Source organism: Bos javanicus, chromosome 1 (genome assembly GCF_032452875.1).
Source record: "Bos javanicus breed banteng chromosome 1, ARS-OSU_banteng_1.0, whole genome shotgun sequence".
NCBI lineage: Eukaryota > Metazoa > Chordata > Mammalia > Artiodactyla > Bovidae > Bos > Bos javanicus.
Window position 1 is genome coordinate 76,619,154 of NC_083868.1, and position 576,716 is coordinate 77,195,869.

At 37.9% G+C, this 576,716-nt stretch overlaps 5 protein-coding genes and 2 long non-coding RNA genes across 17 annotated transcripts; 3 read left to right on the forward strand and 4 right to left on the reverse strand.

The window, feature by feature from the left end:
• The first annotated feature begins 30,178 nt into the window (after nucleotides 1-30,178).
• Nucleotides 30,179-166,777, forward strand: GMNC (geminin coiled-coil domain containing). Of its 2 annotated transcripts, XR_009735602.1 has the most exons (6): nucleotides 33,711-34,770; nucleotides 73,497-73,590; nucleotides 74,298-81,180; nucleotides 88,596-88,669; nucleotides 162,572-162,642; nucleotides 163,214-166,777. XR_009735602.1 is itself a non-coding variant. In XM_061413007.1 (5 exons), exons 1-5 carry the CDS (start codon nucleotides 30,306-30,308, stop codon nucleotides 37,028-37,030), a joined length of 1,002 nt encoding a protein of 333 aa, XP_061268991.1. In that variant the 5' UTR covers nucleotides 30,179-30,305; the 3' UTR covers nucleotides 37,031-39,974. The 2 variants fall into 2 exon arrangements, 1 of the variants encoding a protein (XP_061268991.1); XM_061413007.1 differs by lacking the exons at nucleotides 73,497-73,590; nucleotides 74,298-81,180; nucleotides 88,596-88,669; nucleotides 162,572-162,642; nucleotides 163,214-166,777 and adding exons at nucleotides 30,179-30,308; nucleotides 31,881-32,055; nucleotides 36,413-39,974 and having other exon boundaries at nucleotides 33,706-33,794; nucleotides 34,654-34,770.
• Nucleotides 32,049-41,197, reverse strand: LOC133245103 (uncharacterized). Its single transcript, XR_009735603.1, has 4 exons — nucleotides 41,111-41,197; nucleotides 39,969-40,070; nucleotides 35,525-35,648; nucleotides 32,049-32,138 (listed from the first exon to the last, which is right to left on the reverse strand). It is a non-coding gene; the product is annotated as an uncharacterized LOC133245103 (long non-coding RNA).
• Nucleotides 125,315-125,801, reverse strand: LOC133245099 (large ribosomal subunit protein uL23-like). Its single transcript, XM_061413027.1, has one exon. It carries the CDS (start codon nucleotides 125,784-125,786, stop codon nucleotides 125,376-125,378), a length of 411 nt encoding a protein of 136 aa, XP_061269011.1. The 5' UTR covers nucleotides 125,787-125,801; the 3' UTR covers nucleotides 125,315-125,375.
• On the reverse strand, nucleotides 131,870-375,463 carry IL1RAP (interleukin 1 receptor accessory protein). Of its 10 annotated transcripts, none has more exons than XR_009735599.1 (13): nucleotides 375,310-375,463; nucleotides 318,022-318,086; nucleotides 281,504-281,789; nucleotides 275,356-275,542; nucleotides 262,723-262,888; nucleotides 262,173-262,244; nucleotides 260,065-260,191; nucleotides 257,448-257,596; nucleotides 243,826-243,969; nucleotides 242,365-242,508; nucleotides 231,953-232,531; nucleotides 231,587-231,670; nucleotides 131,870-132,766 (listed from the first exon to the last, which is right to left on the reverse strand). XR_009735599.1 is itself a non-coding variant. In XM_061412979.1 (13 exons), coding segments are annotated over exons 2-13 (1,965 nt in total). In that variant the 5' UTR covers nucleotides 362,843-362,997; nucleotides 375,310-375,390; the 3' UTR covers nucleotides 231,223-231,668. The 10 variants fall into 10 exon arrangements, 8 of the variants coding, with proteins under 8 accessions (XP_061268963.1, XP_061268965.1, XP_061268959.1 ...); XR_009735600.1 differs by lacking the exon at nucleotides 131,870-132,766 and adding an exon at nucleotides 220,716-221,754; XM_061412979.1 differs by lacking the exon at nucleotides 131,870-132,766 and adding an exon at nucleotides 362,799-362,997 and having other exon boundaries at nucleotides 231,223-231,670; nucleotides 375,310-375,390.
• On the forward strand, nucleotides 266,448-290,432 carry LOC133245108 (uncharacterized). The gene is made up of 2 exons (XR_009735604.1): nucleotides 266,448-267,203; nucleotides 281,362-290,432. It is a non-coding gene; the product is annotated as an uncharacterized LOC133245108 (long non-coding RNA).
• Nucleotides 375,464-447,038: 71,575 nt separating the features above from the next.
• Nucleotides 447,039-467,799, forward strand: TMEM207 (transmembrane protein 207). The gene is made up of 5 exons (XM_061428704.1): nucleotides 447,039-447,208; nucleotides 449,015-449,052; nucleotides 459,063-459,107; nucleotides 460,166-460,308; nucleotides 467,568-467,799. The coding sequence occupies exons 1-5, from the start codon at nucleotides 447,134-447,136 to the stop codon at nucleotides 467,714-467,716; spliced, it is 450 nt and encodes a 149-aa protein (XP_061284688.1). The 5' UTR covers nucleotides 447,039-447,133; the 3' UTR covers nucleotides 467,717-467,799.
• Nucleotides 467,800-499,556: 31,757 nt separating this feature from the next.
• CLDN16 (claudin 16) lies at nucleotides 499,557-521,817 on the reverse strand. Its single transcript, XM_061413053.1, has 5 exons — nucleotides 521,259-521,817; nucleotides 507,988-508,090; nucleotides 504,490-504,654; nucleotides 502,019-502,210; nucleotides 499,557-501,361 (listed from the first exon to the last, which is right to left on the reverse strand). The coding sequence occupies exons 1-5, from the start codon at nucleotides 521,427-521,429 to the stop codon at nucleotides 501,228-501,230; spliced, it is 765 nt and encodes a 254-aa protein (XP_061269037.1). The 5' UTR covers nucleotides 521,430-521,817; the 3' UTR covers nucleotides 499,557-501,227.
• Nucleotides 521,818-576,716: the final 54,899 nt, after the last annotated feature.

Consider the following 576,716-nt stretch of genomic DNA (forward strand, 5'->3'; position numbering starts at 1 on the left):
GCGTTTCTCATGATGTACTCTGCATATAAGTTAAATAAGCAGGGTGACAATATACAGCCTTGACGTACTCCTTTTCCTATTTGGAACCAATCTGTTGTTCCATGTTCAGTTCTAACTGTTGCTTCCTGACCTGCATTAGGTTTCTCAAGAGGCAGGTGCTCTGGTATTCCCATCTCTGTCAGAATTTTCCACAGTTTATTGTGATCCACACAGTCAAAGGTTTTGGCATAGTCAATAAAGCAGAAATAGATGTTTTTCTGGAATTCTCTTGCTTTTTTGATGATCCAGCGGATGTTGGCAATTTGATCTCTGGTTCTTCTGCCTTTTCTAAAACCAGGTTGAACATCTGGAAGTTCACGGTTCACGTATTGTTGAAGCCTAGGCTTGGAGAAGTTCCTTTAAAAGTCATCATAATACTTTGAGCTACTATTCCCTTGAGTCATTATGTTTTATATTTCTATGAGTGGTCATTTCTTCTAAGTTTCCATACATATTGGATTAACAAATTTCTTATGTTATAATTAAAAACTCAAGCAGCATGGAGACAAAGACCTAGAGAACAGACTTGCTGGATACAGTGGGGAAGGAGAGAGTAAAACTAATTGAGAAAGTAGCATTGAAACATATGCATTACCATATATAAAATAGATAACTGGTGGAAATTTGCTGTATGATGCAGGGAGCTGTGCGACAACCTAGAGGGGTGGGATGGGGTGGGAAGTAAGAGGGAGGGAACATATGTACACCTATGGCTGATTCATGCTGATGTATGGCAGAAACTACTACAATATTGTAAAGCAATTATCCTCCAATTAAAGATAAATAAATTAAAAAACAACCTCAACCAAAGTTAAAGTTATAATTTCCTTATCATTTCTAATATTTACTTCTTTTTATAATCAGGGATCTATATATGTCTATTGGACTAATTTCTTTCAAAATATTACTATTGAGTTTGTAGGATGAATTCAACATTTTTTCAGTTCTTTGTTTCAGTTCCTCCCATTTAAAAAAAATCATTTACTCTCTTCTAATTTTTAAAATTCTTTTTACCTTTATTTAGATTAATCTTAGATTAAAAAGTTAGTTAACTTGATTTTTATCATTTCCCAGTATTTTGAGTTGTGAAACAACTTCCAAATCTTTGTTTCTAACAAAGTTGTATACAAAACTATTTTATGTAGTTCCAAAAATTTTATGATATGCATTGTGTTTTTTTGCTTTAGTTCATTTATTATTTAAACATGTAAACATGGGGTTTTAATTTTTTTCAGTTACATTGGTTTTAGTTTATATTATTAATTTATAATTTTAAGAGTCAGTAATTTACTAGAAAGTATTCCCTAATCTCTGAGTTCAGCAAAGCTAAAGAGTGACTTTACTATCATTATGGTGCAAGACAAAAATGCCAGAAGCTTGAACCATGATAGTGGGCTGTATCAGAAAAGGCACTCAGGATTGAGATTCCATGACTGATGGCTATAGAAGGTGATAGTGAGAGAAGAGTCACATATGACCTCCATGATCATAGCTTGAGCAACAGGATGGATGGAGTTACCACTTACTGAGATGGAGGAGGTTCAGAATGATAGCAAAGATTACATTCAGTTTTGGACAAGTTATGCCTGTGTTGCCTGTGAGATAGCAAACGGGATAACAAGAATGTAATAAATATACAAACCATGAAATCACAAGAAATTTCAGGCTATATATATAACTTTTGAAGCCATCAAGGGGTGGAAACTCATTGAAAACATGGCAATGGAATAGTTTGTTCAGGAAAAAGTCATAGAATAATTTTTGAAAGGTGGCAAGACTGAAAGCTTGAGAAATTCCAATGTCTGATGTAGAAGGTGGAGTTTGCAATGGCAACTCTGAAGTCACAGAGTGTGAAGAAAAAGAGGTATCATAGTGGACAAGAGAATGGAGTATTTTGAGAAGAAGGGAATGATGAGCAAAAAGATGTCATTAACAACAAAATTAAGAACAATTGAAAACTATTTTTATTTTATTTTATTTTTTTGCCTCTCTGCATGGCTGCTACTGCTGCTGCTAAGTCGCTTCAGTCGTGTCCGACTCTGTGTGACCCCCTGGACGGCAGCCCACCAGGCTCCCACATCCCTGGGATTCTCCAGGCAAGAACACTGGAGTGGGTTGCCATTTCCTTCTCCAAAACATGAAAGTGAAAAGTGAAAGTGAAGTTGCTGAGTCGTGTCCAACTCTTAGTGACCCCATGGACTGCGGCCTACCAAGCTCCTCTGTCCATGGAATTTTCCAGGCAAGAGTACTGGAGTGGGGTGCCATTGGATCTTATTCCTGAACTAGGGATAGAACTTGTGCCCTCTGCAGTGGAAGCATGGAGTGATAATCACTGGGCCACTAAGGAAGTCCCCAAAACTATGTTGATAAATAATATATATTACAGAAACTGGATTATAAATTGGTGATTTCCAAACTGAGGTCTTCATCAGTATTATGATTAATAGGGATTTGAATAATTCAGGAAGTCTGATGAATTGTGCATATTTTATTGGAGCTGTCAGATAACTAAGTCTTGTAAATATTCTCCTTACAAACTACCTCATAGTGAGAGCCCTCCATGTTCTAACAAGAGTGATAAGCACTTATTCAAAGCAACATAAAAAATGGACAGTTTCCATCTGGAACACAAAATGATTTCAGTAAATAAATATCCCCTTTCATAAAGATATTAAACCTTTCAATTTTGTTTTGTGACTTATAGTTTGCCAAGCACCTTTCATATTGTTTCATTTAATTGTCAACTGAAGGAAAAGAGAAATCTCTACTCTTCATATATCTGCTTTAATAATAGAAACAGACATGGTCTACAGGTCTAACTTCTTTCTTACTCCCTTTTTGGCTTCTGCCCATAGGAAGAGGATTGGTCACTGACTCTTCTGAACATTAATGATGTGTTTTTATTTTCCTGATAGGTATGGCTTCATTTCTGTAAGAAGCATGCAGGTGCTCTGCTGTTTTACTTCTTTAAAAAAAAAAAACAAACATTTTTATACTACTGGTTTTTATTTTTTGGCCACACTGCATAGAATGTGGGATCTTAGTTCCCTGACCAAGGATCAAACCCATGCCTCCTGCAGTGGAAACATGGAGTCTTAACCACTGGATAGCCAGGGAAGTCCCTCTTTTACTTCTTAGACTCCCATGCTTTCTACTCCTATGTGTAAAGCACACATTTTCACACAGCCATCAGGTCTACCCTTTCAATGAAGGCCCTATGTTCACTCATAGTGAGAACCCTCCATATTCCAATAAGAGTGATAAGCACTTATTCAAAGCAGCCATTATATTTTACCAGGGCAGCCCTGTTCTGTCTGTGCAAGATGGGGTGGTATAGCTACCTATGGTGTCTGTGTGTGTTTGTGTATACGCGCACGGGCTAAGTTGCTTCAGTCGTATCTGACTCTTTGCAACCCTATGTCCATGGGATTCTCCAGGCAAGAATACCAGAGGGGGTTGCCATACTCTCCTCTAGGGGATACTCCCAACCCAGGGATTGAACCTGGATTTCCTGTAGTGGAAGCAAATTCTTTACCCCTAGCGCTACCTGGGAAGCCCCAAATAGCTACAGACATTTACATAACTAGCTGACACTACAAAACTAGCCATTCTATAATAGATTCAAAGGTAGCTCACTCAGATGGTGGTGGTGGTGGTTTCGTCACTCAGCTGTGTCTGACTTTTGTGACCCTGTAGCCTGCCAGGTGCCTCTGTCCATGGGATTTCCCAGGCAAGAATACTGGAGTGGGTTGCCATTTCCTTCTCCAGAGCTCACTTAGATATCCAAACCTAAATGCATTCCTCCATTATATTTTACTAGAGCAACCCTGTACTGGGGATTATCAGGTGAACACCCAAATTAATGCATACAACACACATACTTTTCCCTCATTGATGTATTATTTTTGTATACTTTAACAAACAAACTCAGAGAAGAAGAAATGAATTAGTATTCATTTATTATACATCTAAAAACTGAAGTTCTAAGGTCTTGGAACTTAACCAATTTCAAGCTACTAATAAAAAGTAAATTGAGGATTAAAATCCAAATCTTTTCAGTTTCTTTTCAGTATTATTTTACCCAGTCTATATTTTTTCACACTATCACTATGTAATACGTTAACTTTGATTGATCAAAACATACATCTTTCCTTCTATAAAATCTTTGTCATATTTGTATTCATCAATACAAATTCCATTAAAAAAAACTTTAAATCATAACATAATTTCCATACCTACCAAATATTCAGTTGACTTGCCATGTTTATACAAACATTATTAAAATGTGGGGCTCTGTTTTATGTTCCCACATCAAAACTTTTAAAAATCAGAAAAGAAAAAGAGAACACATGCAGAGTCACACTTAATGAATAGAACATAGCCATAGCTATCTTAATCTTGAAATATTGTAGTCACAAAAGGAAACTGATAGTCTCATGTGAATGATAATGAGCTCATGGTAAAATTCCTTCCAACTTCTGAGGTGTATAAATATTCTGGAAGATAGTAAATGGAATATCTGATACTAGAGAGCATTGAGCTGATGGAACAGAGAAAACAAATATTTAAAACACAGATATAAATATTCTTAGAAGTGTAAGGGAGGATGTTGGGAAACAAAAAAGCAGGAATCAGTTGGTGATATTGGTTATCAAAAATTTATTAGCTGAAAAAAAAAAAAACTGAAAGGATTGGGTAAGAGAATAGATACAGCCCAATAAAGAAATGGAAATTAACAGAGACTTGTTAATACTCCCATAGTAGGAATACCAGAAATGATGAAAAACAATGTAGGGAAGCAATAAATGACAAGAATAACTGAAATTCCTCATAATGATGCCGTCAGATGTAAAATTTCAAACCTTACGGAAAAAAAAAAAACCCAACACCTAATAACATACTGATATATAAGAATATCAGAGATATAGCCTAACAGATCCCAATAGAATAAAAAATAGTCTACAAAAGAACCAGTGAATCAGATTAATGTCAGATCTTCTTGTTTTAAAAATATGTTAAACTATTTCTTAATGAAAAAATAATGAAGATGCAAATTAATATCTCATCTCAACCTATATTATTCTTAAGATGATGGATAGATCTTTATTTGTTCTTCACAAACTTCACAAACCTGCTTTCTTTGAAATTTAAGAAATGAGTTCATGGTATTTTCAGTTTTATGTGAATATCAAATTTCTTTATTTTCTAAAGCATACTCTTAAAAAATACACATGGTCATAACTTTCTTTTTAAAATACCATCAAACTAAAAGATATCTTAGTTATGAATAATGGCCTTCAAAATCCTACTTATGATTTCACTGTTCTTCCATTGATTTAAATATTTTAATAAATTTAATGATAGAGGATAGAAATTCTAGATCTAGTTGGTATTTTAAAAATTTAATTAGCTTCATGCTAGAAATTCATATTGTACAAAATGTTATAATTGTTGCAGCATATATTTCTTTCACATTTACTTTGAATTAAAAAATGAAGTCAAGAGCAAGGATTACCATTAAGAGGCCCTCCTCCTTTACTTAAATCAGGATATATTGGAAAAGTCTTCAGGAAGCCCCATCTAGTGTCTGAAGGATGCAATAGCTCACTGGCAAAGATTTGAGAAAGGCAAAGATGTGAGAATTTTAGTTTCTCTTCTAAAGTGGCTGATATTGGAGATTATCAGTTCCAATATTCATTCTGTTTGCAAATAGGAAAACTAAAGGTCCAGAGAGGAAGTGTTTTGTCTAAGGTCACACTGAAGGTCAATGTTATATCAAGTATGTCAACACAAATCCCCTGACTCAGTTCACAGAACACTCTACTCTACCTTGTGTACTTGGATTTGACCAAGTGGGCCCAGGATAGGATAAAAGCAAGGAATTTGGGGGATTTTTTTTTTTTTTAAAGATAGGAATATAGAAATGAGTGAAGGGTCACTGGGATTAAAGGAAAAAATAAGATGGTTATCATAAAAGTTTAGGGAACTATAGTAAAAAAAAAAAAGTCACAGCAATTATTTGCTTATTCTTGTCACCAGTGTGAATAGAATTTACTAACAAGAACAACATTAAAATGTCATAACAAAGCAATAAACCTTGATTTCCTGCCCCACTCCAGCTCATGATAATTGACTGGCAGTGGGGTTGTTATTTAAAAACAGTCATGGTGTATTGTACTTAAACAAGATGTAAAATTTTTGGCCTCCCCTCCTTCCTTCAGAATATCTAAGGGGCAAAATCTCTGTAGAGAAATACCCCAAGGACTACCTCTAAGGACATCAATTTTAAATAGCCTAGTTATTTTATCCTTAAGTGTATGACTTTTGTGTATACTGTTGCTAAGAGTTTGTGAAAATTTTCAGCTGTTCCTTTTTAGTGAGTTTTGAATGTGAGAGTGTACTGTGGAGGTAGCTGCTGCTGCTGCTAAGTCGCTTCAGTCGTGTCCGACTTTGTGCGACCCCATAGATGGCGGTCCACCAGGCTCCCCCGTCCCTGGGATTCTCCAGGCAAGAACACTGGAGTGGGTTGCCATTTCCTTCTCCAAAGCATGAAAGTGAAAAGTGAAAGTGAAGTCACTCAGTCGTGTCCGACTCTTAGCGACCCCATGGACTGCAGCCTACTAGGCTCCTCTGTCCATGGAATTTTCCACGCAACAGTACTGGAGGGGGGTGCCTTCTCCACTGTGGAGGTAGAGAGATGCATCAAATTGTCCATAGTCTAGTGGGGAAAACACAAAAGCTCAGGAGGGAAGGTGGGAACATATTATATCTAGTACCTTTCAGGTTTCAGCCTTTTCTGTGTCTTAGCAACTTGGAATGTCATGTTGAAGGCTCTGGACATGTATTTCTTGAATACATATTCCCAGGGCTTAAGGGAAGCTAATACATGAGTTAAGGGCTACCCTGGTGGCTCAGTGGTAAAGAATCTGCCTGCCAGTGATTTTTTTTTTTTAATAGAATATATAGTGCTTGTAAATGTACTAAGAATATAGTTCAGTGGCAGATTCTTTACCAAAACCTTTGTCTGTCACTACATTCAGGTTCCTATAAAACTTTTCAACAAACCCTCAAATATGGATCAATTCAAACATTCTTTTTATTTGTCTCTACCTCTTATGGTACTGATCACATAATTTACGTACTACTCCTCCATAGTTATTCTCTTCATTTGAACCCTTATCTAATGATCAGTTCCCTCATCTCTCCCCTTTGTGGCAATTTTGAACCTTCATAGTTTTCCACAAGCCTGTATTTCTGTCTCTTAATGGATTGATTGTCTCCTTTAGAGAGAAAATAGAAATTACCAAGTAGGTACTTTCTCAATTTTCTCTTAGAAAGTATGTCACATCAATATTCTTCCATATCTTTTTATCACCCATTAGTCCTTTTTCCTATTGAAGCCCTAATCTCTATCTTTTTTCTGGATGCTGAATCCTATATTCTTCCTATCTCCAAAGGTAATTTTGTATTTCAATATATAATGTTCATGTTTATAAAGTTCAATATTGTTAGAATAATAGTTCTCAAAATGATACAGAGATTCAATGTATACCAAACAAAACCCTAGTCAGCTTTAGTGAAAAATGACAAGCTGACAATGAAGATGCAAATGGACAAGAATACAGTTCAAATATATAGTCTCTTAAAACAAACAAAGCTGTAAGATTTGAAGAACTTAAAAATTACAGTGATTAAAACAATGTAGTGCTAGAGGAAACAAAAGATGACATGAACAGAAGAACAGAAAGTACAATGTAGACACAACTACATGATCACTTGATTTACGATTCATAGCAACACTAACAGTGCAGTGCAGTGGAGGAAAATAACAACTTTTAATAAATATATTACTGTATCAATTAGATATGTGGAAAAGGATGACTCTTAAACTCTTCCTCACCTAATACAAACATTACATCAGCCAGTCAGAATGGCTGCGATCCAAAAGTCTACAAGCAATAAATGCTGGAGAGGGTGTGGAGAAATGGGAACCCTCTTACACTGTTGGTGGGAATGCAAACTAGTACAGCCACTATGGAGAACAGTGTGGAGATTCCTTAAAAAACTGGAAATAAAACTGCCTTATGACCCAGCAATCCCACTGCTGGGCATACACACCAAGGAAACCAGAATTGAAAGAGACACGGGTACCCCAATGTTCATCACAGCACTGTTTATAATAACCAGGACATGGAAGCAACCTAGATGTCCATCAGCAGACGTATGGATAAGAAAGCAGTGGTACATATACACAATGGAGTATTACTCAGCCATTAAAAAGAATACATTTGAATCAGTTCTAATGAGGTGGATGAAACTGGAGCCCATTATACAGAGTGAAGTAAGCCAGAAAGAAAAACACCAATACAGTATACTAACGCATATATATGGAATTTAGAAAGATGGTAACGACAACCCTGTATGCGAGATAGCAAAAGAGACACTGATGTACAGAACAGTCTTTTGGACTCTGTGGGAGAGGGAGAGGGTGGGATGATTTGGGAGAATGGCATTGAAACATGTATAATATCATATATGAAATAAATAGCCAGTCCAGGTTCAATGCATGATACTGGATGCTTGGGGCTGGTGCACTGAGATGACCCAGAGGGATGGTATGGGGAGGGAGGAGGGAGGAGGGTTCAGGATGGGGAACACGTGTATACCTGTGGTGGATTCATGTTGATGTATGGCAAAACCAATACAATACTGTAAAGTAATTAGCCTCCAATTAAAATAAATAAATTTATATTTAAAAAAAACATTACATCAGATTGCAGATGCAAAAGTAAAGCAGGAAATATTTTAGAAGTAACAATAGGAGGCTATCCTTATGACCTTTTGGGTAGCCAAATATTAAAAAAATTAAGACAAAAAAGAATTAACATAAAGGTAATAGTGACCAATTGAATTATTTTAAAATCCAGAATTTCTGGACATCAAAAGACACCAATAGAAGTACAAAAGCAGCATACAGAAATAGATGAAGATATTTTATTATGAAATAAATAATCAATTTTGATAAGATTACTATATGATAAATTTTTTATTCTCATTAAATATTTTATTATTTTGGAAACTATGTATTAAGTATCTACTAAATGCCCAGGATCCTGTTCACCGGGATCTTTAAAGACATTGTTTCATTTATTCTTCACCACAATCATACAAAGTATGTGGTAATATATTTATAAAGAAAAAAACTTGGGGATTTAGTGACTTAGAGATATGACTTAAAGAATCCAAAGTCCACATTCTGTCTATGTTGGCTTTATTCAGTATCTAGATACATACATATTTTAGGTTGTGTATCCTAAGTTTTGAGTAGAAAGAGATTCGAGTATCATATTTATACCATAGAACCCTTCAGTGGGTTCTTGAATTTGGAGAATGTAACTGCTAAGCCAGCTTGAGGCATTGCTGAAGGAAAGCAGAAGAGGAAAGGAAGCCTTCAGCGCCAAAGAAGAAAAGATAATCCATAAAAAGTCCTGTATAAGGAGACAGGAAAAAAAAAAAAAACAGGCAGACATTATATAGCCCAGAAACAGAAAAGAGGTATTTCTGTGTAATGGAAAGACTGTACTGGCCTAGGTATATGCAGAAATGTGCCCAAGAAAGAGCTCTGCTAGGGTCTCTCCAGGGTAAGCCTGGAGATGTCCCATGATCCCTCTGCTGCTGTGTTTCTCTCCCTATAAAATGAAAGAAATGAACCAAAGTGTCTTAAATATTCGTCTCTGGTACTAAATGAATCTCTCTGTATCTACCAAGTGCTATGCACAGGGCAAAGAACACACACAGCCTTTACAAAGGGAATACCAAATTGTCTACAACTAATGTTTTTCTTTTCTATTTATTTTTCAAAATTGTTGGTTAGTCACATTTGAATCAATGCTTTAAATAATTGAATTTGTTTAAATCACAATACTTGTTTTTTCTGTAAACTTTAGGTTTTTATTTCTACCAGGGACACATTCCTTATTAAATTGTAGTAAGTTCAGTCTTATCAGGCGAATAACATAGATTTGGTTTCCCACGTGACTACTTTGGTATTATAATTTCAACATATATTTCTTTCACACATAGCTTTCCACATGGATTTCTTTTATGTAAATAAATACAACTGTGAAAATCTCTGGGAATAAATAAATAAATATACTCAGTTGTTGTGGAGCAGCCAAAATCCCATAGAGGGCAGTATGGTTTTAGCTGACTCAGTATTAAATCCTATTTAAAAAAAAAATCCTATTTCATTGTAAAGAACGTAATTACTCTTTAAAAAAAAAAAAAAGTAAAGGACAGAGAACTTATGTTTTTAAAATAATATATAGCCATTATAAAACTTTATGACTAAAAAAATTTTTAAATAACCAATTATCCCTAAGTTTAGATAAAACTGCTTTGATGTTTATGTATACTGAATAATTACTATCAGATTACATAGTTTGTATTCCTTCTTTTGATGTCATATTTACAGTTTTTCTAGTGTTATTGAATTCTGTATATGTTATTTTTAATGAATGGTCAAAATCCCTTCATTAAGGATATGCTATGCTATGCTATGCTAAGTCACTACAGTTGTGTCCGACTCTGTGAGACCCCATAGACTGAAGCCCACCAGGCTCCCCGTCCCTGGGATTCTCCAGGCAAGAACACTGGAGTGGGTTGCCATTTCCTTCTCCAATACGTGAAAGTGAAAAGTGAAAGGGAAGTCGCTCAGTCGTGTCTGACTCTTAGCGACCCCATGGACTGCAGCCTACCAGGCTCCTCTGTCCATGGTATTTTCCAGGCAAGAGTACTGGAGTGGGGTGCCACTGCCTTCTCTGATACATGTTAATTTAAACCATTTTAGCTCTTGACTGAACTTTGGGTAAATTTTATGTTTTCACAATTAATGTTGTGATAATCATATTTTCATTTAAATTTATCTTAATTTCTGAATATTTATTTATAACATGTTCTTAAACTAGAATTAATAAGTAAAAATTTATTAACATGTAAATATTCTTTACATTTATCACCAAGAAGTGCTTTACAGAAATGTTATACCAGTTAACATTTGTGTGACTATAGCTTTGACAACATGTAATTTTACTTTTACTAGGAAAAATAATATCTCACTTTATTCATAATAATAAAAAGCTTTGGTATGAACAATAGTTCAGAAGTAAACATTCTAAATTATTTCAGTAAAATCTAGGAATGGGTAGTAGGCAAATCGAGTGTAAAAGCATTTTAAAGATCTCCTAAGAGGTGCAAACGAGAATAAATTTGAGGGAAATGAAAATATTTTTAAGTATTATCTCACTGAAATGGAAAGAAGAAATAAGGAAATATAATGCTTTCCTAAGGTAAATCATTGAGCTAGTGACAGTCTATATCATTTAGAGTTTCACAGCTTTGTCTAGACTCAGTCTGCTGCTGCTGCTGCTGCTAAGTTGCTTCAGTTGTGTCCAACTCTGTGTGACCCCAGAGACAGCAGCCCACCACCAGGCTCCCTTGTCCCTAGGATTCTCCAGGCACAAACACTGGAGTGGGTTGCCATTTCCTTCTCCAATGCATGAAAGTGAAAAGTGAAAGTGAAGTCGCTCAGTCGTGTCAGTCTACCTGGTTTGAAAAACACTGGTTCTACCACGTACCTGTGTGACATTGAATAGGTGGCTGAAATTCTCAGTAGTTAGATATGATAATTATGTCTACCCTAGAGGATTATGTCAACCTCTAGTCATGAGGACAGAACTAGATAATATATATTATTATGGATTAACTATAGTCATAGACAATACAGACTACTAACACTTAGAACAGGCACATAGTATATGCTCACTAAATATTTACAGGAGTCAGAGTGAAAACAAAGTAATGAAAATCTGAAAGTGAATGCAATTGAGAGACAGAAAAGAGATAGCAATATTAATGTCAGAAAGTAGACCTTATGATTGAAAGCACTAAACAATGTAAGTAGACTGATATGTATTAATAAAGGACACATTTTGTGAAGAAGATATACTGGCATAGATCTTTGTAGCACAAACAATACAGGAGCTTGTATATAATACATAAATAGTTACATATTAGAATACATACATATTAGAATACATAAAGAGTTACATATTAGAATATTAGCAACTTGATGAAAATAAAATTACAATTTCATTAAAAACCCTTAATAGATCTCTTTTGAAATTTGAGTTAAGCTAAGTACTTCCTGAACATTAACTGATTTAATACTCATCATAATTACCTTGTGATGTGGACACAATTTTAATCTCTATTGCAACTAAGGAAAAGCACAAAAGATAAACAAATCAAATTTTTTCTTTTTTTTTAGATGTCCAATAAAAATGATGGTGGTGATGATTTGCTAAGTCTTGTCCAGCTCTTGCAACCCCATGGACTGTAGCCGGCCAGGCTCTTCTGTCCATGGGATTCTCCAGGCAAGAATACTGGAGTGGGTTGCCATTTCCTTCTCCAGAGGATCTTCCCAATCCGGGGATTGAACCTAGGTCTCCCAAATTGCAGACAGATGCTTTACCATCTGAGCCACCAGGGAAGCCCAATAAAAATAATAAATCTCTCATAAACTTGATTAAGGACAAAAGAATGGGAGTAAAATATATAAGATTAGAGCTGACAAGACTTAACTGAAGAGAATATGAAAAGAATAATAAAATGTTATGACATAATTCTATGGTAATAGCTTTGAAAACCTAAAAAATTGATTTGGGGGCAAAATATATAATTATTACAAATGAATGAAAAATAAGTGAAAAATTTTACATAGTTACTTATAATTGAAAAATACTGAAGGGCTGGATAGACTTATAGGTGATTTCTATCAAATATTTAAATTGCAGATACTTGGAGTATATTACAGTAATATGGAAACTATTAGAAAATCTATAGAGATGAAAATAAATGTGATAAAATTTAGTTGTCTATTTAGCTGTGATAAAATTTAGTTGTCTAATAATAGTAATAAGAAATAAAATCAGAAAGAAAAGAAAGTACTAAATTTAATATTTGACTACTCAAGTAAAACAATGTATTGTTATAAACAGTAAAGCTTTAAAGTAATTATATTTAAGGTTACAGATTGGATAAGGAGGTTTGCTTTTGTCTTTAGTTTTCAATATTTTCTGGAATGTAAAGAAAGCAAGAAGGTAAGGAAAAAGAAATCATATTAATACTGGAAAAAAAAGAGTTTCACTTCTCTCTGTTGAGAAGATTGTATCCATCCCAGGATGTTCTAGAAAAATCTATTTAATATGTGAGTTTGTAAGGAATGTGAGTATAAATTGATGTAAAAAATAGTTTTCTCTTTTGCTCTGAAGCATATAGAAGTGGAAAGAGGAAAATAAAACCTCATTGATAATAGCACAAACACACAGCTGAAAATGCTTAGAAACTAAGAGTGGAGTAGAAGCTATATTATTTATATATATATATATTTGAAGTATATATGAAATTGTGTATGAAATATGTGAAAGTGAAGTCACTCAGTTGTGTCTGACTCTTTGCCACCCCATGGACTGTAGCTTACCAGGCTCCCCCATCCATGGAATTTTGCAAGCAAGAGTATTGGAGTGGGTTGCCATTTCGTTCTCCAGGGGATCTTCCCAACCCAGTGATCAAACCTGGGTCTCCTGCATTGCAGACAGACACTTTACTGTCTAAGCCACTAGGGAAGCCCATGATATATATAGATATCTAGATATTATATATGTATCTAGAGCCACCAGGGATGACCATGAAATATATATATATATAATCTTTTGAGTAAGATGAAATATTCTCAGCAAACAGAATTAGCTGTATGCTGCTAGTTAAAATGTGAAGTATTGTAGGCAATATAAAAAGAAGTGTCTAGCAGTATCTATTAAAGTAATAAGACCTTTGACCCAGCAAATACTCTCCTGGGAATCTATCTTTGAGAAATAAGTTGCCACTACATCTAGATATATGCACTGAGAAAATTTATTATGCAATATTTATAGCAACAAAATATGAAAATAATCTAAATTTCCATTGAGAGAAATTATTGTATATATTATATAGCCAATGTGTTATGTTATGGCCAATAAAGCTGTTAAAATTATTGTACTTGGTTTCTGTTAAAATCAGCCCTTGGTTTCTACAAGGAATCATAGAATGAGAAAAATATATAGATGAATCTATATCTCTTCCCATTCTTCTGTAAAATGATGTCAAAATGTAAAATAATATTAAAAATAGTCCTACATGGCATGTGTGGATATATTGTCTATACATGTTTACATACACTTAATAACATGGGCATGGATAAACTACCTATGTGGGATATGTTGGTAGGAGTCAGTGTCCAGGATGGAGAAAAACAATTGATCACTATGGCTTCTTAACAACCCCAAAACTTAGTGGCTTAAAGCAGTGATTCTTAACTGGGGATGATTTTGCCTACCAAGAGGCATGTTTTGATTGTCATGACTTGAGAAGGGATTGCTGCTGACAGGGATGATGTTAAGGATCTTTCTGATGCACAGGACAGCTCTCCACAGCAAAGAATTGTCCAGCACATCAGTAGGACACAGCTGAGAAATCCTGGCTTAAAGAAATGACAATATTTATTTGGCTCATGAATCTGCAGTTTGGTCCAGGAAGAACTGAATAAGAGGAGCTCGTTTCTGCTCTAGCCAGTGTCAGGCTAGAAGGCCAGGCTGAAATCACATGAAAACCCTCTCACTTAATATGGTTTGGTTTTGTTGTTGACTGTGGGCTGAGACCCTAGACAGTCAACAGGCCTGCGGGCACCCAACCTTTCTCATAACAGTGTGGCTAGGTTTCGGGGAGAGAGAGACAGAGAAGCAGAAACAGAGAGAGATAGACACACACGCACACAGAAACCGTATCATCTTATGATGTTTATTTGGTTCAGGTAGTTCAAGGAACCTAGCAGTTTCAAGAGGAAGCAAACTAGACTCTAGACACCACCTCCTGACAGGAGTGCAAAATTCTAAAAGCACATGTACAGATGGAAATACTGTACTGTCCACTTTTGAAAGTTATACTTTGCCACACAACAACAATGAAAGATACACATTTAAAAAATCACTTCTGTAAAATTATCTATAAGTGTGTGTGGGTATCTTAGCATTCTTGGTAAAGTTAACAATTTTACACATCAGTAAGCATTTGCTATTATCTTCTATGAATAAAGTCCATTGCACATTTTTTCTATTGTTGAGTTTAGAGTTTCCTTATTTACTTGTATATGTTCTTTATTATTAACTATTCTCCACCTCTTTCCAGAAAACACTTAAACTCCTTAAAGGAATAGAAAAATACATGACGTTGGCATAGGAAAAATAGGAAAGACAGAAGAAATTAAGAAAATGCAAGGACATAAAACAAGAACCAAATGAGGGTAAAAATTAGTGCCATAAAAACCTTTACCTTTATATAGGATCTACACTTACACAGCAACACAGGGAAGAGGGAAACTTAAACCAACTCTCAATGTACACGTTTATTTTGACATAAAGAACAGATTTAGTCAGGGAATCTGGGGGGAAACACAAGAAAATAATACAATATTTAATGAATTACAACAATTTCAATGACAAACCACAATTACTCAATACAGACAGTCCCTGACTTACAGCGGTTTGACCCACTTACAATGGTGTGAAAAGTATATACAGTAGTGGAAACCGTAAATTGACTTTTGAATTTCAGTCTTTTCCCAGGCTAACAATATATGGTACAATATTCTCTTGTGATGCTGGCCAGTGGCAGTGAGGGTAGACACAAGGGTGAGGCAGCACTAGTGGTGAAGAACCCGCCTGCCGATGCAGGAGACGCAAGCGACACTGGATTGATTTCTGGGTCCAGAAGATCCCCTGGAGGAGGAAATGACAACCCACTCCAGTATTCTTGTCTGGAGAATCCCATGTAAGCTAATATAAGTGTGCTGAGCACTTTTAAGTTAGACTAGGCTAGCTATTGGAGAAGGCAATGGCAACCCCACTCCAGTACTCTTGCCTGGAAAATCCCATGGACGGAGGAGCCTGGTGGGCTGCAGTCCATGGGGTGGCGAAGAGTCGGACATGACTGAGCGACATCACTTTGACTTTTCACTTTCATGCATTGGAGAGGGAAATGGCAACCTACTCCAGTGTTTTTGCCTGGAGAGTCCCAGGGACGGGGGAGCTTGGTGGGCTGCCGTCTTTGGGGTCACACAGAGTCGGACACAACTGAAGCGACTTAGCAGCAGCAGCAGCAGGCTAGCTATTATTATTTTGAGCTCCAAAATCACTGCAGATGGTGATTGCAGCCATGAAATTAAAAGATGCTTACTCCTTGGAAGGAAAGTTATGACCAACCTAGATAGCATATTCAAAAACAGAGACATTACTTTGCCAACGAAGGTCCGTTTAGTCAAGGCTATGGTTTTTCCAGTGGTCATGTATGGATGTGAGAGTTGGACTGTGAAGAAAGCTGAGCACTGACGAATTGATGCTTTTGAACTATGGTATTGGAGAAGACTCTTGAGAGTCCCCTGGACTGCAAGGAGATCCAACCAGTCCATTCTAAAGATCAGTCCTGGGTGTTCTTTGGAAGGAATGATGCTAAAACTGAAACTCCAATACTTTGGCCACCTCATGTGAAGAGTTGACTCATTGGAAAAGACTCTGATGCTGGGCGGGATTGGGGGCAGGAGGAGAAGGGGATGACAGAGGATGAAATGGCTGGGTGGAATCACTGACTCAATGGATGTGAGTTTGAGTGAACTCCGGGAGTTGGTGATGGACAGGGAGGCCTGGCGTGCTGCAGTTCATGGGGTCACAAAGAGTCGGGCATGACTGAGAGACTAAACTGAACTGAACTGAGGCTAGCTGTGATGTTTGGTAGGTGAGGTGTATTAAATACATTTTCAACTTAATATTTTCAACCTAGTGTTTATCAAGATGTAACACCATTTTAAGTTGAGGAATATCTGTGTACAATAAGAAAAATAAACTTTTGAAATATTACATGTCTGTTCTCTTTTATGTAATTTCATGTACATACTTGTGTAATGGGGCTTCTCTGATGGTGCTAGTGGTCAAGAACCTGCCTGCCAATCAGGAGACATAAGAGACATGGGTTTGATCCCTGGGTGGGAAGATCCCCTGGAGGAGGAAATGGCAACTCACTCCAGTGGTCTTGCCTGGAGAATCCAATGGACAGAGGAGCCTGGTGGGCTATCATTCATAGGGTTGCAGAGAGTCGGACACGACTGAAGCGACTTAGCAGCAGCTGCATATACGTAATGGGATATTATTCAGCCATAAAAAAGAAAGAAATCTTGCCATTCGCAACATTGTGGAAGAACCTTGAGGGCATCATATTCAATGAAATGTTAGCAAGAGAAAGTCAAATACTGTATAATCTCACTTTTATGTAGAATCTAAAACAAACAAACAAAGTGAAAACTAATAAATACAGAGAACAGATTGGTAGCTGCCAGAGATAGATGTGGGGAAATGGGAAAAATGGTTGAATGTATTCAAAAGGTACAAACTTCAAAGTATAAAACAAATAAATCATGGAGATGTAATGTACAGCATGGTGACTGTAGTTCATTACACTGTTGCATGTTTGAAAGTTGATAATAGAGTAGGTCTGTAAAAAGTATGCATTTATGCTTAAAAAGCCCTCCTGCAACCAGAGTTTGGATTAATATTAAGAATATGGTAGCATTTTATGTTACAACTGAATAATGATGCTTAAACAAATGGCATATGTGGCTAATACAACTGTAATTTAATTTCAGAGGGCTATGTTTTTCTCACAATATTTAGAATACCTGAAGAAAGCCATTAGAATAACTTTTTAACCATTCTGAACTGTAAAATAAAAGCTCCAGCTCAAGACCTCAAATTGAAAACTGTGACTGCCTCTTAAACATTGAAGAATTATTACAGTCACTAATCATTTATTAAAAAACAACATTGATTAGTAGCAAGATTGGGTGGAAATTTGTAGATTCAGTTTCTGGTTCTAGTTTTGCACTTAACAAGTGGTCTTGGAAAGCTCCAGAACCCTTCTGGATGTTCCTCAGGAGATAGGAGATCAGATGCAATTATATCTAAAATCTCTTTCTGTTTTAAAAATTATAAATCCAGAGATTTAAAGTTCTAGGCACAACCCAAGATCAAGAAAAATAATATTTTGGTTTTGTTTTTACAGGAGAACTTGTTCTGCTCAAGGGCATAGGGACGTGCATTGCCCAGGTGTAACTGGTTGGAGGAAGGGCCTCCATTTTATACAATCCTGAATATGGAAGACCCTTATTTTATCCAACAACTGGTGTTTTGGAAACAAATGTCACCCTACTCATCTAGTTAAACCCTCAATAACTTCCCACTACTCTTAAGATAAAGCTTGATGCCTTCATGACCTGTTCTCATATGCTTCCACAGCCCCATTACTCATCACTTTGGTTCATAATATGTGTTTCAGTACATTTGCATGTACTTTTTACCTTCCTCATTTTATATTTCCCTCTCCTCCACCTGTTCAACTCCAACTCTTCCTTCAAATCTTTGTTAAAATGTCATTTCCTCAAGAAAATATATCTCGACACCTCAGTCTACTACCAGCTTTCTTCTTCCAGGTAAATAGTTTAGGACACAAGTTCAACATTCCCACACCCTGTAATTCCCCTTTCATTGCACTTAACCACAGTTTCAATTTAGGTAAATATACGCACAGTGTTTACCTCCTAGAGCAGAAACATCAATAAGGCAGAGATTATTATCCCCATTACATATATAAAACAGAAGAAAATGGAAGAACTCACTTACTTTTTCAATGAATGACTACTGCATTCACTAATAACCTTTCTGTTTTCTGCCTTTGATGGAATGTCTCCAGGGATGAAGCACGCACTATTGATTAAGGAAAAAAGAAAATTATTTCTGTTTTGACAGCTCTTTTAAAAAGTATCTTCAACTATTGAAACTAAATCTGTGTCCCTGTAATTTCTACCTCATTTCTCTTTTGGCCTCTGACTTTATATAGAATGAGTGATTTTTGAGTCTCATCAAATTTGTAGGACTCTCTCTGTTCTGTACATATATTTTCAGCTAGAATATAGTTCAAATTTCCAACGCGAAATGAATACAGAACCTGATATCTGCAACAAAATGACTAAATAAAGGAGAGCAAAAGATGAAAGGTCATCTTTTGTTTCACCAAGAGCAAAAAGTAAAATATTTACTTAACGTGTGATTTCTTTAGCCTCAAGAAACCAAAGGACTTAGTAAACCCATTTTCACATTCTCCTTCTTTTCTGATTGTCACTTTTTGATTCATTTTCTCCTTATTGGCTTTTATTTATTTATTAAATTTTACAATTTATTAAAATATCATCACCTACTTTCAGTTCAGTTCAGTTCAGTTGCTTAGTCAAGTTCGACTCTTTACAACCCATGGACTGTAGCACACGAGGCTTCCCTGTTCATCACCAACTCCCGGAGTTTACTCAAACTCATTTCCATTGAGTTGGTGATGCCATCCACCATCTCATCCTTTATCGTCCCCATCTCCTCCCACCTTCAATCTTTCCCAGCATCAGGGTCTTTTCAAATGAGTCAGTTCCTTGCATCAGGTGGCCAAAGTATTGGAGTTTGAGCTTCAGCATTAGTCCTTCCAGTAAATATTCAGGCTTGATTTCCTTTAGTATGGACTAGTTGGATCTCCTTGATGTCCAAGTTGACTCTGAAGAGTCTTCTCCAACACCACACTTTAAAAGCATCAATTCCTCAGCACTCAGCTTTCTTTATAGTCCAACTCTCACATCCATATATGACTACTGGAAAAACCATAGCTTTGACTAGGCGGACCTTTGTTGACAAAGCGATGTCTCTGCTTTTTAATATGCTATCTAGGTTGGTCATAACTTTCCTTCCAAGGAAGTAAATTTCCTCCAAGGAGTAAATGTCTTTTAATTTCATGGCTCCAATCACCATCTGCAGTGATTTTGGAGCCCCCCAAAATAAAGTCTGTCACTGTTTCCATTGTTTCCAAGTGATGGGACCAGATGCCATGATCCTAGTTTTCTGAATGTTGAGTTTTAAGCCAACTTTTTCACTCTCCTCTTTCACTTTCATCAAGAGGCTCTTTAGTTCTTCGCTTTCTGCCAAAAGTGTGGTGTTATTTGCATATCTGAGGTTATTGATATTTCTTCCAGCAATCTTGATTCTAATATTTGATACTTACTTTAACTGTGTGCATTTAATTTTTCTGGACACCCTAGTCTCTCACAGTAAAGTTCTCAAATCAAAGCAGCAATGTGAGAAGGAAACGCAGCCTCAGTTCAGTTCAGTTCAGTTCAGTTGCTCAGTTGTGTCTGACTCTTTGTGACCCCATGGACTGCAGCATTCCAGGCCTCCCGGTCCATCACCAACTCCCAGAGTTTACTCAAACTCATGCCCATTGAGACAGTGATGCCATCCAACCAATTCATCCCTTATCGTCCCCTTCTCCTCCCACCCTCAATCTTTCCCAGCATCAGGGTCTTTTCAAATGAGTCAGCTCTTCACATAAGGGGGCCAAAGTTTTGGAGTTTCAGCTTCAGCATCAGTCCTTCCAATGAATATTCAGGACTGATTTCCTTTAGGAAATTAAAGCTCATCATGATAACCTTTAATTTTCCCTTGAGCCCTGGTAAGTTATCACTTAGTATAACCTGACTTATAAAGGTCCTGCACTCCAAATTCTTAGTTTTCCTTAAAACTTAAGCCCTTAAAACCTGAGATGGACTCAATATATCCTCACACTAAGTGTACTTCTTTCATTTACGATGAGTAGTTCTCAGGATGTGTAGGGACCCTGAGATTGAAGGAAAAGATGCTAAAGGAATGGGGATTGGCAGTGACCCTTCCCTACAACCAACATTTTCACCCACTGCCACCCTCTTGTCATATTCCAAACCACCCTTGGTCCCAATGGAAGTTCAACTAAATCTCAGCAAAACTCTTCATCTCTATTCTATATCCCTGTAAAGATATGCATGAAAATTAATTACAAAGATTCTTAATCTCAAAATCCTCTTAAATCGTAAAATTCTCATCATTGGAAATAATTTTAAGGAGTATATCTTCTTAGTATTACCATGGTATGAATGAAAAAAAAAATTCTGAGATTACTGTTAATCTGGCCCTTCTTTGAATTTTTCTAGTGACCAAGAACTCACTGCTCACAAAGTATCTAGTTCTATCTTTACATAGTACTGAGTGTTAAAATGTCTTTCTTTTTTAAACTGAAATCTGCTAATTTATTAATTCTACCTATTGGTACTAGTTCTATTTAATCCCTTTAATATTTTGTTTTCATTTAAAAATTATAATAATTTATTTTCTCCTTTTATATATTTAAGAAAGACCCAAACCTTCTTGTATTTTGTGATGTTTTATTTTAGTATCAAAGCCTCACTAAGTCTTTGTAAATTTTGGCATTTTGGAGCAATGCAGTATAAATAAAATAAATAAAGTGCCTATTTTGTTGTAAAGCATTTTTGTCCTCTCTGTAGACTTGTACAGTTTTAAAAATAGCTTTGAAGCTGTGGAAAGAAAAGAAATAAAGAATCTTTCTGCCCCCACTTCTTCCATCATACCACAAATTTGGATTCAAATAAAAACATGTGAAATACTTATTTAATCAGAACACACACAGATATTATGTTACTACTGTTAAAGTTGCTTTCATTTTAAATATGATGTTATACCACAAAAAATTATCTCTAGTGATTTTTCCTTTATTTTTTCAATTGTATGAATATACTTGTATTATTCTAATAGTTAACATACTGCTGTTTGTCCATGTCTGTAACACTTTTCCAAAAATATTTTCTATGAATACATAGTCCGTGCTATGAACATACATGGACTCTATTGAAAGTCCTTTCCAACGAAATTTATTGAAAGAGTCTCTTATTGGACATTTAGAAAGGTTTTACAGTATTTCCAGTACTCTTGCTTGGAAAATCCCATGGACGGAGGAGCCTCGTAGGCTGCAGTCCATGGGATCGTGAAGAGTCAGAGACGACTGAGCGACTTCACTTTCACTTTTCACTCTCATGCATTGGAGAAGGAAATGGCAACCCACTCCAGTGTTCTTGCCTGGAGAATCCCAGGGACGGGGGGAGCCTGGTGGGCTGCTGTCTCTGGGGTCGCACAGAGTACACGACTGAAGCGACTTAGCAGCAGCAGCAGCATGATAATCAAAGTGGTATATTATTTTTGTTAGAATTTATTATTTTTATAAATTGATCATTTTGTGCTGCTTATCTAAAAGATATGGATATTTTATTTATTTTTACTTTTTAATATTTATTCATTTATTTGGCTGCACCAGATCTTAATTGCAGCATGTGGGATCTAGTTCCCTGACCATGGATTGAACCTGGGCACCCTGCATTGGGAGCTCAGAGTCTTAATCCCTGAACCAGCAGGGAAGTCCTGATATGGATACTTTAAAGTTCTTAAAATATACATATATGGTTGACTTCATATAATTTTTTTCTGATTACTTATGTTTTATTAAAAAGCATAGAATTTGTGTGTGTGTGCCTATGTAGGTGTAGCAGTAAATAACGATCTTTTCTTTCTTGAGCTAAAAACAAGCTATAGACACAAAAAGGCAGGTAAGTGAAATAAAAGTTACCTTTATCACTTGAAAAAAAGAAGCTTGATTGTCAAATATGACTTAATATTTGTAGTTTTAATAGGCTTCCTAGTAGTTATTTACCCTATCATGGTGACACTGACCAGCCACACACAGTTCCAATTGGGATGGAACCCTCCCTTCTTCCTTTCCTCAGAGGAAGCAGAAATAGTATGTGTTATGTAGATGCTGACATAAACGTGGGTAATTCATTACCTTTCCTTTCTCCAATCTCACCAATCAAATAAAGCTCTTCTCATGGGAACAGCTGCCCCTTTATATAAAAGTGAAAAGAAGAGTACAAGTCTTTGTTTCTCAGCACCTTTTTCACTTCACTCTGTAAGTATTTCAAGGCAATGGGCTTCATTGATTCTGTCAGATACATGCATATATTAATATATTAATATATATATATATATAGTGAAAGTGAAAGTGAAGTCGCTCAGTCGTGTCCCACTCTTTGTGACCCCATGGACTGTAGCCCACCAGGCTCCTCAGTCCATGGAATTTTCCAGGCAAGAGTACTGGAGTGGGTTGCCATTTCCTTCTCCAGGGGATCTTCCCAACCCAGGGATTGAACCCAGGTCTGCCACATTGCAGGCAGACGCTTTACCGTCTGAGCCAGAGGTAGCATTTTATATATATATATATATATATATATATATATATATATATGCAAATATATAAACATGTACATTTATATACATATAAATATATACATACTAAAGAATACTCAAAGAATGATTGCTAGCAATTTTTTTAAAAGACAAAATTTCTGCAATATGCAACTTGAGTTCTTATCAGTTGTGTTCTTGGATGATAAACTATTTTTTAAGAGCTTAGTCAATTCACTTGTTTGTGTTATGATACCCTCTCACCTTTAAATGAAGCTATGGAAACTTATTGTGTTTAAGATTATTAGCTATAGTTTGGTCATGCAGTGCTAATACTGCTGCTCCAGAGGCAGACAGCACGAAGGTTTCTGTTTGAAGGAAGCAAAACCAGATTATTTGCACATCATGACCCTCTATTTATACATTCACAGAGGATTTTGGAGTTTTACTTTATTGTTGTCATGGTACCTTATTCATAGTCTAATACTTCTGCTTATTCATTTAAGTATTATTTAGCATTATTAATTACATCACTAACACAAAGAACATGACTTTGAGCAAACTCTGGGAGATAGTGAAGGATAGGGATGTCTGGCGTGTTGCAGTTCATGGGGTCACAGAGTTGGACGCAACTTAGCGACTGAATAACAACAAGGATTTCATTATTCTCTGTATGTTCCTCAGATTGTTTTTGAATGTATAAATTCTTCCACTAACTAGAGGTTGGCATTATGCTTTCATTTAATAATTTTTAAAAAAGTGGAAAAAAGTTTGACTAGAGACATCCAAAAAATTTCAAAGTAAATTTCTTTGATTGTAAATAATGTGATTTTGCCACAAATTATTGGGTCAAAAAGAATTCAGCTAACATTTTCTGGAGTTTTATGGATTACAAAGATAGGATTATAACTTCACTTAAGCTTAATATTTTATATGTCTTCTTTTCATGAAAGATGTCATATTATTTCAGATTCTTCATTCCAGGGCAGAAGGAATCTGGTCCTGGTTGTCCTGTTTTGCATTACACTCTGAACTAAACTTTTTGAAGAAACCAGTCAGTGATATACTTATTTTTATTCTCATTAGTATAAAATTAGATGCCACGATCCGTGCTAATGCACCTTTCGGTTCTTTAATGCCTAGTCAGCAATCCAGCCACTAACCTCAAGATCAAAAATCGGTAAGAGAGATCGAAGGAGTAGCAAAGATACTGAAGTCTAATTTATGAAAGTACTAAGGTTCCTGAAGCAGAAATCCATTTTATTTCAGGTTAGAATTGGACCAGCATATCTCTGATACATAATAATCATAATAATTCGCTATTTCCATGATTTACTAATGTGATTGGAGTGAAGAAATGATGGGTAGAGTTGCATTTGTTTTGTGTTGTTTAGGATTCCACATTTCTAATCTTTCTGTTAATGCAAATAGCTGTCACTGCTCGTGTATTTTTACAGTAGTATTGAGATTATTTTATTCCGATCTGATGAGAGAGGTTGTCACAGAGCACAGTACACCAAAGCACAATGAGTTAAAGCCTTGGGAGACAGCAGTGCCTCCAGGCCTCATAGTGACTTGAGAGGGCCTGGGAGGAATGGAATATTTGTTCACAAATAGTATTTTCTGAAGTGCTATGTTAGGAGAAAAATCAGAAAAAGCAACATTACAGAATATAAAAAGGGTTTGCTTCACTTTACACAGTGAATACAGATTTGCATTCACTTGCTAGGTATCCTTCATTATGAAGTAGAGAGTTGATATTTGAAAGATTTGTGAATATTATTATAGTATATGATGGTTCTTAATACAATCCAATACAGCTGAAAAATTAAGCAATCATTCAATGAGTCAATAAATAAAGGTCTAAAGCTGGTTATAAAGCTATTGGAGTAAATTCTGGCTGAAACTTCCAATAAAATAGTGTCATATATCTCCATTCTCCTGCCCCCTCATTCTATATAGCACTAATCTGAGTCAGGCCTGTATAGAACATCGCACTCTATAATTTGTCTTTTCTGGCTATTAACCTGATACTAACAATTGACTTTCTTTTGTATACTCTTTGTTCATGTAGAGATAGCGTTTACCAGGGCATAAGTATTGCGTGAGCTTCTCAGGTGGCTCAGTGGATAAAGAATGTGCCTGCAATGCAGTAGACACAGGTTCTATCCCTGGATCAGGGCAGATATCCTGGAGAAGGGCATAGCAACCCACTCCAGGATTCTTGCCTGGAGAATCCCATGGACAGAGGAGCCTGGTGGACTATAGTCCATGGGGTCGCAAAGAGTCGAACATCGACTGAAGTGACTGAGCATGCACACATGCAAGCTATTGCATGTGTGATGGTTACTAGACGCTATGCTGGGTAAGTGGTGGGTGAATGGAAGGCAAGATTCTGTCCATGTCGACATGATTGATTTCTGTGTATCGCTCTGGAGGAGTGATATTCAACACTAAAATGAAATATGTCATGGTTCTCCAGGGATGCTGAAATAAAACATGCAAATGTTAAATCTCCTACTATAAATCAGTTACTGCATTGAATTTTCTCAAAGGGTTTTGCTTTTTTTTTTTTTTACCTATATGTGAAAGCAGCCACAGTATCTTTCTATTCCCTGGAGACTTAGCTATAAAACCTATAGGGAAAGGTTATGTTTTAAAGAGAAATTTAAAATTGTTCTTTTATTATATATGCTACTGAATTCATTAAAGTGTAGGTCTGAATTCACTAATGAGGTAGTCAAATAAAGAGTCCTCCAGGGGTGAAATAAAAGAACATTCCATATGCCAATCTATTTATCTCCTTGGCGCCCACCTCCGATCATACTCTTTTTTTTTTTTTTTTTTTGCCTGCAGACTTGGTTTGTGTGTGGATCAAATTACCTTCTATTTTGTTATATTTTTACCCTGGCAGGAGGCAGTTATTGGGCTGTTATTAGCCACCTTCCTTTTAACACCATCCCTTCAGCCACTAAACTGATCTTATTTTCCATTGAAGAAAAAAAAAATCTACATGGGTTCAGTCACTAAGGAAGGTGCACCTTCTTCTTTCATACTTATAAATAAAAAATGGCCAAAGGATTTCACATTACTACTGAATTGATTCATTTTTTCAAAAAATAATCTAACAAACAAACAATAAGGCTTATATCTAAGCTGCTGCTGCTAAGTCACTTCAGTTGTGTCTGACTCTGTCCAACCCCATAGACGGCAGCCCACCAGGCTCCCCCATCCCTGGGATTCTCCAGGCAAGAACACTGGAGTGGGTTGCCATTTCCTTCTCCAAAGCATGAAAGTGAAAAGTGAAAGTGAAGTCGCTCAGTCGTGTCGGACTCTTAGCGACCCCATGGACTGCAGCCCATCAGGCTCCTCTGTCCATGGGATTTTCCAGGCAAGAGTACTGGCGTGGGGTGCCATTGCCTTCTCCAATATCTAAGCAGTAGACCTTAAATAAAAATATGAGCTTAAATCAGACCTTAAGAATTGGGAAATTTTTTCTAGTAGTTGATGATTTCAGGAAAGCTTTATCTTCTGATTTATATTAAACTGTCAATAGCTCTTCACTGTTTAAAGAGTCTCTGCCATCATATACACTCCCACACCATTAAGCTAAAGTAGTTAAGGATTTATGAAATATTTGTGTGCTGAAAATCCATCAAAAACTTAAAAATATATATTTCTACTCTTCAAAAAAAAGACCCGAGAATTTTACAAATATACTTCATATTTTTATTTTTAGTAGGCAGTCCATGGGGTCGCTAAGAGTTGGACATGACTGAGCGACTTCACTTTCACTTTTCACTTTCCTGCATTGGAGAAGGAAATGGCAACCCACTCCAGTGTTCTTGCCTGGAGAATCCCAGGGACGGCTGCCATCTATGGGGTCGCACAGAGTCAGACACGACTGAAGGGACTTAGCAGCAGCAGCAGGCAAGGCACTACAGCTTATGTGTTCAGAGTTAATAATAGCTCCAAGTCATGATTTAGGCAGTGAATTAGAGATTTTCAAGCTATTAGTAATCAGCTTTTTAACAACTTCTCAAGTAGGTACTTTCTTAATTCACCAGAGGAGCTAACTGAGTATTTGGAGACCATAATACAGCTTCAGCTGACTCAGTCTCAGAGGGTAGAGCAGGAATTTGAATGCAAGTATATTTGGATGTAAACAAAGCTCTTCCATTTATATCATTCCATATTTGCTTAGGGCTTCTCAGGTGATGCTAGTGGTGAAGAGCCCATTTGCCAGTGCAGGAGATCTAAGAGACACAGGTTCAGTTCCTGGGTCGGTAAGATCCCCTATAGAAGGGTATGACAACCCACTCCAGTGTTCTTGCCTGAAGAATCCCATGGACAGAGGAGTCTGATGGGCTATATAATTCATATGGTCACAAAGAGTTGGACATGACTGAACCAACTTACCACACACACATGCTTGCTTGCTTAATTACCTATTTGTATCATTTTTGGAGTCAAGAAATTATATCTTCCAAAGGCATCCATGTCTTATTTATGATAGTTTCCCAAAGCAAAACAACTCCCTCCTCCTTTTTCTTGTCCCTGGTGCTCATTGCAAAGCTCAATAGGATCTCCTTTACCCTGAACAAGATCACTGATTCTTACCACCTAAATGGTGGTAATTGTGGTCTATTTTCCCCCTCATGTCAGGGTCACATTGCCAGGGCATCCTTGCCCTTTATACAGCAAGAGCAGAGAGGAGACCACCGTCTCACATCACTGTCTGAGATGAGTCCTGTTGAGTGACTCTAGCAACATCTTTCAGGGAGTGATTCTCAAACCTGATACTAGTCACTTAAAAAGGCTTGTGAATCAACAGTATTAGAAAAGCAGAAATGGACTCTACTGAATCTGGCACCTTCTTCTTCCCTTTTTTTTTTTTTTTTTTTAATTTTGGACACAGAACTTAATGAGCATCTGCTATATGTTTTGTGTGCATGTGTGTGCTAAGTTGCTTCAGTTGTCCAGCTCTTTGCAACCCTTTGGACTGATCCTGCCAAGTTCCTCTGTCCATGGGATTTTCCAGGCAAGACTGGAGTGGGTTGCTATGCCTCCTCCAGGGGATCTTCCCAACCTAGGGATCGAACCTGCATCTCCTGCATCTCCTGCATTGCAGGCAGATTCTTTACCACTGAGCCACCATGGAAACCCCTGCTATATGTTAGTCACTGCTAAATGCTTGTATGGTAAATACAAAGCAGAATGAATGAAGGTCAAAACTGGTTTAGAGAAAGGATTTTGCAAATCAGAATCAGAACTTCGCTCAGTTCCTTCACTATGTCTGTATTAGTCTTCTAGGGTTTCCATAACAAGAACCACAGACTGGATGGGTTAAATGACAGAAATTTATTTTCTCACAATTATAAAGGCCGCAAGTCCAAAAATCAGATGTCAGTGGGCTTCTTGATTTCTCCTGGGACCTCGCTCCTTGGCATGCAGATGGCTGCCTTTTCTGTGTCCTCTCATGGCCATTTCTCTGTACATGCCATCCTTGGTGTCTCTTTCTTTTCTTATGACCCTGGACCTATAAGATTAGAGTGCCACCCTCATGACTTCTTAATCTTCTTCTCCTTAGAGGCTTTATCTTCAAATACATTGAGGGTTAGAGATTCAGCACAGATAAAATTAAAGGGAACACAATTCAGTCCACAAAAATGTCCATTACATAAATAGCCATTTATGTACAGTAGAAAGAAGTCAAAGAGAATCAAACTGTAATTATGATAATTAGCATGGATGCTGGAGCCAGAAGTTCAAATCTTTAGTCTGCCACTTTCTAATTGTGTGAACATTGGTCAAATTTAACTTCAGTGCTTCATTCACTATCTTTTCAAACAGGGACAAGAGTACTGACTTCCTGGGTTATTGCAGATGAAACAAGAGTTAATTCTTAGTGGTAGATGAATAGTTTTAAAAATGACATTATTCCTTTCTCTCCTCTGAATATAACATTATAGGAATGGTGAGAATAAAATGCAAGAGGAAAAATGGCAGAAATAAAACACTCTAATTGAGAAATATTAGCACACTAAATTTTCTTTATTATATTAATTTAGTCTATATAATAGTAGTTGTGAAGAAAAACCAACACAGAGACACAGTTGAGACTCCTAAATTTATAGCTTAATTCATTCTTTATTCAGCACTCATTACATGTTAGAAATTGCTCTGGGAGTTTGGGAGACAGCAATGAGCAAAATAGTCAGAAATGGCTATTCCCCTGAAGCTTACTTTCTAGAATGAATATAGATCACCTCCACATTTCACACCCACTTCAGAAGCTGGGGGAAATGAGACATATTTAATACTAGGGAAAAGCCAATCAATTAGCAACGTCATACAGCAAGCTGATATTTACCAAGCAGCCAGAGAAAACCCAGGAGCAGTATTCACCTGGGGGTTGGAAGGCTTCCCCAAGTGCTGCTCTGATGCCTGACAAGCTGGTGTGGGCTTTTTTTGACAACACGCTCTGGCTCTGGGGCCAACCTGTGCCCAGCCCGGCAGCTGCAGGCTCTCGCAGGCAGGAGCTGGTGCGCCCCATCGGTGAGGGCGGCGCCGTCACCGCGGGTCCTGATGCTCGGGCCAGTGGGATGCGCAGCGAACCCTCATTCGCGCGGATTTTGAAGCCGCGTTGCACACCCGGAGCGCGGTGGGCCCGCCGTGAACCCGCCGTGAATACACTGCCCGGAACCCCGAGCCGTTGATCCTGGGTCTGGGGAGCAGGTCGCCGAGAGTGCCAGTGACTTTGGCTTTGGCTGGAAGTCTCCTGACCCACGTCACCAGCCTGACAGCCTCGCACCAAATCAGAGGGCGGCGCTCGTCACCGGGAGCTCCTGCAGATTAGAACTCGCCTCTCCTAGCTCCTCCCCTCAGTCCCATTTAAAGCTACCACCCGCTTATCCGAAAATTAAGAGTGGGCTCAGTTTCCTCAGCGCTTTCTTCCAGGGCAAGATGGTAAGTGAGGAGCTGGCATTAGCTAGTTCCCTGGCGAAACCGGGGGCGCTCTGAGAGCCAGAAGGCTTTGCCTTTACAATTTCTTCCACCTTGGACACAAGATTTCTCTGCTACCTGCCAATTAAAACAGGTCTTCTTTGCTGCTCCATCTCCCTTTTCCTCTCCCCTATCTTTTCTTGGCTTTCTATGTCTGCCTCTCTGTCTCTTTTATTCTCAACCTCTCACATCCTTTTGTCCTTTATTTCTATTCTGGACTGTCTCCCAACTTTTCCTTTACACCTGCACTCACTTTTCATTCTACCTCTTCCTCTCGATTATGCACATATTTGCAAACACTTGAACTTGAGGCTAGGGGTATTTTCAGTCTGTTTTCTTCTCAGGTGTCAATTGCATAATAGCACAGCTCTGATTCCAATAATAACCTCAGGGAAAGAGCCTGCAAACATGCCTTTAGAATAAAAGAAAATAGCACTTGATAAACCTTTGGCCGAATTTCTTTGGTCTGCAATGCCCACGCTGGACTTGCTTCAAGACTAGACTTTTTCAAAACTTAACTTATTGGGAATGTTAACAAAGTATGACTTAATTGACTTAACTTTCTTTTTTCCTCTTCTTATTTGTTTTCTTTCTGTTTATGCTATGCCCAAGAAAGTTCACAAGTCAACAAAAGACTTGTCGTGGTCAAAAAGAGTTTGTCCAAAGCTAGGCTCTGATGAAATGAATGGCTTTTACCTGATTAAACATTGACAAATAATTAGGAATGGTCTGTTGTACAAATTAACCCAGGGAGGCTGCATACCTGCTCCTGACTGGACATTTGGAAAGACTGTGTGTTTGAGGTTTGAGGAGGCAGGGGCAGGAGGGTGTTCACTGGCTCAGAACACAGTAGAGAATACATGCCAGACAGTTAGTGGTGCAAGATAACTTTGGAAAGGCATTGAGACCTAGTGATGGAGAGACCTACATAGAGCTTGCTGTCTTTCCTAACTAACCTATTTCAAGAAGATCTAATAGCATTTAAAGTCAGAGGAAGAGAGGAAAGAGGAAGGGAGGAATGGAGCAAGTTTATAATTCAGAAACTAAAATTTAAAAGTTAGAGTATATGGTATGTTCTGTCCATTCCAGCCCTAGCATTCAAAGTTTTTTAAAGTTATTAGAAATATAACTAAGATATTTGCAAGAAAGAGTCAAATAGTTCTTACACAATTCATTCGTTAAGTAGAATTTCTTTTGCTTAGATCTTGGGTACCCGCCTGTTAGATGACTGAGGCATAGCAACAGAGAATACTCCTGGATATTTACAAATTTAGTCCATCCAATACTAGCCTGTTCTATGCTGAGAGGATCTATGGGAAGGACTGGATGAACCATGAAGCTGATTCCTTTCTAGTAATTATATTTGGATCACTCAAAATTAATCTGGGATCTATACTTAGCATCGTTACTGGTTTTTATTCACTGCATGTATTTTCTGCTTCTTTCTCCCACTCTTTTCCCCCTCTGAATGCCCACCACCGCATCTCTTGGGACAACCTCCCCACCCCCAACCAACCTACATACTGAATTTTACAGAACACCCTTCTGCCTTGCCAAGACCAGTACTTTGTAGGAGGCCAGAGCTATAATTGTCCGTATTCCGCTACAACGTCAGAATCTAGTGTTGACGTTTCCACGGAGACTTGGGTCTCTTTCTGGGCTGCTGGTCTCCTGGACAACAGAGAGCCCCAACAGGCACCACAGGCACAGGGTAAGTTCTGCTCTTCTGCTTTGCTGGTAAATCGGAAGCCCTTTCCCAGTACTCATAGTTGCAAGGCATTATGGGCTGGAACTCTGTAGAAGAAGGAATGATAGGTAAGGTTTAAGAAAGCCCAAAGACTCCTATATTTTGCAGCCTAAATAACTTGCTTTTTTTGTACTTGCCAAATAGTGAAAATGGGATTCTACTCCTTGCCCACTGGATAATATATATTTCTTCCATACTATACCATACATAAAGTATAATATGTATACTTTACAGTTCTTGGAGATTTCCAAGTCATTGAGAAAGTTTAGGTCATTGTCAAAGTTATATAAACAATACTAGTGAATGCTTTGGGAATTAAGAAACTAGTTAGAAGTTTTTTGTTGTGGTGATTGTTTTTTTGTTTGTTTGTTTGTTTTTTGGAATGAGAGAGAAGCAAGCAAAACTACTAACTTAATCTTTTATTTCAAAAAGGAAATTCTATGAATAGTGCCTTATAAATGGGAAAAAAAAAAAGTCCCATTTTGCCTAAAGAAGACTTCAACTTTGGAGGGGAACATAATTTTTATGGGAAATGACACATTAGTTTTGCCATGGGGCTTAGTAAACAGTGTCTATAAATATTAAAGAAATTTTCTGTATTAACACTCAAGTTTCTGGAATAACTATAAGACACCTCAGAATTCTTTATCCGTAGTGCTATTTCTGCCACATGAATTTGTTGGATTTGAAGAAAGACACAAGCAAAAAGCCCCCAATTTTTGAAACACACTTAATGTCCAGAAGGGAATTATTTAATTTTAGCTTTCTACCACAAGGAAAAAAGAATGCCCAAGAATATGAAATCAAAAGAGTGTATAAAATTTTATTCCTATCTTGTTGTCCATCATTCCAATTTAATAAAAACTATTTCAGTAATATTTTAGTTGACTTAGAGGTGATCAAGATTCCAAACTGTTCTAAATCAGGAAAAGAAAATAAAAGTAAACCAACTTAGTATGCCCAAGCAGTCTTATTGGTAGGCATAATTTGCTGTCAAACATGAAAAAACAAAAACTTTGAAAAAGCATAAAACACACAGATAATGACATTTGACATATATGAGTTTTTTTTGAGATTTTCATTGAATTCTTCAGGAAAAAAAGTTCAAAATATTTTGAAATAGAAAGTGCTATTCCATAAAATTCTGAATAGATACTCTCCATCAGACTTCACTGATAGGGAGAGATTTTCATCTGGGAAAAACAATGGTAACATCAAAAATAGGATTTGATTCTAGAGACAAACACTATATTACCTAAGCACTACAGCTTAGAAAATAAGATAAAAGCTTAGAAAACATAGTGGAATTGCAATGTAGGCCTAATTGAGGGTGGGGCAAATAAACATTTGCATGAATTAGTAATGCAGATAGGAACTCTTATCTCCTGAAAATTGACCTCTGTAGACACTTGCAGATAGTCTTTAAATATTTCTTTCATAGCGTGCCTGCCCCTTCTGAAAACTTTAAATATGTCATTTTCCCATGTGAAGGCAATGGCTAACTTCAGAAAGGTAATTTAACTTACTGCCTTTCTGAAATCCTTTGGTTAGTTCTTTATTACACAAAAACTGTGTTTGTATTTTCTCAGTTATCCATTTTGTGTTTTCACATAGAACCATCAGGTGACTTGAATTTCCCTGTTCCTAATTTGTGTTCATGGGAAGAGGCTCAGCTTTCCTCTCAGCTCTACAGGAATAAGCAGGTACGTATGGATAATCAGAACATGGAGATCAGCCATGTTCCAAGTAGATCATTCTCAACATCGTCCCTTAGTGTCACATGGTTTCCATGGAGAAGTCAAAGTGAAGTGATCAATGTGACAGAAAATAACAACAAAACCAAAACCCTCTAGAAAGACTTGCAGTCAAGCCCTAAACTCTCACATATTAGCTGAATGACCTCTTGAATCTTCTTTTTCTTTAATCTGTGAAATGGAGATATTTGTACTGTCTACCTCAGAGGGCTGGTGGAAAGGTCAAATGATATAATGAGTGTGATAGTATTTTTGAATCATAAATAGCTCATCACTTAGACAAGAGATGATGACTATAAAAATTCTTACAAAGATTGCTTAATTTTCCATATTTTGTTTGTTGTTATTTCTGAGAGTAATTTAATCTTGTGGACATACAAACAGATTTATCTGAGATGGAAGGAATCCAACCCATATTGTTTTTTCTTTCTTCTTCTTTTTTTAACATGCAAGAAAGAAGCTCAGTGAAACCTTTCTAAACACTGTTTTCTATATTTAAACAGTTGCACACAGCTCATTTTCCTACATACCTTCTTGATCTCCTTGTGGTTATGATTTTAAAAGTCATATAATCTCTCCAAACACTTTGCAAAGAATAAAAAAAATTCAGAGCACAAAGCTGAACAATCAGGTAGTAGGCGGGTGTAGATTGAATTTACGCCTTGGAGGACAAGGGCTCCCTGAGATTGTGTTCATAAAACAAACAGAATAATAATCAAGTTTAAGTAGGTTAAGGATCAGTGGTATTATTATAAGGTTACAACGTCAATATAGTGGAGCAGCCGTCACCATTGTCTGCTTTTTGCAGCTCCAAGATACTTTGGTACAGAAGGAAGAAGAACTTGCTAGGTTACATGAAGAGAATAATCATCTCAGACAATACCTGAATTCTGCTCTAGTTAAATGTCTTGAGGAAAAAGCCAAGGTATGTGACTATCCCCTTTATACAGACAGAGAAGTGATGTGAGAAAGAAGACCATTTGGGTAAAAGTCCTTGATTAAATGTAAGTGTATGAAACAATATGTCTTGAAATTCATCAATAGCATGGATGAATTTTTCTGAAAGAAAAATAACACTTTCAGAAGAATGTTTATGTATCATTTCTCGGAAGTATCTAGATTGCAGATTTTAGCCATAATGTTACAAAAGGAGTTGCTAAAGAATCAAAAACCAGTCAAGGGGGCTGCTGAGACAACAGAAATTAATCCTAAGATAGAGTTAGATGGTTGAAACATTGAGGTGGGAATTAGATCTGAGAGACATGGGTTTCTTTCAATTGTCTGTTTGACTTTAGGTAAATCAGTCTCTCACTTGGGGCCTTATTTAGTTCATTTGTAAGTGGATGGACTAAAAAGATCTTTCAAGAATCTTTCCAGCTCTAAATGTTATAAATATGGCTGGAGCCGAATGGAGCTGAAATCTCTTAACTGACGATTAGACATAGCCAGTGACATAACCTTTTAATGAACATTGTGTTCTTACCCTTTAAAATGTTTCTAACTCATGGATAGTTTGCCATTAGTCCCTTTTTGTTATTCTTCCTTTTGAGAGGTTTTGTATTTTTTAAATTATCTCTTTGCCATTCTCTTACCATTATTGTTTTATCATCAATCTTTACCTTACTTCTAGGCAAGCTACATTATTTATCTAATTCAATCATATTGCTTACAACTCTTACCAGATATAACAGTTTAGAGAAGAAAACCCACTATATTAGTTTCTTCAGAATTCTGTTTGCTTTGTTAAGAAAACAGCGTATAGCTCACAGTTATTAGCCCGGGCTCCGATCTTCAGCCGCTATTCTGTAAAAAAAGACAGTTATCAAAGCAGTAAGTGATATTAATTAGGCAATTTTTTCTCTCTTGTTCTCAATTTTCCAAGATTTAGAATAATATGATACATATCACATGGGAGTGCTATGAAAGTTAGTAAAATTAGAGAAAGAGTGTTCCCTAGCCTTTTAATCAGTGGTTCAATCTAGATTCAGATGGCTTAGGTTTAAATCTAGGTTGAGCAATCCTTAGCAAGTCACTAATGTGCTTCTGCCTGTTTCCTCATTAAAGAAGATTTCAATAGCATCTACATAAAATGAGGTCATGCATGTACCTCAGTACATGATAGTTGTTATTATTGCCATAGTAACAATAATCATTACTTCCCTGAACTGAAATTTTAAAGACATCATTTACTCCCTTCAACTTTTAAATGACTAGTACAATAATATGAATTGGAATTTCTAAGTGGTAACATGTCATCATAGATTTTAACTTAAAGACAGGTTAATCCAATCAGTTTTGCTTTGTATGAGAAAATAAAAATGTATTCAAGTTTTCTAGGGAATTAATGTAACTAGTAAATATTTGACAATAGTAAAGAAAATGATGTTGGGTGATTGTATTTTTTTTTAATTTTATTTTATTTTTAAACTTTACATAATTGTATTAGTTTTGCCAAATATAAAAATGAATCTGCCACAGGTATACATGTGTTCCCCATCCTGAACCCTCCTCCCTCCTCCCTCCCCATACCATCCCTCTGATTGTATTTTCAAATACTATTTCCCCAGAAATTGCTGTCATCAGATGAGTTCTCCAAAGCATGTAGAAAATTCAGAAAGGGGAAGAGGAAACCCAAAGAGCAAAGATATTTTCCTCCTGAGATTCCCCATCATAAAAATGCCAAGAGAAGCCTTGCTAGTGAATTTGCTAACTGTGGACAACATGGACCCCCTGTGGATCCCTGGGTTCTTCAGACACTGGGGTTAAAAGACCTCAACACCATTGATGACACCTCATCAGCTAACTACAGTGCCCTCTCGTCTCATGCCAGACAGACCACTAGCACATTTTCCCAGTTTCTGGATGAGGCAATTGATTATCCCAATGCCCCTGGGGAAGATCTGCCAATTGACTATGGAGGTGATAGAACTACCCCCTTGCCAGGCACTGCCAACCACAGTGAAGATTTTCACTTCCTTTCTCAACTTTCAAATCCTCCAGGAGGACTACAAACTCTTCCTTACTATACTTCTGATGTGTCACCCAATAAGACAGAGATGGCCTTTTCCACATCCTTGAGCCCTCACTGTAATGTGAAAACGCACTCCTTCCACCAGGGACAAGCCTTTGTTCGTCGAGATGAAGAGGGAGGCTGGAAGTTTACCTGGGTCCCTAAGCAGTCTTAGTGACACCCTCTTCTATCACAAAGGACTGCCATGAACTCTGTTTACAAGACCCCTCTTGCACTTGAACCTGACTATGTGGAAAACACAAGCTATTGCCCAGACAGTCTCCTGCCACTTTAAATGTCACTCTCAATTACCCGCTTAAATCTGCAGGGAATGGCTTCCAAGAATCCATAATGAAACATGCCTGCTCTTCTTCCACCTAAATTTGACTTGTTTACACACCCCCACCTGCTGTTGACTTCCTCCCTTGGCCTTTTACTTGAAAAGGTATTTTCCAAATGCCTGAATATTCCTTTGAGACCTAAATGTGCTGTTCCAATTATAACAAGTCTAACAGCTTTTCTTCTCTCATCAAGCAGTTTAAATGTTTGCAGCCTTCACCTTCTCAGTTTTATTTCTCTTCTGTTCCTCTTCATTTCTAAAAACTGCTTTTGAAATGAGCATTTTAATTGCTCGAAGTAGCTGCTATTAGGTGTTCAAATATCTGAGGGTGGGGTTGAAACAAGTATCTTTGCCCATCGTTGTTCCTGAAGACATAATATAGGTATAAGTAACGTTATATGAGACAGTTTGTTGAGTGTCCCATGGTGGAATTGACATATTTCTTCAAATACTATAACTCTACTAATAAGCAACAACACTGATAAATTAAAAGATGAAAGATATTTAAAATTATACACTTTCCTGCATAGTGTATCAGCTTCTGTGGGCACCTGGCATTTTATCTGTAACCAACGTGACTCAAACAAGAACATTTTTTGAGGGACTTGTGGTAACAGAATAAGTCACTGTCCTAAACTGCTTAGATGCTGATAAACTTCTATTCCTGAGAGTATAGTCTAGCCTAGCCCTGACATTGTATTACTCATCCATTCAGTCATTCATGTGTTCATCTTTTCATTCATCAATACACCCAAAATATTTGTAGAACACCAACTATTGGTGGTGTTGGTGTAGAACACCAGCACAGTTCGTACCAGGCATCATGCTATGAGGTAGTGATAAAATGTGAACACGTTAGATGCTGTGGGTACCCTCATGGGACTTAGACCCACTCATCTGCTGTGACCTTGAGAAAGCTACTTCCCTGGTATGAACATTCAGTTTTCTGAGCTGTAGAATATAGAAGTCAGATTAGATAATCTCTAACATTCTATAAATCAAGCCTGGGTCCCATCAGCTTTATCCTAACATTGTCATCCCAGGGCACTATTCTCTAGTTTTGATTGGCACTGTAGATATGTTGGATGAACTTTTTTATTTATAATTTTTTTTTAATGTGAGCCATTTGTAGTTAACACTAGAAGTCATTGCTCTGATCACAGTATTCTTTTCCTGGTATGAATCCATTTTGGGGTTAAATCAATCTAATTGTGTGAGAACATGAATCTAAAAAATATAGACATTATTTTTCAAATAAGTGTGCATAGATTTAATGGAAATATTGACATAAAAGATGTCTCTCTCTAAATTAAACATATTCTTCATGCTCATGCTAGTTTTTCTTTCCAATTCCTCAAGCTCCCTATCCTTTCTAGAATATTTTACATTTCAAAGATGGGCACCTATTATTTTGGGGGGACCAAGCTTCAGTTGATAATAAAACCCATCATGTTGAATGCCCTTCCCATTTTTTCTTTATTCTGCCCTTCATTAAGTTGTCTGCACAGCCAGTGCCTAGTGAGTGAAAGTTGCTCAGTCGTGTCCAACTCTTTGCAACCCCGTGGACTATACAGTACATGGAATTCTCCTGGCCAGAATACTGGAGTGGGTAGCTTTTTCCTTCTCCAGGGGATCCTCCCAACCCAGGGAACCCAGGTCTCCCACATTGCAGGCAAATTCTTTATCAACTGAGCCACAAGGGAAGCCCTTCATTAAGTTGCCTGTACAGTCAGTGCCTAAGAGCATGAGTATTCTATTTGGAATTCTTTGCAACTAAGAGATACCTTTCATTTTTTTGTTGCTGCTGTTTGGTTTTTGCTTTATTTTGGTGATGTGAACAAATAATCTTTGTCATAAAGCTTTGCTACCACCCAGTTTTTTCTATAATCTGTGAAGGGGAATCAAATATATTTTATGATTTAAGAATAAATAGAACACATTCTATTTTCTAAACACAAAATCCAAAATAAAAAAGTTCCTTTTACATTCTAGAATCAGTTCCCTGTATGGGTAAAATTTATCTCTTTTTAATAACAAACTTAAGAATTAGAATTGACTGTACTATAGTAGTAGGAATCAACAAAGCAACATAAATATTTTGAAAGTATAAATGATCAAGCAGTAAAACAAAATTGATTAGTCAGTGAATAATTATTTTGCATTTTTATGTGCTTTATCATGTGTTAGGTACTATGAGGAAGCATCCAGGCTCAGCACATTTGGTACATAAAACAAAGCCACATAAAATGTAATAGCTTTTAAATGAAACTTGGTCTCAGGCCAGTTTAAAGAAATTACAGCACATTTGTGGTAAATGATAACTTGCTCTGGCTTATATGGGAGAAAATTACCACTTATTCTCACAATCACATCTATAGGTATTTGATATTCACTTGAATTATGTATAGAATATTATTTTGCTGATGTTTAAAAAATTAGAAATTTTTCTCACTTGAGTATATGTTCTAACTTTATGGTCTTACTATGCCCATCCAGCAAACCAGAGTTAATATTTTACTAATATAAAGTGCAAAATAAAAATTAAATAGCACTTTTGTGATTGCAATGAATATTTTTATATTGTGCATAACATTTTCTAAACATTTTCTTCTCCTGGATTTTAGGCATACTCATTTGATGTGCACCTGTTTTGTACGATATATGTGGCCAGACCAATATTTTCAGCATTTAGAGTTCATTCTTTATCTAGGATACATTCCAGGTGTTAAGTGGCCTAAAAGGTCAAGTGCTTTTTGTGTATAGCACTCTTTACCTCCGATAGAAATTAGAATCCAGTATCAGTTTTTAATATTGATGACATTTCCAATGTCCTCTGGTCATCTGAAAATAAATCATACTTGTATCTCATGAGCATCTGGAAAATAAAGGCAATTGCAAAATTTATTTATGCAGGTGACATTTAATGAATGGGAGTGTTTAACATTACAGTGATGCTAAATTATAATTTTGAAAATTTTGAAGAAAAGAAACTATGTTAATCAATGAAAATAATTTCTCTGATCTGTTTCAAGAGAACAGCAAAATTTTTAAAAAGCGTGATACATCAATTCAATAACTGACCTATTAAGTACAGAGTTAATCTGTTATAATTTTTTGATACATTTATTTCTTGCCTGTAAGTCAAGATGTGTGATTTACATTTGTTTCAGCTTACCAAAAGATTCACATAAGATAAATAAATAATAAATGCATCATTTAAAAAATTAATAAACCAAATAAAATTGGTTTATAAGTTACAAATATATGGTGTATTTCATAACATATTTGTCATATTTTTGTCTACATTTGTTGTTACATGAACATAACCAGACATCCAGTTATAATTGTTACAATGGATATTCTATAAATGTAAAATACAATTTAACACTTAATATTTTAAATGATTTTTATGTTTATGATTTAAAATATTTTTAATTATATGTGTCAATTTTGTAATGAATTTATATCTAATAAATAAATAAAGGGCAAAAAACTGAATCCTATATTTTTGGCCTTATTTTAGAAAATTTTTCAGTGAATGAGCAACAGGCTAAGAACAAGTTTTCTGTATTCATATCTGCCATAAGTTTGGCAATAGAAAAATATATATTTTAATTTCCAAATAGTGGTATGACTAATAATTGTCACTCATTTGACAGATGTAGTCTGTGCCACGCTCTGCAGAAGATATAAGGATAAAATATGTGCTCAACTAACATGGCTATAAATGAGAGAAAAAGCTTAAATAGGCTTAATCAAAGCAAGAGAATAATTAACCTTCATAAGTAAAAGTCTGTGCTTCAGATATGGCTGGATCTAAGTGCTCAACCAATATTGTCAGGAATCTGGTTTGGGATCTCAAGGAAAACTGATGATTAGGAATGGATTCTGGAATGGAGTTAAGATAGTACTCACTACACAAAAGTTTGGCAGAAACCAGGATGAGATAGGCGATATGAACGTGAAGAGCAACTCGTTATATCCCATGAACTATTGTACAGTTATGTAACATTCTCTTTATTGTTCGCATCATAAGCCCTCCCTTCCAAAATGAATAAAACCTCAGTTAATGTTCCAGGCTGTTCTCAGTCATACCAAGGGAGATTATGAAAATATTTGGGTGTCTGCACATAAAAACTGTGAGGAGACTTTCCCCTGAGATCACTATAAGAAGCCCTAGGGGAAAATTAATATCAAGAGATATTAATATATCTATCTATCCCTAAGGGGAAAATTAATATCAAGAGAAATAATTTGAGACTCACATATCATGTCAATAATCATTTTTACACAGATTTCCAGTAATGAGTAATTCACATTTTACTTGGTTTCTCTACAGGGATTTTTACTTTTTTCTTTTTTCTTGGAGACAACCACCTCTAAATCTCATGCTAAATAAACTTGAAAATTCATGTCATAATACAGTCTGTTAGAAATATCCTGATTTCTACTTTACAAATGAGAAAACTGGCTCTAAGTGTTTTATAGTTCAAGTTGTAACAAGAAATTTAGGCCTGAACTAAACCCTGGGCACTGACTTCAGACATAACTTTTTTTTTTCCTATATTATACAATCATGATATTTGGGACAAGTAAATATATTTACAGTCTGCAATCTGTTATAGACTATTATAGGTCTCAGAGCTAGAGACTTGGAAGTAGAAATTTTTGCTTATTTCATCAGAAATCTTTCTGTGGTCCAAGCTCTCTTAATCCCAATGTTAAAAGGGATTACTCACAAAAGACTTAATTCATCCTCCATCATTTAAAAAAAAGGGAAAGTCTAAAAATTGAAAACTACTGTATAAATTTGAGATTAAAAGAGTAGAAGTGAAAAAAATTAATGTACTTCTTAAATGAAAGGAAGATAAGAGAAATAAATCTCTCTCTGATCTCTCTGTGCTGCTAATATAGAAGCTTAAAGTAGCAGTTTATAAGCAAGGTTGATGAAATCTCTTTCTTTCTCCCTTTGTACAGGAAACAGACTTTATTCCTGTTGAAGTAATAACAGCATTCCTTCTCCTTTAAGTATAGTTTCCCTGGTGGCTCACTTGGTCAAGAATCCACCTGCAATGCAGGAGACCTGGGTTCGATTCCTAGGTTAGTAAGATCCCCTGGGGAAGGGAATGGCTACCCACTTTAGTGTTCTGGTGTGGATAATTCTATGAACAGAGGAGCCTGGCGGACTACAGTTCTTGGGGTGGCAAAGAGTCATATAGGATTGAGTGACTTTCACTTTCTTTCACTTTTCTCCTTTCAATCCTTTTAAGTATAACTCTAAGGAATAGCAAAATAGTTGAGGAAGCATATTTATAATGCTGAGACCACTTCTTCTAAAACACAGGGAACATTCTATTCTCTCCTGGAAATCAGGAGTTAAATGATACTTTTTCAGGGGTGGGGCAGAGCAGATGTTTCTTTCTCATCTCTTTTCCAGGTTTATAATCTGAAATAATAAGGCACAGAAAAGATGTTTCAAAGTAACTTTCTTACTTCCAGAGGGTCCTTAGTACTCAACGGATGGCCCTTCTGGGATAAGGCTCAAGATCTCAGATCTGTAATTAGGAGCATTCTAAAGGCACTGTTCCCTCAGGGCTCTCTAGTTGCTCTGAAACCAAGAGCAGGAGAAGCCCTGTAATGAGTGTGAAGTGAGAAATCAAAATGCCTCATTACAATCAGGCAAAAGGCCGAATCACGCCCTCCTTTCATGTTAGTCTCCCGAGATTTGCCACCTTGCAATCTTCTTTCACCCCTGACCCACAGAGGAGTGTGGAGAAGTGTGGGATGTGAAACTGGCATCTGCACAGTGCAGCCCCTGCTGCATCCACTGGGAGAGTGTGGTGCACCCCAGGCATCCCAGCTTCCTGTGGGAGCAGGGCAGCATATGGCCAGAGACCTAGTCTTTTTCTTCTTTTGATTTTAAGCCTCATAAGTAGTCTACCTAGCCCACCCTACTGTCCTCACTCCAAATTTCTACAATATTTTTAATTAATATGCTTTTTTATTTAAAATTATTAATTTTTTAATTGAAGGATAATTGCTTTATAGAATCCTGTGGTTTTCTCTCAAACCTCAACATGAATCAGCCATAGGTATACATATATCCCCTCCTTTTTGAACCTCTCTCCCATCTCCCTCCCCATCCCACCCCTCTAGGTTGATACAGAGCCCCTGTTTGAGTTTCCTGAGCCATACAGCAAATTCCCCATTGGCTATCTATTTTACATATGGTAATGTAAGTTTCCATGCTACTCTCTCCGTACATCTCACTCTCTTCTGCCCTCTCCCCACATCCATAAATCTATTTTCTTTGTCTCTTTCTCCACTGCTGCCCTGCAAATAAATTCTTTGGTATCATCTTTCTAGATTCTGTATGTATACATTCAGTTCAGTTCAGTCTCTCAGTCGTGTCCAACCCCATGAATCGCAGCACACCAGGCCTCCCTGTCCATCACCAACTCCTGGAGTTCACGCAAACTCACTTCCATCGAGTCGGTGATGCCATCCAGCCATCTCATCCTCTGTAGTCCCCTTCTCCTCCTGCCCCCAATCCCTCCCAGCATCAGAGTCTTTTCCAATGGGTCAACTCTTCACATGAGGTGGCCAAAGTACTGGAGTTTCAGCTTTAGCATCATTCCTTCCAAAGAACACCCAGGGCTGATCTCCTTCAGAATGGACTGGTTGGATCTCCTTGCAGTCCAAGGGACTCTCAAGAGTCTTCTCCAACACCACAGTTCAAAAGCATCAATTCTTCGGTGCTCAGCTTTCTTCACAGTCCAACTCTCACATCCATACATGACTACTGGAAAAACCATAGCCTTAACTAGATGGACCTTTGTTGGCAAAGTAATGTCTCTGCTTTTGAATATGCTGTCTAGGTTGGTCATAACTTTCCTTCCAAGGAGTAAGTGTCTTTTAATTTCATGGCTGCAGTCACCATCTGCAGTGATTTTGGAGCCCAGAAAAATAGTCTGACACTGTTTCCACTGTTTCCCCATCTATTTCCCATGAAGTGATGGGACCAGATGCCATGATCTTCATTTTCTGAATGTTGAGCTTTAAGCCAACTTTTTTACTCTCCTCTTTCACTTTCAGTATACGATATTTATCTTTTTCATTCTGATTTACTTTATTCTGTATAGTAGGCTCTAGGTTCATCCACCTCATTAGAACTGACTAAAATGTGTTCCTTTTTATGACTGAGTAATATTACATTGTGTATATGTACCACCTCTTCTTTATCCATTCATCTCTCAATAGACATCTATGTTTTAGCTATTGTAAACAGTGCTGCAATGAACAATGGGGTACATGTGTCTTTTTCAAGATGGGGGACATGTGTCTTTTGGTTTCCTCAGGGTATATGCCTAGGAGTGGAATTTCTGGGACATATGGTGGTTTTATTCCTAGTTTTTAAAAGAATCTCCATACTGTCTTCCACAGTGGCTGTATCAATTTACATTCCCACCAACAGTGCAAGAGGGTTCCCTTTTCTCCACACCCTCTGCAACATTTATTGTCGTAGACTTTTTGATGATGGTCATTCTGACTGGTGTGAGGTGATATCTCATTGTAGTTTTGATTCACGTTTCTCTAATAATAAGCAATGTTAAGCATCTTTTCATTTGTTTGTTAACCATCTGTATGTCTTCTTTGGAGAAATGTCTGTTTAGATATTTTCCCCACCTTTTATTGGGTTGTTTGTTTTTCTGGTATTAAGTTGTATGAACTGCTTGTGTATTTTGGAAATTAATCCTTTGTCAGTTGTTTCATTTGCTATTATTTTTTCCCATTCTGAGGGTTGTCTTTTCACCTTGCTTATAGTTTCCTTTGCTGTGCAAAAGCTTTTCAGTTTAATCAGATCCCACTTGTTTACTTTTGTTTTTATTTCCACTACTCTAGGAGATGGGTCATAGAGGATCTTGCTTTGAATTATGTCGAGTGTTCTGCTTATGTTTTCCTCTAAGGGTTTTATAGTTTCTGGTCTTACATTTAGGTCTTTAATCCATTATGAGTTTATCTTTGTGTATGGTTTTAGGAAGTGTTCTAATCTCATTCTTTTACATGTAGCTCTCCAGTTTCCCCAGCATCACTTATTGAAGAGGTTGTCTTTGCCCTATTGTATATTCTTGCCTCCTTTGTCAAAAACAAGGAACTTATAGGTGCATGGGTTTATTTCTGGGCTTTCTATTTTGTTCCATTGGTATGTATTTCTGGTTTTGTGCCAGTACCATACTGTCTTGATGACTGTAGGTTTGTAGAATATACTCTCTTTGGAAACAGTGAATAAATTACATTTCTTGTGAGCTGTCCTGTTATTAACAAAGGAAGAGAAAGGGCTGGACCTCCAAAATAACCCTCCAACAAATGTAAAGAACATCCTTCCATTGGCCTTGGAAAGGACTTCAGGAAGATTGTTTAATATCTATGCTAATGATTAGCATTTATTTGTGTCAGTAGATCAGAATACAGACAAAAGACTTACTTTCCTACATCTCAATGATATTATGGAAAAAGAAAGGACTCTAGTCAACAAATGGAGCTTCCTCTCTCACAACTGTAGTACCTCAGGAATTAATTTAACCTTCTTCAGCCTCAGTGTATTCACCTATAAAATGGAGATAATGTTTTCCTTGTCTCATAAGTTTGTGACATCATCATTTAATTTTTAAGAATCATGTGTAAGTTAAGATTCTGTCATTTCTCACAATCTTCACACAGAGTAAATGTCCGTCCAATTTAATTCTCAAGTAAAAAAAATTCATACTGCATAAAATGTTACATCTTAAAGCCACTTTTACATATTTCCATTGATTCAAATTAGGAAATGCCCTCTGTTTTCCTCTTATGTTCAAAGTGCAATTTAATGTTCCAGGGACTATGGCCCATGTCTCAGAAGAGTTTGTAAATTGGTGAGTGGAGAGAAACTAAGAAAGGGGTCATGGGAGGCATGTTGAGACATTCATTGGAAATTAAGTTAGAATTGAGTCAGTAAAGCTAGATGTAGGAGGAAAATAAAGAGAAGAGAAGCTCCAGAGGGAAAGGGGTGAGGTCTTTTCAGGGAGTGATCACTAGCCGAGTGACTTCAGAGTAGATTTTTTATGAAGTAAAATCTATATTTTTGTAATCTAGCAGAAATTTCTGTACAGTGAAACCTATTACTGACTCCACAGATGTATTATTAATAATAGAAGTGGGTACCACCTATGGCATTCAAAAGAATAAAAGCAATAATTTAAATATGTTATTTGCATCCTTAAAATACTTTAATCATAATTTTCATGCCTATTTACATGATGTTAATATAGTAACTCATAAAGAAGTCCAATTTTTATAGATTTTTTTAAAAAAATGCTCTTAATTTGTCAAGACAGAGTCAGGCAGACCCTTCAAAGACAAAGTTATGGGGATACAGGTAGTTGAAATGATCAGTTGTTTTTGATTTATATCCAAAAATGAGCAATGATTTAAGTGTTTTAAAATTCACTTTATATATGTGAACATTTTGAAGTTTCCTTTTGTGTTTTCTCTATTTGCTTAAAATATTAATAAAAAGTGATAACCCATCTAGAAATCTGAAGCAATATCAATTTGTTTTTTTCTCTAAAGCTGTTTCTATTGTCACCTGCAAATTAATTTTTTAGTTTGATGAAAGCATGTAAAACATTGCTTCTGTGCAAAATATTAATCAATAACTTTTCTTGTACTATTAGTTACCCTCAAATTACAGCTTGTAAAAGTTTTCCTGAAAACACACTGCATTTTCATATATGCATATTTGCCTATGTATTTTGCATGTAATATTTATATACAAAGGAAGTGACTAAGAAATATATATTAAATAATAAAAATACTATAATAAAACATAATTATAGCTTCATCATCTGAAACAATTTAATGAAAATGTATACATGAACAAAGCAAAGAGCAGAAATGAGATAAACAATACAAACTTTTTTGGGGAGGGGACAGTTGAGGATGGAAAATTTGGATGACATGTTTTATTCTCATTTATGTTTCTGTTAATATAAACCAAAACAATTTGCCAAAAAGCTAAAGAGAAGTGACAATAAAAGATAATGAATGGAGTTCATGGTGCTGAACATGTGATAGATTCTCATTGTCCCAAAGCAATGAATTGCCAAGGAATAAAAATGAAAAACATGTTGTATGATAGAGTTAAACATTTAGGCAACAAATACTTGAACTATTTTCTTCCCAGATGAGATGATTTCTAAGCCATAGGAAATAAGCATTCCAGATCCTTAGTTAATGAGGTCATTTTATTCACCATCCAATTATGCATTTCTAATTCTTCATCACTTTTGAATAAAACAATACTACTATTAAAATTAATATCAAAATATTTATTATGTTTTAGATACTGCTTATATTAATTGATTAAAATGAAAATCAGCCAAAGTCTATAATATACAATGATCAGGAATCCACATGGGCATGTGTGTAGATAAACAAAATGTTGTATAATATATAACTTTTTCTAGAGAAGGAGTCAAGTTTACTTTGCTGTGTGGCAGGGACCCTAGAATTCAATTTTTATCCAGAATCTTAAATAAAAAGCAGGTCAGAACCTTTATTATTTATGTCATTGTAATTCATCTTACTCTTTTAGCATGCTTCTAATCTCTAAGAAGTCACATATTGTAACAAATCCCTGATCATCTGCTTTGCTTTCCCTCTACTTCCCCCCTTCTTTTTCTGTTTCAACTTGCCTATCATTAATCCTATTAATTACAACCAGGCCTGGAAAGTAATTTTATTTCCCAGTCGATCTTATTATCTTCAGAAATATTATCTTCAATATCAAACCTGAATTTTATCAACTATTTCTTTTGTATCACTACTGTCACAATTCTAACACCCTAACAAGCCAGAGTCTACACATGGATGTAGCCAGATGGTCAGTACCAAATTCAGATTGATTATATTCTTTGCAGCTGAAGATGCAGAAGCTGTATACAGTCAGCAAAAACAAGACCTAGAGCTGCCTATGGCTCACATCATTAACTCCTTATTGCAAAATGCAAACTTAAATTGAAGAACATAGGGTGAATCACTAGGCCATTCAGGCATGACCTAAATCAAATCCATTATGATTACACAGTGGAACTGACAAATAGATTCCAGGGATTAGATCTGATACCCAGAATGCCTGAAGAACTATGGACAGAGGTTCATAACATTGGACAGGAGGTGGTAATCAAAACCATCCACAAGAAAAAGAACTGCAAAAAGGCAAAAGAGTTGTCTGAGGAGGTCTTACAAATAGCTGAAAAACGAAGAGAATGAAAGGCAAAGGAGAAAAGGAAAGATATACCCATTTGAATTCAGAGATCAAAAGAACATCAAGGAGAGATATGAAAGCCTTCCTCAGTGATCAGTGCAAAGAAATAGAGGAAAACAGTAGAATGGGAAAGACTAGAGATTTCTCCAAGAAAATTAGAGCTATCAAGGGAATATTTCATGCAAAGATAGGCACAATAAAGAACCTAAAAAAGCAAAAGATATTAAGAAGAGGTGGCGAGGATACACAGAAGAACTATACAAAAAAGATCGTAATGACCCAGATAACCACAAAGGTGTTTTTACTCACTTAGAGCCAGATATCCTAGAGTGCGGTCAAGTAGGCCTTAGGAAGCATCACTATGAACAAAGCTAGTAGAGGTGATGAGCTCTGAGTTTATTCCAGCTGAGCTATTTCAGACCCTAAAAGATGATGATTTTAAAGTGCTACACTCAATATGCCAGCAAATTGGGAAAACTCAGCAGTTGCCACAAGATAGAAAATGTCAGTTTTCATTTCAATCACAAAGAAAGGCAATGCCAAAGAATGTTCAAATTACTGCACAATTGCACTCATTTCATGTGCTAAGCAAGGTCACACTCAAAACCCTCCAAGCTAGGTTTTAGCATTACATGAACTGAGAATTTCCAGGTATACAAGCTGGATTTAAAAATGGCAGAGGAACCAGAGATCAAATTGCCGACATCCATTGAATCATAGAAAAAGCAAAATAATTGTAGAAAAACATCTGCTTCATTGACTATACTAAAACTTTTGACTGTGTAGATCACAACAAACTATGGAAAATTCTTCAGCAGATGTGAATACCAGACCACTGTACCTGCCTCCCAAGAAACCTGTATGCAGATCAAGAAATAACAGTTAGAACCGGACATGGAGCAATTAATGGACTGGCTCCAAACTGAGAAAGGAATATATCAAGGCTGTATATTGTCACCCTGCTTATTTAACTTATATGCAGAGCAGCTGGATGAAGCACAAGCTGGAATTAAGATTGCCAAGATTGTCAATAACCTCAGATATGTGATGGCACAACCCTTATGGCAGAAAGCAAAGAGGAACTAAAGAGCCTCTTGATTTAGGTGAAAGAGAAGAGTGAAACAGTGGCTTAAAACTCCTCTTTCAAAAAACTAAAACAATGTCATTCAGTCCCATCACTTCATGGCAGAAAAATGAGGAAACAGTGACAGACTTTATTTTCTTGGGCTCCAAAACCACTGCAGACTATCACTGCAACCATGAAATTAAAAGATTCTTGCTCCTTGGAAGAAAAGATATGACCAACATAGACAGCATATTAAAAAGCAGGGACATTACTTTGCTGACAAAGGTGAGTATTGTCATAGCTATGATTTTTCCAGTAGTCATGTATGAATGTGAGAGATGGACCATAAAGAAGGCTGAGCATCAAAGCATTGATGCTTTTGAACTGTGGTGTTGGAAAAGACTCTTGAGAGTCCTTTGGACTGCAAGGAAATCAAACCAGTCAGTTGTAAATGAAATCAACTCCAAATATTCATTCGAAGGACTGATGCTGAATCTGAAGCTCCATTACTGTGGCCACCTGATGTGAAGAGCCAACTCATTTTAAAAGATCCTGATGGTGAGAGAAATAGAAGACAGAGGATGAGATGGTTGGATAGCCTCACTGACTCAACGGACATGAGTTTGAGCAAACTCTGGGAGTTGGTGGTGGACAAGGAGGCCGGAGTGCTGTAGTCCATGGGGCTGCAAAGGGTCGGACATCACTGAGTGACTGAACAACAACCAAGCCAGAGACTTGTGTGGGTATCTGCATGTTCAGTCACTTGGTCGTGTCTGACTCTTCACGACCCCATGGACTGTAGCCCACCAGGCTCCTCTGTCCATGGGATTCTCTAGGTAAGAATACTGGAGTGGGCTGCTATTTCCTCCTCCAGGGGATCTTCCTGATCCAGGCATCCAAACAGCATCTCCTGTGTCTCCTGCACTGGCAGGTGGATTCTTTTACCCTGAGCCACCTGAGAAGCCTATGTAACTCCTGTAACAAGTACAAAGAGAAAGTAGATCACTTAGAAAGGAACAAAGACTCTGTGAGTGGGAAGAATGGTCAATCAAACTTGGGTCTTCTTCACAGCATCATTATGATCTCAGATTTGTCTTTTTACCTATATTATCACCTCAATCATCAATATATATTGGACCCATAAGGTATGTTATGTATTTAAATCTATGATTTCTATCAAGGCTCTTGCTTCACCTTAGCATTGTGAGGGAAAGCTAATGATGTATTTTTACAAATCATTTTTTTTTAAATCACACATGCTTATGTGAGCAATATTAGAAAACAAAGATAAGCAGAAAGAACAATTGTAACTCTGAAACCACTATGTACATGTTTATATACATATTTTTTGTCTTTTCTTCTATACACAAATGTGTATTTTTTACAAAAATTAAACTATTGCAATCCTTTTATCTTTATTATGTATTTTCTATTCTTAAATAATAACTTAAGTAGGCATCTTTCTCCATATGTAAAGGGAGGTAGGAATTTGGATAATATGACCTTTATATTTTCTTCAACTTGAGGGTGACATGATTTCTTTTAAAAGGATGATTATTAAGGCAAAGCTTGTTAAAGACTTTAATGGATACTTAGAGAATGATTATAACTGGTTTATGCATCTGTTTGCCAATTACTTTTGAATATTTATTTGTAGTATAGAGAAACAATGGTTGCTCTGTTGTATCCAAGGTGTGCTGCTGCTGCTGCTGCTGCTGCTGCTAAGTCGCTTCAGTCGTGTCCGACTCTGTACAACCCCAGAGATGGCAGCCCACCAGGCTCCCCCGTCCCTGGGATTCTCCAGGCAAGAACACTGGAGTGGGTTGCCATTTCCTTCTCCAATGCATGAAAGTGAAAAGTGAAAGTGAAGTCGCTCAGTCGTGTCCGACTCTTTGCGACCCCATGGACTGCAGCCCATCAGGCTCCTCCATCCATGGGAGTTTCCAGGCAAGAGTGCTGGAGTGGGTTGCCATTGCCTTCTCCGATCCAAGGTGTGCAAATGTATTAAAAATGGTCTTAATCTTATTGCTCTGACTAAGGTGCTGAAATCTGCCCCTGAAATTGCATCTCAACTACTAAGAAGCTAGAACCTGTTATATAGAGTGAAGTAAGTCAGAAAGAGGAAAACTAATATAGTATATTAATGCATATATATGGAATCTAGAAAAATGATATTGATGAAATTATTTGCAAAGAAAGAATGGAGATGGAGATGTAGAAAATAGACTTGTAGACACAGTGGAAGAGGGAGCGAGAGGGACAAATGGAGAAAGGAGCAGCAGCATACGTATTGTATCTGGTGTAGAATGGTCAGTTGGTGAGAAGTTGATGTGGAGCAAAGGGATCACAGTCTGGAGCTCTGTGATGACCTGGAGGGATGGGATAGAGGCAGGAAGGGAGGATAGGAGGGAGAGAATATATGTGTACTTATGGCTGACTTGCATTGTTGTAGTAAAGATTAAGGTTAAAGCCGCACTGTAGCTCACTTTAAAATATTGAACATATGGAAAGCAAGAAAACTTATATGACATACTTAAGAGACCATAACACAAATACACAACAGAAATTACAGATAGATATTTTCAGGATATAAATTAGAATTATGCTAATCTTAATGTCATTATTAAATAAAACAGTGAATTTGTGACATATGTTATATTGTGATTTCTTGCTTTTATAACTGAACTTGAGTATGAAATTTTGGCAAGTGGAAAAAATTCACTTCTGTGCCAGTATCTTTCCTCTCCCTGGAATTTCCTTCCTTTCAATTAATGTTGAAAACTCTTCTATTTGTAAACTCTCTTCTCATTATTTACACAGTTTTCCGTCTAAGTGTCACTAAATATACTTGACACTTGTGTCTTAAGGGAGACAAGTTAGTTCCATGGCTGGTTATTCAAGTATTAGATTGTCAGCATTCATCTGCATCTCATTCATTTAGCAGAAATCACTTACTAGCCACTCTATACTAGTCTATGCTTTGAGGGAAAAGCAAAAGCAATGAGCGTGAGAGATAAGACAAAACAAATAAGCATAATATACATGTTTTTAAATGGTACATTACATAAGACAATATAAATAGTGATGAGGAGACTGAATATAGAAAGAGTTTAATTCCATATTAAGACAGTTATTGCAAGAGTATGAATAAAGAGTAAGGATTGATGAAGTGGCATTTGACTAATGGAAGCTGGAAGATCATTTGACAAGAAAGGAAATAATGAGAACAAAATCATTCAGGAAGGAATTTATGGTGCATGAAGTAGAGTGATGGTATACAAAGCTGAGAAATTAGGTGGTAAAAATATGTAGAGAACTTTCTCTTTATCCAGAAATATTTTATGGAGTTTAGACTTTACTTTAGAAAATAAGGATTCATGCAGGCTTTTGGGAAAAAGCATTATCCATTCATAACGATTGTGATCCACACAAAGGCTTTGGCATAGTCAATGAAGCAGAAATAGATGTTTTTCTGGAACTCTCTTGCTTTTTCCATGATCCAGCAGATGTTGGCAATTTGATCTCTGGTTCCTCTGCCTTTTCTAAAACCAGCTTGAACATCTGGAAGTTCACAGTTCACGTATTGCTGAAGCCTGGCTTGGAGAATTTTGAGCATTACTTTCCTAGCGTGTGAGATGAGTGCAACTGTGCGGTAGTCTGAGCATTCTTTGGCATTGCCTTTCTTTGGGATTAGAATGAAAACTGACCTTTTCCAGCCCTGTGGCCACTGCTGAGTTTTCGAAATTGGCTGGCATATTGAGTGTAGCACTTTCACAGCATCTTTCAGGGTTTGAAATAGTTCAACTGGAATTCCAGCACCTCCACTAGTTTTGTTCGTAGTGACGCTTTCTAAGGCCCACTTGACTTCACATTCCAGGATGTCTGGCTCTAGGTCAGTGATCACACCATCGTGATTATCTGGGTCATGAAGATCTTTTTTGTACAGTTCTTCTGTGTATTCTTGGCACCTCTTCTTAATATCTTCTGCTTCTGTTAGGTCCATACCATTTCTGTCCTTTATCGAGTCCATCTTTGCATGGAATGTTCCCTTGGTATCTCTAATTTTCTTGAAGAGATCTCTAGTGTTTCCCATTCTGTTGTTTTCCTCTATTTCTTTGCATTGATTGCTAATGAAGGCTTTCTTATCTCTCCTTGCTATTCTTTGGAACTCTGCATTCAGATGCTTATATCTTTCCTTTTCTCCTTTGATTTTCGCTTCTCTTCTTTTCACAGCTATTTGTAAGGCCTCTCCAGACAGCCATTTTGCTTTTTTGCATTTCTTTTCCATGGGGATGGTCTTGATCCCTGTCTCCTATACAATGTCACGAACCTCAGTCCATAGTTCATCAGGCCCTCTATCTATCAGATCTAGTCCCTTGAATCTATTTCTCACTTCCACTGTATAATCATAAGGGATTTGATTTAGGTCATACCTGAATGGTCCAAATAGGAAAAGGAGTACGTCAAGGCTGTATATTGTTACCCTACTTATTTAACTTATATGCAGAGTACATCATGAGAAACACTGGGCTGGAAGAAGCACAAGCTGGAATCAAGATTGCCAGGAGAAATATCAATAATCTCAGTTATGCAGGTAACACCACCCTTATGGCAGAAAGTGAAGAGGAACTAAAAAGCTTCTTGATGAAAGTCAAAGAGGAGAGTGAAAAAGTTGGCTTAAAGCTCAACATTCAGAAAATGAAGATCATGGCATCTGGTCCCATCACTTAATGGGAAATAGATGGGGAAAGAGGGGAAACAGTGTCAGACTTTATTTTTGGGGGTGATTGCAGCCATGAAATTAAAAGATGCTTACTCCTTGGAAGAAAAGTTATGACCAACCTAGATAGCATATTCAAAAGCAGAGACATTTCTTTGCCAACAATAGTCCATCTAGTCAAGGCTATGGTTTTTCCAGTAGTCATGTATGGATGTGAGAGTTGAACTATGAAGAAGGCTGAGCACCAAAGAATTGATGCTTTTGAACTGTGGTGTTGGAGAAGACTCTTGAGAGTCCCTTGGACTGCAAAGGACATCCAACCAGTCCATTCTAGAGGAGATCAGCCCTGGGTGTTCTTTGGAAGGAATGATTCTAAAGCTGAAACTCCAGTACTTTGGCCACCTCATGCGAAGAGTTGACTCTTTGGAAAAGACTCTGACACTGGGAGGGATTGAGAGCAGGAGGAGAAGGGGACGACAGAGGATGAGATGGCTGAATGGCATCACTGACTCGATGGACGTGAGTTTGAGTGAACTCCAGGAGATGGTGATGGACAGGGAGGCCTGGAGTGCTGCAATCTGTGAGGTCGCAAAGAGTCAGACATGACTGAGCGACTGAACTGAACTGAACTGATTCATAACTATATTTTAGGAAAATAAAGATATCAATAAACATAGGAGGCAATAAGGAGGAAGTGGAATAAGGGGTTAGGCGAATATCCTAGCATTGGCAGTAGCAAAAGAAAGGAAAGCTAGAAAGGACAGTACTGTATTATTTTTTCCCCAGAAGAAACAAAAATAAGATTTTATTTGACAATGAAAAGAATACTGTGTTGGTGAAAACCTCTAGTTGAAGTGTTTATTATGTGCAATGTTTTTATTGATCTTATTTAATTCTGTGGGAAAATCTATAATTGGGTATGAATTCTTATTCTTTACTGTTCTCTCTCTCATCCTCCCACTGTCCTAATTGGTATTAGCTTGTTCAGTTTCACAGATGAAAGAAAGGCAGAGGGGAGAGAATGAATTCTGGAGCTATTTTCTAAAAGCTGATATACATTATGTGCTTAATAAATCTAACCTAGTCATGTGTATAAAATTTTAAAATCCTACAGAAAAGGCAGGATACACATGATCAGCCTCTTGTTTTTTTGTTGTTGTTGTTGTTTGTTTGTTATCTCACGAATGCTTACATTCTGGATTGAGATCCATTCAACATGGCATTTTTAACAGCCCACTCAATATATTGAAATTCCTGTAAAGAACATATTTTAATATGATTTATTAAAAACAATGTTCAAATAAACTGGAAAATGTTCATCTATCAAGGTAACTATTTAAAAGTTATTCATTGAACAAATACAATATTAATGGAGTGGTTAAAATGAGACACTAGATTTGCTCAATTTAGGAAATAAATGCACACATGATACAGTCTCTTGTCTTCAAAAACTTTTTATCCTAGTTTGGGACACAGATGTATAAACAGATAACTTATATGTAACTAAAGATTTGCATAAATTAAAAAAAAACTTACTGACAGGATCTAGCGATGAGATGTAGAGGAACGAGTACTGCAGTGACAGTCTGGAAGTCTGACTTCTGATTCACTTTGTCACTTATAGTCTGTACAACCTTGCGTTCTAAGTCATTTTCTTTATGAAACAGAAATTTGCATGCAGGGGATTTTCTTAGGTATGTTCTCAGGAACAAACATGTCAGGGACTATATGCATATTCGGGAAAAGAGAAAAAAATAAATGGTGTTTCAGTTAAAGCCCTCAGACAAACACATGGGGAACTCTGGAGCTGACCTGCCCTTCAAATTTGAAGTAAGGAACTTAGTTTTTGTACCCCAACCTTCAAAGTAGGATTAATCTTGGGTGTGGCAGCTTCTTTCCGCTGAAGTCCATCCTTGAAGAGTTAGGGGAATGAGTGCCTTAACCCTGAAAGGGATTTTGGATCACTCATAGTGTTCCTTAAGATGTACCTCTTGCACTGCTCAGATTCACTTGTATCAACAATAAGTTCATTTCATATGAAAACATCTCCTGTAATATTCTGGTTTATCTTTTTTTTTCCTGTTGAAACTCAGAAGAATTTAAAAAATTTAGTGTTCACAAAGAAGTTCATCTTGGGAGTGCAACTGATACTCATTATATGGCTTATTATCCATTCTTGGTGCACCCTAAACTTCTGCTAGCAACCCTGCTTGTCTAGGTGGCTTACCTTGTAGTGATTCAGACTGTCATTTATATGTGATCTGATGTGCTGGTCACCATGATCTTCCTGCCATAAATAGCTCTGGCTGATGCTCTTGTCCGTTTACCATTAAATTGGGCAAGAGGGTACTGTTATTCCAGTCGGTCAGACAGATGTCAAGCACTTCCTCCATATAACCGTTTTGTATTGGTAGCCCAGTATCCTCCTGATAGCTAGGATAAACTACCCATACAATTGTTTCTTTTTCTTATCTGTTAATCTCTTAGCACAAAGAACCCAAATGACTTAGAAATAACCACAGCATAAGGTTCTAGGAGACTCTTACTATATCTCTGATGGAGGTGTCCCTCCTCTAAGAAGAGGACATCCAGAAAATGGAGATTAAAGCACAAATTCTTCAAGTGAATCAATGGGTGAGGGTAAATGGACCATTCTTACCTCCTTGATATGGGAACTACATATTTTACTTAATGGAGGCCTAGCACCATAAAATAGATCACTGATTTATGGTGTAAACCACATCCAAGAGGATAACATATCACCTTTGTGGGTTATCATCTTCAAGTTGGTGCTTCATCTGTATTACTCAATTATGTTGGCAGATTCCAGGTGAGAAGGAATGTAATGAGTCATATGCTCACTTCTATATCTCTTTTGGTATAGTTTCCTCTTTCTGAAATTATATTATCAGTATTCTCAGGTGTCTTAGATGGTAAAGTATCTGTCTGAAATGCAGGAGACTCAGGTTCGATTCCTGGGTCAGGAAGATCCCTTGGAGAAGGAAATGGCAACCTATTCCAGTATTCTTGCCTGGAGAATCCCACAGACAGAGGTGCCTGGTGGGCTGCAGTCCATGGAGTCACAAAGAGTCAGATACAACTGAGCAACTAACACTAACTAACTAACCAGTCTAAGTGGTAGATCTGAAAATCTATATGTTTTTGGATAGTGGTACTGGCCAAGAGAGTAGTAAATGTAGGCCTATAACTTAAACATATATCTGCTGCTGCTAAGTCGCTTCAGTCATGTCTGACTCTGTGCGACCCCATAGATGGCAGCCCACCAGGCTCCCCTGTCCCTGGGATTCTCCAGGCAAGAACACTGGAGTGGGTTGCCATTTCCTTCTCCAACGCATGAAAGTGAAAAGTGAAAGTGAAGTCGTTCAGTCGTGTCTGACTCTTCGCGACCCCATGGACTGCAGCCTACCAGGCTCCTCCATCCATGGGATTTTCCAGGCAAGAGTTCTGGAGTGGGGTGCCATTGCCTTCTCCAAACATGTATCTACCTCAGTCAAAATGAATTTCTACCCTTTTCTGATGAAAGGGATCCAATATATTCATCTTGAAACCAGATAACTAGCTGATCTCCTTGAGAGATGTGGCAGAAGCTCTGTGTTAGTTTCCATTGATGGTAGATTGATACTACGCTAGAGCTAGATCAGATCGGGGTTGTTGAAGACCATGTTGGTGGGTCTCTGCATGCACTGCCCTCATCTTCACCATCAAGGCTGCTCAATTTCTCAGCTTGTTATGTTCCATTACAGTGTCTTTTAGGCTTCTCCCATGGTTAGGTTTTCTATGGTGAATATTAACTTGAAATGAAAATATCTTCACATTCATGCCTACACCAATAGCTTTTGATGTATCATCTTGTCCAGGCTAGGAGATAGATTTAAGGGTTTCCACTTTACTTTCCCCATTTCAACAGCCCTGATCCCAGAGGTTAAAAAACCAGCATAGGGTTCCTTCAATAACCAAATATGTCCATTCCAATTATGTGTTCAAAAACTAGAGGAAAGAATTCTGGGATGTCTGCAGACCCAGTGAAAACAATGTCAGCTGCACTTGGGCTAGAATTCCACTTCCTATCAGGTCCTCACATGCACCAACTTTAACCACAGGACTGTAATAATGGTTCAGACCCTCAAGTGTTAATATCAGTTTAAATTCTTCCACAGGGTTCAAAATGTCAGAGTATTCACATTTTCATGAATGCTCTGAATTTATGGTTATCTGGTTAAGAAGTCCTAAGTCCTCTGGAAGATTAGGGAAATATAACTCTATACATGCCTTGGTGTTCAAAGTCATTCCTCATGGAGACTCAGCCTCTCCATTAATCAATGGATTAATTAATCGAATTTGAGAATTGGCTCAGATATGGAAACTAGACAAGGGATTGGAATATTTTATTGGAGTGGCTGCTAGTACTCTTATTGGCTGACCACCCATCTTTCCCACAGGAACACTGTATCCTTTGAAACATTTCCATAGTTTTGGGGTTGCACACTGACATTGATACTCATTACCATAATGACTTCAAACTTGCTGTTATCTGGCATCTCTTATTTTAGGATCTTATTATTCCCATTACTATCAGTGACCCCAGTTCTTAGCATCTCCTCCTGTCATATACTTTGGACTGGAGAGGGTAACCATCAATGAGCTTTTCTTTTTTTATTTTTATTTTTATTAGAGCATAGTTGCTTTACAATGTGGTATTACTTTCTGTTATATGGCAAAGGAGATCAGCTATATAGATACATATATCCCCTCTTCTTAGAATTTCCTTCCTATTTAGGTCACCACAGAGCACTGAGTAGAGTTCCTTGTGCTATACAGTTGGTTCTCATTAGTTATCTATTTTATACATACTGGTATCTATCTTATCAGAGCACTGCTAATCACTCTGGTAAACAGAGTCCTCTTTTGTAACATAATCAGCTATTGTTCTTTCTGGCTTCATTTAATAAATCTACTCTAGCATGCCCATTTGTCTTTCATTGTCTGCCTTAGTATTTCTGATGTTTCTACTTCAGTTAGGTGGGGGCCATTATTTTCTTCTGGGGCTTCCCTGGTGGCTCAGCTGGTAAAGAAACTGCCTGCAAGGAAGGAGACCCAGGTTTGGTCTCTGGGTAGGGAAGATCACCTGGAGTGGGGCATGGCAATCCACTCCAGTATTCTTGCCTGGAAAATCCCATGGACAGAGGAGTCTGGTGGGCTACAGTCCACAGGATTGCTCAGTCAGATACAACTGAAGCAACTTAGCACACAGAACATTATTTTCTTGTAACTTCCAATAGTAATTTTGACATTGTATTCATGCCATATTTCAGGGTCTTGTACCACTTATTCTTGTAAACGTTCTGCCTCTCCTTGATCCAACACATTCAGGATTCATTTAACTATGTGTACCTGAGGTATTCTGATGCATATTTATTTTAATATAAATTTATTTTCATTGGAGGCTAATGACTTTACAATATTGTATTGGTTTTGCCATATGTTCTTGTGCATATTTAAGAAAAGAGGTGAGCATTCAAGGCATTGAAAGGAGGTATATAAATGATAATTACATATTAAGAATCAATGCATACTTAATTGAATTCTATGTTAACTTGATGCTTCCCATTTATATATGTCCTTACCCTTATTGAATATGGATATACTAAACACAGAACTTGCCCTCGTTTTTTCAGTAGATCATCACTTCAAATGCGTATCACTTTAGGTAAGCACATGCACACACACATACACACATACACAGTTACACATATGTAAATACTCACACATCCTCCATGGTTCTGGACCCACGAGTTTAAACAGGCTTGAACTAGGTCAAAGGATGAGAGGAAGAGGAGTTCATATCTTTTAATGTTTAAGTGACCTCAGTTATGCATGAACAAGAAGACTGAATCCAACTTGCCAAGTAGGTCATCAGACAGTACCATGAAAGATCAGAACAATCTGGTCATGGATCATCCTTTACAACAGTGGTTCATTACCTTCTATTTTAGCTCATGAACAAATAGCTCCTTGCTGCCAGAAATACAGTGGGTGGAGAACAGAGAAATTCCTAATTCAATATTGGAATTCTTTGGAACGTAATTTACCAAGGCCAAGTTAGAAGATCATGAAGTGATAGAGTCACAAGAGAAAAATAAGTCTTATTGCAGAGATGAGAAATATTGACAAAACAACTTTTAGATATGAAATAAGCAAAATTGATTGTGACTAGGCCTTTACAAAAAAATACCAGAAGAAATGTTACTGATAATCTCTTCTGACAAACTCTAAGCCTCTTTATGATTATCAGAATTTGTAGGTTTCCCATTACTGTTAACACCATGGATAAAATACTGTATTTTAATGAAATTTAAGTATTATATGTATCTTTTTCTTTTCTAACCTGGCATTTTATCTTCATGTTTAATTATATAGGGTATAGTACTCTCTCTCTGTCTTTCCTCACCTCTACATTTTGAGAAAAAAAAAAGTCTCCTCAGCATAAATCTCCCTCTAAAATATGTTTTTGCATGATTAATTCTTATAGAAGTCTGATAAGGACACTTGAAAATAGGACATTGATTTCATTAAATAAAGAAAAGGGAAGAGTGTTTTTGAAACCTCTTAATTAATTTCATTAAAATGGATCCATTAAAGGGAAAAAAGAATCTTGAAGGATATGAGGAGTCTGGCACAACTAAGCTTACTCTCATCCCCAAGGTCATATATTAAGCTGGCTCACTTGAAATTTCCATTTCTATAGGACAGATATGGTCTAATATTGGCGATTTCATATAATTTAGTCTACCTAAATAGGTATCAATAATGTACTGTAATGAAAAAATAATCTGTGAAAGTGCTTAGCAAATTAAACTGTCAAACAAAATAAATAAACAAAAGCCTAGAAGTAACTACTTCACATATAATTGAAATTAATGTATTTTTTCTGAGAAATTGTTTGATAGTAAAATAATGCTTTATAATTTCAAAATTTACAGCTAATTCAGATAATTTGTAACAATTATCTGAAACACTTTGGAGTTTAGTCCAAATGTAGGACCAGTAATGATCATTACAAAATGCCAACCTATCAACAATGTGCTTGTTAGTTAACTTTATCTTGGATTTTATTGGGTGAAAAAGCTTTCTTCTCCATACAAAGGTGTGTAGCTTCACTTGGAGACCTTCATTAGACTCTAAAATTTCAAAATATGCTATATGGTAAAGTTATAGTTACAGTTCTGAGGAATAAAGCAAAGCCTCGAACTCAGATACTCTTCCTATTTTTGGGGAGCCATTGCTGTCAGTTTTGGAACAATACTTTAGTGGAACATAAATATTTGCTGCTTATCTTGAATCCATTCCAATGAAAAAGCTGTCCTTTATATGTATGGTTAACTAGGTCAGCATATACCAGCATTCAGGGATCTACTTTTATTCCAATAGGTGCAATCAAATGTAACAGTGAAATGCAGAGGTTCTTCTAAGGACAATAACTAAGGGACTTCTGTGGGCTAAAATTCAGTCTCTTGAATTGCTAATGTCCTTCTGTGCTGCAGAAAATTATAAAAGTAATTGTTAAGGAAAGATTGTCTTGCAAATGATATAACGAAGAAATATATGCCAAATATATCTCTAAATCTAAATAGCAAAGTAGCACTTCATATTCTCATAGTATTTAGGGAAGTGATGGAAGCATTGAAAAGGTATTCAGAAAAGGTTTGTTAAAATAACAAAAGAATAAATGCATTAATTAATGAATTAATTAATTATTTTAGAGGTCAACATGGTACCTCATGTGTATGCAACACCTTACCATTTATCAAGCACTTTCAAATATATACAATATGATTTTGATATTCAGAGGAAGTATGAGGTGCTGACATGCACATACAATTTGGAACGAGAGGATAAAGATTTGTAATTCTTTCTGTTTAGACACTTTGAGCACGCAAACACTTTGAATCTTAATTTCTACATCTGTAAATAGGATTGATAAAACCTGTATAAAAAGTGTTGCTGCAAAAATTGAGAGGTTGCATGTAAAAAGTGATCTATAAAAACAGTTTAAGTGTTAGAACATCTAATTAGAGATGAACAAGCTTCAACTCTGGAAATTGTTACTTGATGAAAGTACAGCTACAAATCCAGTTTCCCAGATGTGGTTTACAGCAATACTGTTATTCATCATTTTAATCATTCTTATGAACTCCTTATAGTGTTTGTATATAAACCCATATGGAAGTGACAAACAGATTCAAGGGGTTAGATCTGATAAACAGAGCGCCTGAAGAACTATGGACAGAGGTTTGTGACATTGTACAGGAGGCAGTGATGAGGACCATCCCAAAGAAAAAGAAATGCAAAAAGGCAAAATGATTGTCTGAGGAGGCCTTACAAATAGCTGAGAAAAGAAAAGCTAAAGGCAAAGGAGAAAAGGAAAGACATAACTATTTGAATGCAGAGTTCCAAAGAAAGCAAAGAGAGATAAGAAAGCCGTTCTCAGTGATCAATACAGAGAAATAGAAGAAAACAATAGAGTGGGAAAGACTAGAGATTGCTTTGAAAAAATTAGAACTACCAAGGGAACATTTCATGCAAAGATGGGCACAATAAAGAACAGAAATGGCATGGATCTAAATGTTTTCCTAATTTCTTCTCCGTTCTAAGCTGGTTCATGAAAATCAGCCTTAACTAAGTTGCCAACTTTTGATTTCCACACTCGTGTTTCTAAGCAATGAGTGTTCAGCCACTTTGTTGTTCAGTCGCTCAGTCGTGTCTGATTCTTTGTGACCCCATGGACTGCAGCATGCCAGACTTCCCTGTCTTTCACCATCTCTCAGAACTTGGTCAAACTCATATCCATTCAATCACTTTATCTGCTATTAGTTCTCTGAGTGTTACTGAGTCCAAGCTCATACTGATCAATGCATGACAGGCCAATAAAACGAGACACAAAGTATTGGGGTAAGAAACATCAACTTTATTCAGAAATCCAGCAGACAGGATGGCAGATTAGTATCCCAAAGAATCATCATACAGAATTAGAATTTAGGCTTCTTTTATACTAAAAGGGACTTTTTTTTTTTGGTGTTAGTTCTAGAAGTTCTTATAGGTCTTCATAGAACTGTTATGCAGCCAAGAAATTAAAAGACGCTTGGTCCTTGGAAGAAAAGCTATGGCCAACCTAGATAGCATATTAAAAAGCAGAGACAGCACTTTGCTGACTAAGGTGTGTATAGTCAAACCTACGGTTTTTCTAGTAGTCATTTTTGGATGTGAGAACTGGACCATAAAGAAAGCTGAGTGCCGAAGAATTGATGCTTTTGAACTCTGGTGTTGGAGAAGACTCTTGACAGTCCCTTGAATGGCAAGGAGATCAAAGCAGTCAATCCCAAAGAAAATCAGTCCTGAACATTCACTGGAAGGACTGATGCTGAAGCTGAAACTCCAATCCTTTTGCCACCTGATGCAAAGCACTGACTCATTGGAAAAGACTATGATGTTGGGAAAGGTTGAAGGTGGCAGGAGAAGGGGATGGCAGAGGATGAGATGGTTGGATGACATCACCAACTGGATGGACATGAATTTTAGTAAGATCCCGGAGTTGGTGATGGACAAGGAAGACTGGTGTGTTGCAGTCCATGGGGTCGCAAAGAGTCAGACATGACTGAATGACTGAGCTGAACTGAACTGAAGAACATATAGAATGTTCTTACACATTTAAGTTCATTATCCCTTAGTAAGCATTTTTAATTACAATCTTAATATTTTAACAATTCATTCAAGGCCTCTAGCTCCCTTCTTTTAATGACTGTAATGAATGGCTTGTGCTCTTGAATGGAACAAAGCCATTAAATTTCTTCCTCTTTTCAGCAAACTTTATTTGAAAACAGTTGTATGTTACCCTTATTGATAAGGGCTTTGCAGGTGGCCCAGTGGTGAAGAATCTGCCAGTTTGTGGCCCATTTGGCTGTTTTATTACTTCACTACTGAGTCGTGCTTGCCAGCTTTTGTTGAGAAATAACAGGAGGTCATACACAGTGTCAAGAAAATGTTGGCATCATTAGAGAAACAGGTAGTGTATTAGTTGCAATGAATTCAGACTCACTGATGGTAGGATTAATGATACAGGAGATGTAAGAGACATGGGTTCAATCCTTGGGTCAGGAAGATCCCCTAGAGGAGGATATGGCAACCAGCTCCAGTATTCTTGCCTGGAAAACTCATGGACAGAGGAGCCTGGCGGGCTATGGTCCAGGAGGCTGCAAAGAGTCAGACATGACTGAGTGCACACGCACACACACATACACACACACTCATTGATAAATTTATTAATAAGTCCACAAGGCAGTTTCCACTTTTAGACTTTCTTATCTTTTTCTGCAGACTTCAGCCAAATGCAGTATTTCCTTCCAAGAATCCTCTTTTCAAATTCCCCTCAAATTAAGCCAGATTCTCCTGATTTTCTCTCCCTGAGAACCCTGAACATTTTCTTTATGGCAAGTCCTACAGTTTGAGTCTTTGAGGGCCAATAAGTTTCCAATATTATTTATCTTTTTTTGCCCCAATATAATTTATCTTTTTTGGGGATATAGCATTCTCAAACCATGTTGAATGAATACATGAATCATCCAAAATATTAGCCTCAATGGTCTCTCTTTCTGTGAACATTCCTTGCATCATTCTGCTAAGAAAGACTTCATCAAAGATCTGGTGTTTTAGTCCAGAAAATAAATACCTCATCTTGTGTTCATCTGAGCTAGATACAGAATAGGAAATTGGCTTAATATACCATTTTTTTTTCACAAAAATCATGAAGGAAAAGTTAAAGCCTTTGAAGCTAAACAAAATATACCTTTCTTTGCTTATTTATTATACCATGTTCCAATCTTCCCAGTCTGATTGCATCCCATTCTGACCTATAACTAAACCTATTCATTCATATGACATGCCACTTTCTCTTTCTGTGTTGCTGGGAGAAACTCCAAAGATTTTAGAGACTTGCCCCATATGTGAGGATAAAGTCTGATGGAGACACTTGTGAATGATATATCAAAATGAAGTACTGGCATTGGAATAATTAGGGATTCTAGGATAGAAGTCACCTTAGTTTTCAATGTAGGGAAGATAAGTATGTAACTCTGGGGGCCTAGAGGGTTACTCTCTCCTCTAAGTGATTTTGTACTTTCACTTTTTTTTTTTTCCTTCTGAGCTTCTGTGGATCTCTTTGGAATGTGCTGTTCATTTCAGCATGGATGCACTCAGCAGTTTGTGGCCTGTTTGGCTGTTTTATTACTTCACTGCTGAGTCGTGCTTGCCAGCTTTTGTTGAGAAATAACAGGAGGTCATACACAGTGTCAAGAAAATGTTGGCATCATTAGAGAAACAGGTAGTGTATTAGTTGCAATGAATTCAGACTCACTGATGGTAGGATTAATGAAATCCGTGTCTGGCACTCTCAGCAGCTCAATAGAGTTTGCAATGAGCTATAGCTTGGACACCAGAGAGGCTCAGCAAGACCCCTGGCCCTTGGCCTGCTTGATCAAGCCAGACTGGCCCAAGGTATTGAAAAACAAGTGCAAGCCTAAAACACTTACCTAGAAAGGGAGGAGCAAACAGATGTGAGGAGACAGAGAGGGCAAAAGAGAAAGGAAGGGAAGTGAGAGGATGGGAATGGAGGGAAAAGAGAGATGGAAGGAAGAATGGAAGGCTGGGAAGGAGGGAGAGAAGAAGGGAAGGAAGGAAGGAAGGAAAAGGGAGCATAGAGACAGAATTACATAAAATGTTACTCTTGAGCAATTTCCAATTGAGTTAAAATAAACAGTCGTAGCAACCCTTTATTAATTGCCTTGCTATTGATGAATCATTGATGCCAAAGCTTTACATGTATTAATGAATGTAATCTCACAACTACACAGTGGTGTCAGCAGTAGATGTATTAGTTAGTGTCAGGTATCCGTTTTGCAGATGACAAACTGAGACACAGGGAAAGTAGGTAAACTGACCAAGAGTGTACAGCTAGGCAAGGGTAGACCTAGGATTTGAACCTTGGAAAATCTGATTACAGAGCCTGTGCTCTTAAACACTGGGTACAACTACTACTCTCCTGAGGCTGTCACCCACATGCAGCTGGTAACCCACAAAAGTGGCTTGGTGAATCTGGGAAGAAGTCCTAGAAATATGGAATGATAGATGTAGTAGACATCTACAGAAGGTAGATTTTTTTAGAGAAATACTGGAGTGAAGGAATTTATATATCTCATGCTTCAATATGGACAATTTTCCCCTCTAAATGCTATATCATGGACAGGAGCTTATCCTCCTGTTCCATACAAACTATCTGCCCTTTAGTCCTTCCTTTTACTTACAGACTCTGGAGATTATACTGCTTCTAGATATAATTTACTTAAATTACTGAATGTATAGCTAGGGAGGGTCAGAGAGGAAAAGACACTGGTATATAAAAAGGCAGTGGGGATGAAAGAATCCAGGGCTCCTGAGCTCTAGGTGAGTGCTCTCTTTAGTCCACATGCAGAGAGACCTAAGCTATAATAGGTTATCACAAAATCCCTTCTCCTTCTGCCCCCAATCCCTCCCAGCATCAGAGTCTTCTCCAATGAGTCAACTCTTCGCATGAGGTGGCCAAAGTATTGGAGTTTCAGCTTTAGCATCAGTCCTTCCAAAGAACACCAGGACTGATCTCCTTTAGAATGGACTGGTTGGATCTCCTTGGAGTCCAAGGGACTCTCAAGAGTCTTCTCCAGCACCACAGTTCATAAGCATCAATTCATCGGTGCTCAGCTTTTTTCACAGTTCAACTCTCACATCCATACATGACCACTGGAAAAATCATAGCCTTGACTAAACGGACCTTTGTTGGCAAAGGAATGTCTCTGCTTTACAATATGCTATCTAGGTTGGTCATAACTTTTCTTCCAAGGAGTAAGCATCTTTTAATTTCATGGCTGCAGTCACCATCTGCAGTGATTTTGGAACCCCCCAAAATAGTCTGACACTGTTTCCACTGTTTCCCCATTGATTTCCCATGAAGTGATGGGACCAGATGCCATGATCTTCATTTTCTGAATGTTGAGCTTTAAGCCAACTTTTTCACTCTGCTCTTTCACTTTCATCACGAGGCTTTTGAGTTCCTCTTCACTTTCTGCCACAAGGGTGTTGTCATCTGCAAATCTGAGGTTATTGATATTTCTCCCAGCAATCTTGATTCCAGCTTGTGCTTCTTCCAGCCCAGCGTTTCTCATGATGTACTCTGCATATAAGTTAAATAAGCAGGGTGACAATATACACCCTTAATGTACTCCTTTTCCTATTTGGAACCAGTCTGTTGATCCATGCAGTTCTAACTGTTGCTTCCTGACCTGCATATAGGTTTCTCAAGAGGCAGGTCAGGTGGTCTGGTATTCCCATCTCTTTCAGAATTTTCCACAGTTTATCGTGATCCCTACAGTCAAAGGCTTTGGCATAGTCAATAAAGCAGAAATAGATGTTCTTCTGGAACTCTCTTGCCTTTTCCATGATTCAGCAGATGTTGGCAATTTGATCTCTGGTTCCTCTGCCTTTTCTAAAACCAGCTTGAACATCTGAAAGTTCATGGTTCACATATTGCTGATGCCTGGCTTGAAGAATTTTGAGCATTACTTTACTAGCATGTGAGATGAGTGCAATTGTGCAGTAGTTTGAACATTCTTTGGCATTGCCATTCTTTGGGATTGGAATGAAAACTGACCTTTTCCAGTCCTGTGGCCACTGCTGAGTTTTCCAAATTTGCTGGCATATTGAGTGCAGCACTTTCACAGCATCATCTTTCAGGATTTGAAATATAGCTCAACTGGAATTCCATCACCTCCACTAGCTTTGTTCATAGTGACGCTTTCTAAGGCCCACTTGACTTCACATTCCAGGATGTCTGGCTCTAGGTCAGTGATAACACCATCGTGATTATCTGGGTCATGAAGATCTTTTTTTGTACAGTTCTTCTGTGTATTCTTGCCACCTCTTCTTAATATTTTCTGCTTCTGTTAGGTCCATACCATTTCTGTCCTTTATCGAGCTCATCTTTGTATGAAATGTCCCCTTGGTATCTCTGATTTTCTTGAAGAGATCTCTAGTCTTTCCTATTCTGTTGTTTTCCTCTATTTCTTTGCATTGATTGCTGAGGAAGGCTTTCTTATCTCTTCTTGCTATTCTTTGGACCTCTGCATTCAGATGCTTATATCTTTTTTTTTCCTCCTTTGTTTTTCGCTTCGCTTATTTTCACAGCTATTTGTAAGGCCTCCCCAGACAGCCATTTTGCTTTTTTTGCATTTCTTTTCCATGGGGATGGTCTTGATCCCTGTCTCCTGTACAATGTCATGAACCGCCATCCATAGTTCATCAGGCACTCTATCTATGAGATCTAAGCCCTTAAATCTATTTCTCACTTCCACTGTATAATCATAAGGGATTTGATTTAGGTCATACTTGAATGGTCTAGTGGTTTTCCCTACTTTCTTCAATTTAAGTCTGAATTTGGCAATAAGGAGTTCATGATCTGAGCCACAGTCAGCTCCTGGTCTTGTTTTTGCTGACTGTATAGAGCTTCTCCATCTTTGGCTGCAAAGAATATAATCAATCTGATTTTGGTGTTGACCATCTGGTGATGTCCATCTGTAGAGTCTTCTCTTGTGATTTTGGAAGAGGGTGTTTGCTATGACTAGTGTGTTCTCTTGGCAAAACTCTATTAGCTTTTGCCCTGCTTCATTTATATTCCGAGGCCAAATTTGCCTGTTACTCCAGGTGTTTCTTGACTTCCTACTTTTGCATTCCAGTCCCCTATAATTAAAAGGACATCTTTTTTGGGTGTTAGTTCTAAAAGGTCTTGTAGGTCTTCATAGAACCGTTCAACTTCAGCTTCTTCAGCATTACTGGTTGGGTTTAGATTTGTGTGATATTGAATGGTTTGCCTTGGAAATGAACAGAGATCATTCTGTCCTTTTTGAGATTGCATTTCAGACTCTTTTGTTGACTATGATGGCTACTCCATTTCTTCTAAGGGATTCCTGCCCACAGTAGTAGATATAATGGTCATCTGAATTAAATTCACCCACTCCAGTCCATTTTAGTTCGCTGATTCCTAGAATGTCGATGTTCACTCTTGCCATCTCTTGTTTGACCACTTCCAATTTGCCTTGATTAATGGACCTAACATTCCAGGTCCCTATGCAATATTGCTCTTTAAAGCATCAGACCTTGCTTCTATCACCAGTCACATCCACAAATGGGTATTGTTTTTGCTCTTGCTCCATCCCTTCATTCTTTTCTGGAGTTATTTTTCCCTGATCTCCAGTAGCATATTGGGCACCTACCAACCTAGGGAGTTCCTCCTTCAGTATCCTGTCTTTTTGCCTTTTCATACTGTTCATGGGGTTCTCAAGGCAAGAATACTGAAGTGGTTTGCCATTCCCTTCTCCAGTGGACCACATTCTGTTTTTTTTCACACTTTGTCTTTAGTTGATATGAAAGCCTGCTCAGGACTGTGAAAAATGATACAAGGCAGTATGCTCTCAAAAACAAAAGTGTTTTCTACACTTTGAGATTATGAAACTATAGTACTGCTCGACCTTCAGTTTGCAATACCTTGACAGCCCTTTGAAGACTGCAGCACTAACCAAAATGCAAGAGGTTTACATCACTGAAACAGTAGCAAATCTCTGGATAAAAAAAAGCAATAAAAAACTTTAAATTTATTGAAAAGCAATGGACCTAAATAGTTCAAAATATAAAAGTAAATTCAAGAATGATGAGATCACAAGGGAAAAAGTTTGCTTCCATAGCTGGAGTAAGGTTGGAAGCAGCAGGTTGGGAAAAAAAGACTAACCTGCGCAGAAAAGGACAATTTGTCAGATGAAGAGAAGCCAAACTTTGGGTTAACCTGTCTTCTGGTATGCCAGAATTCTTTCTGTAAAACATATCAACTCAGAAATGACCTTCTCTGTTAAATATTTCTCTTAAATAGGAAATTTTTTAAGTAAGCAGAGGCTAGAAGGCAATGGCACCCCACTCCAGTACTCTTGCCTGAAAACTCCCATGGATGGAGGAGCTTGGTAGGCTGCAGTCCATGAGGTCGCTAAGAGTCAGACATGACTGAGCGACTTCACTTTCACTTTTCACTTTCATGCATTGGAGAAGGAAATGGCAACCCACTCCAGTGTTCTTGCCTGGAGAATCCCAGGGACGGTGGAGCCTGGTAAGCTGCTGTCGGACACGACTGAAGCGACTTAGCAGCAGCAGCAGCAGCAGCAGAGGTAGCACTGGATAGCAGAACAGATCTTGCAGTCTTTCAGTCTCGCAGTTTCAAAATCCTGCAGTCTTGAAGACTTGCTATTTCAGAACCCTGTGGTCTCCCTGATTATCAGGTTCACAGTATCGTCTATGTGTACACACACACACACACACACACACACACACAAATATTGGTTTCTTTATTTAAACTGTCTCTTGAAAGTGAAACTGTTAGTTGCTCAATCACGTCTGACTCTTTGCCATTCCATGGACTTCCAATGCTTCTCTTGTCCAGGCGAGAATACTGGAGTGGGTAGCCATTCCCTTCTTTAGAGCATCTTTCCAACTCAGGGATCAAACCCAGGTCTCCTGCATTGCAGGCAGACTCTTTACCATCTGAGCCACCAGGGAAGCCCAATATATCTCTTAATATGATGTTATTAAATGTATTGTTTTATATTTTTGTCCACATATCCTCTGTTGCATTTAATACTACACATTCTCCCTTGTGATATAATCTGTTCCCACGTTTTTAATTACCAAACACATACCTTTAACTCAAATCCCTTTATTAAGCTTCAGACTTACTTGCTTTACTTGCTCTTTCCATTTGAATGTCACACATACTTCAAACTTAAACACAAACTTAATTCTTCACTAAGTTAAAAATGCAATCTCAGTTCTTTATCTGCTCTCTCTTAATTCTACCTCAAACCTGGTCTTTCTCTTCCTTATCACAGAGAATAATCCAGTTTCCCATATTTGAATCCTGGAAGTTATCACAATTGATTCTTTCTTTTCCCTTATATCCAAATAATTACAGAGAGCTATAGTTACTATCATGTAAACATATTTTGATGTCATCTATTTCTCTTTAATTTTTTTTACTACTAATAATTCTCAATAAAGCATTGAGGGACCACTTAATGGAGGGTAATTACTTGTTGAGCCTCTAGACAGGTATTCTTATATATGTCTTCAACCATCGTTTTGGAAAAAAGGAGAGTAGAGAATTATGACCACTGGGGCAAGTGCTCTGCCTTTCTTTTATTTTCTTAAACTGTCATCTCTGACTCCAAACCTGTGTATCTGTTAGTAGAGCAAAATCATAGTAAATAATAATATACACCATTCTAAAATGGCAAGTTGCTTTCCACTTGTGGAAAGTTTGAGTTTGCTGTTTAAGTATCTCTATCATCATGTTAGGAAACATCACTAAACATCATGTTAGGAAGCATCATTATGAACAAAGCTAGTGGAGGTGATGGAATTCCAGTTGAGCTATTTCAAGTCCTAAAAGATAATGCTGTTAAAATGCTGCACTCAATATGCCAGCAAATTTGGGAAAACTCAGCAGTGGCCACAGGGCTCAAAAAGGTCAGTTTTCATTCAAATCCCAAAGAAAAGCAATGCCAAAGAATGTTCAGACTACTGCACAATTGCACCCATTTCACACGCTAGCAAACTAATGCTCAAAATTCTCCAAGCTAGGCTTCAACAATACATGAACCAAGAACTTCCAGATATGCAAACTGGATTTGGAAAAGGTAGAACCAGAAATCAAATTGTCAGCATTCACTGGATCATAGAAAAAGCAAGAGAATTCCAGAAAAACATCTACTTCTGCTTGGTTGGTTATGCTAAAGCCTTTGACTGTGTGGATCACAGCAAACTGTGGAAAATTCTTTAAGAGATGAGAATACCAGACCACTTTAGCTGCCTCCTGAGAAACCTGTATGCAGGTAAAGAAGCAACAGTTAGAACAGGACATGGGACAACAGACTGGTTCCAAATTGGGAAAGGAGTACGTCAAGGCTGTATATTGTCACCCTGCTTATTTAACTTCTACGCAGAGTACATCATGCGAAATACCAGGCTGGATGAATCCCAAGCTGGAATGAAGATTTCTAGGAGAAATATCAATAACCTCAGATATCCAGATGCCACCACCCTTATGGCAGAAAGTGAAGAAGAACTAAAGAGTCTCTTGATGAAGATGAAAGAAGAGAGTGAAAAAGTTGGCTTAAAACTCAACATTCAGGAAACTAAAATCATGGCATCTGGTCCCAACACTTCATGGCAAATAGATGGGGAAACAATGGAAACAGTGAGAGACTTCATTATCTTGGGCTCCAAGGTCACTGCAGATGGTGACTGCAGCCATGAAATTAAAAAACGCTAGTCCCTTGGAAGAAAAGCTATGACCAACCTAGATAGTACATTTAAAAACAGAGACATTACTTTGCCAACAAAGGTCTGTCTAGTCAGAGCTACGGTTTTTCCAGTAGTCATGTATGGATGTGAGAGTTGGATTATAAAGAATGCTGAGCACCGAAGAATTGATGCTTTGGAGAAGACTCTTGAGAGTCCCTTGGACTGCAAGGAGATCAAACCAGCCAATCCTAGAAGAAATCAGTCCTGAATATTTATTGGAGGGACTGATGCTGAAGCTGAATACTTTGGCCACCTGCTGCAAAGAACCGACTCTTTGGAATAGATGCTGATGTTTGGAAAGATTGAAGGTAGGAGGAGGAGGGGATGACAGAGGATAAGACGGTTGGATGGCATCACTGACTTGATGGACATTCATTTGAGCAAGCTCTGGGAGTTGGTGATGGACAAGGAAGCTTGGCATGCTGCAGTCCATAGGATTGCAAGGAGTCAGACATGACTGAGTGACTGAACTGACTGAGCTGATGATCATGTTAAGCTGCTTTTCAAAGGATTTCTTCCCAAAACATACTACCTTCTCCCAGGAGGAGTTTTATTACACTGATTTTTTTTTTTTAATCCTTTTGGAGAAGGGAAATGACATTCTTGCCTGGAGGATTACATGGACAGAGGAGCCTGGTGGGCTACAGTCCATGTGGTCACAAAGAATCAGCCATGACTAAGTGAGTAACTTTCAACTTTCTCTTTTCAGGTTGAAAAAAAAAAGCAAGTGAAAGTCACATCCAACTCTGTGCAACCCCATGGATTGTAGCCTGCCAGGCTCCTCAGTCCATGGGACTCGCCAGGTAAGAATACTTGAGTGGGTTGCCATTTCCTCCCTCAGGAATTCTTCCTGATCCAGGGATTGAACTTGTGTCTCCTACATTGCAGGAAGATTCTTTACTGTCTTAGCCGCCAGGAAGTTTTAGGTTCAGTTCAGTTCAGTTCAGTCGCTCAGTAGTGTCTGACTCTTTGTGACACCATGAATCACAGCACGCCAGGCCTCCCTGTCCATCACCAACTCCCGGACTTCACTCAGACTCACGTCCATTGAGTCGGTGATGCCATCCAGCCATCTCATCCTCTGTCATCCCCTTCTCCTTCTGCCATCAATCCCTCCCAGCATCAGAGTCTTTTCCAATGAGTCAACTCTTCCCATGAGGTGGCCAAAGTACTGGAGTTTCAGCTTCAGCATCATTCCTTCCAAAGAACACCCAGGACTGATTTCCTTCAGAATGGACTGGTTGGATCTCCTTGGAGTCCAAGGGACTCTCAAGAGTCTTCTCCAACACCACAGTTCAAAAGCATCAATTCTTCGGAGCTCAGCTTTCTTCACAGTCCAACTCTCACATCCATACATGACTACTGGAAAAACCATAGCCTTGACTAGATAGAACTTTGTTGGCAAAGTAATGTCTCTGCTTTTGAATATGCTATCTAGGTTGGTCATAACTTTCCTTCCAAGGAGTAAGCGTCTTTTAATTTCATGGCTGCAATCATCATCTGCTTTTAGGTTGGCTGTTGCTGCTGTTGCTGTTAAGTCGCTTCAGTCGTGTCCAACTCTTTGGGACCCCATAGACGGCAGCCCACCAGGCTCCCCCGTCCCTGGGATTCTCCAGGCAAGAACACCAGAGTGGGTTGCCATTTCCTTCTCCAATGCATGAAAGTGAAAAGTGAAAGTGAAGTCACTCAGTCGTGTCTGACTCTTTGCGACCCCATGGACTGCAGCCTACCAGGCTCCTCCATCCATGGGATTTTCCAGGCAAGAGTACTGGAGTGGGGTGCACTTTAGGTTGGCAGCCCCTTAAAAATCTTTCTTGCTGGCCTAACTCTCTCTCCAGATCTGTTCACTACCCTAGTAACAATCAGAGCATTTCAGTTTTGCAACAGTTCCCTAACTGGTCTCTCTGCTTCCTGTATTGCACCATACTCCTTTCCACCACACCTATACCAAACACAACTTAGTTTCCACACTTCAGCCAGAATGATCTTTGAAAAATATAAATCTGATCACATCACTCTCATGCATGAATTATTATAATATTTCATGTTAATACTAGGCCAAATTTCAATACCTAACAGTACCTAATTTCCCACCTTACCTTTTGACACTGCTCATCACACAGTGCTTTTCAAGTAAAATTAACTTTCTTGTTACTCATGTATTCAGTGATATATTTTTTGATCTCTACGCCACGTTATGCTAAGTCACTTCAGTCGTCTCCGACTCTGCGTGACCCCATAGACGGCAGCCTACCAGGCTCCCCGTCCCTGGGATTCTCCAGGCAAGAACACCGGAGTGGGTTTCCATTTCCTTCTCCAATGCATGAAAGTGAAAAGTGAAAGTGAAGTCGCTAGTCTTTCTCAAATGTTTTCTTTTCCTGGAATATTCTCAATAGATAGCACTTCTTTACTCATTATTCAGATAGAAAAGTAGACTTCATTTCTTTGGCAAAACCTCTCCTAACCCCTAATATCAACCTGAAAATAAGTAACTTTCCTTTGTCCTTTCATAGAATCTTATCCTTCCACTATCATATACCTGCCACACTAGAGTTCAATTAGCTATTATTTCCTCTCCTAGATCATAAGCTCTGTGACCAAGAGACTAATGGGAACTCAATAAATACATTTTAAAGTGGTGACTAAATACATGTAGAAAATTCTATCACTAGACTATGTGATGCACTAATCAATTATTCAATGTTAAATCAACATTTGTTGAGTGTAAGTATAATGTTAGGAATGTTAAAATAAACTCAGTAGAATCCTTTGATTTCCTACTCTTGTAAAAGACATTTGTAAGAAAATATGAGATGCACCCAGTTCTTAAATAATAGATGGAAATATAGTTTTTTTTTCTTCCACTCAGTCATGTCCAACTCCTTGCCATCCCATGGACTTTTAGCAGAGAGTTTTTAAGTATGAGGAACAGAGCCGAGAGATGGAGAGGGATGAGGGGTAGAGAAGAAACAGCTCATATTGGAAACTAACTGGGCAACATTTAACACTTATATATAGTTAATGTCACAGGATACAAGCCTTTCTCTATACTAGGGAAAATCTCTCCACTGTGGAGAACGGAATTTCTATTCGATTTAACTTGCCAGCACTCTTCTGAGTTATAAGCTAAATAAGAGTTGTTTCAAAAGCTTAAGAAAAAGTTAACTCACATTTTAAACCTCCCTTTTCTAAGCCTCATAAATGTGCTTTTTTTTTTTTTTCTGTATTAGCTATTCACCATTTTTCCCTCAGATCATACTTGTCTCATTCACCTTAAACCCCCCATCCTGCTATACTTCCCCAGGCAAGATGTTTGCTAATTTACAGCGCCATCTACTGGCAACACGTTGAAACCAACCTTTTACCTGCGCCAATATTGAGGCTTGTTTCCACTGGAAAGACTTTGTTTAGCCATGGTTCTGCGGTGAAGCGCTGTGCTAAGTCGCTACAGTCGTGTCCGACCCTGTGCGACCCTATGGACTGTAGCCCGCCAGGATCCTCTGTCCATGGGATTTTCCAGGCAAGAATACTGGAGTGTGTTGCCATTTCCTTTTCCAGGGGATTTTCCTGACCCAGGGATTGAACTCCTGTCTCCTGTTTCTTCTGCATTGGCAGGTGGATTCTTTCCCACTGAGCCACCTGGAAAGTGCTAGTCCTGGTTAGACATTTCCTAAAATAATGGTATTAGGGAACTGTAGGAGTTATCACTGTGAGAGGCTTTCTCCTTTATTAGATACAAACTTTGAATTATAGAGAGGTAAATCGGGATAATATTCTTGCTTTTGTGTATGCAAATAATAAAACTACTACAATACCTATAATTATAGTATGTGGTCAGTTAATGTTGTAGGCTGATAGCACTCTGATATCTGACTTCATATTTAAGACTATGAAGAGAAAGCATTCATCTGGAGTCAGGAAATATGGATTTTAGTTATGTGAATAGATTTGGCTTTGCTCTGATGCCCATATACTCATTTATAAGTGCTTTTAGTTTGGGGTGGCAGTTTCCACTTTAGGCAAGTGATAATCTCTCTCATTTGCCTTGGAATGCTATTCTGGGAATAAAGTAAGATAATTGATGTGAAAATATCAATGAAATTTAAAACACATAAATGTGACAGGAGTAATCATGGTTTGTTGTCCTTTAGTCACTGTCATGTCCGACTCTTTGCCACCCCATGGACTGCAGCCTGCCATGCTCCTCTGTCCATGGGATTTCCACAAGAATACTGGAGTAGGTTGCCATTTCCTTCTCCAGGGGATCTTTCCCATTCCAGGGATCAAACCTGTGTCTCCTGAATTGGCAGACAGATTCTTCACCACTGAGCCACCAGGGAAGCCCATGGTTATCTAGTGAAATTGGATTGCATCTTTCAGGACACAATTAAATCTGACTCAGATACCATTTCAAGCAGGAATTACAAGTGCGATGTTTTGTTGGGCTGAGAAAAATGGAGTATACAGATTATTCATAAATCCACGTGTGGTCCTGGGAAAAATAGAAGCATCTTTCCAAGAATAAAATTCTCATTCCCCTGAAAGCCGCAGTCAACAAAGGGTGGACAGTGACCTCAGAGAAGGAACCTAGCGTACGTGGAAAGAGCTGGCTTCACCATAGGGTGGTCAAAAACACTATGTGAGGCTCCACATGCACATTAAGTACAGCTACAGCCTCTGGCTTCACTTGAAGTCCATACACAGAGGAAACAGAAGAGATTGGTGGCAGCTCTTTATCCTATCCCCCAAACCACAGGTGCACCCTTTGCTCTGATGCCCGTCTACTCATTTAAGCTTAATTTTTAATGCACATTTACCTTTTCCAAAGGAAAGTTTTGGGGGAGTTGTGCTTATGACTCTAGTGTACAGTAAGTCCAATCGCTTTTCTTGTTTTTGTTACATTTTTGTTTCCGTTTTTTACAGATGAAACCACTGATCACCAGAGTAGAAACAGCAAAAATTTCCTCCTGATAGCACAATGATCTAGACAGAGACCTATATACAGTGAACCCCCAACAAGTGCTTGGTTTGGTTTGCTTCATTTTGACAGGACAGCTGTTGTCCTGGCTGTGTGGTTCTCCTTGATCTACATACACTCTAAAGAATGATTCTGATTTTTAAACACCAACATCATAAAACAGATAGCATCCGACTCCCTGGTTTAAAAACATAGATCACAAACATAGATCAGAAGTTCCATCAGTAGTGAAACAGCAAGGATGGGTACTTGGATGTCCATGGGGGAGAGGCAGTGGAGAAAGATAAGCCCAGCTGTATGTAATAGAGAAGGTCTGATAAGCTGAAAGTAGGTCCCGAGATAGACAAATGTCAACCATCCACATGGGTGTCTAGTGTCATGCGGGTCAACAAGAGGATAACCCAGGTGATGACCCAGCATGCGTGCAGGCATAGCCAGGGGTCTGGGCCAAGAGAGACAGTGGAAATCTCATAATTACTAGGCAACAAAGCCAGAGGCATGTTTCTGGGGTAAAACTAGTCATCCTTTTCTGTGAAGGAGTGAAGGTCTGAGCTGCTTGTTAGCAGTAAAGAGTAGTCTTCTCTTACTTTCTCCAGACTCTACCAGAGAGTCTGTGGGACCTTCAAATGTGGTTCTGAACCAAGAGCAGCTCTTACAGCCTCTGGCTCTAAGTGAGCACAACAGGAACTTCTGACTCTGACCTTACATTTGAACTCTTTGGAGGCAGAGTCGGAATTTCACTGAGTTTTAAAGACTATTCACTTTCCAGAGGGATCCTACATGCCTCAGGGCAAGGTGGGGAGACAACTGTGGGGCCAACCAGCAGTCTTCTTCACTCAGGCCTAACTCTGACCCCTTAGAAGAGTACCTGGAACAAACACTCATTGAGCTAGCTGGAACTTGTGGAAAAACAGAATGTGGAACTCTGGGTATGATCTCATGTGTCTCTGGACTCCCTGGACTGCTTCTACTTTTTTTTTTTCCTCAATGACCATGAGCGTATCTGTTTCTGGAGCCAAAAGCTTTAGGAGATAGGCAGTAGGCCAAGAAGCAAGCTGCAACTTGTGTGTACATTCAGGTTTAAGTATCCTAAAACCCAGAGATGCAAATTCTGGAAAAGAAACCTCTTTACTGCAGGTCTCCTTAAATTTTATCCAGTATCAAAAAGAAATACTACAGGGGTGTCTGGATTTTACTCAAGGGAAACAAGCAAGGCGTATCCATTGCTAGATACATAAATCTATGTGTCACTAGAAAGCATGAGCCTAAGCCAGACCAGACAAAGGGGCCCTTGGTCCTTCCTGTCCCAGACACAACTTGAGACAGTTAATTCTAAAGGTCCGTGTAGCAAGGCTCAGTCTGTACTGTTAGTTATTAACATTGGCTGCACGCTCCGGACCCATCAAAGCACAGTGACTTTCTACTGTCGTTTAAACCACAACCTTGGGCCCTGTGTCAGACAGCATGTCAGACAGCATGCCAAGGAGGATGAAGGCATGTTAATAAATAAAAGCAGGCTTGAAACATAACACAAAATTCCTCTGCTTCAACTATTCATTTTGGAGTCTTTAATGTTTAATATCTAATGGGTGTAGATATAATTGATCACTATAAGTCTTTGTTTATTTTGCACAGATTTTTGAAAGCAACCAACTCCGCCGCCTGTCTGTTGACCCCATGGGGTGAGCCTTCCTGGCCAGCAACCTGTGAGCAGCTTAGAGTCACAACAGAAATCTTCCTCTTCAGATTGTTCAGTGGCTTCTTAGGAAAATATTAAAGTTTGAGACCTATCTGGAATCACTTCCTGTTACTAGGATAATATTGGATCTGAAGTCACACAGGCATCTCAGGAAGATTTCTACGAGGGATTTTTAGAGTCATCTCTGAACACTATTACTTTTCAATTCTATTATATTCAATACATATTTAAAAGAACCTATTATTAACATGGGTTCGGAGAAGGCAATGGCACCCACTTCAGTACTCTTGCCTGGAAAATCCCATAGGCAGAGGAGCCTGGTAGGCTGCAGTCCATGGGATCCCTAAGAGTCGGACACGACTGAGCGACTTCACTTTCACTTTTCACTTTCATGCATTGGAGAAGGAAATGGCAACCCACTCCAGTGTTCTTGCCTGGAGAATCCCAGGAACAGGGGAGCCTGGTGGGCTGCCGTCTATGGGGTTGCACAAAGTCGGACACAACTGAAGTGACTTAGCATGAGGAGTAAATGACAAAACTGATGTGTGAAGTCCCTAGTAGCATGCTTAGAATATAGGGGCTAATATGTGTGTTAAAATGCATACCATTAGGGTAATAAATATTTAAGCAGATATTTTAGAAAATTCAGATAGCATTAAACAATAAAATCACCAATCAGCTCCTGCCACAAAAATAATCCCTATTAACGTTTTCCACTCATTTTTCTCTCATTAAAATACTGATCACTATATAAATTATATTTTCTAACTATGTTGCGGGTACTAAGATAGCCATCCCTTAGAAATTTGGTGTAAAGAGTACTGAATTAAAAAGCGAGAGATTATTATTTTAATCTGATTCTGCAGTGAACTAGCTTTCTGACTCTGAAGGATTCTCTTACATCTTCGTAGTTTCCATTTTCACCTCTATAAATGTGAAAGTAAAGCTGAAAATCATTAATAACCCTCTCCACTGTAAATGGACATTAGAAATAAAGACCTATCATCCTCTTCACTTTCCTCAACACTTTCATCCTAGTGTGCAGAGACATGAGAAGGAGTAAATCAGCTAATGTGGTTGAAATTATCAAGAAGTAAAATGAATTCTCATGCACATTTACAATTTTGATGAATGATCATTTATGTATAGTTATAAACGTATGCATGTATCCACACATATACACACACGGTGCACATGTATTCTAATTGGTCATATCTGAGACCTGATACAGTTTCAATAGTCAGGCAGGCTAAATTCACGTGGTCTCTTAACTTGTCAGTGAAAAAAATGGATGAGTTGTGCCTGCTCAAACTCTGAGCTAAGGTCAAAGCACCCTTGAGGAGACAAGAAAAAAGAATAAGTGATTTACAGATAAGCCGGTAGCCTGGCACCAGGAGCTTTTGTTTCCTTAGCTCTAGGCCCCGGGAGAGGAGTGTGTCTCCACCGGCAGAAAGTGTTCCCAAACAATGTGAGACACACGCCAAATTGGAGTCCAGCCAGGCTCCAGCGACAGCGCTGAATTCCTGCTTGCCGCCCCTGGGTACACACAAAAGGCAGGCCCAGGTTACCACAGCCTCCCAGGTAAAGACCAAAGCTGCAATTTGTCATCATTAAGCGAACGGGCCATTCTTTTTCCTTCTGTGCTCTAATCAGTGGTGATGAAACTGGACTGGAAAAAAAAGTGGGGCAAAGAACCACTCCAAATTCTGGACTCAGGTAAGAGTGAACTCCCTCCCCTCAACTGCCTCTATGTCAGGAAATGATGCCAAATTTGCTACTTACTCTCTGTCATCTTGAGTTATTTATTTTTCTCTAAAGCTATAAGACTATTAATATAGTCATTGTTCTCTGAGTATGAAAGTAATGCCCATTATTGTAGATAATTTAGAGGCTCAGAAGAGACCAAGAAAGAAACTAAGAAGCTTTCAAAATCCATAATCCAGATATAGATATAGTGACCACTTTACTGTGTATAATTCTGACTATTTTCATCTGTGTATCATGTATATAGCTGTGTACACAAGTGAGTGAAAGTGGAGAATTATAGAACTGGGTTCCATAATTAGTAACACATTATACATAATATTTTGTATTTTCATTATTCAACAACACATCATGGACATTTCTTCAGGCACTAGTTGTAAAATTGTGAAAATAATATTTTCAGGGTCATTTTAAGTACTAAACAAATAAAGGTAAAAGCCCCCTACAATGACCCCTGAGAAGTAGCAATCACTGATATAATGCTAATTCCATTAGATTCTAATAAACATGAAATGATTTTTCTGTTTAAAATACTCAAAACTATATAGCAAAACAATATCTGCAAAGAGAAAGAAAATGGAAAGGGTTTTGCTGAAGATCACAGGACTAAAATCAGTGGTCTTCGAGTTAGGTTATATTTCCTGCAGTCTCCTCCTAAAGAGGGGGTCAGGATATATGTGAGCAGAGTCACTAGCACAGAAATCGTTCAATACTAACACAGCCCATTCTATTGTCTGGCAGCTTTAGTCATTAGAAAATGTACCTAACTCAAAATCTAATTGTGTCTTCATATCAACCCTGTGATCTTGTTCAAGGTGTTTAACATTACAAAAAATGTTTTGTTTTGCTTTGCTCAGGACATTTGTGCAGACAATGTAAGATCATAATGTACAGAGTGTGTTGGTTCCTCAGCCATGTCTGACTCTTTCTGACCCCATGGACTGTAGCCCACCAGGCTCCTCTTTCCATGGAGTTCTCCAGGAGATCTTCCCACCCCAGGGATCGAGCCCAGGTCTCCTGCATTGTAGGTGGATTCGTTACCATTTGAGAGGTATAATCCCCTGTGTTCTGCCTAATAGAGAGTACTTACATCTTATGCTCTGGATACTTTGCTTCTATCTATGCAGTCAGATAGCTGCAAGTTGTTGCATCAAATTAGAACTCACTGTTAACTCAGAATGTTAACTCATTCTAAAAATGGCATCAACTTTGTGAACAATATTGTGTAAAGTATGTAGCATGATGGTACAAGAGGAAGAAAGAACTTCTTCTGAGAGCCCGTGATCAATACCAGAGAGAACGCTACATGTTAGACTCTGGGTCCCAAGAAAGGTGTTCCAACTCTTGACTGATGGTTAGGAGAATAAGCTACCAATCAGTTTCAGTTCAGTTGCTCAGTCATGTCTGATTCTTTGTGACCCCATGGACTGCAGTATTCCAGGCTTTCCTGTCCATCACCAACTCCCGAAGCTTGTTTAAACTCATGCCCATTGAGTTGCTGATGCCATCCAGCCGTCTCATCCTCTGTCATCCTCTTGTCCTCCTGCCTTCAATCTTTCCCAACATCAGGGCCTTTCCCAATGAGTCAGTTCTTTGCATCAGGTGGCCAAAGAATTGGAGTTTCAGCTTCAGTATCAGTCCTTCCAATGAATAATCAGGGCTGATTTCCTTTATGATTGACTGGTTGGATCTCCTTGCAATCCAAGGGACTTTGAAGAGTCTTCTCCAACACCACAGTTCAAAAGCATCAGTTCTTTGGTGCTCAGCTTTCTTTATAGCCCAACTCTCACATCCATACATGACTACTGGAAAACCCATAGCTTTGACTAGACGGACCTTTGTTGGCAAAGTAATGTCTCTGGTTTTTAGTATGCTGTCTAGGTTGGTCATAGCTACCTAACAACAAAAAGCTCTGAAAAAGTTTAAGTCCAATGGGAAAATATGGAAGATACTTTCCAGTATTTCATTCTATTATTCACCAACAGTTATTGTCTGTATGTCCTAAGCACTGTGATTGGAGCGTCTACATATGCAATTCTGTTGAATTATTAGGGCTTCCTTGGTAGCTCAGCTAGTAAAGAATTCACCTGCAATGCAGAAGACCCCAGTTCGATTCCTGGGTCTGCAAGATCTGCTGGAGAAGGAATAGGCTACCCACTCCAGAATTCTCGGGCTTCCCTGGTGGATCAGCTGGTAAAGAATCTATCTGTAATGCGGGAGACCCGGGTTCAATCCCTGGGTTGTTTAATTATTAATTTTGTTTAATTCTCACAACAATCAGGAATTTTAAAGATTAAGATGAGAAAGTTGCTATCCAGTTATTTAACCTTTAAAATACTTTTCCTGTGACTATATAGCTTAAAAGTGATGGTACTGAGTTTCCAAAGTTCAAAATCAATTGTACTAAAATTGTACTATCAATTGTACTATCAATTGTTCAAAATCAATTCTGTACCATAGCCAGAATAATTGTGGCTGTTTAAACCAATGTTCACTCTCTCCGCCACCCGCCCCCCCTCCCCTACACACACTTCTTTAGGATGTACTCAAAACTCAAAACATCGTAAAGACAAAAGTATCCTTTTTATCATCTGGACTGTTCTCTTGACTTTTTAAGTGAGATTTTTGTCTGCATTCTTTCTTTTAATATATCCTATGTTTTTTAAAGCATATGTTATCATAACAATTCCCTGCTTGAACAACAACAACTTGGTGGTTTGTTTTTGTTTTTTCTTTTGCTTTTAGGAAAACCTCCAGATTCTTTTAATTAGAACTCAACTCTTCAGCTCTTTCTAATGTTAGTTGTAGACAGTGTATGGTCCTTACTGTGTCACTACATCTTTAATCCCTCTGTAATCCATCCAAATAGAACCATTCAACCTTCCCCATATGGGTATTTACCTTCATATTTTTGTTCATGCCATTCTCTTAGGTAGGTTATCACCTGTTTTAATCCTTCATGCTTATCTTACGTGTTGTTTGCTTGGTTTTGTCTTTTCCATTGTACGTTTAAAAAGAATTTTTTCCACCCCTCTGCTCTTGTCTGTGTGTGTGTGTTTGTGTGTGTGTGCACACGCACACACACGCGAAGTTGCTTCAATCATGTCTGACTCTGTGCAACCCTATGGACTGTAGCTCCTAGGCTCCTCTGTCCATGGGATTCCCCAGGCAAGAATACTGGAGTGGGTTGCCATGCCCTCCTCCAGAGGATCTTCCCAACCCAGAGACTGAACCTGTATTTCTTATGTTTCCTGTGTTGGCAGGCAGGTTCTTTACTACTAGCACCGCCTGGGAAGCCCTCTCTGCTCTTACATCACTTTAATTTATACTTCCATCATAACATGAGTTTCCTTTTGCCTTGGAAGCTTTTCAAGGTCAGAGAGTACTTGAAAGTGAGGTACTTTACTAGACACTGAAAGTTTAAAGAAAAACAAGAATTGATCCCTGCTCTTTAGGAGCTAACTGTCCAGTGTGAGCAAGGCTCTTGATCTTTAACCTCCCTTCTGTCAGAAATACTCACCTGCTTATTTGTTCTACTTGTGTGGTATTCTGTAATTTTACCACATTGTGTCTCAATGCTTAATGCAATTGAAGACTCATCATGTCATTTTTCAATTCCCTATTTGTACCAGCATATAATTGGACTAACTTTTATATACAATTTAAATAATCCTAAAGGAAACAATGAATTATTTTGCATATTATGGGATTATTGATATGCTTTTGTTTTAAAATGCAATTTTCCAGTTAACACTTTCTCTGTATTTACTTTTCTAAATATTTTCCCTCTCTGAAATGATGAAATATTTAAAAATATTTTTCTCTTCTTTTGGTTAGAAGTTGCATATTATAAATTTCCTGTTTTTCCTAGAGAGTACAGCACAAAATCTAACGTTAACAGATGCTTTTAATTTTTTTCTGCCTATAACCAGAACCTTAACAACCCTTTAGTTTCATTTTCCCCAAACACATTCAGTTCAGTTCAGTCACTCAGTCGTGTCCAATTCTTTGCAACCCCATGAACCGCAGCACACCAGGCCTCCCTGTCCATCAGCAACTGTCGGAGTTTACCCAAACCCACGTCCATCAAGTCGGTGATGCCATCCAGCCATCTCATCCTCTGTCGTCCCCTTCTCCTCCTGCCCCCAATGCCTCTCAGAATCAGGATCTTCTCAAATGAGTCAACTCTTCACATCAGGTGGCCAAAATATTGGAGTTTCAGCTTCAACATCAGTCCTTCCAAAGAACATCCAAGACTGATCTCCTTTAGGATGGACTGGTTGGATCTCCTTGCAGTCCAAGGGACTCTCAAGAGTCTTCTCCAACACCACAGTTCAAAAGCATCAATTCTTCAGCGCTCAGCTTTCTTTATAGTCCAACTTTCACATCCATACATGCAAAACACATTATATACCATCATTTTTAATTCTCCATATATTTAAACTTAAACAATCATGACATTTAAAGTTTTAAATAGAAACTACTATTTTACTGATTTAAATAGCTAAACATTTTTCATAATTACCATAAATGAGTTCAGTTTCAATGCTTCTATCTTAAATAATTCTAAGTTAAGTCCCTCCTCCCCACCACTATGGGCACTAGAGTATGACTATCAATTTCTTTGGTTTATATTTAGAACTAGCCAGCTCATGAGTCACTATTATGTAAGCTCATATTTACCAAACTGCCTTTGAGGGTTTTTTCCCTTCAATTTCTGATTCTGGGAATGTTTTGTTTTATTATTGAGCTCAACTTCATATCAGAAGGATTTGTAAGGTGCCATGTGCTTGCCACGTGACTCCAACTTCTGTTTATCATTATTTGTAAGACTTCTTTGAACTAATATTTTTAAAACAAATAATAAGAAAAAATATGTTTGGTACACTCTTCTAGTAAAATAAATGTAAAACAGGTTACTACTATCTATTGTCTTCTTGCATGCACAGAAATTAGATAGAAGTGAATTCAAGAATTTGATGATGTTTTCATCTAAGTGGATACTAAATGAAGTGTGCGTATAATTTCAGAATGTTACTTTAATTTTTGAGGAAAAGAAAGTATTCTATAAAATGCTCATAACTAAAAAAAAAAGGCAACATAGAGACATCAGGGTGAAATTTCAAAGATACACAAAAGAAAATATTATAAACAAACTAGGAAAAAGAAAACAGAAGTTTCTCTTCTTTAGTGATTGTTTAAGGTAAACCTAAAAAATTTGTTTGATAGCAACTCATAGCCTTGGATTAAGTATTTTGGTGCTTAAGCTTACATGGAATGATGCAGAAAAGCACATACATTTCATATAAATTGGGTGAGCTCAAGACTATCAAACTGAAGTAGCTGAAAAAATAAATGAAAACAAGAATACAAGGAAAAAGTGTATGGGCCATAAACCCTGCCTATCTGGGAAAAATGCATGTTAAACTAAATTTTAGGATTTTTTTGTGTTCTCACATGTTTAAAGAACTGATTTGTGAAGGAGCAACCAGCATATTCTCTATCACAAAGTCAGCAAACTGGTGGCTAATGAATCATATGCTTTATTTGGCTTCTGTTTTTCTTTCTAAACTGGATTATTTGAAATGATAAAGATTTATGATTTTTCTTTAAATGTTAGAATATATAGCAACATTAGGCCAACACTCCTTTATGGCAACTGTTCCCTAGATTTGAGTGAATTCCAAACCTTCAAGAAAGGACATGTGCTGTCTCATGGACCCTGTTCCACCACATTCTATTGCAAATAAGCATTTCGGGCTGTAGCCTCTTATATACGCTGCTGCTGCTAAGTTGCACATTGGGCAAAATAAGGAGCGGTGTCCAAATGGGTTGGTACACCCTTCAGTGCAAGAAAGTCCTGTGAAAGAGGGTATTTTCACCACAAAAAAGTCATAAAAATTATGTTCCCTAGTCCTTTATCCAACCTAGCATCTGCTGATCCACTGGTTCTTTCAGTAACTTTCCATCCTCTTATCAGGGCTAGTGGGAACTTTCAAATCCTTGATTGCCATGAGCAGGCAAGATAAAATAAATGACCAAGGTCCAACTGCAGTCTCATCTGCTTGTCCTCCTCTTACTCATATTCCACATTATTCATCTCACTCAAGAGTCAAAGGGTTCTAGATTCTCCCATACCTTTCTGTATATTTAAAAATTTTAACCGCAAAGTATCTTCAAGGAAAACACTGCAGGGAAGTAATAGTCCTGGAATTTGACCTTGTCCATCTATCTCTGTCTCCATTTTTCCTTTTTCATATTCCTGAATGTAGAAATGCCAGGCTGTCTACTTTGCCTTCTTTCTGACATAAATCTTTCATTTTTTTGGTACTTTTCTTCTTCCTAAGAAGCTAAGTTCCAGGGTTAAATACTAATTGTTAATGGATATCCTACTATTGGGACCTGCAGGTATAGGTAAGCTTGGAAATAGGATAACATGGAACAAAATCATTGTTTTAGTAGCTGAAAAAATTAACCAGCTATAGTGCCTCTATTTAGATTATTCCAAAGACACAGAATGAATAGAAACTTAATACAGGTATTCAAGTTGCTATGGCTATACAATTGCTCAGTCATGTCCAACTCTTTGCAACCCCATGGGCTATATAGTCCATGGAATTCTTCAGGCCAGAATACTGGAGTGAGTAGACAGTTCCCTTCTCCAGGGGATCTTCCCAACCCAGGGATTGAACCCAGGTCCTCTGTATTGCAGGCAGATTCTTTACCAACTGAGTCATCAGGGGAGCCCAAGTTATTCAGGTTAGTAGTACTATAAAGAAATGAGTAGGAAAACTGGATTATGCATTATTATGTGTTCTACATTCAAAAATCTCCCTAAGACATTCAAAATTACTTGAATTTTGGTATCTAAAATTGCTTCAAATTTCAAGTGGGAGTTAAATGTTTTAGAAATGTGATAAAGATTCATGATGTACTTAAAATCCACATTAACTATTGAATGCATTCCCTATTTATTGCCTTCTTTTTTATGTCATGGTCTATCAGCACACTTGTTTCTTATGCATACTGTTTATTCTAAGTTCTTTAAAAGGATATTCATCTAGCAAGATAATAAATGTCCCATAAAATGTCAAATATAAAGCTCAATACATAAAATCTAAACACTGCCTTAAATTCACTTTTTGATTCCATTTAATACCAAAAGAATGAATTAAACTTTCAAGTATATTTTCAGAATTTGGCCTGTTCAGAAAATTTTAGTTATTAGTTTTTAATTTAACCCCCAAATTCTGATACCTGTCAGTAGTTTCTAAATTTATCATAAACTGAAACTAATAAAGCCAATTTCAGTTGTTGATTAAATGTCTATCATTGACAAGTTTCCATCTATATTCTTTTTCATCAAGAAGTCTGATTATTCAATGAAGTGGAAGAAATGGGAATGAGCAGTCTGCCTCATGGAGTATCACACAATATCCTGGTAAGAATGCAAAAGATTAAAACCCTAACAGATAGACAATTTTTACTACAACAATTATTAATACTTTGTGAACTCAGTTGGATTTTGGTGATGGCACAAGACACAATCATAGGTTATAAGACCTTTATAGAATGGTAAAAATTTATTTCAGCTCACAAACTATATGCTTTCTTCCCAACAAAAGCAATACAATGTTTCATAACTTTTTCATATGCTGTACCAGAGCAGGTTGCTTATAAGCAGCACAGCATTTTTAGAAACAAGTAAGTTGCAGTAGCATTTAGTGGAATAATATTCTGAGATATTAAGATATTGATGTTTTATATTTGTTGTTCAGTCACTCAGTCGTGTCTCTTTGTGGCCCCATAGACTGTGGCACACCAGGTTTCCCTGGCCTTCACTATCTCCCGGAATTTGCTCAAACTCATGTCCATTAAGTCAGTGATGCTATCTAATCATCTCATCCTCTGCTGTCCTCTTCTCCTTTTGCCTTATATTTATTTGCACTCAAAAGTCATTTTCAACTGATGTCCTCTAAAGTCTAGAAAATAAAATACTCCATTTCCTTTATTGTTGTAATGTTATGTTAAGGATCGAACCTGGGTCTCCCACGTTGTAGGCAGATGCTTTTACTGTCTGAGCCACCAGGGAAGCCCTTATTGTTGTTAGGCATGGTCATATAACCCTTTTCGGGCCAATAGATGCAAAAGGAATTCTCTAGGCTAATTTTTAAGGAAGTTATTTTTAAATTCAGACTAAACTGTTAGGATGTCTTATTCATTTTTCCTCTTAGCTATTCTATTTATTTTTTTCCTTCTTGGATAGCAGATGTGATGCTGGGAGTGTGGCAGTCTTTTTTTTTTTAATTATTTTTTTAAAATTTTATTTTATTTTTAAACTTTACAAATTGTATTAGTTTTGCCAAATATCAAAATGAATCCGCCACAGGTATACATGTGTTCCCCATCCTGAACCCTCCTCCCTCCCCATACCATCCCTCTGGGTCGTCCCAGTGCACTAGCCCCAAGCATCCAGTATTGTGCATCGAACCTGGACTGGCAACTCGTTTCATACATGATAGTATACATGTTTCAATGCCATTCTCCCAAATCTTCCCACCCTCTCCCTCTGCAACAGAGTCCATAAGACTGTTCTATACATCAGTGTCTCTTTTGCTGTCTCGTACACAGGGTTATTGTTAGCATCTTTCTAAATTCCATATATGTGCATTAGTATACTGTATTGGTGTTTTTCTTTCTGGCTTACTTCACTCTGTATAATAGGCTCCAGTTTCATCCACCTCATTAGAACTGATTCAAATGTATTCTTTTTAATGGCTGAGTAATACTCCATTGTGTATATGTACCACTGCTTTCTTATCCATTCATCTGCTGATGGACATCTAGGTTGCTTCCATGTCTTGGCTATTATAAACAGTGCTGCGATGAACATTGGGGTACACGTGTCTCTTTCCCTTCTGGTTTCCTCAGTGTGTATGCCCAGCAGTGGGATTGCTGGGTCATAAGGCAGTTTTATTTCCAGTTTTTTAAGGAATCTCCACACTGTTCTCCATAGTGGCTGTACTAGTTTGCATTCCCACCAACAGTGTAAGAGGGTTCCCTTTCCTCCACACTCTCTCCAGGATTTATTGCTTGTAGACTTTTGGATTGCAGCCATTCTGACTGGTGTGAGATGGTACCTCAGAGTGGTTTTGATTTGCATTTCTCTGATAATGAGTGATGTTGAGCACCTTTTCATGTGTTTGTTAGCCATCTGTATGTCTTCTTTGGAGAAATGTCTATTTAGTTCTTTGGCCCATTTTTTGATTGGGTCCTTTATTTTTCTGGAGTTGAGCTGCAGGAGTTGCTTGTATATTTTTGAGATTAGTTGTTTGTCAGTTGCTTCATTTGCTATTATTTTCTCCCATTCTGAAGGCTGCCTTTTCACCTTGCTAATAGTTTCCTTTGATGTGCAGAATCTTTTAAGTTTAATTAGGTCTGATTTGTTTATTTTTGCTTTTATTTCCAATATTCTGGGAGGTGGGTTATAGAGGATCCTGCTGTGATGTATGTCAGAGTGTTTTGCCTATGTTTTCCTCTAGGAGTTTTATAGTTTCTGGTCTTACGTTGAGATCCTTAATCCATTTTGAGTTTATTTTTGTGTATGGTGTTAGAAAGTGTTCTAGTTTCATTCTTTTACAAGTGGTTGACCAGATTTCCCAGCACCACTTGTTAAAGGGATTGTCTTTAATCCATTGTATATTCTTGCCTCCTTTGTCAAAGATAAGGTGTCCATATGTGCGTGGATTTATCTCTGGGCTTTCTATTTTGTTCCATTGATCTATATTTCTGTCTTTGTGCCAGTACCATACTGTCTTGATAACTGTGGCTTTGTAGTAGAGCCTGAAGTCAGGTAGGTTGATTCCTCCAGTTCCATTCTTCTCTCTCAAGATCACTTTGGCTATTCGAGTTTTTTTTGTATTTCCATACAAATTGTGAAATTATTTGTTCTAGCTCTGTGAAGAATACCATTGGTAGCTTGATAGGGATTGCATTGAATCTATAAATTGCTTTGGGTAGTATACTCATTTTCACTATATTGATTCTACCGATCCATGAACATGGTATATTTCTCCATCTATTAGTGTCTTCTTTGATTTCTTTCACCAGTGTTTTATAGTTTTCTATGTATAGGTCTTTAGTTTCTCTAGGTAGATATATTCCTAAATATTTTATTCTTTCCATTGCAATGGTGAATGGAAGTGTTACCTTAATTTCTCTTTCTGTTTTCTCATTATTAGTGTATAGGAATGCAAGGGATTTCTGTGTGTTGATTTTATATCCTGCAACTTTACTATAATCATTGATTAGTTCTAGTAATTTTCTGGTGGAGTCTTTAGGGTTTTCTATGTACAGGATCATGTCATCTGCAAATAGTGAGAGTTTTACTTCTTCTTTTCCAATTTGGATTCCTTTTATTTCTTTTTCTGCTCTGATTGCTGTGGCCAAAACTTCCAAAACTATGTTGAATAGTAATGGTGAAAGTGGGCACCCTTGTCTTGTTCCTGACTTTAGAGGGAATGCTTTCAATTTTTCACCATTGAGAATAATGTTTGCTGTGGGTTTGTCATATATATCTTTTATTATGTTGAGGTATGTTCCTTCTATTCCTGCTTTCTGGAGAGTTTTTATCATAAATGGGTGTTGAATTTTGTCAAAGGCTTTCTCTGCATCTGTTGAGATAATCATATTGTTTTTATTTTTCAATTTGTTAATGTGGTGTATTACATTGATTGATTTGCAGATATTGAAGAATCCTTGCATCCCTGGGATAAAGCCCACTTGGTCATGGTGTATGATCTTTTTAATGTGTTGTTGGATTCTGATTGCTAGAATTTTGTTAAGGATTTTTGCATCTATGTTCATCAGTGATATTGGCCTGTAGTTTTCTTTTTTTGTGGCATCTTTGTCAGGTTTTGGTATTAGGGTGATGGTGGCCTCATAGAATGAGTTTGGAAGTTTACCTTCCTCTGCAATTTTCTGGAAGAGTTTGAGCAGGATAGGTGTTAGCTCTTCTCTAAATTTTTGGTAGAATTCAGCTGTGAAGCCGTCTGGACCTGGGCTTTTGTTTGCTGGAAGATTTTTGATTACAGTTTCAATTTCCATGCTTGTGATGGGTCTGTTAAGATTTTCTATTTCTTCCTGGTCGAGTTTTGGAAAGTTGTACTTTTCTAAGAATTTGTACACTTTTTCCACGTTGTCCATTTTATTGGCATATAATTGTTGATAGTAGTCTCTTATGAGCCTTTGTATTTCTGTGTTGTCTGTTGTGATCTCTCCAGTTTCCGAATAATGATAGTGAAATTGATCCAAAATCTTGAAATCAAAATGGAATCACAGATAAATAGCCTGGAGACAGGATTGAGAAGATGTAAGAAAGGTTTAACAAGGACCTAGAAGAAATAAAAGAGTCAATATATAATGAATAATGCAATAAATGAAATTAAAAATACTCTGGAGGCAACAAATAGTAGAATAACAGAGGCAGAAGATAGGATTAGGTGAATTAGAAGATAGAATGGCAGAAATAAATGAATCAGAGAGGATAAAAGAAAAACAAATTAAAAGAAATGAGGACAATCTCAGAGACCTCCAGAACAATATTAAATGCTATAGCATTCGAATCATAGGGGTCCCAGAAGAAGAAGACAAAAAGAAAGGCCATGAGAAAATACTTGAGGAGATAATAGTTGAAAACTTCCCTAAAATGGGGAAGGAAATAATCACCCAAGTCCAAGAAACCCAGAGAGTCCCAAACAGGATAAACCCAAGGTGAAACACCCCAAGACACATATTAATAAAATTAACAAAGATCAAACACAAAGAACAAATATTAAAAGCAGCAAGGGAAAAAACAAGAAATAAGACACAAGGGAATTCCCATAAGGATAACAGCTGATCTTTCAATAGAAACTCTTGAAGCCAGGAAGGAATGGCAAGACATGCTTAAAATGATGAAAGAAAATAACCTACAGCCCAGATTATTGTACCCAGCAAGGATCTCATTCAAGTATGAAGGAGAAATCAAAAGCTTTTCAGACAAGCAAAAGCTGAGAGAATTCTGCACCACCAAACCAGCTCTCCAACAAATACTAAAGGATATTCTCTAGACAGGAAACAAAAAACGGTGTATAAATTCGAACCCAAAACAATAAAGTAAATGGCAACGGGATCATACTTATCAGTAATTACCTTAAACGTAAATGGGTTGAATGCCCCAACCAAAATATAAAGACTGGCTGAATGGATACAAAAACAAGACTCCTACATATGTTGTCTACAAGAGACCCACCTCAAAACAGGGGACACATACAGACTGAAAGTGAAGGGCTGGAAAAAGATTTTCCATGCAAATAGGGACCAAAAGAAAGCAGGAGTAGCAATACTCATATCAGATAAAATAGACTTTAAAACAAAGGCTGTGAAAAGAGACAAAGATGGTCACTACATAATGATTAAAGGATCAATCCAAGAAGAAGATATAACAATTATAAATATATATGCACCCAACACGGGAGCACCACAGTATGTAAGACAAATGCTAACAAGTATGAAAGGAGAAATTAACAATAACACAATAATAGTGGGAGACTTTAATACCCCACTCACACCTATGGATAGATCAACTAAACAGAAAATTAACGAGTGTGGCAGTCTTATTGTTATCAAGACAATGAAAGCCTCGCACTACTGATAGCAGATCAGTTTGGCCTACAACTCTGATGAGATCTTGAGCAGCTGTCTCAGTCATCAATCTCTGTGAACATCTTGACTCTTGAAGGAAACAACTCCTATCTAATGTACTCATTGTTAGTTGTTGCTATTGTGCTACTTTCTGCCAATATAATTGTGAACAATATGCTTCCCCTCATTCAGGAATCAGTAACATCTGCCTTCCTCTTCACAGTGAGATGAATATCAGACATTCACAAATTTCTTAAGTCCAAAGGACTAACTGATGATCAGTAATTTCTTCATGATGCCTCAGACCAAAGAAACACCTAGAAGTTCTGTTTATTGGTTAGATTCAAATAATTTAACAGCTGTAATTTATATGGTATCTGTGTTTATTCAAATATGTAAAATATTTCAATACAGCCATGCAAATGGGCTGTAGTGTCTCAGTGCACGTAGGTATAAGATATGGGAGTCGTGTTCTGTTCAGCTTTCCTAGAAGGGAGAAGTGAATTGGAAATTTCTAAGACTGATTGCCTAGTATGGGGCAGGTGGGGTCAGCTGCAAAGGAGCACAAGAAACACTTTAGGTTGGAGAAGTAAAGTATATCCTGATTATGGGGTTGTTTATACAAATTTTTAGAAATAATACATTTTAAATATTGTGCTCATAAATTATTGAAACATAGACTATGTTAATGAACTAATGGTATTAGTTAGACAGGATTAATTGCTGAAAAAGATGGCAGGACCCAAAATGACAATGTGTAGAAATCTAACATTTATTGAAAGGAAAGGGTGAAGTGGAGAAACAGTATTAAAGTATTGGTGTGCCTCATAGCCAAAGACCTCAAACCTGAGAATCCAGGCAAGAGCACTGACTGTGTGTAAGGGCTGTGTAAGTGCTTCCTTTGTTGGATCAGAAACTATCGATGTGTGAACAGAACATCTTGGAACCATAGAGTCTATACTGGAGTCTTGACTGATACAAATCATCAGTCTCACTGCTGTTGATTAAATAATGTCAATAAACTAGTGTGAATCATCTTCAAACTCCTTTGGACATATGACTACAAAGGAAAACTATTAACAATTATATATCATGCCTTGGGGCTTCCCTTGTTGCTCAGCTGGTAAAGAATGCGCCTGCAATGTGGGAGACCTGGGTTCGATCCTTGGGTTGGGAAGATCCCCTGCAGGAGGGCATGGCAAATGCCCAATATTCTTTGCCTGGAGAATCCCCATGGACAGAGGAGCCTGGTGGGCTACAGTCCATGAAGTGGCAAAGAGTCATACATGACTAAGCAACTAAGCACAGCAGCATGGCATCATGCCTTGATCAAGCGTTAGTGCTGTGTAGGTATTCCAGTAACATAGGTTAATGAGGTTAATTCTAGGTCTATTGGAATTAACCCTCACAGTAAATAACATCTTAATGAACCAAAACAAACAAAAAATTATGCACTGTAAATTACTATACAAACATAATGAATTAAGTAAAGTAATACTTGCTTTGTACTATTATGTGGAAATAGTGATGACACCACAGTAATAATCACAAGTTTCAATTAACATTATACATTGGGATACATGTATCTTTTTGAATTATAGTTTTCTCAAAATATATGTCCAGTAAGTGGGATTGCTGGATCATATAGTAGTTCTATTTTAGTTTTCTAAGGAACCTCCATACTGTTTTCCATAGTGGCTATATCAATTTACATTCCCACCAACAGTGCATGAGGGTTCGCTTTTTTTACATCCTTTCCAGCTTTTATTGTTTGTGGATTTTTCAATTATAGCCATTCTGACCGATGTGATACCTCATTGTATGTTCATTGCAGAACTATTTACAATAGTCAGGATATGGAAGCAACCCAAATGTCCATCGACAGATGAATGGATCAAGAAAATATGGTAATATACACAACGGAATATTGCTCAGCCATAAAAAGGAACAAATTTGGATCATTTGTAGACACACTGATAGACCTAGAGTATATCATGCTAAGTGAAGTCATAAAGAGAAAAACAAATATTATATATTAATGCATATATATGAAACCTAGAAAAATGGTATAGATGAATGGTTTTGCAGGGCAGCAATAGAGACACAGACATAGGAAATGGACCTACGGACCCAGTGGCGGGTAAGGGGTGGGAGGAATTGGGAAATTAGGACTGACATGTGTGCACTGCCATGTGTAAAAAGATTGCTGGTGGAAACATGCTGTGTAGTGCAGGGAGCAAAACTCAGTGCTCTGTGATGACATAGAGGGGTGGGATGGTGAGTGGGAGGGAGATTTATAAGGGAGGGGATGAATGTATGTATATATAGCTGATTCACTTCATTGTATAGCAGAAACAAACATAATGGTAAAGCAACTATACCCCAATTTAAAAAAATAAAAGAAAGACAAAAAAAAAAAAAAGACAAAGTGCATAAAAGTGTGCTATGTTACAACAGAGTAGATGACATTGACAACCCTGGGAAGCCATACTTTCTAACTGAATCAGAACATTATGAATGAAGAAAGAAGGCCATTGTGTCCTAACAAACATAAGTGACCAAGCCATCATGTCCTTTTCTTACTCATTTTACTTCCTTCCTTAAGTTAATCACTTGTGCTAAAATTAATGACATAGAAAGAAAGGGAAAGATAAGGTAACCGATAATTCATTTGCCTTTCAATCTTTCGTTGCTCATCAGTACCTGGAGGTACAGTGTGTTAGTAGAATATGCAATATCAAGAAGTGAAATAAAATCAATCAAGTTCACTTCATGCCATATTTTGCTGCTTGAGTAAGAATGAATTATATATACATGCACCAACTATGTCAAGGCTGTATATTGTCACCCTGCTTATTTAGCTTGTATGCAGAGTACATAATGCAAAATGCTGAACTGGATAATGCACAAACTGGAATCAAGATTGCCGGGAGAAATATCAATAACCTTAGATATGCAAATGACACCACTCTAATAATAGAAAGCAAAGAGGAACTAAAAAGATGAAGATGAAAGAGGAGAGTGAAAAAGCTGGCTTAAAACTCAACATTCAAAAGAGACACAGGTATCCCATTGTTCACTGAAGCACTATTTACAATAGCTAAAACATGGAAGCAACCTAGATGTCCATTGACAGATGAGTGGATAAAGAAGCTGTGGTGCATATAACACAATGGAATATTACTCAGCCTTAAAAAAGAATGTATTTGAGTCAGTTCTAATGAGGTGGATGAACCTAGAACCTATTATACAGAGTGAAGTGAGTCAGAAAGAGAAAGATACCATATTCTAACACATATATACAGAATCTAGAAAAATGGCACTGAAGAATTTATTTACCGGGCAACAATGGAGAAACAGATATAGAGAATAGACTTATGGACATGGGGAGAGGGGAGGAGAGAGTGAGATGTATGGAAAGAGTAACATGGAAACTTACATTACCATATGTAAAACAGATAGCCAACGGGAATTTGCTGTATGGCTCAGAAAACTCAAACAGGGGCTCTGTATCAACCTAGAGGGGAGGGCTGGGGGCAGGGGAGATGGGAGGGAGTTTTAAAAGGGAGGGCATATATGTCTACCTATAGCTGATTCATGTTGAGGTTTGACAGAAAACAGTAAAATTCTGTAAAGCATTAAAAGTAAAAAAAAACAAAAATACAACTCAACATTCAAAAAACAAAGATCATGACATTGGGTCACATTACTTTATGGCAAATAGATAGGGAAACAATGGAAACAGTGACAGACTTTATTTTCTTGGGCTCAAAAATCACTGCAGATAGTGACTGCAGCCATGAAATTAAAAGATGCTTGCTCCTTGGAAGAAAATCTGTGACCAACCTAGACAGCATATTAAAAAGCAGAGACATTACTTTGCCAACAAAGATCCATCTAGTCAAAGCTGTGGTTTTTCCAGTAGTCATGTATGGATGTGAGAGTTGGACCATAAAGAAGGCTGAGAATGGAAGAACTGATGCTTTCCAACTCTAGTATTGGAGAAGACTCTTGAGAGTCCCTTGGACTGCAAGGAGATCAAACCAGTCAATCCTAAGGAAATCAACCCTGAATATTCACTGGAAGGACTGATGCTGAAGCTCCAAAACTTTGGCTACCTGATGCAAAGAGCTGACACATTGGAAAAGACCCTGATGTTAGGAAAGATAGAATGCAGGAGTAGGGGACAAGAGAGGATGAGTTGGTTGGACGGAATCATCGACTCAATGGACATAGATTTGAGCAAGCTCCGGCAGGTGATGAAGGACAGGGAAGCCTGGTGTGCTGCAGTCCATGGGTTCACAAAGAGTCAGACATGACTGGATGACTGAACAACAACAGTACCAAGTACAAAATACAAATTGTGTGATTTCAGTGATTCTGCATGTAGTTTGAGTGCTCTTACACTTGCATTAAATCTGGCATTTAATGCAGATTAAATGTACAGTATTATATATGTACAATTTATATTGTACATATGTAATACATGTACAACATAAAGATGTACAATAAAATGTGTACTAATGCTTTTAAATTTCTTTGCTTGAAAAGTGTTAACCTCTCAGTTGTGTTTGACGCCTTATGATGCCATGGACTGTAGCCTACAAGGCTCTTCTGACCATGGAATTTCCCAGGAAAGAATACTGGAGTGGGTTGCCATTCCCTTCTCCAGGGGATCTTCCCAACCCAGGGATTGGAGGCAGATTCTTTACCGTCTGGAGCCACCAGGGAGGCCCTTTCTTTGAATGAATGAATTGAAAAAAACACTATGACAAGTCAAGAGAAAAACAACTGAAGAAAGAAAATGTTAGTAATTTTAATGACACATTTCCTTTGCTTTTTGAAAACACACTTTCATTGTGCATTCAGCACCATAAATTATGTAGCAGGCCCTGGGTAATTAATATTACTGCAACAAGTGCAACAAGTGTTCATGATATAATAGCAACATGGTGCTGTAGATGAATGAATATTTGGATTCTTACAAATACACAAACCAAAGTGACATCATTCAATCCACATATCTCTAAATTATGTCTTGGGAGGAATTGAAAATGGAATATAAAAATAAATAGTGAATATTGACCTAGCTAAATGTCTGAAAGAAAAACTGCATGAGTAAATTTCAATAGTTTATTTTGTAACGAGAACTGAAAGGTGGGTACTGACTTGCAGGTATGTTCTGGGAAATGGAAACCTCAGGGATCTGATGTTTCCTTGGTGATAGGTCTTTCTTTTCAAATCTGTTGTCTTTGTTAATACAGAGTTGAAAGCTTTGGGTGATGATTATTTCCTCATTCTTCTGGCTTCAACTTTTTCACAGTGCTAATAATTTGGAGATCGCATATGAAATGGTAGTGTATGAAACAGTATAGCACTAAAGGAAGTTTCATAAAAACTTATATGGAAGCATGAGTGAAAATATAATTCACTAAGTGTCTTTTATATATTTGAGGGCACAGATACTATATTTCCACTTGAAGTCTCTTCTTTAGAAAAACAAAGACCATTCTAGGTATGTTTTCACCTTTACAAAACACTAATAATTTAATGTGAATAATTTTTTCTTTACATGGTAAAAATCTCAGATATATTCTATTCTTTTTGATACAGGTGTTAGAATCATCAAGATTTTTCTCAGTTCAGTCACTCAGTTGTGTCCGACTCTTTGCGACCCCATGAAATGCAGCATGCCAGGCCTCCCTGTCCATCACCAACTCCCAGAGTCCACCCAAACCCATGTCCATTGTGTCAGTGATCCCATCTAACCATCTCATCCTCTGTCTAATAGGCAATTAATTTTAATTTTTAAAATTTTAATGAGTCAAAGAAGTTTATTCTCTATGTCACTTTTTATAAAAAATTTATTTTATTGAGATAAGAGTCACAAACCATAAAGTTCCTCCTCAAAGTATGTAATTCAATGATTTTTTGGTATGTTGACAGAAATGTACTACCATCACTGCAATCAATTTAGAACATTCTCACCACCCCCAAAAGAAATCCCATATTCATTAGCTGTCATTACCCATTCCCTCCCAATCTCTCAGTTCTAAAAAGTCACTTATCTATGTGAATCATATTGTCTTTTAAATCATATTGTCTTTTAAGTAATTGAAGATCTTTTAGAAGTTGCTAATATGGAAATGTTAATACAGGTTTCTAACTAAATGATCGATTAATTCAAAAGCAAAAACTCAAGTTCCGAGAAAAATATTTTTTAAAAATCCCTTTAAAAGATTGAAAATATGCAGGATTTTAAACACAGAATTAAGTTCTTTAATGTCATGAAGTTTTTTCTGCAATAACATTGATTTTCCTTTCAGCCATGAGGATAGCAATTGTCAGTCAGTCAGTCTGTCAATTCAGTTGCTCAGACATGTCTGACTCTTTGCGACCCCATGAATCACAGCATGCCAGGACTCTCTGTCCATCATCAACTCCCGGAGTTTACTCAAACTCATGTCCATCGAGTCGGTGATGCCATCCAGCCATCTCATCCTCTGTCGTCCCCTTCTCCTCCTGCCCCCAATCCCTCCCAGCTTCAGGGGCTTTTCCAATGAGTCAACTCTTTGCGTGAGGTGGCCAAAGTATTGGAGTTTCAGCTTCAGCATCATTCCTTCCAAAGAACACCCAGGACTGATCTCCTTTAGAATGGACTGGTTGGATCTCCTTGCAGTCCAAGGGATTTTCAAGAGTCTTCTCCAAAACCATGGTTCAAAAACATCAATTCTTCGGTGCTCAGCTTTCTTCACAGTCCAACTCTCATATCCATACATGACCACTGGAAAAACCATAGCCTTGGCTAGACGGACCTTTGTTGGCAAAGTAACGTCTCTGCTTTTTAATATGCCATCTAGTTTGGTCATAACTTTCCTTCCAAGGGGTAAGCATCTTTTAATTTCATGGCTGCAATCACCATCTGCAGTGATTTTGGAGCCCAGAAAAATAAAGTCTGACACTGTTTCCACTGTTTCCCCATCAATTTCCCATGAAGTGGTGGGACCGGATGCCATGATCTTAGTTTTCTGAATGTTGAGCTTTAAGCCAACTTTTTCACTCTCCTTTTTCACTTTCATCAAGAGGCTTTTTAGTTCCTCTTCACTTTCTGCCATAAGGGTGGTGTCATCTGCATCTCTGAGATAATTGATATTTCTCTCGGCAATCTTGATTCCGAGAGAAACAGAATCAAGCCCAGCCCAGTGTTTCTCATGATGTACTCTGCATAGAAGTTAAATAAGCAGGGTGACAATATACACCCTTAATGTACTCCTTTTCCTATTTGGAACCAGTCTGTTGTTCCGTGTCCAGGTCTAACTGTTGCTTCCTGACCTGCATATAGGTTTCTCAAGAGGCAGGTCAGGTGGTCTGGTATTCCCATCTCTTTCAGAATTTTCCACAGTTTATTGTGATCCCTACAGTCAAAGGCTTTGGCATAGTCAATAAAGCAGAAATAGATGTTTTTCTGGAACTCTCTTGCTTTTTCGATGATCCAGGGGATGTTGGCAATTTGATCTCTGGTTCCTCTGCCTTTTCTAAATCTGGAAGTTCACAGTTCACGTATTGCTGAACCTGGCTTGCAGAATTTTGAATATTGCTTTACTAGCGTGTGAGATGAGTCCAATTGTGTGGTAGTTTGAACATTCTTTGGCATTGCCATTCTTTGGGATTGGAATGAAAACTGACCTTTTCCAGTCCTGTGGCCACTGCTGAGTTTTCCAAATTTGCTGGCATATTGAGTGCAGAACTTTCACAGCATCATCTTTCAGGATTTGAAATAGCTCAACTGGAATTTCATCACTTCCACTAGCTTTGTTCGTAGTGATACTTTATAAGGCCCACTTGACTTCACATTCCAGGATGTCTGGCTCTAGGTGAGTGATCACACCATTGTGATTATCTGGGTCATGAAGATTTTTTTTGTACAGTTCTTCTGTGTATTCTTGCCACCTCTTCCTGATATCTTCTGCTGTATTAGGTCCATACAATTTCTGTCCTCTATCGAGCCCATCTTTGCATGAAACGTTTCTTGGTATCTCTAATTTTCTTGAAGAGATATCTATTCTTTCCCATTCTGTTGTTTTCCTCTATTTCTTTGCATTGATCACTGAAGAAGACTTTCTTATCTCTCCTTGCTATTCTTTGGAACTCTGCATTCAGATCCTTATATCTTTCCTTTTCTCCTTTGCTTTTTGCTTCCCTTCTCACAGCTATTTGTAAAGCCTCTTCAGACAACCATTTTGCTTTTTTGCATTTCTTTTCCATGGGGATGGTCTTGATCTCTGTCTCCTGTACAATTCATGAACCTCCGTCCATAGTTCTTCAGGCACTCTATCAGATATTGTCTCTTAAATCTAATTCTCACTTCCACTGTATAGTTATAAGGTGTTTGATTTAGGTCATACCTGACTGGTCTAGTAGTTTTCCCTACTTTCTTCAATTTAAGTCTGAATTTGGCAATAAGGAGTTCATGATCTGAGCCATAGTCAGCTACCAGTCTTGTTTTTGCTGACTGCATAGAGTTTCTCCATCTTTGGCTGCAAAGAATATAATCAATCTGATTTCAGTGTTGACCATCTGGTGATGTCCATGTGTAGAGACTTATCTTGTGTTGTTGGAAGAGGGTGTTTGCTATGACCAGTGTGTTCTCTTGGCAAAACTCTTATTAGCCTTTGACCTGCTTCATTCCATACTCCAAGGCCAAATTTGCCTGTTATTCCAGGTATTTCTCGACTTCCTATTTTAGCAATGGTCAGATCAGATCAGATCAGATCAGTCGCTCAGTCGTGTCTGACTCTGCGACCCCATGAATCACAGCACGCTAGGCCTCCCTGTCCATCACCAACTCCCGGAGTTCACTCAGACTCACGTCCATTGAGTCCGTGATGCCATCCAGCCATCTCATCCTCTGTCGTCCCCTTCTCCTCTTGCCCCCAATCCCTCCCAGCATCAGAGTCTTTTCCAATGAGTCAACTCTTTGCATGAGGTGGCCAAAGTACTGGAGTTTCAGCTATAGCATCATTCCTTCCAAAGAAATCCTAGGGCTGATCTCCTTCAGAATGGACTGGTTGGATGTCCTTGCAGTCCAAGGGACTCTCAAGAGTCTTCTCCAACACCACAATTCAAAAGCATCAATTCTTCGGTCCTCAGCCTTCTTCACAGTCCAACTCTCACATCCATACATGACCACAGGAAAAACCATATCTATACACAAACTATTAGGTGTATCATTCAAGGTGATACACCTAATAGAATAAAATGGGATTATGCTGAGGTCACATGTTTTCTTCTCCTTCCTTCCTTTCCTCCCTCCCTTCTTTCCTTCCTTCTTTCTTTTTTTTTTTAAATATCCATTCTTTCTGCTTTATTTAAACTTGTGGGTACAGATATCTGTTCAGGATAGTGATTTCCCTTAGAATATGTACCTAGCAGTATCTCTCTGGATCACATGATAGTTCTACTTTAAAGTGTTTCTAGTGCGCAATTTCTACAGAAATTTCAAAAGCTGCTACCACTTACTCCCACCGGTGGCACCAACTTTTTCTACTACACAGAGTTAGGTGCCAGCTATTATCATTTGTAGAACTTTGCAAGGGGTACTACCAGAAGCAGTGAGAAACACATCAACTCCATCCAAATGCTGGGACACTATCAACAGCTAAGACTTAAAGCATAAAATCAACTTTGTATTCCTTTCAGGAAGTAGGTGAATTTCTTTTTCACTTTTTTTTTTTAAATATTCTAATTACAATCATGAATGCCTTTATAAAGGGACAACAAAGAAGACACAGACACAGGGTCACAAAGGTAAGCCATGCAAGACAAAGACAGATTGAAGCAATGCATGTACAAGCAAGGAATACCAAAGATTGTTGAAGTTACCAAATGTTAGGAAAGTAGAATGGAATAGATTCCTCCAAAGAGACTTCAGAAGGAACCAACACTGCCAGCACTGTGATTTTGGACTTCTAGACTCTGTGTGCTTAGTTGCTCACTCGTTTTCAATTCTTTGCAACCCCACTGTCTGTAGCCTGCCAGGCTACTCTTCCATGGTGATTCTACAGGCCCGAATACTGGAGTGGTTTGCCATGCCCTTCTCCAGGGCATCTTCCCAACCCAGGGATCAAACCCAGGTCTCCCGCATTACAGGTGGATTCTTTAGCATGGATTCTAAGTCACCAGGGAAGCCCTCTGAACTCTAGGACTGTGAGAAAATAAGTTTCTGGTTTTTTTGCCTTTTTTTTTTTTTTTTTTTTTACCACTAAGCTTGTGGTAATTTGTTATGACAGCCCCAGGAAACTGATACACATGACATATTACACTTGTAAGTTCATTCAGGCCCATTATTTTCATTAACTCACAAGAATCATTTAAAGCATATATTGTTTTGATTTTATAGGTGAGAAAATAGGAATCAGAGTGCTATGCTGATTTCCTAAGATAAAATAGTGAGATATTTGGAGGCTTAATACAATGGAGTTTCCACCTATCCAGAGCCATTCATTCACTCAGCAAATACTACTGAGTCCAGTTTTTGTTCTAGATACTGTGCTTTTCGTTAGTAAGAGAAGAAGATAATGAAGATGTACTCCTTGTCATCAATTTACTTGGAGTCTATGCCATAACATACAGAAAATAATGCAAATTCTGTAGTGCAGAAACCTAATGAAAAAGGTATTTCTAAGTTATTTTGGGGTTGTGGGGAACTGGGTAATATTGTGAGGTGTGGGCTTAGGATACCAGAATTGAGTCAAAGAAAGAAAAATGCCAAAGTTAACCTAGGTTTAGCAATGATTATTAATTGCAAAATGCACTAAAGCTTTTAAAACATTTTCACAACTCACAGTTAGTGAGAGTGAACGTAAGTCACATACTCAAACATGAGGAGGCTGGAATTTGATAATTTGGTAAGGCTGAGAATTGAACTTGTGTCCATTTCTGTGTGTCTGTATATACTGCTATTTAGTATATCATACCACTGCTAGGGACTTTCATATAGGAAATTATATTTCTTTTATCATGCATTTTATTTATTTTCACTTCCTTATAAATAAAAATAGAACATTGATCTCATACACTTCTGTGTTAGCACTGATCACTACTGTACTTGAAAGTCGCTCAGTCGTGTCTGACTCTTTGCAACTCCATGAACTGTAGCCTGCCAGGCCCCTCTGTCCATGGATTTCTCCAGGCAAGAATACTGGAGTGGGTTCCCAGTTCCTTCTCCAGGGGAATCTTCCCAACCCAATGATTGAACCCAAGTCCCCTGCTTTGCAGGGAGATTCTTTGCCATCTGAGACACCAGGGAAGCTATACTTATATAGTTTTATATTTATTTATTTTATCTGTAGCAGGATCTAATTCATGATCATAAGGTACATTGTTATCATTTCTTTTAGTTTCCCTTTGAGTAGTATATTTCCTCAATCTTTCTTTTTCATTCATTGGCTTACCATATTTTGAAGAATGTAAACCATTTATTTTGTAAAATGTCTCAGTTTGGGCTTTTCAGATGTTTTTTCATGATTAGAATCATGTTGTGAATTTTGGCAAAAATACCATAGATTTGATGTTGGATCTGAGTCAGGGTATCTGACCAGAAGACACCTAGCAATGATTACACTAGTAGAAACACCCATATCTTGGTTCCCCAAAATTATTATCCACTAAGAAGAACCAGGGGTCTTTGGAAAAATGTCTAATTCCAGAGCTGGGTCTGGAAGTATTCAGAAGACTCCTGAACAATTTGCTATACCAGGAGGTAATCATCTTACCTCGATTGTAAGACAAATGCACATAAAATTCTGGTTTAAAGGCTTTCACTTAACAAATCTGTGAAACTCTGAACATTAAATTAAGAAGTAATAATACTGAGTCATAATCTATTAATTGAAAAAAGAATCTGTGAGTCCATCATACATAATTAAAGTTCTTTTAAAATAATGTATGTAGAAGACTTGTGATTTATTTTTAATAAAAATTGTGAGTTCCAATAATGTGTCAGGTTAAAGTACTACTTATGCATAGCAATTACCACAGTGACTGAAACACAATAAGGACTCAGTGTATAGTTACTTGTTATGTGAGTATTTGAATGAATAAATAGATGAGCTATACATTCTTGCCGTGGCTTCATTTTTAAGTCTTGTGACTTTGATTGAAGCGTCTTATGCTTTTAGGTCAAAGTTACCCATGTACAAAATTAAGGCTGATGATAACACTTGAAAGTAGGATTCTGGATTAGATATTTTCTTTATGTTCTTTCTAGATTTTTGAGTCTGTGTAACCCAGTTTGGGTCTTTCCTGAAGATACTTAATGGTATATCAAAAATGTTTCCTGGGAGTTTCTATTATTACAGCAAGATATTCATGATATGAATTAATTTTGAGTAGTACTCTACGCAGTATTTCAGTCAGTTCATTCGCTCAGTTGTGTCTGACTCTTTGCGACCCCACGAATCGCAGCACGCCAGGCCTCCCTGTCCATCACCAACTCCCGGAGTTCACTCAGACTCACATCCATCGAGTCAGTGATGCCATCCAGCCGTCTCATCCTCTGTCGTCCCCTTCTCCTCTTGCCCCCAATCCCTCCCAGCATCAGAGTCTTTTCCAATGAGTCAACTCTTACGCATGAGGTGGCCAAAGTACTGGAGTTTCAGCTTTAGCATCATTCCTTCCAAAGAAATCCCAGGGCTGATCTCCTTCAGAATGGACTGGTTGGATCTCCTTGCAGTCCAAGGGACTCTCAAGAGTCTTCTCCAATACCACAGTTCAAAAGCATCAATTCTTCGGCGCTCAGCTTTCTTCACAGTCCAACTCTCACATCCATACATGACCACTGGAAAAACCACAGCCTTGACTAGACAGACCTTTGTTGGCAAAGTAATGTCTCTGCTTTTCAATATGCTATCTAGGTTGGTTATAACTTTTCTTCCAAGGAGTAAGTGTCTTTTAATTTAGGTATAATTGAGGCATATCACTGCTACATTTTTTGTTACATTGGAAACTTGTTTTGCATTTACATATTTTACACTGAATTTATTTGTTTTGTGAATAAGATTCATATTTCATTACTTTATATAAAAAGTTGGACTATAATTAAAGTAATTTATAATTAAGGATTATAAGAAACAGTACAAGTGGAGACATTGAAAAGCTTATAAAATACATTTATCTGAGGAATAGTTTTGCTGATCACTATAATTATGCTGACTTCTACATTGCAACTCATTTAAAACATTATATTTGGTATAAAATCTATCTCCTTTATATCTTACACAATATTAAAGAGTGAAAGAGTGAATCATAACCTGGGTTATTGCAAAAGGTGAAATATGTGATTAAAATTGCCAAGGGAACAAAGAAAATCAAGGTTGAAGAAATGATAAATAATATTCAAAGTCCAAAAGCCAAATTTAATCTAACTTAAGCCAAAGTAAACATTTATTGTAAGAATGTGTGCATGTATGCTAAGTCATGTCCAGCTCTTTGTGACTCCGTAGACTGTAGCCCACCAGGCTCCTCTGTCCTTAGAATTTCCAAGAATATAGGAGTAGGTTGCCATTTCTTACTTCAATTGTAAGGGTAGTGAGATGTCTTATGGAAATCATGAAATAGAATGCAACTAGTCTCTGGGTATTAGAAACAATTGAATCCAAATAATTGAACATTTATTAGAAATATTTTCCCATCTTGGGAATTCTCTCTGTCTCTTTGTCTTCTTGTCTCTGGTATATTTTTGTGGAAAACATGGTTTCTACATGAACATTCTCAGTTTTAAATCTCTTATAACCACCAGGTATCTACCCCTAGACTGAATGTGGCTTGAAAACATAGACTTGGAATAAATACTGCTTTGCTTTCTGTATCTATTTGGATAGAGGAGACAAGTGGGAAATTTTTCATAAATGTGTGCTAGTTTACTAGAGTTTTTTTTTTTTTTTGCAGCTTTATTTATATATTTTTGGCTGTGATGTGTCTTCATTGCCACATGGGCTTTTCTCTAGTTTCAGTGAGTGGTGGCTGCTCTCTGGTTGCAGTACGTGGACTTTCATTGAAGCGGCATCACTTGTTGTGGCGCACAGGCTCTAGGACACTCAAGCTTCATAGCTGTGGCATATAGACTCAGCAGTTGTGATTCCTGGGCTCTAGAACACAGGCTCAGTAGTTATGGCATACAGGCTTAGTTGCTCTGCAGCATGTGAAATCTTCTTGGACCAGGGAGCTAACCCTTGTTTCCTGCACTGGAAGGCAGATGGTTTTACTACTGAGCCACCGGGGAAGCCCGAGTAGCAATTATTGAGTTCACATAGTGTCCCCGGTGCTTAATGTTGAGTAAATCTGTGAAGCAGTTATTATCCACAGTTGTCATATGAGGAAATAAAAGCTCTGAGAAAGTACATAAAATGCTCATGCATTTAGTGGGGCGGTGGAAACATCATTTGAACTCATATTGATTTGACTCTAAACAAATATTTGTTTTCCCTCAAGTTAAATAAAAAGCGTTCACATTTTTCTAATAGACAAAATAATAAAAAAGATTAAGATTTAAATATTTAGAGAAAAAAGGAATAAGAGTTTTTAAAGAACATGGAAATTGAGTTGTTTTTTACTTAATACATGTATTAGAATTTAAGTTCTGCCTTAATAAAGGAATAGGGACTGAATTTGACCTTCATACATTAAAACATTAAAAACTGGGTAAAATATTTAACATGCAATTTTTAAACATTGGACAGCAGGCAGCACAGTAATATGGTCTTGAGAAAAAGAAAACAAAAAAAAAGTGAGTTATATTACACAAATTTTCTTCCTGGAGATTTATTCCTGGTCGTAAAGCAAGAAGAGTAAACTAGGACTCTCCAGAAAAATAGAAACAATAGCATGTATATATGTATATAGAAAGAGATTTCTTTTATGGAATTGGTTTATCATTATGGTGGCTGACAAGTGCCAAAATCTGTAGAATGGATAGTCGGGGTAGAGACTCAGGGAAGAGTCAATGCTGCAGTTCAGTTCTTAAGGCCATCTGTTCTTGTTTTACCAGTTTTGTTTAACCCAGGCCTTCAACTGATTAGATAAGGCCTACTAGCATTATAGAGGGCTATCTACTATACTTTGAGTCCACCAATTTAACAGTTAATTTTGATGAATTGATAAGCTTGACTTCATTAAAACTAGACATTTCTACTCTGTGAAATATCATGCAAAAAGAATGAAAAGACAAGACATAGACTGGGAGACAACATCTGCAAAACATATATCTGAAAAAGTATTATTGTCCAAAATATACAGAAAAACTCTTAAAAGACATCAATAAGAAAACAAACAATATGATTAAAAAATAGGCCAAAGGCCTTAACAAACACCTTACAAAGAAGATATTCAGTGTACTATACATACAGTGGAATATAAATACAGTGAAATGTTTTTTAGTCCTTTAAAAGGAACAAAGTATTATTTGTACCATAACATTGTGCAATGCATGTCTTTAACTCTTCATTTTCATCTGCAAAATCTAAATAGTGGATATGTAAAATGTGAACAAATAAGAAATTTTACTTTATCTTTTGGCATAAAGTATCCTGTATCTTTCAATTTCCCTACATGCTATGACTAATTCTAGTGATTCTCATACTTTAACTTGCTTGCTGCAATATGAAAAATTATATGGTTAATATGTTCTATAATTTCTTAATGCATGTTTAAATTCTAGGGGAATTATGTTTCCTCTTATTTACCAGAAAAATTGTTTTGGTTCTTTAACCCAAAGGCTTGAATTTTTGATTCTTACCTGCCATTGCACTTTATAAGTTATATCATGTGTAACAGGCCTTTCTCTTTTGCTTCAAGTGGAAATCAACTACTGTTGTGAAACATTCACAGACCTAGACTTTTTATTTCCCCAAGTCTAATTTTGTATTAACATTCTGTAAATTATTGACTTTTAATAGCCTTAGAAGAGAGCTTTCCCAAGAAGGAAAACATAAAACATCAGAGTCATGAGATCTGGAATCTTTTTGTATCAATGTCCAATGTTTTGATCTGGTTCTGTTTAACATTTGATTAGTAGAATCCTATATACTGGAAGAGTAGATGATCAAACTCCTTCCCTTCTCCTCTGTCTCCATGTCCTACATAAACAAATCCAAAATATTTTTCCTTCAAATCTCATATGTTGAAGTTTTACTCATCATTTAATGTTTGACAAAAATACACTCTTTCTATAAAAACTTTATCTTCTCAATCAATTGGAAATCTCTGATTATCACCATTTTATAATTATTGTTATCAATAGATTTTCTTGGACAATTTTATCAGATACTCAAAAGATAAAGACTAAGCAACATATATATATATTTACTTCATCTGATTTAAACTTAGTAGTTAATGTATGTTGATACAATAGCATGATACACTTTATTTTTCAAGCTCAGTGGAATATTCACTGATATAAACCATATCCTGGGCCACAAAGCAAACCTCAACAAATGGAAACTACTTGTAAAGTTTATATTATGTTCTATTAAAATAATAATCAAGTAGAAATTGGTAACAGAAAGCCAAGTGGAAAGTCTCTATAATGTTGTTGCTGTTTAGTTGCTAAGTCATTTTTGACTCTTCTGTGACTCCATTGACAATAGCCCACCAGACTCCTCTGCCCACAGGATTTTTCCAGGCAAGAGTATTGGAGTGGGTTGTCATTTCCTTTTCCAGGGGATCTTCCTGACCCAGGGATCAAACCCATGTCTGCTGCCTTGCAGGCAGATTCTTTGCTGCTGAGCCACTGGGGAAGGTCTTTCTATACATGGTAATAGCCTAAATAATCTATGGGTCAAGGAAGAAATCTCAAAGTAAATAAAATATATCTAGAACTAAATAAAAATGAAAATACAGCATATTAAAATACTTGACATTCAACTAAAGCCTTCAATCAATAATGTTGTTTTCACTTAAAAAAAAAAAAGAAACCAAGTATAATAAAAAATACCCAAAACAAGAATAAGAAAAAAATAATAAAGACACAAGCAAAAATCAATGCAAATGAAAACAAGAAAATCAATGGAAACAAAGCTGATTCATTGGGAAAAAAATAAAATTGATAAAGCTCTACTTTTAAGTCTGACAAATAAAATAATAGCAAAGAAAAAAATAGCTAATATCAATAATGGAACAAGAAGTATTACTACAGATCTTATAGTCATTGAAAGCATGATAGAACACTACAATTTTATAGTCATAAATTCAGTTTAGAAGAAATAGACAAATTTCTCAAAACCCACAAAATACTAAGGCTCAATAAAGATGAAATATTCAACTAAAATAATCCTATTAACTTTAAAGAAATTGAATTTGTAATTTAAAAGCTCTCTAAAGAGAAACAAGACCTGGATGTTTCACTGAAAAAAATCTACCAAACACTTAAATACAACAATTTTATACAATCTCTCAGTTCAGTTCAGTTGCTCAGTCGTGTCTGACTCTGCGACCCCATGGGCTGCAGCATGCCAGGCTTCCCTGTCCATCACCAACTCCTGGAGCTTGCTCAAACTCATGTCAATCAAGTTGATATGCCATCCAACCATCTTATCCCCTTCTCTTCCTGCTTTCAATCTTTCCCAGCATCAGGGTCTTTTCCAGTTAGTCAATTCTTTGCATGAAGTGGCCAATATACTGGAGTTTCAGCTTCAGCATCAGTCCTTCCAATGAATATTCAGGACTGATTTCCTTTAGGATTGACTTGATCTCCTTGCAGTCCAAGAGACTCTCAACAGTCTTCTCCAACAGAGTAGTTCAAAAGCATCAATTCTTCAGCACTCAGCTTTCTTTATAGTCTAGCTTTCACTTCTATACATGACTACTAGAAGAAACATAGCTTTGACTAGACGGACCTTTGTTGGCAAAGTAATGTCTCTGCTTTCTAATATGCTGTCTAGGTTGGTCATAACTTTTCTTCCAAGGAGCAAGATCTTTTAATTTCATGGCTGTAGTCACCATCGGCAGTGATTTTGGAGACCCCCAAAATAAAGTGTCACTGTTTCCATTGTTTCCCCATCTATTTGCCATGAAGTTATGGGACTGAATGCCATGATCTTAGTTCTTTGAATGTTGAGTTTTAAGCCAACTTTTTCTTCTCTTTCACTTTCATCAAGAGGCTTTTCAGTTCTTCTTCACTTTCTGCCATAAGGATGGTGTCATCTGCATATCTGAGGTTATTGATAATTCTCCTGGCAATCTTGATTCCAGCTTGTGCTTCATCTAGCCCTGCATTTTACATGATGTACTCTGCATATAAGTTAAATAATCAGGGTTACAATATACAGTCTTGACATCCTCCTTTTCCAATTTGAAACCAGTCTGTTCCATGTCCAGTCCTAACTGTTGCTTCTTGACCTACATGCAGATTTCTCAGGAGGCAGGTCAGGTGGTCTGGTATTCCCGTCTCTTAAAGCATTTTCCACAGTTTGTTGTGATCCACACAGTTAAAGGCTTTGGTATAGTCAATAAAGCAGAAGTAGATGTTTTTCTGGAATGCTGTTTTTTCAATGATCCAGCAGTCTCAATCTCTTCAGACAATCTTTTGAAGCAATACCAACGATACAATCCAACAATACAATCTCTTTCAGAATATAAAAGAGCATAGAACATTTCCCAACACATTTTATGGGCTTCACTTTTTGCTCAGATGGTAAAGAATCCACCTGCAATGCAGGGGACCTGTGTTTGATCCCTGGGTTGGGAAGATCTCCTGGAGCAGGGAAAAGGCTACCCACTCCAGTATTCTGGCCTGGAGAATTTCATGGACTGTTTAGTTCATGGGGTCTCAAAGAGTCAGACATGCCTGAGATACTTTCACTAATACTGACTAGTATCAACATGATATCAAAACCAGGTGAAGACAGTACAAAATAAAAAGAAAAGAAAGAGGAAAAAAAAACTACAGATCAGTATCTCCCATGAACTTACACATTAAAACTGTCAACAAAATATTAGTAAATTGAATCCAGAAATGTATAAAAAGAAAAATACATAATTACTAAGTGAAATCTACTCTAACTGTGAAAGCCTGCTTCAACATTTGAAAATCAATCAATTTAATTCACCATATCAACAAGCTTAAAAAGAAAAATCAAGTCATGTATCATTTGACAAAGAAAAAGCATTTTAGAAAATCCACCATTAATTCATGACAAAAGCTAAACATGTTAGTAATAGACAGGAGTTTCAGCTACCTCAACCTGATAAAAGCACATGCTAAAATTTCCAGCTATCATCATGCAGCAAGAGTCGAAGACTTGTTTTCAAGATAGATCACACACTGGGCCACAAGAAGTCTCAATAAATTAAAAAAAACTGAAATCATATCGAGTATTTTTTTTTTCTGATCACACAATGAAATTAGAAATAAACTACAAGAAACAATAAAAAAAGGCTGAGAGGAGCTACCCCACGTCCGAGGTAAGGATCAGCAGCTGCACTTGGCTGGAGCAGCCGTGAAGAGATACCTTATATCCAAGGTAAGAGAAACCCACGTAAGATGGTAGGCACTGAAAGAGGGCATCAGGGACAGAAAGACTGAAACCACAATCACAGACAACAGACCAATCTGATCACACTGACCACAGCCTTGTCTAACTCAGTGAAACTAAGCCATGCCATGTGGGGCCCCCCAAGACGGAGTGGTCATGGTGGAGAGGTCTGACAGAATATTGTCCACTGGAGAAGGGATAGGCAAACCACTTCAATATTCTTGCCTTGAGAACCCCATGAACAGTATGAAAAGGTAAAAAGATAGGACACTGAAAGAGCAACTCGGTCGGTAGGTGTCCAATATGCTATTGGAGATCAGTGGAGAAATAACTCCAGAAAGAATGAAGGAATGGAGCCAAAGCAAAAACAATACCCAGTTGTGGATGTGACTGGTGACAGAAGCAAAGTTCGATGCTGTAAAGAGCAATATTGCATAGGAACCTGGAATGTCAGGTCCATGAATCAAGGCAAGTTGGAAGTGGTCAAGCAGGAGATGACAAGAGTGAACATCGACATTCTAGGAATCAGTGAACTAAGATGGACTGGATTGGGTGAATTTAACTCAGTTGACCATTATATCTACTACTGTGGGCAGGAATCCCTTAGAAGAAATGGAGTAGTCATCACAGTCAACAAAAGAGTCTGAAATGCAGTACTTGGATGCAATCTCAAAAATGACAGAATTCTCTCTGTTCATTTCCAAGGCAAACCATTCAATGTCACCGTAATCCAAGTCTATGCCCCAACCAGTAAGTAACTCTGAAGAAGCTGAAGTTGAACAGTTCTGTGAAGACCTACAAGACCTTGTAGAACTAACAACCAAAAAAGATGTCCTTTTCATTATAGGGGACTGGATTGCAAAAGTAGGAAGTCAAGAAATACTGGAGTAACAGGCAAATTTGGCCTTGGAGTACAGAATGAAGCAGACATTCACATTGAAGTCGCTCAGTTGTGTCCGACTCTTTGCGACCCCATGGACTGTAGCCTATCAGGCTCCTCTGTTCATGGAATTTTCCAGGCAAGAGTACTGGAGTGGGTTGCCATTTCCTTCTCCAGGAGATCTTCCCGACCTAGGGATCAAATCCGGATCTCCCGCATTGTAGGTAGACGCTTTACCTTCTGAGCCACCAGGGAAGTCAGAATGAAGCAGGGCAAAGGCTAATAAAGTTTTGCCAAGAGAACACAATGGTCATAGCAAACACCCTATTCCAACAACACAAGAGAAGACTCTACAGATGGACATCACCAGATGGTTGACACAGAAATCAGATTGATTATATTCTTTGCAGCCAAAGATGGAGAAGCTCTATACAGTCAGCAAAAACAAAATGCGGAGCTGACTGTGGCTCAGATCATGAACTCCTTATTGCCAAATTCAGACTGAAATTGAAGAAAGTGGAGAAAACCACTAGCCTATTCAGGTACTACCTAAATCAAACCCCTTATTATACAGTGGAAGTGAGAAATAGATTTAAGGACTAGATCTGATACACAGAGTGCCTGATGAACTATGGATGGAGGTTCGTGACATTGTACAGGAGACAAGAATCAAGACCATCCACAAGAAAAAGAAATGCAAAAAAGCAAAATGGTTGTCTGAAGAAGCCTTACAAATAGCTGTGAAAAGAAGGGAGGTGAAAAGCAAAGGAGAAAAGAAAAGATATTCCCATTTCAATGCAGAGTTTCAAAGAATAGCAAGGAGAGATAAGAAAGCCTTCTTCAGTGATCAATGCAAAGAAATAGAGGAAAACAACAGAATGGGAAAGACTAGAGATCTCTTCAAGAAAATTAGAGATGCCAAGGGAAAATTTCATGCAAAGATGGGCTCAATAAAGGACAGAAATGGCAGGGAACTAACAGAAGCAGAAGATATTAAGAAGAGGTGGCAAGAATACACAGAAGAACTGTACAAAAAAGATCTTCATGACCCAGATAATCACGATGGTGTGATCACTCACCTACAGCCAGACATCCTGGAATGTGAAGTCAAATGGGCCTTAGGAAGCATCACTACGAACAAAGCTAGTGGAGGTGCTGGAATTCCAGTTGAGCTATTTCAAATCCTGAAAGATGACACTGTGAAAGTGCTGCACTCAATATGCCAGCAAATTTGGAAAACTCAGCAATGGCCACAGGACTGGAAAAGGTCAGTTTTCATTCCGATCCCAAAGAAAGGCAATGCCAAAGAATGCTCAAACTACCACACAATTGCACTCATCTCACACTCTAGTAAAGTGACGCTCAAAATTCTCCAAGCCAAGCTTCAGAAATACATGAACCGTGAACTTCTTGATGTTCAAGCTGGTTTTAGAAAAGGCAGAGGAACCAGAGATCAAATTGGCAACATCTGCTGGATCATGGAAAAAGCAAGAGAGTTCCAGAAAAACATCTATTTCTGCTTCATTGTCTATGCCAAAGCCTTTGACTGTGTGGATCACAATAAACTGTGGAAAATTTTGAAAGAGATGGGAATACGAGGCCACCTGACCTGCCTCTTGAGAAACCTATATGCAGGTCAAGAAGCAATAGTTAGAACTGGACATGAAACAACAGACTGGTTCCAAATAGGAAAAGGAGTACGTCAAGGCTCTATATTGTCACCCTGTCTTTAACTTATATGGAGTATATCATGAGAAATGCTGGGCTAGAGGAAGCACAAGTTGGAATCAAGATTGCCAGGAGAAATATCAATAATCTCAGACATGCATATGACACCACCCATATGACAGAAAGTGAAGAACTAAAGAGCCTCTGGATGAAAGTGAAAGAGCAGAGTGAAAATTTGGCTTAAAGCTCAACATTCAGAAAACTAAGATCATGCCAAGATCATGGCATCCAGTCCCATTACTTCATGGCAAATAGATGGGGAAACAGTGGCTGACTTTATTTTTCTGGGCTTCAAAATTACTGCAAATGTTGACTGAAGCCATGAAATTAAAAGATGCTTACTCCTTGGAAGGAAGGTTATGACCAACTTAGACAGCATATTAAAAAGCAGAGACATTATTTTGTCAACAAAGGCCCTTCTAGTCAAGGCTATGCTTTTTCCAGTGGTCACATATGGATGTGAGAGTTGGACTATAAGGAAAGCTGAGTGCTGAAGAATTGATGTTTTTGAACTGTAGTGTTGGAGAAGACTCTTGAGAGTCCCTTGGACTGCAAGGAGATCCAACCAGTCCATCCTAAAGGAGATCAGTCCTGGGTGTTCATTGAAAGGACTGATATTGAAGCTGAAACTCCAATATTTTGGCCATCTGATGAGAAGAGTTGACTCATTTGAAAAGACCCTGACCCTGACTACTTATATTAAACTAGAACTTCTAATCAGTGGAATGAAGTGATAAAAAAAAAAAAATAAAAGGAACAAATTGTTTCTTTTTCCATATAATGATTTTCTATATTGAAAATCTCAAGGAGTCTACAAAAAGATTATTAGAACTATTCAGTGACTTCGATATGGTTGAAGGACTCATGAGTGTCACATGAAAATCAATTATATTTTTATATACTAAAACACACATGAAAATCCACATTTTTTAAAACTACAATTTACAGTTCCCTCAAAATAAAATTCTTATGCATAAATATAATAAAACATTTAAAGGTTGTATAGCCTCAAAATTACAAAACATTGATGTAAGAAATCAGAGAACATAATGGATTCATGATTTATGAATTCATGTTCATGGATCATAACACTTGATATTATGAAGATGCCAATTGTCTTTGAATTATTCTATAGTTCTAATGCAATTCTGTAAAACAATATGTCAAAGACAAACTTGATCTTAGTCAATTTATATACTTTATTTGTGTACAGAGATTGGCATTTTATCTGTATTTACAGGCATAAATTTTCACAATTTAACTCCCTCAAAGTCATTAAATTTCTTCTCCCATTTTATATTGGTATGGCCTAAAAATTACTCGATTAACCTTTTGCTGGGTTGAAAGTGTTAAATGTCATTTGGGATTAAGTAGCCCATAGATTTTGGCTGATTTATAACTTATGGCATTTAAAAAACTTATGTAATAATATTTTAAATGCATAGATTTTGACTTTTATTTTTTCACCTTTTTATTTGGCAATGGGATGATTAACAGAAATGAGAGAGGTTTGTGAATTCTGAGAAGATCCTTGGTTTTATTTGTTGCTTTAGTTAGCAAATCTTGTGCTTTTTCCCACAGATGTTAAAGCTGTTTATTTTTAAATGTTTAGAATCATATCTTCTTCTGATCTTTAACATTCAAAATGCTTAGAGAATCTAGATCTAAGTCCAAAAATATGCCATTGCCATTAAATAAAATCTGAATCTGAGTTTTTTAGGACTATATCTCTTTAGTCAGATAAAGATTTACTCCAAGTTTTTTCTCCCTGTATCTGGAAGAATGGGAAGTATATTTTTGCTTCTTGGCTCTAATGAAGGAATGGTTCACATTTATCTAATACAGTTTATTTTTACAAATGTTCTCAGAAGTGAGGTAATCAGACATTGAGGCAACGTAGAAAAGTTATTATCATAATAAATTTATAAATTTATGTGCATTCTTTCTCTTCTTTATAAATCTGTGAGGCCCTTGATGCTATCTGTGACTTACATATAAGATGTCTCAGTTTCTGGGTCAGCGTTTTATTTGATGCCTCAGTAAATCAGAGGATACTCTCATACTGAAATCTGTTCAAGCCAAAAAAAAAAAAAGTTGATTTATTGTTTCACATAACTGGAAACTCCAGGGACAAATTTAGCTATCAGGAAAATTGAATCAAAGATCAGAAGTCTATCTCTGTCCCTCAATTCAGCTGTCCTGTGGTATCGCCTCATCTTCACAGAGATTCTCCCCACCGAGCAGCCTCTGACAAGCTCACACGTATCATGTTGCACAGTAAACCTAGTGAGGAAGAGTGTTTCTCCTTCTAATATTTCCTGTTAAATTTTAAATATTGATGATAAGCCTGGAGTGAGTCATGTGTTAATCCCTAAACCCTTTATTATAGAAGCATATGTGCTTCTCTGAGATGTGCACACCCCAACCTAGATAGCATATTGAAAAGCAGAGACATTACTTTGCCAACAAAGGTTCGTCTAGTCAAGGCTATGGTTTTTCCTGTGATCATGTATGGATGTGAGAGTTGGACTGTGAAGAAGGCTGAGCGCTAAAGAATTGATGCTTTTGAACTGTGGTGTTGGAGAAGACTCTTGAGAGTCCCTTGGACTGCAAGGAGATCCAACCAGTCCATTCTGAAGGAGATCAGCCCTGGGATTTCTTTGGAAGGAATGATGCTAAAGCTGAAACTCCAGTACTTTGGCCACCTCATGCGAAGAGTTGACTCATTGGAAAAGACTCTGATGCTGGGAGGGATTGGGGGCATGAGGAGAAGGGGACAACAGAGGATGAGATGGCTGGATGGCATCACTGACTCAATGAACGTGCGTCAGAGTGAACTCCAGGAGTTGGTGATGGACAGGGAGGCCTGGCGTGCTGTGATTCATGGGGTCGCAAAGAGTTGGACACGACTGAGCGACTGAACTGAACTGAACTGAACTCCATCCAAAGCCACAGACAGAATGCAGCACTGGGTATTTTCTTTATGGAAATTCAGTATTTATTAATAGAAAATGGTTAATAGGTGCTGGGCAAGCAGAAATGAGTTTTCCAAACAGTACATGTGCATGCCTGCTAGGTTGTTTCAATCATGTCTGTCTCTTTGTGACTCAATAGACCATAACCGTCTAGACTTCTCTGGCCATAGGACTCTCCAGGCAAGAATACTGGAGTGGGTTGCCATACCCTCCACCGGGGAATCTTCGGAACTCAGGGATCCAGCTCTCTTTATCTCTTGCTTTGGCAGATGGGTTCCTTACCACTAGCGCCACCTGGGAAGCCACAAACAATACACACCCAACACAAAAATACCCGAAATGAAGTCATGAAAGCAAATAAATAATAAAAGTAAGACACGAAGAATTAAAGAATGTTCTGGGATTTTCATTTGAAAGAGCAGTGTTGGAGTTATAGTTCTGGCACTTTCAAGCCATGTGGACTTAAGTAAATGACATATACTCTATGAAATTTAATTTCTTTTCTGTTTAGTTTTTAGGAATAAGCAAAATGTTTATAATCCACTAATGAGATAATTGTATATAGAGAAAAATCCAAAAACATTTAAAAGTAGAATAGAATAACGTAACAATTCAGCATGTTTCTTGGAACTTAATAGGTATCATAAAAATTAACCATGACTTTATGATTTAATAAATGGTACAATACTGAATTTAAAAAATATACCATCTTAAATACTATCAAAAATGTAAGGCATTTAAGAAAAATGTCCAATAAATATGTATGACTCCTCCATACAAAAAGAAATTTAAAAATTAAGTCAGGTGTCAGGTTTATTAGGCTATAATTTCAGTTCAGTTCAGTTCAGTTGCTCAGTTGTGTCTGACCCTTTGCAACCCCATGGATTGCAGTATGCCAGGCTTCTCTGTCCATCACCTAATCCCAGAGTTTGCTCAAACTCATGTCCATCAAGTTGGTATGCCATCCAACCATCTTATCCTCTGTCATCCCCTTCTCCTCCCACCTTCAATCTTTCCCAGCATCAAGGTCTTTTCCAATGAGTCAGTTCTTCACATTAGATGGCTAAAGTGTTGGAGTTTCAGTTTCAGCATCAGTCCTTCCAATGAATATTCAGGACTGATTTCATGGAGGATTGACTGGTTAGATCTCTTTGCAGTCCAAGGGACTCTCAAGAGTCTTCTCCAACACCACAGTTCAAAAGCATCAATTCTTCAGCTCTAAGCTTTCTTTTTAGTCCAATTCTCATATCCATACATGACCACTGGAAAAAATATAGCCTTGACTAGACAGAACTTGTTGGCAATATAATGTTTCTGCTTTCTAATATGCTGTCTAGGTTGGTCATAACTTTTCTTCCAAAGAGCAAGCGTCTTTTAATTTCATGGCTGCAATCATCATCTGCAGTGATTTTGGAGGCCCCCAAATAAAGTCTTCGACTGTTTTCATTGTTTCTCCATCTATTTGCCATGAAGTGATGGGACCGTATGCCATGATCTTAGTTTTCTGAATGTTGAGTTTTAAGCCAATTTTTTCACGCTCCTCTTTCACTTTCACCAAGAGGTTCTTTAGTTCTCTGCTTTCTGCCATAGGCATGGTGTCATCTGCATATCTGAGGTTACTGATACTTCTTCTGGCAATCTTGATCCCAGCTTGTGCTCAATCCAGCCTGGCATTTTGCATGATGTACTCTGCATATAAGCAAAATCAGCAGGGTGACAATATACAGCCCTGATATACTCATTTCCCTATTTGGAACTAGTTTGTTTTTCCATGTCCAATTCTAACTGTTGCTTCTTGACCTGCATGCAAATTTCTCAGGAAACAGGTAAGGTGGTCTGGCATTTCCATCTCTTTAAGAATTGTCTACAGTTTGTTGTGATGCACACAGTCAAAGGCTTTGGCATAGTCAATAAAGCAGAAGTAGATGTTTTTCTGGAACTCTCTTGTTTTTTTGATAATCCTATGCATTTGGCAATTCGACCTCTGGTTCCTCTGCCTTTTCTAAATCCAGCTTGAACATCTGGAAGTTCATGGGTCATATACTGTTGAAGCCTGACTTGAAGAATTTTGAGCATTACTTTGCTAGCGTGTGAGATGAGTGCAATTATGTTGTAGTTTGAACATTCTTTGGCATTGCTTTTCTTTGGGATTGGAATGAAAACTGACCTTTTCCAGTTCTGTGGCCACTGCTGAGTTTTCCAAATTTGCTGGCATGTTGAGTGCAGCACTTTAACAACATCATGTTTTAGGGCTGGAAATAGCTCAACTGGAATTCCATCACCTCCACTAGCTTTGTTTGTAGTGATGCTTTCTAAGGCCCACCTGACTTCACATTCCAGGGTGTCCTGCTCTGGGTGAGTGATCATATTATCGTGGTTATCTGCATCATGAAGATCTTTTTTGTATCGTTCTTCTGTGTATTCTTGCCACCTCTTCTCAATACCTTTTACTTCTGTGAGGTCCATACCATTTCTGTCCTTTATTGTGTCCATCTTTGCATGAAATGTTTCCTTGGTGTCTATAATTTTCATGAAGAGATCTCTACTGTTTCCCATCCTATTGTTTTCCTCTATTTCTTTGCCTTGATCAGTGAGGAAGGCTTTCTTATCTGTCCTTGCTATTCTATGGAACTCTGCATTCAGATGGGTATATCTTTCCTTTTCTCCTTTGCCTTTAGCATCTCTTCTTTTCTTAGCTATTTGTAAGGCCTTCTCAGAAAACTGTTTTGCCTTTTTGCATTTCTTTTTCTTGGAGATGGTCTTTATCACTGCCCCCTTTACAATGTCACAAACCTCTGTCCATAGTTCATCAGGCACTCTGTCTATCAGATCTAGTCCCTTGAATCTATTTCTCACTTCCACTGTATAATCATAGGGGATTCAATTTAGGTCATACCTGAATGGTCTAGTGGTTTTCCCTACTTTCTTCAATTTAAGTCTGAATTTTGCAATGAGGAATTCGTGATCTGTGCCACGGTCAGCTCCTGGTTTTGTTTTTGCTGACTGTATAGAGCTTCTCCATCTTTGGCTGCAAAGAATATAATCAATCTGATTTCAGTATTGACCATCTGGTGATGTCCATATGTAGAGTTGTCTTTTCTTTTGTTGAAAGAGACTGTTTGCTATGACCAGTGCATTCTCTCGGCAAAACTCTGTTAGCCTTTTCCCTGTTTCATCTTGTCCTCCAAGGCCAAATTTGCCTGTTTCTCCAAGTATCCCTTCACTTCTTACTTTTGCATTCTAGTCCCCAGTGATGAAAAGGACATCTTCTTTGGGTGTTAGTTCTAGAAGGTCTTGCAGGTCTTCATAGAACCATTCACCTTCAGCATCTTCAGCATTACTGGTTGAGGCATAGACTTGGATTGCTGTGATATTAAATAGTTTGCCTTGGAAATGAACCAAGATCATTTTCTTGTTTATGAGATTGTATCCAAGTACTGCATTTTGGACTCTTTTGTTGACTATGAAGGCTACTCCATTTCTTCTAGGGGATTCTTGCCCACTGTAATAGATACACTGGTTATCTGAATTAAATTAATCCGTTCCAGTCTGTTTTAGTCCACTGATTCCTAAAATGTCTATGTTCACTCTTGCCATCTGTTTGACCACTTCCAATTTAGCTTGATTCATGGACCTAACATTCCTGATTCCTATGCAATATTGTTTTTTAAAACATCAGATTTTACTTCCCTCACCAGTCACCTCAGCAAGTGGTCATTGTTTTCTCTTTGTCTTTGTTTCTTCACTCTTTCTGGAGTTATTTCTATACTCTTCTCCAGTAGTATATTGGGCACCTACCGACCTGGGGACGTTATCTTTCAGTGTCATATCTTTTTGCCTTTTCATACTGCTCATGGGGTTCTCAAGGCAAGGATACTGAAGTGGTTTGCCATTCCCTTCTCCAGTGGACCACATTTTTTCAGAACTCTCCACCATGACCTGTCTGTCTTTGGTGGCCCCACATGGCATGAATCATAGTTTCATTGAGTTAGACAAGGCTGTGGCCCATGTGATCAGTTTGATAGTTTTCTGTGATTGTGGTTTTCATTCTGTCTGCCCTATGATGGATTACGATAAGAGTTTTACGGAGGCTTCCTGATGGGAGAGACTGACATTGCGGGAAAGTGGGTCTTGTTCTGATGGGTGGGGCCATGTTCATTAAATCTTTAATCCAACTTTCTGTTGGTGGACAGGGCTGCTGTGTTCCCTCCCTATTGTTTGACCTGAGACCAAACTATTGTCGGGGTAATGAAGATAATGGCGACCTCCTTCAAAAGGTCTTGTGCAAGCACTGTGGTATTCAATGCCCCTGACCCTGCAACAGGCCACTGTCCACCCACACCTCCGCCAGAGACTCCTGGACACTCACAGGCACTTCTGGGTCAGTCTCTTGCAGAGTCATTGCTTCTTTCTCCTGGGTCCTGGTGTGCACAGGCTTTGCTTCTGCCTTCCAAGAGTCTGTTTCCTCAGTCTTGTGTAAGTTCTGTAATCAAATCCCACTGGCCTTCAAAGTCAAATTCCCTGGGGGTTCTCAGTCCCTTTGCCATGTCCCCGGGCTGGGAAATCTGTTGTGGAAATAATTCATGTGCAATAAACTTTTCTTTTTCCCAAGTGCAATTCTATGATTTTTAACAAATGCATGTGGTTGTGTAACCACTAGCACAATAAAAAGAGTCAGCATTTACATCAACCCCCAAACTGCTCAAACGCTCCTTTGTCAACCTACTGTCCCCACATCCAAACCCTGGTTACCACTGTTCTTTTTTGTTTTTGTACTTACCATTTTGGCTTTGCCAGAACATCTTATTAATGGAATAATACAGTTTGTGGCTTTCTGAGTTTGGCTTCTCTCACTTAGCATCATGTATTTTCTAGCTACCCATGTGCTGCATGCATCAATAAATCCTTCCATTTTATTGCTGAATAGAATTGCATTGCATACTGTTCCACAGTTTGTTTATCCATTTAACAATTGACGGACATCTGTGTTGTTTCTAGTTTTTGGCAACTATCAACACTGCAATAAACTTTCCCATACAGTTCTTCTCCTTTTTGTAATTTTTTTTGTGAACATGTATTTTATTTCTCTTGAGAAAGCACACAGGAGTGAGATTTCTGAGTCAAATCATCGTCGAAGTTGGAGAAAACTGATTTTTCACATGCCTATACTAATTTACATTCCCACTGCTGCTGCCACCGCCGCTAAGTCGCTTCAGTCGTGTCCGACTCTGTGCGACCCCACAGACGGCAGCCCAACAATATATAAATATTCCAGTTGCTCCACATTCTTGCCAGTACCTGGTACTCTGTTCTATTTTAGTCATTCTAATAACAGTGTAGTAATATTTCATTGTGATTAAAATTTGCATGTGGTTAATGACTGATATTTGGAGAAGGCAATGGCATCCCACTCCAGTACTCTTGCCTGGAAAATCCCATGGACAGAGGAGCCTGGTGGGCTGCAGTCCTTGGGGTCGCTAAGAGTCGGACACGACTGAGCGACTTCACTTTCACTTTTCACATGCATTGGAGAAGGAAATGGCAACCCACTCCAGTGTTCTTGCCTGGAGAATCCCAGGGACAGAGGAGCCTGTTGGGCTGTTGTCTATGGGGTTGTACAGAGTCGGACACGACTGAAGTGACTTAGCAGCAGCAGCAGCAGCAATGACTGATAGTAGTGAGCAGATTTTCATGGTATTACTTGCTACCTGTGCATCATCTTTGATTAAGTTTCTGTATACTCTGAACTATTTTCTTATTAAGTTATAATAGGTCTTTATATATTCAGAATACAAGTCCCTCATCAGAAATATTTTGTGCATATTGTCATATAGTCTAAAGTTATTCTGTTATTTTTCTAAAGTGTCTTTTGAAACGCAAGACTTTTATTTTGAAGATGTCCAATTTTATCAATTTTTTGAAAAAATTGCAGTCATCATTTTTGTGTTGTAGCTTTAAAATTGTTGTTTGACCCAAGATCACAAGAATTTTCTTCTATCAGTTTTATATGTTTACACTTGATATTTGTGTTTATCATTCATTTCAGCTTAATCTTTTACAGTGCAAAGTGACACTGAAAGTTCTTTTGTAGAAAAATATCATAGTTTCAGTATTATTTGTTTAGGTGACTATCCTGAACTGCCTTGGCAGATATAAAAATATGTATAAGACAATTATATATAAATATGCATATATTTATGCTATTTTATTATTTAGTGTTTATATAATTTGTATATATTGTGTCTAATTATGTACATATAATTACATGAATGCTAGAAAGAAAATATAAATTCTTTTTTTTTTTTTTATAGTGAAAACTTTTATATTTGGAATTAGCCAGCTGGACTCAGTTTAGATGATGCCAATTTTGTTGGCAACATCCAAAGCATCATAGTCAGGAGCCAGTCGAACATATGCCTTCTTCTCTCCATCAGGCCTGATCAGAGTATTGACCTTAGCCACGTCAATGTCATAGAGCTTCTTCACAGCCTGTTTAATTTGGTGCTTGTTGGCCTTGACGTCCACAATGAATACCAGTGTGTTGTTGTCTTCTATTTTCTTCATGGCTGACTCAGTGGTGAGGGGGAATTTGATGATGGCATAGTGGTCAAGTTTGTTTCTCCTAGGGGCGCTCTTCCGAGGATATTTGGGCTGCCTCCTGAGCCGCAGTGTTTTGGGCCGCCGGAAGGTGGGCGACGTCCGGATCTTCTTTTTTTTGTGGCTGTGGACACCTTTCAACACTGCTTTCTTGGCCTTCAACATGGAGTTTACAACTGTATATTTATCAGGCTTCGAATAAATTTTTAAAACTCTTGAATACTTGCTAGCAGACAAAACAAAGTCTGTGATAAGAAAAAAGAAAAAATGAAAGTAAATGAGCTAAAGTTTGAATCAAGAAGCCAGAAAAAGAACCATAGAATAAACACAAGTACATGGAATGTAGAAGATAAAAGCATAAATTAATAAAATAAAATTGCATACTATTTATTACACTAAATATTGCAGAGACTCAAAAAGGGGAACCTGGTGCAACTAATTTTATGAGACAGGTAAAACTATGACACTTAAAAATTATAGAACATTTTTACATATGAACATAAGATCTAAACGTATTAAAGAAGTTAAGCAACTTTAATACAATAGTGTGTGTGTGTGTGTGTGTGTGTGTGTGCATGGATTATATCATCAGTCAGTGGGATTTACCATAAGAGAGAAATTATAGTCAAATGAAACTGTAATTGATTTAATTATGTATTTTAGCAGATTAAATTTGAGAAATATTCAGATTAGCTTAATAAATAAAAAGCTACTCAATAAAATTAAACATTTATTGATAATTTAAAATAATAATAAGAATGTTTTAGCAAAGTAGGAATAGAGGAAATTTCCTTAAAGTGATTAATGAAATTACTACTGACAATCATAAACATAATGTTCTAAGATGAACCTGGAGATGCCTTTTAATTAATGAAAGAATTAATCACTATTGTCAATAACAGCCAATATTTTACCATTTCACACTCATGAATCAAGATAAAAGGAAAAGAGATATTAGAAAATAAAAAGTTAATATCATTTACTTAGAACAATGAGAATATGGAGATAAGGCACAGAAAATACAATAGGATTTTCATGTTATCTAGTCAACTCACAAAAATAAATATAATTTAAATATTTCAGCCACATCCAAATAACAATGTCATAGAACAAGATAAGTCATTTAAGATAACACAAAGATTATAAATCATAGTGGGATTTGTGAAACAAAGTTGAAGACTCTAAAATTAGATTGAATAAATAGAAAACAATATTCTCAAGTGAAAAATACTAATATTAAAATGTCAATCCTTCAAAATTAATTTATTAATTTAATGCAATTCTGATTGAGACCATAAGAGAAAAAGAGAGAGATAGAGATAGAGGTAGGAAAAAAGAGAGGGAGAGAGAGAGGGAATGGAACTGGGAGACTAAGGAATAAAAACAGGCAGTAAGATATGGAGTAATAATAATTGGAGAGAAACCTTCCTAATATGATAGTTTAAGGTATTAACAATCATATCTCTCTGCTATTGACCCAGGAATAAAGAAATAATACAATGTTTGGAGTTTAGACTTCTCCAAAACAATTTTTATGCAAAAAAAAATTGTTAATATATGATAGAAATGATGTTACCCATCAATGAGGAATGAAGAGGGAATTCAGTAAATGGTGTGCTGGAACAACTATCTGTATAGAAAAGATTAAGTTTCATTCCTTTTCCCATAAAAGGTAAATCCACATGAATTAGTTATTTTAAAATGAGAAAAATATTTTAAAACTATTAGAGGAAAACAGTAAGATAACTTTGAACTCTTAGATTTAAAAAGTATTAGTTTGATATACAAAATTAGCAAAATCCATTAAAAATTAGACTAGTAAAGAACTAGATTAAGTTTTTAAATTATTATGACTAATGACGACCTAGTAAGATGAATGATGAGCCAGATTATGGTAGTGAAAACTGAAAGTGAAAGTCGTTCAGTTGTCTCTGATTCTTTGTGATCCCATGAACTATGTAGTCCAGGGAATTCTCTAGGCCAGAATACTGGAGTGGGTAGCCTTTCCCTTCTCCAGGGTATCTTGCCAACCCAGGGATCACACCCAGGTCTCCATCATTGCAGGCAGATTCTTTACCAGTTGAGCCATAAGGGAAGCCCGATCATGGTAGTATATATTACAAAATATTTAACAAACAAATTTATTGCTAAGAATATGTTAAAAGCTTCTACCAATAATTACCTTGACTACACTGATATATATTTACACCAAAGCTTATGAACTTGCATACTTTAAATATATGCATTTTATTATATATCAATCAAATTTCAATTAAGCAGCTAAAAATTAATAGGAATATAACTCAGTAGGAAGGTAGGCAAAATATATGAAAAGGCAGTTCACTAACAAGGAAAATTGAATGGCTCTTAAGGATAAACTGTGTTTATGTGCTTAGTCGCTCGGTCGTATCCGACTCTGCGGCCCCATGGACTGTAGCCCACCAGGCTCCTCTGTCCGTGGGGATTCTCCAGGCAAGAATACTGGAGTGGATTGTCATGCCCTCCTTCAGAGGATCCTCCCAACCCAGGGATCGAACCCAGGTCTTCCACATTGCAGGTAGATTCTTTACATCTGAGCCACCAGGGAAGCCCCATAAGGATTTAAAAAGATATTAACTCTCACTAGCAATCAGGGGAATACATATTACAGTAATGATGTTCCATTTTACAACCATAAGATTAGCAAAATGAAAAGAAGGTAACAATACCAGATCATGGTGTATGCTGTGGAAAACAGAAAGTCTGATACACTGCTGCTAGAAGTGTGAAATAGTACAATCATATTACAGAGTAAATTTTGCGATATTGATTACAGTTAAAAATGTGAATATGCATTAATATCCAAAGGCCTAGTAATTTGAATTCTAATAGCTAGAAAAAAATCCTTGTATATGTGCCACATGGTACACATACAAAGATTTTTGTTGAAATAATGTTTACAATAGCAAAAATCAAAAGCAGTCAAAATATTACAAACAGGAAAATGGCTAAATAATTTATAATTTATCCCTGAATTGAGAGACTTACTAATAGGCAATAGCTAAGCTTAATTGTAAAGATCATGAATAAAATGTTGAGTGAACAATTTTTAGATTTAAACACACAGAATAAAATAATTTAATTAAAAATTTAAAATACACAAAATCATACTAAATGTTCTATGAAGATGCACATATAGGTAATAAAAGTACAATATAATTGGCTAGAAAGATATAAGATATGTTAGGTTTTTCATGGTGATTACTTCTGGAAGCTATATAGAGAGAGGTAGTTAGTACTGGGCAGAGAAAAAGAAAGCAATTTTGAATTTATCTGATAATATAATGTTCTTTCTCTTTATTTAAAAAATGTATATGTGTGTGTCTGAAGCGGTGATAACGTTATTAATAATATTAATCTGTAATATTATTCTATTCATGTTTCTGTGATTTTAAATATTTTGAAACAAAACAGTGGCTTCATATTTTCTTAAGATCTAAATGAGCAACAAATGCAAACCTTGTCACAAAATTGCAAAGCACTAAGTAATACAGGTACGGCAACCCTTATTTAAACAAAATATTAGGCCCACATACCCATTTATTATGACTTACTGATTGATAAATGAATGCCATCTCATACTTAGTAATTATTAAATGAATAACAAACCAGTGACCAACTTATAAGTGCTGAGAAAATATGACAATAACAAAGCAAAGGGACCAGATGGAGGTGGGAGTGGAAATGTGGAGATATGCGTGCCTTCCAATGTTCCACACCAGGCTTAGCTTGCTGTCGACACTCAGTAAATGTTAAGCAACAATAATAATAATGGTACCATCTGCATGCCAAATTTAGACTGGTAGAAACATACAGGATTGACAGCCCTAAAGGCCAGACTTCCCTTACTTATTATTCTCAATGTGTACAGTATTTTTCTTAGCTCAGTTAATAGGATAAATATTCTTTCAGTCACTCAGCCAGAAAGCCACCATTATCTTTAACTCTTCCTGCTCAGTCATCACGCACAAACACTTTCAGAAATCTACCAGTCTACAGTGTCTTTCCCTTCCGAACCAGGCATAGCATTGCTATTATAGTTTCCATAAAAACTGCAAGATTCTATTTGTTACTTGCTCAGAAAAGCTCTGATAATGTTTTGTTACCTAAGAGGGTAAGATCATAGTATTTTAACTTGGTGTATAAGATTTTTTGATTGCCTCAACTTGTATTTCCAACATAATATCATGCTGCATCACTTGAAAACCTTCTCTTGCATCCTATTTGCCTCACATATGAGGCTAAGGAATTTTTTTCAAATAAAAAAAAAACAAACCCAAACCTCTATGTACTTACACTTTTCTCATGTGAAATGATCTTACCTCTACCTGTTTTGATTTCTACCCATTATTCAAAGATCAATTTAGTTATCTCCTGTGTGAGAACATTGCTGTTCCTCCCAGGAGAATCTAATTTCTCTTTCATTTTCCTTTTATATATTGTTTGTGCTTTTCACACCATATTATAGTTAAAATTTATTATGCATCATATATTCTTCTAAGTTCCTTTTACCATCATATTAACAATATTATAATACATATTAACATACAATCTTCATAACAATCCCAGAAGGTCATTGTTAACCATTTGACAGACGAGAGAACTAAAGTATGGAGAAATCAACTGATTTGACCACAGATAGTAAGTGACAGAGCTGGGATCTGAATCCATAGAGCCTGCTTTCAACCACTAGACTAGATTCTAAGCTACTTAATAGAAAGTGATTCTCTTAAGACCACTTCATAAAGTTTTACCTTGATCCCATCCACCATCCCACGTAAGTATCAGATTCCTCACAGCACCTAACAGGGCTTCTTATAGCTGGCAAATAAATTATGCTATGTAAAGGAAAAAGCAAAAAAATAAAAAGATTCAATTGATATCATTTAAAAGCATTATTATCACTAATATTATTATCAAACTAATATTATCTCAACAACAAAAAATAAAGCATCTAGCATTTATTCCATTCTTCACCCTCCAGATGGCAACTAGGCTTTGGAGATATTTAGTTCTAGCCTATCTTCCCCATTAAGAGTAATTAATAGCATTGTGTGCTTTATGTACTTCAAATGGAGTTAGAGCTGCTCTGGAAGATAAACCCAAAATGCATTGACAGTATTCTGCAAGACGTATGCCCTTGAGGGAATTAGGTAGAATTATTCACAAGGAAGCCCTGGGAACTAGACAAAAGGAGAACGTTATCAGAAAGTTTGTGTCTCTGCTCCCCAAATTCATCTGTTGAAATCCTAACCCCCAATGTGATTGTTTTAGGAGGTGATGTCTTGGGATGTAATTGGTCATTAAGGTGGAGACCTCATAAATAGGATTAGTGTCCTTGTAAGAAGAGATTGAAGCATTTGCTCCCTCTCTCTCTCTCTGTTCTCTACCATATGAAGATACACCCATCTGCAAACCAAGAAGCAGGCTTTACCAGACACTGGGTCTGCCAGCCAGAAGTCTTGGTCTTGAACTTTTCAGCCTCCAGAATCATGAGAAATAAATGTTTGTTGTTTAAGATACTAAGTTTATGGCGATTTGTCATAGATGACTAAAACATAGAGTAACCCTGGAAACCGACTAGGTGTGGTCTCCCTGACAATCAAAGAGAAAATAGCCATGCATTTTCCTTTAGAAGCTATACTCAAAGAACTCCAGTTGTAGTGGAAAGTTGAAGATCCCTGTGTTCCAGGAAGACATCAACCATGAAAGTTATACTTCACAACACAGTTCCTGAGAAACCAAAGAAAACAATGATAGTGATGGAAATAACCCAGACTATTAAGACTTCTCCATATGAGCCTATTAGTTAGGACCATGTAGGTGCCAAAGAAGGATAGGAGTCCTTTAAACATTGATAATCAACTTTTTGACATTCCTGAGTTGGGAGTTTATAAGATATTTTAATTTAATTCATAAAAATAAGGAAATGTGGAAAATTAATACTTACTTTAGCTCATGCATACGTTGATCAATCAAACCACAGTTTGGAAGCTACTTGTAAAATAAAGTTTTATAGAGAATAGACATTTTTGCCTTGGTTGTTTTTGATAGATCCTAAAATCCATTTGTAGAGAAACCACAGACAGACGGACAATTTGACTAATTCCATCTGAACTTTGATGACAGAACATAATTAAAGAGAAATTATAAGAAAATGAACAGATTATCATTTTCTTTATTAAAAGAATCACACAAAATGGAAGAGTTTACAGTTTGTTTTGTAATATCTCCACCTGACTAAATCCTAATCTTGTTAATTTCTCCCAGAGGAATAATGCCAGAAGAGTAAAAACTATATATGAAAAGATGTCCTTCACAATGTTATTTATAAAATAAAAAGTTAACCAAAATAATTTATTCAAGTTGAGACACTATTTAAAGAGAAAACTAGCACTAAAATTAACAGATATTCAATGATCTATATAACAGTCATAAATTAGGACGCTTTTTTTGCAGACTGGAAACTATGGTTATGGCTATAATGAATTTAGTTAGGTAAATTATAGTCCACTCATTAAAAATATTGGCTACAGAGACTACTCTTAAAATTCTTATTCAACTCAATAATATGTATTACACAAAAGGTATATCACACTGAATATGTTCCCTGTTTAGAGGAAAGTGAAATTTTATCGACTTTTGAAGTTGTATTATAGTGTGCTTTCACTATATAAATATTGTTAGCATACATATGGATACTAATAATTAAAAAAAAAATAAGAACTTGTGCCTGACTTTTAAGATGGTGAATGAAATTTTCGGTGATTTCTGTTTTTTTTTTTTTACTTTTCACTTGTGTTATTTCTATAGCATTGTTTAGACAATACCTTGCTAAGTCACTTCAGTCGTGTCCGACTCTGTGTGACCCCATAGACGGCAGCCCACCAGGCTCCCCTGTCCCTGGAATTCTCCAGGCAAGAACACTGGAGTAGGCTACCATATCCTTCTCCAATGCATGAAAGTGAAAAGTGAAAGGCAAGTCACTCAGTCGTGTCCGACTCTTCGCAACCCCATGGACTGCAGCCTACCAGGCTCCTCCGTCGGTGGGATTTTCCAGGCAAGAGTACTGGAGTGGGGTGCCATCACCTTCTCTGAGACAATACCTTAGAAATGACAAAAAATGACAAACTTGAATATTCAATCTATTGGCATTAATAATTAGAGTTAATTAGCAAATATATTATTTATTGAGTTCTATTAGGTAATAAGTATTCCCTGGTGGTTCGGATGGTAAAGAATCTTCCTGTAACGCAGGACACCCAGGTTTGATCCCTGGGTCAGAAAGATACCCTAGAGAAGGGAAAGGCTACCCACTCCAGTATATTTGCCTGGAGAATTCCATAGACAGAAAAGCCTTGTGGGCAACAGTCCTTGGGGTTGCAAAGAGTCAGACACAACTGAGCTACTAACACACACTATTGTGATAAATGCTTCGTTTATAACTGCATATGATGAACTTTAGGTTTAAAGGAATTAAGTAATTGGCCAAAGGTCAACCCCATGGTAAATAGCTAACTCCAGCATCGAATGGCTGATCGCAAAAGATGTGCTGCTCACCCACTGGAGAAGGCCCTGTCCTGTTCCACACCTTATTTAATTTTCATTTGGTTTTATGCTAACATTAAACACTCAAAATAACAGCCCTGAATCTGGCTATGACCCAATGCAAGGTCTCCCAGGAGACTGCTGGCCGAGTATCAGAGATCCCAGATGGGAAACCCATATAAGCCACCTTCCTAGGCTTTCTTTGGCAGCGTATATTTCGATCCCAGATGGAAACTGCAAGTGAACAAAACCAAATTGTACGGTTCAAATATGCTGGATTGATTCAGCTCAAGTTTCTTGAAATTAAATTTTTTGAAAGTTAAAATCATGGGATGAATAATTTTTTAATTAGAATTTTTTCATGTAATCTTTTGACTATAAAATGTAGCCCTCTAAATCATAGTGATGAATTGGAAAAATAATGCCATTTTGCAGTACATTTTACCCTTTTAATAAGAAATTTTCATTTTTGTTTTCCTTAGGTCTTATAGTCCATGTTTTTTTCTTCATGTTTTCTTCATGTTTTTATCCTTCTTTTACCTGAAGTATTTTTATACTTCTCAACATCTGAGAAGATGGCACAAGGCTTCTTCCCTCTGAATAATGTGATAGGGAGTTCATTAGTTGATCCAATGGCTAGTACTTGGCACTTTCACTGCTGGGGTGTATGTGTTATTAATGGCTATGTATGTGATGTGACGTGTTAATTGTTGAAGAATGACCCTATCCAGGCCTCTGAGGAAGAAATTAAGCTGACGTTTCATTGAAGGCGAAGAAAGGAAAGAGACAAGTATTTGGTCAGTGAGAGAAATACAGCCAGACTTGGAAGGAGAGTTGGATTCTCTTTGAAGAATTATGGAAGTGGCAGAGAATTTAGAGGTGACGGCAACTTGCAATCTATGCCATACAGAGTTTGGCTGGACTCCTGTAAGAGGTCAGGCTGTTGCATGTGCAGAATGGTTTTTTGGTACCACTCTTTGTAAGTAACAATAGCAGTGCTGCTGAGCCAGGAGCACAGTCTTTGACCAAGAAAAAGATACAGTCCTAACATTCAAAAGTGATATTTTATAGTTGAGAAGAGCTAACCATGTGATCACAATAGCAAAAGGATCATGCATGTTTCCACTGTCCTGACACCAAGTAAGCTTGATATACGCCATCATGAGTGATACTGGATACTTTACTAGCATGGGTGATAAGGTCTCAGAGCTAGGTTTAATTTAACCTAGGGAAAAAATGTAAATGTGGCATTTCTCACACATAAGTTTTATAGAATAAGTTCATAATGCTATATGTAAAATGAGCTATATCATCATAAGATTCTCTTACTGAAAAAACCATGTGTCATCTACGAAAATGTGAAATCTCTGCCATCTGCAGATCTGTTTAAGTATTTTTGAAAACAAGCTTTTTTGAAAGATTTATAAAGTAAGAACTTCAAGCAGAAATTTTGTTTCCAAAGGTGAGATATTCTCAATTTTGAATATTCAGCAAAGTGTATGTGATGTCTTGTAGGGGAAAGATGGAAAAGAAAAAGGACATTAACTTAAATTCAACAGTTTTTATTTAGGTGGATGTATGAATATATTTGCTGCATGGCAAAGCATTTGCAGAATCGCCCACCTACTCAACTACCGAGATTAAATCCCATCATACTTACAAGTAAACAAATTCTTAGGCCATTTTCCCTCAAATCTTTATAAGAATGTCAAGACAGTTTGGTGCTAGACATCTAAATGGAAAAGATATGAATTCTGGAAATCTGTCAGCTAGTACTTTTGTATAATTCATCATGAATATTAGTTATCTCTTTTCAACAGCATAAGTGGTAGTAAAAAGATTAATGTTTTTTTTTTTTTTTTGGACAAGCCAAATGTTTCCTGGATTTTTTTTGCAATAGTGAAGAAATGTAAATATTTAAGTAGAAGTATTTTGAGTGTGCTGCAAGAGAAATTTCACCAAAACAGTATTTATACATTTTCATTCTATAATTAGGCTTATTCATTTTATCAATCTTTTCAAAGAATCAGCTTTTTATTTCATTGATTCTCTTTTTAGATTGAGCACTTAATAGGTTTCCATTTTCTTTCCTTTCTTAGCGTATCAGTTATAATTTGTTTACTTTCTTTGGTGATTGCCCTTGAGTTTGCAATATACATTTGAAACAAATACAAGTCCTCTTTCAAATAACAATATATCACTTCTCATGTAGTGCAAGTACAAATATAGCAAATAATTATCATTCTTTACTACCATCCCCTGTATCATTGCTCTCATTAATTTCAGTTACACATAAGCTATAAGCATTGAATACATTGTTGCTTTTATTATTTTGAATACACTGTTTTCTTTGATAGGTTAAAAATAAAACTAATAAAAGTTTTGATTTTACTTTTATTTTTTCTTTTTTGAGTCTCCTCTTTTCTTTATGTTGATCTGAGTTTCTGACCAAGATTATTTTCCTTATCTCTAAAGAACTTCTTTTAACATCTTTTTTTGAAAAGCAAGAAATTCCCTCAATATTTGTTTGAGAAAACCTGAATTTCTCCTTCATTTCTAAAGTATAGTTTTGTAGGGTACAGAATTCTAAGTTCATATTTTTTTCTCTCAACACTAAATATTTCATTTCATTCCCTTCTTGCTGCGTGATATCTGATAAGCAGGATGTAATTATTACCTTTGATTCTAAAACTAAAATACTCACCAGCAAGCAGTAAGGACTTCATTGCTAGTGGTAAATGGGATGACAATAACTCTTGCATGCCACAGACTTATATTCATTCAGTAAGAGTCTTACCAAAGATATGTAGATTAAAATAAGGTGTAGGCAAAAGCTTTAGCTTCAGGAACAGTTTTAAAAGGTTGATATTTAAATATCATGGTAGGGACAATGGTAATTCTTAAGATTGTCATTTGACTGGCTTTTATTTACAACTTTCAAAGCTTAAAAAATAAAGTAATAGACTCAGGTAGTTTGAAAAAAAAAAAAAAGAAAAACCTCCATGAGGACATCTCCTGTAGATACAAGGCAGAGGCTCAACTTTTAATGATAAAAGTAGCACAGTTACAACTAATTCTATGACCTTTCTAGGTCTCATGTAAAAGACTTGGTGCTAATAGAAAAAAGAATGAGACTTGAGGCCTTGGTGGGAACATTTGATTGAATGAGCTTCACACTTCTAACCTCGGGATTCTCCTGTATATTCTGTTCTGGTAGAGGCAGTTTCTTTTCCCTTGTCATAAAAAAGATGCCTCTATTCCCTGGAATTTCTGCAAAAACATCTGAGACTTTTGTTTTGCAAGATCATATTCTTGTTTTCATCAAAAATGCCCCCACTTCCTTTTATTACTTCCACAGTAGTAAATACAGTCAGCTTGAACAGGAAAATAAAACCCTTATTTCAGGAGAAGTTAGACAGAAGAGAGGAGAATGGGAGGGGAGTGTGGAGGAGACAGAGAGGGAGGGAGAATCAATAAGCAAATGGGATAAAATGTTAACAACAGATGAACTGGGGTTAAACTTATATATATGTTCTTTGTACTATGTTTATTTTGTAACTCTTAACTCTTTGTAAATTGAGATTATTTCCAAATACAAAATTTTAAAGTGTATATTTTCCAAACTGTGCTTTAAAAGTATGAGAAAAAAAAAAATAAGCTTTTCCTCTTGAGACTCTTAAATGCTATATCTCTAAGGAGAGCAAAAGTTATAAAAATATTCTTTGATTTTAAGATTCTAAAAGAAGCTAAAATCTTTTAAACTTCACACTCAACATCCCCAAACACATTTTCAGAAATAAATCTTATATGATTAGTTGGATGAATAGCTTTTTATATCTAATAAAACCACTTTCCTTAGATATGCCAGAGCAGGAGATTGTGAAATTGGTATGAGCTGGTTCAAAAGTAATCCAAGTCTTTGCTTGCATTCCAAACAAGCAAGATCAAAAACTAAGTCTAAGAAGCAAGTTGTTCCTTAATTATTTGACTTCTTTGACCCTAAGAAATACCTGAATTTTAAGGGACAAAGTAATTCCCATGAAATTGAATGTTCTAAGACCTTAAAATGTAAGATGCAAAGTAAATGTCCAAAATGAATCACCCTCCTCACTTTAGTTAAGAATTGTTTAAAAAATATTTCATATTTTTAAGTTTATGAGATATGACAGGGAGATTAATTTTAAAAATCTGCCAAAGATTGTGTTATTATTATGTCTGATAAATTATCTCCACTCACTTATATAATTTAATGTCCAAATTACAAATGGTAAAATGCTTTAACTAATATATAATGTCATTCTATTGGAACTTTAGGATAAGTGGCTCTTTATTTCTCTAATCTGACCACTGCTTGTCTGCCTCTTCAGTACAAAATTGACATATTGCTTATACTATGAAACAAAAGTGACATTTAAAACCTCTTTTTGTGGGATAAGTCTCATCAGGCAGGGCAAGCAGAGATGAAAACATGTCTCTCATTGCAGAGATGATAATTCCTGGGGAAAGTTTTTGCAGTTCTTTCTCTTTTTTTCTCATTTTCCAGAAGCAGTAGTTTAGGGTTTAAATGCTTAATCAGTTCAAACTCCCATATTAGATGAGCTCTAACAGCAAATTAAGACTTCTAAGGTGTCCTAAAAATATCAGGTGATTCACTACCATGGGATAGACAAACTATATTTGTCCTACTGGTCATATTTTCAGTACCCAAATTTTATTTTAACCCACTTATTTTACATCAGAATAAACTGTGGCCTTGACAAGGAAGATAACCTGTCTAAAGATGAGTTGGAATTAATACCCAGACATCTTCCCACTCTAGTATTCTTGCTTGGAAAATTCTATGGACACAGGACCCTGGCTGGCTAAAGTCCATGGGGTTGCAAAGAGTCAGACACAACTGAGCATGAGCGCACGAACATACACACACACACACACACACACACACATTTTGCTTAAGTCTAGTATTATATGAGGCACGCCTAGAAAACTGTTTTTGTTTACTCTGGGTTTACCCTGCTGGTGACTTTAGTCTGAGTGCAAGATGGAAGCTCAGATTCCTTGTGTTGATAATGATATTGAAATCATTGCATATATATTAGTTTTAAAGTTAAACAGGGTCATTCCCATGTGAAATCTAACTGGGTCTGCGGAGTTCAAATAGGTTTTAACTTTTGTGGTGGTTGATGCTTGACTTGAGCCTACAACTTCAACATATATTGTTTTAACTTTTAAAAATGAATTTTTAGTATTTCAAGATAAAATAGAAACTAGAAAAACAATAGAAAATATTAGCAAATATAAGTGTTAGTTTTTTGAAAAGGGGAAGTGTATTGATAACCCTTTAGCTAGCTTAATCAAAAAAAAAAAAAAGAGAGAGAGAGAGTGGAAAGACTCAAATAAACAAGAATGTGAATAAAACAGGAGACATTAAAACTTAAGAAATTCAAAGATTCATACTAATATGAAAAGTATACCCACAAAATTTGGATAACCTAGATGAAATAGATGAATTCCCAGAAACATAGAATTTGGAAAGACTGAATCATAAAGAAACAGAAAATCTGAACAGACTAATAGTGAGTAATGATGTTGAAGCTGTAATCATAAACCTCCCACTTGTTAATCATAAACATCCTACTTGTGAATTTTACTAAACATTTAAAAAAATTAACACAGATCTTTCTCAAGCTCTTCCAATAAAATTGGAGAGAAGGGAACACCTTAGAATTGCAAGCTCTTGTTCTGAAAAATACCCATGGAAAATTTTGAGGACTACATTGATTCTGTATTCTTCCAAAGATAATTTATGTTTTCCTTGGCCAGATAACTGGGTACACTATCAACTTGGGATCTTTTTTAAATAAAGTTCTGACCTTAAGTTTTGCTGGATAATATAGGTGTGTAACCCAGAGTTACATAACCATATGAGAGTCAGCCTATGTTTGTAGGGTAATTATGAAATTTGAACTGTCATTGGATCTAAAACATGAGATCTCAAATGCTTTGTATTTGTCATTTTAGGCTGAGGACTTAGGGAAGCAGGTGATAAATGGAATTATGGTCCAAATCCGAGTTACTGTATGTAGGACAGGTCCTTGGATGCATCCTCAGGTTGTATCCATGATCCCCAGAACATAATTGGCATGCATATATTTATAAGCTAGTTGAACCCTCATATTGATTATCTTGACTGTGGAACAAATTATATTATGGTAAGAAATACCAAGTGAAAGCTCCTGAAACTGTCCCATCACACTGCCAGGATAGTAAGCCAGCTGTATTACCACATCCCAGAAGGAACTGCAGAGGTAAATATAATCATCAAAGATATAAAATAGGCTGGAGTGGTGACCCTGCCCCCATTCAGTTCAGCAGTACCATGCCCCCAAACTCAGAGGGGTAATGACAGATAACAGAGAATATGGTAACCCTCACCAGATGGCAGTACCCACTGCAGCGGATCCTTATTAAATAGACCCAGATAGTCTCTAACACTTAGTATGCAGCTATTGAACTGCAGAATGTATTATTGTCAATCCTCATCGGCAAAGGAAAAAAGAGTTTGTTTTGAATGAGATAGACTGCAATACACATTTATTGTTTTGACCCTGAGATATGTTATTTTTTTGATCTTTATTCCAGTAGTTGGCAGGTACTCTGGTTATCTTAAAATTCTGTGTAATATTATACTAGTCCACTATATTGCTCCACCATGCTACCTGGACTTGGGAAGGAGGAAATTTCAAGTACATTTTATAGTTTATTTATGGCTTCAAAAATTATAAAATATAACTTCAGAAAACAACCTGAATTTATTCTTATGTATCTAACTCTTTAAATGTATATAATTTTGGTATATCTTGGGAAGTTATTTTTTTCTAAATTTTGAAACAATTTATTCTAGATATATTATTAAATAACCCCCAAGTTCCTTATTTATTTGCAGATGTCTTCAAAAGATGTTATTTGCAGTCTATTTTATTGCCTATTATCTATTTTGCACATATATTTTATTGAGCACAATATTTTTTTAATTTAGAGAAATATTTAAACTATGTCTACTTTTGCTTTTTAAATATTCTTTGACATCCTTACCTGTTTATGTTTCCAGATAATATCTATTGTCTCATTATAAGGTTCCAAGAAAAAAAACGGTAAGGTTTAGTAGTGAAATTATGTTAATTCCACTAATTAATTTGGGAAAATTAAAATCTTTATAATTATTAGACTTATCCCTAGTAAAAGTTTCTGCACTTATATATTCAATAAATTGTCACTGATTTATATAAAATATGAATATTTTCACTGTGTTAATCAAAGAAAACTTTGTATTGTTCCCTTTGTACATGCAATCTACATTAATAAATATTTTATAAGAAACATCAATGAATAAAGCAAACCAGGAAATAAAGCCTGAAAAAATGTATTCTATTTTCTATGTAAATCTAAACCTTATAAATGTAGATATGCTGTCGTATGTAGAAAAGGAAAATGATAATGGTGAAGAGTCCTTGGCATCACACAGAGAATTAATTGAAAAGTAACAGGATTTAGCCTATATAAATGAGAAGTTATAAATTAATTATATTGGAAAGTTTTTCATATAAACAGAATAGATATATGTATGGTCATAAGAAATACAATTGCACCATGGATAGAAATCTCAAGGCAATAGATTTGGACGAAGTATTTTAATAAATTAAGTTAATGATAACATAGGCTATCCTAGATGGCAGTGAGCTAGCCCTTGCCCTTAGAGAAGACGATACCACTTGGAAGGGTATTTGTGAAACAGATAAGGTATTAAACAGTGATATTTTGAATTTCCTTCAATGATAAGTCTACGATAGCATGGAACTCACTGTATAGTTTTTTCTTCATTCTGATGTTCTTCTAATCGCAAATACAAAATTCATGATCTTAAAAAAATATACTAGATCATCATTCCCATGACTGCATTGCTTCAGTTTTTAGTTCAGTAAGCAGGTTTTTTTTTTTTTTCTTTTTTTTGGCCGATGTAATACCACACCTGTAACATAGGATATCATTTGAGGACACAGCCCTTATTTAAATTCCTTCAGGGTTCATTTTAAAGTTAATGGTTTCTGCTGATGTGTTGGATTTGCTTCACATTGTTAAATGCTTGAATACAAGTTAGAAAAGCTAACTTTACATTCTTTTGCTTGTGAACAAAATAAATCCCCCAAGACAAAAACCAAGAAGGGTGATTGACCTAACTCAGTTTTTGTGCCTTTATTTGTTAAGGAAGTTGAAAGTGCCATGAGATTGATTTAATCAAATAAATAGGTTGGGGTTGACACTTAGGTAATTTGTACAATTCTGTTTGGTCCCCCTTCTAAGTACTGCCAAGCCTGTTTCCATGTGGACAAACCAGACTGTTTGCTGGTAAATTATCACTTTTTGGAAACTGAGCTAACACTACTTCACTTAAAAAAAAAAAAAAAAACGCTTGTAAAGTCTAATGTAAATACCTAACAGCCCACCCTTGTTTGTGTTTCAGCTGGGTGGTTTAAATGGTTTGTGAACTTTGTTTACTTCACATACAAAATCAGCTGGTTTTCTTAGTCTCTAACTGGAAACTGATAACTTCTATTTCTTTGATTACAAGTAGAGCAGTTTTTAATCTCTTGGAAAAGATTTTAAGAAAGCATTTACTATTTTTACACTTAACTCATGCATTTTCAAGAATTATTTTCTGTTTTCTTATTTTATTTATTTATTTTATTATTTATCTTTGTGCTGGGTCTTCGTTGCTGTGTGGGCTTTTCTCTAATTGTGGCAAGCAGGGGCTACTCTCTAGTTGTATGGCATGGGCTTCTCTTTAAGGTTGTTTCTCTTGTTGCAAAGCATCGGATCTAGGGTGCGTGGACTCAGTAGTTGTGGTTCCTGGGCTATAGAGCACAGACTCAATGATTGCAGCACACAGGCTTGTTGCTCCGTGGCATACGGAGTTTTCCCAGATCAGAGATCGAACCTGTGTCTCCTGCATAGGCAGGCAGATTATTTACCGCTGAGCCACCAAGAAAGCTCTCAAGCACTTTTGAGCGGCACAGTGAGCAAAACAAAAGTATGTACCAGCTTTGTTCAGTGAGATTCAGGCATCCTACTACATATACTCCAGGACATATGTGAGGTTCTAAGGAAAGAGAATGAACCCAGTTTTTGCATAGAATTGCTTAAGAAGTAATAAGGGAGGAAAGAAACAAATATAATTTGTTTCATCACGCAAAACAAAACCTGAGTAGCACGAGAAAGGGATTAAGTGCCATAAGAGTTCCTGAACAAGAATAAAAACTTTTCATTGGGAAAGATTTTGTGAGCTCAAAGGTCAACAGAGTTTGAACCAGGAAAATGAAAAAGAAGAATTGAGGCCCAATAACAGGTAAGCAATCAGCTTTCAAACCATCGGAGAAGGCAATGGCACCCCACTCCAGTACTCTTGCCTGGAAAATCCCATGGACAGAGGAGCCTGGTATGCTGCAGTCCATGGGGTCACTAGGAGTCGGACACGACTGAGCAACTTCACTTTCACTTTTCACTTTCATGCATTGGAGAAGGAAATGGCAACCCACTCCAATGTCCTTCCCTGGAGAATCCCAGGGACGGGGAGCCTGGTGGGCTGCCGTCTTTGGGGTCACACAGAGTCGGACACGACTGAAGCGATGCAGCAGCAATCAGCTTTCTAAGTGAATCAAATAATTCACTAGTGAATTTTAAGACATGTGCTTTAGTCTATAGTAAGGTGAATATTGCCCTTTATGGCATTACTTTTATAACCAAATTAGGTCATTCAGAAAGGCTTGATTTTTCAGGGACACTGAAGCATACATCACTATAAAATCTCCAGAGAAGCCTGACCTGATACTGCATATAATTGAGACACTCCTGCTTCCTTCAGGGAGTAAATCAGTTGATTTTCAACTGTTTTATTCACCTCTAATTTAAGTGTCCTCTTTCTAAACGGTAATTTGACCCAGAACATCTCTGAATTGTCTGAGACATTTAGCAATTCCTCAAGGGGATCTTACACTTATGAGTCGTGATGAATTCAGAAGTTAGAACAAGTTAATGACTTTTGAAAAAAAAAATGTATTTGATGTGGTAGGATTCACTTCCAGGAAATCACTTAGCATAAAACTAAAGGTCAGGAGGATGGAAAGTAGTAACATGATTGCCTCACACCATTTCCTTTAATGTTAAATAAGGAACATTTCTGAGTACTTATCAGAAGAGATGTTTTCATAAACTGACATTAGAAAGGAAGCATAATATTGTTGAAAGAGTCTAGGATAGGAATTGGGAGACCTAGAATCAATTCTGATTTTGATACAAAATTATTGCATAACTCTAATCATGTATTTCTCCTCCTGGGGCCCCAAATTCCTCCTGTACCTGTCCAATAAAAGAGTTGGAGATCAACTTTAAGGTTATTTCTAGTTCTGACAGTGTTATCTAACTTTGTTGTTCATTTGATCTTTCTGTACTTCTAGATAGAGAGAATTAAGATGCTGACCTGGTTTGAGTATATAGGCTTGAACATATTTGAAGATGACCTAGTAGTGAATTGGACAAAGATGAATCTCAACCAGACTTACATTAGAAGTGAAATTGAGAAGTTTAGGAATACATCACTTGTCCATAAGCCAGTTCTAAGAATCTGGAGTTAAAAGAAACTGAATTTATTAATAAGTAGTATAGTTTGAGGTTCTGTATTACATTTGAATTTCAATTTCAAAGTCTTAAAATAGCAACTATTTGCAAAATCATAGTCCTAGCAGTGACTACTAGGAAATTAATTGAACAAAAAACTGTAAAATTTAAAAAGAATGAATGGAGTGACAAATTGCTTGATTATAATGATTAAAAAATAGGTTGATCATATTTAAATGACAGCCTAGAAAACCAATCTGAAAACTGGAAATATTGTTAACATAAGTTCCTATGCCCGATGCACAGTGAGGCCAAACAAATGGAAAAGTCAGGGTTTGGAGCAGAGAAAGGTTTACTGCAAGGAGAAGAGTAGCTTTTGCCCTAAAAACCTGAATTCCCGGAAGGGTTTAGACAAAGCACTTTTAAAAGCCAGGTGGGGGGCTTGTATCACAGGGGTAACACTATCAGTCCTTAGGCTCAAAGGCCTGGAGCTATGTGTTCAAGCAATTTATATCTTCTGTTTGTTGAGGAGGTTTTTTTTTTTTTCCCCTACATATGCAAAACAGCTCAGGAAATATTTGTGCATCAAATATTATTTTTGAGGCAGTTCAGAGAAGTGCTAAAGCAGAGAATATGGGAGAAGGCCTGTTCCAGGAAGGCCCCGTGGGGTCCTGCTTGGTTATATTATCAAGGTTAGTTAAGGCTTTTCTGGCTGACACATTCATTTTTAGATGGGGAAACTGAGGAACCAGAGAGATTTGTCTCAGAGAAAGAGAGCTAAAGAGAAAATGGAAAATATAAGCAACTGACAAATATATTTATATATACACACAAATACAAATATATGTGTATCTTTAAGACCGTGGAACAACCCTCCTTCCAAAAGTCCCCTTTTCCCTGTTTGTAGAACAGCTTAAGCCTCCTAGGTCTTCTCTAAATTCCAATGAGGGATTTAATCAGTAAAGTGAGAAAATGTGGAAACAAAGGAAAATTCAAGCAAGACAAATAATAACTATTAGCCATAAAACAAAGTTAAAGACCTTTAGAGCCTCCTCAAGGTAGTAATCTGAGATAGTGTTCTGCAGTATTCTGAGCAATATCCTTGAGCTGTTTTGCAGTCATTAAAACCCCTGCCCCACCAGTCGGATGAGGTTAACTATATTCTTACTACCAGTAGGTAGACTCTAGACTACAGACTGGTTGGAACTAGAAGATTGGTGATTTTACTCTGAAACAGCACCTTGTTACCTCACCACCAACCAGTCAGAAGGATGCCTACATGCTCATTACACACCCTTCAACCCTGTCCCTTATTTTGCTTTCAAAAAACCTTTCCTGAAAACCTTTAGGGCAATCAAGTCTTTTGAGCAAGAGTTGCTCATTCTTGCTTGGCCCCATGTTGGATGCTCTGCAGTAAATGCGGTACTTTCCCTTATCACAACCTGTTGTTACTGGATTCTAGACTGGTTTTAGGACAGGCCGACTCAAGTTTGCTTTTATCACCTATATGCTTCCTAGGTGGCGCCAGGGTAAAGAACCGGGCTGTCAATGCAGGAAACATAAAAGAAGACGCAGGTTTGATCCCTGGGTTGGAAAGATTCCCTGGAGGAGGGCATGAAAACCCACTCCAGTATTCTTGCCTGGAGAATCCCATGGACAGAGGAGCCTGGCGGGCTACAGTACATGGGGTAGCAAAGACTTGAACATGACTGAAGTGACTTAATATGCATGCATATAAAGAAAGAGGGGAGGGGGAGAGAAATAACTAATATGCAGGCTTTTAGATCTGAAGAGTTTAAAAGATATAGAAAAAAAAAAACATTTTACTTCAGAAAAAAATCAGAAACTAGCTCTTATTTGAATATTACTTAAGTAGAAATATTTGTCTTCTTGGTTTCAGGTTGAACAAATGCAAACTATGAAATATTAGGTAAATTCTAGAGATGTTGCTACTGCGTTAGCTCTTCTAAAGTTATCTGTGTTTTAGAAGGAAATTTGTGCATTTGTAATTACTTTAAATTACTGATAGATTTAGAAATATTGGACTCAGTGTGCAAGAATTGGACTTTGAATCATACTCTAAAATTATAGAAGGGTTAATTCAGATAAGTTTCACAAATTTGATACTGAGAATTGGTTTGCATTCTGATTGGAACTTAAGAAGATATAAAAATGAGGAAGGACCTCCCCAGAGAAACAGTAGTCTGTGGAAAGACACAGGTTGTTTAAAGAGCTGGATGATTTGAGAGAGGATGTGGAGAGTTGCTGCAGATGGGCTTGGAGATATAAGTTGAGGCAAAAAGAAGAAAGGTTCATTTGCTTGGATGTTTGGATTTTATCTTGTAAGTAACAGAGTGTCAAAGAGGCTTGTAAGCATGGTAAATGAAGATCAAATCTGTTTTTAGGAAGCTAGTTAAGAAGAAACAACAGATAATAAAGGGGAAAGTATGTGAAATTCAATATAGTGTTATTTGGCTGAAGCACAGATGAGAAATTATGATTTCTTTTTTCAAGTAAATCAATGAAAGTAAGACCAGATAAAATAAAAATTCCTGAAATATAATAACTCAGGTTCTGCACTCTTTGCAACAAGTCTCTTTGGATTTGAATATAGAGCTTGAGAAGAGCAAGAAAATTACCGTAAATTTTTTAGTTTGGAAGACCAGTGGATTAGACAACATTATTCAAGACTGAGACAACTTGACTGATGATTCTGAAAAGTCAAATCTGTATGGTTAACATTACCTATTTCCTTTTATCAGTTTTATTTTATTTATCCGTCTTTTATGCCAACCTCTATCTGTAAGGTTGTGGATATTCCTCTGTTCATTGGAAACCTAGAGAGATGGACATGGACCCAGGGACACAAGAAAGAGTTCAGTGAGAATTGTGAGATCAGTAATAAAGTACTAGCTGGCACTAGGCAGTGACACAGAATAAAGACATTACTTCTATCTGCTCCTGTAATGGGTCTATGTCTCTGCAGTTAAATTGTGAGCTCCTTGAGATCAGGAGCTGGGTGTTATTCATCTTTGAATTTGTGAACCTAGCAGTGTCTTGATCCCTAGTTGACATTCAGAAAATGTTTATTGACTAGAATTGATAGCAAATACATTAACAGAGAAGTTTTTGTACACAAAACTTCAGTAAAATCTGTTAATCTTTCATTTTCTTATAGCCTAATAGAGAGACAAGGTGAGTGAAAACAAATTCAGTTTTGAAAGAATTTGAGCAAAAATAATTCAGAAGAAATGTATTTTCTGTATGGATACATCTTGTGTGAAATGAGAGTTGGTTTAACCAGGTACACCTCTGGGACCTGACCTCCATTTATGAGTCAGAGTTTTAGGGGCAGGGACTTCCCCCTCACTATTTTTTTGTTTCACATGTAATCCTCATACAACTTGTAAACCAGGGCCCAATGTAATAACTTGGTGGATGAGACAAAATCGCATTTCATTTAAACAAATGAAACACAAAAACAAGATTCACTGTCTCTAGCTACTTAGCCAGCTCTTACCTAGGGTGTGTCTCCTTTTGTTGTTCAGTTGCTCGGTTATTTTGACTCTGTTACCTCACAGAATGCAGCACACCAGGCTTCCCTGTACTTCACCATCTCCCAGAGCTTGCTCAAACTCATGTCCATTGAGTCGGTGATGTCATCCAACCATCTCATCCTCTGTCATCCCCTTCTCCTCCTGCCTTCAATCTTTGCCAACATTAGGGTCTTTTTTAATGACTCAGCTCTTCACACCAGGTGCCCAAAGTATTGGAGTTTCATCTTCATCATCAGTACTTCCAGTGAATATTCAGGACTGATTTCCTTTAGGATTGACTGGTTGGATCTTCTTGCAGTCCAAACAACTCTCAAGAGTCTTCTCCAATGCCGCAGTTCAAAAGCATCAATTTTTCAGTGCTCAGCCTTCTTTATGATCCAATCCCACATCCATACGTGACTACTGGAAAAACCATAGATTTGACTATACACATCTTTGTGGGCAAAGTAATGTCTCTCCTTTTTAATATGCTGTCTAGGTTGGTCATAGCTTTTCTTCCATGGAGCAAGCATCCTTCATGGCTGCAGTCATCATGCAGTGCTTTTGGAGCCCCCAAAATAAAGTCTCTCACTGTTTCCATTATTTCCCCATCTATTAACCATAAAGTAATGGGACTGGATGAAATGATCTTAGTTTTTTGAATGTTGAGTTTTAAGCCAGTTTTTTCACTCTCTTCTTTCACCTTCATCAAAAGATTATTTAGTTCCTCTTTGTTTTTTTCCATAAGGTGGTGATATCTGCATATTTTAGGTTATTGATATTTCTCACAGCAATCTTGATTCCAGCTTGTGCTTCATTCAGCCCGACATTTCACATGGTGTTCTCTCTATATAAGTTAAATAAGCAGGATGACAATACATAGCCTTGATGTACTCCTTTACCAATTTTAAACCAATCCATTGTTCCATGGGGTTCTCAAGGCAAGAATACTGAAGTGGTTTGCCATTCCCTTCTCCAGTGGACCACAAGAAAAGTTATGACCAACCTAGATAGCATATTCAAAAGCAGAGACATTATTTTGCCAACAAAGGTCCGTCTAGTCAAGCCTATGATTTTTCCAGTGGTCATGTATGGATGTGAGAGTTGGACTGTGAAGAAAGCTGAGCGCCGAAGAATTGATGCTTTTGAGCTGTGGTGTTGGAGAAGACTCTTGAGAGTCCCTTGGACTGCAAGGAGATCCAACCAGTCTATCCTAATGCGAAGAGCTGACTCATTGGAAAAGACTCTGATGCTGGGAGGGATTGGGGGCAGGAGGAAAAGGGGACGACAGAGGATGAGATGGCTGGATGGCATCACTGACTTGATGGACGTGAGTCTGAGTGAACTTCAGGAGTTGGTGATGGACAGGGAGGCCTCGAGTGCTACGATTCATGGGGTTGCAAAGAGTCGGACACGACTGAGTGACTGAACTGACTGAACTGAACTGATTGTACCATGTCCAGTTCTAACTGTTACTTCTTGACCTGCATACAAATTTCTTAGGAGGCATGTCAGATGGTCTGGTATTCCCATCTCTTTAAGAATTTTCCATAGCTTGTTGTGATCCACATAGTCAAAGGCTTTAGTGTAGTCAATGAAGCAGAAGTTTTAAGATCTTTTAAGCAGAAGTGTCTCCTTAAATTCTGATGATTCTGTCTCTAATTAACTTTATTTTTCTTCTCTCATTAATTTTAGATAAGCAAACACATACTTATAATTTCTCTTTTAAAGGCAAGCTCCTTACCTCATCATGGTATCTGTAATTTTTATATTAATAAGATTGAATTAGCTCATAGGAAAAATACTCCAAAGAACTTGATGAAGCCAGAATGATTCATTTTTTTGTTTAAATGCAATACCCTCTGATGCTTTTGCTGACTAGTCATTAGCTGAACTTTTCTTCTTTTATATCTTTAAACTGTCTGTAAAGTTTGCTCTGCCCCTCTTTTTTTGAATCGAATAACCACACACCACACACCCCAGTGTGGGTGCCTGTCAATGCTACTTAACGCTGTCAAAGCCCTTCTCTGACTCTAACCACAAACCCTGGACTAGCGAGATATCAGCTGCTGCCCTCCACAGCTGCCCTCTTCTGCCTATGTGTCAGAAGAAAGTTGGAATTCATTCCTTAATTAATATCTTCAATATCTCTAGTCACTTTTGGATTATGTACTTCTCAAAAGTCTTGAAATAACTCACACATTTCACTTGTGATGGCTGCTCATGAAGACAAGCTATCAAATCCCTGCGTTGTGATGAGGTGATTGCTGGGGTGTCCAGGCAAGCAATGGACTCATGCTCCCTTGGGCTGCACAGGACTCAGAAGCATTCTGATTTGAATAAGTTGGGCTGTGAAAATACTAGCTCTGGAGTTCTAAGACTCAGCTCTAATTCTTGAAATAATGAGATTTCTGAGCATGTGTGGGAAAATACAGTAAAGCAGTTTAGACTCCTGAGGTAAATTTCTGTTAGGGGCTGTTTTCACTGGGCTGGGTCTCCTTTTGAAGCTAAAGCAGTTTCAGTCTGAACAAGAAAGGGAACTCCCTCCTTGAATATAACCAAATTTCTTTCTTACATCTCTCAACCCAATAGGTATATGTTTGTTTTGAGTCACTCTTGATTTCCTCTGCATGGAAATAATAACCATTCTACTCAATTTTACAACATCCCCATAATAATTCTTACTAGGTAATATACCACACTCTTAGGAAAAAAAAAAGATTGTGTAAGGTTCAAAAAGTTTTGGAGAGTGATTGTTGTTGAAATATCATGTCAACATTATCAAAATTATTACTGTCATTGTAATGCTCATAGTAGTAGTCATAGCAGTATTATTAATTTTTTACAAAGTGAATGATTTTACAAATCATTTGCAAAGTAAATGATTCCTTTTTGTTAAGGTAAATCTTGGTCAAAGTTTCAAGTTTAAAATTCCGTAAAATTCTGAAGCTACTTCATTTCAAAGCTGATGGTATTTTACTTAGAACACTGTATGATCAGCTTTTTAATGACAAACACTTAGAATTTCTGTAACATCCTCAATTTTTTAGTTTATTCTCTGTAAAGTGTCATTATCATCATTATCCCTTAGAAAATCTTAGTAGTGTATATTTTAGATAAATGTTCACTTAACATTCATGAAAATTTTATTAGGAAAATATTACTATTCTTATTTTACACATGGGGAACTAAGACCAAAGATGGCATGTGACTTGTCCTGTATAATAGAGTATCAGTCTGTGGAGGCAGAAATAGGATGTTAAATTTCTAACGAGGGCATTTTGTTTTCTTTAAAAAAAAATAGAGAATTTCAACTAGAGTAAAATTTGTACACATTAACAAAAATCTAAAGTACAGGTGTATATTTTACATGTGAATTTTATCCCTTTTTTAAAAAATGTATTCATTTGTAATTGGTGGGTAATTGCTTTACAGTGTTGTGTCGGTTTCTGCCATAAAATTGGCCATAGGTACACACATGTCCTCCCTCTTGAATTTCCCTCCCATCTCCTAGCCCTTCCTACCTTTGAGTGCATTAAATAAGAGGAACTTATCCAAGTGAAAATGTTAGCCACTCAGTCATGTCCAACTCTTTGTGACCCCATGGACTGTAGCCCACCAGGTTCCTATGTTCATGGAATTCTCTAGGCAAGAATATTGGAGTCGGTAGCCATTCATTCTCCAGGGGATCTTCCCAAACTAGAGGTAGAACCCAGGTCTCCTGCATTGCCGGCAGATTCTTTACCATCTGAACCACCAGGGAAGCCCAAGGCAAATAAAAGTGTATGATGAAAAGGTAGATAAATAGCATCCAACGAATAGAACCACTTTCATCTAGTTTACTGTCTAATATCCAAGACCATTTATTACATGGTCACTATACATCTCTGATGCGCTACAACTCTTTACAAAACAAAAGCCTATTTCAACTTTTTTTTTTTTTTTTAACTGGATATTTTCATTTCAGGACAAGAAACTCTTAGGTAGCAATATAATGTGCCAGGATGAAAGAAAAATAGCAGATTTAAGACTGAAGTAAGAAATAAGAATGCAAAACATGTTTTTTGAAAAATCACAATGTACTCTCGTTGGAATAGGATGTTATACAGCTATTAACTGAAGGTCACAAAGAAAGCTGTAAACAGTGCCAGGACTTCTAATCAGGTTTAGCTCTTCAGACTCAGTATAGCACTCTTTCTATTGTCCTGCTCTGTAGCGTTATCCTCCTGCCCACTGACCTAGTATACAACTGAGACTCCATATTATACTGATCCCATAGCCCCCTGAACTCCAAGAGTTAAATTGATAATACTCTTGTTCACCTCAGGCTGAAATGAGAAAATGAATCCTGCCAGGAGAAATAGTACTGGGACGACAATTCTTTTTGGTCATATAAATCTAGTTTCCACCTTTACTTTTGTGAGAAGGCTTTCAAAAAATACCAGTTATTCACCATACGACACTAGTATACATACATCACCTACTGTAAATGCCAGAGCTCAAAAATAAGATCTTTAAAGAAAGGACTACTTATGATTTTGCAAATAATAAGCTTGTGCTAGTGGACAATGGGAGAAGGCAATGGCACCCCACTCCAGTACTGTTGCCTGGAAAATCCCATGGATGGAGGAGCCTGGTGGGCTGCAGTCCATGGGGTCGCTAAGAGTCAGACACGACTGAGTGACTTCACTTTCACTTTCCACTTTCATGCATTGGAGAAGGAAATGGCAACCCACTCCAGTGTTTTTGCCTGGAGAATCCCATGGACGGAGAAGCCTGGTAGGCTGCAGTCCATGGGGTCGCACAGAGTCGGACATGACTGAAGCAACTTGGCAGGCAGTGGACAATAGTTTCAGTAATTGTATCCGTCATTATATTTACATTTCCACAATTAGTTGCAACTGTTTGTATAAGGTTAAAGGTCTCTAGTTTAATGCAGTCATTATAATCAGTCAGTAAATAATAAGTTTGGATTCTGTTGATATGATGGGAAAGCATTATTTTAAAAGAATATCTTTCAAAAGGAGCCCTAATCTCAATCCTTCAACAATTACACCCACTTTTGGCAAGGAACAGGAGTGGTAAAGAGGTGGAATTTACAGGCCTCATCCTTAAATAGCATGCTGCTGCTGCTGCTGCTGCTGCTAACTCGCTTCAGTTGTGTCCAACTCTGTGCGAACCCATAGACAGCAGCCCACTAGGCTCCCCAGTCCCTGGGATTCTCCAGGTGAGAACACTGGAGTGGGTTGCAATTTCCTTCTCCAATGCATGAAAGTGAAAAGTGAAAGTGAAGTTGCTCAGTCATGTGCGACTCTTAGCGACCCCATGGACTGCAGCCTACCAGGCTCCTCTGTCCATGGGATTTTCCAGGCAAGAGTATTGGAGTGGGGTGCCATCACCTTCTCCCAGTAACGTTGAATAAAATGACATAATCTAGAGCCCAGTATATAATAGTATATGATGGTCCAGATGAGTGGTATGACCTGTAGGAGGTTAGAAAGGGAAGAGATTGCTGTTAACCAAAGGGAGAAAGACTGTGAGAACATGTCACACAGTTTTTTTACTTTACTTCTTTAGCAAAAATAAAGTCCATTAATTATAGCAATGGGCTTCCCTGGTGGCTCAGTGGTAGAGAATCCACCTCTCATGTAGGGGACTTTGGTTCAATCCTTGAGCTGGGAAGATCCCATGGAGAAGGAAATGGCAACCCACTCCGTTATTTTTAATATTGTGCCTACAAGAATGAATATTAAAATCTAAGTGTGGATTTGAACTTGGGATCTTACTTCTGGTTTAGTTTCATTTTCTACGAAACTTAAGGTCTTATTAATCATAAACTTAGCAAAACTTTTAGGTATTATTCTTTCCAAAACCTATTTTCTGCTTTTCTCTCAATATTATTTTGTGTTTCCAGAAAAAAATATATATATATTTCCTTCAGAATACTACATCTCTTACAGAGAATATTTGGGAACCATAAAATACTTGAATTATAGTGTGGGCTCATTGTCATTAATACCTTTATGTCACATCATGATTTTCTCACCTAGAAAAGCAAGAAGCTGACACTTGAAAGCTGGTATTACTTTCCACAGGAGGTTTATTCTTTTCATTGTCCAGCTATTGGTTTGGGGATTTGTTTCTTCTTTTTTTTAATGTTTATTTTTTGGCTGTGTTGGGTCTTCCTTGCATCATGTAATATTTTTAGTTGTAGTGCCTGGACTCGCTAGTTGTGGTGTATAGACTTAGCTGCTCTGCAGCCTGCAGGATCTTGTTCTCCAACCAGGGACTGAATCTCATCCTCTGCATTGTAATGTGTGTGTGTGTGTGTGTGTGTGTGTGTGCGCGCACGTGCACGCACGTGTGCACATGCAAGCACATGCTTTGTCCTGTCTGACTCTTTGCAATCCCAAAGACTGTAGCTCGCCAGGTTTCTCTGTCCGTAGGGATTCTCCATGCGAGAACACTGGAATGGGTTGCCATGCCTTCCTCCAAGGGATCTTCCCAACCCAGAGATCTAATCACTGGACCACCAGGGAAGTCCTGATATGCCTCTCCTTAGTAAGGGGGAACACCTTTAAGAACAATTTGTTATGTCCTCAGCCATGTCCGACTCTTTGAGACCCCATGGACTGTATTCCATCAGGCTTCTCTGTCTATGGGATTCTCCAGGCAAGAACACTTGAATGGGTTGCCATTTCCTTCTCCAGGGGATCTTCGCAACCCACAGATCTAATCCTGCACTGGCAGGCAGATTCTTTACCAGTGCACCACCTGGGAAGCCCTTATCAAGAGCTTACCTCTTACTAATCTGTTCCTTTCAAAAAGAAACCCCATTAATGTATTGAATGGGAGACCTCTTGGCTCACTCAGTTGTTGAAGTTATAGGAGTCATAATGAAGAGATCTCTAATGATTCCAGAAAGATCCTTGGAGAGGTTATTATTTGTATTAATGAGGTTAGTAAGCTTCTTAATTAGACAGTAAGCAGCTTCACTTCCAAAAAGTAAGATTTTCAAAGGCAGAGACTCTCTCTCTATACTCTGCCATCACAGGCATGTGCAACAGAGCCACAAAGCTTTGCACATAGCTCACTGATTGTGTATTTAGTGAATGAGAGGAAGTAGACTAGACAGTGATCAAGAGCACAGAGACTGAAATCAAGGCCCAACACTGTTCTAAATCACTGAGTAATTAAGCGTGTAGAGAAGCTGAGTCAGTGCATCACAGTGGTAAGAGTATGATTTGGGAAACCCAAAAGCAATAATTCAGTCCCATGTCCACCTCTTCTTCACTGAGACAGAGCAATTTACTCACCTCTCTTTGCCTCTATTTCCTCACCTAAAAATTGAGACTAACAATAATATCTATTCAATGGATTTTACTCTAGATTAAATGAATTAATATGATTGTGTTCTTAAAACCAGATCCTAGCAAATAATAAGCATTAGATAGTTATTTATTATTATTATCACTAATTTATTTGACTCCCATCTTCCTCATCTGTAAAATAGATCAATAATACTTTGCCACATAATATTCATTTGTGATTAAAGGAGATTATGTAGGTAGGGCACACAGTACAGTGACAGCATGTAGTGGGGTCACATATTTTATCTATCATTATTATTGTCATTGTATGACACATTGATTTTACTAAAATATGACAGTTTAAAATATGATTGACTGCCTGATGTATTTGAGTGTTCCATCAAATAACATGCAAGTCAATGAGCTGATGGTTCTCTTTCTGTAATTATATCTGTGCTGTAGTCATCAGAATTCCTTCTGGTACTTGTCAATTATCAGTAGAAAAGGAATTTGGAGGATCATTTAGGAGATTAAGTGTTCTTTAATAGCACAACTGGGCAAGAAAAACTAAGCTTACATTAGTCTCAAAATATTGTCCTCACATATGTTGCCTCTCTTTGTGATAAAGAAAAAGAAAAAACAAAGAAAAAGGAAAGGAAAAAAAAAAAGACTCTCCTGGGTGAAACCTCAACAAAGAAAGTTCATTGACCCCACTACTTTGCAGTGGAAATAAGTAACGAAGTAATCCAGCAGGGAGAAAATGTGTCAGCTTCTTTCACAGGAAATGTTTGGATAAATCCACAGGGAATACTCCATTTCCCTTTCAAAGAGTCTTTTGATGCTAGTTAAAGGTATTCCTAGAAGCAGTCAATTGATGGCTATTACCTTTTTCTCATCAGCCATTAGCAATAGACTTGGTTTATACAGAAAGAAAATGGGACAGGAGGCAAAGACAAAGTAGAGTCTTATGGGCTACGTTCTGATATGAAAGCTGAAGGCTCTTCTAGGCACTGCCTGTCTTAGGCTGAAACTACTAAAATTCAGCTTAATGGAAGGAAACAGGTATTACTAATCTGAGCATTTCATCTAACAGTATCACATTTGTGCATACAAGTAGCAGAACAAGAAGGAAACAGTGTATTTGTTCTGAAAGGATTTTTGCCACTTCACTGGAATGGATACACTTGAGACCAGATAGGACAAAGAAATATAAACCATAGGTTTAAAATGTTCTCATGGATTTTCTTTTTATATGGTTTAAAAAAAAAAGCAAAGACCATTCCATTCGGTCCCAAGACTTCATGGCAAATAGATGGGGAAAGAAATGAAAACAGTGACAGAAATTATTTTCTTGGGCTCCAAAATCACTGTGGATAATGACTGCAGCCAGGAAATTAAAATGCACATGCTCCTTGGAAGAAAAGCTATGACAAACCTACACAATGTATTAAAAAGCAGAAATATCACTTCGCCAACAAACAGCCATCTAGTCAAAGCTATGGTTTTTCCAGTAGTCATGTAAAGAGGTGAAAGTTGGTCTATAAAGAAAGCTGAGCACCGAAGAATCGATGCTTTCAAACTATCGTGTTGAAGAAGACCCTTGAGAGTTCCTTGGACTGCAAGGAGATCACATCAGTCAATCCTAAAGGAAATCAACCCTGAATATTCATTGGAAGGACTGATGTTGAAGCTGAAGCGCTAATACTTTGCACACCTGATGCGAAGAGCCAACTCATTAAAAAAGGTCCTGTTGCTGGGATAGATTGAGGGCAGGAGGAGAAAAGGAAAACAGAGGATGAGATGGTTGAATGGAAGCCGGGCGTGCTGCAATCCATGGAGTTGCAAATAGTCAAAACTCAGTTAACTAGAAGCTTATATATGTGCAAATATTACATGTGGCTTTTCCAGGTAATAAATTCATACCAGTTCACCGACTAGTAATAGCTTAACAGATGGAAGATTTGTCTGCATAGTTTAAAAAAAAAAGAATTTGACCAAAATGTTGAGTTCCATTTAACATGCTCTGTTTGGCTGAAAAACAAAAACAAAACTACTGATTGTTTGGATTAATTTAACTGAGACTGAATTCAATTAGGATTTCCCAGGAGGTGCAGTGGTAAAGAATCTGCACCCCAATACAGAAGACATAAGAAACTTGGGTTCAATCCCTAGATCAAGAAGATCCCCTAGAACAGGAAATGGCAACCCACTCCAGTATTCTTGCCTGGAAAATTCTATGGATAGAGGAATCTGTAGAGCTATAGTCCAAGGGGTCTCAAAGAAACAGATACAACTGAGTGAGCATATATGCACATGAATTCAGTTACTGAATAAAGCATCTAATTCCTCTTTCATTTCATGGTAGAAGCCAAAAGGAAACAAGCTTCTTAAATGAAGGAATCAAATGGTGGTATTTCTCCAGGAATACATACAGGGTTTTTCTTAAGAAGCTGGACACATTCCAATATCAAATGTTCAGATGGAAGAACTGAATAGATTCAATCCCAGAATTGTAATAAATATCACAAGCAGAATGGAAACTTACATTCTTTCCCTAAGGTGACTGTGGGAAATTCAGGCACCAAAATATTAATCTCAAACAGCCACTATAAACCACAGTCAGGGATCCCCATGTATCCCAAGATGACACATTAAAAGAGGAACTGTGTGCCCTTTCTTGGCATCTCTTGGTACTAAATGGTTCAAATGATTATTTGAACATAATCTTGAAATTGAGCCTGGAGATATCAGTGTTTTCTCTCTGCCTCCTAACTTATAACTTAACATCGGTGATGGAAATTTGGTGTAAATAGCACAGGAATATCTACTGTGTCTTATAACAAAGGGACTCGGATGACCAAACATTATTAAAAGCAATGCATTAGCTTTCCCAAACAACATTCTTCCAACAGCCAAGATGTATGCAAACATAGTCAGAGCTATATCTCATGACAGGGTGATAAATACACCCGAGATGAGAGAAATTATCTTTGTAATTCATAAGTTAGTAGTATGCTGAGATTCTTTAGTGTTCTCTTTCTTCCTTAGTTTCTCCATTTAAGGAATCTCAGGGATCAACAATGCTTGAGTGATAAAGACCACCAAACCTAATATCAAGCAGTATTTATCCGTGCAGGGCTGAATCCCAGGGACGGGGAGCCTGGTGGGCTGCTGTCTATGGGGTCGCACAGAGTCGGACACGACTGAAGCGACTTAGCAGCAGCAGCAGCAGGGCTGAGGAGAAACCACCATATTGAATACCTTCAGAAAGGAAAGCAAAGATGTTCTTTCCAGAAGTATAAGAGACAAGAGTGTCACAAAAGAGGAGCAAAGCAATAACATGAAAATGCATATTTCAGATGAAATGAAGCTTCTTAGATAAAATGAAATGAAGAAGATATGAAGACTCTTTTAACCGTAATATATCATAAATAAGATCTAAAGGATTATTTAGTTACTGCTAGTTAGTGAGCTTCAGTTCAGTTCAGTTCAGTTACTCAGTTGTGTCCGACTCTTTGTGATCCCATGAACCACAGCACGCCAGGCCTCCCTGTCCATCACCAACTCCCAGAGTCCACCCAAACCCTTGTCCATTGAGTTAGTGATGTCATCCAATCATCTCATCCTCTGTCGTTCTCTTCTCCTCCTGCCCTCAATCTTTCCCAGCATCAGGGTCTTTTCCAATGAGTCAGCTCTTCGCATCAGGTGGCCAAAGTATTGAAGTTTCAGCTTCAACATCAGTCCTTCCAAAGAACACCCAGGACTGATCTCCTTTTGGATGGACAGATTGTATCTCCTTGCAGTCCAAGGGATTCTCAAGAGTCTTCTCCAACACCACAGTTCAAAAGTGTCAATTCTTCGGCACTCAAGCTTTCTTTATAGTCCAACTCTCACATCCACTGGAAAAACCATAGCCTTGACCAGAAGGACCTTTGTGGACAAAGTAATGTCTCTGCTTTTTAATATGCTGTCTAGATTGGTCATAACTTTCCTTCCAAGGAGTAAGCATCTTTTAATTTCATGGCTGCAATCACCAGCCATCTGCAGTGATTTTGGAGCCCAGAAAAATAAAGTCAGCCACTGTTTCCACTGTTTCCCCATCTATTTGCCATGAAGGGATGGGACTGGATGCCATGATCTTAGTTTTCTGAATGCTGAGCTTTAAGCCAACTTTTTCACTCTCCTTTTTCACTTTCAAGAGGCTCTTTAGTTCTTCTTCACTTTCTGCCATAAGGATGGTGTCATCTGCATATCTGAGGTTATTGATATTTCTCCTGGCAATCTTGATTCCAGCTTGTGCTTCCTCCAGCCCAGCATTTCTCATGATGTACTCTGCATATAAGTTAAATAAGCAGGGTGACAATATACAGCCTTGACGTACTCCTTTTCTGATTTGGAACCAGTCTGTTGTTTCGTGTCCAGTTCTAACTGTTGCTTCCTGACCTGCATTCAGATTTCTCAAGAGGCAGGTCAGGTGGTCTGGTATTCCCATTTCTTTCAGAATTTTCCACAGTTTATTGTGATCCACACAGTCAAAGGCTTTGGCATAATAAATAAAGCAGCAATAGGTGTTTTTCTGGAACTCTCTTGCTTTTTTGATGATCCAGCAGATATTGGGAATTTGATCTCTGGTTCCTCTGCCTTTTCTAAAACCAACTTGAACATCTAGAAGTTCACATATTGCTGAAGCCTGGCTTGGAGAATTTTGAGCATTACTTTACTAGCATGTGAAATGAATGCAATTGTGTGGTAGTCTGAGCATTCTTTGGCATTGCCTTTCTTTGGGATTGGAATGAAAACTGACCTTTTCCAGTCCTGTGGCCACCACTGAGTTTTCCAAATTTGCTGGCATATTGAGTGCAGCACTTTCACAGCATCATCTTTCAGGATTTGAAATAGCTCAACTGGAATTCCATCACCTCCATAGCTTTGTTCGTAGTGATGCTTTCTAAGGCCCACTTGACTTCACATTCCAGGATGTCTGGCTCACAGTGAGTGATCACACCATCATGATTATCTGGGTCATAAAGATCTTTTTTGTACAGTTCTTCTGTGTATTCTTGCCACCTCTTCTTAATATCTTCTACTTCTATTAGGTCCCTACCATTTCTGTCCTTTATTGAGCCCATCTTTGCATGAAATGTTCCCTTGGTATCTCTATTTTTCTTGAAGAGATCTCTAGTCTTTCCCATTCTGCTGTTTTCCTCTATTTCTTTGCATTGATCTCTGAGAAAGGCTTTCTTATCTCTCCTTGCTATTATTTGGAACTCTGCATTCAAATGGGTATATCTTTCGCCCGAGGTCAGGGGCAGCAGCCCAGAGGTGCTACCCCAGGTCCAAGGTAAGGAGCAGTGGCGACACTTTGATGGAACAGCTGTGAAGAGATACCCCACATCCAAGGTTAGTGAGCTTAGTTATTGCTATTTAGAAATATCCTTATGGAATTTTTCTATATGGAATATTTTGAGGGAAGGAATTATTTACATAGCCATGTTTGAATTCTCACAACAGACCTGGTACATGGTTAATGTTCAGCAGATATTTTGGATTAAATAATGTTGCTCATCTTGGTGTTCTATCCTTTAATACAGTATCTGACCATAATAAGTACTCAGCTACCTAGTTTTTTGTGAATAAGTTATGACAACATAAACAACCATTGCCTTTCAATGCCATGTGCACCTAGTGTACATTCTCTCTCATATATTATCACTGGCCTTGGGTACAAGTGAGACAAAATGAATTCCAGAGATAGAATAGAGCCTCCTTGATTGTCAAAATCTGTGCATGCTTTGTTCCTGAGACATAACTGTTTCAGTCTTACCCTTTCCAGTCATCGAAATACAACAGAACTGTATCAGAAGAAAGCCTCAACCATTTAAGGTGGGAAAAAAGCAGCGAATAATGGAGTCTAGACCTAGCATTCCATCTTATACAGCTTGGGTTAGAGAAATGCAAGACAATAAATGAAGACCAAGTGTCTACAGATACTCTGCTGCTGCTACTAAGTCGCTTCAGTCGTGTCCAACTCTGTGCGACCCCACAGATGGCAGCCCACCAGGCTGCCCCGTCCCTGGGATTCTCCAGGCAAGAACACTGGAGTGGGCTGCCATTTCCTTCTCCAATGCATGAGAGTGAAAAGGGAAAGTGAAATCGCTCAGTCGTGTCCGACTCTTTGTGACCCCATGGACTGCAGCCCACCAGGATCCTCCATCCATGGGATTTTCGGACAAGAGTACTGGAGTGGGGTGCCATCACCTTCTAAGGTAAGTGAAATAGCATGCTTGACTCACTCTGAGAGGAGAGCAAACACCAGAGTTTATGCTTGACTTCTCAAGCATGACTGGGTGTTCTTTCATGAGTTTGGTGTCTTTCTGGCTGACAGTGCAGAAGAGCAGAAGTTCCAGGGGACAACGTGACCTGCTTGCTATAGGCCCCTTTAGCGAAGGGGCTTCTTTGCTGAGGGAGGCCAAGAAGACAGTCTAAGGAAAGGCCTTGTTGGGCAGTATTTTTACCTTAGTCCAACAGGATGCCTCAGCTATGGAAAAATGTTTCTTTAAGAAAAGACCAAAATACTTCACTGAGACATATTCATGAAAATTATGTATCTTAATTGACCTAATATGCAGCAGCAGCTATTATATACTGGACATGATGCTTTTAATTATGTATACCATCTCCCTCTTAATCCGAGCAGCAATCCTATAGGACACAGATGAAGAAAAGGAGGCTTAGAAAGGAGAGTAATTTGTCCTGTATCATATACCTAGTCAGTGGTAGATATGCTTTCCATTCTAAATGAACTATTGAAATAGTCTCTCTGAGCTGGTGAAAATTCTCCCCACTTTGCACTCTAGTTCTCTCTTCCAACATACACACACAATTTTTCTTCCACTATTATTAAAATTTTCATGCAAAAGCACAGATTTAGCTATGCCTTCCTGATTGTTATAAAACAAAACCAAACCTTTTTACTGACCCATGCTATCACCTCCCTGCTGAATAATCTTCAGTAGCTTCCTACTGGTCATGGAAAAAGTCCTCTGTTAGCCTCAAGTGCTATGCAATTGAGCCCAGACCCAGAAACTTCCCATTCCATGTCTTTTATATGCTAGCCAAATCCATTCCTCCAATATATCTTCAGCAGTCTCTCACCTAAGGACTTTGCTCACATGGTTTCTTCCATTTGAAACACTTTTCATCCAATTCTGCAGCTAGTATACATACCCATTTATCTTTTAAGACAACTCCAATTTCTCTTCATTTAAGATGTAAAAGGACTGAGGAAAGATGCAAATATCTCTTTATTAAGCACTAAAAGACAAAGATAAAACCACAAGGTGAACACAGTAGTTAGTGGAGGTGGTCACTGTAGACAAAAAACAATTAAAAAGCTAGATTATATATAGTGTACAGACCGTAATAGTTAAGAAATGAACAATAAATCCTGATTTGAGGCTGTTCTCTATCCATGTGAAACATATATGTCTTCTATCCATTCTTATAACATATCATGCTGCGAAGTCACTTCAGTTGTGTCCGACTCTGTGCAACCCCATAGACAGCAGCCTACCAGGCTCCCCAGTCCCTGAGATTCTCCAGGCAAGAACACTGGAGTGGGTTGCCATTTCCTTCTCCAATGCATGAAAGTGAAGTCACCTAGTCGTGTCCAACTCCTGGTGACCCCATGGACTGCAGCCTACCAGGCTCCTCCATCCATGGGATTTGCCAAGCAAGAGTACTGGAGCTCCTAACATAAGAGTGTTCAAATAAAGATATGAGTTCTTTGAAAAGTTCCATCTTTACAGATTTTTATTGACTATTTCTCTTCCTTTCTCCTCCTCAGCAGTTCATCTATAGTTCACTAAAAGCCAAAACATCAGAAGATTTAGATCTTGTGTTCTTTGTATCAAATAGGTAAGGTACATTCACTGGAGCTGTTTTTAGATATTTTAGATTGTATTACAGTTCTTGCCTATATGTCATATATTCTTGTGTGAATCAAATTAATTTTTTCAAAACATATTTGCAGCATATTTGTATATCTCAAGCATCATGCTATGAAAAACTATAATTGAGATATTTTTTGCGTTGTTTAATGTCTTATAATATAATTAACAGTGTATGTGAAAGCCTTTTGAAAACACTAAAATGTTTGTAAGGAATTATTATCAATAAAAGTGTTTAAGGAATACTTACGATATACATGTTAACCTTTGAGGTTAATGACATAACAACTCTTTGTGTTTTCCAGCAGCTTGTCCTTTAAACAAGTTTTTGTAACTAAAAACATCTGCAGAACAAGACCAATTGCTTATTGTTATTCATGTGGCATGACTTTCTTAAGTCCTTATAAATTTGCTTAGTCCTAGTTTCAATAATGAGGTTTCAACAAATGCTATAATTAGTATCTATCACTAGTAGTCAACATCTAGATATTTTTGGTTTTATGAAATACTAAAATCAATATCAATAAACTCTTATGCAGATGACACCACCTTTATGGCAGAAAGTGAAGAAGAACTAAAGAGCCTCTTGATGAAAGTAAAAGAGAAAAGTGAAAAAGTTAGCTTAGAGCTCAACATTCAGAAAACTAAGATCATGGCATCCGGTCCCATCACTTCACGGGAAATAGATTCGGAAACAGTGGAAACAGTGGCTGACTTTATTTTTCTAGGCTCCAAAATCACTGCAGATGGTGATTGCAGCCATGAAATTAAAAGATGCTTACTCCTTGGAAGGAATGTTATGACCAACCTAGACAGCATATTAAAAAACAGAGACATTACTTTGTCCACAAAGGTCCTTCTAGTAAGGCTATGGTTTTTCCAGTGGTCATGAATGGATGTGAGAGTTGGACTATAAAGAAAGCTGAACACAGAAGAATTGATGCTTTTGAACTGTGATGTTGGAGAAGACTCTTGAGAGTCCCTTGGACTGCAAGGAGATCCAACCAGTCCATCCTAAAGGAGATCAGTCCTGGGTGTTCATTGGAAGGACTGATGTTGAAGCTGAAACTTCAATACTTTGGCCACGTAACGCGAAGAGCTGACTCATTTGAAAAGACCCTGATTCTGGGAAAGATTGAAGGGCAGGAGGAGAAGGGGACAACAGAGGATGAGATGGTTGGACAGCATCACCGACTCAATGGACAAGGGTTTGGGTGGATTCTGGGAGTTGGTGATGGACAGGGAGGCCTGGCATGCTGCAGTTCACGGGGTCAGAAAGAGCCGGAGACAACTGAGAGACTGAACTGAACTGAAAATCAGTATTATTGTTTTTATAGTTTTTCAAAGAACTCTCTGGAGTCATAGTTCAAATGTGATGCATCTGGATCCATTAGTGACTTCCTTTGAGCACAGCTTCTTATGGTGGTTTTGTAAGAAGTAAGAAGTCTTTAACAGATTATAATTATTATAATAATAATAATAGATTATTATTATAATCTTTAATAGATTGTAGTAGATTATAATCTGACTGCCCATAAAACTGTCAATCACTGTAAAGTAAAACCTAAACATTCTTCACCAGTGTCTTCATTCAGATTGAAGTGTCTATATCACAGATAAGATAATAGGACAATCAATAATTTTCTTTCCAGTCATTAATTTAATATTAGTTTGTGGCCCATCTTGGAGTCTGTCCCTACACACAGTTACTGGCAATTGCATGCTTAGAAAGTACATATTCTTCTCAGTTTGGAGGATGTTTCATTTTCAAGTCCTTCACAGTAACTACTACTTGATCACACAATGGACATTTAATGACCATGTTTTCTTTTTCTGTTCTTCACTTCTTATGGTAATTTTAGACCTCTGCTTCTCTCAGAGTAACTGGTATTTACTCAGGAAACAGTTTTTAATTTCATTGTTGGATTGAAAGCAGAACAAAAAAAAAATGAAAGAAAATCTGAGCCCACTCAAGGAATTTCATCTTATCAAAAATAAAAATACAAAAAATACATGTTTTAAGTGTTACTTTAAATTTCTGAAGAAATTTATGGTGATTTCTGTCAATGTTTAAAAATCAATGTAAACCTAAATTTTAGAATGGTGGGTCATAGAAAATTAAGCAAGAAAGACCTATACAAATTGTTCCAGTTCAATCCGTGTACCTCAGAAACAGCTAACATTCATTCTTTTTCTGTCTGACATGACCAAGGTGACTCATCAGCTTGGTTCAGAGCCCAGGAATCCTGATACTGTCTAAATTCACTTCATTGTCTCATATCAACAGGGTTCTTAACACCTAATTTTGTGAATTCGTAAGAACACATTCTCATCTGATAGTGAAAGTTAAAATCACTTAGTCATGTCTGATTCTTCATGACCCATAGTCCATGGACTTCTCCAGGCCAGAATACTGGAGTGAGTAGCCTTTTCCTTCTCCAGGGGATCTTCCCAAACCAGGAATTGAACTAGAGTCTCCCGCATTGCAGGCGGATTCTTTACCAACTGAGCCATCAGGGAAGCCCTCTCATCTGATAATGTGCTTCTAAATGTTGTGGCAGGCATTAAATGCAAATACACACAATGAAAGAAATGAATTTTCATTCTCCAGGTTATTTTTCTATTTACCTAAAGTATTACACGTAGAAAATCTAAAACATTTCAAGTGTAAAGGGATTACCTGACATGTGGGAGTATAGACTTTACCAGACCTCTTGAGGAAATGATTCAAGCTGAGTACTGAGGGATGATTCTGAGGGAGCCACGATTGATGTTAATCGGAAGAATATTCCAGGCAGAGAGAAGAGGATAAATAAAATACCTAAAATAGAAACTATCTTGAAACTTTCAATGATTTGAATTAAAACCATTATGGCTGAAGTATAATGAGTAAAATGAAAGCAAAGGTTGGAAAAACAGGTGGAAATCACACTATGCCCACCCAGCGGACCATGTTAAGTATTCATATTCTACTTTCTGTTGTTACGGAAAATCTTTACAACATTTAAGCAGGAAAGGGCATAATACATTAAAAAATATTCTTCTAGGTTCTATATGTATGATATTCAAAAAGTAGACAAGAAGGATGTGAAGTCATCAGGTAGAAAGCTTAAGCTATGTCAACCTAAGAGTACATGAGTGTTTGAAGGATATGAAGATAGCAAGGAGTTGGAAAGAAATGCACAAACCTGAATTTTAGTTTAGAGACAGAATAGACTTGGAATGCACTTCTCTTGTTAAAGGATTGGAAATGTCTCATTAAAGTTACGTATTTAAGTAATAATATTTCTAACACTGAAGTGCCTTATATTTTGATACTTTCTTCATCCATCTATATAGGAAATTGAGAGATTTTCATAAAGCATCAAAGAAACTATTTTCTGAGCTACAAGTCTCTAGTCAGTATGAATTAAATAAGCTTCCTTTGTGTTCAAATCTTGACTTATTCACTCAATATTTATGAGAACATAGATAACTCATATAACCACATAAACCTCACTTCCACGAGAATAAGATTAACTGTCTACACTCATATAAGCCCATCTTAGTTTTCTGCAAGGTAATGAAGGCACTCCAATTAGAAAAAAAAAAAAAACTGATCACATCTCCCAGAAGACTTAAAATGTACCAAAAAGATGTTTTAATGCACTAAAATTAAACAGAGAATGACAGTATTAAAGTATCTTTTTTCCCCCCAATTTGACCAGAACAAGGAAAAAAAAACTGATAGCATGTCAAAAGTCCTGGCAGACTCACAGATAATAAGATCCACACAAGCTCTCAGAGAGTCCAGTCCACTTTAGAGTCCCTACTTTTAATATGAACAGGCAACAGTCAGGGGTGAAAGATAGTAAATCCTAATTGAAAAATATAAGAACTCAGAATAGAAAAATAAAAATCTTACAAGCTTCTAGAGAGGAGAAAAATATAACTATATATTGTGCTTATGACTGGTATTCAGAATGACAGGACTTCTCAACAAACAATACTGGCAGCAAGAAAAAATTATCGATGCCTTCAAAAGTCCTAGTTCAATAATACAAAATCTAAAATTTTAACCTGAATTGAAAATTAAATCTGAAGATGAGATAAAAATATGGTTCCCATAAATTTTGACAAACTGAAAATTAAATCTGAAGATGAGATAAAAATATTTTAGTTCACAAAATTTTGTTAGCTAAATGGAAAATTAATTGAATTGAAATTTTAATCTGAAGATATATTAGTTTGCAAAAAATTTTCATGAATCATTCTCAGAAAGCTTCTGATTTTTGTCTTCTACTTCAATACAGGATTCAAATGATCCAATGCAGGAGACAGGTAAGGACAATCCCAGGATGACAACTGTACAGGAGACATAAGAGTAACCAGTCCAAATCTAAGCCAGAAACTGGCACGCTAATGGCTGTCATCACAAAGCTTCCTTCTGCTCTGGTGAACCTGGTTCAGGCTCATGTGCTGATGAAGTTCCCACTTTCATTTCCTGTCTCTGTTGTCAACTGTCAATTCACCCCACTATACTGAAACTTTCTGAGAACTGGAGTTGGCTATGGTGAGCGTAGAATTATAGGGGAAAAAAAAAAATAATCAAGTTGTCTTACAACCACCACCCCTGACCACATCCAGTATCTGTTTTATTTTACAGACTTAACAAGTGCCAAATTGTGTAACTGTTTATATTTCCCAAGGTTCATTCACTGCCTTTACCACCAAATCCCCCTAAAGAAAATTTTTTCATCTCAAAAGGACTCTGAAAACCAAGCTATGATCCAAATTCCAACTAAATTATGTTCAGCTATGATTCTTGTTCTTACGACAATATGGCTTTTCTTACAGAGTTACCTGTGCTTCCTAATCAATTTTATATGTATCAGACTTCATATTTATTAAAAAATATTAAAATTAGGAAAATTCATTTAGAAAAAGATATGAGGTATGAAGTATTTAGCATAATGACATATATAGTAAACTCTCAATAAATCACAAATACACTTGTTATGATTTTATGTAGTTCTTTCATTCCTTGGTAATAGTTATAATTTTGAAACACAGTTTGGATTAAAAATCTTTTGAATAGCCATATAATGACTTGATTATGTAGTACATGTGCCTAAAATGCCCTCTCCCTACCACCAAGAAACACTAGCAAATTCAAAATCTTTGATATATTAATAATTAAAACCCAGAATTCTATTATTTTCCACAAATAAGTTATATATTCATTTGAATAAAAATATCTGATGAATGACCTTTATAAACATTTTAGTCCATATTCAAATAATTATGTTCGTAGCACATAAGCAACTATAAAGTAGACAGAAGACATAATGGGGGAAAAATAACTGCTCCAAAAATCAAGAGAACTTAAATCAAGTTCTGATTCTGTCATTACCTAATTCATCAAGCTTGGTAGGGTCAGTTCCCTTAAGGCAGCAAATTTCTTTCCTGCAACATGAGAGCATTGGACACTGTGCTGGTTTGTGCTTTGTCAACTTGACTAAGATCACAACAAACTGTAGAAAACTCTTAAAGAGATGGGAATAGCAGACCACCTCACCTGCCTCCTGAGAAATCTGTATGCAAGTCAAGAAGCAACAGTTAGAACTGGACATGGAACAACAGACTGGTTCCAAATAGGGAAAGGAGTATGTCAAGATTGTATATTGTCACCCTGCTTATTTAACTTATATGCAGAGTATATCATGCAAAATGCCAAGCTGGATGAAGCACAACCTGGGATCAAGATTGCTGGGAGAAATATCAATAACCTTAGATATGCAGATGATACCACCCTTATGGCGGAAAGCAAGAAGAAATAAAGAGCCTCTTGATGAAAGTGAAAGAGGAGAGTGAAAAAGTTGGCTTAAAGCTCAACATTCAGAAAACTAGGATCATGGCATCACTTCATGGTGAATAGACGGGGAAACAATAGAAAGAGTGAGAGACTTTATTTGGGGAGGGGCTCCAAAATCACTACAGATGGTGACTGCAGCCATGAAATTAAAAGATGCTTGCTCCTTGGAAGAAAAGCTATGACAAACCTAGACAGCATATTAAAAAGCAGAGACATTATTTTTTCAGCAAAGATCTAGTCAAAGCTTTGGTTTTTCCAGTGGTCATGTATGGATGTGAGAGTTGGACTATAAAGAAACCTGAGTACTGAGGAATTGATGCTTTTGAACTGTGGTGTTGGAAAAGACTCTTGAGAGTCCCTTGGACTGCAAGAAGATCCAACCAGTTAATCCTAAAGGAAATCAGTCCTGAATATTCATTGGAAGGACTGATATTGAAGCTGAAACTCCAATACTTTGGCCACCCAATGCGAAGAACTGACTCATTGGAAAAGCCCCTGATGCTGGGAAAGATTGAAGACAGGAGGAGAAGGGGACAACAGAGGATGTCATCACTGACTTGATGCACATGAGTTTGAGCAAGCTTCAGGTGATGGACAGGGAAGCCTGGCCTGTTGCAGTCCATGGGGTGGCAAAGAGTCGGTCACGACTGAGCAACTGAACTGACTGAACTTGACTAAGGCTGGGGAATAAATTTCCCAGAATTCCTTTCTTTGTTATGATTTTAGACTAGAATTACTAAAAGAGCAACTTGCCTGAGATTTGGAAGATCAGAGGAAATCAGGCCATTACTTTTGGGAGACTATCCTAGTCTGGCTTGGTGTTGAGCAGATGCGTGTTGTCTGGTAGACCTCAGCTTATGTGCATTTCCCTCTACTCTGTTTACAGTTCACCTTCCGCACTGCCAGGCCCCCCAGCAGGGACTTGGCTGCAGAATCACAAAGGTGATCCTACACAGAAGCAGAGCTTCCTGAGAGGCAGCTAATGCACTCAACTCCCCTCCTGCTTCACCCTTTGTGGTCCCTGGTCACAGCCTGAACAGGCTATTATCCTGGATTCCCTTGAAAGCTTCTATTTGTTCACTCACATCAGTGATTAAGGTGGACTGGTTAGTGACCTTTTCTCAGATCTTCCAACTCCACAGGAGACTGTCACTTCTTCAGTTCCTCCCATATTCTAATTCCTGTAATAAACCCTTTATTCACATTATACATATAGTGGCTCTCTTTCCCTGATTTATGAAATGTGATGATGCGCTCTAAAGCCTCCTCCAAATCTGATATTCTAGGTTTCTCAGAGTCCATTTAGTACAATATCATATGATGTATGCATAGCTCAAGACACAGCAGGAACAGGTTCAAGTCCATTCAACTATTTCTAGCAGGCAACAGGGAAGTTAAGCCATATTGTGAGTTTTCACGTGACTTCCCAGAACACCACAAATATTGAGTTCTCCAATTTCAAATATATAACCAATAAACGGATTTACAGTGACTGCATATGGATTAAGTAGACACTCAGGATCACCTGCGTAATGGTATATATTTAGAGCACAAGTGCTTAAATAGGAAATTAAATAAGAAATAACAAATACTTCTATTCATGCTTCTTAAGTATACAAAGATAAAATGGAGACTAAAGATTTGTTCAAGGGCCAAGGCCATGGCTGAGCCCTCACCCCAACTCCCTCCCATTAGCCCTTGATGGTTGCAAAAGCATGTACCTAAAGGCGAACAATATCTCAGAAACTTTTCCAAGACAATAAATCAAGAAAGCTGGTTTGTTCACATTTTTTTCTTTTCTTTCCTTTCTTGAGGTGAACCTCCCACAGAGAGTTATACCATGCAAAGGATTCAACAAAATGAATGAAAATATATTTATATCACTCATGGATTACTTTTCTGTGGCACAGTTTCAGTCAACAGCCTTGAAGGAAAAAAAAATGTGTGTGTGTCTCTGTGTTGTATGGTTCCTTAACTTTATAATTGCAGCTGTTCAAACATTTATTATTTCATGTTACAAAATAAGAAATTCACTGAAGCACAGAGAAGCAGAGAATTCTTCCATCGGTTTAGCATTTGTTCCGGGATTTAAACAAAGTAAATTAAGAATGCATGTGGTTTTCACATAAAGTAGTTTGGCTTCTTCAAATCAATTCCAAACTTATCCCTTTTTTGCTATCTTCTTCGGCTGAAAGCATTACCAATTCATTTTGCATGCCACGTTAATAATAAAAGTTAAGATTGGCATATTACTTTATAGATTAGAAAAACGTTTTTATGTACATGAGATAAACCAACAAGGTATAGTAGAAAAAGACATTGGCTTTGCAGTTCAAACATCTTTATCACCCGTGCAACAGAGTGAGTGGGACTGACATGGGGGATCACAGCTATCCTGAGCCTCAAGTTTCTAACAGAATTTCTGTAAAGCTCAGATAGATCATGTATGTAAAGATGATGTGTGAAAGGTCTGGGATGACATAAATAAAGATATTAAATCAATTTGCGTTTTACAGATGAGGAACGGCCATTAAATTATTCACTCAAAGTTAAATAGACTCATATTAGGACCAGAAATCCAATGTCTTGACTCTGAGGGTAATATTCTTTCCACTCCATCTCACTGCCTCTCATTCATTACTTTTGTTTAAAAAGAAAAACTTCTTTTTTTTTTTTAAGTGTGAGACACATTATTTTATGTAGAAATTCCAAAAGAAACAAGATATCTTAAAGATGAAAGCCAAGAGCAAGAGATTAGATTCCAAACATTCTAAGTTTAAATCAGAGCTCTCTAGCTTGCTGACTGAGTACATTAATTAACATTTCTGTGGTTCAGTTTCACTATCCTTAAAATCCAGTTAGAATTAACATCAACATCATGGGGCAATTTGAAGATTACATAAGTAGACATATGTAAAGCACTGAGAATAGTCTTGACAGAGAAGAAGCATTAAATAATGTAAGCAATTATTATATAAAGAATCATATAGGGCCATTATGTTAATGAGAGTATTATAGTGGATATTATTATACTGAGCTTGCTGTCAATCATAAAAGGATTGGTATCCTTAAGAACATTAGGGATGAAGGGAGGAAGACAAGTGCAGGATGATGCTGACTTCATTACCAAAACCTGAGCAGAGCTTCTTAGAGGCAGCTCCAGATTCAAAATGAGCTATACCATTCATTGCTCAAAAGTCCAGAGCCCATGAAAAAACCATATTGGTATGCATTACTTTTTTACTTTTCAGTAAAACTGTAGGATCTCTGAAAGCCTTAGAAATGACTAGAAAGTATACCAGATGAGCTGTTTAGTTATTTAGAAGTTCAATTAATAGAAGGATCATTTGATATAATATGTCTATAGTAAATACTGTAAACGAAAAACACAAATATTAGAATGTTAAACGTGGGAAGGGAATTTATAGCACATCTGGTCACACCAGTCCCCATCCCATCTAAAAACTAACTTTCCTCTTCAGCATCCCCTATAAGCAATCTTCTAATAATGACTGCTTTAAAGGACAGGAAAATTCTCACCTCCCAATAAAGTTCTCCTAACACTTGGCAGTAATAGACTTCCAGAAAGGTTATTTTTTAATTTTGAGTGCTATTTGGTTGCACATCAACTTCTATTATTAGGAACTAATTCCAAGTCCAAAGAGAATAACAACATTTTATAAACAATAAAAGTTGTGTAAAGGTACTATGAAATTTAAGTTGTTGGACTAATAAACTTTATAAAGTAAGCTGTACTTGAGTATATTGAGATGGTCTTGACCTTATGGTCCTGAAAAATAAACATCTGAAGCTTGATAGTCATTATCTTTTAATTTTCATAAAAGACATGTGCCATGCTTGCTTGATGTGTCCAACATACACCTTTCATAAATGAATTTTCAGTTTAGTTTGTATAGATATTTATTTCCTCCCACTCAAAATCATTTGTTGATGATGTACTTCTATTTTACCTCACTCTGACCTACATTTTCATTACTGCTGGAGGAGGTCATCTAGAGGACATGACCACAGGTTGACCTGCAAACTGACCCTGGACAATCTTCTCACCCATTCTCTTGCCTTTACAATGTACTCTCTGCCCACCATTCCCATAGCCAAAGCTATTTGAAGGGCTACAACCTGAGAGTTATGTGTCTTGAGACTATTTGGATGGTATATGTGACTCAACCCTATGAAGACTTTTAAGATTCTAGAGGCCGAGTGTGAAGATTTACTTGTCTTGTGACTGCCCAAGACAAACCTCAAATGTAAGTTTCTACCAGTCTGAAGGGGTCTGCCTCTTTCTTCAGCCTCTCTTTGCCCTTTATGTGGGGGGTTGGGGGGAGTCCACTTTAAATTTCACCCAGGGAGCTTCTAAGGCTGAAACAACTGGAGAGCCCCCCACCTATGGGGGAAAGCCTGGATTGGCCATTGACTTCTATGTGGGGAGGGCCCTTGCTGTGTGATTACCAGGATGCCCCCCAAAGCTCCAGCTGGTATGATGCTTTTTTTTTTTTTTCCCTGAGAAACTGTTCATAGCACACTGTGGCAAATAATGGAAATGGATTATTGCCTTGATGGGCTGGCAGCTAGTATGTGCAGTTTAGTTGACCACCAATGCCCAGCCAGAGGCTGAAGCTGCAGTTAGAAAGTTGGAAGATATGCTTAGGTTAGAGAAGGATGTGTCGTTGTCCACTACTCTACCAGCTTCTTGGTGAGCAGACAAGGTGGGAGCTCAGGATGATGAGTTGGAGCACATAGGGTGCCATTTTGCAAATCTTGTTGTTATTCAGCTGCTCAGTCACATCCAACTCTTTGGGACCCCATGGACTGCAGCACGCTAGGCCTCCCTGTCCATCACCAAATCCCAGGGTCTGCTCAAACTCATGTCCATTGAGTTGATGATGACATCCAACCATCTCATCCTCTGTTGTCCCCTTTTCATCCTGCCTTCAATCTGTCCCAGCATCAGGGTCTTTTTCAATAAGTCAGTTCTTCTCATCAGGTGGCCAAAATAATGGAGTTTCAGCTTCAGTATCAGTCCTTCCAATAAATATTCAGGATTGATTTTCTTTAGGATTGACTGGTTTGATCTCCTGGCAGTTTAAGGGACTCGCAAGAGTCTTCTTCAACACCACAGTTCAAAAGCATCAATTTTTTGGCGCTCAGTCTTCTTTATGCTCCAATTCTCACATCCATATAAGACTATTGGAAAAACCATAGCTTTGATTAGACGGACCTTTGCTGGCAAAGTAATGTCTCTGCTTTTTAATATGCTGTCTAGGTTGGTCATAGCTTTTCTTCCAAGGAGCAAGCATCTTTTAATTTCGTGGCTGCAGTCACTGTCTGTAGTGATTTTGGAGCCCATGAAAATAAAATCTGTCACTGTTTCCATTGTTTACCCATCTACCTGCCATGAAGTGATGGGACTGGATGCCATGATTTTAGTTTTTTGAATGTTGAGCTTTAAGCCAGCTTTTAACCCTCCTCTCTCACCTTCATGAAGAAGCTCTTTAGTTTCTCTTCACTTTCTGCCTGAAGGGTGGTATCATCTGCATATCTGAGGTTATTGATATTGCTCCTGGAAATCTTGATTCTAACTCATGCTTCTTCCAGCCTGGCATTTTTTGTATGTTGTACTCTGCATATAAGTTAAATAAGCAGGGTGACAATATACAGCCTTGATGTACTCCTTTCCCAAATTTTAACCAGTCTATAGTTCCATGTCTGGTTCTAACAGTTTCTTCTTGACCTGCACACAGGTTTCTCAGGAGGCAGGTCAGGTGGTCTGGTATTCCCATATCTTGAAGAATTTTCCACAGTTTGTTGTGATCCACACAGTCAAAGGTTTTAGCATAGTCAATGAAGCAGAAATAGATGGGGTTTTTTTTTCTGGAATTCTCTTGCTTTTTCTATGATCTACTAGATATTGGCAATTTGATCTCTGGTTCCTCTGCCTTTTCCAAATCCAGCTTGAACATCTGGATGTTTTGTTGCAGATTAAATAAAAGTATACGTGCTTGTGATAAAGCATGATTGAGACACCAAAAAACGAAACTCTGGAAAGGTGATGGAAGCAATGAGGAAGATTGTGGTTGATGGCGAAGAGGGCAGAGGCCATGCTAGCCAAAACCTAATTCAGAGGAAAAATTTTAAGTAACAATTACCCTATATCTGATAATAAAGAAATATACTAAATATACTCTAAAACTCCTAAAGGAAAAACTTGGCTTTCTTTCTGTTTCTTGAAGTTTTAAATCTTATAATGTCATGGATAAAACAGGTTTTCAAATATATAGAATGCTACCGAAGCTCCCTTGCCCCAAAATCTAGCTTACACTCTTCATATCATTATTCATCAAGGACTAATATAAATCTTAAAAGTCTTAAAAGTCTGTAAAGAAAATAGGGAAAAACTTTAGCCATGTGAGCAGTTGAACGACACAATTTGGATTCAATTATTGTTTATAAACTGGTGAACGTTTTTTTTATTTTTATACATGATACATGGCTAAAATTTTGGAATAAAAATATATCTTTGTGTCTGTTTTATATGATTATATATGTCTAGGGTGTTTGCTATGTATACATGATATGCTTATACTTTTAAATGGTATTGCCAAAATCAATTTGTAAAAGAGTTCATTTAATTGACTTAGACTTATGTGAATTAAGTATTCCTAAAACTCTCCTAAATATAGAAATTAATGCAAATACTTTTGAAGTTCATGTGATCTGGATTAATCTTCAGTAAATAAAAGCTATTTTAAGTTTGTTGGCTTAATTAAAATATATATGTCTTAAGTGTTATCAGCATTAAATTTAATGCAAGCATATATTTTTTTATTCTGCCTGGGTTTACTAGTCAAATAAATCATATTGTCCCTAATACAAAATTTGTTGGCAAGAAAAATAATTTAAGATGATGGCTAGCTATTTAAAGTCTCATGAAATTTTCATGAGTGATCTAAACAAAATTGTTAAGAACAATCAAATTAAATACATGCAAATAGATATAGAGAGTTGGGAAGAGAGTGAAAATCTTACCTTGTGTAATCTTACCTTGTGTAATTTTAATTAGCTAAAATTGGATGTATTTCTTACAGGTTTTGATTTTTTGTTTGTAAACTTTAATACCAATTGTGTACTTTGGTAATACTAAAACTTAATATTCTTTCATCTGCTGAAAGGCAAGTTTTCTTGAACTATTGGTCAGCACCTGATAAGAGATTACAAAAGGATTTTTTTCACCTTTTAATTAATCTTCCTAGAGGCAAAGATTTTGTATTTTATCAAAATAAGTCCCTGTGCTTTATGTTGTCTTTGATTAGGAAACTGAATCATCTCAACATTAAAAAAGCTTTTTTGTTCACAGCTATGTGATCTCTGTATTTGCCTTTAAAATCTTTTTTTGTCACCCTAGTTAGATTGATAATTAAGTATTGTTACATAAGAATCCGTGCTCCTACTTAGTTAACTTTTGCTATTTCCCCAAAATCAAGTTCAAGATGAAGGCTTTGACTCTCTTTAAGTGTGTCTTTTTCCTCTTTCTTCTCAAGTTGAAAGCATAGTTGATTTTTTAAATCATTTTTATTTCTGAATTAATCTATTTATAGCAAAATAATTTCCTCTAAATACTGTTTTGACTGCTTCCTACATATTTTCCTATGTGATTCTATTGTATGTTCAGTAAATAGGCAGTAAGTTTCAGAGAGATGACCAGTATAGCTGTTATACAATTAGTTACTTGTAATTTTAGTTTTCAACTCTTGTTTAACCAAACTTTTGTTCTTTGGTTGTCTTTTTTTATATTTAATTTTTACTATTATAAAACTGTGGTCAACAAATTTGATCTACATTATTTTTTACTGTTCTGAATTATTGAAATGCTATAAATACTCCAAGGAGTGGAAAAAATATGCACACTTTTTGTTGGCTCTATCTTCTTGCTTAGATATTCAGTTTTCAATTCTATTTTAGCCTATCTATTTTTTGTTTCTGCAATCCTGTTTTATTTTTGAAATTGATTTTTTTCAAAACAGCCTGTTCATTTTCATGAATGAGTATCCTCAAAAATTTCTTTAAGTATATTAATTATACTTAGCTCTCTTCTGATTCCTAAATTAATACCTTGGAGTTTAGTTACTTGATTTTTTTGATGTGCACATTTGAAATCCTTGTTAACAGATATTGGGAGCAGATGAAGGTTTTTTCACTCCACCGCATATCTTTATTGCCATGAATGTAAAGCAGATCTGAAAGAAGGTTTATTGGGAGGCTTATTTCTCTGAGCATTGACACATCTTTACTTAAAGTCTGGAACCACTACAAGTAATAATACCTTGTAAGTATGACAGGAGAAGCCGTGGAAATAAAGCTAATGCATCAATGATGTCTGAGTGAAAAATTAAAAAGGCTCTAGTTCTTGATGTCATTCCTTTAGATGAATAAACAATCCTGGAAATGTCCTATGTGTGGATTTTTTCATTTTGAATTAATATATTAAAAAATTTTTATATCCACTATGAATTAGGTTTTCTATAATTACAGCCACAATCATCCAATTCAATACATCACTTTCTACAACCCATTTTCCAAAAATTAATCAGAGCAATCTTAAAAGCATACAGTACATTATGCTACTCATCTGTCTACAATTCTCCAATTGACTTTTTGTCCTATTCAGAATAAAATTCAAACTCCTCCCTGGCTTACAAAACCTTATATCATCTGACAAAAGCTTATATCATCTGAGAAGCTTATATCATCAGCTTCTCAAAGAGCCCTTCATAAGTATCCAAATTAGAGCAACTACTCAGTAATTCTTTTTATCACATTACTTAATTATTTATGTTGCATTTATCACAATCTATTATATATATGTGTGTATATATATATATATTTAAATGCCTGATATCCCTTTTAATAGCATGAGTTCTTTAAGAACAGAGATGTTTAACATCTTGTTCCTTGAAGCATTCCCATCGCCTAGAAGAGTGCCTAACATTTAAGTCCTCAACAAATAGTTGTTGAAAAAGTGAATCAATCTATTCTTCATCTTCCAGAAATTCTCCACTTCTCTAGTCAGCTGGTATTACTTTTCTCCAATGACTCATAGTACTATGGATCTATTTTTATATCTGTTACATCAGTTCAGTAGGATTTGGGAGGGAAACATAAATAAATTCATATATTCAACAGCATTTTTATAGGAATTAGAGATAACGTTTCTGGGTAAAACCATCATTGACTTTAAATTTTCTAGTGATGTGTACACCAAGTTGGTTTTAACTAAGTAATATGAATTTTCTTACACTTCCCAAATTACTATAATTTCATTTTCTGTATATAAAAAATTGGGCCAGAAAAGAGCATCATAAATGAAACACATACAGAAGGTGTCCTTTTAGTTCCTCCCACCTTAGACTTTATCATTTGCTTTAAATAAATATAAAAATAAGCAGTCTCTAAAGTCCAAGTATAGACTAGAAGAAAAATGTGTTAATGAACACCTAAGCTCAAGTTTTTTTATCTGAGATACAAGAATGTAGATCAGTGATTCCCAGGTTTTCCATATTGTAGATCATAATACTTTTCAAATAGGAATTAACTTTTTATTTTACCTGCTTAAGACATTTATGAATATTATGACCATTGTTATGAAATAAAGGACATCATGAATCAAATATTGTAAAGAATACATCTAAGGTTAAAGAACACATCTAAGATTTAAAAACTCTTCTTTGAATGAAAAACTTAGGTCTGTAAAAATTTAATTCATTGTTCTTATTCCTCTCATTTTACAGTGAGCTAGTGGAAAACTTATCAGTTTTCAGTAGATTGAGAACCAAAAGAAATAATCGTCCCTGAAGATATTTTGTAAGTTATAAATCTCTTTATAAATATAAATTACAGATTTGATGTAAGATATGAGTGAGAGGTGGTGAAGGCAATGGCACCCCACTCCAGAACTCTTGCCTGGAAAATCCCATGGATGGAGGAGCCTGGTGCCCTGCAGTCCATGGGGTCGCTAAGAGTCAGACACTACTGAGCGACTTCACTTTCATTTTTCACTTTCATGCATTGGAGAAGGAAATGGCAACCCACTCCAATGTTCTTGCCTGGAGAATCCCAGGGACGGGGGAGCCTGGTGGCTGCCGTCTATGGGGTCACACAGAATTGGACACGCCACACAGAATAGGACACGACTGAAGCGACTTAGCAGCAGCATGAGTGAGAGGGGCAGAGTGACTGTTGTCTTTTTCACCTGAGGAAGCCTAAGTTGCTTTAAACTGAGATAGGAAAACTACATATTGGACGGAAGATCAGCAACTTAGTTTTGGATGTGTTAAGTCTGAGGTATCTATTAGACACTCCAGGGGATGTGTCAAGCAGGCATTTAGATGTAGGAATTTGGGGTATATGGGAGAGACTCAGGCAGGAGACATAAATTTAGCAATTAATAGCTAGCCTACAGATGGCTTTTAAAAGCCATGAATCTAGAGATCACCAAGTAAATGAGGCCGACACAGAACAAAATCCATGCCTGTCCCCTGGGGCATTCTGTGTTCTGATATCAGAGGGGAGAGGAAAGCAAAAGGCACTGGAGAGGTCTGATGTCAGAGACAACCCCAGGAAAGCGCAGCGCTGACAGTCATGTGAAAACATTTTCCAGAAACATGAGGTTAGAATATCTCCTTGAAACCCTTCAATGTATATAATGAGCAGGTAGAATGGAAAAGTAGCAGGGTGCAGACTTTTACAGAGGCACAACTTCAAGGTGCTCGGAGGAAGCACCAGGGGCCCGAGAACAGAATCTGTAGATGTGCTAAATGATAGCTTGGAGATCTGGAACTCTAATTTATGTTTTGCCAGTGGTCTAATTGGGCAGTAGGTCATTCTAAAGAATCAAGTTTCAGGTAATGTAACAAAGTGTTAGTTTTTAAATCAACATGGTAAGGAATTCACAGGTGTGTTCAAATATTAAAAATAACATTTTGCTTTCCTAAAGAAACAGTTCTCATTTTGGAAAGACTTGCTTATGCCATCTTCTACTGGTAAAATCACTTATCATTATTAAACTAAGTTTTAATTTTCAGAAATTCAATATATATCAACCTTTTAGGTAACATACTGATGATATGACAATATATCACATGCAGCCATAATACCATAGTCAATTACAGTATCAGTATTAATAGTGAGCCCACCAAGAAAATCTAGGGTGAACGCCCACTGTATTTTAACTGTTCTTTTTTAAACTTCAGTCTCAATTCCAGCAAAATCTTGCCTTGAGGCACTTAGTTGTAGCTTCGTTTGCCCTGGTGCTGTCTGACCTTATTGCCACATCTCATCTTTGTTCCTTGTTTCCCCAAGGTAAGGGGTGCTGTTTACTGCCCTCAGTGCTGACTGGCATTGCCCTCCAGTGGTCACTGTGGAAAAACAGCCCTGAAAATAATGTCCCAACTTACCAATGAACCATAAGAATAAGAAGAGCTAACTGGTACCAAGAAACCATCGCCAGGGCATTAGCTTGTACAAATAAATTTTTTTTTCTTTCACACTTTTTAATTTGGTTCTTCTGGCAACTTATTTTTCTTGATATTCTTTCTAAACATTCTTTCTTTCTTGACATTATTTCTAAACACATAAATATATATCTTATTTAATCTTTCAATGTGATCTTGATACAGATATATATGCTTAGAATTTATGGCATATCAGGCAAGCAAAGGCAGACAGTGCAAATGCTATTTTAAGCTTGGATGGATCCTAGAACAAAGAGAAAGATTATTTGAAGAAAATTTTATTCCTGGAAAATAAATGCAAACGCAGTAGTCACATTCTTTTCCTAAAATATGTTGCCTAGAGACCAAATGGAATCAATTGTCAATTGATCTGGTGGGAATCTCAATAGATGGTCTGTTTGACTACTCTTTATGAAGAAAGATGAGGATGAGCCTGTGAAGCTCTGAGGCAAGAAGGAATTAGAGAGGGAGGAGTGGACCTAAAAGCAAGAAAGAATAGAAAGAGAGCAACAAAAAAGTTCAGTTGAATTTAAAAACAAGAAGGAATAAGAAAAAATGTATAATAATACTCAAAGAATGCACGTATATTGTGAGATTTTATATACGTATATTGTCAAACTAAATATATATATATATATAATGCATGTATATTTATATGCTTAATTTCTACAACAATCTTATGAGGAAACAAGTATTAATATCAATCTCCTTTTATATTTGAGAAAATGGGAAGAAAGTTAAGGAACTTGATCAAAGTAAAAGATAGAATCCATGTCGTTTAGAAAGAACATTATGAAAAAAGTTTTTTTTTAAATGGAAAGATAATATAGGAGTTTGGAAATAAGTTGTCAGTTCAGTTCAGTCTCTCAGTCGTGTCTGACTCTTTGTGATCCCATGGATTGCAGCACACCAGCACACTCCCTGCCCATCACCAACTCCCGGAGTTTACTCAAACTCATGTCCATTGAGTTGGTGATGCCACCCAACCATCTCATTCTATCATTCCCTTCTCCTCCCGCCTTCAATCTTTCCCAGCATCTGGGTCTTTTCAAATGAGTCAGTTCTTCACATCAGGTGGTCAAAGTATTGGAGTTTCAGCTTCAGCATCAGTCCTTCCAATGAATATTCAGGATTGATTTCCTTTAGGATTGACTGGTTGGATCTCCTTGCAGTCCAAGAGACTCTTAAGAGTCTTCTCCAACACCATAGTTCAAAAGTATCAATTTTTGGTGCTTACCTTTCTTTATAGTCTAACTCTCACATCCATACATGACTACTGGAAAAACCACAGCTTGACTAGATGGATCTTTGTTGGCAAATAATGTCTTTGCTTTTTAATATGCTGTCTAGGTTGGTCATAACTTTTCTCCCAAGGTGTAAGTGTCTTTTAGTTTCATGGCTGCAATCACCATCTGCAGTGATTTTGGAGCCCAAAAAAATAAAGTCTGACACTGTTTCCCATCTATTTTCCATGAAGTGATGGGACTGGATGTCATGATCTTAGTTTTCTGAATGTGAGCTTTAAGCCAACTTTTTCACTCTCCTCTTTTACTTTCATCAAGAGGCTCTTCATTTCTTCTTCACTTTCTGCCATAAAGGTGATGTCATCTGCATATATCTGAGGTTATTGTCACCCAGCAATCTTGATTCCAGCTTGTGCTTCATCCAACCTGGCATTTCTCATGATGTACTCTGAATATAAGTTAAATAAGCAGGGTGACAATATACAGCCTTGACATACTCCTTTTCCTATTTGGAACCAGTCTGTTCCATGTCCAGTTCTAACTGTTGCTTCCTGACTTGCATACAGATTTCTCAAGAGGCAGGTCAGGTGGTCTGGTATTCCCATCTCTTTCAGAATTTTCCAGTTTGTGGTGATCCCTACAATCAAAGGCTTTGGCATAGTCAATAAAGCAGAAAAGTTGTAAGGACATTTAACAAAATTAGTGAACCTATATATATATTAGTCAGCTCAGGCTGCCATAACAAAATACCAGAGACTGGGTGGCTTACATAACAGAAATTTATTTTCTCACAGTTTTGAGGTTAGAAATAGCAGATTAAGGTGCTGATGGTTTCAGTTTCCTGTGAGAGCTCTCTTCCTGGCTCAGAGATTCCATTTTCTCTCTATGCTCAAGTGGCCTTTCTTCTATGAGCATATGGAGAGAAAGACAGAAATACCTAGTGAAACTCTTCCTCTTCTTATAAGAACACTGGTTCTCTGAGATTAGGGCCTACCATATGACCTCATTTAGCCATAATTACCTGCCTAAAGGGCTTTTCTCCAAATACAGCCACATTGGAGATTAAGTCTTCAATATGTGAATTATGGGATACACAATTCAGTATATTGCAACATATTTTATCCTATGTAAATAAAATAAAAAACTAAAGGAGATATCAAAAATATTGGGGGGTATCTACAATAATACTTATTGTAGCATAAGTCACAGTGTTTAAACAAAGCATGACAAAACTGAAAAGCAAAGTGAATGTTCCTCAATAAGGCAAGAGGTAAATCAATCATGACTGCATCTGTATTGTGGAATATTACACAGCCATTAAAAATGGTGAATTAGAGCTACTTGATGTAAAGAATTAAGTAAAATATGCAAGAAAAAGAGATGTATATATAACATGACCATATTTTTATATAAAAAATAATGAAATAATCCTATATATGTTTCCAGTTTTTTTTTTTTTGAGACATAATTGACACATAACATTATATTACTTTCAGGTGTACAACATAATAATTCAACACATGTATACATTGCAAAATCATCACCACAATGCATCTAGTTAAACTTCCATTCATTAAAGAAAATATTCTTCAATTCAGTATATACAATACAATTAAATGTCATCCAGAAACGGTGGCATAATTCAGAGCCAGGTGGTCTAGCATTAAATGAGAGAACACATTACTTTTCTAAAAGGAGCAATTCATGAAGAAAAGATGACCAGGCCTTAAACCAAAGCCTCAGAAATAGATTCTACATGCAGGCTTATGTTATAACCCCAAATGAGCTATCAGAGAACTCCAGTATAACCCCAGGAAGGCCCTAAGAGCTAGATTAAACTGAAACATAATTGCAGTAGCATATCTTAGACTCACCTTTTCCAAAATTTGTACTTATTCCCATCCCAACATAAATCACTTTCCAGGAAAGCTGCCCTTTGTTTCCCTCAAAACAGTGAGGCAAATATTCAAATGATCCTAGGAAACACAGAGACATGGGGAAATAAAAAAAATGAAATGGAAGGCTGCCAAATAAAAGTGCATTATAAAGCCACTTACCATTACAGTCAACTGAAGCTAAATCTCTCCCAGAAACTCTAAAACTCTAGTAGAACAGAATTTATAGGTCTATTTCTGAGGCAGAGGAAGCTGGAGTATTCATATGTCAGCTCCTCATATATCATGGGTTGGGGGCAATTGTCGTTTCTGGGGCAAAATTGTGATATGTCCAGTTTCTTTTTGAGTGTAGAACCAGTATGTTTCCATAGTCAAGGAAAAAAATCCTCAGGCAAGCAGTAATATGTGTTCCCAATGGGTTTTGAGGTAAGGAAATCTCTAAACTGTTGTCCATCACCACAGATATCTCTGATCTATTTCCAAGTTTTTTTGCTTCTACATCCTTAACATCTCTTGAGTCCAGTCACATCTCAACATACACAGTCCCACCAGGCTAACTCAGTCACCAGCTCATGTCTCAATGATTACACACATTTCTAACAGAACTTCTTCCCTTTGATATGCTTTTCCAGATTGTTCTATACATGGAAGCTTGACTGATATTTATACAATATAAATATGATCATGCTATTTTCCCACTTAAACCATTGTGATGTTTACTCAATGCAATCTGAAAATAGTCTGAACATGTTAGCTTACTGTGGACTTCTCAGCATGGTCAAGAATCTGTATTTCAAGTACCTACCTCCCCTAAATACATACTTACAGACTCACACCACTTAGCATCAGTTCAGTTCAGCTCAGTAATTCAGTCATGTCCGACACCTCGTGACCCCATGGACTGCAGCACACCAGGCCTCCTTGTCCATCACTAACTCCTGGACCCTACTCAAACTTATGTCCATCGAGTCAGTGAGGCCATCCAATCATCTCATCCTCTGCTGTCCTCTTCTCCTCATTGCCTTCAATTTTTTCCCAGCATCAGGGTCTTTTTCAATGAATTAGTGCCAAAGTATTAGAGTTTCAGCTTCAGCATCATTCCTTCCAGTGAATATTCAGGACTGATTTCCTTTAGGATGGACTGGCTGTAGTCCATCTCCTTGAAGTCCAAGGGACTCAAAGGAGTCTTTATCAACACTACAGTTTAAAAGAATCAATCCTTCAATGCTCAGCTTTCTTTATAGTCCAACTCTCACATCCATACATGACTACTGGAAAAACCATAGCGCTGACTAGACAGACCTTTGTCAGCAAAGTAATGTCTCTGCTTTTTAATATTCTGTCTAGGCTGGTCATAGTTTTTCTTCCAAGGAGCAAGTGTCTTTTAATTTCATGGCTTCAATCACCATCTGTAGTGATTTTGGAACCCAAAAAAATAAAGTCTGCCACTGTTTCCATTGTTTCCCCATCTACTTGCTATGAAGTGATGGGACCAGATGCCATGATCTGTTTTCTGAATGTTGAGTTTTAAGCTAACTTTTTCACTCTCCTCTTTCACTTTCATCATGAGACTCTTCAGTTCTTCTTCACTTTCTGCATAAAGGTGGTGTCATCTGCATATCTGACGTTATTGATATTTCTCCCAGCAATCCTGATTCCAGCTTGTGCTTCATCCAGCCAGGCATTTCACATGATGTGCTCTGCATATGAGTTAAAGAAGGAGAGTGATGATATAGAGCCTTTGATGTACTCCTTTCCCAATTTGGAACCAGTCTGTTGTTCCAACATGCTGCTGCTAAGTCGCTTCAGTCATGTCCGACTCTGTGCAACCCCATAGATGGCAGCCCACCAGGCGCCCCCGTCCCTGGGATTCTCCAGGCAAGAATATTGAGTGGGTTGCCATTTCCTTCTCCAATGCTTGAAAGTGAAAAGTGAAAGCGAAGTTGTTCAGTCGTGTCCGACTCTTAGCGACCCCATGGACTGCAGCCCACCAGGCTCCTCCGTCCGTGGAATTTTCCAGGCAAGAGTCCTGGAGTGGGGTACCACTGCCTTCTCCTAACATGGCTCCCCCTAAATTTTCATCATGGCTAGCAAACCTTTTCTTGGCTGAGGAAGTGGATCTCTGTGAACTTTTTCATGTTTCTCATCCCTCAGGGAAAGTATATCAAGAAGGATAGGAGATATAGACACATTATTCCCCTAGACTACCTTTCCCTAAAGAGATATAAATAATCTCATCTTTCCAATCCCTTTGTATTGTCTCATTCAGTCAGTTCAGTCGTTCAGTTGGTCTGACTCATTAGTATCATTATTTCTTGTGAATGCTGGTGACCTAGTCCCAGCTTTCTCTGTTGCGTGCATCCCAGCCTAGATATGATATTGTAATCCATCCCTTCTTTTAGGTCTGATAGAAGAGTTTTCAGAACCTTCCCAGGCAAGCTTAAGGTGGGAAGCTGCATTTTGAAAGTCAGTCCCTGGTTTGGAAAAATATTTAAAACTAATTTACAGAAAAAAAATTCTAGTTGGAATTGAGAAAATTGTGGATTAGTCACAACTCAAAAAGAAAATATTGTGCTCTGATACTCTTTTCTGGCTGGACCTGCAATGCATAATGGGACCTTATATAAGGCTGAAGGTAGGATAATCCATGCAAGATGTTCTCTTTTATAAGGGACAAATTGTTGAAGCTTTTGGTTTGAGGAAACACCAAAAGGTGAAAATTGACCCACATAAGTCAGTGACAACATAAGATTATTATTTAAATGCTGAGACCCATGTCTTAATCCTTAACAATAAGAAAGGAATTAAGAGTGGAAGAATAAATTTTCTCCTTTATGAACTTTGAATAAATGCATATTGGGCACGATTTAGCCTCTGGTTATTTCTGAAAAATTTTCTCTTACCATGATCCTTTCTCCAAATTAACTTTTTCTTCTTTCTTTCTTTTTTTTAATGTTTAAGGCATACTAAGCTACTTATAACACTCTAGGCCTTTTCACTGGCTCCTTCCTCTGTTGCCTAGAAGAGTCCTCATTTATTATTCCATCAGAGTTACTTACTTGTTCTCAAAATTTTACTTTAGATATAACCATGTGGGGAGGCTTCCTGAACTTTCTGAGTTTATGTTTGCCTCTTTTATGATACCATTCATAACTTCTTTCTTTCATTTTGTAAAAATTACACTTATCATGCTGTCTTAGAATCACCTTCTTAGTTGCTTGTTTCAACACCAGATACTATCAATAAAATGATTGATAGCAAAGATTTCCTCTTATTTTTACTTAACTCTGAAGTCTTGCATAATGCCTGGTACAGAAGATGCTATACAAACCATTATGCTATGAATGATATTGATGCTATAATACGTGAGTGAAGTAGAGTAGATTTGGCTGCTCATCTTTTTTCACACCAGGTACTAGCCTTGGTTTTATAGCTTGTCCTAAAATTTAGTTTTAGTCACTGTGAATGTCCTGGTTTCTCAGGGTAAATCATCAGGCAGATTCATCTATAAAGTTACTTTCTTTCCTTCTGATGCAGGTAAGATATGAATTCCAAGATGATTTCAAGGAAGAAATGTGCAACGTCAGGAAGGTAGTGGCTAGTTTGAAATTTAATGGAAAATTCCTTGAATCCAAGGAACTGAAAGCTAGCAAACTCAACTATTCCCACTCTTTATCAGTTACAGTTAACTCAATGATCAAACCTCGTCCATTCTAATTTAGAAATGTCACTAGAAACTGAGCTCTCACCATCTTTACTGCTTCAGCCCTAGTTCAAGTTGTTTCCTTATAATCTTTTACCTATAATACATTGGTCACAGATCCCTCCTGCCATCTCATCTCCTACACCTTCTTACTTCCATCCCTCATTGTCCACATTGTACACACTGCAGCCTGATTTATCAATTATAAACAAATATTATCAAGGTATTCCCTTTAAAATTTTGTATGTCATCATCTTTACTTATAGAAAAAAAATTCATGTAAGATATTTCAAACTTTGTCTCATGAAAATTCACTAGTTAGTGAATCACATTTATGGTTTTTAATTATTTCTGTAGTGATAACTGCTGTTAATGCATCAATTTTTGTTTTTTGTTTTACAGCAAGAATGACCTGAAAATTATTCTTGAAAAGTTTTGTTGTAATAGATTTTACTTTGACACTGAGCACCTACATCATCTGCTATTTTGCTAGGAGTATCCAATTGGAAAAGAACTACGTTCAATCTCAGAACTTAGTACATGCAAGGAGGTCCTTGTGTGTGTGTGTGTGTGCGCGCACGGGTGCTCAGTCATGTCTGACTCTTTGCGACCCCATGGACTGTAGCCTGCCAGGCTCCTTTGTCCATGGAATTTCCCAGTTAAGAACACTGGAATGGTTTGCCATTTCCTCCTCCAGGGAATGTTCCCAACCCAGAGATGGAACCACGTCTCTTATGTCTCCTGCCTTGGCAGGCGAGTTGCCTAGAAAATCCCATGAACAGGGGAGCCTGGTGGGCTGCAGTCCATGGGGTCACGAAGAGTCAGACATGACTGAGCGACTTCCCTTTCACTTTTCACTTTCATGCATTGGAGAAGGAAATGGCAGCCCACTCCAGTGTTCTTGCCTGGAGAATCCCAGGGATGGGGAAGCCTGGTGGGCTGCCGTCTATGGGGTCACACAGAGTCGGACACGACTGAAGTGACTTAACAGCAGCAGCAGCAGCGTCATGCATTGGCAGGCAAATTTTTTACTACTAAGCCACCTAGGAAGTCCTAAGGAAGTCCACTGAGCTGAACATAGTCATACAGTCGTGTCCGACTTCGTGATCTCATGGACTGTAAGCCGCCAGGTTTCTGTCCATGGAATTCGCCAGGCAAGAATACTGGAGTGGGTTGCCATTTCCTTCTCCAAGGAGGTCCACAGTTATGCGAATAAAAAAAAAGTTATGTAACAACTACTGGATGGTCATATGTTTCAGTATCCACCACCAGGTGGAGCTAGATAAAACTTTTTAAGAGATGATTTCCACTCAACCTTTATCAAAAAAGAAATAGATGATGCGTATGATGTGATTTTCTGTTCTGAATTCTTCATTTTGGCTGTTTTCTTTGATAATTTTAGTAAATTCATCTCAGTAGAGATGGCAGCCTGCCAGATTTGAGGGATTCCTCAATTTTCCCAAATCCTCTTGTAACCAAGAAGGACCCCATGGGGCCTTCCCCCATCCTCTGCTTTACCTCCTCTCTGAAGTACTTAGATAATGGTATTTGGTGCAAGTTTCCTAAATTGTTTTGCATATGTGAAAACCCCTCACCAAATGGAAGATACTAACTACTTTATGAGAACTTAACCCTAGGTCTCCTGGAGCCAAAGGATTGATAAAGTTAACCCTTGTGACATCACCCTTCTCCTTCATCATCAGCGCATCAGAGAATTGTGTGCGAGAATCATGCCTGATCTGATCCTGAGAGCACTTCTCTCACCTGGATTTTATGTATTTATTTATTTTAATTGGAGACTAATTACGTTATAATATTGTAGTGGTTTTGCCATACATTGACATGAATCAGCCATGGGTGTACATGTGTCTCCCATCTTGAACCCTCTTCCCACCTCCCTCCACATCCCATCCCTCTGGGTTGTCCCAGTGCACCAGCTTTGAGTGCCCTGTTTCATGCATCGAACTTGGAACTGGTCATCTATTTCACATATGGTAATATACATGTTTCAATGCTATTCTCTCAAATTATCCCACCCTTGCCTTTTCCCACAGAGTCCCAAGTCTATTCTTTATATCTGTGTCTCTTTGGCTGTCTCACATATAGGGTCATCATTCAGTTCAATTCAGTTCAGTTCAGTCGCTCAGTCGTGTCCGACTCTTTGCGACCTCATGAATCGCAGCACGCCAGGCCTCCCATCACCAACTCCCGGAGTTCACTCAAACTCACATCCATCGAGTTGGTGATGCCATCCAGCCATCTCATCCTCTGTCATCCCCTTCTCCTCCTACCCCCAATCCCTCCCAGCATCAGAGTCTTTTCCAATGAGTCAACTCTTTGCATGAGGTGGCCGTCATTACCATCTTTCTAAATTCCATACATATGTATTCATATACTGTATTGGTGTTTTTCTTTCTGACTTACTTCACTCTGTACAATAGGCTCCAGTTTTATCCACCTCATTAGAACTGATTCAAATGCATTCTTTTTAATGGCTGAGTAATAATCCATTGTGTATATTCACCATGGCTTTCTTATCCATTCATCTGCTGATGGACATCTAGGTTGCTTCCATGTCCTGGCTATTATAAACAGTGCTGTGATGGACATTGGGGTACATGTGTCGCTTTCAGTTCTGGTTTCCTCGGTGTGTATGCCCAGCAGTGGGATTGCTGGGTCATATGGCAGTTCTATTTTCAGGTTTTTAAGGAATCTCCATACTGTTCTCCATAGTGGCTGTACTGGTTTGCATTCTCACCAACAGTGTCCCTCTCCAGCATTTATTGTTTATAGACTTTTTGATAGCAACCATTCTGACTGGCGTGAGTGGTTTTAATTTGCATTTCTCTGATAATAAGTGATGCTGAACATCTTTTCATGTGTTTGTTAGCCATCTGTATGTCTTCTTTGGAGAAATGTCTGTTTAGCTTTTTGGCCCATTTTTTGATTGGGTCATTTATTTTTCTGGTACTGAGCTTCATGAGCTGCCTGTATATTTTGGAGATCACCTGGCTTTTAAAACTGCTTTGCCAAAACCCTTTGGGAATCTCCAGGAGCTTTTTAGAGCATGAGCCACCTCCTCTCTTTGCATGGCCTTGCAGTAAACTCTCTCTGCTTCAAACTCTGATGTTTCAGTTTGCTTGGCATCATTGTAGCACTCCTACAACTTGAGAATGCTATAATTTGACATACACATACATACTACATATGTCAAAAATTAAGTTGAGGCTTTCTTTCTTGTTAAGACAAAGCAAACAAAAAACATGACTAAGAGAGGTAACTTCTTTGGCAAAGATTTTAAAGTTTCCCTGCCTGAGAACTAGGACCAGTCCAGCCATTCAAGTGACCATTCTAGTTAATGACTGAGACTGGTTCCCCAGGGGAAAAACTGGAAGGGCTTTTTAGCCCAGCCTCGTATCCAGGACCAGAGGAAAAGTCTAGGCCCAAGTCCTGGGAATAATCTGAGGCTTATTTCGCCCTATAATTTCTACTTAAGAAAATTGAAGCAGGCCATATGCAGGATTTCAGTAGAGAAAACTGGAGAATAGGGAGCATAGGTAGACCATTACACAAAAAGGATCTCAGGGGACTGTGAAATTTGGCATTCGATGGGTTATGATATACACCATAAGCCTGACCAGATAGACGTCAATCTTAGACTCACAAATACCAAAAATTGAAGTGATTTAGAAATCGTATTGCAGTGATTTCAAAACAGAATATGAGATTATGGCTTCAAAGAGCTTACTCAGATGAGAAATATAATATTGCCTGCCACATCAGTAAACAAAGGATGTCCGAGTCATCAGCAGTTGCAGCCACTTCCCAGGCGAGCCCCGAGGGAACTCAGGAAGATAAGAATACATGCCATCTAGCAGCCATCGGACTTGCAGACACTCCCAGTGGTGAACCCTGAGGAAACTCTGGATATGAAAATATAGGATCCTGGCCCTGGATAGCTAAAGTGTATATCAAAGGAATGACTTCAGTGAGCCTAGACTCTTGCATCTCCCCATACATAGAGCAGAGCTAAATTCCTTAACTCAAGATATGTAGTTTTCTTTAATTAATCATAATCTTTTGACATTCAGACTAGGCACCCTTTGTTGCAAAACTCCTATATAGCCTTGCTCCCCTCCTTACCTCCTTGGAGCAGTTCTTTCAGCATTACTTGAGATGCTGCCTCCTGGGCTCGAAGTCTTAACATTTTTTGCCAGATAAAACTCTCAACTTTTATGTTATGAATATTTTTTTAGTTGACACAGAAAAGATAGTGGAGAGAGGGTTGACTGACTGGTAAGTTTCTCTAACTCAACTAAGGTGAATTTCCTTTTGGTTTTTTAATTTATTGTATTTAAGTTATTATATTTTCATAAACAATTTCCTTGTACTTTGAATATAATATCCAAAAAAAATCAGTGCCAAGATCAATATCAAGCTTATTCCATATGTTTTATACCAGTAGTCTTACAGTTTCAGGTCTTACATTTAATAAGTATTTAATCCATTTTGTATAGTCCATTTTGCAATCAAGTTTGCATATAGTGTAAGAATGAAGGCTTCTGAGGTCTTCCTGATCTTTTTTATTCCACACAGAGTAGTCATGGCCAAAGGGACTCCTCTTGGTGCTAGGATGGTTTGTGAGTATTCTCACATTTGTTTGGCACCAGTATCTGATGTGTCAGAATCTATGAAGTGGTCCTGGAATTGAAGCCTGGAGTATAGGCATGAATGAAAAGACTGTGCCTCTAGGGCCTACTGCACTGGGGGCACTAGAGCCCACCCAAGGTGCCTCCATCTTAGCATTGGTAATGGTGTGAGAGGGGCAAACACTTATGGAGAGGTCACATGAAGTTGAGGTGTAGAATGTGAGTGTGAACAGATCCATAGCAGCTCTAGGGTCTGGGAGACAGACACTCCTTCTGCAGCCATGGCTCCAGTCACTTGGTGCAAGGCATGAAGAGTGGGCATGTGTGGAGCTACCACAGCTCCAGGCGCTGAGACAGGGGAACTTCTGCTATAGTGGTAGCCCCAGTGTCCGAGGTTGAAATCAGGGTCTGGCGCACAGGTGTGTGAGAGCAACTGTGGTTCTGGAGCCAGGATCTGGAATGTGAGTGTACATAGAGTCCAGGATGTGTTGGGTTTGGGGTTGAAGGCAACTCAACAGCATGGTGGGCTACAGTGGCTTCTTGGGGGTTGTAGCATTATCCCTTTCTCAGGGTGTTTTAGGCAGTGATATTGTTGTTCTCTCACTAAGTATTATCTGACTCTTTGCAACCTCATGGACTGCAGCATGCCAGGCTCTTCTGTCCTCCCAGAGTTTGTTCAAACTCACATCCATTGAGTCTGTGATGCTATCTAACCATCTCATCCTCTGCCACCCCGTTCTCCTTTTGCCTACAATCTTTCCCAACATCAGGGTCTTTTCCAATGAGTCCCCTCTTTGTATCCTGTGGCCAAAGCATTGAACCTTCAGCTTCAGGATCAGTCAGTCCTTCCAATGAATATAAGGGTTGATTCCCTTTAGGATTGACTGGTTTGGTCTCCTTGCTGTCCAAGAGACTCTCAAAAGTCTGCTCCAGCAACGTGGTTTGAAAACATCAATTCTTCAGCCTTCAGCCTTCTTTATGGTCCACCTCTCACATCCATACATGACTACTGGTAAAACCACAACTTTGACTATACAGATCTTTGTTAACCAAGTGATGTCTCTGCTTTTTAATATGCTGTCTCGGTTTGTCATAGGTCTCCTTCCACAGAGAAAGCATATTTTAATTTCATGACTGTAGTCACTGTCCACAGTAATTTTGGAGCCCAGGAAAATAAAATCCGTCCCTGCTTCCATTTTGGTCCAGTGGTGAAAGCTGCCACTCTTCTCCATGGAGCAAGTCACTAAAGTCTGTGCCAGCAAACTCTACTGAGTCCTCCATGGAGAAGGCTGTAGGGAGTCCTTAGCTGTCAGAGCAGCTGTTGAGGTTCTCTATGGAAGAGACTGCTGGGGGCCACAGTGGCACCCGCTGCAGACCTGATACGGATAGCTTCCGCTCCACTGTGGCCCCTCTACAGCTGCTCTATAGCTCTCTCCACATGGCTTAACTGTGCCGATCTCCCCACTGATCCCTTCTGTGTGGTTATTCTATTTTCTGCCCTACTGAGTTGTTGTATGTTCTTATTGAGACTCCTGTGTCTTCCCAAGACTATTTTCATGTGTTTAGCTATCTAATTGATTTTTGTCTGTGTGAAAGGATGAAAGTTGGTAATCACCCCCTCCACCATTTTGCTAAAATCACCACTCCTTACTCTATTTTTAGTTATCATGATTATTTGACTTGTTTTATCATCCTTACTAATTTATTTGTTCACTTTTATTTGTATATTTTCGGCTTATTCTTAACATGGCTCTTGGTTCATGGTAAACCTCATGAATATGTGTAGAATATGAAATATCCAGTGCCTGACATATAGTAGACACTCAACAAATGTTTGTATATAATTCGTTTGAATGAAACATTATAATGTATTGCAATGAATGTCCCTCTGCCTTCAGCTTTAAGAGTCATTTCTTTTAATCTCCTAACGCTGGCTTAGCTAATATACCTGCTCTAAATGTTCACTTGCATATAGAAATAGGGAGTCTATTCCTGGAGTAACTTCATAGGCTCATGAGGGCAATAGCTTTGCTTAGAGCATCTCACTGACATTTATTCACAGAAGGAAACCACCCTAGCATTAGAATGAGCTGAGCAAGCCGTAGGTGTTGCAAATTAGGACTCCAGTTGGAAAACCCACACAGCACACACCAACAAAAAACCCTGCAGCCAGTCTTAAGCTAAATGCACAGATGTGTGTGGGGAATTCCTTAAATAGCAAGGGTGGGTTGTAAGTTTAGACTGTGACATCTCATCTGCGTGCTATGGAGGTGTGGATATGGAAAGAAAACCAAAGCATAAGACAGGACATTTTAGGTTGGCATATGATGGTAGGAAGAACCGGATATCCAACATTTAGAGAACATTATACTTCCCTTGGCAAAACACTTAGATAAACAGAAAAATAGGTGAGTGAACATCACACACACATATATACACACACACTAGACTTATATCATGCTTCTTTCCCTATTGTAAAGCAAACAAACAAGCTGGATTTATTTGGATTTCCAGTGCAAAATAAAAGGTAAGAAACTACAGAAGTACATACAATTGGAAGTTAAAAGAATGTAGTCTTTTTTTGTTTGTTTGTTTGTTTCCTTTCAGAGGAGAATTTGATGCTTTGTGTTCTAAGAATCAAGATATATGTATATCTTGGAATCAAGGGAAGGAAATAAGATCCTCAACTCTCACCATTTCTTTCTGTGTCCCAGTTGCATAAATGGTTCTGCTTATCACCGTACTGTTGTTAGGCATCACCCAATTAGAGTTCCCAGTTGCCCCAAAAGAAAACACTTTTACCTAGAGTCACAGTAAGGTTTCTCATGAACTTGAACCTGAACCTACTACATGATTTCTTTCATCTGCTTATGTCAATAGATCAAAAGGCAAAGTAAATAATTGATGTAATAAGGGTGCAATCAGCTCAGATTTGAAGAAGGCAATGGCAACCCACTCCAGTACTCTTGCCTGGAAAATCCCATGGATGGAGGAGCCTGGTGGGCTGCACTCCACGGGGTCAAGAAGAGTCAGACACGACTGAGCGACTTCCCTTTCACTTTTCACTTTCATGCATTGGAGAAGGAAATGGCAACCCACTCCAGTGTTCTTGCCTGGAGAATCCCAGGGACGGGGGAGCCTGGTGGGCTGCCGTCTATGGGGTCGCACAGAGTCAGACATGACTGAAGCGACTTAGCAGCAGCAGCTCAGATTATCTGAAGTGATATTTTCTGCTAGCTAATGCTTTCAATCCTAAAGGAAATCAATCCTGAATATTCACTGGAAGGACTGATGCTGAAGCTGAAGCTCCAGTACTTTGGCCACTTGATGCAAAGAGCTGACTCTTTGGAAAGGACCCTGATGCTGGGGAAGATTGAAGGCAGAAGGAGAAGGGGATGACAGAGAAGAAGATGGCTGGATAGCATTACTTACTCAATGGACATGAGTTTGAGCAGGCTCGAGGAGATGGTGAAGGACAGTGAAGCCAGGCGTGCCACAGTCCATGGGATCACAAAGGGTCGGACGTGACTGAGCAACTGAACAACAACAATGTTAGCGGGGAGGAGTATGTTTGGAACTGCCTATTGCTTTCCTATCCAGTAATGGTAGTTATTGGACAACAGCAGCAACCACAGCCTGGGAAGACAACTAAGAAATTAGACCTTCAGGATTAGCAACTCGGAACAGCCAAAATACTGGCTGAAGATGAGGAAACACTATAATGAATAGATGGAGGGAAAGAAGATGATGACAAACATCAAACACAGCCTCACTACTGCAGCGAGGACTGGAGTATATTTCAATAACTAACTTGCCTTAAATCTTAATATCTAAGTGGCGCTATGCGGCCAACATCTAGAATGAGACTCGGTGACAGATTGGAAAAAAAGAAAAGGCAAGCTGTTCTTACAAAAGTGAAAACTCCAGATTGTGGTATGGAGACCTGAGAGATGTACAGGGTAGTTTCCATCAGATTTTATTTATTGTCCATTTCATATCCTATCAACCTCACCTCTCTCCTGCTATGGTCAGAACTGCATAGGTTTACAGCTTCACACAGGGGAAATTTAACAGTATCTTTTCTCATAACCACACTGTACTTTTCTTGCCTCCCATCTTGGAGTTTTTCTATCATGTTGGAAAAAAGAAGTTGTGGTACTCCCCTTAAGCCCACCAGAGGTGTGGGGAGTTTGACAATTTTGGAAAATACTTGTTCAATAGGAAAAGAGTTACTTAATGAGAAAAAAAGCTTTTATTTCTTTTTCTCCATGAATCAGCTATTCTGATATGTAAAACTACATATCAAAACTACTAATGGCTTCTCAGAGGATAGTCCCAAGGGGTTGACCAATCAGTCACATTTAGTGGTGAACCACTTAATAATATACCCTTGCACCACCTCTGGAGAAGGCAATGGCACCCCACTCCAGTACTCTTGCCTGGAGAATCCCATGGATGGAGGAGCCTGGTGGGCTGTAGTCCATGGGGTCGCTAAGAGTCAGACACGACTGAGCGACTTCACTTTCACTTTTCACTTTCCTGCACTGGAGAAGGAAATGGCAACCCACTCCAGCGTCCTTGCCTGGAGAATCCCAGGGACGGGGGAGCCTGGTGGGCTGCCGTCTATGGGGTCACACAGAGTCGGACACGACTGAAGCGACTTAGCAGCAGCAGCAGCAGCACCCCCCCTCCCTCTTTCCTTTCTACCCTCCCTCCTTCTTGTCCATTGTCCCTTATTCTTATTACATAGGGTCTTTCTGCCTGATAAAGGAATAGCTAAAATCCTTTTAATATGTCTCACTGTTCTGAGGAACCCAAGCAATGACACATGGGCAGTGTCGTTAGCCAACTTCCACAAAGGGTAGCTAAAAATGTTTCCATCTCACCTGGAGACAGAGAGCTTTGGAGTCCTACCAAAGTCAACCCTCATTTTAAACTTTTTTTTTTTTTTTTTTTACTTTTGGTAAACTGAAGTCCATTATGGCATTACCAATAAAATTTTTTTTTCTTGAACTAATTTTAGGAAAATCTACATTGAAGTTACATCTGATACAATTCCCCCAAATAAGTTCCTAACCTGGCTCTGCCATTTATTTTAGTTTAAGGTTCCTCCCACCTTATATTAAAGTGAAAAAAATAGATAGATTTACAAATGAAGCTTCAGAAGAAGGAGAAAGGTGAGAAGGAGGTAATTGTTAACTGAATAGTCCAAAGGGTGTATAAAGCAGTGTAATCCCTTCCTGTCAGAGCTATCTGGCTCTGCAAGTAACTGAACTAAATTAGGGAAGTCTCAGACTAGACAATCATCATCACAACGATAAAGTTTCATTAGGTGAGTGTAGCTAACAAAAGAGGTCTTCTAAGAGGAAGGGCTCTATGAAATTTAAATCTCTGTATAGCTTAAATTTGTATACCTATTCTCAGCCTAGAGATTCTTAGCTTCCTCTGTGGGATCTACAGAGAGGCAATATGTGATTACAGGGGAGGTGTAAATTTTGAGAAGATTTGTGTCTTAATCTTCCTCCTTTACTTCCTGCTTGGTCTAAACCATATCCCTTCATTGCTCAGAGCCTCAGATTCTTCATGGGTAGAATGAGACTAATAGTAAAGACTACAGTACATACTCTCTACAGAGATGTTGTGAAAATCACTAAGAGAGTGTTTGTGAAAGCACTTTAATAACTCTCAAGAACAAGATAAATATTAGTTGCTATTAATATTCTCCCTTATCATCCTATTAAGGCATCTTCCCGGTTGAAGAGATGATTATTCCACATTATACTTGACTAAAGCAAATTACAAATATGTAATTGTCCCCTTGAACTATCAATGATAAGGGGAAGTGGAACGTTCATCTTCTTCAGGTTGTCACACTGAAAAATCTTTCTCTTATCCCCATGGAAAATTAAGATCACTAAACCTCATGGGACATTTAGCCCATTGAGAACAGATGCACATAGACAGTTATGAGCTATTTCCTCAAATACTAAATAATTTAATAATAATTTAAAGGTCCTTTAATTCAGACATGGAACACAGCTGATTTTGAGCTGAGAAAAATGTAAAATTAACTTATGAGTGAATAATTTTAGCTTCTCTGGGTTTAAGTCTTGATTAGCTTAAAAATCAAGACATCTTCATAAAGGGAGATATCTGTAGAAGCTGGGAGGAGAGAACATAGAATGAAGACTGATTGAAAAAAGTGGATGGAAACAGTGAACCTTTCAGTGGCATTTTCCCCAAACACCTAAGAAAGTAAATATCTTATTAAGTGCAAAGTACCTACCCTTCCAAAGGAATTTAAAACAAAATATAAATTTATCTAAAATGCATATTTAAATATCTTCACAAAAACTTAGCATACAACTTCTACATAAAAAGAGGTTACAAGTCACCATTCCATTCTAACAACAGATGAAAAGCTGAACAGATTGAAAAAAACAAAAAACTCTTTTTTGATCCATAATAAGAAAGAAGACACAGGACAAACCACTGCCCCCAAAGACTGGAGAGAGTTATGGGTATACACAGAGAGTCATAGCTTACAAAAAATCTCATCAATGGAAGCAACTCTAAGAGCCAACTTCAGAGTGGGAAAACATGACTGTAATTGACAAACTGCTGGAGCTCTGACAACTCTTGAGTTGTCTCAGTGCAGAGAACTCTGGAAGGCAAAAACTCCAGGAGGATATAGTCCCGGTGGTGGGGGTGTAGGGGACAATATAACATTTTGAGATTTATCTGCAGGATCTCAACAATGTTATCATAGAAAATATAAGAGAAAAATCCCCTGGGGCCCTTGCCAAGGTAGGGGAAAGTAACCATTTTGAAATATGACAGAGCAATCTGTTCTTATCAACAAAATCTGCTCTAAAAGTGAATTAGTAAACCAGAGTAATCTGCTAGGATAATTTTAGAGTCTAGCTGACCTGGGCAAGGAAAATACCTAACTAGAGCCCATTCGAGCCATCCTGTCCCACCTAAGGTAGAGAAGAAAACTGATAAACACGTGTGAAGTTCAAAGTCCAGAAGTATAGACTAACTAAAATCTAAAAGTTAAGATTATAGAACACTCCCACAGACCCCCACAACCCCAACACACCCCAATACCACATTAGTAATTACTAAAAAGCCTATTTATAGTAGTTCTGTTTACATGGTGCTCCATGTCAAACTACTAAGAAAAATGATAAGAAATACCCAAAAGCAAAAGACACAATTTGAAGATAAAAAGCCAGTATCAGAATCAGACATGGTAGAGATGTTGGAATTATCAGACTGGAACTTTAAAGTGAAAGTGAAACTTGCTCAGTTGTGTCCAACTATTTGGGATCCCATGGACTACACAGTCCATGGAATTCTCCAGGCCAGAATACTGGAGTGGGTAGCCTTTCCCTTCTCCAGGGGATCTTCCCAACCCAGGGATCGAACCCAGGTCTCCCGCATTGCAGGCAGATTCTTTAGCTGCTGGGCCACAAGGGAAGCCCAGGAATACTGGAGTGGGTGGCCTATCCCTTCTCCAGCAGATGTTCCCAAACAAGGAATTGAACCAGGGTCTCCTGCATTCCAGGTGGATTCTTTACCAACCGAGTTATGAGGGAAATTTAAAACAACTATAATTAAAATGCTAAAAGCTCTAAGAACAAATTACACAGCATGTAAGAACACATCTAAAATGTATGCAGAGATGGAAATTCAAAGAAATAACCAAGAAGAAATGCTATAGTCTGAAAAAATAAAAATAAACCCAAAACACTATAGCTAAAATGAAGATGTACCTATTAGTGGATTGGACATGGCTGAGGAAAGACTCTGAGTTAGAGAGATTGAAGAAACCAAAGCAGAGCATTCAACGAGTGTGGGACAAATCTGAAAGGCATAAGACATGCATAACAAGAATATAAAGAGTAGAAACAGGAGAAATATTTGAAAAAATGATGACTGAGAATTTCCACATCGATGTCAACTATGAAACCAAGAAGACTGCAGACTAGGCTTGGAAAATCACATATTAACATGTTATTTTCAAATTATCGAAAGTCAAAAATAAAAACTTGAAAAAAACTGGAGAGCCTATAGAGAAACAAAAATAAAAATTACTTCTGACTTCTCAGAAATCATGTTAACAAGAAGTAAAGTGAAATATTTAAAGTGTTGAGAGGACAAAACCAGCAGTCTAGAAAAAAAAAAAAAAAACTAGCAATAAGGCAAGAAAAGGAAATAACAAGTATACACATTGAGAAGAGAGACATAAAACTTTGTTTACAGATGACATTACTTTCTATGTAGAAAATCTGAAGGGACTGACAAAAAACTCCTGAAATTAACATTTATAACAAGTTTGCAGAATATAAGGTTAATGCACAAAATTTCAAAATAGCTAAATAAAAGATACACTACAAACATGGATGGGAAGACAGGATTTTGTTTGGATGTCAATTTTCACTAAATTGGCTTATATATTCATATAGTCTCAGTTATCATAACAATAGACTATAAATTGATATTGACAAGGTGATTCTAAAATTTTTATGAAAATACAGAGGAGAACTTATACAACCTGATGTCAAGATTTACTACAAACCTATAGTAATCAAGGCAGTGTGGCATTAACATAAAAATAGACAAACTGGTAGATGGAACAAAAGACTAAGCAAAGAAATAGATTCATGGTTACATGATTGAAATTCAATTAAAGCATTAAAATAATTCAATGGAGAAGCAATAATCTTTACAATAAATGATGTTGGAACTAGATACTCAAAAAAAGAGAAATGAACCTCAACCTCTGCCTAGAATGATATACAAGCATTGCTTCAAATGAATAATAAAACTAAACCTAACAACAAGCTAAAAATACACACTTCTATAAGACAGGATAATAATTTTCTGATCTGGGGCTAGGTAAATTTTCATAGGCAAGACACAGAAATGGATAGACATAAAAGAAAAAATATAAATTAGACAATTTAAATTAAACTTTCTGCTTATAAGATTACATTAAAATTAATGAGCAATACACACACTTGCAGAAAATCTAAATGCATGTATATGTATGGTGCTGCTGCTGCTAAGTCACTTCAGTCGTGTCCGACTCTGTGTGACCCCATAGACGGCGGCCCACCAGGCTCCTCTGTCCCTGGTATTCGCCGGGCAAGAATACCGGAGTGGGTCGCCATTTCCTTCTCCAATGCATGCATGCATGCTAAGTTGCTTTGGTCATGTCCAACCCTGTGCAACCCCATGGACAGCAGCCCACCAGGCTCCTCCGTCAACAGGATTCTCTAGGCGAGAATACTGGAGTGGGTTGTCATTTCCTTCTCCAGTATATGTATGCACATATATATAAATGTACACATGCATATATATGATGAGTTTGTATCTAATTTATATCTAGACTATATCAAGAACTCCTATAAATACTAAAAAGTTTTAGCAATACAATGGAATGAGGGAGGCAAAAATCTTGAAGATATATGCAAATGTCAATGCCAACAAGCATATGAAAAAAATTTTTGATATCATTACATGTTAAGAGAACACAAATTAAATTCATAGAGTAATATTACTGCTCATCTGCTAGAATGGCTAAAATTAGCAAGCCTGACAAGACAAAATATTGTATGTGAAACAGTAAGAACTCTCATACATACATTTCTTGTGGGAATATAAAATACCACAATCACTTTTGGAAAAGGTTTAGCAGTTTCTTATATAATTTCAAGCATATACCTATCCTGTAACCATGCATTTATTTATGCAATAAAAATGAGGGTATATTTTGTCCAAGAGGCTTGTACAAAATATTCACAGAAGGTTTATTCTTAAAAATTTCAAACTGGAAACAAGTTAAAAGTTCATGAAGTATACACTGATTTTTTTAAATTGTGGTTTATTATTAAAACAGAGTATTATTTAATAACTGAAAAGAACAAACCACAGATGTATGCCACAGTGTAGGTTAACCTCAAAGATATTATACTAATCGAACAAAGACAGACACAAAAATCTATCTGTATGATTATTTATATAAAGTTTTAGAGAAGGGAAAACTTATAATAATAAAAAAGATTGCCTCTGGCAGAGGAGGCAGGGAAGGAAATGAGAATTGATTGAAAGGGGGCACAAAGAAACTTTCTAGAATGATGGAAATATTTTATATCTTGACCAGAGTGGTGTTTATATATGTACATATGCGAGTGTGCTGCCTCTTCAGTCATGTCCAACTCTGCAACCCCATTGACCAGAGCCTTCCAGGCTCCTCTGTCCATGGGATTCTCCAGGCAAGAATACTGGAGTGGGTGGCCATGTCCTTCTGCAGGAATCTTCTCAAACCAGGGATTGAACCTACATCTCTTACATCTCCTGCATTGGTAAGCTGGTTTTTTACCACTAGTACCACCTGGGCTATATATGTATATATATATGTGTGTGTGTGTGTGTGTGTGTGTGTGTATTCACATATGTAAGATGTTAGTACATACACATAATGTGTAAATTTTAAATTTATGGAAATTATGTCAAATAAATTTGTTTTTAACACATACAATATTTAAAAATTACTTTTTATGCATACAATGAATATTTCATATAGAATAACAGCAGTACAAATGACTGCTGACTTCTCACTAGAAGACTTTATGGTATTAAAGATGAAGAAAACAAAACCGGCTATCTTGAATTCCATATTCAGTAAAAATATCCCTCAAGATACATTTTCAGAGACAAAAATCAAAGAATTTGTTTCCAACTGACCTACACTATTAAAAACTTTCCAAAATGCTAACTGAAATTATTCAGGCTGAAAAGAAGTTACCAGATGGAACTCTGGATGAACAGGAAGAAATAAAGAACACAGAATAGATACATATCTGGGTAAATACAAAAATACTTTTTAAAAAGTGTCTTATTTTCACATGCAGTTTTAAATTTAAAATACTTTTTGTCTCTTGTTACCAGTGGGGGATTGATTCTAGGACTGACCTCAGTTTCCCAAATCCACAGATGAAGTCCCACAGACCTCCCTCCTTCCTGTATATGATGTTCCACATCTATGGATTCAGCAAGCTGTATTTTTTTGTAGTATTTACCGAAGAAAATCTGCCTGTAAGCAGACCCGTGCAAGTCAACCTGTGTTGTTCAAAGGTCAGCTGTACTATTAACTGTGTAAAATAATTGTATATTATAATGTATACTGTGCTTGTGTGCTCAGTCTTGGCCAACTCTTTGCAACACTATGGACTATAGCCCACCAGGCTCCTCTGTCGATGGGATTTTCCAGGCAAGAATACTGGAGTGGGTTGCCATTTCCTTCTTCAGGTCGTCTTCTAGGCCCAGGGATTGAACCCATGTCTCATGCATTGGCAGGCAGATTCTTTACCCATGAGCCACCTGAGAAGCCTGATGCATACTGTATGTGGAAGCTAAGTGTAAGGCAATTTAGAGCACAAATGCTAGGAAAAGGCAAGATGTAATTATATTAAGGTTACATAAAGTAATATTATGTAATATTATTTGAAGATAAACTGCAAAGACTTAAAGAAATTTATTGTAATCTCTAGAGCAAAAGCTTTAAAAGATACAAAATTATATAGCTAAAAAAACAATTCAGAGGATGAAAAAGAATGCTCATGTCCATCCCCACAAAAAGGTAGAAGAGAAAGACTAAAGGAACAAAGAATAAATAAGATAAATGGAAAGCTCAAATCATGTCTATAATTACATTAAATGAAAATGAACTAAACACTTCAATTAAAAGGCAAAGATTAAAAAAACTGAATTAAAAAAAACCCCAACCATATGCTGTGCACAAGAAACACACTTTAAATATAGAGCACAGATTGTTGACAATAATAAGATAAAAAAGATATATCATGCAACATTAAATGTGAGAAAGCTGGCATGGCTATATTAATGTCAAAGTAGACTTTAAAATATAAAGTATTATTGGAGATAGAGGGGTATTTTATAATGAAAAAAAATCAGTCAGGAAGACAGTAATTCCAAATATGTATTCACCTATTAAGAAAGAAAGAGACAGAATCCTTGGATGTTAATGTGACTTGAGGCAATGTTGGAAATTTCTGTAGCTGTATATCAATAATGTAGGCCTTCAGTCTCAGATTGAAAAGCAAAGACTTAGGATAGCAAAGTGAAGAGATAGTAGAAATCTATGCATCTACCCACTTGCTTATTCTATTCAACCATTTGTCCTATCTCACTGGGTCTTACTCTAAACTTCCAATTTTAAGCAAATTACTATTTTTAGTCTGAAGCATCCTACTCAAAACAGTGAAAAATAAATATATAATTTATAAATTAAAAAATTAAACATAATCTTGCAAATAAATTAGAAAATTAGTTCTTATTAGCAGATTCTAAGGAATTTGGAAATGTCTGAGTCATCTGCTGCAGCAAACCTAATACTAAGGAAATATTAAACTTTTTCTAGGACCCCCATTGCAAGAATATCAAATTTATGGTCTTCAAAGATGATATTTTAGATTTTTTCTTTGGAATATTTTGATTGTAGATAAATCAGTCTCAGAGATATCTTGAGTAAAACAGAGATACTTTATAAAAACCGAGTTTATTCTTTTTTTCATTATGAAATATTTATTATGATTTTCTAAATAAAATCAGTGCATGGTATCACTTAAAAGTAATATCTTATTACATCTAAAATTAACAATGATTGCAAAACTGAAGTAAATATTTATTAAAATAAACTACCATATTAATACATCTTGTATTCAAATTCCCAAATTGCCACATTATTGTTTCTTTACTTTTGCTGCCTTAGTTCAGGCTGCTACAACAAAGTACAATATACTGAATGACTTCTTAAAAAAACAGAAATTTCTTTTTAATGGTTCTGGAGGCTGGAAAGTCCAAGTTCAAGACACTTGCAGATTTGGTGTCTGGTGAGGGTCAGGACCCACTTCATGGTTCATAAATGGCTGGCTGTCTTCTTGCTGTATCATCACATGCTAGGAAGAGTGAGAGGGATGTCTGGAAAAACCTCAGTTTATTCTTTACATGACTACTCTGATACCCTCGCCTCTAAGTATACGTCTCTTATCACATCCAGTTGGGAAAAAGCCTTTCTTGATGCACCTTCTTCTCTTTTATTCTTCCTTGTATCTGTTACTCTGTGTTGTAATTTTTTTTTCTTTCTTCATTTATTAACTCAACCAATGATATGCTTCTTGAAGATAAGTTTCATGCTTTACACATCTTCATATTCATCATGTCTTGTTTAGTCTCTGCTTGAGTGAATGTTGAAATACATTGCTGTGCTTAGTCACTTGGTCATGTCCGATCCTTTGCAACCACATGGACTGTAACCCACTAGTCTCCTCTGGCCATGGAATTCTCCAGGCAAGAATACTGGAGTGAGTTGCCATGCCCTCTTCCAGGGGATCTTCCCAATCCAGGGATCGAACCCAGGTCTCCCGCATTGCAAGCTTGAATCAAATCAGATAAATCTAATCAAATTTGTGACAATATTGATCTTTTTTCAAAGCAACTATTAGGGTGTATGTATATAGTTAAGTTTTTCAAATTAAAAGCAATGGAGACTCTCTTTAGCTCCTTTAAGTACAGTGAGTTTATTTTATTTTATTTTTTTAATTTTTTTACTTTATTTTAGACTTATGTATTAGTATATGACAAAAGTTCTCAGATGAACCTGAAATAGTTGTTGCTCAGAAACTCTAGGTGTGGAGTTACCTACTGACATCTAGTAGGAGCAGGGGTTCATACTTTATGGATCTACTGTTAATATGTACATATACTATGGATCATATGTTATATGAATTTAAGTTGGAGATATTAAAAAAATTAAAGCACTAACATGATTAAAAATACTCAAGTATCCACCACTCAGACTTAACAACTAATAGCGTTGTCATATTTGTTTAGCCTCTTTTTTTTGCTAGCAAAACATTACAGACAAAACAGAACACATTTTCAAGCATTCTCAATTCCATTTTTCTTCCTCTTCTCCATTAGCTAACCGTTAATGTGGATTTAAAGTATACCATTCTATATGTTTTTACTTATTTACATATAAATGCATATATTCATAATCTATATACATATTTTCTGCATTTTACTTTTTGGAGAGATTATGTTATATTAATTACTAATGTATTTGAACTTGTTTTTTTACCACCATAGTTGTTCTATCTCTGTGTGTGTTAGCCACTCAGTCATGTCCTACTCTTTGTGACCCTATGGACTGTAGCCCACCAGGCTTCTCTGTCCATGGAGTTCTCCAGGAAAGAATACTGAAATAGGTTGCCATTTCCTTCTCCAGAGGATCTCCCTGATCCAGGAATCAAACCCAGGTCTCCTGCATCACAGACAGATTCTTTACGGTCTGAGCCAGGAGGGAAGACTTCCCTTGTGTAGGGGCTTCCCTGGTGACACAGACAGTAAGCAATCTGCTTGTAGTGTGGGAGTCTGGGTTCAAGCCCTGGGCATGGAAGATCACCTGGAGAAGGGAGGAGCTGTCAACTCCAGTATTTTTGCCTGAAGAATTCCATGAGCAGAGGAGCCTGGCAGGCTACAGTCTGACTATGTGTTTTTTCTAGACCATGCTTTTTTCTCCCTCCCTCCTGCCTTCTATTGAACTGATAGAATTGTCTTTTTATCTGGACTATCAATATTTGTCAATATACTATTTTAAAGTTAAATACTTATATCATTTTAGTGACATATACTACATTTTAATATATCTAAAATATTGTTTAATGTGTCTTTTTTCTAAATAAGGAAAAGACGTGTCTACTTTAACAAACTTTATTATTCTTCACCAATCTTTTACATTGCTTAGTATTTTAATTCCACCTCATTTTTTACACGTGCAAAAATGGTTATTTAAAAATTTACATTTAATACTGTGCTTCTATATTAATATATTATTTAATTCTTTGTTCATATTTGCCACTTGCATATTACTGCTTGCATATTACAGGTGGCTTCCCTGGTGGCTCAGATGGTAAAGCATCTGTCTAAATGCCGGAGACCCGGGTTTGATTCCTGGGTTGGGAAGATCCCCTGGAGAAGGAAATGGCAATCCACTACAGGACTATTGCCTGGAAAATCCCATGGACAGAGGAGCCTGGCAGGCTATAGTACATGGGGTTGCAAAGAGTCAGACACAACTGAGAGACTTCACTTTCACTATTATTGCTTATTTCTGGGTTTACTTTTTTCCTGATTAAGTATACTTCTATTTACAAATTCCATGGACAATGTTTTCACTTAGCTTTTTTTTGGTAGTGTCTTTATTTCATCCAGAAGTTTGAATTATGGTTTAGCTGGATGACAGTTCACTTTTCCCTTCAGTGCTTTGATAATATTATTCCAAAAGTCAGCTAGCCTCAATTTTTGGTGATAAGAAGTTCACTGGCAGTCATATTGTTCAATTCTAAGTCATATCCAGTTGCAACCCATGGGCTGCAGCATGCCAGTCTTCCCTGTCCACTACCTCTGGGAGTTTGCTCAGAGTCATGTCCATTGAGTTGGTGATGCTATCTATTATCTCATCTTCTGTCGCTTTCTTCTTCTTTTGCCCTCAATCTTTCCCAACATCAGGATCTTTTCCAATGACAGGCTCTTTGCATTAAGTGGCTGAAGTATTGGAGTTTCAACTTCAGTATCAGTCCTTCCAATGAATATTCAGGATTGATTTCCTTTAGGATTGACTGGTCATAAGTACTCATTTTTATATCATTATCTTGTTCTTTTTTTCTTTTTATAGGTTTTCTAAGCACTTAAAACCCATAAATATGCTTACTTTAAAATTTCTTTCTACTTTTTTTTTCTTTTCTGTGATTCCAGATGTATATTTTTCCTATGTGTGAGTCTTGTCTGCTTTCTACTTTCATGTATGCAACAACATTTTCAGTGGTAAACTTCCTAGGGAGTCTTGTGCAAACTCCAAGCACTGGACGAATGTGGGACAGTTTTGTAGTCACCTCTCTGGTCAACTTTTTCATCAGTTCTACCTGGAGTTCTTCCAAATAGCTCAGGTGGTATATAATTGAGTTGCACACAAGTATAGGACTAAGATCTCAATCTCTTATGGGTCATAGGTCTTTTGCCTATGAACTCAAGAGCCATTGCTCAGGGAGAAGTGATTTCAGAGATTTTAAGATGCTATACTTATTTTGCTGCCAGTTTATACTAGGAGCTCAGATATAGTCTTCACTGCATGTGAGGATTGAAGTCTTGATCATTTTATTTTTTACTTGTTTTTATTGTAACATAATTGCTTTACCATATTGTGCTGGTTTCTGCCATACATCAACATGAATCAGTCACAGGCATACACATGTCCCCTCCCTCTTGAACCTCCCTCCCACCTCGCACCCCATCCCACCCCTCCAGGCTGTCACAGAGCACCAGGTTGAACTCCCTGTGTCATACCGCAAATTCCCACTGGCTATCTATTTTACATAGGGTAATGTATAGGTTTCCATGCTATTCTCTCAATTCATACCGATTTCTCCCTCCCACACTGTGTCCACAAGTCTATTCGCTATGTCTGTGTCTCCATTTTTGCCCTTCAAATAGGTTAATCAGAACCATCTTTCTAGATTACATACATATACATTAATATACAATATTTGTCTTTCTCTTTCTTACTCCACTCTGTACAATAGGCTCTAGGTTCATCCACCTCATTAGTACTGACTCAAATGTGTTCTTTTTTAAAGCTAACATTCCATTGTATATTTGTACCATAGTTTCCATATCCATTCATCTGTCGGTGGACATCTAGGTTGCTTCTATGTCTTAGCTATTGTAAAAAATGTTGCAATGAACATTGGAGTACATGTGTCTCTTTCAATTATAGTATTCTCTGGGTATATGCCCATTAGTGGGATTGCCAGATCATATGGTAGTTCTACTCCTAGTTTTTTAAGGAATCTCCATACTGTTCTCCATAGTGATTGCATCAATTTACATTCCCACCAACAGTGCAGAAGTGTTTCCTCTCCTCCACATCCTCTCCAGCATTTACTGTTTGTAGATTTTTTAATGACAGACATTCTGACTGGTGTGGGGTGATACCTCATTGTAGTTTTGATTTGCATTTCTCTAATAATGAGTGATGTTGAGCATATTTTCATTTTTGCCTGTTGCATTAAAAATTCAAGTCACTAAGGCACATACCTTATTCTCCCAGAGGCAACGTGGTTTAACTCTTGCTAATAGCTATGACTTTGGGATTATTATTAATGCTATTATTAGTTTTTATTTCTGGCATCTGGATATGTTCCTTTCTTGCTTTACAGCCTGCTTTTAATTATTTAAAATACATTAACCAGCATTACTATGTGTTCAAAGTAAGAGCAAGAGCTTCTGCTCTATTAAATCTATCCTTTAACCCAGAAGTCTGGCTCTTCTATTCCCTTAGCCTGCTTCTTTTTGAGTTTCTAACTATAGCCATTGCCCCTGAAAGCGGATAGTTTATACTGGACCACAAATGATATGCTAGCAAACAGTTTATGGATTCACTGCTTTGGGGCCAGTCTGTGTTACTGAGCTGACTCAAAGAACAACTCAAATCAGCTTCTTTTAGTAGAGGTGCTAAGCTGGGACTTGGAAAAGTAATAGGCCTGGTAGGTACTATTATTAACATATTTTGTATAGTCTAGTGTAAAACTCTACTACAATCTACTACTGAAATCAGTAGTAGATTGGATATCACTTAAGAAATGAGTCTCACATAATAGATGGGCTTAGTCACTCAGTCATATCTGACTCTTTGTGACCCCATGGACTGCAGCCCACCAGGCTCCTTTGTCCATGGGGATTCTCCAGGCAAGAATACTGGAGTGGCTTGCCATGCCCTCTTCCAGGGGATCTTCCCTACTGAGAGATCAAACCCAGGTCTCCTGCATTGCAGGTGGATTCTTTACCATCTGAGCCACCAGGGAAGCCCCATATAATAGATATGCAATAGATATGATAGATATGAGTGAGTATGCAATAGATATAATAGAGTAAATACATCAGTGAATGAATGGTCTAAGTTTTCATATAGGCTCTGTGGTCTTTTGATTTGAGCAAGAACTTCTCTGTTCCTCAACTTTAAAATAGTGAAAATAAAATTGACTCTGCCTAATTCACAGGTTGTACAAGAGCAGAATCATAAGGAGGCAGAGTATGTGGAAATATTTTGAAACTGTGAAATGCTATATAAATGTGACTTATTGCTACTGCTATGGACAGGGAGGCCTGGCACACTGCGATTCATGGGGTCACAGGGAGTCGGTCATGACTGAGCGACTGAACTGAACTGGACTGATTGTCATAATATAAGAGAAAGTTGCATTTGGATTCATAAGGCCATTTATGTAGTCTTATTATAGTCTGTGATCTGTAATGACAAAATAATAAAGATTATTAATCATCAAGCCATTCTTGATTGTATTTCATTAAAATAATATGTCATTGGTGTCAAAAATAAAGAAACAACCATAAGAATCACATTGATTGAAATGTGAGGAGACAGCCCGCTTTGTGAAGAAAACTTAGTCTTTGGAACCGGATTTCTTTGGTCTTCAAGTACTATTCTGCCACTTGATGGTTGTTGGATCTTGAGTAAGTTACTTTTTCTGAATCTTGGTTATATAACTTTTGGAATGGGGATAATTATACAAGTTTCTTATTGTTGTAGGAATGCCACAATGTAGGTCAGTGAGGGTAGGTAGACCCCACTGCCTTTCCTCTCCTCTCTCCAGCAAGTACCCTGCTGTTCGCCAATACAATCCTTAGGGCAAATTTTAAAGTTAGAGAGATTGAAAAGGTCTATATTGTTGGAAGAAGATACTTTTTTTTTTTTTAAAGGAAAGCACTCTTCATAAGCATGACTAAAAGTACATAGCTATGACTTTTTTGGGTACAGTTTTATCAGTGCAAGCCATCATAAATGTGTTTCAAGAGAAGGTCACCATCTACCAGTAATTAAGATTCATAGCCAATCACTATGGTCTGTTTCATGCAATTAATGTAATTCTCTGAATAACGCTGGATGCACGTATGTAGCCTAGGATTTTCCAGATGGGGTAATGTGTAGTGTGTTATGGACATGACATTGACTATGATTCTGTTATGCTCCTGAGGAAAAACACTGTGTTTTTTAAAATTTTCTCTCCTTTAGTTCTTCAAAAGATAATATTTTTCACAAAAATAGTTAACATGATATATCTTTGATCTGTTCTTTAAAATTAGAAAGTAACTATGAAATGTATTTGGGGAAGTTCTCTCTGTGCCTTTTATGTGTAATATTTCTCTGCTTTGTTCTGGGTTGTTGCTGAATTAATAATAATTAATTATTAATTAGTAATAATTATCAATTAATATTTGATTAGTTACTTGTTTTATAGCTCTGAATAAAAAAATTGAAACTCCTGAATAAAATATGTTAAAAACTGTTCCTAGTGTAAACAGGTTGATAAAATGCAATAGGAAGCAGACTTCTTTGAAATACTTTGATTTTAAACTTTGTTTCCCTCAAGGGCAGGTTTTGTCTCAGACTATGTGACTCATATTGAATATGGGCACTGTCATAATTGAATGAACCTTTAATTGTAGACTTTAGGTGGCTTTCACAAGGAAGAAGAATTTCTCCTTAATTAAATATCTTTGGCTAATTATCTCTGCATTAATGACCTGACTGCTATTATTCATCGAGTGGGAATCATAAATAAAGGGTTAGAGCTGCAGAGAAGTCCTAGACAAGGTCTTTTTTCCCCACTGTCTAAGACAATCGCTGTTTCTCTTCTGGGTCCTAGAAGGCCTTATAATTACTGGGAGCTTGAGCTTTGATTATTGGACACAAGACTTCTGACAAAACATCATGTTAAATCATGGCATTAGTCATGGTTTTTTAATTTACCTTAAGAAAAAAAAAAAAGAAAATTTATTGGTTCCCATGATTGAAAAATCCAGGGATTAAAAAAATACTTTCAATTCAATTCACTCAGTCACTCAGTTGTGTCTGACTCTTTGCAACCCCATGAATTGCAGAACACCAGGCCTCCCTGTCCATCATCAACTCCCAGAGTTCACTCAAACTCACGTCCATCGAATCGGTGATGCCATCCAGCCATCTCATCCTCTGTAGCCCCCTTCTCCTCCTGCCCCCAATCCCTCCCAGCATCAGAGTCTTTTCCAATGAGTCAACTCTTCGCATGAGGTGGCCAAAGTACTGGAGTTTCAGCTTTAGCATCAGTCCTTCCAAAGAACACCCAGGACCAATCTCCTTTAGAATGGACTGGTTGGATCTCCTTGCAGTCCAAGGGACTCTCAAGAGTCTTCTCCAACACCACAGTTCAAAAAGCATCAATTCTTTGGTGCTCAGCTTTCTTCACAGTCCAACTCTCACATCCATACATGACCACTGGAAAAACCATAGCCTTGACTAGACAGACCTTTGTTGGCAAAGTAATGTCTCTGCTTTTGAATATGCTATCTAGGTTGGTCATAACTTTCCTTCCAAGGAGTAAGCATCTTTAGATATTCCTGAATCCAGGGACTCAAAATAGGACTTCAGGAGTCATTCCCTCTCTATCTCTTGGCTCCTCTGTTGGTTTTATCCAAGTAATTTCTTCTTGCAAAGCAAGGCAGGTTGGTCATAGCAGCTCCTTTTCTCTCAGGAACCCCACCAGAAGATTATATTTCTTTCTGAAAATTCTTCTGGTAAGCCCATTTTAATTTCTTTGGATTGATTTGGACCATGTGGCTTTTGTAAACTATGGAGGTCAAGGAAATATGACTCATTGAGTGGATTTAAGTCATATACCCTCTTCTGAATCTAATCCTAGCTATAAAACAAGGATTGAGAAAAGGAAAGAGTTGAATACCCTAAAAAAATCAGAATTTTATTGCTGTGAATTGGGAGAATGGATTTTGAGATGTAAAATTTTTTCTCGTCATTGTGCATTTGCCACGACGTGATATTTGTGTTGAGCCTGAAATAATGAAGGAAGAAAATTCTGTAAGGTGAACAAATAGTTTTTAGAAGATAGAGTACTGGGCATTGGAAGCAAAGGGATGAGAAAGACATAGGGATAATTAAAGAATGTGGTGGTTTGGAGAAATAAGAATAGGTTGCTGTTATAGCTAAATGTCATACTAATACTAACCACCTCCATGCAGTGTCACTTTTGAGAGGGACAGGGCATGTGAGACACTAGGCATCCTTAGGACAAAAAATTTAAAAACTATACTATACAAACTTAGGTTGATGTATACAATGGAATATTACTCAGCCATAAAAGAATAAAATAATGCCATTTACAGCAACATGAATGAACCCAGAGGTTGTCATACTGAGTGAAGTCAGACAGAGGACAAGTACCATGAAATTGCTTATATGTGGAATCTTAAAAAAAATACAAAAAATTTAATTATAAAACAGAATTAGATTCAGAGATGCAGAAAACAATCTATGGTTACCAAGGGTGGATAGTAAGAGGGATACATTGAGACACTAGGATTGACATATTTATACTACTATACATAAAAAAGATAACTAATAAAGACCTACTGTATAGCGCAGGGAACTCTACTCAGTACTCTGTAATGACTTAAATGGGAAAATAATCTAAACAACAGTGGATATATGTATATGTGTAACTGGTGCACTTTGTTGTATACCTGAAACTAACACAACACTGCAAATCAACTATACTCCAATAAAAATTTCAAAAGAACAATGTTAAGTTGAAATCAAAAAGTTAATGTTCAATAGTAACTGAGGGTGGCTTGATTGTTACTTGACAATGGCTTATAAAGTGCCTATCATGTGGGACAGCTTGGAGATTATGGAGAGACTAGGCAAATGACAGTAATCATGCTTTCAAGTGAACTGTTACTAAGAAATGTTAGGAAATGTTACTGGGGCACTGTTGAATATGTAACAAATCATTACATACAAGACAGGAAGTAAAGGGCCTAGTTCTTGTCTCTCACAGGAACATTAACACAGGTCAAGGGAGAGCCCCACTGGGACAACCCTGAGGGATGGGATGGGAAGGGAGGTGGGAGGGGCGTTCAGGATGGGGGGCACATGTACACCCATGGCTGATTCATGTGAATGTATGGCAAAAACCACTACAATATAGTAAAGTAACTAGCCTCCAATTAAAATAAATAAATAAATTTACCAAAAAAAAAAAAAAAGAGAGAGAGAGAGCCCCAGAATTGTTCAGGTTCCTGACAAGAACTTTGAATCCTTCTCATCACCTTTTTGGCCTAAAAGTATTGGGACAAACCTCTTTATGTTCTTTTTCTGTTTGTATCAGTTATGTCCACAAAAGACTCTCTGGTTATCTCAAGATTGCTAAACTTCCCTCTTCATAGGTTTTTCTTATATTCTCCTCCCCACTCCCACCCCACAAGCAACCTGATCCCACCTCCATTCCATTTATCTGCTGGAATTCATCAGACCAAGTTAATCATAGGTGACACATGACTCTAAGGCTCCAAGATGACTTTCATCTTCTGCATTATAATCCATACATGGTTCTGGTCTTCCCCATTTCTGACTTAATTCCTTTCCTTTCTTCAAACACTATATCACTTTCACCAAGGCCTCTGAAAGTCATGGTCAGTAATTGGCAGAATTTCTGGTAGCCTTTATCTCTTTTCTGTAAATGACCTTCTCTTCTTACTCTAACAGAAGCTGGTTTGCCTCAAAGACACTGTTTCTTCTCTAGCCTTTTCAGGTAATGGCTATTTTCTTCCCATACCCCTTATACAACTGGACTGGCAGTAAATTGTATCCTCCTTGCTCTTTGTGCTGCTTCTAGACGACTGTCCTCACTCCTCCATAAAATCATCCAGCTTTGAATTTCATGTTTACCACCCAGATTGCCTCCTAAATATTTGCAATCATATATCAACCCCTGATCTCTCCCTCGAATTGTAATTTTAACAGCTGAATCACTGTCACTCTTTCAATCAGTTCAGTTCAGTTCAGTTGCTCAGTCGTGTCCGACTCTGCGACTCCATGAATTGCAGCATGCCAAGCCTCCCTGTCCATCACCAACTCCCGGAGTTCACTCAAACTCACGTCCATCGAGTCGGTGATGCCGTCCAGCCATCTCATCCTCTGTCGTCACCTTTTCCTCCTGCCCCCAATCCCTCCCAGCATCAGAGTCTTTTCCAATGAGTCAACTCTTTGCATGAGGTTGCCAAAGTACTGGATCTTCAGCTTTAGCATCATTCCCTCCAATAGTACTGCCTTAATTGTTGTGATTCAAATAGTCACATAGAGTATATTTTCAATACTTTAGCCTCTCAATCCTTGATCTCCTCCTGACTAGTGATCCTATATTCAATCTACCTCACTCCTTCACTGACACTAAATTATCTTTAATGTCATGAGGCTGCATAATTTAAAATTCTCATACTTTCAGTTTTAAGACCCACTCCCTGTCATTGCCTATTTTTCTATGTCTCTTGACCTAGTACTCTTATTTTAACAATTGCTTGACCTTACCAAGATCTCCAATCTATTTATCTTACCACATTTTCCTATCCCTAAACTCTCTCATGTCCTCACTGTAATTCTTATATGGCTTAAATTCCCCAGTCAATTGACATAATTATGTCTTTGCTGGCTTTATCCACCCCCATTCTAGTCAAATCCATCTCTCCACCTACTTACCACCTGCAAATTTATAGACAGATGTGGTAGAAATAAATACACATTCATGATGACTGATGCCATACCAATTTCATGACCATCATCCTCTAGTAGACTTTTATTGCTCCCCAGAAATAAAAGTATATTGCCTAGGAGTATTCACTTTTTATTTTCCATGATAACTATTTCATTTCTGGCCCACTTGTCCTAAATTTTTCTTCTCTTATTCTTACTCTAGACTGATTATCTTTATAATTTTTTCATTTAGAAAGCAATAGAAGAGAGCCAGAAAAGACAATTCTCAAATTCCCAGCACTATATCTACCTGCCCACCTAGCAGCAACCTCCTGTTCCTCTGAATTTTATGTTATTTAAGGAAACCCTTCCATTTGTGCACTATTGCCAATTCACAGTTTATTCATCCAACAATTTTCTCCTCTCTATCCTTCATCTTTAACTATCCCCTTTCTGCTTATTTACCTGTCCATGTACAACTAATTATGGATGAGGAAAAACACACAAGTAAGTATGCTGAATGGTCTCAGGTAAAAACCAGGACTACCATTATAAAGTGAGGCTTTATTATTTTAATCAGCATGGAGGAAACAGCAACAAAGCACTCCTTGATGCCACTTATACCTCAAGAAATTCCACTTCTCTGTTCTTAAAGTAAAATCCATTAAGAATTATTTTACTTTCTGTACCTAGTGCTGTTTCCTCTCTGTCTTGAACCCATTCAGAGCAGGTTTTTTCTCCTACCACTCCACAAAATGCTTCTTATCAAGCTCATCAACATTCTCTAGTTGCTAAATTTGATGGTCAATTCTCATCCTCATCTCACTTGATCCAGCCTCAGCATTTGACTTACGAATCATTTCCTTCACTGTGAAGTACTTTCTTCATTCGACTTCCAGGGCTCTACATTTTATGTGTTTTTTCTTTGCTTTTTCTTTACAAGCTTCCTGCTGGTTACTTCTCATCATGATGAACTTCCATCACTGGGATTCCTTAGAAATCTTTTGGCTGGACCTTTTCTTTTTCCAGTACATCCACCTCTTTCTAATATATTCAAATTGAAATAATATTTGCATTTCAATATGAATACGCCAATATGCATAGCAGAAAAACAAAGAGGAACTAAAGAGCTTCTTGTTGAATGTGAAAGAGGAGGGTGAAAAAACTGGCTTAAAAATCAACATTCAAAAAGCAAAGATCATGGCAAATAGATAGGGAAAAAAATGGAAACAATGGCAGGTTTTATTTTCTTGGATTCCAAAACCACTGCAGATGGTGACTGCAGCCACGAAATTAAGATGCTTGCTCCTTGGAAGGAAAGCTATGACAAACCTAGACAGCATATTAAAAAGTAGAGACATCACTTTGCTGACAAAGGTCCATGTAGTCAAAGCTACAGTTTTTCCATTAGTGATATACAGATATGAAAGCTGGAGCATAAAGAAGGCTGAGCACTAAATAATTGATGCTTTTGAATTGTGGTGTTGGAGAAGACTTTTGAGAGTCCCTTGGACAGCAAGGAGATCAAACCAGTCAATCCTAAAGGAAATCAACATCGAATATTTATTGGAAGGACTGATGCTGAAGTTGAAGTTCCAATACTTTGCCAACTTGATTGGAGAAGACCATTCATTGGAAAAGACCCTGATGCTGGAAATGATTGAGGGCAGAAGGAGAAGGGGGCAGCAGAGAATATGATGGTTGGATGGCATCACCAACTCAATGGACATGAGTTCGAGTACCCCTGGGAGATAGTGAGGGCAGGGAAGCCTGGTGTGTTGCAGTTCATGGGGTCGCAAAGAATTAGACACGACGTAGAGACTGAACAACAACAACGAATACATTCTGTTTAGTCCTTTGTCTTGAATGGCAAGTTCCCAGCACTAAGCTGACTCCTAAGCATCATCATGTTGAAGTCTGAAGCATTTTGAATTTTTAACAAACAAACAAACTGACTTTTTAATCTTGCCCCTCTGTCAAAGCTGCCACTCTATTTTTCAGTTGCTTGGGTCAAAACTATGAATTTAATTTAGTTCCATTCATAGTTTAATATCCCTCTTCTAATAGGTCAGAAAATTCTGTCAACTTAACTTTTAAATTGCAAAGCTTGCAACCACTTCTCATTGCCTCCTTGCTAACATACTGACCCAGTCCTCATTATCTCTCACTTAGTAGATTGCCATTCTTGTTCCCCTATAATTTATCCTTCACAAAATGTCCTGATAAGATGTAAAATATGTCATGTCACCCCTCTATTCAGATCTCTCCAAATGATTCCAGATCTGAATATCTTTGTGTGTTCCCTAGATCTTGTTTATGTTCAAAGTGGGCTGAACTTATTAGATTTCATCTACAAGATTCTTTGATCTCTAGATTCTGGTTGGATCCAGCAATGAGAGGAACTAACCAGAAATTTGTGGGAAGAGGAGAGTGAGGTCTAGGTAATCCTCCTGTTTCTGTATGGTCAACAAATGTTGGCTGTTTCCCTTTACTGAAAACCACAGTTGCAGTGTAGCAGCCCACTCCTCACAGACACTCCTGGTGTCTTATAATTACTCTTTCTCATTGCCATCTTAGCCTAGGGAAGTAATGCTGCTCATTGTTGCTAGTACTGTGGTAGTACTCTTATTAAGCTTATTTAACATGTTGCCTACATTTGTAAATTTAAAATTTATTAAAGTATATTTATTTTCCTCAATTTATATATGTCATCTGTTTCCTGTTGAAACTATAGAGAAAGCTTTTGCTGTTCTACTTGGAGTAAACTGATAGGAACTTACAATGACCTACAAAGACACACGTTATTGTCAAATTACTCTAGTGCCCCTGACTTCATTCCCTGTTCTCCCAGGTAGTCCTCATACTCCATGTGCAAACCACAGTACTTGTTCTTTTTTTTTTTTTTTTGACATTTTATGCCAGGAAAAATGCCAACAGTCTCAGATATGCAGATGATACTACTATAATGGCACAAAGTAAAGACAAACTAAAAAACCTCATGATGAGGGTGCAAGAGGAGAGTGAAAAAACTGGTTTAAAACTCAAAATTCAAAAAACTAAGGTAATGGCATTCAGTCCTATTACTTCATGGCAAATAGGAGGGGAAAGAGTGGAAACAGACAGATTTTTATTTTCTTGGGCTCCAAAATCAGTAGATAGTGACTGTAAGTCATGAAATTAAAAGATACTTGCTTCTTGGAAGGAAAGTTGTGACAAACTTAGACAGTGTATTAAAAAACAGGGACATCACTTTACTAACAAAGGCCTATATAGTCAAAGCTATGGTTTTTCCAGTAGTCATGTATAGATATGAGAGTTCAACCATAAAGAAAGCTGAGTGCTTTCAAATTTCAAATTGATTCTTGCAAATTGTGGTGCTGGAGAACACTTTTGAGAGTTCAAAGGATTGAAAGGCGATCAAACCATTCAATCCTAAAGGAAATCAAGCCTGAATACTCATTGGAAAGACTGATGCTGAAACTGAAGCTCCAATACTTTGGTCAGCTGATGTGAAGAGCTGACTTTTTAAAATTAATTAATTTATTTTAATTGGAGGCTAATTACTTTACAATATTGTAGTGGTTTTGCCATACATTGACATGAATCAGCCATGGGTGTACATGTGTCTCCCATCTTGAACCCTTTTCCCAACTCCCTCCATATCCCATCCCTCTGGGTTGTCCCAGTGCACCAGCTTTGAGTGCCCTGTTTCAATCATCGAACTTGGACTGGTCATCTATTTCACATATGGTAATATACATGTTTCAAAGCTATTCTCTCAAATCATCCCACCTTCAACTTTTCCCACAGAGTCCCAAAGTCTGTTCTTTACATCTGTGTATCTTTTGCTATCTCACATACAGGGTCATCATTACCATCTTTCTAAATTCCATATATATGCATTAATATACTGTATTGGTGTTTTTCTTTCTGACTTACTTCACTCTGTATAATAGGCTCCAATTTCATCCACCTCATTAGAACTGATTCAATTGTGTTCTTAATAGCTGAGTAATATTCCATTGTATGTAAGTACCACAGCTGTCTTTTTTAAAAATACCCTGATGCTGGGAAAGATTGAGTGCAGGAGGAAAAGAGGGTAACAGAGGATGAGATGGTTGGATGGCATCACTGACTTAATGCACATGAGTTTGAGCAAACTTCAGGTGACAGTTAAGGACAGGGAAGCCTGGCATGCTGAATTCTATGGGGTTGCAAAGAGTTGGACTTGTCTTAATGACTGAACAACAACAAAACATGGCCTTTATACTTGCTAGTAAATCCATTCACTCCTCCACCTCTCTTATGTCTCCACTCAAAAGCCACCTTCTCTGTGGGGTCTTTCTATGAACACTATTTAAAATGAAAAGTTCTCTCCCAATACTTCTTGTCCCATGTGTCTGATTTATCTAAATCCATAAAACTTACTCTGTATCTTAATTACTTATTAACACTTTACTTTTTCCTGTTTCCTACCACTAGGATGTAAGCCTAAAAGAGAGAAAGAAATTTAATCTGTTTTGTACACTGCTGTGTTTTGAGTTTTTACAAAAGTACTGGGCACAGAGTCAGTCCAGTTCAGTCGCTCAGTTGTGTCCAACTCTCTGCGACCCCATGAACCACAGCACACCAGGCCTCCCTGTCCATCACCAACTCCTGGAGTTCACCCAAATCCATGTCCATTGAGTCGGTGATGCCATCCAACCATTTCATCCTCTGTCGTCCCCTTCTCCTCTTGCCCTCAATCTTTCCCAGCATCAGGGTCTTCTCAAGTGAGTCAGCTCTTCGCATCAGGTGGCCAAAGTACTAGAGTTTCAGCTTCAACATCAGTCCTTCCAATGAACACCCAGGACTGATCTCCTTTAGGGTGGACTGGTTTGATCTCCTTGCAGTCCAAGGGACTCTCAAGAGTATTCTCCACCTAGTTCAAGTAGATCCTCAATATTATTGAATGAGTAAATTAATGGAAAAAAGTGGGAAAAATACAATGAGAGATTTGATAGGAAAGAAAATATTTTCTGCTAATGGTATCAGAAAAGTGATATTTGAACTGTAACCTTGAGAGTAGACATGGGAGATGAGTAGAAGGGTCTTGGGGAATTAACAATCTGAACAAAGTCACACTGATGGAAAAGTATTCAAGAAACATTGTCTCTCAGTTGGACTGGAGTGTTGACTACGTACGCAAAAGCAGAAAAATGTAAGTTGCTGAAGATAAGCTCAGAATAAAGAATGGAGTATCCCAAGTGCAGAGCAAAGCAAACCAAAACAAGTTTCATTTTGTGGAAAATGAGATGCAGATTCTTTGGGACTTGACACGTCATGGTCTAAGTTATATCCTAGAAAGACTGATTTGGTGGTGGTATCCACAAGAGTTTAAATAGGGGGAACTAGAATCACTGAAAGAAACTAGAAAAGCGATTATAAGAAGTGATGAGTCCTGAACCACAGTAGAGATGATAAACACAGAAAGGAGGGCTGTAAGATGTATTAAGAGTTTATTGACCCCTAGAGTAAACAAATACATTATACAGGGTGTTTGGAAGAACTGATCTCTTAATTACCAATTAACCCTGAATCAAATAGTACTTTATTAATTTTTTTACAGTATCACCTGAATTTTGAAACAATAAGCAGGTTTAATTTTTTTCTTCTTGAATTCATTAGCAAAAAATACTCTACAGTACATTGTAGGTAGTGATTATTTACCACAGCTTAGTGTCCTGTCGTTTTGGATTTATTTAACAGCAAGATCACAAATAGAACAGCTGCTGATGAGCACGATGCTGATTCCAGCATCAGCTGTGACTGCAGATAGTGTGAAACAGGGACAGGAGTCCTTAATGTAGGGGTGGCAACCAGGACAGGCATGGTGCAGCTGGGCCTCTTCTCACCCATACTAGGTCATGGGTCATCTGTCATCAAGCAATGCCAAGGGCAAAATTTAATGAAGTTGGATGTGGTGTTGGGACCCCCAGGATTCCAATATTGAAATTCATCTTACAAGTGATGAACAAAATCCTAAAATGCTATCTTTTATAGAACACTGCATCTGTAATGGAGTGGAGATGGAAGTAAGAAAGAGGCATGGCTTTATTACTTTGTACTCAGTGATACTGGTCATAATTAATTTATTTAACAAAACATGAATGGAAAATGTTATGTTCTCATTTTGTTGTTAAATTAAATTAGAGATTCAATAGATAGTTTCTGTCCACAGACACTTAGAGGATAGTAGGTGAAAGAGAAATACAATAAAGTATCATTCAGTAACAGAAGTCTTATGAACAATACGGTCACAGAGCAGGAATATCCAACTCTATCTGGGAATTTCATAGGTTTAAAAACATTTGAGCTGAAGTTGAAGCATTGTGTTGTGTGAACTCTCTTACATGGGGGAGGAAAAGAGCAGGCATTCCAACAGAAGTAACATTAGCAAAGGTATATAGAGCATGAAAATCCATGGCATGTTCAGAAAAGAGTACTTGGTCTGTATGTAGCTCAAATTCTTAGAATTCCTGGGGAAAAGAGAAAAATTTTGAAAGACTTTTGGGAAATAGATGAACAAGTGTTGATGAACAATTGACTCAGGTTGAGAGGGGAAGAGAGATCTCAGATCTGTTTTCATCTTGTGCAACTCAACTAGCATTTAATGTACTTATGATGAATCAGTTCCTTAGACATCTGACTTTGGATTACAGCTCAGAAGGAATCATGGATTATACCTTGAAACAAAGAGAAAAGTCTTGCTTCATTATTATACCAGCTTCTAGAATATCTGAGTTAGAAAGACACATCATGATGCTTGAATTGTATTGATGGGGAAACTATGACATAGTTGGTGCTTTGCTCAGGGTCTCATAGTAAAAGAATTATAGTGTGAATTAGAACTCAGATCTTCTAACTCCATAGATGTTACTGTTTATATACTGTGTAGTTTCAGAAGTAGTCTCCATTTATTTTTTGGCATGGTGAAATATATGAACATATATCACAATAATAAGGTCACTTGGAATTTCTTTGGGTAAAAGACAAGAGTATAAAGCTGTTAGGAAGCAAGACGGTAACTTTTTTTTTTCAATCTAATTTACAAAGTGGTGACCTTGGAATTTGACATTAAAATCAGTTTAGAGAAATTGGAGGCATCAGAGTTGAACTATGAGGAGGCTCCATATAAACTTAATGTATCTTCTCAAAGCTACTGGTACCAGGCAGTGACAGAAAACAGATAAGGGAGAACAGAAAGAAGTAAGCTGTTTAGCTTTACAAGTGAGGAATGCATGTTACAGGAATTAGGTCTAAATAAAGCACAGTTCATGATTCCTTGAGAAGAAAACTTGTACCTTTTAAATATTCTTCCAATTATAACTAGACTTGGATGCTGGTGTATATGTATGTGAGAGAGAAGGGGGTTATTTAAGCATTACTATATAAACCAAGGGCTTCCCAGTGACTCCGTGGTAAAGAATCCACCTGCAATGCAGGAGACGTGGGTTTGATCCCTAGATAGGGAAGATCCTCAGGAGAAGGAAATGGCAACCCACTCTAGTATTCTTGCCTGAGAAATTCCATTGACAGAGGAGTCTGGTGGGCTACACTCTATGGGGTTGTAAAGAGTCGGGCACGACTGAGTGACTAAACAATGACAAAGTAAACCAAAGAAGCATAAAATGTCTAGTCCAACTCCATCCATTTATGGGGTTGGGGGGCTTAGAAGTATGAGATACAGGGGATCAATGACTTGATTATTAATATATAATCATTTCAGTTCAGAGCTAAGACTAGAACCTGGGTTACTTCAAAGAGAGCAATTACCTACTCATCCTTCCTTTTGCAGCAGCTGCTTTTTGAAATAAACTGTCACTTTCGATCTCTTTAGAAGCAAGCCCAGAATAAAAGTTCTATTTTTGGACTCAACTCCAGACCAAGAATATGGCTAACCAGCTCCACTTACCTCATCCATCTGCAGTTTTCAGAGTCTGCTTGCTTCTTTGTGGAGTAGAACAGAAAGAGGGGAGGGGAAGGAAAAGAGAGAAAGAAGAGAGAGATCGAGAGACAGAAACAGAAAGAAAGACAGAGATACCAGGACTACAGATGATATCATTCTTCTCTGGCTTACAGTCTTTCACTAAACGGAAGAAATGTCCTAGCCAGAACAAGTTAGTTAGCTCTCATTTGAGTTGTGGTGCCAGCGGGTTAGCTTATTGGCTTAGGGATGAAGTTAGGAAGGCTAATGACCAATCACTTTCCTTTTCTGAACTTCAATTTATTCAACTGAAAAAGTTTTTTTCTATGTTACAGGACTGGCTCTAAAATATGTTGACAGATTCTTTGATCCTGCCTTCAAGAGCTAAATTCCCCTCTTCTTGAGTTTGGGCTGGACGTTGGGACTCGTTTCTAACCAATAGACTATTGCAGAGATAATGATACATCACTTTGGAGACTGGGTCATAGATGATACTGAGACTCTCTCTGCCTCTCTCTCTGGAATCTCTTCCTCTGGTGTAAGCCAGCTGATGTGGCATATGGATACTAAGTCACCCTACGACCCTACAGGGAGGTCTATATGGCAAGGGACTGAGGCCTCCTACAAACACCCATGTGCCTGCACTTGGAAGTGGATCCTTTATCCTCAGTGAAGCCTACAGATGACCACAGCCCTGGACACACTCTGACAGTAACCTTAGGAGTAACTCTGATTAGGAACCACCCAGCTAAGCCTCTCCCAAATTCCTAACCCACAAAGAGATGTAATCAGTAGGTGTTGTTTCAAGCTTCTATGGGGAATTCATTATATGGCAATGCAAAACAAATAGAGCTATTTTTTTACTTCTTACTTTTTCAGAAATTGATTTTTTTTTTGTAATCTTCAGTGTTTAGAGTCATATGAAATTGTATTGTCTATTCTCTAACTTTTAGGTATGAAAGATTATAATTACTCTATGTACTGTGGTAAGTACCCCAGAATTTAGTAGACTAAGGAGCTTCATTTGGACCTCTTCATTTGCTCAACTTTCTTCTATAATATCATTGTCATCTTCATCCCACTATCAAGCACATGTGCTGTGCTTAGTCACTTCAGCCATGTCTGACTCTATGCAACCCGATGGTCTGTAGCCCACCAAGGCTCCTCTGTTCATGGAATTTTCCAGGCAAGAGTACTGGAATTGGTTGCCATGCCCTCCTCCACAGAATCTTCCCAACTCAGGGACTGAACCCACATCTCTTACTTCTCCTGCATTGGTAGAGGGGTTCTTTACCACTAACACCATCTGGGAAGCCCAAGTAAATAGTTTCCACATTTTACAGCTTCACATTTATTATATAAGTTTACCTTTATGACAATCCAATGAGGTAAATATTATATTGCTCTTATTTTATATATGAGGAAATTAAAAACATGAGAGCAAAAGTGTTTGCTTGAAAATCACACAGTTTATAGGAGAGTTGTTACTCCAATTCAGGTCTTCTGACTCCTATCTAGTATTTTTTCCACTATATCAAGAGCCCATATGATGGAAGTAACCATTCAACTTTATTCCTTAATACCTGACATCCACTCCACATTTTAGCTTTCAAGTATGATATTTGGGGAATTTTATATATCATCTGTCCCTTTTTTATTACTGGGGTTTGTGAAAAAATGAATGGGTTCATTTATTCTTTTTTTTTCTCCTGACACTTCTTAAAAGTCATCAAATTGTTTTGCTTATAGCCAAGTTACTACACCTTCAACACTTTCCTGTTCTAGATGACAGATCACATGTTCTGGCCTTCTTTGTCTATGCACTTAAGTAATTACATTGGTGATTTTTATAATGTTATCATCTGCATTGGTTTTCCTCATATATTATATAATTTCATTTTAAGATATAAGAATAAAAGACTCAAGTCTTAATATGTGGGAATGAGTTTTAAGTTTTTCATTTTAAGGGAAAAAATTGTCTAGTGTATCAGGATTTTTTAACCTCTTTACGCCAAATTTGTAATATGTCACTATTGATTTTTCATTGAAATATTTGCAAACATTGTACGGACAACTTGAGGCAGTTATCCTTTACAAGATTTTATATATATATATATATATATATATATATATGTGTGTGTGTGTGTGTGTGTGTGTGTGTGTGTGTGTGTGTATAAATCATTTTGGTAGATGTATCAGTCTGGAGTAAGCTCAGTTTTTAAAAAGATGTTCAATTCTGGTTAAGAACCATTGTCCAAGGTATGTTTCAAAATATGACACCAAATTACAAATTGTGCTTGGTGCCCAGTTGCTTCAGTTATATCCCACTCTTGTGATCCCATGGACTGTGACCCATTAGGCTCCTTTGTCCATGGGATTTCCCATGCAAGATTACTGGAGTGGGTTGCCATTTCCTTCTCCGGGGGGTCTTCCTGACATGGGGATTCAAACGTATGTCTCCTGCACTGCAGGCAGATTCTTTACTGACTGAACTCCCAGGGAAGCCCAAATTATAAATTATTCACAAGCATATGACACAGTTTTAGACAATAGAAAAGCAGTAAGTTGTTATGTATACCTTTGTGTCTTAAATGAAAAATACATCAAAGATTGTATCTTGAGGTTTTTTTTTTTCAATATGGCAATAGAGTGTTAATGGTCTTATTACCTGAAGTAGGATAAAAATAGCTCATGATCTGAGTTCAGTTTATTTTGAATCTTTTTGCTTCCTTTCCATGCACCCATTTCAAAGAACATTCTTTCCATTTAAATATTTTTAAGTGTTTTTAAGTTGTCCCAAATAAAAAACTTGTAAATTATTCTCTGAAGATTTGGAATGTGTCAATAGTGTCCTCACCTCACTAGGGCATAAAACCTCTTCTTTGTTCAATATTATAACATATAACCAAATTTTATATATATATATATATATATGTATATATATGTATATATATATATATACACACACACACCTATACATGTATAACAATCACTTCAGTGTACAGCAGAAATTAACAAAACATTGTAAGCCAAGTATGGTGGTAGTGGTTTAGTCACTGATTAATGTCCGAGTCTTGTGATTCCATGGACTGTAGCCCACCAGACTACTCTGTCCATGGGATTTCCCAGGCAAGAATACTGGAGTGGGTTGTGATTTCCTTCTCCAAGGGATCTTCCTGACCCAGGAATCGAACCCATGGCTCCTGATTGCAGATGCTTTACCAGGGAGCCACCCAGGAAGCCTAAAACCAACTACGTTTAAATGTAGGAAAAAAGTTTCTTAAGCATCAATCTTTACCACTCCCAAAATAGCACTTTTTTATGATAAAATGCTATTTCACGATATTAGAAGAGTCATATAAACATTCAGATTTTAGTACAGAGAATCCAAATCATAGAGCAGATGCCTAGATAATAGTAGACTTCATAAAGTACACATTAGCATTAGTCTCTTCCTTCATCTGAGCTTTAACATGTTCAGCTTGAATTCCCTATTTAGCTTTTCAGATAAATGAATAAGTGATGCTTTCTAATGACTGTGTTACATGCTCTGCTGTGTTCTAAATGTCTTTAATTCTTCTGAGGGTTCCTGAATATTCAAAAATGAAATGGCTCATTGGCAGATAGTTTGAGCATCACATTCTTAGAGAACTAACTGAATGGAAATTAACCAAATACAGAAACTTAAAATTTTTCAATTTTTAAGAATGCTTCCCCTTAATTAGAAGCTATATTTATTGTGCATTTCTTCAGTAATTTTTCTTTGGGGAACGTTTAAATGCAAGGTCTACACTTTTCTGTACACTGTTGTTTTTTTTTGTTTTTCTCCAACAGCAATCTGACTTGACAGGTTGGCAACCTGAGGTAGGGTGTTGGCAGCAAAGTCCTTTTATTCCTTCATTACCAAAGTATGTGACATATCTCAGTTTGTAGGTCTCTTGGCTCTTCAGGCAATCTCAGTATCCCATTCTTAGACACAGATAATGTTATGTGTTTTCCAAGCTCTATTTCATTCTTCTTTCCAGGAACACAGGAAGACTGCATTTTCCAGCCTTCTCTATGACTAGATCAGTATGTGTAGCTAGTTCTGGCCAATGAATTAAGAAAGTACCAAGTATGATAATTAGTCTGAAATATAGAATAACAGGCTGCCACACATTTCAGGTTGCAATGCTAAAGAAAGTAAGCCTTTATGCCTGGACAAGTAGCATATATAAGAAATGTCTTGTTATATGAAGCTACTAAAATGTTGAGGTTATTTGTTAGCACAGCATTGCTTATGTGATTCTGATAATTATATATTATAAGCTACAGCAATCCTATCAGATTCCAAATGTCAGTGTTTGATGTTTTGTACATTAGAAATATATTCCATTAGCTACTCATTTATTCAAATGTCTCCTCGTGCTGAGGCAACTCTAAGGGTTAAACTTGCCCTATATTTTCATCTATAGCCTGTAAACACCTATAGCTTATTAAAAGGATGATTCGTAGTCCTCCTTGGCTGGAGAAAATCAGAGCCTACAAGGGTAAAAGAGGTGTTAAAGAGAGATAAAAATTACTGTTTCTTAAGCTTTTTTGTAAATCAGAATCACCTGGGAAGTTTATTCTGAGTGCAAATCTGCTCCACTCAAGAGATCCTCATATTGCATAGGATCAAGAAATATGCATTTTAATATGAAACCAAAATTGACTCTCATGTGGATGTATCTAGGAATACACTTTAAGGAACTTTAGAGTAGACTCTAATAGAGGCTATCTCCTTTTATAGCCTGAGTAGTATAAAAATATGATGGGGTTTGAAAGAATTATCATAGGTAGTTGTTTGATGCATAGAATACTTTATTTGATTATCAAGGGCCTAGACAATGTCCAGTACTTAATAAACCAGTCTCTCTGGAGTAGGGGCTTCACCTGAGATCTTCACCTGTAAGATGCCCTTCTCCAAACAATTTTTAGACACAAAGGTTTGAAAGAAGTGCCATAGGGATTGTTTGTCCTTCTGCACACATCTTTATGATTAGTTCAATTTATTATTCATAACTTTTTCAAAAACATTAGTTTAGTAACATTAGTTTACTAACCACCTCAGATCTTCACACAGGAAGTAAATATATTATTACCAGAGATTTTACTAATTATAAGAAGAAGTACTTGTAACTCATGGTGTAAATGATAGTTCCTAAAATATTATATTCTATTTTCAAGATGAACAGTGAACATATTTTTATTTTCCATAAAGAAAAATACAAATTATCTATTTGGGGAGAAAATTATAATACGATCATAGATTCTAAAAAACAAAATTATTCTACTTTTTAATACTTAAATGTTATAATATTTTAAAGTGAAATTATAGAAACCATAATATGAGAAGGTCAGTTGTCACACCACATACTTGATATGACATTTAATTTGCTGTGTATGGGTTAATATTAACTGCCTTTTTGATTGGAATGTATAACAGTTCAAGTTAAATAGTTCTAATTAGGTGGCTTTGTAAGAGGAATACTTCCACTTGAGTCTTACAAGAGTAGTCCTACAATCGGCACTGGGTCAGTGGTCAGAAGCCCAGATTAGAAGCCCAACTCTTGCTAATTGATTGAGTGTCATTAGGAAAGTCACTTAATCTGGATAATATGTTCCTGTTCTGTACTGCTTTTGTGTTAAAAAATGATGTAATAAAATCAATTTGTAAGCCATAAATAATTATGCAAATGGAGTGGTTTCACTATGGATATAAAATTGGCCAACAATTATTGAGCACTTACAATGTGCCAGACACTGTGATATGAACCTACATGAGTTATACAATTTAATACTCACAAAGTCCAATAAGTTTAATAATATTATCTCTGTTTTAGCTCACAGGAGATGGAGACCCTTAGAGCCCATGGTAAAATAGGAGAGAAGCGGGTCTCATATTTATCTCTACTTAACTTGAAACTTATTCCTGAAAAGGAAATATTCCTGTGTAAGTGAAATCCATTTAACCTACAGCCATATCAATTGAGTCAGGAATCTGCATGACCCATGAGGAAATATTTTTCTCCTTATTCACCCCACTGAAATGTCTTGTACTGAACACTACATTCAAGTGTACCGTGTTGGGTCAGGAAATAATCATATAACCTCCTTGCTTTTCTCCATACAGTACAAGTATGGTCTATGATCTGTCCGAACATCTTTTAGATTTTGGCTATATGCCAAAAATCATAACATTTTATTGGTTACATTGTGCTTATATTGTCAATGGATATTGATACTGACCAAAACTGAGCTTTTGAGATTATCCAGCTACACATTCATAGTAAGAGTTCATGTTTAATTTTTCATGCCTCTGCCACTAGTCTTTTCAATTATTTTCTTCACTTAGGAAATAATTTATAAATGACAAAAGTAATCTATCAGTTTTCCCAAACATATTTTATGGTTTGAAACACTGTGCTAATAAGGAATAAGACTGATTACAGATAACAGCATTCTCTCTCTACTTGGGATTTGGAGCAACTTACATTAGCCACTATTTAACAGATTTAGAGAGAAACTACCATCTGTCTTCCAAGTGAAGATTCCTGAACATACATCAAGAATGGATTAATCTCTTTAAGAAGGCCTGCAATGAAGAACATGAGTTGCACACTGTCATTTACTGCTGGGTGTTCAGGTGGGGTGGCCTGTCCTTTCCTAACTGTAAGTTTCTTGTTGAGTCCTATTTACTCTGGAGAGCCCTATTCCCTCATCTTATTTCTGCATGAAAAGGATCTAATCGCTTCTTGTTTCAACAGAGTTCTATATTTCTTTCCAAGGGGAGGAGTGGGATGAAAACTCTGGTTTCTTTCTCCGGCCCTCGTTCATTATTAAAAACCGAGAAAGGCTGACGTGCACTGGGCCATAGCTCATGAGGAGTCATGTTTGTGTGCTGAAGTGAGTGCTAATGTCTGGTACCACCTTTGCCTCCTTTTACTTTGCTCCTGTTCATAAGCAGTAGATTGTGCTTCTAATTTTCTTACAGTAAAACCACCATGCAGGGACCCTTTACCAGACTAGATGGAAGACACGCTATTTCCAGCTTTTTCTCCTTAATGGAGTGTTGGGTCAGTTCAGCCCTATTCTGAGTGTCTGGATGTCTTCAGTTTGGGGAGGGAATAAATGTTTTCCATTATTTCCTTGGGGCCAGTCTGTGTTCTTCAGTCTCAATATCACCAGGGTTATTTGGATACCCATTCGACACATTCTTTTTGAGTGAATACTTTAGCTCTGAAATTACAAATTAGTGGCCCTTTGGGTGAATATGTGCTTATGTGTTTAGGTTGTTTCTTTTTTTTTTAAAGTTGTTTCATAATTGACAGATTACTTAAAAATCTAGACTTTGAGATTCATTTGAAAAATGATACACTTTCAACACTGGGGCTTAATCATTGACAGGAATCAAATGAAACAGAGTGAAGGATGGTCCTTTTAAAAGAAATATATACTTCACCTCCAGGCTTAATTATCTCTATTTTCTCCCTGACTTGGAAATCAAATGCTATGTGCCTTTTATGATTGTATTAAAATATTTAAAGAGATATTTATCTCTATCTATGTCCATATACACATGAGTACTAGAGGAAGAACATTGTATTATACTTATATGTGGCCCTCTTTTCTCCTTTTTCTTACATTTTGACCCTTGTAGGCACTTGAATGACTATCCTCAGAATTCCAAATGAGAAGAAGGGATGGATGGACCAAACTCTACCCTAACCCCTAACCATACTGAATTTTTCAGCTGTCATTTCTAAAATTATAAGGATATTTTTGTATAGCTCTTCATTTCCTTTGAGACATTTTCTCATTCTCTTTTGGCCCTTTCCTAGATCATTCCTAGAAAGAAACTAAAGACACATCTCAGCTTTCCTAGTACCCAAACCAAATCTCAAATTCCTTAGAGAGAATAGTCTTCAGATATGAATGTAAAAGCCATAAAAAAGTAGAAGGGAAAGAGAGAGGTAAAAATTTGTTAGTACAAATTAAATCACATAAAAATATAACTTTATTGATGCTAACAACTTTAGGCAGTTTAGAGAACACTAGTTTACAGTGAGACAGAACACTATGTATCCCTGTGTGAGAGTACTTGGTTCTTCCTGGGAAAATGTTCTGTAGGTTTCCCATTGAGCCTGTTCCTACAGCTTCCACCAAAATTGAAACTGACTTCTTTCCATGATGCTCCCTCGAGATGCACATACCCTGTTAAGTGTCATAGCCCAAGTACACCTGACTGACTTATAGTATGAGGTTGGTCAACAAACTCAAAGGAAACACTGAAATTCTTTGCTCTGTTTAAAACCATGGGGTAAGAGAGAGGATCAAACTTTAGGCAACTTGCACATACTGACCTTCTAGGGCCCAAGAAGAGTGTGCTCTTCTGAGACCATTAGAGGCAATAAATCTGGATTCAGGTCCTTCAGGTCTTTTGTCTCCTAGAAATAAATAGTTTTTAAAAATCAATAAAGGGGACACAACCTGATAGTCCATTAGATGATAAAAATGTCAATTATTCCCATAGGTTCATGACACATAATGGGCTGGTAGAAATAGCAGCCACCACCCACCACACAGTAATTATAGGATATAAAAGTCATTGTTATTGGATAAATCCGTGAAATGGTGAAGAGCAAGGGCTGAAATCTGGGGAGCAGGGGGTTCCAATCTGGTGCCATTTTGTATCCATTGAGTTTCTGACTCTTGGGGAACAGGCTTACAGAGGTGTGTCTCCCACTGGGGCTGGGTATGGATCTCTGCCCGGCTCTTGCTCCTAAGCTGACTCTCTCCTTCACAGTAGGTGACACAGCACCGGCAGGCTGCAGAGGGCTTCCCTCTGTGCTTGGACATCGTGTCTGGGCCCGGAGAAGCGCCTGCAGCTCTCCCTGAGCTCTGGAGTTCTGGGGGCTCTTTCAAACGACTTTTCCTCCTTTGAACGTGGTCCAGACTGATGTCAGACTGGGAAGAGCAGCTCTCATTCCAGCCAGAGCTGGCACTCAGACTTCTCAGTGGAAGAGCCAGTCTCAAGGCCTTCCAGAATTTAGAGCCAGAATGTTTGGACTTTTCTCCCTTCCAGCTCACAAAAGATACAGACTCCTTCAGCTGTAGGATGCTTGGGTGTGGCTGCTCAAGGGGACGATACTCAACCACAATGAGCTTGGTGGCAATGGAGTTCTGGCACATGACACCCAGTTTGAACTCTAGCATGCTGATGCTCTTTTCTGTCACATAATCTGGGCTCAGCACAACAATCATCCTCCGGCTCCTTTGAATGAAGTCAAAAACTGCTTCCACTGTATCTATAGGAAAATGAAAGATAGGACAATGCCTAGTGAAAACATACAAGTTTCAGTTCATTGTTGACAGTCTTAGGGAGGACAGGCAATGAACACTTGGGAATACAAGATCGAAGTGTTAAATAATCTACTCCAGTAAGGAATCTCATTTACACTATTCTTATTGTTACAGTGTCTGCTACCTTCAAGGATGAGGAAGTAACCACCTCTAAAAGCAGCTAATTTCAGCTCTACTTGTAAATAATTTCTCGTTTTGAAAAGTTGTTTCCTTGTACTTTAGTGGTCTTAGATCTAACATTTTAAAATACTTTAAGTATTTCATAATTATTGTGATCTCATTGTATTTTTTTCCTCATCTCTAGATTAAATAACTTCATGAATTTTATATCTTATTCTCCATATGAATTGGTAACAAGTCTCTTCCCTTTTTTTACTGATTTTTTTTCTTAATACAATTCAGTTTATGTATATATATATGTCACCTAAGAGTATTATCATGAACAGGACTGAACATAATGCTCCAGACACAGTCTTATCAGCAAAGATCTACAGGGCATTACTAGCTCCTAGGATCCACACAGTTATAGCTCTTGATACTTAAAATTTTGGGACATATCAGAGAGTTCATAGTAGTGACTGTGATGTCAACCAAAATTCCCTTTCTTTTTCTCTGTATGTCAAGAATTGGTCTGAGTAACAATTAAAGAGGCAACAACAATGACAACAATAACTGGTAAAAATCAGCCAATTAGACTTCTCACCAAGCATTCAATTCCAATAGTTTTTGTGGTGAATTTGGGCAAAACCTAACAAAAGCTTCTTGAGATAAACTCCATGCTAAACTCATTGTGAGATTTAGGAGCTTAAACAGATTTTCTGAAGGAAATTCCAAACTTGTAAATTGCAGCTGTTGACAACTCTGAAAACACACGCTGTGAACAGACCACGAGATTGAGCACCTACGCTTTTCAGGCCAGGAGTGAAGCACTGAGGGAGAAACTTCTCAGTCTGTGAAGACAAGCTGAAAGTTTGCAGTGAATTGGATGATGAATTTGACAGAGAATGAAGGAGCTTTGCTCTCTACCATATTCTTTCTTTCCAACTGTTGAATATAACATGAATTTGAAGGAAAACCAAAAGAGATGTGCTCAGTGTTTAAGAACTTGTGACTGGCTTTATCAAGAGCACAAAGTATTTTAGTGACTTTTTGCTTCAATCTTATCTTTTTGCTTCAATCACTTTTCTTCAAAGCCTGTTTGTGTGTGTGTGTATCTGTGTGTCTTGGTAACTCCTTTTTCTTTCCTATCTTATTCAGAATCTTATGTTTCTACCTTTCATAAAACCGAGGATGCAAGTTTAGGAAGTCTACTGTTTCTCCTGTATCATGATGAATATGATATAACCCTAAGATAACATGGATAATTTTTCAACAAAAGGAACTCGGGCACTCAAATTGCATGTGTGTAGGGAGGAGGTGTGTAACTCTGTGTATGGTTCATTTCTAAATAGTCACTTTAGGAAAATGTTTGTTCTGTCCAAAGGGGGTACCATTGTTGAAAATAAAACATTGTCTTAGACCCTCTAAAAAATTGTCTTTAAAACCTATGGGTTTTTTTTTTTAATTTGTTTTTAATTTTGGTAATCCACTTAAAAGTCGAGGATTTGCCTTTTAGAGAGGGTAATGCAAAAAAAAAAATAAATAAATAAATATGAATGGTGGAATTCCAGACATTGAGGAATAGATTAGAAGATAGTTTTCAGATAAGAGTTGGTCTATACTTCGGCCTCTTCATATAATACTTTGAAGGAAACCGCCTCCTTTATGGCCTATATTAATATCTTCCGTGCTGTTAAATTTCATATTTGAGGATGTTAATTATAATTTTTTTAATGATGACTATTATTTGGAGGGGGCATCTTAAATTAGGTTGTTTATTCTGTTTGGCTCAAAAAAAAAAAAAAAGAAGAAAACCTGAGGTGTGGCTATAGATTGATAAGGCCAGTTTTTTTGTGTGTGGTAATAAATTGGGTTTGGAGTGACAGTTTCTGATCTAGAACTCTTCACTACTCTAGAATAATCTTGCCTATAAAAGTTACAATATCCTTGGTATTAACTTGGGAGTAGAAAGAAAACTAAAACAAAACTAGGACTGTAATTTTGTTCTTTAGCTGGATTATTGATATATGAGAGTGTATTAAACCTCTCTCTCTCTTAAAACTTGAAGCACAGATTTTAAAAAATGGGGGCATCTAATTTGAAAGACTAATCTGAATTCAAATACTGGTTTCTCCATTTATCTTAATAAAATAATCATTTATTTTAGTATCTTTAAAGTTGGAATTCATCTATCTATAAAATGCATATAATGAGAACACATTTGTAGGGTTGCTGGACAATTTATCGATACCTATAGGTCAATGTCTACTGCATGTTATGCTTCTGAATTAATCACCTTGATTAAATTATTATTATTCAATGTTTACTGAGCACAATATTAAAATAAGGTATAGACTAATATTGATTCCAAATCAACCCCTAATGGGAACTTAAGAGGATTAACTTAAACTGTGGATTCAAAGTTTTAAAATTCTGTGTATTCAGTTTAAAATAAAAGTGGATAATATACTATTGGAATATTTAGTTAGCCCATTGCTAAGAATACTTCATATCCCTTGAGTAGAAACAGAGAAATAGATAAGTTGCTGAATGCGTCTCCTGTTGTATTTCATGGTTACTTGTGTCAAAGACCTAATAACCTCAGTTGTTGTTCACTCAGTTGTGTCCAGCTCTTTGCAACACAATGGAGTATAGTCTGCCAGCCTCCTCTGTCCATGAAATTTTCCAGGCAAAAATAGGCTGGAGTAGGTTGTCATTTCCTTCTCTAGGCAATCTTCCTGACCCAGGGATTGAACCTGCATCTCTTGCATTGGCAGGAGGATTCCTTACCTCTGCATCACCTGGGTGCTTATATCTCCAAAGACAGTGATACACATTATGTTACAACTCTGTTTTAAAGTTGTTTCTTAAATGAGTAAGGATTGCTTTTTTTGTAACTTCCATGCATTGATCCTAAGTCTACTCTTTGGAGACTAGTTTGAAACAGGGAAATTTTTTGGAGGAAAATTTTTACTAAGCAAACCAGTTAAGTTATAGAGGCCCAATAAATATTCTTGGAATAAATAAGATTTATTTAAAAAAGCAAGAAAGCTCCCTTTTACTACAGACTTAATATTAACTCAAAAGAAAATGTCTTTTCAAATATTTATCACTGATTTGTTTGAAATAGAAATGAATATCTGATTCAAATGATCACCTGTTAACTAAAGCCAAGGCATTGTTAGTTGATCTTTTTTAAGGCAACTGCTTTTGAGTTGAAAACCTATAAAAGGTAAGCTATTACTGTTAACTGTCCAAGTTTCAAGTTGAACAAAAAGAAATAGTGTGTCTCTATTTTAAAACTCTCTTCTTTCTCTCTGCCTTTCTTTATTCTCTCTTTGTCTCTATTCCTCATCTTTTCCTCCATCTCATCCTCTCCCTTTGCCTCTTTCTCTCCACATCCATTCACGTGTGCACATGCACACACAGACACACACAGATGTCTGGTATATTAGGTCAATCCATTGTGCTTAAGGAACTCTTTTACTCAGAGGTAAAGAAAATGTTGAGTTGAAGTTCCCAGTTTTTTTCAGATTTTTATCAGAAAGAGAAAACTAATGTCCCTTAAAACATTTCTTTTTCTAAGTGTGTCATTCTTTTTATTCTCATTTCTTATGCCCAAACATGAAAAATACATAAAACACATGCACAAAATAAAATTCAATGGTGAAAATAAATGGTTTATTTTTAAAATAAACAAATTTACAAATCAAATGGAAAATGGAAAATACAAACATTTATGGATAAAATAAAAAAGATAGTCTTAAAATATGAAAAACCTATGGAAAGAAAATAGATAATTAACAAGTGGAGTGAAACTTTTGTTCCCCAATACAATGGAGTACTTGTTTATTAGAATACTAGGGAATCATCCAAACTACATTGCAGAAAAAATTAAATTATTTTATAGGATTATGTAATTGGACACTCTATATATCATGTCTTTTTGTTTGTTTGTTTGTTTAATTGGGTGCAGAAGGTCTTTATACCATATATCTAAAACCTTTGAGATTTCTTTTTAAACATTGGATACTTTAGTTTTTAATATTAGAGAGTGATTTCTCCTTGCTCTCCAATGTATGTTTCTCCTTCTCTCTCAAATATTCTGTACTGGGCATCTTCTGGATCATAAAACAAACAAACAAAAAAGAACTCTTGAAACAAAATTGTCTTAGGATGAGATATCATTTTGATTTGAGTTGCTTTAGATTTTTAGCATTTGAAAACGTTCAGTAGCGAATACAGTAATGTAAATAGAACAAAAGTTATCTAGAAGTTTCTAGGGGTACCAAACATCATTTAGCACAAATATGAAATCCAAAAGTGCAAAAAGATGCTGCATTGGCAAGAGAATGGCCCCTTGATAATGGGGCTGTCCCTCATCTACCTAAAGCTCATTCTTGAATTGAAATTCAAATCTTATCTGGGGTCAGTTCTCCTCTGGTCTTGTGATGAAAGGGTTAATAGAAGGAGTAATTGTGCTTTGTAATGATGAAAAGCATTAACAAAGCTAAAAACATTAGATCCAAGATGACCCCCATACCATAGTTTTATAGTCAATGATTCATGAAGCTTTTGTTTTATTTAAAATAAAAACTCCTCCATAGAAAAATGATTTCTTAAATAGACTTTAGTAATCAGAAGGACACAAATATAGGAGATAAGTTTAGAATAGTTTATCAACATTCATACTACTAAGATAAGAATTTCCTTAAATTATGAATTATTATTTTTCATAGGACACCCAGGCTCATTTATAGGTATTTTTATTTTCTTTTCCTTTCTTACTTAAAAGTCCAATAGAGATTTATCTCTCCAAGAGTTGAGCACTAAGATTAACATAATTTCTAAGTATGTGTGCTCAGAATATAGTAGATGGTCAATTAATGCTAGAGGGCAGGCTAGTGCTTAGCAGTGACCATGGAAGCTCTGTGCAAAACAGACCCCACTGCACCCAGATCAACTGTGGCAGTAGTAAGTTATTGTTACTAATTTAGGGAGGGCAGAAGTTAACAACAACTACTCTGGGAGCTGTAAATTCACAAATATTATTAATGTGCAGAAAACAGTGACATAAAAATATTACAGTAAAAAACATAATTTAAAAACTGGATAAGAGTTCCAGTACTTTGTAATATTGTGCCAATGGCTATTTAAAGTCATATGTGGATATATATACATATATGTGTGTGTAGTGTGTGTATATATATAAAATTCATGTATGTATGTGTGTGTATATGTAATTCATGTGTATATATGCAATATATATATATAATTTTGTGTGTATATACATATATATTTTTAAAAAATCTATATGTAACATAGATATTCACCACTCTGTAAACCCTGGACTTAGTTTTTACTTTTCCAAGTCTTAAGAACAGTAAAGTTTTACTTATACAAACTAAAACATGTTTAGTTGACAGTGACTTTTCAGTCTAACTTGTTTGAAGTGAGTGTTATTAACTTATCAGTGAATCAAATATGAAAACTACTCAGGGTCCAGTTAATACTTTTAGAGTATTAATGCTAAAAGCACTCTCAAGGTCCCTAAGTCTAACTTTAACACTTTACAACGGGGAGACAGAAACAAGTAAAGAGAAATTATTTTCCTAATATTCACATTAGCAAAGCTAAGATTAAAAGACAAATTGACAAACACCCTGTTCTGTGCTTTTCTTATAAGACAGAAAATGCCCTTGAAAGCTTTTTGCTCTTCTTTTACTCAATATTAGCACCAGTAAGAGAAGCTTCCTCTCCAATGAATCATGTGCGGAGCCACCTGCATGCTCTGAATGACTGACCCAAAATGCAGGAGGTAGGGAGATGGAGTGATGGATATGGGTCAACCTACAGATAATTGGCAGTTTACTGTAATAAAATATTATTTCATAGTTTTCAAGCTGACAAATATGATACCAACTACCTGAGATAGAGTGCATGGGGTGGTGGGGGGAGATGACAGGACACAATGTGGGAAAGCCCTTTAAGCCAATCATAAGGAACGTTTACAGTCATCCTGCTTTATAACATCATAAATGGTGTTGGTCTTGCTGTGAGAGTGTCTAGTATAGTAGGATGAGCAAAAGAGTTAATTTTCCTTAGCAAAGATAACTTTAGGCCCTGATTGTCTTTTAAGGGATGAATAAAAAGAAAAGAAAATTATACTTGAAACTCTTAAGTATTAACAAGGTCATTACCTTGTTAACAGATGACTCATCTATAAGGGTTCTTTAAATCAATAACAAAGGCTTCCTCATAATATTAAGATTATTCCAAAAAAAAAGAGAGAGAGTGAGAGTGAATGAATAGATATGAACAGGAACAAGAATGGAGGATGCAGAAGGGAATTTTGCATCACCAATTCTTGCAAAAAATGGAGTGACCTCAGGCACTGGCAACCAGTGGTGGCATGATCATTCTAAGCCTTGGTATTGCCTGAGGAAGCAGAACAGCTCTTCTACAGTAACCCTGAATTTATCTCTATGGGGAGGCTTCCACAGAATTTGTTTCTGTCCATGAACAACACACTGGGAATAAAGCAGGGGAATCCTTCTTTCTTGGAGTATTGCTGGATCTTTTCATCCATCATTCACTGGCTCTTTCATACATTTTTCAAGGATGAATAAGTGAGACCCTGCTCGCAACTTCTAGACCACCTGGGGCTTTTCTTCACTGGCATGGCCACCTGCAGCTGCTTCCAGAACCTGCCCTGTGGATACTTGGATTTCTCCCCTTTCCATTTAATGACCGTGAGCACCGTCTTAGCCCTCTTCAACTCTTTCACCTTCGTTTCCTTCACAGCTTTGTACTGCACTAAAATGACGTTGATGCTGCCTCGAGAGGCCATGTTTTCTAGGCCAGCCTTGAGCTCCAGGAGGGCTTGGGTTCCCTGGAGCACGTAGTTGGGGCTTAGGACAACCAGGAGGCGTCTGCTTTTCTGAATGAAGCTCAAGGTCTCATCTGTGACAACTGGGAAAGAAAACACCATGGGCATTAGCGATGGCCAAGAACTCCCTCAAAGTATGGGGCTTGAGGAGCAAGTGAAAAGAAATTAGCATAATAGTTTGAGAATTGGGGTGAAACTTTGATTAACAACATTTAATCCTTAGACCAATTGCTCTCTTCAGAAAATGTCCCTCTCTTCAGGGAGAATAGAAACTGAATGCACATATTCCAACCCTGAAGGAATTCCAAACAAGCATAAAGCCAAAATGTATTCCTATGACCTTGGTCTTCAGAAGCATCATTTGGGACATGAAGAATGTGTGGGTAGTACTGAAATCAATTTCTTCAAACTGTGTGGTATATTTTGGCCCAGTAAAATCAGGTCTTGAGCCCTTTCTCCCCAAAGAGACCCATGTATTAACTCTCTACTGCCTGTGAGTATTACAAAAAATACATTATAGTGCTAAATCATAGAAATTCCCTTTTCACTAACACAGAACAGCAAGAGTAAAACACTTATTTTTTGGTAGTCCCTCTCTACTGTCAGGCACCTCCCAGACACACACTATTCTATATCACTGGAATAGGAACTTAAGAAAATCTAGCCAGTTGAATGGTATTTTGACTGGAATCACATTCTCAGCTCAGCTTTCTATTCTGCTCTGCTCTGGAGTCTAAATTAGTCCCTGAATCTTTCTCCTTAAACTCCTATCATTACTAAGAAGCCATGTGTTTCAGCAGCTGCTAGCTGATGCGTGTGCCTTCACTGGCAAGCAAATGGTTTCTTCAGGTCGAAAAAGAAGCAGCAGCAGGGGAAAATGGAAATGCTGTATAATTTTATTCTGTTGTCAAGGGTTCTGATTAGTTCCTGTCACTAAATTCTTGGGAATAATCCATCTCCTCGAGGTTGCTTATCAAGGACTGAATAATCCTTTCCCTGGGGTTCAGATGGAAGGCAACTCCAGGGAACGCACCAGTGTTGTGCAAAGCCATCTCAAGGTTTACCATACTCCCCACTCCCCCGAGCAGTCATTTTGCCCTTTAATCTTCACAGGTACAGAGGCAATGGGGAGAGAGTTGAAATTAAAATAGCATGTGCAGCCTAGAGGAAAATCCAGGAATAAGTAATTGTCCACTCCAAGCACTGTTGCTGATTGACTGTGTGTAAGCAGGGAAAGAGACCTAGAGGGAAAGAGGACTGAGTAAAAGCAGCAGGGAGAATGCAAAAGACCACAAAAATCAGTCATCAAAAGCAAAATGCAAGAGTAATTATAAAGAACTTGAATTCTGCAAAGAACTATCAATCCCTGCTGGAGTCTTACATTGTTGTTATACTGTGTATCTTCACATAACTGTTCAGATAGTAGTAAATATCAGTTGAATGACTTATGGATGAATAATTAGATGAATAAATTATTTAAGATTTTAAGCTTCAAAATGAGTGGGATTTGTCCTTTATCTATATAGTCAAGTCAGCATTTTCTGGCAAAATTATGCTGAAAGAGATATCTCCTACAGAAGGGAAGCATGATGGACTTTTGGATGATGATTTTGGACATAAGGTGATCCCACTAATTCAAAATAAGCATAAAAATTAATGTCTATTCTCTCTCTCAAATTATCAATATAACTAAGAAATATACCAAGTGATTAATGTAAACAGGATTTAGGGGAAGAAAATAAATTAGTTTGTTGTAAAGATTAGAGATATTAATGCATTTTAACAGTACAGAGTTTAACAGTGGGTTTATGAGTGCTATTATGCATTTACAAAAGAGACTTGAATGTAGCATCACTTTATGTGTTACTGTCTGGATCTGAAAATTAGAGGTACATTTTATTTTAAATCATTCAGCATTTCAATCTTTTTATACCTATTAGGATATACTGGCCTTTGTAAAATGTTAAACTCATTTCAAATGTGTAATTTGATATGAAGGAAGAAACAGACACAAGGAAAGAGGAGATTTGAGCAGCATTGGTTTGCGAGAAAACAAGAATGAAAAAAAGGAAGGAAAATATTCTAATTACTATCAGTAAGTAATATAAGGGAGGATCCCATGCACTTTCTTCTGCACCTCACTTTTTGCAAAATCGAGTAAATCTCATCTGTATACAAATGTTTTAAACTCACTTTTTATGAAAAAATTCTAGGCAAATTAGTTAAACCTTCTAAAAATCTAAATGCAAGTAAACAAAATGTTTAAAGCTATGGCTCTTAGCAGAGCTCCAATGCACTCTGCATCTGCACTTTTCTGACATTGTTTTTAAAGCTTACTGGGGAAATATTTTAAAACCATAAACTGCACTTGAATAATCTACATCTTACAATGTAGAATTATTCCTGTTGTTGTTGTTTAGTTGCTAAGTCGTGTCTGATTCTTTGTGACCCATGGACTGTACCCTGCCAAGATCCTTTGTCCATGGGACTTCTCAGGTAAGAATACTGGAGTGGATTGGCATTCCTTACCTATGGCATCTTTCCAAGCCAGGGATAGAACCCACATCTCCTGTGTTTCCTGCGTTGGCAGGCTGATTCTTTACCACTGAGACATCTGGGAAGACCATATTTATTCCTAGAGAGTCTCTATCTATTACAAAATGAATTGGACATTTAAATGTCCAAAGATGTCAACATAGAACTGTGCCATGACTCTTACGTGTGACCTGAAGCTTCAGGTCTACTCTGCCTTTCAGTGTAGCATCACCTGTACCCATCTGAAATACCTACTTCCCCCAGGCAGACTGTCTCGATCAAAGATGCACAGCTTGTATCCAAATTCATTCTCCAAGACTCCACGGAGGGTCAGTAATACAAATTCTTCTTCTTCAGCATTCCTTGCATAGGATACATAAATATCATATTCCTTTCCATCTAGCAAAAATTTCATAAAAGACACAAAACACAGATCCAATATAAATTAGGAAAGTTTCTCAATAGTACTGTATTTTTTCTTAAATCAAACTTTTGGATATTAGACATTTTCATTTTTTACACATGTGAATTAGCTGACAGATTTCAGTGTGATTCCCCACCTGTGACAGGTCTCCAGGCAAAATGACTATTTTAAGGTGTAATTGCAAATTTTATCTGATGTGTCTTCTACTCTCATCTCACTGAGTTCAGATTTTATAGTGGAGAATGAGTGAGGTTTGGCTCATTCAACTATGAACTTATGGAATCAGGAAGCAAATAGTTACTCAGTCATAGATGCTGGCAAAAATACCATGCAGAACATTTCTAATTCCTGCCCTCGTATGTCACTCACTAATATATAAGAATAATAAATTGAGCAAAACCTTGAGAAATGTCTAAATCATGTATACCTGAAAATACCTACAATTAAAATATGCTTAGATTTGATGAACCAATTTTTCTCCCAGTTGCCTAATTATAAAAATCATCTCTTGTTAAAAATACAGGTGCCTGTCTCTTCTACAAGCCACTCAATGAGACTTTATGGGATGGGTATTAGAATTGGTAATTAAATGTTTCATTCTTGTCACCTGGCATAGAGGCACTAAAACAGTGTTTCTTAAACTATAATGTGTACACGAATCATTTTGGGATACGGTTGAAATGTAGATGCTGATTCATAATAGGGGCTAGCCTTTAGATGCTCCTTTTAGTAAGCTCCCATGTGATTCTTCTGGTACACAGTTAACCTGTGAGTACAAAGTGTGGACATGCACTCTCTAGTACAATAACCACAATCCACAAGTGGCTATTAAGCACTTGAAATGTATTTGGTCTGAATGGAGCTATGCTGCAAGTGTAAAACACAATACATGCTGAACTTTGAAGATTTTTTAGTACCAAAAGTAAGACTAAAATATCTCATTAACATAATATTAAATTACAAGCTAAAATGATAGTCTTTTGAATATATTAGATAACATAATTATTAAAATTATTTTCACTTTTATTTTCTTTTTCCTTATGTGACCACTAGAACAATATTAAATTACATATGTGGTTCATATTGTATTTCTATTTGGATACTGCCAATCTAGACTAAATCATATATTGACCCAAGAAATCAGAATAATATGCATTAGAAAGATTTTCAATAGTAAGGGCTAAAACCAAAGTTAGTCTGATTATATCTTCCAATTAATCCAGGTTTTATCAAGCCAATATGTTTTCTCAAGATGGCAGTTGGGAGATATACATGAAATTTTCATTACTCACCTAAAATGGTTTCATCTGTTCCAAAATGAGCCCGGTAAAATAAGACCATCTCCAGCCAGTAAACATGGTAAATAACAATGAGAATCACCACCAGGAGGACTGTGGCTCCAAAGCCACATGCCAGTTCCACTGTGTACCTTGGAGCTATCATTGGAGAGACCAACAAAGAAACAAACTGATTTGTGCACGATAGTCACGGTGACCCATCGTTCTGCAAATAGCTGGTTAAACCAAGCAGCTGAGTCATGAACCTGACCTATATGTGTGAACAAGCAGAGATCACATGGTGGAGATTAAGCTCTATGTTCTAATACCAGATTGTGACCTATTTATCTTTTTGTTTCCAGAAACTGACATAGAAGGTGCTTTTAAACAATTATATGATTTGAATACACTTCGATGATAATACAAATTAAAACAGATCTTATTGGGAACAACTTAAAAGGTCATCCAATCTGACTCACAAACTGACAACTAAATCTTCTCAAAAATATTTTTGGAAAGCGTAACTCCATCCTATGTCCAGCTCTTACTAGACCAGCTGATGACACTTGTAGAACTTTAATTGTTGGAGCAGCTAACTGAGCAAAAATTTTAATGTGTTTATACCAGTCTTAGTTTCATCCTCTTGTCCAGTGCCATGCGGAAGAAATTTAATTCCTTTTTCTTTATATTTGGCAATAAGCCTCAACAATTTTATTATCATTGAACAGAAAATGAGGATATCCACCTAATGCTGAGTATGCTTGGCTCTGAAAGTATCTCTCAGGTGTACAGTTCTAGGATATACATTCTATAAGACTTCTTCCACTTTGCTTCTTTGCTTCTCCACTCTTTCTCATTCATTATTAAACTGTACATTGTTATAGTCATCTAGGAAGAGACTACGTCTTCTTTATCCATCCTATCTTGAGAACTCTGGGAACTGAATGAACATTTCTGGATATAACGTTACAGACTTCTTTTTTTTTTTTTTTTTACATTACAGACTTCTAAGTAGTGTTATTTAAAATAAGTCTAGTACTATGTGATGTTTAAAATAAGTTTGAAAGTGAAAGTCACTCAGTCGTGTCCGACTCTACTAGAGTGGGTACTCTTTTCCTTCTGCAGGGAATATTCCCAACTCAGGGATCAAACCCAGGTCTCCCACATTGCAGGCAGATTCTTTACCAGCTGAACCACAAGGAAAGCCCAACACTGGAGTGGGTAGCCTATCCTTTCTGCAGGAGATCTTCCTGACCCAGGAAATGAACCTGGGCCTCCTGCATCGCAGGTGGATTCTTTACCAACTGAGTTATCAGGGAAGCCCAAAAGTAAGTCTAGTACTATACTATGTATTTGTAACTTCATGTGGCTGCTTTATTAGCTTTACTAGTGAAACTTAAGAGTTTGAGATTGAACAAAATATTTCTGGATCTGAAACAGAAGTGGCTTAAATTATGTATTAGTTGATTTGACAATTACTTATTGACATCTACCATTTGCTAGAAGCTGTTGAGGTTATAATAGTAGATAAAACAGGAAGGGTCTCTGCCCTCTTAGGGCTAAGGTTCTAATGCAGGGAAGTAAATAAGGAAATAAATAAGACAGTTACTATTAGAGAGTGATCCATGCTATGAAAGAAGTAAACCAGGGTAATATGAGGGAGGTAATTGAGGGGAGGCATTGGGGTAGGAGAGGTATATTAGGTAGATGTGAGAAAAAGCCTTTTTAAACACCTGAACATTGTGTGTATTAAGTGTTTGCTGGGACAAGGTACAGAAAAGTATTCTTCAACCTGGAACTGTTATCAAGCCTTCCTGACTTCAAAGTTCAGAGATCTTTGCACAACACTACCATGAAGTTCAATTATTGATCATACCAGTGAAAAATCCCTTTTAAAACAGGTAGCTATTCTAAGCGGAGAATGCAGTGGCATCCCACGCCAGTACTCTTGCCTGGAAAATCCCATGGATAGAGGAGCCTGGTAGGCTGCAGTCCACGGGGTCGCTAAGAGTCGGACACGACTGAGCTACTTCACTTTCACTTTTCCCTTTCATGCACTGGAGAAGGAAATGGCAACCCACTCCAGTGTTCTTGCCTGGAGAATCCCAGGGACGGGGGAGCCTGGTGGGCTGCCATCTATGGGGTCGCACAGCATCAGACACGACTGAAGTGACTTAGCAGTAGTAGCAGCTATTCTAAAGGGAAAATGGTGAGTAGCCTAGAGCAAAATCTGAAATTCTCTAGTTAAAAGGAAAAATCATTGAGTTTTGCATTCATTATCCTAAACTCAGGGTACTAATCCTGTTACAGATATAGCCTGGGAGTCAGCTGTACAGAATTACCATGTACTCTAATACTCATGATTTCCAGGTGGCGCAGTGGTAAAGAATCTTCCTCTCAAATGCAGGAGACCCGGGTTCAATCGATCCTTGGGTCTGGAAGATTCCCAGAAGTAGAATATGGCAACCCACTCCAGTATTCTTGCCTGGATAATCCCATGGACAGAGGAGTCTGGCGGGCTACAGTCCATGGGGTTGCAAAGAGTCAGATACAACTAAGCGACTGAGCATGCATGCACACAGGCTTGTACTCAACCCATGAACAACAGTGCTTTAAAATAAGATAATAAATGCCATAAAGCTATGTCAGTGCATTTGAGAATTTATTAAGATCAGTTTGAGTAGCTGGCATGAAAATTGCTGTGTCCTTGGTATTTCTGAGTACATGTTATGTTAACGACACACTGGGCTAATTCCCACTGTCATCCTCATTATTTGCTCAGCTATTTTGGCTCTCTTTGGATGGACATTTCACAATAAGAAAAAATGAAAAAAGGTCAGCAGATCCACTTACCTGAAATGGATTTTTCTTAAAAAATATCAGTAGTTACCTTGTTTAGTGATCAAGATATCAATTACACTCATGACTTTCCCTCTGCCACATTCATTTTACTACTGCTGTTTTATTTCTACTAGAGCTTTTTAATTTTGTGTCATACAATTACATGTGTCATATTTACAGACTGCACTTTGTTGGGCCACCTTGATGATTTCAAGAAGTTCCTTATGCTATTTAACTAATTGAACTCAAGATAAATAATCCACAAGCCTGATTTTCTAAATGGTTTGAGTCACATTTAGGAAATGCTCTAAAAAGCTTTCAAATATAGCTTTGCTGGTTTGTTTGAAAGGCTGATCCTTAGTCCACATTTTCTGTCTGCCCCACCTCAAGTCTCTGATGTTTATGGATAAAGATTTTACTCTGATGCAATCCCAGACCAAAGGGTTTCCAGTCAAAGGGGTGATATAACTGACCAAACTGGACTCCTAAACTACTTCTGTCTTTGTTCTCACTGATAATCTAAACAGGATGGAGACAAATTTACTGACTTGCTCTACTGTTTCTTTCTGAATCAGAATTCCCTCTATCCTTTTTCCAGAGCCCAAATTTCCAGCTAACTACCCTTGGTTAAGCCAGTACAATAGCTCCGGTCAAGCTATCAGTCTACAATCTTGTTTCTCCTTGAAAACTTAAATTTATCTCCTTCATATTCATTATCATAGTAGGGGCCTTGTTATCCATTGAATCTCCCAACCAAATACCAGCTGCTTGAATTTTCAAGTATTCCCTGCCACAGAATATTTGTCTATTCTTTGCTAAATTGTTGGGACTACTTGACAATTTTTGGTACTACAGTAATAGTCACTTGCCTGAATAACAAAGAGAATGTGTATATGTGCATGCATGTGCTAAGTCCCTTTAATTGTGTCCGACTCTTTGCGACCCTATGGGCTGTAGCCCAGCAGGCTCCTCTGTCCATGGGATTCTCCAGGCAAGAATACTGGAGTGGATTGCCACGCCCTTCTCCAGGGGATCTTCCCGACCTAGGAATCGAACTGAAGTCTCTTATATCTCTTGCACTGGCAGTCAGGTTCTTTACCCCTAGTGTCACCTGATAGTAAATCAAAGATTTATGACTGAATTAACCTTCAGACCTTATTTGTTTGGCTATTTTAGTTCAAACTTGTGCATTTTGAAAATCAGCTTCTGGTCTTAGAGAAGTGACAGGGGCAGCCTTCTCTCCATAACAGACCAAATATTATGATGATTTAGGGGTATGCAAAGATTTCTTTTCTTTTTTTTTTTGCAAAGATTTCTTAGAACAAAGAAAACAATAACCATTAAAGAAAACATCAATAAATTACACCTCATCACTAAAATGTACCACTGAAGAAAGGAACTGGCAAGATACAGAGTGGGAGAAAGTATTTGCAAAATATCTATCCAATAAGGAACTGGTACCTAGGGTAGAAAAGAGAATTGCTCAGATCTGATAATGAAAATACAAACAACCTAGTTATAAAATGGACAAGGTATTTGAACACTTATAACACAAAAGAAGACCAATGACTAACAAGCATATGAAAAGGTGCTCAGTATCTTAATCATCAGTGAAACAAAAACTACAAAATGAGGTACCACCACACACTCACTAAAATGGCTAAAACTAAGATTGTTTGCTGTTGTTTTAGTCACTAAGTTATGTTTGACTCTGTGACTCCATGGACTGTAACCTGACAGGCCCCTCTGTCCATGGGATTTCCCAGGCAAGAATACTGCAGTGGGTTGTCATTCTTTCTTCTGGGGCCCCTCTTGACCCAGAATTGAACCCATGACTCCTTCATTGGCAAGTGGATTCTTTACCGCTGAGCGCCAGGGAAGCCCAAAACTAAAGAGTAACAACACTGAATGACAAAGATGTGAATACACGGTTTCAGTGAGAGGGGAGAACGATACTACCACTTGGGAAGAAAGCTCTGAGAGTTTCTGATAAAACTAAGCTGGTAATTCTACTCATAGGTACTCACATCAGAGAAGTAAAAATAAAAGTCTATAAAGAGGCTTGGATAAGAATGTTAACAGAAGTTCTTCAAAACTGTGAACAACCCAGATGACCTCCACCCAGATAAAGAATAACTAAGCTGCAATAAATTCTTTAAAAAACAAAACAAAAAAACCACCACCAACAAAAAACACTATTTGGCAAACAAAAGCAACCAACATACAACAGCGTGACTATTAAGATTATTTTCTGAGTGAAAGAAGCTTTATAAAAAAGTGCATTCTGTATAGGTCTAGGTATATAAAGTTCTAGAAAAGGAAAAAAATAGTACATTCTGATAAGGAAAATCAGAACAGTTGCTTTGACAGTGGTGGAGAAGGTAGGAGTAGCAGGATTGATTGATAAGGGGAAGGAGTGGGAGGTTACTGTCTATGGTGATGATAATATTCTATATTTGATTTTAAGTTACACCATAAATATATACACATTTCTCAAATATTATCAGAGTTCACATAAATGTGATTTGTAATTTGTCACTGTATACAAACTTTACCTAAAAAAAAACCTAAAAGAACTATAAATAAATATTAAAATTTGGATAATAAAAGATGCTTAAATGTTTTTTAAGATTTATGTCTGTAAACTTTTACTCATGTCTGTAACTACTTTAAAGGTATAAAAAATAAGATATATTAATGTATGCATAGCAGAATGGATTGATGGGTATATGTGATAAAGCAAAGATACCAAAATGATAGAATCTATACAGGTTATATAAATGTTCACTGTATAGTTCTTTCAACTTTTCTACGTATCTGAAAACTGTCAATAAAGTATCAAAATATAAAAATTAAGATGAAATAAACCTGCAGATTAAAACAAAGCTGAGAGAATTTGTCACCAGCAGATGTATGCCACTAGAAATATTAAGTGCTTTTCCAGCTAAAATGTTACCAAGAATGAATAGTGCCAGAAATGGAAAATATGCAAATAAAAAATTAATTTTTTCTCAGTTCTTAATGTATTTAAAGAATACTTTTTTAAAGCAAAAATAATAGCAATGTATTGTGGCATTTAAATGCAAATTGAAATGCATTGTAACAATAAAACAAAGACAGGAGAGAAAAAAATAGAACTTTACAATTTTAAGATTCTTATAAAATATGTAAAGTGATTAATTCAAGGTAGATTGTAATAAGTTCAAGATAAATATTGTAAATACTATAGAAAAAATTTTTTTAAATAACGCGGAATTACTCAATATACCAGCAAATTTGGAAAACTCAGCAGTGGCCACAGGACTGGAAAAGGTCAGTTTTCATTCCAATCCCAAAGAATGCTCAAACTACCACACAGTTTCATTCATCTCACATGCTAGTAAAGTAATGCTCAAAATTCTCCAAGCCAGGCTTTAGCAATACATGAACCGTGAACTTGCAGATGTTCAAGCTGGTTTTAGAAAAGGCAGAGGAAGAGATTAAATTGCCAACATCTGCTGGATCATGGAAAAAGCAAGAGAGTTCCAGAAAAACATCTATTTCTGCTTTATTGACTATGCCAAAGCCTTTGACTGTGTGCATCACAATAAACTGTGGAATATTCTGAAAGAGATGGGAATACCAGACCACCTGATCTGCCTCTTGAGAAACCTATATGCAGGTCAGGAAGCAGCAGTTAGAACTGGACATGGAACAACTGCTGTATATTGTCACCCTGCTTATTTAACTTATATGCAGAGTACATCATGAGAAACTCTGGGCTGGAAGAAGTAGAAGCTGGAATCAAGATTGCAGGGAGAAATATCAATAACCTCAGATATGCAGACGACAGCACCCTTACGGCGGAACATGAAGAGGGACTAAAAAGCCTCTTGATGAAAGTGAAAGTGGAGAGTGAAAAAGTTGGCTTAAAGCTCAACATTCAGAAAACGATGATCATGGCATCCGGTCCCATCACTTCATGGCAAATAGATGGGGAAACAGCAGAAACAGTGTCAGCCTTTATTTTGGGGGGTTCCAAAATCACTGCAGATGGTGATTGCAGCCAGGAAATTAAAAGACGCTTACACCTTGGAAGGAAAGTTATGATCAACCTAGATAGCATATTGAAAAGCAGAAATATTACTTTGCCAACAAAGGTCCATCTAGTCAAGGCTATGGTTTTTCCAGTGGTCATGTATGGATGTGAGAATTGGACTGTGAAGAAAGCTGAGCACTGAAGAATTGATGCTTTTGAACTGTAGTGCTGGAGAAGACTCTTGAGAGTCCCTTGGACTGCAAGGAGATACAACCAGTCCATCCTAAAGGAGATCAGTTCTGGGTATTCATTGGAAGGACTGATGCTAAAGCTGAAACTCCAATACTTTGGCCACCTCATGTGAAGAGCTGACTCATTGGAAAAGACGCTGATGCTGGGAGGGATTGCAGGAGGAGGAGAAGGGGACGACAGAGGATGAGATGGCTGGATGGCATCACCGACTCGATGGACATGAGTTTGAGTGAACTCTGGGAGTTGGTGATGGACAGGGAGGCCTGGCGTGCTGCGATTCATGGGATCGCAAAGAGTCAGACATGACTGAGCGACTGAACTGAACTAAAAGTCAGTAGGCCAAAGAGGCCAAATAGAATACCAAGAAATTATCAAATTAATCCACAAAAAGGCAGGAAAGGAGGAAAAAAGCAAAGAATAGGTGCAACTCCTGGATAATAAGTAGGAAGATGGTAGACTTGAAGCCAATAATGCTAATGATTACATTAAAGATAAATGGATTAAACATATAAATGAAAAGACAGAAATTATCATGTTGTATTAAAAATCAAAAGCCAATAATATGCTATCTATAAGAGATGTACATTAAATATGAAGATATTGATAGATAAAACAGAAGAATGAACAAATTAATTTAGGTGGCTAAATTAATATCAACAGAATTTTAATGAAAAAAAGACAGGTCATAATTTAAAAGAGTCAATTCATCAAAAAGACATAATAATCCTAAATGTGTATGTATCTAAAAACACAATTCTAAAATATGTGAAGCGCATGGCAGAACTGAAGAGAGAAAAATACATAATTCTATGTAAAAATTTCAACACCGCTGTCTCAGAAGATGAAAGTTTAGCAGTTTAAAAAAAAATCAATAAATATATTGAAGACTTGAACATCACTGACATCAATTGACTTAGCTGACATTTATAGTACATAAAAACTGCAGAATATACACCCTTTTTAAGTGCGTGTGAAACATTTACCAAGATAAACAATCTGCTGTGACTTTTAAAGAAACACCAATAAATGTAAAAGAAATGAAATGAGGCAGAGTATATATTTTCTGGCCATAACAGAATTACATTAGAATTTATAATCAACTGTGCTGCACCATGTTAAGTACTTGTTACTTGCTCCCTCCAGTCTCACAGACATTCTGGGAGTCGAAATCGAAAGAAGGACAAATGGAAAGCTTGCACCAGTTCATGTATACAGTTTGCACCAGAACCACTACCTGAGCTGAAGCCTGTCTAGCACCAAATCCTCTGTTCCTTCTACTTCGCTCTACAGTCTTCCCAAGTAGTTCTAAGTCACAGGTACCCTTTCCCTGCCTTTTAATAGTCATTGCTGAATTTTTCGATTACCTAGACTTAAATGACAATGTGAAATATCAAAAATTATCACGATAAAGAGTGGAAACAGTCATTTCTAAAATTCAATTACATTTTAATATATAACATGACAAAAAATGTAATCTGGAAAATTCCCAAACATGTATAAATTAAGTAACACATTTCTAAATAAATCATGGGTCAAAAAATAATTATAAGAATTAGAAAATAATTTGAATTGAATGGTAATGAAACTTCAACATTTCATCACTTGCATGTTTAAGCTAAAGTGGTCTAATAAGGAAGTTTATAGCTCAATGCTTATACAGGAAAAAAAGAATTATTTAAAAATCAGTGATGTAGCTTTCAACTTCAGATGATAGAAAAGAAGAACATATTAAATGTAAAACAAGCAAAAAGAAAAATACAGAGTAAAATGAATAAAATACAAAATAGAGAAAAATAAATGAAAACATTTTTGTTCATTGAAAAAAATCAGTAAAACTGAAAACCTCTTTCTTGATTGATAAACAGATTGGATGAAAATATAAATCGTTACTATCAGGAATGATGGAGGGAGAATCATGATAAATCCTGCATGCATTAAAAAAATTACAAAATGATGTAAAAACTTTTTATGCCAAAAATGTGACAACGTAGATAAAGCATGAAAAATTATTTGAGGAGACAAATTCCCCAAACTGATACATGAAGAAACAGAATATCCAAATAGCTACTAAAGAAACTGAATTCATAATTAAAAGCTTTCCCATAAAGAAAATGCCAGACCTAGACAGTTTCATGGGTAACCCTTTTAAATATTTGAGTAAGACATAATATCAATTTTATACATAAGCTTTCAGATAATAGCAAAGGAGGGGTCATCATCCAATTCATATTATAAGGCCAGCATGGCTTTGTTACTAGTCATATCATTGCAAGGAAAGAAAATCTCAGACCAATATCTCTCATGAACAAATATATGAGCAAATTCCGTAACATAGAAATCTTCTAAGATATTAGAAAATCAAATACAGCTATATAAAAAGGGTAATAAATCCTGATGATGTTGGGGTTTACCTCAGAAATGAAAGGTTGTATCAACATTTTGAAATCAGTCAATGTAAAGTATAATATTAATAGAATAAAAGAGTAAAATATAGGATCATCTCAATGGATAAGAGTCTGAAAAATTTCAAGATACATTCATTAAAAAAATAAAACGAAACAAAACTCTCAGCAAACCAAAAATATAAGCTTAATACTTCATGTAGATGAAGGTTGTCTACAAAAACTTACAAGTAGCATCATACTTATTATGAAAACTGAATGTTTGCCATCTAAGATAGGAAGCAACGCAAACATGGCTGTTCTCCATTTTTGCTGATTGTGCTACTGGAGGTCCGAAAGAGTGAAACAGTCAGGAAAAAGAAACCAAAAGTAGGAAGTCTGGAAAAGCAGTAAGAGTCTGTTTATTCGTGGGCTTTCCAGGTGGCACTAGTGCAAAGAACCTTCCTGCCAATACAGGAGGCATAAGAGATGTGGGTTCCATCCCTGCATCAGGAAGAGCCCCTGGAGGACAGCATGGCAGCCCACTCCAGTATTTCTGCCTGGAAAATCCCAGGGACAGAGAAGCCTGGAAGGCTGTAGTCCACGGAGTTGCAAAGAGTCAGACATGACTGAAGCAACTTAGCATGCACACCATGATCAAGTGTATAGAAAATGCTAAGACCACACACACACACCAAAAACAGAAACCCTATTTAATTAGTGAATTTGGAAAAGTCAAATGGCCATAAAAGTTAATTCCATGTTCTTTTTTTTTTTTTACAAATGTGCAATTTGAAAATGAAAACATTTAAATATTATATATGAAAGCATCAACAACATAACAGAGATAAATTTAACAATATGTGTGAAAGACTTGAAACCAAAAAAGAAAGACAAGCATTGCTGAGGATATTCAATTAGTCCTAAATAAATTGAGACATCATGTTAATGAATTTAAGAACTCAATATTGCTAAAATTTCAATTCCCATTGAATCGATTTATAAATGAATTTGCAATTCCAATCAAATCACAAGAGCCTTTAATGTAGAAATAGACAAGCTGACAGTAAAATCTACATGAAAAATATATGGTCGCTGAATCCATCTTGGAAAAGAAAATATGGAGGAAAGGACATAAAGTATATGAGCACATGATTTCATGACTTACTTTAAAGCTGTCCGTCAAGACTAAGTAATATTGGACTAAAGACAGACAAACAGATTAATAGAACATAATAGGGAATTCAGAAATAGACTAACATTAAAAGAGTCCTTTTTTTGGCAAGTTGTAAAATCAATTCAATAAAAAAAGAAAAAGAGAGACCTTTCAATGTGGTTTCTGTATGGGAAAAAAAAAAGACATGGGCCATAAGCCTATATAAAAGTCCTCATAAATGCAACGTTGTTAATATAGGGTTTAAAAAAGTACCAACTATAATAGAAGAAACTATTAAATGGACTTCTTTGTCAAGGAATTCAGAGAAGGACCCCTACGTATAGTATATGAACATGAACACAGATATCACCTATGAATCTCAGCATTAGCCAGCCCAGAATAGAATCCACATGAGCAAACACACAGCTCTTCTGGTACTACTAAGTGCACAAAGAACCAACCGTGTTATATGTAATATGAATATAATTTCAGCAGAGATCATCTGGTCTAGTGGACACACTGCTGCTGCTGCTGCTGCCAAGTCACGTCAGTCGTGTCCGACTCTGTGCGACCCCATAGACGGCAGCCCACCAGGCTCCCCGTCCCTGGGATTCTCCAGGCAAGAACACTGGAGTGGGCTGCCATTTCCTTCTCCAGTAGATGCACTAAGCATTCCATATTCCTAAAGCCATTCATATTAAACCATTGGGAACACAGCCTTCTGTGAAAGAAGAGTTACTCAAAGCAGCTCTGGTGGACAGACTTCCACATCACTCCTAGATTCAACATGATTTCAATTGATTGTTTTGATTCTATCCATCTGACACTGTTATTAATTTATTATTCCTCCATAATTGTTTCCTTAGAATATGAAACCCACAAAAATGTTCCATACCTAAAGAATCTGAAATCAAGTCAATTTGAATCAATTCTACCTACTACATTTCAACTCTACTACATTTCTTTTTTTTTTTCGTTTTATTTTTTATTTTTTTTAATTTGATTTTATTTTTAAACTTTACAATATTGTATTAGTTTTGCCAAATATTTCAATTCAATATTCATATCAAGTATTAACATATGAAAGAACCATGAGGCTCTGAACTAAATTAACTTGATCAATTTTGCATATCACAGACCTTAATTATACTTGAGTATAAAGGCCTTTGTCAAAAAATACCTACAAAAATCTTGGGCAAGTAATAATAAGATCTAACATAAGGAGAACAGCCCTGGGATTTCTTTGGAGGGAATGATGCTAAAGCTGAAACTCCAGTACTTTGGCCACCTCATGTGAAGAGTTGACTCATTGGAAAAGACTCTGATGCTGGGAGGGATTGGAGGCAGGAGGAGAAGGGGATGACAGAGGATGAGATGGCTGGATGGCATCACTGACTCAATGGACATGAGTCTGAGTGAACTCTGGGAGTTGGTGATGGACAGGGAGGCCTGGCGTGCTGCGATTCATGGGGTTGCAAAGAGTCAGACACGACTGAGCGAATGAACTGAACATTTATTGAGCATTTAATATTTATATATGTTTATATGCCAGTAACCGTGCTGAATACTTTAAAACAACTTTGTGAGGGAGTGCTATTATTAATATTTTGCCTACTTTAATTAGAAACTGAAGCTCAGAGAGGTTAAGTGATTTTTCCAAGGTCATAGAATTGGACAGTATTCCAACATACGCCGTCTGTGTCTAGAGTACAAAAAATGAATTGCAGTATTATGAAGAGGCTTAGTAGTACTCTTAGGAACTTACTTTGGGAAACACTATCTTACAACATGCAGTTCAGTCTTCTCTTTTTACACTCCCTTCTGAGGACCAGAAGCAATGAACTATTCAGAATCAATCCACTAAGTCTCCTTAAGAGGCATATATTTCAGGCTTTTGCTCTTTACTTCCTAAGTTGTAATAAAATGCTAAAGTGAAGCCTGTTTGTTTTTTTTTTTTAATCAGTTTTAAATGAGGTTTAAGTCCTATTGCAAAATGCAATAGTTTTAAACTTAACATTTTTAATTTTTTTGTGTATATATTAAAGGCTGTAACTTTGACATAGGTCCAAAATGATTCTGAATGGGTTGACTTCATGTGATGAATCATCCTTATTATTATCTAGATCACTGAAAAACATTCATGAAAGGATTCATTATCTAGGGTTCTTTGTTAGGTGAGAGACCCAAAGAAAATCTTAGACACAATATGTTTTAGGAGCAACAGCTCACACAAGAAAGCTTTATGATTTTTATTTATTGTAGGAAAAAATTGTAATATCAACATAAAAATCATTTCACATCAATTTAAGTAATAGTTTTATTCATTTTCATTTTAGCAATTGTGGCTAGTGGTATATTAAAAACCTGCTTGAGATATTGGCACAGAGTGTTGAAAATTATTTTTAAATTATATTTTTGAGAATATTTTATATCTTACTTTACTTACATGCAATTAGATGATTGCTATTTATAATGTTTCATTATTATAGATAATGCTTCTAAGAATATCGATAGGGACATAATTCTCTTTCTGTTAAGTTACTTGTTCAAGAAAAATTCCAAAAGTATTAGGTCATATGGTATGACCAGTATTTATGACTTCTGAACTCTGCCATCAATGATTTCTAAAATGGTCTTTACAATTCACCAATGATATGTGGTTCTACCAGTTTTGTTATATCTCTGAGAACAGGAAATATTCTTTAGTTTTCATTTTTCTTTACAGATATGGCACTGTGCCTCGTTATCATAATCATATGAAATTTTTAAGTCACATATGGGCATTAAATACTAAAACCATAAGACATCATATTTTTAGTATCATTATATAAATGGAAACTCGCAAGATTTTTCATTCAAGTTTAATTCATCACTACGTGTCAGAATGTGCTAAGTGATAGAGCTCTCGTTGTCAATTTCTCCTTTTTCTTTATTCACTGGAGGGTTACATTTAGACTTCACACATTCATCTGCTGAGTGCATCCATTACCTTTCTGTTTCACATTGGCTGCTCTGTCAACCTCCCCTTTGGCATTTCTGGCATGACAGACATAATTGCGCTTGAGATCCTCAGCAGTAACTTTCTTGATGCTCAAAAGCTGAGTTCTTGTCTCGTCTTCTGTTACTTTCAGAATTACACTAGGAGTAGGAAAAAGAAAATCAAAGCATTAGTGAGATTCAAGGGCCAAAGGCTGTATGTAAATCAGACAAGTAGATAATAACAGATCTCCCAGGTGAGGACAGACAGAATGTCAATAAGCTGTGTGCTCATGATCCTGAAGATACAAAAGGAGACTAGCCTCTGGATTCTAATATCATTCTTTACCATCTATACTACACACAATTCCAATATCTAGATTCAACACCCAGCATTAGCATCATACTACAGGTCACTCTGCAAAGAGAAGGGTCTCCTTTCCTCAAATATATGAGGCAGGATGCAGCATTGATTCAGTGAGAGGCTTCTAAGGCCTGAACCCTTTGAATTTTGATTGAGGTTTTGCACTTACTGGTTATGTACTTTGAGCATGGTAAGTAATCTTTCCATGTCTTAGTTCCTCCTTTGAAAAGGAGGAAACTGGCAATACCTACATAGTGCATTGCAAGTATTAACTTACTCAAGAATTCTGAGGATTGAGTATGTTAATTCATAAGTATTAGAACAATGCATGCCTACATTCTAAGTCACTTCAGTCATGTCTGACTCTTTGCAACCCTATGGACTTTAGCCTTCCAGGCTCCTCTGTCTATGGAATTCTCCAGGCAAGAATACTGGAGTGGGTTGCTATTCCCTTCTCCAAGGATCTTCCCGACCCAGGGACTGAACCCATGTCTCTTATGACTCCTGCACTGGCAGGTGGATTCTTTACCACTAGCGCCACCTGGGAATCATTAGAACAATGCTTAATAAATATTCATATAAGCTGTTATTATCATCTCACAGTAATAGCTGATGCATTTCAGGGATTCCCAAAACTTGGATTTTGCACACAGATTGAACATTTTAGTTAAAATGCTGAAACCTCCTGGTTATATCCTAAAGAAAGAAGAAACTTCTCAGAGCAAGTAAACTTTGTGAAAATAAGTATATCCAATTCTCTGCAAGTCAGAGATCAAGTGCTTTGGGTCTAAGATCAAGACTGAAGATCTCTCTGAACTACTGTGCTCAAAAGGAAAAAAAATAAAAATTCTCTCTCTTACAGTTGACTGACATCCAAGTTCTTATGAGGTTTACTGTCAGTCATGAAATCTTGGTTAAGGGCTGTGATAGAGTTAACCTAAGTTGAACTGCACTGCTCAACTATGAACAGTGACTTGTGTCTCAGTAACAGCAAGGAGGAACAGTATGACTGTCATTACTATTCATTCATTATTTTTATAAGGGTTGGAAGCGCAATGTTCAGAATTCCTGAAATGGTCAATAACTCTCCTTCTGTGCATTCAGTCACATCTTTCATCAATTCCTTCAGCAAAAACTGCTCCAATTTCAGGAAACTCCTTCTGTATCATTAAATATATTCTGTTTCTTGAAACTACACCTTTGTATATGATGTAAAAAAAAATGATTTTTTTTCTTTTTACCAGGAACATACTTTTATTTCTTTCTCCAGTTTATTTCTACTTATCCTTCAAATCTTTATTTAAGCCATGTATCATCTGAGACGTATTACCTAACTCCCTAAAGCTAACTGGAACTTCCAACTAAATCTTCCCAAATATCCAATACTTCCCTTTTACTGCATTTATCACATTGCACTGACATCTCTGTTGTATCATTGTTATACCTGTAAAATCTATGCAGTTAGGAACTAAGTATCTTGCATATTACCCTATGATACTTCATAATTTCTGTATAAAGTCTGAGTTTACTACTAGGGAATAAATATCTTTTAACTTCTTGAAGTTCAAGTAACCTAAGATCTATCAGCACATAGATGATAAGGTCTAAGTTTTCAGAACTACTTTGTCATGCAGTTAGCTGCTCATTTTTATTTATTGTTGCAAATTGGCCAAATCAAGCCAATTCAAAAAATGTCATGTTTATTTATGTCGTGACCCAGCGTGTTATTTTAAAAGTGAGTTATATTACCACCTCATCCACTTAAAAAATAAAATTTAAAGAACATTAATGTTTTTAGTCGATATTAAAAATTATCACTTATAAATGTGATATATGTGCTATGAAAATTAAGAAAGGAGAGGAAGGAGATAGGAAATACGTGCTCACTGGGAGATAAGGAACTAACACAACTATGTGAGGCACAAAAACATGGGCCCAGACTCCAGACTTGAGAAGCAGAACAGGGCCATGCTGGCAGGCTTTCCTCTGTCTGCAACTCTAAATCCTGGCCTTTTCATTCAGATAGGAGATTCATTCCAACTGCTTTCAAGCGGGTATCATAAAGATAAAATCACCAGGTAGTATCTGGGGCTTGGATTGCAAGTCTGAGAATCCTGTTTTGGGATAGAGCAACTAAAGACTTGAAAATGAGGCTGATTTTTGTTACTGACAGGCAAAAATTAGAATTTTCATCAATTAGCATAAACCAGAAGGCATTAGGTTGAGGAACAAGGGTTAGTCACCCCCTTGTCAGTGTCCGTGATACCTTTCATTAACAGATACGTCAATAGTGGTGTCCTCTGGCTTTTTTCCATCAATGGTCCACCAAATCTCATTGCGAGAGTCCTTCAGGTAACTAAAATAGACTTTGCAGGGAATGAGTAGCTCTTCTCCTGAAAAAAGCAAATTAACTCATGAGTTTGTAACTATCACATGGTTATATTGGTTGTATTTTGTGAATAATCAGAAGTTATGAAAGTTCTATGTGCCTGTAAGCTTACTTCTGACTAATTTTCAAGTGGACTACCATAAGGTAATGTACCATACTTCAATACTTCATTGCAAAACAAACAAACCAGGAAAAGGACAGCAGCTTTTTATATAAAATTATTAGAATGCCTATCTTTTAATAGAGCCGATATATGTCCTAAAACGACAGTATTTGTTCACAAAGGCTCTGATAACGTTTCTTTTCTTAGCCCTAAACCTCCATGGACTGCTCTTGTCCTTTGTTATTTCCCTCACCAACAATGAGAGATAGAGGAATGGTTATCCAGATATTTGGTCCTTTGCCCAGAGAAGATGAGGTGACGTCATTGCTGAGAGGACTGACCAGGCAGGCTGTATCTTGAAATATTCAAGTTATCACGGTTCAGTCAATGAGCTTAAAGACAACTTACAAATAGAAAGGCTATGCTATCCTTCTGAGATGGAACATGATGAAGACAGGGGGAATCTCTAGGCAAAACATGGTAATAATAATTGTAACAACAGCAGCAGACTCACTGAGGACTTTGAATGATTCCCTGTGCTAAATGTTTTAGCTACTTATAAATAGATACATTTAATTTTAACAATATATTATGAATTATTTTTAAATTAATGTTTTACAGATGCAAAAATTGAAGCTTAAATGCTATCCCAAGGTCAAATTGCAAATAAGTGGCAGACCAGGATTTCACCCAGACTGACCTTCTGTTTTTGTTTGCCCAGAACAGTTCTGTTTTATGCTTGCTTTCCTAGTTAGTTATTGATATTGACTGCTTTCATTCTCAAAAGGTGTCCAGGTTGAGATGATAAATTATATTGTCATCCCAATTTGAACTGAGGTTTGTCTCACTGAGTGGTCATACTCTAGCCTCTCTTCCAATGCAAGGTTTTTATGCCATTCTCTAGACAGTTGCCTATAACAATATGTACAAAGATAAAGTGACCACGGATTCAGGCATGCTTTTGTAACCATAATATGACAGACAGAAGAAAGGCATTTAGATGATTAATAGGGGTTTACCCTGATGCCAGAAAGAATGTTCATATTAATATATAAAACCACTACTGAGTTTAGAAAATCTGGTCCATCCAGGATTGGCAGATTCCCTCAGTGTGGTCTTGTTTTTTTCACAAGGCAGATCACTATTTGAAACTGTACCTTAATTTGAGGGGGTTATTGTTCTCCATCTGAATTGAACACTGCTTCTATTATCTTTAGAACATTTTAGACAAATTTTCTTTTATATCTTTCACTGGGTTGGAATTGAATATATTGGGAAGGATACAATATACAGGATATTAAAATTTTCTATGGTTTTCAAGTTAACTTGACAGGCTTCGTGTCAGAAGAACAACATATTATGCCTTAACTGGTCAGTTCCAAATAATTCTTGTGTAGAATGAAAAATATGAAAACTAAAAGGAGAAGAAGATAGCCGGTGTAAACATTTGACAGTGTTCAAATCAAGAATTACCAGTTTTATTAGTTATTACCTGTTGAATTCCCAGTTCTGCCTCCAGTCCCACTCCCCACTCCTTTGTAGTGGGGTAGAAGTTTAAGGAAGTCTTTTGCTCATGTTGAAGTCTCGGTAAACCAGAACCCTGCACAGGCTAAAGTTTGCATCAAACAGAAGTCACTTATCAGGAGAGGAAAATTGCTCACAGAGGGAAAAGAGAGCATCTGCCCTGAGAGAAGCAGAGAATCGCTGAGCTGCCCAAGAGCTCAAAGAAGGAGCTCATCCCCAGAGCTGATTTATTTTCTGATAACACTTCTGTTTCATGTGTTTCTCTACAACAGCTCTCTATGCTCTTGCATTAAGTGACATTTTTAGTCATTGTAATTAAGAGAATCTAACTGCTATTCAAAGGCACAGCTGTAATTACCCGGTTCTTTCTCGTAGACCACATGATCATCAGGTGAATAGATGTGGGGAGGCATTGCATCGTTTGGGGAGCCTGTGGTAGAGAGGAAGGAACCAAGGGAGATGATGTCAAATCACGGACCTTTAATTTCACATAACCTATTTCAAAAATCTGCTCTTCTGTGAAGATTGCCCAACTTCCTGACACAATTTGTCCATTCTTGAAAGGGCCCACAGTTCCATGTACAATCAATTACAACACTTCTTTCATTTAAAACAAGCAAACAAAGGGAAAAGAATACATTAAGTATCCTTCATGTTTCAGACAGAACTATTTTATCCACTGTTTTTGCTTTCCAAAGCCTATATGAGGTAGATTCCTTTCTCATACTACTTAGAAATTAATTGATTTCAAGTCTTCCTCAATTGTTTTTTTTCTACATATTTACAGTAAACATAAAAGCTAAGCCACTTTTCTTTCAGAATTTACATACTTCTTTATAACAAAATATTAAGAGCCTGAACAAAATTATTGCACTTTGCTGTGTGCACTTAATACAAATCATGCTTACCTACCACCTTTACAGTCTGAGTTCTGGTGAGAGTGAAGGTTCGTCCATTTTCTGGGTATGTGACCACACATGTGTAATCTCCATTATTTGAAACCATGGCTATGATAAAGCTCAAGTTCATGCCTTCAGGTAGTACATTATTAAAGTTATGTATTTTACGACAGCCCTAAGAAGAAGTAAAGGAAAATATGTTTACATGCATAGAAAATACACAAACACATACATGCACATCTAACTTTGCACAGAACACAGACATATCTATGCTGGCTACACTTTTTACAAAACTATTTTGGTCTTATATTTGATGATGTTTCTGCTAAGAAAGAGTGCAGTAATTTTTATTATCCTTTCTATAAAAGGGAAATTAATATTCTTAAACTAAAATATGAATTCAAAAGCACAAGGTTCCTGTCTCAAGACCTAGTATTCAAATTCTGGGAATTTCAAGTTAATAGTAAAGCAAGGTCAAAGTTTCAAAAAAAAAAAAAAAAAGGTTAAGGAAGCTTAAGCAAATGCATACACTGCTACTTAAAAAACAACTATTTTTCAATATTTCTTCACTGATTATGTTAACTCAGAGTACAGTCATGCTGACAAGCTAGGCTCTGCTTTAGATGTCTGGTTTTGGCATTCTTGATCATTCTGCTGAATCACCAGATCAGTTATTTCCAAACTTCTTTATTTTTCTTCTGTTTATCCTATTTTTAATTTGAATAGTATAGACTCCAGAATTTAAAAGTAAAGTATATTTTATGAGTCTTGGCAAAAGTTAAGAGTTTATTTGTACTCTAATTCATATTTTCACATAACTCAGTTGCTATTTAAAATTTTGATGTTGAAATATCTCATTCAACATAACTAGAATCTTGTTTCAAATCACTTAGCCCCACTAATTGGCTGTATTATTTTACTGTTTTCCTTTAAAGAAAAGAACCAATACATCATATGTGACAAAAATATGCATTGAACATTTACTTTTGGAAAAATTTGTATTCTTCTTTTTTTTTGTATTTTTCTTTTAAAAATCAATACTTTATTTATGACAAAAAGAACTGGGCATCCTTAAGGTACTCCAGATCTTTAAAAGTCTAAGGAGTCTATTACCAGCTTGTACTTTCAATTTCCTATGTTCATACATTTAACTTTAATTCTTCTATCCTTGAGGTTTTCTTACTTCAATTCCTGGAGCATATGTTTTGAAATATGACAGTTCCATTAAGTGGCACATTTTGTAATTCTCTGTCACAAGAAATAACATCTTTTAAGAACAGTACTAAACTTCTGATTCATGGTGATGATCATCAAGAGGAAGATGACATATACTCAGTTATTTTTCCTGGATACGAATATAATTTATCCTGTTTTGATAAGTAGTGCCTCTAGACAATTGTCACCTCAACACAGTATTTCAACACTCTAAAGTTATCCACACTATAAGGCAACAAAACCCTGTATTCTTATAAGAAGTTTATGTCATATTTGGTTTAAATTGAGTTTATACTATCTATAGAACTATTTAATTTTTCTAGCAACTTTTGGTTAAACAGTTCAGTTATTTTCCTCTTTCATGTGTTAGCTTAGCTGTTCTTAAGCCCATGTGATGTAGACAAATCAGATTAAATATGCCTTAGTTTTTTGGGTGGAAAACAATGAGATAGATAAAGAGATATTCTAGATAACACAGTGCAGAGCTAAAACCCAATTTTTTTAGACAGCTGAGTAAAGGTCTTTCACTAGCTTCTTGATGAAGAATGAACATTAATCTTCATCCATTAGTTGAGGCTGAAAAAAATTATACTGAGACGTGTGCATTGAAAGGACTGATTTTGAAGCTGAGACTCCAATACTTTGGCCACCTGATGCAAAGAACTGACTCATTTGAAAAGACCCTGATGCTGGGAAAGATTGAAGGCAGGAGGAGAAGGGGACGACAGGATGAGATAGTTGGATGGCATCACCGACTCAATGGACATGAATCTGAGTAAACTCCGGGAGTTGGTGATGGACAGGGAGGCCTGGGATCCTGCAGTCCATGGGGCCATAAAGAGTCAAACATGACTGAGTGACTGAACGGAACTGAACTGTGCTTAGGTGTACTGCATCATTGTATCCTTATTCCAAACTTAGCAAGTCTAGAATGTTCTTATGCCCATTTTATAGATGAAAATACAAAGGCCTATAAAGGTTAAGTGATTGCCATTATCATAGAGCCAGGCAGTGTCAGAGCTGGAATTTAAACCTAGATATACATGTTTTGAGGGACTTGCTCTTAATCCCACCGGACACTATCTCCCCACCCACTGTGGTTCTGACCCACCTGGGACCAGTCCCAGTATTAATAGTGTGATGTGGTTGTTATATGAGCTTAATTCTTAGCATTAGTGGTAATCTGGAAAAAACATAGTTTTTGGTATAAGAAGTTAGCTACTAATACTAAACTTGTCAACAGCACTCCTTAAAAAAATGTCAAAAAATATTTTTTACCCACTGTAGTGTGTATATATATATATATATATGCATATATATATATATATATATATATGTCAATAGCAGAAACTATAACACAATATCGTAAAGCAATTATACTCTAATAAAAGAAGATCCAAGGCAGTCAAAAGGTTAACAGTAAAATAAAACACACACAAAATTTTTTTTAACTCACCAAATATCATTTATGTAAAAACTATTTAAAACATATTGCTTTAGGAGATATACTATGTGCTACAATTATAAAGAAATGCTTCAGACTCAAAGTCTTCTCATTCATTCATTCACCCTTGAATATTAATCAATAAACTGCATGCCAGGCACTTTTCCAGGTTCTGAGAGTACAGCACTGAATAGAACAAGAGTCAGGCCTCATGGACTTCTCATTAACAGAGAAATGGGATCTGACACATCTAAATTGCAAGGAAAATGTTACAAAACAAGTGTGTGTTGATCTCTTGCTAAAGTCCTCTTTCTCTTCACCTTATTCCAAACTCTTGAGGATGGACTTGAAATATGGGCTGAATACACCTGACTATCATTGATTCTATGTGTCAGTGTTGTAAGTCAAGTTCTCTGAGATTTTCTCTTCTTTCCATAAGGTAATATAAAAATGTAGGCCAAGGATAGGTTTTCTTGGAGCTGATTTGATTGGAAAAATATTTCAAATTGAGGAACATTCCATACACAGGAATGGAAAACTTTGGAGTCTAATCTACCATTCAGAAAAATCTGATCATTCAAAATTAAATTAACAAAAACAATAAAAAGCTATTAAACCTATAAAATGTTAGAAGAGGAAATGAATAAAATATTATACATTATAGGTTTTTGTGTATGTAGTGGGGGTAGCTTCAGGGCATTGTTGAACTAAAAACACCCATTAACTTTAGCCTGTAGTATCTGATGAGCTCTGCTTTTTATAAGCATCTGCTTCTCGAGGCCCTTCATGGACCTAAGACATAAAGGGAATTTTTGAACATAATGAATTATTCCTAAAAATAAATCCTTCATATTTTTGGTGATTTCAAAATCATTCACTTGGAATCCAGAAAAAAAAAAGAACAGAGATCTTGATACCCAAAAAATAATAAAAATACATTTCTAAATATAAGAAATAGGTTAACAACATGTGGATTCCACTGTGAAGTAGACATCTGACTAGAAGACAAGTCATTCACTGAATTGAGCCATCAGTTCCTCATTCTGAATTTGAAAGAGAGAAGTTAAATAGGAGAGCAACTCTTCAACCACATAATGGTAGCCTTGGCAACCTACCACAGTATATAGGTAAAGATAAGCACAAGAACTGACTTTGAGATCCTCGAGAGGAAATAAATCATGTGGTGAGGTATGGGGTGTGGGTGGGCAGATGGCATGACTAAATAAGAACAAATATTTCCATTCAATAAGGCCTACAGTTTTTAAAGAACTCTATTAAGGAACAATGATGGAAAAGACACAGTTCTTAACCTACAGATGGAGATACGCAGTCTAGTGGAAGACTGCAACAAATACTATGAAGGCATACTGGGACGGGGAAGTGGAGGAAGAAGACCAAACAGAAAACATTTAGAAAATCTGCATGGAAAAAGAAGATCTGAACTGGATCTTAAAGGACAGGTAGATTATTAAGTCATGCAGGAAGAGGGGAGACATGGAGAGGTACCCTCCAAGGACAGAAAAAAGTACAAACAACATCCCTTCATTACTCTTATAGCATTTTGCTCTCCATGTTAGCACTTAACTAACTTCAACATAATCATCTCTCTTCATTTATCTTATCTCTTTCTCAGAAAATTTACTTCCACGGAGTAAAGGGGGAGCAGGCAGATTAGTACTTCATCTGCACAGCCAGCAACTGCTCAATGCTGGACACCTGGTAAATGCTCAATATTGGTGTTGCATGATCAAAATTATAAACTGAACCAGAGAAGCAAAGACACAATACATGGAGCTGCAAGCTCACGTGGAATGCAAATGATGATAAGATGGTGAGTATACAGACTTATAAAGATACGGGATGGGTGAGTTAGGATGAGTGGGGAAAGCAGAAGTAAGGATAAAAAGAGTTAAGCTGAGATACGAGGATAGAAGAGTCAAAAATATCTACTGACATTTTTGCTCCCCAAATTAAGTTGTTATAAAATACACCACACTTGTTCAAAAAGACTCACAAAAGTTTTATACACCAGTCACTTTCAGTGAGCAGAACTATGTCACGCAATATTCGTGCAATAAAAATTGACAAAATCCCCTCTAGATGTCAGGCCTTGAGTTAGAAGCTAGGCATTCAGTGGCCAGTAAAAACAGAAATGGCCCTTATTTCCATCATATCTTCTAGTCCAAACTAATTCATTCAATTTTTAATCAATTCCTAAATCCAAAATACATTGACTCAGTTTTGTGATATGTGCTTGATAATCAAGGGAAAGCAAGAGAGAGAAGACACTACTTCATACAGAAGAGAGGAATGCAATCATTACAGTAACAAAGTTGAGATATAAGTTAAGTGCCATCAAAACATAGAGTGGGTAATTCATCCAGCCTAATTCACCCTGAAGGAATCACAGATATTTGAATTGAGTTTAAGTTTAAAAGATGAACCTTTAGGTCTTCAGAAGCTCTAAAACTATATGTAAAATGCTGTGTGTATTTATGCATATATGGAATTGTGTGTATGTGTGTGCTCAGTCATATAGTTGTGCCCAACTCTTTGAGATCCCATGGACTGTAGCCTGCTAGGTTCCTCTGCTTGGAATTAAATAGGTATAATTTGGAAAGAGAATATGATACATACTTTCTTTATATAATAGACTAAGTGCTGTACTATGCTAAGTTGTGTCAGACTCTGCGACTGCATAGACTGTAGCCTACCAGGCTCCTCTGTCTATGGGATTTTCCAGGCAAGAATACTGGAGTGGGTTGCCATTTCCTCTTCTAGAGGATCTTCCTGATACAGGGATCAAACCCATGTCTCCTGCATTTCCTGAATTGGCAGGTGGATTCTTTACCGCTGAACCACCTGGGAAACCATACTTCCTTTATACCAGAAGTTAAATATCACTATATAGGGACTGTAGGGAAAGGAGAGATAAAGAACCAACCAAAATAAGTTGTCAGATCAAATTGAAATGAGCACTTTAAAAATAACATCTATTACATAGACCTTGTACTAACTTCCTGATAATATGTGCTAGGCCAACAAGAAGGCCAACCTGGCAGTGTTTCAGAAATGTGCTTTACTGCTGGCACTTTCCAAAGATTTTCCTATTCCCTGACAGGTTTCTAAACAATATCCAACCAACTGTGATGAATTTTATACTGAAAATTAAAGGTGTATATAAAATGCCAATTTTAATGATTATACTAAGGACACAGACAACAAGCTTTTTTGAAAATTGATATCCAGAATGGTATCTATACTGTTAAATATCAATTGAGAGCATTTCAGCAGCTGCTATAAATGTAATACCCAAAGCATTCAATAAAGTAGTCTCTCCAATCCTCAGGAAGAAAGGGAACACTGACTTTGTTTGCATAAAGTGTCTTTGGGGAAAAAAAATTCAAATACCCAGTTATAACAATGAGGAAGAGTAACCATCCATTAATATGAACGTCAAAATGACTTGTCTTATTTTAAGGCTCATGTGTCCAAAACATTTAACAATAATAGTGAAAACAACAAGACTATACTTACCTGTGTCATGACCACTATATATCTGGTAGGCTCTGTGAATGAATAGGCAGCCTCCAATTTATACACATGTTGTGTTTCAGAAGTTCTTTCAGAAGCTGGCTATTTGAAATTCAATAAATGACACAAACCGCAGTTTGCTTTTCCAGGTTAGTTACAAATATGGGCTTACTCAACATTTACTGAACATCAATTTCACTCACAAGACTGTTGAATTAGAGAACTGTGAATTCTGGGCCTGGATGAAAAAAACTATGCCATGTAGAAGACAAGGAGAGAAGGGAAGGCATGTGGAGGAAGAAAGCAAAATCCTGCCCCATTTCCCTAAGACTCCAAGACAGAGATGTTGGATTTTCTATTCCCTCCAATCTCAATTTTTCTGAGCTCTTTCTGATTTCCCAGGGTCTTCTTTTAATAGGTTTCCTTATGTCTCACAGTCCAGTCTACAACCCAATCTGTGTTCAAAAGATAGTCCTCCCCTTCAAAGTGCCCTTTGTCCCAGAAGTAAAGCCTGGACCAACCTTCTCTGTGGCCTTTCTGGAGAGCACAGGGTTTGGAACCACACAGAACAGGCCTGCAATTCCAGATTCTCATCCTATCAGCTGGATTGCTTTGAGTAGATTATATAAGAGAATGTGAAAAGTCTGGTCTCTTGATACAGATAGCATAGTGTTGAATCTTGGACAAATCACTCAACCACTCCACACTTCAGTTTCCTTGACTATCAAATGGAAAAAAGAGAGTCTACTTTGAGTTGAAATAACTGAGTGAAATTATTAAAGCATTTAGGATTCCTGTGCTCAATAAATGTTAGTGATTATTGTTTGTATCTCCAAACATCCATTTCCTGATCTACCTAAGGATAATATCTACCTTGATGGATTGTGATGAGTATTATGTATGATGATATTTAAAGTACATAGCACAACGTATTGCCCTAGTGGAATGAAAGAAATATTCAGTTCAGTTCAGCTGAGTTCAGTCTCTCAGTTGTGTCTGACTCTTTGCGACCCCATGTACTACAGCATGCCAGGCTTCCCTAAACAACACCAACTCCCAGACCATGCTCAAACTCATGTCCATTGAGTTAGTGATGACATACAACCATCTCATTCTCTGTCATCCCCTTCTTCTCCTGCCTTCAATCTTTCCCAGCATTAAGGAATACTCCAATGAGTCAATTCTTCACATCAGGTGGCCAAAGTATTGGAGTTTCAACTTCAGCATTAGTCCTTCCAATGAATATTCAGGACTGATTTCCTTTAGGATTGACTGGCTTGATCTCCTTGCAGTCCAAGGGACTCTCAAGAGTCTTCTCCAACACCACAGTTCAAAAGCATCAATTCTTGGGTGCTCAGCTTTCTTTATGGTCCAATTCTCACATTCATACATGACTACTGGAAAAAACATAGCTTTGACTAGATGGACCTTTGTTGGCAAAGTAATGTCTCTGCTTTTTAATATGCTGTGTAGATTTGTCATAGCTTTTCTTCCAAGGAGCAAGCATCTTTTAATTTCATGGCTGCAGTTACAATCTGCAGTGATTTTGAAACCCAAGAATATAAAGTCTCTCACTGTTTCCATTGTTTCCCCATCTATTTGCCATGAAATGATGGGACCAGATGCCATGATCTTAGTTTTCTGAATGTTGAGTAAAATGAAAGAAACATTAGTTTCCTTTTTTCTTTCATTAGCTTTCATCCTTCTGCTAACAGGGAAGCAAATTTGCTGGAATTGATTAATGTGTCTTTTAACTACTATAGAGTTATTTGTATTACTAAAAGAGACAATTTCTACGATGTCAAAGTAAGGAATTCAGTTGGCAACAACAAAGAGGACTATTGTAGGAAGGCCGAGAAACCTTGGTGGATTCAGGGAGTGATTATTGAAAGTAGAAAGCAAAATAAACAAAAAAAAGTAGCAGCATTGCTACACAGAGATTGGAGAATGCAGTTACCAAGATTATTCCCAAAATGGAAGCACTCTTAGGAGTAAAGCTGTCAACCAATTACCAAAATGTAAAGAAATAAAAGGCAGTGTGACACACATCAATAGCAGCTTTTTTTCATAATCAGAGAATAGAAAAGATGGCTGGTTACTGGTTATCTTCTTTAGTCACCTGCACATTGTTGGGTATCTGCCATGGTCATGATTTTATAACCATGATTTTATTTCCTGGTCTCCTTTCCAGGCTTTCAGGTTTTATTCACCCCATGAACATTCCCTCCAGATTTGTATCTTAGCCCTTTTATCACTTTATTTTGTCTACTTAAGGGCTTCAACTATCACATAAATGCATCCAGTTGGTTCTCTACCTTCAGCTTTGAGTTCTTTTTTAATAAGCTTCAGACCCATACATATGTAGCCACTATTAGCCACTGCCATCTAGATGTCACACAGATAAGTCCAACTCATGCGACAGGATCTAAATTCATTACTTGTCCCCCAAATCTGTTCCTCCTCTACTATTTCATATCTTGATTAATAGCACTGACATTCTAATCAGGAAAGCCAGAGATCTGGGAATTATCGGAGATACAGAGATGGATATGGCACAATTTTGTCCTCAAGAAACAGTCAAACTCATAGAATGCCTATATGTAAACCTCTCTTTTTAAAACCAATAATAAATTCTCTTATAGAACTCATAATCCTACTTTTTGATAAGAACAGGAAGTCTTATTTATAAACTTTGTTGAATTAAACTGAAGTCCTTTGAAGCTATGCTGAGGAGGGCATATATCACATTCTTTACCATGTCCTCCCCAGACTGCCGACATATTACATTGAATACAGCTGATGGTCAACAAGTAGCTGCTGAATATATGCATGAATAAGTGACTATAAAACAATAAAGGAAGCTAAAAGTAACACTGAAGTAGTCACAAATAAATAGCTATATAAGGGTATGTGAGGGAAAATCATTTCAACTGGAAGGAATAGGGGACATTTTGTGAAGGTGTAGAATTTCATCTGTTCTAAAGGAGAAAAAGATGATGTTCCAGGCAGATGGATGTTCCAGGTGAGGAAAAAGAGGAGAAAATAATAGAATATGTATAAAAGTAAAACTTTTATTCAGACAATAAAGTATTCAAAAAATACAAAGAGTAAATAGGGTCTCATTAGAAATGAGAGACCTTTCTACAGATAAATAGATGAATATATTATTTTAAACTGGAAGATATACTTAATAGTGTAAAATTGTTAATGTAATCCTTTTAATCCTTTTTACCATGGAAAAGTACAATCATAGAGACAATATATAATGATCCCTTTACCTGCATCTAGTGTCAAAAGTACCAGTTTAAGCTATGTCTTGTTTCATCTATATTTACTCACTGCATCCCAATATTATTTCAAAACAGATCACAGACATTACACAATTTAATTCATAATATTTCTGTGTGCACCTCTAAATGACAAGATCCCTTCTGCAAACATAACTACATTACCATTATCGTAATTTAAAAAGTAATTCATTGATGTCATCAACATACTGTCTGTGCTTATATTTCTTTCCCTGACTTTCTCCTAACTTGTTTTACAACTTTTTTTGAATAAATCATGATCCACTTAAGGAGCATACATTGCAATTGGTCGTTATGTATCTTAAATCAGTCTTCTCCACCTCCCCTTCCTTTCCTGTCTCCTTTTCTTGTATTGATTACAGAATGAAGCATATATGAAAAACACTCAAAACATATGTATGAGTTAATGAATTAGTATAAAGCAAATACTTTTATAACTCAGGTCCAGGAATAGAACATTGACAGTCAGTTTTGAAAGTGCTCACATACTCTATGTCAACCGGACCTTCTTTACTACCTCCGAAAGTAGCAACTATCTGTTTTTGCATAGTGAAATCACTCCTTGTTTTCATTTACAATTTTATTATTCATGTGTGTATCCTTAGATACTATAGTCTCAATCACTAAAGCATTTTAAATGTATTTTGTTTCTTTTAATCTATTCATTCTCACTCTATGCTTCTTTTTTATGGCAATTTATCTGTTGATGAACATAAAACATTTGGCCTATAGAGCTTCTCACTATTTAGATTTTGTTGACTGCAAACTCATGGTGCAAATCAATACATTCCTCTGTTCTCTATATTTCCTGAAAAATGACAGCAGGAGCCAAAGATTTTATCAGACTCAAATTTAACCCATTTGGCACATATACAGGTAATACTATATTCTTTCATTAAAAGGAATGTGGCTGTTTCCCTTCTTATGATAGTAGCACTCATTGATGTATAATGCTTAGATTTAGTAATTCATTGGGGTTTGCAAAGTGATTATATACTTTTATAAAAATATACTTCCCTGCATTATTTCATTACTCAGTGTACATTTCTTATAGAAAAAGCAGAATAAAATCTTGATTGTTTTTCCTGTTTATTTACCAGTTTTCAAGATAATGCTGTTATTTCCTATTAACATCCAAATGTAGCCACATTTTGAAATATCACTATAAATTTATGGATTTTAAACTTAATTCATAAGATGTAACCTGTTAATAGCCTTACTAAAGTTCAAATTATTCCATCCTTGGCCAATGAAAAACTCTTAAATTTGGCTCCCTAAGTCATTTCATTCATGACTTAAACAGAAACAGACACTAAATTTTCAACTAAGATTATAGAATTGCCTGTTTCTTCTTTTATTTTTTTCACCTTTTCCTCATATATATTTTTAAATTATTTTTATGCCTTCTTGATGAGTTCACTCTTTTATTATTCTAAAAAGTCTTCTTTATATCTCATAATATCACTCATCTTACAGTTTACATGATAGTGGTATATCCATTCTAACCTTTCTGTTTTTATTAATCATTTTTTGATCAAAAATTTTCTATCTTCCACTTTTTTTAATCTTCAGGTATTATTTATTGTGTTGATTTTCTGTTATGTTCCTTTTAGTTTAGCATTATTTTTGAAATTATCTTTTTCTAGGCTTTTATTGAGTTATATAATTTCTGGAATTTTTTATTCTTATTTGCTATTCTTTCTCATCTTTCATCACTTCTTAATGTCTTTTTGCCAATTTTTAAAACAAGTTACAAATATGTCCTTCTTGCATGCATTCATTTTCTATAGAAATGTTATTCTGCTTCTTATTTTTCTTTTTTCTTATAGCTTTGAATGGGATTTTACCTTGATTCTTCTTTTTGTAAAGACTTTTTTTATGTGGACAACGTTTAAAGTCTTTATTGAATTTGTTACAATATTGTTTCTGTTTTATGTTTTGATTTTTTGGACATGAGCCATGTGGGATCTTAGCTCTCCAACCAGGGATGGAACCTTTGCCTCTTGCTCTGGAAGGCAGTCTTAACCACTGAACTGCCAGAGCAGTTTCTTGATTATTTTTTTTGCTCATTATTATGTAAAACTAGTTTTTCCAGAGCTTTAGGATTTAGTTGAACTTTTCAACTTCACAGAGATCCTTCTTCAAAACTATGCTCTTGAGATTCCCTGATTCTGTTCTGCTCTTCCATTCTCAGCCAGTTCTCTTTCCATGCTCTACATTGCCCTGACCCTGTTTATTTTTATCTTTATTGTGATCAGCAGTTTTTCCTCAGTGTGAGTGGTTGTTTTACAGAGTTCTGAAGCACAAAAACTATTTCAATTCCTTCAGAATGTCTAGCTATAGGCTTTTCAGACCTACCCTCTATAGAGGGCAAAGCCCCTCCCAATGTCAACTGCTATTCTCAAATTCATCCACTGGCTTTTTTGGGATTCTTATGTTCTAGAGCCGACCAGATACCATATTATTTCCATTTCCATCTGCTTCCTTCTCTATAGACACTGAATCTATATGGGTCATATTAGTGATTATATCACTTGCTTTACTGAAAGTGATTCTTATGGATAACTTGTCATTGAGTTTTGTTTTAAATGTTGTTCAGGAGTTTGGGGATTTGGCTCAGGCAGACATTTGAAGAGATAAGAAAACTATGCTGCTGCCACAAATCCATCACTCAATACTTTCATTTTTGATTAAATAATTTCCTAAGGTTTCAGATGTCAAATAGATCACAGATCAAATGTGCCCACAAAGGAGGTTAACCATGAAAACACATACAAGTATTAAATACAGTACTGATTAACTAAAGAGTAGAAATTCACCAGAGGAATTTCTGGTGAAGCGTCTGACTTCACTCAGCAGTGAGTAGAAGTTGGCAATATTTCTCAAATTGTATTTCATAAGAAGTTAATAGAAATAAGATAGTTCTGGTAGCCCAGAGATTATAATTTAAGACATGATGAGTTGAGGTAAAGTCTCCACCACTTCCTTTAAAATGGTACAAAGTGAGGAAGCAGTAAAAGATTTGTGTAAAGTTATTAAAGAAGAAATTATGATGAGAAAAATCTCAGTTTCTATATTAATTCAATTTAACAAATAGTCATTATTGTTTTAGAGAGGGTAAATGATCTCTAGTTTGCTTACCATATACCAAGTGATGTTTGGTTTGATATTAGAAGGAAAAAATCCATCTATGTTTGGACAAGAGATCTTCTGAACACCATATTCTAAATACAGTTTATGCACTGGAAGTTTCATGGGAGAATTGAAGCAGTTATCTTTTTGAACCACTTCCAGAGGAAATGCAACTTTGCTGCAATAGGTGGTATTCCTGAAAAGAAAAATGTTCAGTGAATGGGCAGTTTCATTTGTTTTCATGCTGCAAACACACTGAAATGAGCAAAGTGTTTGTACTGAGACTTTGTACTGAGACTTTGTATATCAAGTTCATGTAACAATTAAATGTGTTATGGAAGTATTTCCTAGAACAATTGACATAACAAAATAAAGACAGATACAATTAACTACTATTGATAAACTACTTACATTTTTAGATATACTCCTAAATACACATATGTGTGTGTGTATATGTATTTATGGGCTTCCCTTTGTGGCTCAGCTGGGAAGGAATCCACCTGTAACACTGGAGACCTGGGTTCCATCCCTGAATTGGGGAGATCCCCTGGAGAAGGGAAAGGCTACCCACTCCAGTGTTCTAGGCTAGAGAATTCCATGAACTGTGTAGTCCAAGGGGTCACAAAGAGTCGGACATGACTGAGCGCCTTTGACTTTCATATGATTTATATATACATACATATATATACACATATATATCTGTTGTTCAGTTGCTTAGTTGTGTCTGACTCTTTGTGACCCCCATGGGCTGCAGTACTCCAGGCTTGCCTGTCTTTCACCATCTCCCAGAGCTTGTTCAAACTCATGTCCATTGAGTCGGCGATGCCATCCAACCATCTTGTCCTCTGTCGTCCCCTTCTTCTCCTGCCTCCTGCCTTCAGTCTTTCATGCTCACTTGTGTCCAACTCTGTGACCCCATGGATCACAGCTCACCAGGCTTCTTGGTCCGCAGGATTTTTCTAGGCAAGAATACAGGAGTGGGTTGCTCCCCCTCCTCCAGGGGATTTTTCCTGACCCAAGGATCAAACCTGCATCTCCTGTGTTTCCTGCATTAGCAGGTGGATTCTTTACCACTGAGTCACCTGGGATATAAAATGTTTAATTTTACCCTTAAAACACTCTTAATAACACTAGTCCTGGAAAGACAAAGGTAAGAACAGCATATTAACTCATGGTTGATAATGGTATAAACAAGTTCTGGAAAAGAAGTGTTTCCAAAAGTATTTTTAAAAGCCTTAACCTTTGCCGTAGTCACCCTATTTCTGAAGATGTTTTCACATGACAGAAGTAGGAAAAGTGAGAATAGAGAGAGCACATGATCAAAAATGTCCATCTTTTGCTGTATCAGCAAGGAAGATATTGGAATCATTAGAAACACATATGAAAAGGAAGCCTGTAAAAAAACCATGGTACAACCATCCAAAGTTGTTGAACACACACACACACAAATCAAGCAAGAAGGGAAAAACTAACAAATGCATAAAATGTGTTAAGATGGCCGGGGAACTGTATTTATGTCTTTAATGTTTATATAAGTCATTTCATCTGCCTGGAGGGTTCTTCATCTCTCATCACCCTATCTTTCACTTGGAGGTTTATGTCACCCTATATTTAAATTAAGACTTTCAGACTCTCAGCATGTCGGACAATTCCTTGGTTGAATTTATCACATGGCATAGCCATATGTGTTTTCTTTTATTTCTTGCATCTAGCACAATACCTAATTTTTTAGTTGGCACTAAATAAATATTTGTTAGCTACATGGGATAGATGTAAAATTGTGTTACATATAGGAAAACAATGAAAAGAACATAGATAATAACAATAAGTGGTTTTTTTTAGGGTTATATGTAAATAGGTCATTAATTGTTCACCTTCTTTTGTGATTTCTCTCAATATTTAAAACATCTTATATACTCAGTAACTCATGAACTAAGACTAAATCCAAAGAAGGTGTGGGAGAATTTATTACCCTCCCCAAGATGGGAGGAAAGAGCATTTAAAGATGACTTAAGAAGAGATGGCAAGAATACACAGAAGACCTGTACAAAAAAGATCTTCACGACCCAGATAATCATGATGGTGTGATCAATGACCTAGAGCCAGAAATCCTGGAATGTGAAGTCAAGTGGGCCTTAGAAAGCATCACTACGAACAAAGCTAGTGGAGGTGATGGAATTCCAGTTGAGCTGTTCCAAATCCTGAATGATGATGCTGTGAAAGTGCTGCACTCAATATGCCAGCAAATTTGGAAAACTCAGCAGTGGCCACAGGACTGGAAAAGGTCAGTTTTCATTCCAATCCCAAAGAAAGGCAATGCCAAAGAATGCTCAAACTACCACACAATTGCACTCATCTCACACGCTAGTAAAGTAATGTTCAAAATTCTCCAAGCCAGGCTTCAGCAGTATGTGAACCGTGAACTTCCTGATGTTCAAGCTGGTTTTAGAAAAGGCAGAGGAACCAGAGATCAAATTGCCAACATCCGCTGGATCATCAAAAAAGCAAGAGAGTTCCAGAAAAACATCTATTTTTGCTTTATTGACTATGCCAAAGCCTTTGACTGTATGGATCACAATAAACTGTGGAAAATTCTTCAAGAGATGGGAATACCAGACCACCTGATCTGCCTCTTGAGAAATTGGTATGCAGGTCAGGAAGCAACAGTTAGAACTGGACATGGAATAACAGACTGGTTCCAAATAGGAAAAGGAGTTCGTCAAGGCTGTATATTGTCACCCTGTTTATTTAACTTATATGCAGAGTACATCATGAGAAACGCTGGACTGGAAGAAACACAAGCTGGAATCAAGATTGCTGGGAGAAATATCAATAACTTCAGATATGCAGATGACACCACCCTTATGGCAGAAAGTGAAGAGGAACTAAAAAGCCTCTTGATGAAAGTGAAGGTGGAGAGTGTAAAAGTTGGCTTAAAGCTCAACATTCAGAAAACGAAGATCATGGCATCCGGTCCCACCGCTTCATGGGAAATAGATGGGGAAACAGTGGAAACAGTGTCAGACTTTATTTTTCTGGGCTCCAAAGTCACTACAGATGGTGACTGCAGCCATGAAATTAAAAGATGCTTACTCCTTGGAAGGAAAGTTATGACCAACCTAGATAGCATATTCAGGAGCAGAGACATTACTTTGCCAACAAAGGTCAGGCTAGTCAAGGCTATGGTTTTTCCTGTGGTCATGTATGGATGTGAGACTTGGACTGTGAAGGAGGCTGAGCACCAAAGAATTGATGCTTTTGAACTGTGGTGTTGGAGAAGACTCCTGAGAGTCCCTTGGACTGCAAGGAGATCCAACCAGTCCATTCTGAAGGAGATCAGCCCTGGGATTTCTATGGAAGGAATGATGCTAAAGCTCATTCAGCAGTATGTGAACTGCTGAAGGAATGATGCTCAAACTCCAGTACTTTGGCCACTTCATGCAAATAGTTGACTTATTGGAAAAGACTCTGATGCTGGGAGGGATTGGGGGCAGGAGGAGAAGGGGACGACAGAGGATGAGATGGCATCACTGACTCGATGGATGTGAGTCTGAGTGAACTACAGGAGTTGGTGATGGACAGGGAGGCCTGGCGTGCTGCGATTCACGGGGTCGCAAAGAGTTGGACACGACTGAGTGACTGATCTGATATGATCTGATTTATGACAATGGTAATAAGGTGGAAAGAATGAGTGGCAAGCATGATCTTTGCCTGTAAATAACAAAAGGTCTTCCAAGAAGATAAAGTGTTCCATAGGTGGACATTACAGAAGGTAAACTTCAGCTTAATAAGGTACATTTTCTGACTATAAAAATAAAGAGATGAACAATGGTTAGACTAACTTTTCCAGCTTCATAAGTCAAATATGAATGTTATCTTAATAGAGGTATTGAAGCAAGAATACAAACAGTAAAATCCTAGAGGATGAACCTGAGCTTTATGGTGTTAATGACATCAATCCTATGATTTCACATGGTTCAGCTTAAGGTCATTCTCAGTTTAAGAAGTGCCACAGCATTATAGGAGGCTTCTGATGCCTCCACCAGAGAAGTTCAATTCAAATTTTCTCTAAAGATGTAGAAGATAGGCAGAAGGTGAATTGAAGAGATGGCAGTCTGGAAACTGATAACAGTAAAGATATACTCAGACCTTGAGGATCATAAGCCCTGCTCCTATAATGAAAAGAAGGCTGAAAATGTTTGAGAGAGAGCTCTAGAGAAGTAGTAGGTTGGTAAGGAAAAAGAAACAGAGGTACTGAAACACTAGAATGCATAGCAGAGACAAAGGTCAACCAGAAAGCTACTGACAACCTGTTCCCAGGTATTTGCTGAGGTCCATGTATGGAATGTTACTAGATTATTAATTGTCAAAGATAATAAGGGGCTCAAAGAACATTTAGGCCAACTTTCTCATTTTGTGGGTATAGATACCAAAGCTGTGTTAGAACATAAACACTGGACACATGAGCTCCTTGGAAGTGTAAACCCAGTCTAGAGTTCAATCTAATAAAATGAAATAGAAGGGGTGAAAGCCTCAATGGACTTAAGAGGTAACAAGAGACTTTCAAGGTCACATTGATTAATATGTGGGCTTTTTTTGTGATAAAGAAGTGCTTTTTCACTAAATCACAGCATTAGCTAAATTTATCAAAATATAATTATAGTTCTCCACCAGAGAACAGTTAATGTCCATGAGAGACAACATTCAAAAGATGTGGGATTACCTATTCTTCTGTTATTGTTATGTCATCCAGCTCTACTATTATCGGCTAGGTTGTGTCCTCCACTCCAAATTCATATGTTGAAGTTGAGTACTTCAGAATGAGACTGTATTTGGAGATAGGTCTTGAAATTAAGTCAAAGCAAGTTGATATGGGTGGACCCTAATCCAATAAAACTGATGCTCTTACAAGAAGAGAGGACTGGGACACAGAAGACATGGGGGTAAAAGATGCTAAGACCTGAGGATAAGATGTTCCTGTACAAGCCAAACAGCGATGAATGAAACAACCATGCTGGCACGTTGATCTGGGAATTCTAGCTTCTAGAACAATAAGAAATCATATTTCCATTGTTTAAGCCACCAATCTGCAGTATTTTGTAATGGAAGCCTAGAAAAACAAATATATTTATTAAATGGTAGGACACAATGTTTTAAAATACTCCCATAACCTAGATGGGAGTTTAAAAAACAAAGTAAAGCCTGAAAGCTAAAAGGGGACCTCAAGGAGTCAAAGAACTAAGCCTTAAAATGGTAAGTCTTCAGAGGAACCTCAGTTTTTTCAAGATTTTTTTTTCAGAGCAAAAACAATATTAATCTGTTGTAAAAGAAAAATTGGTATACTATGAAGTAAAATGCTGAATCTACATGAACCTTCAGAAGAAAAAAACGTGGGTTTGTAATAAAATTTGCAGTAATGGTAGAATGCTTTGGATTATATTCTTAGATTCCCAGAGATCTGGTGTTCATTTGCTTTATATGGAAATTTTAGTGAAAAGTTTGAAAAGCATTGTTTTAAGTGCATTTGATGCTTCTCAAATATTCTTTCATCTATATGGCATGCTGAGGCTTTTGCTCAGTTGTGTCTGATTCTTTGTGACCCCATGGACTATATAGTCCATGGAATTCGTCAGGTCAGAATACTGGAGTGGGTAGCTGTTCCCTTCTCTAGGGGATCTTCCCAACCCAGGGATCAAACCCAGGTCTCCCTCATTGCAGGTGGATTCTTTCCCAGCTGAGCCACCAAAGAAGCCCTTATTCTGTTCTAGGCACTTAAAAAACTGCCAAGAATAACAGACATGAACAGGTTCTACTGCCAGCCCTGATCACTGTCTAAGGAAACAGATACAGCTCCAAGTGACTCAAAAGTGGAGGTAGATTGCAGTGTCAAGGAAAAGGAACATATGAATAAACCTCCATCTCTAGACAACTCTGATGTATGTCTGGTTTGAAAAGGAACCACCAATGGAGAATGTTCTCAGAAGCTCAACCTTTCTCTCTGTACATCTCTTTCAGCTAATCTCAGCTAAGCCAATGAGGTGAAGAGTAACTCTTTCTGGATAAATGCTTCCTTCTTCTCCTCCCCAGCTTCACATCATTTGGATAAGGGTTCAGGAACAGAAGCAAAAAGGGAAAGACACCACAAGCGTCAGCCTACCTTAACATGCAGGTATAGTTTCCCGTGTCATTGAGAAGCGTGGGCCGGAACCAGAGCACGTCTTTCTCCTTACTAATGCGGTTCTCAGGGAGGCGGAAGTTAATTGGCTCCTCCAGGTCCCGGTCCTGCCTGGTCCAATACCAGATGAGAGTAAGGCCTGCTGAATGGGCTGTGCTGTAGTTATATTTCAAGAAGTGTTCAAAGAGTGGGCACTTGATACGAGCTGGTTCATCTTCATACACTTGGATCTGCCTCATGGTATCTAGTCCCCAGTCATCGCAGCGTTCTGGAATAATCAAAAAGAAAGAAAAGGCAGCTGAATCATCTCACCTCCAAAGAACATACCTTCTCCTTAAGATACCCCCAACCTTTTTCAGGACTCTCTTCTCTTGTCATATTAATTAGCCTCTTTCTAACAAATGCTTATAATAGACAGCTGTGCTGTAAAGAAATGACTTCCTCTCATTCTTTCATCATCTTTTGACTATCTCTTGGATAACAGTGTGATCTGATAGTTTGATCCTGTTGAATCCAACAAGGTATGAGGGAGAATCTCACCTGGACAAGAAATCATGTATTCTTTCACTCCTCTGGGGACAAAGGCAATTCTAAGGATAAGATCTTAACTGAAAAGAGAAGCCCCCTAGTTCTCCCCTGGTCTCCGAATTTGGGGGCTAAATCGTCACTGTCTAATAGCAGTAAAATGCCTGCCACATATTTAAGTAAAACGCCTGCCACATCATTTTAGATGTCTCGATTGCCACATTAAAGAAATAAAAAGAAGCAGGCACAATTAATTTTTATATTTTATTAAACTTGATACATCTAAAACATCACAAATATTAATATTTTATACTTATATTCTTTTTTATAATCAATCTTAAAAATTCAATATACTTTACACTTGTTGCACATATCTGACCGACTACAATACACAGGAAAGCTTTCTAGTAAGAGAGAGATACATAGGGTAGAGCTTAGGCACCCTGCTGGTAGCTAGACCCTACAGAAGCAGAACTGTCAGACCTTTTCACAGCTGATCAAAGATGTAAGAGCAGGGCCAGCTTGCATCAACTGAGTTGAACTTATCTTACTAGAACTGCCCAGACAACTTACAGACTCATGAGCAATAATACATGAGTAATAAATTAAAAGAGGTTTGTGATCATTTGTTAGGCAACATCTTGGGGGTAACAGATAGCTAATAAAACAACTAACAGTGACTAATGTTGATAACAGCAAAGAATTTGAAGATTTATGACTTGCAAAATGTTTTGTAAGTAAGTAATAAATCTCTAAATAAATAATAGATCTCTGGGAAATTTAACAAACTGATGTTTCTAAGACTCAACAAATTAGTACTGTTTACAACTGTAATGCTTCATTTAGAAACACCTTTTAAAATCCAATATACAAAAAAAGAACTGGAAAGACCAACATTTTGTTCACATTAAGACAAATTGATATTAAAATATTTTAATTAAACATATATCATAACGTTCTTTAAATATATTTTCACCCACACTGCAAAGTTGTAGAATTAGGTCATTTAGTTTACAGGACATTTTAACCACTGTTTTTTTTGTTTTTTTTTTTTTTTCAGATAAGTAAGTCAGGTTGAATACATGCATCTAATTTCATCCCTTAATGAAACTTCACTAAAACTAATTTTTTGAGACATTATCCCAAGTAATAGCAATAATAAGAGAAAAGACAATAAGAATACCATAACAGACAAAATGGTGACCAGTTTGGCCCATTTAAATGAAAAGTCCTAAATGAGGAGAGGAAAGCTGGAGAACAAACCAATCTGCAAAGTAGAATGCAAAAAACATCAGGAGAAAGTGTCACTATCAAGATAAGTAATCACTATTACCTTAACACCCAATATTTCTGGGCTCTCTTCCTAGGCATATTGTAAGATTGTACTTTTATGTCCTTCTGAAATAAGAGGATGCCATGTGACTCACTTTGGCCAAAATGATGTACCAAGTGTCACATGTAGTGAGTGTTTTAAGAGCCAGAGTATGTTTCACCATGCTTCCTTTTCTTCTGCCTTAGCAAATATGAAAACATAGACATTGAGACTCCTTTAGCTTATTTCCCTTGATATAGATGGCGTATGGAAAAGCTTTACTATTTTAAGTCATAGAGAATTAGGATTGCTTATTACCAATATGAATCATCTATATTATCCTGGCAAATGCAACCACATACCTTAAAAATAAGCACATATATACAATAGTAAAATAAGGAGAAGTAGATGAAGAGTATGTCTAAAAGTGACATTTTTTGTTCCAAGCTCACCCTCCTGGCACTCAGTAACCTTTCTCACTGAGCTTCAAGGATTGGAACAGCCAGGAGAGTGTAAACAGACTTTACACTCCAGGCAGGAGAATGAATGAATCTTCTCTAGAAACCTGACTACTTTCAGAGGAAAGATCTAACAATCTTACTAAGAGAGAATTTTTTTAAACGACTTATACAGCCATATCATTTAACATAAAAAGCTCAAGATTAACAAACCCCACATACACACTTAGAATTTGTAATCAGCTTCCTAATCACTTCTTCTTAAATACGAACAGCCCTAGGAGACATCTGAAGAAAATCTCTACTATTAACAGTAACACCCAAAGAAACATTGTAAAAAAAATTTGATAAAACCAAAATTATTCAAGAAATCTTTGAAAACAAAACTATCATTAACATCCTCAGAGAGATAAGGAAACTTCTACATTCATCAAGCGAGAACAGGATGATACAACAAAGGAATATTCAGAGAAAAACAAAAATCTCATTAAAATTAAAAAGTGATTAAAGAGAGGTACATTTTAATAAATGGTTTGTTTGGAAGTTGAAATTGAGAATTTTCTAAAGAGTAGAATACAAAGAAAAATAAAAAATAGACAAGAAAGTTAGAAGACTAGTCCAGGAGTCTTAAGATCTCCTTAATAGAATCCCCAAAAGAAAAAAAAAAAAAGGAGAAAACTCTCAATTAAATAATTCAAAGCAAAAACAAATCTCAGAACTAAAATACATAACCTTCTAAATTAAAAAGAGCTGTCAATTGCTCCAGTACTGTGGATGGAAACAGACTTGCACCACAAAAATATTTTTTAAAACCGAAAAAAGAAAAGATTATATAAACTACTGGCAAGTAAGAAAGAGGAAAAAAAATAGTCACATACTAGGAAGACTAGGAATCAGAATGGCTTTGCAACTTTTAAAAACAAGACTAGAAACTAGAAGATAATGACTCAATGCATCTTATGGAAATGTTTTATCAATCTTGAATCTTAAACCCAACTAACATTTTCAGACACATAAAGACTCAGTAATTTTTCTTCCTATACTATTTTTCAAGAAGCTTCTGGGGAATTTGTGTCCAGAAAAAAAAAGAGAGGAAAAACAACAGAGGCAAAAATGAGATCAAGGATTAGAAGGATCCAACTAAAGGGAGAGGGGAAGGGATTCCCAGGATAACAATGCAGAACATCCTAGGAAAGCAGCTATACATTAGGGTTTGATGGTAAATCGGTATAGATAGAAGGAAAATGGAGATCACCAACAAAGGAAAAAAACTGTAACTCATGGATTATCTGATTAGATTACCACAGTGAACAATTATGCTGAAGGGCAATTGAAAAGTATAAAAATATTTACCAAAAGATACTAATTAGGGATTTCTCTGGTGTTCCAGTGGTTAAGACTCCCTATTTTCATTGCAGGGGTTGCAAATTCAATCCCTGGTCAGAGAACTAAGATCCCACATGATGAACTAAGATCCCACGTAATTTAAATTGATCCCATATCCTTTTTTAAATTGTTATTTTGGCTAGGGACTTTTGCTTTGTTTTGTTTTAATGTGGACCATTTTAAAAGTCTTTATTGAACTCGTTACAATATTGTTCTATGTTTTGAATTTTTTGGCTGTGAGGCATGTGGGATCTTAGCCCCTACAACCAGGGACCCAACAGTGCATTGGAAAGCAAAGTCTTAACCACTGGACTGCCACAGAAATCCCAGCCCTAAGAAGTCTTTATGACCCTGAACAATAATTAATAACAGCAAGACAGATGATAATTGACAGGTGGATTTTTTTTTTTTTTGGTAAAGATAAGAGAATGCTAATTGTGAAAATGAAATGGAAAAAGAGAATCAAAACCAGAAGCATGTACTCAGGCAGACAAATTTAGAACAAAGTTTGAAATGAAATTTTGCTGTTCACCGGGGCAGACTGTGGCAGAGACTGGGTAAATGTTCATTAGTTCTGTTTTCTCTTCTTGGCCCGTATGAAACCTGCACATCCTTGGCAATTGGGTTGGGACCATGTGACTTGGTTCTGGCCAGTGAGGGACCGGAAATACTATACAACTTGAAATTCTCAGCATAATCTTTGGTGCTTTCTCTTTCCCTTCCATGGAGTCCTTGAATTTGCGAAAAGTGCAGCATGACAACATGGAAGGAGCCTGGATTCCTGCCATCAGTCAAAGCAGGGCTTCTCAGGAAAGCTTTGAAAGTTTCTCACTTTCAAAGAGTTAAGCCAAATCTCTATCAATTAAGGCACTGAGATGTAAGACACTAATTTGTTATAGCAAGTAGTATTGACTAATAAAGGAAGCCAGAATTTTTCTCTCATAATATAATAATAAATCAAGAGCAAACAGACTTATTTTTAAAACAACATATGTTAAAGGCCCTTACATAGTAAAATTTAAACACAGGTTAACAAAAATGTCTGTTTTATTCACTGAATATCTTTTCAACCAAATTAAATGTAATACAGTGTCAAGGGGAAAAGACATCTTATATCTGCAATGTATCTCCCTTACGGAATATTTCATGGGTCAAATGAGTATATCTATAGAGTGAATCAGACTCCTTTACAATAGGGACCAAAAAACACACATATTAGTATTTGTAAGCATTAGTAAAAATGATATTAGTATTGAGTTTTTTGGGGGGGGCATTTACCCATTTGAAATTAGTTCTGAGAGTTCTTTAACTTTCCCTAGCCAGCCACCTGAGGGAACTTTGTCAGAGATTTTTAAATTATTCAATGAACAAATAAAAATAAAATCTATGACAATGGATAGGAGTGTCATGCAATACCAAATTAATTATACGATTCACTGCAGGCACCAGGCAAAGAAGATACTGGGGAAATGGCTGTTATGCAAATAGATGTACCTCTAATAACAGCAAAGGGAATTTAACGAATTACTGGCACAGAGAATTACTTTTTTGTTTAAAATGTCCCTTCTCACCCAGAGAACTCCATAGTGGAAGTCCTCTCTAAGCTGGCCCCTCTAAGCTGGGAGGACTATAAAGTCATCATTTCCCTCAGTCAAAGGATTTCTTACGGCTGGGGCTTGGTGGCACAGAGGACTAATGGGAAGGTGCAAAGCCAAGCCACTGGAAAATCAACCCACGCTCCTGACAGCAATTAGCATTTATATAGCAGGGTATACATTTTAACTAATTAATCTCACAACACCCTCTTGGGCTTTCATGCCCATTCCCACATTACATGCCAGGAAATGAAGACAGAAAGATTAATTGACTTACTTTTGCCTGAGTGGTAGCACAAATAAAAGCTGCCTGAACATAGCTCTGGGAGGCTTGTTCCAAAGCTATGTTCACACATACAAAGCAAGATATTTCCCACAGGAAAGCTACTCATATATTTGTATTTATTAACTATTTACTGGAAGCCTGCTGTGTTGGGTGCTACAGTAAAGAGAATGTAAATTTAAGAAATCAAGAAGCTCAAGTATAGGAGGAAAAAAAGGAGGGGGAGGAGTTTTAAATATTGGAAGAACTAAGGTGGAATTAATGTCTATATGTAATTATTTGCCCTGTGCCACTTACTTACAACCTTGGACAAAATGCTTCCCCCTCAGATTCATGTGTCATATGCCTATTGTATAGTGCTGTATGGAAAGCTGAGGTCTAGAGACATGTAAAGAGCTCAGTATATATTAGCTGGATCTGCATGATAAACCTTAGTGGGTCTTTGTCCAGCAAGAGGTTAATAATGTTGGAAAGAGAAAGACATAGACACAAAATTAATTAAAAGAAAATACTTGGTAGAATGAATGAACCAACTGTTAAAACAGGCTTCTAAGCAGGACAGTAGTCATTATATTAGTATGGTATAGTAGTGTAGTGTAGTATAGTATCATATAGTGTAGTATGGTATAGTGTAGTATTGTATAGTAAAGTATAGTATAGTATAGTATATACATGGTGCAGGTAGAAATAACAATCCTGAGATTGAGTTTAGATGAGAACCAGGCCCTTTTAACATCCTATCTTGGAATGCGGCATAGATGAAGTCACCTTAAAAACTCCTATCAGCCCCTTCTAGTAGTCCTATGTCTGAGGGCAGAGACTCAGTCTAATGCAAGGCTGGTTTTACAACCATGTTGGTAATTTTGAATAGTTTTGTTTTTCTAGTAGTATACTTGGCTCCTCATGAAAATTACCCTGGTACTGTGACCCAGACCCACTCCAGTGTTCTTGCCTGGAGAATCCCAGGGACGGGGGAGCCTGGTGGGCCGCCGTCTATGGGGTCGCACAGAGTCGAACACGACTGAAACAACTTAGCAGCAGCAGCAGCAGCAACTGTGACCCAGAGAGAATCTAAAGTGTGAGCAAGCTGGTTAGGCTGGGAAGCAACACTAAATGAGTGACATGAAGACAAGAAGTAAATCAACAGACTAAGTGTGGGCAAGTCTCTGAGGTAAGATAGAGAAGTGTCAGACACAAAACCCTTAGCAGGAGCCCTGAGGGAGAAGACATGCACAGAGCATTAACACTGGGGTTAACAAACATGATTCAGAAGCAGACTTTAATACCCACTGACTGTATTAATTCAAGTAAAAATAACTACTGAGCAACCCATCCTGCGTGTGTGTGTCGCTTCAGTCATGCCTGACTCTTTGCGACCGTATGTACTGTATCCCATCAGGCTCCTCTGTCCATGGGATTCTCCAGGCAAGAATGCTGGAGTAGACTGCTATGCCCTCCTTCAGGGAATCTTCCCGAGCCAGAGATGGAACCTGAGTCTCTTATGTCTCCTGCGTTGGCAGGCAGCTTCTTTACCACTAGCACCACCTAAGCCAAGTACTGAAGCAGGTGTTTAGAATTCATTGGTGAATTAAATAAAGGTCTCACAGAGTATACCTTCTTACATAAGGAGACTGACAATAAAAATGCTAAGTAAGAAAAGCATAGAGTACATCGGAAGGTAATAAGCCAATGAAACAAAGAAAAACACTGAATCTCATAAGAGGGATCAAGAATGAGGGAATGGGGGAGAGAAGAGAGTCGTAAGTAGGAAATTTTTAAAAAGATAGGCAGGGTAAGTCATTCAACTATAATAAACCTCAGTTTCCACATCCAAAACATGAAGATTATAATAGTACAGAGTACTTAAGAAAAACAGAGTGAGGCGGGGATAAAAAGTACTATAGAAACTATAAAGCTCTATGCATGTACCCCTTGCAATTCATATGTAGACTGCCATTCTCTGCGTGACCTGTGGAAAATGATTCTTCTCTCCAGGTCTGTGGTAGAAACTGTTAAACGTGTCTCATTTACCATGTTCCTGCACCCTTCTTTTTTTAGCATTTGGGAATTTCCACTTGGGTATACAGCCATTCAGAATAAAGGCTACATTTTCCAGCTTCAGTCTCACCTGGACAGAGTCAGGGGACTAAGTTCTGGCCAATGGAATATGTGTGAAATCATCATGTGGGAGATTTCAGAAAGTTGCCTTGAGAAACATTGACATACTGGATGTTTCCTGGGCTTTGCTACTACCCTACTTCTTCCATCTTGCTGCTGGAAACTTGAAAAGTGACAGCTGAAACTACCTTATTGACCATAAGAATAAAGGCCACACCCTGAAGATGGAGGAAGGTGAAAGTGAGAGGAGATGGGGCCGTGAATGAAGTATGGAGCAGCTTAATCAAACCTGAATATTCTACCTCTAGATTTTACATAAGAAATATCCTTTCTGCTAGAAGTGTGGTCCATGACCACTATCTCATTAGCACCCCTTGAGAATCTGTCAGAATTACAGACTTCCAGGCCCCACATATACTCACTATATCAGAATCTACAGTTTAACAAGATCCCTAGGTGATTTCTATGGAAGTATTAATTTATTTTGAATCTTCTTATTCACAGCTGATCATTATCCTAATTGATAACAATGTCCTATTTCATCTCTTATAATAAGTAGGTTGTTGAACTATTTCTGAGGTTGTATCCACCCTGTCAGTCTATGACTCCGATTAACATTTACATTTAAAAATATATTCTCTTTTGTTCCTCTGTGGAAAAAAATATTTAAACCATCCAGATATTTTTTTAGCAGTGTCTTATTATAAACCACCAGTTTTCAGAAAATAAAATCTATAAACTACATTTCCTAGAGCATGATTTAAGTGAAAAAAAAAAAAGATGATTAAAACTTAGATAATTTTTATTCAGAGCAGAGCTACTCAAAGGTCTAGAAAATGTTGCTGAAATTTAATAGTTGTCAACAAAGCCATCACAAGGAGAGAGACAAGTTCCTGATGGGGGAGGAAAGCTGGAGAGGCTCTGAGCACCCATCAGACATCTCAGGATGCTTGTACTGTTCAATAATACTCAGCTAATAACTGGCAGATGGCTTTCCTGGACCAGATAGACATACCTTACTCCCACTAAAGAAGGGAGTTTTCTTGATTGAAAAAAAAAAAAAAAGAACTAGCTCCAAGAGGATAAGATTTGCCAGATAAGAAAAGAACGCCAAATTCAGAAAGTGTGTTGGGGGAGGGTAAAGATCTACAAGTTACAGCTTCAGTTTTGCAGTTTAGAGTTTGCTGCTAGAAAAAGTATTATTCCAGATAGTATATAACGCTTCCTTGACACACTGAGCACTTATCATTACACTGACCTAAAGGCTGCTATTTTATATCAATTAGAAGTGGTAGTCCTTACAATTAAAACAACAACAAAAAAGTAGAGAAAGTCATTACCAGGCAAACAAGAAAATAAAGATAAGAGGTGAAAAAGGACAATGAAATCTCACAATTGGTTGAAAACAACAAAACCAGTGATGTTTAGATCTAAAACATACACCAAAGCAGGCGATACTCACAGTTACAAAATCAAACCATCTGAAGGATCACAGAGTTACGATCTTTCTTTGTCTAGCACCGGCACTCTAGGGTCTCTGAACAGTTTGGTTTTTATTCAATACCTGCCATGTGGCTGTTTTTCTCCCAGTCTGTGAACATGAGTGTCACTTTCTACAGAGCTCTCCTTGTGACAGAGGACTTGAGAAAAAACCCTGGTGCTCTAGAAATGTTTACAGTTCTCAGGTCTAGAAGAGCTGCTGAAGGTCTCCAGGCTCACTCTTGGTCTCCATCAAGTCATCCCCCAACTGGTGTCTGGAGCACCAACAAAGAGACCCTTCATCATCATGAGTTAATGTCCAAGAAAGGCCCATAGCTGCCCTTCCTGCTGCTGTGTATAATAAGGAGAAATATGGAATAGCATTATCTAACAGCTGCCTAGAAAAGGCTCTGCTTCTCTCATCAAAGTGGCAGCAGGGGTGAGCAGGCTAAAGAATGGATTGTGGGTGTGTTGCCTCTTTACCATGGTTCCATTATTTTCTTTAAAAAAAAATCACTGTAATGAGCATCCTCATGTGGCTGAAGGGAGTGATTTTCTTTGCAGGGCTGTTGTGACAATAAATAAACTGGCTTATGTCAAGTGTGACACAGTGCACTAGGGAAACTCTAAGCAGTCATTAGCTGGTTTTTATGTTTTTTCCCCAAGCAATTTTTTCTAATCCATGATTAAGATGTAAATATCCAATTACTATTCACATAAAATCAGCAGCCTTCGCTCTCTTTATTTTCATTATTACTCAATATTTGCTTGGCTCCTAGAGTTGTAGGGGATATAAAAAAAATGTAGCACAAAGCAAGGTCTTTGCTTTCAAATCTTCATTCAAGAAGTAGGCCCTCAGTATTGGAAGTAAAGGCATTTTGGACATCATCACAGAATCCCAAAACACATGGGTCTTAGATCTGGTTGTAGCCTTGTATTCCAGTAGGATATCTGGTAATACCCTCATTTCACAGATGAGGTGAATGAAGCTAAGAGAAGATAAAAGACATACCTGAGAGATGGACTAATTATATATGATAGAGGTGGGGAGGGACCAAAGAGATCTCATATCCTGACATGGGCTTTCCCTGTAGAGCCTCTGCATGTCCTTTCTCAGTCATTTCTGACTCTGTGACACCATGGACTGTAGCCTGCCAGACTCCTCCATCCATGGCATTCTCCAGGCAAGAATACTGGAGTGGGTTGCCATTTCATTCTCCTGGGGATCTTTCTTACCCAGGCATCGAACTCAATCTCCTGCATTGGTAGGTGAATTATTTGCCACTGAGCCACCTGTGGAGTCTCTGGAGCCTGTCAATTCCAGTTTGAATCCTTATTCTGCTACATGCTAGCCATGGGGGCAAGTGCAAGTAAATATTCCTATGTGTCAAAGAAGGCTGGTTTTAAGACTAAACAGACAATCCTTTTTAATGCGTTCAACAGAGAGCTCTTCAGTAGTCCTCACTATTCTTAATATTATATTCCTCTCTTTCTTGATTCCAAACAGAGTATGGATAATTTCAAACTAAATATAGCCCGACAAATATTGTTAACATTTAACCTATGGGGACTCCCCTCTAACATGGTATTTGAGACTGTTAGACTACAAGGGAGTTTTTGAAACATCTAGAACAACCCTCCCATTTTATATATGAAGTAGCTAAGCCCAGAGAGCTAACTTGATGAATGACTCAGAGCTCACGGGCAAACATAGAAACTTTTTTTCAAGGCAAGTGTCATGTTCTTTCTACTCCATCATTCTGGTGAAATACAGATCTGTGCAAACATTCCCAGTTGGTATTAGCAATGTAAATAGTACAATAGCATATTCTCCTAGAAAACAGGTTGAAATGGGCAAGAAAGCCAATGCAGGAAGACTGAAACAGAAAAGAGTAATAGTGGAGCACAGGAGGGAACTCTACATGTGTTCTGCATAATAGAGCCACCCAATTCTCCCTCTCATTTTACAGGTGACATATGGGTCTTATCATTGAGGTTGATATTAAAACAAGTGACAGCCCTGCCCATAGGTGTGGCACTTGGAAAGAAAGATTTCGTGCCCCAGCTTCCTCATGTGTAATAACACATGAAGCAAAATATGAAGCTAATGAAAGTTCCTACCTCGTGGACCAAATACAAGTTCCTGCCTCATGGAACTACTGATGGGGGTAAAAAAGATCACACAAGAAAATACCACATGCTTGGATGCCTAGTAACTTAACAAATTTTAGCTAAAATTATTATGTTGATTTTCACAGATGAGGGAAATAAAAACTGGAAAGATAGCAGGGAAAAGTACTACGTGAATTTGTTTCAAGCTTTTGTTGCATTTTACCAGAGTCCGGACAGAAAATTCAAAATTAAGAGCTGACTCTTAAAATGTAGAAAGCAGGCTAAGCATAAACCTACTTCCTAATTAGCAATGATAGCCAAGCGATCACTTTTCCCTGTGATGGAAATGCAAAGCCCTCCATATACTCAAGTGGTCTCTATACCCTCCCTCCTTAAGTCTTACATTCCAGTTGGAGGTTCAGGGAGGCGTGCTCAGTGCAAAGTACATCAGAGGCCTTCAGTTTTTAATTAAAAGCTATATGATTCCCATGCCTCAAGATCGGCAATCATATTTTATAAACAATGACAAAGCTGAAGAAAAAAAAAAAGAGCATCTTGTGAGCTTTGCCAGCAATCTCCCCATAAATTCTCAGGAAATTGCCTGGAGTAAAAGGGTGTTTGAGATCTTCATTACCTGCCAGAGGAGGAGACATGGGTTACAATCCTCCCAGTGCATTTAAGAGAGGCATCACCTATAAAATGCAAGTGCAGTCTCATTCAATTTTAATAATGTGTCAAGCTTGTAGATTTTTCTTGAAAGCTGGTAGTGACAGGCAGAAAACAAAACATTCTGAGAGAAAATCAGGTGAAGCAAGCAACAAAGCTGAGCATTAAGGGTCTGGGAAATGTCTAGGTGTGAATGATGACGGAGGGTACAGGAAGAATTCATAAGGTGCAGGTTTCCGAGTGGCTGGGCTTCCAGTAGTTCCTCATCTAGAGAACAGTGTCAGCTTCCAAAAGGAGGAGCAGGGTCTTGGAAAGATAAATGCCAAGACTAAATCACGGTCCAAGTTTCTGAATGCTTAAGACACTTCTAACTCACTGTGCTTCTAAGAAAACGACTATGCATTGGAGCTGGAAGATTACAAATCATCCCGTTCCAGGACATGTTATACTGACTAGACTCTGGGACCAGAGGGCTGAAGGAATGCCTGAAAAAAGGACTGAGTTAGGAGCAGAGGCTGGATGGAATCGTCCAGATTCCTAGTTATCTGCCCCATGTCATGCATAACTTCTGCCTATAAAACCAATTACAAAAGATAATTTATACCACACTTCCATCAATTTTTGTTTTTCTTTACTCCTGGTATATCAAAGTTTGAACTTTTATGCTTAAATTTATGCTCAGCTTCTTGACTCACTATAGGGTTTAGAACATTTGTCTCATATATTCATTGCCAAAGAGAAAGCAGAAAACACAAACCAACTTTTCTGAAATCCAGAGCTCTTGAAACATAGGAAGCAAAACAGAAGAATAAACTTTTAATATAGGAAGCAAAAGCAAACACTCTGAAGAGACCAAATGCAGAAGTTTTTAGCTAATAACCCTATTATCAGCCCTCTTTCACACAGTACACACATTTTCCATTGACACTCATGAAGGGCTATATGCCAATGTTCTGCCACTGAATAAAAGCAAATAATTATGATAAAGAAGAAAAATGAAAACAAGAGAAATAGGTGCTAGATCAAGAAAAGGGTCTGCAGTCATACCAAGAAGACTTTTGGGAGCACACAACTTTGACTGTCATTGTATATATCTCTGTTTCATGTATCTGTGTGTTCACTCAAGGTATATATCTCAAGGCAAAACCATTAAGACCAGGACACTCTTCTCTGGGTAATTTCCACCTCTCAATGCTGTGGCTCCCAGCCTTGTGGAGAAAGTGACAACAGAGGTGGTGGATTAGAAACTCTGTAATGACCTATATGGCAAAAGAATTTTAAAAAGAGTTCAGTTCAGTTCAGTTGCTCAGTCATGTCTGACTCTGCAACCCCATGGACTGCAGCACCCCAGGCTTCCCTGTCCATCACCAGCTCCTGGAGATTACTCAAACTCATGTCCATCAAGTCACTGATGTCATCCAACTATCTCATCCTCTGTTGTCCCCTTCTCCTCCTGCCTTCAATCTTTCCCAGCATCTGGGTCTTTTCAAATGAGTCAGTTCTTCACATCAGGTGGCCAAAGTATTGGAGTTTTGGCTTCACCATCAATCCTTCCAATGAATAATCAGGACTGATTTCTTTAGGATTGACTGGTTGGCTCTCCTTGCAGTCCAAGGGACTCTCAAGAGTCTTCTCCAACACCACAGTTCAAAAGCATCAATTCTTTGGTGCTCAGCTTTCTTTATAGTCCAACTCTCACATCCATACATGACCACTGGAAAAACCATAGCTTTGACTAGATGGACCTTTGTTGGCAAAGTAATGAATGTCTCTGCTTTTCAATATGGTGTCTAGGTTTGTCATAGCTTTTCTTTCAAGGAGCAAGAGTCTTTTAATTTCAATGCTGCAGTCACCATCTGCAGTGATTTTGGAGCCCCCCAAAATAAAGTCTCTTACTGTTTCCATTGTTTCCCCATCTATTTGTCATGAAGTGATGGGAGCAGATGCCACGATCTTAGTTTTCCAAATGTTGAGTTTTAAGTCAACTTTTTTACCCTCCTCTTTCACTTTCATCAAGAGGCTCTTTAGTTCTTCTTCACTTTCTGCCATAAGGGTGATGTCATCCGCATTTCTGAGGTTATTGATAATTCTCCTGGCAATCTTGATTCCAGCTTGTGCTTCATCCAGCCCACCATTTTGCATGATGTACTCTGAATATAAGTTAAATAAGCAGGGTGACAATATACAGCCTTGACATACTCCTTTCCTGATTTGGAACCAGTCTGTTGTTCTATATCCAGTTCTAACTGTTGCTTCTTAACCTGCATACGATTTCTCAGGAGGCAGGTAAGGTCCCATCTCTTGAAGAATTTTCCACAGTGTGTTGAGACCCACAAAGTCAAAGGCTTTGGCATAGTCAATAAAGCAGAAGCAGATGTTTTTCTGGAACTCTCTTGCCTTTTCGATGATCCAATAGATGTTGGCAATTTGATCTCTGATTCCCCTGCCTTTTCTAAATCCAGCTTGAACATGTGGAAGTTTACAGTCCATGTATTGTTGAAGCCTGGCTTGGAGGATTTTGAGCATTTTTTTGATAGCATCTGAGATGAGTGCAATTGTGTGGTAGTTTGAACATTCTTTGACATTGCCTTTCTTTGGGATCTCCTGACTCCATGTTGCCCAACTCCATGTCTCCCGTGTCTCCTGCATTATAGGCAGATTTTTAACTGCTGAGCCACCAGGGAAGTCCCATAGTAAACTGCTGAGCCTTTTCTTTGACTATACAAATTCATTTTCAGACATATCTTTAAACTTCCTTGCCATTAAATATAGTTCCTGAGGTACATCTAATAGTATTCTTTATAGGGAATAACAATATAGGGTCAACAGATCTGATTTCTTGCACCAACTCTACCAGTGACAATACCATTACTATAATAATTACCACTATGGCCACCTAGTATTGAATATTTTCTATATGCCAAGTATTAAGTGCTTTACATTTATTATCTCTTTTAATTCTCACAACAACTCTTTCAGATGATTTTATTATTGTCCCCATTTAACAAGTGAGGAATGAGAGCCTTAGTAAGTCAAAGAGTACTTGCAGGATTACACGGTGTGAAATTAATTAAAAAAGGAGGCCCTCAGACTGAGGTGATTGTAATGTCTTGGAAGCCTACCTAAGCAATACAAAACCTAAGCCTGGGATACTTCAAGGTAAAGAAAGTCAAAATCTAAGGACAATCAGTCACAAAGAGCCAACTGAGCTTTTTCATCTAATGCAACCATGTTAGCTATGGCCAAGCAAATAAATTCCTTGTCTTGCTGCCACCTCTTCTCTATAGAAGGCTTGCCCCTAGTTGCCCTCTGTGAAGTGCTCCTAACTACATCCAGTTTGGCACTGCCCAGTTTGAAGTGATTTTTATTCAAATAAACTCTTAAAAACTTTAATATGCCTGAATTTATCTTTTAACAATAGCAGGTAAGTGAGAGAAGAATTCTACCCCAGATCTGCCTCATTCCAGAGTCTAAAATTTAATCATGACTGTGGCCAAATAACTTCTCTTCTCTTGAATTTTGTTTTCTCATGGATACTACAAAGATGTAAAACCAGATGATCTCTAACTCTTTCCATCTCTGTAACGTGATGGGTTTATCGAGTGTTTTCTAGCTTGAATCTTAAAAATGTAAAATCAAGCCTGTTTTTCAGGGATATGGGTGGGAGTGGATGGGCACTTGTTAATAGAAAGCTGACCAAACTGAGTAAGTCTCTTTACTGAGGAGAATAAAATCAGTGATTAGCAGTTTCCAGTGTCAGCAGGCACATGTCATAGCCAAGAGCAATGGGCGGATCACACCTGTCTGAATCAGAGTGTTATCATGTAGTCTCTTTTCCAGTGGACACTTCGAAGCTATCTTCATGCTCAACTTTCTCTCAAACACCCACTGTTAAAAAGCTGAGGAATCAGAAAAGTCAGCTCGTCCTCGAAGGCTGCTCCCTCGGGCATTGACTGCCTCTGTCTTATTAAGTATAGTCAGGCATGACTCAGCTCCTCCGTCAACTGTCTGGGAAGGAGAACATTTCATGCTGGTAGAAAATCACCTTAAGCAGAACAATGAAAGGCATTTAAGGTACACAGTTAAAACTGGGTTGCTTATTACTCAAAATCAAATCGTCCTTTTCTTATTCTAGACAGTAAAGCATAATCACAGCCAGTAGGGATACAGACTGCATTTGCTTAGAACACATCGGATCATGCTGTCAGCTCCAGTTACCACTACCAGCCACTCAGACACCTCTTCTGTCTGGGTCGCAAAGCAAAGGGAACTGTGGGTTATGCCATGTCTTTCAATCAATAAACCCTCAGTGAGAACCTACTACATGCAATAGTTTCTAATTGACTCTTCTGGAGGCATAAAGACAAAGGGAAGATACAGTTTCTGCCCTCAAAGGTCTCACTATCTCAAGAAGGTAGACAGGCAAATAATTAATTTCAATGCAAAGCAAAATAAAGTAAATGCTAAAAAGAAAAAAGATGCACCATGTCATTAGAGGGCAGAAGGAGCTCTTAATTCCGACTGTAGGGGAGGGTGGAGAGTTCAATGAAGCCTTCACAGAAGAGACAGCATCTGATTTAAGCCTGAAAAATGAATAAAATGTGCACTGACAGACACAAAGGGAGGAGTCCAGGCTGGTGGAACATTGTAAGTAAAGGCATGACTAGTCTATAAATCAGCTGGGACTGGATTATAGGGTGTGGGATGATTTAGTTAAGCATAAGGGTGGGAGATTAGGTTTATACAGGGTAAGAAACTGACTTAGGAGTGACACATATTAATGATGACTATGGCAGAGATGAAGACTGGATTGGGAAATACGTTTGCTCCCTGGGGTTGTTCATGGCTCACACACATGTGTGTCTCCAGACATGTCAAGAATGGAATGCCTTTTGTTTTGTTTAGTCACTAAGTCATGTGCAACTCTTTGCAACCCCATGGCCTATAGCCTGCCAGGCTCCTTTGTCCATGGAGCTTCCCACATGAATACTGGAGTGGGTTGCCATTCCCTTCTCCAGGGCATCTTCCCGATCTAGGGATCAAACCTGCATCTCCTGCATTGCAGGTGGATTCTTTACCACTGAGCCACCAGGGAAGTTATCCATTTGTTATTTCTGTGTTTACTTACACAACCACAAATGATGACAAAAGAAGCAATTACAGTAACCTGGGCTCAGGGATGGTGGACAATGAAGCTCTAGTCTCTTCTGAGGTGATCCTCTCACTCCACAATTGTTAGATTAGAGAACTATGATTTATCAAGATGAGAAAGACAAACTAGGATTTGTCAAGATGAGAAAGACATTGCCCAGTGCCTGTTCCTTTTCCACCCCAACCCCCAATATTATCTTCACTGATCATACATGAAGCAGCCACTTTACTATAATTTCTGGAACTTAATTATCCAAGACCTACATTGCTTCTCTCTTATGGAGTCTATGCTCAAAATATTTTAATAAACAGAAACTTCAATGAATAGCACTGCTCTGTAGTATAGCACACTATCTGTACATCCCCTATGGGACTCAGAATATCAGCCTATGGCTTACAGACCACTGAATATAGGGACTCTCTTTTCAACTACCAAAGTTTCCTTTTCACAGGACAACTGACCTTTTCAGCTTTACACCCCACATTGTGCCTGAACAAGCCAAGAAGCTCTGTAAACATGCAGAGTGAAAAGGAGAACAATGGTAGATTCAGTGACAGGCCGATAGGGCTTGAAGATAACTGGAAAAATTCAGGGTTAGCAAGATACAAGTTACAGATGAGAAAAAAATTTAAAAACATCCCACATCTGATAAAGAATGTAAACAGATATGTAAAGAGCTCTCAAAATTCAATGAGATAACAATTTAAAAAGGGATAAAACATTTCAACAGACATTTTATCAAAGAAACTATATAAAGAGAAAATAAACATATGAAAAAACGTCCCAAATCATTAGTCATTAGATAAATGCCAATTAAAAATCACAAAGGATACTACCACACACCCATTAGAATGGCTAATTTTTTTTAAAGGGGAAAATACTAATTGTTAATAAGGAATGGCATGGAGAAGTGTTATCAAGGATAACAAGTTTTAACAAGGATAAGCCGAACTCCCATTCATTGCTGATGCAAAAGCAAAATGAAGTACAACCACTTTAGAAAACAGCTTGACATTTTTCTATTAAGTTAAATATATACTTACAATATGATCTAGCAATATTAGTTCTAGGTATTTAACAAAGATAAATGAAAACTCATGTTCAAACAAAAGCCTATATACAGATGTTTATAGCAGACTTAATCATCATTGTCAAAATCTTGAAGCAGCCAAATGAACTTCAACTTGTTGATGAATAAACAAACTGTGGTATTATCTTTACAATGTAATACATCTCAGCAATAAGGAATGAATTTCTGATATGCTTGACAATGTGAACGTATCTCAAATGCATTATGCTAAGTGAAGGAAGCCCAGTTTCATATGATTCCACCTGTATAAAATTCTGGAAAAGGCAGAATTATAGAAACAGAAAAGAGATTGATGATTGTCTAGGGGCTTGGGGTGGGGGAAGGCATGAGAGAAATTTTGGAGGGTAATGGGACTTTTCTGTGTCTTAATTGTTGTGGTGGTTGTTACATGGCTGTATGTAGTTGCCAAAATTCATTTATTTCACACACCCAAAACTTAATTTTATTATGTAAATGAAATTAAAAATAAATTTTAAAAGGTCAAGAGTACCTATAAGAGAATAGAATATATTAATAAAAAGAGTGGATATATTTCATATGTACAACTGAATCACTCTGCTGTACACCTGAAACTAACACAACATATAAATCAACTATATTTCAATAATTTATTTTTTTTTTAAATGGTTGGGTTGTTTAAAGTAAAAATTGATCCAAATAATTCCAGCCTCTTGATTAGAGATTTGGCTCTATCTGTAATGTCTGGCAGGGGGCAAGAGTTCAGTGACGGACCCACCCGGTAGGGCCTTTTCTTACCCATCTCCAAGTAGTCGAATCACAGGAATCCTAAAGACCTAACCTGGACACAACTCCTCTAGACACAACTAGCTACTCTCATTTTGAAGTCAATTCTCTCACTTCAAAACCACCATAGCAGTTTCTCTGGACCTCACTTATGACATCAACCAATGTAAAATCGTTATTTAAGATTATGATAGAGCCCCTACTAGACTGTGAACCCAATTGTGAGGGTTTAGATCCTTATCACACAGCACAGTGTCAGCACACTGCGAAAACAGAGATCAAGAACTGCATAGAGATAAAAAGCTATGCTTCCTCAGAACTTCTTAATATGCATGGCATGCTCTCCCACCCAAAATAATTCATAGCTGAGGTAAAGAATGAACTGTTAGGCATTTCCTACATCTGTTCATTTATTCACTGAGTATTTGCTGAGCACCTAATAAGTGCAAAGTCTTCTGCTAGGCACTAAAGATACAATGGTAAATAAAACTGTGCCTGTCCCCATGGAGATTTCCTCTGAGAAAGGTGACAGGTATTAAATAACTAAATCACCATATATTTAAACAAGTAATTATACAATTAATAATTTAGTTGCATCTGAAAAAAAAATAATTTAGTTGCTGTACGAATGGGTACCATAAAAAAAATGCAGGGTAATATGAAAAAGTATATGACAGAGATCTTAACTGAGCCTGAATGTTTGGAGGGAAGGGAAGGCTGTGTGCTGAAGACCTACCTGCCTTTTGAGCTGATGGGTGTAAAATGAAGGGGTGAGGGGTGAAGTTTAGAGGAACGTGTGTCAAGCCTTAAGAAGAAAGGAAACATATCTGAAAGAATCTCAGGAAGCTTCATTGCCAGGATCAAGAAAGTCAAATACAACAAGATATAGGTAACAGGTATACACGAGAACACGCAGGGGCAATATGTAAGGAACAGAAAGTTTATATAAATAATAATAGGGAATACTTCCAGGATTTTCATCAGAGGAGAGGAGACACAGAGGAGATTCTCACTAGAGGAGATACAGGATTTAATTTGCCATTTTAAATAGATAGTGCTGGTTGTCATGTGAAGAATGGACTTCAGGGAGTCAGAGTGGAGGAACAACAGTCAGTGACAAAGCTACTGTAGAAAAGGCCAAGAATGAAATGGTATGTCTTAGACTGGAATGAGAGTTAAGATGAAGAGTAGTGGACAGAGCTGCATAAATGAACTGAGATAAACTGAAGAGAAGTGCGGAATAAGAAAGGCAACTCAGTTCAGAGGCTCTTGGACCTCAACCTTACAGTTCCAATTATGGGATCCCAGAGAGCTGGAATCAGAAGCAACCCAACAGTTTTACAGATGATGAAACACAGATTTAGAAAAGTTAAGGAATTTGCCCTAGGTCACCCAGGAAAGTAGCAACAGAGCTGAACCATAGTATCAAATCTTTTACATTTTTTGCCCTTTTTGTCATTTATACATTTTAGAGTTTTTAAATTCAATCACTTTCTTTATTCTTGATTTTTAAAGCAAACATAGTTACATACCATACATGGGTCATGGTGCATAACAGAAACCCCAAGACACTTAGACATAAAACACAGGAGACTGTAAGATAGAATTGAGATAAAAACAGAACCTATTTGTTCACCAGTTCAGTTCAGTTCAGTTCAATCGCTCAGTCATGTCTGACTCTTTGTAACCCCATGAACCACAGCACGCCAGGCCCCCCTGTCCATCACCAACTCCCGGAGTCCACCCAAACTCATGTTCACTGAGTCGGTGATGCCATCCAACCTCATCCTCTGTTGTCCCCTTCTCCTCTGGCCCTCAATCTTTCCCAGCATCAGGATCTGTTCAAATGAGTCAGCTTTGCACATTAGGTGGCCAAAGTATTGGAGTTTCAGCTTCAACATCAATCCTTCCAATGAATACCCAGGACTGATTTCCTTTAGGATGGACTGGCTGGATCTCTTGCAGTCCAAGGGACTCTCAAGAGTCTTCAGCACCACAGTTCAAAAGCATCAATTCCGCGCTCAGCTTTCTTTATAGTCCAACTCTCACATCCATACATGACCACTGGAAAATTTGTTCACCACTGTATCCTAAAGCTTAGCAAATGCCAGGTTCATTAAATTGTCTTAATAAAACCCTTCTTAATGAATGGATACACTTGCTTTTGCCACTATATTGAAAAATACAATTGAAAAATAATACAAATTGCAAATAGTTTACAGTCATCAAAGCCAAAGTACATGGCAGAGAATCATAGGACCATAGGCTTGTTTTCAAGCAACTGGTTTTGAAGAGTAGACAACTACAGGCATTTTAATTTTTAGAAAATTTATAAATAAACAAATATCTGGAGCAAATGAAATTCTTTCTTGACAAGAGTTTACTTGCATTTGAAAATGTGGATTCTTATGGGTCAACACCCACCTTCAAGTGCAAAAATCTCAGTCCTACTCTCATAATATATGAAAGAAAATCAGTAGTGTTTACCCATATGCCAAGTGCATGGTGTCAGTTTTCAAGTTTATTCAAGTGAGTATCTGCTTACATACTTGCTTTTGCTAATTACAGGAAAACTTTGAAATGTATTATCTCACTGAATCTCCAGAACAACTCCGCAAGGTAGGTAGGGCCAATATGATCATCTTCATTTTATAAAGACAGAGAGTCACATGGAGACAAGATGTGACTTGAGTCCAGGATACTCTTTCTCTGCATTACATACTGTGAGTTATTCAGGACTTTTTCCGAACCCCCATAGCAATAAGATTTAAGTTTACTACACTAATAAAAAAGAAAATGCTCAAATGTTCCTCTCCTAGATCACAGATTAGGGGGGTGTGTCCTGGGAAGACCTCTGAATTGACTGTGATCTCTTCTTTTTTGATGCAATGTATTTTAAGGAACCATTCTAGAAAGTGCTATGGTATCTATCATATACAACCTGAAATTTATCTGCTACTGTATACTTCAAAAGGCATTTACAATAGAACAGTGATTTTCAAAAGTAGTTTGGAAGTCTTTCAAATCTTTACACATAGAGTTCCAATAAGTGAAAGGGAAAGTCACTCAGTTGTGCCCCTCTTTGTGACCTCATGAACTGTAGTTCTCCAGGCTTCTTTGTCCATGGGATCTCCCAGGCAAGAATACTGGGGTGGGTTGCCATTCCAGGGATCTTTCCAACCTAAAAATTAAACCCAGGTCTCCTGCATTGCAGAGTTCCCATATGACACAGCAATCCCACTTCTATGTATATACCCAAGAGAAATGGAAAAAACATGTACATACAAAACTTGCACATAAATGTTCACGTAGCATTATTCATAATAGAAAAGAATGAAAACAATCAAATACCCATCAATGATGGATGGATAAACAAGGGGACTATTCACCAATAGAAGTTAGCAAAATACTCATAAGATGCTGTAATATGGATGTACCTTGAAAACATTAAGTGAAAACATTATTTCAAGCCAGTCACAAAAAAACGTCATATGATTCCATTTATAGGAAATGTCCAGAAGAGATAAGTCTATGGCAAAAGGAAGTAGACTAATGGTGGTTTAGGAATGATGAAAAAGGGAAGAAGGGATGTGAACTGGCAGCTAATGAATAGAATTTCTATTTCAAGGGATGAATATGTTCTTAGATTTGGTGATGGCTGCTAACATAACGAGTTGCTACTGCTTTCAATACATGGAGTCTTCAGAAAGAAAATATGAAATAAACAATGTCCTCAGTAGTGAAAGGGTTAGAATTCCCTGGATATACCAGGAAAAAGGATAATAGGTTGGGAGTAAAACACAAGGGTTTGTGTTCTGGTTCCCTGGTTCATCTGTTTACTGTTTTATGACTATGGTTAAGTCGCCTAGTTTCTCTAAGTTTCTGTTTCCTTATCTGCAAAATAAGGATAATAATATAAATTATTGTTTTTCTGATGATCAAATAATACAAATATTTTAAAATTTCTTCCTTCATCTGTCAGCATTCTTTCATTTCTCTAACAATAAACATATACACTATTGGGCTTATAGAATGTGCCAGATACAGTTCATGTTACTAATATCATTATATCAACTAATCATTATAGTGGGTGAATAACATCATATAGTGTAAACAGATGTTGACTTCATTCTTTATTTCCAAAAATTTTTACTCCTTATTTATAACTATAAATATAAGATGATAATATACTGTTTATAATTCAAAATTATTTTTAAAGGGTAGAAACAAACTCAAACATATTTTTGCTTTCATAAAATAATCACTATTAAGATCTGGGTGCATTCTACCAAAGTTTTCTGGATCTGTGCACACATGTGCTTGCACACACATGCCCACAGTGGTGTATGGTAAACCAGCGATGGGGTTAGGACGGGGGCTGATTTGTAGCAATTATTATTTTCCCCTTGGGTAAATACTCTCACCATAGCCAGTTTCAAACTACCAATGGTTTAACAGCTGGCTCACGTAATTCCTGAAAATTGAATAAATAGCTCTCAAAAGCCCTGCAATCTAAATGTCAGCAAACAACTGCCACTGTTTTAAAGGTTTCAGACTTTGAAAACTTTATGCTGTATGGTACCTGTTTTTAAACAGAAATATCTATCATAAACTCATTTCCTTATCACTTCTCTGGTGGCTCAGTTGGTAAAGAATCCACCTGCAATGCAGGAGACCAAGGTTTGATCCCTGGGTGGGAAAGATCCCCTGGAGAAGGAAACGGCAATCCACTCCAGTATTCTTGCCTGGAAATACCCATGGACAGAGGAGTCTGGCAGGCTACAGTCAACAAACGTAAAATTACTTTTAAAGACTCAACAGTATTCTCATTTTTTTTTAATCCTCTATCAATGGATGATTATATTGCTTTTTGCAGCATTACCTATTTGAATAGAAGTGTGAAAAATAAAATTGTGGATACGTCTTTATGCATTTCTCTGATTATTTCCTCAGGATATATGTGTGCAAAGTTCATTAAAAGGTCAAAGGGAGGCACGTTTGTGTCTTTGAAACAAACAGTCAAGGTGTCTTCCACAGAACCTATTCCAGGTACACTCCTACACACGGTACCAGAACACCACACCTGGGCATTAGATCACCATGTCCTGTCCAGCACTAGACAGGACTGTTCCCCTTAATTCTTGCTAATCTAATGGGTGGAAAGTGACATCTCATTGTTGGCTTAATTTGTATCTATCTTACTCATGAATTTGAGCTTCTTTTTAGGATGAACTTGTTTCTATCTTTTTGAACTGCCTGAACTTCTGGTTGAAAATCTTTTCTCATTTTTCGAAGAATATATTTTATATTGAATGGATTTCTTTTGTGTGCAAGAGTTCCTTGTGTTGTGATGGTGCTAACCACTCCCATATACCTATATTTTCCCAAGTTTTCATTTGTCCTTTAATTTATAATATTGTGATGCTCCACCAATGTTGTCAATCTTTATGTAATCAAACATATCAAATTTTCTTTAATGGCCCCATCCTTGATGATTGATATATCTAGAACGGCTTTTATTTCAACCTTGTGAAAATATTTGCATATATTTTCTTCTAGTACTTTTAGGGCTTAATTTATTTTTTAACATTTAAATATTTATTTCAACTGAGATTTGTTTGGAAGTAAGGAATGAGGTAAAAAAATTAACTTTATTTTTATAGAAATTATCCAAAATTCCTAGCATTTAAATACATCTTTTCACTGACTCTGGATGCTACCTTGGGCATCCGCCAGCTGCAGGGCTGGCTTCCTTTCTTTTCTGGATTTCTGTTTTCACTTCAATTTTGTCCTTGGAGAATTTCTTACCAACTCAGCAATTCATTTTAAAAGACATTTATTTTTAAATGCAGAATTTCTAGCTGCTTTACAGGAAAAGGGTTGTTTAGCGGACGTGGTCCACCATACTGAGAGAAACTGAAATCTTCTCCAATCTATTTCTGATGTGCTGGTTAGCATGAACATTCAATAAATAGAAAATGTCAGGGACCTGCACAAGTCCTTCCAATAACCTTTTGCGACAGTGAAGATGATTGCAACAACATCCCTACTAGTCCCTGGACCCTGACTATCTCTTCCTCCTCATCTCAGGCCTCTTCCTCCAGAGTTCTTTTCTTTTTTATTTATTTTTTGTGAATTTAAAAATATTTTTATTGAGATATAACATTATGTTAGTTTCAGGCATACAGCATAATGATTTGATATTTGCATATATGGTGAAATGTTCACCACAGTAAGTCTAGTTAACATTAGTCACCATGCTGCTGCTGCTGCTAAGTCGCTTCAGTCGTGTCTGACTCTGTGCGACCCCATAGACGGCAGCCCACCAGGCTCCCCGTCCCTGGGATTCTCCAGGCAAGAACACTGGAGTGGATTGCCATTTCCTTCTCCAATGGATGAAAGTGAAAAGTGTAAGTGAAGTTGCTCAGTCATATCCGACTCCTAGCGACCCCATGGACTGCAGCCTACCAGGCCCCTCCATCCATGGGATTTTCCAGGCAACAGTACTGAAGTGGGTTGCCATTGCCTTCTCCGTACATAGCTACTTTTTTTTCCCCCTTGAGATGAAGACTTTTAAGATTTACTCACTTAGCAAATTTCAATGGATAAATAGATAAAGAAGATGTACTATTACTATAGTATTATTCAGTTAAAAAAAGGAAGTCTTGCCATTTGTGACAACACGGATGGACCTTGAGACATTATGTTAAGTGATATACATCAAACACCGTATAATCTCATATCTGGAATCTAAAAAAATAAAATAAATAGTTTGTGGTGGTATATATCTAAAAAATGTCTGAGCCACATGAAAACATCATTTACCAAGTCCCTAAACACTTAAGAGGAGGGAAAGAGCCTGCTGTACTTGGGCCAGAAGGAAAAGACAACAAGTTCCAATTAATATTTCTGAGTTAGCCACATGGGAAGCCAAATGAATAATGCCAGTGTAACCTTGAATACCTTGATATTGAATTGTGTGCCTTGGAAACGAACAGAGATCATTCTGTTGCAGCAATATGTGAACCATGAACTTCTAGATGTTCAAGGTGGTTTTAGAAAAGGCAAAGGAACCACAGATCAAATTGCCAACATCTGCTGGATCATCAAAAAAGCAAGAGAGTTCCAGAAAAACATCTATTTCTGCTTTATTGACTATGCCAAAGCCTTTGACTCTGTGGGTCACAATAAACTGTGGAAAATTCTGAAAGAGATGGGAATACCAGACCACCTGACCTGCTTCCTGAAAAACCTGTATTCAGGTCAGGAAGCAACAGTTAGAACTGGACATGGAACAACAGATTGGTTCCAAATAGGAAAAGGATTACGTCAAGGCTGCATATTGTCACCCTGCTTATTTAACTTATATGCAGAGTACATCACGAGAAATGCTGGGCTGGAAGAAGCACAAGCTGGAATCAAGATTTCCGGGAGAAATATCAATAACCTTAGATATGCAGATGACATCACCCTTATGGCAGAAAGTGACGAAGAACTAAAGAGCCTCTTGATGAAAGTGAAAGAGGAGGGTGAAAAAGTTGGCTTAAAGCTCAACATTCAGAAAACTAAGATCATGGAATCTAGTCCCATCACTTCATAGGAAATAGATGGGGAAACAGTGGAAACAGTGATAGACTTTATTTTTGGGGTTATTTTTGGGGGGCTCCAAAATCACTGCAGATGGTGATTGTAGCCATGAAATTAAAAGATGCTTACTCCTTGGAAGTAAAGTTATGACCAACCTAGGCAGCATATTAAAAAGCAGAGACATTACTTTGCCAACAAAGATCCGTCTACTCAAGGCTATGGTTTTTCCAGTAGTCATGTGAGATGTGAGTCTTGGATGTGAGAGTTGGACTATAAAGAAAGCTGAGTGCTGAAGAATTGATGCTTTTGAACTGTGGTATTGGAGAAGACTCTTGAGAGTCCCTTGGGCTGCAAGGAGATCCAACCAGTCCATCCTAAAAGAGATCAGTCCTGGGTGTTCATTGGTAGGACTGATGTTGAAGCTGAAATTTCAATACTTTGGCCATCTGATGCACAGAGCTGACTCATTTGAAAAGACTCTGATGCTGGGAAAGATTGAGGGCAGGAGGAGAAGGGGATGACAGAGGATGAGATGGTTGGATTGCATCACTGACTCAATGGACATGAGTTTGGGTAAACTCCAGGAGTTGGTGATAGACAGGGAGGCCTGGCATGCTGCGATTCATGGGGTTGCAAAGAGTCAGACACGACTGAGCAACTGACCTGAACTGAACTGAACCTTGAATACTACAATTAACAGTTTCCCATTTCCCTTAAACCCACTACATCTGCACTGAACCACTGTTCCTGCACGCATCTGCAATCTTGTTTAGAGCTGCTTTCCTTTAGGAAGTTTTTTATGACCTTGGAAAAATATGTTATCTGAATATATGCAATTGTAGTGTACTATATATGCTTCAGGAAGCAACAAATCAATTTTGACACAGTATTTGTACCATGAAAAAATCACATCCTATGTTCTCTGTTTTTTTAATTGGCTGAATGTTTCCTTTCAAATGTGTATGCTCTGTATCAATTATTGACAGAGTTTTGGTTGGCATATTTAGAAAATAAAGAGTTTTAATCATAAAGAATTCAGTGGTAGCATGGTACTGAGCAAACAGCATGCATTTTAAAGTCAATTGTGTAGACAAGTTTTACCATTGAGTAATAGTTGTTTAGTTGCTAAGTTGTGTCCAACTCTGTGACCCCATGGACTATAGTCTGCCAGGCTCCTCTGTCCCTGGAATTTCCCAGCAAGAATACTGGAGTGGATTGCCATTTCCTTTTCCAGGGGATCTCCCCAGCCCAGGGATTGAACTCAAGTCTTCTGCATTGGCAGGTGGATTCTTCACCACTGAGCCACCTGGGAAAAAGCCACCTAATAATAGGGCTTTTAAGTTAATTGAACTTTTTAAATTCACTTTTCTGAATCTGGAGTTCCTCTCTGGTAAAGACAGATGAAAACATTTATCTCTATCTTATGAGATTATTTAGAAATTTATGTACTATTTTGTGTTAATACACACACACACACAACTCCCTAATTCAATTAATGTTATTCCCCTCACCTTCCTTCTTTTCTGTTAAACACACACACTCCACTATAGTTATTACCAATTTACAGAGAATTAGAATAAAAGATATTTAAAACCATGCTTAGTTTAACAAGATCTTCCTTTGGTGATTAAAAAATTCAATATTACATAATGCTTCATGGCTATTTTTGCAGTCATAAATTATCATTGCATTGTAGATGAGAGGAAGAACATTTTTAATAATAGGATATTTAGAGTAATACAGGTGAAATAGCTAAGAGCTTGCTTTAATAAGTAACCAGAAACAAAGACCCTGCTTCACTTTCTTCCTGAAATTCCCCTTAGCATCTCACTAAGAATAGTGCATGCCATGGGAGGGACTCCTCCAACACTTCCATTTACTAACTGCTTTATTCACAATTTCCGTTATTTCAACCATCCTCCAAACAAAGCAATACCTTTCTCTTAGACCTAAATACAAGCTGGGTTTCTACTGATCCGCAAGCAATACACTGCTAATAGAAAAGACATTTTACAGCTCAGTGTCAATTGCAAACAGATTGTTTCTGCCCTAGACCTTATGTATGCAGAGTGCATAGGGAACACTCTTGCCTGCCGTCTCCTCTTCCTTCATTACCATGCCGGCAATGCACAGTTCTGTGCCTCCACCATCTCTCCCGTCTTCTGCCTTCACAATACAAGTATCTTAAAGACGCTGATGGCACTCTTGGCTAGAAGAACACTAGATACTAGGAAACTCCTATAATATTTCAGGCTTCTATTTAATCTCATCATTTTAATATACTAAGACAAAAGAGAATGTAGAGATAAACAACAGAAGCTGAGCTATTCTGAAATGACACCATCCAATGTAAAGTTCAGTTAGAAAGGGAGAGTATTTAAGTGTGGTATCTTTTAAAAAAGTGTGTTTCTTTTTTTTTTAATGACCTGAAAAAGTATATAACTGGGATTGCATCAAACGCAGCAACATTCCTCTACGGAAAGACTCTGTAGCTCTTTGTCTTTGTATCTCTCTCTATGTGTCTCTGTCTCTATCACTATCTCTTCTTTCTTCATCTCTCCTTTTTCTTTCCTCTTCTCTCCTCACCCTCACTCCTCTTTGTTTTCCTTTACCTTGAATGGAAAATAAAAAACCGCTGAAAAGACATTTAGAAGCAAGCCATGGATGTCAAAAAGTCCTGTATAAGAGAAATTCAGTTTTCCCCAGGAGACTAGATAGAGCAAGAAGTCCAAAGCAAATTAGAAAATATGAGGATAAAATTAAGGCTTTCTAAGTGAGAAGCAAAAATTAGTTCATTAAGAGTTTTGGGGCCATCTGAAGTCCCAAAGATCTAGAGAAGGACAGAATTAACTCTGGTGCATCAATTTAATTTATTAAGTATAAAATGTTTGAACAGCAAACTAGTCCACAAAGAATGATTAGAGGTGTCTTCCCAAAGTGAAAAAGGGTAAACAAAGCTAGAGTAAATAATGGTCAACAATGGTTGAGAACTGCTTGAGAACAATAATTTGTATATCTGTGCTTGCCTGAACACTAATAGAGATCTATATTTCAACTAAGAATCAAATAAAACCCACAATATTATATTAATAAAGAGCTATATTTATATAGAAAAAGCTACCAGTGACTGATGAATGACCTCTCTTTATATTTCTTTTCTTTTGAGTATCTACATAAGTTTCTTGAAGGAAGCATAGTTGGCAAATACTCTTCAGTTCATCCCTCTCCCTGGCACGGAAAGCCCAGACTTTAAAGGGACCACAATGTTCTGTTATATAAGTTACGGGAAAAATGCAAACATCAGTACAGTGGCGTATATATCAAAATGCACAGTGATGACCTATATGGGAAAAGAATCTAAGAAAGAGTGGATATATGTATATGTATAACTGACTCACTTTGCTGTACACAACACTGTAAATCAACCATACTCCTATATTTTTTTTTTAAATACATACTCCTGCCTAGCTTAAGGAGTACTTCAAAAAATATGAAAGTATCTTGGAAGTTAACAAAAAAAATAACAATGATGGAAAAGAGCCTTAAACTATTATTACAGACCTTACAAACACTGTAGGAAAGGGTATTTATTTCCTAATAATGTAAAGTTATGCCAGGAGTTTTGATTCTGATGGCAGAAGGAGAAAAGAAATTCACGAAAATAACAGAACTCAGCCAAGTTTAGATTATCAAGTATGTGACTGTTTTGTCTCTTTTCTCTCATTTTCTCAACCATCCTGTATTTTCATTGTGCCTACTGCCTCTAAAACAGAGAAAGACAAAAGGAGGCAATTCTGTATATTGCTTTTATAGGTTTGTATGGCAGGTACTTGAAATTATGACCAAGGTTCTCATATTATTTATAAAATTTACCCATTTTCTCCCTGTCCCTCAAAAATAAATGAGCAATTGCAACACCCAGTGAATTTTAGAATAAAGCAATCTTTGGGTTTTGTTTTTTTTTTAATTCAGGATAGAGGTATATTTTATTTTCTAAAGAAATTCATCCATTAAATACAAAAGCTGTTTTAAAAATAGTGAAATAAAATGGGTGAGGACTGGCCCAGTAGTGAGTCAGTGGTAATCAGATGGTGATTTGGTTCTCTAAAGCTCATATAAATATGGCAGAAACAAATGTTAAGGGGTGAAGGGTGGAATGGGCCTGCAGAAACAAAGGTGATTCAAAGGGCAGAAGAAAGTCTTATAAGCCAGACATTGTCACTGAGAACCATATATACTCACGTATTCCCTGAAAAAATAGTGTCCTCTCTTAATTCATACATGTGAAGGAAAAATCAGGTCATTTTTCTAAACATAGAAATATCACTGTATTACAAGAAGCCTTTCTAGAGAATTTATAACTGCGAAGTCAGCATCACATCAATAAATTGTGTGTGTGTGTGTGATATTAGATACCCTAATATCTTCTCAATACCCACCCTTGGGAAGTACAAGTAACTAAACATAAACATCAGTCTTTCAAAGCATTAAAAAAAAAAAAAAAAAAAAAACAAGAGTGAAGATACCTGCTCCCAAGAAGAAACATTTAAAGGACATCAGGGTGAATGTTATAATTCCAATGACCTTTAGGTCTAAGAATAAAATGAAACTGTATTCTTCTCACATTCTCTAAATGTTTGGACTAAATTGCATAGAAACAAAATGTGTTCAGGATGGCCAGCCATGAGCAACAGAGATAGGGCTGAATGTCACAAGTACACCCATGTAAGGAGTTTTTCAAAAAGCTATTCAAATAATATGAGACCATGGAGCTGGCAACAAATTGAATCTGTGCCCCAAACTGAAGGAACCATTGCTTGGCACTAAAATACAATAGATCCTTGTAGAAGAAAAACAATAACAAAGAACTGCCCAAGTGTATCTAAAATACATTAAACAAAAATGTTTCCTTCACCTGCAGGGATTCCTGTCCTCCACAATCTGTTCCCAGCCTACCTTTCCAGCTTGGCTTCTAAACATCTTCACACTATCCCTTCAGCCAAACTGAACTATTCTGTTCCCAAATAAGAGATGTATTTTCTCCTAGAAAAGAACAGTTGTTCTTTGATTGAGAAATCTTCTATACTGCCCTACAGGATTAATAACTTTCTCTGCTCTCTCATGCAATTTTGTTTGGTATTTTTTTTCTCTTCTTTCTCTCAGACTTGACTGCAAGATTCTTACAATAAGAACTTTTCTTTATTTACCCTGGATTCTAACAATATGAAATGGTCAAACACAGGATATTTAGAATAAAGTGAAATCACTGTAAGATAAATATTTGTCATTAAAAATAATTAAAGAATAGGAATGGTGTATCTTGGATATGTCCATGGTTTATTGTAAGACCCACAATGTTCTTTAATAAATAAGCAATAATGAAGAGTTGGTTGAGATTTTGCTACTGTCAGTTGGTTTAGTTGGCTGGATGGTTAGGTTTGCTATTGCTAATCGGTTGGTTGCTTTAGTTGATATGTAAGGACACAGAGAAACAGCATGATTAAATGACTTTAATGTCATTTAACAACTCATTAAGCGAAACAGTCAGAACTTGAATCAATATCTGGATTCCGGCTAAGCCACAATGCTTTTACTTATTTATTTTACATAGTGTAATTCATCCCCCAAAAGTCACACTATTGTTTCCACTCTCTGCAAATTTCTTAAAAATAATGATAAAAAAATCAAGGAATCTTACCTCTGTTAGCATAAGAAAGCCCTAAGGTTAGGCAATGTGGTATAAAAGAAAGAGCTTGGCTTTTGGAGGAAAGATGGCCTTTGAAACCCTATCAGAAGTACTGCTAACTGAGGCCAACCCCACACTCCCCTCTCACCTTTTCCTCCCTGCTCGCCCCCCACCCTGGCTCTATATTTCCTAATCTATAAGAGGGTTGTAAGAATCTCTACACCCCACCCCCATCACAGTGTTTTCTGTGAAGCTAATGATAATGTGTGAAAAATCTAGCCCTGCGCCTGGCACACAGTCAACAGTTTGTTGACTCTGAAATAAAAAGCTGTATTCAAAGATGTGTGTGTGTGTGTGTGTGTGCATTTGGGGAAGAAAATTCATTGCTATCATTTTTCATATGGTCTGCAGCAAATAATTTTGAGATGGCAGTATTTTTCAAATTCATCAGATTATACATGGTACCATTCTAACTATCTCCCCAACTTGGAATCATAATTTACGAATATTTATTTCTACTCTAAAGGTGGCTTAAACAGTTCAACTTTCTAACATGCTGCCAAAGAAACACACCAAAAGAGAAGTGTGTGACAAATGAGGCTGCTTTTAGAATTCTTGCAAAGGAGAAGTTCTTTGCATATAGTATTGGAAATATTTAATTGTATGAGAAACAAAAACGGGAATATTGAGTCTTGAGCTTACATTACAGTGGTTTTCTTGCTTGTGGGTGTAAAACATCTCAAATGAGGGGAAAGAGGGAGTAAAAATAATTCTCATGTATTAATAAAAAACATAGCAATCTATTACAGGGTTAACAATTCGCAAAACTCATGACCCCTGGGATCTTAATATATTTTTCTAAATTATTTATATGCTAGTAGAGTCCAAGGGGAATGTATTTAGTAAAAATAATATCTATCTTAGGAACTGAGGAAACAGCTGCAGTCACAGTTTTGTTAAGTACTAACTGTATGACTTTGGATAGCTCTCTCAGTCACTCTGATTCTAATTTTCTGACCCCTAAAAGGGAGTTAAAATACCTTGACTGCTGTGTTTTGGGTGTGAGAACTAAATGACAAAGAATATGTAAAATTCAAATCAAATTTTATTTCAGCAAAGGGAGCTTTATTATCACCTCTATAACTGTTACATTATAATTATATTATCACTACTAAAATCATTCAAGCTTTAATTCCTTAAAAGAGAGCAAATACTGATTCTTGATTATTTGCTTTTATTACTATCAGAAATGAAATGTTGACCCCACACTCCCCAGTGAAGATGGAAATCACAGTACTGCTATAGAAAGACTGTTTTCTAGTCAGAATTGTGTGCCTTAAAGTCCAGTTGATGGTATCTGAAATGCACCACATAGAAATAAAACTGTTGTGTGGTTGTGATTTCTTTTTAAAATTTGGGACTTTTCTTTAGAGAAGAGCCCACACGAAGGAGTCCAGAGGAACAAGATAAAACAAATACCACAAGCATGTACAGAGCTTTAGGGTTTTCAAGATATCTTTCTTTGTTCACATCAATCCTGTGGTTCCGTTAACACGGGTACCTGAAGCACAGGAAGGGCCTTATGAAAGGCTAACCAGTCTACTGTCGTCTACTCTGTTGTGAAAGGCATGATGCACGAGAGGTTGGTTCATCGGATCCCTTTTCCCTCTCATAGCTCAGAGCCGGTTCCCCTTTTATTTTTGTCAATAACACTTACTTTTTGTTCCTCTCCTTCCAACTAGGAAGTGCATCACTGACACAGACACAATATACCTTTTCATAAGGAAGGCAAATGAATATGGGCCAGATGGGCCGAGGGCATTACAACATGTTTCCTGCTCCCATGGTGACTCAATGGGGCTGGTATGAGAACGTATTTTATTCGAGAAGTCAGCTTCCCTGGCAGAATTATGAGTCAGTTCCTGGGTAAAAAGCTCACTCTCCAACAACATCTGAGGGGGTGGTGGGGGGTGCTCCTTGGATGGATTACAGTAAAGGTCATTCAGAAAAGCAACTCTGCCAGGACCAGTGGGGAGGCACCAGCACTAACGAGCCACTGACTCCTGAGAATTCATTGATCTCTAACAAGGTTAACAAGGTCATTTTTCCATTTCCCTTCAAGGTGAGGACATAAAACCACATTGATGAATTGCTAGTATGAATACAAACAAGTTCTATTATAAACTTTATAATTGACCAATTATATAGTTGACCAACTTGGGCAAAAAAAAAAAAAAAAGTAAAGGGACAGTTTTTCATTCATTTTATATATATATATATATATATATACACACACACATATATACATATATATACATACACCTACCTATACCTATCATATATCTACCTGTGTATATGTAAACATTGAGTTCCTACTATGTGTCTATGTGTCCATCTTTACTCCAAGTGCACAGACAAAATGGACAAGTCCCTGTCCTTGGGGAGCTTAAAAGCAGAGAAATAGTCAGGAACAGAGGAAGAGAGAGAGAGAAAGAAAGAAAGGAGAGGAAAACAGGGATTGGAAAGGAAAAAGAACATGAAAAAGGAAGAGGAGGAGAAAAAAAGGATGAGAAGGATTGATATAGTGACAAAAAATAATGAGTGTTATGAAGAAAACTAAAGAAGGATAGAGGACTGGAGTGATTGGCAGGGCTATTTTAGTTAAGATGGTTAAGGAAGGCCTCTTAAGAAGATACCATTCAAGGACAGAACTAAATCAAATAAGAAACTCCAATCAGGGGTTATACTCAGCATATTTAAAATCAGGACATTAGGGAACTGGCCAGTCAAATGGGACACTCAATTAAGCAGGGTAGATGCTGGTTTAAACAGGCAGTAGAGCTCTATACTAGTGCATCCCAGCTGAATATCAGTCCTGCTTATAATATATCCTCTCCTCTGTAAAGCCTCTAAGGGCCAACAAGGTTAGAAGTTATCGCTCCTTCTCTTGGCTTTGAGCTGTACTCTGTCCAAGTTATACCCCTCCTTTAGTGCTATTTTTGGTTTCCAATAAAATGCCTTAAGTGGTATAGCAAAACCAAACACACACAGGAAAAATAATCAAGATGGTAGAAAGGCTCAAATCCATGCCACATGAAGAACGGTTGAAGGTATATACGGGAGAACATGGCCATGGTTTGGTGACCCCTGTTGAACATCTCTGCTGGCCTCTCACATAGAAGAATTCCAAAGCAATGATATTCAAAGTATGATCCATGATCATCAGGGAAATTATACATGGGAATGTTTTTCTTTAAATGAAGATAACTCAGTTCCTTGAATTAAAATTAGAGACTCATGAGATGAGGTATTTTCCATTTAAATCAAGCAGTTGAACCAAAGAAATGTATGGATGTGACAAAAGACAAATTTCAGTTATATGTACTAAAAATTTTCTAATAATATGATCAGTCCAAAGACATAATGGGCCAAAATGAGATGATCATTAGTTAGAGGTACCATCAAATAGTTCTGAGCAGTACTTCTACAGATAAGATGAGACCCACAAAGACAGACTTTAAAGTCCCCTGTAACTCTGATGTCATACGATCCATTTCCATGATAGCTGAGTTTGGTTATTTAAACTCAATAAATATTTTGGCTGCATCTTCTTATGCTTATGAAGCAACATCCAAAGAAAGAATGAGCCTAATGATAGGTTCTTTCTTTCCTATGTGTGTGCTCTCTGCGTGCTTAGTTGCTCAGCCATGTCCAACTCTCTGTGACCCTTTGGACTGTAGGTCTCCAGGCTCCTCTGTCCATGGGACTTTTCAGGCAAGAATACTGAGATGGACTGTCATTTCCTTCTCCGGGGGACTGAAGGACTGAACCTGTGTCTCTTGTGTCTCCTCCATTGCAGGAGTCATCAGAGCAAAACTCTATCTTTATTTATTTGTTTTTATAAGGTATCAATGGGCTGTTACCACCAAGGCTTTCTCTGCCACTGGCTCAAGTTTGGAAAACAGAAGTCATCCACTATCACTGTCATTTCTTTTCCCATAGGACCTGAGGCAAGGGGAAGAAATACGATACTAGTTGCCTTAGATGTGAAGGCGAAGACGAATTTCTATAATTAAACACACCAAACCAGTCCTCCCAGTGTACTTTGTCCCATAAAGACTAAAGATTTCAGTAGTTCTTGCCACCATCAAAACTATATGATTCTGTCAAATATAAGATTTTATATTACCACAGAAGTCAATGGAAATAATCAACAACATTATGGTCTCTTAATCCATTTTCAGACATATGACATTACTCTATGTGTTATCTGCATCTTAACAGATTGTTAAGAGACATTCACTTACCTGAGGCATGGCTTTGCAGGATCCCATAGAAGTACAGACTCATTACACACCACAGAAGTCCCATCCTGTCAATACAAATACAAAGGCAAGGAGAGTACTTATTACCCTCAAGTGCTTAAACAATACTAATGCATATGTAGGCTGACTATCGACTAGGAACTGTTTTAAGACTTCTACAATATTAACACAAAAATATATTTATAATAACACACTTTTAATATTTATAAAAATATGACACAATCATAAAATTATAACAATTTTACAATGTTAATATTGTCAGAATCAACCAGGAAGATAGGCTTTTTTCATATCTCCATATTACAGGTAAGAAAACTGAGACAAGTGTAAATAAGATAAAAGATCCTTTGGCTAGAAAAGAGTAACTGGTGCATCTAGCATGTGCATGCTCAGTCACGTCCAACTCTTTGCAACCACATGGACTGTAGTCCGCCAGGCTCCTCTGTCCATGGAATTTTCCAGGCAAGAATACTGGAGTGGGTTGCCATTCCCTTCTCCAGGGAATCTTCCTGAAGACCCAGGGATCAAACACTTGTCTCTTGAGTCTCCTGCATTAGCAGGCAGATTCTTTACCACTTGTGGCACCTGGGAAGCCCCAGAAAGTGGCAGGATAATGATTAAATTACAACAGCCTGGCTCTAGAATGGTCTCTTAATCACTGAACTCTGCCTACTTAAAAATACTTTTTTTTAGTTTTTTTTTTCATCAGAGTTGAATTTCTGGCAGATAAGTTTGTTCTTCTTACTCTTCATCATATTGTCTTGGTTTATTTCCACTAGGAAATGTTTTATTATCTAGACACTTTTTCTTCTTAGTGAGGAACAGAAAATCTAGAAATCCTAGATTCAGACTTGGTTTGCAGTCCATGATACTCTGAATTTATAGTAAAGGGAAATGTATAACTCTCATGTCTTACTGTGCCTGCTCTACTCTTCCTACTCAAGAGACAAATGATGAAGCTGGATTCTAGTTTCTGTGATGTTTAGCCCTTCTGTTGGTAACCAGCTGAAACAGTTCACTAGCAAGAACAATGTCCTTTTATTTGGTTGTGTGATCTTTAATGCAGAAGGGCTAGAGGTATAACAACTCTGTTAACTATTTCTTTCACCACTATTCTACACATATCTGGCCCCTGATAAAACCTCTGTGGGGTTATAAGTACTGAAACCTGAATATTATTGAGAAATTACATATCAAGGACCTCCACTCTGTTTTGAACATAACAGATATATGGGGGTAATCACAGAGGTCTTGGTAACTTGTTCAGATCATATTTCTAGTAGGTTGCAGAGATGAGATTTATATCCACACCTGACAAACTATGTCTATTATCCCAAATATTAGCCTATGTCACAAGTTTCACAGTAGTACAGTAGTCTAAAAATCATAGAAGTATTTAATAAATAGGGTGACCTACTAACAGCATTTGAAATGGAACATTTATAAGAGTGCTACACTGAAACAAAAGGTATAGACCAGTATTGTTCAAGCCATCCAGAATGTGTGGTCATTTTAAAGGAGGATGCAAGTTTCATACACTTGTCACCTCTGTTGGCCACACATCACCAAAAATCTCTATTGTGCTTCTTTCTTAGCATGATTGTACATAAGAGTCCCTTGGAAAGCAAGGAGATCAAACCAGTCAATCTTAAAGGAAATCAACCCTGAATACTCTTTGGAAGGACTGATGCTGAAGCTGAAGCTTCAATACTTTGGCCACCTGACACGAAGAGCCAACTCACTGGAAAAGATCCTGATGCTGGGAAAGATCGATGGCAGGAGGAAAAGGGTACAACAGAGGATGAGATGGTTGGATGGCATCACTGATTCATTGGACATGAACTTGGGCAAACTACAGGAGATGGTGAGGGACAGGGAAGCTTGGCATGCTGGACTTGCATGAGGTCCATGGGGTTGCAAAGAGTCAGACATGATTTGGGAACTGAACAGCAACACAAATCACAGGAGAGTTTATTATATCTTAAACAACATTTTATCTCAGAAATTAAATGTCTCTTTCTTAACACCACCATTCCCTTCTAATTCTTATACCATTCCTTTAGGGAGTTTTCCTATCGGCATTCTTTAATTCAATAAAACACGTATTGAACACTTTCTGTTTACAAGTCACTAGCCTATAATTGCAGAGACCTCTCAAGCAAGATGTAGGGCCTTCTCTAAAGGCACTTATCCCCCATAGAGGAAATACACCACATGCAAACCACTTCAGCACCATCAACTTTGAACAATAGACATGCAGAGGCACTACAGGATGTTCAAAGATTTATCAGACGGAAGTTTGAGTACTAAGCAGAGTCTAACAGAAACTTAAGTGTGTACAAGAAGTAGCTGCAATACAAAGTAAAGTGATAAAAATAGAGAGGAGCTGATAAGTGTTATTGAAGATCAGCAAAAGAAAGGGATTACTCCAGCTAAGGCCGTCAAAGAAGACTAAATAGAAGAAGTAGCTTTAAACTGAAAGAAGTGGTTTGGAAATTTAGAATTGAGGCAGAAGGAAAGTGTCAGGGAAAGAAACTCAGTGGAGAATAATGCTCAGAGGAAAGCATGGAACATAAATAGGAAATCATCTATAAATAATTCAGTTTGACTCAAGCACAGGGTATTAGGAAAAGAACTATAAAAGATTTTGGTGGAAAGCAAGGGGCTTTAGGATCAGAATATTGCAAGGTCTTGAACAGTAGGCTAAGAACTTGGGATTACTTTAAACAGCAAAGAGAGAATCACAGAAATTTTCTTCAGGCACATATTGGATGGATTGCCACTAAATTCTGTCTTGAAATCAGTTCGATTCCTCAGTCGATCATCACAATAATTGTTATGCTCCTAGTTTTGTGTCATCCGTAAACTTGATGAACATTCCACCTATGTCCTCATCCAAGACATTAACAAAAGTAATTAATAATTCTGTATAGTCCTTATCAACAGAGAGCAAGTAGACATTTAATTATGGCACCCCACTCCAGTACTCTTGCCTGGAAAACCCCATGGACAGAGGAACCTGGAGGGCTGCAGTCCATGGGGTCGCTAAGAGTCGGACACGACTGAGCGACTTCACTTTCACTTTTCACTTTCATGCATTGGAGAAGGAAATGGCAACCCACTCCAGTGTTCTTGCCTGGAGAATCCCAGGGACAGGGGAGCCTTAGTGGGCTGCAGTCTATGGGGTTGCACAGAGTCAGACACGACTGAGGCGACTTAGCAGCAGCAGCAGCATAAAGCAAAGTAATCTCAGTTCCAATACTCAGCTATGCTAAAGGATTCTAACCTGCCAAACTGTTTTTGGCTATTAAAAAAAAAAAAAAGCCTCACACCTCTCTACTTTCACAATTCGCCTGTTTATAAGCTGCTGAGTTCCTATGGCAACACTTTGAAGACATTCTAATTAGTGTGTGATTGAGAGCCTAAATTGATAATCCCAGGAGTAACTGGATTATGCTGGAGGCAACAAGGAGTCAGGTTACCAAGGTAAACTTAAAATAATGTGTGCAAATACAAATCCAGGGTCAGTCCTGCCTTGTAATGAATCAGAATAAATCAGACTGAAAAGAAAATATGATTGTGCAGGCTGGTTTTAAAAGACTAAAGGTACCAATGATCTGCAGTGTTTCTGAGAAGATTGATTCATTTAACATAGATTTGCATTCAGCCTCAGAAGTTTACTATTGTTACAAGTAATACAATTTTTTTTTTCCTTTTTTTTTGGCTGCACTGCAGCATGCAGAACTTTTCAGACCAGGGATTGAACCTGCCGCACCCCCTGCAGTGGAAGCTTGGAATCTTAACCACTGGACCACCAGGGAAGTCCAGTAATATGCTTTTGATTCTTATTTCTTGTGGAGAGTGGGTCTGGGTATTTTTAGACTGGAGAAAAAATCAGAAAAGAAAAGGAATCTATCTAATAATGCAGGATTTCTCATGGTCTGAAGTACAACCTAGCTTTATATTATTGTGCTGGGGTTTAATAGCCTCTGCCTTTGCTTCAGATGACTAGAACCTACATACAATAAATTCCTAGTCATCCTTCCCTGCATTTTGTTTACTATATGATCATTCCACACTTCCCCTCTTAGATATTAGTACTTATCTCATATTCAATGCCATTGTTTCCTAGTATAATGTCTATATCACCTAGCAAGAAGTTTCAAATATGTACTTAGTTCTATGTAATCAACATGATAATAAAGATTGCTATTACATATTCACTTTAACGTCTATCCATGTAAATTAATCTTTCCAGTGTCTGCCTTCTCTAGGGACATTAAGCTTCAAAATGTCCTTACCTCTGAGTTTGCCCTGATCACTGGATTTTCTCACTGACCAGGAGATAGGCTGAAACTAGGCTATCTACCCCTAGATAATAATTCAGATTATCTCTGAATCATCATTTGCTCAGGCTTCCTTCTATACAACAGTATTTCATAAGACCACAGGCTAGATTCATACATCAGTTTCCTTAATTCCATATGCAGCTCCATAATCAGATCATAGCCACTCTCCGAATCTCAGCAACCTGGTTGGGGCATGGTCCTTCAACTTGGTTCTTATTAGCACTCTGTTCTAGGAGCCTGCATTTTTTTCCCCTGTAATATCTTACTCTAAGCTGGATAAACCTCATCTAACCATGAAGCTTTATCTGCTTCATTTGTGGTTGACAGATACCCTATGCTTTGACCTGTCCACTGAATACTTGGACATTAACACCAAGTCACAGAACCTAGATGGTCATCCACATGCAGGATCAGCCCTGCAGCCCAATTACTTCCTTGAGCCTGAATTCCATCTAGATCTTTCTTTTCCTTTTTCTAATATACTGATAATGTTTGAGTAGGTTTTGCTTCAAAACCTTTCAGCAAAGTAACATAATAGGCTCTGAATCTGGGTATAATGAAGTAAGCATATTCCACTTTGTCTTTCTTAATGAATGTAGCTATAAACCTGGGGAAAGTACATGGAGCAACTTTTTGAAGACTCTAAATTGGAAGCAATGGCACATTCTTTTCAAGTATGCATAAGCATTCACCATAATATCATGCACCATAAATCAAACTTAAACAAATTTAAAGGAATTCAAAGTATATTTTCTAACCATAGAATTAAACTACAAATATAAATAAATTAATTAATTAAAAATCTCCAAAGATTTAGGAATTAAAATATATACTTCTAAATAATACATGGAACAAAGAGAAAGTCTTGAGGGAAATTAGAAAATATTTTGAACTGAACAAAAGTGAAAATCCAGCATACCCAAATGCATAGGATGCAGTTAAATCAGTGCTTAGAAAATAATTTTCTGTATTAAAAGTTCACAAAAAAAAAAAGAATAAAGATCCCAAAAAATAATCTAATATTTACCTTAAGAACCTACAAAAAGAAGAGAAAACTAAACCAAGCAAGCAAAATGAGGGAAATAATAAAGAATGGAGATAAAGATTTCTGTTGTTGTTCAGGCGCTAATTTGTGTCAGACTCTTTGAGACCCCATGGACTGTAGTATGCCAGGCTTCCCTGTCCTTCACTATCTTTTGGAATTTGCTCAACTCATGTCCATTGAGTTGGTGATGCTATCCAACCATCTCTTCCTTTGTTGCCTCTTTTTTCTCTTGCTCAAAGATTTTTAGACCAGAAATAATAATATGCATAGAAAAAATAACAAAGCCAAAAGCTGGTTCCTTGAAAAGAAAAATAAAATTGCTAAACCTTTAGCCAGGAGAATCAACAATGAAAGTAAAACATGTATCACTATTAGGAATAAAAGAGAGTATTTCACTACTGATTACACAGCATTAAAATTATAATAAGACAATACTAAAAGCTCTAGGCACGCAAATGCCACAATTTAGATAAAATGGACCAACATCTCAAAAGCCACAAGTTACCAAAGTTCATCCAAAATTAAAAGTACAATTTGAATGGTCCTATAATTATAAACTGTGGAAAATTCTGAAAGAGATGGGAATACCAGACCACCTGATCTGACTCTTGAGAAATTTGTATGCAGGTCAGGAAACAACAGTTAGAACTGGACATGGAACAACAGACTGGTTCCAAATAGGAAAAGGAGTACGTCAAGGCTGTATATTGTCACCCTGCTTATTTAACTTATATGCAGAGTACATCATAAGAAATGCCAGGCTGGAGGAAGCACAAGCTGGAATCAAGATTGCTGGGAGAAATATCAATAACCTCAGATATGCAGATGACACCACCCTTATGGCAGAAAGTGAAGAGGAACTCAGAAACCTCTTGATGAAAGTGAAAGAGGAGAGTGAAAAAGTGGGCTTAAAGCTCAACATTCAGAAAACGAAGATCATGGCATCCGGTCTCATCACTTCATGGGAAATAGATGGAGAAACAGTGGAAACAGTGTCAGACTTTATTTTTCTGGACTCCAAAATCACTACAGATGGTGACTGCAGCTATGAAGTTAAAAGATGCTTACTCCTTGGAAGGAAAGTTATGATCAACCTAGATAGCATATTCAAAAGCAGAGACATTACTTTGCCAACAAAGGTTCGTCTAGTCAAGGCTATGGTTTTTCCAGTGGTCATGTATGGATGTGAGAGTTGGACTGTGAAGAAGGCTGAGCGCCGAAGAATTGATGCTTTTGAACTGTGGTGTTGGAGAAGACTCTTGGGAGTCCCTTGGACTGCAAGGAGATCCAACCAGTCCATTCTGAAGGAGATCGGCCCTGGGATTTCTTTGGAAGGAATGATGCTAAAGCTGAAACTCCAGTACTTTGGCCACCTGATGCGAAGAGTTGACTCATTGGAAAGACTCTGATGCTGGGAGGGATTGGGGGCAGGAGGAGAAGGGGACGACAGAGGATGAGATGGCTGGATGGCATCACTGACTTGATGGATGTGAGTCTGAGTGAACTCTGGGAGTTGGTGATAGACAGGGAGGCCTGGCGTGTTGCGATTCATGGGGTCGCAAAGAGTCAGACATGACTGAGTGACTGATCTGATCTGATCTGATCTGATAATTATTAAAAATAACTTGCATGTATAGGTAGAAATCTTCCAAAAAATAAATATTTAAGCATTGGTGGTTTCACTGGTGAATTCTACCAAACATTTAAAGAATTAATAACGTCAATTCTACACAATTTCCTCCAGAAAATTAAAGAGGACAAAACTGTTCCAATTCATTTAATGGCATCAATATTACTCTCATTACAAAACCTACCATAGACAGCACAAGAAAACAAATTTACAGATATTCTACAATCAAGCAGAGTTTATCCCAGGAATTCAAGATTGGTTTCAGTATTTTCACAGATTTAAAGAAGAAAAACCACATCATCATATCAATTGATGCAGGAACAGTACTTGACCAAATTCAATACCGATTCATGATACAAATTCTCAGGAACCTAAGTATAGGAGGGAACTTACTCAAATAGCAAAAGAGCATCTAATAAAAAACCTAAAGCCATTACACCTAATGTTAAAAGACTGAATGCTTTAAGGAGCAAGGAAAGGATATTCCTGTACTATTCAACATCAATCTAGAAGTCTTACCCATGCAATATGGCTATACACAGATGACATGATTTTCAACATAAAAAGTCCTAAGGAATCTATTTATAAATAGAACTAAATATGGTTAGCAAGATTACAGAATGTGTAGTCAACGCACAAAAATTAAACATATTACTATAAACTAGCAATAAACAATTATAAAGATTTTTTTAATACTGGTTACAATAACTCAAAGAAAAACTAAAATGTTCAGCTAAAAAGCTTGATCAAACATATGTAAAATCTGTATGCTGAAATTTACAAAACATTGATAAGAAACCAAAGAAACTAAATACTTGGTTGTCAAGATGGACTTCATGCCCTAATCTCTGGAACCCATAATGTTACTTAACTTGGCAAAAGTAACTTTACAAATGTAATTAAGATTATAGAGCTTAAAATACAGAGATTATATTGGATTATTCACACAGGCTTGATCTAACCATTCAGTTCAGTTCAGTCACTCAGTCATGTCCGACTCTTTGTGACCCCATACACTGCAGCACACCAGGCCTCCCTGTCCCTCAGCAATGCCCAGAGTTTACCCAAACTAATGTACATTGAGTCGGTGATGCCATCCAACCATCTCATCCTCTCTCATCCCCTCTTCTCATGCCTTAAATCTTTCCAATCATCAAGATCTTTTCAAATGAGTCAGTTCTTCGCAACAGGTGGCCAAAGTATTGGAGTTTCAGCTTCAACATCATTACTTCCAATGAACACTCAAGACTAATCTCCTATAGGATGGACTGGTTGGATCTCCTTGCAGTCCAAGGGACTCTCAAGAGTCTTCTTCAACACCACAGTTCAAAAGCATCAATTCTTCGGTGCTCAGATTTCTTTATAATCCAACTCTCACATCCGTACATAACTACTGGAAAAACCATAGACTGGAAAAACTACACTAGACAGACCTTTGTTGGCAAAGTAATGTCTCTGCTTTTTTTTTTTTTTTTAATTTAAATTGTCTCTGCTTTTTAATATGTTGTCTAGGTTGGTCATAACTTTCCTTCCAAGGAGTAAGTGTCTTTTAATTTCATGGCTGCAGTCACCATCTGCAGTGATTTAGGAGCCCCCTCAAAAAAAAAAAAAAAAAAATCAGCCACTCTTTCCACTGTTTCCCTATCTATTTGCCATGAAGTGATGGGACCAGATGTCATGATCTTAGTTGTCTGAATGTTGATCTTTAAGCCAACTTTTTCACTCTCCTCTTTCACTTTCATCAAGAGGCTCTTTAGTTCTTCTTCACTTTCTGCCATAGGGTGGTATCATCTGCATATCTGAGGTTATTGATATTTCTCCAGGCAATCTTGATTCCAGCTTGTGCTTCCTCCATCCCAGAGTTTCTCATGATGTACTCTGCATATAAGTTAAATAAGCAGGGTGACAATATACAGCCTTGACGTACTCCTTTTCCTATTTGGAACCAGTCTGTTGTTCCATGTCCAGTTCTAACTGTTGCTTCCTGACCTGCATATAGGTTTCTCAAGAGGCAGGTCAGGTGGTCTGGTATTCCCATCTCTTTCAGAATTTTCTATAGTTTATTGTGTTCCACACAGTCAAAGGCTTTGACATTGTCAGTAAAGCAGAAATAGATGTTTTTTCTGGAACTCTCTTGCTTTTTTAATGATCCAGCGGATGTTGGCAATTTGATCTCTGGTTCCTCTGCCTTTTCTAATACCAGCTTGAATATCTGAAAGTTGACATTTCACGTATTGCTGAAGCCTGACTTGGAGAATTTTGAGCATTACTTTACTAGCGTGTGAGATGAGTGCAATTCTGTGGTAGTTTGAGCATTCTTTGGCATTGCCTTTCTTTTGGATTGGAATGAAAACTGACCCTTTCTAGTCCTATGGCCACTGCTGAGTTTTCCAAATTTGCTGGCATATTGAGTGTGGCACTTTCACAGCATCATCTTTTAGGATTTGAAATAGCTCAACTGGAATTCCATTACCTCCACTAGCTTTGTTTGTATTGATGCTTCCTAAGGCCCACTTGACTTCATCTTCCAGGATGTCTGGCTCTAGGTGAGTGATCACACCATCGTGATTATCTGGGTCATGAAGATCTTTTTTTACAGTTCTTCTGTATATTCTTGCCACCTCCTCTTAGTATCTTCTGCTTCTGTTAGATCCATACCATTTACGTTCTTTAATGAGCCCATCTTTGCATGAAATGTTCCCTTGGTATCTCTAATTTTCTTGAAGAGATCTCTAGTCTTTCCCATTCTATTGTTTCCCTCTATTTCTTTGCACTGATCACTGAGGAAGGCTTTCTTATCTCTGCTTGCTATTCTTTGGAACTCTGCATTATGAGCCCTGAAAAGCCAGACAACTTTTTCTGGCTTAAGTCAGAGAAATGTAGCAAAGGATGAGCCAAAGAAATGGGAAGTAAGAGAAGAATGCTATAGGCCTCTGATGTTGAAAGATAAATATAGAAACATGCCATGGAATGCCAGTTGCATCAAAGAACTGGAGAAATCTTCAGCCTACAGTTCAGTTGCTCAGTCATGTCTTACTCTTTGTGACCCCATGGACTGCAGCACGTCAAGCTTCCCTGTCCATCACCAACTCCCAGAGCTTACTCAAACTCATGTCCATCGAGTCAATGATGCCATACATCCATCTCATCCTCTGTCATCCCTTTCTCCTCCTACCTTCAATTTTTCCCAGCCTTGTGATGTTTTCCAATGAGTCAGCTCTTCACATCAGGTGGCCAAAGTATTGGAGCTTCAGCTTCAGCATCAGTCTTTCCAATGAATATTCAGGACTGATTTCCTTTAGGACTTACTGGTTTGATCTCTTGCAAATGAAGGGACTCTCAAAAGTCTTCTCCAACACCATAGTTGAAAAGCATCAGATCTTCAGTGCTCAGCTTTCTTTATAGTCCAGCTCTCAAATCAATACATGACTACTGGAAAAACCATAGCCTTGACTAGACAGACCTTAGTCAACAAAGTAATGCCTGTGCTTTTTATATAGTGTCTAGATTTGTCATAGCTTTTCTTCCAAGGAGCAAGTGCCGTCTAATTTCATGGCTGCAGTCATCATCTGCAGTGATTTTAGAGCCCAAGAAAATAAAGTCTCTCACTGTTTCCATTGTTTCCCCATCTATTTGCCATGAAGTGATGGGACTGGATGCCATAATCTTAGTTTTTTGAATGTTGAGTTTTAAGTCAGCATTTTCGCTCTCTTCTTTCACTTTCATCAAGAGACTATTTAAAGTTCCTCTTCACTTTCACCTGACAACCAGTAAGGAAACAAGAACTTCAGCCTGTAGCTACAGTGCGTGAAATTTGGTCAACAACTTTGAAGAGTCATCTTTCCAAGCACCTCTAGAAAGGAACACCACCTTGCTGACAACCTTGATCCCTTTGATTTTAGCCATGTGATTTTAGCCATTTTAGCCCTAAGCAGAGAACCAACTAAACCATACTAACCTGCACTTTTGACTCACAGAATCTCTGGTGTTAATAAATGATTTTTAATTAATTAATTAATTTTGGATGTTGCTTTAAGCCACTACATTTCTGGTATTTACTACATTGGTAACAGAAAATAATACAAGAGATATACCATGCTCATGGATCATAAGACTCCACATAAAAAAGATGCCAATTCTCCCCCAAATTATTTGACAAACAATGAAATTCCAATCAAAAATTCTAGAAAGATCTCTTTACAGATATACACAAGTTGATTCTAAGATTTATATGGAAAGAGAAATACCTTAAATATAGGAAACCATTTTGACAAAGAAGAATAAAGTTATAGGAATCACACTACAACCAACCTAATTTTAAAATGTCAAAAGTCTTAAAGAGGCACATTATCAAAATTCAACATTGTTAGCTGTAAGTAAGTGAAAATTAAAACCACAAAATGAGATACCACTAAACACCTTTCAGAAAAACTAAAGTAAGAAATACTGACAGTAGGAACTTCCCTAGCAGTCTAGTGGTTAAGACTTTGCCTTCCAGCATAGAGTGTGCAGGTCTGATCCCTAGTGAGGGAGCTAAGATCCCACATGCCTCTTGGCCAAAAAAAACAATGCATAAAACAGAAGCAGTGTTGTAACAAATGAAATAAAGATTTTTAAAAAATGGTCCACATCAGAAAATAAAAATAACTAATCTTAAAAAGAAAAAAGAAATACTGACAATACTAAATGCTGAAGAGAATACAGAACAACTGGAACTCTCTTACTGCTGAGACTACAAAATGGTACAGCCTCTTAAGAAAACAACTTGTCAGTTTCTTATTCAGTTGTGTGTGCTTAGTCACTCAGTCATGTCCAACTCTTTGCGACCCCATAGATGGTAGCCCCTCCGGGGTTCTCTGTCCATGGGGATTCTCGAGGCAAGAATACTGGAGTGGGTTGCTGTGCCCTCCTCCATGGGATTTTCCCAACCCAGGGATCGAACCCAGGTCTCCGGCATTGCAGGTAGATTGCTATCTAAGCCATCAGGGAAGCCAGGTAAACACACATATACCATAGAACCTAGCAATCCTACTCCTAGCTATTTACACAAGAGAAATGGAAACCTATGTTCAGACAAAAACCTATACATGAATGATTATAGTGACTGCATTATTAATTGCCATAAACTAGAAACAACTCAAATGTCCCACAGTTGGGAAACAGATAAACAATCCTTGTGTGTGTGTGTCTGCTCAGTTACTCAGTTGTGTCCAACTCTTTGTGACCCCATGGACTGTAGCCCACCAGGCTCCTGTGTCCATGTGACCTTCCAGGCACGAGTACTGGAGTGGGTTGCCATTTCCTCCTCCAGGAGATCTTCCCAAACCAGAAATCTTCTGTATTTCATGTAGGAGCAGGCAGATTCTTTATAACTGAGCCACATGAGAAATCCAAACAAACCCTGGTACAACCCCAAAACGGACTCCTCGTCATCAGTGTGTAACAATGAGCTGTTGATAACAACAGCTGAGTGTCAAAGGCATTATGCTGGGTGGAAAAAAAAAAAAAAAAGGCCAGTTTCAATAGGTTATCCACCATCCAGATTTAAATGACATTTCCAAAAGATAAAACTAAAGTGACATAGAACAGATCAGGGGCTAGAGGCAGTAGCCCCTGCTACAGACAGCACAAGGGTGTTGTTTGGGACACAGAACAGTTCTATGTCCTGATTGGGGCAACGATTAAACGAGTCTATCCATGAGTTAAAATTCATAGAGTTGTACTTTCAGAAAAGCCAATTTTATTGCATATTAATTTGACAAGATATGTGTAAGTCACGTGATTTTTATTTTTAAAAAGCTTCACAAATGATTCATGAACCCCTTTAGACAATTTAAATAAATGAAAGCTGTTTTAACCCGAATTTGGTTTCTATTTTCAAATTTCACTTTGAAAATAACACAATCCTATCGTTAAGTATGAAATGTTCCCAAAAAAGCCTAGCAGTAGAGGCACATGGAGAGATCAATGAAACTGTTCCAACTTTCAGCACATCAAGCCAGTGTTGGTAACCTCGATACAACAGCAGAGTCAAAGTTCAGAAAACATGAGCACACTCTTCTTAGATACTGCCTTTTTCTTTCTAACTAAATAGCTTCAAAGTGTTTGGAACTCTGAGAGGACATATATAACATAATATACCACCTGCCACCTTTAGAAGCTTGGAATAGAATGTGAGCAGGTTGATTTCCTTTTGTTCTTTAATATTTTGAATAGCAACACGCTCCATGGGATGAGGGAAGAAATATCATCATTAAGTCTCACCCTTCACAAAAAAGAACTAGAACTAGGTTTTCAGTCAGAAGAAGGTGAAAGTGCACGGAACTTGGTGTAGTAGGTTTCACTGTATGATCGTGGATGGCCCGGGACAAGAGAATTATTCACAGCAAACACTTAAAGTTATAACCTGGTCACTGTCTTAATGATTAATTTAACATCTGTGGACACTTCTTAGCACAGGAAGAGTATTCCAGTGTACCTTCTCCCCAGCAGGTGAACAATTTGATAGCTATTCCGTACTTATGGATACTGAGGCTTGAGTTTTACATGAGGTGAAAGAACTATTAATAATACCTACCTCATCAGTTTGTTGGGAGTAGTGTACTTGATAACTCCTGTAGAGTACTTAGCACTATCCAGGAACATAAATAACTCTCAGCAAATTTCAGTTATAATTAACTCTTATTAAATGAGGCAATATATGAAAAACACTTCAGAAATTGTGGCGCAGGAGACAGACGAGCTATCTTTAGTAGCATTTACAAAGAACAGACCGAATTACTTGGTTCAGGTTGATCACTGACCATTAAGCAAAACGTGCCATGTCCTACTTTTTTAACATACCAGGCACAAGTTTAGTTTCCAAAATATTTCAGGAAAAACAGTCATGACTGTAAGTCGGGCCTCTGTAACTTACAGATAAGCCACGATTGTAATGATTCACTCTATAAAAAACTTGAACTTGGAAAAAATCATAGTTCAGATGGTTACCTTCTCTAGACCTCTAATCTCTCATTTTCAAAATGAAGTGAAAACCTCTGCCTTGGTATCTCATAGGGTAGGGCAGCTGTAGAAGATCAAATGATGTGACAAGTGGAAAACTTTAATTGCAAAGTATTATACTATTATAAGGGGCTTCTGGGGTGGCTCTGACAATAAAGAGTCCACCTGCAATGCAGGATAACCAGGTTTGATCCCTGGGTCAGGAAGATCCCCTGGAGAAGGGAATGGCTACCCACTCTGGTATTCTTGCCTGGAGGATTCCATAGACAGAGGAGCCTGGCAGGCTCCCTGGGATTGCAAAGAGTCGGACATGACTGAGTTATTTTCACTTTACTTTACTTCATACTATTATAAAAGTGTACTAATATTGGTTTTTATTATGATAAGATGGGATTTTTGTTTTGTTTAGATTTTAAAGAATTTGAAGGAGTGGAGATCCTAATGTCTAAAAGTATATTAAATGGCTTAATCCAAATCAGAATATGGATAGCCTTTGGCTATATTAACAGGGAGGAGAAAGAGTGAGGCTTCCAAGGTCGGGTAATGTTTTATTCCTTAGTCAGGTGATGGCTACATGATGCTGTTGTTGTTTAGTCACTAAGTCATGTCCAACTCTTTTGTGACCCCATGGATTGTAGCCTGCCCGTCTCCTTCATCCAAGGAATTTCCCAGGCAAGGATACTGGAGTGGGTTGCCATTTCTTTCTCCGGGGGATCTTCCTGACCCAAGGATTTAACTCATGTCTCTTGCATTGGCAGGCGGATTCTTTACCACTGAGCCACGAGGGAAGCCCAGCTACATGATGATGCATTTGTAAAAATTCAGCAATTTGCACATTTAATATTTATGTACTTTAGTGTTAGAGCTTCCCTGAGAGCTCACTTGGTAAAGAATCCACCAATTCTTGTGAACCCAATGCAGGTGACCCCAGTTCGATTCCTGGGTTGGGAAGATCCACTGGACAAGGGATAGGCTACCCACTCCAGTATTCTTGAGCTTCCCTTGTCACTCAGCTGGTAAAGAATCCTCCTGCAATGTGGGAGACCTGGGTTCAATCCCTAGGTTGGGAAGATTCTCTGGAGAAGGGGATTTGTAAAAATTCAGCAATTTGTACATTTATTTATAAAAATTCAGCAATTTGTACATTTAATATTTCTGTACTTTAGTGTTAATATATTATGCATATGGGAAAAAAATCTTTGCTTGATTGAAGTTAAAGGTGCAATTTATAACAACAGGGAGAGATTAGAGAAAGGCATAGGATAACGATACAACTTTTAAATCAACAAAGCAGCTTAAAATCCAACACAGAATATGACAGAGAGGCATCTCAGGGAACCTCAAAGCCATGGAGAGGAGGGAAATATTTATGATGAACCTAACATTTGTGCTAATTCACTTGGCAAATATGTATCAAGCTCTGGACACAGTCTGAAGGAGAAGAAAGAATGGAAATGTCCCCTGTGCTCATGCGGAGCCTGCAGTTCTAAGGCATATAAACTGCTAGAGTCTAAAGAACAGGGCTGCAGCAGAAGCATTTCATAGCATGTGAAAGTCTAGAGGAGGGAGCAGCTCACTAGGGAAAGGTGATGCTTTTGAAGTTCAAGCACAGAATTAGGTGAAATTTAAACCACCACCGACAAAAAACAGTCACATCACCTTATAGGCTAAGATCTAGTCACCTCCAGGTTAGGAAATTCATTAATTTTCTCAGCATAGAAAAATGTCTTAACCATCTGAGGTTTTTCTCCCCTTAAATTTCATTGCCACTAATAACCTCTCTAATTCAAAGGGGTGGTCTGAAGATCACGATCTTGTCTGGGAGGCTGTCTAGAGATAGACCTCATCTACACACCATTAGAGAGGCCACAATGAAAAAAATTGCAGCCAAGTTTTCATAGATTTCTCCATAAAGATTGCAAGCTCCAGCTTCTGATATACAGAATTGAATTTTGTTCAAACCCAGAAGTTTTCACTGAACTCCCATTTCATACACTTTAATAGGAACTGTGCAGTAAACAGAAATAAACACACAGCTCTTATAATCATGGATCTCATAGTTTGAAAGCAAAGTCAAACTTCTAAACACAAAAGAAACAGAAAGAAAAGTAAAGAAAAGAACAAGTAAGTGATCAAATACAATACAAGCACACCAAAATGCATGATGAAAACTATCATATCCTATGCCAAACATTCTGCCAAAGGATCATGTCACCATATGATTTTAAAAAGTAATATGTCATATACCCCTTTCTTAGAGATTCACAATATACATAAACATTTTAAAGGCTCAGGTCATTTACCAAGCAAATATTGTGGTTGAGTTGTTTTAACCAGCATTAACCACAGTTATCTCACCATGAACTCCTTTTACTTCAGTTCAGTTCAGTCACTCAGTCATGTCCAACTCTTTGCGACCTAATGAATCGCAGCACGCCAGGCCTCCCTGTCCATCACCAACTCCCAGAGTTCACTCAAACTCATGTCCATCGAGTCGGTGATGCCATCCAGCCATCTCATCCTCTGTTGTCCCCCTCTTCTCCTGCCCCCAATCCCTCCCAGCATCAGACTCTTTTCCAATGAGTCAACTCTTTGCATGAGGTGGCCAAAGTATTGGAGTTTCAGCTTTAGCATCAGTCCTTCCAAAGAACACCCAGGACTGATCTCCTTCAGAATGGACTGGTTGGATCTCCTTGCAGTCCAAGGGACTCTCAAGAGTCTTCTCCAACACCATAGTTCAAAAGCATCAATTCTTCGGCACTCAGCTTTCTTCACAGTCCAACTCTCACATCCATACGTGACCACTGGAAAAACCATAGCCTTGACTAGACGGATATTTGTTGGCAAAGTAATGTCTCTGCTTTTGAATATGCTATCTAGGTTGGTCATAATTTTCCTTCCAAGGAGTAAGCATCTTTTAATTTCATGGCTGCAATCACCATCTGCAGTGATTTTGGAGCCCCCAAAAATAAAGTCTGACACTGTTTCCACGTTTCCCCATCTATTTCCCATGAAGTGATGGGACCACATGCCATGATCTTCGTTTTCTGAATGTTGAGCTTTAAGCCAGATTTTGCACTCTCCTCTAGAGGCTTTTTAGTTCCTCTTCACTTTCTGCCATAAGGGTGGTGTCATCTGCATATCTGAGGTTATTGATATTTCTCCTGGCAATCTTGATTCCAGCTTGTGCTTCTTCCAGCCCAGCCTTTCTCATGATGTACTCTGCATATAAGTTAAATAGGCAGGGTGACAATATACAGCCTTGATGTACTCCTTTTCCTATTTGGAACCAGTCCTGTTGTTCCATGTCCAGTTCTAACTGTTGCTTCTTGACCTGCATATAGGAACTCCTTTATGATGCATTAAAACTCTTAGGGCTCCACTGAAAATACTGAAATACATAGTGAAAGTTCTAATTAGAAGAAGGAGAGCCCCAGTCTTAACTCCCATATTAATCTTCAGTCCACAAGATGCAATTGAGTTTCAAAATCACCTAACTCCACTTGAGACTAAACCGGGGAAAGAAATGAATCCTAGCTTTTCTAAAGCTCTATCTCACCTCTTGTAGCCCTCCGGGTTCTCTCTTTTCTTGCCACTGGTTGGAATTAAACTATGTAGGCTTCAGCAATACGTGAACCATGAACTTCCAGATGTTTAAGCTGGTTTTAGAAAAGGCAGAGGAACCAGAGATCAAATTGCCAACATCCGCTGGATCATCGAAAAAGCAAGAGAGTTCCAGAAAAACATCTATTTCTGCATTATTAACTATGCCAAATCCTTTGACTGTATGGATCACAATAAACTGTGGAAAATTCTGAAAGAGATGGGAATACCAGACCACCTAATCTGCCTCTTGAGAAACCTATATGCAAGTCAGGAAGCAACACTTAGAACTGGACATGGAAAAACAGACTGGTTCCAAATAGGAAAAGGAGTACATCAAGGCTGTATATTGTCACCCTGCTTATTTAACTTCTATGCAGAGTACATCATGAGAAATGCCAGGCTGGATGAAGCACAAGCTGGAATCAGGATTGCTGGGAGAAATATCAATAACCACAGATATGCAGATGATACCACCCTTATGGCAGAAAGTGAAGAGGAACTAAAAAGCCTCTTGATGAAAGTGAAAGAGGGGAGTGTAAAGGTTGGCTTAAAGCTCAACATTCAGAAAACAAAGATCATGGCGTCTGGTCCCATCACTTCATGGGAAATAGATGGGGAAACTGGAAACAGTGTCAGTCTTTATTTTGGGGGGCTCCAAAATCACTGCAGATGGTGATTTCTGCCATGAAATTAAAAGATGCTTACTCCTTGGAAGAAAAGTTACGACCAACCTAGATAGCATATTGAAAAGCAGAAACATTATATTGCCTACGAAGGTCCGTCTAGTCAAGGCTATGGTTTTTCCTGTGGTCATGTATGGATGTGAGAGTTGGACTGTGAAGAAAGCTAAGCACCAAAGAATTGATGCTTTTGAACTGTGGTGTTGGAAAAGACTCTTGAGAGTCCCTTGGACTGCAAGGAGATCCAACCAGTCCATTCTGAAGGAGATCAGCCCTGGGATTTCTTTGGAAGGAATGATGCTAAAGCTGAAACTCCAGTACTTTGGCCATCTCATGTGAAGAGTTGACTCATTGGGAAAGACTCTGATGATGGGAGGGATTGAAGGCAGGAGGAGAAGGGGAGGACAGAGGATGAGATGGCTGGATGGCATCACCAACTCGATGGACATGAGTTTGAGTGAACTCCGGGAGTTGGTGATGGACAGAGAGGCCCGGCGTGCTGCAATTCATGGGGTTGCAAAGAGTCGGACACGACTGTGTGACTGATCTGAACTGAATTGAACTGATGCTTTCTCTGAAACTCAGTTCAGATATCTATATTTCCCTTAGAGCTCAGAGAAATTTTTGTCCTAATCTGTTTTATTTAGATTTTTCTCTTTTTACCTGTCTTTTGGGGCTAGGACTCCAAGTTTGTGCCCACTGTATAAGAGTTCAATGCTGTTACATAATGAACATATATAACCATAAGGCAACTGCTAGGTGGTAGAAAGAGCATCTCCCAGGATACAGTCAACCTCTGTTCTAGTTTGCTGTTGGTCACCTTTTAATTGTGCTCCCTTGGATACTTTACTTAATCCCTGTGGACCCAGATATTCTTATTAATAAAATAGCATAACAAATACTTACTTCATCAGATCAGATCAGATCAGACCAGTCACTCAGTTGTGTCCGACTCTATGCGACCCCATGAATCGAAGCATACCAGGCCTCCCTGTCCATCACCAACTCCTGGAGTTCACTCAGACTCATGTCCATTGCGTCAGTGATGCCATCCAGCCATCTCATCCTCTGTCCTCCCCTTCTCCTCTTGCCCCCAATCCCTCCCAGCATCAGAGTCTTTTCCAATGAGTCAACTCTTCGCATGAGGTGGCCAAAGTACTGGAGTTTCAGCTTTAGCATCATTCCTTCCCAAGAAATCCCAGGGCCGATCTCCTTCAGAATGGACTGGTTGGATCTCCTTGCAGTCCAAGGGACTCTCAAGAGTCTTCTCCAACACCACAGTTCAAAAGCATCAATTCTTCGGCACTCAGTCTTCTTCACAATCCAACTCTCACATCCATACATGACCACAGCAAAAACCATAGCCTTGACTAGATGAACCTTTGTTGGCAAAGTAATGTCTCTGCTTTTGAATATGCTATCTAGGTTGGTCATAACTTTCCTTCCAAGGAGTAAGTGTCTTTTAATTTCATGGCTGCAGTCACCATCTGCAGTGATTTTGGAGCGCAAAACGATAAAGTCTGACACTGTTTCCACTGTTTCCCCATCTATTTCCCATGAAGTGAAGCCAGGCTTCAGCAATATGTGAACTGTGAACTTCCTGATGTTCAAGCTGGTTTTAGAAAAGGCAGAGGAACCAGAGATCAAATTGCCAACATCCGCTGGATCATGGAAAAAGCAAGAGAGTTCCAGAAAAACATCTATTTCTTCTTTATTGACTATGCCAAAGTCTTTGACTGTGTGGATCACAATAAACTTTGGGAAAATTCTGAAAGAGATGGGAATACCAGACCACCTCATCTGCCTCTTGAGAAATTTGTATGCAGGTCAGGAAGCAACAGTTAGAATTGGACATGGAACAACAGACTGGTTCCAAATAGGAAAAGGAGTACGTCAAGACTCTATATTGTCACCCTGTTTATTTAACTTCTATGCAGAGTACTTACTTCATAGGCTCTTATAAGGATCAAACTAGATAATATTTATGAAAAGTCTGATAAATGGTGAGTGAAATGAAAGTCACTCAGTTGTGTCTGCCTCTTTGCAACCCCATGGAGTATTTGGCCTCTGGAATTCTGCAGACCAGAATACTGGATTGGGTAGCCTTTCCCTTCTCCAGAGGATCTTCCCAACCCACGGATTGAACCCAGGTTTCCTGCATTGCAGGCGGACTCTTTACAAGCTGAGAAATAAGTGAAGTTCAAGAATACTGGAGTGGGTAACTTATTTTCTCCAGGGGATCTTCCGGACCCATGAATTGAACCAGGTTCTCCTGCATTGCAGACAGATTCTTCACCAACTGAGCTATCAGGGAAGCCATAAATTGTGAATTATGATGCAAATAAGAAGTGCTGATGTTTTTATTTGTCACACATATTCACATGAATGTTGGATTCTTCAGTAAGGCTTAAGGTCATGCAGAGAATGACATCTCCTCCAGGAGCGGGTATACATAGATGTCACTACGAGTTCTTTGACTCCTTATCAAGAAACACGTTTCAGTAATTACACTTGAATGCATCTAAGCGATCCCCCATCAAGTTAGTTGTCCTTTCACAAGAGCTTGTCCCTGTGTCATTCCCCTGCTCCCATTAGAGAAAAAAAAAAAAAAGACTGGCTTCCTAGAGATCACGCGTCAGATCACTTGTGTTCAAGGACCTGGATGTTTCAGTAGCTTCAGCTACTAAAACAGACCCTGCAGCACTTGGGGCTCCTCATTCTCATTTACACAGAGATACAGGTGGGAGAACTCCCAGGTCCCGCTTTGGCATGAATGAGTTGTGTGACTTTGTCTATGCACTAAGCTGTCCTGGTGCCTCAGTTTCCACAGCTGGCTTTGTTAAGAAGAGTTAAAATCAGAAGCTAAAGCAGAACATTCACAGAAGACTCCCCACATACCAGACTGACACTGTGCCAATTGTGAGAAAGCACAGGGGCTTCAGGACGCCTCTGGCTTCAAGCATTCTGTCTACTGGGGCACACAGCCCCCCAGGCATCCATCCACCCCTTCCCCATCCTCAACCTTGTCCCTGAAACACAAAGATAACGTTCCAAGTCTTCCTGGGAACCCACGTAAGCCAAAACTAGAGAACACTGAAGAAAATCTTCTCACTCTGTATCTAAAGTGTTAAAGAAAATCCCCTTATGAACTAACACTGAGGAGGTCTGTGTGAGTCTGTGTCCCTGTTGAGAAAATTCTATGGCTTCTTTCACTGATTTTTGGACACCAGGATCATCCTGACAGATGGTAATGTGTACCCACCAGTCCCATAGTCTGGGATGTGACCTCAGTCAACCAGATCACTCTGGATGGAGGGAAAAGGTGGGGGAGTTCTGGCAATAATTCTTTATATGTGCATTTGACATTTGGTGACTTTATTGCAAATAGAGTAAGACCACGCAATCCCCCTCTCATCAGAATGAGAGTAAGGTGGAATTTTATAGGGCTATTATGCACTGATCTATAAACCACTAAAGACTCAAGTGACCCTAATTTCAACAAGTATGCCTTATCTTCACTATACAGCTACTTAGGAAAAAAAAAAATTGTTCTCACAGAAAGGTGCTTGGGCAGTACTTAATACAAGATTTTAAAAAGCTTTGACAAGAAAATAGAGCAGGGAGCCAGAACATATACTAAGAAAAATATTGACAAAGTACAAGAGGGGCATTTCATGGCTGCACTATAAGCCTTTTAGGGGTGTTTTTTCCAATGCAAAGCTAATAAACAGTACCTGAATATTCACTATGTGGACCTTCTGTATTAAATGCTAAAGGATGAAACAGATTTTACTAATGATATATCTCAGACACCATGAAAATCACCTAGCAGTGATCTCCAGCATACACTTTGCTAATTTAGCCTTGTAGCTAAAAACTTACACTTTTAGTCAAAAGTTCCAATCCTTGGCTCTGCCACTTAGTAGTCGTGGAATATTGGTCAAGTTACTTACTTAATCTGTCTGTGCCTTAGTTTTCTCAGCTGTAAAATGGGGACAATAACAGCAGCTCAGTCGATAAATAATCTGCCCACAGTGCAGGAGACCTGGGTTCGATCCCTGGGTCAAGATGATACCTGGAGAAGGAAATGCCTGGAAAATCCTATGGACAGAGGAGCCTGGTGGGCTACAGTCCATGGGGTCACAAGAGTCAGATAAGATTTAGCTACTAAATCACTGTTATTTCTTTAACTGTACAAAAGTTTAGCTGTGTATATCCATGCCAGTATTAATCATTTAAGTCCAAAGAACATGCTCTAAGGAAGGAATTACTTGATTCCTTGTGTTTTAATGTTGGTAGTAAGTTGGGTGGGGGTGGTTGAACTGGATGGCCTTATAGCTGGATTCTGAACACAGGTAACACTCTGAAATGCAACCATGCATAGAAAGATGGGCATTTAGGGCAAAATTAAAACAAAACTTACTTTTTACCACCGAGCATAGAACAGGAAGGAAAACTTGTTGAAAGATTCCAATTAGATGAGTATTATCTTGCAGTTATTAAGTCCCTAAAACCATGTACTAGAGAACAGTGATTCAGAATAAGAATTCTATGCTGCACATCATTTCAAGGCCATATACTCCTTGGAGCCACTAATTGTATCAATGCGTGGTTACCACATTCTGCCCTAGGTAGCAGTACTGGTGATAATAGGAGTTAATAGGACATTACCCAAGCACTGGGGCCATAAAACGCATGTTCAGTTATGCCGACACTGCCAGTTCAAGAATGGAAGCCTTTCTCATCAGCACAAAAAATATTTTTAAAACACTTTGCCATTCAAAAGGTTGTTTGTTTGTTTGTTTTTCCCCACACATATATGCATTTAAACCTCTGAAGGCTGTGTAGAGTATGGTATTTAATGTCAATCCCATTTTACAGAAGTAGTGATTTTTCCAAAGTTCCACAGATAATAAATGTGAAAGTGTTAGTCACTCAGGCATGTCCAACTTTGTGCAACCCCATGGACTATAGCTCGCCAGGCTCCCTTGTCCATGGAATTCTCCAGGAAAGAGTACTGGAGTGGGTAGCCATTCCCTTCTCCAGGGCATCTTCCCCATCCAGGGACTGAACCAAGGTCTTCCACATTGCAGCCATATACCTTACCATCTGAACCACCAAGGAAGCTAATAAATATGATCCCAGTATTTAAACTGAGATACCATGATACCAAATCTCATGATCTTTCCACTACATGCTCCCTCTCTGCTCTAGTCATTATTTTAAAAACATGCGTTAGAGACACGGGGCCACAGAAGCACCATTTTCTACTATAGTTTGAATGTCTACCTTCTGCTTAGCAGAAAGTCTCAGCATTCTTCATGTCCTAAAGAAAATCCCATGTTGCTTCATGCCATTGATCTGTAACTGTCTCCAACAAAAGGATCTGAATGCCTGCTGTGGCCCTGGGAATTTTAAATAAGAAGTCAATGAGAGATGCTGGTTCTGTAACTGTCTAGGGGCGGATAAAACCTTGGTGGAATAATAATCATATCAATATGCTGGCTACATGAATGATCTTGCAGTGAATTACAACAGGGCACTTCAACTCCAAAGCCTAGGGGGGCACATCTGCATAATTAATCTCACTCTGCAATAACCCGGCAGGGTCAGCAACATTGGCATTCTGCAGCCGAAATTAATGTTTCATTATTTTAGTCCCTTTGGTGTTTCTTTGGATTCAGGAAAATAATATCAGATGCAGCATCTCTGTTGACACAAGGTTTTTAAAGATCACCAAATCATAAAAAAAAAAAAAAAAAAAAAACCCTCACATAAATCCTGGTAGGTAGACAAGATAAATTTGACACATGGTCCTAATACACCTACTAAATTCAAGGTTCTTGATACATATTTATATTTTCTTCTCAGATTAACTTGGAGCCTCTAAAGACCACATATTGATCCATATTGTCCAGCTTGGGCTTTTACAAAGTGATTTCAAGAAATTACATTTTTGGTATTGTGCCCACATTTTAGAGAAACATGAGGTTGTTAACATTAGGTGAAATATTAAGTATAAAAGTTATCTTTTTTCTACATGACTTCTCTGGGCCTTTAGAATGCACACTGTGAAACCAAATTACTTAGGAATCATTAACAGTGCTCCTCAAACTCGATTGACTTTAGGATCCTTGTTTAAAATATCTCTATGAGCAGGAGGATTCTGGGCACAGTTTATAAATGCTGACTGAAGTTCTTTCAGAAAAACAGGGGTTTCATCTGTATAAGGCATCCCAGTAATAGAACAAGCTTTGAGAAATTCCTGCTAATTCTCCCAGGAGGTATGTTAGAGAAAACTCTTAGTAAGGTAAGGGTCATGAATTCTTAACTGGAAAAAAAAAGTGGGAAATTCAAATCAATTTTCTAATTTGGGAAGCCATCCTTGTGGCAAGCAAGAATGCAAAAACAGAAGCATAGTGACTAGCTAAAGTGAGACATAGGACATGCTAGTGGATTTAAGGACAATAATGCTATGCTCGGCCGGTATTGCTAATTGGAGTTGATTATGATTTCATTTCTTCCGAATTTTTGATGCTGTTGCCAAGTCAGAACATAAGATACCACAGAGAAAGTGTCAGAAAACAGAGGGGGGCTCTTATTTCTCCAATTATAAAAGGAGTGAGCATACATGAAGAGACCGGAAATATAACCTTTTCAACTCTGCAACCTTAAAATATGCTAGAAACATTAAAAGTGCTATTATTTTTAATTGGGCTGCCCTACTCTGAACAAGAGAAAGACAAGAAAATGTGTAATCATTAGGCTGACCTAAAAAACAGTGGCTTTTTGCATGTAAATATTCTTTCTATCCACCAATGCTTAAAAAAAAAAAAAAAAAGTCTAAAGAAGAGATGTTTACCACATCACAAACAAGAAGGATATAAAAGCCTTAGGTAAGTTCTGGGTGCTATGAGAACACCTATAAAGGCTGACTAATGACAAGGACCAAATCAGTTTTCCTACATAACACATCTTAATTCTATTTCCCTGATGTCCTTCATATGACATTCTGGCTCCTCTAGGTTCTGGCAGCAAAATGCTTTTCCACATTACTCTTCATACAACCCAGACTCCGGCCACAGGTACACACACGGACGGGGATATAAATCAACCCTGCTCCTCCCTTCCCTTTTAATCATCCATTCTGCCTGGAATGCCCTGCCTTCCCTCCTTCACATGTACAAACACTGCTCATCCTTCAAGATCTATTTCAAAAAACCTTTCCTTCATGAAAACCCCCTGCTTCCTTTAGCCAGACGTAATTTATTTCTTCTCCTTACAACTTTCCCATCTGGTTGCAGTAATGCAATCCTTTGCCTTGTACTATAGTTAAGTGCATATGTCTTCTCTCTTGAGAACAGGGTCTACCTCTGATGAATGTCTGTCTCACAGGGCCTCACAGGAAACCCAGCACATGAAAGGGCTCCGTCCTGAGGACTGAATGATTGCTATCATCCGAACACAGTGATTTTACAAGCTGTTTCTCAGTCCAGGAAAATACTAAAACTCTTTTATTTGTCTTCCACACCTCTGGCCTCTCAGCAGTCATTTCTTTCTCCAGGTCCTCTTTACAGGGGTGTTTCCTTACTAAAGTCCAGAGATAGTTTACATGAATACCCTGAGACTATCTTCTGTCTCATCAGTGTAAGACCTGGTTATGCCTTATAAGACACACACTTGCATTTATTCTGTGCATAATTTACACTGAGAAAGACCCAGAGTGAGCTCCTGCCCACGTGTCCATATAGGGAACTCCTGGGACTAACCCTGGAATACTGCTTAATTTGGATTTACACTGCCTGGTTCAACGATACTACAGCTCATTATTTTTTGCCCAGGGTGAAACCCCTTGAGTGTGCTGGTGCTGGGCAAGAAGAAAATTCCCTTCTTCCTAACTGTATGTGTTCCAGAGGATGAGTGTGTTTCTACCTGCCATTTCTAACACCTCAAAAGCTTTGAGGCCATATCTAGACTTAGAAAGGATAAGCCGGTGGAAGGATGTAACAAGCTTTCCTTGACCCTTTTGTATCACTCCCCAAATCTTGCACTCTGGAATTCTTAAAGCCTGAAGCATGATTTCTGTCAGGAGAGGGGGATGTGACTCTTCCCAGCTAGGGTTCTTGAACTTCCCCCAATCAACAGAAATTGACTAGAGGCCAGACAACAAATTCAGACATGGCTTCACTAGGGCCCCAGCTGCAGCATGAGAAAGTGAGAACAAACAACAGGCTCCCTTGCTTGCTTGCTCCACAAGAAGGGTAAGCTTGTTCCTTATATGGGGTGAGGGTAAAGATGTGTCCAGGGGTCAGACCGAGGGAGTGCTGAGGTGTTTTGCGCACCCCTGGGGCAGTGTTGTATGGGACATGTGCACTACTCTGCTATTGCTCCAGGCACCTCAGAAGCTGCTGTTGGGGTTTTTGGTCTCTTTGTAGCTTTCAGGTCCAAATTTGCCCCAACTGTGCATGAAAACAGTTAGTCTCATTCAGTTTCTTGGTATTTTGTTGCTTGAGTAGATGTGTGCCCAAGTGCAAGCATTGCAGTACTGCAGCCAAAGGTCCGAGGTCCCAGGCTTGTCTCATGATCAGGAACCAGAGGAAAGGAGAGTCGAGCAGCAATAAGCCAAGACTTGCCCGGTGGCTCATACGGTAAAGCGTCTGTCTACACTGCAGGAGATGCGGGTTCAATCCCTGGATGGGGAAGATCCTCTGGAGAAGGAAATGCAACCCACTCCAGTACTCTTGTCTGGAAAACCCCACGGACTGAGGAGCCTGGTAGGCTACAGTCCATGGGGTTGCAAAGAGTCAGACATGACTGACTGACTTCACTTCATTTCACTTCAAAGCCAAGCCAAGAGTACATGTGAAGAGAAGGTAAACCTATAAAATTTAACTTTTTAATTTTTTTTAATTGCTAGATATTTGCTTTACAATATTGTGTTGGTCTCTGCCACACATCAACACGGTGGGGTGGGAGATGGGAAGGAGTTTCAAGAGGGAGGAAATTTAACTTTGAGAACATTGTAACCTTTCATTCATTCAACAAATATCTTCCAAATCCTCATATATGCTAGGTACCTTACTCCATTGAAACAATCCATGCTTTGACAGTATAGACAACATTTCTTTCCATTCTTATTTTATTTGATATTTGCAACCCTTATTCAGAAAGGAATATAATTTTTCTGTTTTACAGATGAAGAAATTAGGTGCAAAAAAGTGAAGTGTATTACTCAAGATCTCACAGCAACCAAATAGCAGAGTTTGGTTTTAAATAGGGACCTCAGATTGCAGCAGAGTATCTCTCCTGGTTCTAACATCATCCCCCCACCCAATGCGCATGGCAGGCTACAAATAAAAGAGACAAAGGAAGTAGTCAATATTTAGTTTGCTATATTTCACAAAATAATCCAAAATATCAACTTAGAAATGATAAAGATTCACTGGAGCAAAGGTTGTGAAAAATGCCAATCTACATTAGCAAAATCCTTGAGTTATAAGCAAAAAATATTTTCATTGGGAAAGTGATTTTTATTACTTTGAAAGTAATGGAGTGGCACAAATGAGATGTTTCTGGGAACTGCACAGACTTAGATTATTTGTAATTAGTGTAGCATCATTTGTATAGATGAGGGCCCCACATTCAAAGGTTTTAAAGTTGTTTTTCCTAGTCAGTTTCCCAAGGAAATACCTTTGTGTTTCAAATCCAGGCCAAACAGAACTCCACTTATCGCCCAGGGGCAGGATATTGAAATTTCACGGGCAGTTTTTAATAGGTAGGTAAAAATGCTAATAATGGTGGTTGCCCGGGGCCAGAAGAGGAGGGAATTGGGAGTCAATGTTTAAAGGGTTCGATTTATGTTGAGGAAGATGAAATAGTTCTGGAGATGGATAGTGGTGATGGCTACACAACAGTGTAAATCGACTTAACATTTTGCTTTCAAAATGTACTCTTTCAAAATGATTAAAATGGTAAATTTTAAATTTTATGTGTATTTTACCATAATAGAAAAAGATTTAAAAGTCAAAAATGCTAATGAATTTTCAAATCAGATTCCCTTGTGAAAGATATAATTTGTTACACAAGGTTAAAGACAAACTTCAGCTCTCTAGTTGATCACAAACTCAGAAAAAAAATGACTTTAATTCTAAACTGAATTAACTAAACATACTAACACATGTCCAAATTAAAGATAAGAGGCTTTATTCTCCTTGTTGAGAATAAGGAAGGAGATTTATTTCCTTTATTAATTTTAATTTTATATTGGGGTATATTTGATTAACAATGTTGTGTTAGTTTCAGATGTACAGCAAAGCGATTCAGTTAATACATATAGCTATTCTTTTCCAAATTCTTTCCCCATTTAGGTTACTACAGAGTATTGAGCAGCCCTGTGCTATACAGTTGATCCTTGTTGATTATCTATTTTAAATATAGCAGTGTATATATGCCAATCTCAAACTCCCAATTTATCCCTTCCTCTCCACCTTTCCCCTTTGGTAACAATAAGACTGTTTTCTAAGTCTGTGACTCTGTTTCTATTTTATTTATTTATTTATTTATTTATTTTTAAACTTTACATAATTGTATTAGTTTTGCCAAATATCAAAATGAATCCGCCACAGGTATACATGTGTTCCCCATCCTGAACCCTCCTCCCTCCTCCCTCCCCATACCATCCCTCTGGGTCATCCCAGTGCACTAGCCCCAAGCATCCAGTAACGTGCATCGAACCTGGACTGGCAACTCGTTTCATACATGATATTTTACATGTTTCAATGCCATTCTCCCAAAGCTTCCCACCCTCTCCCTCTCCCACAGAGTCCATAAGACTGTTCTATACATCAGTGTCTCTTTTGCTGTCTTGTACACAGGGTTATTGTTACCATCTTTCTAAATTCCATATATATGCGTTAGTATACTGTATTGGTGTTTTTCTTTCTGACTTACTTCACTCTGTATAATAGGCTCCAGTTTCATCCACCTCATTAGAACTGATTCAAATGTATTCTTTTTAATGGCTGAGTAATACTCCATTGTGTATATGTACCACTGCTTTCTTATCCATTCATCTGCTGATGGACATCTAGGTTGCTTCCATGTCCTGGCTATTATAAACAGTGCTGTGATGAACATTGGGGTACACGTGTCTCTTTCCCTTCTGGTTTCCTCAGTGTGTATGCCCAGCAGTGGGATTGCTGGATCATAAGGCAGTTCTATTTCCAGTTTTTTAAGGAATCTCCACACTGTTCTCCATAGTGGCTGTACTAGTTTGCATTCCCACCAACAGTGTAAGAGGTTTCCCTTTTCTCCACACCCTCTCCAGCATTTATTATTTGTAGACTTTTGGATCGCAGCCATTCTGACTGGCGTGAAATGGTACCTCACAGTGGTTTTGATTTGCATTTCTCTGATAATGAGTGATGTTGAGCATCTTTTCATGTGTTTGTTAGCCATCTGTTTCTATTTTATAAATGAGTTCATTTGTATCATTATTTTTTAGATTCTATGTATAAGTGATATATGATATTTGTCTTTGTCTGGCTTACTTAACTTGGTATGATAATCTCCAGACCCATCCATGTTGTTGCAAATGGCATTATTTCATTCCTTTTAATGCATGAGCAATATTCCATTGTGTATATGTAGCATTTCTCTTTTTATCCATTCCTCTGCTGATTGACATTCAGGTTGTTTCCATGCCTTAGCTATGGTAAACAGTGCTGCAATGAACATTAAGATGTATGTGTACTTTGAACCATGATTTTCTCAGAATATATGCTCAGGAATGGGACTGCTGAATCATATGGTAGCTCTATTTTTTAGTCTTTTAAGGAACCTCCATACTGTTCTCCATAGTGGCTGTACCAGTTTACATTCCAAAAGAGTGTAGAAGCGTTCCCTTTTCTCCACACCCTCTATAGCATTTACTGTTTGTAGACTTTGATGATGGCCATTCTGACTGGTATGAGGTGATACCTCATTGTAGGTTTCATTTGTCGTTCTCTAATAATTAGTGATGTTGAGAATCTTTTCATGTGTTCTTGGTCATCTTTATGTTTTCTTTGGAGAAATGTCTATTTAGGTCTTCTGCCCATTTTTTTATTGGATTATTATTATTATTATTTTATTGTACTACATAAGCTGTTTGTGGAGCTTCCCTGATGGCTCAGACTGTAAAGAATCTACCTGCAATGCAGGAGACATGGGTTCCATCCCCAAGTCTGATCCCTGAGTCTGATCCCTGGGTCAGGAAGATCCCCTGGCAAAGGGAATGGCCGCTCACTCCAATATTCTTGCTTGGAGAATTCCATGGACAGAGGAGCCTGATGGGTTAAAGTCCATGAGGTGGCAAAGAGTCAGACACAACTGAGCGACTAACACTATGGAAAGCTGTTTGTAGATTTGGAGATTTATCCCTTGACAGCTGCACTAGGGTTGCAAAACCACTCCTTGTCAGACCCAGCAATCCCACTTCTGGGTATTGATCCAAACAAATTGAAATCAGCTCACTCTTATACTCACTGCAACAGGATTCACAATAGCCACAATGTGGAAAAAAACTAAATGTCCATCTACAGATGAATGGATAAAGAAAACTGTTGTATAAATACAAACAATGGAATCCTATTCAGCCTTAAAAAAGAAGACAATTCTGCAACAGACGATAACTTGGATGAACTTTGAGGACATTATACTAAATGAAATAACCCAGTCATAGAAAGACAAATACTGTATGAGTCCACTTATGTGAGTTATCTAAAATAGTTAAATTCATAACCAAAGAGTGGAATGGTAGTAGCCATGGCCTTGGGGGATGGGGAAATGAGAGTCCATAATCAATGGGCATACCCTTTCAGTTAAGAGAGAGATGTATCAGTCAGTTCTAGAGACCAGCTGTATATTATTGACCTATAGTCAACAGTAATGTGTTGCAGACTTTAATTTTTGTCAAGGGTGTAGATCTTATGTTAAGTCTTCTTACCACAATAAATAATAATTTAAAAATTAAAGATATGAGAATGTTTTCCTTTGAATAAAGCCAATTAACTAACAGTCAGTCCCATTACCAAGTAATGTCAGGATGAACTATGTGTAACAAATGATACTATGAAGTCCTCTTACTTGAGAACAAGGTATTGTTTATCCTGAAAACATACACACAATAGGCCACTTGATTATATAAGTGTTTGAGATTTTTCTGTTTTTGTAGTCTCTTAGTGGACAGCATGAGATTCATCTATTTTTAATGCTTATTCAGTTATAAGAGTGTTTTCTTTCCTTCTTACCTTTGTGGAGAGGATTTCTTAGTTGAGAGGCTTTGTTTTTAATTATATCCTCCCAACATCTCCAAAACCAATAGCATAATTTTCACTAAGATAAGGAAGAAACCCTAAAACACAGACATAAAAGATAGAGAATAATTTTTATTATTACAAACTGGCAGGAAAACCTGAAGAAAGGGCCAGTTGGACTTCTGGAAGAAAAGGCAAGCAGATTTTAAAATAACAAAAGAATATTCATATCTATGGGCTTCCCTGGTGGCTCAGGGAAGCCTGCAATGCCAGAGATTTGGGTTTGATCCCTGGGTCAGGATGATCCCCTGGAGAAGGGAATGACAACCCACTCCAGTATTCTTGCCTGAGAAGATCACAGATTAACACACACACACATTCATATCTGTGAAAACAAATAAAAGATTAATTGTACATCCAAGACAGGTAGGAATGTCCTTGTAGACCAGCTCATGAAAAGGGTTCTGGAATGATTTCCAAAATAAGAATTCTGTGACTTTTGAGGCTTTCAACTTCATACCAGATATACAGACACTGGTCCACCAAAGACAAAAAAACTGTTAAGACAGAAGGTAAGAAAGGGAAAAAGAGACCTTAGGAAGGAGGGAAGAAGTAAGGCAGAGTTGGAAGGAGACAGTGAGATGGAAAGAAAAGAGAGAAAGAGGGAGAATGAGAAAATGAATGTGAATAAGAATAATCAGAATTCAGAGAAGTTAGTCCCTCGTTGGTCTAAAAAACTTTATGCCATTTCCACATATCCATCACCTTCTGGATTTCTCTAAATAAAAGTTCTATGACAATTTTGTTAAACATTTGCTAATATCTATCTTATTGTACATTGTATCATGGTTATTCTTAAACACTTCTCACTTCTATTTATCATGAGCACTTTAAAGACTTGAAGGAAAAGTAAATTTTGTTTTCTCTTTTATAATTCATTTTTCATTCATTACAATGCCATATAGAGAGTACAGACCTAGGAAACATCCCCAAAATAAATTAATGACTATAAGTCAAAAGAAGTGTTCAAACAACTTCATCGTAATAATATAAAAAAAAAATGAATTTAACAGGGATGACATACTCAAGATTATTTTTTAATAACAGGAGAAAAAAATGCAAATTTTCACTGGGTTTGTTCTCACATGAGTCAATAAAATGTACTATTTAGTAATTTATTTTATTTTTACTTTATCTTATTTAATTCATAGTAATATTATTTATATTTATATTATTTGGACTTATTTTATTATACTATTTTATTTAATCTTGTTATTACATAATTAATATTTTTATTTGGTTTACTTTTTACATTTTTATAATTTTATTAGTGACATTTTTGTGAAGGACCAGAGACTTCATCAGAGTTATACAATTCAGAAGTTTTCAGTATGGGAATAATGAGTGGAATGAATGAATCCATCATGGCTAGAAGAGAAGACAGAAGTGACAGACAAGAAGAAAAATAATAACTCTAGGCAAAGTGCGAAGGATGGCGACGGTGGGAGAAAAATCTGGAGAATCTATAACAGGAGGTGGAAAAAGCCCTTTTGAAATTATGAAGCTTCTCCTTTTCTAAATTTTCATAAAGCAAGTATAATCAATTGACACATTATTTTCCTGAGACCAGATACACCAAAATCTGATTCTGAACCTTACTCTAGCTTGTGATCAGGCTTCCAATTCTTGACACAAATACACAATTGTGTCAGTTGTACAGATACAACTCTATTAATAAAATACAGATACAAAGTGTTACTCTGTGCCTTAATAGCAATTCCTTGAACAGTAAATTCCCATGAGCTTCTGAAAGCTCCAATACCCCATGTCACCGTGGCAGTTCTGAAAGAAGTGAAAGGAGGAAACAGGTTTGATAATGGGGTAAGCCCCTTTGGACCAAGGGTTGTAAAACCCAACCATAGCAATGACAAGAATGAGACAGTTTGAAAGATATCTCACTGACAAGAATCATGAAAATACCCTGCATTCACATAAATATTTCCCCCACATATCCTCCTCATTGAAATCACAGGCTTTCATTCAACAATCCACACTGCAGGGGCACTCCTGCATGCAAAGCCATCCCTCGTGCCCTGCAGATGAAAGAGGAGGAAGACACAGTCCCTGATTCCAAGACTCAGTCTATCAGAATCCACGACTTGAAAGCAATCCAGTGAAAAGCAAAGCTAGATATACATTCGGAGACACTATTTCTCAAATAGTAATGTGTATAAAGATGATCTGCAGATCTTGGTAAAATAGAGACTCTGAATCAGCAAGTTTAGGGCAGGTAGAACCCCAAATTCTATCTTTCTAGTTCACCCCCAGAGGTTGCTGATGCTGCTGCTCCCTGGACCACATATAAATTGAGAAGCAACAGCCTAAAGCATAAAATGTAATTGTAAATAAAGAACTAAGTAAACCTGAAGTTAGATGTGATTCCTTCTAGCTCATAGGTTTAGAGAAGTTTCATATAGAAGACCCTGCACTGAAACAGGTGGAGAGGCAGAGGAAACAGATGTGTCTTTGTAAGTGGTGGGGACCAGAGAGATCACACAGTGGAGAGTGGGGGAGTGGAGCAGAAGGGACAGAAGGAAAGAGGAGAAGGAATTGTAAAAGGAGAAAATAAGTTGGTCAAAGTGCATGAGTTATTTAGAAGAATATAAGATATCTATAAGACTAGAGGGTAATCTGAAGGGGAGCAGAAAGTGCATGAGTTATTTAGAAGAATACAAGATATCTATAAGACTAGAGGGTAATCTGAAGGGGAGCAGAAAGTGCATGAGTTATTTAGAAGAATACAAGATATCTATAAGATTAGAGGGTAATCTGAAGGGGAGAAGACAAGGAATTATGAGAAGTGGGCCATTTATGACAAGCCAGGGAAAAATGATGGAGTTCTTATAGGGAGTTGACTCCCTTTTGGTTGTTTTTTCTTGTTTAGTCACTAGGTCGTATCTGACTCTTTTGACACCCCGTGGATGGTAGCCTGCCAGGCTCCTCTGTCCATAGCATTTTCTAGGCAAGAATACTAGAGCAGGTTGCCATTTCCTTCTCCAGGGGATCCTCCTGACCCAGGGATTGAAACCCAGGTCTCCTGCATTGTAGGCAGATTCTTTACCACTGAGTCACCAGGGAAGCCCATTTTTTGGGTAGGGTGCATACATTTAATCACCAATAAGGCAAAGTCTACCTGTTAAAATAAAGCATGCAGAATGAACATTCTAGAAGTTAGGTCTGGTCCAATGTTATTCATATTCCATATTTTTATATTTATAACTAAGTACCTAAATCATTATTGTTTTTTAATGTAACTGCCTTCTGCAAATCATAGCCCATCAGCAGCTGAATACCCTTTTGTCAAATGAGTTTGTGTAGAACCAAAACTAAATGTGATCTGCCCCAAGCTTCTTACGGGACAGGCATTCAGAACTAGAAAATGAAGCAGTGGTTCAGTGGAATCACAAATAATTTGTACTTATGTTTTAAAAACTGACAATTTCCAGAAATATTTCTTAATATAATGTGCTGGAAAAAGAAACTAAATGGGGCTAGAAGAATGTGTAGGGTTTGCACAGATGCTACATGGAAAGACATAGCACAGAGTCAATGCATGGTCACTCAGGTCAAGGGAATCCACAGGATGCCTAGGATATTCAAGCAAGTTGCCTAACCCTAATGGGCAAATTCCTTGCCTCCTCTGCCAACATTATTACTAATAAAAAAAGAAGATAAAGGTACCTAAGGTAAGGGTGTCTAATAAATCCTCTATCAGTATTTGTTTCTGTGTCTGTCCAAATCAGTAAAATCTGTGAATATGGCATTATGGCTCTGTAGCCTGAACATCCTGGAACACATAAATATCACCCATACATATATAAATGGATGTGTGCTTTTGCTCAGTCACTCAATTGTGTCCGACTCTCTGAAACCACATGGGCTGTAACCCACCAGGCTCCTCTGTCCATGGGATTTCCCAGGTAAGAATACTGGAGTGGGTTGCCATTTCCTTCTCCAGGGAGCTTCCCAACCCAGGGATTTCTTTATAGTCCAACTCTCACATCCATACATGACTACTGGAAAAACCATAGCCTTGAGTAGATGGACCTTTATTGGCAAAATAATGTCTCTGCTTTTTAATATTCTGTCTAGTTGGTCAAAACTTTCATTATAACCTTTTAAAAAATTATATTGGATAGGAAGAAAAACATTATGTCCCCTTCTCTTTTCTTTTCAGCCTTAATTAAACCCACTGCCAGCATATTCATTTGTAACTCCTAGATTCAGATTTTTCCATTTTTTTATACATAACTTTTTTCTTTTTTTACAGAAATAAAATCTTGTGGGGCCACAAATTGCTTTTTTATTTAACAATATATCATTCCCATTTTCCACACCAGTTTATAGAATTATACTTTATTCCTTTTAATAGCTAGATACAATACTATTAACCAGTTATATACCATGGGTTATTTAACCATTTTCCTATTGATGACATTTTGATTATTTTAAAACAATTTGCTCTTCTCATACCATACTTGGGCTTATGGTGATTTTAGTATTAATTAAAAAAAAAAAAAAAGTCCATAAGGTCCCTAGCATCTACTCAGAAAACCACAGTAAAAATCTGAAGTGATTCCAGTGGCTAAGCAACATAATCTCTAAAAGGGGAGGAAAGGAAAACACACAGGATCAAAGGCATATAGTTATGCCTCAACAGTTGGTAACTCAGTTACTACACAGTGTCAGCCACCAGGTAAACATTTCAGAGCCAGTAATGGTATGCTAGACAGCAACCAGAAACAGTTCTGCATCAACAACAAAAAAAATCAGTCAACTTTACTTATAGTACATTCCTCTTATCTTCACTCTAACAACTTGGTTATCTGAGACTTTAGGCCAAAGCACAGAAGAGTAGCAAATTGGATGGAAGGCAAATCTTTTTCTAAGTAGGCATGTTAATGGCAGTGGGAAACTTGAGGTATTAAAAACAAAGGAGGAATTCCCTGGCCGTCCAGTGGTTAGGACTCCGACCTTTCACTGCTGAGGGAGTGCATGTTCAGTCCCTGGCTAGAGAACTGAAATCCTGCAAGCCAGAAGGTGCAGCCAAAATAAATACAGTTTTCCTTCAAAATGTTACCATTAAATTATCAAAGGATTGCAAAAAAATGCAAACAAGAGAACAAAAAGCAAAAAGAAATATAAAAAACAGTGTTATGGAAGTCTGAGGCCACATAGTGTTAGAGCCTTAAATATTTCAGTAGGTGCTGGGGACATCATTATGCATGGTAAAAAATAACTGATGCTCAAATGATGGCTTTGACTTATTAATTAGAAGTGTAATTTCTCAGGATACTCACTATAAGACAGCTAGCTGTGTCGTATGGAATACACTTTAGAAAAACATACTATTAATATTAAAAGTTATAAGATCATTGATCCTAGAAGACCTGTGGAAGACCTTGGGACAACCACCTAATGTGATAGGCAGAAAAACAAAAATACAAAGCTAACATGACTGATCCAAGGTCAGCTTGTTGTTAAATAATCAGATCTATAATCCAGAATATGTGTGTGTTCAGTTGCTAAGTTGTGTCCAACTCTTTGCCACACCATGGACTGCAGCAAGGCAGACTTCCCTGTCCTTCACTATCTCCCAGAGTTTGCTCAAACCCACTCCAGTATTCTTGTCTGGAGAATCCCCATGGACAGAGGAGCCTGGTAGGCTACTGTCCAGGGAGTCACAAAGAGTTGGATACGACTGAGTGACTAAGCACACTCTCACACATGTCCGCTGAGTCAGTGATGCTATCTAACCATCTCATCCTCTGCCACTTCCTTCTCCATTTGCCTTCAATCTTTCCCAGCATCAGAGTCTTTTCCAAAGAGTCGCTCTTTGCATCAGGTGACCAAAGTAATCCAGGATAGATTGAATCTTATCCCATGTTTGTGGCTATCTCATGATTAAAAAATTGGTAATTAGGACTTGAAAACTTAACTTTTCATAATGTTCCACATCCTAGAAAAAATTGAGTTTTTTAAGAGAGCTGAGGTTCTACCTTAAGAAACACTATAATCAGAATTGTCAATGTGAATGGCCCTCATAAGGAACCGAAGATGAGTTATAAGGTGTAGTTTTCCAAGGAAAAGAGACCTTCTAAACCTAAGAGAAAGAAAGGTGTTATATGTCGGCCAGAAAAGAGTTGCATAAAAGGGAACTTATGTACAAGATGTTTATCATGGGAGAAATAAGTCACACACATAAATCAAATCTCCTTGTCAACATGTTCTTCCAGTCACCAAACTATTGTTTGGAAGAAATCAACTTTGAGAATCTGGCCTGATTCTTTTTCTAAAGACTCATCATTGCTAAATAAACTGAATAGGCAATGCATTTGAAAGGGAATTGCCCAAGAAGGCAGTAGTTCAGGTCTCCCTGTAACTCTGGATAAGGGCCTTGGGGTTAATTACGTGTAAAACGAATGACTTAAATGATGATTTCTAAGTTTTCCTGTAGCTATGATTCATATTTCTAGTCAGGTCTTAGCAAAGGGGAAATCCGAATATCCTGTATTATCCAATACCTGTACAGATGAAGTTTCATGTATTTGCAGTAAATGCTTGTTGCAACAAAGAGTTCCTCTATTTCAAATAGAGGACAGATTTTCCTAAGCCTTACCTTATTCTTAATTGTTTTTTTTTTTTTAATTAACCCCCTCCTTATCTATCTTCTTATCAAGGTGACCTCTAGAAAGTTAGAAAGGGCCTTGGAAGTCAAATAATTTTATTTGGGATACTATTCAGGACACAGAAGCCCAAAAAGGAGAGCTGACCTTCCTGAGGTCAATAGTTCACTTGTGAAATGTGAAAAGATGGCTTTTGATTCACAGTTCAAGCTTTTCTCTGTTGCAGCCATGCTGCCTTCCAACTCTGAAAAATTACTAAGAAACATAACCATCCCATAAAATAATATCCCATTTATATCCCAGCAGAGTGTCATTTCTAGTCAAGCAATGGTCAAAGGACGACAGCTACTTGGGCCCAGGAGCCATGAGCCTGCTGCCAGGGGAGCTGAAGTTGTGTTCTTGTCCCACAACTTGATAAAGATGTATGGTGTATGCATGAGTCTTGGCCAAGCTACCCCCAGGCAGTGTTGGACCAGATCCCAAGATACTCTTGCAGCTATGACGTTTTCAATATGTTTATTTCCTAAGGACAGTGGGGTTGGCCTGACCAGACAGCTGTGAGTTCCTGAAGCCTACCTTTAAAGGATATGACTTCATAGTTTGAGATACCCAATTATAATAGATTTCAGCAAAGCATACTTGAAAACAGTGTTATTCTCTAAGCTGTGTCCGACTCTTTGTGACCCAATGGACTATAGCTCGCCAGGCTCCTCTGTCCATGGAATTCTCCAGGCAAGAATACTGGAGTGGGTAGCCATGCCCTTCTCCAGGGGATCCTCCTGACCTAGGGATTGAACCTGGGTTTCCTGCATTGCAGCTGTATTCTTTACCATCTAAGCCACCAGGGAAGCTCAAAGCATACTTAGCTATATAGCATTTCTTTGAGGAAAAAAAAAAGCTGAACTGGGTTGGACATTGGTAAACCCTTTTTAAGTCCTGAGCGGAAAAGATCATCTCATTTAATTGAAAAGCACTGTCCATTCTTACACGCAGTACCCGTCTGAATGACCCACTGCCAGTTTTGGTAAGTCTCTTCCTATTCATTCAAATTCAATCTGTTAATCAACTCCTGGACACTTTCTATCATTCTAACACTCCTTTTTTCAAGAACAGAGGTACTATCCCAATTCTGTTATTAAATCAATTATCAATTCTGAACAGCACAACTTTCAGATTAGTAGTAAGCCAATTAAAAAAATGTAAATAAAAGAAAATGGGGGTGGGGGCAGGAGCCTTGCACTCCTGTCATCCTGGGCTGCAAGCGGCTCTCCTTTGAAATGGCAAGAAGAAAGTGCTCTCAAAGACATTTTCTCACATGCTGCCAACTGCAGAGGGATTCTTTTGCAGGGGAAGCTTGTCTGATCTGATTCAGACTTGTTTCAAGGTGTGTCTCAGTTCTTCCAAGAGGTCTGCCCTAAGCAAGACCGCATTCATTAGCAATTGAAAAACAACAATCCAGAGCTGGCAGCCAGGGGGAGATTTTTCTATACGGAAGTGCACCTCCCACGTGTTCTGGTCACAGACACGACCGGGCTGGTAAGAGGGCCCCACGGATCCGTGCCAGGCACAGACACAAGCTTCCATTCTGACACGAAGTGCTGCCAAGCGGGAGGAAACCACATCCTTCCTCATCCTGAGTCCCCTTCTTAAATCGAGTAGTTGTTCAGACGGGGGAAGCACAGTGGGGAGGGAGGAGGCGATATCACTAGATGGTGTTCATTTTAACAAGGACAAACCTTTATTCCCAAGATAAAGTTTCTAAGTGAATTCAAGACAGAATCTCAAAGCCGGAAAGGCCCTCAAAAGTCATTTCAATTCAAACTTTTTTCCGATATTTAATTCTCCCAGTAATATCCTTGCCAAGTGGATATGGGGGTAGGGGGTGGTGGTTAAATATCTCTAGGGATGGTGAAATCATGACCAGTTCATGTGACCTGAATGGTACGCGCATCTCGTTATGTCAGGCAAGACTCTGATCCCCTGGAATTTCTGCCTACCTGTCCTGGTTGAGGTCTCTGGAGCCATAAGAGGAACGTGACTCTCTTCGATAGAAACCTTTGGACATTTAACCCAGTAGTTCCAGTATCTGAAAGCATCATTTTCAAGTCTCCACAGAGCTCCCAAAGTTGGGAGACTTGGGCTTTTGGAAAGTTCTTATTCCTCTACTCATCTTTCCAAACCTCAAAGTGAGAAAAGCATACTGAGGAAATGAAAATGCCATTAGAACAGGAAGAAGTGGCATCAACTCATTAAGGCACCTTCTGTGCTACCTGGACTTGAAAAGAGATTGAAAAGGGAGAATGCAAAGCAATAAGAAGCCAGAAATAACCAGTGAACTAGCTCACCCAAGCCGGATATCTAGGAAATTGTCAGACTGATCAGTGCAGCAATTAACATCATTTACAAGATGCTCATGTGTGCGTAAGCAATGTGATGAGGTCCCAGAATAGAGGGGACACTGCATCACAGTGGGACAAAGCATCTGGCTTCAGCATGGGCTTTGGAATCCCAGAGACCAGGCCTCCAATCCCCAATGGCTGTATAAGATTCTTAGCCAGGCTGAGTCTCCTTATTTGTGGGCAGGGTCAGTGAGACATCTCATGGCATTACAGGTATGAGGATCATGTGAGATAATTTCATAAGGCACCCAACACATAGTAAGCATTCCAATTCCTTAGCTATAATTATTTTTTCTCATTACTAGGAGTCTAGCTTTCAATTCTCCTAAATGTTCCCCTACATACTGTAGCAAATTCAGGAAGCAGAAAACCCACCTGTTGGGTAGAAAGAAATGAGGGCAATGCTCACGTGGGAGAACCAAAGCAGGAGAAGCCGTATATTAGAGCAGAAAGTACACTGGACTAGAACTTGGAAGGCCAGGTATAGACAGGTTTGACCAACTCTAAACCAGGGATATCCTTTTCCAGCCTATTTGCAAAGCCAGAGGTTTAGTCTCTCTGACTCTACAATTCAGTTTTCTCAGAGAATTCCTGCAAGTATTCCTTGAAGCTTGATTTCTATACACTTCCTCCTGCTCCCTTGTGCTATGCATTAATAACAGCAACAACCTTAGATGACCTGAAGTATAGGACCTGAAGTTGTCATCCTAACTTGCTATGCCATAGGGACCCCTCGAGGAGAACAAACCACTGCAGAGGTGCACTGAATGGAGCCTATAGCTTTTGTACGCACTTCTTGTTCACTGTTGAAATCTCAGTCATACAGTACTGAGTTAAGTGTGTGTTTTAAATGTCAAGATAAGTGACTGAGTTCTGCTGTGTTTTGACAAGTAAAAAGCCAGAAGACATGATTCTTAAACATGCAGGAATATGTGCTTGGAACCACTGTTAGGGAAGATTTATGGAATGGCCTAATTCAGATTGTATACATCTCCTCAGGATGCTAAGGTACCTGCTCAGGTAAAGGAGGCTTTCCTCTTTGCCCTATGTTTGGTGTTCTGTGCTTTGAGGGGAAGACAGTAAAAATCCTGCAGGAGGGTGAGGTATCAGACAGCTGGAACTGTAACACCTGGGTTACAAGGAGCCTGCTCTCCAGACAGAAACAGCCCTTGAAGGCAGTGAAGTGCAAAAACTATGGACAGATTTAGAATAGAGACACAGTCAAACCAGAGATGTGTCCCAAGAAGATTAGCAGGCAGTGGTGCACAGAGTGAAATGAAAGGATGAGCGGCAGAAAGGTGTCCATTGAATCTGTGGAACTGCAGTGAGTGTGCTTGAATCATCAAGGGCTAAGAGGTCACTCGATGGTCATCACCACCTCTGAGCTTCAGTTTTCTCACTTATACTAATTCAGACCAAATTGACCTTGCAGAGTTGTTGTCAAATCAAATGAGATAATGGACATGTAAGTGATTTGCAAATTGTTAGGCACTGGACCGACATATGGGAACACTCCTATTACCACTCAGTAAAACCGAAAAGCATTATTTTACTAAGTGGAAATAAATAAATTATAGCATCTTCCTCTCAAAATGATACTGATGCCGTTGCATAAGCCAATTTCATTTCCAACTACATACACACGTTCTCTTGCTCTTCACACACCACAGCAGAAGCATTAGGGAGTTTTAAAGGACAGTTATCTTGTATGCCACAAGGACATTATAGTTGACAATATTAGCCATATATCAAACCAGCTTGGCTTGCAATGTACACAAAGACTTTTTATTCTCAGGATGGTCCTGAACAACTCTTAGGATGACTCTGAGTCACTTCCTTCGGTGAGAACAGAAGAGAGCTCTGGAAATGTAAATTTTCTTGCCTGGATTATTATAATAGAATGATCATTCATTGTCCACCTATTCCCTTTCTAAGGCCCAATGCTTTGACACTAATTGCCAGACCAATCTAAAACACAGGTCTGATTTTTTCCCTCTCTTGCTCAAGAATATTCAGTGTTTCTCCCTGCCTCATAGGATTAACCACAAATTCCTCAACTGAGTATGTAAAGTCCTCAAAACATAGTCTCTACTCACCGTTTTTAGTCCGATCTCCAGTGACCCCAGTACGCATGTACCCATCTCCTGGTCAAACGGGGCTCTGACCAGTAAGGCACTCGATTCTCTCCTTTGCTTTATGTTTTCATCATGTTTCCTTTATCTGTAGTATCATTTGTGGTTTTTAATTTCATCAGATTAGTTCAACTGGAATTAAGTTTTCCAGAATCATCTTCTCTGCATGGTTGTGAGTTAGGGCTGGCCAAAAGGAAATGTGTGCGGGATTTGCAGGGGAGAAGTAAAGCAGCAGAAGTTGCTTTGGGAGGCTCTGTCTAGGTACCTGGGTACTACTGCATCCAATGCATGATACTGCTGATCTGGTGGCTCACCTCCTAGGTGGGCGCTGCAGATAGGTCCATGGCTCCCTCAGCTCCTGCCAGATCCCTCCTTCAATGTCTTCCTGCCCAAGGCCAGGTATTTATGAAGCACATGAATAAGAATATCAGGTCCGTTTGCAGGGCACTCACACAATATAGTTAGATATGCAGCAAGACAGTTAAGGGGTGCTGTGCAGTTTGTCCCGCAGGCTCCAGGTGGCTTTTTTCCATTTCACAGCATTTCTTCCTGACTGCCTGCCTATCAAAGGCAAAGGCAACAGATTTCTTTACTGGCTCCTTCTCAGCATCCCTAGTGACCCCCCAACCATCTTCTTTGTGGCCTTTCTTTGCCCTGCTTCTCCCACCATTGTGAGGCTAATCCTTATGACAAATTCCACATTCCATACCATTCATCCATATCATTTCTGCTTCCCTGGTCGGTCCCCAATGCATATGTCATTCGTCATTCATTCCTCCTCACCAATCTCTCTGTGTCCAAAACCTGCCTGTCCATCACTTCAAGATTCACTTCAAATACCACTTCTCATAAACCACTTCCTGAGTGACACAGCCGCTTCTTCCTTCAAAACATCAAAATATTTTGCCACATATCTTTTAAAAGTTACATTATAGACTTTTAGGCTAAACTATTATACAAGTTATATTATCAATACAACCTCTGGTGCATCTTTCTTTCATAATGATCTATAAATTCTTATTCTTCTGGAGTTGTGCTTATGTAGTCGCAATTGAATCTCCAAATCTCATCAGGGTTTTAACTACAGAAGGATCTGAAAAACTGCTTGGTATTCAAAAGAGTAAATGAATTATCCATACCACCAATCCCTTTTTAATAACATGGGCAAGCAAGAACTAACGCTACTGTGTATGGCATTTTCTCACTTATATGGAGATTATTTCTAAGCCACCTTACCTTTCAATTCTTTTCCCTTAAATAAGAGCCTCTCCAGTCTGAATCCAACACTATTTATTCTTATCTTATACATGGTTCTAGTAAAACTCATTAGTTGGCTCCCTAACCTATAGAAAAACAGAAAAAGCTAACTGTACAGAGCATGCAAGATAACTGGTAGAGTAAAATATGCTAAAAGCAAGAAATAATAGCAGACAATGAAAGAGAAAATGTATGAAAATCAGATTACACAAATTGAAAGGATACCAGTTTGAGGCCATTTAGTATATACAAGTAAATGATCTCACCTCAATAAATTCTAAAGGAATTACAGTCCATCCAATAAACTGTCCTGAATTACCAATATTAAGTAATGTTACATATTTTAGAATAATCTTCTTTTGAAAGAACTTTTAAAACAAAAACAAAGAATGTAAAAGCTATTGGGATTTCATCATTTAAAAATCCCATAGCAGCACCCATTCTCAGAAAAAAAAGGAATTTTTGTTTTTATTTTGTCATGCATTTATTCAACAAATGTGTAATGAGTGTCAACTATGATTCAGGTACTCTTCTCTAGTGTTTGTGTACTTTTGCTCCAGGGAAATCATCAGATTTGGGAGAAGTGGGACCATAAAAAAAAATCACACCTTTTAAAATATCTCATAAAGAAAGCAGAAAAGAAAGTCATTATAAATCAGCACCACATTGGTTTCCTACCAAGAAGCAAGTAAAGGCAGCCAACAAAATCGGACGGAGTTCATTGTTGCCGGCTTCTTCCAGGGCGAAATAAACTGTCAGCTGGAATGAAGCTTCTCGCCTCCCCACACAACCGTTGCCTCATTTCTCTGCCAAACACCTCTTCACTGCAGGGAAGGTCCCAGGAGACGCTAAAGGTGTTACAACCCTGCTCAGTTTGCTTGGAAGAAAAATGTGGCAAAAAAACATTTGTAAGAAATATTTGTTTTTTATCATCACAGCTCCCAAAACACATAAGGAGGCAACTGTGGCCCTTTAAAATTTTTTCCCGTAGTTCACAACTAAAATTTAAAACTCACATGCGTTTGAGAAAGGATTGAATGAGATCATGGAAATAAAGCACTCAGCACAGCTCCTGGCACACAAGAAGCATTGGATCAATATTAGTGATAATGATTAGCAAGAGGTCCTAAAAGCCTGGCAAGTTGTATAAATTAGCCTCATTAAGTGTTATCTGGGGCAAAAATTTGAGTCTTTGGCTGTTTTTCCTTAGTCACCCAGAACGCTCTGGGGCCATCACTGGAAGACAAAATAATTTTACATCAAGCCAGGTTTGGCTGGAGATGGGCAGGATTAGAAATGCTGCCTGCGGGGATGTTTTGAGGATAGACTCAAGGCATATCTACAGCACCTTTACCCCATCTTGTTCCCCATGACTGGCCCTTCTACCTACTGACGTGTCCTGCTGAGGGCAAGGTACCAGAATGGGTCCTGGAACAAAATTATACACTGATTATATGATTGGATTTGGGGCTTTGATTTTTAAAGGACGTTAATAAAACTAGTGTAACTGAAAAACTAAATGGTGTGTGTAAGCATGTTTGGAGAGGTTGTTTTAGTTCAGAAAATAATAAAAGTAGCTTAAGTGAACTAAGTACTAATTATGTTGCAGGTACTCTGCTAAGCACTTTATAAACGTATTTAATCCTAAAAAAGTTCTACATCCTTATGCCAATAGCACAAATGAGGAAACAGGGTTAGAGATGTGAACAAATTTTACCATATCTCAGGGAGATTAAGTACATTTCCCTGCCCAGGTTGTTGTAGTCTAAAACCCACATGTTTATCACTGTATGCTAATAAAATAATACAATTTAAAAGGTCACACATTTGTTCACTGATTCAATACATTTATTGAACTATTCCTTCATGGAAGCACCGTGAAATGGAACATGCAGAGATAAATAAAATATTGAGGGTCACTTCTTACAATCGAGGGCAAGCAATATGGAACAATGGTTAAGCTTGCCCAAGCTCAAACTTGACTCTACAGTTGACTAACTCTGTGACCTTGGCCTCAGTTTTCTCTTCTGTAAAATGGTGATTATAACAGCACCTACCTCTTAAACTTGTTCTGAGGCTTTGATAAGTTAATGCTTGTAAAGTTTACATTATCAGGAGGCATGTATGAGCCCACTTATGCATGTGTCAGTAAAGACTTCAGGGAGAAGTTCTACTTTCAGAGAGAAGAGTTAGGTGCCATTTAGACTTTTAGACCAGCAAGAAGAAATTGATCTCGGGTATTATTAAATTTGCCTTTCACATGCTCACCCTTTAGGAGAGCAGATTTCAGAAAATGGTACCTAAAATCTCATAAAGAAAGAGCTCTAGGTCCAATGTCTTGGGGGATGGATTACATAAAACACCTACACAAGAACTGTAAAATTTCCAGCTGAATTGAATTGAGCAACAGTGCATACATATCCATTGATTACTTAGTGTATTTGGAAAAAATACTGATACCGTTTGAGAAAAAGAAAAGGAAAGTGGTTTTGCCTATTTAACCTGCTTCTTTTGTTGTTTTGCTGGACAATACGATGGGAAAGAAAGGCTATGAATGACTCATCAATGAAACTAAATTGTGTCCTCGTTTGTTCTAGGAACCTACATGAGATCAGAACAATTTGTTTCTTCACCTTAGAAATAAATTCTTCCATTTTCCTTCATTCTCTGTTTGAGGTTTTAAATATGTCAAACCCAGTCATCATTCTACCTTAGCTCTTTCAGTAACTTCCTGCTGCACTTGGCATACAATCCAAACCCCTTACCTCTGCTTTGAAGGCCACTTTGATCTAGTCCCTGCTTCTCTTAGGACCTCATTCCCAGCCCTTCTTTCCCTCTCACCAGGCCCCTGCCACTTCAACCATGTCCAGAATGATCCTGGCTCCTTCTCAGTCTTTTTTCTAGCTCAAACATCACTTTCTCAGAGATGTTACCCCGACTACTCTACTTAAAACCGCCCCTCCCCAACAGCCTCCAACTAGTTGTTGTTGTCATTATTTTCATCTCAGCCTCTATTTCCCCTTATTTCTTATCCTGAAATTATTAGTATTTTGTCTGTTTACTTATTTGTTATCTGTTTATGTGTATACATATATGCTAAGTCACTTCAGTCATGTCCAACTCTGTGCGACCCCATAGACGGCAGCCCACCAGGCTCCTCTGTCCCTGGGATTCTCCAGGCAAGCACACTGGAGTGGGTTGCCATTTCCTTCTCCAAGTGTCCTTCTCGATCCAGGGATTGAACCTGAGTTTGTAATTCATTTACTTATCCATTTCCATCTATTTCTTTTTACTCTATGTGGATAAATAATACTAACATCTTTACATTTATTCATTCATCATTTACTCATGATGCTATTTGCCTCATTTAGGCAGATGCTCTTTGCTGGGTACCCAGGATACAGCAGTGAGAAAAATAAAGGTCCCTGCCCTTGTGGATTTTACTCTAGTGGAAGTACACTAATCACTAAACAATAGATAATATACTAAATAGCATGTGGAAGCCAACAAGGTGATAACTATTATGGACTAAAGAAAAAGTTGAGCAGGGTAAGTAAGATCAGGAATGCCAGGAGTATGGACAGGAAGCAGGATGAGGGGCAATTTTATAATGATATAAAAGCAGTCAATGAACTTCCCTGACGGTCTAGTGGCTAGGACTTCCAATACATGGGGCCTGGGTTCAATCCTTGATCAGGGAACTAGATCCCACATGACACACTATGAGTTCGAGTGCCGCAACTAAGGCCCAGAGCAGCCAAATAAAGAAATAAGATAAATAGTTTACAAACAAAAAATAAAACAGTCAAAATATCCTTCACTGACCAGACACTGAGCAAAGGCTTCAAGGAGATGAAGAAGCTAGCCATGTAGTTATCTGGGACCCTGAGTCAAAGAGGAAACAGAATGGAAATCATAGGAGGTCTTGCAAGGTATCTTAAAGACTGGCTTATAAGCTGAGAAAAATAAAGGGTGGTTATTTATGCTGGTCCGTCTTATGGGTACTTTTTAGATATTAACTTACTTAGTTTTCACAACAACCCAATGAGTAATCTACTTTGTTTATCTCATTTTATATGGAGAAGTTATATATCTTGTCCTGTATTACACAGATGGAGCCAGAATTTGAACCTATGTAAAATGACTGTGGACTCTTAGAATACACTGCTTCTCAGTATAGAAAATTTTAATCTAGCAATTCCCAGACTTCAGTACAGAGGCCCTAGGTACCTGCTACTTTAACAAACTATCCAGATGATTCAGATGTAGATGGTCCACGCTCCACAATTTATCACTGGTTTAATTCCTCCATCTGAAAACTTTATAAATGTTTTAAAGTTAATTGTCATATTTATTTCCTGGCATTTACCAAGCATTTATCTCCAGTGATGGCCAAACTGGGAAAGATTTTCTCAGACCGGCTGAAGTACCTACTTGGTATATTCCCACTTTTTATCTGGCTTTATCTGTTGTGGTTGTTGTTGTTGTTCAGTTGCTCAGTTGTGTCCGACTCTTTGTGACCCCATGGCTTGCAGCACGCCAGGCTTTCCTGTCCTTCACTGTCTCCCAGAGTTTGCTCAAACTCAAGTCCGTTGAGTGAGTAATGCCATCCAACCATCTCATCCTCTGTTGTCCCCTTCTCCTCCTACCTTCAATCTTCCCCAGCATCAGGGTCTTTTCCAATAAGTGAGCTCTTCCCATCATGTGGCCAAAGTATTGGAGCTTCAGCTTCAGCATGGTTTTATCTGAGTTTCATCAAAGGGGAAAGGCTGGGACTTCCCTGGTGATCCATTGGTTAAGACTTCACTTTCCAAACCAGAGTGTGCAGCTTTGATCCCTGGTAGGGGAGCTAAAGCGGAGAAGGCAATGGCACCCCACTCCAGTACTCTTGCCTGGAAAATCCCATGGGTGGAGGAGCCTGGTAGGCTGCAGTCCATGGGGTTGCTAAGAGTCAGACATGACTGAGCGACTTTACTTTTCACTTTCATGCATTGGAGAAGGAAATGGCAACCCACTCCAGTGTTCTTGCCTGGAGAATCCCAGGGACGGGGGAGCCTGGTGGGCTGCCGTCTATGGGGTCTCACAGAGTCGGACACAATTGAAGTGACTTAGCAGTAGCAGTAGCAAGGGAGCTAAAAATCTCACGTCTCCCAGCCAAACACAAAATCAAAACACAAAACAGAAACAATATTGTAGCAAACTTAATACAGACTTTTAAAAAAGATGAGGGAAAGGTTTTGGAGTAAATGTAGTGCTGAGTTAAGAGGGAGGAATAGATAAAGAAGGCCTTTTAGGAGACACATATTAAGAGCCATGGACTTAATATATTTAATCTTACATTAACTTCTATAATTAAATATATAGATATAAGTGTAGATATAAATATAGATGTCTGTCTAACTAGGAGATGGCTAGAACAGACTTTTTTTACCATTTCACAGATGACAAAACTAAGTCTGGGCAGGCTAAACAATCAGTATTTAGAATTCAAATCCAACTCTGACTTCAAAGCCAGCCAGCTTTTCATTACTCACTTTATCCATTCAGGGCCCAACCCTGTCATTGTCTTACACTGGAACTGGAAAATGGAAGTATAATCTTCCAGAAAAGTGATCTTCAGTATGTATTACACTCAGAAGTGTCCATCATTTCTATAAGCTGAATGAAATCCTATATCTATTTCAGTGACAGCCAAGCTTCTTCAATGGGCACTAAATTAGCTCAAAAGAAGAAAGCAGAAAATATGCACTCATAATACAACAATCCAAATTCAAGCTACATATTTTATTCCTTTATTTCTTTGTAGAAGATTATGGTGGTTAATAGGGACCTCCCTGCGGTTCAGATGGTAAAGAATCTGCCTGCAATGCAGGAGAGCAGGGTTTGATCCCTAGGTTGGGAAGATCCTCTACAGAAGGGAATGGCTACCCACTCCAGTATTTTTGTCTGGAGAATCCCATGGACAGAGGAGTCTGGCAGGCTAGTTCATGGGGTCACAAAGAGTCAGACACAACTGAGCAACTAACACATACTACTATGGTGATTAATGGTGCTATAGAGCTTCCTTTAGGAAGAGCTTCCTTCCTTTATATATATATTTATTTTTTATATATATATATATATATATATATATATATATATATATATATATAAAAATCTCTTTTCATTTACCAAACAATAAATGTCAATATGCCTAATCCAAGTGTCTGTTTACTCCTCCCACCCCAAAACCTGGATCCAGAAGGGGAAAACAGTTGCAGGTTGTGAGAATGTGGCAACATCACATCCGTAAGGACACAGAAGGTGTCTTTATGGATCTGCCTCCTAGTCCTGAGCTCACTTGTGATTCTCACTGAGGTCAAGAAGGCTGCCAGGTACCTGGATTTTAGGACATTCCTCGTGCCATGACATATGTGTGGATGCCTGCATGCAACTAAGAGTACGGTTCTACTCTTAGCTTCCCATGGGGCCTCTAAGTCATCACTCTACAGGCACAGACTCATAGAACACCATGCCTTGGAGAGCACCTCATCCAAATTCCTCATTCTAGAGGTGAGAAAAAGGACTCTCAGAGAAGGAAAAGCCACTGACCAGTACCAGGGTTGGTGGACTGAATGATCAAGGGGGAAAAAACACAACCTTGGAGTTAGAAAGCTAGAGTCCAAGTCCCAGCTCCACTCTTCACTGGCTGTGTGACCTCCACAAATATTCAGCCTCTCAAACTCAGGATGTTAAATGATGCTGAAAACATTTACTTTGGTTACCTCAGATTATTGTAAGAAAAATAAATTTTGTCTGCATTGTATATAATAACAAGCATTTTGAGGGCTTAAAATTCTACAAAAACCAAAAAATGTTAATTTCAACCTAGGCCTTCTAGTTTCTAATACAGTATAAATGTGGGCATGCACGTGAATATCACTGCAGTTGTTAATTCTAATAAAGGTTAAAATTCCTACACACCATGATCTTAACAAATGTTTTGGCATCTGACTGACATTGACCAAAAGCTAAATGAAATGTGTTTATTATCCCTTTCACAGATGATGAGAATAAAGTAGAGACAGACCATATAAGTTGTTCAAGGTCAAACCCAGGGAAGATGGTCTGATGGTAAAGCCCATAATCTTACACAACCATAATTTTAGGTCACCATAGCATCTAACCAAAACTGGCTTAAAGAAGGAACTGTGATATCTATGAAGAGAACATTTTCAGCTATCAGAGTTTATAAAATGACTGGTTCTCTTCTCTGTTGCTTTTAGCATTGATTGGGAAAAGAAGCCTGTGTAATCATAAGGGCTTACAGGCTGGACAGGAAAAAACCACAGGCATCTCCTACATATAAACTAGTCATAAAAGGTCATCCAATTATATCAAGTAAGAGCTGGACTTTTTCACTGCTCTTAGAAATCAAGACCAAAGTTCACTGCAGCTGCCCACTTCCCTGGAAACTTCCTACTTTCTTGCAGGTAATTCATTTATGTCACTTGACACGGGCCTTGCTGTCAATACATGTAAGCATGAACTTCAGAGTCATCATTCACTGTGTTTGCACAAAATGCCCTGTATTGTTGGGATTAAAATGTCTTTTTCCATGATTGAGCCAGTGACATTCAAGCTTATTAAAATTTGTGACTCCTCATCCTTTGTGTTATTTTTTTACCACAAAATTTAAAAAAATAATAATAATGTTACTTTATTAGTTTGTAGAGACAGCCTTTGCAATAATGAATGATATGATAAAGTATGGGCTTCCCTGGTGTGGCTCAGCAGTAAAGAATCTGCCTGCAATGCAAGAGACGGGGGAGACGCAGGTTCAATCCCTGGGTTGGGCAGAACCCCTGGAGGAGGAAATGGCAACCCATTCCAGTATTCTTGCCTGGGAAATCCCATGGATTCCCAGAGGACCCTGGCGGGCTACAGTCCATAGGGTCTCAAAGAATTGGACATGACTAACTGAATACATGTGATAAAGTATGAGAAAGCTAGAAAGCCAATGCTACAGTACATGACATAGTATGAACCCATCATTGCTTAAACTCTGCACATTTTGAGTACAGGACCTGCACTAGGTATGGGGCAGGATAAACCACACCCTCAGTTGTTTAGGTATTCATCAGGGACTTGTACAAGAATACTAAGGGACAAATTACTGACCAACAGTAATAAAAAGAAAATTTTTTTTAAACTTATAATTATCATAGAGACAGAAAGAATATGTTACAAGCATTTTAAAGGGTCTCCAAAACTTGGAAAAATCAAGAAAAATTTGAGTAGCAGATTTGGAAAGAAAAGTAGGGGAAAGGAGATAGTAGTTTAAGGTGGTGTGGTGTGAGCATACAGGAGGAGACATTGATAAATCTAGCTATGTGAGTCCTCAGGTCTTATGGTATAGTGTCCAATAAACACTGGAGAGTTGACCAGAGAGCTGTGTGCTCAGGCACACAGGTTCTAATCCTCACTAACTGGATAACTGTGGGCAATTCTCTAAGTTTCTCAGAGCCTCAGTTCTTTCATCTGTAAAAGCCAGACAATAATATAGATCTGAGAGTTATTTTATGCTTAAATGAAATGACAGAAGTACATGCACTGATGAATGCTGATTTCCTTTGCCCTCCTCTGTTTAACCAGAAAATAGGTTTCTTGGCATAAAACAATCAGGTTATTTCTCTTCATTTCCCTTTCAGTCTCTAGCCTTGACTTTTACAAAGAGACGTGGTGATAGAATTTCAGAGTTGAAAGGAATCTTAGAGAAAAATAACAATGCATTGCAGCAGAAGAGCCTTAAAGATTCACTAGACCAGCTCTCTCACACTTTAGGCCCAAAGGTAATGCGGCTTCCCCCAGCACAGGCAAGATAATACCAGGATCAGAAGATGGAATGGGGAGGGGTGGGTCGTGGGTCTCAATTCAGGTCCTCAGTTCTAGTCCAGAGCAGAATTTCAGGTCTTTCCTAGCTCTAAAGTGAAAGGCAAAGATGTGTCTCAGCAGTGGTGTCTGCTTTGTGCTACATGACAATGTCCTGCTATGTAACCTCTCTGAGTCTCAGTTGCCTCAAAAGTACACAGGATGACTATAAGGATTGAATGATATGATGCTGGTAAAACACTTAGTACAAGCCATATGGGGATCACTAAAAGCAGATCACTGAATGATTTAATCAAAAATCATTAAATTTTGATTTTCACAACTGAACAAATTAATAAATTAAAAGAACTGATGGCAGAAGAAAGACTTAATGTATAGTAAATACCTCTCATGAATGAGGTGCTGAGACAGACTCAAGCTTCTAGGTAGATGTCAGTGTTCCTGTTTTCTAGCTGAGGAGACTGAGGCACTCTCAGCATAATAACTTGCCTCAGGAACCTTCCAGACGCTAAGACTCCACATTGCCACAGCTGCTAGAGCTAGTCAGAACATGGTCAGACCAGAAGGAGGTCCCCTAACAACCTTGTTAATGTAAGCCATGCATGCTCACTTTCAATACAAAAAAGGAAATGAGCAGCTAACCTGATTGAATCCCTGCAAATCCCAGATACTAAATGTTCTGTAACCTTCCTGTTCTTTGGGGTTTCTATTTCTCCCACAGAACAATTTCCAAAATGGGTAGAGAGCACAGTAGGTGGCTCTCTTTAATATTTCACAGGCAAGGCAATAGTGACTCACCAGATCCTACATCTGTGTCACCAGCAAAAGCCTGACAAAGTTGAGCAACAAATGAAACTGTGTGTATGTCAAAGATAACCTTTAGCTTTTTCTTCTGCTCTTCCTCTGATTTTCTCCAGCTCCTTTCTGCTTTTCTAACCGTGCCAGGTAAGATGACGCTGACTGCCTACCTTTTGGCAAAAGCAAACATATGCTTGCAGATGCCAAAAGCAAGAAGCACAGTGTTTCTCCCCTAAATGTATTTGCCAGCCAGTCTGCTTGCTGCAAAGCAAAGAAACCTGAAGGCCTGTGGGGAGTCTCAACAGATAAATGGCCCCACTGTCTGGGGCAGAAACAGATCTGTTCATTTTCCTACATGAGCCTGCAGCCATCAGTTTCCACCGGGAAGACTGAAACCCCAGACCACTGATCAGCATCACCAGCCAGCAGTGGTCTTTCCTATAAATGCTGCCTCTGCACACTGTTCACTATATCCCACCCTTTCCATCCTTGGAATTGGATAAAAGAAGAGAAAAACGCAGTGGTCACTCATGGCATTTGTTCCTCAATCTTTTTAAGACCCTGAGTGTTAGCATGAGGACGGCAGAAAGAAGAAACCACCCAGAACAGGAAGAAAGCCATGACATAACTCTGCACTTTATGTCTTCATGGTACCCTTCTGCCTAGGAACTAAAGGTGTACTACATCAAACTCAAGTGAGCAGACAGGCTGCCCTAGAGATTCATCACTCTGAAACTTCTTCTCCTGACAGCTGTCCCACCAAACTCTACAGAGCATAGTTCTCTCAGCAAAGAACTATTCTCTTCAGGACAAAATGAATACCCTGAAGTCACCAAATAAGTAAGGTCACCCTAACAACTGAAGTAAATTGCTAACAATGTCATTGGAGAGATGACAGGAAGTGATGGGAAAAGCCCTCCACTAGAAGTCAAAAGATGTGAAGTGTATTTCTAAGACTGAAATTTACTAACCACCTGACCCTTGACAACTTCTCCTTTCTCTGACTCTCATTCAATTTTCTTCTCAATAAATTGACATCAGCTAAGAAGAGATATCATTTAATGAGCACCTACTCACTAGACTCATTTTACATTATTTGACTTATTGTACTTTTTATATGAATCCTTGGGGTAAGCATTTTTTTCACTTTAAACAGTGAGATGAATTGCTTAGTATTACCCAGCTATGTAGGAATTAGAGATGGAATTTGAATTTGATCAGAAAACTGGTTTTTTTCATACTTTATCATATCATCATTTTATACTTCCACTATTACTATGCCTATTATGTCCTTCTCTCAAGGCTATAGTAAGTAGCAATGAAGATAATACATATGGAATACACTGAAAATTGTAAAGGCATATATATATATATATATATATATAACAGTCTAGATAAGGAGAAAAGGTATAACTGAATAACCTTTCTTTGAAAAACCAGAACTAAAAGGAGTCACCTTTCAATCTCCCATCCCCTTGTTCTGACCTTATTTTGAACATTTTCCTTTTCCCTACAAGTCCCCAGTCTCTCAGGCACGCGTTCAGATGTATCCTGGGCAGCTCATCACAATGCATGCACACGGAACAGGCTGACAGAAGCAAGCATTCCCATCCTCTGCAAATTCCTGGTGTGGGAGCTACCTAAGGGGTACCGCCAAACTCTGTCCTTTCCTCCTGGTGTATCACACCCCCACCCTGCATACTTCAGTATGCAATGGACCGTGAAGCAGGCAACCAACTATAAATACTGGATGCTCAGTTCAGGGATTTATAGCACAGCCAGGAGATAATAGTATATAACTGTATGAAGTCAATCAGAATAAAATCAATTGTTACATTCCAGGTGGGGGTATATAAGGGACACTACTTCATTTTAAAATACCAGTAATGCCAACAATAAAGGATGACTAGAGAGGGCGGGCACATGTGGACGTTTGTATTTATATTAGATGTTTGTGTCCAGAGGGACTGAATTTAGGAGCACCACTGTATAATCCAAAAGAAATGCATGTAAATCTTCTTGTTTTCCTATACCAGCTGAAACGTATAAAGTTGCTTGTTTGACCTGAGACAGCAGGAATAAAAGGCTTAGAATAGTCTGCAACATAGATGAAACTTGTAACTTCTCCTCTTGTCTTTCTACCTCTCATCAAATTCAAGACCTTCTTTGCCAATAAAGGCAGCCTCAGATCAAAGTTTCACAGAACTGAGGTTTGACCTAAAAACTAGCAGGGAATCGGCATCACTGAGAAACATTCTATATTCCAAGTCAAGCATCTACGATCAAAGTCACATGCAGAGGGCATTCAGAAAACACTATAAAAGAGCTGTTTAAACTCCAAAGAAGGAAACACCACAACATTCAGATTAAAAAAAAAAAAAATCACTCTATCTGAAAAATCAGCTTCCTAAAACATCCACTGTCTCAAAGGTTAACATGTAACAATATTTACAATTGCTGCCATCAATGTCAAATTGACCAGGTGCCAAGTCAGGCGCTACGATAACCATGCTGTCTGAATTACCCCGTTTCATCCTCCCAAGTGACCTAAGGACTCTTTGGGACCATTAAAATCTCCATGTTACGGCTGGACCAAAAACACAGGCACACACAAAACAAAAAACAAAACAAAACTGAGTATCAAAAAGACTGGATAACTTGCCCAAATTCACACAGTTAAAACGTGGCAGAGCTGGAGAGAAAGCCAGGTAAATCCTCCTCCTCAGCTGGTAGCAAACCTGAGATCCCTAGAGCAGAGCAGTGTTTCAGGATTTCACAACCAGGGGGTGGAGGCAAGACAAGCTGGGGACTGACTCTTAAAGGAAACGGCAGAAGTTTGCTTTTATGTTTGTGATTTTTCTGTGCAACTCAGCTGCCTCCCTCCTTCCCAGGACTTAGCAGTGAGAGTGGCTATGGTTCTGTGAGGTCAGCTAATCCTATAGGAGAAGCATCGTATTTCCCACAGGACCACTGGCCCCGCTTCCCCTGTGGCTGAAGAGAGCAGGGTACCAAACGGGGTGACTGGTGCTGGGATGTCCCTCACCTCTCCACTGACCCCACCAGGAGTCTGACAGACCCCCCTCGGCGGGGCATGTTTCTGAGAAAACAGGTCGGGAAAGAGGGAGAGAAGCTGTAAGCAGCCTTTACCCAGGCTGTCACAGGTCCAAGCTGGAAGCGACGTGATACCCAGTGGCAACGCTGGGATACACTGCCCCCATCTATCCTCATGGTTCACAGCAGCACTCCGGAGAAATCAAGGCGGGGATATACCAAGGTAGATCCCTCAGAGCTGGGAGAAGGGTGCAGCGACGCGCAGCCCTCCCGTAACTGTGTTACTTAAATGTTTACAAAGCAAGGATGGGACTCGGGACAGTGGGTTCGAGTCCTGACCACGGCACTAACTAGCTGTGCGACCTATTCCAGCCGCTGCCTCGCTCTATGCTTCAGTTTGCCCTTTTGTAAAACAGGGTTGAAAGAGAAGATCTGTCAGAATCCACCCTCATCACCGCACCAGACTCACCTTTCTTGGGAGGAAGAGCGGACGTGGTGAAGGCAAAGAGCGGACGTGGTGAAGGCGGCGGGAATGAGTGCAGAATCGCCCAGCACCGAATCTTTCGGAGCGCTTGGCCAAAGCCCAGCCCCGGGGACCCCAATCCGGCCAGTCTTCCCGCAATGAGCCTCTTACTTTCCGCAGCACTTTCTTTTTTCCCCCTTTGGGGCTCCTCCCCTGCCGCTGCGCGATTGGCCGCCGCCGCGCGGCTCAGGCTCCACCCGCCGCCTCGGCTCGCCAGCCACCCGCGCTCTGGGCTTCCAAGAGCCGAGGCCGCGGGGCGGCACCGAGGGCAGCCCCGCCCGCGGCGAGGAGGAGCGGCGCCCGGCCCGCGGCCCGCCAACCCGAGGCTGCGCTAGGCCCTTCGGCGCCCCGCCACCTCCTGGGCAGACTGGAGCGCTCAGAGGAGAGCGTGGGTCCCGCAGCTTGGCAAGACGCCAGGCACTTCGGGTAGATGTGCCTCTGCTCCACACAGAGACGTACACTTGGGCTCATTGCAAGATCCTGGTCTCATGGTCGAGAACGCTATCACACTGCCTCTTCCCGGCTCTGTGTATTTAACTCTCTGCTGCACCAAAGCCATGAATCTGTGCAGAATTTGCGCCCCCATCGTGTGCCAAATCCAGAGCGCTACAGGAAGAAACATACTCGACCTTGGTGGTCCGGAGCCCCCGCTCCACTGCAAGTAACAGTCATGGGAACAAACTATTGCTCATGACAGCAAAATGAAATCTGTATCTTCCACTGGCGTGTACTGGTGTGCCTAGCAAGGTGCCTGGCGCAAAGCTGGCGCTCAGTACCTGTATACTGAATTAGTGAATGAATTAAATAATCGATATAGAACCAAGCGATCTCAAAAGAATCACTCCTTTTCATTCACTCCCTTTTCTCCAGATTTCTGAAAGAGCCCTCAGCCAACTTCTCCCACTCGAGATGGTAGTCTGTGTAGTCATCCGGAGCTTTACAGTGACTGTCGACTTCTTTGTTCAAGAGCCTTCTGTTCTCTATTGCTGCTGCTGCTAAGTCGCTTTAGTCGTGTCCGACTCTGTGCGACCCCATAGACGGCAGCCCACCAGGCTCCACCGCCCCTGGGATTCTCCAGGCAAGAACACTGGAGTGGGTTGCCATTTTCTTCTCCAATGCATGAAAGTGAAAAGTGAAAGTGAAGTCGCTCAGTCGTGTCCGACTCTTAGCGACCCCATGGACTGCAGCCCACCAGGCTCCTCCATCCATGGAATTTTCCAGACAAGAGTACTGGAGTGGGTTGCCACTGCCTTCCCTTCCTGGCTGGCAAGGCCCTTCAACACCTTTCCTAATTTCTGAGACTTCCCTAACAAAAGCCAAGTTGACCTGTCTCTTCACACATGTTTTACTGTACCACATTTATGACTTACCTTCTAGTCTTAGGACTTCCCTGGTGGCTCAGACGGTAAAGCGTCTGCCTATAATTCGGGTAGACCCAGGTTCAATCCCTGGGTTGGGAAGATCTTCTGGAGAAGGAAATGGCAACCCACTCCAGTATTCTCACCTGGAAAATCCCATGGATGGAGGAGCCTGGTAGGCTATAGTCCATGGGGTCGCAAAGAGTCGGACACAACTGAGTGACTTCACTTTCAGTTTTCTTTCCGTTCTTAGAGTTACCTGATTGAATCTTGTTTATTTATTTATCCATGAAATTGAGATCCAAAGAAAGAAAAAAGAAAAGGAGAAAAAAGACATGAAGGAAAAAGGAAAAATTCATTACTCATGAATTAGTAAGTGGAACTAGGAGGTGCCAGTCTCTAGGTACCAGCTGGAGATGAACAGCAATGCAAAACTCAAACACTGCTGCCTCAAATGGTTGAACTCCCGAAAGTAAAATAACAATATTACTAAAGCTGTAGTCATGTTCATGTTGTTTCACTTATTTCTATCGTTTATGGAAACCAATCTTGAGAAAACATTTGTCTCTGGATACCTGGCACACAGTACCTGTTCACAACATTGTACCAAAAAGGAAACAATCTAAAATTTTAAAAGTTTATTTTATGAAGTAGAAGCAAAACTGTTCTTTGATTTATTATCGACTCATGAAATATATAGGAGAAGGCAATGGCAAGCCACTCCAGTGTTCTTGCCTGGAGAATCCCAGGGATGGCAGAGCCTGGTGGGCTGCTGTCTATGGGGTCGCACAGAGTCAGACACAACTGAAGCGACTTAGCAGCAGCAGCAGCAGCAGCAGCATGAAATATATTTCAGGTCATCAAATATTTTTCTGATATAATACACTCATTGAACACGTTTATAATATATGCTTACAATGTAGCAGGCACTTGGTATATATCAGAATTTAATTTTCACAATCATCTAAGTTACTGTTATTATTTCCAATATGAAGACTTGATGGAGAAGTCATATCTTGCCCAAGGCCACAAGTCTATAAGATGAGACTGCAAAATGAGAACTGAGGCAGTCTTCTTGCTCTTAAGCACCCCACTAGATAGTCTCATGTGCTTTCTAGAAGTCCTGACTCTGCCAGGCACATGTCGGTGATTCAGAATTTAACCAGATGTATTCTTGGACTTTGAGGAGATATTCCTAGTTTGATGAGGATGGTATCATATAGACAAGTCATCACAATGTTAATATTGTAATTTTAAGACAAACAAGTGACTGAGAATGAAAGTGGTTAAATAACCAGTGCTGTATACTCACACAATAAAGTATTTGCTGTCATAATTAAATGAAACTATGTATACAAAGGAAAAGACATAATTAAAAAGGTTGTGTAAAAGGTATGAATACACGGACAGTGATTGAAAGGACTGTGGAAAACGTTCATGTGTCATAATTATGGAAGTATTTTTCTTTTTTAATTTGCTTAATGGCAAAATATTACTGTACAATTAGAAAATGTTTGAAAACCTCACATACTAGGCATTCAGTGAACAACTGTGGATGAATGGATGAGGTTGCAAACTCACTGATGTCAGTGCCTAACAGTGTTGGGTACATTAGAAATGCTCAGCAAAATATTTTGAAATTGACTGATTATTGGAAAAGCATCATTACTTGCTTCTTCCCTCTGCTGCTAGCCTCTACTTCTTTTTTCAAGTTATTTTAAATTATTTTGCAAAGAGTTGTAAGGGGACCTCAGAATTTGCTTTTCTCTTGAACCCAGTCCAATCTGACTTTGTCCCTAACACTTCATAGGCAATGTATCTAATGACTTTCACTTTGCCAACTTCAAGGGTCAATTCATGGCCTTCTTACTTTAACTGTTTAGAAGCATCAGATACAGTTGTTTCTCCTTGAAACTCTTTTTTACTTAACTCCTTGTTTTCCATCCAGTCTTTGGCATGCATATAGTCCCTCCCTAGAACATCTCATGTCAGGCATTTATGTGATAAAATCTTTGACATTTAAATATACCATAGGAATCACAGACTCTGTTTCCCCTATTGCCTCCTTCTTATCTCTTCTTAGATGTGTCATACACATTTGAAACTTCACATGTTCAAAACAAGCTCTTTATGTATGCCTCCTCCTCCAGTTTTTCTATAATTGTAAGAAAAGTGAAAAAATTGAAAGTGTTAGTTGTTCAGTTGTGTCCAACTATTTGCAACCCCACAGACTACAGTCCACCACGCCCTTCTGTTCATGGAATTCTCTAGGCAAGAATACAGGAGTGGGTAGCCATTTCCTTCTGCAGGGGATCTTCCTAACCCAGGGATTAAACTTGGATCTCCTTCATCGCAGGCAGATTCTTTACCATCTGAGCCACCAAGGAAGCCCAGCTTTGTAAAAAGCACTACTTTTGCCCAGTTGCTTAAGCCAAAAAGTTGGATTCATCCTTGATCCCTCTCTTTCTTTTAGAGCTCATATAGAATCTATCAACAAATCTGTTTTCTCTGCCCTCAAAATACATCTTAAATCTGACCACATTTCTCTCCTCACCTCAACCACCAGAGTCCAAGTCATTCTTTTCCCCCATCAATGGCCCCCCTGCTTAAACTCTTGCCCTCCAAAGTCTTTCCTCATACCTCAGAGTGATCTTTATAAATGGAAATCAGAATAAATACAGGCTAGTGGTTGAGGTCAGAGCCAGATTGCTGGGTTCAAATTCAAATTCCATAACTTATTCACATAAAACATTCATGTTAGTTAACATTTTTTGCTTCAGTTTCATTATCTGTAAAATAATAAAGATGATAATAATATCTACAATATAGGGTTGCAAAGTTAAATGAGTTAATAAGAATAAAATGCTTCCCTGGTGGCTCAGATGGTAAGCAATCTGCCTGCAATGTGGGAGACCTGGGTTCAGTCCCTGGGTAGGGAAGATCCCCTGGAGGAGGGCATGGCAACCCATTCCAGTATTCTTGCCTGGAGAGTCCCTATGGACAGCGGAGCCTGGTGGACTACTGTCCGTGGGGTCACAAAGAGTCAGACACAACTGAGTGAATCAGCACAGCACATGAGTAAAACACCGGGAACAGAGATTGGCACATGTGAAGTGCAAATGAAGTGCTATGCAAATATTAGTTGTTATTTTTACTGGTAATACTAAATCATACTCTGCTCTCAAATAGTTAATGACTTGTCATCATGATCAGAAAATTTTCCAGACAAGGCCATACATGACTTGACACTGAGTTACTTCCTCAAATCTCTCACCGTGTGCTCCTTACTGTTGCCCAAGCACACTAACATGGTCTCATCATGGGGCCTTTGCACTTGCTGTTCCCTGTTCCTGGGATACTCTTCCCCATGGCTTGCTCCCTAGCTTCATTTTTATCCCTGCTTAACTGTTACCTTGTCATCAAAGCCTTTGCTGACAATTATATCAAATATATTTTAAATTCTCTATCTTATTATGTCACTCTTTAATTTATTTGTTTGCTGACTATTTATTTCAGTAGAGTGTAAACTCCAAGAGGATAAAATGATGTTTCCCTAGTAAATAAGTAATATTTGCATATAGTACTCATTTAATAAACAATTGCTGAACTACAAATCTAGTTCAAAACTCTTACTGCTACGCTGAGACCCAAAGATATGAAGTCACAAGTTTCTTGCCCCCAATTTTAATTCTTTTTTTTTTTTTTTTGCCAGGCCAGAATAATTGGAAGAGAGGAAGAAAAATACCTTTTCTTGGCTGGGAGCAGGGTAAAGAAAGTACTGTACAGAGATATTTTACTTTAAGTTTTGGAAGGAAGGTGAAGAGCCCTAAAGAACTGAGCCAAAAAGAAAAATGTGAAAAGGGAAAAAAGTAATTATGTCACCTTCCATATCCTTTTAAATTCTCAATTTTTTAAATACTTCTCTGCCCAATTTGCTTTCATCCAAACCCAATTCCTATAGGTGTTCTCTAGCTGTCCACAGCCCTCTTATAGGACTCAATTATGCCTTTCCTCACTCCCCAAGTTCCCTGTGTTTACAAGTAATCTCTGTCTCTTCTTCCTTATTGCCTCTGTTCCCTCAGTTTGGTTCACTGGGTATAGGAAAAAAAGTAGATGAAACTAAGTCATCAAGGTGGAGATTCCTAACTGCTCAGCCATGTCTTATATCAGAGGTCCATGCTCATGTGCCCAAACACACATATCAAGCTACTGAAGCTCAAGTATTTTGGAAGAGGAATTTGGGCTATGCAGTGGGAAGCTTTCTTCATTCATATCTTCAACCTAGCAGGCTATGTGAGCTACAGCCATGAAAGAAAGGTGAAAGGTAAACTCTGGATCCCCTCCAGAACTCTCTTTGCACAGAGATGAACCCCATAAATGGGGGTTCTTCCATATGGAGATGTCAAAGATAAACACAGTTCACATTAATTAAGTCAATGGAAATAGATTAGATTCAAGAACTCCTGACAGGAAGGGAAAGGCCTGAGCTCCATTCCGATTTGTGCAGAGGAGATCTGGGTATTGTAAAGAGAGAAAGAAGTTTGAGAAAGGGTAGGGGCTCAATAGAGTCAGAGAAGTGAAAAATTACAGGAGGGTGATCAATGTAAATCCAATTAGGCCAGCTGTCACTGTTGACTGGAAGTTATTGAAGTTAGGCTTTGGTCTTCTCACAGAGACCTGCAGTCAGAGGCCCTATTCTTCCTGATGCCAACATTTCAATGAAGTAGCTCTCAAGTCCTCAAGAAAGACACTTTTGAATTGTAACAGATACATAGTCAATCACTGTAAATGCTCTAAGAAAGAGAAGTCAGAGATCCATCATCAAATGTTGGATGGAACAAATAGTATATTTTCCTGGCAGCTTTGAGTTTTCTCAGGCAGGTATTTTAATGGAAGGCTGCGGTTATTACAGGAGCTCACACAGCTAGAAGCCATGCTTGAGACTGGTCAAGTCAGTGCAGAGGTTTGGATGGAGTTGTTATCTGCTAAGAGTTCTGCAGCTCTTAGAGGTCTGTTGTTCCCCTCACAGGATAGCCCTAGTGAGAGAATCAGCACCCCAACCACCCCATTGCTTCTCCTAAGACTGGCTCCTCCTCCCTTAGAATGCTGTCTTCATGGTGGTGCTCCCCTAGTACCTCCAAGGGAACTGATCTAGGTGAGTGACAGAGTGACAGGCAAAGACATGTTTTCCAAGAGACAGCCTGAGTCTTCTTGGCCTATGGCCTAAAGCTCCTGGAGACTGTTAGAAAAGACCTAATTTTCTCTCCTTGCTTTTCTCCTTCCAAACAGAAGCTTTAAAGCAAAGGTCAGGATTTTAATAAAGTCTTGGAGGATGGTTATTATGCAATGTTGACACTTCACTACAGCAGGAAATTTAAAGACAAGAGCTTTGCATGCAAACAGGGGAAACTTACCTTTATGGTTCTAACTTAGCCTTGTAAGTAGTTAACAGCACATTTGCCAGCTTCCAGCCTCCAAAAATCTAATCAAACTGGAAGACACGCTCTTCACATAGATACCATCACCTGTATTATCCCATAAGTCAAAACTCTGCAATATTGTTTAGGGCAGACTCAATCTAAACTGGTGAATAACAGCCAGTTGGTGCCAGTTAAAATCATGCTAACATTGCTTGTTCTTACAGCAATATGAAAGGGCTATGCTATTCACCTCTTGTGTGTATGTGTGTATGTGTGTATGTGTGTGTGTGTGTGTGTGTGTGTGTGTGTGTGTGTATGTGTGTGCAGCAATAGAAAGCCTGAATGATCCCCTAGCAAGCAGGTACTTGTTATATTATCCATCTCCAGAGAGAGATTTTTAACTAGTTATCTGGCATTTGGGAACTGTGTATGGGTTTCTTTCTCTGCCACCAGCATTGGGGCATTTATCTTTTATTCATTCATTTATTCAAACATGTGTTGAACATTTGCTCTATGAGCACTGTGAACAGTGCTGAAATAGGGTTACTGTTGATTTTTCATTACAGAAAAAGACACAATGTCTACATAGGTTATACAAAACAAGGTTGAAATAATATCTCCTTTCCAATGAACAACTGTTCTGTGGCATGTCCTTTGAACTGCATCATTTTCAAACTTTACAACAACCTTCAGAGGTAGGCATAGTTTTGCCCACTTTTACTGGTGAGATAATAAAGCCAGAGAAGCTTACTTACCTAAGAACACACAGTCAGTTAAGGCTGAACCCAGTAGCAAACCACAGGTTTAACAGATTCTGACAGTCACACTTTCCCATACTACACTGAGATCTCCCAAAAAGTTCAAATAAAAGTATTATTGGAGTATTGAGAAAGGAACATTGCTTCTGTTTGGAGCAGATCAAGGAATGAAACAGTGTGACAGGGATTGGAAGGACAGGTGAAATTAAGATGTATGGTAATAAGGAAGGAAGAAATAAGATACTACAGGGCAAAGGAAATGCATTCATTCATTCATCCATCCATCTAACTATTGTTTATATATAAATAAAATAACTACAACATAATGGGGTGCGTGCCTTTGGCAAGAGAGTACAGTCTTCCATGCGAGCCCATAGGAAGGTGTTTGCACGTGGCCCCCAAGAGGTGGAAAAAGGGAATAAAAATGGGTAAACTGTTACTGAAATTACTCATTAGAGAGCAAGAACTATGACTTACTGGCTTTTATATCCCAGAATGGTTCTTGACATAAAAAGTGTTTGAACAAATGAATGAGTTACTGACATCTGCTGAGGGCCAGGTATTCTCTAAGCCTGGTGCTTCTTACAAATATTATTTTATATTATTATCATCACAGCATCTCCACAAGGTAGGCATGTATTTTTCTTATTTAAGAGATATGGCAAAATCTGAGTCTCAGAGAGGTAAAGACTTGCCAAAGATCACAGAGCTAGGAATATATAAAGCTGTGTTTTACTTTGAGTCTAGAACTTGTAGTTTTTCTCATTCTCTGCTCTGCTCTAACTGCCTGGCTAGGGCAGTGCTATTTTATTAGTATTGTTATTATTATTTACAATAAACACTTTATGGAAGCATAACACAAATACATAAGTTTTCACTAATCATATGTGTATAGCATGATCAATTTTTACAAAGTAAACACAACCAAGAAAATCACATTACCACAGGCAATAGAGTTTGACTTAATATGGTGTCAATATCTTGATTTCTGTTGGGGTAAAATATTTCCTTTGTAGTTTTATTCAGGCACACACTTTTCATGGGAGCTCAAGCGCTACAGAGTCATAACCTGCCTGGAGAATGAGTTAATCAGTAAATGATAGCTTCTCTTCGGAGAGCATGTTGGTTCCCTCAAGTCAGAGGTTATCTCCATTAAGCAACAGCACTAGAGGCACTGTCGGACCTGGGACAAGTCTGACTGGCTCTGCATCCCAAGCAGCAGAAAGAAGCGGTAGTGAGACTTCTGCATCAAATTTTGAAAATGAGCAGTGATTAACATGCTGGTCTGTTGTATTGCTATAATCGTAACCTGTAAAATCTAGTCAGAGAGTTAGCCTGGATACAGAAAACCCTGAAAAAGATAAGGAACAGTGAATTTGTCAGAGAGTAAAGAGGCAGAATCATGCATCTGACTGATGCTGGGTGGCCTGAGCTCCAGCCTAGATGTGGCTTCTCATTTTCTGCGTTATATGGACACAGTCCCTTCTTTTTTCTGACTGTCTCACTCCTTTCCCTTAAGATGACCACGGGCTTGGCAATATTGTACTAGAACAGTCATCATTAGCCCTTATCACTAAGCAGGTGAATCATCTGGGGCTTTTTTACTTTGTTTTATAATTTTCTGAATGTTTTTGCAAATAATTAGAGATGCTCAGTTCTTACGCTAACCTATGGGTTGTGGTCATTGTGTGAGATGAATCGTCTTACTCTGGAAGGGACTCTAAAAATTAAAATTTGATATAGAGAACAACTAGGTATAATGATTCCTCAGTGATTATCTTGAAGAGCTACATTTCCAAGATTATCAGTTCAGTTCAGTCGCTCAGTCGTGTCTGACCCTTTGTGACCCCATGAACCACAGCATGCTAGCCTTCCCTGTCCATCACCAACTCCTGAAGTCCACCCAAACCCATGTCCATTGTGCTGGTGATGCCATCCAACCATCTTATCCTCTGTCCTCTCCTCCTGCCCTCAATCTTTCCCAGCATCAGGGTCTTTTCAAATGACTCAGCTCTCCACATCAGGTGGCCAAAGTATTGGAGTTTCAGCTTCAAAATCAGTCCCTCCAATGAACACCTAGGACTGATCTCCCTTAGGATGCACTGGTTGGATCTCCTTGCAGTCCAAGAGACTATCAAGACTCCTCTCCAACACCACAGTTCAAAAGCATCAATTCTTCGGCTCTCAGCCTTCTTTATCATTCAACTCTCACATCCAGACATGACTACTGGAAAAACCATAGTGTTGACTAGATGGACCTTTGTTGGCAAAGTAATGTCTCAGCTTTTTAATATGCTGTCTAGGTTGGTCATAACTTTCCTTCCAAGGAGTAAGCGTCTTTTAATTTCATGACTGCAATCACCATCTGCAGTGATTTTGGAGCCCAGAAAAATACATTAGTTCAAATATTAATTTGAAAAAAATTCATAAATGTTCACTTAACCTGACTCCAAAAGAACAGCATTAAAAAACCTTAGATTTAAATCATATTTATGTGAGTGAATGACACAACATTTTTTATCACAAGAAGTAATTAAATTTAAAATACGTTTGGTAAAATTTGCACATTTCTAGTCATTAACCATAACATGAAGTCCACAGGAAAAAAGAACAAATTAAGAGATTATTTGGTTTTGTATGCTTATTAACCTGGAATAAACTATAATACTGTTTTCTCATTTGAGACCTGCTTTGTTATTCAGAAAGGTTTTCATATGAAAAGAAAGGTTTAAACAGTTTAGAGATTTTAAACAATTAGTAAATGTAAAACCCAATATTGTGTTCCACAGTAAGTATACAATATTTAGATAATATTTAAATTCTTCCTGAATGATGGCTGTGTGTGTGTGTGTGTATGTTTGTGCCCACTCAGTCATGTCTGACTCTCTGAAATCCCATGGATGAAGCCCGCCAGGTTCTTTTGCCCATGGAAATTTCCAGGCAAGAATACTGGAGTGAGTTGCCATTTCCAGTTCCCATTTCGTACTCCAGAGGATCTTTCTGACCTGGGGATCAAACTTGAGTCTCCTACATCTCTTGCATTGGCAGGTGGATTCTTCACCACTGCACTACTTGGGAAGCCAAAAGATGGACAGGATTTGTCAAGACAAGAGGAAGGTTGGGGTCATTTAGGCAAGAGAAACAGCAAGGGCAGAGGCCTAGAGACATGAACATGCACAGAAAGGAGAAAAGAAATGGCCCATTTTCCTTATCTATAATCTCTATCCCTAGAAGTAAGAGCTACGGTAGGAAAGGCTACTTAGAGACTAGTCATGGCAGGCCTGGCCATGTTCAGGCATTGTTTTCTGCAAGCTTGGGAAAGTTGATGAGTTAGGGAGTAAGTTGCCTAAGGTCAAACATGTAATAAGAGCAGAGGAGTTAAACTGGAATTCAAATGGTCAGATCCGGTCTCAAGATCTTTTTGACTGACTCCATCTATTGAAATGGATTGCTAGGGTCGTGGGAGAATACCCATGCCAAAAACATCACACTTAAAGACCTCCAGATTTTTCTGTAACAGCCTAAATGTTTGGAAGTGTATGTCTTCAGAAGTGAAAGACTAAAATAATATGTTTAATGACTGCTTCCCTGGTGGCTTCAAGGCCTTCTCCAGGATGGAGGGTACCATTACTCATCCATGCAGAGCAGCAGCATGCAGTGTTTAGCACCAGGAAGCCCAGAAGGACATTGCATTAGAAAGTGCAGAGGGAATTTAAAATTGAGTGAATACAATTACCCAACTTGGAATTTGGCCAAGGTCTCAAAATTTAATATTGCTACTCATCCTAGACCCTTGAAAGACCCTCTGTGGTAAGAGCCTTAATTTTATTGTTCCTGTAAAATTCATTGGACACTATTTCTCAGCCTTCTCCGCTCACCCAGATGAGGAATCTTCATTTTCTTTTCTTGGCCACAGTGCTTCCGATATGGCTTTGATTGCTGCTATTGACACCAAGACACTTTCATTGCCCCTGAAGGCCATTTTATTTATTGGTGCTATGTTTCCAAAAGATGCATTTCCTTCCACAAATATGTTCAGCTGGCCACATAATAGCATAGCCTGACATTTTGGTCACCACTCAGGAGAGCAGCAGATTGTGTAAATTCCATAGCTCTAGCCTGTCAATTGCGTGATACCTTGAAAAAAAATTGTACAGGTTGACCTTGCTTTAAAGAAAGAATCATAGAAAATATACAGTCAAAAATTCAAAGGAAGTAGAATCTAGTATCACATTTCAAAGCTCAGAAAGATTTAGTTAACTATTATGCATACATATAACTTTTTAATAATGAAAACTAAAGCATGACTGAAATAAAAAATGTACATAGAAACAATATTGCAGAATATTTGAAAAGTCATGAGATAAACATCCAAATCGGAGAAGGCAATGGCACCCCACTCCAGTACTCTTGCCTGGAAAATCCCATGGATGGAGGAGCCTGGTAGCTTCCATTGGGTAGCTAAGAGTCGGACACGACTGAGCGACTTCACTTTCACTTTTCATTTTCATGCATTGGAGAAGGAAATGGCAATGTTCTTGCCTAGAGAATCTCAGGGACAGGGGAGCCTGGTGGCTGCCGTCTACGGGGTCGCACAGAGTCGGACACGACTGAAGTGACTTAGCAGCAGGCATCCAAATTCCAATAGTTAAATCAGCAAATATGTGATCGAACTATTAATTAACAAGGGAATGTAAAATATGGAACAGTATTCAACTTTACTAATAATCAAAGAAATGCAAATGTAGACAATGAGGAACATTTTTACACTTACTATTGAAAAAAAGAAGCTAATTTTGCTAAGAAATGTTGGCATTACTTGTGGGGTGCTGAATTTCCATGATTCTAAGCTTAATAAGCACAACTCTTTGAAGAAGTAATTTGCAATTAAAGTCAAGATCCTAAAAATGTTATATTCTTCCAGACAAAATTTTAATCCTGAAAATTTACCTAAAAAGTATTTTAATCAAAGAGAAAAATATATCCACTATAGGTAATCTGAAGTCAACATTCAGAAATAAAGAATTCATATGACTCAGGAACAAAAATAAATAGTCCAACTAAGAAATAGGCAAAAACCTTGAATAGACATTTGTGCAAAGATATATAGGCCAAGAAGCACATGGCAAGATGCTAAGAATCACTAATTACCAGAGAAATGTCAATCAAAACCACTACAAGATACCACCTTGTTTCCATTAAGATGGCTACTATAAGAACAAAGAAAAGCCCCCCAAACCTCAGAAATGAAGTGTGGGTGAGGATATGTAGAATCTGGGAAACGTGAGTAGAATGTAAATGGTGCAGCCTCTTTGGAAAATGGTATGATAACTGCTCAAAAAATTAAAAATATAATTCCATATAATCCAGCAATTCTCCTTTTTATTTTATACACAAAATAACTAAAAGCAGGATCTTGAACACATATTTGTACACCCATGTTCATAGCAGCACTATTTACAACAGTCAAAATGTAGAAGTGACCCATGCTCACTGACTGACAGATGGATAAACAAACATGGTATACTCATACAATGAAATATTTTTCAGCCTTAAACATTAAGAACATTCTGGTACATGATACAATGTGAATGAACATTCAAGATATTATGCTAAGTGAAATAAGCTAGTCACAAGAAACCAAATGCTGTAATTCCATTTACATGTGGTACCTGCTGCTGCTGCTAAGTCGCTTCAGCCGTGTCCGACTCTGTGTGACCCCAGAGACGGCAGCCCACCAGGCTCCTCTGTCCTTGGGATTCTCCAGGCAAAGAACACTGGAGTGGGTTGCCATTTCCTTCTCCAATGCATGAAAGTGAAAAGTGAAAAGTGAAAGTGAAGTCGCTCAGTCGTGTCCGACTCTTAGCAACCCCGTGGACTGCAGCCTACCAGGCTACTCTGCCCATGGGATTTTCCAGGCAAGAGTACTGGAGTGGGGTGCCATTGCCTTCTCCGACATGTGGTACCTAGGGTAGTCAAATTCGTAGAGGCAAAAAGGAGAATGGTGGTTAGCAGAGGATGGAGGTATGGGAGAAAGAGTAGTTGTTTAATGGGTACAGAATTTCTATTCTGCAAGAGATAAGAGTTCTGGAGATTGGATGCACAAGAATACAGATATACTTAACACTTCCAAACTGTGAAGTTAAAAATGTTTAAGATGATAAATTTTATGCTGCATGTATTCTTACCACAATTTTAAAAAATGATAGCTTTGCTTTGTTAAAAAATATAGGAAAATGACTTAGTCAGTTTTAAACTGTCATGTGATAGAGAATTATGTATTCATTAGACATTAAATTACATACAGTATAAAAATTCTTATGATATTTAAATTTTAAAACACAGAATTCAAAATTCATATTTATAGGCTTGTAGCCTAATCTAATGACAGAGCATGCATACAGTCTAATATAAAAATTAAAAGAATTAGAAATTTTAAGATGATAGAATTGTATTTAAGCTTCATGATGGTCTATTTAAATTATTTTACAATGTTATTTGTGAAAGAAATAAAATTGGTACTACTCCTCTAAAAAGGGAGTGTAATATATTTTCCTTTATGAGAAACAATTAAAAATAAATGTTATTTTTTTTCCTTTTTTTAATTTTATTTTATTTTTTAACTTTACAATAGAGAAACCTCTTTGGAAGGAAAAATCAAAACACAGTTTTCAGTTTGGGATAAAAACAAAAAACAGAAAACAAAAAAATCCCTGAAATTTAAATCATGAACTACAGAAAATTTCAAAGATACAAGTAAATTGAGAATATTATTTAACATTTTAGGTTTTAGATACCTAACTTGTGATTAATTTTGGATATTAACTTAAAAGGTTTTTTTTTTTCCTTTAGATATATAGTTTTATGAGTTTAATAATTTTTCTTTGTATTTGTTCATGCCTAATGCTGAGGGCAAGAGGAGAAGAGGGTGGCAGAGGATGAGATGGTTGGATGGCATCACTGACTCAATGGACATGAGTTTGAGCAGGCTCCTGGACAGGGATAGACAGGAAAACCTGGCGTGCTGCAGTCCATGAGGTCACAAAGAGTTGGACGTGACTTAGGGACTGACTAACAACAATGAGGCAAAAAAGTATGACTTGGTATATATTCTTTGTAATAAATAATATTTAGAGATAACAATACTAGCTTTAAGTGTTTATTCATTCAGTAAGTGCACACTTGTTCTTTTCTTCACCAAATGATTTGTGATAACTGATATTTAAGTCAGATACTTAAAAAACATGTCAGATGTTTCTGAGATGTTATTTAACATGCCATAATTTTCCTGCCTTAAAAATGAGGTCAGAAGCCTCATCTCTTTGTAATAATCAAATATTTTATGAAGATAAATGACATCATATAAAATCATTAACCTTTAAATAAAGAGTTCATTGTGGAGCAGACTCCTGGAGAGAAAAAGAAAGTGTGAGAGCTAGAGAAATGTAAGTTTTCCAAAAGTGTGATGACATAGAAGTGGAACCATATACTTGGCCAAGATTTCCTATTATTTGCCCTGGCCCCAGTTTGGGTGGAATTTCCAACTTTCTGACTGATTGATAGCAGATTCTTATCTGACGTAAAGTCATAAAGCCTCAGTGTTTACACATAAAAAAAATGCAGATTAGAAATCCCTGTACCTCAAAAGGTAAATAAGTACGAGGGTTAAATGTGGCAATGCTTTTAAAGTGTCTTCCACAGTGGCTGGTGCATTATGGTGCACAGAAAATGGGAGTTCTTGCCCCACTGCTTGACTTAAAATGAATTAATAACTTGTCTCCTGTTTCTTAGAAACCGTATGTATCCTAAGGGAACCATAGCTGACACTAATTCTTATTCTCCCCAAAGTCTAATACAATTCATTACATGTGATAGGTACTTGATATATATTTATTGATTAACACAAACATTCAATAAACACTTTTTGCTCAATCAACACTGCAGCAAGAGATATGTTTTTAAAATGCTTTCCTGATATATTGTGAGAATTCAGAACTACCAAATGGAGAGTAGCTGGAGAATTACCTCCTAGTTAATTTAAGAAGAGGGAGAGGCCCTTCCCTGGAATTGTAATAATTATAATTCTTTATGTTTGTGTACTTTAAATACCTTACAAGGAATGATCATCTGTCACCTGATCCACAAAACGATTATGTATGAAAGTTAAGAAGCAGGAATTGGTATTCCCATTTTAACAAGAGGCTCAGATTGGTTGATGTGATTGTAAATATGTAGTAAATATCAGCAGAAGGCAATGGCACCCCACTCCAGTACTCTTGCCTGGAAAATCCCATGGATGGAGGAGCCTAGTGGGCTGCAGTCCATGGGGTCACTAAGAGTCGGACACGACTGAGCGACTTCACTTTCACTTTTCACTTTCATGCATTGGAGAAGGAAATGGCAACCCACTCCAGTGTTCTTGCCTGGAGAATCCCATGGACAGAGGAGCCTGGTGGGCTGCCATCTATGGGGTCACACAGAGTTGGACACGACTGAAGCAACTTAGCAGCAGCAGCAGCAGCAGTAAATATCAGCAAAGGGACCTGAATTTAGGTCTGCCACCATGTCGTCTTTATGATGCTTCCTTGGGACAGTCTTACTCAATCACAAGCCGCCAAACAGCCTTAAAGTCCTGGCTTTATTATTTGTCTATGCCCATGGAACCCAGGGCTAGTCGGTCTCTTCATCCCTAGGATTCAGTGTTAACTCTGAGGCTCTAGTACTGACAATCTAGTGTTGCATTGTGGTTTGACTTTCCCATGGGAAAGACACAAGAAGACAATTTTATTAAAATTATGGTAATCATCATTATTGTTTCATATGGTCTACTCAGTAAATGCTTTTCATATTCCATTCACATTCAATAATCATCACGCTTTGGAGTTCTTTACCTTGGAAAATGAAAAACTCAAAGCTGAGATTTTTTGAAGAGAACTTCAGTGTAAAATTAGCAGGTAAAATTGCATAGTCTGCAAACTAATTAAATGAAGTTGGCATCTCAAGAGGGAGACTGCCAGCATCTTTCCCAGGCATTTGACGGCAGCTGCCTGACATGACCACAGAAGCCAGGTGATTTGGTTTCATCCAGTCAGCCCTCCTGATTTAACAAGACAATGTCTTATCACATAAGAAGCCCTAATGTATTAGCCAATATTGAATCATTCCATTTCTCATTCCATTGGCATGTGTTATTCTAAGGTATAGGGAGCAAAAATGATTCTCTGGAACTGATTGATGACACAATTCAGGGGTATAGAAACCACACCCTTTAATCTACATCACCTTAATATTATCCTTGAATTTCTTCTCATGCTTGCTGCCTGCAGCCTATCAGTCATTGTTTACCATGCACCTACTATGTACAAAGCACCTTGAAAGGCATTATGGAGAAGGATTTTCTGAATCAGACCCATTTTCTGCCTTCCACAAAACTTTGGAATCTCAGAGAATGTGGGTGCGCGCATGCTTAGCTACTAAGCCGTACCTGATTCTTTGAGACCCCATGGACTATAGCCCGTCAGGCTCCTTGTCCATGGCATTATCCTGGCCAGAATATGGAATGGGTGGGTTACCATGTCCTCCTCCAGGGAATCTTCCTGACCCAGGGATTGAACTTGAGTCTCCTGTAGCTCCTGCGTTGGCAGGTGGGTTCTTTACCCCTGAGCCACCTGGGAAGCCCCTCAGAGGAAGTAAGAGTACACAAATAGATATCACAGAAGAAAGATGAGATGAGAACTATACACAATTAGAGAGTACAAAGGAGTTCAGAGAAGCTTTTTAAAAAAAATCCCTTTAATAGGTTCCATCTGGAAAATAGTCTCCTTCATATGTATTCCTTGGTTTTAAACAATTCTGTTAAAACCTAACATCTCACACTCTCACTTTATATCCTATGCTGGGTCTTCTTAATCACCATAAAAATTAAAAATCTCTTCTTACCTCTCCTATTCCCAATCCTGGCTTTAGTTTGGGTTCTGCTCATTAACTGGTTTTAAATATTATGTTTTATTTTCTGCTGATGGAAGTCTTGACATTCATATAGCTAAACTTTCAAAGGAGACAGAAGAGGATTTCCCCAATTGTCTATACTCAAGCTCATGACTTCTGACTTAGGACCATCTCTTGCAAAGGGCAATGGAGGAGAGACAACATCTGACAGGCAAAACGTGCAGCCCATTACTGAGAGTTTTAAAGGTCAGACTGCAAGTGACCTGCTCTTATATGTGGATTTCACAATGACTAAAGAACAAATGTTCTGAAGAGATTAGCTGGATAAAATGACTATTATAAACTCACCATTTATATATGCCAGGACAAATGGAGCAGCATAAGAGCATTTTTTTCTGAATTTCTTTGAGGTATGACAGAGAAAATTAATTTGAGACTAGAGAATAGAAAAGGAGAGTTATAAATTTGGAGTTTGACAAATATGGCATGCTTATACAATGTGCCAAGTCTGAAATAAAAAATGAACTTATTAGAAAATCCCAAGTCCTTGTAGTTTCTTTTCTTAAAACATTTTTGCCAGTCAGAACTTTTTTCTACTTTTTTTCTTTGATGTTGTAATTCCTGTTTTTATTGTGTTTCCAAATGTTGAGCCATGATTACACCATCACCACTATCATCACCATGAAAAAAATACATATAAAGTGGATGTGAATTTTATCTGGGTTATGTACAAACTAGCAAATAAACACCTTAAACTGTACTTTAAGCCCCAGGAAGGTAAAATAAAGAACCAACTGAAACTAAACTGTAGCATTTTTGCATCTACTTACATATATATGATATGTATATAGGGCAAGTATAAACTTATGGTGCTGATTTTTCATATGCATATATGCCCAAAGACACACACACACACATCCCACACACACCAGGCAGTACCCTTGCTATATATGTATGTGTACACACAAACACACATATGCAGCACTTAATTTAGTACTTTGTCCATCTGTTTGAGGAATTTCAATATAGTCTTTTCAATTGCAGTAAAGTATGAGGATGTGTTTCTATTTAGGATCAGGTGAATCCATCTTTTTATTTGTCCTGAACATGGTATATAGTGCCCAGAACACAGAACACACTTAGTAAATATTGTTTGAACTAAATTAGACTGAATGGTGAACACTACAAATAATCAATTAAATCAGTACAACTTTAATATGATATATAACATAGGCATAATGAGATTGTTCCTATTCTGATTATAATTCTATAATCAGAATAGTTCAAGTCTTGGAGGTCTGAAGTATGATGTAGAAAAAGGGCATATCCAGACACAGGAGTTACAGAACCCAGGTGTGAATTTCAGCTCTGTTATTAATAGCTGTGTGACTGGAGGTAATTTATTTAATATCTCATAACAGTACTGACCTTGGTGTTTGAAGCATCAAACCAAATAATCTGTATAGGCAATTTTTACATGGTAAGTACTCAATATATATGGCTTTCTTTCTCCTTTTTTATTTTGACCAAATTTTAGCTGTTTAATATTTAGAAATAATAACTTTGTCTTTTGTGGGGTTTTTTCCTACTTTTGAGATTATTAAATGAGCAAAAATATTAGACCTTTAAATTAGTTCAGTTACATTATCTGTTGCTTTATTGAGCAGATGTGTATCTTCTAGTGTAGTAAATAACTGAAGGATACACTTGTATGCAGATAACAATATTGGTGGAGACCTCTTGTTAGAGCAATCATAAGGCTACCATGGTGGTTTGGAGACTGAGATCCATATATCAAGCCTATGTGACCATGGAAAAATCATTTCTCCATTCTCTGGGTGGTAGTTTCTTTAGTTTTAAAATGAGGAAGGTATACTATATTTGAGGGTTATCCTAAGAGTTCTGTGATTCTTCATGCATAAAAAGATTCTTGATTACTGGAATTTATGGGAAATGACAGAGATAGAAGGGGGAAAAGACAGTTACTTAGCCTTTCGAAGAGTCGATACATTCTTCTGAATTTTCCTCTGTCCTATAAGTGTTCAAAACTGAAGTATACCTTTTTGTAAACAATTGTCCCACTGCTAAAATGCTTTGATCATGCTTGCTTTGTAATTTGAATTGTTATTCAACAATGATGGTTAACTTATTCTCATATTCTCTCTCTGTGCAACACATCCACTCTAACCTCTTTCCTGTGTGTCAGCTTGGTACTGTGTGCACTGCACAGAATAAGACACGGTTCCTGTCACCAAGCTGCTCACAGCCCAGGGAATGACTGCAAGTGAGACAAGACAATTGAGGAAGATGAAGTCTGTTCTCTAATTAGGGCATGAGAAGGCGGCAGCATTGAGGGGCGGGTATTTAATTCTGACTGAAGGAAGCAACGCTTAGTAATTTAAAGTAATAAATTGCATGTTTCCAGACGTTTTTCTCAGGATGACTGTTTTCTTAAAAAATTTTCCTTAAAAATTTTGAGAAGAGAGCAAATCTAGGCCTTGCAATTCTGCTAAAGAAGGTTTTATGCCAAAGTGTTTAGATCCCACTGGACTTGATGATATAAGAGTCTGATGTGGTGAAGGAATTCTGACCATAACTGCCCTATCCCTTAATCCTGCTTTCAGTTCATTCATTCATTTTCTCAACAAATATGGAGCAACTCCTCTGTACTAGTTACTGTTCTGGGTGCTGGGGATATAGAAACAACTGAATTGACAAAGATTCACCTTCATTCCTTGAAAACAATGGCTGATTCTAAAACAGAAACAGGGACTATACGGATAATCCTGGACCATCACGTAATGCCGAAATTAAGAAAGTGCTAAAAACAATTGATGGGAATATGTCAAATGGATGTAGGAGCAACAGAAAGCACTTCTAATGAGCAAACACGGGGCAGCTTGAGGAATAAACTGAGACAGTACTGGACTGTAATGCAAAACATAAAATAAAATCAATATACATTTATAATGATAAACCTAAATGATTGAATAAATTAATAAATGAGGGAGAAGAAACAAATCTCTCATGCAGAGAAATTCCAAATAATTTGCATAGATATTCTGCCCTCAAGGAGTGGGACTGTGTGGACTCTCTGTGTACTGTGTACAATGATTCACTGAGGACTGCATAATGACTTCCTTCCAAAGATTACAATATGGAAATTGTGGGGGGAAGGTAAGAGTATAGTAGAGAAATCTTGATCAGCCAGGTGATCAAGGTCAACTTCATCAGTCATAAGTCACGTTGATAGTGTGCACTCTTGATATGATGTGATGAAAATGGCAATTTACCTCTGTGATATTCTTCTCCAAAAGCCATAACCTCAGTGTAATCATGAGAAAAAATAAGAAATTTTCCAATATAGGGACATCCTGCAGTATATCAAACCATTACTCTTCAAAACTATCAAAAATATCAAAAACAAGGCAAGCCTCAATAACAACAGCCTAAGGAAACAATGCAAAATGGCTGTCTGGGGAGGCCTTACGAATAGCTGTGAAAAGAAGAGAAGTGAAAAGCAAAGGAGAAAAGGAAAGATATAAGCATCTGAATGCAGAGTTCCAAAGAATAGCAAGGAGAGATAAGAAAGCCTTCTTCAGTGATCAATGCAAAGAAATAAAGGAAAACAACAGAATGGGAAAGAGTAGAGATCTCTTCAAGAAAATTAGAGATACCAAGGGAACATTTCATGCAAAAATGGGCTCCATAAAGGACAGAAATGGTATGGACTTAACAGAAGCAGAAGATATTAAGAAAAGATGGCAAGAATACACAGAAGAACTGTACAAAAAAGATCTTCACGACCCAGATAATCACGATGGTGTGATCACTGACCTAGAGCCAGACATCCTGGAATGTGAAGTCAAGTGGGCCTTAGAAAGTATCACTATGCATGATACTGGATGCTTGGGGTTGGTGCACTGGGACCACCCAGAGGGATGGTATGGGGAGGGAGGAGGGAGGAGGGTTCAGGATGGGGAACACATATATACCTGTGGCAGATTCACTTTGATATATGGCAAAACCAATACAATATTGTAAAGTTAAATAAAATAAAAAAAAAAGCATCACTATGAACAAAGCTAGTGGAGGTGATGGAATTCCAGTTGAGCTATTTCAAATCTTGAAAGATGATGCTGTGAAAGTGCTGCACTCAATATTCCAGAAAACTTGGAAAACTCAGCAGTGGCCACAGGACTGGAAAAGGTCAGTTTTCATTCCAATCCCAAAGAAAGGCAATGCCAAAGAATGCTCCAACTACCACACAATTGCACTCATCTCACACGCTACTAAAGTAATGCTCAAAATTCTCCAGGCCAGGCTTCAGCAATATGTGAACCATGAACTTCCTGATGTTCAAGCTGGTTTTAGAAAAGGCAGAGGAACCAGAGATCAAATTGCCAACATCCGCTTGATCATGGAAAAAGCAAGAGAGTTCCAGAAAAACATCTATTTCTGCTTTATTGACTATGCCAAAGTCTTTGACTGTGTGGATCACAAGAAACTGTGGAAAATTCTGAAAGAGATGGGAATACCAGACCACCTGATCTGCCTCTTGAGAAATTTGTATGCAGGTCAGGAAGCAACAGTTAGAACTGGACATGGAACAACAGACTGGTTCCAAATAGGAAAAGGAGTACGTCAAGGCTGCATATTGTCACCCTGCTTATTTAACTTATACGCAGAGTACATCATGAGAAAGGCTGGACTGGAAGAAACACAAGCTGGAATCAAGATTGCCGGGAGAAATATCAATAACCTCAGATATGCAGATGACACCACCCTTATGGCAGAAAGTGAAGAGGAACTAAAAAACCTCTTGATGAAAGTGAAGGTGGAGAGTGAAAAAGTTGGCTTAAAGCTCAACATTCAGAAAACGAAGATCATGACATCCGGTCCCACCACTTCATGGGAAATAGATGGGGAAACAGTGGAAACAGTGGCAGACTTTATTTTTTGGGGCTTCAAAATCACTGCAGATGGTGACTGCAGCCATGAAATTAAAAGACACTTACTCCTTGGAAGGAAAGTTATAACAAACCTAGATAGCATATTGAAAAGCAGAGACATTACTTTGCCAACAAAGGTCCGTCTAGTCAAGGCTATGGTTTTTCCTGTGGTCATGTATGGATGTGAGAGTTGGACTGTGAAGAAGGCTTAGCACCAAAGAATTGATGCTTTTGAACTGTGGTGTTGGAGAAGACTCTTGAGAGTCCCTTGGACTGCAAGGAGATCCAACCATTCCATTCTGAAGGAGATCAGCCCTGGGATTTCTTTGGAAGGAATGATGCTGAAGCTGAAACTCCAGTACTTTGGCCACCTCATGCGAAGAGTTGACTCATTGGGAAAGACTCTGATGCTGGGAGGGATTGGGGGCAGGAGGAGAAGGGGACGACAGAGGATGAGATGGCTGGATGGCATCACTGACTCGATGGACGTGAGTCTGAGTGAACTCCGGGAGTTGGTGATGGACAGGGAGGCCTGGCGTGCTGCGATTCATGGGGTTGCAAAGAGTCGGACATGACTGAGCGACTATACTGAACTGAACTGAAGGAAACAATATAATATAGCATATAAGATAGAATTCTGGACTAGATAAAGGACATTAAAGAAAAACTAAGGAAAGTGGAATGAAACTATGGACTTCAGTTAATAATTTTCCAATATCCATTCATTAATGTGACAAATGTACTATACTAAAGTAAGATGTTGATAATAAGAGAAATTGATGATGACAGTCATTAAAGTCGTGTCCGACTCTTCTGTGATCCCAGACTGTAGCCCTTAAGCTTCCTCTGTCCATGGGATTTTTGAGGCAAGAATACTGGAGTGGGTTGCCATTTCCTTCTCCAATAAGATAAACTGGATACTAGATATACAGGAACTTTCTGTACTATCTTCTATCTTCTCAGTTTTTTTTTTTTTTCTGAAAATATAAAGCAGTTTTAAACATTAAAATCAGTTTTAAAATTTCACCACTTAATGGGATGTTATCATTTATGCAAATAAAAATAATTGTAACATGCATAGTATGAGAGATGAAATAAATGCCATGGAAAAGATTAGAGCAAGAAAAGAGTAGTGAATGCTAGATATAATGTCATTTTATCTGTAGTGGTTAGAGAAAGTCTACTTGAAAAGGTGGCATTTGAACAAAGACTTAAAAGGTAAGATAGTAAATCACATAGCTGACAGGGGAAAGATTCCAAGAAGATGAAATAGCCAGTGTAAAGGCCCTGAGGTGGGAGAAATCTTGCCATGTTTGAGGAGTAGCAATGATACCAGTATAGCTGTAGTGGAGTGTAAGGTAAAAAAGACATATAATGTTTGGCCAAATCATGTAGGAACTTTTAACTGTTGTAAGGTATTTTTCTCTTTTTCAAAGTGAGATATGAAGTGGTGGATTTTGAGCAGAGAATTAACATGACCTGATCAAATTTTTAATAGGATATCTGAGAGCTAGGGGACCATAGGCTGCAGGAGGAAAGGCAGAAAATCAGGTGAGGTTATTGCAGTAATTCAAGTGAGAGATGATGGTACCTTTGGCTAGAGATTTAGAGATAAAATTGGTGAAGATGGCTGATTCTGGATACATTTTCAGTGTAGAGCCAACAGATTGCTGAGTGTTTGAAGAGTGTGAGGGATAAATTTCAAAGGACAGTAGAAAGGATGGAGTGGCCATCAACTAAATTTGGGAAGATTGTAAAAGTAGCAAGTTTATGGCAGAAGTCCAGAAGTTCATCACCAAGTTTCATTTCTTCTACTTTCCAAATATATTTCAGATTTGCCTTTTTGCTATCTCCACTGCCTCTCATCAATTATCTATCGTTCTTTTTCCTGGACCTTTGCCATAGCCTCCTAAATGGACTCTCTGTTTCATTCCTGCCGCTTACTACCAGTTGCTCTCCAGAAAATGAACACAATCTTGTAAAAATGTAAATGCATCAAATCATTCACTGCATAAAGTCCTCCCAATGGTTTACACTCACTTGTTGAAGCTAAAATGCATCCCTGTCTATAACATCAGCCTCATCTCCTTACTTACTAACCTCCAGTTGCAGTGGTCTTTTCTCAGTTCCTCATGGCTAGTTCATTCCTTCCCTACCCCACTGTACACTTCTTATCCCACCTCCCATTCTGACACTGCCTCTCCCAGGACATATGCACAAGCTATTCCTTCTTTCTGGAAAACCTTTCACATGATAGATGCCTTCCTAGTCTTTGCATCACAGCCTCAGAAATCTCTCTTCTTTGTTCTCTGTTTAAACAAACTCCCCTTTTCCTTGTTATCCTGTCTTGTCAGTATGTTTATTTCTTATCATAACTTGTCATTTGGTATTTTTGTTTGCCTGCCTCTTTTTCTATTTAATCTATAGAGTCTAAATGGGGGCCAAATCTGTTTAATTTCATCATTTCCCTCTCCCCCATGCATACTACAGAATCATCAACTGTATTAGCAGCTCAATAAATACTTGAAGTATTGAGATATTTTGAGTTTTTCCAATTATTTTAGGAACACGTTACCGGTGCAGGTCCTCGGCCTCCGTTTTACACTTTCATCCTTGAGGCCAAACTATGGAGTGTGCGGTTTCATAGAAAAACACCAGTGAATGCTTAACCTACAAAAGCTGCTTAGTAGCTAGCCTCAGTGATAGAATCTCATCGAGTGGGCTTCTATTCTGTTCAAGTGGAGTAAAAATAGGCACTGCTTAGCAACCAGTGTTTTGTATCGAGCTCTCTCCTTCAAGGAAGGCAGAGCGATGCTAGGGCTAAAATACTGAGGAGATTCAGGAACTGGTAAGTACAAGAAATAGCTAGGAAGAAGTGCTTTTGAGAAAAAGCTTCAGACAATTGTTCCTGAAAGAGCATGCTCTTGAACGTGACTTGCTAATGATGAAAGGACCACCCCTCCACCTTTTTTAATAGGAAAACTTCGCATCTCCTAAATTAGGGAATATGCTCTGGTCAGATTACAGAGGTTCCTCACAGACACCAACACAGACATACTGACAAAAAACTTCCCTCCCTGTCCTGTTTAACTGCATTCATTGTTCTTATTACCACACTCACCAGAAATAACACTAAAACCAAATTAAAAGCTGGGTTTTGTTTTTTAGTTTGAAGCTTTGGTTTGGGTTTTGATTTTTAATTTCAAGATGCAGGTGGTATGTAAAAGCCTCAGCTTTATTTCTGCCACTCCATCTTTGTACAAACTTAGGCATGTCCCTTTTGCTTCCTGAGACTCATTTTCCCAACTGTCAAAGGAGATGATTCACTGACCTCTGAAGCCTCTTTTTTACTTAAAAATAAGAGATGAAATTATCTTATTTTTGTTAACAATCTAGTTTCCAGATGCAACTATTAGCATGTGATTTATGAACAATGAAATGATTTCAAGAGACAGACTAAATAAAATACACTTAGATTTTCAGTATGAAGAATTCTTATTTTATTATATCTCATTTAATTCTCTCAAAAATCTTCTGGGGAAGTTTGTATGAATATCTTATGGACAAGAAAATTAAAACTCAGGAATGCAAAATGTATAGCCTAAAACCACATAGAGGCAACTAGGTAATTTAGTAAGTAACATTCTTATTTTAATCCTGATTGTCTAATTCTTAAATATAGGAATTTTCCAACATATTAGAGCTGAGTTAGGGTAAAATTACATTAGTACATTAACAACTATTGTCAGATTTCCCTGGTGGTCCAGTGGTTAAGAATTTACCTGCCAGTGAAGGGGACACGGGTTCAATCCCTGTTCTGAGGAGATCCCACGTGTCCCAGAGCAACAAAGTCTGTGTGCTACAACTACTGAGCATGTTCTCTAGAGTCCTCAAGCAACAGCTACTGATCTGTCTGCTGCAACTACCGAAGACCTCATGCTCTAGAGCTGAGGCTCCGCAACAAGAGAAACTGAGGCTCAAGTGGCTCAGTAGAAGAGAATCTTTTGGTCGATGCAGGAGATGCAAGAGCCTCGGGTTTGGTCCTGGGTTGGAAAGATTCCCTGAAGTAGGAAATGGCTACCCATTCCAGTATTCTTGCCTGGAAAATTCCATGGACAGAGGGGCCTTGAGGGCTATAGTCCATAGGGTTGCAAAGAGTCAGATAAGACTGAGTGACTGAGCACAGACACACATACAGACACACATACACACACACACAAGAGAAGCCACCACAATGAGAAGCCTGTGCCCCACACTACAGTAGCCCCTTGCTTGCTACAACTAGAGATAGCTTGCACCCAGAAAGAAAGGCCCAGCAGAGCCCCAAATAAATGAATAAATAATAAATAGTTTTCTTTAGAAAATATTTTCTTTCAGATTCAAATGCTTCCTTCAATGCACACTTGGTAATCAACAATGGAATTCCTACAATCATTTCTCCTTCGAATTAAGCGCCACGCTTTCTCATTAGAGGTTACTGGAGGGACACTGCAGAAGGAAGAACCTTCCTCTAAGGACTAGGGGTCAACAATGCAGGTGTGAGGACATTTGGTGGAACCTGCTCCAACCATGGGCTCAGAACAGTCTCTCTAGGATCATTCCATCTCTGTGTGGTGATAATCTTCCCAGAGCCGCACAGACTCTCTGGGTGGTCCCCAAGCCCCTGTGGCCCAGAGGGTCACACACCTGCCGTGGTTTCATCTGCAAGCCTCTCCCATCCCCCAGCATGGTCTGTCTCCCCTTGAAGCCCTTCTGCCCTGTCAAGGCCAGCTGCCCCACTGCACTACTGCACTAGGTTGCTGAGCCCCTGCACCTCCTTTGCAATCAAAGGGTTGCCTATTGTTTGCCCGGAGGCTCCAGACCTGTCCTGCCACCTCTGCTATCCTGTGGCCGAACCACACCTTCTGCAGTGAAGTCTGAACCACTTTCAACTTTGTACTTTCTTAGACACTCCATCAGCCCTAGGGTTGTTTCCTTATATCTTACAGTTATTCTTTTACCAAGGCTGAAAATTCTTTATACTTAACTTCTCTAGGTTAATCTGAGTGGTTTCTATTTAACTCTTAACTGGGTCTGGACTGTTACACCAATTGAATTCAATTTGTGACACATTTTGACAGAATATTATATTTATTAGAGGGAGGGTGAAGCTCTTAATCTTAAAAAAGAATAATAGTTTCAATAAACATTGATTTCAGGTTTATCCTAATCGACTTAGTGAAGCAAAAAGAGAGAACTGGTAGAGACAGATCTACAGACAAATCTTAAGGGAAGACTGAGGGGAAATTTGGGTCCTTCAGATCAGATCAGATCAGTCGCTCAGTCACGTCTGACTCCTTGCAACCCCATGAATCGCAGCACGCCAGGCCTCCCTGTCCATCACCAACTCCCGGAGTTCACTCAGACTCACGTCCATCGAGTCAGTGATGCCATCCAGCCATCTCATCCTCTGTTGTCCCCTTCTCCTCTTGCCCCCAATCCCTCCCAGCATCAGAGTCTTTTCCAATGAGTCAACTCTTCGCATGAAGTGGCCAAAGTACTGGAGTTTCAGCTTTAGCATCATTCCTTCCAAAGAAATCCCAGGGCTGATCTCCTTCAGAATGGACCGGTTGGATCTCCTTGCAGTCCAAGGGACTCTCAAGAGTCTTCTCCAACACCACAATTCAAAAGCATCAATTCTTCGGGGCTCAGCCTTCTTCACAGTCCAACTCTCACATCCATACATGACCACAGGAAAGACCATAGCCTTGACTAGACGAACCTTTGTTGGCAAAGTAATGTCTCTGCTTTTGAATATGCTGTCTAGGTTGGTCATAACTTTCCTTCCAAGGAGTAAGCGTCTTTTAATTTCATGGCTGCGGTCACCTGCAGTGATTTTGGAGCCCAAAAAGATCAAGTCTGACACTGTTTCCCCATCTATTTGCATGAAGTAATGGGACCAGATGCCATGATCTTCGTTTTCTGAATGTTGAGCTTTAAGCCCACTTTTTCACTCTCCACTTTCACTTTCATCAAGAGGCTTTTTAGTTCCTCTTCACTTTCTGCCATAAAGGTGGTGTCATCTGCATATCTGAGGTTATTGATATTTCTCCCGGCAATCTTGATTCCAGCTTGTGTTTCTTTGGGTCCTTAAAAAATGCATATTCAATTTTGATTCTAAATATCTGTCCCTTCTTCCCCTACTTTTGATATTGTGAAGCCATTTTGAAATTAAAAGAGAAAGGTAGGAAATAACAGTAACAATCAGGAGTAAAAGGAACCTCTCACAATAGCTAGGAAGTTTTTGTCTGGACAGTTCCTTCCTTTAGGAGTTTGTAGGGTATCCATCTCAACTTAAGAGGGAACATTCTAATGAAATGACACAGGAATCCATCTTGTGTCTAATTTGGTTCAGAGTTTCTGCTACTGGATAAAAACAGAGTAGAGAGATTCATTAAACTTTCAAATAACAGATGCTAGGAGGAATAACAAATATATATGTATAGGCTAAATAACCTCAAAGATCTATATAGAGCTGAGGCTAAACACTCTATAATTCAACAAAGCTGAGTCTTCAGTAGATTTATATTTTAAGACAGTTCCTAAAATTTTACAGCTCTCCCCAAAGGAAAGAAAGTTTTCTGTTTTCGCAATGAGAAATTATGGGCTTTGCCTGTCTCTGCTGATTTCTCTTGGTGAACGTGAAACCCTTGATTAATTTTCAGAAAGATTCATAAATACAATGAATTCATTCTTTTGATCTTGTTTTTTTCTTAACAGTGCCTCACTAAGGATCAGACACGAGCTATGCCTACACAAAATCATAAATCTGGACAATTCAGGTTTGAAAAGAAAAGCAAGTCAAATGACTAAGAAATAAATCAAGGAAATGTCAGCTGCAAAACAACTCCTTACATGACTTAGTTTTTCAGTTCCATGTCCATATGAGCATCTTATGTATTATATAACCACTGGTAATTTGAGGTGGATTTATGGAAGCTATAAGCAGACATATTATCCCATGACCAAAATTGAGCTGCCCTATGTATTTGCCTTAGATAAAGTCACCCTAAAGGATTTATAATAATCAAAAATAGTATAATAATAAAATATCTTATAATTATTGAGAGCACCCTATTTTCCCAGGTACCAGGATAAGCACTTTACTTGTCTTACAGATTAAGTAGCCTGATAAATTAATATAGCTGGAAAAATAGAGATGTCAGTTTTGAATCCTGCTGTGCTAATTCTAAAGCCACTTTTATGTACTTCCAGAGTTTAAAGGAGCACGTTCAGTGCAAGCTCTATTTCATAAGAGAAAGAGGTCTGAGAAACAGCATATATGTACTATGGACTCCTAGAATCAGAATTCAGACCTATACCTCCTTCTCTGTTATATTTTCCACCATACAAAGTTTGTAAAGGATATTAGATTCTCTCTGGTGATACAGAATGTGTTTCTGAGTCTCTCTGTAAAGAGAGTAGAGTACAGTGAAGGCAAGGTTGGGGGAGTGCGGGGCAATAATTGAATGCATGTAAATTAGAATGTATGGAGTGGCAGTGTTCAGATATGGATATGCAGTTCAATAAACATTTTTAATGCTTACTATGGGGCAGTTAGTGTGCCATATTCTATGAGAGACTAATAAATCAATCAGATAAAAATCTTCCATTCAAAAGAATAATAGTGTAGTAGAGGAAAACTATATATCTATAAACTAATTTAATGAGAAACAGCCCTGTTTAAGTCCATAAGAGGTTTTTTTTTTTTTTTTCCTAGAAGAGTATCAGCTTGGGTAATTTACTAGTGCCTTCACAGTATTGTAAGTTCCACTGAATAGTGTTTAAAAACTCAGTCACTGGATTATACTGCTCTCTGAGTTTGAATCTTAGATATCAAACTAGTGGGAGGAAATCAGGAAGAAAAGAGGAAGGAGGGAAGAGGAGGGGATGGTAGAGATAAAGGATCCAAAACACTATAGGGTATGGAAGAGTTACCAATCAATTTCATTGCATAAGGTAGTCCTTGCTGTCTTCTGAAAGACATCTGAGCTAAGTTTAGAAGACTTCATGGTGTTTTAATATGCATAACAAAGTAATCTTCAAATTCTGTGTTATTTTCAGAGTTGTAAGAAAATTATAAAAATGAAAAGCCAATTTAAAAATTCTTTGTTTTCATCATTCTAATTAGATGGGAAAGAATTTGGATCCTAATATCTAAGACAAAGGTTACCAACTCTCAGCCTGTGGGCTGAATTTGGCCACAAATATCTTTTGACTGGTTCATGAAGGATTTTTAGGGATGCAAAATTGTTTGCCAACTTTTAAAAATCAAGAAAATTTGCATAGAAATGGAATTTTCTGTATATTTAACCCTGGCAGAAACAACCATGCATGGCTAAGTTCCAAAAAACTATTTTCTAAGTTTTCTGGACTCTATAAGCCCTCCAGATTCATACATAATTTTGAGGGAAAGAGGAGACCCTTCTGCCCTCCTAAAAATAATGACTGCAGTAAATTTCCTGCCAATATTTCTGAGTAGAAGGAAATCCAGATATATTTTATTTAGGATAATAAGTAAATGTGAGGTATTTGGCACATGAACAAAAATTTATCTTTTCACCAGTAGAGATTAAAGTAGGAAGGGAACATCTAGGTTGAGAGAAAGGCAATTCAAGTGTGTTCAGGGAAGATAGTAGGTGAAGGAATAGTTTTGTGGGGTGGGATGAGACGATGGTAAAGGAGGAAAAAAGAGATGTGGAAGGTGGGTATTTTGTGTCACATCATAGAAATTTTTGAATTAATATCATTCGCAGGTGGCTGAGACTGGTGCACTAAGCGCAGCCGAGAGGAGCTACCCCACGTCCGAGGTCAGGGGCCGAAGGCGGGAGGAACCCAGGCCTGAAGGGCAGCGGCCAAGAGGAGTTACCCAACGTCCGAGATGAGGGGCAGCGGCCGAGAGTGCCAGACTGCGACAGCGCAGGAAAGGCTGAGAGGAGCTACCCCACGTCCGAGGTCGGGGGTGGGTGGGTGGCAGCCGAGAGGAGCTACCACCACACCCCCAAGCCCAAGGCCAGGGGCGGCGGCCGGGGGGAGGACCAACCCCACGTCCAAGGAGCTGTGGCTGCACGGGCACAGGAGGGCCTAGAGGAATTATCCCATGTTGAAGGTCAGGAAGGGCGACGTTGAGGAGATACCCCTCTTCCAAGGTAAGGAGCAGTGGCTGCGCTTTGCTGGAGCAGCGTGAAGAGATACCCCATGCCCAAGGTAAGAGAAACCCAAGTAAGACAGTAGGTGTTGCAAGAGGGCATCAGAGGGCAAACACACTGAAACCATACTCACAGGAAACTAGTCAATCTAATCACACTAGGACCACAGCCTTGTCTAACTCAGTGAAACTAAGCATGCCCATGGGGCAACCCAAGATGGGCGGGTTATGCTGGAGAGATCTGACAGAATGTGGTCCACTGGAGAAGGGAATGGCAAACCACTTCAGTATTCTTGCCTTGAGAACCCCATGAACAGTATGAAAAGGCAAAATGATAGGACACTGAAAGAGGAACTCCCAGGTCGGTAGGTGCCCAATATGCTACTGGAGATCAGTGGAGAAATAACTCCAGAAAGAATGAAGGGATGGAGCCAAAGCAAAAAGAATACCCAGCTGTGGATGTGACTGGTGATAGAAGCAAGGTCCAATGCTGTAAAGAGCAATATTGCATAGGAACCTGGAATGTCAGGTCCATGAATCAAGGCAAATTGGAAGTGGTCAAACAAGAGATGGCAAGAGTGAATGTCGACATTCTAGGAATCAGCGAACTGAAATGGACTGGAATGGGTGAATTTAACCCAGATGACCATTATATCTACTACTGCGGGCAGGAATCCCTCAGAAGAAATGGAGTAGCCATCATGGTCAACAAAAGAGTCCGAAATGCAGTACTTGGATGCAATCTCAAAAATGACAGAATGATCTCTGTTCATTTCCAAGACAAAACATTCAATATCACAGTAATCCAAGTCTATGCCCCAACCAGTAATGCTGAAGAAGCTGAAGTTGAACGGTTCTATAAAGACCTACAAGAACTTTTAGAACTAACACCCCAAAAAGAAGTCCTTTTCATTATAGGGTACTGGAATGCAAAAGTAGGAAGTCAAGAAACACCTGGCGTAACAGGCAAATTTGGCCTTGGAATACGGAATGAAGCAGGGCAAAGGCTAATAGAGTTTTGCCAAGAAAATGCACTGGTCATAACAAACACCCTCTTTCAACAACACAAGAGAAGACTCTGTACATGGTCAACACCAAAATCAGACTGATTATATTCTTTGCAGCCAAAGATGGAGAAGCTCTATACAGTCAGCAAAAATAAGACCAGGAGCTGACTGTGGCTCAGATCATGAACTCCTTATTGCCAAATTCAGAATTAAATTGAAGAAAGTAGGGAAAACCACTAGACCATTCAGGTATGACCTAAATCAAATCCCTTATGATTATACAGTGGAAGTGAGAAATAGATTTAAGGGCCTAGATCTGATAGATAGAGTGCCTGGTGAACTATGGAATGAGGTTCGTGACATTGTACAGGAGACAGGGATCAAGACCATCTCCATGGAAAAGAAATGCAAAAAAGCAAAATGGCTGTCTGGGGAGGCCTTACAAATAGCTATGAAAAGAAGAGAAGTGAAAAGCAAAGGAGAAAAGGAAAGATATAAGCATCTGAATGCAGAGTTCCAAAGAATAGCAAGCAGAGATAAGAAAGCCTTCTTTAGCGATCAGTGCAAAGAAATAGAGGAAAACAACAGAAGGGGAAAGACTAGAGATCTCGTCAAGAAAATTAGAGATACCAAGGGAACGTTTCATGCAAAGATGGGCTCAATAAAGGACAGAAATGGTATGGACCTAACAGAAGCAGAAGATATTAAGAAGAGATGGCAAGAATACACAGAAGAACTGTACAGAAAAAATCTTCACGACCGAGATAATCATGATGGTGTGATCACTCACCTAGAGCCAGACATCCTGGAATGTGAAGTCAAGTGGGCCTTGGAAAGCATCACTATGAACAAAGCTAGTGGAGGTGATGGAATTCCAGTTGAGCTGTTTCAAATCCTGAAAGATGATGCTGTGAAAGTGCTGCACTCAATATGCCAGCAAATTTGGAAAACTCAGCAGTGGCCACAGGACTGGAAAAGGTCAGTTTTCATTCCAATCCCAAAGAAAGGCAATGCCAAAGAATGCCCAAACTACCGCACAATTGCACTCATCTCACACGCTAGTAAAGTAATGCCAAAATTCTCCAAGCCAGGCTTCAGCAATATGTGAACCGTGAACTTCCTGATGTTCAAGCTGGTTTTAGAAAAGGTAGAGGAACCAGAGATCCAATTGCCAACATCCACTGGATCATCAAAAAAGCAAGAGAGTTCCAGAAAAACATCTATTTCTGCTTTATTGACTATGCCAAAGCCTTCGACTGTGTGGATCACAAGAAACTGTGGAAAATTCTGAAAGAGATGGGAATACCAGACCACCTGATCTGCCTCTTGAGAAATTTGTATGCAGGTCAGGAAGCAACAGTTAGAACTGGACATGGAACAACAGACTGGTTCCAAATAGGAAAAGGAGTACGTCAAGGCTGCATATTGTCATCCTGCTTATTTAACTTATATGCAGAGTACATCATGAGAAACGCTGGACTGGAAGAAACACAAGCTGGAATCAAGATTGCCGGGAGAAATATCAATAACCTCAGATATGCAGATGACACCACCCTTATGGCAGAAAGTGAAGAGGAACTAAAAAGCCTCTTGATGAAAGTGAAAGAGGAGAGTGAAAAAGTTGGCTTAAGCTCAACATTCAGAAAACAAAGATCATGGCATCCGATCCCATCACTTCATGGGAAATAGATGGGGAAACAGTGGAAACAGTGTCAGACTTTATTTTTCTGGACTCCAAAATCTCTGCAGATGGTGACTGCAGCCATGAAATTAAAGACGCTTACTCCTTGGAAGGAAAGTTATGACCAACCTAGATAGCATATTCAAAAGCAGAGACATTACTTTGCCAACAAAGGTTCGTCTAGTCAAGGCTATGGTTTTTCCAGTGGTCATGTATGGATGTGAGAGTTGGACTGTGAAGAAGGCAGAGCCCCGAAGAATTGATGCTTTTCAACTGTGGTGTTGGAGAAGACTCCTGAGAGTCCCTTGGACTGCAAGGAGATGCAACCAGTCCATTCTGAAGGAGATCAGCCCTGGGATTTCTTTGGAAGGAATGATGCTAAAGCTGAAACTCCAGTACTTTGGCCACCTCATGCGAAGAGTTGACTCATTGTGAAAGACTCTGATGCTGGGAGGGATTGGGAGCAGGAGGAGAAGGGGACAACAGAGGATGAGATGGCTGGATGGCATCACTGACTCGATGGACGTGAGTCTGAGTGAACTCCGGGAGTTGGTGATGGACAGGGAGGCCTGGCATTCTGCGATTCATTGGGTCACAAAAAGTAGGACATGACTGAGCAACTGAACTGAACTGAAGGTTCTTTTCCTCTCCTTATTCTTTTTTAGAAAAGGATTCAACATGTATTAAACACATATAACAATCTAAACAAAAATGAAAATTAAAGAAAAATACAAGCCCATTCAATGAGAATGACTTTTCCCCCTATTTTCCCCTTAAGTTTTTATCCATCAATTATTATAGTCCTGAAATAGTTTTTAGAACATATCTATAAGAGGGATGCAGCATGGAGAAGTCATTTGTTCCCATAATTACCACTCGGTCAAATAGCAATTTAGTGCTTAACTTTACCAAGTGCTTTTGTACATACTATTATTCAAATCATAATACTCTCTGAGATAGGTGAAATTATATTTTCTACCAAATGGAACTAAATCCCATGTTTTGTGTCCCCAGGCCCAATCTACTTGCAATATCCCCCAGTCATCACTTCAGTGCATTTGCTCTTGGTATTCTGGATCCTTTGAGTACAAAAGGGTTTACTTTATTGTATAGGGCTAGTGAGGACAGGCTGACCTAGAACCGGTATGTTAACCAAGATGAATCAGGTGTTAAGGAGGGTAGTGGGGCTAAGGCATGACCAACTTCCAAGTGTAAACCTTGTATTTTAAGAAGGGACTATAGAACATTCATGAGATACTTGAGTGCCAGCAGGCAGGCAGAGAGGCACCTCTGTGGTGGGTTTCAGGTTACAGAGCAGGACTATAATCTATATAGGGAGACTCTGCCAAGAATAAGGAAGAGTCTACACCCACAGCTTCCTGGCCACGTTAGGAAGACAGAAGTCAGAAATTATAATGAGGATTCCAAGAGAAAGCCACAGTCAGAGCACTATAAATGGCAATGCTTCTCAAACTTTCAGGTGCCCTTGAATCACCAAGCGGTCTTTTTAAAAATTCATTTTCTGAGTGGGCCTTGGGTTGGACTTGAGTTTCTGCATCTCCAAAAAGTCTTCAGGTGTTGTGGTTGCTGATGGTCCTCTCCTGAGTAGCAAAGTGCTGTGCTGCATTCAGTCACTTCAGTCTTGTCCAACTCTTTGCGACTCCATGGACTATAGCCCACCAGGGTCCTCCGTCCATGGGATTTTTCAGGCAAAAATACTGGAGTGGCTTGTGATGCCCTCTTCCAGGGATTATTACCGACCAGGAATTGAACCTGTGTCTCCTGTGTCTCCTCCATTGCAGGTGTATACTTTACCACTGAGTCCCTGGGGAAATCCTTGAGTAGCAATGCTCTATAGCAAAGGGTCACAACAGATTAGCTGCCAGAGGCCCTAGAGCTGCCTTAGGTGAGGATTCATCCTGAAGACACCAAGTCTGAACTAGCATATGAGCATCGCTCTACCTTTAGAATGTAGAGTGAGAGGGTGAAAGATCTAAGCTTGACCTACCTCTCCAGACACTGGTAGATGACAGTTGGCATGGAGAAGACTCTCAATTCAACTAGTAAGAATTCCTCCAAGACCCACAAGCCATACAGGGCCATTCTGAAGCAGTCAATTGATATATCGGTGCTTTAAAAATGAACTTTCAAGGCTTTGCAGAAGAATCAGAGTCAGTTCTTTTAGACCCTAGCCTAAGTAAGTGGGAAATAATAAGTACTAGATTTTTAGTGTTTTAAAACTGGCAGTAAATTTGGGAGCATGGATCAGCTTCTGTAGTTTGCCCAAAGGAGCTGAAAATAGGACTCATTGGCAGAGAATGTCATCTGCTGTGTTTGAGATTAAAACAAAAGCCAGATGGGCCCCAAAGACAGCAGAAGAGGTGGGGCAGATGGAAAATGCCCACCATGGGCTATATAAAACACAGGATGAGAAACTTGCTTGTATTTTACCCTTTTGAACCAAACAGATGTTAGGGAAGTACTTACCTTGAAATGAGGAGGGCAGTTGTCTAATGTCAAAGATAAAGCTGGACACTAGTTAAAGTGGTTGGGACAGATTTTAATCAGTAATATACTGTCACAATAGGGAAAAGAGTGCAGCATGAGCCAAATTCAATTTAGACTTATACTGAAGTGACTGGGCATTTAAAGGGAGAATGGACAAATGAGGAAGGAAGTGAACAAGGGCTCAGTAGAGTCAGGGAAGTGAGAAATTACAGAAAGTAGCAAGGGAGGGTTTCTTGTGAAACCCATCTGTGTTTGCTAAGTGACTCTTATCAAAGTTAGGCTCCAGGTCTCTCGCTGAGACTGGAAGACAGGCACCCTATCTTTAAGTGTTGGCTGGAAGGAATGAAATATTCTCTTGGCAGCCTTGAGTTTCTCAGACAGGTGTTTTCAGAGTCATCCTAGGGAAGCACTTAAGCTGTTAGAAATGATGTTAGTGTTTTGTTCGAGTGTTTATATGCTAACAGTAAGGCCTGGTCAAGCAGAAGCCCAAAGAAGAAAATATTTGTCACTAAGTAATGTGACATTGAAGGTGCTCAGAAGTTTCTAGATTGCTCCATCTTTAGGAAATTCTGGAATTTCTGAAAAGTGTGCCCATGAATTCAGCCTTTTGATATGATGCCATCAAAACACAAAGGCTATCATTTGAAAAATTATCAGCTATATTAATAATAACAAAGCAAATCCATAAATGATTAATTCAAGACAGGCTTAAAGAGTTTATCTAGACAGTCCCATCCTTACCATTCCCATTTCTGGTGCATTTCATAAATGTGGATAGAATAATTCAACAAAAGTGTCTTTCCCAAGACCCTGTTAGGGAAATAATCAGATATATATTTCAGGAAAGCAACAAAAGAAGTTGCTGAAGCAATGTGGGGAATTTAAATTCACAAATACTGGGCTATTCCTCTTCTAAATGGAGTTTGCAATGCTTCCCCGACTCTCCCCACACCCACATCCATACCCGACTTTCCGCAGCATCCACAGCCTCAGGTGTAGTGGGAGGCGGTAAGTCCCGATGCCATCTGTGCTGCTAGGATGCCCTGGTATTTCCACCCTCCACCCCCTCTGTCTCATCTCCACCCCTGTCTTTTTTTCTTTAGAAAAATCTGCACTAGAAGCAAAGAACTGTTTGATCTCATTCCTCTCCCCCTTACCACTCCCCACCAACACACATAAACACACATTTCTCCCTTGAGTCAGTTTGTCAAACCTTTTGTTATTTACCCGTTAGCGTCACAAATAAGTCTGGTCTTGCCAATATGAGCCACATTTCAGTATTATTTATATAGCAGCAATTGCTTCCTGCATCTGTGATTATAACCTAGGGGAAAGAACTAGAGCACTGGCTGGTCTTTCAAGTGTTTCCTTTTTGCTTAAGTCATTAATGTTCCAACATTCAGTGCAGGTTTTCTGCCATGCCTTTTAGCCACTAAACTAATGTTACATTAAAGTGATAAATGATGCTATAAAAAATGAGGAACCCCAGCTGAGGGATTAATGTGAGGTGCCCTTTGAAAAGGATTTAGATTGTGTATTTTGAATGTATTTGTTATGAGATTCTTTGAACATTTTAGTAATACACTAGCTTTAAATCCTTGCATTCTGATGTTGTCTGTTTAAACAATGTCAGATCAACTCTCGCTTCATAGACACCAAAGATAAATCTTCTCATTAAGTGAAGCCCTTTTGATCCTATCCAGATAGAAGCCCATGGTAGAAAAATGATTAAGGAGCTCCTCTGAACTCATTACCATTCATTCACTCAACTGCTTTTCTCTTCCTGATCTTTTCCTTTCTCTTTCCCTCAACAAGAGTCATCCTGTTTTTTCCCACCAAATGGGTGAAGCCTTGCTCTAACAGCCTCCCACGCAAAGGTGGTTTGCCAGAGGACAAAAATCTTCATCACAGAACCCTACTATTGAATTTCCCTCTTGAAACAGGGCTGTTTTATAAGATCATTAATTTGTTCCAGACCACTTTGTTGTTTAGTCACTAAGTTGCATCTGACTTTCGCAACCCCAGGGACTGTAGCCCTCCAGGCTCCTCTGTCCATGGGATTTCCCAGGCAAGAAGACTGGAGTGGGTAGCCATTTCCTTCTCCAGGGTATCTTCCTGACCCACGGATAGAACCCACATCTCCTGCATTGGCAGGCAGGTTCTTTACTACTGAGCCACGAAGGAAAGCCCTTCAGACTACTTAGGGGTTAGTTAAAGAAAAGCTCAAACATTTTCCCCATTTTATCATATATAGATTTATTGTATTTTACGTTTTACATTTGCGAGAAACTTTTAAACTCTTTTTTGATCCTTCCCTCAAGTACCAGCTCTTAAAGTCATTGCATCATAAGATATATGTGCTAATATTTGCTATGAAGATAATTATGTTTCCATTAAGTAGAATACTGACATTAAATTATTTCTTAATGTCACCTTGAATGAGTAGATCTTTTTTCTCTCATGCCTTTTTAATCTTATGTCACTATTCTCTTGTTTTACTAACATTCAAAAGCACTTGTGATAAAGAATGACGTAGGTATAAGAGGTGTCATAGCAACCAGCACAAGCTGTAATTATTCTGCAGTGCTATCAATTTGGTTTTGTAAGGAGTTATGTTCTTTAAAAGTATACTTCCTTTTTAAGTTAAGGCAATTAGAAGCCTGTGCAGATTGGCTATTTCAAGGAACCTTCAAAAGCACATCTGAGCCTAGTTACTCAGTTTCTTATTTACAACACAGAAGATGTAGACTGATGGAAATAAAAGTAGTGAATTCAGGAAATCATATTGCTAATTTAAGCCAAAAATACTGTGGGGGATCCTTATGTGTCTCCTATTTTATCATTAAATTCCTAATTGTAGAACACAAAGTCTTTCCAAACTCATCAAGTCTTTTCCTTTTCCTCTAGTTTCTTTTCTTTCCTTTTGGATTAGAAATGATTTGCAACCTGATAGTTAAGATATCTTTGGGCACATTCAGAGACAGAGTAAACTGCTTGAGTTCTTAAAAATTAAATCCCCAAAGTAATGCAAAATGATAATTCAAAAATCACTTTCTGTCAGTTCAGTTCAGTACAGTTCAGTTACTCAGTCGTGTCCGACTCTTTGCAATCCCATGAACCACAGTGAGCCAGAGGTCCCTGTCAATCAACAACTCCCAGAGTTCACCCAAACTCATGTCTGTTGAGTGGGCAATGCCATCCATCCATCTCATCCTCTGTCGCCCCCTTTACCTCCTGTGCTCAATCTTTCCCAGCATCAGGGTCTTTTCCAAGGAGTCAGCTCTTTGCATTGGGTGGCTAAAGTACTGGAGTCTCAGTTTCAACATCAGCCCTTCCAATGAGCACCCAGGACTGATCTCCTTTAGGATGGACTGGTTGGATCATGTTGCAGTCCAAGGGACTCTCAAGAGTCCTCTCCAACACCACAGTTCAAAAGTATCAATTCCTCTGCTCTCAGCTTTCTTTATAGTCCAACATTCACATCCATACATGACCACTGGAAAAACCATAGCTTTGACTAGACAGACCTATGTTGACAAAGTAATGTCTCTGCTTTTTAATATGCTGTCTAGATTGGTCATAACTTTCCTTCCAAGGAGTAAGCATCTTTTAGTTTTATGGCTGCAATCACCAACTGCAGTGATTTTGGAGCCCAAAAAAATAAAGTCTGACACTGTTTCCACTGTTTCCCCATCTATTTGCCATGAAGTGATGGGACCAGATGCCATGATCTTCGTTTTCTGAATGTTGAGCTTAAGCCAAATTTTTCACTCTCCTCTTTCACTTTCATCAAGAGGCTTTTTAGTTCTTCTTCACTTTCTGCCGTAAGGGTGGTGTCATCTGCATATCTGAGGTTATTGATATTTCTCCCGGCAATCTTGATTCCAGCTTGTGCTTCTTCCAGCCCAGCATTTCTCATGATGTACTCTCCATATAAGTTAAATAAGCAGAGTGACAATATACAGCCTTGACGTACTCCTTTCTCCTTTTCCTATTTGGAGCCAGTCTGTTATTCCATGTCCAGTTCTAACTGTTGCTTTCTGACCTGCATATAGGTTTCTCAAGAGGCAGGTCAGGTGGTCTGGTATTCCCTTCTATTTCAGAATTTTCCACAGTTTATTGTGATCCACACAGTCAAAGGCTTTGGCATAGTCAATAAAGGAGAAATAAATGTTTTTCTTGAACTCTTTGCTTTTATGATGATCCAACACATGTTGGCAATTTGATCTCTGGTTCCTCTGCCTTTTTTAAAACAAGCTTGAATATCAGGAAGTTCATGGTTCACATATTGCTGAAGCCTGGCTTGGAGAATTTTGAGCATTACTTTACTAGTGTGTGAGATGAGTGCAATTGTGCAGTAATTTGAGCATTCTTTAGCATTGCCTTTCTTTGGGATTGGAATGAAAACTGACCTTTTCCAGTCCTGTGGCCACTGCTGAGTTTTCCAAATTTGCTGGCATATTGAGTGCAGCACTTTCACAGCATTATCTTTTAGGATTTGAAAGAGCTCAACTGGAATTCCATCACCTCCACTAGCTTTGTTCGTAGTGATGCTTTCTAAGGCCCACTTGACTTCACATTCCAGGATGTCTGGCTGTAGGTGAGTGATCACACCATTGTGATATCAGGGTCACAAAGATCTTTTTTGTACAGTTCTTCTGTGTATTCTTGCCATCTGTTCTTAATATATTCTACTTCTACTAGGTCCGTACCATTTCTGTTCTTTATTGAACCCATCTTTGCATGAAATATTCCCTTGGAATCTCTGATTTTCTTGAAGAGATCTCTAGTCTTTCCCATTCTGTTGTCTTCCTCTATTTCTTTGCACTGATTGCTGAGGAAGACTTTCTTATCTCTCCTTGCTATTCTTTGGCACTCTACATTCAAATGGGTATATCTTTCCTTTTCTCCTTTGCTTTTTGCTTCTCTTCTTTTCATAACTATTTGTAAGGCCTCCTCAGATAGCCATTTTGCCTTTTTGCTTTTTTTTTTTCTTGGGGATGGTCTTGATCCCTGTCTTCTGTACAATGTCATGAACCTCTGTCCATAGTTCATCAGGCACTCTATCTATCAGATCTAATCCCTTAAATCTATTTCTCACTTCCACTGTATTATCATAAGGGATTTTGATTTAGGTCATACCTGAATGGTCTAGTGATTTTCCCTACTTTCTTGAATTTCAGTCTTCTCCCAGTCTTGTTTTTGCTGACTGTATAGAGCTTCTCCATATTTGGCTGCAAAGAATATAATCAATCTGATTTCGATGTTGGCCGTCTGGTGATGTCCATGTGTAAAGTCTTCTCTTGTGTTGTTGGAAGAGGGTGTTTGTTATTACCAGTGCGTTCTCTTGGCAAAACTCTATTAGCCTTTGCCCTGCTGCATTCTGTACTCCAAGGCCAAATTTACCTGTTACTCCAGGTGTTTCTTGACTTCTACTTTTGCATTCCAGTCCGTATAATGAAAAGACATCTTTTTCGGTCAATGACTCATCATAAAATCAGTTTCTTGTATTAATGACCTGAATTTTAAAATCCATTTAATAAGTAATCCCAAGGTGGATGAAGCACAAGCTGGAATGATATTTCATCCTGGAATGAAGATTGCCAGGAGAAATATCAATAACCTCAGATATGCAAATGACACTACCCTTTTGGGAGAAAGTGAAGAAGAACTAAAAGGCCTTTTGATGAAATTAAAGAGGAGAACAAAAAAGCTGGCTTAAAACTCAACATTCAGAAAACTAAGATCATGGCATCCAGTCCCATCACTTCGTGGCAAATAGATGGGGAAACTATGGAAACAGTGACAGACTTTAATAATCACTGCAGATGGTGACTGCACCCATGAAATTAAAAGACGCTTACTCCTTGGAAGGAAAGTTATGACCAACCTAGATAGCATATTCAAAAGCAGAGACATTACTTTGCCAACAAAGGTCCATCTAGTCAAGGCTATGGTTTTTCCTGTGGTCATGTATGGATGCGAGAGTTGGACTGTGAAGAAGGCTGAGCACCAAAGAATTGATGCTTTTGAACTGTGGTGTTGGAGAAGACTCTTGAGAGTCCCTTGGACTGCAAGGAGATCCAACCAGTCCATTCTGAAGGAGATCAGCCCTGGGATTTCTTTGGAAGGAATGATGCTAAAGCTGAAACTCCAGTGCTTTGGTCACCTCATGCGAAGAGTTGACTCATTGGGAAAGACTCTGATGCTGGGAGGGATTGGGGGCAAGAGGAGAAGGGGATGACAGAGGATGAGATGGCTGGATGGCTCGATGGACTTGAATCTGAGTGAACTCCGGGAGTTGGTGATGGACAGGGAGGCCTGGCGTGCTGCGATTCATGGGGTCGCAAAGAGTCGGACACGACTGAGCGACTGATCTGATCTGATCTGATCCTAAATATACATAGCCAATATACTTGTCTTTCCTAAAAAGCACATTAGAATTTCACATCTCTTTGCATTTGTGTGTATATTTCTTTTGATCTGAAATGACCATCTTTCTCCATCTGTGTCCACTGAAGTCATATAATTCTTTCAAGATCTGTTCTCAAATTAACTTCTTGAAGATTTCCCAAACTCTAAATAGAAATAAATTCTCCTTGACCTATTCTGCCAACACCTTCCTTTAAAATGTATAGGCAAAAATTTTTTTGCCTATAAATTTTGTATTTTTTCCTGTAACTAATCTTATTTGGATAACTGTAAACTACTGGAGGAAAAGAACCCTGTTGAATTGATTGATGGCTTCTCTGCAGAGTTAAGAACAGTACCTGTAAACATTAAGTATCAAATGCATCAGTGTCTTTGTATTTTATTTAATAATGTGGCTACTGGAAAATTATAAAGCTCACCTCATTATATTAGGCTTTGGTTTTGACTTAGGACAGTATTGCATTCCCTTTCTTCCCAATCCAGAGATCGAATCTGTGTCGCCTGTGTCTCCTGCATTTCAGGCTCATTCTTTACCACTGAGCCACTGGGGAAGCCCTCTATCAGTTTACAAAATGTTAAAATATTTAAATATTGTTATGAGAAAAGAAAGTGTAACAAAAGCATTAACTATAATCAATATGTGCTCCTTTTAAGAAAGTGGAGATTCCAAAAGGTATTATGTATCTTTTATAGTTTTTCAGATGATTAAAGTAACAGCATTATAAACATCATGTCTTTTTATTTTATCTACTCTGGACCTTAATTCTTACTTTGAAAAAAATAAAGTGGTTGGTTTGAGTGGTCTGGATGGTCTGTAAAATACATTCTAGTTCTGACATCTGGTAATCTAAGGAGCTTCATGTGTCATGACAAATACCACTCATATTCCCTGTCATTCCTTTTTCTTTTTATTTCCTCATCCATTAAATTGTGGGGATTTTTACACTATTTATACTTCTTCATCACAAAAGATATAATTTATGCCTCCAAATTCACTGTATTTGCATTATCAGACTCTACTTGCCCTCCACCTTCCTTGAGTTTTAACAGGACTTTCACATAGACCCTCTTCTCTCTCATTTCAAGCTACATTGAAAGGAATGTTTCACATTTCGGATCTTTTTTAGTTTAGTTTCCTTCAAACTAGCTTAATGAAGATGATTAGAATATTTTGTGTGGGTACAAAGTCTAATTGTCACGACAAAATGCACAGGGGCTTCCAGGAATTTTGTTGGAACACATGCATTGGGAATTCTCTCTCCTCCTGCCCCTCGTCAGGAAGCCCCAGCTGGTGAGTCATGGCTGTGTTGGCAGAACCCTTGAAAGATCTTGGAAAATAAAATTCTTCAGAAGGGCAGATTATTCTTCTTGGTGGAAAATGCCAGGTTGTAAAAACAGAGGCTGAATGACTGAATTTAAGCTGCAATTATCTCAGAATGATAATTAACTATCTTCAAGTTTTAAAAGATTTAAATGCCTTCTACTTTGCTGTATCTGTTTTAGTATGAGTATGTTTGAATTTTTTGAGTCCAGAGAATGATTTAAAACTGTTTTTCCTTTTTCTTTCTAGAATTTTTGTCCTCCTTTCCCACTTGGCCTCATAATCAATGATGGGAATTGCTTTTGTGTATTTTGTTGTTGTTGTTCAGTTGCTCAGTCATGTCCAGCCCTGCGACTCCATGGGCTGCAGCACACCAGGCTTTCCCGTCCTTTATTGTCTCCCAGAGTTTCCTCAAACTCATGTCCACTGAGTCAATGATGCAATCCAACCATCTCATCCTCTACAGCCCCCTTCTCCTCCTGCCCTCAAACTTTCCCAGTATCAGGGTTTTTTCCAATGAGTTGGCTCTTTGAATCAGGTGGCCAAAGTATTGGAGCTTCAACTTCAGCATCAGTCCTTCCAATGAATATTCAGGACAGATTTCATTTAGATTTGACTGGTTTGATCTCTTTGCAGTCCAAGGGACTCTCAAGAATCTTTTCCAGCACCACAGTTCAAAAGCATCAATTCTTCCGCGCTCAGCTGTCTTTATGGTCCAACTCTCACACCCATATGTGACTACTGAAAAAAAACATAGCTTTGACTAGACGGACCTTTGTTGGCAAAGTGATGTCTCTGGTTTTTAGTAGGCTGTCTAGGTTTATTATAGCTTTTCTTCCAAGAAGCAAGCATCTTTTAATTTCATTCATGGCTGTAGTCATCATCTGTAGTGATTTTGGAGACCAAAAAAATAAAGTTTGTCACTGTTTCCATTGTTTTCCCATCTTTTGCCATGAAGTAATGGGACCAGATGCAATGATTTTTGGTTTTTGAATGTTGAGTTTTAAGCCAGCTTTTTCCTCTTTTCTTTCACTTTTATGAAGAGGCTCTTTAGTTCTCCTTCACTTTATGCCTTAAGGGTGGTATCATCTGCATATCTGAGATTATTGATATTTCTCCCGGCAATCTTGATTCCAGCTTGTGCTTCATCCAGTCTGGCATTTCACATGATGTACTTTGCATATAACTTAAATAAGCAGGGTGACAATATACAGCCTTGGCCTACTCCTTTCTCAGTGTGGAACCAGTCCATTGCTCCATGTCCAGTTCTAACTGTTGCTTCTTGACTTGCATTCAGGTTTCTCAGGAGGCAGGTATGGTGGTCTGGTATTTCCATTTCTTTAAGAATTGTCCACAGGTTTTTGTGATCCACACAGTAAAAGGCTCCAAGGTAAAAGGCTCTAGGGTAGCCAAGAAGCAGAAGTAGATGTTTTTCTGGAATTCTGTTGCTTTATTCTATGATCCAACATATGCTGGCAATTTGATCTCTGGTTTCTCTGCCTTTTCTAAATCCAGGTTTTATATCTGGAGTTTCTTGGTTCATGAACTGTTGAAGCCTAACTTACTAGTTTTTTTAATTTTTCTTCCCAATTTAAATGACCATGAGTGAGTATATCATTAGACTTTAATACCAACATAATTCTTTAACATACTATATCAGGTAGGATATCCAAAAACTCCGAAATAAGAGGTTTGAAATTAGTTGTCCAAGGCCACACAATTAGTAAATACAAAATCAGGATTCAAACCCAAACAGTGTGGCTCCAGCATCCATGCTCTTAATTATTGCATTATATTGTCTCTCTTTGAGAGACATGGATGATTGCTGAAGGATAAATTCCTAGAATTATAACTGAGAGTAAAATGGTATATGAAGTTTTATATTTCTGTGCTGTGCTGTGCTTAGTCGTTCAGTCATGTCTGACTCTTTACAACCCCATGGGGGTATAGCCTGCCAGGCTCCTCTTGTCCATGAGGATTCTTCAGGCAAGACTACTGGAGTGGGTTGTCATGCCCTCTTCCTTCCTGACCCAGGAATCAAACCCAGGTCTCCCCCATTGTGGGCAGATTCTTTTCCATCTGAGCCACCAGGGAAGCCAAAGAGTACTGGAGTGGGTAGCCTAACACTTCTCCAGGGGAACTGCTGACCCAGGAACAGAACCAGGGTCTCCTGCATTGCAGGCAGATTCTCAACCACTGAGCTACAAGAGAAGCCCTTTATGTTGGTGAAAGTGAAAGTGAAGTCACTCAATCTTGTCCGACTCTTTGTGACCCCATGGTCTGTAGTTCACCAGGCTCCTCCGTCCATGGGATTTTCCAAGCAAGAATACTGGAGTGGGTTGCCATTTCCTTCTCCAGGGGATCTTCCCGACCCAGGGATTGAACCCGGATCTCCCACATTGTAGGCAGACGCTTTACAGTCTGAGCCACCAGGGAAGGTTTTATGTTGGTAGATATTGCCAAATACTTATCCATAAAGTTATATTAATATCTTCTAACCAAGATTACATCAGATTATCTATTTCCCCATATTCTTGCCCATGTGGTGTATTATCGATTTTTAAAGGAAATAATTGCCATTCTGATGGGTGAAAAAATATATTTCAACATATTTGCATTACTCTCATTCTGATGGTAGTTAAGCATGTTTTCAAGTGGTCAAGAGCTTTATTTTGTGATAGTTAATTTTAGGTGTCAACTTGACTAGGCTAAGGGGTGCCCAGGTAGTTGATAGAACATTAGATACTGTTTAGTAATCATTAGGTTCAGGTGGCCTGCTCTATTAGTTCCCAGACAATAATGAAAACCTTCCCTGACCTATTCCATGTGCCCATGAAAATAGTTACCCATTCATGAATTTTGACTTAGGAATGCACATTCCACTTCTAAGCCCCTACCCCAGACCCTAGGTTAACTTTAAAATTGCCCAAATGACCCCTTTTGGTGAACAGTGTGGTTGCAACCACAAATGCTTACAGATCATTTTCTGCCCAATCCTGCCCTTATTAATCTCCCCAATAATAAACTGATCCATTGATTTTATGGAGCTGTCTGTCTCATTTTTTGGTCTCAAGATGTCTCCTCTGTTTGGTGGGTAATTTTCATTCCCTCCATCCTCCAACAAAAACCAAACTCCAATCAGAAGCTTCAGAGAGATTAGAGAAAATATTTCATGAATAAAACAAAAATAGAATGCAAAGGAAAAAGCAAAAGTGAGTACAAGGAGAAGATCTTGGAATTTAGAATAATTACTCAGATAAACAATTCAAGAGAAATGCGGAAAGATACATTCAAGGGAAGCTCTCACTTTTATACAAAACTAGTAAAATTCTCTATTTTGGTAGAAAACAATTTTGTTAGTGTTACACCTTTATATCTTTCTTGTTTTTCCTACTTCTAGTTTCCCTGGCTAAAATAGTCAACACAACTGTCTAGCACTGTGATAGACCCAATAGGCTGCGGTTTATTTTGATTTACCATATGAAATCCTTAGTTCTTCTAGGTTGAATAAAAATCCTCAAAACACTTTGTAGTGTGTTGGTAGAGGGTATCAGTTATTTGTTTGTTACTCACTGTGATAGTTAATGTTATATGTCATCCTAATGGAGCCACATGGTATCCAGACATTTGATTAAACATTATTCTGGGTGTCTCTCTGAGGAAGCTTCTGGATGAAATTAACTTTTAAATCCAGAGACTGAGTAAAGCAAATTGCCCTCGTTAATGAGAGTGGCCCTCATCCAATCAATTGAAGACCTAAACAGAACAATATTTTTAATAAGAATGAATTCCTGTACCTGCTGCTAAGCTGGGACATCAATTTTTTGGTTATTTTTCTGCCTTCAGACTCAAAATGACAAATCTGCTCTTTCCAATATCTATAAAATTGGGAGGTTCAATAGACAAACTCTATAATCATTCCCTGATTTACAATGTTATAACTTTTAAAAACAATTAATTAATTTTTTTCTTATTAAACTTGTTATCAAAGTGATAGAATAAACCCATTTACTCATCTCCCATCACAAGATGTCTCCTTTATTTTTTTTTCAAATTCTTTTCTTTCTTCAAACCGTTACTCACTGTCCTTGTTTAACTAAAGCTTCTCCTCTAAGAAGAATTAACTTCAGCTTATTTTTGCTCACCACTGCAAGTTTTCCCTCATATATTTGTTGAAGTACATAGTGTATTGTAAATTATCGATTTGTATATCTCTTTCACTATTAAGTTCAGAATTCCTACATGATAAAGACTACCTACTTAGACTCTTTCACACAAACTTTGAAGAGAGCATCCAAGACATAATAAACACTAAAGATTGCCACTGAATAAAAAATTCAGTTGATCGAGTGTCCGCTTACAATGTTCACTTCCCATGTAGCAGACATGAAAACTACATGTTATATGGAGTCCAAGTAGGTAACACACCCCACCCACCATGCTTATCATGTAACTGAAAGCAGAGAAGATAAAAAGTCAAATGGATATACTGCAAATTAAAACTGAGTTTCTTATTGTCAACCTCAGTAATGCTGATAGTTTGGGCCAAATAATTGCCTATTGGGGGGAACTGTTCTGTGTACTGCTGGATATTTCACATCATTATTGGCCTCTACCCACCATAAGACTCTCTGAGTTATGACAATCAAAAATGTCTCTGGACACTGTCAAATGTTGGACACGACTGAATGACTGAACAAGTACACAGTTATATTTACTGCCCAACATCAGTGTAAAGATTAAATGAGAAAACACATCTAATAAGCTTATGTGTGTGTGTTAGTCACTCAGGTGTGTCTGACTCTCTGTGACCCCATGGACTGTAACCCACCAGGCTCCTCTGTCCATGGAATTCTCTAGGCTAGAATACTGAAGCGTGTAGCCATTTCCTTCCTTAGGGGATCTTCCCAACCCAGGGATCAAACCCAGCTCTCCTGCATTGCAGGCAGACTCTTATAGCCTGAGCCACCAGAGAAGCCCAATACGCTTATAATACTATCTATTATTACTGTATGCATTCAACCTTTATTTAATATACAATTTTAGGCTTCCCATATCATGCTTTCTTCTTTGCTCTTTTCCCTGTCCTTCCATTGGATTTCTCTTCCATCACTAAGTTCTGTCCAGCTCTTTGTGACCCCATGGACTGCAGCACGCCAGGTTTCCCTGTCCTTCACCATCTCCCAGAGCTTGGTCAAACTCATGTCCATTGAGTTGGTGAAGCCATCCAACCATCTCATCCTCTGTCACCCGCCTTGTCCTTTTGCCCTCAATCTTTCCCAACATCAGGATCTTTTCCAATGAGTTCCAATCAGGTGGCCAAAGTACTGGAGCTTCTTAGTGTAATATTTATTTCCTTTTTTGGTCATTACTAGTTTCCAGATTTTACATTTTCATTTGTATTCTTTCTGTGGTTACTCTTAACTTCTATATATGACTTAAAGTTTAATTAATAGCTTTACTTTCTATACGAACAACACAAAGATTATAAAACTATATTAACTCACATACTTCTCAGTATTTTGCTCACTGTTGATTCTTGTATCCACATTTTTCCAGGATTTAAAATCCTTTTTCCTGAAGGATGAGTCTGTCAGGGGCTCTCAGTCTTTTAGTTCAGTTCAGTCACTCAGTCGTGTCCAACTCTTTGCAACCCCATGGACCACAGCATGCCAGGCTTCCCTGTCCATCACCAACTCCTGGAGTCTTTATTTATTTGAAATTCATTTCATATGATTCTTATTTTTGATAAATTAACTAGATAGAGAATTGGAGATTGACCATCATTTTTGTTCTACATTGTGAAGATATTATTTCATAATTTTGACTCCTGTAGTTTTTGCTGAGCTATCTATAGTCATTCTAATTATAACTCTTTTGTGTATAATCTATCTTTTCTATTTAGTTGGGTTTTACATATTCTCTTTGATTTCATATTTTTAAATTTCATTAAAATATGTCTAACTGTAGAATTATTTATTCTTTATAGAATTTATGCTTCTTGAAAATGAAGAATTTTAATTCTGAAAATTCTCAACCATGTTGTCTTCAAATATAGAGGTACCCCTTTTATGGATTTTCTTATTCTGGAACTCCTATCAAACATAATTGGACATTCTTATTCTTTCTCCTTATTGCTGAACCTATCTTCCATATTTTTATCTCATTATCTTTGTGTTGCATTACAGATGATATTCTCCAGTTTATCTTCCAACTCTCTAATTAGCTTTTCAGTTCTTATAACTACTTATAAACTACTTTTATGGGATTCCCAGGAGGCTCAGTGATAAAGAACCTGGCTGCCAATGAAGGAGTAATAGGAGACAATCATTCCATCCCTGGGTCAGGAAGACCCCCTGGAGGGAAAAATGACAACTCATGCCAGTATTCTTGTCAGGAAAATACCATTGACAGAGAAGCCTGGAGACTACAGTCCGTGGGATTACAAAGAATCAGACACAGCTGGTCATGAACAAAAATATTTTTATTGTGATATCATTTAAAGAGGTCTTCTGTGAGATTTTCTTTTGACCTAGATTGTGGAATGTAACTTTAGACTGGTTTCCTTTCTCCTTTGTTAGGAACAGTTAGGAACAACAGACTGGTTCCAAATAGGAAAAGGAGTATGTCAAATATGTACATTGTCATCCTGCTTATTTAACTTATATGCAGAGTACATCATGAGAAACACTGGGCTGGATGAAGCACAAGCTGCAATCAAGATTGCTGGGAGAAATATCAATAACCTCAGATATGCAGATGACACCACCCTTATGGCAGAAAATGAAGAGGAACTAAAAAGTCTCTTGATGAAAGTGAAAGAGGAGAGTGAAAAATTTGGCTTAAAGCTCAACATTCAGAAAACTAAGATCATGGCATCTGGCCCCATCCCTTCATGGCAAATAGATGGGGAAACAGTGGCAGACTTTTTTGGGGCTCCAAAATCATTGCAGATGGTGATTGCAGCCATGAAATTAAAAGACGCTTACTCCTTGGAAGGAAAGTTATGACCAACCTAGACAGCATATTAAAAAGCAGAGACATTACTTTGCCAACAAAGGTCTGTCTGGTCAAGGCTATGGTTTTTCCAGTGGTCATGTATGGATGTGAGAGTTGGACTGTGAAGAAAGCTGAGCACTGAATAATTGATGCTTTTGAACTGTGGTGTTGGAGAAGACTCCTGAGAGTCCCTTGGACTGCAAGGAGATCCAACCAGTCCATCCTAAAGGAAATCAGTTCTGAATGTTCATTGGAAGGACTGATGTTGAAGCTGAAACTCCAATACTTTGGCCACCTGATGCAAAGAACTGACTCATTTGAAAAGACCCTGATGCTGGGAAAGGTTGAAGGCAGGATAAGAAGGGGACGACAGAGGATGAAATGATTGGATGGCATCACTGACTCAATGGACATGAGTTTGAGTAAAGTCCAGAAGTTGGTGATGTACAAGGATGCCTGGCGTGTTGTAGTTCATGGGGTCGCAAAGAGTCAGACATAACTGAGCGACTGGGCTGAACTGAGGAACACACTGGTGTGAGACCAATGTTTATCTTAATTATTGACATATAGGTTCCTACCTCTTGAAGTTTTTAGATTCCAAAATTCAAAAACTTGGGTCCAAGTTTACAAATTACCCCGTTTTTCAACCCAGAATCTAGGCAGAGATAAGATTCATTGTTGTCTATCTGCTTCCAATGTCAGCAAATATATTTTATTTCGGTAAAACCCTTTTATGGAGGTTTCAATTCTCTGAAAGCCCCAGGTACAGGCATCAGTCCCTTTGCAGCTTCTTACTGAAGTGAGGTTATTAAAATACAAGCATTAGGCATACTAAGTCTGAAACTCAATGCTTCTATCTGTCATGCCCAATGGTTTCCAGAGATCTAGCCAATTAACTTTTCAGTCTTAATTTCTATCACCTGGGGATTCATTACAGTGTGCACATGGGATCTTCACTGATTCGTGTATAATCTGTTAGCTGCAGCATGCAGGATAGTTGCGGCATGTGGGATCTGGTTCCCTGACCAGAGACTGAACCCTGGCCTCCTGCACTGGGAATGAAAGTCTTAGTCACTGGCCCACCAGGGGAATGGCCAATTTTACACCATTTCAGCCTACCAATTTATCAGAATCTGATGGGCTAGCACTTTGCTCATTATCAACACTTTATATTGGAAGCTTACCATCCACAGGACATCTTAGGAGAGCAAGACAACACTTTACAAAGAGCTTTTAATTCAAGCCTCTGTTACAGTAATGGCAATGCTACTGCTGCTGCTAAGTCACTTCAGTCGTGTCCGACTCTGTGCAACCCCATAGACGGCAGCCCACCAGGCTCCCCCGTACCTGGGACTCTCCAGGCAAGAACACTGGAGTGGGTTGCCATTTCCTTCTCCAGTGCATGAAAGTGAAAAGTGAAAGGGAAGTCACTCAGTTGTGTCCAACTCTTAGCAACCCCATGGACTGCAGCCTACCAGGCTCCTCCATCCATGGGATTTTCCAGGCAAGAGTACTGGAGTGGGGTGCCGTTGCCTTCTCCGACAGTAATGGCAGTAGGATTTCTCCATTTGCAAGTGGTAGAAAGCCAGAGGACAGTTAATCAAAAAATTGCTTAGTAAAACTTAGAACCACCCAGAAAAATTCTTCTGGTATCACTTCAAGTGTCTTATATATCACACAATTTCAAAGAGCACAAATGATTATCCAAGTCATAATAATATAAACATGCACTGTGGTTCCAGGGATCTTACTAAGAAAAATGAGTAAAAAATAAAGATGGTGGAATTACATTACATGTGAGAATTTTGGATAAGTTCTTTGAAAATCTGAAATAATAAATTATTCACAGTCACTGAAATTCAGAGGCTCTCAACAATACTTTTTGGAAATTATCATGCTCCATTCATATGTGCCACCCAAATGTGAAGATTCAAACACAGTATGCATGAATTAGATGATAGAATAACTTAAGGCAGAATGTATTTCAATATTTATTGCTTAGTGATTTTGCCAAGGAAATTGACTTGATAATGTTTTATGAAAAGTGTTAGCTATTATGATGTAATTTCAAAGTCCAGTTTTAAATGCTATCAGTATTTCAAAAAAAATATTATAACTTTTATATTTTAAAAGTCACTGTTTCCATTCTGACTTCTTTTTTTTGCCAGGATGAAGTAAAATTTATGGCTTGAAATCCCAAGTAAATTATTTTTGTCATAGCTTTTTACCTATATGCCAGTTATAAGTAATATCTGGACACAAATTCTAATGAACAAATGGGTATGTAGTGAGGAGGTAGAAATAAAAGTAACTGCATGAAGGGGCAAATTTAATTTAAAAATTACTCCTCATTCATTTATTGAACAGGAAAAAGCTTATTAAAGTGAAAATTATAGTCACAGTATTTTATTCTGTAGCTATTCTTCTAAGTGATGAGGACCGTAAAGAGATTCCAGACAGCCTCTCTTACTGTGGCACATCATATTCTTAATTGCTTTCTCTAGAAAATGAAACTGATCTCTAAGTTAATAAACAGATAGGATAATTTCTAATTTGGATCCCCAATTCCAAGCCTGCCTGAAAACTAGGCAAAGAAAAATATGCTTAGAATCAGCAGATGATTATTTCAGGCTCAACTAACAAGGGTGACAGCAATGTAGATTAAGTCACAGATGAAAACCCAATCTCTACACACTTTTTAGGTTTCTCTTTCACTTTGACAGGGTGGGTGCCTTAATGCTAAAATGCTTTATACTAACCAAAAATAATAAACAAAATTATCTGTAAAATAACTGTGTCAAAATTTTAATATAATGACTCCTATTTTCCATAGAAATATGGAGTTTTTAAAGAAATTCTATACCAAGGTCTGGTAATATATTGCTAAGTAAATTGAAACTCTAAGAAGCAAAGCACCTTTTTCAAGCAGGAACAACCAATTAATTTCAAATAGAAAAAAAAAACAAAAAAACAGATAGTCCTTTCTCTATAGCATGAGCTTCCTTATACACTGAAGGTGTAGGATAAATAACTGAACCTGGCTTCTTTTGTAACAACCTTTTTTTCTCCCCTATGTTTTAAGTATAATTCTTTTGGAATTTAGGACAAAAAAAGGAAGAGAACACTTAACAACAACAACAAAAAAAGAAAAAACAGTGTGAGTTCTAGTTTTTGTTTGGTTGTGTGAGTCCCTAGTAACCTAACCCTCCTGCTGACAACAGCTACAAATTTTACAAGATACAAAAAAGACAACTACATTTTGTTTACTAAGGGAGTAAATAAATGTGAATAGCTATGAAGAGGAGTCACAATATGGAAGAGGAATAAAATGAGAGTGAATTTTCAGGATTCTTTTTCATTCGGCAGTATTGAAAGTCAACCTCAGCGGCAGAGTGATGCACTGATGCAGTGATGCAGTCATGTTCCAACAACTCAACTTTTTTCTGGCCATGGGGAGCAATAACAGGAGCAGAAATGGGCTGGGTGTTGGGACGGGATAGAAGAAAACTAAGGAAAGAAGCTTTAATTCTGGGAATGAATTTTACACGAGTCTCAGCCTAACTGCATGGACAGGACTAAGTGAAACAATGAAGTTTTAAAAAACTAAACTGAGACTTGAGCCACCATCCTCAGAAGGTGAGCTAGAACTTGCAATCAAAATGTAACTGAATTGATTGACCACAGAAAGAAGAGTAAAAATGTTTTCCAGAGAATTATAGCAGAATAATACACAAACAAAAACAATACTCACAATTTGCTTGACATGATCCAAAATTAACTGGTATAAAAGGAATTAGGAAAGATAATTCATTCTAAGAATAAAGACAATCAAAAGATGCCAAACCAAGATGATGCAGATGTTTATATGATCAGTTAGGACTTTAAAGCAGCTATTACACTGTGCTTCCCCAGCTTTGCAGGATGTTCCCCAAGAGGCCCAGCCCATTTTTGACTCACTCATCAGAACTTTGAGAAGACTGTCATGGCTGTAGTCTGGGGATGGCTAACAGCAGAAAAGGAGAGTAAGAACTCATAGTAAATGGCCTGAAGATCTGAACAATTGACTACAGGTTCTATCGACTGCCTCAGGGGCTCCACCAAGAGCCTAGACCACAGATATTGAGGAACACCCCATCTACAAACCCATGTAGCTAGCTGCCAACGCTATGCTTTTGGCTTCTCCCTTTTGGCTGGTACCCCACATACCCCCATAGACAGAACACATGAGCCCTCACAAATGGCACACAGATATTTTATATGCTTTGTAATAAACCTTTGCCTTATTTTTGTGAAAATATATTTTTTCTTCTATTCTAGGTATTTTGTAATTCGGGCTCTTTTATTTAGGTCCACAATTGCACTCATCTCACATACTAGCAAAGTAATGCTCAAAATTCTCCAAGCCAGGCTTCATCAATACGTGAACAGTGAACTTCCAGATGTTCAAGCTGGTTTTAGAAAAGGCAGAGGAACCAGAGATCAAATTGCCAATATCCGCTGGATCTTCGAAAAAGCAAGAGAGTTCCAGATAAAGATCTATTTCTGCTTTATTGACTATGCCAAAGTCTTTGACTGTGTGGATCACAAGAAACTGTGGAAAATTCTGAAAGAGATGGGAATACCAGACCACCTGACCTGCCTCTTGAGAAACCTGTATGCAGGTCAGGAAATAACAGTTAGAACTAGACATGGAACAACAGACTTGTTCCAAATAGGAAAAGGAGTACGTCAAGGCTGTATATTGTCACCCCGCTTATTTAACTTATATGCAGAATACATCATGAGAAACACTGAGCTGGAAGAAACACAAGCTGGAATCAAGATTGCCGGGAGAAATATCAACAACTTCAGATATGCAGATGACACCACCCTTATGGCAGAAAATGAAGAGGAACTAAAGCGCCTCTTGATGAAAGTGAAAGTGGAGAGTAAAAAAGTTGGCTTAAAATTCAACATTCAGAAAACTAAGATCATGGCATCTGGTCCCATCACTTCACAGGAAATAGATGGGGAAACAGTGAAAACAGTGTCAGACTTTATGTTTTATGGCTCCAAAATCACTGCAGATGGTGATTGCAGCCATGAAATTAAAAGACGCTTACTCCTTGGAAGGAAAGTTATGACCAACCTAGACAGCATATTAAAATGCAGAGACATTACTTTGCCAACAAAGATCTGTCTAGTCAAGACTATGGTTTTGCCAGTGGTCATGTATGGATGTGAGAGTTGGACTGTGAAGAAAGCTGAGCATTGAAGAATTGATGCTTTTAAACTGTGGTGTTGGAGAAGACTCTTAAGAGTCCCTTGGGCTGCAAGGAAATCCAACCAGTACGTCCTAAAGGAGATCAGTCCTGAGTGTTCACTTGAAGGACTGATGCTGAAGCTGAAACTCCAATACTTTGGCCACCTCATGCGAAGAGTCGACTCATTGGAAAAGACCCTGGCTGTGAGGGACTGGGGGCAGGAGGAGAAGGGGACAACAGAGGATGAGATAGCTGGATGGCATCACCGACTCTATGGACATGAGTTTGGGTAATCTCCGAGAGTTGGTGATGGACACGGAGGCCTGGGGTGCTGCGAATCACAGGGTCACAAAGAGTCGGACACGACTGAGCAACTAAACTGAACTGATAATTTACTGAATAATTTCTGTGTATGTGGTAAGGTAAAAGTCATTGTTTATTCTTTTCTATGTGCTTCCCAGGTGGCACTAGTGGTAAAGAATTGGCCTGCAATGCGGGACATGCAGGAGACTTGGGTTTAATCCCTGGGTCAGGAATATTCCCTGGAGGGTGGCATGGCAACACACTCCAGTATTCTAGCCTGGAGAATCCCATGGACAGAGGAACCTGGCTGGCTCTAGTCCATAGGGTTGAAAAGAGTTGGACATGACCAGTGACTGAGCACACACACACGTGCAAGCATTCTTTTCCATAAAGATATTTGGTTTTTCAGCACAATTTGTTGAAAAATTTTTCCTTTCCCCATTGAGTTGTGTTAGTACTTCTGTTGAGAATCAGTATTAAAGTTTGTCAAAAGCATTTTCTGCGTCTAACTACTGAAATTATTATATGGCCTTTATCCTTTATTCTGTTATATAGTAAATTATGCTTGCTTTTTTAAAAACCACATTAGTGAGCAACATTGACATGTGAAAAGCTGTACATATTTAATTCAATGAGTTTGAGGGTAAGTATATACTGCTGAAACCACTACCACCACCAAGGCCATAGATATATCCATTGCCACTTAAGGTTTCCTTCCACCTCCATTATTATTATTATTATTACCTATGTGTGGTAAGACCACTTAACATAAGACTTACTCTCTTAGCATATTTTAAATATGTATACAGTATTGCTAACTATAAACACTTTATTTGCCCCCCTTTTCTGCTCTTACCCATCCCCAAACTATAGCCATGCCAGTCTTCTCAACGTTCTGATGGGTGAGTCAGAAGTGGGCCTCTTGGGCAGCATCTTGGAAAGCATAGTATCAATATAATAAGTCTAAAAAAATTTTTTAAATAAAAAAGTGAAATGAGATGAATTTTTCATTAAAGAGCAAATTCTTTCCAAACTATTTAGTTTTCAGACAACTGTGTATGAATACGAGATCTGGCAATACTATGTTTATTGTTGTTTACTAAGTTGTGTCCGTCTCTTTGTCATCCCATGGACTGTAGCCTGCCAGGCTCCTCTGTCTATGGGATTTCCCAGCCAAGTAGGTTGCCATTTCTTTCGCCAAGGTTTTATTTATTTGGCTGCACTGGGTCTTAGCTGTGGCACGTGGGAACTTTAGCTGCAGCATGTGAACTCTTAGTGCAGCATTTGGGATCTAGTTGCTTAATCAGAGATCAAACCCTGGCCTCCTGCATTGGGAGCTTGGAGTCCTAGCCATTGGATCACCAAGCAAGTCCCTGCAATACAATAGTCTTAGTGAATCTGGACATGCAAAAATTTTCTCATAATCTTTTAGGTAAAGTAGGAAAATGTAAAACATATTCCCTGGTGGCTCAGATGGTAAAGAATCTGCCTGCAATGCAGGAGACTTGGGTTTGATCCCTGGGTTGGGAAGATCCCCTGGAGAAGGGAATGGCAACCCACTCCAGTATTCTTGCCTGGAGAATCCCAAGGACAGAGGAGCCTGGCAGGCTATAGTCCATGGAGTTGAAAAGAATAGGACGTGACTGAGCAAATAACACTGTTTTCAAATATGTGCTTATTTTCAACTTTAAAGAATGGTGCCAAATGGTCTTTTAAGGTAGTTGCACAGATTTTCTCTTAAGCTAACATTATCTGAGGACTCATTGCTCCAGTCTCTCTAGTGCAGTTGGGCATGGCAATCTTTTTAGTTTTACTCAGCTTGGTGTTTAGTGGTATCCTATTGTGTTTTTATTTTAGAAACTTAGATTTATAGAAAAGTTTCAAAGACAAGATGGAGAGTTATATATGCTCTTCATTGGTATTATATTTTCATAATCATTTCATGGCAAATAGATGGGGAAATAATGGAAACAGTGACAGACTTTCTTTTCTTGGGCTCCAAAATCACTGCAGATGGTAAATGAAGCATGAAATGAAAAGACACTTGTTCCTTGGAAGAAAAGCAGTGACCAACCTAGACAGCACATAGAGGGCTTCCCTGATAGCTCAGTTGGTAAAGAATCTTCCTGCAATGTGGTAATTTGATTCCTGGTTCAGGAAGTTCTGCTAGAGAAGGGATAGACTACCCACCCCAGTATTCTTGGGCTTCCTTTGTGGCTGAGCTGGTAAATAATCTGCCTGAAAAGCAGGATACCTGGATTCCATGCCTGAGTTGGGAAGATCCCCTGGAGAAGGAAAGGCTACCCACTTCAGTATTCTGGCCAGGAGAATTCCATGGACTGTATAGTCCATGGGGTCACAAAGAGTCAGACGTGACTGAGCAACTTACACTTTCTTTTCAGACAATGTATTAAAAAGCAGAGACATTACTTTACCTGCAAAGATCTGTCTAGTCAAAGCTGTGGGTTTTCCAGTAGTCATGTATGGTTTGGAGAGTTGGATAATAAAGAAGGCTGAGTATTAAAGAATTGATGCTTTTGAACTATGGTGTTGGAGAAGACTCTTGAGAGTCCCTTGGACTGCAAAGAGATCAAATCAGTTAATCCTAAAGGAAATCAGTCCTAAATATTCATTGGAAGGTCTGATGCTGAAGCGGAAACTGCAATACTTTGGCCACCTGATGTGAAGAACTGACTCATTCATTGGCAAAGACCTTGATGCTGGGAAAGACTGAAGGCAGGAGAGGAAGGAGGAGATGATGGAGGATGAAATGGTTGGATAGCATCACCGACTTGATGGACATGAGTTTGAGCAAGCTCTGGGAGTTGGTGATGTACAAGGAGGCCTGGCATGTTGCAGTCCATGGAGTTGCAAAGATTTGGACCTGACAGAGCAACTGAACTGAACTGAACTGAATCATAACATGGGCTACTATGTTGGTTCAGACAGTAAAGAATCTACTGCAATGCAGGAGATACAGGAGATATGGGTTTGATCCTTGAGTTGGGAAGATCCCCTGGAGAAGAGAATGGCTACTCACTCCAGGATTCTTGCCTGGAGAATTCCATGGACAAAGGAGCCTGGCAGGCTATAGTTTATGAAGATACAAATTGAGAAATTAATATTGCTACATTACTATGAGCTAAACTCTAGTAAAAATTTTACTAATGCAGTTCATTTGCTCTAGGATCCAATCTATGATAGAATATTACATTCGATTATCATAGTCCCTTTGTCTCCTTTGGTCTGTGACATATAGTTTCTTGATTTTCCTTGTTTTTCATGTAAATAGCTGATATGTAATATATCACTTGCCTAATTTTATAAAATAATGATAAATTGGAAAGTGAAAGTTAATAAGAGAAAAAAGTGCACTCCATCCAGCGAACATTTTGTCCCAGGCAAAATGGAAATCTATTCAGATTGGTCAGATTTCAAGGCAATAATGATCCTGTGCGAAGGAGATAACTGGATAGGTTAAGAATAAAAATAGCCATTTACTTCTGTCATTAAAATTTTTTCTAAGTATTTAGATAGGTGAGTTGGCATGTGATGAGTTACTGTCAGAGGCCAGAGGTCCATGAGTAGAAGACACCATATATCTATCACCATCATCTAGAAGAATTTAATAAATAGCAGCCTGGCAGGTTGAATAAAATGTAATTGCCAAAATTTAGCCACTTTTTTTTTTGTTTGCACCTTGAGGCATGTAGCACTTCCCTGACCAGAGATCAAACCCCTGCCTCCTACATTGTAAGCATGGAGTCTTAACCACTGGATGATCAGGGAAGTCCTAGCCACTTTTAACAAATAAAAATAATTTTATGTAGTTTGATTTAATATTTACTGAATGAAAAAACAAATAAATAAATAATGAATAATTGAATACTGGACTAGGAAGTTCTTTTGATTTTCAGTGAATAAAAATAGACTTGCTATTAAAAAGAGAGTTCTTAAAGCACTAACGGAAATAAAAACACAAATTAATTATAAATTATACCAGAAGGTCATATTTTTTTCTACCTTCAGGAAGAAATTTTTGAAGGGGTCAAAAAGCAATATCTCAGATAAATATTATATATATATATGAATATATATATGAATATATATATATTATATATATATATGAATAAATTTACTCAGAGATATTGAGTTGAAAAACCACTGTAAGTTTTATAAGGTGAAAGGCAAAATTATATATTTTACTGTTAGTATTAATAACACAAATCGTGAAATTAAAAGACAATTACTCCTTGGAGAAAAGCTATGACAAACCTAGACAGTGTATTAAAAAACACAGATATTACCTTGCCAACAAAGTTCCATGTAGTCAAAACTACTGTTTTTCCAGTAGTCGTGTATGGATGTGAAAGCTGGAAAATAAAAAAGGCTGAGTGCCAAAGAATTGATGCCTTTGAAAGGTAGTGCTGGGCAAGACTCTTGAGAGTCCCTTGGACAGCAAAGAGATCAAACCAGTCATCCTGAAAGAAATCAACCCTGAATACTCATTGGAAGGGCTGATACTAAAGCTGAAGCTTCAATACTCTGGCCACCTGATGTGAAGAGCTGACTCATTGGAAAAGACCCTGATGCTGGGAAAGAGTGAATAGGAAAAGGGGACAATTAAGGACAAGATGGTTGGATGGCATTACCAACTCAATGGCCATGAGTTTGAGCAAACTCCAGGAGATGGTGACGGACTAGGAAGCCTGTGTGCTGCAGTCCATGGGGCTGCAAAGAGTCAGACATGACAACAACAATTAACAGCACAAATGAAAAAATGCTACCTAGTAAATATACCTTTGAGATAGGAAATGCAGTAGCAAAATACTTATATCATTTATTTAAAAGGAAAAAATCTTTTTTACCAATTCTTCTTATATGATTCAATTTGCATTGTCTTTTGTCATCCATTTATAAGAATGGATGAGAGTTGAGCTACTCCAAAGGAGAGAAATTGCTTGCTGTTGATTTTTTTTAATGATTTCAAGTTACTATATGTATAATTTCCTAATGCTGTCACCTGGGAGTCATAAATGTCACCATGAGTGCAATTTTTTGTTCTTATTTTGATTTCTATTGACTAAGCCTTTCCTTTTTCAGCCACTTAGTGTCACCCTATCAGAACACAAATTATAGTCTAAATTACAAAGACAAAGTGTTCCTTTCCTCAGCTACAGTGGAATGCAGACTCCACGGAGCACAAATTTTTCCTGAGGGCAAGCAGTAGCCAATCTTTTATTTTCTTTCACATTCTTCATTTAAGAGAATTTCTGACAAATTTATGCGATAGGAAAATAAATATTTTTTTAGACACTTTGGTATATTTACAATCAATTATTTTCATCATCCTATTAGAAAGGTGGTTAATTATTACAGTGTCTAATATCTGAATAAAAACCAAGTAAACACATGCTTACTTATTAATAACATGCTGAAGTACATGTAGTCATTTTTAAGGATTCAGATGTTAATGACTGCAAATATTTCACTGAACATTTCCTCCAGCCAGTCTCATCTCCAGATTAGATACTGATCAAATCTGCTAATCATTTGTATTTCCTAAAGGGAAAGGCTTATCCAGACTCTTTATTCTGATATTTAAAGTCTCCATGATCTAGTCCTATATTTCTCATCCTAGCTCTTTTGGAGCCCCTGGTTGCCATTCCCCACCTCTATCTTACACAATCTTGACTCCCTCTATACCTTTGCCAACTCTGATATTTCCTCCTGAGATGCCACTGCAGTCCAGTTTATCTCTATACATCTTCTACAATGCATCTTAGATCTATCTTTTATATCATCTCCCATGAAACCAGCTATGGAACAGAAATGATATTTTAAATACAAAACATCTAAAGTCAGAATTTTTTTTTTTTTATCATTCTCTGGTTAATATTCCACTAGTGTGGAGAAATGTTTCCTATAATCAGTGTCCCTATAGCGTATTTTCTCTCATGTCTCATTGTCTATAACTGGGTCACATATCATGCTTACACTAATTATTAACAAGATGAATGAATGGACAACACAAATATTTGAGCCATCCATGGGGTTCAGAGAAGACTAAATGGCTCAATAAAGCCAGTATTATATAGAAGGCAGAGCAGATTTTGGATAGACAGTCATCACTGTTTTCAGCTCTTTCCAATGAAAAAATATTTGCTAGCTCTGTAAATTCCAATTGATTTTTCTTTACACAGTTATCAAAGAAACTTACTCCAGTCAGTCTTTGATAGGCATGAAGAACAGCCTCAAAATTTCACCTGTTTATCCAAGTGTCTGGCACACATTGAATACAAGGGTCTGTGGGAGCAAATCTCATTGAGTGACCATCGCTGATATTCTTCAGTCACAGAGTGGTGACTGTACTCCTGTCTAGAAGGCAACAAATGGAGGTTAATGGAAGAAGAACATGTGTGTATTCATAGGATGGTCACAATCATCTATTTCAGTTCTACCTCTGTTACTTCCTAGCTGTGTGAACTTTGGCAAGTAACCTAAGTTCCATAGCTTTACTTTTTCCATATGTACATAGGATGACTTTACATGAAAATAAAGCATTGCAACAGGCTCAAGTAAATCAATGCAAATTACTTAGCCTGCAAAAGGAGACTTAGTAATTAGTAGCTACAATTGGTGCAGTCTCTTGGGATCAGAAAGTCATGGCTATTTTGTCAGTACAAAACCTCTTGGAGTATGGATTCTTTCTACAAACAAAACTGAGCCAATTTTCATATGGATAGTTGGGCCAAGCAAGACAGACTTGCCGTTTACTGTCAAGATAGCTTAGTTAGCAAAATTGGTAAACTGTGAATTCTCCCATTACCTTTTCTGGATTTAAAACAACAAAACAGTTCAAAATTCTTTTTTGATCATTCTTTTGAAAGAAACATTAACTCTATTTTTATATGTAAGGGAGAAAATCAATCACTCTAAAATGAAAGTAGGGAAGGAAGGAATGTGAGATATAAAAGAAAGCTAAGAATATTTATCCCTCGCATTCACAGAGATTTGAGTAATGTTTTATAAAATCAAAATTGGAAGCTAGAGTCCTAAACTTTTAACACTTGATAAGAAAAAATTCCACTGAAATTTGTGAAAGGAATTAAGGTCAACTTTAGTATCTCTCACATTATATTTAACAGAGCAATGAACTCAGCTATTTAAGTAACTGCAACGTTAATCCAGTGGTTTTTAAAACACAACCAAATTTGCAGTTTTAAGGAATTCAATAATGTTGCCAGTTAATAAAACAACTCTTACTCACATCTAACCTAAGCATGGTTTGTCAATTATTACCATAAACAGTGGCATTTACAGCAAATGTTTAACTCTAAGTTATGTCAAGGCACTCTTCAGAGTGATATAATTTGTGTTAAATCTGCAAAGGACTACATTTAATGGTCCATTTCGGACATGGCCTCTTAGTTGCTGGTACAATCTAGTAATGAGTGTAGAACAAACCAATGTCAAGTTTTTCCATTCAAAAAGTTGCAGAGACTCTCTCTAAGCTGATCTGAGATTCATCTGACTACTGTGCCTCTTAATTCTTACTCTCTTCCTCCATCTGCATTTTTTTTTTCCTGGTTGACACCCTCTTATATTCATGTAACAGTAGCACGGTCAGTAAAATCCCATCAAAACTGACATTAAATTTGTGCTTATTTTATCCCTCTCATACAATCTGGAAACCATCTTCACTATAAAAGAATGCCTGGACTCCTGCTCCCGGAAGCAGCTTGTTCTCTATAGAACTGGGCAACCTGTTTGAGATGTTTGTTAGCCAGACTCTAAGCCAGCTCATTCATTCATACCTTAATTAATCAATTAGTTCATATAGTCAACACATTTTTAGTGAGTGCTTGATATGTGAAAAGCACTGTTTTAAGTACTGGAGATACACAGTGAACAAAATAGACAAAACTTCTTTTCCTCAAAATGTTTTTATTCTAGAAAAGGGAGAAAATGATAAATAAATGTCAAATGTAGTATGACAAATAGGCATTTCACAGATTTTTTTTTTTTTATAACATGAATTACACAAAAAGGATAGGGAGTGTTGGAAAGAGGTTTTTATAATACCAAGTATAAAGGTTAAAGAAAGCCTCACTGAAAATGTGGCAGTTGAACAAAGAGCTGAAGAAGGTAAAGAAGTCATAGGTAAAGAAGTCATATTAATAAATGGGAAGTGCCTTTGCAGGCTGAAGGAAGAGTAAATGTGGAGACCCTAAAGTAGGGGAATGCCTAGGAAGTTCAAGGACAAGCAAGTCCATCTGTGTGCTTGGAACAGAGTGGGTCAAAGAGACAGTACATATGAGGCCAGAAAGGGAAGAGAGAACAGACTTTGAGAGGCTCTGTAACCCATTGCAAGGATTTCCCTTCACTTTGAGGGAAATTCAAACCAATTGAGAGTTTAATGCAGAAGAATGACAGGATCTAACTCATAGTTAAGAACATTACTGTGGTCCCTGAATTGAGAGATGATTGTGGGTAGGCAAGTGCAAAAACAGGAGGGCCTACAAAGAAGCTATTGAAATAATTCAGGCAACAGATGATGATGACTGGTAAGTAATTCAGGTAAAAAGTTGCTGACAGAGGTTATGAAAAGTACTGGGCTCTGCATTTATCTTAAAAGTAGAGACTACAGTATTTGCTGATTGACTGGACATTTGATGTGAAAGACAGAACTCAAAAATATTTACAAGTCTCTTTGAACCGAACAATCTAAAGAAAAGAATTGTAATGCACTGATACATGGAAGATCTGTTGGAATAAGGGAAGATGGGAAATGAGAAACTAGATTTATAGCAATTTTATTTGCAGAAATCTAGTAAATGTCAAATGACGACACGAAGTTGGCCATTGGTTATGAGTCCAGGGAAGAGATCTGGTTTGGACACCTGAGTTTTGGAGATAACAGTTTATGAATGATAGTCAATGAGATTGAATGAGATTTACAAAAGTGTGAATATTTATAGAAAAGTAAAAGGTCTGAGGTTCAGCCTTAGGATACCCCTAGCACTCCAAGTCTCGGGAAATGTGGGGAAATCAGCAAATAAAATGGAGAAAAGTGGTCCCTGGAATGAGCGGCCAACCAGGAAATGTATTGTTTTGGAAGCAAAGTGAAGAAAACATTTAAAGGAGGAGGAAGTGATAATCTAAGTTAAATGCCTCCAATTAAGACAAATAAAATGCAGGCTGAAAATTGACCATTGATTTAGCAATGTGATCAATGTTTCTTCTCACTGGGGAGAAGAAGGAAATGATGAAAGTGGACAACCAGACATGCTTCCTTATTTAAAGTCCTCTTTGTATAACTCAAACTCCCACAGCCTCTATGAAGTGAACCAATTTTGGAATTCTTTATTTTATTATGCTCCAGTAATTAGTTCCTTATGACTGTGCCTTATCTTATTCCATGTTGATGTTTTCAAGTTGATCTTTTTTAAAAAACACATGAAGGAGATAAGTCAATATTTCTATCATTGTTTTGCAGAAAGCACAGTTTTAAGAGAAGATAAACAGTTCATTGTCACGCTTCTGGTTAGTGGCAAAGTGGTGACTCAGCCCAGGTCTTCTGATCCTCTTCCTTTAATTTCCATAATGAGAGAAGCGAAGACTTCTTATTCTTTGGAACTTCCTTTATGCACTGCCCACTTCTATTCATACATTCTATTTATTCTTACTTAATCCCTTGAATTTTGGTCCTTAGAGTTTTTTTGAATAGTTGCATATCATGACCTTTAAGGACAAACAGTGATATGACTTCAGAGCTTCAGGGAATTTGAACTTCTGCCAGGCTCTGAACCCAAAGAATAGTTTCATATGCCCTTATGTCCATCCTTTCATGAAGGATTTACTTCCTCCTAGCATAGGCGAAAGGTTGGGTAAATGACCAGCATTGTATTATTGAACATATATCTGCCCACTCTCTTGTTACAAAGAGTTATAGGCCCAACATCTAAGTACTCAGTAAATCTTGTGAGTGTAATCTCATATATCATCACAGTACACATCCTCTTTGTTCTTCTTCTTGATTCCTAAGAGTTTTACTTCCTTCCACTCTTACATACAAACATAAGGAGTCAGAATTTTAGCCTCATAAAAATATATTGTTAGGAATAGCAGTCATGCATCTTTAGCATGAATTCCTAGAGATGGTCACTCCTTACCACAAGTTCATGCACATAAGCATGCAGTTGAGCAAAATAAATATATTAGTCACAACTTTTAAATGATAAAACATAAATAACAAAAATCATGCAGGCAACAGATTATATTGGTATCAGTTTCCTGGTTGTGATATCGTGCAAGTTAGGCAAGATGTTACCACTGGAAAAATTGGGTAAAAGATACGTGAGACCTCTGTATATTTCTTAAAACTCCATGTGAATCTATAATTATCTCAAAATAAAAGCTTAAAAATGATGCATGTAAAAGAACATTCAAGGGCAAATGTCCTTTCCCAAGACCAGCAAACTGTCATGAAGTTGGAAAGGGAATGCACTAGAAAAGATACTGTCTTAGGCAAAATCTATCACGCTGGTTGTTGAGAGTATAGTGAGAAAGTCACAGAAGTAAACAGATAAATGATGATCTGTGAGGAAAAAGATAGTGATGAATATTAATTTTATTTTAGCATCAAATATAGTCATTGTGCTTGCAGTATTAACTTTTTTGCGAAGATGGACTTCGCTTTCAATCAGTTGTCTCCCATTCAGCCACCTGCTATGGGATCCTGTTTGTATGTGCGTTTAAAAACAAGAATTATTTAATCTATGTATCTGATGGGTCATAGTTTCAGTTGTAAGGCTGAACTAAACATGCTGCCCCTGTTACTATCCCATCTCTTTTCTAGTTATCTGGCCTTCTCTTTCTTTCCCAGGAATTCTTAAGATCATTGACTATGCTGACGGAAGTCAGGTTTCTGACCGCCTAATAAATAAGCTCACCAGTGAAAAGCCTATTTTTCATTCTGTTTAATTACAGGCTTAAGAGACACTCAAAATGGAGGGTGTCTTTGGACAAATAATACTGTAGGCTGGGTTTACTTATCTCTTATTGGCATTGGCACCAAGCCCTTTCTCTGCTTTGAAATTCATGGCTGTGTCTGTGGCTGCATACTAAACAGAGGCCCTCACACAGGCTGCTCAGCCATGCAGATGCAGCTCAACTAATCCATGTACCTAAATAGCCAATTCAGAACAGTAGTTTGCGTAACTAACACACTCAAATTTATTTCTAGTGCACTAAATGTATGTGATCATAAATGAATCCATATATTATCATGTGAATTGGTTGTTGTGAACTATCCCAGGGCTTGAATCACAACAACTTGTTCTGAATACTAGATGATTGGCTTTAAAATTGGCCCTTTGAAATGTATGTGTGTATAAAATGTTTAGATGAAAGAATTAAAAATAAAATCAAACATACAAGAAATTACCAGTAAAAAGTAAATTTCCCTCCTACTCTTGTTTCCTCTGACTCTCATTTCCCTTCTACAGATATGTTGCCATTAATGTGTGCTTTGCTAAGTTGCTTCAGTCATGTTCGACTCTTTGCGACCCTATGGACTGTAGCCAGCCAGGCTCCTCTGTACGTGGGATTCTCCCGGCAAGGATATTGGAGTGGGTTGCCATTTCCTTCTCCAGGGGATCTTCCCAACTCAGGGATTGAACTCACAGCTCTTATGTCTCTTGCATTGGCCGGTGGGTTCTTTACCACTAGCGCCACCTAGGAAGCCCCATTACCATTAATAGTTTTAAGCAAAGACATTCTATCCATGCATCAGCATATATACCCAGATTTTATATATAGAGAAAACATTATAAGTTATACTTCCTTATTTGTTGCATAAAAGATAGCAGATGTACACATTATTCTAAGCTGGTTCTTTTTATTTAATAAAACCTGTTAGAAGCCTTCCTATATCAGAATGTATGGTTTGTTCCACCTTTTTAAACAGCTGAATAGTATTCTGATGTAGATGTAATCATTTTCTTCTAAAAAGTCACATTTTGACGGACATTCAATTTCCAATATTTTGCTATTTCCAACAATACTTCAGCGAACATCATTGCATGTAATGATGTGTGCCATGTGTAAGTAGTATCTATAGGGTACTTTGCTGAAAGGGAAATTCCTGGTCAAAGGATATATTTAGTTTTTAGGTTAATAGATACTATTTAATTATTTTCCACAGAAGCTGTGCAGTTTTCCTAACAACATAAGAGAGGATTTGACTTCCCTTATCTTCCTCTCTGAATGGGCATCTGGTGCCATCATTACATGGCAAGTAGATGGAGAAACAATGGAAACAGTGACAGACTTTATTTTCTTGGGCTCCAAAATCACTGCAGATGGTGACTGCAGCCATGAAATTAAAAGATGCTTGCTTCTTGGAAGAAAAGCTATGACAAACCTAGACAGCATATTAAAAAGCAGAGACATTACATTGCTGACAAAGGTCCATCTAGTCAAAGCTATGGTTTTTCCAGTAGTTATGTATGGATGTAAGAGTTGGACTATAAAGAAGGCTGAGCATCTAAAAATTGATGCTCTTGAACTATGGTGTTGGAGAAGACTCTTGAGAGTCCCTTGGACTGCAAGGAGATCAAACCAGTCCATCCTAAAGGAAATCAACCCTGAATATTCATTGGAAGAATTGATGCTGAAGCTTCAACTGCAATACTTTGGTCACCTGATGCAAAGAGCTGACTCATTAGAAAAGATACGTATGCTCAAAAAGATTGAAAGCAATAGGAGAAGGGGACAAGTGTGGACGAGATGGTTGGATGGCATCACCAACTCAATGACATGAGTTTGAGCAAGCTCCGGGAGATGGTGAAGGACAGGGAAGCCAGGCATGCTGCAATCTGTGGGGTCGCAAAGAGTCAGACGTGACTGAGAGACTGAACCACAACATCTACCTCTTCTCACTTTATTATTAATTTTTTGAACTTAGGGATCTGACTATAATGGTAAGTTATATTTATCTAATTATGAATGTGGTTAGCATCTTAAAAGTCATTTGTAACATTTTTTCCACCTAAGCACTCAGTATTTCATCATTTGCTAAATAGTATCTGTTCCTCACTGGTTTGAAATGACAGCTGAGATAAATCTTTGTGTTTATTATAATTTATTTCTGAAATCTGTATTCTGTTTCGTACTCTGTGCTTGCACGCTCAGCAGTCCAGATGCAGTTCAACTAATCCATGTACCTTAATGGCCAATTCAGAGTAGTAGTTTAGATAACTAAAGCAGCCGAATTGTTTCTAGTGCTCTTTATATGCTAAGTCACTTCAGTCGTGTCCGACTCTGTGCGACCCCATAGATGGCAGCCCACCAGGCTCCCCTGTCCCTGGGATTCTCTGGGCAAGGACACTGGAGTGGGTTGCCATTTCCTTCTCCAATGCATGAAAGTGAAAAGTGAAAGTGAAGTCGCTCAGTGGTGTCTGACTCTTAGCGACCCCATGGACTGCAGCCTACCAGGCTCCTCCGTCCATGGGATTTTCCAGGCAAGAGTACTGGAGTGGGGTGCCATTGCCTTCTCTTTATGTATGTGACCATAAATGAATCCATATATTATAATTAGAACTAGATTTCATGAGCTATGCTGGGGCTTGCACTGCAACATCTTGTTCTGAATTCTTGTATCTGATTCTTTGTGACCTCATGGACTGTAGTCTGCCAGGCTTCTCTCTCCATGGAATTTTCCAGGCAAGAATATTGGGATGGGTTGCCATTTCCTGCTCTAGATGATCTTCCTGACCCAAGGATTAAAGCCATGTCTCCTGCTTTGGCAGGTGGATTCTTTACCAATGAGCTATTTGGGAAGCCCAAAAGAATGGAGTTATGTACTTTGCACTGGCAGAAATCAAACCCTGGTCTCCTGCATGACAGGTGAGAATTTTACCACTAAACAATCAATGCTTTGCTATTCTGTTATATCTATCTTATTGTTTACATGTGTCAGTACCAATTTTTGTACATATTTATACTTTTATAATGCCTTAACATATAGTAGTTTAGTGCCACTTTATTGTTCTTTTTTAGAACTTCCCTAGATATTTTTGTAAACTTTTTGGTTCGTGGTTGGGTTGGAGTTGTTTCATTTAAATAAATACTGAAATATGCTGTTTAAAAATAAGGTGCAACTATTATGCACAAGGAAAGCTTTATGCCCAAGGTTGGGTTAGACCTGGGCCTGAAAATAATGTATAGGAAAAGAGCAAAGAAGGCCAACAAAGGGTGGAAAACAAAATAAATTTTCCAAATAAGAGTTCTGAAAAACAAGCAAACAAAAAACCCAGAAGTACCCTGGAATAAAACATGTGCTTGAATGTTTTAAGTTATTTTTGCAGCCAGCTAGTTTTACAGGTCAGCATGGCTAACCCTGGCTTTTAAGGGCTTGACAAACATTATCAAGATTCTGACCTTAAACTGAAATTCCTTGAACTCTCAGTACCTGTGAACTTGCACCTCAAATTCCTGCCCCTGGCATGTACTTAACCAGTCACAAAGAGCCAGCATTAATGACTACTCTGGCAGGAAGCATAACTTGTAGAAAAGTTAACAACTTCTGAGTAAGACAGAGATAAACGCAGATGACAAACTGCTATCTTGAGCTGCTTGTCCTTTAAGTATGTTGAGATCCAGACTTTTAAGTGACGCTTCAGTGATCTCAAAAGCAGGAATCTTGTGTCTGCCACTATTCCAGGTAACCAACTGTCTTTTGGGGAAATAATTTTCAAAGCTACTACTCTAAGGATCTGATTTGTAATAGATTTGTGATTTGGGTAACTCCTCTGATGTTTAGAAATTTCCTTTAAGAAAGCCTTATCAGAATTATATGACTAATTATATTTACTGGTTAAAGATAAAGAAACCTGGCGTTATTCCTATGTCTTCTTTATTTAATTTGATTGCTACTGAGATAATATGATGCAATTTAATCTTTGTTTAGCTTTGCTATGCCATAACATTTTAAAAAATCAGCAATGCTATTGACATAAAATGCTATGGTAGGATTAATTTAAGACATGTTTACTGTTGCCTGAAGCCATACTCGAAGCTCAATGACTTTTCAGTGCTGAAAAAGGCAGATGGAACCATCTTTGAGTTTATTTTGATTCCTTTGCTCTAGTGTTACTTGAATGCAATGTATCTGAAAGATTTAGGTCTGAAATATGTTAAGACTCCCTATTTCGTGATGAGTCCAAAGCCTAACATTGGAAGTGAGGGGGCAATAATGTCACAGTGTGTACGTCTTGCTGAGATACAGCACACAAGACTAGGAATTGACTTAAGAATGAAAGGCTGTCTTCATTTATCTGTTAAGCTAGATCCTAAAGCACCTCATCTACTCGTAAACTTTCTTTATGGACAAAATAGGAATGTTTACTTTCCTCTCAGTTAGTATGCAAGTCTATTTGCAGCATTCTAGCAAAAGAGAGTACAAGTCATTTTCTGGGCTTATAAATTGTTCATTACCATGCTCTCTTATGGCCAATTCATGGCTCCATCTGCAACGCCACAAATCTCTTTGCCCAGATAAGCTTGGTGGAGTAAATATGAGGTGCTAAAGAAGATGAGCTCAGGATTAAGGGGAAAAAAAATTATATCTCACATGAAATTCCCATCTAGGATTTTAAAATTTCTAACTCCTTACTTGTATTGATATTTGTGTATTATGGTTCAGGAAAATAGAAGCTTCACTGACCTCATTAAGGGGCTGCCTATGAATGACTTTAAATGATTTTTCTCGTTATACTTGAAAAGGGTCTCAGTTCAGTAGAATAACAAATACACAAACAAATCCTTCAGATAGTAGTACTTTCGTTCCTCTGTGATGTGTGTTGTAACCTAGAAGACTCAACACAGAGGACTAAGACACTTGTGTTAGAATACTTATGGTTTGAGTCTTTCAAAGCAAAGCAATCAAGGTTATTAGCTTTTCCTTCTTCTTTGATAAACAGAGAAATGTAAATCTCAACAAGAATGTCAATGGAGCTTAGGTGGACCTTAGCCTTAGAGCAGTTAAAAATCACTCCTTCCTGCATATTTTTAACATCCACTATCGCTAATGGGATGGACGTCACTCCAGTTTTCATGTGGGGAACTTGATTCCTTCATGTGAAAATAATATTTACAAGTAATGACGCTCCTTCCTTTAGCTAAAATTTGAAAACAAAGCAGAAGTACAAGGTGCACAAAAGCTCCTTAGAGAAACCAAAATCTGCCTATAGACAAAACAGTGTTTTCATACCCACCTCTGATGGTGTGTAGGATAAGAATCTGGCTCACAATATATATCTCCTGTCATTGCTGAGCTGAAGTATCTACCCAGAGATTTTTTTCAATTAAAATTCTGTGCACCAATAGATTCTGCTACGGAGATTTTAATTAAAAAAAAAAAAAAAAAAAACGAAATGATATAAACCCCCATTGTCTCTAGGCACTGTTTGTATTAAAGGATTAGACTGATGAAATGTTTGGATTTTATTGTTCTAAACATGTGTTTCAGTTGGTGCTATCGGACACACCATGTGAAGAAAATGAAATGTAAGTAAATAACAAAAAGCTCCACGGTTTTATTCAGCATTTTCAAAATCTGAAGACTGAAAATGTCTCAAGTCATTTGAGAAGCACAAAATGAGTTTCAAATGATCATTACAATTACTAGAGGAAAAAAAATACGTTACTTTTAAATGCAAATGGCTCGGTTTTTCTAAAAGCAGAAAAGATGCACTTTCATTGTGGTCAGCTTTGTTAAATAAAAATAAGGGGCCTCGTTGGTTTCAAGGTATTTTTGCTCATTGTGTTCTCCATCCTGGAGGTTTTAGATGTCCTTTAAGTTCATGTCTTCCTCTATGACTGCATCCACATGCGTTAAGACACAGAGATGACGGGAGACAGTTTTCTGGCTAATTTGGTTTCAACTATAAGCAAACAATGATCTAACCTAAATTATATTTCAAAGTGTTTTGATATAAGTTATGTAAATAATTGACTCAATTTTCTAATTTTTTTGTGCTATAGGCTTAATGCTTCTCAGAATTCTATTCTGGAAACGGGGAGAAGGTGTCATTAATAAAGCTGCTGCTGATTAATGATAACTATAACATACTGAGACTGGTGCAAGTGTCAGAAATCACTTCTGCCAAGTGCTGTCTTCTGGGAGCAGTCCTCACTGCCAACTAGCTGTTTTAATTATCATTGTTACCCTCCAGGCTGGGGTCTTCGGGCCCTGTCTCCAGATTAAGAGGCCATGCTGGGTGGGATGTTTTCCTTGGCCCTGGAATCCTTCACCTGTTCTTGGTGGATCATCCCATTATTGATAATCTGCTGGTTAAGTATGTGCCTATCTTACAGTTACTGCATGTTTCTCCACTGCTGTTTCTTTGCACTGATATTGAACTTGCTTTTCCCTCTGTCTTCTGGGGTTGGTGACATAATGGACTTTTGACTATTGGTTTGTTTAATTTTGGACCTGGTGACTGTTTCATCTTGCCCTTTCATCTTCTGCTTTTGACCCAGAGTACTAGAATAATGAAACTGTTTGTTTGTTTGTTTTTTGATGATGTTGCACAGCTTGCAGGATCTTAGTTCCCTAACCAGGGATTGAACATAGGCCCCCAGAAGTGGACATATGGAGTCCTAACCACTGAGAAGCAAGGGAATTCTCATTAGAATAAAGAAATTCTTAATTGGAAAAATCATAAGTGTTGAATCTAACTCCGTCATCAACATGACAGGAGAATATGGTATTGGAGAACTTAATATGCTAACTTTAGAATCACTTAGGCTACTAGCCTTTTTTTCAGGTGAAGAATTGAGACCCAAAGAGAGATAGTAACAAATTAACTACTGGACTTAAACTGGTACTTAAGTACAAAACTTTTGGCTACATCATTTTGTATTTGCATGTCTGTTATTAATATATTTGTCATTATTTAGTGGCTTCCCTAGTGGCGCAGTGGTAAAGAATCTGCCTGCCAATGCAGGAGATGTACATTCAATCTCTGGGTAGGGAAGATTCTTGGGAGGAGGGCATGGCAACCCCCTCCAGTATTCTTGTCTGGAAGATTCTATGAACAGAGGAGCTTGGTGGACTACAGTCCATGGGGTCGCAAAGAGTCGGACACTACTGAGCATACACCCATTGTTTAATACCACTACTTTTGAATAAAAACAAACAAACAAAAATACCCGCTTCAGATATAATGAAAATTAGCAGAAAATAAAGACAGAGAAGGTAAGAAAGTGGTTGATTTTGTAGGGAGCTGGTAGAAGGTAAGTAAACACATTGAATGTATTGAAAATAGACACAGTATCTCAAATCTTTTGTCACCACAAGAAGGTGTTTGTGGAAATCTAGTATTAGTTCTATTTAAATTGTTTTTCAAACACAAGACAAATTTTTTTCTGATCAAACCTACTCAATTTATTTTTATAATAGCGTTTTAGTAGAAACAGCACATTGCTAAGCTTTTGTATATAATTTAGATATTGTAAGTAATTTAATATATGGAATAAAACATGACAGAGGCCCTTTGCATAATTATACCTTTAATCTTTCCTTTTCCCAGAAATAACCAACATATTGATGTGCATGTGCATGCAAAAATGGATATTTTATGAAACATAACTAAAACCATAAGCATTCTGTAAATTAATTGCATGAATACATTGCTGAGGATAGTCTGCCATATTACTGAGCTTGGGGAAGTTAAGTATTTTGCTCAAGAGTAAGCAAGTAAAAGGCAGAGCTTTGATCTGGGCTCACAAATGACTCCTGAGCCTGGGATTTTCACCATAAACTGCACTATGTATCCAGTATGTAGATAAAATTACACACCTGGTGACATACCTGAGGGATGCACAATCCATCCATCCTTTTGGTGACTATACAATTTACCAACTCGAAATTAATTAGGTCAGGTCACTAGTCTCTGAGTGATATGATTAGGCACCCATCACTCCCCCAAATTATTGTAGCTAAATTTGATTCTAGCTTTTTGTTAAGGATGATCTTTACAAAAAGGACCCAAGAAATTTGTTATTGCATTTACATTCTAACTAAGAGTACTATGAAAAACATTGCTCTTGTTCTTCAGTTCAGTTCAGTTCACTTGCTCAGTTGTGTCTGACTCTTTGTGACCCCATGAATTGCAGCACTCCAGGCCTCCCTGTCCATCACCATCTCCCGGAATTCACGCAAACTCACGTCCCTCGAGTTGGTGATGCCATCCAGCCATTTCATCCTCTGTCCTCTCCTTCTCCTCCTGCCCCCAATCCCTCCCAGCATCAGTCTTTTCCAATGAGTCAACTCTTCACATGAGGTGGCCAAAGTACTGGAGTTTAAGCTTTAGAATCATTCCTTCCAAAGAACACCCAGGGCTGATCTCCTTCAGAATGGACTGGTTGGATCTCCTTGCAGTCCAAGGGACTCTCAAGAGTCTTCTCCAACACCACAGTTCAAAAACAACAGTTCTTCAGTGCTCAGCTTTCTTCACAGTCCAACTCTCACATCCATACATGACCACAGGAAAAACCATAGCCTTGACTAGACGGACCTTTGTTGGCAAAGTAATGTCTCTGCTTTTGAATATGCTCTCTAGGTTGGTCATAACTTTTCTTCCAAGGAGTAAGTGTCTTTTAATTTCATGGCTGCAGTCACCATCTGCAGTGATTTTGGAGCCCAGAAAAATAAAGTCTGACACTGTTTCCACTGTTTCCCCATCTATTTGCCATGAAGTGATGGGACCAGATGCCATGATCGTTTTCTGTATGTTGAACTTTAAGCCAACTTTTTCACTCTCCTCTTTCACTTTCATCAAGAGGCTTTTTAGTTCCTGTTCACTTTCTGCTATAAGGGTGGTGTCATCTGCATATCTGAGGTTATTGATATTTTTCCCAGCAATCTTGATTCCAGCTTGTGCTTCTTACAGCCCAGCAAAGAAATAGAGGAAAACAACAGAATGGGAAAGACTAGAGATCTCTTCAAGAAAATTAGAGATACCAAGGGAACATTTCATGCAAAGATGGGATCCATAAAGGACAGAAATTGTATGGACCTAACAGAAGCAGAAGATATTAAGAAGAGGTGGCAGGGATACACAGAAGAACTGTACAAAAATGATCTTCATGACCAAGATAATCACGATGGTGTGATCACTCACCTAGAGCCAGACATCCTGGAAGGTGAAGTCAAGTGGGCCTTAGAAAGCATCACTATGAACAAAGCTAGTGGAGCTGATGGAATTCCTGTTGAGCTCTTTCAAATCATGAAAGATGATGCTGTGAAAGTGCTGCACTCAATATGCCAGCAAATTTGGAAAACTCAGCAGTGGCCACAGGACTGGAAAAGATCCATTTTCATTCCAATCCCAAAGAAAGGCAATGCCAAAGAATGCTCAAACTACCACACAATTGCACTCATCTCACACACTAGCAAAGTAATGCTCAAAATTCTCCAAGCCAGGCTTCAGCAATATGTGAACCGTGAACTTCCAGATGTTCAAACTGGTTTTAGAAAAGGCAGAGGAACCAGAGATCAAATTGCCAACATCCACTGGATCATGGAAAAAGCAAGAGAGTTCCAGAAAAACATCTATTTCTACTTTATTGACTATGCCAAAGCCTTTGACTGTGTGGATCACAATAAACTGTGGAAAATTCTGAAAGAGATGGGGATACCAGACCACAGGACCTGCCTCTTGAGAAACCTATATGCAGGTCAGGAAGCAACAGTTAGAACTGGACATGGAACAGCAGACTGGTTCCAAATAGGAAAAGGAGTACGTCAAGGCTCTTGTTGTTAAACACAGTCTATTTATGAAGCCCCATAGTTTGAATTTGTCTCTCATTTCTCTGGGGCTTCCCTGGTGGCTCAGATGGTAAAGAATCTGCCTGAAATGCACGAGACCCAGGTTTGATCCCTGGATTGGGAAGATCCCCTGGAGAAGGGAATGACTATATCAGAAATAGTTGTGTGTGTAGTGAATAATGTTGCCTGTTTTTATTAATTTTAGAGAATGCTACATTACCAATTCTCTATTTTATCCTGTTAACTGCTAGAAAGTTTAAACCAGATCTGAAGCTGAGTTCTAATTTTATATATGGGATTTACTACATTCAGTTTACAAAGTGATCTCACTCATGGCTTATTCTTTTTGTCTGATACTATCTGAGGTCTCACTTTTTTTTTCTATTTTTAATATTTTCTTGAAACATTTTGTAACATGGGATATTGAATGCACTCAGGCAGTATACCACACAGCAATATGAGGCTAGAACTGACTTTTAGTATTCCCAGTTGCAGTGCTGCATGGTAGTAAGAGAGACATGGGCTCCAGAGCAAGACCATTTGGGCTTAATGCCTGCCTCTGGCCCTTCTAACTGGGTTATCATGGACAAGTTACTTTACCTCTTTGTGATTGAATTGTCTCAATTGTAAAGTGAAAATTACAATACTGTGATACTACTTTGTATAATTTTAAGTTTGAAAGTGAGTTAATTCACATGAAATTATATAACTGTTGGTTTAGAAAAATGCCTAGCATAGGAAATTATGGATAATTCTAGCAGAGGAGCCAATGAAACAACTCTGAGCTTTTCGTCTATTTATGAAATTAATGAATTTGTAATTAATCTTAGGTCCACAGATTCTCAGCACTGATAAGAAAATTAAGATTGGCTATATCCCCAAATAAGAAGTATTTTAAAAGAGAAGTAGGTGCCAAAGGAGATAATTTTTGTCCTTACAGCTCAGGAATCCTCTCCACACATCACAGTAGGACACTAGAGGTTCTGAAAGGGACAGAAAGTATCTCCTCTGACCCCTACTTCTTTTTTAAACTTTTTATTTTGTATTGGGGGTATAGCTGACTTACAGTATTGTGATAGTTTCAGGTGAACAGCAAAGGGACTCAGCTGTACATATACATGTATCCATTCTCCCCCAAGCTTCCTTTCCATCCAGGCTGACACATAGCATTGAGCAGAGTTCCATGTGCTATACAGTAGGTCCTTGTTGGTAATGCATTTTAAATACAACAGAGTTTACATGTCTGTCCCAAACTCTAAAACTATCCCTTTCTCTCATCTTTCCCTCTGGCAACCATAAGTTCATTCTGTAAATCTTTATGTCTCTCTTGTAAGTAAGTTCATTAATACCATTTCTTTTCAGATTCTGTGTTTAAAGGATGTCATTCAATATTTCTCCTTCTCTGTCTGACTTACTTCACTCAGTATGACAGTCTCTAAGTCCATCCATGTTGTGCAAATGGCATTGTTTCATTCTTTTTTATGGCTGAATAATATTCCATTATATATATAAATTGCGTCTTCTAAAACCATTTGTCTCTTGATGGATACTTAGGTTGATTCCATGTCTTGGCTATTGTAAACAGTTCTTCAATGAGCATTGGGGTACATATATCCTTTTGGATCATGTTTTTCTCTGGATATATGCCAAGGAGTGGGATTGCAGTGTCATACAGTAGCTCTATTTTTAGCTTTTTAAGGAACCTCCCTACTGTTCTCCATAATGGCTGTACCAATTTACATTTCCACAAACAGTGTAGAAGGGTTGACTTCTCTCTACGCCCTCTCTAGCATTTATTGTTTGTGGACTTTTTGATGATGACCATCCTGGCTGGTATGAGATGATATTGTAGTTTTGATTTGCATTTCTCTAATAACATGAATGTTGAACATCTTTCCATGTGCCTCTTGGCCATCTGTATGTCTTGTTTGGAGAAATGTCTGTTTAGGTCTTCTGCCCATTTGTTTATTGGGATGTTTTGATGTCGTTAAGCATCATGAACTGTTTGTACATTTCGGATATTAATCCATTTTCTGTCACATCATTCTAAAATATTTTCTCCCAATATGCGGGCTGTCTTTTTTTGCTTTGTTTATTGTTTCCTTTGCTGTGCAAGCCTTTTGAGTTTAAGTAGTTCTCATTTGTTTATTTTTGTTTTTATTTCTATTATTCTGGAGGTGGATCAAAAAAGATATTGCTGTGATTTATGTCAGAGAAGATTCTGCCGATGTTTCTCCCTAGGAGTTTTATAGAGTCCAGTCTCACATTTGGGTGTTTTATCTCTTTGAGTTTACTTTTGTATATGGTGACACCTACTTCTAGAAGGTTCTGGTTATTGAAAGTGTCTTCCTTAAACATTATAATCTGCTCTAACTTCTCATGCATTTTTTTTTTCTTTTTGACATTCTCATCTGAATTTGACTAAGCATAAATAAATCTCCTTGCAAGGAGATACAACCAGTCCATCCTAAAGGAGATCAGTCCTGGGTGTTCATTTGAAGGACTGATGCCAAAGCTGAAACTCCAATACTTTGGCCACCGCATGCGAAGAGTTGACTCATTTGAAAAGACCCTGACGGTGGGAAAGATTGAGGGCAGGAGGAGAAGGGGATGACAGAGGATAAGATGGTTGGATGGCATCACTGACTTAATGGACATGGGTTTGGGTGGACTCTGGGAATTGGTGATGGACAGGGATGCCAGGAATGCTGCGGTTCATGGGGTCACAAAGAGTTGGACACGACTGAGCGACTGAACTGAACTGAAATAAATCTCTGAGTAACAACTTTGTTTAAGAAAATGTAACTTTTCCTACACTGAAAATTTTGCACCTAAATTTGAGTATTTAAAATATTGCTACTGTTCAGATGCTATTTTATTTTTTAAGAACTCACAAATTTCTATTTAAAAATTAAACTTGAGAAAGACATGGAAATGATGGTAGGGAGGGAGTGAAAAGACCTATATTCTAATTTAAGTTCTTTGGTCAGCTGGTGACCTTCCCACTTTTTTTCCCACAGTGAAAAATCACAATGCACAGTGAAAAAATCCTAAGGTTGAAATAAATGATCCTAAAGGAGCTTGCAATTATGAAATTATATGATCACTTTGCATTTCTCCAGCTAACTGCTTTCTGACCATTTTATTGCTATTAGTAACTTCAAAAATGTATGCACAGGGTCAGAAAGAGGAAGTAAAGTAAATAAGTTTGGATAATTGATAGCACTTGAAAAAATATTAATTGGCTCAAATATTAGAACTAAGACATTAAATGAGGTAGTTAATATTTAGAATTGGCATTTCAATAAGCATATGATCTATTTTTAAATGTAAGAAGAGAAGCAGAGATTTATACATAGAGGAAGATGAAATAATCCATTCTCTCTGGTTATAAGCTTACATTTCAAGATTGAAAACCAAGAATCTTGTGCTCTATTATTGGATCAGGATACCAAGAAAATTTTCCTACATCCATTTTGAAAGTGGGATACTACATTCAATTATATATATATATATTTAATATACTATTTATAAAATTTATGGCTACAAAAATGATGCATGTACAATACAAAAATTCAAAGAATATAGAATGTTAAAAAAATTAAGTGCCTCACAATACCATCTTCAAAAGAAGCAGGCATTGTTAGTAACTTGGTGTATACATGACCCCATGGACTGTAGCTTGCCAGGCTCCTCTGTTCATGGAATTATCCACACAAGAAATCTGGAGTGGGTAGCCATTCCCTTTTCCAGGGTATCTTTCCTACCCAGGAATTCAACCTGGAGTCTCCTGAATTGCAGGTGGATTCTTTATCATATAAGCCATCAGGGAAGCCCCATATCTATACATACTAACTGTATAATACCTATTTAGTGAAATCAGTGTATTTGTGCAAAAGAAAATATACAAAGTAGAACAGAGACCTTTGCATTATTTTATTTCACAAAGCTTTCATTGTAAATATAACCTATATTCTCTTTAATGAATGGATAATATTTCTTTACAAGGATGTGCCATTAATTATTTGTAAAATCCTTGATTGATCTCTTATCTTAGGATGCTTTTTAAACTCACACTTCAGTTCCCATTTTTTTCCTCTGTCATTTGAACTTACGTACTTGACTAAACCCTCTAGGTGCCCCCCCCAAAAAATTCTTGTTGTTTAAGTTTGACTTTTGTCTTAAACATTTGCAATAAAAATTTTAAATTGACACTTCACATGTGTTAAAAGTCATTTCTGAATACTATAATGGTAAACATGACACACTGCCTCCTTAGAGATGCTGAGAGCAATAAATCAGCTGACATTTATGAATGCTTTCAAGTTGAGAAGTATTGAGTGTTATTTTAACAAAGATGATTAAGTATAGGTCATCTCAGAAGTTACCAGGCTGTGATGAACAGTTTTCCACTGTTTAATCTCAGAATACTTTAACAGCATCGTCTACACAAGCGCGTGAAAAAGGTCCATCAGTAAACGTACATTCAGTACATGTGTCTGACATAGAAAGGGGCTCTAAAATGAATAGCACTTAAATGTCTATCCCTGGGGAGTTAAACCTCCTGAAAATTGCACTATGGACTTTGGCTTTGTATCACCTTTTAAATGTTAATTCAAGAATGATTGAGTTGTGCCTAGATACACAAATAGTTTGACCATCCTGAAAATCAACTTCTAACTCCTTGGTAAATGGTATGTGTGACCACAGACACTCATTTTCCTTTTATTATAATTTCTTTATCCTACCAACTTATGGGGCTTCCCTCATAGCTCAGTTGGTAAAGAATCCGCTTGCAATGCAGGAGTCACCGGTTCTCTTCGTAGGTCCAGAAGATCTACTGGAGAAGAGATAGGCTACCCACTCCAGTATTCTTGGGCTTTCCTTGTGGCTCAGCTGGTAAAGAATTCGACAGCAATGTGGGACACCTGGGTTCAATCCCTGGGTTGGGAAGATCCCCTGAAGAAGGAAAAGGGGATCTCCAGTGTTCCAGCCTGGAGAATTCCATGGACTGTATAGTCCATGGGGTTGCAAAGAGTGGTATATGAATGAGCGACTTTCACTTTCAACCAGGTTGTAGGCCTTCTATTCCTTACCAAGATATTAAAGGTTAATAGAGATCATGAACCTTCCCTGGAGAATTTGCATTCTGAAGAATTCTAAGTCTCTGAATAAACAGAATACTGGAGCAGTTATCTACCTAATACTTAATACCTATGACATGCTGACTCATTGGAAAAGACCCTGATGCTGGGAAAGATTGAGGGCAGGAGGAGAAGGGGACAACAGAGGATGAGATGGTTGGATGGCATCAGCGACTCGATGGACATGAGTTTCGGTAAACTCACGGAGTTGGTGATGGACAGGGAGGCCTGGCGTGCTGCAATTCATGGGGTTGCAAAGAGTCAGACATGACTGAGCAACTGAACTGAACTGAACTGATGATATGTTAGTTCTGGAAAGTAGTTACTACCACCTCAATGCACAACAGTATTCAAAATTCTAGAATCAACCCTATTACAGTGCAATTATCTGTCTATGTGTCTGACAGATTCACAATTAGCTGTATTCTCAGTGCCTTAAATGAAGTGGACATACAGTAAATATTTGTTTAATTATGCTGTGGGGTACCGTGAGCAGGTAATTGTGGGAGAAACAGGTGTGGTCAGAAAAAATACTGTAGTCCAGAATAAGCTTTGTCAATCTAGAGATCCAGCACTGACTGCTCTTCCTTTATCACCAGGTGCATAAACTATAAAGATCATTACACAAATGGCTGGTATATCTGGTAAGGACATCTTCAATTTGTGCTATAAAATCTTTGGTGGTATATACATACTCCTTTTCCTAAGTAATTGAGATAGCATATGAAATCACACAGCTTAAGAAAACTTTAGGGATCATGTGGATTAACATACATAGAAACATCAGCTTCAGGTCATTTTTCAGTGTTTACTTAAACACTTCCTGTGACAGGGAACTGACTATTTTTAAGAATGATAGTTTACTCCCAAGTTGGATATTTTTAAAGGTGAAATCTTTCTCCTGAAATCTTTCAAATCGACTCATCCACCGATTTTAGTTCTTGCCTTAAACTTTCAGGATAAGACCAAAAAAAAGTTGTTATACATTTCTAAATCTTGGCTTCTGTATTTTTCAAACTAAACATTGCAGTTAGTGGTTAGTTCCTCAAAGACAGAAACCCTATCTTGTCAACCTTTGAATCCCCACCTCCAACATCTAAAATCTATTTGGTCATTTGCATTCTAGAAGATGGTGCAGTGGTAAAGAATCTGCCTGCCAATGCAGGAGACACAAGAGACGTGGGTTTCATCCCTGGGTTGAGAAGATCTCCTGGAGTAGGAAATGACAACTCACTCTCGTATTCTTACCTGGGAAATTCAATGAACAGAGGAGCCTGTTGGGTTATAGACCATGGGGTCACAAAGAGTCAGACCTGACTGAGCAAGTGCACACACACACACACACACACACACACATACATACCTACACACACACTAGTTGAATGAATGACTGGATAACTGAATGGAAGCAATAATGGATGAATGTAAGGAATTAAAATGCTGCTTCTTTGAACAAATCTCCAACTTCTAATGAGGAAACAAGTAAGATTGCCTGGCAAGACTGCCTCACTCTGAGCTCAGAGAAGATTCTAGAGTAAGTGAAAATGTATGAGAGATGATGGGGGTTTGTTTAAGGAATTTGGTCTCACAGATTCCTTACAGCTGGGCTTGCTGAGTTTTTGCACCTTTCCAGGAAGTAGCAGGAGCTCTTAACTTTGAGGCATGTTCCATCTCACTCTTCCCCTGCTTTCTCTGGTGTCAGGTTCTTGCTGCTGATTTTCCTGGTGGCTCTTCTCTGTGGAACAGTGATCTTCTGCTTCCAGTGCTGCCTGAGGAGACTCAAAAATGGTCCCCGAAGACGCACCATGGCTGTTTTTGCTGTTGGAGATTTGGACTCCGTTTGCGGTAAGATGTTTACACACTTCTAGATGTCCTCTTTGGAAATCTTATAGTTTTGTGTGAGTTGAAAAGTTTATCTATGAAAAACAAATTTGTAAACATAGAACAAATATAGTTTACTGAGGACTCAAAGGCATGCACTGGGGAGAGAGTTTAAATGAGAAAACTTCAGAAGACTCCAAAAAAAAAAAAAAGAAAAATTGTTTCCTGGGGAAGTGACTCAGAGTTGAGTATGGGAACAGAACCTAAACCTAAACATTAAGTCAACAAGCAGAAGAGAAAAGGTACACAGGACTGGCCACTCCAAGTGAAAGCAGAGTTTAAGGGATAGAAGAGTATCTCTGGGCTTTTGATGTCCATCTGTCACCTTGTGTTCATTTACGAAGCTTGCCATGCCTCACTTACAAGCAATAATATCGAATAATGCTTTTCAAATTGTCTGCTTCCAGTGCAGAGCCTGAAATACTTTGGATTGTGTGAGTGAGTGTCAGTACTCATGTCCTTTCTCTCCAGACACAATTGGCAGTCTCCTGATCCTTCCTGCTCCCCACATCCACTCCCAAACCCTGTCCTTTCTATTATTTTTTAGTGTGCATTAAGAGGTAAGAAATGGAGAAAACTGTGGTCTTGAGTTATTTGTAATTTCCAGCCTCAGCTTTAAATGACAGTTTTAATGAAAAATGACAGGTTTGTGATTTCTCAGAGAAACTGACAATTGACAGTTTATATCTTCGCATTAAGCATTGTCCTCATTCAGAGATTGTCTGTTATGAGATTTTCTTTCTAAAGCACTGCATTGTATATTACAGTTGCCTCAAGAGTGCTTGGTAGAAACTAACAGCTGCCCTTCAACACTTGGGTCAGCATAAGATTTTCAACAGAGAGAGTGGGAGATGTCCTGGAAAAACTCACAGCTAAATAGAAAGTGGGGTAAAAATAAACTAAAGTGTTTTAATCTCAAAACTCAGTATTAAGATTTAGTGATTGGATTCACTGTTGACTTCTTTTTAAAGTTATTATTTAATAGGGAAACACATTGTTAACTTGAAAAATGATTATTTGGGAAAGGATAATTAAGGTCTCCAATGAAAATAGCTTTTTCTTCTAAAATCAGCAGCACTTTCCACTGAGTGTATAGAGAAATAGGGTCACTGACCTTCAAGCAAAATATGTTAGTCAAAGGGATCAACATGGTCACATTGGTCTATTTTTCTTTATCTAACAAGAGGTATTCAATAAATAAACACAACTATGTTTCTTCCACCTTAACTTGAGCTACTACAGAGGAGAACCTGCACTGGTCTTCTTAGCCATTCTCTCACTCTGAAGCGTTAAAACAAAACAAAACAAAATCTGTTTTAATTTTTGGTAAATAAGCTACCCAGTTATACTGTTACAACTTTTCAGGCAGTTTATGTGCCACAGTTAAATCCCAATTTATCTAATATTTTTATATTTCCTGGATGATGGTTTACATACATGCTTTTGAATTTTCTGAACTTCCCTGACAGGTATGAATGTGAGAAAAAGGAGTCAAGACTGCAATAACGCTTCACAATTTAATTTACACCGACAAAGTACTAGGCACTAGGTCAGGGGTTTCACAGATACTATCTCTAATTCTTAAAATACCAACTCAGAAAAGTGGCTATTACTTCCTTTAGAGGATGTTATCTACTTTTCTCACTCTGCTGCATAAATATACCCCATAAATCTCTGTTGCAGGTCAACTAATATACTCCAGATTTTCCAGGATTGAGGATAATGAGCAATAAAAAGTTACGTAGGGCACACATGGCAAAGGATCAGACACGACTGAGAATCAGTACACTCACACACACACACACACACACACACACACACAGACGGCTTGTCACCTCATTCCTGGACACTAACCACAGCCTTATATCTTGAACCACCAGATATTTCCAATGGGTGATTCCTCAGTGGTGGGTTTCGCTGTCCAGAACTCTCATTTCCTTCTTCATTCTCTTCCTCATTCTATCTTTTCCTTCTTAATCCCTGGGGTGTAGCTTTGACTCTTGTTTTTTGCAAGAACATTTAAACTCTTTTTCACCTTCAATGGCATTACAAAGTTCACTTCTGTTGACTTCCATTATAGAGAACACGTTCAGTTGCCTCTTTTGGTTTATTTCTATCCTCACCTATGGTGATTTTCCCATCCACTGCTGTCTCCCATCCTGTCCTATGGATGTTCAAGGTGGCTATATAGGTAGAGAATCTCCATTCACATCGTCTTTGATGGGGATGTGGCTCCCAGACTTATGCTTCTTGCCATTTTTATTTTGCCTCTCCAAAACAAAACACAAACAGTTCAAGAAGTGGTATTCTCTGCAATCTCTAGTCATTGGTCGATTGGTTTAATCTCTAAGTCATGTCTGACTCTTGCATCTCCATGGACTGTAGCCCGCCAGTCTCCTCTGTCCATGGGATTTTCCAGACAAGAACACTGGAGCAGGTTGCCATTTCCTTCTCCAGGGGACCTTCCAACCTAGGGATCAAACCCGCATCTTCTGCATTGCAGGCGGCTTCTTTACCCCTGAGCCACCACGGAAGCCCCAAGTCACCTCTTCTTAACTAGTAATTTCTGGAATTAAACTCCAGCGAGCTAATGTTGTAAGGCAATCTGACACCCAGACCCACACCAAATTTCCTTTCTCCACTGAATTCTTATTATACTCTCACTTCTCCAGACAAATATCCTCCCTATCTAATATTTCCTTAAAAGGGGGTACTCTCCAAAAGAGAAGTGAGGGAAATACTAAAGGATTTTTTTTTATTGCTGAGAGGGAAGTAGGGGCCAAACCACAGCCTGCTTCCACAGTCCCACAAAACTTTGTGCTCCCAGGTTGGAGCTAAGTCCACTACTGCTGGGTTTTCCCATCTACACTGCAGGTTATGAGTTTGTACTTCTGAGTCTTCCCTGTAGCCACTTTTCAGAAGCAGGAGAGGAAAATGAGAACTAGTTTGCAAACTACTGGTGACATATTAGAATATGAAATAAGGTTCCTGGACTCCCTGCTATCCCTTGATCAAAAGGGGACAGATAGGACTTCCCTCCTGAATATAGAATGTAGGAAATAAGTCATTTAAAGCATTTCAATGATGAGACGAGATTTTATATATATGCCCTGGGTTCCTCTAAGACTTTCATTTTATTTCTTCAAAATTTATTTCATGTTATTACCATATTCTTCTGAATGTATTAGTTGAAATAGCTATGCTCTTCTGACCTGAGGGTCAGAGGTTTGATGTTCAAGATTCCATGAAATCTGCCCTCAAATGAGAAGAGCAAAGAAGAGAATTTTAACAGACTCTCAGAGGCTGGAGTGGAGTGAACTTTACTGATGTTGAAATATATAAAATAGGAAATTTCTCGCTGGCAATTTCTGACAATATTACATGACTCTGGTTGTCAATTATCTTGATTAGAAATATTAAAAGGAGGAAGGAAAATACTTGGCTCAGGAATCCTTGTAAAATATGTTTAAGGAAGGCCTTACCAATTCGGCCCATCACAGTGATGAGACTTCTGTCTGGAAAAGTCCTTAGGAATCTCAGCCAAACACCAAGGCCTTAAGAGAATCTTCTAAACCAATAATCATGCCTTTTCACAATTCTATGTTGACTCAGGGCTCAGATTTGTTTTCCTTCCCCTCTGAAAAGGTCTAATGTTTCCATGTCGTAACATGTTATGATGAAGCTCTTTGTGCACCAATAAAAGAATTAATTCCTCTGATACTCCAGTAGAGGGTAAGGAGGAAGAGAAGGTATTGCTAGAGAAAGAGGAGGAGGAGGACCCGAATAGAGTCAAGGAAGTGGAGGGGGAAAGGAAGAAAAAAGAGCTAGAGGAGAAGCAGAGTCACCTCTCCTGACACTCATCCTGACTTGGCTCCTCCTCGGGCTGATCTCCTGATTAACGCTGCATTTCCACTATCCAGTCTCCCTGGTTCCATTTCTTCTGCAATTTCAGAAATAATCTTACCTTTTTCTTATTTCAAGGCAAATAGAAATACTAGTCTTCCAGCAATGATTAAATGTGAATGCTCCAATTTGGGAAGGGGAGAAGGGACTGGGCAGTCAGGCAAGAAGCTGATCCTTACATGCTCTATTCTCCTCTCTCCTCCCCTCCCCCAGAATCCTATCTTATTTAGGAATGCTTTTTGAAATGTCATTTTCCTATGCCTTGTGTTCTACATGTAAATATTCTGGGACTCATTGTGGGAAAGGAATGAGAGTCTTTCACAAGCTTTCATGGATGGGCGTGATGATAGTAATGATTCATACTGAGCACTTACCATGTGTCACGTTCTGGGCTACTCCTTGACATCTCTCATCTCCTTTATTCTTCCTTACAGCTCCATTAACAGTTCACTGTCATTCTGAGCACTGAAAATGAGGGAACAAAGGCATTTAGAGATTAGGGACAGAGTGGATGGTAGAATGGTGATTCAAATTCAGGCAATCTTAGTCACCCCCAAGTGAGAGAACAGAATGATATAAAAAGGATACAGAACAGAAAGAATAAGAAAGGCATTTTCAAATGAACCAAGTCCATTAGAGTGACTCTTAATGACTCGGGGAATCTGGACTCCAGGTATAAAAAATTAGCAGTGAGTGTATTGGTTTTACAAAATCAAACAACAAACTGTTATCTTCACCAACAGCTGTCAAAATCATAGAATTTTTGTAAGCATTTTTAACTGAGCTCTCTCAGGTTCCTAATTTGTCAAAAGGTAAAAATAATGCCTGTTTCCCTCCCAATCACATGATATTGTATGTAAACATGCTTTGAAAAAAAAAATTGAGAAGTGACATGTGTTCAATTTTACCAAAGCTCTCTGAGCTTAATCCTGTTTATCATATGAATACCCTATGGTTTTCATAAGTTTAAGAGCAATGGGCAAATCTGTAGTAAGGAAATAAATATAAAGCTGTTCTAACATAAAGAGCAAGTGTCGATATCTTGCTGCCTGGAGCATGACACTAATAATGACCCTGGTGGATATAAATTCAAGCTAATATTTATTTTGAATAATCCTGGTCAACCACTGCAGATACAAAGATAGCCAAGTTACCTCTGACTCTGTATTGGATTTGCTGGAAGCAGTTCATCTGGAAAATGGGCAGTGCTTACTAATTGTATCCACAAAGGAGGGAAATACTGAGGCAAGTCCACTTTGCCAGTGTTAACTCTTTTTACTAAGACATTTGGACTAGCCTACATCATTCTAAACTTCCTAAATATTCAAGGCTCTAACTACAAGAAAGTTTTGTTTTTAATAAGGAAGTTTTCATTCAGTAATCTCTGTGCCATTAACCTTAATAAGAATAATGATTAAATCATTATTTAAACATTAAAATAAGAAAGTTTGGGAAATATTACTGTCAATAAAGGAAAATGCATGCATACTCCTAGCATAGTACAGTTCTTAATGTATAATAATGCTAATGATGATACTTTGATCACTTGATGAGAAGAGCCAACTCATTGGAAAAGACTCTGATGCTGGACAAGATTGAGGGCAGGAAGAGAAGGGGGCCACAGAGGATTAGATAGTTGGATGGCATCACTGACTCAATGAGTTTGAGCCAATTCCTGGAGCTCGTGATGGACAGGGAGGCCTGGTGTGCTACAGTCCTTGGGGTCCACAAAGAGTTGGACACGACTAAGTGACTAAACAAGAACAACAACAAAATGCTAATATCACTACTGATAATAGTGACAGTCAACTTTAAGGCATGTGAGGCTTTGTTTTAAGCACGTTACATTCATTTAGCCTTGCTTTTACAGATATTGCAGAAGAGTAAGCTGAGGTGTAAAAACATGTAATAAGTTAGCATTAGGTTATTCAATTAAATGAATTAACTCCTTAAGGAAAGTGTTGAACCAGGAGGTGAGATTTATATTCTACATATGGCTCCACTCTTTACATATTACATTAATATTTAAATTATTATACTTTGTCCTGTGAACCAGTGAGATACAAAATAAAGCAATATAAATATATGGAAATTCATGATTCTAAATAAATAAAATGCACTCCAAAGCAATAATTTTGAATAATTTACATATGGATTCCACTGATACAGCTATTGCCTTTTATGTAACTACTTGGAGTCATTTTAATAATTGTGGCTTGTTCTTTGAAATCTCCTTGATGGTATAGAATCTTAATCCTTTAAGGAAGGGGTCATCAAACTTTTTGTATTAAAGTCACACAAGAAATATGTTTGGCTTTGCAAGCATATGATCTCTATGGGGACTACTAATTTCTGCAATTATAGTAGAAAAAGCAGCCAAAGACAATATGAAAATGGATGGACATGATAGTGTTACAATTCATTTTAATACACAAAAACAGTCAAGGGGTAGTTTAAGTGTGTAATTTTTTCTTTAAAGGTGAATTTATGGCTGTCATGAATTTATGTTATGTTATTGATATGGGAAGAAGCAGTCAAATTATTCCCAGAAAGGTAAAGACCTTGTGAAAAAAAGGAAAACAATATAGATAAATGAATATAAAGTATTCCTATTGATTTCCTGTGTGACTCTAAAGCAGTCTTTCAGGCCAATACTAATAAAAGATTTCCCAAAAACCATTGGAATAAGTGCATAATCTCTCAAGGTGATCAGTTTAAGGAAGAAAATGCATGTCTTTTATATTGGATAGTTTGTCGTGTGCATAATCTAAGTCAAGACCTTTAATTTCAAAATTTAAAATTTAAGAATGCTTTTTGCTTATTGTAAGTATATATTTTAGCTACAAACTTCTCACAACTTAATGCATCATCGACAAATGTTGAAATTAATTAATTGCATTAGTTGCAGTTTACGGAACATACACATGAAAGAATGACATTCAGATGTAATACTTTAATGTTTCTAGTGAGATTGCATATCTCATGATGGGAGCATTAGCTAAAATGCCATTAGTGTTTACAGGAATCTTGTCTTCTGATCTACCAACAAGGATATTTCTTCTAGTTTCAGCTGTTAAATTGTAAACGCTTCTTGATGGCTTAGTCAATGATGGCCTAATCGGTGCATGAGAGCAAATTTTCTTGCTATAATGACTAAAATATCACAGCAGAGAGTGAGATGATTGTAAATTTTTTCTCAAGGGTACAAATAATTTTCTGTTGCTCCAGTGATCCAAGAAATGCCAGATTTTATTAGGAAGCTCATGTGCTTCTGTTTTATGCTGACTAGAAAGATTATGCCTCTACCTTTCTCTTCCCAGGGACAGAAGCAGCTGTGACTCCAACTGTTGGAATGCACCTTCACACTCAAAACCCTGAACTGTTTCGTGCTCCCTGTTTTGGAGTTTTAGGCCCCCCGCCTCCATATGAAGAAACTAAAATCAAGCCGAGTTCAGATCTAGATCGCTAAGTGAAATGATTAGAAATATTTAAAATTCCAAAACATACAATTTAGGAACAATTCTTTCACTTGGTGAGAATTCCTGGAGATTAGTTAATGTAGTCTTAAAAGTACAAATAAATGAATATGAGAAAAAAATTTTGGGCATGGAGATGTTTCTGTAGTCAACTAGTGGACTCTTGTTATATCACTGTTGCTTTATAATTTTATCTTCCTAATCAAGTTTCTTGATGCAATCCAATAGGCAGTAATTAACATAAGGAGTGGCTTCCATTAACTTTAGAGTTCCACTCTAGAATATGTCACAGATTTCTCTGCCTCAATCTCTGTTTTAACCTGACCTCTTCCCTGATATGGGTCAATAAAATTATTGTCACTTAACAGTGACCCACAATAAACTGTGGAAAATTCTGAAAGAGATGGGAATACCAGACTACCTGATCTGCCTCTTGAGAAATCTGTGTGCAGGTCAGGAAGCAACAGCGAGAACTGGACATGGAACAACAGACTGGTTCCAAATAGGAAAAGGCTATACATTGTCACCCTGCTTATTTAACTTATATGCAGAGTACATCATGAGAAACGCTGGGCTGGAGGAAGCACAAGCTGGAATCAAGATTGCCAGGAGAAATGTCAATAAACTCAGATATGCAGATAGACACCACCCTTATGGCAGAAAGTGAAGAAGAACTAAAGAGCCTCTTGAAAATGAAAGGAGAGTGAAAAAGTTGGCTTAAAGGTCAACATTCAGAAAACGAAGATCATGGCATCTGGTCCCATCACTTCATGGCAAATAGGTGGGGAAACAGTAGAAACAGTGGCAGAATTTATTTTGGGGGGCTCCAAAATCACTGCAGATGGTGACTGCACCCATGATATTAAAAGACGCTTACTCCTTGGAGGGAAATCTATGACCAACCTAGATAGCATATTCAAAAGCAGATACATTACTTTGCCAACAAAGATCCATCTAGTCAAGGATATGGTTTTTCCAGTAGTCATGTATGGATATGAGTGTTGGACTATAAAGAAAGCTGAGCACCAAAGAATTGATGCTTTTGAACTGTGGTGTTGGAGAAGACTCTTGAGAGTCCCTTGGACTGCAAGGAGATCCAACTAGTCCATCCTAAAGGAGATCAGTCCTGAGTGTTCATTGGAAGGTCTGATGTCGAAGTTGAAACTCCAGTACCTTGGCCATCTGATGTGAAGAGCTGACTCATTTGAAAAGACCTTGATACTGGGAAAGATTAAAGGTGGGAGAAGAAGGGGACGACAGAGGATGAGCGAGTTGGATGGCCTCACCGAGTAAATGGACATGAGTTTGGATAAACTCCAGGAGTTGGTAATGGACAGGGAGGCCTGGTGTGCTGCAGTCCATGGCGTCACAAAGAGTCAGACATGACTGAGTGACTGAACTGAACTGAGCAGTGACCCAAACAGAGAGTCATACTTGTCCAGATCCAGAGTCAGAAAGATAATGTTTGAATTAGGGACGGGGAGAGAGCAAGAAGAAGGGCCATTTGGAGTTGAAGGGTGAAATATGAGTGAAGAGTATGATTAAAGTCCAAGGAGCTGTATGTCACAGTCTGAGGAAAGAGAAAGTGTTGATAGAAGCTGAAGGACATTTCTTAACTGTGCATCCATGCGTGCTAAGTAGCTTCAGTTTTGTCTGACTCTGAGATCCCGTGGACTGTAGCAGGTCAGGCTTCTTTGTCCGTGGGAATCTCTAGGCAAGAATACTGAAGTGGGTATCCATTCCCTTCTCCAGGTTATCTTCCCGACCCAAGGATCAAACCCATGGGGCACATGTAATCCCATGATGTGGAGAAGCAGAGGCTCCAGTTTTATTCAGCTCAGTTCAGTTCAGTTCAGTCGCTCAGTCATGTCTGACTCTTTGAGATGCCATGAACCACAGCATGCCAGGCCTCCCTGCCCATTACCAACTCCCAAAGTTTACCCAAACTCATGTCCATTGAATCGGTGATGCCATCCAACCATCTAATCCTCTGCCATCCCCTTCTTCTCCTGCTTTCAATCTTTCCCAACATCAGGGTCTTTTCAAATGAGTCAGCTCATCTCATCAAGTAGCCAAAATATTGGAGTTTCAGCTTCAATATCAGTCCTTCCAATGAACACCAAGGACTAATCTTTAGGATGGACTAATTGGATCTCCTTGCAGTCCAAGGGACTCTCAAGAGTCTTCTCCAACACCACAGTTCAAAAGCATCAATTCTTTGGTGCTCAGCTTTCTTTATAGTCCAACTCTCACATCCATACATGACTACTGGAAAAACCATAGCCTTGACTAGACGGATCTTTGTTGGCAAAGTAATGTATCTGCTTTTGAATATGCTATCTAGGTTGGTCATAGATTTCCCTCCAAGGAGTAAGCGTCTTTTAATTTCATGGGTGCAGTCACCATCTGCAGTGATTTTGGAGCCCCCCAAAATAAATTCTGCCACTGTTTCCCCACCTATTTGCCATGAAGTGATGGGACCAGATGCCATGATCTTCGTTTTCTGAATGTTGACCTTTAAGCCAACTTTTTCACTCTCCTCTTTCACTTTCATCAAGAGGCTCTTTAGTTCTTCTTCACTTTCTGCCGTAAGGGTGGTGTCATCTACATATCTGAGGTTATTGATATTTCTCCCAGCAATCTTGATTCCAGCTTGTGCTCCCTCCAGCCCAACATTTCTCATGATGTACTCTGCATATAAGTTAAATAAGCAGGGTGACGATATACAGCCTTGACGTACTCCTTTTCCTATTTGGAACCAGTCTGTTGTTCCATGTCCAGTTCTAACTGTTGCTTCCTTACCTGCATACAGATTTCTCAAGAGGCAGATCAGGTAGTCTGGTATTCCCATCTCTTTCAGAATTTTCCACAGTTTTTTGTGATCCACACAGTCAAAGACTTTGGCATAGTCAATAAAGCAGTAGATGTTTTTCTTGAACTCTTTTCTTTTTTGATGATCCAACACATGCTGGCAATTTAATATCTGGTTCCTCTGCCTTTCCTAAAACCAGCTTTAACATCTGGAAATTCACGGTTCGTGATTTGCTGAACCCTGGTTTGGAGAATTTTTTTTTTAATTTAAATTTATTTTAATTGGAGGCTAATTAATTTATGATATTGTATTGGTTTTGCCATACATCAACATGAATCCACCATGGGTGTACATGTGTTCCCCATCCTGAACCCCCCTCCACCTCCCTCTCCATACCATCCCTCTGGGTCATCCCACTGCACCAGCCCCGAGCATCCTGTATCCTGCATCAAACCTGGATTGGCAATTCATTTCTTATATGATATTATACATGTTTCAATACCATTCTCCCATATCATCCCACCCTCGCCCTCTCCCACAGAGTTCAAAAGACTGTTCTATACATCTGTGTCTCTTGTGCTGTCTTGCATACAGGGTTATCATTACCATCTTTCTAAATTCCATATATATGCATTAGTATACTGTATTGGTGTTTTTCTTTCTGGCTTACTTCACTCTGTATAATAGGCTCCAGTTTCATCCACCTCATTAGAACTGATTCAAATGTATTCTTTTCAATGGCTGAGTAATACTCCATTGTGTATATTTATCACAGCTTCTTATCCATTCATCTGCTGATGGACATCTAGGTTGCTTCCATGTCCTGGCTATTATTTTGAGCATTGCTTTACTAGCATGTGAGATGAGTGCAATTGTGTGGTAGTTTGAGCATTCTTTGGCATTGCCTTTCTTTGGGATTGGAATGAAAACTGACCTTTTCCAGTCCTGTGACCACTGCTGAGTTTTCCAAATTTGCTGGCATATTGAGTGCAGCACTTTCACAGCATCATCTTTTAGGATTTGGAAAAGCTCAACTGGAATTCCATCACCTCCACTAACTTTGTTTGTAGTGATATTTCCTAAGGCCCACTTGACTTCACATTCCAGGATATCTGGCTCTAGGTGAGTGATCACACCATTGTGATTATCTGGGTCGTGAAGATCTTTTTTGTATAGTTCTGTGTATTCTTGCCACCTCTACTTAATATCTTCTGCTTCTGTTAGGTCCATACCATTTCTGTCCTTTATCGAACCCATCTTTGCATGAAATGTCCCCTTGGTATCTCTAATTTTCTTGAAGAGCTCTCTAGTCTTTCTTATTCTATTGTTTTCCTCTATTTCTTTGCGTTGATTGCTGAGGAAGGCTTTCTTATCTCTTCTTGCTATTCTTTGGAACTCTGCATTCAAATGGAAATATCTTTCCTTCTCTCCTTTGCTTTTCACTTCTCTTCTTTTCACAGCTATTTGTAAGGCCTTCTCAGATAGCCATTTTGCTTTTTTTGTATTTCTTTTTCTTGGGGAAGATCTTGATCCCTGTCTCCTGTACAATGTCAAGAACCTCCATCCATAGTTCATCAGGCACTCTGTCTATCAGATCTAGTCCCTTAAATCTATTTCTCACTTCCACTGTATGATCATAAGGGATTTGATTTAGGTCATACCTGAATTGTCTAGTGGTTTTCCCCACTTTCTTCAATTTAAGTCTGAATTTGGCAATAAGGAGTTCATGATCTTGAGAGAGTCAGTTCCTAGGCAGGTTGATAGGGAGTCTAAGGGTCCCCAAGGAGAGAGGGGTCTGGAATTCTCAAGGAGGAAGAAAGGACAAACTTTTTTCTTTCTCCACATTCCTTAGGATTATATAACAATAATGTATCCTGCCTAAGGGCAGTCTTTGGATTCAACCTTCTGTTATCTTAAAATGTTAATTATGGGAGTAGGTCTGATGAGGTCTTTACAACCTCCAGACATTCTTTGGATTATATAACCTCATTGTTAACACTAGCAAGCAGGTACTCTTTCTGCCCCCTTCTGATGCCTATGTCAGAAGCTTTCTCTATCTCCTTTATACTTTAATAAAACTTTATTACACAAAAGCTCTGAGCGATCAAGCCTCGTCTTTGGCCCCGGATTGAATTCTTCTCCTCCGGGGGCCAAGAATCCCAGTGTATTCACGTGATTCAACTACAACCTTTCAATCTGAGGCACAGTCAGCTCCCGGTCTTGTTTTTGCTGACTGTATAGAGCTTCTCCATCTTTGGTGGCAAAGAATATAATCAATCTGATTTCGGTGTTGACCATCTGGTGATGTCATGTGTAGAGTCTTCTCTTGTGTTGTTGGAAGAGGATGTTTGCTATGACTAGTGTGTTCTCTTGGCAAAACCCTATTAACCTTTGCCCTGCTTCATTCTGTACTCCAAGGCCAAATTTGCCTCTTACTCCAGGTGTTTCTTGACTTCCTACTTTTGCATTCCAGTCCCCTATAATGAAAAGGACATCTTTTTTGGGTGTTAGTTCTAAAAGGTCTTGTAGGTCATCATAGAACAGTTCAACTTCAGCTTCTTCAGCAATACTGTTTGGGGCATAGACTAGGATTACTGTGATGTTGAATGGTTTGCCTTGGAAATGAACAGCGATCATTCTGTTGTTTCTGAGATAGCATCCAAGTACTGCATTTCAGACTCTTTTGTTGACTATGATGGCTACTCCATTTCTTCTAAGATTTTATATGAGAACTGAATAATTTGTGCCTCAACTGGGCATTTCTCAGCAAACTATGATAAAAACCCTCAGCCTAGGTATCAATATTTCCATTGAGAACTCTGACTACAGAAGTAACAATGAGATATCATCAAGAAACACTTTTCATTGCTCATGACAGTGATCATGAGCAATGGATCTAGGAAAAGAAATTCATGGCAGATGCCATATAGTCTTAAGCTGGCCAATTGTTAAACAGAACAGTCAACTTCTTCACTTGTCAGTCTAATATACCTTTCAAAGTTATCTTTGATTTATCTTCTAAGCTCTTCCCAAACATGTTTGTCCAAACTTTCCCCAACTCACTTGATGGTAATAGCAAGCTTCCAGCTTCTGGAATCATATCACTTGAAATCAGGCTTGAGTCCTCCTTTTATATTACTTCCTACATCGGGAAATGCTTTAAATTGATTCCATCTTCAAAATAGGTCTGGACACTAAGCATTTCTTACCCTGTCTCTGGTGTGAACCCATGTATTGTCAGTTCTTGCCTGGATTACTGCATAGCATCTAAACTGGACTGCTTGCTCCTAGCTTTGACTTCCTATATTCTATTTCCAACACAGTATCTATAATGGTGCTTTTAGTACATAAAGTGGGTCATGTTCCTTAACTAAACTCCAATGACGACACATCTCACTCAAAAATGCCAGAAGTCCTCAACACATGGCCCTATAGAATCTATACCCTTCTCAAGTTTCCTTTTTAATTACTCTCTCCCTTGCTTATTTGCTCCAGGAACATGCTCCTCAAACCTACCAGACATTATTCTACCCCATATGTCCTTTCTGGCCTTAGTGCTTACTGTTCTTTTTTCCTATGAAACTGTTACCTCAGATATCAACATTGCCTCACATTTTCACCTCCTGTTAGTCTTTGAAAGTCACCTTCTCAATGAGGCCCACCCTGATTATCCTATTTTAAGTTGCAATTTCTCCCAACACTAGCACTTCAACCTCCTTGTCTCAGACACATTTTTCCTTTTCTCATAGTACGTATTGTCTTCTACGCATTGTCTTCTGCTACAATATGTGACAAAATTCTATTCATAGTCTGCTGTTGACTTTTCTTTGCTAGAATGTAAACCAATGAAAGGAGGAATCTTTGTGTTTTCCACTGATTTATACCCCTAGCCTCTAAAGCAGCCTGGCACTATTATGTATTCAAACAAATTTTATAAGTTCCCAATTCTGGAAATTTCCAAAAATAGCTGGATGGAAATTTATGAGGATGAAACCTTACAGAAGTGAATCTGGGTGAGAGCTGGAGACAGCTGACAATACTGTAAAACTTGAAGTTACACATATATCCATCCTCTTATTAAACCCACTAAGGTTATAGTAAAGAAGTAAAAACACTTTTTCATTCACAAGTATAAAGAGAGTAGCAAGAAGATGATGAAGAAAATTAGCAACAAGTTTTAGTACATGGAAAGATGCCTGAGACAGATGGGGTTTCAAGTTTCTCCACTATGCTAAATGACTTAAGGAAAGAAAGAAAATAATCTAACAAATTCATGCTGTACAAAACAAGAAATGCCTTAGAGTCAGAGACAAGAGAAGTGAAGAGAATTTTGGAAATGATGAAAAACTTCATCTGCAGGAGGATAGCATTGAAGCAGCCCAGACAAGAGCCAATTCCATCAGAACATGACAACAAATAACTACAGTTGAATAAAGAGGTAAGTGTAGGGAAAAATTGGTGATAAAAATGTGGTGATAGAATTAGGGTTGGTAAATGGAAAGGGGAAAAAAACCTGAAAAACAAGGTGATTATAAATCTATGAAAAACAAAAGATTAACCCTCCCTCAACTGGTTAAGTTGTAAATCATGTAAATAATTACTGTTGAATTATAAAATAGATGTTATTCATATTGACAATGTAGGCAGAGAAGGAAAGCTTGTATTAGGGAAGAGGCTTAGGGTTAGAAAGTAAATCTTAATCTCATATTGTGTGGAATCAATTGTTGTTTAGTCATTAAGTTGTGTCTGACTCTTCTGCAATCCAATAGACTGTAGCCTGCCAGGCTCCTCTGTCCATGGGATTTCCCAGGCAAGAATACTTGAATAGGTTGCTGTTTCCTTCTCCAGGGGATCTTCCCAACCCAGGGATTGAACTCACATCTCCTGCATTGGCAGGCAGATTCTTTACCACTGAGTCACTGTGGGTGGAATCAAGGAATAACATCTAAACTTTTTAAAAAATCAAGTAATAGTAGTAAAGCACATCATTTGAAAATTAGGTCATAAATATCTGAAACAAAATGCCAAAAGAGTTGAAAAGTATATTTCCTCAAGAAGTGGGATTTGGAGATAATGTTCTGTGGAAATAGAACAAATGAGTGCTAATTTTCATCATAAGCCTATAGTGCTATTTTACTTTTAAAACTAAATGCAAGTGTTACTTTAATAAAAAGAGTATAAACAAAGATTTGGCAGATCTATACTTTGCAATTGCAACAAACAAGGGAAATCATACCATAAATAAAAGTGTTAAACATAAATGTCTTTAGGTGGTGGAGCTTCAGGTAATTTTGCTTTTTATTCATGTTGTTGGATTTTTCTAATTGCTCAATAATATGTGTATATTACTTTTATAATTGAAAATCTCAGCAACATTCTTTGTTAAAAACAAAGCAAAACAAAATCTTGCCTTCATTTATCAGATAAGAAAATGGGCTTTGGAAAGATAATTGACTAATCAAGTTACATAGCTAATTGAGATAAAACTAGGGACTATGTATTTTTATCTTTTAATTCCTGTTCTAAGTATCTCTTCCCTAAGATCTTTTATCTTCAAAAGTGGTTATAATAAACATCAGAGAATTGGGTTAAAATACATTTATTTTGAATAAGTAACTCTAAGGAAAGAATTTTTCATCATATCCTATAAGGTACCTATATTAAAATCAATTCTAATTACAGGAAAGACAGAGGTTATAATAAACACTTAGAAAAGTGTAAGCATATCTGGAGACAGGCCTAATGATTCAGCAGCTGGAGTTTGATGAAGATATTAGTGAAAGGCAGAGTTGAAGTGGTTGGAATTTATTTTTAAGTGACTTGCATGTATGTGTCAATACTTGATTGGTGTGTGGTTGGTTGGTTTACTTAGGAGGCACTGGGGAGGAAGTGTGGGGAATAAGCTCTAAGCATGTGGATAGGGTTAGTAGAAAAGAGTTTGTTTTCATAGAAACTTTCCTGGCAAAGATTTCTCATCAAATATCACAGATCATATTTTAATTATAATGTCTTAAAAATACTTACTGAATGATTACATATATTAAGTATTGTACAAGGTTCTGGATATATTTCTTCAGTAGACTTTATTATTGTTAGTATTGTTTTTCATGATACTAGTTTCCGCTACTTTACTCTGATCTCCAGAGACTTGAAAGTCCTGTAGCAAGTGCTCTTTGTGGTCCCCTGAAAACTATTGCAAATAATAAAATGATAAAACTAATTTAGGTTATATGATTATCATGATATTTAAAATAGAAATTTAAAAAATAAGCCTGTATTCTTTTTTGTCATCTCATTTCAGAAAATCTTTGCCTGCATCTTATTTCATCAATAAATCATTAAAATTCAATTTAGCCTGGCATCTCAAATTTTAATTCTGATAGGATTAGATTTTTTTTTCTTTCCATATTAGAGCATTGTTTTTTGTTTTTTTTGCTTTACCAAACCATCTTATTTTAGTTTAGGTTTTTAAGCTGTTTATGTATATAAGAGTAGAGCCAATGAACAATGTGATAGCTTCAGATGAACAGCAAAGGGACTCAGCATACATATATATGTATCCATTCTCCCCAAACTTCCCTCCCATCTAGGCTGCCACATAACATTGAGCAGAGTTCCCTGTGCTATACAGTAGGACCTTGTTGGTTATCCATTTTATTTATTTTTTTTTCCTTAGTTTTTTTTTTTTTTAAAATTTTATTTTATTTTTAAACTTTACATCATTTTAAATATAGCAGTGTGTACATGTTGATACCAAACTCCCTATCTCTCCCCCCACCCCATTCTTCTCCCCTGGCCACCATAAGTTCACTCTGTAAGTCTGTTTCTGTTTTGTAAATAAGTTCATTTGTATCATTTCTTTTTCAATTCCGCATATAAAGAATGTCATACCATTCCTTCTCTGCATTCATTTTTTTTTTTTTTTTTTTAAGGTTTTTCTTACTGCTGAAGGATGTAGTTTTTTTCTTTGAATATCCAGCAGAGGGCATGAAAGCCTACCTATAATTCTAGCCCAATAGCCAGATTTGATGTAATGGCTAAATGAAACCGTGAAGCTAGGTTTTTGACAGACCCTAGCAGAATGTAATAATAATGAGGCTCGAATTTGCAAAGAGGAATTTTGTACTTTAGCTTATATTGCTCACAATGAAGCTGAACATCAGAGAAGATGCATGCCATGAGAAAGTCTAGGTAATTTGAAATGTACTTCTGCAGATGACGTCTGTGAATGTGAGCTGCCTAAAAAGGCTGAGTAATTTATGTATATGCTCCTCCTGTGGGCTGTAACATCTACAGTACTGACCCTGTAGGTCTAGTCTGTTTCTTTTTTTGTTCCTGACTATGAGTCCCCCTTTAATTTTCAGCTTTGTAGTTCCAACTTTGTTTCATTTGTGTTAGGAGCACAACTTTTATAAAACACAACCATAAAATTCAATATCTTTCACGGAAATGAAATAGAGCTAGGATAGGACTGTATAGTATTCAGGTAGGCAATAAAATGAAACTCAACCAGAATATTATATTTAAGGCAAAATGTGAAATACTTCAGGTTTGAATAAGAGAAAATGAGACAGTGAAAATGTGTTGGCTATAAGGCTCCACTTTCAGTGATTTTTTTTTTTTTAATCAGAACAAAGAAAGGAAATAGAGTATACATTTTCAAGGAATCTTTCAGGTTTAAATTCATTTTGCTTTGTGATTTTGTACAAAATAACAATACAGGTTTTTTCCTCCTGTTTAATACTATATCCTGGAAAGTAGTATATCTTTTTATTTTACTAAATGTTGTTCTGGAAAAATGAAATGAAAGTAATATCCATTTACAAAATGGCATAATTTGGTGATAAACAAAAATGTAATTGCGTTTGTGCACTTGGAAATAGTTATTTTTTCCCCCTTCTAGAATTATGCCAGGGTTAGACATACTATCTGATTGATGAAGCAAGCAATGAATATCAATCCAAATGTCAGGTTTTTATATTAGTAAAATGAAAAATGGGCTTCCCTGGTAGCTAAGACTGTAGAGTCTACCTGCAAAGTGGCAGACCTAGGTTCAATCCCTGGGTTGGGAACATCCCCTGTTGGAGGGCATGGCAACCCACTCCAGTCTTCTTGCCTGGAGAATCCCATGGACAAAGGACCTTGGTGGGCTAGAGTCCACAGTGTTGCAAAGAGTCAGACATGACTGGGCGGACTAAGCACAGCACAATAGAAGATGAAAAATGGTATTGCTCAGAAACCCTGAAATTATCAATGAATGCACATATCATCATTTCACTATTATGTTTATTGGGGGGAGGATTCCTCTTTGGAAAATCTATTTATAGGATGCAGTAATTAAAACTATGAGAATTTTCCTTTCTCTAGTAATTAATATAGTTATATTATAATATAATTACATCTGTCTTTATATTTAATAAAGCATCAGTTTTCTTTTTCCATGGATATGAAAATTGAATTCATGAATCAATTCAGACTATTCTCTAATTTATGTATCTAAATCTGGATAAATTTATAATGCTAAAAAGTCTTAGTTACTTACTAGTTGCTATTTAGATTTAGAAGTACCTGAAACAATTATTTTTTTTCCTTAAAAAATATTGTTAGACACAAATAAGAAAACCTAAGTATTTATTTTAGGACTTCCCAGGTGGCGCTAGTGGTAAAGAACCTTCCTGATGTCTAAGGAGTTTGTAATTTCCTCAGTTTTGTCTCATCCCAACAAAAATTTGAAGCGATGGACAGACCAGTGTTATAGCCCTCAGATGGAACAGTATTACAGCCCTCAGACAGACCAGTGTTTTATCTCTCAGACAGACCAGTGTTACAGCTCCATGTTACAGCTCAGTTTTATTTAGAAAGTAAAGGAAAATACATCCTTGAGGCATAAGGGCATGCCAACCCAAAAGACATGAAGAGAACAGAGGCCCCCAGCCCAATTTTGGCTCCTCTTTTTATATGTTTTTTTTTTTCCTCCTCCTGGGCCTGCCCTATGTAAACTGGGCTAGCCAGGAGTGCTGTTTGTTTTACTTGAGGTCCTCACTCTGGTCCTCGGACCTTCCTTTGTTCTATTTTTGTGGGCTTTTCCCTTCCTTGTCTTTTAGCCACTGCCATTCTGGATTCCTTTTTCCTATTTTAACCACCTAACATTCCTCCCCTCAAGAGATGGGAGGCCCAATTATTTGGGAATAGGGGCATTGAGGCCTTTCTGGCTACTTCCTGCTGAAGTGGGATGGCGAGGGGCATTGGGCCTCCCCCTCAAGCCTCAGAGTCCTTATAGCAGTGTCCATCTAAGGGTGAGTGATATTTTCTGTGGTCGACTGTAGTTTTATATATCCTTGTTGAATTGGCATTGCATGTTGTAGCTTGTTGACCTGGGCATAGAAAAAATGGGTTAGACAATAACATGGAGCAATCATAAGCAGCATCAATATGGTGATAACAAGGACTAGTAGGGGGATTGGCTAACTCCAAATTCCAGATTGTAGCCACCTCGAGAACTCTCCACCTGGTTTTTTGAGATCCTGTAGGGTCTGAATGTTTTCCTTGAGGACTGTGAGACTTTCTTTAACTTAGCTGGAGGTATTTATTCAGAAACAACACATCTCATTCAAGATGGCTCAAGTCCCTCCTTGTTCAGGGATCAGGAGATCTATCTCCTGTCTGTTTTGGATTACAACCCCTGCAAAGTTGTGTTGGCTCTTTGGCACTGTCCTCAGAAATCTTATCCCCAGAAACTTAATTTTTGGGGTGTTCATTAGAATGGCACTCATTTGTAGTTCTGAATAGGTGTCTGAGATCTCCCAGGGGCTCACAGTATATTGAGTGTCCTCTTCTGTTTTCTTCCATGGCTTGACTTGTGAGTAGTGAATCCAGGAGTTGTGTCCTGGTACCTTGACTGCTGTGGTGGTAGAAAGTATTACAGGGTAGAGGCCCTTTCATGTGGGCTGGAGTTGAGCCTTTGGGGACCCATCTTTTTAGACTTTAATTAGGACTTGAGTTCCTGGAATGTACAGTGGTGACTCTTTAGAAACTTTTGGGTCCTGGTTGACACCCCACAAGTGTATATCATTTTGGAGTTGCCCAGTGGCCATGGTATAAGACCAGAGGGTCTGAGCCTCTGGATCTAGGAAGAGGTCATTGACATAAACAAATGGCCTCTCATATAGCATCTCATAAGGACTAAGAACAACCTATTCCTTAGGGGCAATACAAGTGCAGAGCAGAGCTATTGGTAAAGCCTCCTTCCATCCCAAGGAGGTCTACTGGGTTATCTTTTTATTGCTGATTTTAAGATTTGCTCTTTCTACTTTTCCTGAAGACTGAGGCCTCCAGGCACAAAGGAGATAATAAGTAATCCCCAATGCTTTAGAGACCCCTTGGGTGACCTTAGAAGTAAATGATGTTCCATTGCCACTTTGTAATGACCTGGGAAGACCAAATCTCAGAATGATTTCATGGAGCAGTTTTTTTACAACCTCCTCAGCCTTCTCAATCCTGGTGGGAAGGCCTTCAATCCATCCTGTGAATGTATCCATCATGACTAATAGGTATTTATACCCTTCAGAAACTGGCATCTGGGTGAAGTCCATCTGCCAGTTCTCTCCTGGGTAGGTCCCACGTCGTTGGACAGGCTGGGCCAGCTGGGGTCTTTGGGCTGCTTGGGGTTGCTTAATTGGCAAGTGGGACATGAGGAGACCACTTGCCTTATAGTTGTTTGGAGGCCTGTTCATCTGAAGGATCTTTCTAGTAACCTTTGGAGGGCCTTTTCCCCTAAATGAGTGGTGGCATGTAAGAGTTAACCGACTTCCATCAGAGGTTTCCAGCAAGAAAAAGGAGTCCCTCCTTTTGGAAGCACCCCATATAGTCTTCTTAAAATCCCTCACTCTTAGCTTTAAGAGTCTCACCTTCAGTATATGAAGGAGTTTCTGGCAAATTAGTCTGTGGAACTAAGGTGGCAATCCCTATTAGGTCATTGCTCTGTAATGCTGCTCTCTTAGCTGCCTGATTGGCTGCTTGACTCCCTCGTGCCACTTCCGTGCTCCCTTGTTGGTGTCCTTTACAGTAGGAGACTGAAACCTCAGTGGGCAGATAAACTGCCTCCAAGAGCCTAAGGATATGATCGCCATATTTGATTGAGGACCCTCAGGTGGTCAAGTGGCCTCTTTCTTTCCAAATAGCAGCATGTGCATGTAGCACCAGAAAGGCATACTTGGAGTCAGTATAAATGACTTCTCTTTTTCCTTTTCCTAGCTCTAAAGCGCGAGTCAGGGCTATGAGCTCAGCTAATTGGGCTGAAGTACCTGGTAGCAAAGATTTAGCCTGTATGGTCTCGAAATTGGAGACTACTGCATACCTGCTCTTCTTTTTCCATCCAAGAAAAAGCTGCTTCCATCAGTGTACCAGATTTCCTCAGGATTGGTCAGAGGATCTTCTGACAATGCCTCTCGGGGTTTTGTCCAGTGGTCCAAGGTTTCTAGGCAAGAGTGAAAGGGGAGAGAGCCCCCGGGTGTAGGCAGAAGGGTGGCTGGGTTAAGAACCTCACAAGGAGATATAGTGATGCCTGGATCTTCCATCAGCACTACTTGATATCTGAGGATTCTTTGATCAGACATCCATAAATGGCCTCTCCCATTTAGGAGTTGTTTCATTTGTTGGCTGGTAAAAATAGTTAGTTTGCCCCCAAAAGAGAGTTTTAAAGCATCTTCTATCAGGATTTCAATAGCTGCAAGACTTCGAAGGCAGGGAAGCCAGCCTCGGGTGATTGGGTCGAGCCTCTTGGATAGGTAAGCTGCAGGCTGGGGCTCAGGTCTCAACCTTTGAGTTAACACCCCCAAAGCTATTCCTTCTTTTTTGTGGGCATAAAGTTGGAATGCTTTTTCTGGGTCTGGCAACCTCAAGGCAGGTGCTTGAGTTAAGGCTTGTTTTAGTGTGGCCTCTGCCTTCTTTTGAGGAGTTCCCCACATCAGTGGGATTGAATCATCCTGTCCCTTCAAGCTTTCATATAAGGCCTGGGCAATTAGACCATAGTTGGGTATCCAGATTTTGCAATAACCAGTTAGCCCTAGGAAACCTCGCAGTTGTTTTTGAGTCGTGGGGAAGGGCAACTCGAGGATTCCTTGTACCTGATCAGAGGACAGCCTCCTGGACCCATGTGTAATCTGAACTCCCAGGTAAGTGATCTTTGTCTCGACCATCTGTGCCTTAGCATGGGAGACTTTATATCCCCTCTCTGCCAAAAAGTTTAGAACCTGAATTGCATGTTTTTGGGCATTTTTCTCATCTGGAGAGCAGATTAGTAGGTCATCAACATATTGTAATATTTTCCCATTAATTTCCAGGTCCAGATCTAGGAGATCCTATCCTGGCTAAGAGTCTGGCCAAAAGTTGGGAGCTATCTCTGAACCCCGGAGGTAATACTGTCCAAGTCATCTGTTGACATTTTTCTCCTGGAGCCTCCAACTTGAAGGCAAAAAGATATTGGGATTCTTAAAGATGGACAAGCTCTATACAGTCAGCAAAAACAAGACCAGGAGCTGAATGTGGCTCAGATCATGAACTCCTTATTGCCAGATTCAGACTTAAATTGAAGAAAGTAGGGAAAACCACTAGACCATTCAGGTATGACCTAAATCAAATCCCTTATGATTATACAGTGGAAGTGAGAAATAGATTTAAGGCACTAGATCTGATAGATAGAGTGCCTGATGAACTATGGACGGAGGTTCATGACATTGTACAGGAGACAGGGATCAAGACCATCCCCATGGAAAAGAAATGCAAAAAAGCAAAATGGCTGTCTGGGGAGGCCTTACAAATAGCTGTGAAAAAGAAGAGAAGTGAAAAGCAAAGGAGAAAAGGAAAGATATAAGCATCTGAATGCAGAGTTTCAAAGAATAGCAAGAAGAGATAAGAAAGCCTTCCTCAGTGATTGATGCAAAGACATAGAGGAAAACAACAGAATGGGAAAGACTAGAGATCTCTTCAAGAAAATTAGAGATACCAAGGGAACATTTCATGGAAAGATGGGCTCCATAAAGGACAGAAATGGTATGGACTTAACGGAAGCAGAAGATATTAAGAAGAGGTGGCAGGGATACACAGAGAACTGTACAAAAACGAACTTCAAGATCAAGATAATCACGATGGTGTGATCACTCACCTAGAGCAAGATATCCTGGAATGTGAAGTCAAATGGGCCTTAGAAAGCATCACTATGAACAAAGCTAGTGGAGGTGATGGAATTCCAGTTGAGCTATTTCAAATCCTGAAAGATGATGCTGTGAAAGTGCTGCATTCAATATGCCAGCAAATTTGGAAAATTCAGCAGTGGCCACAGGACTGGAAAAGGTCAGTTTTCATCCCAATCTCAAAGAAAGGCAATGCCAAAGAATGCTCAAACTACCGCACAATTGCACTCATCTCACACACTAGTAAAGTAATGCTCAAAATTCTCCAAGCCAGGCTTCAACAATATGGGAACTGTGAACTTCCAGATGTTCAAGCTAGTTTTAGAAAAGGCAGAAAAACCAGAGACCAAATTGCCAACATCCGCTGGATCATCAAAAAAGCAAGAGAGTTCCAGAAAAACATCTATTTCTGCTTTATTGACTATGCCAAAGCCTTTGACTGTGTGGATCACAAGAAACTGTGGGAAATTCTGAAAGAGATGGGAATACCAGACCACCCGACCTGCCTCTTGAGAAACCTATCTGCAGGTCAGGAAGCAACAGTTAGAACTGGACATGGAACAACAGACTGGTTACAAATAGGAAAAGGAGTACATCAAGGCTGTACATTGTCACCCTGCTTATTTAACTTATATGCAGAGTACATCATGAGAAAGCTGGGCTGGAAGAAGCACAAGCTGGAATCAAGATTGCTGGGAGAAATATCAATAACCTCAGATATGCAGATGACACCATTCTTATGGCAGAAAGTGAAGAGGAACTAAAAAGCCTCTTGATGAAAGCAAAAGAGGAGAGTGAAAAATTTGGCTTAAGCTCAACATTCAGAAAACGAAGATCATGGGATCTGGTCCCATCACTTCATGGCAAATAGATGGGGAAACAGTGGAAACAGTGTCAGACTTTATTTTTCTGGGCTCCAAAATCACTGCAGATGGTGACTGCAGCCATGAAATTAAAAGACGCTTACTCCTTGGAAGAAAAGTTATGACCAACCTAGATAGCATATTGAAAAGCAGAGACATTACTTTGCCAACAAAGGTCCGTCTAGTCAAGGCTATGGTTTTTCCTGTGGTCATGTATGGATGTGAGAGCTAGACTGTGAAGAAAGCTGAGCGCAGAAGAACTGATGCTTTTGAACTGTGGTGTTGGAGAAGACTCTTGAGAGTTTCTTGGACTGCAAGGAGATCCAACCAGTCCATTCTGAAGGAGATCAGCCCTGGGATTTCTTTGGAAGGAATGATGCTAAAGCTTAAACTCCAGTACTTTGGCCACCTCATGCGAAGAGCCGACCCATTGGAAAAGACTGATGCTGGGAGGGATTGGGGGCAGGAGGAGGAGGGGATGACAGAGGATGAGATGGCTGGATGGCATCACCGACTCGATGGATGTGAGTCTGAATGAACTCCGGGAGTTGATGATGGACAGGGAGGCCTGGTGTGCTGCGATTCCTGGGGTCACAAAGAGTCGGACACTACTGAGCGACTGAACTGAACTGAACTGAACTGATGCAAAAGAATGCATCTTTGAGATCCAAGACTGTAAACCACTTGGCACTGGGTGGGATTTCTCCCAAGATTTCATAGAGGTTGGGTACTGTGTGATGTGGCGGGATTACAGGTTCATTTATGATCTGGAGCTCTTGAACCATTCACCAGGTTTCGTCCTTTTTCTTTATAGGGAGCATCAGGGTGTTACACAATGAATTGGTGGGGACCAACATCCCACAGGCAAGGAATTTATTTATTAGAGGCTGTAGTCCTTCCCGAGCTTCTCTTCTGAGGGGATATTTTTTCCTGTTAGGAAACCTAGTGGGATCTCGGAGGACAGTGATGACTGGTTCAGCTTCGTGGGTTCGTCCCGGAGTCCCCTGGTCCCACACTTGGGTGTTAATGTTGTTCTCCCATAGTTTTTGGTCCCTCTCTGTTAGAGAGAGTGTAATGGGTCCTCAGTAGTAACCAGAAGCTGTAGGGCTCTAGGGGCTGAAAAGCTTTCCATCACAAGGGTAGTCCCCAGTTTAATGAGTATATCTCTTCCCAATAAGGGAGTAGGACACTTAAGGACCACCAGAAACTGGTGAGAAAATATTTGTCCATCCTAGCATCAAAGACCCACTCCAGTACTCTTGCTTGGAAAATCCCATGGACGAAGGAGCCTGGTGGGCTGCAATCCATGGGGTCGCTAAGAGTTGGACACGACTGAGCGACTTCACTTTCACTTTTCACTTTCATGCATTGGAGAAGGAAATGGCAAACAACTCCAGTGTTCTTGCCTGGAAAATCCCATGGACAGAGGAGCCTAGTAGGCTGCAGTCCATGGGGTCGCTAAGAGTCAGATACGACTTAGCATCTTGACTTTCACTTTTCACTTTCATGCACTGGAGAAGGAAATGGCAACCCACTCCAGTGTTCTTGCCTGGAGAATCCCAGGGACAGGGGAGCCTGGTGGGCTGCCGTCTGTGGGGTTGCACAGAGTCAGACACGACTGAAGCGACTTAGCAGTAGCAGCAGCGGCAGAAGTGACTTAGCAGCAGCAACAACAAAGTGCTTGGGTGAATCTTTTAGTAATTGTTTTTCCTGTTGCACCCAAAATGGTACAGGTTTGGGAGGAGAAGTCTCTGCAATAGGTCAGGACAGAGTAGGCAGCCCCTGTGTCAACCAAGAAATTCTCGGACCTACCAGATACATCCTATTGCACCCTTGGTTCCCGCTCCATGATGGTTATCAGTGACAGGCGGGCTGGCTGGAGTGGGCCACTTCAGTCCTGTTAAACCATCATGAGGGACGGCTTAGTGCTTGACCACTGAAGCTCTTGGGTCCCAAGGGCAGAGTGCCATCCAATGTCCCAATTGACGGCATTTGTAGCAAGCCACTTTAGGAGACTTGTCATGGTTTGGACACTCTTTGGCCCAAAGCACCGCCTGTCTACAGATTAAGCATTTGTCTGGTGCCTTGTCCTCAAGGACTCGGAGTTTGCCAAAGGGCTTCCCTGGAGGGTGGCCAGCATCTGGGCATGCCTTGTCTCTTTCCTTTTCTCCGTTTCCTGGGCCTTGGCTTCCCTTTCCTGTTCTCCATTATAAAAGGTATTGGTGGCTGTGTGGACCATCTCATCTAAGCAGGCAGCAGGGTCCTGCTGCTGTAGCTGTTGTAACCTTATCCTAATGTCTGATGCACATTGGGACAGGAATTTGTCCTTTAAAATCACCTGTCCCTCCTAAGAGTCTAGGTCCAGATTGGTAAACTTTTGGAGGGCCTTTTTCAGCCTTTTCAGAAAGGCAATGGGGTTCTCATTGGCTTCCTCAGTTATTGCTGAGATGTGGGCATAACTGATTACTTTTTGCTGGGCTGCTTTCAGTCCTGCCTTCACACAGATCAGAAAATGATCCCTTTCCCAGACATGCTCAGGGTCATTATAATTCCAATTAAGATCTGAGGAGGGGACAGCATTTTCCCCTATTGGGTTATTTATCACTTGACATGTGAAGCCCCATAGCATACCTTTGGGCTTCCTTTAAGACCCTAGCATGCTCAGGGTCAGATAAAGTTTGACTAAATATGACCATGATGTCTTTCCATGTCAAGTCAAAGGCCAAGGTAATGTGTTGGAATGTATCTATATGTTTGCCTGGGTCGTCCGTATAGCTTCCCAAGTCTTGTTTGATCTGTCTTAGTTCTAAGAAGGAGAAGGGCTTATGGACTCTGGTTGGTCCAAATTTTCCTCCAGTTTTGACTAGGGATGTACTCAAGTTGGCTTTTGTGGAGGGAGTGCTTCCGGATATGGGGGCATGTTTGGATATAAGGAAGGAGCACCAGGCAACTTGGGAGCTGTCGAGGGTGAGCTTTTATTGGGGGTGGGGGGGTTCCTTCTCTTGGTTGTCTGTGCCTAACACTATTTGCCTAGTAGGCTCATTTTTAGGGCATACAACAATCCCATACTTAAGCCAGAGTTCCTTCATATCTCTTAGTTGGAAGAAAATTTGGACATAGGGCATCTCTGTATATTTGCCTTGTCTTTTTCAGAATAAGTCTAGCTGCAGGATGGTATTGTAATTTAAACTCCCATCCTCAGGCCAGTGTTCCTTGTTCCCCAGAGGATACCATGGCCACACAGTGGCACAAAAGAATTTTAAGCAAATTCTCCTTAGAGTTAGAGGACTGAACAGCTTCCAGTTATCAAGAATGCATCTCAAGGGCATCTGTCAGAAAGTGTATTGGTTATTTCCCATCTGAAAGACAGTGATGACAAGGAGGAAAAAAAAAAAAGAAAAAACTAATAGACTTCCTTCAATTTCCATGAGTGGACTTCCTTAGGGGTGAGTCTTTTCAAAGCTTATCCTACCCAGTACTGTTGCAACCTGAGAGCCAGGCATTCCCGGGTCAGGGTGCAGATCCCCAGGCAGGTTGAAGCATGACAGCCTTTTGGAGATTGAATCCCCAGGCAGGTTGAGGCAGGTCGATCTACCAAGAATTGGGTCCCTGGGCAGGTCGAGGTGTGTCGATCTCCTGGGATCCCTGGACTGGTGGATCCCTAAGAAGACTGAGGTGTGACAACTTTTTGAGGACCATATCCCTAGGCAGGTCGAGACAGGTTGACCTCCTGGGGTCCTGGACTGGTCTCCAGCATGACCCATGCTGGGTAGGATTGCTGCTGCTGCTGCTGCTAAGTCGCTTTAGTCGTGTCCGACTCTGTGTGACCCCTTAAGACAGCAGCCCACCAGGCTCCCCCATCCCTGGGATTCTCCAGGCAAGAATACTGGAGTGGGTTGCCATTTCCTTCTCCAACGCATGAAAGTGAAAAGTGAAAGTGAAGTCGCTCAGTCATGTCCAACTCTCAGCGACCCCACGGACTGCAGCCCACCAGGCTCCTCCGTCCATGGGATTTTCCAGGCAAGAGTACTGGAGTGGGGTGCCATTGACTTCTCCGGCTGGGTAGGATTAAGGGGTTGTAATTTTAACTCATTGCCAGTTTGTTCACTGCAGATGGGAATAGATATCACAATGTAAAGCAATCCAAGCCTCTGCCCTTAGGCTGGGAACCTGCTGAAGCAGCCATAGCCTTATCCTTTTACTGCTCTAAGGGAATGTAAGTCACTGATTTCCTCCCATAGTCTTCCATAAAAGCAGGTTAGAATGTCTCCAATGGTAAACATTTCATTGTTATAGACACATTTTAGGCAATAACAGAAGTAATGACAAAGGAGTGGGTTATCTGGTCCTGTTAGGGGCATTAAGAGTATTTTAATAATAAGCGGGGTGGAACAATGTTGCCCACAAGGGAGCAGGGTCCTGGTTGTAGTAGTTAGTAAGAGGCTTAAGAACAAATTGATAAGAGGCAACAGACCAGATGTTTCATAAAAGTGGAGTGGAGATTTGATCCGGGGGTATGTTTGGAACTTTAGGAGAAGGGTGGTAAGGATTTGGGCCCAAATGGCCTGCAGGGCTAACTCCCAAAGTGGCAAACATTATCCCTGGAAGCCCAATTGCCTTTGATGGGATGCCAACAGATGGACCTCTAGCAGGCATTGTGTGCTTGTCACCAGCCCTAGCCCATCCACTGAGAGATGCTGTTGTTGCACATGTTGTAGGAAACATGGAAGATGAAGGCCTGGATATCTAGAGGGATTGGATATTATACAGTATTTCCCTCCCAAGGGCCAACCATTTTCTGGTTGTCCATCCAGAAGATTGTAGAGGCAACATCGTGGGCCTGGATGGGGCTCAGGAAAAGAGGATGAAACAGGAGGGAAGGGGGCAGGGCACAACTTTTGAAACAATGACATAGCGCAAGAGCATAAAATAAACCAATTAAAATCAAATGGGTCCAAAATGACAAGTCAAATTCAACTAAACCTTGATCCCAAATCTGTAAGCTAAATGGTACACACCCAGAGGTGGCAGGACAGTTCCAAGGCACTGTCAAAATACAGAGGAGTGGGTGGTTCCCCAATGGTTGGGGTGATCCTCCCACTCAGCATATGAATTCACCTAGCTGGCAAAAACTAGCCACACCACATTCCACAGCCAAAGCACTTGCCCTCTGCAATGGCCCACACCCTGTGGAGTGTGCTTCTTTCTATATCAGAACAAATCCACCTCTTAGCTATTGCTATGCCTCTAACTGAATTTTTGCAATGAGACATCAGAGCCTGAGCTTCATTAGGTCCTGAAGCCAGGCACCATGGGTTTTGGCAGGCTCAAGTCCCGGGAGAGAGGAGCTGAAGGACAGGAGGAAAAAGCAGTGGGAAAAACGTGCCGAGGAATCCCCTTCACAACCAGCCAGAAAATCTGCTAAATACCTGACCTGTGCTCACAGTTTTCATTGACCTGATCCATGGCACAAAAAAGATTAAGGACAGAAGAACCCCCACCGGCTTGGTTAACAGCTATTAGAGTGCAGAGGATAGTGGAGCCGTCAGGACATACTGAGGATAGCCTCTCCAGAGTCCCTCAATTGCCCCCACTGCCGCCCACCTGTTTGTGGGGGGTTCGAGAAAACAAGAAACGAGAGATTATAAAGGAATTAAGATTTTGTTAGGCATATGTCCTTCCAGCCGTAGGAGCGAGGACCTCCGACTTTAACAGGTCTTCTGGAATCTGAGACTGAGCCACGTGAACTTCCTGCTGAGTTCATTTTTCGCTGTCCCAGTTTCCAGCACGCTGGGCTTCTTGTCTCTTCCCCTGCCCTGGGTTTTGTTCATGTTCAGCTTCCACTGTGGGAGCTTTTGCTAAGGTGGGCTCCTGCTGTGCTTGGCCTCCTCCTTGTGGGGGCCGTGCTGAGGTTGTTTCAGCCAGGTTAAATCTGAGAAATGGCACTATAGATGTCGGGGGAGTGTCTAATTTCCTTGGTTCTGTCTCATTGCAACAAAAATTTGAAGTGACAGATGGACCAGTGTTACAGCCCTCGGACGGACCAATGTCACAGCTCTGTGTTACAGCTCAGTTTTATTTAGAAAGTAAAGGAAAATACATCCTCAGGGTGTGAGGGCATGCCGACCCAAAAGACACGAAGATAAGAGGTTCCCCAGCTGAATTTTGCCTCCTCTTTTTATGTTTTTCTCCTCCCCCTGGGCCTGCCCTATGTAAATTGGGCTAGCCAGGAGTGCTGTTTGTTTTACCTGAGGTCCTCACTCTGTTCCTCGGCCCTTCCTTTGTTCTATTTTTGTGGGCTTTTCCCTTCCCATCCCTTCCCTTCTGCCATTCTGGACTCCTTTTTTCTATTCTGATTACCTAACATTGCCAATGCAGGAGACGTAAGAGACATGGGTTCGATCTCTGGGTTGGGAAGATCCTTTGGAGTAGGAAATGGCAACCCACTCCAGTATTCTTTGCCTGGAAAATCCAATGGATGGAGGAATGTGATGAGCTACAGTCTATAGAGTTGCAAAGATTTGGACATGACTCAAGGATTTATTTTAATTAACTTTAAATACACACAAGGATTTATTTTAAACAATCAGTGGGCCATTGCATGCTTACCTGATACCATATGAAATGCTTGTCACTTGTGACATGGCCAACAATATAGACTGATGTTACATTAGGAGAGTTAGATGAAGGGATGGGAATACCAGTCTCTTAAGGATACCAAAACATTACTGTGGTTCTTCTTTCTGGAGATAAGGGCTTTTAAAGGAGAGTTTGCAGTTGAAAGGAATATTTTGGTAAGCTGTGTAAGGAGCAACCAGTCAAGGAACACTCAGATAAGAATAGATGGTCACTAAAAAGGGTAAGTCTGTAACTACATGACTTCCATTTTGTTGTTTGAGGCTTAAGTGTTTGGGACTAAAACTAAACTACGTAAGGCAAGAGATTGTCTACTTTTTTACTATAATTCTGTTATCGTAAGGAGAGGATTCCATTGAGAATTGGTATATGCTCAGAACAGCCAATACTGGAATACTCCATGTGATTAAGCCTCCACTGTTTTTAGCCTGATTTTGGTTTTCCAAAGACACACTTTTTTCTTAGTTTCCTTCATTTTTGTTTTCTATGTTTTAGACAAGGTTTGCTGAGTCCTTCAGTTTTTTCTGTATTAACCAATTAGATTATGTTTTTTTATTTACTAACTTGAAGCTTTTCCCTTTGCCAGTAAAATAAAGCCCCCTTCTGATTTCCTCCTCTAATCAATACTTCTTGCTACATAGTTTTAGAAAACAAAGGCATGGTATAATGTTGTTTCACTTTAGTAAAAGGAAAACAAACACTTGTAGCTAGAGTCTTTCCTCTCCTTCCCCTAACTCTCTAGCCTATATAGGCTTAGCTTTGCATACAAAAACTTAATTTAGAAAGTAGCAGAAATGTTTAAGGATTCCTACAACCCTCCTCAATTTTCTGCCAATATCCAAAATTTCCCCCAGCAAACTCAGGAAGACCCTAACGGGACACATCTATTTGGCTTCATTTTCCTTTATTTATGCAAAGGATGTATCACAAAACCATCCCCTTAACATCCAATTTCAATTGCAGTCCCTCCCTACTCAAGCATTGTTAACACATTTAATCCACAAGTTTTGTGGAAGCAGTCGAGTTTTTGTGAAGGAAACCTTATAGCACTTTGAATTTTTCAAAGGTCACCTAAACCCTGATTCAAATACAGATTATAGAAATTAAAGTTACAGTATTGTATTTGAACCATAGCAAATGCAGAGTGTGGATCTTGCATTTAGAGCCAGTTTAAAAGGACATTTTTCAGACAATTAGAACAAAATAGACATTGGGAAACGGATATTACTGAGTTGTTAATTGTTGATTTTGTTTGCTGGTGTTGTGGTCTTTATGAGTGAAATTATGTGATTTCTAAGATCTATTTTAAACAATCAAATAAATATTCTTATTTTCTTATTTAGCTCTGGAGACAGTCTCTCTGAATTTGAGCATATGTCCATTTTTCACTTATTATTACAACTTTTGCTTAGAGTATATTTTATTTTAAAAATATTACATTGATTAGACAATTGCATGCCAAAATTCAGCTACTCAAATTTGGATTTACCTATTTTTGATATACACAAAAACATTTTTACTTATTTTTATTTTATTTTAAAATCAACTCAGTTTCAAACTTAAATGTATTTAAATAAAAACTTTAAATTGCATAAGTGGAAACATGCTTTTTCAAATCCACATAAAAATGAGTAGGTTGCTGTAAAATAAAAATATTTAATGTACCACCTAAAAATATTTCAAATACTATTGCTATTAAGTACAATATAAAATATTTTGAGAAAATAAATACATGTTGTGAAATTGGAAATAGACCATAGCAGGGACCCCAAAACAAAACAAAACTCATAATTTCCATCTGCAGAAATAAATATTCAAACAATTAGTGATTATTTTAAAAACTTTATCAACTGTACTCAACTTAGTTAAGTAAATGAATATCAAAACAATGTATCATTTTTAACCATAAAAGTGGTAACAGTATTAAACATTGCAAATATCATGTGTTGTCAAGGCTGTGGGGAAATAAACATTTTTATATACCCTTGGGGGAAGTATGAATTAGCATAACATTTCTTGGAGGCCAATTTGGCTATGTGTATCAAAAATGATAATACATATTTTCATGGATTTGGTACTTCTACACACAAGGCAATTTTATAGTTATAATCCTACAAGAAGGCAACGATGTTTTCAAAAGCATATTCATTGTCACTGTGCTTAATAATAGGAAAAATGGCAGCAACAATGGAGATGATTAAGGGAACAAATAATGGTACGTATGAACAAAGAACTATGCAGCCATTAAAAAGAATGAGGTGATATGGAAAATGCTATTAAGGATGAAAAGTGAAAGTGAAAATCGCTCAGTCATGTCTGACTGTGATCCCATGTATATACAGTCCATGGAATTCTCCAAGCCACAGTACTGGACTGGGTAGCCGTTCCCTTCTCCAGGGAATCTTCCCAACCCAGGGATTGAACCCAGATCTCCTGCATTGCAGGGAGATTGCAAGATTATTTACCATTTGAGCCACTAGGGAAGCCCAAGAATTCTAGAGTGGGTATCTTACCCCTTCTTTCTGAACCAGGAATCAAACCAGGGTCTTCTGAATTGCAGGCGGATTCTTTACCAGCTGAGATACCAGAAAGCTCGTCAATAAGTATAGTTAACTATTAATTTTATTTTTAAACAGAAGATAAAGAATAGCAGTATAGTGTATACATTTTCAAAGGATTTATATATGCCATAAATTTCAAATCTTTTCTTTGTAAGGATAGAAGAAATACATGATAGTTATATGTCTTGGGAGAGAGATGGTGGGAGAAAACCATAAATGTGGGTAAAAGAGACATTGTTTAATATTAATATTCTGTATTGTTAAGTTTTGAAAAATCTTACCCATGTATAATTTTTCTCTATGTTAACAGACACTCTTTGGGTGTGAGGATAATTGGTGTTTTTATTTGTCTGATGTTTTATTCTTTATTCTTTTCTGTTTTAAACAAATAAAGATTATTTCAATAAAAATTTTAAGTAAAAAATCACCAGTTTTTTTTTAATGGAAACATAGGGTAACCAATGTTGGATTATGTATTATATTGTTTTCCAAATATATCACTGATTATCAGGGGCCAAAATTATTCACTTGGAAGTATTTAGTAGCTGAAAGTTGCAGAAACTGTTCTAAGAACATATTTTTTTACAAATAATTCCCAGTTTATCTCCTTAAAATGAAATTGGAACTATTCTTTCCAGCATGAAGATGTGGAGATAAAGAAACAAAACCAAAAAGGTAAAGTAATTGAAAATAAAATTTTAAAAAAATTTATTAAAAAAAAAAAGATTGACGTGTAATGGAGAACATATGGTAAGAAGATTAATTTGGGAATCAAACTTATCTCTGTGATGGTGAAGTCTGCCTTAATAAGACTTTGCTCCATGTATACCTGTGATGGATTCATTTTGATATTTGGCAAAACTAATACAATTATGTAAAGTTTAAAAATAAAATAAAATTAAAAAAAATAAAAATAAGAAAGCTATGGTACATATACACAATGGAGTATTACTCAGCCATTAAAAAGAATACATTTGAATCAGTCCTAATGAGGTGGATGAAACTGGAGCCTATTATACAGAGTGAAGTAAGCCAGAAGGAAAAACACCAATACAGTATACTAACGCACATATATGGAATTTAGAAAGATGGTAACAATAACCCGGTGTACGAGACAGCAAAAGAGACACTGATGTATAGAACAGTCTTATGGACTCTGTGGGAGAGGGAGAGGATGGGAAGATTTGGGAGAATGGCATTGAAACATGTAAAATATCATGTATGAAACGAGATGCCAGTCCAGGTTCGATGCACGATACTGGATGCTTGGGGCTAGTGCACTGGGACGACCCAGAGGGATGGTATGGGGAGGGAGGAGGGAGGAGGGTTCAGGATGGGGAACACATGTATACCTGTGGCGGATTCATTTTGATATTTGGCAAAACTAATACAATTATGTAAAGTTTAAAAAAAAAAAAAAAAGACTTTGCTCCATAGATGATGCTTCAAAGAGGCTGACTGTAGAAGGGAAGCCAGGATAGTTACTGGCAGAGTAACACTAGCACCTTATGACCTTGGATTGTGTTTCTAACGAGTGCTTTTTAGCAAATATCTTCATCTTCATTTTCTTTCTTGAAAGGGGGAAAAATACTATTTTCCTAGGGTTTTCATTTTAAAGTAATTTGTGAATTTCAAAACCACCTTATCCCAATTATGTTCTGAGGTCATGGAATTACAATCTTTAGCACAATAGCTCCCCTCTCTTGATTCTGTTTCTTTGTACACATTTTTCTCTTTACAAGAAATTATTTCCCTGCTATTTCTTTTCTTTGAAAATGCCTGTCATCTTCCTTTATGCAACTGAAATTTCCCTTTTCTCTGAAGTTTTCCCTGACTCCAAAAGTAGAAGCAGGGGTCACTTTTCCCATGACATTTCAGTCACAGCGACATTATGCAATTATTTTATTGTACTCTAAAGTTTCATTTTTTTTATGCCCGTGTCCCCTCTATGCCTTAGGCAGCTTTAAAACATAGAGATGGTCTTTCAATAAAACTGCACAAATGTGTGCATGACTAATGGAAGGAACAATTCAATGAACAAATAATTGCATACATTGGATACAAATTAAATAGTTTCTCCAGACTAGGGTATTATCATCATTCATTCACTCATTTACTCAAAAATATGCATTAATGACCTACAATGCATCAGGCACAGTGCCGGGAATACAGCAGTACACAAAGTAGGAAGTGTTGTGCTTTTTCAGAATTTGCAAACTTGCAAGACTGAGATACATATCAGGAAACTGCACTCAAAGTGAAGGGCAATGCGGGTAATGAAAACAGAGCCCTTGGGTGTTGGGGAACCTAGTCTATTGGAAGTCAGGGAGGCCTCCCTGAAAAAGTGATGTGTTCCTGGAGACAGGAAGGATGACAGGGATAAGAACTGGAAAGGGAAAAGTGGTTCTAGAGCTGAGGCAAGACAAGCATGTGGCTTTTGAGGCAAAGGCTGAAGTGCAGTTTGATTGGATGGTGGTAAGATATCATGGCATCTAAGATATCATGGCATCTGGTCCCATCTGGCAAATAGATGGGGAAACAATGGAAACAGTGAGAGACTGTATTATTTGGGTTCCAAAATCACGGCAGATGGTCACTGCAGCCATGAAATTAAAAGATTTTTAATTGCTTGCTCCCTGGAAGAAAAGTTATGACCAACCTAGACAGCATATTAAAAGTGGAGACATTACTTTGCCAACAAAGGTCCATTTAGTCAAAGCTATGGTTTTTCCAGTAGCCATGTGTGGATGTGAGAGTTGGACTATAAAGAAAGCTGAACACTGAAGAATTGATGTTTTTGAACTGTGGTGTTGGAGAAGACTCTTGAGAGTCCCTTGGACTGCAAGGAGATCCAATCAGTTCATCCTAAAGGAAATCAGTCCTGAATATTCATTGGAAGGACTGATGCTGAGGCTGAAACTCCAATCCTTTGGCCACCTGATGTGAAGAACTGACTCATTTGAAAAGATTCTGATGCTGGGAAAGATTGAAGGCAGGAGGAGAAGGGGATGACTGAGGATGAGATGGTTGGATGGCATCACCGACTCAATGAACATGAGTGTGAGCAAACCCTGGGAGATGGTGAAAGACAGGGAAGCTTGGCATGCTGCAGTCCATGGGGTCACAAAGAGTGGGACACGACTGAGCAACCGAACTGAAGAAAGGGAGAGAGTGTTCAAAGAATTAGGAGAGGTATCCAAGGACCAAGTTATGCCCAGCCTTTTAAAATCATGCTAAAATGTTTGTTATTTTATCCTAGAAACAATAGGAAGACATGTAAGTAACATTATTGAATATGTATTTTTTAAAAGCTCCATCTGACTATAGTCTAAAGCATTGACAGGAGGAAGGGAAAGAGGAAGCTGACACAATCATCAAAGAGAGAAAAGATAATGAACTACATATTGATCATTATAATATCAGCATATCTGAAACGTTTAAAGTTTACAGTACTATAAACAAGGAAATTATATGGTGAAGGACATAATGAGACCTCTGTATAGTTGTATTGTCCAATCCCCCTGTGTGGAAATCATCTTTACTGTATCAAGAAAACACAACAGCTAGTTTACAAGAGCCCACACAGACCAAAGGCCTGTATCATTTACAGACCTTAAGCATTTAAGTATCATAATAATAATCACTATTATGGATTAAATTCTATGGATTACCATAGAATTAATGGTAATTTGTAGGTTGATAATGACACTTGAATATAAACAAATATTGAAAAACAATATTCATCACTTTTTGAACTATTAAAAGAAGGGTCATATCTTCTTACCTTTCCAGCAAAGACCTGACTTAATTATTAATGCCCCCCACTTTTACTTTCAAATTGTCCCTGTTTGGATGATAGATTACATATTATCTCACTAATAAACTAACTTTATTTTGTATTCATGAATTGGCAAATGAAGGGGAGGAATTTTAACCATTTATCCTGCCTTTTCAGAGTAACTCAAAGAAACTAAGGCTTATTTTACAAAAGAATTTTTACTACAGATGAAGATAGAATAGAATTAGAAAACCATCTTTCTACAAACTGTAAGCAATGTATTGACTCCAATAAAGATTATCAGTTTAAAAACTATTATTTTAAACTTATTATTATTGTTGATCAAGAATAGAATATTTCTGTAATTTCTGAAATAACACCACAATAATCACTTGTATTTGTCACTAAAGGAAAAACACATACAACTGAAGAGTGGAGGAACCAGATAAGCATCACCCTGATCCAGTGGACAACTTTAGCATAATTATGTCTAAATCAACCAGATATTAGGTCTCCAAATACACTTCACATCACCTACAGTATGTTTTAGAAACTATTTAACTTGATTTTATCAAAGCATTTTGATTTAAATTTCAATTTGCTGGAGATACAAGGTATAGAAAAACAAGCTAAATAACCACCAGAGACAATCCAGAAGAGAGAAAAAACTAGGAAAAAATGTTCAGCTTTTTTTTCTTTTAAGTAAATTAGGGAATGGTGAAAGAAAATGTAGCTTGATTAAAAGAGCCTTAAGTGGCATAACAACCAGAGGAAATGCAAATACTGATTTGCAGAAATCAGTAATACAGTTGAGAAACTTGGGTAAATTTAAACATGGATTGGGTGGGTGTTAGATAAGATGAAAAGTTATTGCTATGAAAAGACAATGATAATTAATGGAGGACAATTTGATTAAAAAGCCACACATATGGAATGCACTCTTAAAAAAGAAATACATTGTCTTTGTACATATATGCATAAACAGAATATCTGGAAGAATGTGCAGATGTTCAATAGGATTTTAGGAGTAGTGATATAGGCAGAGAGCATATGGTCCCACTATATTTTAGTAAGATAAAGTTTGGTTGTTTGTGCTTTCCAACTTTCTATTATACAATGCACACATATAACTTTGTTAATAACAAAAGGCTAATTTCAGTTTAAAATGTGATATTAAAGATTTTATAAATTTATAAATTTTTATTAAATCTTTTTTGTTTATAAATTTTTTATTTTTCCATTTTATAATTTTTTATTTTTTCTTATCACAATTGACAGGACATGATTAAATTATAGTACTCAGATTGAGTGGGCTATTTTAATATTTCAATCTAATAACCAGATGTGTATATATTCTGGGCTTATATTATTTTTTCTTTCCAAGCATGTTGATCTATCACTGTGTGAATTACCGCTTCTTCACAATTTGACATTTGCTTTGCTGTTCACTAGCTGCTTTATGGCACCCCACTCCAGTACTCTTGCCCAGAAAATCCCATGGATGGAGGAGCCTGGTGAGCCGCAGTCCATGGGGTCGCTAAGAGTCGGACACAACTGAGCAACTTCACTTTCACTTTTCACTTTTATGCATTGGAGAAGGAAATGGCAACCCACTCCAGTGTTCTTGCCTGGAGAATCCCAGGGACGGGGGAGCCTGGTGGGCTGCCATTTACGGGGTGGCTCAGGGTCGGACACGACTGAAGCGACTTAGCAGCAGCAGCAGCAGTAGCAGCTGCTTTATTTGGGGATGCTTCATTGAATTACTATAGATTAGGAATAAAGATTCCCAAGGGAATTTTCAAAACATTACTAATGCTTTTCAGGATATGCAAATGGTTTTATTGAAAAAAAAATTCAAAGCAGTCAACGATTTCAATTATTTCCATAATCTTCTGAAATATTTCCTCATAGAAATGAAAACTTTCAGGAGGGAAAATTTTGTATCTCTAAAATTTAATTAATCATTTAATTAATTTTACCCTGCCTTTTCACAGAAATACTTCAAGATACTTAATAGAATATACAAAATATGACAGACAATAAATCATAAAATAAATGTGGGAATAAAAAATTTAAATGCCAATGTTGAGTAAAAAACACAAAATAAATTTTAAAATGCTTAGAATAAAACCCATATAATTAATAAACATAATAATTAATTTTGCTAAATGTCAATTAAACAGTTAGTAACATCCATGAAGTAAAAGTGAATCAATAAATCACTCTTAATTCTAAGATTAGACTAGTATTCTCCTGAGATATTGGTAAAGAGATGCTTGTGAAGTATGAACATCATTTTCAAGGATATATGAACAAGATGCTATTATCTCATTTTTACATTATTTAGCTTTTAAAATTGGAAACACTTCTTTTGAGGGCTTCAGAAATTCACAACTGTATTTCCATTTTCCAGAGAACTAATTTTCGGTTTGGTTTTATAATCTGTTAAGGTACTGCATGACTATTACTGCTAATCATGTGACTTTCAAGGAAACAGAAAAACTAAGGTAAAATTTTATAGCTTTAAAAAAACTCTTTAGTTTAAAAACTGAAGAATGGTTATATTATGTATGTGAATAAAATCCATTAGCAATCTTTCATTGATTTCTTTAAATGTGTATATAACTCTGTTTTTTCAAAAAGCACATATTTTGTGAGGAAAATTGACTTTTTTTCAGTAGAGAATTGTGAGCCTTTATTGCTTTCAAGCAAAAAAAAAAATTATTACATTTTATCATATGTTGGCTCTTTTGCTGGGTACTGAGAATCCAGGGGTGAGAGGACACCCGAATCAGTGAATTCTAATATGGCTCATTCCTGAAAGGCATTGAGATGCCCAATCAATCAATACTAAGTGAACTCCCTGGTTTAGCTATTAACTGCTGTGGTTTAATGTTTGACAATATACAAGCAAACTTGGAGTAGTGATAAAATAATACACAGATCTCTTATGTTGCTAATGAGGAAGAAAGTCAGCACTGACTCTGATATTAATTTGGTATTAATTCAGCATTTGCTTTTGACATTTAGAGCATAGCGAGGGCACTTTTTATCTTTAACTCCCACCAGTGGCTGGTACATAGAGCTGTTCTTTTCTTTTTCTATTTTAACAGAATCAGAGCAATGGTAAGCTTTGATATACTGGTTTGAATTTGGAAAAATCATCTTCTTCAGAGTTATCAAATAACTCACTCAGTGGAGAATACAAAAAGTGAGCCAAAAGCCAAGGAAAGAGCTAAAAGCTTGTCAGTCCCTTCAAAGATTAGAATCTCTGGCCTCCTTTGAAAGTTTCTGTCCATTCTTAAAAAGAGTCATTTCATTTTAATACCACCATGTCACCATCTCTAGTAGCAATATAGAAATCACAGCAAATGTTTTTGTATCCCAGCAACCTTATCATCAAATACAGGGGAAGTGTGTGTGTGTGTGTGTGTGTGTGAGAGAGAGAGAGAGAGAGAGAGAGAGAGAGATGGTAAAAGAATGCGGAAGAAAGTAATAATTGAGAAGGAGAAGCAATAGGAGACTAATTTTTTGAGTAAGCTGAGCAATTAATTTAGTCGGACTTGAGGCCTAGATGTCTGTTCCTGGATAGGCCTGCTATTTGGTTAATTTGAACTCACTGATTAGTTGAACAACATATATATACAGACTGATACATGTCACCTCACACCCTGGTGTCGACAGCATACATTTTGGCAGTCTGTGTTCGAGGGATCGCATGTGACCGGGGCATGGAAACAGCTGTTGTTGAATAGGCTTTCCTTGTGGAATAAGGATAGCTCCTCTCAGGTCCAACATCTGTTCAGAAGAGATAAATGTAGCGATATAAAAATAATTATGGCTCAGTAAACTTTCGGGAAAGTGTAATTATATATTCTTCTCTCAAAGAGGCAAGAATATAAATATTTTAAGAAGGAATCATCTAAGAACCCTAGAAGAAAATCTAAGAGTTTTAACCTGAAAGTTGTTTTTAGATTTAAAATTCAGCCAAGTAATTTCCTTTTATTTTTTTTTATGAGAAGAGAAATTTCCTAGTTTTATTTCAGTGACATTTTAGTAACCTAATAGTAACACATTACATTCTTTAACAACAAGGATACATTTGATTTGACTCTGCATCTACTTCTCTGTTTAACTCTAGAGCTAAATTTAGTCAGTTGTGTGAAATGAGATGTATAAGATAATGACACATTGAAATAATCAATATCTATTTGTGTATTGGACACAACTGTATCTGCCCCCCCCCCGCCCCGCCTTTTTCAACAAATATATCACTAACTGGATAGTAAGGTTCTAGTATTACAAATCAGTTGTCCTTGAACAATAGAAATTTCTAATGGTAATAGATAAGTATCAAGCTATCAATATTACTTTGGGCTGGTGAGATGTGTTTCCATTAGGTTGGGAAAAATAACACTGGAGGCAAGGAAGTGTGCTATTTTATTTTGTCCTTACCTTTGAACAGGTATAAGCAGCATGTGAGGATAGCACCAGCCAAAAAACAACCCAAAGAACCAGCCATTCCAAGCCAACAGGACCAACCAAATTTATATTGGATGCCAAGAAATATATTGTGCAAAACCAGAGAAGAACGTTCTACATAAACATCAACAGCATACCAAACAGAGCCAATTATTCCTGGGGCACCTGAAAGAAATAGAAATTGCTAAAAATAACTCATGTCTTTTCCAAATATAAATCCAAGAAGATTAAGTTATTCTATTGTATTGTATTTAAGAGTATTCTATCATGCTGTATTTAAGAGTAGTCTACGACTCCCCTGACCCACCACCCAGACCCATGATTGAAGTTATGTCAACTACAAAATCAGCACCTGTAATTTTAGTGCTTTGGGGTTAAAAACAAATAACTGAAGTAGAAATTGAAAATTTATCTACCACACCCACCATGTAAGAATAGACTAAGAATTTTGTTTATTTCAAATAAAATATAATCCTCACAGATTTGTCTTTCTGAAAATTGACTGGTTTGAAATGATGCAACTAGAGTCCTTTCAAATGTACAAATTACAGGTATAAATTGCATGTCAGGGCTCAGATTGGAAGAAAATATCATGGGCAGTTGTAGAACAAAAACTTATATGAAAATAGTGTTTCTGAAATCTGTAAGCCCCCAAGAAACTCTCACCTTTTTTCCTAGTAAGTCTGTGATTTCCATTTAAGTCACAATTTCATTGCATTCTTTTCACAATTATTTAATGCAACAAGTTTAAGAAGGACCTGATCGTGAACACATAATAACCTTTAGAATACAGGACATAAATAACTACATCTTTTCTGTAATACTGCGACCTATAGGTTTAGCATGAAAATTCTTTTTTTTTTTTAAGACTTAAAACAGATTTTATATATATATATATATAGCATACTAATTTCAAATGATAATTCCAAGGCTTTGGTCATCTTGGGTGATTTACTTCAGTCATCTTTTTAGCCATTCCTGCAGGAATTTTCTTCATTGACTTATTTTTCTTTAAATTTAGTTTTGATATTTTATGAAAAATAGAGTAGATTATCTAGTGATGTCTTGAATTCTAGAACAAAATTGCATAGCATTAAATCATGTTTAAATTTGCTAAACAAAGTATATTGTTATATACAAAAGGTTTATGTTTTCACTAAGCTGGATATGGGAATGGATATTTTGAAAAGAAAAAAAAACCAATAAATTATTGTGGCTTTTTAGTGTAATTTAAGGATCCTTAGGGCCTTGTGTGAAAATATCAGGGAGGTCCCATTTTTGACCATGTGATGGGTGAGACTTTCTGCTATGAGCTTACTCTGCCCACTTTGGGATCTTTACAGTAACAATTAAGAATGGATACTATTGCTGGGTCTTTATCCTAATTTGCAGACCAAGAAAAGGAGACAGATTAAGTTAACTGGCATAAAGTCCCACATTACACATATATACATATCTCCAAGTATTTTTAGTTTTGAAATTCTCATCAATTTACCCTTCACATCCCAGTCAGGTTCCCACTTAAATTTGCTTTGGTGACTGTTTCCTGCTACCAAAAAAGAAGACGGTTTTCACTCTGGAGGGTAAACTCATCAGTTTTCAATCTTCGTACATTTTGGTTTTTTCATAGTGCACTTCCTCCCAATTTGCATTATGATCTAAGAAAGACACTGTGTTTTATTTAGGATGACTAAATTGAAATTAATGGCTGACCTCAGGAAAATATCAATTTTGCTGTTTCACTAATAAACCCCATATAAAGTGCGTCTTGATTTATTGTTTTTTAGTCTTGCTTGATTTATGTCTTCAGACATCCACTTACTCTCTGCTTAAGTGAAGATAAGATCATACTTGTTTATTGTTACAGATATGATCATATGAGTTGGCACATGAGAAAAGTCTAATAAATACTTGATACAACTTGCTGCTAAGTGGCTTCAGTCGTGTCCGACTCTGTGCGACCCCATAGACGGCTACCCACCAGGCTTCCCCATTCCTGGGATTCTCCAGGCAAGAACACTGGAGTGGCTTGCCATTTCCTTCTCCAACTTATACAACTTCTCCAACTGATACAACTCAGGTCATTGCAAAGAATTGGTGAGGATATGTACAGGCAAGGTGATGGCAGCTTGGGGCTTACTTTAGGATTTAACTTCAAGAATAATCACTAAAAAAGTTTTTAAAAATTTAAAGCTTTATATACTTTTTAAGTGGTTAAAAATTGTTTGAGGACATCAAAAACCTTGATTGGGGATATTAGCCAAAGATTAATATCTGATTACAAAACTAAGGAAAGCAGAGTTGGTAGATGTGCTCCTTATTCCTTCATTCTAGAAAAGTAAGTCACATATGATCCTAAAATGAACTCTTTCAGAACAACACCCTTCTTCATCCCAAAACCTTAGTTGAGTATCTTTATCCCCATCACTAGTCCAGACCAGTACCTGCTATTAGTAACGTGGTTCCAGCAACAAAGCTGATGCGGACTTTGATGTATGGCTCGTCAGGGAGGAATTTCACGCAGTCAAGTCCAAGGAGCAGAGTAATAAATCCAAATCCAGCTAGAATATCTGCAGTAATCATCAGCGCCCGAGTTACCACCAGCTTCACTAGAAGATCAGAGCATGTGGTTTCAGCATAATCAGAGGAAGGAGACATGTTAATACATAGAGGTGCACCAAAGGAAAAAAGGCAACTGCATACATCAACACATGCCCAGTGAATACAATCACACTGCAAATGTGCATGAACTTGAAAATAAATACTCTTATTTAATTTTTTTATAAAATCCAAAGTAATATAAGACTACTGACATTAATTGTTTAAACAAACATTATTTGTTTAAGCACTGCTTATTATGATCCTCTTAGCAAAATGCCTGGCATATGGCAGAGACTAAATAACTATTTCTCTTTTTGCCTCCTGTTTTGGAATGAGTCTTGTTCACAAGTATTAGCTGAAAGCTATGTTGAAAGTAGAGTATGTCTTCTTCCAAAGATACCCAATAAATATTCAGTAAATAATTAATCACTATATTTGTTTGAATTTCTATTGGAAAAATGTAAATAATTGGTTAAAATTTGATATAGACGAGAAGAATAAAATACTTCAAGATGTCTCACGCCAATTCAGGTGGGAGCCATCAGCAGATCTTTAGAAGAAGAAGGAACTTCTGTTACTAAGTAGATTATTTCTGGAAGCCAGAATCGTATTTTCTTTTAATTCCTCTATGTTGTGACCCCTCTTGGCCAACACTGTGCATTAGTCTATCCACCTTGCATTGTCAACTGCACATATTTTAAAGCCATCACCAATGAGAATATTTGGCAGAAAGTCTAGGAAAGAGAAGATCAGGGAAATAGAAGTGGAATAGTAGCAGTCATCTGTAATGGGAACGTCAACTGTGAAAGTTTCCTCAATTGTGAGTCCCAGTGATACTAAATTAAAACTAGGATAATGTTACCACTAATGGAGGATTAATTATCTGAAGTCAGAACTATTGGTACTTTAGCTGGCTAGTGGAAAGGAGTAATAAAATTTATTGCTTTGATGTTATAGTAATTATGTTTTATTTTCATAGTGATTTGGGGTTTCATTTTACTGAAATAATTTTTTCCCCAATGATGAGACCACTTTAGGACCTACTTAGTAATAGACTGCCTGTAAAAATGTGGCCAATCTTCCTCATTTCAAATATAAAATATTTTCATAATCCTTCTAAGAAAGGAAATCAATGCATAAAATCAATCTGTACCTTAATAGGTGAATATTTAAGATATCAAAAAGTGACGATATTTTTAAAAATTTGACTCAAATTTAGGCCAAATCTGAAGTTCATTTTTTTTTCAAAATTGAAGAAAGAGAAAAATATGTAACTTGTTAGGTTGATAGTTTTTATATTTTGACAGATCTCCTTGATCCTCAAATGGGTATACACAAGTAAGCCTCCTGTTCAGCACCCCAAAACAAGTGGTCCCACACTCTGGAGTATTTCCCTTGAAGTTTTGTAAGTCCCCTTTGAAACTTAGGGCAACAGGGCCAGGATTGTCATCTGGATAGAGTGCCCTGGAATCACTGTGGGCCCTGGTCTTCCCCTGTCTGACCTAGACTCCCGTACCAAGTGTGATTCAGATGCTCCGTGGAACTTGAGGACTCACTCCTATGGTGCCATCCAAGGACCATATAGCTAGTCCACTTTCAAGAAGGCAGCTCTCTAAGTAGGTTGCTAATGCTGGCCAGTCAGGAATCTCCTTTTGGAGATTGTCTTGGATTTGGCTACCAGAATATTAAATACTCTGATTTGAAGGGATGAGGTGGACTCAGACTAACAGTATCAACAGAGTCCTAAAAAATGCATCTGAGTCTAAATACCCTAAGTAGACAAGAGCAATGAGAAAGGTGATCTAATTGTGATTGTATAAAACATATCAAAGACTAAAAATAAAATCCTACGCTCTTATAGGTAACATCTTCACAGTTCATTAGTTTCTTAGAACACATTTTTATCTCTTTTGTCTTTAAGCATACGGTAGAATTTTTAAAGAATATTAAGAGATTGTTTAGGATATTGTTTAAAAGTAATAGATAAAAATATATCAAGAGGAAAATGTGAAATAGTATAGGCAAAAGATACAAGACCATTTTAAAGTACAGTGGCTTTCTCTGTGTAGTATGAGATCATTCAAATCCTATGAATGATTTTATTGTCTTCTTGCATAAATGTACATAACAATATTTTGAAAGTTGGAAATATTGTATCTTTCTGTTCTTCTCAGCTCTAAACCTAGCCCTGAATTTCTAGAATAACCTAGTGTTCACACGAACACAAATGTTCATTCCTATTGACCAAATTGTGCTTCGTTCTATGTAAAACTAGGTTAAGTGCAAGGAAAAAGAAAAAACATACAAGGTTTTTTTTTTAGCCAAAAAAAAATGAAATAAAAGCCTTATGAATTATGTTAAAAAGTATTCCAGGCACTCAAATCCTAAATGGCAGAGAATGCTGTTTTTAGAGCACAACTCCTTTTAAGTGCTTTTCCCTGGACTAAAATAGCTGTCCAGGGGAAAAGTCACATTCTAAGGGTTTACTTTTCATTTATCTTGAGAAAAGAAGTTGCCATGTTGTACCACCACCCATCATTTTATTTGAAAGAGACTAAAACAAATTTGCTTTAATGACTGCACTAGTACTTAGCACAATTTGATGTTCTAACTAAATAAATAGTATGGAGAAGAGTGGAGAGAAATCAGTAATAAGGCTTTTCAATCTGTGAAGTCTCTATTCATAGAAACAAGGGCCTTGTTAACACCTAATTATACTTTAAAGCTAAAGGTAGAGAAGATGAAGGAACTGGCTTTTTATATCTGCTAATAATGTGTCACATATCTGAATTTTTTTCATTCCCTGATCCCACAGTCTGTATCTCTTTGCTTATCTCTTTGTCTCCTTATCTGTTCTTCTGTCTCTGTCTCTGCCCCTCTGCCTCGACCTTCTCTCTTTCTTAGCAAATCATTCACTGAAATATTGTAAACTTTCTATCTGACCTAAGTCATTGCTAAAAGACTTCTCTGAAGTCTTTTCATCCAACCTATCAATTCTAATCATAAAAATCACTGCCCTTAAAGAATTAATTTCATTTTTTTAAGTATGAGCCTACTGTGTATAAGGCACTACAACAGACTGTTTGTGGGAGAGCAGAGCTGAATAAGGTAACAATTTTACCCTAAGGGAATTTATAAATATATGGGAAAAGACTAAATATGCTAAAAATGCTTCAATTCACATTTCAGAAATAATAAACTAAAATTTTAATCAAAACATTTAGAACTGAACAGAACCTTACTATAGTATAGTAGAAGACAAAAACACATCATGGAAACCTGAGTTCAATTTCCTTTGGTCTTCCTGCCCTGACAAGGAGGGATGTGTAAGGCATACGTACAGGAGTGCTCAGCAAGTATAGAATCATACTCATCACAGGTGCGAATTCCATCAAAAGCATTTGTGACACACTCCCACCAGAGGCCTCGGCATTTTGTGCTCACCTAGATGTCAGAGAAGACAACATGTGAAACAGCCAGGCAGACACACTTCAGTTTACCTTGATCAAAGGAAGAACTTAGCTGTTATGAGACCAGTGCTTACAAGGGTGATCTGCATTTCATTGACAACAAAACCATATATTCTAGAGTATTTTCTCTTAAGCACTAACAATAAAGACTTTTCTCAACAGAAAGTAAGCTTATTTCCTGATTTGGGAGTGGAGGGGGAATCAGTCATGCTGAAGATGGATAAAATCAGAATTAAACACATTCAGATGCCTATGGTTGGTTCCATCATCAAGTCATTTCATTTTGCTATGCTGACATTTACTTATCAAAAAAAAAAAAATCAATATAACAATAGATGATCACTGTTGGCATCTTGATTCTATTAGGAAAGTACATTAATTTTTCTTCATCATGAAGATGAATCCCTTGAAGAAACATGTTATTATACATGAAATTCATAAATTTAAAATAATGGTCAAAGAAAGTTTTACATGAAGACAACAATAAATGAAATATAAAGACCACACGACTTCACCCTTGCTCCACTGACAGACTACAAACGCTTAAGCTATGATGTGGATATAAACAAACTGAACATTAATTTCATAAACCTGACAGTTGTAAACCACTACTACTTAGAAATGTTGTACAGATGATTCTAAAGATCCACTTTAAAGCTAAAAGGTAGCAGTGTACTGAAACTTCTCATACTTTATAAGCTGTAAGTCAAAATAGATTTCCTAGAATTATAAACATGCCAACAGGAAATGTTTTCAAGTAATCTTGACAGAACTGTTGCATATGGAACAGAGCTAATATGATTGCTTATTCTGATTTAATTACAGATTCACATTATTTTGGCAATCTGGGAATAGTTTAGTAAGATTTAAACACAAATTATCTTGGAAAATGAAAGCATAAAGTTTTTCTTAAAGAAAGAATAAATAACAGAGCAGAGTGGGAACAGAAATGAAAGGCAGGGAGATTATAACTGATGTGGAGAAGAAAGGAATATAGCACATTTTTATTTGCAAAAGAAAATTATATCAGAGGATAACTGTACTATGAAACTCCCTGCCCCATGTTCTGCTTTGAAGTTGTTTTGTGCAGCAAATAAGACTTTACTGCCAGCTGAAAGAGAAGTCCCTCAGTCGTGTCCGACTCTTTGCAATCCCATGGACTGTAACCTCTAGGCTCCTCCATCTATGCGATTCTTCAGGCAAGAATACTGGAGTGGGTTGCCATTTCCTTCTCCAGGGCGTCTTCCCGACCCAGGGATCAAACCTGGGTCTTCTGCGTTGCAGGTGGACTCTTTACTGTTTGAGCCACCAGGGAAGCCCAAAGTTGTATACACATAAAATTTAAACTATAACTGATAAAACAGACTTTAAATTGACACCCATTACTTGTGTTGTTTCTTTGAGCAAGATCTTACCTTTTTGAGCCTCAAACTCCTTGTCTTTATATAGGAACTAATGCTAGAGTGACTATAAGAATTAAAAATTACAAAACATACATAATACAAGTGATTTGCTCAATAAATGATAAAATTTGTAAAGTACTTAAACATAGTAACCTGAGTAGTGACTAAGTTCAGCATTACTAATGAACCATATGAAAGTTGAGAAAAGTAGATGTAATTGGTTGAATGGCAACCCCTGCCCCCAAATGTGACCATGTTCTAATCCCCAAAACCTGTGAATGGGACCTTATTTGGAAAAAGGAACTTTGTATATGTAGTTAAATTAAGAGTTTTGAGATAAGGAAATCATCTTCAATTACCAGGGTGGCCTTAAATCTAGTGACAAGTGTCCTTATAAGAGACACACATATGTACATGCTGCTATGTTCAAAATGAGTAACCAACAAGGACCTATTTTATAGCATATGGAACTCTACTCAATGTTATGTGCCAGCCTGGATGGGAGGAGAGTTTGGAGGAAAAAGGATACATGTATATGTGTGGCTAAGTACCTTCCCTCTTCACCTCAAACTATCAAATATTGTTAATTGGCTATATTCCAATACAAAATAAAAAGTTTAAATTATTTAAAAAAAGAGAAACGCAGAGGAGAGACAGAAAGAAGAGAAGGAGGTCATGTGACCACTGAGGCGGACTTCAGAGTGACACAGCCTCACGTCACTGAAGCTGAAAGGTCATCAGAAGCTGAAAGAGGCGAGGAATGCATTCACTCTCTTCTAAGAACCTTCAGAGGCAGTGCAACCCTCCCAACACTTTGACTTCAAACTTCTGGCCTCCGGAACTGCAAGAGTATATTTCTCTTGTGTTAAGTCAACAAATTGTGGTAATGTGCTATGGCGGTCTGGGGAAATGGATATAGTAGAGATGATTTGTACTAAACTATTATAATACAACAGAAAAAAAAAAAAAAAAAAAGCCTTCTCATAGCCTTTTACTCGTTGGAGTCTCAATGAACAGAAACACACTGGATCTAGTTCATTCCAACTTGAAGTAGGTTATGTGGACCTGAAGTCACTATTCTAATAATCAGAGATTGACTAATAATCTCCAATTTCCTGCTAACTCAGCTACTAAAATGAATTAATGAAATCTAATTTAGTCATTCTATGTGAGGTTATTTAGAAAATGAGATGAGATATACATTTCAGGATACTTATTTTAAGCTAAAAAGTATTTTTTTCTTGCCAAAATAATCCAGTAGTGGTGTCATTTTTCAAGGCTATTGATCATTTACCTGCAATAACCGTATTTAGAAAAGCAATGAGCTCATTAGGGGAAACAAGGAATCCAATTTCATTAGGTATTAATGCTCTAGGGCACAATATTAGATTGGTATTCACACTCAGTCAAGGTACGTGAGAATAGTGGCTGTAATTAACTAAACTTCTGTGTTAATATAGCACTTACTGGAGACACCCTTAAAGGTGACTTTGTGCACAAAAAACAAGGTTAAAAGATTGTAGGTTATTTATCACATTTAGGAAAGCCCTCCTTGCCTAAAATTTAGAGTCTTCACTTATCCTTCTGTTGTATAATGGCTTATTAAGAACTCTCTAAACGGCACAAAGGTAAGTGAAAATGTTAGTCGCTCAGTTGTGTCTGACTCTTTGCGAGCCCATGGCTCCTCTGTCCATAGAATTCTCCAAGCAAGACTATTGGAGTGGGTTGCTGTTCCATTCTTCAGGGGCTCTTACCAACCCAGGGATTGACCCTGGGTCTCCTGCATTGCAGGCAGATTCTTTACCCTCTGAGGGAAGCAAGCAACTCTATAATCCTTAAAGTTTTAAGAAAAGGTTCTTGCAAAGCAGACTGATGCTTAAAATATTATGGTTAATATTTCTTAAAGGGCAAAACTGTGGTGTTGGAGAAGACTCTTGAGAGTCCCTTGGACTGCAAGGAGATCCAACCAGTCCATTCTAAAGGAGATCAGCCCTGGATGTTCTTTGGAAGCAATGATGCTAAAGCTGAAACTCCAGTACTTTGGCCACCTCATGCGAAGAGTTGACTCATTGGAAAAGACTCTGATGCTGGGAGGGATTGGGGGCAGGAAGAGAAGGGGACGACAGAGGATGAGATGGCTGGATGGCATCACTGACTCGATGGACATGAGTTTGAGTGAACTCCGGGAGTTGGTGATGGACAGGGAGGCCTGGCATGCTGCAATTCATGGGGTCGCAAAGAGTCAGACACAACTGAGCAACTGAAATGAACTGAACTGAACTGAACTGAAAGGACAAAAACAACATTAACTATAATTTTATCTCACAGTGTTATCCAAAATGGACAATTCCAAATTTAAGCTTTGTCCTCTTAACATGTGATCCATATATTAATAGATAACATATAAAATAAAACTTCAATAATTTTTATTTTTTATTTATTTCAATTTTTTTTAATTATAAAAGTATGATAACACATTTACAGAAGACTTGGAAAATACAGAACAAGGTTACATGTAGTTCCACTATATACTACCATTATCTTTTAAGTAGATAAATTAAGATTTTTAGTTGGAGTTTCAATATCAAATTCAAAAATTAACAGAATGAATGTACAGAGAGGTAGAAGGATACAGTAGACCTGAAAAGCACTGTAAACCAATTCAACATAATTAAGATTTATACAATTTTCACACAACAGTAGGATAAAAACTCTATTCAAGTTCCCATAGACTGCAAGCTAGGAGACACTGGAACGTATCTGAGGATGTAAAACAAGGTGCAAAAATTTCATGGTCTAAAGGTATTGAAATCATAACAGAGCCTGTTCTCTTATTACTGTGGAATTATGATAGAAATCAATGTCAAAGATATTTGAAAATAACCCATATATTTTCAAGTGCAATGTGACATTTACCAAGAGAGATCTTTGACTTAGCCATTGAAAGCTTCCATAAAGTTAGGCTGATAAACAACATAGAGGGCGATTGCAAAAAGAAAGCATTTACTTTTCTGTAAATAATGTTTTCCCTGTTTTGTTTTTCACTTTTTAATTTTATCTTTAAAGGGTTTTTATTTTTATTATTTATTTATTTGGCTGTGACACATCTTCGATCCTTGTTATGGCATGTGGGGTCTAGGTCCTTGGTCAAGGATCGAATCCATGATCTCTGTTTTAGAAGCGCAGAGCCTTATCCATGGAACCACTAGGGAAGTCCTGATTATGATGAATTTTTATATCATTTCAATGAATATTTATTGATCCTGAAGTGAGGAGAAGTCAGTTTACCCAAGGTGTGACAGTAAAAGTACAAGACACAAATATGAAGCCAGCATAAATTTCTTAATATTTATTATTTGCCAACAGTAAAACATAAAGATTTTATAAGAGTACAGACTTCTGGCCAATGTGGCCACCTGGAATTCCTAGTTCCATGTAGCAACAATTAGCAAGAACTGAGTGGGTCTTCAAATTTCTGCCTATCATTGAAACCTTGCCTCAAAAGTCTGTCTTCTTCCATGAGATTCTCCCAGTCTCTCCAGCTAGAGATCCTACAGCAACCTGTCCATATTTCTATAGCATTTATAATGTTGCATTATCTTTTCATACACATTTATGTGCATCAGTCTCCCAAGTCTGTCTTTCAGACTATGTTCATTCATTCAGTGTCTGTCCCATGTCAGTCAACCAGCTAATGCTGAGGATACAGCAATGACCAAGATAGGAATGGCACCTTGTTTCAAGGAGCTTACAACCCCTGCTTCTCAGTGTATAATAGATGCTCAATAGACGTTTACTGAGAGAAAATATTTGTCGGTTTTTTTCTAATCCATACACATTAACTCTCATTTCAAATTTGCCATGGAAAATGGTTACTGATACACTAGATGTACAATTGATCTTTATATGTCCTTTCAGCTTGACTGGATAGAGTAGAATAGTCAAATCCAGGAGTCTAAGAACTATTACTGAGACTAGGAATTTATGCTGATTGGATGTCAGCCTAGACCCTATCTACTCAATTGACTCTGGAAAGTATTTACCATGGTGGCACTTTCATGCACTGGAGAAGGAAGTGGCAACCCACTCCAGTGTTCTTGCCTGGAGAATCCCAGGGACCAGGGAGCCTGGTGGGCTGCCGTCTATGGGGTCACACAGAGTCGGACACGACTGAATCGACTTAGCAGCAGCAGCAGCAAGGATGAACAGGATACCACATAGACAAGGCTTATGGAAACCAGACTGATAATCTCTCTTCCAGTTGAGTATGAAAGTGAAAGTGAAGTCGCTCAGTCGTGTCCGACTCTTTGCGACCACCAGGGTCCTCTGTCCATGGGATTTTCCAGGCAATAGTACTGGAGTGGATTGCCACTTCCTTTTCCAGGGGATCTTCCCGACCCAGGGATGGAACCCGGGTCTCCTGCATTGTAGACAGACGCTTTACCATCTGAGCCACCAAGGAAGTTGAGTATATAATGGCAAAAATTAATTCCTTAATCCTGGGATTTCTTATTCTAAACTCTTTAGCAGTTTCCCATTAAGGCGTCTCTATCCTGCTGCTGCTGCTGCTAAGTCGCTTCAGTCGTGTCTGACTCTGTGCGACCCCATAGACGGCAGCCCATCAGTCTCTATCTAGTCTTTGCCATTTTCTCTTTTCTCATCACTCTGTGTTACAAGCAACAACACACAATTTTGCCTACATTGTCTTTTTACTACAATTTTGCATGTGTCTTGCCTCTATATATTTTATACATCTTTTGAGAAGAGAGAAACTTAAAATACTGTAATTCACATTTTTCATATGTAGTAACTATACATAGCAAGTTAGTAAATACTTATTCTTGGCTGACCACTATCAAACAAGATTTTTCTTTTTCACTATGCATTATGTTATAATTGCATATGCATTGGGATTTATGTGTAAATATAAAATATAGGAAGAATAATGCACTAGCCAAAAGAAAACTGGGATAAGTCATGAAGATATATTTTTCTAAAAACCACCATAAAATAGAAACGTATAGTTTCACACCACTTTGCCAACCTCACACTAGTGTACTGCAACATTGAAGATGCAACTTACTGGCTTCCAGCACTAACTTGAATATATTTATTAAAATGCAAAAGTTTTAATAATACTAGAGTAAACAATGTTTTCTAAAACATGAAACATTTTCACTTTGAACAAAAATGGCTTTTGAATTTTTTTATACTAGAGTTCTGAACTTTTAATTTTTATATTTTATTTTCTTTTTCTTACTATTCTAGGGCCTAAAAGAACACAAGACAGGTATTTATAAGGATGAGGAAGCAAGATTAAAATAAACTTAATAAATGTCATCTTTCCCTTCTAGTCCATTTACATATCATGAATTTATTTGCTAAAATACGTTTGGTTAACTCTGCTTACTTAGCTGTGAAGCACTGGCTAAAGGTTTAAATGGCAAGAATGGGACAATGCAAACTTACTAGGTAAACTATAATGTCTGTGGTCTTCATGATAATATCATCTAATTTACATATATGGACTATATAAGTATTTTCATTGTAATATTTATTATTTAATTTAACCCATATATTTAATCATTTTAGAATGTTTTCCTTTTGATAGTATGGTATCTTAATTTTGCAATGTTTACTATCCAGTGACAGAAATCACAATTTATGTTGAGTGAATTATTATAAAGTATTAATTTCCTTTTATATCTCTCCTTTTCTTCATTTCTTTCCCCCTTTGAAGCACCAGGAAGAAAAGTTATATTTTCTAGATGAGAATACTCTCTTCACTAATTTTATTATGCATCTCAGGGGACTGGATCTTTATTGTTATCTGATTAAAAAGAGGAACCAGATCCACATATTGGAAAAATTTAAATTGCAACAAGATGAAAAGTCTTGCCTAAGAAAAAATAATGATCTTTCTACAGAAATACTTCTTGTTCAATGTGAGATTTCCAAATAGTACTTCATATTTTATTTCATTTATTTATTCATTCTTTTAGTAAGTTTGTCAAGTATCATAATAGGTACCCATTCGGTTTATATTAACAAATACCTCTTAAGTCCCATTATTTAGAAGGAGGTGCTAAGAATTGTAGGAGACAATGAGGCGAATTAAAGAGTATCTGTAGCCTCGAATGTCTGCTGAAGGAATTGGAAATCAGTTAGAAAGTACAACTAGTATAGAAATAATCAGAGTATATGCTAGCTATGATAATTTAAATATTTACTTTATATCTGAAAGAATTGTAGCATCATTAATGCTTGTCTCATGTCTGAAAATTGTCTTATGTCTGAAAGACTTGTAGCATCATTAATGCAAATGGAAATCCCAGGGGAAAATCTGGTTATGAAGATGAAATGAATCCAAATGTGGATTACCTTTCATTTGTGTTAATAAAATTTTAATCATAGCATTGCTTGGTATATGGCAAATTTTCTCAGTAAATAACTAACAAAAGTTGAACTGAAAAGTGAAAAAAAAAACTTGTGAAAAAAAATTTTTTTTGATAATTGAGAGACCAGTAACTTTGTAGAGAAGCTACTTTTCAATTTCACTATGGATAACGAAGAATTACACATAATATAATAACATATTAATAATGTTATTAATTCACAATTTTTAAATGCATTTAATATAATACTTATGCTATTTTGTCTTTATTCTCTGCCTTATTCTCCTAGTTACACAAAAAGGGAACAATCATAGGAACTAAAATGGAAAAACCAACAGCTCAGAGAAATGAACACAATTTGTCCAAGAGAATCAATAGAGAAAATAGGAACAGAACTTAAATCTCATATTTTTCCCTTCAGTGAACATTCTACAAAATGTCATCTCCTCCTCCAGAACAAAAACAAAGCAATAAACTGCAAATAGATGATAATATATATAACAGTTATTGACTGATTTATATTTGCCTGGTACTGTGGTAAATACTTTAGATACATAGGCTCATTTAACCCTCACGAGACAATTACAATGTGCATATCATTATTCTTCCTTTATAGGAGAGGAAATGTGGTTTTACAAAACCTTAAACGTTTGTCTAAATTCACACAGTTATTGCCTGGCAGGTTGAGATTTCATCTTAGGTCCTTCTAACATCAGGTTCAACCTGTAAACACCCACACTACAAAGGATTACCTCTCTGGCCCTCACAGGGTGCTGTGCAGCAACCTAAATGAAAAAGAAATGGCATGGTGTAGGAACATTTCTGCTTGATAACTTTTGCATAAAGATTAATTTTCCTCCATTTAAGCTCTAGGTGAATGATTCCATCCTTCCTTCCATTGCCCCAAAACAGGAAAGCGGATTTCAAATTTTACTTCTCCTTGTGCATCAGTCTCACAGTCAATTATCAATCCCACCAATTCAAGTTCATTAGCTTCCCATATCTTCACAACTTTTAATGCTTGGTGCCACACTAGTTTAGATTATCAATGTTTTCCTCCTGTTCTATGGCAAAAGCCTCCTAATTGGTCTCTGTGTAATTCATTTTACCCTTTCTAATGCCCACATTAGCCAGAATGATGGATTTTTCTAAAACACATACATATGTTTGCTTAGAGTGAACCACTTTTGTCTATGATATAAGATCTATGGTAGTGGTTTAGATCAGTCATGTTTGACTCTTGCAACCCCGTGGACTGTAGCCTGCCAGCCTCCTCTTTCCATGGGATTTCCCAAGCAAGAATACTGGAAAGGGTTGCCATTTCCTTCTCTAGGGGATCTTCCCAACCCAGAAATCAAACCTGGGTTTCCTGCATTGCAGGTGGATTCTTTACCAACTGAGATAAAGGAAAGCCTCATATAAGAATTATATTTTACTTGAACACAAATCCCTTGATGATCCAGCACCTATCGTCTTTCCTTACATTGGACACTCTTTCCATGCTGAAATATGTCTGAAGCCATTAACATATAGCATTCTCATACCTAGATTTCTGCCTATATCATATCCTGTGCTTGCAATACTCTCTTATTTTTCTAGCCCTTTCACCTGTTCCTCCAGTCTGTATTGGATACTTTTGGGTAGCCTTCACTTATTATTCATGATTGAGTGAGCTGGCCACTCAGAGGTACCTGTAATCACAGCACTCACTGGCCATAGCATACTGTGTCTATCAGCTCACCTTTCTGTCTCTCCCAATATGCTGGGAGAAACATAAGGAAGATCCAAGACTCATCCTCTTTCATAATCAGTACCCACTACAGTATCAGGAAGACAATAGGTATCAAAGAGCATTTGTGGAATGATAGATGATAGAAAAGAAAAACGAGAAGCACAAATAGAGGGATAAAGAGACAAAGGAGAAGAGTAGGGGAGAAAAAAAAGAAGAAAAGGGAAGTAGAGCATAAAAGATTTTTTTAAAAAGGGGAAAAAAGAAGGGGAGAATGAAATGAGAGGCAGAAGATAGAGAAAGAAAGGAGGGAGGGAGGAAGAATAGAAAGGAAAAAACAAGGATGGAAGGAGAGTGGGAAACAAGAAGAGAGAATATATGAAACTACAGAAAAATGAAGACTATTAACATTAGATTTCCTAGTGGAAAATTCTGGGGAGGCTCTAGATGCCATTGGTCCTCCTGTGTAGGCTGGCCATCTCCCTGGAAGACATAGTCATGTCTCTAGACAGAGTCATAACCAAGGAGTTCTGATGTTGAAGAATATAAGACTGAAAAGGACCTTAAAACAACTGAATTTGACTTCATGTTTATAATTGAGGAAACTGGGCCAAAAACACGAGCTGTGACATCCTCAGTAGAAGACAGTTAAGATGCAAACACAGGCTACAATAATCTCAAAACCCAAGTTCTTGTCACACAGCAGTGTTTCCAGGACACATGTGACCCAAGAATGAAGGAGGAGCAGCATTATGGCTCAGGACCCCTGCTGCCTGACTTGGGGCTGTGCACGACACAGTCCCATGCGTTTTTTCCCTAATGTTTTTATTTATTTATTTTTTATATTGGAATACTGTTGATTAACAGTGTTATGCTGGTTTCAGGAATATAGCACAGTGATTCTGATCATCAGTATGTATCAGTATGTATAACTGATGTATCAGTTATACATACACATGCATCTATTCTTTTTCTTAACTCAAAGAACTTTTCTCTTCAGGGCAGGTGTAAATAAGACAAAAATACTATTTTGTTGTATTTTGAGTATTCTCTAGTAAGGCAAAGGGGTATTTGAGCTTTATCTGCTCCCTGTTACTCACATTTGTTCTGTATTTTTGCTATTTGTCCTCTCTAGGAAGACCTCTGCTGCCATTTCTACTTTTTGAAATCCTTTGCATCTTTTTGAGGCTTTGTGTTCAATGGCTTTTACTCCCTGAGGCTTGCTTCAATGTCCCTGACAGGAAATAGTCGCCTATCTTCTTTGTTCCCTTGGTACTTCATTTCTTTCTCAATAAGAATTGGCCTCTGCCCTTTATTATAGTTTCATGGTATCTCTGTTCCTGTCTAAGTGTATACTCATGAAAAGCAGGACCTGCTCTTGTTTTATCTTTGCCTCCCCTAGTAGGATTAGCAGAGCACCTTTTACATGACATATATTTCATGTTTGTTATGTTATCCTGAACTATAGAATCCATTTTTCGACTTTGATGTCTTCATCACAATAAAAGATTAACAAAGTTAAAAATTCATTATATCCATTTTTGTTCAAATTTTATATGGCTATGCTTTTTCTTTTTTAAAGCACTTTTATTGTGTCAACTTTTTTTTTCCCAATAGTTGTTTAAAGTGAGTTGTTAATATGGACCAATTATATATGTATATATATCCATGAGAAGGAAGCAAAGAGGGAGAACAGTATAATTGTGTCAGTGAGTATCATATCTTGACGTTTATGGATAATATTATGACTTTACACGTTGCAAAATGAAGTAGCAATTATTATGAGAGATCCACAAAATATTGACAAATAAAGAGACTGCTGGAGAGAATTTTAAAGGTTCTTATAATGGGAAGTCTTCTTGGGGAGTGTTTATTATGATACATTTCAGGTACAGGATATATGAAAAAAGCTAGGAACTACTAACTGTAGTCCAAAGTTCGCAAGGATTTACTGGAGGTGAGAAAACTGGACTTCTCATTCCATTCATTTTCACTAGAAGTGTTCTTGCACAGAACAGATGGCAAATTGTTTGTATGTACTGAGATGAAATCAAGGAGACACTTTAAGTGCTAGTACTTCCAATCTATCTCAGCAAGGTCTGACTCTTTTAAAATTTTTATTTCTTATCAAGTGAAGTTATCAGTTCCATCAGCTTAAGGGGAAATATTTTCAAATTGATTTAGAAAATATTTTAAGAATGTTTTTAGATGTGATTTTGCATATTTTAAAAAAAGTAATTTTAAGTGTGCTCAAGTCCAGCATATTTTTGTATTCATCACCTAGTACTGACAGTCCATATTCTAGCAAGCTAATGGTAGCAGAATGTTTCTATCTGCACTTTCTGAGTACTGTTAAAAGGACAGTTTTTTATTTCATTCATCAGTTATGTGCATGGTCAGATAATGCACCCTGGACTAACATATAACAGACATCCTTTATAATATTTCAATTCTATTACAATTTTCAGAAATATAATTTTCAAGTTCTAGCTAAAGAAATACTTAAAACTCTATTGGCTTTGAAGTGCCATGTAGGAGTCAGAGGCAATTTAAAAGAAAGAAAAAAATAAAACAGAAACATAATAATATACAGAAAAACAGAAAGATTATTACTTTCCATCTGAAACTCCAACTTGAGTGTTTAACAAATAAAATTAGTAAAAAAATATAAAAACTTGCCCTCGGGTATCTTTCTTAAACTTCATAAAGTTATAGCATTTGTTAGAGTAAATTGTTCTCTTCAGGATGTACACAGGAGAACATAGTGGGTTGCTATATATTCTTTATTTGAGTTCCTGATATAGCTTCTTTTTCTTACCTACACTTTTTGAGGCCTTGCTAATGAATAGTTGCTGATTCTGAAGAATTGATTTTTACCTCTTTCAGATTCTTATAGCCACTGAAAAAAAATTTAAATTTCAAAATTACCTCATTCAGAACTTCTCTAGTGACAACAATAAAATTTTTAGATATGAACCTCTCACTCATCTCTTGGATGAACATTAGGTTCCCAAGAGCAACTCATTTTTAAAAGAGGGTTTCTTGACTCCATATCTGTCCCCTGCACTTTGGGACACACTGGAAAGATTTGGTTTCACACGGAATTTTTTATCCTATTTGGAAACTCCTTAAAAGGAGATTTTTCCATTACACAGTAATCGGGTATGACTTGAGTTTAATCATTTGATCAACTTTTAGATGTTTGTTTCTTAAGAAAGTCTATCACATTATCCTTAATGCTATATTCAAGATTAGCAAATTTCTGTTTGAGAGGAAGGATGTTACTGGAATGTTATTCAATTGGGTATACACAGCAGTGGAAGAGGTGTTTCTGGAAAGCATATACAATTATGCTTGTATGAGTTTACCTTTATGAAGAAAGGGAGGTTATCCAGTTACCTCATCTGTAAAATGGGATAACAATACCTACCCCATAGATGAGCTGTGTGTATTAAATAAGTTAATAATGTAAAGACTCAGTAAGTAGCAAGTAAGGAATAAATCTATCCACTTTGGCTAGTACTACAATCACTGGTCCTAGAATGCAATGCAACAGGGGGCTTAGGGAAAAGTCGGATGGACTTGGGTCAGTAAAAGAACCTACTGACTTCTTACCTCCAGGGAGTCATCTGCATTCACCATCCAACAGTCTGTCCAGGTGGCCACAACCAAGAACCCAGCAGAGAAAAAAGCAAAGAAGCAGGCAACATACTGAAGAAGATCCCTCATCTTAGCGAGCAGACTGTCTGGAAAGGACACATGGGAAGCTGCCAGCCCTGGGCCCATGCAGGTGGCTGGAATGCTGCCAGTCTTCTGTGCTTCTGGTTCCTGGGGATGTTGAAAATACTGCTCTTTTCCTTTTCCTTGCTCCCCGCTGCAGGTGTCTTAACAAACAGGCTGTAACCCACAGAGGGGTCTTGGAGGTCATTATCTGCAGCAACCAGCCTCCAATCAGAAGCTGTGAAAGGACTGAGGTCAGTGAAAGGACTGAGCGTGTTTGGGGTGGGGGAGAAAAAGAGCCCTGTTCATGGTTTCTGCCCAGACCGTGGGCTAATGGGAGATGATGGTCACAAGAAGCACGTGCCAGTGCCAAGATGGAGAGAAGGAAGAAGGGTTACACCCCATGCTGACGCCTGTAAACTGATCTTTCTCAGGCCCTCCAGGGAAAGTGAGCTATTCTCCTCCTCCCCTCAGTCAGGGGGCTACACGGTTGACCAAGCGCTATTTTATTATTAGGCCTATTTTAATATTCGCTAACTACCTAAGACAGGCTACTGGTGAAACTATGCCAACAAGGGCTTGCTCAAGGGAGTTTGCATTCCAAAGTGCTGGGCAGAACAGCCCATAAAGGGTTCCCAAGCACCTGGGCCCCAGGTAGAGCCATGGCTCCTAACCTTTTGACATCATTCAGTGGGAAAGAGTACGCATTTTAATCCAGACAGCTCAGGGTATAAATCCTTGTTCTGAAGTTTATAGGCTGAAGGCGCTTGGGCTCCAGTTTCTGTAAAATGAGGATATCAATACAAGCAGACATCATGACGTGCTTGGGAAAATAAAACAATATTGTGTCTGTAAATCATTTAGAATAGTGTCAGGCAATAGCTACAAATAGCTAAATGGTAAATATTAACATGACCAAGAATTCCCTATATGATTACTTTTTCCCCATGAACCAATGTTTGAAAAGATGCCTGAAAAAGAAACTGTATGTGCTAAAATAAAAGAAATTTTTTTAAGTGTGCAATATAGCATGGGCAACTTGAATTTCACCTGCACCCAAATGGGTAGCCTTATTGAGTATAAATGCTCGAAGAAGCAAAGTGCATGAGTTCAGTATGTCTGACTCTTTGTGATGTCATGGACTGTAACCTGCCAGGTTCGTCTATCCATGGGAATTTTCCAGGCAAGAATACAGGAGTGGGTACCCAGTCCCTTCTCCAGTGGATCTTCCAGACACCCAGGGATTGAAACTGGGTCTCCCACAGAATTGTAGGCAGATTCTTTACCATCTGAGTCCTAGAAAAGCTGATAAATATGCCATAACCAGTGGTATTTTAAAAATACTTAAAAGAACATTCAATCATCATCAGACAGATCTTTCTACACTAAAATACAGATTTGTAAATGAAAATTTAAAACAATTTATGTGGTTCTTAATGCAAGGGAAGGAAGGAGAAAGACAGGGGGAGAGAGACTGAGAGAGAAAAAGAGGAACAAGAGAAAAGGATTAGAAACAGGTCATTACTCTAGGAAGAATCAGCTACCAAGATAGTTATTTTAGTTACAGCTGAGGAAGGGATTACTTTTTTCCACTTAATGATTCAGTTATAATATTTAGGGTAAAAGGCTAAAATCAGTATTTTTTTATTTTTTTAAATTTTATTTTATTTTTAAACTTTGCAATATTGTATTGGTTTTGCCAAACATCAAAATGAATCTGCCACAGGTATACATGTGTTCCTAAAATATCTTTAAAGTATACATTAAAATAATATACGTTTGTGACTAAAGTTTCTTGTTTTCTAACTTTAATTGATTTGTGTTCAAAAGTAGAGAATGTAAATATAAATGTGAGAGCTTTTGTAAACTCATATGTGGAATATAAGTCTATTTATTGCCATAAACAAGGCTATGTGTATATATATATACATACATATATGTCAGTAGTTGTCATAAGTTGGTGCATTACAAATTCTTTTAATTTTATTTACTTTATTTGTCTTATTTTAATTAATAATTGGAGAAAAGAATACTTATTTTTAAAGTGCTCACTCAAAGAATGGAATTTCCTATAGTGTAAGGCAGCTACAACACACACATGCTGCTTTGTGTGTCATAAGTGAGTCTGTCCCTGTGGCCTAAAATCTAAAATGCTCATGCTCTGTTGATCTGGGCAAGGAAACCAATTCCAGAAGCACATGCCCATTACAGGAAAAGCTCTGGACTTGGCTGCTAGCTTGCCACCCAGGGACCTTTCACAATGTACTTTTCCCGCTAACAATGCACCCAGGGCGATGGTTCTTAAACTTGAGTACACACTGGAATCTCCAAAGCCACTTGTTATAAATGCAGACCTGGGAGCTCCAGCCTCAGAGATTTGGACTTGGGAAATTTGGAATGAAAGCCAAGAGTTCACATTTTGTAAATGTTTTTTACAAAATTCTGATTCTGAGCCAAGCAACCATGCTTAGAAGGATTAAGAAGAGAAGAAAAGTCAGCATTAAAACCAACATGGTACTTTACAGAGTCATATACTATAGTTCCATGGACAGAGGAGCTTGGAAGGCCACAGTCCTCGGGGTTGCAGGACTCAGTGACTAACACTTTCACATTAGATTATAGCTCACAGACAAAGCTGTGGAAACGGGGATCCCAGAATCACATCTTTGGTACCAACTCTTCCTTCAGTCAGTTCAGTTCAGTTCAGTCGCTCAGTCGTGTCTGACTCTTCGTGACCCCATGAATCGCAGCACGCCAGGTCTCCCTGTCCATCACCAACTCCCAGAGTTCACTCAGACTCACGTCCCATTATATTAGATCCCAAATTCAAATATCAGAACTGAATAGAGAAGATGAAGTGAAAAAAAAAAAACTGAGCACCATGCATGCACTATGTATGTAAACATATACATGTACACACACACACACACACATATATATATATATCTGGAAATCAGAGATTATTTCACAAGAAAAATGTAGGCTGTACCTTAATTTATTTCCTTCCCCAAGTTGTACTGGATGTTGTATGTGGTTACAGATTGGGCGACTACTAATAGTACCATAGAATTATTTCTGAATCAAAGTATAGTACTTTTGGAGGGTAACATAGGACAAGCATGTCTAAAGGTTTATTTCTATGGGTGAGTCCATCATATGACAGGAGATCCAAGAAAGGAGAGCCATGCGGACTAACCAATGAGTAAGAAGGATATCACAGGTATGGTCTGAGTGTACCTCAAAGGAGCAGACAGATGTGCTGGGAGCCATGAGGATGGAGGTGCAGGTGCAGAATAAACCATTCATGAGTACAGAAAACACACTGATGGTTACCAAAGGGCATAGCAGAGGGGAAGGGGTTAAATAGGAGCTTGGGATTAACATATACACACTCCTATATATAAAATAAGTAAATAGCAAGGACCTACTATATAGCACAGGGAACTATATACAGTACCTTATAACAGGTATGATGGAAAAGAATCTGAAAAAAGGATATACAAAATACATGCTAAGTTGCTTCAGTCATGTCCAACTCTTTGCGACCCCATGGACTGTAGCCCACTGGGCTCCTCAGTCCATGGGATTCTCCAGGCAAAAATACTGGAGTGGATTGCCATGACCTTCTTCAGGAGATCTTCCCGACCTAGGGATCAAACCTGCATCTCTTATGTTTCCTGCATTGGCAGGCAAGTTCTCTACTACTAGTACTACCTGGGAAGCCCTGTGTGTGTGTGTGTGTGTGTGTGTGTGTGTGTGAAGTGTGAAAGTGTTAGTCACTCAGTCATGTCCGACTCTTTGCAACCCTGTGGACTGTAGCTTGCCAGGCTTCTCTGTCTATGGAATTCTCCAGATTGTACTCAGAGTTGACTGAATGGAACACTTAACTTCCTCTTGTGTTCCAGGTTTGGGCCACTCACCGGGCCACTCACTGCAGCTTCTCAAGGACAGGGACAAGGGCAAGAATACTGGAGTGGGTTACTACTCACTTCCCAACCCAGGGATCAAACCCAGGTCTCCTGCAATGCCGGGAGTTTCTTTACCTTGAAACTAACACAACATTGTAAATTACTTATACTTCAATAAGACAAAAACAAAAGCAAAAAACCATTCATGAGTCTGTGTAATTAAATCTATTCTTCATTCTCCCCATGCTCTAGATTCTAATACTTAGCTTTATCAACTCAATCCTAGTTTAGGTCCATTCCATTCAGCACACATACAGCCTACTCTGAGCAGTACTATGCTAGATCCTGGAGACAGAGAAAATAGAGTACTGAAGCTCTCGTTCCTATCCTTGAGAAGGTGCAGTGAGTGGCCCGAAACCTGGCATGCAAGAGGAAGTGGAGAGTTCCGTTCAGCCAACTGAGTGACAGTACCGCGTCCAAGTGTAATACAGAGGCACATTGGTTAGAAACATGCAGGGTTTCCCAGTATGCTATAAACACGGACACTCTGCAAGGGACCAGTAGTGTTTACAAAATATTTTCAAACCTATGATCTCATCTAAGCTCCATGAAGACAGACAGTTTTGTTTTGTTGACCAATCTACCCTCAAGTGCTTAAAAGTCTGCCTGCCCTATAGCAAGCTCTCAGCAACTAGATGATACATTTTATTTACTTCTCACAGCTCTCACATTTGACAGAAGAGATAGGAATAGTGCACTTGGTCCTTCAGAATCAACCAGCATTCCCCAGGGTAAATACTGGGCCAACAAGGCTGGCTCCATTACACTTGCAGCTACATAGCTGTTCATTCCTCAGGATCCCTAAGACATTGGGGTTGATTCACAAGCACCATGTTCCCACTGGCCCAGCATGTGAATGACTCCTGGTTGAAGATTTAGAGCCATCTGGTGATGAAGTGATCGGTGCCCTCAGCCTAGCAACCTGACTCCGCATCTCAGCTCAGATGGAAATACTGCAATTGTTCCTCTGGCCTGTAGGTGGAAGCAGCTCTGCATTTTCAGCTGGAAAAACAGCAAGTTGTTTTTGTGCTCTTGTTTCTGTTAGTGTCACACACTGTTCCTTCTGTGTTCATTATATGTTCTTAGGAAAAATAAGCTGATTTATACCACATCTTATGAATAATCTTTTCACTACTTTTTAATTGCCCAATGCTCACTGGAAAAATGTACATAATAAAATCAGTTGCTGCTGTCAGACACCATACTGCCTACATCTAACAGCAAAATAAATCCGTGGTAAAAAAGCTTGGTCCTCAGACCCAAGTTCAGGCTAAGCCACTTAACATACGTGAGCTCATGGGCACACAATTTGTTACTTAATTAATAAATGGCTCAATAAAATGAAAATGACAAATTCTGTCTAAGATGACTATGAAAAACAAATAGTATTTGTAAAGGTCTTCAGACAGGGCCTGAAACATAATAATCAATAAACTATAGCTACTATTTTTTTACATTACAATCTTGCTCTTCTTCAGATGTGCCATATATATGTATATACATGTGTGTACAGGTATGTATCTGTGTATGCCTATGCGTATGTACATATGTATCTATGTACATACACATAGACATGATACACACATAGATATATAGATAGGTAAAGCAACTTAGTCAACTGAACACAGAAGAAACAAAAGGTGTAATCATGAAGCAATCTCATTTTTCTCTCCTACAGTCCTTTCAAATACATTCATTTTGGGCCAATTCTTCGCCTGCCTGTTGGATGAAATCTAGGGTAAGCCCCATGATATTGCTGTCATTATGGGGTAATATAAATTCTAGCAGTCATTTCAAGGAACAAAGACACAGCATCATTCCAGTTATATAAACATCTGTACTCTCCACAACGGTCAAACCTTTTGCAGCCAATCCTCCTTCGTGCAGGCCTCATAGCAATGTGCCTACCACAGTCTCCACCCTTTAAATTTCTTGGACCCAAAGATGGACAGCAGTCCACTATGTCTCTCCAGGTTCAGGGAACAAATACCAGGTTCTTAGTGTAGACAAGTTGAAATTCCTTTCTCTGGGCTTAAACTAAGGTGTGAGAATTCTCCTCCTTGGAGGCAGGGAAGTGGGACTCAATACATATCAAGAATTTTCTGAAAATCTCTCCTAATATCCATTTCTCTTCTTGGAGATAACTGTCTTTTTTTGTATGTGTGTGGCGAGATTGAGAAGGGTAAGAAGGGTGGAGATAGCTAGCCCACTAAGAGTTGCAAAACTAGTTCAAAGACAACTCTTTTGCAACTCCTGCATGGGGTCCCTCATCTCATTTTGGAATGTGGTATTTACTGTCTAGTCGAAACTGGGACTAAAACAGTTCCAATTGAAAAACCTAGTACACAGGCTTTCTTTGTGTTAAACTGAAACTCCGGTGTTCATCTTAGCTAGACCCCATCTGGATTCCTGTGTTTGCTCATGAGTCTGCTCATGAGTCTCATCATTTAAGATGGACCTAAGCCCACCTAGTGGAGAAGGTTCCAGTTAGTGAAGTAAGTGAGGAGATTGACAACCATCTTATATTAAGTATAACTGAAGGAAGTTGGGAAGAAGACGATATTTAAAATCTTAATAAAGGGGAGAGTAAACATGATGGTGGGTTTTAAATAGTAGAAGAGTTGTCAAATGGGAAATGAATGATAATCTTTCCAGGAGGCTTCAGAGAACATAATATTGTTCAGAGAACAAAATATTGTAAATGCACAGAAAGGAAGAGCTATGTTCAATTCAGGAAGAATTGCCAACAATCAGAACTGACTGAAAAGAAAGTGGTCTGGTCTGATGAGCTCCTTAATACTGGAGATGTTCAAAAAGAAAGGATTACCATTGGCAAAGGTTCCCGTGTCAGTTCATGGTGGGATAATTGAACTCTAATTTGAAGAATGCTTGGAAAGTCCCTTGGACTGCAAGGAGATCCAACCAGTCCATTCTGAAGGAGATCAGCCCTGGGATTTCTTTGGAAGGAATGATGCTAAAGCTGAAACTCCAGTACTTTGGCCACCTCACGCTAAGAGTTGACTCATTGGAAAAGACTCTGATGCTGGGAGGGATTGGGGGCAGGAGGAGAAGGGGACGACAGAGGATGAGATGGCTGGATGGCATCACTGACTTGATGGACGTGAGTCTCAGTGAACTCCGGGAGTTGGTGTTGGACAGGGAGGCCTGGCGTGCTGCGATTCATGGGGTCGCAAAGAGTCGGACACGATTGAGCGACTGATCTGATCTGATCTGATCTGGAGAGCATGGGGTCCTAGAAAATTTGTATTCCTAATTTATCTCTTATCTTACATAGAATACGAGACCTTCTTAAGCCAAACCTCAGAGATGACTCAGTGAATCATTCATCAATAACGACACCTCAAATTCAGCAGCCATGCATATATCATTATTCATTCTGTAACTTATTTCCCCTTGAAAACCAAAATTTTCATTATGGTACAGTACGATTAAGATATCAATGGTGCTTTGGGTGAACCACAACGTAATAAACCCAGTGTCAAATGGTAGTTAACAATTTACTATTTACCTGTGAGTTAACTGGTAACTCAGGAAGCCATCCTAACATGAAACTTTTCTCTTGAATGGTTTGTATCCTTCCACATATATCCTTATTTTCATTATTAAAGTGGTTTTAAATAAATATATTAAAATCAGTTATCTTACAATTTTAACATCTTTTAATTGACTCAAGTACATTCAGCTATTACAGTTTTTTCTCGTCATTTTGTACTTCCTTCTTATTTTCTTTCCACATATTCAAGCATTCACTTATGAGTTAGTTTCACCTATTTTTTTAAATTACAAAGGCTATATTAATGATGAATATATTTACAGTGAATGTTCACTGTATACTTAGTCTACATTGAGTAGGAAAACACTGAAATTGTCAGGAAACTGTAGGAGTTGCCCTTATATACTGTTGAGTTGTATCCTTATCATTGTTCATGTACTCAGCTTTATAATCCAGTTGTCATAATTGATGTATTCTTAGCTCATTTGGAATGAAAATTGCACAAAGCCCTTATCTAAGACAGTAGAGGGCAAATTTGGGGTTTCATTCAATATACTGGTGAGAGATGATATCAGTGATAAGAATAACATTATCAAGGGTCTAGAGGCAGAAGGACAAAGTATAAGATGAAGAAGCACTGAGTGCTCTGCTATGCCCAGAGTTTCGTGTATGTTTAGGAAAGTAGAGGAAAAGAGAACTGGAGTGGCAGCATCACAGAAGATCCTCAATCCTAGGTTAAGGAGTATGGATCAACATACAATTTGTTGACAGCCACTGAAGGTTTTAGACAAGGGGGCAAGAGTGGTCAAGTAGTGGCAGGTCAGGTAGCATCTCTTTTTACTACTATCTACAAAATTAATTCCTATGTGCCCTAATCTTTATGCTTTAAACCAGAGTGATCTGCTACCAGGTGTGAAGAAACTAATAAAAACAAGTTATAGTCAATTAATTACATTTTAGAAAACTATTTTGGGTCCTCCCTCTTCATTCCGTCCCTAGCACTTTGCCCCACATTGTCCTATACCGCTGCCCTGTCTTCTTGGATTCAAAGTCTTTGGGAGTTTATCTGTCATTGAATCCCACCAATGACCTTTCAGACTTAGAAACTGACTGTATTCCCTAGCTTTTGGTGCTCCCTAGGGCACAGCTCATGCCCACCCCCCTTGCCAATCTGAATAACCTCCATTGTATTCTACTTAGCCCTGGCCCCAGGGACCCTACCTTGTATCAGTTAATCTGCAGACTTATTTCCTTCTGTCCACAGAGGGAAGGTACCTCCAGGCCTTGGTTTCTCTGATTCCTTGGCAGGCGAGCTAAAATTCTACTAATTTAAAAACAAATCTACAGTCTTACTTTTTTTAATCTTCATAATTTTTCCAACAGTATTTTCATGGTCAAATTTGATCAGGAGAAGCAAGAGAGAGTGAAAAGAAAACAGAGACTCAAAGGTCTTGATTGTTCAGGGGAGAGGAGGTAAGGCTGGGTCACTCTGCCACTCCCTCCCTGTATCCTAAGTGATGTTCCATGTAGGTGACTATTGCCAGAACCACAAATATCCTCTCCTTTCCTGAATTATACCTTTGGTCATGCTGCTTTGTCATCAGGAATGACCCCTACTAAAATCCAAAATCTACTTATCCCAAATTTACATAATCCTTCAAGATATCGTTTTCATAAAACCTCTTATCAATAATGCTGGATGAAATTATCTTTCTATTATTTTCTCTGTGCATCTTTTGATAGTTAACTTTCTGTATCAAAATGATTGGGCCATAGAGTGACCAGATATTTGGTCAAAATATCCAAATGTGAGGGTGTTTGGGGTGAGATAAACATTTAAATCAGTGCATTAATCAAGCAGATTTATGTTAGACATGGGCCTAACATGAGTGGGCCTTGTTCAACCCACTGAAGGCTGGAGTAGAACGAAAAAGGCTGGCCATCCCCCCAAAAAGAATTCTACCTGCCAGACTGCCTTAGAATTGGAATGTTGGCTTTCCTCATCTGTTAGACTTGAACTGAAGCTAAACTTGGGTCTAGAGACTTCCAACATTAAAAAGAAAAATATACCAGTGGATTTCCTGGATTTCAGAGCTTTGGACATTGGACCTAGGATTCTCCAGGGTCTCCAGCTTCCCTATTCATCAAGCAGATCTTGGAATTTGACTTGCTCACCTTCAAAATCCAGTATATGTGTGTGTGTGTGTGTGTGTGTGTGTGTGTGTGTGTTTCTCTGGAGAACCCTAATATATATCTCCTAATGTGAAGTCAAGTGAGCCTTAGAAAGCATCACTATGAACAAAGCTAGTGGAGGTGATGGAATTCCAGTTGAGCTATTTCAAACCCTGGAAGATGATGCTGTGAAAGTGCTTCACTCAACATGCCAGGGAATTTGGAAAGCTCAGCAGTGGCCACAGGACTGGAAAAGGTCAGTTTTCATTCCAATCCCAAAGAAAGGCAATGCCAAAGAATGTTCAAACTACCCCACAATTGCACTCATCTCACAAGCTAGTAAAGTAATGCTTAAAATTTTCCAAGCCAGGCTTCAGCAATATGTGAACTGTGAACTTCCAGATGTTCAAGCTGGTTTTAGAAAAGGCAAAGGAACCAGAGATCAAATTGCCAACATCCGCTGGATCATGGAAAAAGCAAGAGAGTTCCAGAAAAACATCTATTTCTGCTTTATTGACTATGCCAAAGCCTTTGACTGTGTGGATCACAGTAAACTGTGGAAAATTCTGAAAGAGATGGGAATACCAGACCACCTGACCTTTCTCTTGAGAAACTTGTATGCAGGTCAGGAAACAACAGTTAGAACTGGACATGGAACAACAGACTGGTTCCAAATAGGAAAAGGAATACATCAAGGCTGTATATTGTCACCCTGATTATTTAACTTATATGCAGAGTACATCATGAGAAACGCTGGGCTAGAAGAAGCACAAGCTGGAATCAAGATTGCCAGGAGAAATATCAATAACCTCAGATATGCAGATGACACCACCCTTATGGCAGAAAGTGAAGAACTAAAGCGCCTCTTGATGAAAGTGAAAGAGGAGAGTAGAAAAGTTGGCTTAAAGCTCAACATTCAGAAAACGAAGATCATGGCATCTGGTCCCAGCACTTCATGGGAAATAGATGGGGAAACAATGGAAACAGTGTCAAACTATTTTTTGGGCTCCAAAATCACTGCAGATGGTAATTGCAGCCATGAAATTAAAAGGCGCTTACTCCTTGGAAGGAAAGTTATGACCAAACTAGATAGCATATTGAAAAGCAGAGACACTACTTTGCCAACAAAGGTCTGTCTAGTCAAGGCTATGGTTTTTCCAGTGGTCATGTATGAATGTGAGAGTTGGACTGTGAAGAAAGCTGAGCATTGAAGAACTGATGCTTTTGAACTGTGGTGTTGGAGAAGACTCTTGCAAATCCCTTGGACTTCAAGAAGATCAAACCAGTCAATCCTAAAGGAAATCAGTCCTGGGTGTTCATTGGAAGGACTGATGCTAAAGCTGAAACTCCAACACTTTGGCCACTTAATGCGAAGAGTTGACTCATTGGAAAAGACCCTGAGGCTGGGAGGGATTGGGGGCAGGAGGAGAAGGGGATGACAGAGGATGAGATGGCTGGACGGCATCACTGACTCGATGGACATAAGTTTGAGTAAACTCTGGGAGTTGGTGATGGACAGGGAGGCCTGGCATGCTGTCGTTCATGGGGTCGCAAAGAGTCGGACACAACTGAGTGTCTGAACTGAACTGAACTGAATAATCAATCAAGGGATGAATATTGACTTTACAAAGCCTGATATGATATTTTTAGCTCTCTCTCCTCTGTTTGACATGTAATCAGTAACCACATAGTTTAGCATGCCATTATTTCAAGGTTTCTATACATTAGTTTGATGTCTCCAGATGATGTTTAACAAACACACAAAAAAATTTACCAAGTAGAAAGTGTTAGGCACACATTAAGTACTTTATATCCAAACATTAATAAAGCACCATTCATGAAGTTTGCAATTGTTTGGGAGAAGAGATAGATACATACATAAATATAGAAAGGAAGACCAATCTTTTGTTGAAATATCTGTTTTTGAAAAATGTTTTAGGAGTATCAATGATGGAGTGATTGATATCTCTAGGCAATTACAAAATGCTTCATGAAAGAGAAGATGGCTGATATGGTTCTAAAATGATGATAATTCATTAAACATAAAAGAAGGGAGCAGACAAATTAAACATCTTGACAGAAAAAGAGGGAGGGTGAATGTGCATCACATTATTGAGAAATGAGTTTGAGGCAAACACCAATAAGCAAGCAGGAATCCTTGCTTTTTTGTTGTTTGTTTTTGCCTGTGTTTTAAATGTTCCATGATATCCAGTACAATGATGGCATCACTGTAGAAGCACACTTGCTGGGGACATTTATCTGTTTATTTAAGAATTTATGCCCCGTGGAAATAGGAACTGTGTTGACTAGCTTTATTAAATGCTAGGTTTCAATAAATACATGTTGAATGAAAAAATGAATTAGTTCCATGTGTCAGACATCATGTTAGTTTTAAGACAAAATTTCAAGTATATTTCTTTACCTATGCCTCAAATGAGCAAAAAGGTTCATATACCAGTGCTTAAAGAATTAATGAAAAAACTGTATCAACATTCCTAATTTTAGTCATATTTAATTGCAGCTTATAGATATTTTCATTTATATTATTTCATTTTGTATTAAACACACAACTGGAGAGGCATCATATCACCATTTGCAGATGAGGAACATAGGCCTAATTGATTAGTGACTTATCCAACTTGATAGAGCTAGGAAGTGGAAGAATCAGAGTTAGGATCCAAGAGCATCGAAGTGGAGCACAGGCAAGCATCCAGTGGAAACTATAAGAGTCAATGGAGATGAGTCAGGGAAACGGAAGTCCTCCCGAGGAGAACAGGCCTACTCAAACCTGGCAAGTGTTCAGGGACAGTCCCACTCTTCTGTTACCTGTCCAAAATCCTGACTCCTTAATCCTCAAGCAGCAGTCAGATGTAAGATCCATCATAACCACCGCTGAATAGGCAAGAATCAGGACCTGGCAGTCATGGTATTTGTATCATCATACTGGTACAATGAAAGCTCTCTACTGAAACCATGAAGCAAGTCATTTTACTCATTTGAATTTATCAGTGACATAGTTTCAACCAATCTGCCCTCAGGGAGGCAGTGACATCACTCATGAAGGATGGGCAGTTCTGTTGTACTTTATGTTCTGTTTTATGCACATGTATAAATGCTGTGAAGTTCTACCCTCCTTCAGAAAAATCTTCTCCTCCCACTCTTGTCTCTTCTCTCTCTTGTTTCCCAAACTTATTGACTGAGATCTTCTTCCATCTTCCAGGATCTTCTCAAATGTTCTTATCATTTGAGTGTATTGTGAGGCTCCCATTTGTATGTAATGTCTCTTTGAATCAATATTAATTAACCCTTAGCTTGTAAAACACTTATTGGGGGCTTATTATATGCTATGGACTAAGCTGGTTGATTTTTGAGTGTTACGTTTTTACATTCTCCCAACAAGTGCAAGAGGTAGTTCTATTATACACTTATGGATAAAGAAACACATAATTAGGATAAGAACCTCATCCTCTTATCACCTGCAGTATTGCACAGACATCTTGCTTATAGAAAGTGCTTAAGAATTTAATTTTTTTGGATGGTTTTGTGATCAGAGATCACTAATTAGAATACACATATTTTAGCATATTGGGATTCCCTTGTGGCTCAGAGGGTAAAAAGTCTGCCCACAATGAGTTTGACTCCTGGGTTGGGAAGATCCCCTGGAAAAGAAAATGGCAACCCACTCCAGTATTCTTGGAAAATCCCATGGACGGAGGAGCCTGGCAGGTTACAGTCCATAGGGTCGCAAAGAGTCGGACATGACTGAGCGACTTCACTTTCACTTACCATATCGTGATTATTAATTACATATGTAGATATAAACTAATAACCATAATTTACTTGCATATCTAAGGAGGCTTTAAACAGAATAGCAAAACATTGGTAGTAGGTGTGATTTTATTTACTTAACCATGGACCAACTGAAGTCTGCTTAGCTAAACTGACACACAGAGATGAAACTAACTAAAAGTGACAAAGCCCAAAGTGGAGCCCAAGAATGGAAATTCTTATGACAGAAGATCAATCATGTGATTCCTCCATTTTAGTGAAATGTTTCAACTACAAAATTCAGACATTAGTGAAAAAAAAAAAAGAAAGCTTTCAGAATCACGTACATTAGCAGTAATTCCTTGTGCCTCCTCTACCACATTGCTCTCTACTACCCTTTTAAAGATTCTCATCACTCTGTGGATAAAATACAAAGTGTTTAGAATGGCATGCAAGAGCTCTCTCAATTTGACACTTCTCTGCTGCTCTAGGTTCACCTGTTATGACTTCTTACATGCAGGCATGTTCTTTTGAACCAATAACTATCTCTCTAGGATCTGGAAAATGCTCTTCCCTCTACCTGGAAGATCCTTGTGCTTCCCCTCTCCTCACAACTTAACTAATTCCCTCTGCCTCCTTCTAGACTCAGGTTTCATTATTTCGTAGCTGGTTGACTCCAAAACTTTGCTCGTCTGAATCACCTGCATAGTTGTTACCAAAAATCAGACACGCAGAGAGATTGTGATTTACAGGAATCATAATTTCTTAAAATATCTCATGGAGATTCTGGGAAATCACTGTCAGAAATAACTTGCCTTTTAATCTCTCCTCCATACCAGGTCAAGAGCCCCTTATCAGCAAAGACATTCCTTCCACTTCTCTGATGCCAGCTAGCATTAGACCAGTAATAAGCACTGGAAGAATAAATGAATAAAAGAAGTTGGCAAATTTTCTATTTCTTTGCTTAAATTGTTTTCTCTGCCTACACATGAGCATATCTATGCCTTTATTTTCTGATAACCTTTTGAGATCCTCTTGGTTAATCTTTTCCTGCTGTACAATACTATGGCAGAATTTTTCTTTTTCTCTTGTAACACTTTATGTGGTTTAGTTGATAAGTTGTGTCCAACTCTTGTGACCCCATGGACTGTAGCCCACCAGGCTCCTCTGTCCATGGAAGTTTCCAGGCAAGAATACTGGAGTGGATTGCCATTTCCTTCTCCAGGGAATCTTCCCGACCCAGGAATCGAACCTGGGTCTCCTGCATTGCAGGCAGATTCTTTACTGACTGAGCTATGAGGGAAGCCCTGTAACACTTTTTAGCCTGACTTATATTTATGTATTTGTGTATCTCTCCCACTGAGTTCTGAGCCCTCAATGTTAGAGACTACGTATTTTTCAATTTTGGGATCAGTTTACCCTACCTATACTTTTTGAATTAAACCAAAATTTTATTTAATTTTCTAATCTTTCACATTCCTAAAATAAATAAAAGCCTTATGACTACATAACATAAAACATGCAGAAATATATCCAATAATCTTAAGTTGATCTCACATGCAGACCTTTGATTCCCAAACTTTATGAGGACCACACTCATATCAATATGTAAGATACACACACACACATATACACACACACACACACATCTCCAACAGGAAGAGAGATGAGGTTTCAGACCTTTGGAGTAGAATGTTATCAGTGCAATAGAACAGGGAGACAAATTTTTAGTAATAAGTAAATCTGTAATAGATGATTTCAGTAAAATTTATTCTGAAGGCAGGGATATGGATTAGTTTGCAAACTGTGCCTCAATCAGCCAAACTTAATGTCTCCTCAGTTCCAAACTATGTCAAGCAGGACCTGTCAGTAAAAACAGTGAGTGAGAATAGCTGTGAGACTCGATAAAGTGAAGGAAGTGGTTACTGGATTTACTGCTGCAGATGTGAAAATCTGAAACAAAATACTGAGACAACAGAGATATAAATTTGTAACTAGGTAACCAATCAGGGATTTTGTAAAAGGAAGAGCTAATCTCAAGCAAGAGTGAATAATGGACAAGGTTTAGAGAACAAACATAACCAGAAAAAGGTAACATTTAAGTTGAAAAAGGTGAATCGACTAAAAATAGAAAACATATGAGGCACTTATTTTTGGATTAACTCACAAATACCTTGTTAAGTAGAGAGTAGATGCTTGAAGGGAATCAACTAAATGTTGAATAAATAGATAAATAATTAATTAATAAATGCGTGAAAGATCATCTGGCTCAATTAATGTCCATAATTTTAAGTAGTACCATTACACTCTGTTCTTTTCTGTCATCCTCTTTAAACAGAAAAGTCCAAATCTCTCAAATGTAACCAGGCCACAACACAAAACAAACTGGATTCTTCCTTTATGAGTCACATTCATATCTGAAGCATTTTCTCTTCCTTGCTTCATGTGGGTCTCCCTTCCCTGAGCTCCTGCATGGCCAAGGGTTTTCTCCAGTATGACCTAACTCAGATATCTAATGAGGCTGTACTCATAACCCTGACATTCCAAAGAATGCGGGGGTTGAAACAAAATTAAATGCTAAGTCTTCAAAACAGAATAAAACAGCCTAAATCCCCTTGGTCAGTTAACATTTGCAAAAATGCTGTCAGTTAAGTTTTCAAGCAAACACCATTTATTTGACCTTAGAGAATTATATGTGAAAGGAAAAGGTAGGCCTACTTACCATTTACCTTAAAGTGTGTTTCACTGAACTGAGGTTTGAACACTCATTCTGAATATATAAGAATGATAGGGGGAGGCACAGAAAGGAGAAAAACAGAACTAGAGTAATTCACAATAACACACAAGAGATATTTGAAAGTTTTGTAAACATACACCCCTTTTAATAAAGAAACATGGCTCAGATATAAATCTGTAATGCCACTTAAACTTATTTAACTGTTCCCTATTCTGCTACTTTTAATCTGAATATACCATATACAATGTTAACTCTAATTAATCTTTGGTTATATTCTTATTAAAAAATGCTTAAATTATAGCAAATCTAGTATTAAAATGCAGCATTGAGTGTGTATAAACTTTTTAAAATCTTCTTTTAGGTATTGTAGCCTTCAGTCTTTTAAAAAAGACAACGACAAAAAACTCTTTTCTAAGTCTTTTCTGGTATTGCTGAATTTTTAAAAAATAGAGTCAACTGAAAAATGAAGTCTAACAAGTGATGTACCTGGATGTAGGTAGGTAAGTTGGTGTCTAGATATGGGTGAGAACTCAAGAATCTTACATGCTGACCTCCATGGGCTGCACGTATTATGCTCACGAGAGGATTGTTTTTCAAATAGATGGCCAACAGCGAGTCCAGTCCTGCAGAGAGATAGGGAATAGAGTGCTTCATGATATTAGAAAGACCAGGAGAAGAAGAAAGGCCTTTCAAAGGCCTTTCAATGGGCTCCTTCAGAGCTGTGAACATTTTCAGCTCTAAAGCAATTCATGGAACTTGCCGAGAACTTACAAGTTTGGCCCTATAGGCACTAAGGACCTGATTCTGCCTCAGGGGAAACTACTACACACACACACACACTCACACACACACACACACACACACACGTTATTTTCAGTGTTAGAAAGAAAATGGAGAAACTCATTGTTGCTTCCAGGGATGGATGGTCCCACCTATCACATGGTAGATCAATATAAATTCTTGGTATCTGGAGGTTTTTACCTGCATTTTTAACTCTATACAACTTTTCTGTGTCTGAGTTCTATGATTACAAAAGATACAAACTAACAAGCTCAAACTCTCCTGCCTAAAATCCCTTCTCTTAGTGCCATCACCCATAAGAGAGAAGAAATATCCAAGATGACCCTTGGGAAGTTTCTCCTTAACAAAAGTGGAAGAAGAGGGGAGTCAGGAGTTCCTTAATAAGTAAGATAAGATTTTTTAATTGCAGGGTAACTATGTATATGGATTTCTTGGATCCCTAACCAAAGTATGAAAACAATACTCTGATTGCCTAATATTTATAAAAGTATGGGTGTATTCTGAACTGTCATATATTTTCTTTGTCACTGACTGGTTCTGAAGAACTAGTCACAGATTTTCTACGTCATTGACCTGTTCTGAGAAATTTATTCATAAAGAAAAAAATGTTGCCTGAGCGTTGTGTGAGTTATTAAATATCAAACAGATGACTAAGAGAATGTTTTCTAGGAGCTCACAATCTACTTTGAACATAATAGCATTACTTGGGGCAATGTACATTAAATACCATTAGTTATAGCTATATTTGATACTTATATGAAGTTTCAAAACAGAAGAGTCTCTTAAGACTTCCATTAAAAACATAGCTAAAAGTCAAAGTTTCTCTGCTTAAGTTTGCCAAGCAGACCAGGAATCACGGAACATATTTCTTTTTCATAAATGAGTCACTCCTAAAAATACAATATGTTCTTTGCCTGTATGGTTTATGGAATCATTAATAGTGTTTCTGCTGTCATAGGTATGAAGTAAGAATTTGCTAGCTAATAGTCTCAGTGACACCCTTGAGATGGAGCTAAGTTATGAATGAGGAACAGGGAGCAAAGCGAATCACTCAATGGACAAGGCTCTGGGGGACTCAAGTTTCAGTCCCAATTCAGATGTATATTCATTATTTTAAATTATTTCATTACCTTCAGCCTCATTTTCAAAGCAAGGGGAGAAAAGAAAGGGAGTTCTCAGCTATAAAAAAGTCTTATTTTAAATTTAATTTCCTAAACCAGACAAAGGAACAGAGACAGAGTCAGGCTGGTGATGTCAGGGAACGGAGGCAGACAAAACAAAAGGGCTGCATTTTGAGAAATGGACAGATATTCAGCATATACAATAAGGAATGAGAGGCAGACAGAAATACCAGAGGTGAGCAGTCAAAGGCTAATGCCAATAGTTAGGGAATAGAATCCTGAGAAGCAGGCTCTGGCAAGCAGACCATAGCCACAGACCAGAAACAAGTCAGCTACATTTGGAAGACCTTAATACCTAAGGCTGGCCTTTGCCAAATCCCAAGCCTTCATCATGTTTCTCATTAAGAAAAGGAATAGAGAGACTTCCCTGGTGGTCCAGAGGTTAAGACTTAACCTTCCAATGAAGAGGGTGAGGGTACGATTCCTGGTTGGGAAGCTAAGATACCACATGCTTCCTGGCCAAAAAACCAAAACATAAACAACAGAGGAAGTATAGTAATAAATTCAATAGAAACTTTAAAAATGGTCCACAACAACAACAACAAAAAATCTTAAAAAAAAAAGTTTAAAAAAGAAAAAAAAAGGAATAGAGAATAATTTGCATGTAATTGTTAGGTGTCAAAGGTCATATTATGTCCTTTCACAAATGCGAGCTCTTTAATTCCACTTGCTTTTGAGGAAACTGAGGTTCAGAGAATGTTACCAACTGGCCCAAGGTTCAGGAACATGAAAGAGCTGGATGTCCATTCTGAAAAGATCTTGCTTTCAGATCTTTGGCTGAAAGTAAACCCTGTTTCTTTTTGCAATGCTTCCCTGGTGGCTCCGACCATAAAGCATCTGACTGCAATGCGGGAGACCTGGGTTCGATCCCTGGGTTGGGAAGATCCCCTGGAGAAGGAAATGGAAACCCACTCCAGTACTCTTGCCTGGAAAATCCCATGGACAGAGGAGCCTGGTAGGTTATAGTCCATGGAGCCGCAAAGAATTGGACATGACTGACTGACTTTACTCAATTCTTTAGGTTGGGGGGAGGGCATGGAAACAACTTCAAAAGCTGTCAAAATTAAAATCTAACAATATCAGACTTCATGTATAGTCAGTCCTGCCAAGGTGTGAGCTAAGTAGGAAATGAGGAAGGCTGGGAGGAATTGAGGAGACCTAGGACCCAGAGATGAGACATGCTTCACGTTACAGTAGGTGCTCAGGGCCAGACTAAGCCCGCAGAGATAACAAGGTAAACAGCTCGAAAGGCATAAGACAGAAAAAAAAATCATGTTGGCAATGGACAGGGAGCAGTTTAGTCAGACAGATGTTTGACTCCCTGGGGCAGCATGCATGTAGGCTCCACTGTCAGAGTCTGGGGTCTAGAAACATACAGAACCAAAAAGAATCGCAGAGGGTGTGAGGGCAGATGTCTGGGTGCCTGACTTAGAACTCAGATTTAGGAGTGGGCAAAATCCCTGCTGCCAGTTGACCTGGACAGGATAATCCAGGGTTCTACCCATTAATTAGGGGCTTCCCTGATGGCTCAGCAGTAAAGAATCTGCCTGCCATGCAGGAGATGCAGGATGTGTGGGTTCGGTCTCTGGGTCAGGAAGATCCCTTGTAGTAGGAAATGGCAACCCATTCCAGTATTCTTGAAAAATCCCATGAACAGAGGAGCCTGGTGGGCTACGGTCCACGAGGTCACAAAGAATCAGACAGGACTAAGCACACATGCATGCATCCAGTAATTAAAATCAATAATTTATTTTGTACGTACTGACTTCAAACTCTTGTTCTAGCCTGCGATAATCTGAGTGAACAAAGCAGACAAAAATGCCCACCTTCATAGAATTACCTTCCACTGGAAGAAAGAAAGTAGCAAGTAATTCAGGTCCCAAGGAACAAAGCAAGAATGTAATTAGAAGAGCAGGCATTATTGGGCAAATTGAGAACATCAGAGAGCCTGAGTCTGTTCTCTTAGGCTGAAATATTGTCCTAAGACTTAAAAAGTTTCTTTCTAATAGGAACATGTCCTGCACTGTGCCTAGTCACTCAGTCATGTATGACTCTTTGCGACCCTATGGACTGTAGCCCACCAAGCTCCTCTGTCCCTGGGATTCTCCAGGCAAGAATACTGGAGTGGGTTGCCATGCCCTCCTCCAGGGGATTTTCCCAACCCAGGGATCGAACCCAGGCCTGCAGCATTGCAGGCAGATTCTTTACCAGGCAAGTCACCAAGGAAGCCAAAGAATACTGGAGTGGGTAGCCTATCCCTTCTCCAGGGGATCTTTCCGACCCAGGAATTGAACAGGGGTCTTCTGCATCACAGATGGATTCTTTACCAGCTGGGCTACCAGGGAAGCCATACTTGTTCTTAAATCCTAGAATGATATTGAACCGGTAAAGTGTAGAGTTTGGAGGAGTAGAACAGCAGGAAAGTCACTACTGGTGTCAGAGTATATATTTTAAAAATTATTATGAATAACCTAGACAGCATATTAAAGAGCAGAGACATCGCTTTGCCAACAAAGGTCTGTATAGTCAAAGCTATAATTTTTCCAGTTGTCAAGTACACATGTGAGAGTTGAACCATAAAGAAGCTAAGCACCAAAGAATCTATGCTTTTGAATAGTGGTACTGGAGAAGACTCTTGAGAATCCCCTGGACTGCAAGGAGGTCAAGCCAACCAATCCTAAAAATCATACCTGGATATTCATTGGAAGGACTGATGCTGAAGCTGAAGCTCCAATACTTTAGCCAACTGATGCAAAGAACTGACTCACTGGAAAAGACCTAGATGTTGGAAAGATTGAAGGCAAAAAGAGAAGGGGGTGGCAGAAGATGAGATGGTTAGATAGCATCACCAACTCAATGCACGTGAGTTTGAGCAAACCGCAGGAGACAGTAAAGGACAGGGGAGCCTGGAGTGCTACAGTCCATGGGGTTGCAAAGAGCCAGACACAATTTAGTGACTGATCAACAACAACAAACAACATTGTGAATAAATGTAACCCTCACATACATATGACTTATTCATATCTACCTGGTTGCCTATATTAGAAGTTTAATGATCATGAAAACATCCATAGACACACTAGAAATTTAGGCAGGTTGCACATTACACAAGTCTACTTCATCATTCAGATCATAGTCTATGTGAATTACATCCTTACAGATATGCAGCTCACAGCTTGAACGGCCATATACAGCAGTCTTAAACTTTTCTAAGGGATAATTAAGTTCATTTGTATACTTTTTTTAGATTCCACATATAAATGGTATCATTTGTTATTTGTCTTTCTCAGTCTGAACATATTTATAAAACAGAATAAGACTCATAGATGTAGAAAACAAGGTTACCAAAGGGAAAAGATGCGGAGGGGTAAATTGGGAATTTTGGATTAGCAGATACAAACTATGACATGTAAAACAGATAAAAAGAAGGTCCTACTTTATAGCATAGGGAATTATACCTAATATCTTATAATAAGATATAATAAAATATATCTTATAATATCTTAATATCTTATAATAAGATATAATAAAAACAAAAAATCGAAAAGTAGTCTGCTAAAAATAAAGCGTAAATTGAGGATATTTCATATTTCTTCTGTCTTTTTGCAAGTGAAAGGAGGAACTTTCAAATTAAATAAAAATACTCAAATAAGCAAAATTTGACTTTCCACATGTTTTTAAAAGAAAAAAATCCACATCTTTAAACTAACCTCAAAGATTCATAAACCAGCAGAGCTAGAACACCTCTAACAGACATGGGAAATGAAGAGAGACTCTTCCAACGTTATAGAAGCGCAAGTGACAGCCCCAGATTCAGAAACCAGGTTTCTGAGGGCCTGTTTGCTCCTCTGTCCACTGTGTTACCATGACCTTCGTACAGAGAATGTCACCATTTAGGGTGAAAGATTCAGCAGGCCATCTCTGTGCTTCAGGTTTTCTCAGAGTATAAAAGTTGTCTTGAAACTTTGTGCTAATTCTGACTCAGTTCACAGAAGCTTCACAGGTTTCACTTACCCACACCTACTTTTATTTGAGCAAGGAAAAATAGTATTAGTACTTCCCTCTAGCAAGTCTTGACAAAGCCAAAGCTGGTTTAGTCATTTTTCCATCCATTCTTTCATAAGATTTTGTTTATCATAAGGAGGGTGAGTCACTGTTTTTCCTAAAGATAGAAGAAATAAATAACAGAATGATTTTTATTACATTGAACTCAGTAAACAAATTAACATATTTATATTCTTTTGACATGGAAAGATATTCAAGATATATTTTAAATGACAAAAAGCCAATTCATAAATAGTAAAGGCTCATTTTTATAAAGTAAATATACAGTCTTGTTAAAAAAAAAAAAAGTCTAGGATAATTTACTCCAAAATTGAAACAGCCAAGAGTACCCTTTTAGTATAAAACTATCTAGGTCCATGACTCTTGATACCAATGGTAAAATTTCATTCTTTTTATGGCTGAGCTGGGTTTTGAAAAGACAGAGAAACCTGAGATCAAACTCCCAACATTTTCTGGATCATAGAGAAAGCAAAGGAGTTCCAGGAAAACATCTACTTCTGCTTCATTGACTACATCAAAGCCTTTGACTCTGTGGACCACAACAAACTGTGGAAAATACTTAAAGAGATGGGAATATCAGACCATTTTACCTACCTCCTGAGAAATCTGTATGCAGGTCAAGGAGCAACAGTTAGAACTGGACATGGAACAACAGACTGGTTGCAAATCAGGAAAGGAGTACATCAAGGCTGTGTATTGTCACCCTGCTTATTTAACTTATATGCAGAGTACATCATGCAAAATGCTGAGCTGGATGAAGCACAAGCTGGAATCAAGATCACTGGGAGAAATATCAATAACTTCAGATACGCAGATGATACCACTCTTATGGCAGAAAGCAAAGAACTAAAGAGCCTCTTGATGAAAGTAAAAGAGGAGAGTGAAAAAGTTAGTTTAAAACTCAAAATTAAAAAAAACTAAGATCATGACATCCGGTCCCACAACTTCATGGAAAATAGATGAAGAAACAATGGAAACAATGAAAGACTTTATTTTCTTGGGCTTCAAAATCATTGCAGATGGTGACCACAGCCATGAAATTAAAAGATGCTTGCTCCTAGGAAGAAAAGCTATGACCAACCTAGACAGCATATTAAAAGTGGAGACATTACTTTGCCAACAAAGTCAAAGCTATGGTTTTTCAAATCTAAACTTTGCCGTCTAGTCAAAGCTATGGTTTATGCAGTAGTCATGTATGGATATGGGAGTTAGACTAGAGAGAAAGTTGAGCACCAACGAATTGATACTTTTGAACTGTGGTGTTGTAGAAGTCTCTTGAGAGTCCCTTGGACTGCAAGGAGATCCAACCAGTCCATCCTAAAGGAAATCAGTCCTGAATTTTCATTGGAAGGACTGATGCTGAAGTTGAAACTCCTATACTTTGGCGACCTGATGCGAAGAGTTGACTCATTGGAAAAGATCCAGATCCTGGGAAAGACTGAAGGCAAGAGAATTAGGGGACGACAGAGGATGAGATGGTTGGATGGAATCACCAGCTCGATGGACATGAGTTTGAGTAAGCTCCAGGAGTTGGTGATGGACAGGGAAGTCTGGTGTGCTGCAGTCCATAGGGTCGAAAGAGTTGGACATAACTGAGTGACTGTACTGAACTGATACTGGGAGATAGTGAAGGACAGAGGAGTCTGGTATGCTGCAGTCCTTGGGCTCGCAATGAGTTGGACGTGACCTGGCTATCGAACAGCAAATATTCAAAACACACACACACACACACACACACATATAAATACAATTGTGCCTCCAGATGAGACTGCACCCCTGACCATTCCTGAATCAGAACCATCCAACTAAGCTGACTCAGTGTTCCTGATCCATGGACACAAAAGTTTACTGTTGCAAGCTGCTTAAGTTCAGTTGCTCACTTATATCTGACTTTGCGACCCCCATGGACTCCAGCATGCGAGGCCTCCCTGTCCATCACCAACTCCTGGAGCTTGCTCAAACTCAGGTCCATAGAGTCAGTGATGCCATCCAATCATTTCATCCTCTGTTGCCCCCTTCTCTTCCTGCCTTCAATCTTTCCCAGCATCAGGGTCTTTTCTAATGAGTCAGCTCTTTGCATCAGGTGGCCAGTTTTGGAGCTTCAGCTTCAGCATCAGTCCTGCCAATGAATATTCAGGACTGATTTCTTTTAGGATTAATTTGTTTGATCTCCTTTCAGTCCAGGGGACTCTCAAGAGTCTTCTCCAACACCACAATTTGAAAGCATCAAGTTCTTTGACATTCAGCTTTCTTTGTGGTCCAACTCTCACATCCACACATGATTACTGGAAAAACTATAGCTTTGACTAGATGGACTTTTGTAGGCAGAGTAATGTTGCTGCTTTTTAATATGCTGTCTTTATTGGTCATAGCTTTTCTTCCAAGAAGCAAGTGTCTTTTAATTTCATGGCTGCAGTCACCATCTGCAGTGATTTTTGAGCCCAAGAAAATAAAGTCTCTCACTGTTTCCATTGTTTCCCCATCTATTTGCCATGAAGTAATGGGACCTGATGCCATGATCTTAGTTTTTTTAATGTTGAGTTTTAAGCTGCTTAACTTGAAGATAATTTATTACAAAACATTAGATACCTAATGCAATATTTTAAAATAATCTAATCTGTGAAGTTCATTCTTCTGACATAGTGATAGAATTAGAAGTGGGCACTGACTTAAGTTGGTGCATTCAAGGTGATTTTCAGAACTCCTAGTGGGGATTCCAGTACATGGAGAGTCTCCTATGTCCTAGATGGTAAAATATGCAGGTGTAAATGTTGGAGCAATTCTGTCAGGATGAGAAATCCACCTGGAGGACAAAGCTGTCATTCTTAAGAAGGTAGAACAGAAAGAATCATGGAGAAGTACACAGAACCATAATTAAAAGAAAAAAAAAAAGCTTGCATTTAGCTCTATATCTTTTCATTTATGCAAGCCAACCAAACCCTTTTGTTGTTTAAACTGATTTGGTTTGGGATTTCTGTCAAATTGATAACAAAAAAAAAAAAGAAAGAAAGAAAAAATCTCAGTGTATACACAGGCAAAGACAAGACCATGTCTCTAAACCTTAACAAGCATCTTAGCTTATAACTTATTACAGCACAGAGTAGTCTTGTAAAACATCCTGAGTCTCTGGATCTCAAACATCTGATCAGAGGGTTTGACAACCTGATTAGCTCACCTTTCCCTTCCTCTGGATTAGACTGTCTTGAGGATTGCTTCTTGACAGAAGAATTTCTTTCAATGAAACACTGTTGTTCATCCCCATTTAAGTTGTGTCCTAAGTAGAAAATCTTGCTTTAATATTCCACTCTCTAATTCAGACAGCATGTCTAGATCATAACTTCCTTTGAGGGGCCAAGTCTGAAGTCAGGTCTATTGTACAGGTCCATTCACCCTGACAATCCCTTTTCTTTTCTCTGTGGTGATTGCCACTAAATTTCCAGGTCCAGTATATCTTTTCACTGCCCCCCACACACATATATATATTTCCAGTTTTATTGATATACAAATGACATACAGCTCTCTATAAATTTTAAGTGTATAGCATAATGATCTGACTTTCATACATCATGAAATAGTTACAAAGTTTAGAGATCTGCTTCCACTCCACTATTTTTGGCAGGCCCTAGTTCTGATCACTTCGGGTCTTCATGATATGAGCCTATCCATTGGCTTCCTAGTGTCTTCAAGACATGGCAGCTGACTGCCTACAGATGAGTGATCAGGGAGAGAAAAAGAGTGTGCTTTCAAGAAAGAAGCTGCAATCATTTTTATAATCTAATTTCAAAAATACCATCAATTCTGCAAATTTTACCAGTCACACAGACCTGTAAAAAGTAAGAGGGAACTACACAGGATATAAATACCAGGAGCAGGGAGAACATTGTGGGCTTATTGGAGTCTGGCTACCACAATCATAATTAGCACTCTGCAGCCAGGAGCAGCATCAGCTTCTATAACACCATGCAGGAATCTAAGATAATTAAATCTCACTGTGTTCCTATGAAACTCTAATTCTAATGGATTGTAAGTTCCAAAATAAAGTGGAGTCTGTGAACAGAAGGGTTCAAGCAACAAAATTAGCGTGTTTCTTTGGGGATAATAAAATTCTTTTTAAACAAAACATTCTGTAGGCCATGTTTTCTACGAAATTCTCTTTGGCAAAATTTAATTGGACATTTGGAGAACATTTTCACTTTGATTTCCCCTTTAATCCTATTATATTATATACTCCTTGATTAGTCAACAAGTGTGACTTGAATGTTCTCAGTGGAGAAATTCACACCAGAATAGTAGTTTTGAGTCTCTAGTTCACATGCCAAGTTTCACTATTTAATAGGTTTCAGCTGATGTGTGAGTAAATTCTTGAAGGAAGATAATTTATGCCTATAATTTAAAATCCTAGGCATCATCAATTTTCCAAAAGGTCACAGGATGGAAAGATTGTTGCATGGAAGTAATAATGATATATATTATCTTGCTTTCTATCACACTCTAAGTTTCACTGTGCACTTTTATATCCATTGTCAAATACAAACATTTGTAGTTATCAGGACAGAATGTATTACCCCATCATAAAACAAAGAAGAAAAAGAACTTTTCTTTCAGAATGAAAAATTCATCTTCCTACTCAAAAGGAAGCAGGATATGAAAGATAGTCTTCACTTAAATAAGATTAAAAAATAACTCAGGATTTCAAATCTTGTGTTGAACATTTTGTATGTTTTCATTTATCTTGTTCCTTGAACACTCCCACATCCTGCCCTAGAGCAATTTTAAGGTTTTTGCAATCCTCAAACATTCTTATTTTTAGAGGCCCCAGCTCATGTCATATCAAATATAATGGAAGCTGTGGTATGTTGCCCAAACCTTCTTGAAAAATAAAGCATTCACTCCCTTAATATTCTGGGAGTGCTGGACACTGGTGAATCATAGCTAACTAATCCCCTCTTTCAGTATTTCTCTCAGTTATAGGGAGCTCCTAACCAAACACATACTCCTTCCAGGGAAGCAGCTCACATCTTGGGATGTAGGAAAACAAATTAATGGGCCCTTTCCCTAGTTTGGGACAATCCAGGCATCCAAAATCAAGAGTTCCGTATGGGATTAGCCAAATCCTTGCTGCAACTACATCGCAGTTCAACTTCTCCCTCTGTCCAGTCTTCTCTCCTCACCGCTTACAGATATGTTCCAGTGAGTATTTCTTAGTAAACTGATTTCTAGTCTCCATCTTGGAACCATTGTTCATGGGGAACTTAAGACTGTTAGTATTCAGAATGAGACTAAGACAGATTTTGACAATGGGACTTTAGAAGCCAGATTGCCTACTAATAGAGTAACTATAGTCTTTGGTATACTACATTAGTGAAATGGTTAAAACTTTCACTGGTGATTAACTTGGATGGCATAACACTGGAATGGAATACCCTGATGGTACAATTTACCATACATTTGGAGAAAGACAACTAAAAGCCAAGGGTCATTATTTATTTAAATGATCAACTTCAAGTATAAAGCAGCTGCAATATATACAGAGAATCTTATCTCTTATAGCTGGAAGACTGATACAGTAAGAGCAATCCAGTACTCAAGAGCTCCAAAGACTGAACTGCTGACTAGTGAGTGTTCTATGCCAAGATCAGGGCCCTCATTGGGATGGAGTATGAGCCTTAGACTTTAAATGGAAATAACTAAGTTGGTGTACTTGAAAAACTAAATTCCCCAACCTGAGTCCTCTGGACCTGTAAGAGTAGCCATTCCTCCAAGTTTAAGCCTAGTTTACCCCCTGTTTAAGAACTATGTAGAGATTTTTGACTTGCAAAGCAACACATGCCCTCTCTACCTTTGAGTATTATCAAGGTTTCTCCTCTAGACCAGTAGTGCCAACATAATTTGACTGGGAAGAACTGGGTCTCAAAAGGGAGGAATGAGACACAATGCTGAAAAAAATTGTTAGATTTATCCAAGGTAGTGATGGGAGCTGGAGATGAAACAGTAGGTAGAGGACAAAGCCCTAAGGGTGCAAAATGAAAGAGTGTGGGCAGAACTCAATGCTTGATTGATATGGGATCACTGTTCTTTGATACAAGATTTAATTCTTTGTCAGATTTTCTAGAAAACAATACTAATAAGCTTATAGGATGGCTCTAGGAAGCTTGAGGAAAGAAATGGCTCATTATTAGGTGAAGTGAAAATATGAGAACTCTCACGAAGGATGGTGGCAGGAGATATCAAATGGTTCAAAGACATGAGCATGCCAGAATAGTTATCCTACCTCAGGCTGGAGGCCCACCACCCAACTATTTTCTATGGAAAAGCCCAAAAGATGCTCCATTTACCAATATAATAAGGAATGAGTAAGGCATCAGCATGGTTGAAAAGATCAGTCACGGATGTCATTAGTAGATCAAAACTGATGACAGGAGAGGAAGTTACAGGATAGTGAGGATTCCCCAAAGAACACAGGCCAGTGGTGGCAATTGACCATCTGAGGCAAAGTGATCATTGTTGCAAAGGTCAAAGTGGCAGCCAGAGGAAATGAGAGATGTGCACACCTACAAAGATGATTAACAGACCATAGTGTTCTTAGGAGCAAGATAGTTGGGTAGTCAAAACAGTACTGCTTTATTTATACAATCAAACAAATCAAGGACGAAGAAATAGGGGCTGGGGGCAACTGTCTAATAAAAGTCCTAGTTTCCGGATCTGAGCCAGTTCTTAAGACCAAAAACCACTGGCTAAAGGAAAGGAATGAGAGACAAGGCCCCAGTGAGAACATCTAAAAAACATCCGGGGAGTTTTGAGGGACTCTCTGGTGCATGCCATTCTAAGCGAAAGTGTTAGTCCCTCAGTCGTGTCTAACTCTTTGCGACCCCATGGACTGTAGCCCATCAAGTTCCTTTATCCATGGAATTCTCTATGCAAGTATACTGGAGTAGGTAGCCATTCCCTTCTCCAGGTGATCTTCCCAACCCAGAAATCGAACCTGGTTCACCTGCCTTTCAGGTGGATTCTTTACTGTCTGAGCCACCAGGGAAGACTATAACTTTCTAAGACTTCTCTGAAATAAACAAACAAAAAACAAACAAAAAAGACTGAGCAGCTTTCTTTGAAGGCACCATACTTCCTCATTTACCAAACGATTTGCAAGGCTGCCAGCTTTGAATGGGCCCAGATAGTAAAAGATTCTGTTATTTAGACAGCAGTGAAGGTAATCTTATCACCTGAGTCATATGAACAAGCAAACTCTAATGTTATTAGAAGTATGACAAGTTCCAAAAAGAAAATAACATATAAATACCTAGATTTATGAAGCAAGTTCTGGTAAAAGGCCGTGCAGGTAAACACCTTTTGGAGAATAGTCCGTATGTGCTACTGGGGCTTGGTAGAGAAAGAATATCTATCTGTGGGACAACAAAAAGACAACTGGTCAGAGCAACCCATCATGAACTAATCTTATCAGAACCGCAGAGTCATAATATCAGGAGTATGCACAGTACTTTTATTGTTAGACCGAAAAGGCACATCCAAAATGGCATGAACAGGGTCAGAGCTAGGTGGCCAAGACTCCCAAGCCATACATTTCTAGAATACTGGCACCTGTCTTTGAGTCAAAACTATGTTCACATGGAGGCTTCTTACATCTGGCTGGATCAAGTAAGAGGAAAACAGGACAAACTTCCGTCACAGATAGTTTGGCTCAACATATTCATTTTCATAAGAATGAAAATGGGCCGCTTCACATTGTAGCCTTATTCAGGGCAACACTAAAAAAGCACTGAGGAGAAATCCTCCTATAGGCAGAACTTCAGGTGATTCAAGTAAGCATGCACTATGTGGGATAAGAGAAATATTTCTTAATAAGAATATACATAAACTCAAGAACAATAGCAAATAGTTGGCCAGGAGACTGGAAGAAAGTCAGAATGGGGAAAAAGAGGTCTAGGGACAGGTATATCGGGCTGGGCACAAAGTGTGGTTCTTGGATCATCTGTTACTGTGCACCAGAAAACATCTATCATGAAAGAGGCAATAAAAAACCAAATAGGCAGTTGACATCAGTTAGGAAGTATAACTGGTTTGCAGCAATAGCCTCAACTCAAGACTTGGAGAAATCTAACTGACCAGCATATCACTCTAATTTCCAGAGAGAGGAGAGAAACAAAACAAAGCAAAATTATACTTTAGTCTGCACTTTTATTCACAATATCTGAAGTATAGATAAAAACAAATTAAAAAGTATGAGACAGTCAATGAAGTAGAAACTTGTGACTAATAATAGAAAGAAAATACAGACTACAGTCACAGTCTAACAAATGACCCAAACCTATTTGTTGGAAGTAGCAAGGACTTTAAAATAATAATTATAAATATGATAAAGCATTTATAGGTAAAGATAGATACAGTCAGAGAGAAAGAAATGGAAACTCTACAAAGAACCAAAAGGAAAGTTTATAACTGAGAAATTCAATATTTGAAATTATTGAAAGGAAAAATAAATGGTTGAAAGGAAAAATAAATTTCAAGCAAAAATATATATTAAAAGTTATTGCTCAACTTTTTTTTAATTTGATGAAAAAATATCAATGTACAAATCCAAAAAAATTCAATAAATCTAAATAGGAAAAATACAAAAAGAAGTACACCTAGACAAGTTTTTCATGAAAACCAAAAATAAAAGGAAAATCTTGAAAGAAGCCACAAGCAAAGAAAAAAGAAACATAAAGAAAAAAAATATATATAATGTATAGGGAAATAGAATGACTATTTTGATGACAGATTTCACAGTCAAACAGTACAAGTAAAAAAAAAAAATAGAAGGACACATTAAGAGTTGAAACAAAGCAAGTCACAACAAGAAGTCAAATTATAATTTTATCCCAATTAAAATAGTCTTCTAACATGAAGTTAAAATAAGAACTAAGTGAGATAGTTCAGTTCAGTCACTCAGTCATGTCTGAATCTTTGCAACCCCATGAACTGCAGCACTCCAGGCCTCCCTGTCCATCACCAACTCCTGAAGTTAACCCAAACCCATGTCCACTGAGTCAGTGATACCATCCAACCATCTCATCCTCTGTCGTCCCCTCCTCCTCCTGCCCTCAATCTTTCCCAGCATCAGGGTCCTTTCAAATGAGTCAGTTCTTTGCATCAGGTGGCCAAAGTATTGGAGCTTCAGCTTCAACATCAGTCCTTCCAATGAACACTCAGAACTGATCTCCTTTAGGATGGACTGATTGGATCTTCTTGCAGTCCAAGGAACTCTCAAGAGTCTTCTCCAGCACCACAGTTCAAAAGCATCAATTCTTTGGCACTCAGCTTTCTTTATAGTCCAACTCTCACATCCATACATGCCTACTGGAAAAACCATAGCCTTGACTAGACCGACCAGATGTCCATGCCCAAATGTTCAATTCATAATGGGCATTTCATAAATAGTATAAAGACTATCATGTTAGTGCCTAATTAGGTGACTTTCATGTAGTGGGCACTCAATAAATACTAGCTGAATGAAAGAATCTCATTACATTTAAGTGTTTAATGTCTGTGTGATTATAATAATAAATGTTTGCCCTTTTATCAGAAAAAATATCAATAAGGTGAAAAAAGACATTTGCAATAAACAAAAATTGAGGGAATTAGTTCATCTCAGAAAATTCACACTAAACCTAATACCTTAAATTCCTTGTGGCTAGTAGCTCAGTCATGTCCAACTCTGCAACCCCATCACCAGGTTCCTCTGTCCATGGAATTCTCCAGGCAAGAATAATTGGTTGCCATTCCCTTCTATAGAACCCGGGTCTCCTGCATTGCAGGCAGACTGTTTACTATCTGAGCCACCAGGGAAGCCTTAGACTAATTTATTTAAAAATCATTTGATGGTTTAAACCAGAACAGTAATAAATAAATATGGGATTTATCACATTTGAAAATAGCACAGAGAAGAGGCGGGGTAAATATATGTATGTTTTGTAAATGTCTTACTTTTCTAAGTATTATAATATCACCCCAAAATAGACTGATACAACTGCATTCATTTAAAATGCTAACATGGTAATGATCAAAATCCTTCAAGCTAGACTTCAGCAGTATGTGAATTGAGAACTTCCAGATACACAATCTTGGTTTTAAAAAGGCAGAGGAACCTGAGATCAAATTGCCAACATCCACTGGATCATAGAGAAAGCAAGAGCATTCCAGAAAAACATCTACTTCTGCTTTATTGACTATGCCAAAGCCTTTGACTGTGTGGATCACAACAAACCGTGGAAAATTCCTAAAGAGATGGGAGTACCAAGCCACCTGACCTACCTCCTGAGAAATCTGTCTGCAGGTCAAGAAGCAACAGTTAGAACTGAACATGGAACTACTGACTGGTTCTGAATTGAGAAAGGAGTATGTCAAGTATGTATGTCCTCACCCTGCTTATTCAACTTATATGCAGAGTATATCATGTGAAATGCCAGGCTAGATGAAGCTCTAGTTGGAATAAAGATTGCAGGGAGAAATATCAATAACCTCAGCCAATGCAGATGATATCACTCTAATGGCAGAAAGCGAAGAACTAAAAAGCCTCTTGATGAAAGTGAAAGAGGAGAGTGAAAAAACTGGCTTAAAACTCAACATTCAAAAAACGAAGATCATGGCATCCTGTCCCATCACTTCATGTTAAATAGAAAGGAAAACAGTTGTAAAGTGACGGATTTTATTTTCTTGGGCTCCAAAACCATTGTGGATGATGACTGCAGCCATGAAATTAAAAGACGCTTGCTCCTTGGAAGAAAAGCTGTGACCAACCTAGATAGCATGTTAAAAAGCAAAGCCAACACTTGGCCAACAAAGGTCCATCTAGTCAAAGCTAAGTTTTTCCAGTAGTCATGTATGGATGTGAGAGTTGGATTTATAAAGAAGGCTGAGCAGTGAAGAATTGATGCTTTTGAACTACGGTGCTGGAGAAGATTTTTGAGAGTCCCTTGGGCGGCAAGGAGATCCAACCAGTCCATCCTAAAGGAAATCAGCCCTGAATATTCATTAGAAGGACTGATGCTAAAGCTGAAACTCCAAAACCTAGGCCACCTGATATGAAGAGCTGACTCACTGGAAACTACCCAGATGCTGGGAAAGATTGAAGGCAGGAGGAGAAGGGGGTGAGAGAGAATGAGATGGTAAAATAGCATCAACCATTCAATGAACATGAGTTTGAGCCAACTCTGGGAGATAGTAAAGGACAAGGAAGCCTGGTGTGCTGCAGTCCATGGGGTCACAAAGAGTTGGATATGACATAGTGACTGAACAGCAACAATAAGACTATGATATTTTAAGAATATATATTTTAATCCCTAGAGTAATTGGTGGGGAAAAAAGAAATAAAAAGATACAGTCAAAAAAGTAGTAGAGAAAATTACATGAAACTAAGAAAAAATAGCTCATCTAAAGAAAGCAGCAAAGGGAGAAAAGGTGTGAAAAATTAAAAAAAAAAATAGAATGATGGTAGAATTAAGTCAAACAAAATCAATACACACTGTTGCTGTTGCTGTTAAGTCGCTTCAGTCATGTCTGACTCTGTGCAACCCCATAGACGGCTGCTCACCAGGCTTCCCCGTCCCTGGGATTCTCCAGGCAAGAACACTGGAGTTGGTTGCCATTTCCTTCTCCAATGCATGAAAGTGAAAAGTGAAAGTGAAGTCGCTCAGTCATGTCCGACTCTTAGCAACCCCATGGACTGTGGCCAACCAGGCTCCTCCGCCATGGGATTTTCCAGGCAAGAGTATTGGAGTACAGATAACTAATAAGGACCTACTGTATAACAGAGAACTCTACTCAATACTCTGTAATGACCTATTTGGGAAAAGAATCTAAAAAGTAGTGGATATACATTTATGTATAACTGATAACTTTGCTGTATAGCTGAAACTAACAACGATGTAAATTAATTATACCCCAATTAAAATTTTATAATAAAATAAATAATTAAAAATTTTAAAAAGGTTAAAAACCAATAATTGTATTAAAGGTAAGTGGCCTGAAAGCTCTAGCTACGTATTGTTCTTACCTTATTCGTCCTCTCCATTTTTTCTCTCATATACCAGTTCAGTTTCTTATCATCTCCAGATTAATGACTGAGAAGGCTTCCTAAAATGGTCATCCTGTCTCAACTTTCTCACGTGGTACATCAGTACCAGCATTTGCAGACCCTTTATTTGGACTAGATTTCTGAATGCCTGCTCTAGTTCTTTGAGCATCTACACTTGGTTTGCAAGGTTTCTTTGTTTCCTCTAGGTTTCCTAAAGGTTTTCTTTGTCCTATATACTGTAGTTGGTTTCTTCTTTGCTCCATAATTAAAGACCAAAGGTTAACCAAGCCTCAATTTCAACTCACCCCAACCCAACAAAGGCAGCTAAACCCAATTAAAAATCTCAGTCTTGGTCAGAATACACTAGCTTGGCCAGCCATGCACTGTGCTTAGTCACTTAGTCATGTCTGACTCTTTGCGACCCCAGGAACTGTAACCTACCAGGTTCCTCTGTCCATGGAGATTCTCCACGAAATAATACTGGAGTGGGTTGCCATGCCCTCCTCCAGAGGATCTTCCCAACCCAGGAATTGAACCCAGCAGGAGAATTCAAAAACTTTGCACCGTCAAAACTCGACTATTCGGTTTCCTTCATGTCATGCTTCACAGCTCCTTCTTAAACTACATTTTATAGCTACAAAATTTCAGAAATTCCCCGGACAGGATTTCCATGTCGTTTGTTTGCATTTTTATGCTTTCTTTTCTTTCTGAAGTACCCTAACTGTCTTCTCCGCTTTGGGAACTCTTATTGCTCCTCTAAATCGTGGCTGAAATCTCACACATACTATAAGAAACAGAGTCAGACTGCCTTCTCTACCTCTGTGTCCCAAGCTACTTTCAACTAGGACAGGTCACATTAAATTGTAAAGAACTGTATGCCTGCTCCAACCATCAATCTGTGAGGAACAAGATTTTATCATTGTATCCTCTTTGCTCTTAATACTAACGCAGATATTAATATTTAAAAGATTTTCACTAAATAATAGTTGAGGAAACATATAGCTTGTCAGGCCTAGAACAAGAAACCTATTCAAAAAAAAAAAAAGAATGGAGAGTTATATCCACCAACTGGTTAGAAACAACTGTAGGAGCGCAAGAAAGTTGCACTGAATTCACTTATTTAATTCAACCAGAATTTACTAAGAACTTACATAGTGTTAGAGTCCAAAAGTCTTGGGAAGGAACTTATGATTAATAATACAAAATAGGTAGAGAGAGGTCAAATTTATAAGTCTCTCATATAAGGTGTATTAAAAAGAAAAGTGAAATCGCTCAGTTGTGTCCTACTCTTTGCAATGCTATGGACCTTAGCCTACCAGGCTCCTCCCTCCATGGAATTTTCCAGGCAAGAGTACTGGAGTGGGTTGCCATTTCCTTCTCCAGGGGATCTTCCTGACCCAAGGACTGAAACCAGATCTCAAGCATTGCAGGCAGACGCTTTACCGTCTGTCTGCACTTAACTTGAATGTTAAGTTTATTTGTTCAAAAGCAAAATTGGTAACAATGATTCCTTGCCAAAACTTTTGCACAGATAGGGCAAACTATAGTACAAACAAGACTGAGGAAATAACACTTCAACAGATTCTAGCATTTAAAAGTATCCAATTATATACAGAAAATTGATACCCTTATTATAAATCATACTTACTGTGCTGTAAGTTTGAAAGGCTTATATTCAACAACAGTTTATTAACTAATTTGAATACATGTATGTATCAAAATAACAGTATTAGGAAGTTATTCCAGAATGAGACAACCTGAAATTTGTAAAATTGTATTCTAAAAAGAATAATAATAAATACGTTTTCAGTAATGTTCTGGTTTTTAAATATTTTCCAAGGGAAGGGCCATAATATCTTTCATTCAGGTAAATTTACCAACTAAATTGAACCATAAATTTCAATAACTACTGAAGCCTTTCCAAGAATGACAACTGGGAGAATTACACCTGATCTGTAGTAGAGCTTGATTTAATTAAAAGATTACATTCTTTGAATTTCAATTTAGACAGGCCAATAACAATGGGTCAGGCCATCATCTGTTTTCTAATACAATCTTGACTTGTTAAAAGTCTCAAACAAGAGACTTATGTTTGAATTTCTCAGGAAAAATTCACTGCAGAGACTAATTACGACACCCTGGGAATAAGCACCTAGCTCTCATCTCAAAATCCCACACAATTAACAATCCTCTTGCAAGTGGTGGTGTCTCTGGAGATGCTCTGACTTTCCAATCCACCTTTTGTGTGTGCTGCAGAATTTATGGAGTGAGTTTCTCTGACTGATCCATCTTTTTGTACCCAGGAGGGATTTGTCAGATTTTTATTCTTCTTTACATATTCAGTTATATGCAGCACTTCTTGAAAGTTGCTGAACTGGAGAAATGAGTGCATTTATGGTTAGATATTCTTCTTACATTGTGAGAGAAAATTTGCTTTATAAAATATATTTTATTTCTGGTTTATCTTTATAGCATCTCTCAGTGGCCCTTATTATGATATAAAATTCACAGTCACACTCTAGGCTTACAAAAGAGGAATTTGAAACAAGAAGAAAATAATTTTAACCGTATAATCAAGGAAAAATATATTCAATCTCATTTGTGGAAGAAATGTAAAAATGAGAGAACTCAGGGAACAGAAATCAAAATTTCAGATACCTACTATTTTATACTTTTTATTCCTCAACATGTATAAATATGTTTAGAATCCCAATCTGCAATTATGTATTGAACAATATGAAAAGGCAAAATGATAGGATACTGAAAGAGGAACTCCCCAGGTCAGTAGGTGCCCAATATGCTACTGGAGATCAGTGGAGAAATAACTCCAGGAAGAGTAAAGGGATGGAGCCAAAGCAAAAAGAATACACAGCTGGGGATGTGACTGGTGATAGAAGCAAGGTCCGATGCTGTAAAGAGCAATATTGCATAGGAACCTGGAATGTAAGGTCCATGAATCAAGGCAAATTGGAAGTGGTCAAACAAGAGATGGCAAGAGTGAATGTCAACATTCTAGGAATCAGCGAACTGAAATGGACTGGAATGGGTGAATTTAACTCAGATGACCATTATATCTACTACTGTGGGCAGGAATCCCTCAGAAGAAACGGAGTAGCCATCATGGTCAACAGAAGAGTCTGAAATGCAGTACTTGGATGCAATCTCAAAAATGACATAATGATCTCTGTTCGTTTTCAAGGCAAACCATTCAATATCACAGTAATCCAAGTCTATGCCCCAACCAGTAACACTGAAGAAGCTGAAGTTGAACAGTTCTATGAAGACCTACAAGACCTTTTAGAACTAACACCCAAAAAAGATGTCCTTTTCATTATAGGGGACTGGAATGCAAAAGTAGGAAGTCAAGAAACACCTGGAGTAAGAGGCAAATTTGGCCTTGGAATACAGAATGAAGCAGGGCAAAGACTAATAGAGTTTTGCCAAGAAAATGCACTGGTCATAGCAAACACCCTCTTACAACAACACAAGAGAAGACTCTATACATGGACATCACCAGATGGTCAACACTGAAATCAGATTGATTATATTCTTTGCAGCCAAAGATGGAGAAGCTCTATACAGTCAGCAAAAACAAGACCAGGAGCTGACTGTGGCTCAGATCATGAACTCTTTATTGCCAAATTCAGATTTAAATTGAAGAAAGTAGGGAAAACCACTAAACCATTCAGGTATGACCTAAATCAAATCCCTTATGATTATACAGTGGAAGTGAGAAATAGATTTAAGGGCCTAGATCTGATAGATAGAGTGCCTGATGAACTACGGAATGAGGTTCGTGACATTGTGCAGGAGACAGAGATCGAGACCATCCCCATGGAAAAGAAAGCAAAAAAGCAAAATGGTTGTCTGGGGAGGCCTTACAAATAGCTGTGAAAAGAAGAGAAGCAAAAAGCAAAGGAGAAAAGGAAAGATACAAGCATCTGAATGCAGAGTTCCAAAGAATAGCAAGAAGAGATAAGAAAGCCTTCCTCAGTGATCAATGCAAAGAAATAGAGGAAAACAACAGAATGGGAAAGACTAGAGATCTCTTCAAGAAAATTAGAGATACCAAGGGAATATTTCATGCAAAGATGGGCTCGATAAAGGACAGAAATGGTATGGATCTAACAGAAGCAGAAGATATTAAGAAGAGGTGGCAAGAATACACAGAAGAACTGTACAAACAAGATCTTCATGACCCAGATAATCACGATGGTGTGATCACTGACCCAGAGCCAGAAATCCTGGAATGTGAAGTCAAGTGGGCCTTAGAAAGCATCACTATGAACAAAGCTAGTGGAAGTGATGGAATTCCAGTTGAGCTATTTCAAGTCCTGAAGGATGATGCTGTGAAAGTGCTGCACTCAATATGCCAGCAAATTTGGAAAACTCAGCAGTGGCCACAGGACTGGAAAAGGTCAGTTTTCATTCCAATCCCAAAGAAAGGCAATGCTCAAGAATGCTCAAACTACCACACAATTGCACTCATCTCACACACTAGTAAAGTAATGCTCAAAATTCTCCAAGCCAGGCTTCAGCAATACGTGAACCGTGAATTTCCTGATGTTCAAGCTGGTTTTAGAAAAGGCAGAGGAACCAGAGATCAAATTGCCAACATCTGCTGGATCATGGAAAAAGCAAGAGAGTTCCAGAAAAACATCTATTTCTGCTTTATTGACTATGCCAAAGCCTTTGACTGTGTGGATCACAATAAACTGTGGAAAATTCTGAAAGAGATGGGAATACCAGACCACCTGATCTGCCTCTTGAGAAACTTGTATGCAGGTCAAGAAGCAACAGTTAGAACTGGACATGGAACAACAGACTGGTTCCAAATAGGAAAAGGAATACATCAAAGCTGTGTATTGTCACCCTGCTTACATAACTTATATGCAGAGTACATCATGAGAAAGGCTGGACTGGAAGAAGCACAAGCTAGAATCAAGATTGCTGGGAGAAATATCAATAACCTCAGGTATGCAGATGACACCACCCTTATGGCAGAAAGTGAAGAGGAACTCAAAAGCCTCTTGATGAAGGTGAAAGAGGAGAGTGGAAAAGTTGGCTTAAAGCTCAACATTCAGAAAACGAAGATCATGGCATCCAGTCCCATCACTTCATGGGAAATAGATGGGGAAATGGTGGAAACAGTGTCAGACTTTATTTTTCTGGGCTCCAAAATCACTACAGATGGTGACTGCAGCCATGAAATTAAAAGACGCTTACTCCTTCGAAGGAAAGTTATGACCAAACTAGATAGCATATTGAAAAGCAAAGACATTACTTTGCCAACAAAGGTCCGTCTAGTCAAGTTTTTCCTGTAGTCATGTATGGATGTGAGAGTTGGACTGTGAAGAAGGCTGAGTGCCGAAGAATTGATGCTTTTGAACTGTGGCGTTGGAGAAGACTCTTGGGAGTCCCTTGGACTGCGAGGAGATCCAACCAGTCCATTCTGAAGGAGATCAGCCCTGGGATTTCTTTGGAGGGAATGATGCTAAAGCTGAAACTCCAGTACTTTGGCCACCTCATGTGAAGAGTTGACTCATTGGAAAAGACTCTGATGCTGGGAGGGATTGGGGGCAGGAGGAGAAGGGGACGACAGAGGATGAGATGGCTGGATGGCATCACTGACTCGATGGACGTGAGTCAGTGAACTCCAGGAATTGGTGATGGACAGGGAGGCCTGGCGTGCTGCGATTCATGGGGTCGCAAAGAGTCGGACACGACTGAGTGACTGAACTGAACTGAACTGATTGAACATTTACTAATAATACTAACATTCCTAGGTTCTACTCCCTATAACCTGTAGAAGAAGTACAATAAGCAATCCCTTCCTTCAAAGAATTTAAAGGTTGTGGCAGAGGGAGAGAAACTAATGCTAATATGAATTAAAGTGTGAAAAGAGCCATGAGACTAGTATACAGTGCCATGGGATAAATTAGAAAGAAATGTAAGTGACAGGGAGACTCAAAGATGGCTCTAAACAGGTTAAGATGTTTGAACTGGATTTTAAAGGAAGAGATTTATGAATGATAAGAAAGAGAAAGACTTGAAATCTAGGCTGACAGAAAACCATGGGTAAAACACCAAAGTCGGAAAATAAAAATGCAATCTATGTCCAAAGAGTGTAGAGTGTGGTGTAGGGATCCTTTTGCTTTAAGTGCAGTACTAAGAAATTGGACTTCAGCTTTGGGGATATCAGAGAGCCTTAAAGATCATGTTTAAAACGTAGAAAGATTACTCTATAACAGAGTAAAGTGTGGAAGAATACCTGAAATGAGGATAGAAATAAAGAAATAAAAATAAGGAAAAGAATTAAGACTTCTTTAGTCCTGGCAAAAATAGAGATTGCAGATTAATGGAAGTTCTAGCCTAAGAAATTAGGTAAGAAAAAGAAATAAAGGGCAACCAAATTGGAAAGGAAGAAGTAAGAAGTATCTCTGTTTGCAGATGATATGATCTTTCATGTAGAAAACCCTAATGATTTCACACACACACACACACATATATATACACAACCTGTTAAAACTAAAATGATCTCACCATAGTAGTGGGACACAAAATCAATGGAAAAAATATACATTTCTATAAAATAATAATGAACAATCTAAAAATAAAATTATAAAAACAAACCCATTTGTAATAGCATCAAAATAAATAAAATCTTTAGCAATTAACTTAGCCAAGGAAGTAAAGTACTAGTATAATGAAAACTAGAAAATATTGCTAAAATAAAGAAGATAAAATACTAAGACATAATGTTACTATTAAAAAGACACAAATAAATGGAAACACATCACATATTCATGTATTAGAAGATTTAATATGGTTAAAATGTCAATACCCAAAGCAATCAACAGATTCAATATTATCCCTATCAACATCCCAATGATGGTTTTTGTAAAACTATATCCTAAAATAGAATATCAAGGGGCCCTAAGTAGCCAAAACAATTATGAAAAAGAAGAATAAAACTGGAGGACTCACACTTCTGAATTCAAAACTTACTATAAAACTACAGTAATCAAAACAGTGTGATTTTGACATCAACACAGGTATTTAGACCAGTGGAATAGAATAGGGAGCCCAGAAATAAACCCTTTTGTGTATGTAAAAATGATTTTCACTGCACTTAGACCATTCAGTGGAGAAAGGACAGGTTTTTTGACAAATGGTACTGAGAAAACTGAATATCCACATGCAAAAGAATGAAGGTGGACTCTTACCTAATATCATATAAAAAAAGTAACTCAAAATGGACCAAAGTCCTAAATATAATACCCGAAACAAAATTCCTAGAAGAAAACACAAGACAAAAGCTTTACAACATTAGATTTGACATTGATTTTTTTGGATATGACCAAAGGCATAAATAGCAAAAGAAAAAATAGACAAAATGGACTTCATGAATATTTTAAATGTGTGCATCAAAAGATAATATTGATAGAATAAAGAAGGTATGCACAAAATGGGAGAAAATATTTGCAAATCATAAAACTGATAAGAAAGACAAACAGTATAGGTAACTCCTGAAATTCAATAACAACAAAAAAAACACAAATAATCCAATTTAAAAACACAAAAGACTTGAATAGACATTTCTCCAGAAAAGATACATAAATAGTCAATAAACACATGAAAATATAATCAATGCCACCACTAGGAGAATGCGAATCTCAAAACTACAATGAGGTTATACATCATATGCATTAGAATGGCTACTTTTTTAAAAACATGGAAAACAAATGGTGGCAAGAATGTAGAGAAACTGGAACCCCAGTGAACCATTGTTGGGAATGTAAAATGACACATTCAGTGCCAGTTCCTCAAAAAATTAAAAATACAATTACAATATAATTCAGTAATTCCACCTCTTGGTATACAAGCAAAAGAATTAAAAGCAAGGTCTTGAAGAATATTTGTACATCCATGATCATATCAAATTTATTCATAACAGCTAAAGTTAGAAGCAATCTATGTGCCTATCATAGGACAAATGGATCAGCAAAATGTAGTATATTCAATGAAGTATTATTCAGTCTTAAAAAGGAAGTAAAATTTGCTACAACATGAATAAATTTAAAGAACATTACACTAACTGAAACAAGACAGTCATAAAAGACAAATATTGTATTTGAGACAATAGGAAAAATACATACATATATATATTTATATACATACACATTCAAACTTAGGTCTCTGGTCTTGGTTCTTGGCATTGTTGTTGTTCAGTTGCTAAGTCATGTCCATCTCTTTGAGACCCCATAAACTGCAGCATGCCAGGTTTCCCTGTCCATCATTATCTCCCGGAGTTTGCTCAAAGTCATGTCCATTAAGTTGATGATTCCATCTCATCCTCTGTTGTCCCCTTTTCCTCCTGTCCTGTCTTTCCCAGCATCAGGTCTTTTCCAATGAGTCAGCTCTTCCCATCAGGTGGCCAAAGTATTGGAGCTTCAGATTCAGCATCAGTTCTTCCAATGAATATTCAGGGTTGATTTCCTTTAGGATTGACTGGTTTTATCTCCTTGCAGTCCAAGGGACTCTCAAGAGTCTTCTCTAGCACCACAGTTTGAAAGCATCAATTCTTTAGCATTCAGCCTTCTTTATGGTCCAACTCTCACATCTATACATGATTACTGGAAAAATCATAGCTTTGATTAGATGGACCTTTGTCGGCAAAGTGATGTCTCTGCTTTTTAATACACTAAGTTTGTCATAGCTTTTATTCCAAGGAGCAAGTGTCTTTTAATTTCATGGCTGCAGTCATTATCCAACAGTAATTCTGGAGCCCAAGAAAATAAAATCTGTCACCGTTTCCACTTTTTCCACATCTATTTGCCATGAAGTGATGGGACCAGATGCCATGATCTTATTTTTTTGAGTGTTGACTTTTAAGCCAGTTTTTTCACTCTCCTTTTTCACTTTCTTCAAGAGACTCTTTAGTTCCTCTTCACTTTCTGCCATTATAGTGATATCAGTTGCATATCTGTTAAATAAGATACGCATATAAGTATTCTGAATATAAGTTAAATAAGCAATGTGACAATATACAGCCTTGACGTATTTCTCTCCTCATTTTGAACCAGTCTGTTGTTCCATGTCCAGTTCTAACTGTTGATTCTTGTCCTGAATACAGGTTTCTCAGGAGACAGGTAAGGTGGTCTGGTATTTCCAATTTTAATTCTCCATTTTTTCGTGATCCACATTGTCAAAGGCTTTAGTGTAATAATGAAGTAGAAATAGATGTGCTTTGGAATTCCCTTGCTTTTCCTATGATCCAGACTGATGCTAAAGCTGAAACTCCAATACTTTGGCCATCTGATGCGAAGAGTTGACTCATTGGAAAAGACTCAGATGCTGGGAGGGATTGAGGGCAGGAGGAGAAGGGGACGACAGAGGATAGAGGATGAGATGGATGGATGGCATCACCGACTCAATGGACCTGAGTTTGGGTGAACTCCAGGAGTTGGTGATGGACAGGGAGGCCTAGAGTGCTACAGTTCATGGGGTCGCAAAGAGTCAGACACAACTGAGCAACTGAACTGAAGTGGATGTAAAACCCTTGTAATTTCCTAAGGCACAAGAGCATGAGAGCATTTTCTATTGTAATATGTGTCTTTGACCCCCACCTTGACAAAGGGCCCCTTAAGCCATTGTAAATCTCTAAGTGACAAAAGCACTAGGAGTTCGTTTTGTTCTAACAGGATGACTCTAGGTGGGTTCATGGATGACTTCTGGGAAGGGAAAATGGACAGTTATTGTTCAATGGGTACAAAGTTCCAGTTTTACAAGATGAAAAGAGTTACGGAGATGGACGGCAGTGATGGTTACACACTGTTATGAATGTACTTTATACCACTGCACTGTATATTAAAGATGGGTAGCGTGGCAAATTTTATTACTTGTATTTTACCACATAGTTTTTTTTAAAGGTGAAGACATTTGATCCAAATTGTTCATTGTGAGGATAAAGAGAAAGCAATGAATGTGAAAAATTTTCAGAGCAAAATTCAAAGTTCTCAGGGAAGAATATAGCTTAATTATCAAGTATAGTCAAGGTTATCATGAGTTTAATCCTAGCTCTGATGTTTACTAGTTTCATAGTCTTGAAGAAGTTTCATGTTTTATGAGCACATCTCCAAAATTCGGCCAAAATTTAGTTAATATGATACACTCCACAGAAGGTTACTCATGCCACATGAACATCCTCTGTAAAAATGAAGGCAATTTCTTAAATTTTGAAAAAAAAATTAGAATTGTGATTAAGTAGAATTCCTTTAAAGTGGGTACCCTGAAAAGGGTTTTGCATAAATCAGATAACAATCAGAAGATAGTTTTAGAAGAAAACTAAACAGAACAATCAGAGGAAAAATTAATATAAAGTATTAATTTTTATCTTTTGAGAATATATATGCAAGACTGCACAATCTAATATAAATAATCCTATACCTACTATACTAATGTCTGTAATTGCTAATTCACACAAGATAAATTCTAAATTTGAATACAGTATTGTATAGCATACTTTATTATTGAATATTAAGATAAACCTAAATAATGAGTGTTATCTGAAATTATTAAAATTCAAAATGATATAAATGATTCATAGTCATAATGATAATCCTTGCTTTCTTTTATAACACTGAATATTTATTTCAGCAAGACTTAATAGTGTAAGGGATGGAAAAGTATGACTTTACTTTCTTCAAAATAGAGAGCTATTTCAATACCATTTATTGAATATCATATCTCTACTGTTTTCAATGCCAGCTTTGTTACAAAGTAAATTATTTTATGTTTTAATATGAATAACATTGTGTTTTACATGAGACTAGGGCAGGGTTATATAAAAATTTTGGATAAACATGCCCTTGGTTTACCACAGATAGGTAATTTACTACAGTATTATTTGTGTGTGGCAATTCAAAAACTTTCCATTAGTCTGAAAATATGCAGATTCATCCAGACATGAATCTACGCTCCATGTATACAAACAATGTGTTACAAAAAAGAAGCATCTAAGTTTGAAAACTATTACAGCTCCATGATCATGGTATGCTTGTGTAAGTCGTTCAGTCATTTCATCTCTTGCATTGCAGGCAGATTCTTCACCAGCTGAGACACCAGGGAAGCCCAATGTATATAAACTATGTGTTACAGGAAAGAACCATCTAAATTTGAAAGTTATTAAGCTCTGTGATCCCATATTATGCTTGCTATAGCAGTATTCTATCTGCAGTTAAAGCAGAACAATCTGAAAAAAGGTATACTACACTTGTTTGTTAACCTTATAAAATGCAACTGTAAACATAACTTGAAGATGCAATTATTAATTACTGTCAATTATAAAAATACTTGAAGATGCAATGATTAATTATTGCTTGCACTTGTTTGATATAAGAACCTGAAAAGAAAAAAGATTTCAGATTCCCTACCCATCAAGATGATGGTTTTTACTATTTTCTGCAAAAATAATATTGGTTTTCCTCTTAATTTCTTCTAAACTCAGTTTAGCTTTTAATGACTGATGATCTTCATGTGACAGATCCTAAACGGTAAAAGTTGAAGACTTCAGATGTCTGTCAAATAGAAAAGTTTAAAAAAAAAAGCACACAAATTAAAATCTAATTATGAACCTGAATACTGCTCCATTCTTTACTGTTTGAGTATCCAATCTCCATTGATCATTAATTATACTGCAATTTTCCTTTTATATGGGCCATCTCCTAAAACTGACTATAAGCATGCCACGGGGATGTTTGTGAATGGGAACCCTCCATTAAAATGCCCTATATTCATTCTCACAGGAGTGTTATGAAATATTTCTTAAAAAGTTATAACAACCTAAATGTTTACTATTAGAATTACTGAGAATGATATTTAAAGTCCATAAATTTTCTAATAATCTGAGACCTGATATATTATTTAAAATTCTTACAATTTTTAAAATCATCCTAGAGAAAAAGTCAAGCTTTCTAAATTATTAATTCTCAAATAATTTTTATTAGAAAGTTTTCAAAAAGCAATGAATAAACAGAAGTGCATAGCACATTTCCCTTGTAGTCTCAAATCAAAAGTTGAAGTAGAAAGGATTAGGACTTGGATATTTTATACAAATCAGTAACTGTTTAAATATTTGGCTGAAGTGGGGTAAAGAAAGATTACAGAAATCAATGTTTCAGTAGAAATGAAAATATGAAAACAACAACGTTAAAGGTGTCAACAAGTCAAAAGCAAATGAGTCCAAGTCTAGCCATGGTAATCCCTACTCATCATAGACATTTAATTATCTCTGAAGTGTGTAATGATGGTATGAGAAACAGAGACCAGATTACTAGGAAGATTTGTTGTGTGTAACAGTAAGACCAACACAAGGGAGTCCTAATAATAATGTTTTAAATGTTTTATATATGTTTGAGATTCTTTTTTAGTTTCTTTTCTTCAGGTAAATATAATAATGCCCTTCTCACAAAAAAAATGAAAGATCTTTAGGATAACGTTTCTTGATTGAACAACTACTGGGTACGCAGTCTGTGAGCCTGTCTACTTGTTAGATACTTTAGAAGTGTTAAGCAGAACTCCATAAATTATATAGAAACCCACTTGCCCTAAATGAGCTGTCATGAAAAGGAAGGGATATCGGAAAAGTCAGGGTTAGGTCTAGTCTCAGGGACATCCATATTCAGGGTCTTTTAGGATTTCTCATCTCTTCTCTTTGCTTCTTCTGCCTACTGGCATTATTTATTTAATGAGAAAAATACCACAAGTTTCAGCTTATGGTTTCAGGTGGGTCTAAGCTTCCATTCTCCACAATCTTACAAACGAATAGAACAGAGCTCTTCCTTATTGGGGTCATTTTTAGAAAGTAGAAATGGCTTGTATTGGCTCAGTTTAGGTCTTGCGCCAGCCCTGTCTGTGAGCTAAGACATTAGGGTATGATGATTGGTCAATCTGTCTTGCCCACATTTGGACAAGAAAACTGTAATGGTCAACACAAAACACATGAAGAAAGAATTGCTTCCCAAGGAAAAGGATGTGCTATTATCAAAACAGAGGGTGCCCACTACAATGGGGAAATGAGACATTGATAAAATGCAGTTCTTGGCTTCAAGACATTCACAATTCAGCAATAAATATATATGACATTTTTATAGCAATAAAAATATACTATAATACTGTGATATGAGTGCTATACCAAAGTTATGTGCAAAGGCCTAATGGACAATGACAAATTTTAGCCATACCAAATACAGTAGTTGATGAAAAAAGATTCTAACAGAGGTCATATTTGAGCTGGATCTTGAATAATGAAAGGGACCTTAATAAGTGAAGGGTAACAGGGCATTCACAGTGAAGCTGTTGAAAGAGATTTTTCAAAAATCATGGAAAATAGAACTGCGCATTTAGAGGGCAGTAAGTGTTTCAGTATTGTTTGACAAAAGGACCAAGAAGATGAGAGGTGGAATGGGGGAGAGTAATCAAAAAACAGGTTGACATCACGTTGTAGAGGTCTTTAAATATCATGTTGATAATTTCAGATATTGTTAGATCAGCCAGATACTCAACTAGTCAATCAGTTATATGTCAAATAAATGTTAAGCAAAGTGTCCTAAGATGGGTAAATTGAGAAGCCCGTATGGCTGAGAGATTGACAATGGGACATCTGCTCCTTTATTCAGCCACATTGGGCAGTTTACATGGATTTCTTTCAAGGGACAATTTTGTCTAGGTTTAGCTAATCTCATCTCAGAAAAGTCTAAGTGACTTTGTACTGCTTTGCTGCTTTTGTTTAGTCACTAAGTCATGTATATGAACTCCTTATTGCCAAATTCAGACTTAAATTGAAGAAAGTAGGGAAAACCATTAGACCATTCAGGTATGACTTAAATCCTTTATGATTATACAGTAGAAGTAACAAATAGATTCAAAGGATTAGATCTGATAGAGTGCCTGAAGAACTATAGATGGAGGTTCCTGACGTTGTATAGGAGGCAGGGATCAAGACCATCCCCCAGGGAAAGAAATGCAAAAAGGCAAAATGGTGGTATGAGGGGGCCTTACAAATAGCTGTGAATAGAAGGGAAGTGAAATGCAAAGGAAAAGGAAAGATATACCCATTTGAATGTAGAGTTCCAAAGAATAGCAAGGAGAGATAAGAAAGCCTTCCTCAGCGATCGATGCGAAGAGATAGAGGAAAACCATATAATAGGAAAGTCTAGAGAACTCTCCAAGAACATTAGAGATACCAAGGGAATATTTGATTCAGAGATGGGCACAATAAAGGACAAAAATGGTATGGAGCTAACAGAAGCAGAAGATATTAAGAAGAGGCAGCAAGAATACACAGAAGAACTATACAAAAAAGATCTTCATGACCTAGATAATCACAATGGTGTGATCACCAACCTAGAGCCAGACATCCGGGAATGCGAAATCAAGTGAGCCTTAGGAAGCATCACTACGAACAAAGCTAGTGCGGGTAATGGAATTGCAGTTGAGCTTTTTCAAATCCTAAAGGATGATGCTGTGAAAGTGCTGCACTCAATATACCAGCAAAAATGGAAAACTCAGCAGTGGCCACAGGACTGGAAAAGATCAGTTTTCATTCCAATCCCAAAGAAAAGCAATGCCAAAGAATATTCAAACTACTGCACAATTGTACTCATCTCACATGCTAGTAAAGTAAGGCTTAAAATTCTCCAAGCCAGGCTTCAATGGTATGTGAACCATGAACTTCCAGATGCTTAAGCTGGATTTAGAAAAGGCACAGGAACCAGAGATCAAATTGCCAACATTCATTGGTTCATCAAAAAAGCAAGAGAGTTCCAAAAAAATATCTACTTCTACTTTATTGACTTAGCCAAAGCCTTTGACTGTGTGAACCACAAAAAACTGTGGAAAATTCTTCAAGAGATGGGAATATCAGACCACCTGACCTGCCTCTTGATAAATCTGTATGCAAATCAGGAAGCAACAGTTAGAACTGGACATGGACATTTTCCAAATTGGGAAAGGAGTAAGTCAAGGTGATATATTGTCACCCTGCTTATTTAACTTATATGCAGAGTACATCATGAGAAACACTAGGCTGGATGATGCACAAGCTGGAATCAAGATTGTCAGGGAAATATCAATAACCTCAGATATGCAGATGACACCCCCCCTTAAGGCAGGGAGCAATGAAGAACAAAAGAGTCTCCTGATGAAAGTGAAAGAGGAGAATGAAAAAACTGGCTTGAAAGTCAACATTCAGAAAACTAAGATCATGGCATCGGGTCCCATCACTTCATGGCAAATAAATGGGGAAACAGTGGGAACAGTGACAGACTTTATTTTCTTGGGCTCCAAAATCACTGCAGATGGTGATTGCAGCCATGAAATTAAAAGACGCTTGCTCCTTGGAAGGAAAATTATGACCAACATAGACAGCATATTAAAAAGCAGAGACATTACTTTACCAACAAAGGTCCGTCTAGTCAAAGCTATGGTTTTTCCAGTAGTTATGTATGGGTGTGAGAGTTGGACCATAAAGAAGGCTGAGCATCGAAGATTTGACACTTTTGAACTGTGGTGTTGGAGAAGACTCTTGAAAGTCCCTTGGACTGCAAGGAGATCCAACCAGTCCATCTTAAAGGAAGTCAGTCCTGAATATTCATAGGAAGGACTGATGCTGAAGCTGAAACTCCAATACTTTGGCCACCTGATGCAAAGAAATGACTCATTTGCAAACACCCTGATGCTGGGAAAGATTGAAGGCAGCAGAAAAAGGGGACGACAGAGGACAAGATGGTTGGATGGCATCACCGACTCAATGGATGAGTTTGAGTAAACTCCGGGATTTGATGATGGACAGGGACACCTGGCGTGCTGCAGTTCATGGGTTTGCAGAGTTGGACATGACTGAACGACTGACATAAACTGAACTGAAGTCACGTTCAACTCTTGGTGACTCCATGGACTGTAGCCTGCCAGGTTCCCCTGTCCATAGGATTTCCCAGGCAAGAATACTTGAGTGTGTTGCCATTTCCTACTCCAGAGGATCTTTCCAACGTAGGAATTGAACCCACGTCTCCTGCATTGCAGCCAGATTCTTTACTCCTGAGCCACCAGGGAAGCCTAAAGTATGCATGCTTTTTCCATCCAGTTTCAGATTTTGCGTGTGAGGCAAACCTGATAACCACTGCTGCTGCTACTGCTATGTTGCATCAGTCGTGTCCGACTCTTCATGACCCCATGGACTGCAGCCCACCAGGCTCCTCCATCCATGGGATTTTCCAGGCAAGAGTACTGGAGTGGGTTGCCAGTGCCTTCTCCATGATAACCACTACATTGTGGGAACTGGCTATTCTATTACTATTTTCTGTTTCTCACTAACAGTATGCCACACATTAAGTGGCTTAAAATAACACCCATTTATTTTATCAGTTTTCAGTGGTCAAGAGTCCAGCATGGGTCAGCTGGATCTTTGCTCAGGTCTCATATGGCTGCAATTAAAGTGGTAACTGGGGCTTCCATCCTATGTGATACTTGCCATCCTCTTCTAAACTCACTCAAGTTGTTGACAGAATTTACCTCCTTTTGGCTGTAGGAGTCACAGTCATTTCCATCATCACCAAGACCAGCAAGAGAAAAATCTTTCAGCCTTCAAATCTCTTCCTTTGTAAGGACTTCTGCCTGATTAAGCTGGAACCACCCAAATAGTCTTCCTTCTGATTAACTCAAAATAAACTGATTCGGGACCTTAATTGCATCTTCTAAACCTACTTTGCCATATAACATAACCTAATCACAGGAATGAAATCCATCATATCACAGTACCATCTATACTCAAGAGGAGGGACTCATATGAGGCATAAGCACAAGGGAGTAAGAATTTGGGAAGCCACTGCAGAATTCTGCCTACTCAGGGTTATTAAACATTTCTGCCGAGAAACTGTGGTGGTTTGAAAAATGCTTCCTTACCCAAGATATCCATGTCGCAATTCCTGAAACCTCTGAATGTTATCTTATTTTCAAAAAAGGACTCTGCAGTTATGATTAAATTAAGGATCTTAAAATGGGTATATTATCTGAGATTATCAGTGTGGGTCCTAAATGCAATCCCATGCATCTTAATAAAAGAGAGATAGAGGGGGATTTGACACGGACAGAAGAGAAGGCAATGTAATTATGAAGGCAGAAACAGGACTGATGTGGTCACAAACCAAGTAATTCCTGCACACACCAGAAGCCAGAAGAGGCAGAGAGGCAAAGGAAGGACAGCCTTCTGGAGCACGCCTGCAGAGGGATGCCACTCTGCCAACACTTTGGTTTCAGCCCAGTGGAACTAATTTCAAAGATCTGGGCTCCAGAGTTGCAAGAGAGTACAATTTTGTTCTTTTAAGCCACTGAGTTTATGGTAATTTGTTATAGCAACCATAAAAAACGAATGCAGAAGCCCATGAACTGAAGATAAGACTAATATGCAGAAAGAGGTCAATTCCATGAGAAAAGCAGGGCTGTCACTTTTAATAGTAGAACCAGCCTTTTGTCAGCAATTTTACAATCAAAAATTGTAATTTCAAGGAGGTTTAGCAAAGTCAGAAAAACATATATGTAAGAGGAAAATCTGATATCTCAATTGTTAATATGGACTTTATCCTAAGTGTATATTTTGGCTTGAATATTAAAATAGAACCATCAGGATTAGCAAAAAAAAAAAAAAAAAAACCACCTTTTAAACTATTTAAACATGCTCTCAGCTTTTATAAGGTTTACTTTTAGGTTTTACAATATAAGTACCATGATCACTTAGTGGTCCATAGATGTAATAAATAAATAATTAAAGATACATATTTGGGGGTATGAGTTTTAGTTTTCTGTTTTCTTTTCTTTTCTTTTTTTTTTTACTGTTAGGAGTCTGAAGGTCATTTCCATAAAAACAAATGGGGAGCTATGGGGTTATGGACTTGTAATAAAATGTATATTAAAAAATAAATTTTGGTGTTACTTTGGAAAGTAAGGGTTCAAGAGAAGAAATGGAAAGCAGGGAGAAATTAAGAGGTTATTGAAGTAGATTATTCATACTAGGTCATTCAGACTGAATTGTGAATCAAGGTAGCATCATAGTCCTAACATTAATATAGTTAATAATATAATATTTAGCAACATACAAGATTACTAACTGTGTGGCAGTCTCTGACTTTGCATTAATCCTCATAATAATTATCTGGAGTAAATACTTTGTTGATTCCATTTCACAAAATTATCTATTCAACAAATATTATTGAGTATTTATTATGGGCTCAGTAGTTTACTAGGAACTCAGGAGGAGATTAAGAATAAGTTGAGGTCAAAGTCCTTTCCCAAGGACACACCACTTCTACATGCTGAGCTGGTATCACATACAGGTATGTCTGACACCTATTTCTGAAGGGCAGAAAGAAGAACAGAAAAAAAGAGAAGAGTAAAATATGAAATAATTTAGCACTATTACAACAGCTTAAAACCAATGATCTACTTATTGCCTGAGTCCTGATAAATTCTAAAAGATGCTCACTGGAGGTCCCAAACTCTTCTCAAAGCAACAGCAACATTTCAAGGTCCATTTGATGTTCCGGAATTATAGCTTTGACTTATAATAATGAGCCACCAAAAAAAGAAAACCTATCACAATCAAATACAATTTTTGTTCAACTTTTCCCAACCATAGGTAATTTGATTTCTAATTACTTTAACCTGATTAGCTCTATAAAAAATAAGTAATTCAAATACCACTTTACTACAGAAAGTGGAATTTACAGTTGGATTAGACATTCTAAAATAGTGTTATAAATATTCTAAAAGCTAGAAATGACTTTGAATGATCATCTTATTCACCCTACTTTCATCCTTCTATTTAGATATGTAGGAAAGATCTGCATAAAAATGATTCCAATCCTGCATCCTATTTCTGAAGTATTTCAGTACAATTGAATATAACATACTTATTAAGAATTTATATGCTGGGTACAAAGTTTAGAACAAGAAAAATAATTCCCTCAGTAATTTTTCCTTATTCTTTAAAAATTTTTAATTATGTTTGACCTTAGAAAGAAGCCATACTGAACTCCCTTCCCCTTTTAAGTTGTCTTATTTTCCTTAAAAAAAAAAAAAATTCAGTTGCCTCCAGTTTCAGTTTCAGTCAAATAATGTTGAGTAAAGCATGATCCAAATTATAATCACTATCAAATTAAGACCATTAGTTAGCTGTATGCCCTCAACCTGAGCAAAATGTTGAATGTATGTAATTATTGGGATAATTCAAGTCAGTAAAAACATTTTGCTGCACTTGTAAACCTTTCTCTGACATTATTTATATTTGGGAGATGACGGCCTGGTTTAACCTAATACCCTTGAATTTTTCCATCAAGAAAGAAAGCTTGGTCCCCAAAGTCTCTATAACACAAAGGCCAGGTTACTTCACCCTGGCATCAAATATCACCTTTCACTTTAGATGGCAGCTGACAGGTGATATAGTCTTAGATGTTTGTGATTTATTTGACTATTTGTATTAATTGTGTATATAGAGTACTTCATGATTATTATTTCATTTTCCATTTATTTTATACCTATTTCTCCCTAGCAATAGAGAGTCCTCAACCCAGGATCCACTAATATATGTTTTTCACTTAAAAACAAACAAACAAACAAACAAACAAAAAACCTAAGAAGCAATATTAACAATAACAACAATAAAAAGTTCCTTTAATTAATCTAACTTTCATAAGTGTCAGTCACTGTAAAATTTTGCTTTAAATTCACTGGTTCATTTAAGCTGGATCACAGTAAACTGTGGAAAATTCTGAAAGAGATGGGAATACCAGACCACCTGACCTGCCTCTTGGGAAACCTATATGCAGGTCAGGAAGCAACAGTTAGAACTGGACATGGAACAACAGACTGGTTCCAAATAGGAAAAGGAGTATGTCAAGGCTGTATATTGTCACCCTGTTTATTTAACTTATATGCAGAGTACATCATGAGAAATGCTGGACTGGAAGAAACACAAGCTGGAATCAAGATTGCCGGGAGAAATATCAATAACCTCAGATATGCAGATGACACCACCCTTATGGCAGAAAGTGAAGAGGAACTAAAGAGGCCTGTTGATGAAAGTGAAAGAGGAAGAGTGAAAAAGTTGGTTTAAAGCTCAACATTCAGAAAACGAAGATCATGGCATCTGGCCCCATCACTTCATGGGAAATAGATGGGGAAACAGTGGAAACAGTGTCAGACTTTATTTTTTGGGGGTCTCCAAAATCACTGCAGATGGTGATTGCAGCCAGGAAATTAAAAGACACTTATTCCTTGGAAGGAAAGTTATGACCAACCTAGATAGCATATTAAAATGCAGAGATATTACTTTGCCAACAAAGGTCCATCCAGTCAAGGCTATGGTTTTTCCAGTGGTCATGTATGGATGTGAGAGTTGGACTCTGAAGAAAGCTGAGCCCCAAAGAATTGATGCTTTTGAACTGTGGTGTTGGAGAAGACTTTTGAGAGTCTCTTGGACTGCAAGGAGATCCAATAAGTCCATCCTAAAGGGGACCAGTCCTGGGTGTTCATTGGAAGGACTGATGCTGAGGCTGAAACGCCAATACTTTGGCCACCTCATGCGAAGAGTTGACTCATTGGAAAAGACCCTGATGCTGGGAGGGATTGGGGGCACAATGAGAAGAGGACGACACAGGATGAGATGGCTGGATGGCATCACCAACTTGCTGCACATGAGTTTGGGTGAACTCCGGGAGTTGGTGATGGACAGGGAGGCCTAGCGTGCTGTGATTCATGAGGCTGAAAAGAGTCGGACATGACTGAGCGACTGAACTGAACTGAACTGAAGATCCTATGGAATACATTCTATTTTACATGTGAGAAAACTGAGACTCTGGGTATTGTGATAATCTGGCTCCTTCAGAAGCAGTTGACAAGATGGGATAAACTGCACAAAAAGTTAAAGGAAACATGTGTGAAAGAAAATATGAAAAGATCTGGAGGAGATTGGAGGGAATGGCCTCAACCCTAACACAGTGAAGGATGTCAAAGCCAACAGCCAG

Coding starts and splice junctions, on each gene's coding strand:
- CLDN16 (XM_061413053.1), bottom strand. CDS start 521,429: ATGGGCCCAGGGCTGGCAGCTTCCCATGTGTCCTTTCCAGACAGTCTG. Junction 508,091..521,258: donor ATGCAGATGACTCCCTGGAG/GTAAGAAGTCAG, acceptor TCTGACATCTAG/GTGAGCACAAAATGCCGAGG. Junction 504,655..507,987: donor TATACTTGCTGAGCACTCCT/GTACGTATGCCT, acceptor CTGATCTTCTAG/TGAAGCTGGTGGTAACTCGG.
- IL1RAP (XM_061412966.1), bottom strand. CDS start 362,842: ATGAACTCCGTCCGATTTTGTTGGCTGCCTTTACTTGCTTCTTG. Junction 275,543..281,503: donor AACTATACCTGCATGTTAAG/GTAGGCTGACGC, acceptor TTTTCTTTTCAG/GAATACCACCTATTGCAGCA. Junction 262,245..262,722: donor TCAGACTGTAAAGGTGGTAG/GTAAGCATGATT, acceptor TCTCTACCACAG/GCTCCCCAAACGATGCAATG.
- GMNC (XM_061413007.1), top strand. Junction 32,056..33,705: donor ACAGGCACCACAGGCACAGG/GTAAGTTCTGCT, acceptor GTTTTCACATAG/AACCATCAGGTGACTTGAAT. Junction 33,795..34,653: donor AGCTCTACAGGAATAAGCAG/GTACGTATGGAT, acceptor TGCTTTTTGCAG/CTCCAAGATACTTTGGTACA.
- LOC133245099 (XM_061413027.1), bottom strand. CDS start 125,786: ATGTTGAAGGCCAAGAAAGCAGTGTTGAAAGGTGTCCACAGCCACAAA.
- TMEM207 (XM_061428704.1), top strand. CDS start 447,134: ATGTTGAGATCCAGACTTTTAAGTGACGCTTCAGTGATCTCAAAAGCA. Junction 449,053..459,062: donor CCATGTGAAGAAAATGAAAT/GTAAGTAAATAA, acceptor CTTTATCACCAG/GTGCATAAACTATAAAGATC. Junction 460,309..467,567: donor AGATTTGGACTCCGTTTGCG/GTAAGATGTTTA, acceptor TTCTCTTCCCAG/GGACAGAAGCAGCTGTGACT.